Source organism: Manis pentadactyla, chromosome 3, assembly GCF_030020395.1.
Source record: "Manis pentadactyla isolate mManPen7 chromosome 3, mManPen7.hap1, whole genome shotgun sequence".
NCBI lineage: Eukaryota > Metazoa > Chordata > Mammalia > Pholidota > Manidae > Manis > Manis pentadactyla.
In genome coordinates this window covers 210,022,485-210,435,768 of record NC_080021.1, presented here as the reverse complement: position 1 = coordinate 210,435,768, position 413,284 = coordinate 210,022,485, and the positions used below count along the sequence as shown (strand labels likewise).

Below are 413,284 nucleotides of genomic sequence, written 5' to 3'. Positions count from 1 at the left end.
ATGTATATATATTTTTACAGAGAATTAAAACAATGCAGAAGTATTTAAGGTTGTTCATCCCCACACCCAGTTCCATTCTCTAGGCATAACAATAGTAATTGGTGTTTAATCCTTTCTGATCGCTTTCTATGTAGAATCCAAGTATTACATACACATTATAGATACATAATTTTCTGCAACTTTCTTTTTTCTTTGGACGTGCATTGTAGGAAATGAAAAACCTTTAACAGTAGCTGCCCTGGTAGGTGGAATTAGGAGTAGAGGAAATGGAGTCGGAGGCAGGAAGGGAAATTTTCAAGAGGCTTGAAATTTTTCGTTTCTTTACTTTTGACCCATTTGCATGTTTTTGGGAGGAGTGTTTGGAGTTAAAAAACCCAAAAAAGATATCAGGATAAAAGATACCACTGAATGCTTAATGCTGTGCAGTCCTTCTATTTAAAAAAATTTAAAAATTTTACTGTCAGGCACCGTAATGAGTCCTTGAGATATATTGTCTCACTGAATCCTTAAAACAACCCTATGAAGTATGCATATTATATAGTCTCACTTGACAGATGAGTAAACTAAGACCTGGAGAGACTGATTTTCTAAGGTCACACAGTGAGTGTGCACTGAACTCAGACCTTGACATTGCAGCCTTGCATCTTTCCCAGCTGATTCATGTTCTTCCTGCAAAGCCCAGCTTTAAAGATCTCATCTCATTTGCTTATGCAGTCCTCCCTAACCTGCTCAGGTAGAGAGATGGCCCTGTCCTCAAGGTAGTTCAGTCTAGGGAGGTGACAAATAGCTAAACTATTACAATCTAGTGCCATAAGAACATATGGTTTAATGGGCTATGTGCAAAGGTGAGGGAATTTAGACAATGTGTCTGAGGCAGCCAAGGAATTCCAGAGAGAATATGTTCGAAGCTGACTGATAAGCACACCAAGTAGCTTTTCCAAGAGGATAAAGAAAGGTGTGGGTGGTTGGAGGTGGGGAGAAGGTGTAGAAGAGGATTTGAGGCCTAGCATCTGGTTCAGGAGGCTCAGAAGAAACACAGTCTGGCAACTAATGTTCTGAAATTCAGTGTGCCTGGGTCAGCTTGGCCTGAGGAGGGGAAGAGCAGGTACCTTGAAACTTAAGGCCAGAGAACCAGAGCTTTTTTTTAAGTTGAGTCAGAATGTTTACACTTTATCCTATGAATGAAGCAAATAGAGCTGTTAAAATATTTGAGCCTGGCACGTTAGAAAGATGGGAGGGGGCATTTGTGGGAGATTCGTCCTAGACTCCCAGCTCTCCAAGCGCTGGCACTGGGTGGTCAGGCCATTTCCGCCTGGGCGGGAATTCCTTTAGGACAAGGACCTTGTCTCATTCACCTGTGCATTCTAACGTCCAGCACAGCACCTGGCATGCAGCAGGTACACTCAGTAGAGGTCAAACTTGCTGGCAGATTGCTGGGTACCAAGAAGGTGTCAGCTAGTGACTGTAAAATAAAAAGCAGACCTTCATTTCTTCCCCAGCCCTGGCCAGGTAGGTGTTCAGCCAAAGTCTTACCTAACTCTAAGGAAGTCAGAGAGGTCCATTACAGGTGGGAGGAGAGGTGGTTGCGGACTGAACTGCAATTTCTGTTTAGTGCCTGCTAAGTGCGAGAAGAATTCACACCTATTGTCTTTTTCCATCTCTCCAACAGCTCCTAAATCGGAATTATTGTCCCAGTTTTTCTGGCCAGGAAACTGAGGTTCCGAGTGGTTTTCTGTAATTTGGTCAAGGTCACACAGCTGGTAAGTGTTGGAGGGGCGGAGGCTGGGATCGATCTTTTAACAAGTCAAAGACCACTGGCATCCCTCTCCTCCACCTAAGGAAGTCGTTGAGCGCCTATTCCGCTTGCGTAGCGGCTGGGGCTGGGAGGCACCCGTCACTGAGGCGCGGGCCTGGGGAGACTGGCCTGCTGCGGTGGCCCGAGCCGCTCCCAGAATCGGAAGTTACGAAGTTTCCGTGCATTTCGCTCGCCTCCCTGCGCCGCTCGTAGTCCGTGCTCCACAGCAGTTACGCCGCTAGCGCAGCGGGGCTAAGGTGCTACTGCGGGCGGAAGCCTGGCCCTGGGAGAAGAGCGGAGACGCAGTTTACGTAAGCGTCCGCTCACAGGTGCATGCGGCCGCCACCTCCGTGTGCTCCCTGCGCGCTCCCAGGTGCGCAGTTGGCGCAGGCGGTGGCGCGGCGCGGCGCGGCGGCGGCGGGCGCTGGCTGGCGCTCTCAGGTACGGCAGAGTGCGCGTGGAGGGGGCGCGCGGCGAGTGAGGGGGCGGGCTTTCCGTTCCCCAGCAGCCGCGGGGCCCGCCCCCCGTCCCGGCCAATGGGTGCGCTCGGCAGCGTCACGTGCTCGCCGCCGCCGCCGCCGAAGCGGAGACGGGAGCCGCGAGCGCCACCAGGGCAGCAACCGCCGCAGCCGCCGCCACTGGGCTTAGGCGCCGGAGACGCGGGCGGACGAGGTGGCGGCGGCGGCGGAGTTGGAGCAAGGACCGGGCGCGGGCAGAGCGCGGCGGCGCGGGTAGGCTGCGGCGACGGGGCAGGCGCCTGCGCGGCGGGCCGTCCCGGGCGGGCGGCGGTTGAGGCGGCGGTTGAGGCGACTGGCGGAGCCGGCCGGGCCCCGCATTGTTTGTTGTGCGTCCTTAGCAGCGGCGGCGGCCGCGGCCCGGGCGGAAAGCAGGGAGCAATCACGGCTTCTGGGGTTCCGGCATTGTGGCTGCCGCTGCCGCGCGGTGTCCCGGCCGCTCTGAGCAAGGGCAGCGGCCGCCTTCCTCGCCTTTGGGGGGACGGGGTCCCGGCCCGAGCGAGGGGAGGGCGAGAGCATTGTGGGGGCACCCAGCGTCGGGGGGTCAGGGTAGGATGGAGGGCTCCGGGCTCTGGGCAGGTGTTGGAGGACACTGGGGGCAGGGGCCGGGGAGGGGAAGGTTTCGGGGGGCATGTGGAGGATGTGGGCAGATTTGGGGGAGAATGAAGGGCAGAGGGATCCGGCCCACTGGAGAGTGAGGGCCTTCCGGCAGGTGTGGAGGCCCAAGAGGGTCAGGGCGAGTGGCAGAGGGATGGAGGACATTCAGGCAGGTGGAGGGACAGCTTGGGGGCTGGGGGTGGCTCTGGAGGGTGTGCGGGAGGCCTTGGAGAGGGTCGGGGCGAGTGATGGGAGTGGAGGGAGAAGATGAAGGACTCGAGGGAGGAATGGAAGCGGCGGACGTCCCGGTCGGGGCTGCGCGTGAGGGGCAGGGATGGGTGCCGACAGGAGGGAGGCCACCGACCCACATGTGAGGAGGAACGTGGAGGAAGGTGTCTGGGTGTGAGGAAATGTGACGGGGTGAGCATGCAAAGGGAGACAGAGGGAGAGTGTCAGGGGCTGTCTCGAATGATGGTGAGGGAAATGGAGGGTGTTCTGGCACGAGGTGTGTGTGAGGGGAGGCCCGGAGGCTTCAGGGGACCTGTGAGGGACGGGAAGACTGGCCAGGAGGTGTGTAGGGGAGGCGGGAGGGTGTCAAGGCTGGACAGGCAGGTCACTGGAGGGAGGACCTGTGAGAAGAGGATCTGGGAGGGGAGCAGCAGCTACCTCTGTGGTGGGGGCACTCAGGGGAGATGCGTATGGGGTGAAGGGGAAGGTGATTGCAACAGGGCCCAAGTTGGAGGAGTTGGCGGCAGAAGTGGGGGCAGTAGAGTAGGGTGCTGGGATGGAGAGGAAATGTCTGGGCACTGAGGTGTGCAGGGCATTTAGAAGGTAGGAGAAGTGAGTGAAATGAAGAGTGTTCTTTTCAGAAGTATGGATGAAGGTAGGGGAGTAGCAAGAGAGGGATATTTAGGTGGGGAGGGGGAGGGGGACGTTGGAGGGGACAGGTAGAGTGGAGTATGTGCGAGGTGTAGCGCCAAAGGTTTACCGGGTGAGGGAAATTTTGGAGTTGCAGGTGAGGTGAGGGGACAGATGGAAGGAAATGTTTCTGGGGCAGGAAATGTGAAGGGAAGTCGGGGAGAAGGAAGGGTGGTGGGGTGGTGGGTGTGTGAAGGGAAGTTGGTGGGAGGACAGTAGGGGATAGGTTGGAAGGGAAGGTATACAGTTCTGGAGTACTGTATGTGGAAGGAGGGAAGCGTGGGTTTGGAGCGCTAGATTTTGGTAGAAGGGGAGAGGTAGGGAATTGAAGGAAGGAAAGGAGGAAAATGGTATTTTTGGATAGAGGATGTAGAGTACCTATCAAGGAGTAAGGGAAGGACAAGAGAGGGATGTGTGGGCATGTCTGACAACATAGTTGTGTATTTGATTGGGGTGGTGGGGGGAGTAGGGTGTTCAGGTTTAGGGTGGGAAATAACTGTTAGGTTGGAGAGTGTTAGGAAAACAGGTTGCTTAAAACAGTATGGAAGGAGCAGGGTGCTGAAGTATGGGAAGAGAGATTGGAAAACTGAGTCTTGAGAGAATAAAGGGACCAAATTTTTTAGGTCACTGCAAGTATAAAAAAGAGCAGGGTGCAAAAACTGGAAAAAGGAAAAATGAAGGGAGGAGGGGTTAAATTCCAGACTGAGAGGAACTGGAGAGTGTGGGGGTATGTGTGTATATCCTGGAACGATGTTAATGGAAAATGGAGAACATTAAACTATGTACTATTATCTGAAAGTTCAAGCATCTAGAATCAGAGAAATCATGAATTACAGAACCCAGTGAATGGGGAAGGGATAGGGGACAGATGAGTACACACTTCCAAGTTTAGAGGAGGTGTGTGGTGGTGTATCGTCCTAGTACATTACCCTGATGAGTGGGCAAGGTAGAAGATACATACGCGGGATCATGAGGAGTGCACTGAGAGTGAATAAAAGTACTGCAGCAGGTGCAGGGCAGATGTCTTAGTGAAGATAATGCAGGAGAGCAGGGCCCTGTGTCAGTAGCGTTTGAGGGCTGTGTATCAGGAAGGGATACCTTGGTGCAGTGTGTCAGATACCCTGGTGCTTTCTGGGTAATGGGACAGTTTCAGGCATTGAGTGATGTAATATCTTAGTGCTATGCTATATAGAGTCAGATGAGGTATTGTACTTACAGCTCCTAAAAGTGGCAGGAATAGAGCTCTGCGACTCTACTTCTCTTTCAAGGTGCAAAAACCTGAGTTATTGGCTTTTCTTCCCTAATAGTTTAAGTAAAATTAAGTTGGAGCCTTTTCGATTTTCTGGTATTTTGATTTGAGTTGGGGAGTGTAGTGTTAGCTTTATTGAGGAAAGATTTCTGGGGCTGTGTGGACATACTGCCATCAGCTTGCCAAACACATAGGAAATAACCTTTAAGGGTTTGAGCACAGACATTTCAGCGAAGTCTCTTTTAGTGTTCTGTGGCTTGTGTTAGATTCTTTGGGATTTTGAAGGATTAAGGAAACTGCTTTGAGACTGCCTTAGTAAGAAGGGTTTTCCAGAACCTTGGAAAATGATTTCTCTTTTGACAGTTGAAAATTCAGTCTTGTCAGGTTTTGCAGAAAAATAAATTATTTCAACATGTTGAAGAAATAACTTGAGTTACCGTTTTTGGGCTTCATGTAGTGCATAACGTGGTATGTAGTACGATTCCAAGTAAAAGATCTGCTTTGGTACCTTGGGAGGCTTTCTGGGTTGATTACTTCTCTTCTTTTGTCAATTTCGGAAGTATCTTAATGCAGCCATTGTAAGTTCAAATAATAGGTTAGAGTGGAAGTGGGAATCCTACCTAAACATACTGAGGGCTGAGCAGAACACATTTTAAGTAATCTGAATCTGTAAATATAAATATTTAAAGAATAACCTGGAAGCTAATGATTTTTAAAATCCAGATTTGAAGTATGTCATGAAGGCAGCAAAATAATGCTCTGAAAGCATTGCTGTAAGATTTTATTTTTGGAGGGAAAGGTTTTTAAAGTGTAATATGCCTTTGATTGAAACTTTTAGCAATATATTTTGAAATTTGATATATGTACAGAAGGAGCATATAATTATAAGAGGCATGCATGTCTGACTCCTCTGGCTCCCTGGCAGAGAATTTGAGCAGAAGGATATAAGATGAATAGAGTGACCTTTGAAAATTCTCTCCAATATGGCTATTGTTTCCTCCTTGTATTTTTTAAGTTCATTGTGTTAGTTCATTTTATTGATTTGGGGCAAGCAGTACTTCCTTCCTTAGAATACTCAACTCTGGCATAGCGTTCTGATTATATGTATTGTTCCATAAAACTCTATAGTTTGGGATAATTTGTAGGCACTTTAAAATATTGTCCTAAGTTTATGAACCAAGGAAAGCAGGTTATTTAGACTTTGTAGGCTAAATAATTGGGTCTGGTTTTGTTTTCACGGTGACTTGCTGGACAAGATATTTAATCCCTTTGTGCTTATTTTTCCTCCAGAAACCTGACTCTTCATCAACCTCCCATGAGAAATGAGATGGTTTATATAAAACAAGTTTAAGTCTTTCAGGAAGATTAGAACTATGTAAATTACAGGGAATAGATACTATTTTTTAATTCCTTTTTTCCTTTAAGCTAGTCAAATAATATTTAGTACTTTAGAACTTGGCATTATGTGGGTTAATTTGTAGTGAGAAATATGGATAGAGATGAAACTTCTGTGAATATCAGAGATAACTTTAAATTGAAGTTAGTTCATTCTTTGCTCTACTGTGGGCTTATCTTTCCTGGCTTATTTCTGCAGCTGAGTGTTTGTGCTGATTTGAATTCTTGAGTCTGAGCAGAAGCTTGTGACAGACATTCTGAGTTCTAGCTGTAGCCCAAGATTGTTTCTAAGCATGAATTTCCAGAGACAGAATATGTCTCTCACTCAGTGAATTCAATTATTAAATCAGGAATAATAAATATAATACATTTTTCCTATGTGTTTTGCAGAAAGGTGATTAATTCTAAATGACTTGAACAGAAAAAATAGAGATATGCCTTCTTCTAGTGGCATTAAACCTCCTTTTTCAGATTCATTGAATAATTTTTCCTTTTTTAAGTTTTAGTTATCAGATTACCCATCCATTTGACATTCCCAAGCCCATTGACAGGTTATGCTCTTTTTGAGGGGGAATGGTTTTTAAGTGCTTTGTTTGGTTTATTAGTTGTAAAAAACCTCCAGATGGCAGTCATGATTGACATTGCAAAAATGTAAATAGTAAGTTGCTGTATTAGACATTAATTGCTTTGAACGTGGTAATACCCAGGTCTGATAGTAGTCTTTCTGTGCTAACTGATCTCCTCTTAATAGTTTACCCTTACATAACATTCTTGGATACCATTACCTAACTTACTGCCCTTCGGTTTTGTTTTGCATAGATCCTTTTACTGGAAAATTAGTTGTTTTAAAAAAATTTGTTCATCTGTAGAAAAACTTCTTAGAGATAATTATGAGAGGCTTCATAATCCAGTCTAATTTTAGAAAATTGTTTATTGAGAAATGTAAGTTAAATTTATATGTCAGTTAAAACCGACAGAAATAAAGTAATGAGGCCAGATTAATCATGATACGGATATTTAAATGGTCAGAGACCGAAAGATCTGTAGATCTTTAACTTTTAGGTCTTGCATTGAATATCGAGGAGACCAAATGACCTGACTGGTCACTTTAATGCCTAATTTGGGTTATTTCTTGTCCTAACGGTCCTCATTCTTGTGAAGTATGCATCATTCTTGAGAAGTATGGTGTCTGTCTCTCAGAAAATATTCCTCATATGTGTGTTGCTGAACGAATGAAGCAGTCCTAAATTTTAGTTATTTGATAATTCAGATGTTCTTAACTTGACAAAGCTAGCACTGTGTAGAACATCTGCATTTTGTAGTTAACTTTAACACAGTATAAAAGGGTACAATTGATTATATCAATAATAAAATCACAGCCTTGCATTGGGTGACTTCATGGTTCATTTCCATTTGAAAAGTGAGAATTCTGCAGCAGGTTGTGTAATAAATTCATAGGCATTTCTGGGTCATGGGTAAGATGTAGTTCCTTACTTCACCTGCAGAATTTCCTCCTCTTTGCAGTTTTCCAGGTGCCAGGGCTTTTTATAATACCCTGTTGGGCAAATCAGCATTTTGTTTATGAATTGAGTTTAACCATATTAATACTATTGACATAGAGCAAATAGTAATTGTCTAAGAGACTCCTATCTATATTTTATTTTATTTTATTTTATTTTATTACTATGCTTACATGTTTTGCCATTTTAATTCTGCAGACATGCACTGACTTTAGGCTTGACAGGTGTGTTTTGTGTCAGACCTAAGATTTCTTTGGGCTCGGTAGTAAGTGAAGAATAGATCCTTCCCTCGATAGATTGTCCCTTAATATGGCAATGGAGTCTATAACTTTGTTTACCTATATTCAGTCAGCCTAACTGAAAATCAGTACATTTTAAGACAGCTAGGTAGTGACCTGATAAAGAAGTGGCTTACTTAAAAAAATTAAGGTGGAGGCAGTTCATTCTTTCTATGTTTATAATACCATGTAAATTTGAAACCCCTCAAACATTGCATCTAATCATAGACTTTTGTACAGCTTAGGCAACCTACATTTTACGCTAATAAAGTATAGAGTTCTGGGTAGCTCTTAGTAACTGTGCACAACTCAGTTTTTGCTAATAAAGTAGTGAATGAGAGGGGAAAAGTGTTGTATTTTTAATAATGTAGGTTAGTAGCTGGAGAGGATAAACATCTGGAGCCCTTGGTATGCATATTATCAATTTTTTAAGTAAGGTGTAAATAAGCTTATAATAATATCAAGGTTAGTGTGGAAGAACACGCGTAAGCGATTAGGCTTGTAAAAGGTGGTATCTTAAAAATAAGTAGTAACTGTGATGTTTTCTGATATACAAGCTTTGTGGTAAATGTGGAATTATACAAAGTTGGCTTTTGAAATTGGTCAGTATAATTGTTAAGTAGTGTCCCTTATTTCTAGAGCTCAGAGTTCACATACCTGGACTTTTGTTCCTATGATAGCTGTGTAGTATAGGTGAACAGCAGAGTATTATATTTGGAGAAATGAAGGCACAAAGACTTTACTCTAGAGCAGAGAGAGGCTTTCAGAACACCTTTTCAGAAGTTGTATATCAAATTGCTGTTAGTCCCTGAATTTGGCAAAGAGATTGATGGCTGGGTGAATTTGAAACTTACCTCTTTTAGTCAAGCCCTTAAGTGCAAGTCTTTTCAAGGACTGCCTGGAATAATGCTTGTCCTTCTGAGGAAACCCAGTGCTACGATTATGCAATAGCAGTGAATCTGGGAAAAAGGGTGGACTTAGCAACTTAAGTGGACTCTCCTTATGGGTTTGCCCAGAGATGACCCTGTGTGTAACCTTGATTGCTGTTGTATTGAGTAGATGAAGAATGTTTTTGACGCTGGAAGACTTGGCTTGGAGATCTGATCCTTGTATTTACTAGTTGTGGATCTCTGTCTTCATGTATAATATTGGAATAAAACCCCTAATTTACAGAATTATAATGAGGATTCTTAAAGAAGATAAGAAAATTTTAAACTGGAGAACATAAGTGTTTTTTTTAAGGGAGGACTGAGCAGAATGAGAAAAATCTGACTCAGGGGGACTTGGATTTTTATTTTTCATTATGGCATTTTCAAATTTACATAAACGAGAACAGCCCAGTGAACTTCCACATACCCATCAACTAGCTTCAACAGTTACCAGCATTTTGCTGCTCTTATTTCATCTGTCCCTCCCTCCAATCGCTTTTTGTTGTTGTCTTTGCTGGAGTATTTACAGCAGATCTTAAACATCATGTATTTTCATTCATAAATCTTCAGTATCTATTTCTAATAGATAAGAGCCTTAAAAAAATCCCACAAAACTATTTTAACTCCCTAAATTAACAGTAATTCCTTATCTAATATTCTGAAGGAGGTGGATTTGAAACAGCTCTAGCACTCACCAGCTTTGTGAGTTAATCAAATTGCTAGCTCTCTCTGAGCTTCTGGTTCCTTATCTGTAATGTAAAGATAATACGTCATGAAGTTATTTTGAGCTTAAAAGAAACAACTATAAAACGCCTAACATGAAGTTTCTCAGTTGAATGACCCAGCCTCTCCTCTGAGTCTCGAATGGCATGTGAATTAGAATTATGCCCCTCCCCCCCACCATCAACTACCCCAAATGCCTTAGTATCACAAAGAGTAATAGTGCTCTGCAATTACTGTGCATTAACCTACTGAAGTTTTTCTTCATTGGGATATTTGAGTCTTTCAGTGAAAGTCTATGCTGTTATTTCATCCATTTTTTTTTTAAACAACTCTTTCTTGACCACACTATTCTAGCTACAGTCCAGTTTCTCAATTTTTTTGATAAAGTTTCTACTTCAGTTCTTTTGTTCTTTCCTGAACTTACTCTAATGAGACTTTCAACCCCATCACTCTATTGTCAAAACCACCACATTTAATTCTTTGATCTGGTAGCAGCTTTTGGTGCAGCAGATGCTTCCTTTCTTGAAATACTTTTCACTATGGTTTCTAGGACACCACACTTCTCTGGGTTTCCTCCTACCTCCTTGGCTTCTCAGTCTCCTTTCTTGGTTCTTCCTCATTACTCCTACCTTTTGCTACTGGACTGCTCCATGGGATCTCTGTTCTTATTTCTCCTTCCCTTGGTGATCTCAGCCAGTCTCCTGGGTTTACATACTATGTATGTATTGATGACTCCCCAGTTTTTATCTCTGAAACTTTAGGCTTGCAAATCCCTCTGCATAGTTTGATACCTTCACTTAAATATTTTATCAGCATCCCAAACTGAACTTGTCCCAAACAACTCCTGATCTTTACCCTGCCCTCCCTTCCCTCTGCCCCTCTTGTAGTCTTCCTTCCCCATTTTAGTAAATAGCAACTTCTCCATTTTTCCTTGTTCAGGCCAAAACTTGGAGTCATCCTTGACTCCCTTTCTCTCTCACCCACCACATCTGACCCACTTTCCATCACCTCTGCTGATTTAAGTCTATATCAATTCTTTTGAATTATTGCTGTAGCCCTTCTTTGCTCTTGCCTCCTTAACAGTCTGTTTTCAGTAAAGCAGGAATGATCCTTTTAAACAGGAAAGTTACTACTTTTGGTAATGTCTGTCTCCTGGTGAGAACCCTCCAGTGACTGCCCATCTTGCTCAGAGTAAAAGACCAAGTCCTGTAACACTGTGTGTGATAGAGTCCTTTCTCTTTCTTCTCTGCCCTCGTCTCCTCTTACTTTTCTTTTTGCCTACTCTATTCTGGCAACAGTGGCCATCTTGCTGTTTCTTTAGAAATGCCAGGCATATTCTTGTCTGAGGTCCTTTGCATTTGCTGTTCGCCCTGCTGCTTTTCAGATATATGCTTGGCTACATCTTTTTCAGGTCTTTGCGCATACCTTTTTCCTGTGAGACCTTCCTTACCGTGAATGGCAGCTTAGCTAAAATGACAGCTCCTCTGTCTGGTCCTCCCTAGCCTCCCTTCCCTTACCCGTTAAACCATGTAACTTATATTTTAATTATTTTGTTGCCTTTTTCTCTTCACTAGAGTATAAGCTACATGCAGGAAAAGATTAATGTTAGTTTTATTTTATATTCTGTAGCTTCTTAGCACCTAGAACAGTGCCTGGCCCTAAGTAGGCACTTGAATATTTTTTGAATGAATTAGTCTTATTAGTTGTGGTGTGTTAGTTGGTGAAGAATGCCATAGTTGTAATGTTTTAGTTGGAATTTTGGTTTTCCTGTGGAATACTATGTACCTTGAAGTCTTTCTCTGATGTATTTCTGTTTTTCTTCTCATGAATGTCCTTTTTAATAGGTTTTATTAATTTATTCACCATAATTTGAAGTCCTTTTTATGCACTCCGCACATTGCAGTGGGGGATGCAAAGATAAACTATACACAGATCCTGACCTTTAAGAGCTAAAAGTCCGTTAGGGGAGGTAATAGTATGGTAACATATATTTTTTGAAAAGGTAAGTACTTAAAGAGATAAAATGTTCCAGGAATTCAGAAGAGTAAGAAATTATTTCTAGCTAAGGGAAATAAGGGAGAGATTTAAGAAAGGATGTGGTATGTGATATCTGTGCTGAGCCACATAAAACAAGATTAGATTAGGAGAAAATGGGAAAGAGAATTCCATATGGAGGGAATTGCAGTAACAAAATAACAATGCTCAAGATTTCTTTTTTATTTTTATTTTATTTTTATTTTATTTATTTATTTATTTTTTAACAATGCTCAAGATTTCTATGGGAAGGGACATAGCTGGGAGCATAGTTATGAACACGTGGTTCACTTATCTAAAGATAAGGGAATATGAAATGAATTGGCGGAGTGCAAGTTTGGAAAGGAATGTTGGAGCCAATTGATAGAAGGCCTTGAAGGTAAGAATGAGGAATTGAAACTTTATTTTGTCAACAGTGAAGCTTCAGTAAAAGGTTTTTGAGTAATACTAGGGTTTAAATTAGGACTATCTTTATAAATTTGGCAACTTTATGTGAAAAGAGTCTGAAATGCGTACACTGATTAAGATGCTGTTTGAGGAAAAAAGTGGCAAAGGTAGTGGAAATGGATATAGAGAGGATGCCTTGGAACTGGTATAATTTGATAACTGGATATGAGGGCTGAGCAGTAAGTCTACAAGTTTCAAGCCTAGTTGATTGTGTAGGCTGGGGTGCCCTGAAGAGAAGTTAGGAACCCAGATAAGTGGGATCAGGAGGGGCAAGTTTAGTTTTGGTATTCAGTTTGCAAGTCTGGTGGTGACATCCAGGTGATGATTTTCTGATAAAAAAGAAAATTGAATCGTTTTAGAAAGGAAGTGTATCTGTGGCTTTATGCCTTCATTTTGATAAAACTAACTTCCAGAAAGAGAACTGTGACTAATTACTGCATCCATTACTGCAGTGTGAATCTAGATAATTATTTAGAAAACTTCTGATAAGGCATCCAGATGGTTTCTTTGGATTTTTAAGAGGCTCTACCTGTTAACTAAGTTTGTTAGACAAATCGCTCTGTGTTGTAAAGCACATGTATTCTCAGTAGTTTGATACAATGTAAATGTTATCCTTTGAACTTTCTTTTACTGCTGCTTCATTGGCCATGGATATCAAAGCGTTTCTGTCTTAATCCTTTGAAAACAACATAGAGGGTTCCCAGTTAGTCACCTTGATCACTCTGTTGAGATCACTTTGAGGTAAGTTTTCTGTGATCATGCAATACCTCTCTTTTTTTCCCTTAGGATTTAGAGGCACATTGGAGGAAGACAAGGCTTCTATCCTAATTAATGGTAGTTGAAGTGTTAGTTTCCAAAACATTTCTTTAACAACCTACACTTAACAAAATACCAGAAGATATCAGAGGATGTAGCTTCTCTTCCAGGCAAACTTAAGAATTGAATAAGGTTCTTTTAGATGTATATCTTTTTCAGAACCTTGTAGCAGGAGTTTTTAAACCAAAGTTATTTATAGGAAAAAAGAATTTTTTGCAAAGTAATGTTGATTCATGTATATAATTTTTTTGGTCTCATTAATATACACTTACATGAGCAACATTGTGGTTATTTACTAGATTCCCCTCATTATCAAGTCCCCACTGCATACCCCATTATAGTCACTGTTCATCAGCGTAGTAAGATGCTATAGAGTCACTACTTGTCTTTTCTGTGCTATACTGCCTTCCCCATGCCCCCCCTACACCCGCTACATTATGTGTACTAATCGTAGTCCCCTTTTTCGCCTTATCCCTCCCTTCCCACCCACCCATCCCAGTCTCTTTCCCTTTGGTAACTGTTAGTCCATTCTTGGGTTCTGTGAGTCTTCTGGTGTTTTGCTCCTTCAGTTTTTCCTTTGTTCTTATACTCCACAGATGAGTGAAATCATTTGATGCTTGTCTTTCTCTGCCTGGCTTATTTCACTGAGCATAAAGCCTCTAGCTCCTTCCATGTTGTTGCAAATGGTAGAATTTGTTTTCTTCTTATGGCTGAATAATACTTCATTGTGCATGTGCACCTCATCTTCTTTTCCATTCATCTATTGATGGACACTTAGGTTGCTTCCATTTCTTGGCTATTGTAAATAGTGCTGCGATAAACATAGGGGTGCACCTGTCTTTTTCAAACTGGGCTTCTGCATTCTTAGGGTAAATTCCTAGAAGTGGAATTCCTGGGTCAAATGGTATTTCTATTTTTAGTTTTTTGAGGAACCTCCATACTGCTTTCCACAATGGTTGAACTAATTTAATTTACATTCCCACCAGCAGTGTAGGAGGGTTCCCCTTTCTCCACATCCTCGTCTACATTTGTTGTTGTTTTTCTTTTGGATGTTGGCCATCCTAACTGGTGTAAGGTGATATCTCATTGTGGTTTTAATTTGCATTTCTCTGATGATTAGCAATGTGAAGCATCTTTTCATGTGCCTGTTGGCCATCTGTCTTTGGAGAAGTGTCTGTTCAGATTCTCTATTCACTTTTTAACTGGATTATTTGCTTTTTGTTTGTTGAGGTGTGTGAGCTCTTTATATATTTTGGATGTCAACCCTTTATCGGATATGTCATTTATGAATATATTCTCCCATACTGTAGGATGCCTTTTTGTTCTACTGATGGTGTCCTTTTCTGTGCAAAAGCTTTTCAGCTTGATGTAGTCCCACTTGTTCATTTTTGCTTTTGTTTCCCTTGTCCATGGAGATACGTACATGAAGAAGTTGCTCATGTTTATGTCCAAGAGATTGTTTGCATGAAATATCTTTTTCCATCCCTTCACTTTTAGTTTGTGTATGTCTTTGGGTTTAAGGTGAGTCTCTTGTAAGTAGCATATAGATGGGTCTTGCTTTTCTATCCATTCTATTACTCTGTCCTTTTGATTGGTGCCTTCAGTCCATTTACATTTAGGGTGACTATCGATAGATATGTACTTATTGCCATTGCAGGCTTTGGATTTGTGGTTACCAGAGTTCAAGGGTAGCTTCTTTACTATCTAACTGTCTAACTTTAACTCACTTATTACACTATTATAAACACAGTCTGATCATTCTTTATTTTTCTCCCTTCTTATTCTTCCTCCTCCACTCTTTATATGTTAGGTGTTTTATTCTGTATTCTTGTGTTTCCCTTGACTGCTTTTGTGGATAGCTGATTTTATTTTTTGCCTTTAGTTAGTATTTGGTTGGTCTGCTTTCTTTGCTGTGATTTTATTTTCTCTGGTGACATCTATTTAGCCTTAGGGGTACTTCCATCTAGAGCAGTCCCTTTAAAATACCCTGTAGAGGTGGTTTGTGGGAAGTAAATTCCCTCAGCTTTTGCTTATCTGGAGACTGCTTAATCTCTCCTTGAAATTTAAATGATAATCTTGCTGGATACAGTATTCTTGGTTCAAGACCCTTCTGTTTCATTGCATTAAAAATATCATGGTATTCTCTTCTGGCCTGTAAGGTTTCTGTTGAGAAGTCTGATGATAGCCTGATGGGTTTTCCTTTGTAGGTGATCTTTTTTCTCTTTCTGGCTGCTTTTAATACCCTGTCCTTGTCTTTGATCTTTGCCATTTTAATTATTATATATCTTGGGTCCCTTGTGTTGGGAGATCTGTGGGCTTCCATGGTCTGAGAGTCTATTTCCTTCCCCAGCTTGGGGAAGTTTTCAGCAATTATTTCTTCAAAGACACTTTCTATCCTTTTTTCTCTCTCTTCTTCTTCTGGTATTCCTATAATGCGAATATTATTCCATTTGGATTGGTCACACAGTTCTCTTTAATATTCTTTCATTCCTAGAGATCCTTTAATCTCTCTCTGCCTCAGCTTCTCTGTATTCCTGTTCTCCCATTTCTATTCCATTACAGTCTCTTGCATCTCATCCAGTTTACTCAAAGAAGACCTTTTATTGCTTGTTTCATTTCTGTTATCTCCCTCCAGACTTCATCCCTTAGCTCTTGCATATTTCTCTGCAACTTCATCAGCATGGTTATGACTTTCATTTTAAATCTTTTTCAGGAAGATTGGTTATATCTGTCTCACCAGGCCCTCTCTCTGGCGTTTGAGTGATTTTGGACCAGACCAGGTTCTTCTGCCTTTTCATGTTGATAGAAGTGATAGCCGGTGAGTGGCGTGTGTGTCAGCTGAGAGAACAAAGTCCCTTCCTGCTTGCTAGTTGCCTTCCCCGTCTCTGCTGCCTGTGCCGGTTAACTGCACACAGGGAGCAGCCTCTGGGTTAATCCCCTGAGCTGCCGTGGGCAGGGCGGCCCTCAGGCACTGGCAGGGGTTGCAGATGAGCAGCCTGTGTTCTTCTGCGAGAACAATGCCCCTTTTTGCCTTCCGGACTTTGCGCTGTCTTCCTCTGCCTGTGCCGGGCAGCTGTATGCAGGGGGCAGCCTCTGGGTCTAGCCCGGTTAGCTGCACTCTGGGAGAAGACTCTGTGTGGTTGCTGTGGGCGGGGCTGCTCCCCAGCTGTTCTGCAGCAATGGCGGGTCAGCCAGTTTGCAGTGCCGGCGGTAGGTAATGAACGGCAGGCTGCTTATCACCGTGAGGGGCTTCGGAGCTGTTTTGCCACCCAGGGGGTTAGGGCGCCTGAAGTTCCTTAAAATTCCCAGCCTGCTGGGCTGACTGTGCCAGGACGATTTTGTCCACCTGTTAAGCCCTTGTCCCTTTAAGACTTTTAAAGTGCCTGCTTTTCTTTGTCCAGGGGAGCCGACTGTGGGGACCTGTTCTCAGTCTCAGTCTCGGGTTTTACTTTTCCATTTCTCTGATATCCAGTACACCATGCAATGTGTGTCTGTGCCACTGGTGCAGATTACTAGGGCTGGTTATTTAGCAGTTCTGTGCTTCCACTCCCTCCCCACTCTGATTCTTTTCCTCCCGCCAGTGAGCTGGGTTTGGGGGAGTGCTCGGGTCCCGCTGGGTCACAGCTTTGTATCTTACCCTTTTCGTGAGGTGCTGAGTTCTCGCAGATGTAGATGTAGCCTGTCTGTTGTACTGTATCTTCTGGTCTCTCTTTTAGGAATAGTTGTATTTGTTGTATTTTCAGAATATATATATGGTTTTGGGAGGAGATTTCTGCCGCCCTACTCACGCCGCCATCTTGAGAAATCTCTGATATTTTAATTTTTATACTTAATGCATTTTAAAATAGTTCAAAAAAAAGATGTCATTGAATTTATTACTTAAAACCTTGTAGTTTACCACTTGTTTTGGAATGGCAACCTTGAACTTATTACCACATTAGTATCTCTGAATTAAGTATTTTCCTTTGTGCTTAGATCGTAATGTCAGTGATTATGCTTTTGGCACTGTCATTATAGGGTCTGTGGGTTTCCCAGTAAATAAGAGTCAATAGGACCCAGTTCACCTGAGATGAGAACATTTTCCTGTTTAGTAGGATAACTTATGTTTTTCAGCCAACTAGAGGTTTTTAGTTTGTCAAATTTAGCATGTATTGTAATCAAAATTTTATCTAGGCAATTTTCTTTTATATAATTGGTTTGCCCAAGAATGTGAAGTATAACATTTTCATCTTGTGAGAGCCCTGTGAGATTCTTTTAGCCCTGCTTTGTACTTTAATAGATGTAGAACTCAAGATATATCCAGAGTGGTTAAGGGACTGGTCTACAGTCACACACCTAATTTGTGGTGGAGTTGGGCTGGAGGTGGATTTCTTGACTTGCAGGCTTGGGCTTCTTCCACCATGTCAGGCTTCTGCTTTAGAAATGTGGACCATAAAACCTCAAATCATCTTACTTTAACTGGTCACATTGCTGGCATCTAATGATGTTCAGTAGGAACAATTAGAGTAGTTTTTCTCCATTCCCTCTGAAATTTAATTTTTTAGATTAATCAATTTAAACTGAAAAATTCAGTGACATTTTGTACATTTATAATGTTGAACAGGCACCAACTCTCCCTAGTTCTAACACATTCCCCTCACTCCAAAGTAAAACCCCTGACTCATTAGGCAGTTAAAAACTTTTAAGCAATTTAAATACAAATCTTTAAACAATTAAAATAATCTTTTACTTTGACAAGATTGACAATAGCAGTTCGTATTAGAGGTCACCTCTAGAGCTTTTCCACCCATCTCTGATTTGCCAGTGAGAAATAAAGAATCTTTTTAATGTTATTTAGTAGTGGATGTATTGCACTTAAAAGCAATGACAACATTAAGAAGTGTAGGCAAATAATGATTAACAGTAGTGATCACAGACGTGCCTTATGCATATTATCTCTAATCTTCACACTAGTCTTTCAGAATGGTGATTGTATTTCAGATAAGAAAACTAAGCCTTGTTCAGTAAGTCCAAAATCACTTAACTAGTAAGTTGTGGACCTGGTATTTTAATTCTTATGTATTTGGTTCCAAAAGTTGGATGTTCTCATCACTGAATTTGGCAGTAGACAAGCAAAAAGCCACAAGTGGAAGGGATCATCTTAACGGGGACAGGATGGTGTAAAAGAGAAGGGGAGTTGAGTTTGCTGATCCTGGTATTATCTGCAGTAGTAGCCAGTTTCTTCTGACCAGTTGTGATCCATATCTGTAGGGGAAAAGCAAAATAGGAAATAAGCTTTGAAACTCTTTAGTGGGCATTATTATAAACAGAGAAATTGAAGTGCAACTTCTGATATTTGTTCTTAGAAATTCTTTTTTTCTTGCCATTTTTTAGTGAATCATTATTTGATTCAATTTTAACATCATAAATTGATTTGCTTGGGTAGCTAATGATTAGCCTTAACAGTATTAGAACTTGATTGATTTCCCATTTTAAGATATTTTTAAAAAGTGGTGGTCCACTTCCAATGAAAAATAACTCAGATGTGTATGTTGAAGGATTTTGTAATTACACTGTTGCCCCTGCTTAAAACAAAATTCATTTTTGCTTTTTTAAAGTTTAAAAGAACTTTAATAGGCCAATTTTCAGTCATTCCTCTGAAAGTGCCTAGTAAGTCATCTTGTAAACCTTGTCAGTTTTCTTCTGTGTTTTGAATTACGTGACTTCTTCTGAGTAGTAGGTTCCTGGAGTAATTTGGTTAAATATGCTGGGTTTTGGGTAAAAAGGATGTTATCATGTAAAAGATAGCTTCTTGGGTACTTTGGACAAAAGAGATTTTTTTTTCAAGTTATGTGAGCAGAGCAAAAATATAAGCTATAGAAACAGTAGCCATCTCAAATGTCCTGAGTGTAAGTGTATTGATAGTTATCCAAAGAAGTATAGATTTTTGACAGTAACCTTGTGGCTCTAAATAATAGGTGTTTCCATAAATGGATTTTAAGCTTTTAAAAACTTTTATTTAGAAAAATTTTAAATGCCCTTGTAACTTGGCTCAAATATTACGTGTTATTTTTCTGCTTTACCTTAGGGATGAGGTTTCATTCTCTGCAACCAGCAAAAATATTTCATAAAGAGTACAGGCTTTGAGAATTGGTCAGATTTGCTTTCAGATTCTTTCTTTGCCAGTTACTAGCTCTAAGACCTTAAAATGAAAATACCTCACAACTCTGCACACTAGGGTGATGTCTCTAAAGGACTCAGCACAATGTTTGGCACATACTGAATTGTGTTCAAATTGTAGCCGTTGTAGGAAGGTGTCTAAATTTTGGTAGCTTAGACAAATACCAATGTAACACAAATGCAGGAAAACCTGGTCTTGAATACGTTTCTTGGATTTTTTGTTTTTATTTGTGTTGAAGTGCCATGTGTCAGTTTTCAGTATTTCTTGCAGCTTTCTCTCCTTTTCTCAGAAATGCTTGGCAAATATCTTCATTGATTATTGTATAATTTACCTCAAAGAATAGATGGTGTTTCCTGTACAAACTAATGATGAGGCATTTGCTCCTCATAGCAACCTCTCAGTTAGGTGTTCCTGTTTTGCATCCCAACAGGTTCTTAGCATCTTCAGAGATGTCTGTTGGCTGAATGCCGAAGTTTATGTCAGAAGGAAGCTCTGGTTGTCTGGAATGAAACAAGTACACAATGCCTGCTTAGTGTTTACAGTATATTTTATGATGATTGTTAATATTACAGCATGAAAAGCTATATCCTAATCTATTAATTTTACTCATTACTTCCTCATTATTTGTATCGCTTTTCTTGTTCTGTTCAGAAAAGTATACATAAGACCTTTTACTCTCAAACTAGAGTTGAAGTTGTGGTGAATCATAATCTAAGAATATTAGTGCTGGAGGGGATTTCAGAGATCAGCTAGACTAACCCTCTTGTAGATGAGAAAATGCTGAGAGAAGTTATGACTTGCTTAAGGACACCGAGTAAGCAATGAGTCTGATTTCCATTCTAGTGTTATGAGGGTAACTGTTAGGCAATCTAGTGTTACAAGAGTAACTGGTAGAATTGGAGGAGCATTGGACTTTGGTGTCACACAGTTCTGATTCCATCACTTACTTGTGTCTGACCTTTGACAGGTACATCTGAACCTCTTTCCTGCTTTGTTACACTTTGTTTGCAGAGTTGTGAGGATTCTAAGATAATGTAAGTGCAGAGCAGTGTTTGGCATTATGTTATGGCCACAATGAGTGCTGTCTGTTATGTTGTAGTGTTTTCCTTGATTACTTAAAACAGGTCATATGGCTAAGTGATTGTTCTTTATGAAATGGGAATCATTGAGAATGGTTGATGTTTCTGCAAAATCTTTTCACTGAAAATCTAAGTAGTTGTTCATTATAGGAGGACTGCTTACTGCAAAATGAATAAGTTTTTTGCTTACTGCAAAAAATGTTTGTCAAGAGTATACAGACTACTGCTCCAGGTTGTGCAGTGTTGAATGGTTCGTTCCTTTCTGGGAAATTTCTGCATCTTCCAAGTGAAATAGACCTACTATGTGGAAACACCAAAATCAATCTACATTTAGTTAGGTCAGCAGTTTTCAAACTTAAACTCCTTTACACTCTTAAAAGTTAATGAGGATCACAAAGATCTCTTGTTTATGTCTCTTGATATTTATATTAGTATAAGTTACATCTGGTAACATTTTTACATACTAATTTATTAAAAAAACATGTTAACAGTTTAGGTACATCTATATGTATAAATATTTTAAGATTTTTAGGTTTTAAAATTTTTGTTTCAAATTACAAAAGTAATACATGCAAATTAAAATGTAGAATAAAAGTAAAAAATGAAATTATTTAATTCCTGTTATAAACACACTCCAACCCCTAAGGTCAAGAATTTAGCATGTATTCTTCCAGAATTATTGCTATGCAATTATAAATATTCTCTCTTGTATTACAAATGTTGTTTGGTGACTTTTTAAAAAAATCAAAATTGTATATATTTAAGGTGCATGTGTTTTGATATACATATACATAGTTAAGTGATCACTACAGTCAAGTTAATAATCAACATACTCATCTTTCATATTGTTACCTTTTTTTTGTGGTGTGAGCTCCTGAAATCTACTCTTAGCAACTGTCCAGTATCCAATACAGTATTAATAACTGTTAACTATAGTCATCATACTTTATATTAGATCTCTAGACTACATACTTAAAAACTCTGTACCTTTGACCAACATTTGCTCATTTCCCCTACTTCCCAAAATGATATATTTTTAATGAAAAATAACTGTTTTCCAAAACAAAAAATTTAGTGCAAAGAGTGGAATTGCTTTACATTTTTGCAAATCTCATTAATGTCCAGCCTAACTGAAGGCAGCTGGGTTACAATAGCTTCTTCTGCAATTGGTCTGCTGTGGTATGTTGTTCTGGTTTAAGTGTATAAAGAAGAATATTTGGCTTCACACAGATTTGAAGTTGGAAAAGCTGGAGAGTATTTTAATAGCTCTTTCAGATAATTGTGGATATTCTTTTTTGTATACGGTACCAAAACTTGACAAATGGAATCTGAAACCAAATCAGTGAATTTTTCATATTGTTATATTAAAATTCATTGGTCTGTTGCATTTTGAATGGATCTTTTATCTGTACATGATTTTACAGTAAAATTGCATTGGTCGTTTGGAAGGTGTTGGTTCACTGAATTATGTTGAGCTAGCTTCCAAGTGTGACATACTTCATTATATAGTATCTCCATATATTATGTAGGATCTGGAAAACTCCACACTTGTGAGAGAATGAGAGTTAAATGTACACATAATGCTTTAGTACTACTTTGAAAATACTTTTGGCTTTGTAGACCCTTGAAAGGCTCTTGAAGACTTCAGGAGTCCCTGAGTGGAGTTACACAAATTGGTAAACTAAAGGTAGTGACCAGGTATGCAGACTAGACTGCAGCTTTAATAAGATAAGTAGGAAATTGTACTGGAATGGATTGCTGTACAAGCTTTTGTCTTAGAAACCATCTTATTTGAAATAGAAAGTGGCCTAACTTTGAAAAGGAGTGAATTGGTTATTGAATATTTGAGTGTGTTTTATAGACAAGACATTGTATTAAGGTACTACTAAAGATCCATTATGAAAAAAAAGATCCCTTTTCTCCAGTTTATAGTCTGGCTGGAGAGGTAAGACATACAATTTTTGGAAAGATAACTAAGGCAGTAGTCTTTGTAACAAGTGTTGTAGTGGTGGGTAGAATAAATTTAAAATCCCAACACCTGGGAGAGAGGAGGGTGTTGGCTTTAATGGGGAAAAGTGCAGTGCTGTTCACATAGTCATTACAAGAGTTAAGCTAGACCAGAGTATTCATCTAGAATAATTAAGCTAGGCTTAATTAAAAAAATTTGGCACCAGAAAGCACTCATATGGCAGCTGCTGTTATAGCTTTTTCAACTCCATTATCTCTCATGTATCAGTTACATAAGATATCCAAAGTCTCCGTATTTTGAGTGTTTTGACTTGTCCACTTGTTGAATGTAGTCATTCACCTATTCTGGTATCTGTTTATGGAATGCTTATTACCATTTTCCAGCAGCTTGCTAAGCACTCTGTGCATTGCCTCTTTAGTTCTTACTGCAGTTTCACTATGTGGTGAGTGGTGCTGTTTCTATTTTATAAATGAGAAAAGTGAAGCTTGAAATGGTTAGTTGCTCAGGTACTTCCTAAGGAGCTGAATAGCTTGAACCCTTGTGTTTCTAGAGTGTGTTCTTTTACCTTTCCATTTGGGCAGCAAGTTAAAGGAAATGTTTTTGGATTATAGTGGGCATTTTGCTATTTTTCAAAGGACAGCTTTTTTTGGTGAGCAGTAGTTGGCTGGTAGTTATTCTCTCCTTTTAAATGTATTGATTGGTATTTGGATTCCAAAGCTTTTATTATTATTATGGCATTTAACTACTTAATTTCTTTGTGAAATTATAGTAAAATAGTAATGAATTAAAATTTCCCCATCTCATTTTCCAAGGTGTCATTTTACTATATTGGTGATGAATGGTTTGTAGGCTTTATGGCTTGTTTTAGGCCAAGAATTGACTTACTTTTAGTGTTTAATACATTACTCTTTGATTGAATAATAGAGTCACTTTGAAAAGAGTATTGTGGCTTAAAAACTTATTTGAGGAAAAATTCATGTGTACTGGCAGTCAGCCAATATTTTATAAGCTACAATTTTCTTTTGAATAGCTGGTGGTTTGTAGCTCCATAATTTGTGGTTCTTCTGAACTTGTAAAAAGATTACACATATTTAAAAATGACCTTATCACGGGGAGATTAAAGATGGCAGCGTGAGAGGTGAGACAGAGAACTACTCCCCAAACCACATATAATACAAAAATATAGTTAATACAACTACTCCTAAAAAAGCAACAGGAAAGAAGGCTTTGCCAGACTTCATACACCTGGAGAACAGAGCAGACCTCACAAAAAAGGGTAATGTACCAAGGCCTTGATCAGGTGGGACCCAAGCCCTTCCCCCACCTCAGCGCATCAGCTGGAGGAAGAGAAACAGAGCAGGGAGCGGGTGGAAGCCTAGGACTGCTGAATACCCAGCCCTGGAGATCTTTGGGAGCACAAACCTGCATTGCATGGTGCTCTGGAGATTACAGGGGTTGGAAAGCTAAGACAAGTAGAATACTTGGAGAGACTGAGATTCCAGTGGTTTGTGGAGGACAGGGATCCTCATTTGGCTGCTCTGGGACAAAGGAAAGGCGGGTGGTCTGAGAGACTTCCTAGCAGCGAGAGGGTTGCTGAAGGGGCAGAGATTGCATGGAGCTTGTTGCTCAGGAGCAGGGATAGGTGGACAAGGTTGTCTGGGCTGCTCTGCCCAGAAGGTTGGGAACTTTCAGCTGCTCTATCCCTCTCACTGGCTACTCAGCTCCGAGGTATCCCACTGTGATACGCAGCCTGCTGCGCTGTCCTCCCGGCCTGCTGGCACCACTAGCAAACCAGCAGTCCCTGCCCTGGTATCAGGCAAGCCGGAGGGAGGCCCCGCCTAAGGCAGCTACAAACAAAGAGCAAAGGGGCTTACACCTGTGTGGTGGAGACAGGCGCTGCAGTCGAGAAGCAGGAAACAACTCATTCCTACCCCAAGACACCAGTGCTGCTGTCCTGAAATCTCTGACATCACTGCAGGGGCTGAGCAGCTCCAGAGACTAGAGCTTCTGGGCACTAGAGAGTGCCACATACAAATAGGAAACATCAAAAGAACCTGGTTCAATCCAAAATCTCACGAACACCAGAAAAATGCCCAAGTGAAACAGAACTCACCAATCTTTCTGAAAGAGAGTTCAAAATAAAAATCATAAACATGCTCATGGAGGTACAGAAAAATATTCAAGAACTCAGGGATGAATTTAGGATGGAGATTCAATCATTAAGAAATTCCACATCTGAATGGGAACATACAATGGATTTAAAAGCAGATTAGATATAATAGAAGAAACAGTAAATGGAATAGAAATTAGTGAAGAGAAATACAAGAAACTGAGACACAAAGAGGAAATAGGATCTCTAGGAATGAAAGAATATTGACAGAACTGTGTGACCAATCCAAATGGAACAATATTCGCATTATAGGAGTACCAGAAGAAGAAGAAGAGAGAAAAAGGGATAGAAAGTGTCTTTGAGGAGGTAATCGCTGAAAACTTCCCCAGTCTGGGGAAGGAGATAGTCTCTCAGGCCATGGAGGTGCACAGATCTCCCAACACAAGGGACCCAATGAGGACAACACCAAGATATAATAATTAAAATGGCAAAGATCAAGGATAAGGACAGTCTTCTAAAAGCAGCTAGAGAGAGAAACAAGATCACATACAAAGGAAAACCCATCAGGCTATCATCAGACTTCTCAACAGAAACCTTACAGGCCAGAAGGGAGTGGCATGATATATTCAATGAAACAGAAGGGCTTTGAACCAAGAATACTCTACCCAGCAAGATTATCATTTAAATTTGAAGGAGGGATTAAACAATTTTCAGATAAGCAAAAGCTGAGATAATTTACCTCCCACAGAACACCTTAACAGTGTATTTTGGAGGGACTATTATAGATGGAAAGGTTCCTAAGGCTAAACAGCTGTCACCAGGGGAAATAAAACCACAGTAAAGAAAGTGGAACAATTAATTACTAAGCAGATGCAAAATCAAATCAACTATCCCCAAAGTCAATTAAGGGATAGATAAAGAGTACAGAATATGATACCTAATATATGAAGAATGGAGAAGGAAGAAAAAGGAGGAAAAAAAAAGAACCTTTAGGTTGTGTTTGTAATAGCATACTGAGTGAGTTAAATTAGACTGTTAGATAGTAAGGGAATTACGTTTGAACCTTTGGTAAACAGGAATCTAAAGCCTACAGTGGCAATAAGTACATACCTATCAATAATCACCCTAAATGTAAATGGTCTGAATGCACCAATCAAAAGACACACAGTCACTGAATGGATAAAAAAACAAGACCCCTCTATATGCTGCCTACAAGAGACTCACTTCAAACCCAAAGATGTGCACAGAGTGAAAGTAAAGGGATGGAAAAAGATATTACAAGCAACTAATAGGGAGAAAAAGCAGGAGTTGCAGTACTTGTATCAGACAAAATAGACTTCAAAACAAAGAAAATAACAAGAGACAAAGAAGGACATTACATAATGATAAAGGGGTCAGTCCAACAAAAGGATATAACTATTATAAATATCTATGCACCCAACACAGGATCACCTACATATGTGAAACAAATACTAACAATTAAAGGGGGAAATAGAATGCAACACATTTATTTTAGGAGACTTCAGCATACTACTCACTCTAAAGGACAGATCAACCAGACAGAAAGTAAGTAAGGACACAGAGGCACAGAGCAACACACTAGAACAGATGGACCTAACAGACATCTACAGAACTCTATGCTCAAAAGCAACAGGATACACATTCTTCTCAAGTGCACATGGAACATTTTCCAGAATAGACCACATACTAGGCCACAAAAAGAGATTCAGTAAATTAAAAAAGATTGAAATTGTACCAACCAGCTTCTCAGACCACATAGATATGAAACTAGAAATAAATTATATGAAGAAAACATAAAAGCCCACAAAGATAAGGCGGCTTAATAATGTGCTCCTAAATAATCAATGGATCAGTGACCAAATAAAAACAGAGCAAGCAATATGTGGAGACAAATGACAACAATAGTTCAACACCGCAAAATCTGTGGGATGCATCAAAAGCCATGCTAAGATGGAAGTATGTTGCAATATAGGCCTACTTCAGGAAAGAACAACAATCCCATATGAACAGTCTAAACTCACAATTAACAAAACTAATAAAGAACAAATGAGGCCCAAAGTAAGTAGGAGGGACATAATAATGATCAAAGCAGAAAGAAATAAAATCGAGAAGAATAAAACAATAGAAAGAATCAATGAAAGGAGGAACTGGTTCTTCGAGAAAATAAACAAAATAGATAAACCCCTAGCCAGACTTATCAAGAAAAAAGAGTCTACACATGTAAACAGAATAAAAAATGAGAAAGGAAAAATCACAATGGACACCACAGAAATACAAAGAATTATGAGAGAACACTATGAAAAATTATATAACAAATTGGATAACCTAGAAGAAATGGACAACTTTCTAGAAAAATAAAACCTTCCAAGGCTGACCCAGGAAGAAACAGAAAATCTGAAGAGACCAATTACCAGCAACGAAACTGAAATGGTAATCAAAAACTACCTAAAAACAAAACCCTGGACCAGATAGTTTCACTGCTGAATTTTATCAAACATTTAGTGAAGACCTAATACCCATTCTCCTTAAAGTTTTCCAAAAAGTAGAAGAGGAGGGAATATTCTCAAACTCATTCTACGAAGCCAGTATCACTCTAATACCAGACAAAGACACAACAAAAAAAGAAAATTGCATACCAATATCCCTTATGAACATAGATGTAAAAATACTCACAAAATATTAGCAAACAGAATTCAAAAATACATCAAAAAGATCATCCCATCATGATCAACTAGGATTTATTCCAGGGATGCAAGGATGGTACAATATTTGAAAATCCATCAACATCGTCCACCACATCAACAAATGGACAAAAATCGCACGATCATCTCAATAGATGCTGCGCATTTGACAAAATTCAACATCCATTCATGATTAAAACTCTCAACAAAATGGGTATAGAGGGCAAGAACCTCAACATAATAAAGGCCTTATATGACAAACCCACAGCCAACATCATACTTAACAGCAAGAAGCTGAAAGGTTTTCCTTTAAGATCTGGAACAAGACAAGAATGCCTACTCTCCCCACTTTTATTCAGCATAGTTCTGGAGGTCTTCACCATGGCGATCAGACAAAACAAAGAAATAAAAGGCATCCAGATTGGTAATGAAGAAGTTAAACTCCCTGTTTGCAGACGACATGATATTATACATAAAAAACCCTAAAGAGAATCCACTCCAAAACTACTGGATCTAATATCTGTATTCAGCAGAGTTGCAGGATACAAAATTAATACACAAATCTGTTGCATTCCTATATTCTAACGATGAACTAGCAGAAGGAGAAATCAGGAAAACAATTCCATTCACAATTACATCTAAAAGAATAAAATACCTAGGAATAAACCTAACCAAGGAAGTGAGAGACCTGTACTCTGAAAACTACAAGATACTCAAGAGAGAAATTAAAGAAGATACCAATAAATAGAAACACATCCTGTGCTCATGGATAGGAAGAATTATTATTGTCAAAATGACCATCCTGCCTAAAGGAATCTACAGATTCAATGTAATCCCTATCAAAATACCAACAGCATTGTTCAATAAACTAGAAAAAATAGTTCTAAAATTCATATGGAACCACAAAAGACCCCGAATAACCAAAGCAATCCTGAGGAGGGAAGAATAAAGTGGGAGGGGATTATGCTCCACAACTTCAAGCTCTACTACAAAACCATGGTAATCAAGGCATTTTGGTACTGGCACAAGAACACCCATAGACCAGTGGAACAGACTAGAGAGCCCAGATATAAACCCAAGTATATATGGTCAATTAATGTATAGTAAAGGAGCCATGGGTATACAGTGGGGAAATTACAGCCTCTTCAATAGCTGGTGTTGGCAAAACTAGACAGCCACATGTAAGAGAATGAACCTGGATTATTGCCATACACAGAAGTAAACTCAAAATGGATCAAAGACCTGAATGTAAGTCATAAAACCATAAAACACTTAGAAGATAACATAGGCAAATATCTCTTGAATGTAAACATGAGCAAATTTTTCCTGAATGCATCTCCTCAGGCAAGGGAAACAAAATTAAAGCTGAACAGATGGGTCTACATCAAGCTAAAATGCTTCTGTTCAGCATAGCATACCATTAGCAGAACAAAAAGGCATCCTACAGTGTGGCAGAATATATTTGTAAACGATATATCTGACAAGGGGTTAACATTCCAAAATGTATAAAGAACTCAAGCCTCGACATCCAAAAATCAAATAACCCTATTAAAAAATGGGCGGAGGATCTGAACAGACACTTCTCCAAAGAGGAAATTCAGATGGCCAACAGGCACATGAAAAGATGCTCCATATCTCTAATTGTCAGGGAAATGCAAATTAAAACCGCAATGAGATATCACCTCACACCAGTTAGGATGGCCAACATCGAAAAGACTGGGAACAACAAATGCTGGTGAGGATGCAGAGAAAGGGGAACCCTCCTACATGGCTTGTGGTAATGTAATTAGTTCAACCATTGTGGAAAGCAATATGATGGTTCCTCAAGAAACTAAAAATAGAAATACCATTTGACTTGGAATTCCACTCCTAGGAATTTACGTTAAGAATGCAGGAGCCCCGTTTCAAAAAGAAATATTCACCCCTATGTTCATGGCAGCACTATTTACAATAGCCAATATATGGAAACAACCTAAGTGTCCATCATTAGATAAATGGATAAAGAAGATGTGATACATATACCCAATGGAATACTATTCAGCCATAAGAAAGAAACAAGTCCTACCATTTGCAGTAACACGGATGGAGCTTGAGGGTATTATGCTCAGTGAAATAAGTCAGGCAGAGAAAGACAAATACCAAATGGTTTCCCTCATTTGTGGAGTATAACAACAAAGCAAAACTGAAGGAACAAAATAGCAGACTCCAAGAAGGGACTAGTGGTTACCAAAGGCAAGGGTTGGGAAGGGTGGGTGGGGAATGAGGGAGAAGGGAAGGGGATTGTTAGGTGTTATGATTGGTGCACATGGTGTGTGTGGGGTCACGGGGAAGACATAACTCAGAGAAGACAAATAGAGACTTGTGGCATCTTACTACACTGATGGATAGTGACTGCAGTGGGTATGGGGGGGACTTGATAATAAGGGTGAATGTAATAACTGCATTGTTTTTCTTGTGAAACCTTCAAGAGTGTATATCAATGATAACAATATATAAAAAGATCTCATCACTTTAATGTTTTAAGCAACATACAGCTGTCGAATTCTGTTATGTTACAGTGTTGTTGTTTTTTTTTTTTTACTTAATTTTCTTGGGCTGAGAATCTTTTTTAAATTAATAATTCATATAGTGTAATCATACCCTTCCCCCCAGAAAAAAAAAACCCTAAATCTAAAACCAAAAACTACTCAAAACCAAAAACTACTCTGGTATTGTAACAAGTACATTTAATGGCAAAGAAAATGTGAAGCTCTCCGTATTCCGTATTAGTCTGCCACATCTTTGCAGTTTCCATGCTATTCCTTTCCTTAGCATTGCGGCCGGGATATGTTGAATTATGCCATATGTGGGTTTGGTTAGAGTATGTATGTTCTGTGTCCATATGACACTGCGTTTTCAGTCAGTTTCTCTGATGCTTGCCACTGCTGCTGCTTCACATGCAGGTGGAAGAGAGCTCTTCATTTCAAATGCTTCATGTTCTGTACCTTGTTGTCATGGTTTGTGTATAGGTAGGTAAATTTGTGTAAGTCATGATATTATTTTAAATTCTTCCCTTTAATTTTAGGTTAAATCCTAAATGGAAATATTTTAGAAGCCAGATTAATAATTCCATTTTTTTACGTACAGAAGTTTCACAGATAAAAATAAACCTAGTATTCAACATCTGACTCAAACTCAATTGCCAAGTAGGGATATTATTTAAGAATATACCATAATGGGTATGGGGAGGGGACTCCATAAGGGTGAATGTAGTAACCACATTGTTTTTCTTGTGAAACCTTCATAAGAGTGTATATCAATGATACCTTAATAAAAAAAAATACCGTAATGAACTTATCTTTCTTAGGCTAATTCTTTGAGTCTTTTGTTTCTGCAAGGTGGGTGAGATTTGTGTTAAAGTTTCCATTTATCAGTGGAAAGATTTTTGTAGCTAAGATTTTAACAAATTGTTAATGGCCAGATCCTTAATACAAATTAATAATTATATTGGCATGCTAATAAGGATACTCTTAACTTTGGAGGATACTGATTCTCAGTCTTGATTGCACTTTAGAATTACTTAAGAGCTTAAAAAAATAACAAGTACCTGTGTTGTACCTTGACAAATTCTTGCTGAGTTGGTCTAGTATGCTGCCTAAACATCAGGAGTTTTAGGGGTTATTCGTATATGCATCTGAGGCTGAGACCCACTGCTCTGGGAGATTTCTCAGTCCACTCAAGGGGAAATATTTGATTTTGGAGAACATATTTTTACCTGTGGAGCTTAGAAAACTTACTTTGAGATAATTGTGGGGTCACTTGGTATTATAAAAAATAACATTCAATAATATGTTATTCATCTGTATAATTTTGTAACATAATAATATGTAAAATTCATCTGTATAATTTTGTCATTTCAAGAATTATATAAGTGGAATCGTACAGTAAGTAAACTTTTAGGATTGGCCTTTTTCACTTAGCATAATTCTGTTGAGATCTAGCCCCAAGTTGTTGCACATATCAATAGTTTGCTCCTTTTTATACCTGAGTAGTATTCAATAGTGAGTAGATATGTCACAGTTTAATCATCACCTATTGAGGGACAGTTGGATTGTTTCCAGTTTTTGGCTACTACCAGTAAAGCTGATGTGAACATTGATTTTTTGACCAGGCTTTTGTGTGGTTATAAATTTTCATTTCTCTGGGATTAATGCCTAAGAGTGCAATTGCCAGGTTATATGGTAAGTGCATTTTTAGTTTTGTAAGACACTATCATACTTTTTCAAAGAAGCTGTTGCTTTTTACTTTCCCAACAGCAATGTATAAATGTTTCGATTTCTCTACTTCTTCACCAGCATTTGATGTTATCACTGTTTTTTTTATTATTCATTTTATTATCATTAATCTACAATTACATAAAGAACATTATGGTTACTAGACTCCCCCCTTCACCAAGTCCCCCCCGACAAATCCCATTATAGTCACTGTCCGTCAGCGTAGTAAGATGCTGTAGAATCACTACTTGTCTTCTCTGTGTTGCACATTCCTCCCTACGCCCACCCACATTATACATGTTAATTGTAAGGCCCCCTTTCTTTTTCCCTGCCCTTATCCCTCCCTTCCCACCCCTCCTGCCCAGTCCCTTTCCCTTTTGTAACCGTTAGTCCTTTCTTGGGTTTTGTGATTCTGCTGCTGTTTTATTCCTTCAGTTTTTCTTTGTTCTTATACTCCACATATGAGTGAAATCATTTGGAACTTGTCTTTCTCCTCCTGGCTTATTTCACTGAGCCTAATACCCTCTAGCTCCATCCATTTTGTTGCAAATGGTAGGATTTGTTTTCTTCTAATGGCTGAGTAGTATTCCATTGTGTATACATACCACATCTTCTTTATTCATCTATTGATGGACACTTAGGTTGATTCCATTTCTTGGCTATTGTAAATAATGCAGCGATAAACATAGGGGTGCATCTGTCTTTTTCAAACTGGGTTGCTGCATTCTTAGGGTAAATTCCTAGAAGTGGAATTCCTGGGTCAAATGGTATTTCTATTTTGAGCTTTTTGAGGAACCTCCATACTGCTTTCCACAATGGTTGAACTAATTTGCATTCCCACCAGCAGTGTAGGGGGTTTCCCCTTTCTCCACAACCTCGCCAACATTTGTTGTTGTTTGTCTTTTGGATGGTGGCAATCCTTACTGGTGTGAGGTGATATCTCATTGTGGTTTTAATTTGCATTTCTCTGATGACAAGCGATGTGGAGCATCTTTTCATGTATCTATGGGCCATCTGAATTTCTTCTTTGGAGAACTGTCTGTTCAGCTCCTCTGCCCATTTTTTAATTGGATTATTTGCTTTTTGTTTGTTGTGGTGTGTGAGTTCTTTATATATTTTGGATGTCAACCCTTTATCGGATCTGTCATTTATGAATATTTTCTACCATACTGTAGGATACCTTTTTGTTTTATTGATGGTGTCCTTTGCTGTACAGAAGCTTTTCAGCTTGATATAGTCCCACTTGTTCATTTTTGCTTTTGTTTCCCTTGCCTGGGAAGATATATTCATGAAAAAGTCGCTCATGTTTATGTCCAAGCGATTTTTGCCTATGTTTTTTTCTAAGAGTTTTATGGTTTCATGACTTACATTCAGGTCTTTGATCCATTTCAAATTTACTTTTGTATATGGGGTTAGACAGTGATCCAGTTTCATTCTCTTACATGTAGCTGTCCAGTTTTGCCAGCACCATCTGTTGAAGAGACTGTCATTTCCCCATTGTATGTCCATGGCTCCTTTATCATATATTAATTGACCATATATGTTTAGGTTAATATCTGGGGTCTCTATTCTGTTCCACTGGTCTGTGGCTCTGTTCTTGTGCCAGTACCAAACTGTCTTGATTACTGTGGCTTTGTAGTAGAGCTTGAAGTTGGGGAGCGAGATACCCCCCACTTTATTCTTCCTTCTCAGGATTGCTTTGGCTATTTGGGGTCTTTGGTGTTTCCATATGAATTTTTGAACTATTTGTTCCAGTTCATTGAAGAATGCTGTTGGTAATTTGATAGGGATTGCATCAAATCTGTATATTGCTTTGGGCAGGTTGGCCATTTTGACTATATTAATTCTTCCTAGCCAAGAGCATGGGATGAGTTTCCATTTGTTAGTGACCTCTTTAATTTCTCTTAAGAGTGTCTTGTAGTTTTCAGGGTATAGGTCTTTCACTTCCTTGGTAAGGTTTATTCCTAAGTATTTTATTCTTTTTGATGCAATTGTGAATGGAATTGTTTTCCTGATTTCCTATTAGTTTGTTGTTAGTGTATAGGAAAGCCACAGATTTCTGTGTGTTAATTTTGTATCCTGCAACTTTGCTGTATTCCAGTATCAGTTTTAGTAGTTTTGGAGTGGAGTCTTTAGTGTTTTTTATGTACAGTATCATGTCATCTGCAAATAGTGACAGTTTAACTGCTTCTTTACCAATCTGGATTCCTTGTATTTCTTTGTTTTGTCTGATTGCCGTGGCTAGGACCTCCAGTACTATGTTAAATAACAGTGGAGAGAGTGGGCATCCCTGTCTAGTTCCCGATCTCAGAGGAAAAGCTTTCAGCTTTTCACTGTTCAGTATGATGTTGGCTGTGAGTTTATCATATATGGCCTTTATTATGTTGAGGTACTTGCCCTCTATACCCATTTTGTTGAGAGTTTTTATCATGAATGGATGTTGAATTTTGTTGAATGCTTTTTCAGCATCTATGGAGATGATCATTTGGTTTCTGTCCTTCTTTTTGTTGATGGATTTTCGGATGTTGTACCATCCTTGCAACCCTGGGTGAATCCCACTTCGTCATGGTGTATGATCCTTTTGATGTATTTTTGAATTCGGTTTGCTAATATTTTGTTGAGTATTTTTGCATCTACGTTCATCAGGGATATTGGTCTGTAGTTTTCTTTTTTGGTGGGGTCTTTGCCTGGTTTTGGTATTAGGGTGATGTTGGCTTCATAGAATGAGTTTGGGTGTATTCCCTCCTCTTCTATTTTTGGAAAACTTTAAGGGGAATGGGTGTTATGTCTTCTCTGTATGTCTGATAAAATTCCGAGGTAAATCCATCTGGCCCTGGCGTTTTGTTCTTGGATAGTGTTTTGATTACCGCTTCAATTTCTTTGCAGGTAACTGGTTTGTTTAGATTTTGTGTTTCTTCCTTGGTCAGTCTTGGAAGGTTGTATTTTTCTAGGAAGTTGTCCATTTCTTCTAGGTTTTCCAGCTTGTTAGCATATAGGTTTTCATAGTAGTCTCTAATAATTTTTTGTATTTCTTTTGGGTCCGTCGTGATTTTACCTTTCTCATTTCTGATTCTGTTGATGTGTGTTGATTCTCTTTTTCTCTTAATAAGTCTGGCTAGAGGCTTATCTATTTTGTTTATTTTCTCAAAGAACCAGCTCTTGGTTTCATTGATTTTTTTCTATTGTTTTATTCTTCTCAATTTTATTTATTTCTTCTCTGATCTTTATTATGTCCCTCCTTCTACTGAATTTAGGCCTCATTTGTTCTTCTTTTTCCAATTTTGATAATTGTGATGTTAGACTATTCATTTGGGATTGTTCTCCCTTCTTTAAATATGCCTGGATATCTATATACTTTCCTCTTAAGACTGCTTTCGCTACGTCCCACTTGGGGCTTTGTGTTGTTGTTGTCATTTATTTCCATATATTGCTGGATCTCCATTTTAATTTGGTCGTTGATCCATTGACTACTTAGGAGCGTGTTATTAAGCCTCCATGTGTTTGTGAGCCTTTTTGCTTTCTTTGTACAATTTATTTCTAGTTTTATACCTTTGTGGTCTGAAAAGTTGGCTGGTAGAATTTCAATCTTTTTGAATTTACTGAAGCTCTTTTTGTGGCCTAGTATGTGGTCCATTCTGGAGAATGTTCCATGTGCACTTGAGAAGAATGTGTATCCTGATGCTTTTGGCTGTAGAGTTCTATAGATGTCTATTAGGTCCATCTGTTCTAATGTGTTGTTCAGTGCCTCTGTGTCCTTACTTATTTTCTGTCTGGTGGATCTGTCCGTTGGAGTGAATGGTGTGCTGAAGTCTCCTAAACTGAATGCATTGCATTCTATTTCCTCCTTTAGTTCTATCAGTATTTGTTTCACATATGCTGGTGCTCCTGTGTTGGGTGCATATATATTTATAATGGTTATATCCTCTTGTTGGACTGAGCCCTTTATCATTATGTAGTGTCCTTCTTTATCTCTTGTTACTTTCTTTGTTTTGAAGTCTATTTTTTCTGATACTAGTACTGCAACACCTGCTTTTTTCTTCCTATTTTTTGCATGAAATATCTTTTTCCATCCCTCGACTTTTAATCTGTGCATGTGTTTGGGTTTGAGGTGAGTCTCTTGTAAGCAGCATATAGATGGGTCTTGTTTTTTTATCCATTCAGTGACTGTGTGTCTTTTGATTGGTGCATTCAGATTGATAGGTATGTACTTATTGCCATTGTAGGCTTTAGATTCGTGGTTACCAAAGGTTCCAGGTTACTTTCCTTACTATCTAAGACTCTAACTTAACTCACTTAGTATGCTGTTACAAACACAATCTAAAGGTTCTTATCTATTTCTCCTCCTTTTTCTTCCTCCTTCATCCTTTATATATTAGGTATTGAATTCTGTACTTTCTGTCTATCCCTTGATTGACTTTGGGGATAGTTAATTTAATTTTGCATTTGCTTTGTAATTAGCTGTTCTACTTTCTTTACTGTGGTTTTATTTCCTCTGGTGACAGCTATTCAACCTTAGGAACTCTTCCATCTATAGCAGTCCCTCCAAAATACTCTGTAGAGATGGTTTGTGGGAGGTAAATTCTCTCAGCTTTTGCTTATCTGGAAATCGTTTAATCTGTCCTTCAAATTTAAATGATAATCTTGCCGGATAAGGTAATCTTGGTTCCAGGCCCTTCTGCTTCATGGCATTAAGTACATCATGCCACTCCCTTCTGACCTGTGAAGTTTCTGCTGAGAATTCTGATGTTAGCCTGATGGGCTTTCCTTTGTATGTGATCTTATTTCTGCCTCTGGCTGCTTTTAACAGTCTGTCCTTATCCTTGATCTTTCCCATTTTATTTACTATGTGTCTTGGTGTTATCTTCCTTGGGTCCCTTGTGTTGGGAGGTCTGTGGATCTCCATGGCCTGAGTGACTATCTCCTTCCCCAGATTGGGGAAGTTTTCAGCAACTACCTCCTCAAAGACACTTTCTATCCCTTTCTCTCTCTCTTCTTCTTCTGGTATCCCTATAATGTGAATATTGTTGCGCTTGGATTGGTCACACAGTTCTCTCAATATTCTTTCATTTTTAGAGATCCTTTTTTCTCTCTGTGCCTCAGCTTTTTTGTATTCCTCTTCTCTAATTTCTATTTCATTTATTGTCTCCTCCACCATATCCAACCTGCTCTTAATACCCTCCATCGTGCTCTTCAATGATTGGATCTCTGACCTGAATTCATTCCTGCGTTCTTGGTTGTCTTTCCGTACCTCCATTAGAATGTTCATGATTTTTATTTTGAACTCCCTTTCAGGAAGAGTCAGAGGTCCATATCATTAAAATCTTTCTCGGGAGTTGTATTAATAATTTTACTCTGGACAAGGTTCCTTTGGCGTTTCATGTTTGTATATGGTGCCCTCTAGTACCCAGAAGCTCTATTCTGGAGCTGCTCAGCCCCTGAAGCAATGTCGGGGGTCGCAGGGGAGTGGTACTGGTGCCTGTGGGGAGGAAAGAGCTGTTCCCCGCCTCTTGGCTGCTGTGCCTGTCTCCACTGCCTGAGCCAGTGGGCCGGTCACACAGGTGTAAGTTTTTGTCCCAGAGCAGCCGGATATGGATCCCTGCTTTCCATAAGCGGCCGGAATCCCAGTCTCCCCAGGAACTCTGTATTAACTTTCCAACCCGGTATTCATGCAAGTCTCATGAAAGCACTATGAAATGTAGGTTTGTGCTCCCAGAGCAAATCTCCGGAGCTAGGTATTCAGCAGTCCCACGCCTTCCACTCCCTCCCTGCTCCGTTTCTCTTCCTCCCACTGGTGAGCTGGGGTGGGGGAAGGGCTGGGGTCCCACGGAGCCACAGCTCTGGTACATTACCCCATTTGGTGAGGTCTGCTCTTTTCTCCAGGTGTGTGCAGTCTGACGCGTCCTCTTTCCTGTTGCTCTCTCAGGATTAGTTGCACCAACTATATTTTCTAATTGTATTCAGTTTTAGGAGGAAGCCTCTGTCTCTCGTCTCATGCCGCCATCTTTCATCACTGTTGTTTTTTAAAGAAAAATTAATAGATTTTGTTATTTAGAGGAGGTTCAGGTTTATGGAAAACTGAACAGATAGTGTTCCCATATATACCACCCTCCTTCACTAGTTTCACCTTTTAAAGTCTTGTGTTAGTATAGTAAATTTTTTAAAATTGATGGACCAATGCTGATTTATTGATATGATTATGTTGATATGCTTAGTGTTAACTAAAGCCCATAGTTTACATTAGGGTTCACTCTTCGTGTTGTATATTCTGTGAATTTTGACAGATGCCTATGTGTCCACCATTAAGGTACCATATGGAATAGTTTCACTGCCCTAAAACATCTGTGTTACATTTATTCATCCTTACCCCACCCACAACCCCTGGGTAATTACTGATCTTTTTCCGGTCTCTATACAGTTTTGCCTTTTCCAGAATGTCATGCAAGTGGAATCTTATGTAATCGTCTTAGGTTGGCTTCTTTCATTTAGCAATATGCATTTAATGTTCTTCCATGTCTTTTAGTGGTTTGATAGCTCATTTTTTAAATTGCTGGATAATATTTCTCTGTATGGATGTATCAGTTTGCTTATTTATTCACCTATTGAAGTACATCTTGCTTCCAGTTTTTGGAAATTATGAATAAAACTGCTGTGAACATTTATGTGCAGGTTTTGTATGGACATAAGTTTTCAGTTCATTTGGGTAAATACCTTAGGAATGTGATTCCTGGATTGTATTCTAAGACGTTACTTAGTTTTGTAAGAAACTGCCAAATTTTCCAGAGCAGGTGTACTATTTTACATTCCTACCAGCAAGGAATTATTTTTATTTTAGCCAGTCAGATCAATGTGTAGTGATATCTCATTGTGGCTTTATGGTTAATGATATTGAACATCTTTTTGTGTGCTTATTTGCCATCTGTATGTCCTTTTCAGTGAAATGTTTGTTCATGTCTTCTCCCTTTTTTTCCTAATTGAACCGCTTGTTTTTTGTTTGTTTGTTTTTACTGTTTTGAGAGTTTTTCATATATTCTAGACAGAAGTCTTATTGGGTTTCTGGTTTGCAGATATTTTCTCTCAGTGTTTAGCCTATCTTTTAATTTTAAATGGGTCTTTCATAGAACAAAAAACGCTTTTAAATTTTGATGAGGTCCAGTTTATCACATTTCCTTTTATGGATCTTGCTTTTCATGTCAAGTCTAAGGACTCGACCTAGCTTTGTGTCCTGAAGATTTTCTCCTGTGGTTTTTCCCTAATAGTTCTTATAACTCTACTTTTGTGATCCATTTTGAATTATTATTATTTTTTGTATAAGATGTGAGGTTTAGCTCAAAGTTCTTTCTTTTCTTTTTTTATTTGGGTCTGTGGATGTCCTGTTCCTCTAGCATCATTTGTTGAAAAAAGGCTACCCTTCCTCCACTGAACTGCTTGCACCTATGTAAAAACTCAATTGGGCATGTTTATGTGGATCTACTTCTGCATTCTCTATTCTGTTCCATTGATCTGTGTCTGTCTTTTGCCAGTACTGCACAGTCTTGATTGCTGTAGCTGTGTAATAACTCTTGAAATTGAGTGGAGTGATTACTCCCCTTCAATTCTTTTTCAAAAATTTTTAGCATTTTAAATTAATTTTTTAGCAGTATATAAATTTCAGAATAAATTTGTGTCTTAAAAAAAACCTTGATAGGAATTTCATAAAATCTGAGATCAATTTGGGGAGAATTGACAGCTTTACTGTGATGCATCTTTGCCATTGGATTTTAAGAGATGGGAATGAGAGAGAAGTTCTGTAGAGAAAGTACTCAAATTACTTAAATTGGACAGAGATATTTGTTTATAACTAGTAAAATGTTAACTTTTTAATCCCTTTTCCCACACAGTTTCTGGTGCTAAAAACACACTATTAATCGAGTAGAAGAAATGGAAGCAATTGCTCATTTATTCCTAAATATATTCACTCAACATCCTTATGAGTATCTGTTGTGGGCCAGGCACTGTTCTAGGCACTGGAATACAGTGGTAAATGAAAGGCAGGGTACTTTCATTGGCCTTCTGTTCCTGTGAGGAAATGATAAACAAATAGTCAAGAAATATGTCAGTTAAGTACAATGCAGACAATTAAACTAAGTTGATACTAAAATAGGAGAGTGATGGGGTGGCTTTTTGTTTGGATCAGGGAAGGCCTCTGAAAGGATCTCATTTATGTTTTGTTCTGAATATTAAGAGTCAACTTTAGGGAGAAAACTATTCTATTTGTGCAGGACAGATAGAGCAGTGCAGGGATACAATTGGTATGTGGAAGGAAGCAAAAAAGGGTGGGGAGGGAAGAAGGGGTTCAGATAGATATAGAGAAGTAGGTATAGATGAGTTTGGTGAGGCAGGGGCCAAATTAGCTGGGGTTTTGTAAGCTGGTTTTTATTCTGAGGATGATGAAAAGCCACTGGAAGAGTTTGGATAGGGGAATGAAAAGGTTTGATGTTTAAATAATGACTCAGTTATTGTATGGAAAAAGGGTTGTGTGTAGGGATCAGAATAAAAGTGGGAAGGTGAATTAGGAGGCTATTTCAGTTCAGATGAAAGATGATGCTAGGAAAGGATTCAGTATATTTTGCAGTTGATAGGGTATGTTGACAGTCTGTATGGCAGGGCTGAATTTTTTCCTTTCAATGAGATGGTTAAAACTTGGGAGAAGAGTAGGTTTTGAGGGAAAAAAATCAGTTTTGTCTTGATCGCTGTTTTCAGTAATGTCAGTCTGCAATGGGTAGACAGTCTAGATTCCAGCTGGAGGCCAGGACTTTAGGTGTAGTATGGTGATCTGTGTGTACATAGACATTACTAAGAGTCATAAAATGTGATAAAAGAAAAGAGGGCCTAGGACAGAGCCTTGGAATTCTGGGACATAAGGTCTGAAAGAGGTGGAGGTAGGGCTTGTAAATACTGAGAAGGTTTAGCCACTGGTGCCTGGCTCTTCTTAGTTTGGCCCCCTTGAATTCATAGACTTGATAACATCAGAGAAGATGCAGTATCCCTAGATTTTGGTGTGGTGGGCAGACAATACTTGAAATTTTTATATGTAACAATGTAACGGTTTCATTAAGAAAGCACACACACACACACAGCAGGTGAGTACTCTGGGTCTAGCTTAGTGCTAAAATTGGGGGAGACAACAGAAGTGTAAAATAATAGACCTTGCTTTCATTGAACTTTTATTAAAAGAGAACTTTAAAAAACTGTAAAGAAGTAAAAAAAAAAAATGTGTCGACTATGGTATTTGGGGAGGATTTCTTGGAAGGGTTGCAGGTTGAAAACTGAGGAGGACCTAAGTAGGCAGAGAAGAGCAAATGCAGGTAATAATATAACAAGGTATGGTGGACAGAAAATTGGATTTTCACTAAGAGAACCTGGTTTGAATGTGGGCCCTGTCACTTAACAGCTTTGTGACCTTGGTTGAGTCGCTTTGAGCCTGTATCCCCCTGGGAGCAAAAACCTGCTTGCCTCATAGAGCTGCTGTGAAGATGAAGATGGTATGAATTGCTTCAACTGTAATGGTAATATACTAGTTCTCATGGTGGAGGCCGGTTCAAATATAATCATTTTATTAACATGCTTCCTAAGTTAACATGTTTCATTTTGTACTTTGTATTTATCAAATATTGTAAATTTCTATTACAATTATTTACTAGCTCACTGTGAGGCATTCACTAAACCTTCGATGGTAATCATTATTACTACTCTATTCTGGCTCTAAGAATAGCATAGCAAAAGGGGATGACAGTCTCTGCCCTTCCCTGAGTTTTGCTCTCCTCTCTGTGGTGTTGTACCCATAGGAATGCAAGGCATTCAGTGCCCAGATACCTACATTTGCGGTATGGGTACAAATAAAAAGGTCAGGATAGGTGTCTTCATTGGGCATCATTGTGGCAATGAGACTAAATGTGGCCCAGGAGAAAAAGGTAAGATGTGGATAGGCAGGGAAGACAGCCTAGGCATTCCATACTAAGAGGGCTTTTGTTTTGTTTTATGTATTTTATTTTATGTATTGCTTAATTTTAGGGGTAGCAAAGCATAACTGTTACTGCCTCTTCTGAGGCAATAATTACTAATATTTAAAGATTCTCATTCTCAACTTCTGTAATGTTATAATTGAATGTACCTTTCCCCCTGTACAATTTATTGACTTGTGCCTACTGTCCAGATGGCATTGTATTGTAGTTTATTTTTGGAGTGTCTTTTTAAAAATGTGGAATTACTTTTATGATATACGTAGGTTTAATGTCTTTTACAGGTTTTTACTTTTATGTGTATAAATAACAAAGCTCTTCCTATTTTATGCTGTAAGATTCACTGTTAGACAGGCAGGGTAAATTTCTGAAATTTGCTTGGGTAGTCTCTTTTCACACTTTTATATTTGGGTCTCAACTATTTATAAATTCCTGTGCCTATGTGGGATGGTAGGATGACTCTTTGTTTTGGAAAACAGTGCCATCAGAGTCCCTGTACAGCCTGTGCTGAAATTGAGTTGTTTTAGTACAATGCCCTGTTCTCTCTTGGTTACTGTAATGATTTGTAAATAGCCAGATCCTAGGTCATGCTTCCTTTGCGCAGCTGTCTTTCTACTTGCTGGAAGTTATTAGATGCCCTTAACTTGCCTTTAAGGGAGTCTAGGTTTAATTGCATATTTACTAGAATACTTTGCACCACTAGCTAGGTAAAGCGAATCTTTGATAGCATTCCACTAGCCTTCCTTATTATAAGATACATGATCAGCTCAGTGAAATTGTGCAGTATTAAGATGAATTTTATAATTTTAGTAATAAAAACTAACATTTACTGAGTGTTCTTGTGCCATATATTCTGCTAAGCAGCTTTAAAGCATGGAATTTTTTCATTTCAACATCACAGAAACTCAATGAGGTGAGTATTGCCTTTTATTCTCACTTTGTATTCAAGACAGAAAGGTTTATTTCCTATTCCAAAGTTACACACTTAGGAAGTGATTGGAGCAGGGATATAAACAAACCTAGACAGTCTGATTTCATGGTCTGTTCTCTTTTCCACTATGCTTTACAGTCTTTTCAGATAATGTCTTTTTGGGAAATTGTCACATCTGGCATTTTTTTTTTTTTACCTTTTATGTGTTACTTTGTATGAGGACATTAGAAGCTAAGTTGCCATTATGGATTTTATTGCTGTACCTATCACCTTTGTGTTAGGGGCTAACCCTAGCTGCTCATTAGAACCCTAAAATACATTGACTAAAATCCAAAATAAAGTGCACAGTAGTTCAGAGCAGGTGTCTACATCAGCCTGTGGCTCTCCTTTATATAAGCATTTAGGGCACCTTAGGCATTGTGGCTTATGGGGATTTTACCATCTTCAGTGCATGGCTTCCAAGGTTCTTGTTCAAAGTGTAGCACAAGAGATTTTCTCATAAGCAAGTGAAGTGAAAGTTGCAAATATAATTCTGCTGGTTTCTGTTGCTGAGGGCTTAGTTTCATTGTGTTATCTAGCTGCAGAAGAATTGGGAAATGTAATGTCTTTTCTCTTTGCTGACACTAGGAGGTAAGGTGTTCTATAATATTTTGAGTATTTCATCATTGTTGAAATGTTCCTAGGAGTCCATTTTCAGCTACAGAATGTAAGGGTGGGGAGCCTCATCCTATCAATAGCTCTCTTTTGAAGAAATAGAAGGTGGGTTTTGGTGGACAGTTAGCAGTCTCGTCACAGTTGTAATGCTGTAGATTTCAGTAGGAGTGCTAGAACAGACCAGTGCTACATTTACAAAGTCTGATTGCACACATTCAACTCTTGATTCTTGTAACAGTCCTGTGAGGTAAGTAGATAAAAGCAAGTAGTGGTATTCCCATTGTAAACAAAAGAACAGAGACTTGAGTGATTCAACATCGAAGGGAACCAGCTAGGAAGTTGCAGAACTGGGACTTAAGTTTAGATCTCATGGCTTCAAAGTCAGTGCAGTGTGTAGAACAGTTTTTTGGGTGCAGAAAATTCTATCCAGCAGTTTTTATCCTTGTTTTTTATGTCATCACTATCACTACTTTTATATATTTCCTTAACAGTGTGTTCAGTACATTACTGATGCCCAATATACTGACAAATTACTGGCATCGTTTGATATTATTTTGAAGATTCAGAAAGTACTTTAAGAACTTGCATTGCTTCATAGTCATCATTACATTCATAAATGACATCCTATATTAGATATGCCATTTAATGGAATACTAGGCAACAAAAGATTTTATTCTCCTTGGAAGTCGCATTGTATAGTCTCATTTCTGGTAGATAAAATGATGTGTAATTGAGCAAAGGAAATAAAAAAATTGGAGCAGTTTTCTCTTAGTAAGTAAAATGTGTTTCTTATGAAATGCAGTGCTTAATTATCTATGTAGTTTCATTGATAATTTTGCTGTACTTACTCTGTGGCAAAAACTGTCTTAGTACATGCTATTCCAGAAACAGGGAATCTTTTCTGTTTTATAGCAGCTGGAGGAGTCCTTCCTTTCTCCTTGCTAACACTAGGAGGTGGTAAGGTGCTGTGCTTTAGTATTTTGAGTATTTTTATCAAAGCTGAAAGTCTTGGAGAAGTGCTTCATCAGAGAAAGAGTTTGGTAATCTGATTTATGGATTGGAAACTGTGGACTGTGGCAGAATGTTAAGTATTAGTACAGATGGATTATTAATTAATACAGGTGGAGACTACTTACACATTCCATTTTAATATAACAAGGACAGCAAACTCATTCTGTTGACTTATTTTTGATTATTTTGGAACCCTATTTTGTTGAGCACTATTCCTAGATTATTTCAGAAGAGGTAACTTTTGTACAGCTGAATTTTCATAGATAGAAACAGCATAATTTAAAGTTCTTTTCTATATAGCAAACTACCCTGTCGACATTCCTTACAGCTTTAGTTTTGCCATGAAAGGGACAAAGTTCAGAGGAAGAAATACTATCTGTTTTTTTCTGGTTGGTGACTTAGAGCTTTCTGGGATAATTGTATTTTGCTGGAGTTGTGTCTTAAGTGCTGTACTCTTTTCTTAGATTTTTAGTTGTCTGACAAGATATCAAGAGAAATGTATTGGTTGCATCATGAATTTTCTGAAGCCTAATTGAGGTCTTTATACAACACAGATTACCATTCTTTGAATGCTTTTGGAAGCATAAATAGTTACCCAGATCTATAATCCGTTATTTCAGTACATACACTCTGAATTTTAAAAAATAGGCTAAAAATAGACTGTATTTTTAAAAGAGGTTTATCCTCCAACTTCTGTAGTTTTGAACTACTCACTTTTTGGAAAAGGGCATGTAAAATTTTGGCCTCCAACCACAGACAAGGAACACAGGCAAGTGTTCTAAGATTCTGTCAGTGCCTCTTTACTTGCCTAAAACTATGAGACTTTGAGGCCATTTTGATGAAGTTCAGTTACAGTGATTTGTAAGGTATGCTGTTTGAATCCTGGTCATAATGTATGATTCTTGTATTCGCTTGTGTTTGTAACTTGAATGTCTAGTACGAAACAAATTAAAGCAGTTGGACAAATAAAAAAGATTTAGCTGAGATGAGGCACTTTAGGTGATATTACTCTTACCAAAAAAAAAAGAAAAGAAAATTAAGAAAAGGTCTAGGATTACAAAGGAGGATAGAAATAGCCCTGGACTATTCCAGTCAGTCATGAGTCCAGGGTTTGAGTCTGAGCTTGCTAAAAAGTTAATTTGGTGACCATGGGCAAGATACTTCACCCCTTTGGATCTTAGTTTTCTCTTAGAAATAAGGGTCTTGTATGAGTCTTTTGACCAGTTTTAACGGTCTGTTGTTCTCTAGTTCTTGTCTCTGATTTCTCCCTATTCTCCTAGTGAGTGTTTTTGTCTTGTCAAGAGAAAGTTAACAGTAGAAAGCTGCTAGCTCTTTTTCTTTTCTTCCAATGAATGGTCTTGATAATAGAAAACATGATTTGAATTATCCTATCTAACTTAATGTGTTTTCTGAAACTACTTTTAAAGGAGGCATGAAATTGAAAGTATTTAGTTTTACATTTTATTTGTGCTTCACTGCTGTCACTATAAAACAAGCATGTTTTGAAAACTATAAAACAAGCACTTTGAAAGACAGAAAAAAACACTTTGAAAACCTAATCAATGAAAGAAAATCACCTAGGTACCTGTTGTGCCTATTGAAGTCCTTTGAATTTCCGTTTTAAGGTAGAAGGCAATAAAATCAGTTAATGTTTGTGAATGGACCTTTTCCATATAAATCAATATAAATGCATTGCTGTGACATTTTTCTCTAAGCATTTCATTAATAAAAAAGTTCCAACATGCAAAAAGTTGAAAGAGTTGTACAGTGACTACCTATATAATCTACAGTTAGTTCAAGTTCAACAGTTAACATTTTATTTGCTTTATTAAATATCCATCTATATCGACCCATCTTATTTTTGGTGTACTTCAGAATAAGTTGCAGACATCTATGTAGTTTACCCTTAAACACTTGGACATGCATGTAGAGTTCAGTACTTGCTTATTCTTTTTTAAGATAAATTTTCATATGTAAAAATGCACAACTCTTCAGTATGCCACTGATGGCAGTCATTGAGCACCTGACATTTTTCAGGGTCTGTGCTAGCTGGCAGATAGAGGGGTGAAGATGACACAGCCTCTGCCTTCATGGTGCTAGTAGGATAAATAGGAGAGAGATGTGTAAGAAGTAAATTCAGTATTGTACTTGGACATTTTGTTGCAAATAATGGAAACCAGCAGTATCTGAAGATAGAGGTCTTGCTTTCAGAACTTAGGGCAGGAATTCAGGCGGGCTTTAGGAAGGACTGGAAGGCCCACAGGACTGTCTCCTCTGTTTAATTCTACCCATCTGTTTTTTCTTTTCTCTTTAAAGCTCTGCTTCCTTCTCTTTGTAATACATATGGTAGAATATGGCTGCCCTCCCCACACTCAGCCTTTTTTTTTTTTTAAACAGTTCTTAGCCACACAGAGACTCCAATTTTTTTTTTGTGATATTTATTTATTTGTCTGTCTACCTATCTATCTATCCATCTATTTATTATCTATTTATCTATTTATTTTGTTAAGATATCATTTATATACAATCTTATGAAGGTTTCACGTGAGCAATATTGTGGTTACAACATTCACCCATATTATCAAGTCCCCCCGCTCCAACTCCGTTGCAGTCACTGTCCATCAGTGTAGTAATATGCTATAGAATCACTATTTGACAGAGACACCAATTTTTATTTCAATTTGAATTCTAAATTTCTGGGAAATAGAATCTGATTGGCATAACCCTGGTTCAGTATGCTTGAGGGCAGGGTTTTGAAGTACATACCTCCTTTTGGAAGCCTGCTTTTGTGGATGGAGCCAAGTAGAGAGGATAGAAGAGACAGTTCCCAGGGCAAGTATGGGACTATATTGTACGTGAGGCTGACACTGAAAAATGTTTCTAACTATAAGTGTGATTAAATAATTCTATAGACAAGAGCAGAGTACAGAAATAGCATAGAGAGGGAATGAATCACTATTTAGGGATGGAGTGGAGGTCAGGGGCAGCTTTCTGGAGAAATTGGCTGAGTTAGTTTTTGAAAGATAAATTCAGTATGGCAGAGTGAAGGAAGGATAGGCCAACGGAAGAGCAGCAGTGGGAAGATAAGAAATGGCATAGCGTATTTAGGTAAATGTAAGCACATTAATACATTTGGAGGAAAATTTTGTAAGTGGAGCAGGTTTTTTAGAGGCGCGCGCGCGCGCGAGACAGAGAGACAGACAGACAGAGTGCTATAGAGAGAGATCTAGAGAGAGAGAGATGGATATCAGGGCCAGTTCATAGAGAACCTTATCTTGCTGAGATATGGGAAGCCAGAAAGAGTAGGTGACAAGCAGATTTGTTTCCTGAAGAGATCATTTCATTGGATGAACTAGAGGCAAGTTCATCCTCTTGAGAGTCTAAACTAAGAAAATGGAAGTGAAAAGAAAGGGAAATATGTAGGCAGAAAAATCTTCAGTACTTGGGATTTATTTGGATGTAGGGGAAGGTGAAATCTTAAGATGATGCCCCCTGATCTTTTGACCGGAGTGACTGGATGCATTGGGATACCAGCCAAGATAAGAAATACAAGATACTGAGGTGCTGTTAGTGGTATAAAATCTTGATCTGGCTGATAATTGCAAGGACATTTTTTAGGACTCTTAAATTGTGCTTATAGGTTTATGCATTTTCCTGTATGTAAATTATATTTCACAATCTAAAATGTTAAAGAACAAAAAGAAATACAGGAAAAAATACATTTGGGGAAAAAATGCTGACTTTAGGATCAGACATTTACATTTGGGGTGTCCATGCAACCCTCCAGATGGAGATGTATAGAAGGCAGTTGGATATGAAGTCTGAAGTACAGAAGAGAAGTATGGGCCACTGACACAGATGAAAGGGTTAGATTAGGTCTAATTCTCAAATCTGGCTGTATATTAGGATCTTTTGGGTAGTTTAAAAAAGTACTGACAACCTAGATCCCACCCCAGACCAATTAAATCGGTCTCTGGGGGTGTGAGGGTACAACGTCTAGCTTGTGCTTCTTATTTTAAGTCAGACATGAGAACCACAGGGTTACAGGAAGATCACTTATTTCCTACATTCTGTGACTGAGAGGTGGAATTGTGGAAAGAGAATTTTGTAATTGCTTTAGAACTCAGTATAGGTTTATCATTTTTTTTTGCACAGCATTCTTATGCCTTGTGTTTCCCCCCATTAATACCTGAATTTTAAAAAGTATGCTTTTTGTTAAAAATAATTATGCATATATTCTTGAAGAAAAATATGTGAAGATACAAGCTGTTTTAGTTAAAGCAGTTATAAATCACAGGCTTTCCTTTGATGAAATGGCTGTATCTTCCCTTCCCTAATTTCAATGACTTTGTATATATATTTCAATGACAAAGTATATAGTCTTTGCAGCCAAACACAGAAAATTGTCTCATCAGCTGCAGTGTCTCTGAATAATAAATATGAAGGACAGTGACTGGTAAATAAATTCTGTGTGTGATGTGGTCTGAGAGCTGGACATCTGTAAAAGGTACTGCATGGCTTTGTAATTCAGGGCCCTGAATATGTCAATAAGTATTTATTAGCACCTGGGATATGCCCAGGAGTATATTAGGAAATTAATGTAAATTACTAAATGAATAAATAGATAAAAATATATGGGACTTGGCACTAGACCTGGCAATGTTTGAGTTGGGGAAGGCATATAAATGAGTCGAATCTAAAATTATTTGGTAATTATAAGAATCCATTTGCTATTCTGAAACTGGAATGATTTCTTGGGCTTGAGCATTGAGGGGTGACTTATATACAAATGATTCTTCTAACATACTGGTCTCTAGTTACTTGAACTCTCCCCCTCTAGTGGTGTTGTTTTCCATGGACCTCCAACAGATCCATCGATTCTACCACTTTTTCATTGTCTTTTATCTTCATGATGTTCTTACCCCTTCGTTGCCCAGTTTAAATTCCAGTCAGTCACTACAAATTCCACCACATATACCCTCAAATCCCATGCTCTTTTTACATTATTGTACTTAACTTGGCAAAACTTATCATGCTGATTCAGTCTAACTCTCCTCCTTTGTATCTGTACCCATGCATCTGAACAGAGCTGGAAAACGTGTCTGAGTACACACATACACACACACTCCCACTCCCTTACACCCATGCTGACTGATCATATTTTTAAATTCATGACCTTGAAGCTTAAGTGGGTTCTTCATGCTGCCAAGCAATTACACATACCTAGCCCATTCATGCCTGTCATTCTCCTAGACAGCTCTTTTGCACATCCCCTTTCCCTTTGAACCCTTAAACCTTCTCTCCCATTCAATTGATGGCTCTGCTTCCTACTTCACTAAGAAAACAGAAATATTCTGTACCTATGCATTCAACCCTCACTCCTGTTAATCATAAATGAACTATTTGTGTAGCTATCAGAGACAGTTCCTTCACTGTGTACTAGATACTATCCCCTCAGCTATTCTAGGATATTGCTCCAAGAATCCCCCCACCTATAACTTTCCTTTATCACTATTTTGTTTTCTTTTGGATCATTAATCAGCATATAAACATATTATTTTTTCCCACTTTAAAAATACTTTGTCTTGACCTCACTTTCACTGCCAGATACTGTCCCATTTATTTGCCCTCTTTCGTAGCAAAACTTCTGAAAAGAATTGTTCAACTGTTTCTAATTTGTTTCCTCCCATTCTCTCTCTTCTGATGTCTTTTTATTGAGATATAATTCACATACCATAAAATTCAGCATTTTGAATGTACAGTTCAGTGGCTTTTAGTATGTTGACAAAGTTGTGCACTGTTGCTGCTAATTCTAGAACATTTTCATCACACCATGAGAAACCCCATTCCCCTTAGAGTTACTTACTGTTCTGTCCCCCAGTCCTTGGCAGCTGCTAATTTACTTTCTGTCTGTATGGATCTGCCTTTTCTGGACATTTCATATAAATGGAGTCATACAGTATGTGACCTTTTGTGTCTGTCTTTTACTTAGCATAATGTTTTCAAGGTCCATAAGTATTGTAACATGTATCAGTACTTTATTCCTTCTTATAGCTAAATAGTATTCCATAGTATTCCATTGTATGGATGTATTGTATTTCCTTTATCCATCAATTGATGGATATTTGGGTTTCAACTTTTTGGCTGCTATGAACATTTGTATCCAGGGTTTTGTGTGATATATGTTTTCAGTTCTCTTGGGTGTATACCTAGGGATAGTATTGCTGGGTCATATAGTAACCTTACGTTTAACATTTTGAGGAACTCTCAAACTGTTTTCCAAAAGACTGTATTTTACATTCCCACCAGCAATGTATGAGGGTTTCAGTTTTTCCATCTTGTTCTCTCCTAAGCCAGCTTAAGCAGACTTTTATTCCTACTTCTCAACTGAAACTGCCCTTGACTGCATTTTACATTCCCACCAGCAATGTATGAGGGTTTCAGTTTTTCCATCTTGTTCTCTCTTAAGCCAATTTAATCAGACTTTTATTCCTACTTTTCAACTGAAACTACCCTTGACAAAGACATCAGTAACATCAAGGTACCTAAATCAAAGTTAATTCTCAGTTCTCATTGTGTTTAACCTATAAACATTGGTTGACACAATTGATTATGCATTCTTCGTACATTTTTTTCACTTTTGGCTTCCAAGACATCATACATTCTTGCCCCACCCCCTCAATTTTATTGGTCAATCCTTTTCAGTTTACTTGCTGTTTCTTCCTTTCTCCATGTTTTTTAAAATTGGAGTTCCCGTTGGGGATCTTAGTTATACTTACACATTTTTTAATACTACCTGTATACTGGGTCCCAAGTTGATATCTCTAGCTGAGATCTCTTTTTTTGTACTTCAAAGCCATTTATCCAGCTGCCTACTCAACATCCTCACCAGGGTGTCTGATAGATATCTTAAATGGAACATGTCTAAAAGCAACCCCCATTTCCTGTCTTCATAATGTGCTTCATCCATAGGTCTCCCCATTTCTGATAATGAAAATTCCACGCTCCAGTTGTTAAGGTCAAAAACCTTGCCGCTATCCTTCACTCCTCCTTTCTCACATCCCACATCCAATCTTTTAGGAAGTCCTGTCGGCTCTCCCTTCGCAGTCTACACAGAGTCCCAACACTTCTCACCACCTCCACTGTTGCCATCATCATTTTTTTTTTAATTGAAGTATCATTGATGTACAATCTTATATTGATTTCAAATGTACAACACAGTGGTTCAACAGTCACCCATATTGTTAAACCCTCATCCCCTCTAGTGCAGTTACTATCTATAAATGTAGAAAGATGTTACAGAATAACTGACTATATTCTCCATGCTGTACTACTGTTCCGGTGACCACCTTACACTGTGATTGTGAATTATTATGCCCCTTTATCCCCCTCACCCTCTCCTCCCACCCACCCCTTAGTAACCACTAGTCACTTCTCAGTATCTAGGAGTCTGCTGCTGTTTTGTTCATTTTGCTTTGTTTTTATATTCCACAAATAAGTGAAATCTTATGATAATTGTTTTTCTCTGTCTGGCTTATTTCACTGAGCAGAATACTCTAGATCCATCCATGTTGCAAATGGCAGGATTTCTTTTCTTTTTATGGCTGAATATATCCCACTGTCTATATATTATACCACGTCTTCTTTATCTATTCATCTATTTATTGATGGATACTTTGGTTGTTTCCATATCTTGGCTATTGTAAATGTGGCAGTAAACATAGGAGTGCATGTATCTTTTTTGATCAGGGATTTTGTTTTCTTCAGGTAAATTCCTACGACTGGAATTACTGGGTCAAATGGTATTTCTACTTTTAGTTTTTTTCGAGGAACCTCCGTACTGCTTTCCACATCGCTTGCACTAATTTACATTCCCACTAATAGTGTAGGATGGTTCCCATTTTCTGCATCCTCGCCAACATTTGTTATTTCTTGTCTTTTGGATAGTGGCCATCCTAACTGGTGTGAGGTTATATCTCATTGTGGTTTTGATTTGCATTTTTTCATGTGCCTGTTGGCCATCTGAATTTCTTCTTTGGAGAAGTGTCTGTTCAGATCTTCTGCCCATTTTTCAGTAGGGTTATTTGTTTTTTGGGTGTTGAGGTATATTAGTTCTTTATATATTTTGGATGTTAACCCCTTATCAGATGAGTCTCTTACCAATATATTTTCCCATACTGTGGGGTGCCTTTTTGTTCTACTGATGGTATCCTTTGCTGTAGAGAAGTTATTTAGTTTGCTGTAGTCCCACTTGTTCATTTTTTATTTTGTTTCCTTTGCCTGAGGAGATGTGTCCAGAAAAAAATAGCTAATACTAATGTGCAAGAGATTTTTGTCTATGTTTTCTAGGAGTTTCAATGGTTTCATGACTTACATTCAAGTGTTTGATCCATTTTGAGTTTTCTTTTGTGTATGGAGTTATGCAGTAATCCAGTTTCATTCTCTTGCATGTAGCTGTCCAGGTTTCCCAGCACCAGTTGTTGAAGAGGCTGTCTTTTCCTCATTGTATATTCATAGCTCCTTTATTGTATATTAATTGACCATATATATATGGGTTTATATCTGGGTTTTCTATTCTGTTCCGTTGATCTAGATCTGTTCTTGTGCCAGTACCAAACTGTTTCGATTACTGTAGCTTTATAGTAGAGCTTGAAGTCAGGGAGCTTAATCTCCCAACCATCTTCTTGATCTGACCATCCATCGTCTCACATAGATCTCTGTAGAAAATTCCTCATCAGATCCCCTGCTCTGTGTTACTTTACTGCCAACAAGTCTAGCTCAGCTCAATAGCCCAAATAATCCTTTATGAATGTCAGGTCATATTCATTTTCTGCCCAAATGCTGTATTGATGCCTTACTTCACTCAGTGGTAGCCAAACAACACCCTATGTCATCTGTCTTATTACTTCTCTGACTTCACCTACTATTATTCTCCCTGGTTCACTCCATTTTCCCCCTTGCTGTTTTCCAAATAGGTAAGGCATGCTTCAGACTAAGGGCCTTTGCATTTGCTGTTCTTCACCTCTTTCAAATTTGCTCAAACCTTAAACTTACTCTAATTTTTAATTCTGCAACTTGTTCTTCCCATCTCTGGGTTTCTCTTACTCTGCTTCTTTTAAATTTTTGCACAGTACTTGACTTTGAAATTGATTGACTGCATTCTTATTATGTTTATGATATTCCATACTCCCTCCCAACCCTCTGCTAGGCTGAAGCTCCATGAGGGCAGAGATTTTTGTTTTGTTCACTGATGTGTCTTTAAGTGTTCAGAACAGTGGAACACACATCCTAGCCATTCAAGAAATACTTATGGAATTAGTAAATAAATGGATGGCTACATAGGGGAGGCAGGGTCTGAGAGTCAGGCTTTGAAAAATTTTGATAAGCAAATATTGTGATATCAAAAGTTTTGTGGAGAAAACAGCTTGGAATCTATTTTCGCTCCCATTCCCCTCTTTGTGCCTGTAGCAAAACCTTCTTACTCTTCAAGGCATGGGTATTTGATTTCGGACCTGAGTTTGAATCTGCTGCTTACTATATATGATCTTGAGCAAGATTTATGCCACTCTTGAGTCTTTTTTAAAAAAGTCATTTTCACTGAGGTATATTTTACATATAGTAAAACTCACCTTTTTTTGGGTATACAATTCTATGAATTTTGATAGACTTTCTGATTATGTAACCACTGTGTAACCACAGTGTTATAGTACAATTGGGTTTTTCATTCACCAGCTGATATATTTTTGGGTTCCTAGTTTTGAACATTTTCATGTATCACATGTATATTAAAATATTTTTTTAGGGGTAGACATATGTTTTCATTTTTCATGGGTATATCCCAGGAGTGGGATTGCTGGGCTGTATGGTAAGTAGATTTATTTTACAAAAAATTGTCAAACTGGCCAGGCAGAGAAAGACAAGTACCAAATGATTTCACTCATATGTGGAGTATAAGAACAAAGGAAAACTGAAGGAACAAAACAGCAGCAGAATCACAGAACCCAAGAATGGACTAACAGTTACCAAACGGAAAGGGACTGGGGAGGATGGGTGGGAAGGGAGGGATAAGGTGGGGAAAAAGAAAGAGGGCATTAACATTAGCATGTATAGTGCGTGGGGGGCATGGGGAGGGCTGTGCAACACAGAGAAGACAAGTAGTGATTTTACAGCATCTTACTACGCAGATGGACAGTGACTGTGAAGGGGTTTGTCGGGGGGACTTGGTGAAGAGGGGGGCCTAGTAAACAATGTTCTTCATGTAATTGTAGATTAATGATACCAAAATAAAATAAAAAATAAAAAATAAAAAATAAAGAAAAGCAAAAAAAATTTGTCAAACTGGTTTTCAAGGTGGTGGGTCTTTTTTTCACTTTTATTAAATCAGCTATTAGGACTCTTTGTTGCAAACATCAGAAATTGACTCTGACAAGGGAACTTATGAACAGGATATTGTTATGGCAAAAATATAGGCATAGAAATTAGATCAGTGGTTGCCAGGTGGGAGGTGAAAAGAGGGGACTGACAACAAAAGGACCCAAGATAATTGTTACTGCAGTGATGGAAATATTTTTTATCTTGATTATGATGGTGGTTACATGATCAAAAAGTCTATCAAAATTCATAGAATTGTACACCCAAAAAAGGTTATGAATAGGATATGGCTCTTGGAGGGCTGGAGAGGCAGGCTCAGAAGTTCTGTATCCAGGAACATTATCTTAGGCACAGACACTAGATTTTGAACTGCCAACACTATCAGGTATGCTAGACACCGTACATACAACTATTGTCCCTAGGAACAAATGAATGAAGCTGCCTGTGCTTTTAGCACTTGCCAGAATGTATTCTCTGAGACCCAGCTTCCTTGAGTCATTACTTTGAATTGTCTTCTAGAGACCTAGCATCCTTGAGTCATTACTTTGAATTGTCTTCTGGAGGTGGGCTCTGCCTCATAAGATGGGAGTCCCCAAATATAGGAAAGGGTTTCTGATGGCGCTGCTAAAAGAAATGATACATGTGTACCACAAATATCTACCTCCAGAGGTGGTCGTGATTAGATAAAGTAATTTCCACATGGTGCCTGGAACTTACTAGGGTTCTGGAAGTTAGTAGGATATAAATGCCAGTTCACTTCCTTGTCTACTTTTTTCTCTTCTGGCTTTGTAATTTTTCTGTTGATGTATCGTAAAACAGTGCATAGATCTTAATTACATACAGCTTAATGAATTTTCATGAAGTGAATATATTTTTAACCAGTACCTAAAAGAAGTAAAGCATTACTAGCACTCCAGAAACCTCCCATTACCCCTCTTCTAGAAACTACTCACTTCTGCCTCACCACATAACCACTATACTGACTTTGACTAGTTTTGCCTGTTTTCAAACTTTATATATTCAGAATTGTGCACTATGTTGTTTGTATGATTTCCTTCCACATTTGTGAGCTTCATGTTCTTATATTTGGCAGGAGTTGATTTCACATTGTTCTATTGTTTGATTATAACATTATCCGTTCTGTGGATGGACATATGGGTTATTTCCAGTTTTTGAATAATGCAAGTTAGGTGTTGCTATAAACATTCTTGCATATATCTTTTAGTTTACCTATTTACACATTACTGTAGGTAAGTAACATGGAGCGGAATTACTCATTTACTTTCAAAGTTGTATAGTTTTTTTGAATTCTTTTGGTGGTGTTCATAGAAAATTCAGTCATCTCTTGTTATTGATACCATTACCCCTTATCCTGACAATGTATGAATCTTAGTCATGGATTCCATTACATTCAGCTTTAGCAGAGAATGCCAAAAGTTTTCTAAAGTAGTTTTTCACCCTTTATACTCCTATCAACATACATGTGAGTTCTGGTTGGTTACATGTTTATGACGTCTTTGTCCTTTCAGTAGGACTTTGTATCCAGAATAATACTTGTTTAATTCTACATAAGCAGTTGGATGTAGCTCTCTATCGTATTATTAACTCTTTGATATAAGATTCTATGTTTTATCTCTATCCTCTCAGTATTAAATGCAGAATATATATATATATAGTAAATGTATATATATTTAGAATATATACCCTCTCAGTCTTAAATGCAGAATAAATATATATATAGTAAAAAAAAACAGCATATATATATAGTAAATGCTCAGTGAAAGTTGCATCAAAAAAGTGAATAAAGAATCTGTAGGACAGATTAATCTTGGTATTTTTTTGGGAGAGAGAAGTTGATGATCTGACTGTAATTAGAAGTGAATGATGTATTGGAAACAGTGGTGATAGGGTTGAATTAAGGCAGATGGAATATGATTGAATTCTGGAGGTAATAGCCCTTTTCAGTTCCTGAATTGGGAGAGAGTTAATGAAAGCTATTTTGTTCTTGAGTGAAGAATTGTATTTTTGTTTAAAGGTATGCCCATCTCTTAGGAAATGGTTACAAAAAAAATTGGGCCCGTGATTGGACACATACGACAAGTCATGGGTTGGTGTTTATTTGGTCAGCTTCATCTCTTATTTGTCCATAAATGAAGCTCACATCTATCTCTGTAAAGATTAGAATTAATGTGAAAATGTGAATAGTTTTTTTTCTTATTCTCTGCATATTTTATTCTGTAGTAATCCAAGACTCAGAACTTAAAAATGTGTGTTGTGGAGTGTAATTTTTGAAATAGAGGAAATTCAGCTTCTGCCGGTATAAATCCATGTGGAATTTTGACTGACTATTGTAGTATTTCCAGAGTGGCTTGCCTGCCTCCTCTTCTGCTTTGTTGTTCTACTCTAGCACCTTTGTTCTGTTTGTGTCAGAAGTAAAAAAAAATCTTAACATTTATAAAGTGGCATGAAGCTTCTTGCCTCTAAAGGCTTATGAGAGAGAGAGGGAGGGAGAAAGACAGAACTCAGCTCTTCTTTGCAGAAGATTGCCAGGAAATAAATGTAAAAGTGTTGATATAATTAGAAAACCACCTTTTTGCACACCCCAATCTAATAATTTAGTTCAGGCAAGGATCATTAGTCAATGCAAAAAACTGTTAAGTTGTTGGGAAGAAAGATATTTTCTCAGTCTTAAAGTATTACATCACAGATTACATACTACTAACAAAAGGGAAAAAAGTTTTTGCAATATGGAGATCTGGCATTTACCACCTTAATCAAGTGATTAGATTTAGAATTGCTGAGCTGACATCAGGTGCTCCCTGACTTGATGCAGTGAGAACTATGTAACATCACCTCTGGTTGTATTATTGGTAGAAATGAGGAAATAATAAGAGAGATAGTAATGTGGGATATTCCATTTGTTAATTGGCCTGGACTCCTAAAAAAGATACTGATGTGAAAAACAAAAACAAAGGTAAGGAGATTGAGGTGTTTTTTTTATAAACCAGTTTCCCCCATCCTCATTTACTTTCAAAGTTGTATAGTTTCTTTGAATTCTTTTGGTGGTGTTCTTAGAAAATTCAGTCATCTCTTGTTATTGATACCATTACCCCTTATCCTGACAATGTATGACTCTTAGGGCACTTTAACTTCCTTTACCCTCATCTGAATTTATATGTTATTATAGTTGTGTGCTTTAGTCTATATATTTAAACCACACAAGTTAATAGTGTTTGTTTTTTCTTAAATAACATTTTAACTGTTAATGTTCATTTCGATTTACCCTTGTATTTACCACTTTCTTTGCTCTTTTCCTGTCTGGACTCTGATATTTTATCTATGGTAATTTTCTTTCTACTTGAATGGAATTTCCTTTAGTGCAGGTCTGATGGTGGCAAACTCTTTCAGCTTTTGTTTTTCTAAAAGTGCCTGTATTTGCATTCATTCTTGAAAGATATATTCCCTGGGTATATAATTCTGTATTGGAAGTTATTTTCTTTAAGCACATTGAAGATTTCATTCCTCCATTTTCTGACTTCCATTTTAAATACTGAGAGCAGTCACTGTCTCTTCTTTGAAGGTAATCTATCTTTTTTCTCTTATTTAAATTTTATAACAACCCTGTGAAATGTAGTTTTTATTTCTGTTTATACAGATGAGAATAGAAACTCAGGACAACTTGCCAATGTTACACAGCCAGCAAAAGGTAGATTAAAATCTAGGTCTGTCAGACATCAGAGCTTATACTTTCCCCACTTTGTCACACTGCCTCTTACTGAATAAAAGTACATTTTCATCTAGTCAGCAGTATTTATTGAACAGCTTCTGTTTTATGTATAATGCTGTGCTGTGGATTGAGGTAGAAACAGATTTTGAGACAGAATTCTGACCTTCAATTTATAGTTTGGAGAAAAGCATGTCAAAAACATTGAAGTTGCAGTATGAGATGGTATATGACTAATAAATAGCTAAAATGAAGATAGCCTGCAGGAATTACTGAGTTTATGTAAAAGGAATTTTATAGTTGGCTGGAAGTGTCCTTTTAAGCAGGTGGAACTTTGAACTCTAGCTGAATTTGTTGAGGGTGGGGATTGTAGAGGCTCTTTTAGGTGGAGTAAATCACACAGAAAAACACACGTAGGGCTGAATGATGGATTTAGGAGAGGGCAACAAGGTTGATTTGGTTCTAGCTGAAGTTTATAAATGTTGGAGATAAGGATTATATGTGAGGTGGTGCCTCATTATGGAGAACTGTTACTTAATATTCTCTGTAGGAGTCCCTGAAGAGTTGTTTGGGCTGAGGTGATACAATGGAGTGGAAAATATTACTAGATGGTAAGTGCTTGACTTGACTCTGTATGCCAACTTAAATTTCAATTATGGTCCAGTCACTTCCTTACTTACACTGTTCTCTTTTCAAAGCTGCAGTTTCCTTATTTGTGAGATTGAAATGAATAGTACTTGCCTCAGAGTTGTGAGGACTAAATAAATTAATATATGCAATATACTTAGAACAGTGTCTGGAGTGTAGTAAACACAATTTAAGTATTAAGCATAATTTTTTTATTGTTGTCACTAAATGAGATGTATTTACTAACCATGGTTAATAACAATTCTAGTTACTAGACACAATAGTGTGTGTTTAGGATACATGTTATTAACCAGATTACATTTTCTTATCTATTGTATCTCATTTAGGGAATGTGAAACCTTTAAAGTTGTATTAATGTATATAGACCAGCCATGTAATTCACTTAGGTCATTTCCTCATTGCATTGTTTTTGTGATTACATATTATATGTCATTCTTAAGCCATTCCTCTAGTTAATTCATTTTTACCAATAAAAATGATAGTGAAGAAAACATTCTCTGTTAAGAATTTGTAGTCAGAAGAGATGGAAGGAGGTGGTGGTAGTTAAATATGTGATGAAAGCTGTATAAAAGGAAGTTGTAAAGATGCCCTAAGAAAAAGGTAGGAATTATGCTGGTTGTTGAATTTAGAAACATTAATTCTGGGCTCTGTTTAATTTGGTCTCTTCAGGAAATTCTGTGCAATCTGAGGATGCTGCCCAAGCTTTGGCCATAGGTATAAAGAATAAAAAACTACCTTCTCTGTTAAAATTTTATTCCAGGCAAAATTGTATAAAGCCATTGAAGTATCAGGACTGACAGACTAGATATGCATTTAAGTGGGGGTTCATTAATATTTTAAGAAGTTGAAAAGTAGCATGTGTCAGAGAAGTAGTGTGGATTTGTAATGTTAAAATGCCAGTGTCTTCAAAATATTGTTGTAAAGGAGAATGGGAAATAATTTAAGAATGGACACCACTGATTTATTTATTTTAAGGTTAGAATATTCTAGTTCAGCATTAAATCACCTGACTTTATTAACAGTAACCTAACATATAGCTAATTGTATTTTTTTTTTAAGTTCATGTCTTTTATTAATCCATGTACAATTATTTGTCTTCAGGTTTGTTGAAGCAATAGGTCAGACATCATTTGCCACAATAACGTCTGTCAAAGTGGCTGGCCGTAAAAACTCTTGCACCACATTCATCTGAAGGGCACTCTTGGCGAAGGTGACTGATTATGCCATTCTCATTCACTCTATAGAGTATTTCAGAACAGCCAGCTTCACTTTCTTTCTCCTGTGCTTGTTCTTCTTGGGAGTGGTGTAAGACTTCTTTCTTTTCTTAGAACTACCACAAAGTCTGAATATAAGATGAAAAGCAGACTCCTTTTGAATGTTGTAGTCAGACAAAGTATGTCCATCTTCCAGCTAATTGCCAGCAAAGATCAGTCAGTCTTCACTGTTTAGGAGGAATTCCTTCCTTATCCTGAATCTTGGTTTTTACATTTCTGTTGTGTCCAAGGGTTCAACCTCGAGAGTGATGGTCTTCCCGGTAAGGGTTTTCATGAAAATCTGCATCTTGGTGGCAGTTCCACTGCAGATGGCAGATCAGAAAGGGCCAATTATAATATTTAGTGGGGTTTAGGTTTACCTGGTGACTTTATTAACAGTCATGTAGATGTGCATTGATTGGAATGATTTCACTGGAGAAATTGACTTTTACTGCGCATGGTGTAAGCCTAGAGGAACTAAACACATTGTTCTGTTTCTTAGATTATATTACAGATATTCTGTGGTCTAATTACTAATGATTTGAACCTTTTTGTTTTAATTGGCAACTTAAAAAAAAAAATTCCTGTAAGTACTGTTATATTTTTCCTATTTTCCCTATTCTTTGTGTTATTTATAAATTGACAAGGGAGTAACTTGCGGATATGGCCTGCTATCCTTGCAGTAAGAGACTTTTTTTTCTCTCTGTCTTTCTGGTCTGCTTTCTAACCTGTAACCACTCTGTTAACAGATGTTGAATTTACTCCTGTACTCAATCATTTTGAAAAACTTCTGAAAAAGGCCAACTTCTAACAGTGACTTAAATTTTGTTATGATAGCATCATTTAAGATTGTATAACTCTTACTTATTTTGAAAATTTTGAGCCTTGAAGCTCCTATTATCTTTTGGGTTTGTATCTATGTATAATGCTGAAAGGAAAGTCTAAGCTTACATTTTAAGTCATTGGATGATTGTATCTTCCTTACCCCTTAGGTCAATTTTTAATTGATTGGCAATACCTTCTGAAACAAATACGGCAAGTATCTTTTACTTGAGGGCACTTTAATCCAGGGATCCACAGGTTTGGGTACTTAACAGATTTAGCTTCAAATTGTGGATTTCGCCTTGTGGTGCCTTTGGGCAAGTTACTTAAATTAACCATCTGAGTCTCAGTTCCTCAACCTTAAAATGGAGACTGATCATATGCTATTTTGTGTGTGTGTGTTTGTGTGTATATGTATATATATGGCAGATGTAAATTTTAAATTAGAAGATTAGTGTCAAGTGTCTTGCACACTCCGTGGAATGGGAGGGAGGAGATAGGACAAAGGCTTGACTGCCAAGCTGATCCTTTTACAAGATCAGTCATGTAATTACATATGACATGACAGCAGTGTTTGCTGTTTATATGAGCAGCTCCCTTAAATGAATTATCTGGGAATAAAACATCTTCAGAATGAATCGTGGTCAGTATCTCATTTGAAGCACACCATTATGAGCTTGAGTTTGCTTCTCAGCAGCCAAAGAAAACATGGTAGCTGTGGCCATAGCACCTACTTGCATGGAGTCTGGTAAAGGAACAGCCTTGTGGGAAGGCAGATTGTTTAGTCTGGCTGTGCTGCAGCTGTGGGGAATGATGAGGAGCTACTTCGATGTTCCACCAGGAGTGCTAAGACAGAGTCATAATTGGGTCATCTGTCATTTATTCATTTGTTTATTCATTTGACAAATATTTGAGAGCTTACTATCCAGCCACTATGATGTATACTAGGAACAGCAGGAAACAAAACACAGTATCTGCCTTCAAGGAACATGTAGTTACAGAACTGGTAAATGGTGAAACATAAGGCAAAGCTAGCACAGTGGGAGCATCTGGGAGGGCTAATTAATTTAGTCCAAGCTGGGCAAAGGGTGGAGAAAGAGTAGAGGTAGAGGTAGAGGTAGAGGTCAAGATCAGCGAAGTCTTTCTCGGTGAGGTGCTGTCTAAGCCGAGTGCATAGTGTCAGTAGAGAAGGTTAAGAAGTCAAGGATGATATTTTGTAAAATATCATTTCTAAGAGTTCAGGGTCTTATTTCTGAGAATAGTTTACTGAGGAAGCATGCTTGAGTCTAATTTCCAACAGGAAAGTGGGAAGTCAGATCTCAGAAATCCTTTGTTTTTCTCATGGTTATTGGGGATTGGTAGTAAGTTCTTTGTGCTCTGGAAAGACAGGAGTCCAGAATCTCACTTGGAAGATGAGTACCTTCTCTTTCATGGAGTTTTAGAACATTACCAACAATGCATTTACTGAGTTTTTACAATTTTGTTACAATAAATATTTGTTGACTGAATGGCAACTAGGATTGGCATGGTTCTGGTTCCTATTCTACCTCCAGGCTTGAGAATGAAGATCTGAGAGGCTAAATGATTGGGTGAGCTATGTAGATAATACCATAAACACTGGGCTTTGGAATCAGACAGCTGACTTACTAACATAGGTTTTAAATGTAAATAAACATGAATTCATATCTTGGCTCTGTCACTCACCCTTTGGGCTTGGGCAAATAACTTAATGTCTCTGTTAAGCACTTTAAAGACACTCTTGTTTAGTTCCAAAACAAGTCTTGTTGAACTAGATGGTTCCTTAGGGTTGAGGAACTCAAGACTCAGATAAGTTACATGCTTGCTCTTTTGAACATACATGTGTGTGTATATTGTGTGTGTATAAGTCAAGATTCATAATAATAATAGATTTTCATGTTTATTTATTCATAATTGTATAAATAGGTAGGGAGAGCTGTCACCAGAGAGGAAATGAAATGGTGCTTTGAAAGGAGAATTCGTTTTACACTTGAGGTGAAGGAAGTCTTCCTGATAAGGTAGCATTTGAGATAGGTGGGCTTTTTTGGCAGATGCTTTATAGCAGAGTGAGTCTCGAAAAGCTTCAACTCTGTAGCCAGGTGGTCGGGTTCGAATCCTGACTTTGCTGCTGACTAGCTGTTTGGTCTTAAGATAAGTAACTGCACTCCTCTAGACCGTATTTCTGCTGGAAAATTGATATAATCGTATCTCATCTCCCACAGATGGTTTTTGAGGATTAAATGAAGTAATGCATTTAAAATGCTTAGCCAAGTGTTTGGCATACAGTAAGCACTTGCTGTATTGCTGTGGCATCATTATTACTGATGGAAGAAGTCAGTCTATTCTGTTCTCTCTCAATCTATCAAGTTTTGATAAATGAACCTAATGGTTGTATTTTTCCATTTATGAATCACAGCTTTAATAATTGAGATTTAGTCAGGATTCTTCTTGAATAATTCCTTGCAGACTCAAAAAAACAACCAGTCACAAGCTTATGGTATTATACTGCTGTCCCTTGAGTTCAGGACTCCCTGTCATTGGTTAGGTTGGAAGGGTAATGATCTCCTCTGCTTGTATAACCCTGTACTTTTCCAAATACTTCCACAACCATTAGTCAGTTGACCTTCACAGCAGCCTTGTGAAGTGCATAGGGCAGGAGGTTATTATTTTTCAGGAAGCAGAATCCACAAGGCCAGGGGAAGGACCTTAATAGCTCTTAGTGGACATCCCAACATTATACCCCTGATCTCCTAGCTTATATTCTATATTTTCTTTAGTTTTATGTGAACAGAAGTCCATCGGGAGACCTCAGGTTACATTTAATCTCTGCAATTTACTAGTTGTTTAATCTTGTAGGAGTTACTTAATTTTTGAGTCTGTTTTTCTGTCAGATGATGAGACTTTGAACCACACAGGATTGTCTGTGATGCTAAATTTACTTTGTGTAAAGCTTTATAAGAATAGCTTTGGGTAATGTTGTAGGAGAATGTGTATTAAGATGCAAGTTTATTCACTAATTAGTATCTTATCTCCCTAGTGAGTTTATTCACTAATTGGTATCTCATCTCCCTAGTGATAATGAGATATCTTATTAGATATTCCTATTTCTGTGTTGCCTTTAATGTTCTTATCCTGCTTATTTGAGGGTCATATCCTTGACAGTGATGTGAGGCTCTGTCTTGGGAAAACCAGGAGATCTGAAAGTGTCTGACAGGTGAATAATAGCTCTTCACAAAATGACAATCATTTTTCAACACAGTGTGTTGCTTGGTCCTTCCCTTTTTTCTTTCTCTTTTTTTTTTTTGGGGTGGGGGTTGGGGGTGGTGCTTAGTATTACTGGCTGGTTGGACAATTTAAAGTTTTCTAGCTAATAAATATATCATTTTAGAAGTTTGAAGTTTTTCCTTACTGGGAATTAAGATGGGAGATCCTTTTTACATATGCAGATCATACTTCATGAGGGTTTATCAGTTATCTTTTATATTAAAGTATCATTGACATACACTCTTATGAAGGTTTTACATGAAAAGCATTGTAGTTACTACATTCACCCATATTATCAAGTCCCCCCTACATCCCATTGCAGTCACTGTCCCTCAGCATAGTAAGATGCCACAGTCACTACTTATCTTCTTTGTGCTGCACTTTCTTCCCCATGACCACCCAATACCATGTGTGCCAATCATAATGCTCCTTCTCCCTCCCTCTCCCACACCCTCCCCCACTTCCCCACCATCCCCCACTCCCCCACCTCTCCCCTTTGATAACTACTAGTCCCTTCTTGGAGTCTGTGAGTCTGCTGCTGTTTCATTCCTTCAGTTTTGTTTCATTGTTATACTCCACAAATGAGGGAAATCATTTGGTACTTGTCTTTCTCTGCCTGGCTTATGTCACTGAGCATAATACCCTTAAGCTCAATCCATGTTGTTACAAATGGTAGAATATGTTTTCTTCTTATGGTGAATAATATTCCACTGTGTATGTGTGCCATATCTTCTTTATCCATTCATCTAATGATGGACACTTAGACTGCTTCCATATCTTGGCTATTGTGAGTAGTGTGATAAACATGGGGGGGCATATATCTTTTTGAATCAGGGATCTTGTTTTCTTTGGGTAAATTCCTAGGAGTGGAATTACTGGGTTGAATACTATTTTTATTTTTTTGTTATCATTAATATACAATTACATGAGGAACATTGTGGTTACTATATTACCCCCATTGTCAAGTCCCCACCACATATTCCATTACAGTCACTGTCCATCAGGGTAGTAAGATTCTATAGAGTCACTACTTGTCTTCTCTGTGCTATACTGCCTTCCCTGTGCCTCCCTCCTATATGATGTGTGCTAATCTTAATGCCCCTTTTCCCCCTTATCCTTCTCTTCCCACCCATCCCTTTGGTAACTGTTAGTTCATTCTTGGGTTCTGTGAGTCTGCTGCTGTTTGGTTCCTTCAGTTTTGTCTTTGTTCTTATACTCCACAGGTGAGTGAAATCATTTGGTACTTGTCTTCCTCTGCCTGGCTTATTTTACTGAGCATAATACCCTCTAGCTCCATCCATGTCGTTGCAAATGGTAGGATTTGGCTGAATAATATTCCATTGTGTATATGTACCACATCTTCTTTATCCATTCATCTACTGATGGACACGTAGGTTGCTTCCATTTCTTGGCTTTTGTAAATAGTGCTGCGATAAACATAGGGGTGAATATGTCTTTTTGAAACTGGGCTCCTACCTTCTTAGGGTAAATTCCTAGGAGTGGAATTCCTGGGTCAAATGGTATTTCTATTTTTAGTTTCTTGAGGAACCGCCATACTGCTTTCCACAATTGTTGAACTAATTTGCATTCCCACCAGCAGTGTAGGAGGGTTACCCTTTCTCTGCATCCTTGGCAGCATTTGTTGTTCCCAGTCTTTTTGATGTTGGCCATCCTAACTGGTGTAAGGTGATACCTCATTGTGGTTTATTTTGCATTTCCCTGATAATTAGCAATGTGGAGCATCTTTTCATGTGCCTGTTGGCGATCTGAATTTCTTCTTTGGAGAAGTGTCTGTTTATATCCTCCACCCATTTTTCAATTGGGTTATTTGCTTTTTGGGTGTTGAGGCATGTGAGTTCTTTATACATTTTGGATGTTAACCCCTTGTCAGATATGTCATTTACAAATATATTCTCCCATACTGTAGGATGCCTCTTTGTTCTGCTGATGGTGTTCTTTGCTGTAGAGAAGGTTTTTAGTTTGATGTAGTCCAATTTGTTCATTTTTTCTTCTGTTTCCGTTGTCCAAGGAGATGTGTTCAGGAAAAAGTTGCTCATGTTTATATTCAAGAGATTTTTGCCTATGTTATCTTCTAAGAGTTTTATGGTTTCATGACTTATATTTTGTGACTTACAGGTCTTTGATCCATTTTGATTTTACTTTTGTGTATGGAGTCAGACAATAATCCAGTTTTATTCTCTTACATGTAGCTGTCCAGTTTTGCCAACACCAGCTGTTGAAGAGGCTGTCATTTCCCCATTGTATGTCCATGGCTCTTTTATTGTATATTAATTGATCATATATGCTTGGGTTTATATCTGGGCTCTCTATTTTGTTCTGTTGCTCTTAGTTTGTTCTTGTGCCAGTATCAAATTGTCTTAATTACTGTGGCTTTGTAGTAGAGCTTGAAGTTAGGGAGTGTAATCCCCCCAGCTTTGGCTATTTGGGGTCTTTTTATTGTTCCATATATGAATTTTAGAACTATTTGTTGTAGTTGGTTGAAGAATGCCATTGATATTTCCATAGGGATTACGTTGAATCTGTAAAGTGCTTAGGCAGGATGGCCATTTTGATAATACTAATCCTTCCTATCCATGAGCATGTGATAGATTTCCATTTATTGGTATCTTCTTTAATTTCTCTCTTGAGTGTCTTGTAGTTTTCAGGGCATAGGTCTTTCACCTCCTTGGTTAGGTTTATTCCTAGGTATTTTATTCTTTTTGATGAAATTGTGAATGGAATTGGGTTCCTGATTTCTCTTTCTGCTAGTTCATCATTAGTATATAGGAATGCAGCAGATTTCTGTGTATTAATTTTGTATCCTGCAACTTTGCTGAATTCAGATATTAGATCTAGTAGTTTTGGAGTGGATTCTGAGGGTTTTTTATGTACAATATCATGTCATCTCCAAACAGTGACAGTTTGACTGCTTCCTTACCAGTCTGGATGCCTTTTATTTCTTTGTGTTGTCTGATTGTGGTGGTTAGGACCTCCAGTACCTTGTTGAATAAAAGCAGGGAGAGTGGGCATCCTTGTCTTGTTCAAGATCTTAAAGGAAAAGCTTTCAGCTTTCCACTGTTGAGTATAATGTTGGCTGTGGGTTTGTCATATATGGCCTTTATTATGTTGAGGTACTTGCCCTTGATACCCATATAGTTGAGTTTTTATCATGAATGGACGTTGAATTTTGTGAAATGCGTTTCAGCATCTATTGAGATGATCGTGTGATTTTTGTCCTTCTGTTTGTTGATGTGTATGATGTTGATGGATTTTCAATAATAGTATCATCCTTTCATCCCTGGAATAAATCCCACTTGGTCATGATGTATGATCTTTTTGATGTTTTTTTGAGTTCAGTTTGCTAATATTTTTTTGAGAATTTTTGTATCTATGTTCGTCAGGCGTATTGGTCTGTAATTTTCTTTTTTTCTGGTGTCTTTGCCTGTTTTTGGTATGAGAGTGATGCTGGCCTCATGAAATGAGTTTGTAAATATTCCCTTCTCTTCTATGCTTATGAAAACTTTAAGGAGGATGGGTATTAGGTCTTCAGTGAGTGTTTGATAAAATTCAGTGGTGTAGCCATCTGGTTCAGGAGTTTTGTTCTTAGGTAGTTTTTTGATTAGCAATTCAATTTTGTTCCTGGTAATTGATCTGTTCAGATTTTCTGTTTCATCCTGGGCCTTGAAATGTTATGTTTTTCTAGAAAGTTGTCCATTTGTTTTAGGTTATCCAGTTTGTTAGCATATAATTTTTCATAATATACTGTAATAATTCTTTGTATTTCTTTGGTATCTGTAGTGGTTTTTCCTTTTTCGTTTCTGATTCTGTTTGTGTATGTAGACTCTATTTCTCGGTAAGTCTGACGAGGGTTTTATCTGTTTTGTTAATTTTCTCAAAGAACCAGCTCCTGCTTTCATTGATTCTTTCTGTTGTTTTATTCTTGATTTTATTTATTTCTGCCTTGATCTTTATTATGTCCCTCCTACTGACTTTGGGCCTCATTTGTTCTTCTTTTTCTAGTTTCATTAGTTGTGTGTTTAGACTGTTCCTATGGGATTGTTCTTCTTTCCTGAGGTAAGCCTGTATTGCAATATACTTCCCTCTTAGCACAGCCTTTGCTGTGTCTCACAGATTCTGTGGTGTTGAGTTATTATCATTTGTCTCCATATATTGCTTGATCTCTGTTTTTATTTGGTCATTGATCCATTGGTTATTTAGGAGCATGTTATTAAGCCTTCATATGTTTGTGGGCTTTTTCATTTTCTTTGCATAATTTATTTCTAGTTTCATACCTTTGTGGTCTGAGAAGCTTGTTGGTACAATTTCAATCCTCCTGAATTTACTGAGGCTCTTTTTATGGCCTAATATATGATCTATTCTTGAAAATCTTCATGTGCACTTGAGAAGAATGTGTATCCTGCTGCTGCTTTTGGGTGGAGTGCTCTGTAGATGTCTGTTAGGTCCATCTGTTCTAAGTGTTTGTTCAGTGCCTCTGTGTCCTTACTTATTTTCTGTCTGGTGGATCTGTCCGTTGGAGTGAGTGGTGTGTTGAAGTCTCCTAAAATGAATGCATTGCATTCTATTTCTTCTTTTAATTCTGTTATTATTTGTTTCACGTATGTAGGTGCTCCTAGATTGAGTGCATAGATATTTACAATGGTTATTCCTCTTGTTGGACTGAGCCCTTTAACATTATGTAATGTCCTTCTTTGTCTCTAGTGACTTTCTTAGTTTAAAAGTCTATTTTGTCTGATACAAATACTGCACCTCCTGCTTTTTTCTCCCTGTAAGTTGCATGAAATATCTTTTTCCATCGTTTCACTTTTAGTCTGTGTATGTCTTTGGGTTTGAGGTGAGTCTCTTGTAGGCAGCGTATAGGCAGGTTTTGTTTTGTTATCCATTCAGTAACACTATGTCTTTTGATTGGTGTACTCAGTCCATTTACATTTAGGTGATTATCGACAGGTATGTACTTATTGCCATTGCATGCTTTGGATTCCTGGTTACCAAAGGTTAAAGGGTACTTTCCTACTATGTAACAGTCTAGTTTAACTCACTTGGTATGCTATTACAAACACAATCTAAAGGTTCTTTTTTTTTTCTTCCTCCATTCTTTATATATCAGGTATCATATTCTGTACTCTTTGTCTAATTCTTGACTGACTTTTGGGTAGTTGATTTAATATTGCATTTTCTTAGTAATTAATTGTTGTACTTCCTTTACTGTGGTTTTATTTTCTCTGGTGACATCTATTTAGCCTTAGGAACACGTCCATCTATACAGTCCCTGCAAAGTAAACTGTAGAGATGGTTTGTAGGAGGTAAATTCTCTCAGCTTTGCTTATCTGGAAATTGTTTAACCCCTCCTTCAAAGTTAAATCATGTTCTTGTCGGGTAGGATATTTTTGGTTCGACGCCCTTCTGTTTCATCGCATTAAATATATCATGCCACTCCCTTCTGGCTTGTAAGGTTTTTGTTGAAAAGTCTGTTGGTAGCCTGATGGGTTTTTCTTTGTTTGTTATCTTTTTCCTCTCTCTGGCTGCTTTTAGGTGTCTGTTCTTATCCTTGATCTTTGCCATTTTAATTATTATGTCTTGGTGTTATCTTCCCTGGGTCCCTTGTGTTGGGAGATCTCTTCACCTTCATGGCCTGAGAGACTGTCTCCTTCCCCAGAGTGGGGAAGTTTTCAGCAATTACCTCCTCAAAGACACTTTCTATCCCTTTTTCTCTCTCTTCTTCTCCTTGTACTCCTATAATGTGAATATTGTTCCATTTGGATTGGTCACACAGTTCTCTTAATATTCTTTCATTCGTAGAGATCCTTTTTTCTCTCTTTGCCTTGGCTTTGTATTCCTGTTCTCTAATTTCTGTTTCATTTACCGTCTTCTCTACTTCATCTAATCTGCTTTTAAATCCTTCCGTTGTATGTTTCATTTCAGATACTGTATTTTTTAAGTTTCTCTTTCTTGAATTTCTCCCTGAGGTCTTGAATATTTTTCTGTAGCTCTGTTAGCATGTTTATGATTTTTATTTTGAAATCTTTTCAGGAAGATTGGTGAGTTCAGTTTTACTTGGCCCTGTTCCTGGTGCTTGTGGGATTTTGGTTTGCACCAATTTCTTTTGGCATTTTGTATTTATAATAATAACTTGGTGTAGGCGGCATCTTCTAGTGCTCAGAATCTCTACTCTCTGGAGCTGCTCTGCCCCTGAAGCGGTGGTGGGGTTCATAGGGGAGCAGCATTGGAGCCTGCTGGGAGGAAAGAGCTCTTTCCTGCTTACTGGTGTAGTGCTTGCCTCCACTGCCAGGGCCAATGGGCTGAGCACATAGGCAGAAGCCTCTATAGTACGCCCTTGTGGCTGCCATAGGTGGGGCCACACTCTGGGTGGCTTGGCACAATGGTGGGCATAGGACATTTGCAAGCTGGTGTGGGCCAGGAGGAAGGAGCAGCAGGCTGCATATCACGGTGGGAGCCTTCAAGCTGCATTGCCAGCCAGGGGGGATGGAGTGCCTCAAGCTCCTGAACGTTCTCAACCAGCTGGGCTCAGTGCGCCAGGACAATTTTCTCCACTTGTTCTTTCTCCTGAGCAGCAAGCTTTGTGCAATCCTTGCCCCTTTAGCAGCTCTTTCATTGTTGGCAAGTCTCTCAGGGTGCCTGCTTTTCCTATTTCCCAGAACGGCTGGGTACCTGTTCTCCACAAGTGGCTGGAATCACAGTCTCCAAGTATTTTGCCTGTCTTAGCTTTCCAACCCCACTAATCTCCAGAGCACCATGTAATGTAGGTTTGTGCTCCCAGAGCAGATCTTCAGGGCTGGGTGTTCAGCAGTCCTAGGCCTCCACCCCTTTCCCAGTCTGTTTCTCTTCCTCCCAATGGTGAGCTGGGCTGGGGGAATGGTTTGGGTCCCGCTGGATCTTGGCTTTGCTACTTTACCCTTTCTGTGAGGTGTGCTGTTTTTCTGCACATGTAGGCAGTTTGCCACAGTCTTTTTTATTGTTGTTCTTTCAGAATTAGTTGTATTTGCTATATTTTTGTATTATATGTGGTTTTGAGAGGAGGTTTCTGTCTCACCTCTCATGCCAGCATATTTAAGCCAATCTCTGCTTATCAGTTATTTGGTACTCTTTTCCTCAGTAACCTCTGTCAGAGGTGAACATACAGTTCACAAAAAGCCATTTTAATTGGAAATTACAAAATGAAGACATTGCGTAGAAGAAATTGTTTTTATAGTCTTATATTTTTCTGAAAGTGTTGAATATATATACATATGCATTTATTAACTGGTTGAGTTGTGAAATTATGAAAACCTTAATTTAAAGTTTTCTAATAACAAAATCTGCATTAAGGAAATATTTTTGTATTTAATTGTTCTTTTTCTGAACAGAAGGTTCAGAAAAAATACTGAGGTCATTTATGAGTAAGGCGAGTGTTTTTGAGTTGGCATCTGTATTTTAAGTGTTAGGTAAGAAACATTTTGTAAAAAGGATTATTTTATATGAATCACGCAAATTTTTGTTCCTTTTTCAGTATGTAGCAAGTTAATACTGGTAAATAATAAGAGTATTTATTAAATTGCAGTTTCATGAGTCCTGTTGTATTGAATGTGCCATGCGTCAAATTATAATTATATGACTTAAATTCAAACATAGGAACAGATAATTTAGGATAGATACTACATCAGCAATTCTTATTTTTTAAGTTTTCCACATTAGGAAAATCATGTAACAGCTGTTTCCAGGTGAGTAGATTTGACTTAAGTAAAACAATTATACTCCAATTGGGAAGACCAAACTCCATTTAGTAAAATATTTAACATAGGCTAAGAAGCTTTTTTAAATATCAGATATAATGTGCATAGAGTTGGATAATTTATTAGACATAATCCATTTTTATGCATACTCTCATTGGCCCCTGTATAGCCTGTTTTACTTTTATTTTAAAAACTTGAAAAAGCTGCTGTGAACCTGCACCAGAACAAAAAGTGCGTCCTTAATATAACATACATCTGACTTTCTAAATTCCCATAGCCCGTCCCCTGGCCTTCCCTCTATAGAGTTCACAGCCCGAATTCTGTGTTCATCATTTCCTTGCTTTCTTTTTTGTGTATAGCTTTATCACATATTTATAGATTCTTATAAAGTTTGTCTTTATATTTCATTTTTAATTCTATATGTAATTATTTAGGACTTAGTATTGTTACTTAATGTATTGCTTATATTTATCCATATTATTGTATATCACTGGAGAACCTTCATTTTGCTGAACAGTAGTCCATTACATTCATGTATCATAGTTTATTCATTCATTCTCCTATGAATGGGTGTTCTCCAGGATTTTGCTACTGTGAACAGTTTTGCTATGAACATTCTAATACATGTCTCCTATACACGTGTATTTCTCTTTGTGTATCTCTAGGAGTAAAATCCCTTGGTAATATTGTGGAATTATTCAGTTTGTGAAAATTATGCCAAACATTTTTTTCCCACCATCAGTTTATAAAAGACTATGGATCCATATTCTTTCCAACATTTGGTATTGTCAGACTTTTAAGTTTTTGCAACTTGAACAGGCGTAAAATGGTATTGCATTTTTATTGGTCTTTTGTTTTTCCCTGTGAAATGCTTGTTCATGATTTTTTTTTCTCCTCCTGGGTTGTTGGTATGTTTCTTTTGGATTTTAAATAATCTTTTTGTATACTGATACTTTCTTTGGATATACGTATTCTAACAATCTTTTCAGTTTGCAACTTGTCTTTTCAGTTTTTTAGGGTGTTTTTGAAGACCAAAAATCTCTAATTTTAATATACTCAAATTATCTTATTTTATTGTCAGCACTTTTTATGTCTTTAAATAATTGTTTGCCTTTCTTTTTCTCACTTTATATGCCTCCATCTGTTAACGTTACAGCTGACATTTATTAAAAGGCCTGAGTGCAGTGGTAGAACAAAAGGGAAGGAAGAAGATAAGTTTAACAAATGAAAACAGAATGGGAAGTATTTCAGAAGAAATGAATGTATAACTACTCATTGCTCATCCCTAGCCCCGAGTAGAAAATAAGGCCTTGATTAAAATCTGGATGCTCATTTGTGTTTTAAACTCAGGTACCTAAGTAGGGATCACTGTTCTGTTAGCATGATTATTCCCTAAACTCTCATCAGTTTCTTGAATGATTTACCCTTTCTTTGGAGTCATCTTACTATGTCAGATTTTTAATATAATGACTGTTAGTGAGAAAATGTTTATGACCTTTGTGATCCATTTAGATAAACATTAAATTATATAAATTTTATATTCATGTATGTGAATATATATTTACTATATAATTTATATTAGAAATTCTGTTCTTGGACTTTAGTTGGGACAACGTTTAACCTAGAGAAATTTGTATTAATGCATTTTGTAACGAAGCATCTTCAAAAATTATCTTTCTATACCCTGATTTAAAATTTCAAAAGAGTACTTCACTTAAATACTATTCTGCTATTTATTCAGATTATCAACAGCACTTGTGTGGCAGAGACCCAAATCTCCTGTCATTTCTATTTAAACACTGTTCTCTAGTGAATTTGAATTCTGAAGTCCCCTTCCCTCCAGAGTGCGTGCATGTGTGCATGCATGCACACCCACCCACACACACCCCTGCTCTTTCACAGCCATCCTTTCACATGCCGTGTCTGCTGTTGGGAAGGTATACACGGAGAATTTTTGTACTTTATTAATAAGCGTATGGTTGTTGGCATTACAAAAATGAACTGTGTTTGTGAAGTGCTTTAATCCATTGCTCTCACATGCATCTTCTCAGCTTTAATCCTTACCTAGAATTTGTGTGATTGGCAGGGTTGATTGTAGGCCTACTTCAGCCTGTGATAATAATGAGGCTTGAAGACATGAAGTCAGCACTTTCCTGGTACATTAAGATGCTTAGTATTTGTTGGATAGATAGATGAATGAATGAACGAATGGCTAATTTTCCTCACCCTAATGTCCTTAGGATCACACCATTGCTTGAGATGTAGCTATGTCCCAGCAGAGGTCTGGATATCTAGTAGAAACTAGAATGTTTATTGACTATGACTTTTTGCTTCTGGCTTTTGTGGAGTAACTGGTTCTGGACTAGCCTTCTTGCCATAAAAAACCATGAAACTGCTCAAAATATATGAGGCAACTCTTCCAGGCTTTGAGCAACAGATCTGTTATCTTGCAATTCATGGACTGAGCCCCATAATTACCCTTGCTTTCTGCCTAAGAACAGTATCTTCAGCAGAGCACGGTGGCCTAACTGCTGAGCACAGAATTTGGGACAGCTGAAATGGCTGACATTTTCAGAGTAGGATTGTAGAGAAGAGGAAGCTGAATCATAGGGGTTCCCAAATGTTTGTATGTGCATCCCTTGAGAATTCTTGGCAAAAGGTTGGGCTGTCTATTAGGGAGAAAGACTGGAAGGTTTAGCAGAGTGCACCCCAGGATTGGGATTGGACCAGAGATACTGGGGGTTATACTGTTGGGACTATTGGAGCTCTGGGTCAGGCAGAATTGAGAGACCTGATCAACACCTAGATGTGAAACACTAGAAAGATTGCAAGCAGGGATTGGCAGACTTTGTCAGGAAAGTTTTATTTAAGTCCATCTGTACCCATTCATTTACCTAGTCTGGCTGCATTCACCCTACAATAGCAAAATTTAGCAGTTGCCATGGGGACTGTAGGGCTTGTAAGCCTACTCTATTTACTGTTTGGCCCTTTAAGAAAAAGTTTTCTGACTTCTGTTGTAGAGTGAAGGATAATCTAGACCTTTCCATAACAAAGCCTATAATCAAATCCTGACAAAATCTACAGGGGAGACAGAAATTGGAGGTTGTGTTCTGCCAGGTCAGAGAGACATGGGAAACGCTGGGCTTTCTTTAGATGTGCCCTAACAATAGTATTACTTGACTTATTTAAAATTTAAAATTAGAATTTTTCTGAGCAGTGTGACCTCCTCTAGTGCTTTAGGATAACTTTCATAACAGTGACAGTAATTTTAGCCTATATGCTCTAATATTTTGAAAGTCTTTGGGGTAATTTTATGTAGGACTATGTCTCATTCCACTCAGAAGACTTTCTGTGATGGAGGAGCTTTCTTGTATTTTCCACCCAATATTAATATTTAGTATGAACTGAAAAATTTGCTCATCTCCACAGGCTAAGACTAGAGCCAAAATATTTTCCTGCTTAAAAAACCAAGACTCCTTTTTTTCTGAATATTTTACACACATGGAAATAATTTTTAAAACATTTGAAATTATAAGTTGTTTTACGCATGTAGCTAAAATATAATAACTGTGTATTCACCATGCAGAACATTTTCACATGCTAACCTCTAGCCAAATTTGCTTCAGATTATTTTCTTAAGAAACAGTAGCCCTTGATAAGAATTCCCTGGAAGGATTAAAGATGGCGGTGTGAGAGGTGAGACAGAGACCTCCTCCTAAAACCACATATAATATGAAAATATAATTAATACAACTAATCCTGAAAAAGCAACAGAAAAGAAGGCTGTGCCAGACTGCATATACCTGGAGGAAAGAACAGACCTCACGGAACAGAATAACATACCAAAGCTGTGATGCGGTGGGACCCAAGCCTTTCCCCCACCAGCTTACCGGCAGGAGGAAGAGAAACAGAGCAGGGAGGGAGTGGAGGCCTGGAACTGCTGAGCACCTAGTCCTGGAGATCTACTCTGGGAGCACAAACCTACATTGGATGGTGCTCTGGAGATTAGGGGGGTTGGAAAGCTTAGACAGGTGGAATACCTGGAGAGACTGAGATTCCAGCTACTTGTGGAAAACAGGGATCCATATCCAGCTGATCTGGCCAGGCTGTCTGAGAGACTTACTAAAAGTGAGAGGGTTGCTAAAGGGGCAAGGATTGCACAGAGCTTATTGCTCAGGAGACAGGACAGATTTTAAAAAATTGTCTGCGTGCACTCTGCCCAGCAGGTTGGGAACTTTCACGATCATCAGGCGCTCCATCCCCCTGGCTACCTATGCAGCTCCAAGGCCCCCCATCATGATATGCAGCCTGCTGCACCTTCCTCCCAACCACCCTGTACCTGGCTCGCAAACCCGCAAACCCTGCCCCTGGCGTCAGACCAGCCAGAGGGAGGCTCCTACAGCACCTACAAACATTAAGCATAGAGGCTTACACCTGTGTGTTCGGCCCACTGGTTCTGGCAGTGAAGACAGGCATAGCAGCCACAAAGCAGGAAACAGCTCCTTCCTCTCCCCAGGCACCATCACCACTCCCTTGTGACCTGTGACATCACTCCAGGGACTGAGCAGCTCCAGAGAGTAGAGCTTCTGGGCACTAGAAGGCACCACATACAAATATGAAAGATCAAAGGAACCTGGTTCAAACCAAAATCATTACAAATATCAGAAAAAGAGTCAAATGAAACATCTCTTCAATCTTTCTGAAAGAGATTTCAAAATAAAAATCATAAACATGTTTCTGGAGGTATAGAAAAATATTCAAGACCTCAGGGAGGAATTTAGGACTGAGATCCAGTCATTGAGGAACACAGTGGAGAGTGTTAAAAGCAGATTAGATAAGGTGGAGGAGATGATAAATCAAATGGAAAGTAGAGAAGATGAATACAAAGAAGCTGAGGCACAGAGAGAAAAAAGGAATGAAAGAATACTGAGAGAACTGTGTGACCAATCCAAACAGAACAATATTCATATTATAGGGGTACCAGAAGAAGAAGAAGAGAGAAAAAGGGATAGAAAGTATCTTTGAGGAGATAATTGCTGAAAACTTTCCCAGTCTGGGGAAGGAGATAGTCTCTCAGGTCATGGAGGTGCGCAGATCTTCCAACACAAGGGACCCAAGGAAGACAACACCAAGACATATAATAATTAAAATGGCAAAGATCAAGGATAAGAACAGACTATTAAAAGCAGCCACAGAGAGAAAAAAGATCACATACAAAGGAAAACTCATCAGGCTATCATCAGACTTCTCAGCAGAAACCTTACAGGCCAGAAAGAAAAGGCATGATGTATTTAATGCAATGATGCAGAAGGGCCTTGAACCAAGAATACTCTTATCTGGCAAGATTATCATTTAAATTTGAAGGAGGGATTAAACAGTTTTCAGATAAGCAAAAGTTGAGAGAATTTACCTCCCACAAACCATCTCTACAGTGTATTTTGGAGGGACTGCTATAGATGGAAGTGTTCCTAAGGTTAAATAGCTGTCACCAGAGGTAATAAAAAGGGATAGGAAAAGAGTACAGAATATGATACCTAATACATAAAGAATGGAGGAGGAAGAAAAGGAATGTGAAAAAAAAGAACCTTTAGATTGAGTTTGTAATAGCATACTTAGTGAGTTAAGTTAGACTTTTAGATAATAAGGAAATTACCCTTGAAGCTTTGGCAACCATGAATCTAAAGCCTGCAGTGGCAATAAGTGCATACCTATCGATAACACCCCAAATGTAAATGGTCTGAATGCACCAATCAAAAGACACACAGTCACTGAATGGATTAAAAAAACAAGACCCAACTATATGCTGCCTATAAGAGACACACTTCAAACCCAAAGATATACACAGACTAAAAGTGAAACAATGGAAAAAGATATTTCATGCAACTTATAGGGAGAAAAAACCAGGTGTTGCAGTACTTATATCAGACAAAATAGACTTTAAAGAAAGTCACAAGAGACAAGGACATTACATAATGATAAAGGGGTCAATCCAACAAGAGGATATAACCTTTATATATATCTATTCACCCAACACAGGAGCACCTACATGTGTGAAACAAATAAAAACAGAATTAAAAGAGGAAATAGAATGCAATGCATTCATTTTAGGAGACTTCAACACACCACTCACTCCAAAGGAGAGATCAACCAAACAGAAAATAAGTAAGGAGAAAGAGGCATTGAACAACACATTAGAACAGATGGAGCTAACAGACGTCTTCAGAACTCTCCACCCAAATGCAGCAGGACACATTCTTCTCAAATGCACATGGAACATTTTCAAGAATAGATCATATACTAGGCCACAAAAAGAGCCTCAGTAAATTTTTAAAGAAAGATTGAAATTGTACTAACCAGTTTCTCAGACCACAAAGGTACGAAACTAGAAATAAATTACGCAAAAAAAAGAAAAAGCCCACAAACACATGGAGGCTTCACAGCATGCTCCAAAATAACCAATGGATCAATGACCAAATAAAAACAGAGATCAAGCAATATATGGAGACAAATGACAACAGTAATTCAACACTGCAAAATCTGTGAGATGCAGTAAAGGCCGTGCTAAAAGGGAAGTATATTGCAATATAGGCCTACCTCAGGAAAGAAGAACAATCACATATGAACAGTCTAAACTCACAATTAACAAAACTAGAAAAAGAAGAACAAATGAGGCCCAAAGTCAGTAGGAGAGACATAATAAAGATTAGAGCAGAAATAAAATCGAGAAGAATAAAACAATAGAAAGAATCAATGAAAGCAGGAGCTGGTTCTTCAAGAAACTAAGCAAAATATATAAACCCCTAGCCAGACTTATCAAGAAAAAAAGTCTACACACATAAACAGAATAAAAAATGAGACAGGAAAAATCACTATGGACACCACAGAACTACAAAGAATTATTAGGGAATACTATGAAAAATTATATGCTAACAAACTGGATAACCTACAAGAAAAGGACAACTTTCTAAAAAAATACAACCTTCCAAGGCTGACCCAGAAAAAAACAAAATCTGAAGAGACCAACTACCAGCAACGAAATTGAATTAGTAATGAAAAAACTACCTAAGAAAAAATCCCTGGACCAGATGTGTTCACCGCTGAATTTTATCAAACATTTAGTTAAGACCTAATACCCATCCTCCTTGAAGTTTTCCAAAAGTAGAAGAGGAGGCAATACTACCAAACTCATTCCATGAGGACAGCATCACCCTAATACCAAAACCAGGCAAAGACCCCACAAAAAAAAGAAAGTTACAGACCATTATGCCTGATGTACATAGATACAAACATACTCAACAAAATATTAGCAAACCGAATTCAAAAATACAGCAAAAATATCCATCATGATCAAGTAGGATTCATTCTAGGGATGCAAGGATGGTACAATATTGGAAAATCCATCAGCATCATGTACCACATCAACTAAAAGAAGGACAAGAACCACATGATCATCTCCATAGATGCTGAGAAAGCATTTTAAAAATTCAACATCCACTCATGATAAAAACTCAAAATGGATAAAGAGGGCAAGTACCTCAACATAATAAAGGCCATATGTGATAAACCCACAGCCAACATCATACTAAACAGTGAGAAGCTGAAAGTTTTTCCTTTAAGATCTGGAACAAGACAAGGATGCCCACTCTCCCCACTTAGTTCTGGAGGTCCTAGCCATGGCAATCAGACAACACAAAGAAATAAAAGGTATCCAGATTGGCAATGAAGAAGTTAAAGTCCCTGTTTGCAGATGACATGATATTGTACATAAAAAACCCTAAAGAATCCACTCCAAAACTACTATGTAATATCTGAATTCAGCAGAGTTGCAGGATACTAAATTAATGCACAGAAATCTGTTGCATTCCTATACACTAACAATGAACTAGCAGAAGGAGAAATCAGGAAAACAACTCCATTCACAATTGCATCTAAAAGAGTAAAATATCTAGGAATAAATCTAACCAAGGAACTGAAAGACATATACTCTGAAAACTACAAGACACTCATGAGAGAAATTAAAGAAGATAGCAATAAATGGAAACACGTCCTGTGCTCATGGATAGGAAGAATTAATATTGTCAAAGTGGCCATCCTGCCTAAAGCAATCTACAGATTCAGTGCATTCTGTATCAAAATACCAACAGCATTCTTCAACGAACTAGAGAAAATAGTTCTAAAAATGGAGAACATATGGAGTCACAACACACACTGAATAGCCAAAGCATCCTGAGAAGGAAGAATAAAGCTGGGGGCATTACGCTTCCTGACTTCAAGCTCTACTACAAAGCCACAGTAATCAAGACAATTTGGTACTGGCACAAGAACAGACCCATTGACCAATGGAACAGACTAGAGAGCCCAGATAACCCAAATATATATGGTCAATTAATATATAATAAAGGAGCCATGGACATACAATGGGGAAATGACAACCTCTTCAACAACTGGTACTGGCAAAACTGAATAGTTACATGCAAGACAATGAAACTGGATTATTGTCTATCCCCATACACAAAAGTAAACTCAAAATGGATCAAAGACCTGAATTGTAAGTTATGAAAACATAAAACTCTTAGAAGACAAATTGGCAAAAATCTCCTGAATTTAAACACTAGGACTTTTTTCTGAACTCATCTCCTTGAGCAAGGGAAACAAAAGAAAAAATGAACAAATTGGACTACATCAAGCTACAAGGCTTCTGTACCGCAAAGGACACCATCAACAGAACAAAAAGGCATCCTACAGTAAGGAATATTAAGAGAACTTATATTAATGAAACCATATTAAGAGAACTGTGCGACCAATCCAGAAGGAACAATATCCGAATTATAGGGGTACCAGAAGAAGAAGAAGAGAGAAAAAGGGATAGAAACTGTCTCTGAAGAAATAATTGCTGAAAACTTCCCCAAACTGGGGGAGGAAATAATCGATCAGACCATGGAAGTACACAGAACTCCCAACAGAAGGGACCCAAGGAGGACAACACCAAGAAACATAATAATTAAAATGGCAAAGATCAAGGACAAGGACAGAGTATTAAAGGCAGCCAGAGAGAGAAAAAAGGTCACCTACAAAGGAAAACCCATCAGGCTATCATCAGACTTCTCAACAGAAACCTTACAGGCCAGAAGAGAATGGCATGATATATTTAATGCAATGAAACAGAAGGGACTTGAACCAAGGATACTGTATCCAGCATGATTATCATTTAAATATGAAGGAGGGATTAAACAATTCCCAGAGAAGTAAAAGTTGAGGGAATTTGCCTCCCACAAACCACCTCTACAGGGTATCTTAGAGGGACTGCTCTAGATGGGAGCACTCCTAAAAAGAGTACAGAACAAAACACCGAACATACGAAGAATAGAGGAGGAGGAATAAGAAGGGAGAGAAATAATCATCAGACTGTGTTTATAATAGCTCAGTAAGCGAGTTAAGTTAGAAAGTAAGGTAGTAAAGAAGCTAACTTTGAACCTTTGGTAACCACGAATCTAAAACCTGCAATGGCAGTAAGTACATATCTTTCAGTAGTCACCCTAAATGTAAATGGACTGAATGCACCAATCAGAAGACACATGGATAAAAAAAGCAAGATCCATCTATATGCTGCTTACAAGAAACTCACTTCAAACCCAAAGACATGCACAGACTAAAAGTCAAGGGATGGAAAAAATATTTCATGCAAACCACAGGGAGAAGAAAGCAGGTGTTGCAGTACTAGTATCAGACAAAATAGACTTCAAAACAAAGAAAGTAACAAGAGATAAAGAAGGACATATGATAATGGGATAAATGATATCCCATAATGATAAAGGGATCAGTACAACAAGAGGATATAACCATTATAAATATATATGCACCCAACAGAGGAGCACCAGCATATGTGAAACAAATACTAACAGAACTAAAGGAGGAAATAGAATGCAATGCATTCATTTTAGGAGACTTCAACACACCACTCACCCCAAAGGATAGATCCACCAGAGAGAAAATAAGTAAGGAAACGGAGGCACTGAACAACACACTAGAACAGATGGACCTAACAGATATCTATAGAATTCTACATCCAAAAGCAACAGGATACACATTCTTCTCAAGTGCACATGGAACATTCTCCAGAATAGACCACATACTAGGCCACAAAAGGAGCCTCAGTAAATTCCAAAAGATTGAAATTCTACCAGCCAACTTTTCAGACCACAAAGGTATAGAACTAGAAATAAATTGTACAAAGAAAACAAAAAGGCTCACAAACACATGAAGGCTTAACAACATGCTCCTAAATAATCAATGGATCAATGAACAAATTAAAATAGACATTAAGCAATATATGGAAACAAATGACAACAACAACACAAAGCCCCAACTTGTGTGGGACGCAGCGAAAGCAGTCTTAAGAGGAAAGTATATAGCAATCCAGGCATACTTAAAGAAGGAAGAACAATCCCAAATGAATAGTCTAACATCACAATTATCAAAACTGGAAAAAGATGAACAAATGAGGCCTAAAGTCAGCAGGAGGGACATAATAAAGATAAGAGAAGAAATAAACAAAATTGAAAAGAATAAAACAACAGAAAAAAAATCAATGAAACCAAGAGCTGGTTCTTTGAGAAAATAAACAAAATCGATAAGCCTCTAGCCAAACTTATTAAGAGAAAAAGAGAATCAACACACATCAACAGAATCATAAACGAGAATGGAAAAATCACAACAGACTCCACAGAAATACAAAGAATTATTAAAAACTACTATGAAAACCTATATGCTAACACGCTGGAAAACCTGGAAGAAATGGACAACTTCCTAGAAAAATACAACCTTCCAAGACTGACTAAGGAAGAAAAACAAAAGTTAGACAAACCAATTACTAGCAAAGAAATTGAAGTGGTAATCAAAAAACTACCCAAGAACAAAACCCCCGGGCCAGACGAATTTACCTTGGAATTTTATCAGACATACAGAGAAGACATAATACCCATTCTCCTTAAAGTTTTCCAAAAAATAGAAGAGGAGGGAATACTCCCAAACTCATTTTATGAAGCCAACATCACCCTAATACCAAAACCAGGCAAAGACCCCACCAAAAAAGAAAACTACAGACCAATATCCCTGATGAACGTAGATGCAAAAATACTCAATAAAATATTAGCACACCGAATTCAAAAATACATCAAAAGGATCATACACCACGACCAAGTTGGATTCATCCCAGGGATGCAAGAATGGTACAACATGTGAAAATCCATCTGCATGATCCACCACATAAACAAAAAGGACAAGAATCACATGATCATCTCCATAGATGCTGAAAAAGCATTTGACAAAATTCAACATCTGTTCATGATAAAAACTCAGCAAAATGGGTATAGAGGGCAAGTACCTCAACATAATAAAGGCCGTATATGATAAACCCACAGCTAACATCATACCGAACAGCGAGAAGCTGAAAGCTTTTCCTCTGAGATTGGGCACAAGATGGGGATGTGCACTTTCCCCACTGTTATTTAACATAGTACTGGAGGTCCTAGCCACAGCAATTAGACAAAACAAAGAAATACAAGGAATCCAGATTGGTAAAGAAGAAGTTAAATTGTCACTATTTGCAGATGACATGATATTGTACATATAAAACCCTACAGACTCCACTCAAAAACTACTAGAACTGATATCGGAATACAGCAAAGTTGCAGGATGCAAAATTAACACACAGAAATCTATGGCTTTCCTATACACTAACAATGAACTAGCAGAAGGAGAAATCAGGAAAACAATTCCATTCACAATTGCATCAAAAAGAATAAAATACCTAGGAATAAACCTAACCAAAGAAGTGAAAGACCTATACCCTGAAAACTATAAGACATTCTTAAGAGAAATTAAAGAGGACAGTAACAAATGGAAACTCATCTCACGCTCTTGGCTGGGAAGAATTAATATAGTCAAAATGGCCATCCTGCCCAAAGCAATATACAGATTTGATGCAATCCCTATCCAATGACCAACAACATTCTTCAATGAACTGGAACAAATAGTTCAAAAATTCATATGGAAACACCAAAGACCCCGAATAGCCAAAGCAATCCTAAGAAGGAAGAATAAAGTGGGGGGGATCTCATCCTCCAACTTCAAGCTCTACTACAAAGCCATAGTAATCAAGACAATTTGGTACTGGCACAAGAACAGAGCCACAGACCAGTGGAACAGATTAGAGACTCCAGACATTAACCCATACATATATATGGTCAATTAATATACGATAAAGGAGCCATGGACATACAATGGGAAAATGACAGTTTCTTCAACAAATGGTGCTGGCAAAACTGGACAGCTACATGTAAGAGAATGAAACTGGATCACTGTCTAACCCCTTACACAAAAGTAAATTCAAAATGGATCAAAGACCTGAATTAAGTCATGAAACCATAGAACTCTTAGAGAAAAACATAGGCAGAAATCTCTTGGACATAAACATTAGCAACTTCTTTATGAACATATCTCCCTGGGCAAGGAAAACAAAAGCAAAAATGAAGAAGTGGGTCTATAGCAAGCTGAAAAGCTTCTGTACAGCAAAGGACACCATCAATAGAACAAAAAGGTACCCTACAGTATGGGAGAATATATTCGTAATTGACAGATCTGATAAAGGCTTGACATCTAAAATATATAAAGAGCTCACACACCTCAAGAAACAAAAAGCAAATAATCCAATTAAAAAATGGGCAGAGCTACTGAACAGACAGTTCTCCTAAGAAGAAATTCAGATGGCCAACAGACACATGAAAAGATGCTCCACATCGCTTGTCATCAGAGAAATGCAAATTAAAACCACAATGAGAAATCACCTCACACCAGTAAGGATGGCTACCATCCAAAAAACAAACAACAACAAATGTTGGCGAGGTTGTGGAGAAAGGGGAACCCTCCTACACTGCTGGTGGGAATGTAAATTAATTCAACCATTGTGGAAAGCCGTATGGAGGTTCCTCAAAATGCTCAAAATAGACTTACCATTTGACCCAGGAATTCCACTTCTAGGAATTTACCCTAAGAATGCAGCACTCCAGTTTGAAAAAGACAGATGCACTCCCATGTTTATCGCAGCACTATTTACAATAGCCAAGAAATGGAAGCAACCAAAGTGTCCATCATTAGATAAATGGAATAAGAAGATGTGGTACATATACACAATGGAATATTACTCAGCCATAAGAAGAAAACAAATCCTTCCATTTGCAACAGCATGGATGGAGCTAGAGGGTATTATGCTCAGTGAAATAAGCCAAGCAGAGAAAGACAAATACCAAATGATTTCACTCATATGTGGAGTATAAGAACAAAGGAAAAACTGAAGGAACAAAACAGCAGCAGACTCACAGAACCCAAGAATGGACTAACATTTACCAAAGGGAAAGAGACTGGGGAGAATGGGAGGGTAGGGAGGGAGAAGGGTGGGGAAGAAGAAAGGGGATGTTATGATTAGAATGTATAATGTGGGGGTTGGGGGAAAGGGGAGGGCTGTGCAACATAGAGAAGACAAGTAGTGAGTCTACAACATTTTACTATGCTGATCAACAGTGACTGTTATGGGGTTTGTGGGGGGGACTTGGGGTAGGGGAGAGTGTAGTAAACATAATGTTCTTCATGTATTTGTAGATTAATGGTAACAAAATAAAAAAAAATCTTATGGAAATATTGAAACATGTACAGGTACAGAGAACTCCTGTTGAACCATAGAGAACCCTCTATCATCAATTTTTAATAAATATTAACATATGGCCATACTATTTCATTCTCCCTCTTCCCCCTAACTAGATTACTTTAAAGAAAATCCCAGATTTTTGTATGCTGTCATCTGTAAATACTTTAGTATGTACTTCTAAAATTATGGTCTTCTAAAAGATGTGAATACCTCCTCAAAAGAAAGTTACACGATACCATTACAACCATCCAGCAATTGTTTCCTAATGTCTTTATATTAAACAGTGTTCAAATTTCCTCAGTTATCTGGTTTTTAGTTTTATCTATAACATTCAAAGTATGATTACATGGTAAAACATACTTTTTATTGTTTATTTATTTTTATTAAAGTGTCATTAATATACAATCTTATGTTGGTTTCAAATATACAAGACTGGTTCAACATTTTCACATATTATCAAGTCCTAACCCCCTCCAGTGTTGTCACTGTCCATCAGCATAGTAAGATGTTATAGAATCATTAACTGTAGTCTCCATGCTCTACTACCATCTCCATGACCAACCTATATTGTTATTGTGAATGATTGTGCCCCTTAATCCCTTTCTCTCTCCTCAGCCACCCTCTCCAACCCCTCCCCTTTTGGTAACCACTAGTCCCTTCTTTGGAGACTGTGAGTCTGCTGCTGTTTTGTTCCTTCAACTTTGCTTTGTTTTTATACTCCACAAATGAGTGAAGTCACTTGGTACTTGTCTTTCGCCACCTGGCTTCTTTCCCTGAGCATAATACTCTCTAGATCTATCCATGTTGTTGCAAATGGCAGGATTTCTTTTCTTTTTATGGCTGAATAATATTCTGCTGTGTATATATACCACATCTTCTTTATCCCTTCATCTATTGATAGACATTTAGGTCGCTTCCATATCTTGGCTATTACAAATAGTGCAGCAGTAAACAAAGGGGTGCATATGTCTTTTTGAATCAGGGATCTTGTTTCTTCTGGTAAATTCCTAGGAGTGAAATTATGGGTCAAATGGTATTTCTATTTTAAGTCTTTTGAGGAACCTCTTTATTGCTTTCTGCAATGGCTGCCCCAACTTACATTCCCACTAACAGTGTAGGAGAGTTCCCATTTCTCTGCATTCTTGCCAGCATTTGTTACTTCTTGTTTTTTTGATGTTGGCCATCCTAACTGGTGTGAGGTGATATCTTATTGTGGTTTTGATTTGCATTTCCCTGATGTTTAGTGATGTGCAGCATCTTTTCATGTGTCTGTTGGCCATCTTTATTTCTTCTTTGGAAAAGTGTCTGGTCAGGTTCTCTGCCCATTTTTAAATCAGATTATTTGTTTTTTGGGTGTTGAGGTGTATTAGTTCTTTGTATATTTTGGATGTTAACCCCTTAGCAGATGAGTCATTTATGAATATATTCTCCCATACTGTGGTGTGCCTTTTTGTTCTGCTGATGGTGTCCTTTGCTGTAGAGAAGCTTTTTAGTTTGATTTAGTCCCACTTGTTTGTTTTTTATTTTGTTTTTTGCCCGAGGAGATGTGTCCGGGGAAAGGTTGCTCATACTTACATTCAAGAGATTTTTGCCTATGTTTTCTTAACAGAGTTTTATGGTTTCATGACTTACATTCAGGTTGTTGATCCACTTAAAGTTTACTTTTGTGAATGGAGTTAAGGCAGTAATCCCGTTTCATATTCTTACATGTGGTTGTCCAGTTTTCCTAGCACCAGTTGTTGAATAGGCTGTCTTTTCCTCATTATGTATTCATGGCTCCTTTATTGTATATTGATTGACCATATACATGGGTTTATATTTGGGCCATCTGTTCTGTTCCATTGATCTATGGGTCTGTTCTTGTGCCAGAACTAAATTGTTTTGATTACCAAAAAGTATACTTTTAAAGAATAAATTCAATCTGTTTCATATAAAATGTACTTGTAATTTTCTGGTTCATCATAGAATCATGTTTAAACAGATAGTACCTGAAATAACCGAGATGTAGTCTAATCTTTTTATTTTATAAATGAAGAAATTGAGTCTCAAAGATACTGTGAGAGACTTGTTTCGAATTGGCCAGTTTTCTAGTAGCAGAGCTAGAAACAGAAGGCAAATCTTCAGACTCCTACACTAATTACATTGTATTACCTAGTCATATTTTTCATTAGTCTGTTACTAACCTCTGCTTTCTAAATCTACCTTTTATTTTTTTTCCCTTGGCTTTTCATAAATATCAGAGTAGTTACTGTCTGTACAGTAAAGCACTGAATCTTGTGATTTACATCAGGGTATATTTTAAAGGAATTTTGAAAGGGTTGAATTATAATATCAACACTTGTGCTGAAGATATTGAGCTATTCTGAAAAGCTACTTGTCTTTTCTTACCTAGATACCCAGTTTCCAACTTTGACAGGATGCCAGAAAGGGAATGAGTGTTGGCAAGAGCCTGGATATCAAATTATTATATTGAGGGATCTAATATATTAATTTTTAGCATTGTTGTATATGAAAACTTTTCTTTATTAATGTAGTATTTGGTGAATTTATGCAGTTTTTGCAGTCAAAACATTTTTTTTTTTTTGCCAAGGTGTAAACAAAGTAACTGATTTGTTTTAAAATTGGTGATTTTTAACATTTACTCCTTATTTGTAACTAGATTGTATGTTCTGAAGGTCGTTTTGCAAACCTTACTAATTAAGAGAAATAATGGTTTCCATTCTGTGTCTGAGTAAGGTTCTTTGCCTTGCTCTGTTATGTATAGCATGGCCACAAAAAGTCTTTTGAGAACCAAAGACAGTATTTGAAGTTTGATCACCATGCTGTTAGTGTATTCTTGTGTTAAGTTCTGCAGTGGGTGCAGGACAGGGAATACTCCAGTGCTTAACTGTTTCTTGGCACATCATTACCCATTTTTTTCCTTTTGATCAGAATTGGCATAAGATCTGTTTATTTTAAAAGTGGTCTGATGACTTCTATCATACCCTTTTAGTGTGAAGAAAATAAATAGCTGCTGATGCATGTACAGTTCAGGTACTACTTCATGTTTGATCATAATTTAAGGGACTAGATCTCAAGTTGAGCTTTTAAAGATCACTGTGTAAAATTAAATATACCCCTGTTCTTTGATTTGCTCATGGACACAGTGATGGAAGAGATGCTAGAGACTTGAACCCAGTTCTAGGGATAGTCTGCTGGTGTGTGATCATAGAAAAATCATTTAATATCTTTATATATTTCTACTTTACATTAAATGATTATAAAAGAAATTTATTCCATTCTATTTTTCACTACTTTTCAGGGCTGTTGTGAGCATTGAATGTGGTGCTGTATGAGAAAATGTGTTGAGAAATTCATTTGAAGTTCTCCTTTGTGCCAGGCTTCATTCTAGGTGTACAAAACAGAGTGAGCAAAATAAAGATATCATATGACAATGGTAAATCCTATGGAGAGAAATACAACATGGTCAGAGATGTGCTGGGGTAGGTTTTACCACTGTATATAGGGTGATCAGATTTGGGCTCATGATAATGACATTTGAGCAGATGCCTGAAAAAATAAAAATAAGAGAAATAGTATATGGCTATCTGGGGTAAACTATTAAGTGTAAAGGCTCCAAAGGGGTGAGGGGAAATGCATGTATTATTTGAGATCAGAAGGGTTACCAGTGAGGATGGAACGCAGTGAGTGAGGAGGGGAGCAGAGTGTTGGGGGATAAGGTCAAGAAGTTAAAGGGAATCAGATTATTGGAGAGTTATAGCCCATTATGAAGTATTTATTCAGAGCCCAGAAGACATTGGAAGATTTTGAGTAACTTAAATTTGGAACACTCTGGATACTATTTATTGCTGAGTATAAACTGGTGGGGATGCAAGAGAATAAGGTAACGATGATTGATTTGGTGATGGATTAGATGATTTGGTGATGGATTAGATGTGGGGTGAGTGAGAGAAAGAGAGGTGTCAAGGATGACTCAAGTTTTTGGTGTGAGCTATTGGAGAAATGGAGGGGTTATCTTTGCTTAGAGAGGGAAGACTGGGAGGAGCAATGTTTGCTTTTGGGTATTTTTTGGAGGGGCAGGGCCTGGAGTTGGTTTGGGAGTATTAAGTTTACCATGTTAATTGGACATCCAGATGGGTATTTTTGATTAGCATTTGAATGTAAGTCTGAAACTCAGGGCTGTATAAATTTGGGAATTCTCAGTGTATAGATGGCATTTAAAACCCCAAGCCTGGATGAGATTGCCAAGCGAGTGTGTGTAAAATAGTGAAGAGATTAAGTGTGAAGGCTGAGTCCTGAGGCACTGAGGCATTTACAGGTTGTGGAGAGAAGAAAGAAAGCAGACAGTAATTTCTGAAGTAGGGTAACTAAGTGGTGTACTGGATGGAAGCCAAGGGAAGTAAAATGTTTCAAGTAGGGAGGAATCAACTGTGTCACCTGTTGCTGAGAGGTTGATTAAGATGAGGACTGAGAATTGTTCACAGCATTAAACACCATTGAAGTCCTAAGGGACTTTGATAAGAGCTGTTCAACTGAGCATTTGGGTGAGAGGCTGATTGGGGTGAATTTAAAGAGAGAATGGGAGGGGAGGAGAGAGAAACCAAAAGTGTAAACTCAAAGAATAATGCCCTTAAAGGGTCAGAGAAAGGGCTGGGGAGGCAACAGGTTAAGGAAAGTTATGCAGGAGAGAGGAGAGGGTGATTACTGGAGTGAGACCCTTGAGTGGGCAAAAGGGGATGGGATCTAGTAGGGTTTGAGTTGAAAGATTTCCATTAGATAGGAGTAGGGACAATTCATTCATGATGAAAGGAAGGAAGAAAGAATATATGCGAAAAGATGCAGCAAGGCTGATATTTTGTGTGAGATAGAAAGCAAGCTGACCAGTCGAATGTGCAGATAGGGGAAGGAAGTATAAATGAAGATATGAGAAGATGTGAAATAATCATTAGGAAAGTGGGAAATAAACTAAAAATGTGTTGCAGTTTCTTCCTACCTGCTTACAGTCTACCAAATAGAATATACCTTTTCTTTTCAATCACATTGATATAGTAGGGAAAAGGTATTGGGCTGTCATTTAAATTCTGGACCAGGTCTTGTCTCTGATGAGTTGTATGGAGAGGTAGGTGGAGATGTAAGTTCCTTTTACAGTACCATGGAATATGATTCTGAGATATGCTGCTTTTTTCATTATTTATTGCAGTATGCTCTAATATCCTGAAGTTCCCAGAGCTTCTTGATGTATGTGTAGTGTGGTTACTCTGTTAAATGACTGAAGACTGCTGTACTTTTATATTGGTGATCTGTAATTTCTCTGTGTAAGATAAATTCTAGCCGAAATAAGCAGACGAAGAGAGGTAACAAAGGGCCAGGTAGTTTATTTGAACACCCCAGGTGAGGTTCCCTAGTCTACGGAAATGGAGGCTGGGGAAGTCACTCCCAGCAGGGCAGGCAGCAAGTTTTTAAAGAAGGTTGGAGGAGGGAGAAGGTAGGGGGAGGGAGAGCTTAGATTTACAGCTGCAGGAGGATTGGCTAGCCTAAGGCACATTTTTCAGGTTGGGAGGGGGCAGCAGCTGGGGACTTCGGCATGTCATCAGTGTCTGATGTGCCCAGTGCCTTCAACCTTACACTCTGCTGCATCAGCTTTTTTTTTTTTTTTTTTTTTTTTTTTTTTTTTTTTTTTAGATAATTATTTTTTATTGAAGGGTAGTTGACACACAGTATTACATTACATTAGTTTCAGGTGTACAACACAGTGATTCAACATTTATATACATGATAATTCTAAGTACCAGCTATCACCATACCAAGTTGTTACAATATTTTGACTATATTCCTTATGCTATACATTACATCCCGGTTGCTTATTTATTTTACAATTGGAAGTGTGTACTTTTTCTTGGTTGTTGTTGTTAGGGCATCTCTCATATTTATTGATCAAATGGTTGTTAACAACAATAAAATTCTGTATAGGGGAGTCAATGCTCAATGCACAATCATTAATCCACCCCAAGCCTAATTTTCGTCAGTCTCCAATCTTCTGAAGCATAACGAACAAGTTCTTACATGGAGAACAAATTCTTACATAGTGAATAAGTTACATGGTGAACAGTACAAGGGCAGTCATCACAGAAACTTTTGGTTTTGCTCATGCATTATGAACTATAAACAGTCAGTTCAAATATGAATACACATTTGATTTTTATACTTGATTTATATGTGGATACCACATTTCTCTCTTTATTATTTTTAATAAGATGCTGAAGTGGTAGGTAGATACAACATAAAGGTAGAAAACATAGTTTAGTGTTGTAAGAGAGCAAATGTAGATGATCAGGTGTGTGCCTGTAGACTATGTGTTAATCCAAGCTAGACAAGGGCAATAAAACATCCACATATGCAGAAGATTTCTCTCAGAACAGGGGGGGTGAGGTTCTAAGCCTCACCTCTGTTGATCCCCAATTTCTCACCTGATGACCCCCCTGCGACTGTGCCTGTCTTAGGTTGTTCCTCCCTTGAGGAATCTTACCCGTCTCTGGCTAACCAGTCATCTTCCGGGGCCATACAGGGAAATGTTAAGTTGGTAAGTGAGAGAGAAGCCTTATTGTTTGAAATGGTTAGCTTTTTATTTCTTTGCATATTTATGCCCTGTGGCTTCTATGCCCAGCATTTGTCTTGAGGTATCTTTACCACTTGGAGGAGTTATGATACTCGGTAAATTTGATATGAGGCACGAATTCTATTTAAGAATTCGTTGTAATTAGGAAGGAAGAAGAAAAGCTATAGAAGTAGCAGGCGGGAGAAAACATGGGAAGATTGATTATTTCTTTGACATATCTTCTTGTAGAGTAACTTCAGCATGTATAGATTTTAAGCTACTACTTAAATTGCGCACACACATTAACATAATAGGAGTATAGTTACATAACCAAAGCATACCTGTAATTACCAGCCATCTCCAGTGAAACCAAGAAAACCAGTTAGGCACCCTAGGCATTTGTGAAAACTTATCAATGATATGATGGTTATTATCTAACTGAATTTGAATAGTTTGAGAAAAATCAGACAAATTAAAACAACCCATTCCTGGGCACTGTTCACATCCCATATGTTCTTTTAACAGTAAATAGTCTGTAGTTGTAAGATTTTGGAGCGCTACAATTTGCACTTCTCCTAATTCTTGGTTGAGTTCCAACAGTATAGATCCAGTCAAATTTGTTGTTTTACTGTATGCACAGGCCAGCTTAGATATCTCCTTCATTCCCATGGCAAGTCCAGGAGCTGGTGGGATGAGTGCATCTACAGCTGTAGCAGTGCGTGGATCTTTGTTGGGGTTTTTTGATGATCATCTTCTGGTATGAGTCTTCCCGAGAGTGCTGATGTTGGAAGTTCTCTTTCATATTGTTTCTTAGTTCATTTTCGGGGTAGCCAAATTAGGCTTTGATCCTCTGTATAAACACAAACAGACCCTTTGCCTACACTTTTATATGTCCTTTATATCATTGTGTAGAACTCATTAGAGGTCACCACATAGGAACTGCATTTTTTTTTTTTAATCATTAATCTACACTTACATGACGAATACTTTGTTTACTAGGCTCTCCCCTATACCAGGTCCCCCCTATATACTCCTTTACAGTCACTGTCCATCAGCGTAGCAACCTGTTGTAGAATCACTACTTGTCTTCTCTGTGTTGTACAGCCCTCCCCTTTCTCCCACCCCGCTATGGATGCTAATCTTAATACCCCCCTACTTCTCCCCCCCTTATCCCTCCCTACCCACCCATCCTCCCCAGTCCCTTTCCCTTTGGTACCTGTTAGTCCATTCTTGAGTTCTGTGATTCTGCTGCTGTTTTGTTCCTTCAGTTTTTCCTTTGTTCTTATACTCCACAGATGAGTGAAATCATTTGGTATTTCTCTTTCTCTGCTTGGCTTGTTTCACTGAGCAAAATACCCTCCAGCTCCATCCATGTTGCTGCAAATGGTTGGATTTGCCCTTTTCTTATGGCTGAGTAGTATTCCATTGTGTATATGTACCACATCTTCTTTATCCATTCATCTATCGATGGACATTTAGGTTGCTTCCAATTCTTGGCTATTGTAAATAGTGCTGCGATAAACATAGGGGTGCACTGATCTTTCTCATACTTGATTGCTGCATTCTTAGGGTAAATTCCTAGGAGTGCAATTCCTGGGTCAAATGGTAAGTCTGTTTTGAGCATTTTGATGTACCTCCATACTGCTTTCCACAATGGTTGAACAAGTTTACATTCCCACCAGCAGTGTAGGAGGGTTCCCCTTTCTCCACAGCCTCGCCAACATTTGTTGTTGTTTGTCTTTTGGATGGCAGCCATCCTTACTGGTGTGAGGTGATACCTCATTGTAGTTTTAATTTGCATTTCTCTGATAATTAGCGATGTGGAGCATCTTTTCATGTGTCTGTTGGCCATCTGTATTTCTTTTTTGGAGAACCGTCTGTTCAGTTCCTTTGCCCATTTTTTAATTGGGTTATTTGTTTTTTGTTTGTTGAGGCGTGTGAGCTCTTTATATATTCTGGACGTCAAGCCTTTATCGGATGTGTCATTTTCAAAGATATTCTCCCATACTGTAGGGTTTCTTTTTGTTCTATTGATGGTGTCTTTTGCTGTACAGAAGCTTTTCAGCTTAATATAGTCCCACTTGTTCATTTTTGCTGTTGTTTTCCTTGCCCGGGGAGATATGTTCAAGAAGAGGTCACTCATGTTTATGTCTAAGAGGTTTGTGCCTATGTTTTCTTCCAAGAGTTTAATGGTTTCATGACTTACATTCAGGTCTTTGATCCATTTTGAGTTTACTTTTGTATATGGGGTTAGACGATGGTCCAGTTTCATTCTCCTACATGTAGCTGTCCAGTTTTGCCAGCACCATCTGTTGAAGAGACTGTCATTTCGCCATTGTATGTCCATGGCTCCTTTATCAAATATTAATTGACCATATATGTCTGAGTTAATGTCTGGATTCTCTAGTCTGTTCCATTGGTCTGTGGCTCTGTTCTTGTGCCAGTACCAAATTGTCTTGATTACTATGGCTTTATAATAGAGCTTGAAGTTGGGGAGTGAGATCCCCCCTACTTTATTCTTCTTTCTCAGGATTGCTTTGGCTATTCGGGTTCTTTGGTGGTTCCATATGAATTTTTGAATTATTTGATCCAGTTCATTGAAGAATGTTGCTGGTAGTTTCATAGGGATTGCATCAAATCTGTATATTGCTTTGGGCAGGATGGCCATTTTGACGATATTAATTCTTCCTAGCCATGAGCATGGGATGTGTTTCCATCTGTTAGTGTCCCCTTTAATTTCTTTTAAGAGTGACTTGTAGTTTTCAGAATATAAGTCTTTCACTTCTTTGGTTAGGTTTATTCCTAGGTATTTTATTTTTTTTGATGCAATTGTGAATGGAGTTGTTTTCCTGATTTCTCTTTCTGTTGGTTCATTGTTGGTATATAGGAAAGCCACAGATTTCTGTGTGTTGATTTTGTATCCTGCAACTTTGCTGTATTCCGTTATCAGTTCTAGTAGTTCTGGGGTGGAGTCTTTAGGGTTTTTTATGTACAGTATCATGTCATTTGCAAATAGTGACAGTTTGACTTCTTCTTTGCCAATCTGGATTCCTTGTATTTTTTTGTTTTGTCTGATTGCCGTGGCTAGGACCTCTAGTACAATGTTAAATAACAGTGGGGAGAGTGGGCATCCCTGTCTAGTTCCCGATCTCAGCGGAAATGCTTTCAGCTTCTCGCTATTCAATATGTTGGCTGTGGGTTTTTCATAGATGGCCTTTATTATGTTGAGTTACTTGCCCTCTATTCCCATTTTGCTGAGAGTTTTTATCATGAATGGATGTTGAACTTTGTCAAATGCTTTTTCAGCATCTATGGAGATGATCATGTGGTTTTTGTCTTTCTTTTTGTTGATGTGGTGGATGATATTGATGGACTTTCGAATGTTGTGCCATCCTTGCATCCCTGGGATGAATCCCACTTGGTCATGGTGTACGATGGTTTTGATGTATTTTTGAATTCGGTTTGCTAAAATTTTGTTGAGTATTTTTGCGTCTACGTTCATCAGGGATATTGGTCTGTAGTTTTCTTTTTTGGTGGTGTCTTTGCCTGGTTTTGGTATTAGGGTGATGTTAGCTTCATAGAATGAGTTTGGGAGTATCCCCTCCTCTTCTATTTCTTGGAAAACTTTAAGGAGAATGGGTATTATGTCTTCCCTGTATGTCTGATAAAATTCCGAGGTAAATCCATCTGGCCCGGGGGTTTTGTTCTTTGGTAGTTTTTTGATTACCGCTTCAATTTCGTTGCTGGCAATTGGTCTGTTTAGATTTTCTGTTTCTTTTTGGGTCAGTCTTGGAAGGTTGTATTTTTCTAGGAAGTTGTCCATTTCTCCTAGGTTTCCCAGCTTGTTAGCATATAGGTTTTCATAGTAGTCTCTAATAATTCTTTGTATTTCTGCGGGATCTGTTGTGATTTTTCCTTTCTCATTTCTGATACTTTTGATTTGTGTTGACTCTCTTTTCCTCTTAATAAGTCTGGCTAGAGGCTTATCTATTTTGTTTATTTTCTCGAAGAACCAGCTCTTGGTTTCATTGATTTTTGCTATTGTTTTATTCTTCTCAATTTTATTTATTTCTTCTCTGATCTTTATTATGTCCCTCCTTCTGCTGACCTTAGGCCTCATTTGTTCTTCTTTTTCCAATTTTGATAGTTGTGACATTAGACCGTTCATTTGGGATTGCTCTTCCTTTTTAAAATATGCTTGGAGTGCTATATACTTTCCTCTTAAGACTGCTTTTGCTGCGTCCCACAGAAGTTGGGTCTTAGTGTTGTTGTTGTCATTTGTTTCCATATATTGCTGGATCTCCATTTTGATTTGGTCATTGATCCATTGATTATTTAGGAGCGTGTTGTTTAGCCTCCATGTGTTTGTGAGCCTTTTTGCTTTCTTTGAACAGTTTATTTCTAGTTTAATGCCTTTGTGGTCTGAAAAGTTGGTTGGTAGGATTTCAATCTTTTGGAATTTACTGAGGCTCTTTTTGTGTCCTAGTATGTGGTCTATTCTGGAGAATGTTCCATGTGCACTTGAGAAGAACGTGTATCCTGTTGCTTTTGGATGTAGAGTTCTGTAGATGTCTATTAGGTCCATCTGTTCTAGTGTGTTGTTCAGTGCCTCTGTGTCCTTACTTATTTTCTGTCTGTTGGATCTGTCCTTTGGAGTGAGTGGTGTGTTGAAGTCTCCTAGAATGAATGCATTGCATTCTATTTCCTCCTTTAGTTCTGTTAATATTTGTTTCAGGTATGTTGGTGCTCCTGTATTGGGTGCATATATATTTATAATGGTTATATCCTCTTGATGGACTGAGCCCTTTATCATTATGTAATGTCCTTCTTTGTCTTTTGTTACTTTCTTTATTTTGAAGTCTGTTTTGTCTGATACCAGAATTGCAACACCTGCTTTCTTCTCTCTGTTGTTTGCTTGAAATATCTTTTTCCATCCCTTGACTTTAAGTCTGTGCGCGTCTTTGGGTTTGAGGTGAGTCTCTTGTAAGCAGCATATGGATGGATCTTGCTTTTTTATCCATTCTATTACTCTGTGTCTTTTGATTGGTGCATTCAGTCCATTTACATTTAGGGTGATTATTGAAAGGTATGAATTTATTGCCATTGCAGGCTTTAAGTTTGTGGTTACCAAAGGTTTGGGGTTAGCTTCTTTACTGTCTTACTGTCTAACTTAACTCGCTTGTTGAGCTATTATAAACACAATCTGATGATTCTTTATTTCTCTCCCTTCTTATTCCTCCTCCTCCCTTCTTCATATGTTGGGTGTTTTGTTGTGTGCTCTTTTTAGGAGTGCTCCCATCTAGAGCAGTCCCTGTAGGATGCCCTGTAGAGGTGGTTTGTGGGAGGCAAATTCCCTCAACTTTTGCTTGTCTGGGAATTGTTTAATCCCTCCTTCATATTTAAATGATATTCGTGCTGGATACAGTAGTCTTGGTTCGAGGCCCTTCTGTTTCATTGCATTAAGTATATCATGCCATTCTCTTCTGGCCTGTAGGGTTTCTGTTGAGAAGTCTGATGATAGCCTGATGGGTTTTCCTTTGTAGGTAACCTTTTTTTTCTCTCTGGCTGCTTGTAATACTTTGTCCTTGTCTTTGATCTTTGCCATTTTAATTATTATGTGTCTTGGTGTTGCCCTCCTTGGATCCCTTGTCATGGGAGTTCTGTGTACCTCTGTGGTCTGAGAGGCCATTTCTTCCCCTAGTTTGGGGAAATTTTCAGCAATTATTTCTTCAAAGACATTTTCTATCCCCTTTTCTCTCTCTACTTCTTCTGGAATGCCTATGATTCTTATATTATTTCTTTTATATTGATCACTCAGCTCTCTTAAAATTCTTTCATTCCTGGAGATCCTTTTATCTCTCTCTGCATCAGCTTCTCTGCGTTCCTGTTCTCTGTTTTCTAGTCCATTAATGGTCTCTTGCATCTCGTCCATTCTGTTTTGAAGTCCTTCCAGAGCTTGTTTTATTTCTGAATTCTCCTTCCTTAGTTCTTGCATATTTCTCTGCAAGTCCATCAGCATGGTTATGACTTTTGTTTTGAATTCTTTTTCAGGAAGACTGGCTAAATGTATCTCCCCAGATTCCTTCTCAGGGGAAGATGTAGCAGATGCCGAAGCTGTCTGGGTTAGTCTTGTCTGGATCATATTTTTTTGCCTTTTCATGTTGACAGGTGCTATTGACTGTCAGCTGGGAGGGCCAAAATTTTCACTTACTACTGGCCTTTCTTTACTGGGGCAACTGCGACCCCTAGTGGCTTGTGTTGGGTAATTGCGTGTAGACTGGGTCTTTGTGTCTTGCCTGGCCGGGAGGGAGAAATTTCCCTTTCTGTGGGCGGAATTTGTCTCAGGCTGCTTCTCTGCTTTCGCAGCGCCCGGTGGGGTGATGGATGGGGGGGCTGCTTGACTGTGTGCCTCCGTGAGGGGTCTCAGAGCTGTTGCCCAGGGGGTTAGTGCACCCGGTTTTCCCTGTAATTTCCAGCTGCTGTACTGTGACCTGGGTTGTTTCCGTCAAGCTGTTAAGTCCCTGTCCCTTTAAGACTTTCAAAAAGCCCCCGCTTTTCTTTGTCACAGGGGCATCAGCTTCAGCACCCGCTCAGAGGTCTTACTCCCTGTTCTCCCAGTATCCAGGGCCCCCTGGGCATATACTGTGTCTGCGCTCTGGCCCGGATGGCTGGTTCTGGGTGTTCGGCAGTCCTGGGCTCCGTCTCCCTCCCGCTCTGCCTATTGTTCTCCCGCCGGGAGCTGGGGGGAGGGGTGCTCGGGTCCCGCGGGGCCGGGGCTTGTATCTTACCCCTTTCACCAGTCGCTGGGTTCTCGCTGGTGTAGCTGCAGTCTGGCCACTGTCCTGCGTCTTCTGGTCTCTCTTTTAGGGCTAGTTGTGTTTGTTGTATTTTCAAAAGTATATATGTTTTTGGGAGGAGATTCCCACTGTCCTACTCACGCCGCCATGTTGGCTCCGCCCCCCGCATCAGCTTTTTCTAAGCATTCTTCCCATGTTTTTGCTTTCAGTCTACTTTCTTAATATGTTGATTTATTAGCTTTACCTTTTTACAAAGTGAAGTTGTAGACTTTGCTTTTAGTTCTCAACTGAACATACAGCAATCTTTTTTGGCTTCTGGATTCACAACTAAGTACTCGATGCTTGAATCCCCTAGAATGGAGTACGGTTGGAATTGGGAAATACCAAAAAATGGTATAGTACGATCTTTATACAGAGGGTGTAATTTTAGTCATGAGAGGGTCTTTGAGATGTTTTACCATGGGGTCATGTTCTAGTTTCTTAATCTTTGTTGTATAAAAGGGCTCTATGAAGTGCAGTATATGTATGTTCCCTCTCTACCTTAATGTGACATGTGTAATAAAGTTAAGTTCCATTTATTGGTTCAGTTACATAATACTTTTTTTTTTTTTAATCAAGCTTCAGTAGCTTATTTCTGGTAGATTTTTGTAAACCAGAGTCAGAGAAGTTGGTTACAGGATATGAAGAATTTTGCATGTAGGTCACAGCTGAGTATCATTTGACTATAACCATGGCTCTGCTTTTTCATTTGCAGTATTGGGGAGAGTTAAATGTCACACCTGTAACTTTTCTGGTCCCCCAAAATTCAAAAAGGACATTTTTCTTTAAGAAAACCACTGATAGTATTAGGAAATTTAATTATAGACAAAAATATAAGGTGGTTCCCTTATTTAAAAGAAATTTAAAGGAAAGATATTGTGAGATGAAGGGGAAGTTGTTTCTTTGTTATAGTCTTTGTGTAAATTACTCCAGTTGTTAAAGCATGTGTTCTATTTTGATGGTCACTCTCTTGTTTTGTTTTGTTTTGTTTTTCCATGTCTGGGCTTATATAAGGATTTCAGCAATGCTTAGAAGAATTTACTTTTAGCTACCTGGGATAAAATCTTATAAAGGTAGAACAAAGAGGTGATTGAGTGGTGATTAAGCTTCTGGGCAGAAATATACCATGAGAGTCATCAATGGGTAATGAATTTAGGATCTGGTGAATATTTAGGAGTCTAGCAAAATAGCTCATATAGGTTGAGGGGGGAGTAGAGTCTCTTAGGAGTTAGGGGAACAGAACCAAAAAAACATTCTGAATTTTAGGCCTAAAAAATGACCAAAGGAATATTGTGTCAACATGTACTGTCAGTCTGATGGCAATATCAAGTGGAAAAACCTTATGGTTATAAGCAATGGTAGTATATTTTTGGGTGTCTTAACCTACTTTTAGGGTAGGTGTAATGCCAATTTCTAGCTGAAAAATCTTGTGGTTAATTGCAACATTTTTGCCACCAATAGTTGGTAATTACTTTTTCAGGTGGTGCTTCTTTACTGAATCTATGTCTGTTAATGTATTTATCTCATTGAGTGCAAGTCAGCTAGCTGCCACATTGTGGCTACTAAGAGGATTGCTTTTCTGACCATGTCACTTGGGCCTTGGGCCCAGGCCTTCAAATGATGTGTTAGCTTTTTGTTTGAAATGAGGTGCTTTTCCTCTATAAAGATTGCTTCTTTTTAGTCAGTAACATGTTTATGGGCTCCACACTCAGATATGAAACTGAAATTGTGGCTAAGCAGTTTTGAAAAGTTTTTGTTTTTCTCTTGCAGGTGTATTCCAGAGAACAAGTCTTCAAACATCTTTACCATATTGACTTTGAGCTGTCAGGGGACTCAGGCTTATGAGGAAGTACTGTCACACAAAACAGTGTCTAGTGAAGACGACAAGAAAGAGGGGAAAGGATCGGAAAAAGAAGCTAAAACACTATAGAAAACCATGGTAGGTTATCATTTATGTTTAGTTACAAAAATTCCCATAGTTTAAAATTGGAAATGTTAACAGTGAGAGGAAGTGAAAAAGAAAACAATGGTGTTAATTTTTGGCTCTAGTACATCAGATAAAGATGGCATTCTATTCTACTATTTCAGCAAAGCAAATGAGTTCAGATTTATTATGAGCCCTTTAAACCACAAGATGGAGCCCCATGAGCCTGCAGGCCATAAATTATTAAATACAAAGGAGAGAATGCTTCTAAAAAATATTTTCTAATAAAATTGGCATTAGCAAAGTGATAAAAAGATAGCTAAGGTGACCTTGAACTTGAAATTATATTTTTTCCCATGAAAATTGAAAATACTGAACCAATCCTTTAATTAGAGATATGAATGGTATAGTAGTTTATAAAATGTATGTGTATTTCACTCAAAAAGTCATTTTTCCCACATGGTTTTGAAATAATAGGGCCAAGTGTTGAGAGTAATCGGGACACTGAACTGAATGTCAAGGAAACCTTGCTTTTTGTGGAATGTTCATACTTAAATTTGAAGTGTTAGATGAGGTCATAATCTTTAGTGCCTAGTTTAATTGGTAAAATGTGCTGAGTTTTTTTTCCCCAAAGCTGAGTGCTTTGGTTCTGGAGGATGTGTGAATTTTTTCCCTAAGTATAAGAGAGAAGAGCCTTAAAAAAGTGTTATCAGTGGGAGAAAAAGCACAAAAATATTAATCATCAGTATGTTTGAAATATGTTTAGCAAGCCTGATAGATTTAAGCATTATTTTTAAAAATTGGTTCTAGGGGTTATAACTCAATTGACTTGCTCTTTAGAGAAGCAATTCAAATAATTCTGGATTGTGGGGGAAAAATGTTAACTTAGAATTTTCTTTGTCATTTAGTTTTATGGTGAGATATGAAAAATGACAGTGACTTGTGTTTTTTCCCATATGAATTGTCTCTTCAGCTCATTTATCTATTAGAGTCTTGATAGTCTTACAACTTAAAGAAATATCTTCTATATATTATTTGTTATAGTTGATGAAAATTCATTTTCTAGTTTATTCATTTTAAATTTAGCTTAGCTTTTCTGGTGCAGAAATTTTTTTGTTTTTATATAATTTAATTGACAGGTGTTTTCCATTTCTCCTATTGTTGTGCTTCTTAGATCCCAGAATGAGAACTTTATGTATATTCCCATTTAATTTTTTAATTCTTAAAATTCACTTGGAGCTTATTTGGGTAAATGAGATTGTTCTCCAAAAAATGCTACAGTAAACATAGGGGTGCATTTATCTTTGAATTAGTGATTTTGTGTTCTTTAGGTAAACTCCCAGAAGTAGAATTACTGTGTCATGTGGTAGTTCTACTTTTAATTTTTTGAGGAACTTCTATACTCTTTTCCATAATGGCTGCATCAGTTTACATTCCCACCAACAATTTACTAAGGTTCCTTTTCTCTGCATCCTCTCCAACACTTGTTATTTCTTGTCTTTTGGATACTGGTCATTCTGACTGGTGTGAGGTGTTATCATACAGTGTGGTTTTGATTTGCATTTTCCTAATGATGAGTGATGTTGATCATCTTTTCATGTGTCTATTGGCCATCTAAATGTATGTCTTTGGAAAAGTCTGTTCAGGTCCTCTGCCTGTTTTTTTTAATTGGATTATTTGGTGTTGAATGATTTCTTTATTTTGATTTCTTTCTCTATTTTGGTTATTAATCCCTCATCAGATATATCATTGCAAATACACTCCATTCTGTAGGCTGTCTTTGTTTTGTTGATGGTTTCCTTTGCTGTGCAGAAGCTTTTTAGTTTGATGTAGTCTTGCTTGTTTATTTTGATTTTGTTTCTCTTTCTAGAGGAGACATAACCAGAAATTATTATCAATGCTGATATTCAAGGGCTTCTGCCTATGTTTTCTTTTAGGAGTTTTATGTTTCAGGGCTTATATTTAGGTCTTTAATCCATTTTGATTTTATTTTTGTGTATAGTATAAATAGTGTTCCAGTTTCATTCTTTTGCATGTAGCTATCCAGTTTTCCCAACATTTACTGAAGAGACCTTTTCCCTATTGTGTATTCTTGCCTCCTTTGTCATATATTAATTGACCATATTATGTGTGGGTTTATTTCTGGATTCTCAGTTCTGTTCCATTGTTCTATGTGTCTGTTTTTGTACCAGTGTCATTCTGTTTTGATCACTATAGCTTTGTAGTATAGCTTAGTATCAGGAAGCATGATAGGACCCCAACTTTGTTCTTCTTTCCCAAGATTGCTTTGGCTCTTTGGGTTCTTTTATGGTTCCATAAAAATTTTAGGATTATTTGTCATTAGTATTTTGAAAGGATTGCATTGAATCTGTAGAGTGCTTTGGGTAGTATGGCCATTTTAACAATATTAGTTCTTCCTATCCATGAACATGGGCTATCTTTCCATTTATTTGTCGTCTTCAGTTTCTTCATCAATGTCACAGTTTTCAGTGCTAATTCTTAGATGTTTTATCCTTTTTGATGCAGTTGTAAATGGGATTATTTTCTTGATTTTCTGCTAGTTCATTATATAGAATTGCAACATTTTTCTGTATATTGATTTTTTATCCTCCAACTTTACTGAATTCATTTATTCTAATGGTTTTTTGGTAATGTCTCTAGAGTCTTCTATATATATAGTATCATCTCATCTGTAGATAGTGGCAGTTTTACTTCTTTCTTACCAGTTTGGATGCCTTTTGTTTCTGTTTCTTGTCTTATTGTTGTGGCTAGAATATCTGGCCATGTTGTATAAAAGTGGTGAGAGTGGGCATGCTTGCCTTGTTCCTGATCTTAGAGGGAAAGTTTTCAGCTTTTCACCATTGAGTATGATGTTAGCTGCGGGTTTATCATATATGGCCTTTATTATGTAGAGTCATGTTCCCTCTCTACCCACTTTGTTGAGAGTTTTTATCATGAATAGATGTTGAATTTTGTCAAATGCTTTTTCACATCTATTGAGATGATCATACAGTTTTAATCCTTACTTTTGTTAATGTGTTGTATCACATTGATTGATTTGTGGATATTGAACCATCCTTGCATCCAGAATAAATCTCACTTGGTTGCTTTGAATGACTCTTTTAATGTATTTTTAAATTTGGTTTGTTAATAATCTGTTGAGAGTTTTTGCATCTGTGTTCTTCAGGGAGATAGTGCTCTGTAATTTTCTTTCTTTGGAGTGTCTTCGTCTATTTTGGTATCATGGTGATGGTGACCTTGTAGAATGAATTTGGAAGCTCTTCTTCCAATTAATATTTGGAACAGCTTGAGAAGGATGAATCTTAACTCTTCTTTAAATATTTGGTAGAATTTGCCTGTGAAGCCATTTAAGTGATTGATTTACTACGTTTACTATTTATTTTCTTTACCAGTGAAAATTTTCCCCTTCATAATTTTCTTGCCTCTAGTTACGGCTTTTCCTTTTCTCCTTAAAGATGCCTCTTTAACATTTCTTGTAGGGCCAATTGAGTAGTGGTGAACTCCTTTAACTATGTTTATCCAGGAAACTCTTTATCTTTCCTTTAATGCTCAATGATAACTTTTTTTGGGTATTGGTTGTAGGTTTTTTTCCCCCTGAGCACTGCTAATATAATATACCATTTCCTTCTGGCCTGTAAAGTTACTGCTGAAAAATCAGCTGATAGCTTTATGGGGTTTCCCTTGTATGTGACTCATTGCTTTTCTCTTGGTGCATTTAAGATTCTCTCTTTATCTTTAATCTTTGAAATTTTTATTATTATGTGTCTTGGTGTGGACCTCCTCAGGGTCATCTTGTTTGGGTTTTTATTCTTTTTTTCTTTCTGCTACTCAGCTTGAGTGCTTTTCATTACTCTGTCTTCTAGGTAGCTGGTCTGTTCTTCTTCAATCTCTAATCTGCTGTTGATTCCCTGTGGTGTATTTTTCATTTCATTTATTGTATTTTTTTAACTCTGGGTTTTTTTTTTTTCTTCTGTTTCTTTTTTTTAAATTAAGGTATCATTGATGTACAATCTTATGAAGGTTTCACATGAGCAATGCTGTGATTACAACATTGTGATTGCAATATTATCAAGTCCCCTCCCACACCCCATTGCAGTCACTGTCCCTCAGCATAGTAAGATGCTATAGAGTCACTTCTTGTTTTCTCTGTGCTATACAGCCTTCCCCATGACACCCCTGCATTTTGTGTGCTAATGATAATGCCCCTTAATCCCCTTCTCCCTCCCTCCTCACCCACCTTTCCCAATCTCTTCCTTTTGGTAACTGTTAGTTCCTTCTTGGAGTCTGTGAGTCTGCTGCTGTTTTGTTCCTTCAGTTTTGCTTTGTTCTTATACTCTACAAATGAGTGAAGTCACTTGGTACTTGTCTTTCACCACCTGACTTATTTCACTGAGCATAATACCCTCTAGCTCCATCCATGTTGTTGCAAATGGTAGGATTTGTTTTCTTCTTATGGCTGAATAATATTCCATTGTGTATATGTACCACATCTTCTTTATCCATTCATCTACTGATGGACACTTAATTTGCTTCTATATCTTGGCTATTGTAAGTAGTGATGGATAAGTATTGAGGTGCATGTATATTTTTGAATCAGGGATCTTGTTTTCTTTGGGTAAATTCCTAGGAGTGGAATTCCTGGGTCAAATGGTATTTCTATTTTTAGCTTTTTGAGGAATCTCCATACTACTTTCCACAATGGCTGAACTAATTTATGTTCCCACCAACAGTGTAGGACAGTTCCCCTTTCGTCTCATCCTAGCCAGCATTTATTGTTTCTTGTCTTTTGGATAGTGGCCATCCTAACTGGTGTGAGGTGATATCTCATTGTGGTTTTAATTTGCATTTCCCTGATGATTAGTGATGTGGAGCATCTTTTCATGTGCCTGTTGGCCATCTGAATTTCTTCTTTGGAAAAAGTGTCTGTTCAGATCATCCACCCATTTTTAAATTGGGTTATTTGTTTTTTGGGTGTTGAAGCATGTGAGCTCTTTATATATTTTGGGTGTTAACCCCTAATGAGATTAAGTCATTTATGAATTATATTCTCCCATACTGTGGGGTGCCTTTTTGTTCTGCTGATGATGTCCTTTGCTGCACAGAAGCTTTTTAATTTTATGTAGTCCCTTTCATTCATTCATTTTTGCTTTGTTTCCCTTGCCCAAGGAGATGTGTTCAGGAAAAAGTTGCTTATTTATATTCAAGAGTTGGGAAAAAGTTGCTTATTTATATTCAAGAGAAGTCTAAATTGATTCTTAAATATTGATAACCAAACAAAAACAAAAGAGTCAAGACTGATAAAACTGCAAAGATTTTATCTTGCAGTAAAGACTTTAAAACGACATATTTATTATCTACTAGCACATAACTTCATGAAAGTGAAGACACTGTAACCCCCTTTAAATGGAATACATTTGGCTTTATGGAAACTTACCAAGTTATCCTTGTTCATTTTACAAGTGTCTTCATGGTGTTTGTAAATTTGGAAACAGTCAAAGGTTTTTGGATGTGTGTCTTATGAGTGTGAAGGATCTACTTTATTAAATTTTCATGAAATTCATCCTATTTCTAGACTCTAATCTGCTGCACTTATTTCTGGGCCAGCATGTCATTTTAATTACTGCTGTTCCAGTTTCTGATATTTTGTTTTAGCATAATGGTACCACCCATCAATCTTTGTAGTATATTTCTTGATGGTCTCATTGACCCTCCCGCCCCCGAAATAAGCTTTAAATTTATTTTTGTTGAGTATTAAGTAAATCTATCCTGATGGGTTTTTTTTTTTTCCCACGCAAGAGATTTTATTATCTGAAAGAGAAAATGGCTGCCCCCAGAGAGAGGGAGCAACAGCTCATGGGTGAGGAAGCGTGTTTCTAAGGAGTAGGGGATGGGTGTGTTCTGCATTAGTGATTGGATCTTAAGGGGTGGGCGACCATCTGGTTGATGGTGATTGGCTTTTAAGGGGTGGGGGTCTTAGTGTGCCAGAATTTGCCTTCATTCCCATCTTTTTCTTTTCTTAATTGGGTCTCTGGGGAACTGGGCGTAGAATCTCATTCTCTAGCTACTTCCTGCTGGAAGGGGGCATAGATTCTGGGGTTAGCCAGGCCACTGATGTAGAGTTGGGGAAGGGTGGGCATCCTGAGATGATTTGTGATGTCATCTAGCTGGCTTCCTTATTCTTTGTGAGAAGGCCTTGATAGCCCTCAGAATGACTCAGGAGACAAGGGCCCATGCAAGAGATTTTATTATCTGAAAGAGAAAATGGCTGCTCCAAGAAAGAGGGAGCAGCCTCCTGATGGGGTTTTGATTAAGGCTATAACACACGTTTATAAATTACTTTGGGAAGCTGATTCTTTTGTAGCATGTATTTTCCTGATTCTGGTGTTTGGAGTGTCTCCTATTTATTAATTTATTTAAAAAATTAAAGCTTGCACCAAAGATTTGAATTCCAAGTGATAAGCAGTATTTTAATGGGATTCATAGTTTTTCTGTAGTGTTCACACATAACTTTGTATTTTGTATTATTACTGCATTATGAAATCTCAGTTTTTCAAGGTGCAAAAGTTTCTAGCAATTTGAAAAGGAGTGATTGGGTATTACAAGTCAGTGTCATGCATTTCTAAATACCCTCTTGAAGCTAGGAAGTATATGTTTCCCTTTAAAAATGCAGAGTTTAAGGGTGCAGTGGAAAAATCCTTATGTAACTTTTGACACCCCAAAAACATAACTACTGAAAGCCTACTGCTGACTGCAAGGAAGCCTTATTGATAACATAAATAGTTGATTAACACATATTTTGTATGATATATGTATTATGTACTATATTCTTACAATAAAGTAAGCTAGAGAAAAGAAAATGTTTTTCAAATAATCTCAAATTTCCAAAATAATTTCCAGTATATTTACTGAAAAAAATCTGCATGTTAGTGGACCCGCACAGCATGTCCAAACCCTCGTTGTTCAAGGGTCAACTGTATCAGTTTCTTGGAGATGTTCTGTGATAAAGATAACCTTCTTTGAAGTGTAATTCAAAACATAGGTTCAGCTGAAAGGTAGCATATACATAATACTGAGTGTGACCTGGGTGAATCTTACCAAAATACGACTGAAAGCTCTCCAATTTTCTATTGTGGAGTTCAGTAGAATGGGGTTTTACTTCTCATTCCTGAGGCAGTTTTTTATTGCCTCAACTTACTGTTTCACAGGTGTTTGACAATTATGCTATGATTTGACTTAAATATATTTGTAGGCCATTCTTTTCAGGCAATATTTCTTTCACTTAAGTTGTTTTTCTTTCTCCTTCCGACAGAGATCTATTAGATCTTTTGCCAATGATGATCGCCATGTTATGGTGAAACATTCAACAATCTATCCATCTCCGGAGGAACTCGAAGCTGTTCAGAATATGGTGTCTACTGTTGAATGTGCTCTTAAACATGTCTCGGATTGGCTGGATGAAACAAATAAAGGCACAAAAACAGATGGCGAGACAGAAGTGAAGAAGGACGAGACTGTAGACAATTATTCCAAGTAAGTGTGGCCTGATGTTTGTAATGCCATACTGTAGTGCCCAGAAAAGCCCAGGGCCCTGTCCTCCTGGGTTACCTTTGGCATTGGTGTTCTTTGGGTTTTCTCATTTATATGACTGTAAACAAGGAAGTAAATGTTGGTGGAATTTTTGTGAGTTAACTTTGAAAGTAAAACAGGGAAAGAATGATGGTTAGACCAGAGAAAAAAAGGATGCACCTTTTCAGGATGTCTTTTGAGAGTGCACCAAGTCCTTTAATATGTTCTCTTTTGGAGGCTATGATATGTCATCTTTATCGTGTGTTGGTTTGGCCCCCTAAATTCAGAAATAGTGTTTTTGGTTTCTGGGGGAATCATAAAATGTTATTTTTGTCAGGTATTTTAAAATCCTGGTGTAGAAGAAAGAGTGCAGGAAAATGTATTCTGAAGGTATTTTTGACTGTATCTACCTTGTTGGTTCCTAGGATCCAGCACACCGTTTTCTTTATGCTCATTGGATATTTATGGAATGAATGAGGCCTGATGGGAGCCAGACCTTCAGCAATTACAATAGAATATTCTCAGTGCTATAAGAATAGTAAGGGATTAGTGAGATGAAGCTGAATGATAACTGGAGTCAGATCATGAAACTTTTTATGCCATGCTAAACTTAGAGTTACTGTTTTGAGCAATGTCACTATGACAGGAATAAGGGTATGATTTACTTCGAAAGTTGTAGCTCATTTGACTGTACTGTATTAGTAGGATTAAAAGCATTACTTTGACTATAGCTTGTAAATTAAAGGTAAGTGTTTATAGTATTACAGTTTTCAATTCTCAATCAGTGTGATAAGTTGAAAAAGAATAGTGGGAAACTATTGATAAATTGATTTTCTTCAGTGAAAGATAGAGTAATCTTTTCATCTTCAGTTGAAAGATAGTAAGTTACCAGTTTTTAGCTCAAGAACATTATTCCTTAACTTTAGTAACTTTATGTGTATATATACATTGTGTCTAGTCATAGTCTTACTGGCTTTATAGTTCTTGGCAGTAACTTTGTTGCATGTAATGACTTTAAAAAAGATAACTGCCAGATTTTGGGGTTCATGGTAATTAGTAATATCCAATAATCCAGCTATCTGTATGCTCAGTCCCTGTGCAAGTTAAATAGTCATGCATTCCAGATATTTAAATTACACTTTGGACCGTGTTATGCCCTTTAAAACTTTTTTTTGTGTTAAAATATATATAACAAAATTTGTCATTTTTAAGTGGAGATTCATTTTCAGTGAAGTTCAGGCCTTTTTAGTATATCTTCTGTTGTTTGTTCACAAAGCTAGGCAGACTTTTGGGAAAGTGTTCCAGTAGGCTTTTGCTTAACCAGATCAAGTCACTGTGTTTTAAACATTTTTAAAAGATAATGTGCCCTGCACTTCTGTTTGAAATTTTAAATATAGCTCTATGTATGGATACTCTTGAGTGTCTCTGTAAAATCTTTCCAGTTGTGAAACAACCCAGGTTGAGCATTTGTCTATGATTCTTCCCATGTGGTGGAACTCCAAGAGTGCAGAATGATTGTGTCCTTATTTTTGTATAAAACAGAGATAGGGACATCTAAAAACAGAGCTGTGTTCTGGTAATAAGAAATTTATTGTGCGCCTGATGTATGCTAAGTACTAGGGAGGGCACAAGGGTGGGTGAGGGCCAGCTCCTATTTATTAAGCACCTTCTTTTGCTGGGCACCATTAGGTAGCTTTTGTGCACTCTTATTTTACCTTTTTACAGACTGACTCAAATTCAAATTGTACAAGGTCCCACTATTTGTATTATTGGGAATATTTGAACTCTGTTCTTAATTTTAAGTAATTCTCTATATTTGGGTTGCTTCCTTTACAATACCTCCTATACTCAAATTCAGGACTGAGTTAGGACTTCATTTCTCTACTCAGTTATGCTTGTTGTCTTCTACATGATAAAACCAAGATGTCATAATTATGATATAGAATTTAATAAGAGAGCTAGTAGTGGCTACTTAATAGCTGCCATTTATTGAGTGCCAGTAACTGTACCAGATTGTTTTTCATAGAAACCTACTAGTCTCTATTATTATTATCCCCATATATACCACCCCTATTTTACCTGTGGAATTTCCATTGCTTCAAATTTGCTTGTGAAAATAGAATCATGAATAAACTTTAACTTGTTTAAGGTCACTGAATGTGTGTGTGTGGTGGAGCCAAGATTCATATTTAAGTCTGTCAGACTCCAGGTCCAGTTTTCTTAGCATCTTTTCTTGAGTTTCTCATGACTAAAATGTGAAAAGTAAAGAGCAGGGAGAGATTGCTGGTTCTAGGGATTAGAAAAAAACTTTATGAAGAAGGTAGCATTTGCAGAAGGTGGGTAGGGTTTTGGCAGGCACTGAAAGTGGGAGACAATTTCAGCAAAGGTCTAGATGTGAGAAAGCATAGGGACTGTTTGAGGAATAATAGCTATTGTTTATTGAGCTATTACTATATGTCAGGCTCTGGGCTAAGCTCATTACTTATATTAAATTAATTATATTCTCAGTACTACTGTGAGAAAGGTGTTATTCCTGTTTTGTTTTTTTCTCAAATGAGAAAATAGGCTCAGAGGCGTCAAGTACTTTGCAGTTTGTCCAATGTCACACAGTAATTAGCGGAGGCAGGGTTCGAACCAGGAAGTCATGCTGCCTCCTAAGTTGCCTCTCAGTATGCTGAGTGTCTTAAGTGTTCAGTGGGCTGCCAGGAAAAATAACAGGTGGAATGCCATCCATGTGGTGCTTCTGGTTATTCTGGTTGCAGTATGCTTTATATGGCCTATTGCAGATGGAAGAGCTTGTCAGTAAGGACAGCAAAGAGGAGGTTAGTAAGGTAGTCTAGGCAAGAGGCATTAAGTGCCTAAAAAGAAACTAGTTGGAAGGCAATGGCTTGAGAGTAATTATGGAAGGAGAATATATATAAACTATTACTGGATTTGGGAGAATGAGAAGAGGAGAGGACAGGGATACAGAAGAAGAAAGAATCAAAGATGACTGACTCTATTATTACTATCAAATAATTCCTTACACTTGGTTACTGTGAGAAACACTCACTGGTCCAAATTCAATAAGTGGACACGGAGACAAAGAGAACAGCGGAGCGAGGCTTTAATGACAGTCTTGCAAGATCGGGTGTCTGGTGGGCAGGCACACCTGCAGAGTTTGGCGCCAATAATTTATCTCCTAGTATGCAAGTCCCTCCCCTGGTTCCTCATTGGCTGAGTACTACAGGGTTCACATTCTTTCCTGGACATTGCCTAAGCCAGTTATATCTTTCCTTTACTTTTGTCTTAATTTTATTGGTAGGTTTAAAAAACTCAAACAGGTATCGCCAGGCCCTTATCAATTCCCCCACCCCCACTCTCAGCCTGAGCAGCTTCCACTACGTGGCCCTTTGTTAATACCTTACTGTTAAAATGTTTAAACATCCTAGTGGGAATAAATCACATTTAGGTTTTATACTCTTTCCTCACAGTTACCTACTTTAAAACACTTTCTTTCTGTACTTGTTCCATCCTTAACGTTTTTCATTGATTTAATGTTTATTAAGCTCTAAGGTGTGCCAGGCACTGAACCAGTGGCTGGATTATTTATAACTTCCTGTCCTGTTTTCACTGGTACAGTTTGTTTTTCTCCTTTCTCTAGTTCATTCTCCACTCCGCTGACTTCTGCCTAGCTCTGTTGATTCTTTGCCTACAGTTAGAATGACCTTTTTTCTGTCTAACCTAGTCAAGACTATGCTGAAGTCAGAATTTCACATTGCCTTGCTTGACTTCTCTAGTTTTGACCTTCCCTCTTCTGAACTTGGGAAGCAACCATAATAACTGAGTGTTGTGGTCAAATCAGCTTGGCTTTGAATGGAGGCTTTGCCATTTTTGCTGTCTCTGTGAACTTGAAAAATTAATTAGCTTTTCTGAGATTCACATTCCTTGTGATTCAAATGCAGGCTTGTTGTGATGTTTAAATGAGAATTTGTGTCATGAGAGTTTGTTCTAAGATGTTATTTTCCTTTCCCCTTTTAAGCAGGTTACTGCTTTTTGCTTAACTGTATTGTAAGTCTGAGGAGCAGGAGAGATTGGATCTCCTTTAGTATGTTTTCCATACTCAAATGTTTGTTTGCTTGTTGAATGACTGCTAAGCTTAGTTGCATTTTCACTTGTGGTTAAGAGAAATGAATAAGTAAGAAACTTAATATTAAAATCAAGGATAGATGTTAACATTACACTTATGCACCATTCATGACTTGATGTTCTTTGAATGTTTGTTCTTTTAGCTACTACTGGATTTGGAATGCATATACTAGCAGAGTATCTTTTGTCTGTTCATTCTTTCCTCAACTCTTTGCTTTTATCACATTATTTTGCTTTTTCCCATACACTTTTGTGGGTTCCTAAAATGGTATGCCCTGAAGGATGATAAGGCTCCCCTAGCTGATAGCCATTTTGCAGTGGTGGATATGGAGCACACAGGTACCACCAGGAGTAGAGTTCAAGTCTGTTAGATTTCCACCCTCATGCTCTTTCAGAGACTAACATGTTGTTCATGTTTCTCACAAGTTCTTTAATTACTAATAGAAAGATAATAGGAAGAAGTTTAAAAATTTTTTAAAGATGTTTAAGGCGATATAGTATTTTTGGGTTTTCTTAAGAAAATAGATATAAAAAAGAATTAAGAGATCTATAGCCTGAAATATATGCTCTCTCTCTATTGATTCTTTAGGGAAGATAGATACTTATGAGCCTAAAATCTGAGACTTAATTTTGTGGAATTTTGAATATCTGGATATATATATACTTCCTTTATGAGTTCATATGGATATCCTGGAAGAAAAGTGTGCTAATTAAGTTATGGTTTGGGAAGTAGGTTATAAAAGTAATCATTCAAACTTTTATTTTTAGGGATCAAGGTGGTCGGACATTGTGTGGTGTAATGAGGATTGGCCTAGTTGCAAAAGGCTTGCTGATTAAAGATGATATGGACTTGGAGCTGGTTTTAATGTGCAAAGACAAACCCACGGAGACTCTGTTAAATACAGTCAAAGATAATCTTCCTGTTCAGATTCAGGTGAGTACTGTTTAATTGCACCTCTAGGAGAATTTGTAAAAAGGTGAAAATAGGTAGCGACCCTGATGAATTCATTAACAAGAAATTGGTAATGAATATAGTAAAGGGTAGGTAAAGACAAAAGTAACACTGTTCCTCTGGGTCAGTGACTCATCCATCCCATTTAAAGCAAACTTCTGGTGATTACTAAGTACTCAGGAGGTATCCACCAAATTAAGATGGGTCTATTAAGGTACAGTCATAAATTTTTCAGGTAGATCTTGCTGAGAGTCTTCATGTTTTCCAGACTAGGTGTCTCAGCATTATAAAATGCTTGGAAAGGTTGGTAAAACACAGAAAAGAATTAAAAGAGCAAAAAGAGCCTAGGTGACTGGAGACTTGCATAGATGATACCTTGTAAAATTGAAGAGTCTGTTAATTTAACAGTTGCCTGTTCATTCTGTTAATAGAAAGTCACTGTTAATTCCTTGTTTCCAAACTTTTTTCACATTGGGATACATTTAGAAAATTCTCATGTTGGCATGCTTCCTGGAGGATCCTGCTGAAGGCTGAAGGCTGAAGGCTTCTCAGGGCTGAAGGCTGCCAGTTGGTCTGGAGCCTTGATCACCTTGGGACATGCTCTTCCAGACTCCTCCAAGAGCCATTTGCATCCCTGACTGGGAAGCTGTGATCATATTTCAGTTTTGGATGTGTTATCTGTGGTATAATTTAGATTATAGATTTTTGATAATTTCATATCAGTTTGTCCTTATATCCACGTTAAATAAATAGGTATCAGCCCAAGATCCAGACTTTAAGTTGTTGAATGCTCTCTTTTCTTTTGTTGATTTTTTTAAATCTGTATTTCTTCTTAAAAGGCTCTTTTTCCCCAAGTAGTATGAATTCTGAATTGGTTTTTATTAAGTTTTGCTACTGGACCATTTTCTTTCATATTCACCAATTGCTCTTCAAAACCATCTTCCTGATTTTTTTACCTGCCATTCTTGGCACTCAAATTTGTGTTACTTGTTGACACAGTTCCTTATATTAATTTTTGGAGTGCTACTTTATTTACTTATCATTCTGCTGTAGATAGTAAGATACGGTTTTCTGAGTGACCTAACAAACATTTGACTTTACTATTTTCAATTCTGATGAAGAAATGTTTCTGGTCTTTCATATTCATAGGGTTAAATTTTTATTTCTTTGGAAAAATTACTTTAAATCCTTTTGTGATCATTTAGGGAGGGAGAAGTGGTAGGCAACATGGAGTACAGTAAAGTTTAAGAAATGGAGAGCTCAGTAACGGGGGTTTATGGTTAACTATTAGAATATTAATAAAATTCCTCTTGTTTCTGTTTTTGTATTTTAAAATTTAATCTGTATTTCTGCTTCTATTGTAGTGAACATTGATACTCAAGTCTATAATAAAACAATACTTAAAAAGGTTGGACATAAATGATCTTTCAACCATCTCATCTCCTTTCTGTTCACTTTAGTGAGTCCAATTTCTTAAGAGAGTGGTTGTATTCCCTAAGTGTGTCAGGGCTGAAAACCAGTCCTGTAATAAATCAGAGTTCTTATTCTGAAAATCTATCACGTTTCTCCAGTATTGAAGTTGCAGGAAATTTTGCCAAGCTTCAGTATGCAATAATAGAGCTTTCTCTCTGCAGATCACAACTGTGTGAACTATGCATTTTTTTTCTCTCCTTAGTGAGGGTCTTTATTTCTGGGAACCACAGTTTTAAAATGTTCTTGTCAAGTTAACAGGTGTTGAAGGAGGGACCTAGTAGAGTGTGCATGCTGTGTAAATCATTCAGATTTGAAAAGGTTGGGCTAGAGAAGACTAAAAAAGACATAAATATCTTTAGATCTTTGAAAGCCTTCTTGGAAAGATATAAGTAGACTACTCCTGAGACCAATGGTGGACATTATGAGGAACATGTTTCAATAGAATATAGCCAGTAGAGTTATCCAACAGTGAAACCTGCTGCCTTATTTGACTTGTTAGATCCATTACTATAGGTGTTAGGATAAAGGTACCCAAATAAAATGGGGATGTAATTGTGCCCCCTCAGATCAAATTGTACACATATACATACATGTATATGCCCATATACATACATACATACAAGCACACACATGCATTATTTTTTATTCATAATTATTACTAATATTTCAGCAAATAATTTTAAGTGACTTCTACTTTCACTCTGGCCTCACCCTTGTTTTCTTGGTGTTTTTGTGGAAAACCAATCTCTGATATAACATGATATGTCTTATTTTCTTAAGAATTAAAAATCTCTTTCCTTAGCTCTTAACCACAGCAAAACCTTCAGTTATCTAAGGACCTTAATTAATTAAGGTTGTACCATACCTTTTCTCTAAATACTCATTTCTAGGGTGATTTTAGAACTTCCTTAATTTAAGCAAGGGAGGAAAAGAATTGACCTAAGCTAGGAATCACTTATAATTAGGTTAGCTCTAAATCATACCATATATTTATTACTTTAGATATGTCTTCTAGTGATTTGCATGCATAATTGGAAATTTAGTTTGACTCATTCTCTCACGGACATCTTTAATGCTCTTGTAGTGGCATAATGAATATGAGCAGTTTTATGCTTTTTCTCTGTATTCTAGTTCTGGTACTTCCAGTCACTATATCATCTTTCCTTTCCTCAAGATTTCATCTATTAAAACTTAGGATAATGAATTTTCTACTTACTGTCTCTTTTGGAAAGTGTAAGTGTAAAATGCTATTTTTCTGAAAAAAGGCTTTGAGGACTTGTAATACACACTGATGAGCAGAGACTCAGTAATGTTACCATTCAACTATTTATGTCAGGTAATGGTTACTAAATTTCACCACCAAGAAAGGCAGGCCCTGTATAAGTTAATAAACTATATATTGAATGTATAATAATATATTTAAATATAACTTAGTATATGATTCTAATTGGTGATTATTTTATGGAAGGCCCTTATATGTGTGTAATTCTATGTTAAAAGAAGCAATGTACATTTCCCTGTGGGTGGCAGATGGCTTGTCCCATAATGATAGGTCTCATGGAATACTCAGACCTATCCTTAGGAAAGTAAACTGTTTATATTTTTCCCCTGGTGAGTGAGTGTGGGTAGATCCTTTCATTCATTCTGATTTAACTGTCTTTGAAAATCTACATGATCTTGTATTTGTAAGTCCTTAGAAAGTAGGAGTTCCTGTTTAGTCTGTCATCTCAAGAAAGGTGTTGATTTAGAGAGCATTCCCACCAATTTGTTATTATGATTCTGCAATAGTTCTCCATAATAGTTTCAAGAACAATAATTTACTCTTTATCACATAATTATGCTGTTGGTGTCTTTCAAATATTGGAAAGAGTGCTTATAAATTTTGTTTAATGATTGTATGGTTGACACTGTGGTTGCTTTTTGAGGAATGGAAAGAGGATTTGCTGGTAAGTTGGAAGGAAAGAGAGATATTATCTCTAAACTAACAAACTAGCTAAAGACTTTATTCTTTCAGCACAGTAACACTAAGAGTTAATGACGTTTGAAAACTAAGGCAGTATTTTTTTTTTTGAGATTTTAATTAATTGGTGTTTTTGAAATCTTGATGACTTTCAGAAACTCACAGAAGAGAAGTATCAGGTGGAACAATGTGTAGATGAGGCATCTATTATAATTCGAAATACAAAAGAGCCCACGCTCACTTTGAAGGTGATACTTACTTCCCCTGTAATTAGGGACGAATTGGAGAAGAAGGATGGAGGTACACATGTGTATATATATTTTTTACTTGTTTGTTTTGTTTTTTATATAAGATCTCTCTTGAATGTCGACTGTGCTTTATGGGTTTAAGAACTAACTCCATAAAATAAATAATAATCTTCATTTGTTTTATGCCACTCATAGTATTTTAAACAGTTTTATTTCTACATAATCACTATATTTTATAAAAATGTATACAGTTGAAATATAAAATATGTTAATTCAAAAACCTATGCCTTTCGTTGGTCTTAACTCTGGTCTTCATTTTTGTAATATTTTGGTGTTGTGTCCTACCTTGTCTTAGTATTGCATTGTTACTGGTATCAGCTAACCTATTCTTTGTAGTTTGGCTGGCTGTCAGGTCTGATTTTAGGAGAAAATGTTGTCCAGAGCAGTATTGTTTTCAAATTTATTCACTTGCTGTTTGAAATTATTCATTTGTTGCACATTGCTCTTGACTCCTAATAACTATGTAACCTTGTAGAATTTATGCTTTACCTAATTGCCCATGTATAAATATGTTTTACAATGTAAGAGATAAATTGGGAAATGTTTTTTTAAGTACATAATCTTAGTATATTTTTTTCTGGGAAGTTTGATCCTGTTAACATGTGAATATGATATATGTGGGATCATGTTTTAAACTAGCTTTTTTTTATAGTTAAGAATTACTGTGTGGCAATATCATCCTTACAAAAGTAGAGTGAGGAATCTATTCAATTTTGAGAAGTAATGTTAGTGCTGGGCTTCCTTTTCTGATGTTTTTATCCTGTCAAGTTACTGTGTTTCTGTGTCTTGCCATGTGATATTTCTAGAGACTTGAAACTTGCCACATGATACTTCTCCCATGTCAGACCCTTGCCCAACTGGCTTCTCTCTGTCATGACAGTTCAGAGGCAGTGTGGTGTCTGGGCCAATGGGGACTCCCTGTGCTGTTTGTTCATCACTAGATGTTCAGCGAGTCCCATTGCTTAGTCTCCTACCTGAAATACCAGTGCAGTAAGAAATATTGGTCAGTTTCTTATTTCAAGTTGGTGATAAAGGTAGAAAAAAACACGTTTACCAGTGACACCAGAATGTTTTGTAGATATGACTCATAGGATCTCTTAAAGTAAAAGTGATAGACTCCTTTTAAAAAACGTTTTTTGGAGTAACTAAAATCAGTGATCCCATACCCAACAGATACAAACCAGACACATTTATGAGTCATATTTTAAAATTAAAGGTATCCAGTCTATAATTGGGGTTATGGCTGTACTTGTTTTGGGGGGTGCTGTATATAGTATCTCTAACACCTCTGAAGAACCACTCTTAAATGGCTTAATTTCTTTAACAGCTTTACATCTCACCATTAACTGTAGAACTATAAAATGATTTCTGAAGTATCAAGATAATTCTGTTAATTCTGGTAAGCTGTGTTCTACTTGACCCTCTAAAACAAATCCTTTCTAAGTATAGTTATAGTTACAGTTATTATTAAAAATTACTTGAGTATAGAGAGATGAGAAAAAGACTGAAGTTGTCAAAGACTACATTCATTATGTTTGCTTATAGTTGTAGGCATCCTTTACTTCTTTGAAAGTATTAAGAGAACATTACCCTTTTTTCCCCCATGGTTTTACTTTCATTGGATTTTGTCATATTTTTCAGTGATACTCTAAAGCTTAGATTTTTAGTGTATTACACACCTACTAGAAGACTAGTTATTATAGAGTGGAATTTCTAGTAAAGTAGGAGAGTCACAGTCTCTGTTCAAGATTTTGGGTTACCAAGGATCCCAGGGCTTTCCTTATGAGCTGAATCTCAGCTGATACTAGCATTATCGTGTGGGATCAGGTGAGGTGGAGGAGTCAGCTTGGATCTAATGTTTTACCTGTTACTCCTTCTCCTTTTGAATGGCAGCAGAAAGATTGGCTTTGCCGTTGACCTTAACCTCCCAGCGCTGTTGCCTCATTTGTTATCTCCTGTAATTGGCTCCTTTTGTCCAACCTGGCCTTTATCAAAGACAGTTTTTTTATCTTCATTCACCTTCTTGCCTATTTCTGGACAACTCTGAGGATCCAGAATCACAACATTTGAAACCCTGGCTACACAATCATAGGACTTTTTCCACACACTGACAGCTCTTCCTCACTTGATGCAGTTCTTTTCAACTGCATAGGGTGGAAGCATAAGATTATTATTAGAGTTACAGAAATCTTTAAGACTGAGATATATATATATATATCCCTTTTTAAAAGTCTCCACCTATTTTCTTTCTAAAAGTTAAAAAAAAAGGCATGGTAGCTTTTCTTGCAGAGACATTTTCTTATAGGATATCAACTTCTCCCCTCTCCACCAAACAAACAGACTATTCACAATATATATTTACCGCATGTCTTTCTCTTCCCTCTCTTCACTTACCACATATTTGGGTAAAGTCTAAATAAGGGAAGAAACATGGTTGAGAGCAGGGAGAACCAGAGGACTGGGGCAGGTGAGAGCACCACACTTACCTCCTCAGGGTTGTCTCTGCAAAAGTGGATCTAACTATACATTTCAAGTCACTATTTACATTTTCAGTGGCCAGAGTACATAGTGATCATTTTGGCATTGTTTTCTGTTTCACAGGTGAGAGTCCTCTTTTGCTATCAGTCTTTTGTCCATATTCTAACTTTTTACTCAAAGGCCCTGTAGAATAAGTGTTCCCCATTACCGCATGCTTCCCGCCAGAGAAGGTGTAGGGGAAAAAGTACAGGCCTTGGTGCCTGGCAGCCAAGTGTTCACTTCTATCAAGTTCCCATCACTGTGTGACCTTGGACAGGTTTCTTCATTTTAATTATAATACGAGGTTAAATGAGAGAGTTTATGTAATGCGACCTGTACAATACCCAGTACAAAGTAATTGCTCAGTATGTAGTGGCAGTTACTGAGCTTACTACTAAAAAGATTTCTGGTGCAAACTTACCTACTCAAACTGCCTTGAGTGCACAGTGAAAATAATGTGCACATGATAGGTCTGAAGAAGTGAACTGAAACACAGTTAAACTCTTTAAGTATCCAGTGAAGTGTAGTATTAAAATCAGTATACTGTGTCTGCTGCTGTACTAATAATGAGCTGGTTTATTGTATAGCTGATGATTCAGTGACGGAGGTATCTTTTTTCTTACCCTGTCCTTTATCCCTAACACCTGGAATGGTACCTAATACATCATAGGCAGTCCAAAAAAAAAAAAAGTATTAAATGAATTCTCATAGCCAGCATATTGTGCAATTAAACAAGGACTGTCTGGTGTGTGAGAGGTATTAACAATAGGCATCTCAGAATTCAAACAATATGCATTGAAGATTTAGCTCTATTAAGCTATTTTATAACTTACTGTGTTATAACCACTTTCTCACAAATGATTTATTTTAACCCTCACAAACCCTCTGAGGTAGATAATTGCCCTGTTTTATAATTGAGGAGTGTCTTAACATTTTACCCAGCTCCTCTAAGTCCAGTGTGCTGTCCACTCATTGCTGTCTAGGATGAGGGTGGGAGTTCTCTTAGTTGATTTAGTTATTCTGAGTATCACACAGTCTTAGTTCCTTTGGGTGGTTGTGATTTTAAAACAGAAGTATACTTGCTCTGAGGGTGATAAATCAGCTGTTAATTTCATTTATAATGCAATTTGAAACCAGGAGGATAGAGAAACTACAGAGACTCTTGTGGTTTAGGCTGTGACAAACCTCTGTCCTCATTGTTGGGGTAGATTTTCAGAGGTTCACAGAGTTTCCCAAGAGTCCCTTTTGTATTGGTCCCAGTGCAAACTTCTGATGTGTCTTGGCAGAAGTTCACTAGCATGAGTTCTGCTAGGTGGAAGACATTAGATTCTCGCAGTCCAGAGATCACAACTGGGATTATAACGATGCTGCAGGCCTTATTTTCCTGCCTTCCCCAGCTGCTAGACCACTACTCGCCAGTGCAAACCTTTAGCTGTTATTTTTCCAGTGGCTGATTGCCTACTTAGGCATTGAAGAAAAGTCATACTGAGTGACATTTCTATGGTAAATTAGGAGAACAGTGTACTCTCCATTCTACCTTAGTGCTACATTTACCTGTCCACATTATTGTGGCCTGATGTTTTGCATGGACAGTGGCTTGAAGCATAATGTCTGCTGGCTACAAAGCCTCAAGGAATTGAAAGAAGGCAATGCCAGGATATCTTCAGGCTAACCAGAAAATTCTGTCAGCATGAACTCAATACCTGGGTTTCATCCAAATTGTCAAGGAGACCTTCATGACAACCCAGCTCAATCATTTTACCTTTAAAGAGCCCAGGTTCCTGACAAATAACTCCTACTTAGCAGGATCATGTTCTGGCTTTTACCCGTCCCATCTTCAGGCTAGTGTTTTTGTGAATGGGCCGAGTTAGCTTGCATGTTAAGGGATTGAGAGAAACTGACCAACATTTCCTGCAGTATGGGGTGTTTCTGGTCACGGAAATGGAAGTTAGATATAATAGACTTATTACCAGTGTTTCTGTTGTTCAGTGTTTTATGTACCTTCATGCCCTAATGCTCAGTTATTGAGCCATAAATTTTTAAAAGCTGTTTTTCTTTGGTTTTGGCATTTTTGTCACTCTCTAAGCCCATCCCCCATGCTGTTTCTTATCTGTTTGCTGGTCACAGTAGGAAGAAATGAAATGTCTCACAGTTCCATTGTTAATAATTTAAAGATTATAGGATGCCTTTTTTTTAATCAGTAAAGCTTTTCTTTACTACAAAATTGAAACTCCTACATTAAAGTTCATACAGAAATGTTAAGCTTGATGTTCTGCTACGAGAAGTGGTAGTGTTTTTCCAGCAGCAATTCTCTGGTTGCTACGTTAATTAAGTTATTTTCTTAATGAAAATATATAAAACTGTTTTACTAATTATATAAAGGAAATAGGTGAGCAGGGTTTATAAGTAGCACTGCAGTACCATAGGGCTCTATATTGTTTTAAAATAAGAAACTTGGAAGAAGATAAAATGAGATGATTACTACATCTCTGCTGTCTCCCATCTCATGAATATTCAGACGCTTTGGATCTTTTGACTTTTGACCATCAGAGCATGAAAAAAACATGGCCATCCCAATGGTGATATAAAAGGGGATCCAGTGCAAGGCTTCTGTTCACTGCTTGTCCCTTTCATCTCTTTGTTGTAGAATATACTGCCTCCAAATGTTGACTGTCTGTAGCAAGCTGATGTCTCTATTTTTTTTTAAAATAAGAATTTGTGGTTATAATCTGACTTTGGGAATGAAAGAAGTCGTTAAATATTTTTGCCATTGTCCCCCTTTAAAAATCTTTGTGTTGTGATGAGTGTAAAATGTTATTTACAAGCTCTGACCACTGGATGAAAGAAAGTACCAGAAAGTTCAAAAAGAGTTTTGGTTTGCCATGTTGATTCCTATCCAGACTTCCTCCGTCTTACTCCTCTCTTCCTTTGCCCCACTCCATCTTCCTGACACTCCTACTTGGTGAGAGAATTAAGACTTAGTTTGGCTTACTCTTAAATAATGAAATTTTAAAACATAAGTACAGTCTATACCTTTTCTTGGGATTACAGTACTTAGCAGTCAGTCAACCTGTGTCATGTCTAACTAGAGGAGATCATTCATTTACAGTAGTTTGTTTTAGCTGGTATGTGAGCTTTACACAGCAGATGCTTGTATTGCCCCCAGTTATGCATTTTGACTAAACATAAACACATTACAATGAATTGTGTGTTTTGTGTCATAAAAAGACAGAATTAAGTTCAGGACCTAGATCACCTATAAAGTGAATACCTGTGGTGTATTTGTCTATGTTTATAAATAAATCCACATTAATAATTTTTTTGAGGCTTCTCATTTTATGAGTGTAAGGAGCTAATGAAATGAGACCCTGTGTTGTGAATTTGTTGGCAGAAGTCCATGTGAAATGGTGCAGATATCTGCGGTAGAGCTCACCTGGTCAGAAAATAAGTATGTAGTACTTCATACTTTAGTGTTGCAGCCAGTAAAGGGACACCATTTTTTCTCTAATAGATGTATTTTCTATTGGGCATTATGCCTTCAGTTGTAGTTAATGGCAAGCTATCATTTAGAATATGTAGTGGATTTGCCATAAGATAGTCTTGTAATTACTGAGGAAACTAAATAATAACCGTGATCTTGTCTCTTATTTAAAAATGTTTAAATATTGTTAATTGGCCCACACAAACATACTATTGAGTCTGTGACTGTCATGATTTTACTAGGGATAAGTGTTAGTGGACTTTTCTATGTATGAGAGAGTTCTTAAAAGAGATATAGTGGAAAAAAACAAAAAAAGAATTATTCCCCAGGGAACATATGTATGTTGTATGCATTTAAAAATGCACCAAGTCTTCAAAAAGTTTAAAAACCCACTTCCTAGTGGCTTATAGGAAATAAATTTGGCTATCTAAACTTGAATTTGCTATCATGAGATATCTTTTCAAATATGGATATTTGTCATTAATCACATGTTTGAATTCTTAATTTTGTTGCTCTGGGCCATCTAATCCAACTTTAAAATGTTGAGGCAAGTCAAATAGCTGTAATTAGATAACATTCTTTGCTGCCTTTTAAAAAATCATATAAAATTTGAAATGTTTCAAAATATTTCATATTTTTCATTTTAATACTTTTGGTTTAGAAAAGAAATAACAGGAGAATCCAAGGTGACACTTGACAAGTTTTCTTCAGTGGGGTCAAGTTTCTATTAATGGTTGTCTTGTTAGATGAGTTTGTTTAGTTGTCAAAAAATAAAATTGCCATATTCATTGTATTCATAGTATATCTCAAATTGATGACATCAGTTCCTTGAGAACTGATTAGTGAGTAAAATCCCCCCTGTAGAGAAAAGTTGTGATTGCCATTGGTCCCAGATTACTACTTTTACTCCCTGCCAAAGGAAAAAGTGCTATGTACCTATTTTGTGCCCTGTGATGTTATATATTATATACATGCTTAATAAAATCCCAGACTGTATGTAGCTGTGGCCATTGATTTGTTAACTGAGTGAATGCCTTTGTGCTCCTGTTGTACTTGTGCACAGAATGGCTTTGAAGACTGTTTATTTAAGTAATCATAGTACACATAATCTAAGAAGAAAGCAACAAAGCTGAATCATGAAATCTTCTGGGAGTCTTAGTGGTTCACTCAGACGCTGCTTTCTTTTTATTTTTATTGTTTGGTAATTTGACAGGAACTCCTTGGTCAAATTGTCTTTCTTTATCCCATTTTCCCATTAGAAAAGGTTGTGATGAAAGATCCTCCAGACTTACTGGACAGGCAGAAGTGCCTGAATGCCTTGGCGTCTCTCCGACATGCCAAATGGTTTCAGGTTGGCTCTTTGTTATTATATTACTGTTATGGTAGCTTGTGCGGGCTTTATTTGGAATACCTGCCAGTTAGTGTTTTCTCTGTACATAATGTATAAGATGGAGGTGCTCTCTATCCTAGAGGGTTATTGTAGGAGTAAATGAGTTAATTTAGGTGAAATGCTTAGTTATAGCATCTATTATAGTTAACAATGTTTCATTATCATATAACCCTTTTTGGTTTAGCACTCTGAATTTCAAATGAAGATTTATAAATTGCAAACATGGGTGAGAAAAGCTAAAAGTTAAGGTACATAATTGCCCAGAATGAGGTTGCCATGTTTATAAAAGCAGTTTTAATAATATGCTTCCTTTACCTTAAAATCTGCCTTTTCTAAATCACAATTTTACTACTTTTAATAATTTTTTGGTTTGCTTGATGACTGATGAATGACTGGCTAATTAGTATTCATTTTAAAGAACCTATCCATGATCAGTGTGCTTAAAATGAACAATGGATTTCAACAGGGGTATTGGAATAATTTTGTTTATTTTAGGCAAGGGCAAATGGATTAAAATCATGTGTAATTGTCCTCCGCATTCTGCGTGATTTGTGCAACAGAGTCCCCACATGGGCACCATTAAAAGGCTGGGTAAGTACTTATATATGGTTAAAAGCAAATTTTGAAACTGTAGTTAGGAAATCCTGTGGAAATTACATTACTGTAAAGTGGCTATAGTCATAGTTAGCTAAGATGTGTTTTATCTTTCTGTTCAAGAGAAAATAAGAATTTTTATATGAATTCTTTTTAATGCATGTAACCTGTCTCTTCTGCCTCATTATATTTTTACAGAGCCTGAGGTATTTTTTCTGACAAAAAGGTCCCATACCTGTTAGAAGTGAATGCCTTTTTGCACTTCACTATACCAGTGGATGATTACTGTTCACCTACTGCCCATGAAAGCCTCTCTGACTGGCACATTTCTCTTTCAGTGCTACTTCCATTTAAAATAAAAATAATCTGATGTGCCGGTGTAAGACTTCCATACCCTCTTTTTCTTTCTCTGTGTGTAGACATTTAAAAGTAAGTCCATGTTAGTAGTTAAAGTCAGGTAAACAGTATGCTTACCTGATTAAGGACATAGTTTATAGTATATATTGCAAAACTTACTTAATTTGGAAATTACTATGCTTGATCTAATCAAGACCATAGTGAAGAACATTAGAAAAAAGGGTATAAACAGTAATTTAAAATTAATATAGCAATTACAACTTTGATAGAGTATCATATGAGTTTTTAGTTTATTAAATAGGGGGATTTGGTTCTTCATTTTTTCCAGTTATAGTACTTGTGCAGGCTGTCTGAAATGAAATCTTACTCTGGTTCAGGTGCTTCCTAGGTTAAGTGGGAGATAGGTGGGCTGGGTTTGAACATTGATTAGTTATTAGCTACTACTAACTTACATGAAGACTTGTTAAATCTTTGTCAAATCAATTACAAAACCACAGTTCAAGTGATCCTTTCTGGGTAACTTTTTGTAACACAAGTAAAGTTTTTGTAACACAATGTCTTCTGAATATGTTGTTTCAAAAATGATTGGTTTAAAAACCCTGGTTGGGGTAAAAGTTGATACAAGCTGGGAAAAGTTAATTGGGCCTCAATGTTAAGTTGACTTTCACCTTTTTTGGTCTTCATTGTAGATAGAAATGTCAGCTCACGTTTAACTGGAATCCTTTTAACACTTGGTGCATGTACTAATTTGTAATTTAATATCTTCTAGCCACTAGAGCTTATATGTGAAAAGTCTATAGGTACTTGTAATAGACCTTTGGGCGCTGGGGAGGCCTTGAGACGAGTAATGGAGTGTTTGGCATCTGGAATACTACTTCCTGGTAAGGGTTCCAAACTGGAGGAAGAAGAATCAGAAAGGTCTCATTTTAGTTTATTTTTCTAAATATGTGCTAAATTTGTCCTCTGCAAAGGAAAATGATATATAGGAGTTGTTTTGCTTGGAATGTTAGCAACTAGAATATTTTAAGTTGAAAAAGTGCTATAAAACTCTCTCTTTAATAATTGTAATTTATGTTTTATATGTTCTAACATAAAAGCTACTAATACGTTACTGTGTCTGCTATGAATTCGCTTTACCTAGAGCTCTGAATTTGAAAATGCAGATGGTCAGCTAAAATGTATGAAGTTTATTCTGTTTGCAGTCTGGTGTTTAATGTGGAAAAGATAAATTTGGTCTTATGTTACCTATGTGATTCCCTTAATGTTTTGGGATGATTCACCATGCTGTTGCTAAATTCTCAGAGTAGACCCAGTTTTGACTTTAGATATACAAGTGCCTATATACAATGTATAAATTAAGGACATTTAATGCTACATTGAAAATGAGAGTGTGTCCTTTTTATTCCATTTAATCAACAAAACTTTTAACCCAGTTCCTCAGGGTTTTTTTTTCCTCCTTTTCTTTCTGTTCTTTTCTCCCTGTCTCTTTTCTGTGTTAGTTTATTGAATTCTAAACTCAGTTCTTAATGGCACTCATGTTTTTCTTTTGCCTTTGCCAAAGGGGGTCCTGGTCTTCATGATCCTTGTGAGCGAGACCCAACAGATGCTCTGAGCTATATGACCATCCAGCAAAAAGAAGATATTACCCACAGTGCACAGGTAGAAGATGGGGGTATATCACTGTCATCTATTAGAGGGGTATCATAACTTCATTTTCTGAATTGTTTAAACACTTTTTTCTTGCCAGTTGGTAGGGACTTTTGCCATCATGATAGCATTTAATAAATGTATTTTTAGCTACTTGTTCTAAGGGCTTTTATGAATGGTCATTGAACTTTGAACAAATACATCTTTTGTTCTTTAGCATGCGCTCAGACTATCAGCCTTTGGCCAGATTTATAAAGTGCTGGAGATGGACCCCCTTCCATCTAGTAAACCTTTTCAGAAATATTCCTGGTCAGTTACTGATAAAGAAGGTAAGTGTGAATATTTTGTTTTGGGGCTGGTCATGGGCAGTATTGGAGATGTCACAGGATGCACCTCTTGTTAGAGCTGAGGAAACTTAATAATTGTTAATGCAAGTATATACAAGACAGTTTTTTGCTTGTCCTCCTCTCTGTCCCATCAGTAATATCACCTTGCTATCATTTATTCTTAGTGACCAACTCACTTGACTGTGTTGACCAGATTCCATTACTGCACAGATTCTTGCACTTTGAGAAACCCTGGTCTAAGGAGAATAGATAAGCCACAAGCTAGGAGGAGATGATATCACTGTCATTGATCACTTTGATGATTTTTGTCATGCTTGCAAGTGTTACATAATCAAGAAAGAGAAAACCAAAATAATAGAGGAGGAAGAAAGTAAATGGAAAATTCTGGACTGTGTTCAATTTGTACTACTCTGTCTGAACTCAAAAGAATTTCACCAGAAAGAGGCAGGTTTTGGGGTCAGTATGACCTGAGTTCCAGTCATACCTCTACTACTTATTAGTTTTGGCTCTTGAGCAATTAGTTCATCTCTGTGTAGGAATGTTATCCCCACTTGATTGACTATTCTTTGATTAAAATGCTTGACTCAGTGCCTGCAATACAGCCATTTACTCTCCTTGTTATGCCATAAGAAACATTTCCTTTCCTTTTCCTTCGTCTCCTCTTATACTAGAAGGTCGGATGTTTAACACCAGTTATTTTTGTTTACCTAGGACTCAGTGCACATCCCACAATTAATATTATTCTCATAATTTTTATGTCACAAAAATAGTACAATGGCCCAGTCTATTTTAGATTACATAATTCTAATGAGTCTAAAACTTCAGGAAGTCCTCAAAATCAGAACAGTTTCATAATAATACTAGCTTTTTTTTACCTTTCCACTCTTTCATGAATGTACAGTTTTCCATAAGATACATGTGATGTGATGGGATCATTACTCTGACGGCTATTGGAATGTTTTTTTGAATATTCTGTATTAAATTTTTGTTTTAATTTCAAATATGCTAAATATTGATAGATATTACCCATAAAGAAAGCTTTTTGAGTGCTCAATAATTTTTTTAGTCCTGAGACAAAAAAGTTTGAGAATCATTGCCTTACACTGTAAACTCCCCAGGTAAGGAACCCTCCAGATCCTACCCTACAACTGTTAATACCAGTGCTCAGTGAGTACCTATGGAATGAAAGCCATTTTCTTCTAGAGGTTGCTCACACAGTGGTAAAGAATTTTTTAAAGGGATTCACATTGCCATGTGACATGAAGCACTGTTTATGAATGAATGGTCAAATATTTTCAAATATATTTGGAGATTCTTATGATTAGTATGGAAAGTTGTATTCCAGTCATTGAATTCATAGCAACTCTTTGTATTTTTTCTTTCACTACAAGATAGTAAAAATATGTCTTTTTTTGTATGTGCTCTTACATACTTTTGGCTTTGTTGATCATTTTTGGTATATGCTTATATTTGATTTCATTGATTTCTGCTCTTATCCTTCTATTTTTCCTCACTACCTTCTTTGGGCTTAATTTGCTGTTCATTTTTTAACTTTTTGAGATAGATGAATACATGATTGTTTAAAGGCTCTTATTTTACTATGTATACTGTTAAGACTCTGAGTTTTCCTTGAAGCCCAGATTTATGTGCATTATGTTCTTTTGATATAAGTATTTTCATTATCATTTAGTTAAACTGTTTTTTATTTTCCCTTATCTTTTACACATGAACCATTTAGATGTCATTGTGTAATAGCCAGACAGAAGAATATTTTGTAGTGTGATAATCAGATTTCAAAAGCATAAGATTTAACGTGGACTTAAAAAATTTATATGAGTAATAAATACTAAATTATAGAAATTTTGAGAAGACGTAAGTAAATATAAATTGTAATACCAGAGATAACTAACTTTAACATTTCAACATCCATCTTCCTAGGCTTTTTTCTGTTCATGCAGATGCAGATATGAATATATACGTAAATATTTGTATGCATATATATAAATGGGAAAATAAATATTTATATAAAGGGATAATATTAAATTGTTTCATAAAGATTCACTTAGTTACATGACTTAGTTGTTGATTTTTTAGCTTTAGAGGTCTTAAAAGTTTAGGAACTGTTGGTCTATCTATTTATAGCTTAAAATAGACCCAGATTGTTTTCATTCAAACCCTATCAGTTACTAGCTGTATGACCTAGGCAAATCATTTAACCTTGACCCTCCCTCATTCTTCTTCATGTTTTCAACACCCAGCTTCCTGGTATTAAAACTTAACCTTGTAATTCTTGGTGACTTCAATATGCATTCAGATGATTTTTTTCAAAATTCTGACTTCTTAATTCTCTGACTTCCTCTTCTACAAGAGAGTTGAGATTAGAAAGTGTAATTCTTGAAAACGAGTATGGAGAGGTTATAGGTACTGTTACTTTAGATAAGGTATAGGGTGTGTCCACAAAATGGGTAACTGAGGTAAGATAGAAGACGACATCACTGCCACTGATCAGAATGATGTTCTTTGTCATGCTTGGAAGTGTTACATAACCAAGAAAGAGAAAACCAAAATATAGAGGAGGAGGAAAGTAAATGGACAATTCTGCACTATGTTCAATTTGTACTAGTCACTCTGCACTCAGAGTTTCACCAGAAAGATGACAGCCTTTGGGGTCAGTATAATCCGAGTTCCAATTCTGACTGTGGTTAAAATCCAACTCTGTGTCTATACCAAGATTGTTGAACATTGTTGGGAGAAAAATCGCACAGTCATCTTGACTATTTTGCCTTTAAGTCTCGGACATTAACCATAAGTACATGTTTGTGACATCTGGCAATCCTATAATTTCCAGAGTTTTACAGTTTTCCTTGATACCTGTTTCACATCTTCTCTCATACCTCCTCTTCCAACCTTTCACTCTCATCTGATGAGCTTGTTTGCTGAAAGTACTCATGTACTTTGCTTTCCCTGCCTTGACTATGGACAAAACTGTTCAGGCTCTTAAGACCAACCCTTCTACTTGGGGTCACGCCAGTATGATGGGGTCAGTATTATCAGCATTTCAGTTCTTACTCAATTCTAACTGACTGTTCCATCACATCCTCCCTTTCTACTGGATTAGTCTCATCAGCATAAAAATCTGATGTAATATCTCCTGTTTGAAAGACAAAACCAAATTCCCCCTTGATTCTGCAGCTCCCTCCAACAGATGCCCATTTCTCTGCTTCTCTTTATGAGCAGTGCTTTTGGAAAGAGTGGCCTATTCTTTCTTTTTTTCCTCACTTTCTTTTACACTTACTCTAATCAGGCTTTCTTCCTCGCTACTCTACAGAATTCTGTCTTGTGACAGCGTCCATGCCTTTATGTCTAGTGGTTAGTCTTCAGTCCTCATAGCCAACTTGGCAACATTTGAGATAGTCGGGCACTTTTTTTTCGTATTAATTTTATTGTGAGATAGAGCACATACATAGAAAAGTGTAAAAAGTATTTTTAAAGTTCCAAGTACCATTTAAAAAATAATTATTAAAAAATTTAATATAATTACCACCCTGGTTAAGAAATAGAACATTGTCAGCTTCTCAGAAGCCATGTATTTATCTCTCCACATCAACTTCCTGAACCACTATTGAACGACCATTAAACCAATGGTAGCCCATGAACTACCCTTCCAGACTTTTTGATAATCACTTCCTCAGTTTTCTTTGCAGCTTTCCAACCTATATATGCTTTCCTAAGCTAATTTGATATCTAGAACTTTATAGAAAGAGAATTATACTAAGCTTAATCCCTTGTGAGTGACTTCTTTCTGTCCAGCATTGTCTGGGATACATTCATGTTGTCTGTTCATTTTAATAGCTATATAATGTTCATTATGAATGTACTATAACTTATCTGTTCTACTTTTGAAGGACATTGGGGTTCATTTTTTGGTAGTACCCATAATGTTGTTATGAGCATTCTCATACATGTCTCCTGGGTTATATATCCAGGAGTTACTATAGGCTAGTATATAAAATAGTAAATGGCCTGTATACCAGTCTACACTCCCGCCAGTAGTGTGTGAACATTCCTGCTGCCCTGTATTCTCAAGAACATTTGGTATTGTGAGATACTTTTTTCTGACAGAAATGCTACTTTTCATTTGACTTTTAGGTCATTGCTTTCTCCTGGTTCATCTAGCTCCACTGCCTCTCCTCACCATCTTTGGTTGTTTCTGTCTATCTTCCTGGCTTCTGAATATTAGAAGTGTCTCAGGGTGCAGTCTGCAGACTTTTTTCTTTATTCACACCAGCTCTTTAGGAGATCTCATCTAGTGTCTTCCCATGAAATACCTCCTGTTCACTTAAGCTTCTGAAATTTGTATCTTCACTATAGAGTACCAGCCCTTAACTGCAACCCCAGATGTCCAAAGGCCTCCTCAGTGTCTCCATGTGGATATCTAACAGATATCTCAAATTCAAGATGTGTAAAATCCAAATTCCTATCCTTTATCTGTAATCTGATTTTTCCATAGTTATTCCCATCCCAAGGATTGGAAACTTACTCAGGCCAAAAACTTCACCCTTGAATCCTCTCTTTCTTTTACCCATGCCCAAATCATTAGTAGATCCTGTCTGTTTTAACTTTCAAAGTATGTCCAGGATTCAGCTGCTTAAGGTCTTTACTGCCACCATCCTGGCTTATGCCTCCCATCATCTCTCACCTGGGTTGTTGTAATATCTTTCCTGTCCTGTCTTCCCACTTCTGTCTTTGTTCCTATTGTCTTTTCTGAACAAAGCAGCAGTTCTTATCTTAAAATAATTACAGATTCACAGAAAATTGCAAAGGTAGTAGGAGAGGTCCCATGTACCCTTCTCCCAATGGTTATATATTATGTAACTGTAGTACAGTATTAAAACCAGGAGATTGACATTGGTAGAGTGTGTGCTGATATGTTTGTGTAGGTTTGTGTAACCAGCATAACAGTATATAAGGAAGTCTTCCATTACCAGTAAAGTCTCCCTCATGCTGCCCCTTTACAGTCACACCTCTCTCCTCTCAACTGTCTGCAAGCATTGGAAACCACTGGTTTTTCTCCATCTAATTTTTGTCATTTCAAGGATTTTATATAAAATAGAGTTGAACAGTATGTGATCTTTTAAGAATCCAGTACCCGCACCCCTAGCATAATGATGACCTGTGGCCTATCCAAGTTGTTGCGAGCATCAATAGTTTGTTCCCCACCCCACCCCACCCTTTTTTTTTTTACTGTTGAGTAATATTCCATGGCATGGATGAGACAGGTGCACCTGTTGTAGGCATTTTGTTTATTTCCAGTTTTTGGCTATTACAAATAAAGCAGCTGTGAACAATCTTGTGTAGGTTTTTATGTGCAATTCACAAAAACACAGAGTTTTGTTTGTTAGATTTAACAGCAGTTTTCCTTTGCTGTAATGTTTGTCAGGTTTTGTCTCCCAAGGTTATACTTAACTCCTAAAGTGAGTTAGGAAGTGGAAATGTTCCTTCTTTTTCTGTTTGTTTGAAGAGTTTCTGTGAAAATAATGTTATTTTTTCCTTAAATGTTTGGAAGTAAAAATTTATCAGTGAAACCATTTGGGCATGTATTTTTGTGGGAAGGTTTTAAATTATTGCCCTTATTTCCTTAACAGGCAAAGGACTGTCATCATCTTATGAGATGTTGGTAAATTGTTTTTCCAGAATTTGTTCATTTCATCTAAATTTAAAAATAAAGTGGTGTATAAGATCTTCTCTTTTTATTGTTTGCAGTATCTGTAGTGATGTCCTCTTTTATACATTTGTGCCTCTTCTTTTTTTTTTTTTTTGCTGATCATTTCACTAGAGATTTATTAGCTTTATTAGTCTTTTCAAAAAAACTAAGTTTTGGCTTTGTTGATCATTTTTGGTATATGCTTATATTTGATTTCATTGATTTCTGCTCTTATCCTTCCATTTTTCCTCACTATCTTCTTTGGGCTTAATTTGCTGTTCATTTTTTAACTTTTAGAGATAGATGAATACATTATTGTTTAAAGGCTCTTATTTTACTATGTATACTGTTAAGACTCTGAGTTTTCCTTGAAGCCCAGATTTATGTGCATTATGTTCTTTTGTTCTTTTGATATAAGTATTTTCATTATCATTTAGTTAAACTGTTTTTTATTTTCCCTTATCTTTTACACATGAACCATTTAGATGTCATTGTGTAATAGCCAGACAAAAGAGGATTCTCCAGTTATCTCTTCAATTTTGTGTTCTCCCCTATTCTGTGATCTGAGAACATGCTTTGTGTGATTTCCTATCCTCTGATTTCTTGAGACTTATTTTATGGCCTGGCACATGTTCAGTTTTTGTAAATGATTTGTACTCTGAAAGCGTATATATATTCTGCAGTTTGTAGTGAGTCTGCTTTACATCTTAGATCACATTTGTTCATTGGGTTGTTCAAATCTTATTCATCTGTACCATATTTTTTTCTTTACTTGTTCTCTTAATCAGGTATGTCAGTTCCCCTCTATTGTAGATTGTCTGTCTCCCCTTGCAGGTCTGTTAGTTTTTTATTTATATTGTATTTTTTAAAATTTTTATTATTGATTGTTTGATACTACTTGTCATTTATTTGTAATATTATATCTGTGTATACTTCTGGGGTTTTTTAATTTTTAATTTTTTTAATTTTCAAAATTTTGGTATCATTAATCTACAATTACATGAAAGACATTATGTTTACTAGGCTCCCCTCTTCACCAAGTCCCCCCCACATACCCCTTCCTAGTCACTGTCCATCAGTGTAGTAAGATGCTGTAAAATCACTACTTGTCTTCTCCATGCTGCACAGCCCTCCCCCTGCCCCCCCACACTATACATGCTAATAATAGCGCCCCCTTTCTTTTTCCCCCGCCCTTATCCCTCCCCTCCCACCCATCCTCCCCAGTCCCTTTCCCTTTGGTAACTGTTAGTCCGTTCTTGGGTTCTGTGATTCTGCTGCTGTTTTGTTCCTTCAGTTTTCCTTTTTTCTTATACTCCACATATGAGTGAAATCATTTGGTACTTGTCATTCTCCGCCTGGCTTATTTCACTGAGCATAATACCCTCTAGCTCCATCCATGTTGTTGCAAATGGTAGGATCTGTTTTTTTCTTATAGCTGAGTAATATTCCATTGTGTATATGTACCCCATCTTTTTTATCCATTCATCTACTGATGGACACTTAGGTTGCTTCCATATCTTGGCTATTGTAAATAGTGCAGCGATAAACATAGGGGTGCTTCTGTCTTTTTCAAACTGGAGTGCTGCATTCTTAGGGTAAATTCCTAGAAGTGGAATTCCTGGGTCAACTGGTATTTCTACTTTGAGCATTTTGAGGAACCTCCATACTGCTTTCCACAATGGTTAAACTAATTTACACTCCCACTAGCAGTGTAGGAGGGTTCCCCTTTTTCCACAGCCTCGCCAACATTTGTTGTTGTTTGTCTTTTGGATGGTAGCCATTCTTACTGGTGTGAGGTGATATCTCATTGTGGTTTTAATTTGCATTTCTCTGATGACAAGTGATGTGGAGCATCTTTTCATGTGTCTATTGGCCATCTGAATTTCTTCTTTAGAGAACTGTCTATTCAGCTCCTCTGCCCATTTTTTAATTGGATTATTTGCTTTTTGTTTGTTGAGGTGCATGAGCTCTTTATATATTTTGGATGTCAACCCTTTATCAGATCTGTCATTTATGAATATATTCTTCTATACTGTAGGATACCTTTTTGTTCTATTGATGGTGTCCATTGCTGTACAGAAGCTTTTCAGCTTGATATACTCCCACTTGTTCATTTTTGCTTTTGTTTCCCTTGCCCAGGGAGATATGTTCAAGAAGAGGTCACTCATGTTTATGTCTAAGAGATTTTTGCCTATGTTTTCTTCTAAGAGTTTTATGGTTTCATGACTTACGTTCAAGTCTTTGATCCATTTCTAATTTACTTTTGTGTATGGGGTTAGACAGTTTCTTCAACAGATGGTGCTGGCAAAACTGCACAGCTACATGTAAGAGAATGAAACTGGATCACTGTCATTTCCCCATTGTATGTCCATGGCTTCTTTATCGAATATTAGTTGACTATATATGTTTGGGTTAATGTTTGGAGTCTCTATTCTGTTCCATTGGTCTTGATTACTCCCCGTGCCAAATTGTCTTGATTACTGTGGCTTTGTAGTAGAGCTTGAAGTTGGAGAGCGGGATCCCCCCCACTTTATTCTTCCTTCTCAGGATTGCTTTGGCTATTCGGGGTCTTTGGTGTTTCCATATGAATTTTTGAACTATTTCTTCCAGTTCACTGAAGAATGCTGTTGGTAATTTGATAAGGATTGCATCGGATTTGTATATTGTTTTGGGCAGGATGGCCATTTTGACAATATTAATTCTTTCTAGCTAGGAGCATGGGATGAGTTTCCGTTTGTTAGTGACCTCTTTAATTTCTCTTAAGAGTTGTCTTACAGTTTTCAGGGTATAGGTCTTTCACTTCCTTGGTTAGGTTTATTCCTAGGTATTTTATTCTTTTTGATGCTATTGTGAATGGAATTGTTTTCCTGATTTCTCCTTCTGCTAGTTCATTGTTAGTGTATAGGAAAGCCATAGATTTCTGTCTGTTAATTTTGTATCCTGCAACTTTGCTGAATTCTGATATCAGTTCTAGTAGTTTTGCAGTGGAGTCTTTAGGGTTTTTTATGTATAATATCATGTCATCTGCAAATAGTGACAATTTAACTTCTTCTTTACCAATCTGGATTCCTTGTATTTCTTTGTTTTTTCTAATTGCTGTGGCTAGGACCTCCAGTACTAAGTTGAATAACAGTGGGGAGAGTGGGCATCCCTGTCTCATTCCCAATCAAGAGGAAAAGCTTTCAGCTTCCCGCTGTTCAGTATGATGTTGGCTGTGGGTTTATCATATGTGGCCTTTATTTTGTTGAGGTACTTGCCCTCTATACCCATTTTGCTGAGAGTTTTTATCATGAACGGATGTTGAATTTTGTCAAATGCTTTTTCAGCATCTATGGAGATGATCATGTGGTTTCTGTCTTTCATTTTGTTGATGTGGTGGATGATGTTGATGGATTTTTGAATATTGTACCATCCTTGCATCCCTGGGATGAATCCCACTTGGTCATGGTGTATGATCCTTTTGATGTATTTTTGAATTCGGTTTGCTAATATTTTGTTGAGTATTTTTGCATATACGTTCATCAGGGATATTGGTGTGTAGTTTTCTTTTTTGGTGGGGTCTTTGCCTGGTTTTGGTATTAGGGTGATGTTGGCTTCATAGAATGAGTTTGGGAGTATTCCCTCCTTTTCTATTTTTTGGAAAACTTTAAGGAGAATGGGTATTATATCTTCTCTGTATGTCTGATAAAATTCTGAGGTAAATCCATCTGGCTCAGGGGTTTTGTTTTTGGGTAGCTTTTTGATTACTGCTTCAGTTTCATTGCTGGTAATTGGTCTATTTAGATTTTCTGTGTCTTTTTTGGGTCAGTCTTGGAAGGTTGTATTTTTCTAGGAAGTTGTCCATTTCTCCTAGGTTTTCCAGCTTGTTAGCATATAGGTTTTCATAGTAGTCTCTAATAATTCTTTGTATTTCTTTTGGGTCCGTCGTGATTTTTCCTTTCTCGTTTCTGATTCTGTTGATGTGTGTTGATTCTCTTTTTCTCTTAATAAGTCTGGATAGAGGCTTATCTATTTTGCTTATTCTCTTGAAGAACCAGCTCTTGGTTTCATTGATTTTTTTTCTATTGTTTTATTCTTCTCAATTTTGTTTATTTCTTCTCTGATCTTTATTATGTCCCTCCTTCTGCTGACTTTAGGCCTCATTTGTTCTTCTTTTTCCAGTTTCATTAATTGTGATGTTAGACTATTCATTTGGGATTGTTATTCCTTCTTTAAGTATGCCTGGATTGCTATATACTTTCCTCTTAAGACTGCTTTCGCTGCGTCCCACACAAGTTGGGGCTTTGTGTTGTTGTTGTCATTTGTTTCCATATATTCCTTGATCTCTATTTTAATTTGTTCATTGATCCATTATTTAGGAGCATGTTGTTAAGCCTTCATGTGTTTGTGAGCCTTTTTGCTTTCTTTGTACAATTTATTTCTAGTTTTATACCTTTGTGGTCTGAGAAGTTGGTTGGTAGGATTTCAATCTTTTGGAATTTACTGAGGCTCCTTTTGTGGCCTAGTATGTGGTCTATTCTGGAGAATGTTCCATGTGCACTTGAGAAGAATGTGTATCCTGTTGCTTTTGGCTGTAGAGTTCTATAGGTGTCTATTAGGTCCATCTGTTGTAATGTGTTGTTCAGTGCCTCTGTGTCCTTGCTTATTTTCTGTCTGGTGGATCTGTCCTTTGGGGTGAGTGGTGTGTTGAAGTCTCCCAAAATGAATGCATTGCATTCTATTTCTTCCTTTAATTCTGTTAGTATTTGTTTCACATATGTTGGTGCTCTTGTATTGGGTGCATATATATTTATAATGGTTATATCCTCTTGTTGGACTGAGCCCTTTATCATTATGTAATGTCCTTCTTTATCTCTTGTTACTTTCTTTGTTTTGAAATCTATTTTGTCTGTTACTAGTATTGCAACACCTGCTTTTTTCTTGCTGTTGTTTGCATGAAATATCTTTTTCCATCTCTTCACTTTTAATCTGTGCATGTCTTTGGGTTTGAGGTGAGTCTCTTGTAAGCAGCATGTAGATGGGTCTTGCTTTTTTATCCATTCTATTACTCTGTGTCTTTTGATTGGTACATTCAGTCCATTTACATTTAGGGTGATTATTGAAAGATATGTACTTATTGCCATTGCAGGCTTTAAGTTTGTGGTTACCAAAGGTTCAAGGTTAGCTTCTTTACTATCTTACTGTCTAATTTAACTCGCTTGTTGAGCTATTATAAACACGGTCTGATGATTCTTTATTTCTCTCCCTTCTTATTCCTCCTCCTCCATTCTTCATATGTTGGGTGTTTTGTTCTGTGCTCTTTTTAGGAGTGCTCCCATCTAGAGCAGTCCCTCTAAGATTCCCTGTAGAGGTGGTTTGTGGGAGGCAAATTCCCTCAACTTTTGCTTGTCTGGGAATTGTTTAATTCCTCCTTCATATTTAAATGATAATCGTGCTGGATACAGTATTCTTGGTGCAAGGCCTTTCTGTTTCATTGCATTAAATATATCATGCCATTCTCTTCTGGCCTGTAAGGTTTCTGTTGAGTAGTCTGATGATAGCCTGATGGGTTTTCCTTTGTAGGTGACCTTTTTTTTTTCTCTCTGGCTGCCTTTAATACTCTGTCCTTGTCTTTGATCTTTGCCATTTTAATTATTATGTGTCTTGGTGTTGCCCTCCTTGGGTCCCTTGTCATGGGAGTTCTGTGTGTTTCTGTGATCTGAGAGGCCATTTCCTCCCCTAGTTTGGGGAAGTTTTCAGCAATTATTTCTTCAAAGACACTTTCTATCCCTTTTTCTGTCTCTTCTTCTTCTGGTACTCCTATGATGTGAATATTGTTCCTTTTGGATTGGTCACACAGTTCTCTTAATATTCTTTCATTCCTGGAGATCCTTTTATCTCTCTCTGCTTCAGCTTCTATGCATTCCTGTTCTCTGTTTTCGAGTCCATTGATGGTCTCTTGCATCTTGTCCATTCTGCTTTGAGGTCCTTCCAGAGATTGTTTTATTTCTGTATTCTCCCTCCTTAGTTCTTGCATATTTCTCTGTAAGTCCATCAGCATGGTTATGACTTTTGTTTTGAATTGTTTTTCAGGAAGATTGGTTAAATCTACCTCCCCAGATTCCTTCTCAGGAGAGGATATTGAAGGTGTCTGGGTTACCCTGGTCTGGATCAAATTTTTTTGCCTTTTCATGTTGATAGATGCAGTGGTATGCTATTGATTCATCTGTCAGCTGGGAGAGCCAAGACCTTTTCCACTTGCTCCTGGCCTTTCTTTACTGGGACAGTGGCGACCCCTAGCCTCTTGTGTTGGGCAATTGCGCATAGACTGGGTCTGTTTCTTGCCCAGCCGCTATGGAGGAAGCTCCCTTGCTGTGGGCGTGGCCAGCCTCAGGCTGCTGCTCTGCTATGGCAGGACGCAGGAGTGGGAACAGACAGGGGGTGCTGTTTATCGCCGCGAGGGGTCTCAGAGCTGCTGCCCAGGGGGTTAGGGTTCCTGGAGTTCCCCAGGATTCCCAGCTGCTGGGCTAAGTGTCCCAGGATGCTTCCATCCAGCTGTGGGGTCCCTGTCCCTTTAAGACTTTCAAAAAGCACTTGCTTTCTTTGTCCCAGGGGCGCTGACACCAGGGACCCGCTCACGGGTCTTTCTGTCCTGTTTCCCTAGTATCCAGCACCCCATGCCTGGGTGCGGATGGCTAGGGCTGGCTTTTTAGCAGTCCTGGGCTCCCTCTCCCTCCCTGCTCTGACTCCTCTCCTCCCGCCAGGAGCTAGGGTGAGGGGCGCTTGGGTCCCACCAGGCTGGGGCTTGTATCTTACCCCTTTTGCCAGGTGCTGGGTTCTCGCGGGTGTGGATGTGGTCTGGCTTTTGTTCTGTATCTTCTGGTCTCTCTTTTAGGGATAGTTGTATTTGTTGTATTTTCAAAAATATATATGTTTTTGGGAGGAGATTCCCACTGTCCTACTCATGCCACCATCTTGGCTCTGCCCCTCTGTATTTTTTATTTCTAGAATTTTGGCTCTTTCATAATTTCAGATTTTCTGCCAGAAATTCTTGTTGTAATCATTTTAAAAAGTTTGTTTTTGAAAGCTCAGTCACCTGATTTCTTATGGGTCTGTTTCTGTTGTCTATTCTTTCTCTTGATTTTTAATCACAGTATCTTATCTTCTCATGTACCTGGTTATTATGAGTGTTGTGGACTTAAAAATGAAAAAACTGTGGAGAATTTAAAGTTTAGAATGATGGTGTCTTCCTCCAGGAAGGATTTGTATTTGTTTCTAGGAGATGGCTAGTGGAATTGGCAATCCTGGACCATTTTAATATTACCACGAATTAAGATGATTTGAAGCTGGATTTTATTTAGTCCTTTAAGATCTGGACTGTTTTTACTTCATTCTACTTCTAGTGTATGGCATTGCAGAGGCCCAACCCACAGTGTGGGGGATTCACCAGGCCTGTCCTTGGTGGTCCTTGAACTTTAGTTTGACCCCAGAGACCTGTGTGCCTATTAAAAGCACTCTGTTTAGTTCTTGGTGGCTTCTTTGGATGTCCTAGGAGAAATATGGCACCCAGTGCAGGATTTCCTTCATTTCCCAGATACTGACTCAATAGTTATTTATTGTACAGAAACAGGTATTTATTCTACATTTTGTCCAGCTTTTCTAATTGCTATTGTCAAGAAGGCTTTTTCACTTTACTTTATCATACTAGAAGTAGAACTTCGATATTTTGTGTAAGTTCCTCTGGTGAACTTGTGGCAGCTGGAACCACTGCATCTCATCTTCTGCTGCCCTCCTCTTCTTGTTCAGGCCATTCCAGCTACTCAGACCTGTATACTGTTTCTTAGCATATTCCTGCCTTAAGACCTTTGTACTTGCTTTTTTCTATGCATAGGGCTGTTTCTCCAAATAGCTGAATAGCTCACACTCACTTTTTTCAGGTGCTCATCAAAAGGTCACCTTATCTGTGAGACCTTTCTGACCTTTCTGATGAGCACCACATATAAAATAGCAACACTTCCTCCCCCTTAAGACTCTTGGTTTTCTCCACTGTGCTCATGACCATATTACGTATTGTGATTAGTTTCCTCCACCATGTGTTAAGCTCTTTTGTTCTATGTCCAGCACCTAAAATTATCCTGCACTAGAAAATGCTTAATTAATATTTGTTGCTGAATGAATATATGAATGAAATTATATTGAGGATGATGAAAGTACAGGCTTCATAGGATGTTTATGAGGATTAAATAATCCATGAAAGGTATTAGGAACAGTGCCAGGTATATTATAAGCACTCACATACTATTTTAAAAAATTGTTGCCTCTCAAATGATCACTTCTCATTTCTAGATATTGTCGAGGTTGTAAAGAACTTGCTTTTCATAAAGCAAGCCTATTCCCCACCCCACCCCCGTGGATTACTATTATAACTAACCCCATATTTTATAGTGCTTTGCCAGTGGCTGGGATGGTAGAATGAAGCTTAACCCATGAAACTCTGTTCACGTTGGTAGAGGATGGTAATCAAGGAAGAGCTTTTAATGTAATGTAACGAATGGTAGAGGACTGAACAGACGTAGTTCCTTTTTAACTTTTATTTCTTACATACTGCATTCTCAGAGACTGGCACACTCACAGTCTTATGTAATGCGACAATACTAAGCAGATATAAGCAGATACTGCCTTCTGTTGAAGAGAACATCAAGACTGATTGACCTGAGTGGTAAGCATTGACTCAAGCAAATGTTGAAGTCAGTGCATACCCCAAGGGACAATCAATCTTGATGATCAGAGAAATGTAGCTAATCTCATTATTATTATAAAGTTTCACTGGAAGTATCTGGAAGTCTTCTGGCATGAGCCTCTTGAGCATGTTTCCCTTAGGAAAAACCCAAAAACCAACTTTTAACTTGAAGACACAGATTGTTCTTTAAAGTCCTTGGACAGGCTTATGAGCTTTTTTTTCCCTCTGACTGTTGTTAATTTGGACAGCAAAGCTCCTTCCTAATGCCTGACAGCATTATGAATTGGCAGCTTTACTCAAAAAATGGATTATTATCAGTTCAGTTATTGTTTCATACCCATTATGTTGTTTCTAAGTCTTATGTAAGATACTTGTTAAGGTAAAAGACATGGAGAAAATATTTTTTACCTTTATAGAACTGTAACTCTCTATATATGAAATAGGCAGTGAAACAAGATTATATGTGGTACTGTATATTTCTAATACCATAGAAGCTCTTTCAGAAACTTGAGGTGAGAGAAAAGCTAAAGAAAACTTCATGGAGGTGAACCATAAATAAAATCCTGAGTAGGATTTGAATAGGCAGATAGAAGAATATTTTCTGGTGTGACAAATAATCAGATTTCAAAAGCATAAGATTTAACATGGACTTAAAAAAATTTATATGAGTAATAAATGCTAAATTATAGAAATTTTGAGAAGACATAAGTAAATATAAATTGTAATACCAGAGATAACTAACTTTAACATTTCAACATACATCTTCCTAGGCTTTTTTCTGTTCATGCAGATGCAGATATAAATATATACATAAATATTTGTATGCATATATATAAATGGGAAAATAAATATTTATATAAAGGGATAATATTAAATTGTTTCATAAAGATTCACTCAAGAGTTTTTTGCTATTGTAAAATTATTTATATGGTACTTTAATTGGCCTTTGTGATTCCCAAGAGTTTTCCTTCCTGGACATACTGGATTCTTTTGGTAGAGTAAGTAGTATCATTGTTTTGACTGATCACTCATGTCTTATAATTTTTTTAGGTGCTGGGTCTTCAGCTCTGAAGAGGCCATTTGAAGATGGATTAGGGGATGATAAAGATCCCACTAAGAAGATGAAACGAAATTTAAGGAAAAGTGTGTAAAATCTTTATTCTTATAGATGTGAGTTAGAAAGAATTTATGGTCAGACAGGAAAATAAAAATTACAAAGTAGAGAATTTGATTGATTTGGAGTTTTAAGAATAGATCTTAAATGAGAAATTGGTGATTGAATAACTTCTGTTTCCCAGCTTCATTGCTTAAGATATATAACTAAAATTATTATATACATATAGTAATATATATTAATTTTACAATGATGTTAACATAATTTAAGAAGTAATTTTAGAATTATTTAATTATTATTAATTTGTATCTGTGTTTTGAAGTTCTTTCTTTTTTAAAACCTGGTGAATTTATACTGGTCACTAAGAACATGTAAATGCATAGATTAGAGCAAAATTATTTAATTTCTGATTGCATTCCTCTTTCTTTAACAGTTCTGGATAGTAAAGCAATAGACCTTATGAATGCACTAATGAGGCTAAATCAGATCAGGCCTGGGCTTCAGTATAAGCTCTTATCTCAGTCTGGCCCTGTCCATGCCCCAGTCTTCACAATGTCTGTAGATGTGGATGGTACAACATATGAAGCCTCAGGACCATCCAAGAAAACAGCAAAACTTCACGTAGCAGTCAAGGTACAGTATTTATTTCAGAAAGCAGTGCTTTGTTGTTTTATGTTGTAAATAAGGTCCTTATTTTCCTATAGTAAATTAATAGAAATTTTCAAGATTTTAATGACAATAACATACAGACTTTTGCCACCTCTGGATCACAAAATTATTTTTTGGTTGTGAATAATGTGTTGATTATACATTTGGAAAGCACAGAAAAAAGTAAAGAAATAAAAATATGTCACTTGCATATCTCTGAGGTAGATGATTAATATTTATAACATGTTGGTTTATTTACTTCCAATTTTTTTGTTTTTTTTTTTACGTTGAGCTCCCAGTGTATGTATATGCAATTTTATCCTCTGAATTTTTTCACTTAACATGTTATCAGTGTTTTTCCATGTTATTAAAATCATAAATAAATTTTAATGGCTGTATGATTGACATGATATGGATATACTATTTGTTTAAAATTTCCCATTTTTCTATCATCGGATATTTTGGTGTTTGGGGATTTTTTTCTGTCATAAATATATTTAATCATGATCTTTGTGCATATGGTGCCTTTTCTGTATTTTAGAATGTTTCCATAGGGAATAAGGTCCAGGATTGAACCAATCAATTATGCACTTTAGGTTTGTAGAAAATTGCTAAATACTGGAATCTTTTCACGAGTACATCTGATCTCTTGCAGACAAATGCAAAAATGTCAAAGATCATGTTGACTGAAGATCAATTTTTACTTAAGCTCTGTTATGTAACAGTATGATATAAGCTATAATTGGTCTGTTTTCATGATCATTCCATTCTTCAGTATTATTCGTGTAGATGCAAACATTATTCTGGATACTAAGGATACAGCAGTGAACAAAATAGTCCTTGTCTTCCTGGAACTGTATTCTAGTATGGATAGGACAGGGAGACAGATAACAAATGTACAAGTGAATAGATTATATGTCAGGTAGTAGTAATGCAGAAAAATAATAGCTAAGCTGTAAAAACAAAACAGTATTTATTTGTATCTAGTTTAGAAAAGGAGTACCTCAAGTATGATGAAATAGTCTGAGTTTAAAATGAGGCAGTAAAAGCAAAACAAAGAATGAGGGGAAAAGTGAATGCAGGAATAAAGCTACAAACAGTGTAATAATTGAGCAGTAATGTATGCTGGAATGAGTCACAACTTTAGATTGAAGTTTTCTGGCATTTGACACAAAAAGCTTGTGAAATACCAATTCACTAAGACTTAACAGACAGCTAATGATGAGAGTCGGAGTTTTGGTATAAAGCTCAGGTGAGCATTCTCCTTGGTAGGTCTTCACAGAGAGAGATGGCAGTTATATCTCTTACAGGCATCTATGATGCAGTGACACAGTGGGGTGGTTCTTATGATGAACTTTATTTAATATAAACTAGTGACTGCATAGCAAGTTGCAATTCAGTAAAACTTGGGGGAGTTAGTATAGTGGCAAACTGCAATATGACAAGATTTAGATGCTATTTTTTCTCATTATAGCCATTAACATTTTGGTATGTATTTTTCCAAGACTTCTTTTTTTTACCTGTAACTCCAAAATCCAAAAAGCATTGAAAGTGAAAAATATTTCCCCAAGTTTGGTGTAAACTCACTTGATGGGAAAACCTGACCTGAATTAAGTAGGGCTATTTTTAGTCTTTATTATTTTATTTAGTTTGTATGTTCCTTTTCACAAACATGGGTTTGCACCTGAGAACCCATTGGAGATTTGGAAAATACATGGCAAATATATTAGTTTTCCAAACCCTGAAAAATTATGAATTCTCAAAGCAGTCTGGCCCCAAGGATTTCACATAAGGCATGGTGGGACCAACATAATGTGTATACAAAGTATGTACTTAAAATAGGATCATGTTTTTTCTGTGTTCATCTAAAAATATAGTGTGAGCTTTTTCTTTATAATTATCACAAAGATTGCTCTCATTTTTAGTGGTGGCCTAATATTTCATTATTATCAATCTACCATAATATAACTATTCTTTTTAGATTTAGATACTTTGATTGCTTTACATCTTTTTGAATTACTCTGATTATTCCTTAAGGTGTTTTGTAGAGGTGGAATCACGAAGTTAAGGGGAAAGCACATTTGAATGATCCATTAGTTTATTAAATATGTATTGGGATTCCTATTATATTTCAGGTATATATTACCAATTGCCACCTATAAAGGTTATACCACATTTTACAGGTTTTCTTTAAAAGTGAGTTTGAGTGTTTTGTGTCCAACATGTGCTCATGAAAGTGAGTCTCGCTAGATAAAAATCCTTGGATTTCATACTCAGTATCTTGGTGTAGGCGTCTGTACCTATTAAGACAAATCACACTAGAGAATCAAATCAAAACAAAGTAGGAAGAGTTCAGTTCACCCTGAAGTGGTGATTCGTGGCTAACTTTCCCTTTCCTCTTCCAATTCTTCTTCCTCATAGTCCTTCACAGAGGACACCATTGGGGTCATAATCAGCTGTATTCCATGAAAAGAATCTTAGTCATTATGGGGAAAAGATCAGCTAGGAGGCAACAAGGGCTGAAGGCTCTTTGGAGGGGTTCTTGGAGCCATCAAGCCCTCTGCCACACACAAGCTGTAACTGTGTCTTCCGTTTGAGTGGAGAGCCATGGGGTGCAATGTGTTTTCTTTTCACTTTTGGCCCCCGATCTTTGAGGATAACAGTTTTCTTATCCTCAATACCCTTCCAGGAGAAAAAAGGCACAATTACATTGGATTTCCTAGTCACCTTCTTTCCAGGAGTCGTCTTCTGATTTTTCAGCTCAGCCAGACCCTTGAAACTCACTTTTCTTTGATATACTAGTTTTGTGGTCTTAATACTGATTACAGATAAACTATAGTTCTGGAGGTCTGAGAACTCATTACTTTTTTTTTTTTTAACTGTAGCATGTAGTAGTTGATAATCTTAGAATATATGTTCATAGAAAAATTAATTTGAAATTTTTTTTTTAGTTGCACTGTATTACAAGTACACTGTATGCCTTGAGATTGTTCCTAGGTTATATAAAATATTTATAAATGTATTGAAATATGTTGCTACAGTAGCAAGTAAGTAAATGAATCTGGTATGTGAGAAAATGGCAGAGAGAAGTGTTAAATAATTCACATTTGACTATTTTAACTGCACGTGTTAAGTTGGGAAAAGCTGCATGTCTTTAGTTTTTATTGGAATAAACAAATTTATTTGCGACTTTGCTTTTTACTTGCAGCCTTTTTTAGCTAGTGTTAATGTCAGACTGTAACTATTCTTTCAGAGGAGATGTTTCTCAGGGAGAGCAGATGCTGGAGAAGGTGTTTTCTTTGTAAAATATTGATGAGGATATAACCACATAATGTTAGTGTACTAGGGTGTAAAGTGCTACCTGAGTACTCTTAGAACTTAAGATGTTAAAAAAGCGTTCTTGACTTTACTCTTAATGAATACAAAGAATCTATGATTTGAAATGTTTAACAGAATACCAAGTTCTCCATATGAATTGGGTGAATTTCAGTTTCTCTTGGTATGGAGTTCTACTTGGACCCGTTTTTTGTTTAGAGTAATATTACTTTGTATATATTGGCAGAATCCTTTATATAAGATGCTATTGTTTGTAAAGGCTGGGTGGCCTTGCTTCTCATTTGTGTGCTACCATAACAGTTTTTGAAACACCTCTTAGGTAGAGTTGGGATTATAAGGAAATAAGATATTGCTTTTACACACTTCAACTTAAAACATTAGTGAAAAGGTGAAACAAGTACAGTGATCTTACGGAACCTATCTCTGTCTTCTGATATAAACCTTAAAATTAGTATCTGACAATGCAATATTAACATGTTTGAAAGAGACTTTAAGAATGCTGTTAACATACTCTCTTGTAAACCTCAGAAAAGCAGTATAACCAGGAAGGAGGTAGTAAAAGGCAAAGACACACACATGCACACACACACTGATGAGAAATGTCAGGCATTGAGTGGGATTATAAGAAGAATGAATGTTCTTCTTATAGAAGAAGGAGGAAGCTATAAAGGACCCAGGCCTTGAGAGGCAGGGATGGAAATACAAACCTGAAATTGTTCCTGGTTCACTTAGTATAGAGTATAAACCTGGAGACTGAATCTTTCAAGTCTTGATTATGGTTTAAGTTGAAAGCAAAGAGGTCAGTAGTAGAAAGCTTAATAGGTTATTTTATAATTAACAGGCAGATTGGTTCCAAGGTAAAGAAAACTTCTTGATTCCCTTTCTGTGCTCATTTCCGCTAGTGGATTGAATCATAGAATTTACAGGTCAACTAATCAGTTTCCTGTTCTGCAGATTGGAAAACTGAGAACCAGAGGACAAACCGAGGACTAGACCATCAGGGGTTTGCCTTTCTAGTCCTGTGTACTTTTTTCAGTGCGCTTGTTTACTTCTCCCCTCACCCCACTGGTTGAACTGGGCTCTTCTCTTGCCTCCAAGTTAAATGAATGGGGAGTGGCCTCACGTTTGCATTTCTGGCATCCTTTATTTAAACCTTCTTACTCCGAGGATGTTTTTGAAAATGGTTATCTACCTACCTACTAGGAGGTAACCCTTGTTTAACGGAAGATTTGTAGGCTTAGCACCATCTTGCTCTTCCTCAGGGTGTTTTCATGGATTTAAATGTTGTGGATTTAAAACTGTTGTTTTCAATATTTCATCTATCCTCTGTGGTCTCTCATGATTGAATAAAACTGAATCTTAATGTAATTTGTACAGGTATTGCAGGCAATGGGGTACCCCACGGGCTTTGATGCAGATATTGAATGTATGAGTTCTGATGAAAAATCAGATAACGAAGGCAAAAATGAAACAGTGTCTTCAAACTCAAGCAATAATACTGGAAATTCTACAACTGAAACCTCCAGTACCTTAGAGGTATATTTATATACTTTTTTCCTTAGAAAATATAGATTATAAAAAATTTGCTAGGAAAAACATAGTTAAGAAAATCAAAAGCATATACAAACATACTCTAGAGGCTGCCATTATTGAGTATTTTTATGAAGGTGATCATTTTCTTATGAAGTTCTACATCTTTTTCTTTTTTCACTTAACTCTAAAAGTATCTGTAAACGTGACTATACTGCACAACACATGAATGTATCCTAATTTTACTAGCATTTCCCTTTTGCTGGCCATGGAAGTTGCTTCTGTTATTGTACAATTATAATGTATTGAGTATCAACAATAACTGAAGACTGAAAAACTAAAATATCTAGTGGAGGAAATTAAGGATTATTTGAAGTTTGTGTTAAGGTGTTGGAGGGGGTGGTTGGGAAGCAGTGGTTCATTATTGAGTTGGTTCAGCCCTGAGGAAGACATAGCCTGACTTAGCGTGTTCCTCAGACTCTAAGTCCTGGTCTGTGAGCTTATTACCATAATAGAATGGGACAAAAGTCCAAGCACCAAGTACGCACAGCACATTTGGGAGTTCATGGAGCCCTTGATTCTGGGCTCTACATAAGAGAGATCCAAAATCCTTGATTTTGGATTCTATGTAAGGAAAATTGGCTTTAAAATAACAGCAAGGGCTTACACTAAAATTTTTTTTTAATTTGTCATTTGTAAGAATGAGTATCAAGGACTTGGTATAATTTCTTCAGTCCATAAACCCCTTTTATTTCCTACTTATTGCCAGATGCTGCAGAATTGTGTACACAGTTTCAAGGTACTGTCAGGATAGAAAGGCAAAAGACATGTTCATGACTAATTCTAGGTAATGTGTTAAGCACCATGATTGCAAAATGTGTAGTGATGTAAAACCTCAAAGGAGGAAATGATTATGAAACTTAACACACATACAAAATCAAAGGAAGTAAAATGTGAGCTAGGTTTTAGATGATGGGTAGGATTTTGCTCTGTGGGGAAGAGGCAGAAAGAAGGCATCTGGGCCAAAGGAAGAGGTGTAATAGTGACCTGGAGTGAGAGTAGATGTCTGAGAAGTGCTAGATGGGCTGGTATGGGGCTGCTGCTGTGGGCCAAGGCCTGTGAGAGCCATGCCCAAGTCTTCCTGTGATACTGTGGACAGTAGAAGACATGGCACCTCGCTTCTGAGGGGACCAGTCATTCACAGGTGGTAGTCACAGGTGGGCGAGATTTTTGCTGTTAGTGTTACAAAGACAAAGAGAAGAAAGAGCTCATTAATTATGAGGCTCAGCCAGTCAAATTCTAAGGGAATTGGGGAGAGTGCTGCTTGGGCTGCATGGACAGCAGCCCCAGGAGTATGTAGAGGCTTCTGTAGTGAGCTCACCTGGGCTTTGTTTCTCTACGATGTAGTAAGTGGGGAAGGGGAAGAAAGCCCTTCTCTTCACTTAAAATAGTAGTAACTGATGAGAAATGCAAATATTTTTATGTCTTGACTCATTTTTAGAAAAATGATTTCAGATTTGGAAAGCAGCAAGAGATTACCACTGACCTAGTTTCAAAAATTACTCATTACTTTTTAAAGGCGGAGACTAAATTTGCATCGAAATTTAAAATATGTGGATTATAAAAACTCTTTAAGAAGTGATGTTTGTTGCAAAAGACCCAGGGATAGTTATCAACCTTGTCTTTAAAAATTGTTCAATATTTCACTGCTGCATAGCATCAACTACTTAACAAATCAGCATAGAGTACTTTATGAAGAGAATCCTGGTGTCTGTTAGGTCTATGTACATAATAATTGTAACTGCATTACTTTGTTCAGCATTTCTTCAGCAGTTACTGTGGTGGAATTACAGACATGATCTCTAACCTCAAAAAGCGCTCAATCTTTGGGTCTTTCCTTTCTCAAAATTACAGTTGTGGTATTTTGTGGTTTGCTTTATTTTCAGTGCTAGTGTCTCTCTTGATTTGAGCCTTCATACTCTTCCATGAATTACTTCTCTTCCTTACATTTAGTTTTATCCTTCCTCAAGTCAGTTCTGTCTACCACTCCTAGAGTGATTTTTCTATAATAAAAAGCTAATCATGGCTTTCTCCCAGATTAAAGTCTTTAAGTGGCTCCCCATCATCCATGATTAAGTCAAAGCTCATTTGCATGGCATACAAAGTCCTTTATGATTTGACCCCATCAAGGGTTTTCTTTTCAGGTCCTGCCTTCCTTTCCTAGCTCCCTTATACAGCCAAACTGAACTTCTGGCCATTTCCCAAACAAATATTCTTAACTTCTCTTGGGCCTTTGCATCACTGTTTGTTTTGTTCAGAAAGCTCCTTTGTTTTCTCTTTATCACAGTCTGGTACTGACCTTTTAGGGTCAGTTTGCATGTCACTTCCAGGAAAGCTATCCTAATTACCCTAGAAAATGATTCCTTCTGCTGTGTTCCATTTGTACCTCTGTTTTGATAATATACCTTGTTTTACAGTGATTTTACCTGTTCTTCCCACTGACTCTAGCTCCTTGAGGGCAGGGAATGACTGCTTTTATTATTTTAAAATTTCAGAATCCATAGTGTGTAGCATACTAATTTTACTTTAGATGCCCTGAAATCTCTAGAGAAACTGAGAGGTGTTGAGGAACATTCTCTTTCCATCTCCTAAATTGAGTTATTTCTTCCTAACCCTAAAGATTATGAAAAACAGTTGCATGTTCAGATGTCATGTGAACCTCAACTGTTCTGTCCACTTTGTTAGTCATTTATAGTGTTATTCTTAAACCATGGACTCCACAGGTCAGGCCCTAGAGTGCCATTCAATGGCAAGACTATGTTGCTCCAGAATACTGATCTGTTGAGACAGCCCTGCTTCAAAGGCAGACTGGCCAGATGACTGACAGCAGTGTTTACTGCTTGTAGAGTTTCCATACCTTTAAAAATATTTTGTCATTTGTATTTAGAGTTGATCATGCATCCTAGTCCCTAAATGCTTTAAAGTACAGTTTTTGAGCCTCTTTTTCAGTAGAGACATAGTGTAATTTTATTAAAAATAAATTTAATACTCTTAAATCTTACTTGATTGACCCTCCTTTTAGGTAAGAACTCAGGGCCCTATCCTCACAGCAAGTGGCAAAAATCCTGTAATGGAGCTCAATGAAAAAAGAAGAGGTCTTAAGTATGAACTCATCTCGGAGACTGGTGGAAGCCATGACAAGCGCTTTGTAATGGAGGTGTGTACTTAGACACAAGCCAGCCCATTTTTCCCTTCAAAGACGTAGTTTATCCTGAGCTTATATGTAAAAGTTTTAGACTAGGTCAATTCTTGTGGCAGTATTTGACTTTTGGTGTTTTCTGTGTTATGATTCATTTAAATTAAAACTACATGGAGGAATGGCATGGGATAATTGCAGCGTGTTGTTCTTGATTTTAGGTAGAAGTAGATGGACAGAAATTCAGAGGTGCAGGTCCAAATAAAAAAGTGGCAAAGGCAAGTGCAGCGTTAGCTGCCCTGGAGAAGCTGTTTTCTGGACCCAATGCAGCAAATAATAAGAAAAAGAAGATTATTCCTCAGGTATGAGTTAAGTATTAAACCTTTGTAATACCTTTGAAAAAATTACCATTTCTTTCCTATCTTTGTGCCACTTTAGCTTTTTATTTCTTTCTCTTGGATTTGGCGATCTTTTCTTTGGATTAGATCATGAATACTCTAAATGTGATCAGTGGTTCCCTATTTTGTGGTCTTTTTTGGTAAATTATGTATTAAAAAGAGACTATTAGCATTATTTAGTGGTTTTAGGTCACTTGCTGAGAAGGAGTGTTTTGAGCGGTTTGGACTTTAATGAGATGTTATCACTTGTTTAGTTTAGGGACGCTGTCAAGAATCCTTGGGGTTGACTTCCATCAGAGTTTGCAGATGCTCTTCTGTTTCCCCTCTGTTTTGTCCTGTGTTACTCATTTTGGGTTTTTTCTTTGGGGACAGCACAGAACTTGACCCTGTATTGCTTCTATTCATTACTGACATTGGGAGTTGTCAGTGCTGCTGAAGGCCCAGGATTGTGGCAAGATACTCAGAAAAGACAGCATCCTTATTACATGCTTTTAGGCAACAGATTCTTCCATCCATTCATTTATGCATTCAAAAATATTTTCTAGAATATACTATATGAATGATTGTGAGGGAAAAAGAGATACACAAGTGATTGTAAGACATATTCTCTCCCTCATGGAGAGTTCTGGTGTAACAATGTCTGAATATATTGATAGAAACAAATCAATTAAAAATGTTTAGACTAACAGAATGAGGCTTGGATTATTAAAGATTCTGTTACACAGTTTGTTTAGTTTATTTTACATATGCTAAATCCATTATGGAAGGGTAGAAATTATCTCATTTTATAGATGAGGAAATGAGGCCCAAAGAAATTAAGATGCTGCCTGTAGTGATATAACTAATTAACGGTAGACATTTCCTTTAAAACCAGATTTTTCTGCCTCCAAAGACCATGGCATTCTACTATTGAATATTATATCCATTTTAGAAACTTGTTTTGTGTTCATTTAAACTTCTTGTACTTACTATATAATACACTGCTTAAATTCTAGGATTCAAGTATAAACAAGGATAACTAACTTTTACTGAGATGAAATAGAAATAAAATGTTTAAATTGCAGTGGTGCACATGTAGAGAGAGAACAGGTGGGTTTTCTTTTCCCAAAATCTTCTAGAATATGTTCTAAATTAGCAGAAAGATAACTGTTACCTTGTTTATTTTGGTGTGTTTTTCCCGTGGGTTACATCTTGTATTTGGTCAGTTAATTTTAGTGTTTGAAAGGCCTTTGTGCAGATGCTCATTAGGTGGTCTGGTTTGGTTCTGGTAAACGTGAGCTTGACTTGGCGCAGTCATTCTCCTACTGCCAGATTGCTTCCTGACTCCTTTGGACTAAGCTGCATTTAAAAAACAGACGTCTGCATGAACTTTACTCATTTTTAGAAATTTTCCATACTAGAAGTTAGAGATCATGTGTTCAATGTGCCTGACAGCCAAGAAGCAGACTATTTTGGATGTGTGGGTTGGACTTTTTTCAACCAAAAAGGAAAAATGGCAGTTTCCTGTGCTCGGTACATTCGACTTTGAGACTGTCTTCTGCCCAGTCGTGCTAATGGTTAGAGGCCGTCGTGTGAGGAGTGCAAGGGGATGGTTTTCCATGTGAGATAAGTGTGTGTATGCTCAGACAGTTAAAGCTGGCTGAGGGACTAGTGACTTTCTCAGTGAGCTTTGAGGCTCTGCACTGTCTTCCCCTCACTGTAGGTGTAAGTAGGGAATTTTAGTAGTTTCTAGCTTGAATTTTTGTTGCATCTTTATATTAAAAATCAGCATAAAACTTAATTCAAAACTAGATAGCCTTTGATTTTATTAAAACTTCAGTTTAGAGTGGGATGTTTTAGCAGTCCTCTGTACTGTTACTCCTTAACTTATGTCTTCTACTTTTCAGTTTTATATCCATATTCTCAGTTGCTCTTTCTGCTCTGCAGTAAGGAGAACAGAGTGGGTATCATTATCCTCATTTTATAATTAGTGGGGAGACTCCCATAGAGTAATGTGACTTTACCAGTCCCACTGCATATTAGAGCAGGAAGGGACTTTAAAGGGACATTTATTTACTAATTTAGTGATTGATATGTGTACCCCCCACACACACACAGCAGAAGAAACAGGCTCAAAGAAATCACATGACTTTCCTGAGGTCACAGTTACTTAAGAGTAGGAACTGGCATCCATGTTGTTGGACTTCCTGTCTTAAGTCTTTTTCTTTAAATCTCACCTAGTTTCAGAGCTAAATCTAGGTGCTTTGTTGTTGTGGTACTTTGCATCTGAAGATGGAGGATTCAGTGGATTTCAAACCTAAGTATCAAGTGTCTGTAGTTATTTCAGTCAGGCCTAAAATAACTGGATGTAATTTGCTGAAATGTGTGTGTAGAAAATGAACTCTTTCTGGGTAACCCTCAAGTGAAAAGAGAGGAAGTTATTTGTATAATTTTATGTGCTGGCGTATTTTCCAAAACAACTCTGTAAGGTAGGTGTCATTTTCATTTTATAGATGATAATAGAAAGTTCAGGGTCAGAGACCAACTCATTGTCTCATCTACAGGCTCAAGTTTCTCATAGAAGTTGTACATTACAGAGATGATGGGATCACAGTTCTTATTGCTCACAGTCATGAAAATGTGTTATTTTTAATAGGCAAAGGGTGTTGTGAATACAGCTGTGTCTGCAGCAGTCCAAGCTGTTCGGGGCAGAGGAAGAGGAACTCTAACAAGGGGAGCTTTTGTTGGGGCCACAGCTGCTCCTGGCTACATAGCTCCAGGTATAGTACAACCGGTAAGAGGTCTGCCTCCTTGTCTGCACCAACATTTGAAGCACAGCATCTCCTTTATTTTCTAGGTTACAGTCTCTGGAAATATAACAGAGGTATAAGATTGGTGTGCATAGAAACTCGAGAGAGTTGCAGAATGCCATAGATTTTCTTCTGAAATCTGCTGAGTGACTAGAGGCTTCCTGGAGTGAGGTGACAGATGAGGAATATTGCCGTTGGTTGAGGGGACATATTGGCAATGAGGAATCTAAAAGCTATTCCATGGATTGAGGAGTTCAGACATCTGAGCAGGGTGTATCTGGTGGGGACATTGAAGACAGGTTAGATATAATGGGAGAGAAAAACTGCTGGAAACTGGCTACTTAATTAGGGTGAGGCCTGGCATTATCAGCATTTCTTTAACTCAGATGATTTCTTTAATCATCAAAAGCTAAGTAAGTACAGAAAGAGAAAAAAACTTCTTTATTTGGGGCTTACTATAAATGATTATACTTAAGTGTTTTTAATCTTCACAGTTTCTTCAAGTAGAAATTACTCCCATTTTCCAGGTGAGGAGACTAAGGATTAGGGAGATAAGGCAACTAGTTCAGTGTGTGACATCTAGTAAATAGCAGAACGAAGATTTGAATGTAGGTGTCTGCAGTTCCAAAGATTATATTCTTCCCATTTCACCACTGGCTTGAGAAGATGGGAAGGATGCTCTCTGTTTGCATTCTGGTCTAATCCTTATGTCATTTTAGCGGTAGACATACAGCTATCATTAAAATCAAGCTCTCTGCAATATTGAAAGTATGGAACTTTTAACTTGACAAGAAACCACTTACATTTGTTGATCAAGGTGAAATCGTTGTAAGAATTGGGTCTTGTCTTATCATTATTTTTTATGTAACACTCCTAAGAAGTTCACTTAGATTGTGTTGTTGTTTTTTTTTCTAAGAATTAGAATAGGCTGATTGGGAACTTCTGTGGATAATATGGCATTGGAATTATATTTGTAGAAGTTGATCCCATAGGTGCATAGCTCAAAGATGTGTCATATGGAGAGCATACTTGCTTATTCAAATATTGTATGCCTGATTTGGCACACACCAGACATGGATTTGCTCTCGTATAGTTTATGGTCTAACGGTGAGACATACCAATCAATCAGTCAATCACAATTGTAAACTGAGATGATCTCCACAAAGGAGAGGAACATGATGCTATGAGAAACTGTAGCTGAGAAATTTGATCTAGGCTGTGGGATCCCTGAAGGCTTTCCTGAAGAAGTGACATTTGAACTGAACTTTAAAGGATGAGTAGGCATTAACTCAGGAAAGACTGGCTTGGGAGAGTGTTGCACACAGGGAACAGCATGTGCAGAGACCCTCTCATGCTGGTAGTCGGGAATCTGGCTCATTTGAAGAGTTAGAAGGCAGCCACAATGTAGTGTGGAGAGCACTGTGTTTGGGGTTTGAGGTGGGAGTGATTTGAGCTAAAGCTGGAGGCTCAGTTCCAGTCTTGGAGGCCATGGTCTTAGAATTTTGGTCTTAGAATCCTGAGTGCAGTGGGAAGTCATGAGGGTTCTAAAACAGGAGAAAAGTGTCAAGATCAGACATTATTTGTAAAGATCACAATAGGGTGAAGACTAGATTGTAGGGTCAGAAGTAGGTGTGACAAGACAAGTTAGAAGAGACAGTGGAGGTATCTCCAGTACCAGGTGTGGGGAGGACATGGGTGGCAAGAAGCGAACAGATTGAAGGAGTACTTCAGAAGCAGAATTGATGGATTTAATGTGGAGGATGAAAAAGTGAGAGCTTTAGGATAAGTCCCAGGATTTTTAGCTCGAAGAACTGGGTTGGATGATTGTGCTGCTTTAGAAAACAGGGACTCTGAAGGGTGAGCACGCAGGGAGGGAGATGAGGGAGAAAGAGCTCATAGTATGTAAGTTTGATACAGTTTGTGTGTCCAAAATAAAGATTTTTTTCTGTGCGTTTGTTTCTACTGAAACTTAGTATTTTTTGCTTCACTGAATGCGTTATTTAAAGGAAGCAGTTTTTCCTTAAACAATAATAGACAATTTATTGAGATGAACTTTCTTTCCTTTGATCATTTGGAGCTTTATCTGGTTGTGTCTGTGGCTGCTTGGGCTGGGAATGTCTCCTTCCACTGGAGTGGGGAGCAGCCTTCATTGGGTGGCAGCTCTCATGAAAGGGGCCCTTGCGTCTGTTGTTGCCAGGTCCTTTTGCTCTATAGTAGCTTCTCATGTCATTGCATTGACTTCGTGAAAGGCCTGTCCCCTGCAGCTTTTAAAAATAAAGTTATTTTATAACCTAGAGAAGATTCAGTTAGGTCACTTTAGATTATGACCAGGTTACAAGCCATTTGCTGAATGTATTCTGTGCAGCAGCAACTGTAGTATTTTAATTACATTCCCCTGCCAACTCAATTACTGTAGAAGACTAAGGCTCAGAGAGGTTGACTAACAGGCATAATTCAGAGTCACCTAGCTAGTGAAAGGTGAGGTCTGGGCTAGAACCCCAGCGACCTGATTGGTGGCCTGTTCAGCAGTTGTAGTTCATCTCATCTCTGGAAGGAGGTTTGGGGAAACCCTTGAAACTGTAACCTTAGCCAACCAGATACCTTTTCCTGAAATAGATTTCATAGACAACCATCTTAAGCATTGATTTCTCTTTGGGCCTCAGATACTGTTCCTACTGTTTATTTTCACTGCATTGTGTCCTTTTGAAATACTTGATTGAGTGAGCACAAACCACCAAGGCTAAGTTGCACTGCCCCCAGTTTTATATGCCTTAAGACTTAGAGTGAAATTTTTCGTCTCTGAGAAAATGTTTCAGTTATGCCTTGAAAGCAGTTTACTTACTCAGCATACATTTGAGTATTTGTCTCAAATAAGAGATTTGGAACTGGGCGTTCAAAGATGACTGACCTAGCGTCTGCCTCAGGGAGCGCTTGGGGTCAGATGGAGTGCAGCAGACACTTGAGGAGATACCATGCAGTGTGATGTGAGCTATAACACTGGGGGGCAACAGAGTGAACTGCAAGCCTAGGAAACTTCACAGAGGAGGTGATATTTAGTCCTGATCTAAAGGATGAGTTGCAGTTGGTCAGCTAGAGAAGGAGGTAAAAAACAATTCTGAGCAACAGAAATAATTATAGAAAAGGGGATTGTAATATTTAAAAACCTGATTTGTTTTGGGTAAGCAGTGTGAAGGGCCCATGTAGATTTTGTGCTCTTGTTCTAGTTTAGAAACCAAGTTTTCCTAGCAATTTACACAAGTGATTTAGCATTTGGATATTTTAAAAGTTGTTTTACTGAAAGAGTAAAGATGGTAGTATTTGTAAGTCCTACAATACTGTAAAGTAGCTTGTAAAGTTTCCCATTTTACAGATGAGAAAATGGCAATTCAGAAGTTGTGTGGTTAAGAACATCGAAGAAACTAGTGCAAATCTTCTGTGTTTTTGTACTTGTTCTATTGATTAGTGTTTGTCATAGGCATCAGATGCTAATGTCATTTTTGCCAACATTTACTGAGAGACCAACCCTTTTGTTGGCACCAGGAATCCGGATGGACCTTGCCGTCACGCCCACAACCTGATCTATATGCCCTTTTTAGTGGTAGTTGAGGCTTCTGCCTGCTGTGTCACTACTTTCTCAAAAGAGACCTACAATGTTCTGTTTTCCAACTTTGAGAAATTGGTAATTTGAGTGGCTTTAAGTGTTCCCTTTGTTCAACAAATTATGTTTAATGAGTGGTAACTGTGCCAGACATTTTGTTAGGTTGAGGTGGTGCAAAAATGTGTGAGACTTGGTCTCTGCCACCCTAGTGGGGAACACAGATAAGGAGTCGATAATAGTCAATTACAGTGTGGTAAGGGAGTGAGAAAGAGACACTGGATGGCCTGGTAGGTTAGAGCCTTGTAGGCCATGGTAAGAAGCTTCTGCTCTAAGCAGGCATGGAGGGATATGTAGACAAAGGTCATTGGCATAGTTCTCATTCATCCAATATCTGGAAGAACCCTTAGAGCCCGAGGTGCTAGGCATGGTATCTGCGAACTGGGCCAGTGCCGGCTGCTGCTTGTCCTGGACTGATGTGCTCTCTCCTTCTTTGCACTAGGCTATGGAACACCTTACGGTTACAGCACAGCTGCCCCTGCCTATGGTATGTACACTGCCTTACCGATTTCTCCTCTTAGTGACTCTTCCCAGCAATACAGAGCCCAGCTTGTATCTAGGGTTTCCTTATGTGAATGGGAGGATCTCAGACCAGTTCATTCTAGTGACCCCACTTAAATTCCCTTTGAAAAGTAACACAACCTTGTGGTTCTTGGTTTGGTTGGAGTTGCTCTTCCCTCCGCTTTGCCTGATTGAAGGCCTGCTTGTTCTAATTGCCTGTTTCTGACCATACTGAAATTAAATATTTTAAGTGGTTCTTCTTACAGCCAACTTACACTCCATTCAAAGGCTACTGAAGGGCCATTCCCAGTTTCTCGCTTGGCTGTCTGCCAGTTTTATAGCTATATTTCAGTTTCTGGTTTGAAACTGTGTGAACTGTGGGTGATTTGAGGTGGGGATAGGAAATGCTCACTTCAGTTTTGTAGCCATCATCCTTTTCCATAAGTTTTCCTTAGAAGTGGAGTGAACAGGTACTAGAGAGGTGACCGAGGGGTGTCACCAGCAGTGTTACTGAAGTGCTTGTTACAGAAAGTCTATAGTACATGTTAGAAAGCCACAGGAGTGTCTCTTCTCCCTCCGAAAATAAAACATAAAAGCAAATGCAGAAATAAACCTTACTGGCCCTTTGGATAACTTTTGAATGAGGTTTATGTGGCAATGGAGGCAATAGGTTTGGAGTCAGTGATATGCCGTCTTAGACATTTTTCCTCACTCCGGTGCTACACGTGATAGGATTAACCGTATGCAAGATGTCTGTCATTGAGAGAAGAGAGCAAGTGTGTGTGTACACGCATGTGCGAGAGCATGCTGCGTGTGAATGTGCACACTTGAGCATAGGTGTACCAGTGCGACTCCAGGCTGGACATGCATGTGCACAGAAGGACGGACCTTGAAAGTACCATGCCATCATTATGCTTGTTCTCTTCATGCATTAGCTTTTCCATTTTGTTGTGATTATGGGTCCTTAAGGCCCTGCTAAATTTAATCTTCATCTGATTTCATAACTGTAGAAATAAGTAGAGAGTAAACAGTTGACCACTTTCTCCATCAAGATAGATAGTTTATATCCTGGAAGGATGTGGAGAAGCTGCAAGGGTCAAACACTTGGGGTGAGTTTTCTCTGAGGCAGAGTGCAGAGTCTGGGGTTTCATCCAGTGCCTGAAGGTCTCCTTTGGCACACTGAGGTTTGACTGAGGCTTCGCCCTCCTCCCCACAGTCTCAGATGTGAGGTGACTAGGAACTGGGGACTCATTCAAGAATTTGCTTCCACCTGGAAGTTCTTCTCAGTTCAAACTCTCTAGCTCCTTTTGATTTGACCATTTGCTTTTACCATTCAGCCGACTTCCGGATACTCTGACCACCTCATCCTTCAGGTGAATTAGGTCTGGTCAGTTTATCCAAATACATTCTGACACACCAGACTCATTGTGATACGTCCTGTGTGAGCACCAAAGCATCTGCCTCCTAGTGCAGGTTCTTGAGTCTGTGTCTTTCTCATAGACATGAGAAATTTCACGAACAGTTTTGCTAAAGCTTAATTTTTCCTTTTCTAACACTTTGATATCTAAACTACATTCACGTTTTTCCTCAGTCTTTTTTTTTTTCTCTTGTTCCTCCTTGTCCTCTAACACTATACCTTCACCCTGTGGGCCCCGAGCTCTCACTGCAGAAGTGCCATATAACTGACTTCCAAAGCTGGTGAAATTTGATGCCCCCATTTTTCACATAAAAGATTTGGTTTTTAAATGTTACCGTGATGCCAGCCTACTAAAACAATGCTTTATTTTGGCTGTAAGGTAAATATGTCTTTTGGCCTTTGTAAAGCTGTTGCATGTGAGGTGATTTCCTTCTGATCATCTGGTGCTCTTGAATACCTGCTGTTGCTGCTTTGTGATTTCTCCATAGGTTAAATATCAGACTAGAAATAAGAGCAGATTTCAAATCATGCTTGAGTATGCAGAAGTTTGTGAGGCCACAAGAACTCATTAATTACAAAATTAAGAAAGTAATTAATCTTTCCAGATTTGCCATGCCAATATTGGCAATAGCCATTAAGAAGGTAAATGCCTGGTCATGACTCCAGTTGGAGCTGAGGCTGCACAGAAAGCTGTGCTGTGAATCTTGACAACCCCTTTTTCTCCTGAAATATGTAATGCACCAAACTGAGCAACAATATGGATTTCTAGAGTCACTTTAGAATATTAATCAATTGCATTACTTTTGATCTTTAGAATTAATGGCAGCTCACCAAATGAAATTATTTTCTGAATAGCACTCTTTCTATGATGTAGCCATCTTAATTTTGAGTGGAAGATACTAATTATCAAACTATTAAGTGCCATTTCAAAATGGGAGATATGTGAGACATTTGTGAGTCTCTTCCAAAATGGTACATGTTGACTGACTGATCTGGAAAAGGTTAATGATAATTACTGTTTTTTTTTAACCTGAAATTTTTTATTGGATTATCAAACTTATTTGGAGTCCTCTCCGTTTCTTTTCTCTGTAGGTTTACCCAAGAGAATGGTTCTGTTACCCGTTATGAAATTCCCAACATACCCTGTTCCCCACTATTCATTCTTTTAGCAAATGACAGAAGCTAATTCCTATTGAACAACAATACAGTACAATACAGAATGTTAGAGAAAAAGCCTTTTTATTCTGCTTTCTTTGAACACATATTTGATCAAAATTATTTGTAAAGAACATCTTTCCTACTTTTTGATTTTAACAAATGCAAATTTAGTTCTCTAAAACTTGAAAACAAAAAAAGAAACTAGTTCTGTGAAACGGTACCTCATTTCGGAAAATAACTTATACCAGCCCTTCTGTTCTAGGGAAATAAGTCTAGCAGTTAAAGCTTAAGTTTTAAGAGGAGTATCAGATTATGTAAAATTAAATTTGTGAAGGATGTATAGAGTCTCAAACACTGATCACAAATAAACTGCTTTGTTGTAACACAGAGTACTGCCTGGTTCCTGATGCAGCCAATTGATTCTTAGCTGACTGATCCGTATTTGCCCCAGGGCACTTTAATTGGGCTGTAGTTATTTTTTTTTAATACAATAGACTTTTCCTTTAAACTTTAACTTTGTAAATACTGAAGTGTGTAATTAAAGCCAATAAAATATGGGTTTGAATATTGTTTTAGCTTTTTATTTTTTATATGTTTTGGTATCAAATTACAACGAATTGAAAATTAATAATAACTTAGCCCTAGAAACCCACTCATTTGTAAGCAAACTGCTAAAACAAAGCAAAGGCGATTTTTAGTTTGAGCCAGTCCTATTTACTTTGTAAGCTCTTTGTACTCCTGCTGTACAAGGGCATTCCCATGATAAAGGTATATTCTGTTATCTGAGCATTGCTTATTAAAATGATGGCACTACCCAGAGATGGGGAAGGAGGAATGTGATTAGTTTCCGAATTTCCAAGTTTTAAAAACCAATAAATTAATCGGATCAATCATCCTCTCTTGTTCTTGTGGCCTTCTTCACTCTGTAAGATACTGTGTTTATGCCCTGGCTTTTTTCATGCAGACAGAAGATTAGTGATTTTTTTGGGCTTCATTGAAGCGTCTCTTTTCCTCTTCAATTACATCAGAATCTAAAGCAGCAACAGGGTCCCCATAAAAACTTGCTCTTCAATTGTCCCAGTTCTTGTTGAGTGCTGCTGTGAAAAGTGACAGGTTTCAGCCATGGGTCAGCATTTATTTTTAAGTTTTTCTTAAAATTTGTCTGATTAAGCTGGTGACAAATGATCAGTTGGTAACATTGCGCTGTTCTGTAAAGGGTGCAGACTATGCCTTCACCTGCACTCTCACCTTGTTTGGAAAGCCTCTGGTGTTACTGGAAGGTCATGGTTTCATTAAGGTACTCACCCCCATGAAGGCGACTGTGTGGTCCTGTGGATACTTATAAGTTTCTGTGCCTTAAAGTGTCCAATTGTAGTAGGAATTAGCTTTCCTCTTCCCTCTTAAATTATGTTCTTCAGAGCTGAACAGTGCCCATCAGTGAGAATGGGCTTCACAAAATATGGCAAATTTATGTACAGGTTTCTTTGGGGAACTGCTAAATGAGAATGAAAGGGGCAGTTCAAAATAAATGTGTCACTTCTCAGGTTTTATTTATTACCCAATGGCTTATTTGTTACTTCTGCTCCTTGACCTTTTGTCTTTATTAGTGGTGGGTGATACTTTAATAAAACCTCATCACTTGCTAGAAATAGCTGTGAATTTATCATTCTCATCCTGTGCATTAGTGGCTAGACATAAACCAGAGGGCCCATTTCAGCTGGGAGTTTTCATGTCTCATTGATTCATTTTGCTGACCTATGGGTGAAACAGAGCCATCACTGAGAAGAAAAAGCATGGCTGGTAGTGTCCAGTTTTTATTAATTAAATATTTACAATAGTTCTCTCTGTTGGTGGAATACTATTAATTGGCAGCTGCAGCTGTATTGTTATTTGAAATTGATAGTCAAATTTGCATTCCAAGCTGGAATCTCTCTGGAGATTTCTTTAGAAAATTCTTTTAAAATAGCTGACTCAGCTTCATAAGTCAACCTCTCTGTAATGGCGAAAAGGGAGCTGTGCTGTTTTCCAACATGATGGCAGTCATTTCAAATGGTTTCTACCAAGTCCTTTTTTTTTAATTTTGTTGTTTGTTGGAAGTTACTAACCATGTTGTAAACCTGCCCAGTTGCTGCAAACTTTTACATTTCTCTGCTTTACTTAAAATAATTGAGCTGTCAGTCCTTTGTTAGAAGTGGTAACCATGCAAGTTCAACTGTTCAAATTCTGTAATGAATTAAGTGTCCCCCCACACACCTTTTGCCGTTCCCACCCCTCCATTTTGTAATGAAAATTCCACTTACAGCTGAAAGAGCAGAGAAATATAAATGAAGCTCTTGGCTTCACCAAATTCTGTGGAATTAACGTAAAGTTTTGCTTCTCTGCTCTTTTCTCCACTGTAGGTGGTTTTTTCATTGACAGACCCTATTGCCAGCCTCTGAGCGTCGCACCATTTATTATTCACTTGGGCCCTCAAGATTTCTTCTCTGACTTCTAGAACCATCAGGTTGTCTGGCTTGAAATGGCAATATCTATGTCTTAGTCTTAGAGCAATGTGACCCCTTGAGGCTTCCAGCTTTCAGATAGATACACCAGTCTGACACCTTCTTTTGGAAAGCAATGACTGAGCATTTTAAAGAAGAGCAATATTTTATCCAAAGCCAATGTGTCTGTTTTAAAAGTTTTCCTTTGGAAACATAGCAATATCTGTACTTAAGCCCTCTTAGCATAGTTTCTTGTTAGGTAGCAATGTAGAACTTAGAATTAGTGTGGGAGCTGTACATCCTCTGACAGATTTTAAACTTTTAGTGCACAAATTGAATAGTTGCATTTCTGACCACGTAGCGCTGTTACCATTTCTGAGATGGGGGGTTCCTCCTTGAAGCCATATCCTTTGCATGGGGTTGGCACCCAGCCCACAAAGCCGCCTGCAACCTGCGTTTCTTCAGGCTGCAGGAGCACCCCAGCTCTCGTGCAAGGGAATTGGTCCAGTAGACTTCCCCACAGACCTCCTGCTGGCTCCAGGCCCTGCATGGCACGGCGCGGTGAGGGGCTCTGTGGTTGTGTAGTCTCTCTCAAGTTGTTCCCCTGGAGGACAGATCACTGATAGATTTTGCTGGTATAAGCCTTTTCTTCTTTTCTTAAAATTTGGATGAATGTTTGAAAATCTTGAATCAGTCAGTCACCGTTATTAATTGAAGAGTTGGGAATACATGGTTAATGTATTTTTAAAACTGGTGTTGGACCCTCTGTGTATTTCAGGTTAATACTTTTAAGCAGTTTTCAGCACGTTTATCTCACTTTATTCTCGTTCTCTTCGGACCTTCGTAGCCATATCACTTGTATAAAATAGGCTGAGATAATAGTGACTGTAAGCTGTGGTCTCAGTATACAAAGGTAAGCTCTTTTATTTTCTGATTAAAGAGAAAAATAATTAAAAATCGAACACAACATGCATATACGACAATCACATATGATGTATTTGATCTCATAGGTCTTATGTCATCACATCACCTTTAAACTTTTTATGATGTAAATGTAAAATAAGTTATTTTCAGCATTTGTTTCAATACCCTTGTAATTATTTTCTATTTATGAGAAACATTTTACTTTTGCTGAGTTAAGTGTATATGTGTAGGAACTTATATATGTGAATTACACACATGTACCTATTTAAAAATAAAAGAACTCGGTGGTGGGAAGAATTTACCTAAGAAGATTTTAATGTCAGGGCACTTTTTTGGCCACAGTGCTGGAATTGCAGAAGCAGCAAGATTGGTAACAGTGCCGGTAGGACCCATTTCCATGTGGGTGTTCCACAACCCAAGGGTCAAAGTGCCAATTTCTCAAGGAGAGAAACTTCTTTGAGAAATGAAAATCTTTGATCTGTGTTGTATGCTCTAATACAACAGCAGCAAGAAGCCATAAAAAAATAAGCAATAGAAAATGAAAAAAAAACCCAAAATATTAAAGGTAACTATGGAAAAATATTGACTGAGTTAAGCTATTTGCAGAACCAATGTTGGTGAGTCTCAGAATGGTAAATACCCAGTCTGCAGAGACCAAATAGACACAAGGCACTTCATCTCTTTTCCAGGTTAGGTAGGTAGCCGATTTATTTCCCATCTTAACCATTATGAAGCTCATTTTTAAAATGTGAAGATTAGGCCAAATATTTTACTGAGGATTTGCTTCATTTAGTATATCCCATAAGTGCATTTCATGTGTGTTAGATGCTGTGCTAAGGCTGTATTTGATATATATAGATTAAAATGAATTTGTTTTATATTTGTCTCTAAGTAGCAGTTTTCTTTTTATTACTAACTTTGAAGGTTACTGAACAACTTTTTTCCCCATACAGAATCTGTATGTATGTTGAATGTGGCTTTGGCATCGGTAAAAGATTGAGTGAGGTCTAGCTGACTAGTACCAAGTACTTTCCAGTCCTGACCAGATGGCGAGCGCCCATTATGTGCCAGGTCCTTCTCTGGGTACTAACAAACAGGCTCGGCCCAGTGGGGGCGTTTTAAGTCGGAGAGTCCCCTTGGTGGTAGAATTGGGACTACTAAAAATGTCCTAGTCTGGGAGACAAATAATGCATTAGCAGTACTGAAAGGTAATTGACTTAGTTAATAGTTTATTTATAAATTATTTAATAAATGAAATATGGGCATCATCTGGAAATTCACTTGTTTAAATATTTCCTTGGCAGTTTTGAGAACCTGAAACCATCTCTATTCTATGTTCACGGACCTTTATCCAAGTACATGAACTTAATGAAATGGCAACACTCAAGTCCTTTTAAAGCTGTTTTGTATTACAGGAAAGAACAAAGTGGTCAAACACTGACCACATTTTTTTTATGACAAACGAGGGGAATTTTAATCACTCATTAAAACTAATCTGTTTCTTAGATTTCATTAATAATTGCAGTGAAGGCAACTCTTCATTGGTGAGTTAGGGGAATGAACTAAGGAGGTTTTCCCCCCTCCCAAAGCAGTTAAATTTCTGACAGTCTAGGGCTCTTCAGACCAGAGACAGTAAGAGCACTTAAAGCTGCAAACAGCCAGCTCTGTTAATGGTCTTCCTGTAACTCCCATTCAGTGTGTGCTGGTGCCACCTTGGTGGTGGCGGGGCTACAGCTGGGTGTCTCTCTGACATCATCCAGAAGAAATGTTCTGTTGTATTCAGACTTGTACTCTGTGATGATCTGACGCCATGCCACCCAGGGACCATAGATTTCTCAGTGTCACTAGGAGGCCTGGAAGGGAGATGGGTGGTAAAGGAATAACCAGGCAGAGCCAAGAAACTTTTTACCACTGAGGTGAGTTTTAATATTGATGTGTTTGTTTCTAGCAGTTATTTACAAAGCGCAAGCTAATACTTCTTATATGAGTCTTTTCCTTTCTTAAGTGTCTTCCAGAAAGACTACTTTAAGTCAAGAATTCAAGTTGAGTTATTTGTAAGAATAGATATCCTTTCCCACATTATCATTTTAGGTAGGAGCTAACAGCTTCCATTGATGCTGGAAGCAGCAATCTTTGGAGGTTTTTAAAAATAGCACCATAATGCAAATTAGGTTATGTAAGCTTTACAGCACAGCTAGAAATAGAGAGTAGAAATCATGTGGGAATCCAGGCCAAAGTATTTCTCTCCAGCAGATTTCCATGGGGTTTGGGAATTAGGTGAATTAATCTATATAAAGTGCTTTGAATAGCACATAGTGCTTAGTAAATACTCAGTAAATAACTGTTCTCACCATATTGGCTGAGGTGATGCTAATAAGTATGGGAGGGAGGACAGGCTGTGCTGGCAGGTAGCTGAGAAACAAGTGTGTGTTCTGCCCAGGGGGACCTGCGCTGGTTCCTTAGTGCTCACGGGTTTGGGGTGCTCCTGGGCTTTGGGAGAGGACTGTTACCATCTGGGGGTTAGGAAGCACAAAGCCAATGTGGTGAGAAAGCTAGTGTGGGGCAGGCACTGTGGATCCCTGCTGAATGAAACTGCTCACGTTTGTGCTGTGCTAGAGTTAAATCTGTGGCCCATCTGCTGCCAGGGGTTCGTAGATAACTTGCTTTGGGAGGTGAGTGTGCTTAGAACTTCAAAGAGGGCTGAGCTTAGACTATCAACCTGCTGATTCCAAGTTTCCCACCAGTGCAATAGTAAGAGAAAAGAGTGTGCTTGATTACAGCTGGCCCTGGAATCCAACACTCAGAGCTCACCAGTGTTGGCAGGTATAAAGCAAGTTACTATAAACCACAGCAATGCAAGAGGAGATGCGTGCTTAGAAGGCTACTGAATCAGCTGCTTCTCTAACTAGCATTCCTGCAGTTTCTCTCTCCCAGTTAGCTTCAACACTTGGGTTGGGGGTGGGGTGGGGGGTGGAAATCTGCACTTGTCACACCACAAGGCCTTCCTTTTCTGTTAATCTTTGGAAAAAACATGTCCATCCAGCCATCCATCTCTCTGTCCATCCATTTTCTCTATCTAATTAGACACAGTTGGGAAGCTGCTTTCAGCCAAAGGAAAAATGGGTAGACAGTGAAATAGACGCTGTTGGATTGAATAAAGGGCGTACAGCCTGCTGTCCTTCCTGGTCCACGTTGTCTGCATGTACCTCGGGAGCCTCTGAAGAATCGTGGGAGGTGAGCTAAATCAGTGGGAAATACAGACTGTGATTTTTGTGATGCTCTCAGGTTATAAAAACTGGAAAAGGACTGAGTATTATCTTTAAAGGCAAATAAGATAGATTTGTGTTATAGTCAAGAGGCTTTTCTTAAATCCAGGAGGTAAGTCATGTAACATCCTGGCAGAAGTCACCCCATTCCTCAGTTGCGGCTGTTGGGTAGAATCACTGCCTCATTGAGCCAACGTTGAGGGAGGGCCTTTTGTTTCTTTGCTTGCCTTTTGGCTTTGACCAGTCAGATGTTAAAATCTTAATTACTTGTTCCTTATTCTAAGGAGCACCTTGGTCTGTCTGAGCAGAACTTTGCCATTTTTGTACAGTGCTGCCTCTGCTGGTAGGTAGTGTGGAGATGGCCACTATCTGCCTAGGCAGCTTAGTTAAGCAAGTCTGATCAGCATAGCCTAGCTGGAGGGCAGGTCCTAAGTCATCTCTTTTTACCACTGAGGAGCTAACAAGGTCTGCCTGGCTGCTGAGGGGGCGTTTCTCTCAGCACTGCCCAAGCTCCCGGGCTCTCAGCTTTGTTTCCCTTTCTCCTGCCTTGATACTTTTTAATGGTTTGGATGGTCTCTGCATTCAAGTGTCAGCTAAACGTCCCAGGAAAATTAACAGCCTTCCAGTTAGGTCACTTTGGCCTGAGGGCAGACTGAAGAAACAGTAATGGAAGAAAGGAAGGGAAGAATGATGCTCCAGTTGGTATTTTGTCAGTGCCAAGCATGTGGACATTCTTCCTCAGACAACCTTCGTGGAGGTGGTTCCTTTTACAGATGAAAAACAGGCTCAGAGTTAAGGGCTAGAGTCAGTGAAACCAGCTCTGTTCAGTGCTGAATGAAGCCTCTTCCCACTACCCACTGCAGGGAGTGAAGGCGAGCACCTTGTGCAGGCAGGGGGTGCAGCCCGGCCAGAGCCTTAGGGGCCTGCACGCCAGCCAGCGCCCCCTGGATCACAGGATCTGTTGTGCTACAGGCTCAAAAGCCAGCCCTAGATTCCTGTGCTGGAATCCAGGCCCTCTGACCTGAGGTCGTTTTAGAGCAGATATCCTGGCCTGAAATAGGATTGTTTTCTTCAGACCACGTGGAAAAGTTGTTTAATAAACTGCAAAGACAGGCTGGAAAACTGAGGTGTGGCTATATGAACAGAGGAAGCTTTTGTGTTTGAAGCTTGTTTTTTACTATCAGTGAGAAATTATGATTTCATTTAGCTAATGCTATGCGAGTATACCATCTGTCTGGCCTGAGGATGGTGATGGGGGTGTCTCAAAAATGACTTGAAACAGACTGAAGGAAGACTGGGGACACTTTGGATCACTGGGTGAGAGGAAGGAGGGGCACGGAGGGTTTGGGGTCTAAGTGCAGGAGGTGTCCCTGGGCACCGTAGCATCTCTGCTAAACAGCCTGTTCTGACTGCCAGTTTTCCCTGGCTTCAGGGAAGGGGGCCAGCCTGGAGGTGGCAGGCTTCCCTCTAGGTTGGGCCGAGCTTGGTGAGCCCTGAATTGTTGCCTGTGAGCCGCTCAGCTGAGTTTGTCTGAGTGTCCTGCTGCCGCACACAGCTTCAGAGCTCCTTTGGCAACTAACGCCTAACCGCGTCTCCGCTTAGGGGCACGTGGGCGTTCTTCCCTCATTCCAAGGCATCATCATCTTGGCACCTGGTCATTTTTCTTTGCCACCTGCCATAATCCTGGAGGGGGGCAGGAAGAAGGAACCTTCTTTTAAATGCAGGTTGTACGAGTTCTAGAGAGATGACGTGTGTGAGGACGTGTGAGTACCTGGCATCTGCAGAACCTAACACAGCAGAGCTCTTGCCCAGTTACCATTTTATTTCCTGCTCTACCCATAGTTAGGAGAGGGAGCAATGCATGGCTTGTCCCCACTCCCCAGACAAGGATACTGAAGCCCAGAGACTTCTCCAAACCACTCAGTTTGTTTGTGGCAAAACACTGTGGCTCCTAATGAGCAAGTTTTAAACCACACAGCAGAAATAACATTTCTTCTTGTTTTTACCATAACTTTGGGATCTAGAAATTTTCTTTTACAGATGAGGACATGAAGGCTTAGACAAAATGACTTGCCTCAAATGACACAGCTGCTACGCAGCTGAGCCCACCCACCGTGAGCGCTGTGCCCAGCCCTGGTGTTCTCTGCCCCTGGACGGCTGCCTGGGCTAGTTCCCAGACCATCTGGCAGCTGTCTCCTCTCTTCTCTTGTGTTGCATTCTACTTACCTCCCTGTGTGGTTTGCAAGAAAATGAGCAAAAAGCAGCCCACCTCTACCTGGCCTTCCTTTCCCCTGGGGAAAAAAAGGGCTCACTTTCTCTGGTTCTTTCGGAAGAACGGTTTGTGAGATTGCTCCAGGGCAAGGTGACTGGTCAGCCGTAGACCAGGCAGCCTTTCTGTGAGCTGCACGGTTGGTCCCCTTCCGCAGATGGTCCTCTGGTCCTCTGTACTGCAATCGGACCCTACCCTAGTCAAGTATAAACCAGTAATTGCCTTTGGAGGGATCCCTGGGGCTTGGAAAGAGAAGGGATGTGCTGTTGAAGTGTGCCTTTTTGTGTACAGTGTCATCCACGTTTTGGTCATGGGCTGTCATCTCCCTGGCTAGGCCATCCTTACTTGCTCACCACAGGAGTCACTGTCACAGCAACCCATTTTTCAGAGAGCACTGATGCTGAGATCTCACTGTCCCTTCCCGACACATACCTGGTCTCAGAGGCTGCTCAGCTTTCTAATGTCCTTCATGCCCTTGGAGGCTACATTAAGGAAAATGTGGCCATAATCTGAGCGCTGAAAACCCCTGGAAGGTGGCATCTGAGGAAAGCTCAGCTCAGAATGAGATTGGCTGGAGCTTGGGAAGGGGAGACCATGGACCTAATCAGTTATTTAAAGAGTTATGTGTGCTGGTTGCATGTGGCTCCGGAAGGGTAAAGACAGTTACAGGAAGCCAGCTGGGCAGTTTAAGCTGAAGTGTCCTCCCAGGAAGCAGACCGGGTTTCTGTGGGAGATGAGGCATGGTGAGAAGTGGCAGCTGGCCTGGAGCCACAGCGCCCATGAGGGGGTGTGGGGCCTGGGGAAGTTTAAGCAAGAAGCCAGCTGTCCAGTTAGCGCAGAGGAAATTCTTCCATGGGCGGTCAGTTTGGACAGAATGCTGAAGTGAGTTTACTGCCATGACCATTTCTCCCCTCTTGGGCACAGGGATTTATTGAAAAACATTCACGGTCACCTACTACTGTTTACCCTAGGCCGTGGGGGGGGGGGCGGAGCGGGAACAGCTGGAGAAATGCCAAGATTTCAGCTGAGACAACTGAGGAGGTGAAAGCACTGACCCCTGTGGGTTGCACAGGGACAGGGGAAGCTGCTCGGGGGCTCAGACGGAACCAGGGCGTCTTCTATGGCTGGCAGGCTCGCTGGCAGGCCTCCCATTCAGTTCAGGAGACAAACCAGGCAGACTTGCTCTGAGCAGAGTGACATACAGAAGGTTAGAGGGGCTCTGGCACAGCGGCAAAGGCTTCCTGCTGAGACTAGACAGGACACTGGAGGTGGCTTCCCAAGGGTGCTGTGGTGTGCAGAGGAGGCATGACCTCAGGGTGGCAGGCAGGCACTTGTTAACGGGGACTGTATGCTCGAGAGGCTGAGGAGGCAGATGGAATGTACAGTTTGGGGCCACTCGGTGACATGCCCTTCAGTGAGTACCATCTTCCTGGCCAGCTGAATGGGGAAGGGCCGTGGGCAGGTGGTAGAGGTTGCTATGGATGCCCAGATTGGTGATGGAGGCTGAGCGTGACAGCAAAGTGGGGATGGAGAGGCAGGAATGGCGTCTTTTTATAGACCAGGCTCCTCTGGGCTGAGTGGGAAGGTGGGCCTGATGGCAGCTGGCCTGGAGCCACAGCGCCCATGAGGGGACGTGGGGCCTGGGGAAGGAAGATGCTGAGAAGTGGTGGGGAGAGTGGCTGCAGCACAGCAAGGGCCCTCTCCTTTGTGCTTGGAAATGGGAACTTGTTGGCCCAGGTCTCATGGATGTGAGGTTCTGAGCCCCCATCTTGCACCCTCTGGGTTCGCCTCTTTAGGTGATAGGAAGATTTGCAGGCTGCTTACTCAGTACCTTATCCTCTCCCCAAGGTTCTGCTCTGTAGGGCTTGCCAGTCAAAGGAGTGACAGGTACTAGATGCTCATGCAGACGCCTACTGCTTTTTAAAAACAAACGTGTTCATTTCTTTACCTGGGCAAGGGCTGGAGCTCATGGGATACTGCAGAACACGGCCTTGGCCAGAGGGCAGGTGCAGACCTGTTTACAGAGTACTTCGAGGGAAAAATGAGAAATTGTGAGAGATTCCTAAAGGATTTGCTTTGGGCCTCAGTTTTGTGTGTCAGTCCTGCCACCTCTGGTTCATCCTGGACAGGTGGGCAGGGAGGGTTTCTGCACAATTGATCTCATGAATCTTTTGGCTGGTCAGAGCCCTAAGGTCAGGTGCCTCTAAATGGCCTTTTCTGTTTACCCTAGTGGGCCACACAAATGTCACCTCTTGTGTCACAGTGTGCAAATATATGAGAACACTGTCTTAGACCTGGTGTTGGTGAACTTCTGGAAAGGGCCAGGTAGTCAGTTGGCAAGACTCTGGACTCCTTGCTGTGTCAAAGCTCCGCCGCTCCACCACTACAGCACAGCAACAGCCAGAGACGATGCGTGAGCAGACAGGTTTGGTGCAGTCCAACAAACTCTACTCATAACACACAGGAAATGGGGTCATGTTCTGCAAACCCCTGCTTTAGACTATAGAGATTACTCACCACCCTCTGGCTTAATCATGACTGGAAACTTTCATCTGCTGCTCGGACCCGTCTTCCCAAAGGCTTTGTGAGTACTGAGGATGAGGAAGGGGCAGTCCGTGCCCACAGGGACCTGAGGTTTTAGGTGAGAGGTGGACAGTGACAGAACAAAACACACAGCAGGGCTCAGGGAAGTCTAGGGTCATAGGGCCCAGAGGAGAAGAGGACTGGGGGCGTCAGGAGGGCCCCAAGGCAGCAGCTCCAGGGAAGATGCGTGTGAGCTTGTCAGACACTGAGAATGGTGTGAATGTCGGGCTCAGGAGGGAAAGGAACAAGTACATCTTGGAAATGTCACTCTGGATGTAGAAGGGAAAATCAGGTCTGTGGTTACAGATGGGATCTTTCACGTTAGCCTGGACTCTTTAGCTAAGGGTTTGGTTATTGTTGGTACCCGAGTCGGGGGAGAGGCCTAGAGCTGGGTGGTTTTCTGGCCGCTGGCTTCAGTGGGCTGGTGAGCACCACACGTTTTTGACATGATTAAGAGCTTCAGACTTTTTCTGTCTTGTCATCCTAAAGATCACGTAAGACAGCACCACCTGTCTCCAGTTGCTTTTGGCCTTGCACCTGCGGTCAGGCCTGTGTCCAGCACACAGAGCAAATGATAAGACTGTCAAGCCTGCAGACTACTGAGGCGAGATGTGCACGTGTGCCAGGCTGAAGCAGACAGCACTCCAGGCCGGACCTGCCCCGAGGGGCTCAGTGGGGTGGTGAAAAAGAAAAAGTGAGGCAGTTACACTATTCCTGTAAACATAGTGCTCTCTGTGCTCAAAAGCCCGTATTCAGAGGTGGGTGAAGGAAGCTGTTTACTGCACACTCGTGAGGGCCTGACACAGTTACAGCGAATGAAAGCTGGGAGGCGATGTGCACTTCATGCACAGTAACAGGAGGGACTGGAGAAAGACCTGAGGCCAGCGCCTGCACAGATGCCGCTTCACTGAGCTCCCCCAACAGGCCTGTGGGAGCTCAGGGAAGAGGGCGCACATGCCCAAAACTCCACACAGGCTCCTCCAGCAGAGAGCAGCTTCCATTGGGCCTGTGTCACTCCAGTCCTCTGGGGTCCCAGTCAGGAGGCGAGGTGTCTGGTGCTGCCCTGAGTGGTTGGGCAGGGCAGCAGGCCATTGCTGAGAGCCAGGGACTGGTGCCACCTGGGCCAAGGGAAGCTGTTTTGCCAGGTGGGAACCAGTGAAGGTGCTGGGAGGGAGAGTCACTGAGACCTGTGCCTCTGGGGCACGCTGGCGCTGTTGTTGGGCTTGTCTCTTGCTGCCTGGTCGCCTCTCGGGGCTGTGGGAGGGCTCTCAGACACCCATAGGTTTGTGATCTCTATAGGCGTTTCTGGACTCACAGGAGGGGAAAGGACAGAGGCGAGCCTGGCTCGGCCATGAAGCCAGAGGGGCCTTCCACCAGGCAGGCATGGCAGTCACTGCCCTGGCCAGAGGCCCCATGCCCTCTGCCTCATTTTCCTGCCTAGGCAAAGTTCTTTTTTTGACTCCAACCCAAACATTTCTGTTCTAGGAAGCCACGTTCACAGAAACAAAGGAAGGATAGGGACAACAGGGTGAGACTTGTAATTCAGAAAGTTGCCCTCTTGAGTGTCCAGCTCTCCCCCTTTGCGGGGCCAGCCCTGCTCCTCTCCCCGAGAGCACGCCTCTGGCCACAGGGACGCAGAGCGGGGCCTCTGTGACCTCCGGTACCGCATCTCACTGGCTCCCTCAGGCTGCAGCCCACACACGAGGTAGGACTTGGGAGTTTAGCCGGGAAACCCTCACTCCCACAGCCCCTTTTCTCACCTGACACGCCAGAGGTGCTGCTGTTGGACCCTGACCGTGACAGCATCTCCTGCTCCAAGGCCCACTCTGTACTTCACGGCGGGGGACACTGTGTGCTGCTCCTCCCCTCAGTCACTTAGTGTGGCTGGCCAGTGCTGGGCCCTGCCGTGGCCGAGTGGGAGGTGGCTCAGTGACTACTCACTACCACCTTTCCTGGACACAGGAAGGCTTATTTTCAGAAACTAAACAGGGGAGCCAGACTGCAGGCATCCCTAAGGCCCCTGACTAGGGGCCTAACTATGTGTCCCGGGAGTCTAGGGTGGCTTCGGCTGGCTGATGAGCTGTCTCCAACCTCCAGACCGCCTCCCTCCCCAGGGCTTGAGGCAAAGTGAACACTTGGTCAGGTCTTTGGCCCTCATCTTCTAGTGAGTCCTGAGCCATTTTACTTGAGCAAACTTCATATAATTCATCCCTTAGCAGCATTTATCTTGTTTTTCCCTAAGTTATCTTAGAAGTCAGGCCTTTCACCTGGGACCCGTCTGCTGGCCTGTCGATCTCTGTAAGTGCCTCCTTGGGCCCCAGCCACATCTTAGAAAGACAGAGCTCCTGAAGGAGCCCTCACTGGGGTGAGGACACTTCCAGGAACAGAGGCTGATGGGCCTGGTCTCAAGGGTGCTCTTGGCAGGGCAAGCTGGGGAAGGGGCTGACGAGGGGCCGGGTCTGCCTGCCAGGAAGTGTTCCTGCCTGGAGGGGCTTCCCTTGTGAAGGGGTCAGGTGGCTCTTGCTCAGGCCCGGGCCGGGGGAGGGGGGCGCAGGCAGCATGGAGAAGGCTGAGCATAGCCGTGGGTAGAAACCTCTCCCTGTTGCATGGTCGTGCACGTGGCAGTGGACTCCTGGCTGTAGCTTACCCGCACTCTGGTCTGGTGATGGCCAAGGTAGTTTTTAGACATCTACTTAAAATATCTGTATCTACTTACTGTTTTTTTTCCTGAATACACAATTGTAAATAGTATAATTTGCGGTGCAAAGTCCTTGGCAATAACTCTCTGTTGTGTATTATGTTAAACAAAAATATTGGAAAACCACCACCACGGACTTGTCCTCCTTTTCTGGGGCAGTGGTAACATGTAGGACTGTGACAGTTGAACCTTCGGCGTGTTAGAAGCAGCAGCCTGCATATGTGGACTGTCACCAGTGCCTCGCCCAGAGAAGCCTGGCCTTCACCCAAAGGGACTCTCTGCCACCCTGACTCCACAGGCAGCACCCACACTGTGGCTCCTACGCACTGTGTTGGACTCTGCCATAGACTGATCCTCCTGTCCGGCTGCTGCGGCCTGTAATGCCCTGACATGTTGCATTTCCCCCATTTGGATGAATAAAAATAAAAGCTTCCGTCTTAAACAGCAATGGGCTGAGTTACTCTGTGCAGAGCCACTTTCCTGGCCCTCATGACTGACGCTCCTGCTCAGTACACGGGACAGCATCTGCCCTTCATGTGAAGGGATGAATCCTAAACCTCAGAAGGTACCACGTGCTTTCACAGACCTCACTGTCCTCACATCTGTTTGCAAGGAGAGTGGGCATTACCCAGACATTCCAGATCAGGACACGAGGGCTCCAGAGATGATAAAGGGGCCAGGACAGGCTGCAGCCCACCCCAGTGCTGCCCTCCAGCTACGAGGAGCGGTGTGTGGACAAAGGCGCTAGGTGTTTGTTTCACTGGGAACTCAGGGCCCACCTTCTCCCTGCACACTGTCAGTCATTTTGGATTCACCACCACCCTTGTACTGACTGCAAGAGCTGGCCCACTGCTCCCACTGGCCTGCCGGGTTTGCCTGTGACTGGCACAGGGAAGAGCCTGTTCAGCTGAAGCTGGGGTCAGAGGGAGGGAGCACTACTGCTCTTGGATGGGCCCTAGAAGAGGCGGCGGAGGTACCTGCTTGAAATCCCAGGTCTTGGGATCATGGGGCCAAGGCTTTCACCTGTACTTTCCAACCTGGGAAAAATCTGATTCGGGTGTTCTAGTAACTGGAGAGAAACCACCACGAGACGCGTCAAGAGCTTAACAGTAGCTCAGAAGTCTTGAGGGAGGTACTGACCCCACTGCACAGACAAGGAAAACTTGGAAAAGTCAGGTGACTTTCTAGTGAGGTGTGCATCCAAGCTCGTAGCCTGGAACCCAGTGTTCTGGCCCCAAATGCCCAGGTGTGCTCTTTGTAGTGGAGTGCTGAGAGGTGACACCCACCTGCTGCCCACAGGGTCACGGGGCGTCAGATGTGGGGTGATGTCCTCGCCGGGTAGCCTGAGCAGGAACCTCTCTATGGGCCCAATTTCTTCACCTACAAGGTGGGGGAAGAGTAGAGAACTTAGTGCTGGGTCCTCCTGTAGAGAGTGTGGGTGCCTCAGTCATTCTGTATGCCCCTGATCTTTATGCCATCTTCCTTGATCGCTCACTGTCCCCAGATAAATCTTAGGAGATCTGAACCCCAGTGTCAGAATTGGGCAAATCTCTGGGCAAGTACTACAATCCTTTAAACCCCTACCAGTCAGATGACGGTACAGGCTTGCAGAGGCCAAATGACTCCCAGGTCACAGGGGGCCCCTATGTAGACTTAGACTGGTTTTCACAACTGCTGGGTCGGCTTGGAGCTGGGAGTGCTGTTCTGGGCTTATGTTTAGCTCTCGTGGACTTTTCTTTCCTTCTTTCCTGCCACTAGGACTTGAATTCAGAGCAGACACCTTCTGGGAGGTGCCTTCTCCCCCCTGAGAGTTAATAGTGTGCTGGAAATCAGCTCAGGTTCAAAAGGGTGCCACATGGTCCACGCAGCCTGTGTGTATTTTCGACCTTGAGAGCAGCCCCAATTAGGCCATCTCCCGTGGCCATGGTTAGAACCAGGGTCTGCTTTTCCAGCACAAGCCTCAGGCTCTTTGTTCTTCCTACCACAGTTACTTCCTCCACCCACCCACCTTTTTCTCCCACTTCCCTTCACAGCAAGGCTTAAAAATCTTTCTCTGCTTCCTCCCCTCCCAACCTCTCACCCCACTGCAGTCTGGCCTCTCTGCTGCACCTCCCCATCTCCCGGGTCCACCCCAGGCACCAGCAACTTCCCAGAACCAAATCCACTGAGCCTCTTCTGGTCCTGCCCAAGGTGGGGCTTGCTTGTTCTCTGCAGGTTTAGAGCCTCACAACCTGCTCCATGTCCACTCTCTCCCCACTTGAATGGCCTCCCAGCTGGCCCTTCATCTCTGGACAGGCTTAGCCACTCTCCTAGCTTTAGCTTACATGCTGGAGCAGGGGTTCTCCACCAGGTGTGATTTTGCCCTCAGGGAATATTTGGAGACATTTCTGGTTGTGATGAAGGTGGTGGTGGTACCAAGTACGTGGAGACCAGGGATGTGGCTGCATGGCTACAGCGTACAGGACAGTGTCCCAACACAGGACTACCGAGTGTTGGAGCTCAGAAATCCTGTGGTGGAGACTCCCACACAACTGAGTGCCCACACAGCGGACACCTCCCACCGGTACTTCCCCGGCCCGTCTCAGATCCGCACGCTGAAAGCTGAATTCCTCTTCCTGCTGTATCTTTCCCTTGACAAGTTTCACTGACTATACAGGAATTTTCTCAAATCTGGCCCTCCCCATTCTGTCACCCCTCATCACTCTAAATTTCTCTTCCTCCCATCCTTTCTTCTTAAAGGGCAAGACAGGAAACTTCCCAAAGCCTTTTTAATCAAGTTGGCTTAAAACTAAAACTGCCCAGTAGCTCCCCCACCCCTCAAGCTCCTTGGCCTGGATCTGACCATCCAGTGTCACCTCCCATCGCTCGGCCCCATCAGCCTACAGTGCTATCCACCATTTCTTCCATCTGAACGCTGACCTGGCTTCTTAACTAGGAGACCCATCCCCCTAGCTGTCAGTGCAAAAGACTCCATATCCCCTGCAATTCCATATGGACTCCCTGTTCCCCAGGACCCCACATACCTGTTACCACACTTGGCATAGTGTTGCAATTACTATTTTCAATCTGTCTCGAGGGACGAGGGAATCTCCCCAAGGGCGGGACCCCATCTGCGTCACTTTAGGCCCATGTGCCAAGGCTGATAAACGCACTCCTTCTCCTGGGCCAGGGCACAGCTGCAGGGGGGGCAGGATTTCTGTTGAGCCCCTACCCTCCTAAGCACCAGGACCCTCGGGACTGGAAAAGGTTAGAGCAGGCTGACCCTGCTGGAATCTTGTCCTGGTTGCCCAGGAATAAGTGCTCCAGCCTGTGAACAGTAAAGGGATCCCAAGTGTGCCCTGGAGCCCTTGTGCTGGCTTCTGCAGAGCGCCTGCCATGGCGCCGGCCCCTTAGGCACCTGCTCAGCTTCAGTGCAGAGGAGAGAAGACAAGGCAGGGCGACTCACTACCACCTTCCCGGGGAGCCTGCATCCCAGCCCCGCTTCCATTTGAGGGCTGTGTGTGGGGGTGGGGGTCCCAGAGGGCTGGGGAAGCACAGCTCCTCTTCCTGCTGTGGAGAAGGCAGGGTGAGGTGGCGAAGGATGGCGGCTTAGGGGCTGGGAGTTTTCTAAAATATGTGCCTGTCCAGGCCACCACTGTTCTGGGAGTTTTAGCAGAGCATGACTGGACTCCAGGTGCTGTGGCTGCCTTTCTGTTCTTAGCTGTTTCTTCTTCCCATTCACATATTGGGCTTGAAGTTCCCTCTCCCATTTCTGCCTGGGGAGCTGCTTTGTCTGGCACGTTCTCCCTACATCCTGAGCTCCTGCCCTCACCTACACACAGCGCCTCGCAGGCTCTCTCAGCCCTTCTCAGAGGTGCAGTATTCCCGGCGAAGGCCCAGGACCAGCCTCCCGGAGCACAGACCCCGTGCCTCTGACGCCCACGGCCTGGCGCACCCAGGCTGCCCCGACGTGTCTGGATGGAGGGCAAGGTGGCCTATAACACTCAGACGCCTGCTGGATGGCGAGTGCGGTCTTCCCTGACTGCCTGTGGTGGCAGGTCACATAATGATAAAGCCGGTTTTTACAAAGCAGTGCTGTTTGTACCAAAATATTTAATGAATATGCTGTTAAAATAAAACCAACAAAAGAAATAGTAATACAATTTTACTGGTTTATATTTCAGTTCATAAAGTTGACACACTGAAACTACCCTAGCACAAAGTCCACGCACCCAGTTCCTGATGGACTTGAACAAGACAGACACAAAGCAGCAGAGGGAATGGTCTGGGGGCAGCGGGCCGCTGCTTGCCACCACCCTCATCACAGACAACCTCAGCAAGCGTTAGGACAGCTGACAGGAAGAGATACAAAGTCACCCAAGTGTCTTTATATACAAACCAGTGCCTCTTGGAAGAGCTACCCTCACACTGCACGCAAGAGACGGTGGAATCATCTGTGGGACGGCCTGTCTGCCAATCACCGTATCAATTAAAAGTCTTAAGGTTTTATTTAAATTTTTATAAAGGTACTAATACCTCCATTTTGATGTTTTAAGTGGGAACCTGCAGCCCATCTCAACAGCAAGGTCTACAATGCTGCTTTGGGGGACCCAGGCCGGTCGGTGTGTGTGTCCTGCACATACTCCCATTTATGTAAAGAGCCAGCTCAATGTCTTCTCACTTGGATGTCCTATTGTGCGAAAACACTAGGAACCTTGAAGCAAGGGCGCTCTTCACAGCTCTCGTAAGGGCAGGGAGAGCAGAGTCCAACAAACCTTGAGAAATTGTGTCCAAAGAACTACGTAATTAAGTTGTGCAGATCAGCCGTAGTCTGGGATTCAAACACTGTCAACTGGGTGCACTGGGAAAGATATTTTTACACACACACACACACACACACACACACACACACGACACATTGAGCAAAATAAGATTTGTCCACATTAGGATTAATTCAGTCTCATAGTTGGTCAAGTCAGCCAGCCCAGCCCTAAGACGTCATTTTGGCAGCTAATGCTGAAAAACAACAGGAACTATGAGAGTTGCATAGAATTGATCAGGAACATGTAAATAACGCCAAACCCAAAACCCGTGCATCATACAGCTTAACAAAACAAGGTGGCTTCAACTACAACCATGAAACCCTCCTATTTAAAACAAAGTGCTTCTCCATGTCTACCTGGAGGACCCTCTGCTGGCAATGAAGTAGATAAGAATTATTTGAGTTACTGATTCCCACCCTTTCCCCCCCACCCAATATATATAGAATGTATATTAAAAAAAAAAAAGATTAAAGTTTTAGAAAAAAACCAACAGCCTGAAGGATCTCCAAACTCTGACCATGTATCAGCCTTTGGGCTGGGTGACCAGCTGGCCTACCCTGGGAAGAGGCCTGGAAGGTCACACCGACACGGAGGAGTGGTTTTCCAGAATGTGTCCAGAGCATGAGTCGAGCTAGCAGGCCTGTTAGTATCAGTAGTTAGGAGAACCTTACCCCAAAGGCCGCCTGTTCGTGAGCTCTAGTCCAGTAACCTACCAACATGCTTCTATGGATCTGACTTGGGTACGTTCTGGTCCTGGGACATGTCACAGAATCACACATCTGGCCAAAGAAGGCAACAAAAGGTGTCATGTTTTCTGAAGGTGTCTGGAGGCAGGAGCTCCTCTCAGCAAGTCTCTTTCCCTTGAACCCCAGTTGCTGTCTTTATGGAGCTCAGTGTTCGGTTAAACCACGTCTTCTTGGCTGCCTGTACCTCGTTTAGGGCAAGGCCTAAATGGTGCTCCAAGTCCTGTAGGAGGAACAACGTACGTCAGGATGCTGGGCTCGTCACAATGACACTGTCTGCACAGAGCTGAGCCAAGATGAGAATTCAGCCTATTTATTCCGACTGGCCTCTGGAAAATCGTCCAGTCTCAGATGGCACAGAAAGACGTGGAATGCCTAAAGCTCTGGGATCTCTCCAAGTTAAGGCCTCCTCTTTCCTGGCCTAGTCTGCTTATTAAGACAGCCTCGTAACTGAATGTCTCCCTCCCGTCCCCCCACTGCACACCAGGCAGACAGAGCCAAAGCTCTAGCTGCACCATTAATTTCCAGCAAGAACCTTCAAAGCCTAGACACACTAGCAAGGCATCTGAGGTGCTTCACAATCTGGGCCACAGACTCTTCCAGCTCGGTGCCCACCTCCACCCCTCCTTCCTGAAGCTCCTCACTGGGCGGGCCACCTCCCTGCGTGTGGCTGAACATGCTGCTCCCTCCATCAGGATGCTCGCTCTTCTTTCTCTCTAGCTGCAATCCGTGTTCATTTTTTGACCACAGGTGCCATGGTGATGCATTTCCTGACTGTCCTGGATCGTCACACAAGGCCTGTCTTAGCTGTGTTACCTCAACCCTAGAACAGGGCCTGGCAAAGAGTCCAGCGAATGTGTGAGGTGTGGGAGACCAGGGCTAAGTCTTAGTCCTGACCGGGGCTCCTTCCACAAGCAGTGCCGAGCCTCCCTTGCGCTCAGTGCGGGTGCTGGTGGGACTAGCCGTGCAGTATAAAGCTGTCATCACAAGCTCCAGTTTCTTCATCAGGAATGGAGGCTTAGATAAATTAGGTAACATGCCTAATGTCACAAAGCTAGTTAGGTGATGGGAGTTGGGACAAAAAGTGTGAATTTCTGAAGCCCTCAGACACTGTGCTGAGCCCTTTCCATGCATTATCTTGTTTGATCCTTGAAGGGGACCATCAGATAGGGAACCTCATCACCTGTTTGCAGATGAAGAATCTGAAGGGTAAGGGGTTACCGACCACCCCAAGGTCAAAGAGCTGGAGCTGGGGCTGCAGCTGTGATTTCAAAGTGTGTGCTCTCTACTCCACCAAAAGGATTCCAAGCTTGATGGGTAACTGTCAGTGTGGTAAAGTCCAGTCCTTAGGACAAGATGAATACTAATTAAAAATCCTACTGGTAAATAACAAGTAACAGGCTTTTTCCCATGGAGATTATGGCCAAAGTCTATGAGGGGAAAAAAGCCCAAGCCATAAACATCATTTCGGGGGTTTCCAGCCCACACCAGGCAGTCAAGCCTGCACGTGGGTCCGAGTCCCACTGCACCCAGAGCAGAGGTAGCGCGGTGTCCACTGGGGTCGGGCCCAGGACTGGGGGCCCAGGGGCTGTGGCTGTTACCTGTATCTTACACTCAGCTTCCACCAACTGCAACTTGGTCTGTGCCAGTTCTAGTTCCATCTCTCTCAGCTGGTTCTTGAGCGTCTCCTTCTCTTCATCTGTGTCCTCGTCTAAAACCTCCTTAGCTGAGCTGGTGCCCTTCACACGCCCCTCTTTGTTGAACAATTCCCGGCAGCGTTCACAGTCATCCACTTTTTGCTGAAATTGAATGTCAGGTGTGAAGAAGCAAAGAGAAACTGGCCCTTTAGGAAGATGTGAGCATCTCCTTTTTGGGGAGATGAGAGATGGCATCTTGGCTGAGCACTACAGCCTTCTGAGAAACCATGCCCTCTTTGTAAACTCACAGCGAGCCTATTAGAAAAGCCACCTGATAAGCAGTAAAAATATTCTATTGTCTTGATCCAAAAGCCTCACTTCTAGGAATCTTGCCTAAAAAATTGCAGCACCAGCAGTGAATAAAAATTTATACAAGGAGTATTCATTGCAAAATCAGAGACAGAAAAAAGAGGGGGATAAACTATCCAATAACTGGGAGAAATTAAACATACTGTGCTGCACTTACAGAGGGAAGTGTGCAGCCTCTTAGGTGTTTTTGAGGAATTTCTCATAACATTGTACAATGGTTAAATGCTGGGTGAACAAGGACATAATAATGTATTTATAGCATGGGTACAGATACACACTTTATCTCATCAAGATGCCACTGACAGTAAGAGTTATCATTTAATGTTCCTCGAAGAGAAGATTTTGCCAGTTTTAAACAGAAAGCCATCAGTCATAAAACATGTTCCAGTTTCAGAGATGTAAACATGAAAAATATTTGTATCTTAGAATGAATGAAATTTTGTATGTTAAAGTAAACAGAATAAAGACTGAAAGAATATACACCCAAGTGTTAACAATGGTGATACACTGGTACGTAACAAGATGACACGGGTTTTTCTTTCCTTATTCATATTTTGCAAATTTTCTGCAATGAACATTAGGTTTAGAATGGAAAATAAATTATATTAAAACTTTGACACTGCTGGTTAAACTCTTATGATGGAGGCCAGGTGTAATCTTGCTCCAAGTAAAACACTGTTTTGTGCAAACATGAACAGAGGCCTCTCCCACACTGCTGTCCACTGAGTTGTGTTAGTAAAGCAAATTTCAGTAAATTATTCAACTAAGTAAAATTTGTCAAGTACTCTAAATAGGTACAGCTTAAAGAGTTAAAAAAGCTTCCAAATTGGCAATAAAACATTTCAAAATTAAAGTCCTCACTGCATTTGGACCCACTATAGTAGAAGGAACTGATCTAAGGGGCTAGTGTCCCCTTTCTACAGAACATGGGCAGTGACATCACACCATGTGGTCCTGACCTCTGCACCCCGACCTCAAGCAAAATTGATGACTTGCAGGGCTCCTTCATCTCAGTGTGATGCTGAATGACACCAATCAGAAATTTGGGGGCACTTGTATTTTTTTGTTGACCAGTTATCCAGAGGAGGATGCTACACAAATCGAGATGGAAGAGGATCTAACTGCCAGAGCTCCCGTGCGTCTCCTCCGCACTCCCTGCCAGAGCCAACAGCCATAGTATCAGTGGTTGGTTACCGAGCCAGGCCACGACAGGGGCCTGATCAGGGACCTGTCAGCTTCTCTCTTTTGAAATCAAAGTGAACTACCCCCTTGCAAAATCTGTTGTGCTGGGCAGAGCTGTAAAATGAACTATATGGTATAAATCTCTTGGGTGAAGGCAAACTTACCCGAATTTTCTCAATTTCCACTTTATTAGCTGTCTGCTGCTTCTCCAGTCTTTCACTCAACTGAGAACAAATCTAAGGAAATAAACAGATATGACACCTTCTTGTGCAATGTGTCACTTGGCCTTGAGATGAATTCTGTGCGGAAGCTGGACTGTGAGTCAGACAGCACTGAGCAGGCTGCTACCTTGGGGTCGGGGGAAGGCGGAAGGCGACACACAAGCAGAGGTTCCTCTGGCTGTCTCTGCATCTATCAGCCTAGGGTGTGCAGGAACCTGCCAGGGCCACACCCACTGGCCCATGGGTTGCAAACACCTGCCATAGTCTGCATGAGATCCCAGACCAATCAGTTATGTTTTTAAAACTTACCAGCCAGGTCAGAGAACTGGGCCTACACCTTAGGACCATATGTGAACATAAGCCCATAATTCTGAATCTGAGATGCTCTCAAGAACACAGTGTGGTTCTCACTCATTAAGTGCCTATTTATATGCTGGGCATGATCTACAACAAACACCATCTCATGGAATCCTTACAGCAGTTCCACAAGATAGTGGTTATGGCCACTACTTGACAGCTGAGAGTCAGTGGGGTAGTTCGTCCAGTTCAGTAAGGTGACTTGGCAGTGAAAGTGGCAGAGCTGGGAAGCACATGGCGGAGGGGACGCGCTTCACCCAGGCAAGCAGGGCTTCCAGAGCGCATGGCTCAATTCCAGGGTGCCCGGACCCACCTGCTTGTAGTCACCGATGATAGAACTGTTTTTTCTAATCTCAGATTCTGCCTTGTCGAGTTCCCGTCGACACATTTCTTTTAACTGCACATTGAAAAGAGCAAAGTCAACGTTTTAAGGGAAATATAAAGGAAACTCTGGCACCAGCTGCTTAGTGCTGGGCTTTCCAGGAAGTGCTTGACCCAACTCTGGAAGGTCTCTAGTTCACCTCCCTTCTTCCATCACTCTTGGCAGTACTAACCCCGTTCCTGATGCCAGGAGAGGAAGGGACATCAGAACTTCCAGAAAGAGCAAACCCCACCTCAGACTAAGCTTTGGCTCAAGTTCTCCCCTGCCAGTGCAACCCATCCTGTGCACCTGACCTGAGGAGGCTGCACACACCACAGGCCGCAGAGCTAGTCAGAGGCTGCTGCTTCTTCAGTACCTCCCAGGGACAGTGCCCATCACTGTTTGCCTCCGATGTGTCCTGCCTGAGACTAGAGTGTTACCAGATGGAGAGCCATGGGGATGCAGGGGCTGCCCCAAGGAGCACAGCGGCCAAAGCTATCCAGTGGCTGCAGGTCTGTGACCTGGTGACTGTGGAGAGCGGGCTCAGGACAAGCCTTCCAGAGTTTGCACTAGGGGGCAGATGTCAGCGGACAGGTCGGGGAAGGGCCAGACATCACATGATGTCTTCTTCTGCAGAAAGGCTGACCCTCTTGCTGGTCGCACTCAGATTGCTGACACATTCCTCCTGCCCCAAGAAAGGATGGGCTTTACCCCACTGCCGCCTCCTATGCTTTAATTGTTAAGAGCCATTATGCTTAACACAGCTAATAAGAAAGGCCTCTGGAGAGAAGCTGAAGTGAGCTGTCCCTTGTGTCCTCTGGCACCCACGGGAAGCCGCAGCGAAGCTCCCAACTGCCATGCGCGAGACACGGGGGGCGTGCGGGAGGGGAGCGCCCCTCACCTGAGCAGACTCTTCTTCCAGCCGTCTTTTCTCTTCCTCTGCATCAATCAACTTCTGTTTGGTCATAAGCAGCTCCTTATTCAGTGCATCTGCCTTTTCCTCTGCCTATAAAATTTAAGAGATGCTATAACAGAGGAAGAATTGAGAATTGGAAGGGATTTAAATTACCCACCAGAATACCATTTTAAGATGCTACAGAGAGGGAAAAGGGTCCGCCCACAGTCACTGCAAGACTGGACTCCTGCAGAAGCGCCAGGCCCAGCCTCTCCTACAGAGTCAGAGCCCATCACTCCCTAACCCTGTGCCACTTGGACAGGTCGCGGAGAACCTCTCTGAGATTCAGGCTTTTCCTCTGAGGGGTGAGGTCTGGAGAGGACTCAGCACAGTGCCTAAAAGACAGCAACCACTCAAGGAATGGTAGCTATCATTATCATTGAGAGTAATAAAAAACTCTGGTTTTCTTCCTCCAAACTCTCATATGTCCTCTGCTTCACTAACCAGGTTCTACATTTTGCCCTCACCATCTGACAGAGAAGACCACCCCTCTCCAGGCACTCTCTGTTTATTATCCAAAATAGCTATCCTCCAGCCCAGCTTTTTTTAAAGCATGCAAAGCTCAGGTGGTTAAGTGACAATGATACCCCTGTGCCTGATAAAAAGTCCCTGACACTGAACACTCCAAGGGCAGCTGAAGATTTAGTGACTACAGCATGTCAGAAGATGGGCAGAGAAATGGGGTGGAAGCTCTTAGTTACAGAGCACCACACATTAAGGTCTCTGTCCACTCCTTACATAGGGATGGTGGCCTCCCTGCAGTTCAACAGCGTTCCTGATGTCACCTCACTGAAGTGCTTTCTACTGCACCACATTTTCTCTGACGGTCTCTCTCGTGGGAGAAACGGTTCTAGAGGACTGGGGCCTCAACTGGAGACCTAAGAACAGTATGACAAGCAAACTCAGAAGGTTGTTAATTCCTGTGAACTGCACATACAGGCAATCAGATGGGGTGCTAGACTTAAGGCCTGTCCTTTCAGGAGGAGTGGCTTATCTCCTCCTCCTCTAGCTCAGACCCCACAGGCAGAGTTAATGACTCTCAAGGAGAGCAAAGTCCTGTTCAAGGTTTTGTTTTATTTTAGTCAGTTGAAGAACTATTGCTTCTCTCTTCTCTCCCTTGGACTCAGTAAGAACTTCTGAGCAGGACTTTTGTGCTTACAGCACGTACTTATGTTCTCTCAGCTCTGTGTCATACTACGAGGTGATGATCGATACTAGGACTGATTCTAAGATGTACAGGACAGTCAGGCCATGAGCTGAGTCTTCTGTCTCAAGACCCTCTCACTGTGGGAAAAAAACTGAACAGAAAAATGTGAACTACTGTTTTTGGACACTGAAAATAAACAAAGAACCGTGATTCCTGGGAGGAATAAAACAAACAAGGAGAGTCTGCCACCCTAGGTCTCTGCACAGAGGTACACTCTGGACCAAGGAACAGGGTGAAGGGTTCCAAACAAAGCCCACCTCGAAGAGCCAAGGATGCTGAGGTGGCGGGAAGCTGTGGGGGCAGAGCTCAGGAGAGGAGAGTTCCAGAACAGCTATTGAGGCAACAGAGACAAAATGAAATCATGAAAATACCCAATTAAACCAAAGAAGAAAGGAAAGACAGAAAAAACAAATACAACTGATAGAGAACAGACAGCAAGGTGGCAGACTTGAATCCACCATATAAGTAATTACATTAAATGTAACTGGTCTAAACATGCCAATTAAAAGGATATTATCCAACCGAGTGAAAAAAGCAAGACCCAACTATGTACCAGTTACAGAAATCCATTTTAGGTGCAATGACTCAGACACCTTACAAGTAAAAGGATGGAAAGGATATACTCCCAACAGTACCGTGAAAGCTGCAGGGCCAGTATGAATACCAGACAGAGCACATTTCTGAACAACTTAGGATACTTCATAACCTCAATTAAGAATGTGTAATAATCTGAAATGCATGCATAAATTCAAATTACAAGAAGCAAAAAATAACATAACCAAAAGAAAAAACAGATGAAATAAATGATTACAGTCAGAGATGCCCCCACTGCTCCCTCAGTAAATGACAGAACAAGTCGACAGAAAACACCAGAAGTCTAAGTAAGACTTGAACAACAACCAACCTGCCTGAACTGACATTTACAGAACACTCCCACCACAAAAACAGAACACGTACGCTTTTCCAAGTGTGCGGGGGACACCCACCCAAATATACCATATGGTAGGCCCTAAATTAAGCATAAACATGTTTTCGAAAGATTAAAATCAGAAAGGATATGCATTCTGATCACAACTGAATTAAATTAGAAATCAACAATAGAAAAATTACTGGGAAAAATCCCTAACAGCTGAAAATTAAACAAAACACTGCTAATTAATTTACAGGTTAAAGAAGAAATCACAAGAACTGAGTGAAAACAAAACACACCATGTCTAAATGTGTGGAATGAAGCTGAAATAGAGCTTCATAGAGATTTTTAACTTTAAATGTTTATTTTAGAAAAGAAGAAAAGTTTGAAGTCAGTGATCAAGCTTCCCCTTTAAAAAGCTAGCAAAAGAGCAAATTAAACTGAAGGAAAATTAGAAGGAAATAACAAGCAGAAATCAATGAAACAAAACAGAGGGAAAAAAATGAAACCAACAGCTGAGTTTTGAAGAGATCAATACAACTGATGAACTGATTAAGGATGGAAAAGACACAAATGACCCAGAGCAGGAATGAAAAGGACGTCTCAACAGGGCCTATAAACATTGAAAGATTAAGAAAATATCAGTGACTATATATGCCGATACATTAGACAACTGAAGTGAAATGGATAACTTACTTGAAAAACACATATTATATATATATATGGATAATTTTAAAGTCTGAATAGTGCCAAATCTGGAAAGAAATTGAATTCAAAATCAACTGATTTCCTGCTAAGAAAATCCCAGGCCCACGTGGCTTCACTAAGGCATTTAAATAAAAGGTTTAATCAAGGAACAATCCTACACAAATTCCTTAAGAAGGCCCCAACATCAAAACCAAAAACAGTAAACTCCAGAAAAATCTTCCTTATGAACACAAATAAGAATCTTTAATAAAAAATGGAAACCCCATTGTTGGTTTACATTGAAAAATCAGTTCACTTCACCATATAGATATAGCAAATAATCACCTTAACAGATACAAGAAAAGTATCTGACAAAATTCAACACCCCTTCATGACAACAACTCTCAGCAAATGGGAAGAAAGACCTATGAAAGATTCTACAGGTTAACATCTGGAACAGGCAGTGAGGTCCTCTCAGCATTCAACACTGTTCTAAAGGCCCGAGTCCACACAGGAGGGCAAAGGGAAAAAACACACAAGGGCTTGAAAGGGAATAAAACTCTATTTGGAGATAATATGACTGTGTATGTAGAAAATCCTAAAAAATAAGCAAAAAAGCTACTAGAATCCTAAGTGAATTTAGCAAGGTCACAGGATAAAGGGTCACGTAATCAACTGTACTTCCCAGACACTAGCAAAATCTGGAAAAAGCAATTGAGAAAAAAAAACCTTTTATAATAGATTAAAATATGTGGAAATCTTGTTAACTGAAAACTTAAGAACAATGCTGAAACTGAAAGGCCTAAATAAATGAAAATTGTAACATATTCATGGATTAGAATGTTCAATTATTGTTCAGATGTTAATTCTTCCCAAGTTGATTTATAGATTCAATGCAATCCCACTCAAATTCCAGAAGGCCTTTATTTTAGAAGGTGGCAAACCAATTCTAGTACCTACACAGAAATGCAAATGACTTAGAATAGCCCAACTATTTTTTAAAAAGAACAGCAAGGTTAGAGGATGCACATGACCTGGTATTTTAAAACTGTAAAGCTACAGTGATCAAGACAGTGTGGTACTGGCATAAGGACAGACGTATAGATCAGTGGAGCAGAGTTGAGGAGACCCATATACATATATATATAGGGTCAACTGATTTTTGATTAACAAGGCTGAAGTAATTCAGTGGGAACCTGCTCAAGGTCACAGAACTGGTAAGGGAGGGGAGCCCACCTCAAACCCCAGCAGCAGGGCTCCAGATGCTGTGCCTTTTACCCTGCTCCTATCACTCTGTCTCAGTGTAGACAGCAGCCATGCCAGAGGGGACTCATACGGTGCTGTCAGCCCTGTGCCAGGTCCCTTGCACAGGTTCCCTCTCAGCCTTCAGCACTGTATCAGGGCATTTTCTCCCGTTTTGTAAGAGGAGAACGCATGGTTGGGGTCACCAAGGGACTCAGTGGCTGACAGAATTTCTCTACAGCTGCTGTGGAATGAGTAAGAGAAGTAACAGGTGAGGAATGACAGTGATGTAAAATCAATGGAAGGTTCTGGAAATCCTGTTAAGTCACAAACCAGAGCTTTTCTCTGGGGTGCAGAGGGGAAGAGCTGAAAGGAATTAAGTTCTTTCAAAAACCTGTGCCCCTGAAGTAAAGAAGGGTGAGAGGACCTTTAAGCCTTCTTCAGAACCTAGGTGATTTTCAGTGATGAACCAGAAGAAACAGAAGACTAACCGGGAAAGAGACTCTGAGTCTGGCATGGGAAGGGCCATCTTCCGGACATGTAAATGCCCGGGGGACAGGGCCTGCCTGGCTGTGCCTGAGCTCTAAAGGCAGCAGGGACCCTGACCCAAGTCAGCAGAGCGAGCTTGGTGTCAGCCATCTGGGTTTCAATCTGAAGGCTCTGCCACAGACCAACACTGACCCAGGAGACATTTCACTTTCTTGCCTCAATGGGGACCACAGTGGTGCACCTTATACAATATGAGTTGTTTGAGGATGTGATGAGCTACTATACACAGAGCACCTGGGGCAGGGGCCAGAACCAAGCGCTCAAGAAACTTTCACTGTTACACATCAGTCTCACTGGTCCTCCTCAACTCAGGTTTTGATGTAGTTATGACATCAAATCTTGGCTTCTTGTTCCATATTTATTCTGGAGACAACATGGCATTTCCAACATGGTTAGATTTCTGGCTCTGTTTCTTCCTAGGTACCTGAAACCCCCTGAGTCTAAATTTCATGATTGTGAAAACATCCCCATCCATTAAAGGGGCTCATGTTACTATTCTTACAAGGCTGAGATTAGGATAAGAGATATTAGAGCTCAGCAAAGCACTTATCATAGGGCTGGTCACACTGATCACAAGTAAGTGGGAATTCATATTATCTTTTACTGTCTCTCACTTCTGATATCAGGAATAGAACCTAGCTATTTGATCAGGATAAGACAAATTGAAAAAAAGGTTCACACTGTTTGGGGGCAGGCTTCAAGACTATATATAGAAGCCTTCAAGAAGCCTATCATCCACCTTAGCCTACTGTTGAATGACCGATCAAGGTCATTACCAGGCCCATCAGACTGGAGAATGGAACATCTCAAACTAAAAATCCACTGTAATTTCAGCTTAAGTTGCCTCCTAACATAATTTCTTTGTAGAACATCAATAACGTGTCACGACCCATTTTCTTTCCTTTTACTTTTTCAATGCCTTTCTGCAGCACCTACAGCTGCTGTGAGACATTCCCTGTGGCCCTGCTTCCATAGTTCCTGCTAGTGTGCCCCCACTTCCCTACACACACTTGGCAGAAATGCTTCAACAGTGTCAGAACAATTTCCATAAAGGACAACAGAGGTTGTGCGGGGAATCTGGCCCATAGGGAGGAAACCTAAACCTGATGAGCAGGACTGTAGTAAACCAAAAAGCAGTGAGACCTCCAAGTTCCGGTTACTGAGGGCTAATGACCTTGAAACACCCTCCCTGCAAAAACTGAGAAGAGGAGCCTTCCTGGTTACATGTGGCTATTTTTAGCCGACATTGGTACAAGCAGGGAAACTAACACTGCTGATGCTGGATTTCTTCTTTGGTGGTCCTTCCATATACACCACATCATGTAATTCAAATCAGTAATTCTCAACAGCTATTATATTCTACATCCCCATATTTTAATCAAAGGTAGAGTAGCTGGTATAGAATCCAGGTCTGTTCAAAATTTTTTACTCCACTATTCTACTTCTAAAGAGAAGTAGTAAGAACCACTAGATACTGCCATCTCTCTCTCTGACATGTGAACCACTTCAGGAACTGAACAAAAGCACAGATTTTCAAAGAAATACAGTAGTACACAATATTTTCATACACAACTGGTAGATGTCAAGGACCTTGTGAGGGGTTCAATATATCATGTAAGTCCTCTGTAAACTCTGAACAGCCTAGCCTATCTCTAGAACTTCAGGAAACCAATGACCAGAAAAGCAACCATGGGAAGCTGACAGGAACATCTAAGTCAAGTGCTGGCAAACTATAGTCCATGCCCTAATCCAGCCTGCCACCTATTCTTGTGAATAATTTTTATTGGAACACAGCCATACTCATTCCCTTACTTATTGTCTATGGCTACTTCTACACCAATGGTAGAGTTAAATAGTTGCATCAGTGACTATATGGCTCATAAAGCCTGAAATATTTACTATCTATCCCTTTACAAAAAAAAATTTGCCAGCCTCTGACCTAAACCATGAACAACAGACTATACTTCTAAGGGAAGCTTGTAGCACAGAAAATGGACAAACACTCTGCCAGGAAAGCCATCATCTCAAACTTTTTTTAAATTAAAATATCATTGATACACACTCTTACGAAGGTTTCACATGAACAACCTTGTGCTTTCAATATTCACCCACATTATCAAGTCCTCCCCCTGCCCCTCCACTGCCGTCACTGTCTATCAGTGTAGTAAGACATCTCAAGCTTCTTAAGATTTGGAGAAGCAAAGAAAAACAGACCACCTGCCAACAAAAATTACTGCTGAAATCATAAGCTGCTGAGGCCGAGCTTTATTACAACTGGCAATGCTGACTCAACAGGTACATAATGTGGAGAACAACACAATCTCTTGTCTTTGGGGGGAGGTAAGGAAATTATAATGATTAAATGCCTGTACCAATTATGACAGCACAAGATTAGCCAAAAGGTCTCTCAACAAATGTCTGGACAGGAGTTTAAGGTCTGTGTGTTTAATTAGAAAAAAACATGGTAAGGAGGCCTTAATGAGATAGTAAAGCTGAAAGAAGAGGGGAAGTAATCCTGACAAGAGCAAGGTATACTGTAAGAGGGAAACTCTTAAGTAACTAGAATAATGAACACTAAAATTCAAAGACTTCACTGATTAAGGCTGACGTCAAATGTCTCAGTATAACCTATCCCTTCAGACGAGTCTGACTTACATTATCCAGGTCCTTTCGCAGTGCAATCTTGCTGGTCACGAGCTCGTGGGCTAAGTCATCATTTTCCTGTTCCAGCCTCATGTTAGCCTCTTGTAGACGTCTATTCTCCCGCTGAAGGATAGGTAGAGAGAAACCAGTTACAGACACAAAAATCTTATTGAAATGACAATTTCTGAGGGATAACGTCCAATACTAATTTCTGAGTCCTTTGGAAATTATGGGAGACCATTGTCGGTCTTACATACTACCAACCAACAATTCCTTATTTCCTGTCTCCGCAGAGAAATACTAAACTGATTCAAGTGACCTTGTCAAGCAGCTACTTCTTATTAACTGTAACAAAAGGCCACTAAACGGGTGGCAGTGGTCTGATGCAAAACAAATCTTGCTTTCTCATTCATAAACTCACATTAAACTTGAATCTAGAAAGAGTGGAACTGAATTAAAAAGAACTTAATAAAGCTAGCTACAGGCACAATTATATGACACGAAAAGGTGAAAGCTCTTCACATCACCGAGGCCTTATGCAAACGAACCTCAAATCGCTCGATGGGGTCTTCTTGTTGGGCCTGCTGCTCTCTCATGGTGTGATACTCTTTTTCATATTTTTTCAACTTCTTTTGACTAATCTGTAGGATAAACCACAGCACAAATTTAAAAAGTACCAGAAAGTGGTGGGTGCTTCAGGGTCTGCACTGAAAACCGAGACCTCTGCTGACCTGGGCATCCACAGTCACTAAAGAAAGCAGTGTTTCCTATTTTTTTTTGAGGGAAATAATCAGAATGCGGCATAAGTCCTGGACCCAATATTCTTTCTTACTCAATGATTATTACTGCATCTAGGTTTCTACTGGGAATAACTGGCTCCTAGGGTTTTTCCTAACAATGTTAGAATGAAAACCCTACAGAGCGCCCCTCCCACCTGAATTCTGGGTCCTACTGTCCCTAATCATACCATCACTATCACCCACCCTTTCATCTAGCACAAACCAGCACTGCTGCAAGATGCTTTACATCTGTGACCTCACGACACCTCTACAAGGTACAGTACTGTCATCCTCATTCTATTGGCTGGTTAACTGGGGTATAAGGAGGCTATGCAACTTGACCAAGGTCACAGGTCACTAAGTCCAGGCAGCTAGGCTCCATCCAAAGTCTAAGATGTATCCACTTCACTGTCCTACCACCTATCACTTTTCTTTCTACTAGATTTCTGTGTGAGTAGAAGGCACAGTTTTATATAGGCACAACTCTCACTGCCCTTCACAACACAGTTCTGCCGACCACTCCACTAGCTGCTCTTCCACCCCATCAAATTATTGTTCTCTTTCTCTCAAATTTTTTCCCACCAACCACTGTAAACCACAGGTCTGTACCCTTTACTTCCACTGCTTCACAGCCTCTTTAATCTCTAAATCAAGCTTTTGCTCAGACTGCTCTATATAAAGTATCCTTTGAAGGACACTCATGTTTTTTTTTTAATCCATCCAGAGGGTCCTACCTCTCTCCAGCTAGACTTCAAAATTCCTTGACTTCCATGTATGACCAATCCACTCCTCTTCCTTCTAGGGAAATCTCTTCTCCTTTATTCTCTTGGCTCTCCTACCTAACAGGTTTTCCCCGCCTCTTTTCCTGGTAAGCCCCTTCTCTTTCTTTGATCTAAACCATAACCAAGGGTCTCCCTTCAAGATGCACCCCTAGTCTTTTGATTCCTTCCTCTAAGCCCGTTTTCCTTTGGTGTTTTTAAAATTACATTAAAAAAAATTTACGAAATGTAAGAAACAGAAAAGTGATAAAACAAGTATGTGCAACTGAATGAATGATTAACAGGCTAACACTCATATCTTCCCAAAGCCTCAATCATTAGCACTACAGTGCTTAGCCATGAGCCTGACTGTTGCCCCCAATTCCAGGTAACTAGGAATCTCAGTGATGGACTAGTCCAACTTCCTTATTCTACTGATGAAGAGACTGAGACCTAGAAAAAGGATGGGACAGGCCCAAGTTTACAGCATTTTGCTGTTAGTGTCTCCAATTCCCTGTTCCATTATTCTCTTTCCACCTTACTAGAACTGCCTGGTATTCCTCTCCCACTGATTAGGGACACCGGCCCTCACTAGGATGTTTTACAGGTCTGCCTCAGTCAGAGCCTAACCTGAAGTTTGGTTAATAATGTGGAAGGGGAGGCAGCCAGGAACACAGCACTATGCCCTGGCTGCAGTCTATAGGAAGATGCCATTAAACAGTCTGGGTGAATAAGCAGGGAAGTGTCATCTTTAAACCCAGATCTTCCGCGGTTTAAAGCCAATGCCAGGGTAAATGATAATTGTGTAAGTGATTCACAAAGAAAGTACCTAAATAAAACATCTGTGTGATCAGATTTATAAATAATCCTAACAGATCAATAGTAGAGGGAAAGAAAATACACAAGGCTTGAGGACAGCAAACACTTCCTCCCAGTGCTCTTTGCCATCAGTCTGGGTGAATGACATGGGAGGGCAGTGCATGTGGGGCTCTCCCTGCTGCTTTTTAACAAGAACTCATACCAAAGCCTGCAAAACATGCCCACAAATCTTCAGGATTTTTCACCTTCTCATTCTCATGCTGGGGTAAGGAAGAAGAATTCTTCCCCATAAATACACATTTTAAAAGGCTGATTAACTACAAAATGATCACGACATTTCATTATCCCTAATTATAAATGCCTTGTTCTCAGAGCAAAAGGGCTGATTCTCCCTCAGCATTGTAACAGCAGTTACTGTATAATGAGTACCTGATAAATGCTGGACCCTTTACACATGTTATGTCATTTGGTTCTTACACTTTCATGACAGGATATGGGCACCTCTTTATATGTTTCCCATGTTTCCTAAATTTTCTGTATTGTGCATAAATTATTTCTGTAATTGAGTAAAAAAATAAATGCTGTTTAAAAATAATTCTCATAATTACTCCAGGCTTCTCTAAGAGCTGTGCTCACTTCTCTCAATGACAGCCTCTAGTGTGTTCCTGAACGAGTCCTCGGGATCACCCCTCAGGACCAGTAACAGACAAAGCTCTTCCGTCTTTTGCAGAGCTTGCTGGTCCAGAGTTCTGCCTTCTTTACCAGCTCAGGCTTACCTTCCTTTCCTATTTCTCAGCCTCACTTGTTCTCAGTTTCTCTCTCCTTCCTTAAAGGCCTAACCCTCACCCCCACCGTGATCAAAAACACTGCTCACAGTGGGCTGGCACCGATCTGGACTTCCGGAGCATGGGCGGCAGTGCGGCACAGCCACCTCGTTCAGGCTGTCTCTGAGGCATAGCCCTGAGAAAGTCTGTTGCCTGATACTCAACAGGGAGCCAAAAGGCACCAGCAGCAAAGCAGTTCAAGCCTCCTTATGAGGCTGCACCCAGGACAGACCAGCGCGTCTCAGCTTGCCTGCACTGTATCAGTGCCTCTGCCAGTCAGCTGTGTGGCTCACACATCACTGTCCCCTGCCTGTGCACACAGAGAACACCCCAATGCTTGCTAAGGTAATGAGAAAAGACCCCTTCTTCTTTGCACTGATGCCTCTACTGAACAGAAACTGTGACCAAATTGCACATGCACTAAGCCCGGTCCTTCTGCTTGAACAGGGGTGGCCCTGATTCACTCCTGTTCACCTCTCATACCAGAGCTCCAATATCACTCTAGTGAATCTTCCCCAAAATCCTCTTCCCCTTTCCAGGCCAGGCCTTTCATTCTTTATTCTCATGGCACCACGTACATTCCTCCATGGCACCTGCACAAGCTCTCAGTTATTTGTATGCTTACTTGATGGCCTGTCTTCCCACCAGGAAACAGGCCACATTCACTTTGCTTACCACTGTATCTCCAATGCCTAGCTTGATGCTTGGAACATAATCAGGACTCAATTAACAGATGTTGAACAAATCAGGGCCAGCAGCCTTCCTTTTAACCTAATAAGGATGCAGAGGAACATTTATTTATCCGGTGGGGAAGCACTACTATGTACAGTGTTCTTTGCTAAGCATTAGTGATACAAAGATGTATACATATATCACAAGACGCTAACTCCGCACAGACCAGAACTCTAGCTCGCTGTGAGAGCTGTAATGCCTGGCACACAGTAAGCATGAAAATGCCCGAGGAACAGAGACAGTCCTCGCTCTCAAAGTCCAAGGTTCATTTTGTCTCCTATCAATAACATTTTTAATGTAATTCAGGAAGCAGAGGAGCTATGAAATATGCCCCTGAGCTCTGAGTCATATCCACTGCTGGCTGACTCCTATCAGAAGGCTGTAGAAATTGCAGCTTCACATACCAAGTATTTTTGCCCTCAAAGATGATTAAATTTGAAATCTGTTTTAATGTACTATTTTCTGGAAAAAGACTGAGTTTGTAATTTAGCTAAAACTGATTTTATACTCCAGTGCTGTTAGTACAGTAGTTCTTAACACTGTTATAGGGACAGGAACACTTTGAGGGTCTCCTGAAAGCCATGGTTCTCATAAAATTCACTGTGATTTTTCACCTTCAGGATTCTTCACCTTCTCATAAAAAAACACAGATGCCAACTCCACCCTCTTCCCACCCCCAGCAATAAAACATTCTACATACCATTTCAGAGGGCTCATGGGCTCCCTGGGGCCCATCCATAGTCCCAGGTTAAGAAACCTTGAATTAGAGAGAAGGTGGAGACTTGGAACATGCCAGTTTGACATTTTAGTAGAAGTACAAATTTAGTCCAAAACACCTCTCCCATGGTCAGTCACTCATCATCAATCTACCATAGTAAGCAGATAATGCACCCTCTTAAGATATGTGCTACTTGCCCTGGGAAAGCTGGTCCCCGACCTGCCTCTGGAATACAGATGAAGAAAAGAGTAAGAGTGCCTGTAGACGTGGGTGAGGGAGGTGCCACAGTCTGCCCCTAAGATCTTGGGCTCTGTGCATGGACAGATCAAGGCTTGAGCCCAGGCACTGCCTATGACTTATTTTATGACCTACTATATGACCTACTATATGCCTTATCTCAGCCTCAGGTTTCCCATCAGTGAAAATCCCAGCAGTCTTAAAATCACATGACATAAAACATATTATAAAGAGCTCAGAATGCTAGGCATGCAGTGAGATCTTTTAATAAAGGGTAACTATTACTGTTGCTATTACCCATATTCTTGTCCCAAACCAGAACCAGCTATCCTCTAAACATGCACTGCAAACAAGGAGCCATGTAAACAAAGTCCACTCAACACAGAAGATCAGGAAATAGGCTGCTGACAGCAAATAGGAGCTGGTTTCCAAGTTCGTCTTAAGAAACTATTGAAAAGATCAGAATCTCAGCTGGGCTCACAGGGAGTCCAGGAAGGAGCTCTGAATGGCAGGGTGGATGTTGTATGAGACATGGCGTGGGTAGGGGGAGGTCTGGTACATTAAGGAGGTCCTGACCCCAAAATCATCTGATACAAGTCCACCTTCCTTCTTTGGAGGAAGGGCAAGGACTTCACTTTTCAGTTATACATTAAAAGAACCTGAGATTTATGTGGGGCTTTCAAGATCAGAAGATACCTCTATACCCACTATTTACTTAATCCTTAGAACAACTTGCTGACATGGGTATGGTAGGGATTATCACCCTTGTTTTGCTGATGGGGAGCTGAGACCTCAATAGGTAAAGTTACTTGTCCAAAGTCAAGGACCTAGTCTGTTAGGTGGTAACAGCACAAGGCAAACCTGGGGTGAGTCTTGTTTCTTATCCATCTCTGCAGCATGCTTAGTACCAAGCACAATTCTTGGCACATAGGAAAATCTCTAAATGTGTTTTGACTTGAACTGACTTAAGACAAGTAGATGTCTGGGCAGAGGAGGCTCAAACAGCAGCCAAGAGGTCCTCGGTGCTTGAGGGATGACGAAGATCATCATCAGAAGAGCAGCACCTACTCTAAAGGCATCACCTCTCTCTCTCTCTACAACCCTGCTATAGCTAACCTACCTCGGGTCTCGCAGCACATGCAGAGCCAGGACGAGAGCCAAGGGCCATAGCCTCCAATGTTTACACTTGTAACTCCTTGAAACAAATCAACATCTATTTAATTTCTGAGCCTTTTTATGTATCTGTTCAAACAGTTCAGGCTCAAACTCCCTCAAAGATCATGAAATAGAATCAGACATTCTGGTTCTACCACGATCGTATTTTTCTAAAATCTAAGAAGCAAATTAGTAGTAGAGGTCCCAAATACAGATAAGGATCAGAGGAGAACGGTGTATTAAAATAAGAAGGTAGTTAGTTACCGCTGCTACCCTTGAAACTAAGAGCAAAATTTAGGATTCCCTGCAGAGAAAAAGAGCACCCACTAAGAAGTTTCCTCATGAAATCCAGTTCTAAAAGGTAGAAACAGGCCAAAAAAGTAAAACTACAGTCTTATATAGTTATAAGAAAAACTGGATTTAGCTGCAGTGTACAGAGAGGAAGTTTCAAGACTGACAGAGAAACTGAATTACCCATCACTACATGATAAACATCACCAAAAATGGAGCAATACAAGTGGCCCTTGTCCCATTCATTCAACCCCTCATTTACAGTAAAGGGCAGTGACGATAAGCATTGACTTTAGAGTCTGAAATTCCTGGGACTTAATCCCAGCTCCATCACTCACTAACTTCATATCCTGTGGGAGTTTTCTTGAATTCTCTAAGCTTCACTATACATATCTATAAAATGACCTTGTATAGTCAAATCATTGTAAAGATTAATTTGCTGTGTAGACACTGCAAGATTCTGTGAACACATCAAGACAAGACTGATGAAGTCACTGTAATCCTGGAGCTTAAAATCCTAACTCTCACGCCGACTGCACACATGATCTGAGCAGAGAATGAAGTTCAAACTAGTGTGCTTTTAGCTCATGAATAAGAGCATCCCCTGAGGGCAAGTATCCCCAAATGCTGAAGAATTTTCTGTTATTCCAAACAGCAAATGGTTAGGATTACATTTATTTGGAGACTGCTATTTAGTTTTTCTAGAATTTTTTCTTACAGGTAGTTTGAAGACTAGCACATTTGCTTTATGTTTGAAATAACAAATTCCAATGAAGTAATGGTTCTGAAATTCCATTTGCCCTAAGGCAAGATTCTACAGCAAAAGGGTCAAGTTTCTAGGTTTGATCTAATAAACCCACTGAGCACTGCCTTTTTTGCATGGTTCCTGCTTCTTCTAAACTAGCCTCATATATATCTGAGTTGTTCTCAAAACTCTTTATGTAGAGACATAAACAGTTGCTCACATATTTCTTGAATCAAACATTTTAAAGGCCTAAGAATTAATTTTTTTCCATTTCCCCCCTCTCAAGATGATACATGGCACAGTTTTGTGTTAAGAATGAGTTATGGAGTTCCTAGGGCCATTCATGATCACCTGGAAAAAAATCTAAGATGAAATTCTTTTTAGATATTATATAGAAAGTAGAAACAATCTTCTATCTCAGGTCATGACCTATAAATGGGGAGCAATTCAATAGACAGCTAAATGAGTTTTGATATTAAATTTTAGAGTCAAAGGAGATCTGAAACACTTCAAGAAATAAATGCAATATTTCAGTCCCCTAATAAACTAAGAAGAAAGAGAGAAGGGGAGAAGTAAAAGGGCTGAAAAGAGAAAAGAGGCAAATAAGGACAGGCACAGAGGAAGAAAGGAAGACACGTGGCAGAGAGGAATATAGACCTTTTTGAGCAATACACCCATCTTGTGGCCATTTCAGATACTGCCACACCAAATTTAAATTTAATTCCTATTGATTGCACTTTTGCAATGAAAAGAGGCAGTGCAATGGAGTGGAAAGCATTAGGAATGTGAAGTCAAAGTCAAACGTCTGAGTTCCACGAGGGCTCCTGTCACTGCCCAGCTAGTACCTGGTGGGTAAGTCACTTGACTTCTATAAGCCTCAGATTCCACACTGGATCTGCCTTATGTACTTCACAGGGTATGGTCAGGAAGAAATGAGGTGCTTATAAAAAGTAAATAAACACCAGAAATTATGACATCATAGTTGTTGAAACATGGCAACAATAACAGCAGCAGAAGCAGGTGGGGCCCCTGGACCGGCGCACGAGGGAAGTGCTCCCAGCTCCCATCTCAGTCAGGAAGCATGACTGAGAAAACCAAGCCATAATTGAACAAAAAAATTAAAAAATAATGGAATGGGATTTCAATGAGTAATAGAGCCAATGTTTCCTTTCTAAATTCTACCCCAAAAAGTTCAAAAGCCAGTTTCAAAACCATTCCCTTTTCCTTATGTGGTGGGGCCTCCAACCTCCAATTGTCACATATACCCCCTGTGGACCGAGGCTGTCCTAACTCATGCTGCCTACACAATGCAGGGTTCATGCCTGCGCACCAATGACTTATCATTTCTGAGATGGCAAACTGTCATTGTGAGTGAGGTTCTTTGACAATAATCAGCTCAACCATTGACTATATCTCCCTTAGTATTTTTTCTAGGTAAGTATGGCTGCCAGAGTACAACTAACACTACTAACTAAACTGTACACACCATATCCTACCTTTTAGCAGAAAAATCTTATTTGCTCATGTCCTGATGAATCTGTAGGCTTTCCATGTTGTGAGTTGATTTCAAGAAAAATTACTATATTTCTTACCAGAAACTATGTCCAAGTAGGGGGGTCCTCCAAAGTGTACCCCAGCCACACAGAGTTCTCCATGCAGAGTAATTCCAGAAGGAATTACACATCCAAGCACAAATACGTCTGCTGTGTAGTCTTGTCTATCTTAACTCCTGGAAAGCACCGGCCAGGGAAAAAAGACACTAGACACTCCCATATGGAGTATGGAAATAAGGGATCCATGTATTATCAAGGTGTTTCATACTAATTGATAACCCAAAAATTAAAACCTTCAGCTGGAAGCCATTTTTAAGCCTTCCCAAACCATCCTAACTTTTCTTTGTAAAACACCCGGTAGAAACTCAACAGTGGATTCGTTTATTCACTCATTCAACCACTATTTATATGTCAAATCCTGTTGTGCTGGGGACTCAGCACTAAGCCAAAGAAATGAAGTCTCATCTGTCACAGGTTTAATCCCAAAGGGTGGGCGTGGGGGCAGATCATAACCAAAAACATAAAATAATGTTAAGTAGCAGTAAGTGATTTGAGGAAAACAAGTTAGGGTAAGGAGATATAGGTATAAAGTCTTGGGAGGGCTGCTACTTTACACACTGTAATCTGAGAGCCTCTCTGATGGCATGATACTTGAGCCTAAGACTGCATGAGCCAACAGTGAAGCCATCTGGACATTGAGAAGAGCGTTATGGGCAGAGACCAGCCTGAAAAGGCCTGAGGAGAGAACATGCTTGGCGTACTTGAGAACTGCAGGGAGGCCAGCGCATCTGAGATGGAAAGCGTTAAGGGGGAAAAGCAGTAGATGAAATCAGAGAGATGGCCAGAGGTCTGATGGTGCCAAACCTTGTAGGCCAAGGCAAAACCTTTTGAGTTTTCTACCACAATATTCCAGAAGAGAAGTGATGATGGTTATACTCAGGTGTTAGTGATGAAGGGGGTGGGAAGTGATCAGATTCAAGACATACTCTGCTGACAAGGCTTGGATGTGGATCATGGAGATGCAGAGTGAGTGAGAAAGGCGTTGAGGAGGACAGCAAGGTCTTTGCCTGAGCAACCAGGTACCATGATTTTGAGAAGGGACACTGAGAAAGGAGCAAGTTTTGGATGGCAAGAATCATAAGCAAGAAAAGAGGCAGCATCCTCTTGTATGCTGAACCAGGCTGAGGGGCAAAGAGTGACTCAAAGAACCTCAAAGCTCACTGGGTTCTATGCTCTGTGTACATCATCTATGAAAATGTTCCCAAAAGTGATCATTTGGTATCTGCTTGAAAAACGAAACAGGAAATAATCATAGTAGTAGCCACCATTTCTGGAACCCTAACTAATTACACCAGGCACTATGGCAAGCATTGCACATATATTGCAGTTATCCTCAGACACATTACCTGGCAAATGGTAACTATCGTCACACGTTTTCCGCAATACTTTTGTGAACTACTTCAACCTGTGAACATTGCAATTTGAATGAAGACTTAAATGACTGTCTTAATTTCTAAAGTTCTATTTCCTTTTTCTTCAACACTACCCCCCACCCCCTCCACCAATTTTACATTATGATTTCTACTCTTTCCTGGGCCAGCAGGTAGCTCTTGCATTCCCTCTTTCAGAGAGGACAGCCACCCCTAGGTTCTAACTTATGCAGAGATTTCCATTTCAATGACGGTCCGAAATCATGTATGTATTCATGAGCATTAAACTCTAATACCTACCTAGGGTACCATATTCCCCTGGGATGCTGTTTTGTAAGTTCACATACACTAGCTTTCAGTTACTTTGGTTTAGGTACTTGGGCATTTCAAGTTTATCCAGGTATTTAAACATTTCTTCATTTTATTTTTTTAGCATCTCCAAGTGTTTAAACAAGGGTAGCCTGAGTTAGCTCAGTCTGTCATGTAACCAGAACGCAAGTCCAATATTATTTTATAGATAAGGAAACTGCACCTTAGATAAGTGAATTCGCATCTCTGATTCCAACTCCATGCTCTATTTGATAGATAGTGAAATTTCTCCCCTACCACATCTGCCCCGACACACAGATCCCAGTTTTAGCCTCTGGAGTCTTCATTAAGTATAACAGTCTCTTTTATGTACCCTGTAAGAATGTGAATACAGCTACTTATTCTGTCCCCCCATTTGCCTTTATCCCCAAATTCCACCTAACTCCCTCAATTACTACTTCTTTAAAAACAAACCTTTTTTACAACATGAACACAAGGAAATACATTTTTTTTACCTTAAAAAATTGTACAAATCATGAGTGCCATTGAAAGTGATGGAACTCAGTGGGTTTCCTTCATGTATTATTAGTTTCACTTTAAGGAATTTCTGATTACAACCACAGACATTGAAAGTTAAAAGGATGGCAGAGCAGAAATCATGAACCCTGAGTTCTGCCACTAACTAGCTGTGTGGTTCTGGGGGCTACAACCTGTGTGTTTGGGTTTGTCTTCAAAATGGAGACAATAATATCCTTCCTAGAGTTCAAAGGCTGGGGGAGGCAATGAGATTTAATGCATAGGATATAACACATATGAAAATATTTAAGAAAAAATTATACAACGCAAAAGAAACATTATTACTCTTACATAATAAATGTTGATGGTTTCATCAAGAATAACAAAGCATTACCTGAACAAAAGAACCTAAACTACTGCAAAACTTCTTTTACCTTCATGTTGCAAGCTAATTCCATTAGTTTTTTTGCATTTTCTTCTGAGCGGTATCTCTTAGGAAGCTGAACCCTGAAGAACTTCAAGGCACCTTCAAAGTCTGTCAACAGCAAATCATCCTTGGAAGTCTTGAAGAAAACATAACCATGTATCAGAAAAAGTTCTCTGCTATGAAGATGCACAGGAAGGATTTTATAATCCCAGCATCTTTATAATCCCAAGAAACTTCTTAGCCTTAGCCAGAGCCACTTGCACATACCCTCTGTCAGGGGCTCTAGAGCACAGTGGCTACTCAGAATAAAACTTTATACAGAGGTTTGTAAGTGCTGAACAGGGATTGCCAGATAACTCATCTTATGAATAAATGTGTACCTTTAATAATCCAAGGGCGACATTAAAAATAACACTTATTCCCTAAAAGAGAAAACAAAAAAGAACATTTTCAGTGTTTACATTTGGACTATCAAGCTGTTTGTCCTCAGAATACCCCACAATTAGAAAATAGTAAGTAAAGAAATGGAGTATCTTGAAAATACCTTGGAAAATAAAAATTACAGGGCCACCACTAGAAAAGCACTGAAAGTAGACCAAGTCTCCCATTTTTTTGAGGAAAGAGCTTTTGTAGCCCTATTCTCAGATTCAGTGAGATAATGCTTTTGCAATGTATTACATGCCTTTCCAACCCAAAATTTCAGAGTCATAAAATTATGACTTATCAGGCAGTCGCTCCTTGTGGACTTTTCCTTTATTCTGTGCTGCCCACTCCAAGTGCAGCACTCACTCTACTCAGGGGCCCTGTACTTCAGAGTGGAAGCTGCCCAGGGCTCCCTCCGACATGCTCTTGTTCATCTAACCATTCTGGGAGTGGTGGGGGCAAAGGACAGATGAGGTGAACCATGAACAGCTTTTGATCAAATTTAACTATTTAAGTTTTTGGGCCTTAGTTTCCATAACAAGTATTTCTGAGCTAATTAGTTGAAAAGTTTATATAAATTATTGAGCATGCCACCAGTCCTAATAACTTCTTAACAAATGGTTGTATGACACTGAAAAAAAAGACAAGGTATGAGATTAGCAATTGGTTACAAAAATTATGGTATATCCAAAGAATGGGACACCTGGCAGCAATAATAATGGTCTATGTTTTTATTTCTTAGAATGTTTCAAGCTGCATAGAAGATACAAATTCTTCAGTGGGTTTCTTATGTTCTGAGTATGGCATAATTCATAAAAATAAACAAAAGAAAAGGTGGTACAAATGTCTGTGTGTCTACAGATGTTCAAGTATATGAACTGAAAAAAAGAGGTTACCAAATAGCATGATCATACTTTTAGATATATACATATGGAACCATACTGTACATGATATAATATTCCATATGGAAGAAAAATACTCCATAGAGAGGTTATACATGCATATACATAATATATATGTACATATACACATACACACACACACACACACATATATATATATATATGATGAACACAAAAAAAGGATGAAAGAATATACACCAAAATGTTGAAATTGAAATTACCCTCTGATTAATGGGATTAGAAGTATTTTAAAATATTTTGCTTATATTTTCTACAGCTTCTATAATAAATGTATTATTTTTGAAATTAATTTAAAAAAAAAACACATACAACCCCAGACCCAAACCTATGCTGTGGCAAATTCTGTTATTTACTGGGATATCGATCTTGTTTTAGTAATAGATACTCCCTTCCCCCAATTTTTGGCAAATTCCTACCCAAGCTTAAAAAAAAAATCTCCCTTGAAGCTACACGTGGTCATATACTTAAATTCTCACCAGTAAGAGATTACATGGAAATGTGGGCAGAACCTTCAGGAAGTCTTTTCTGAAAGAATGAATGCACCTTCCCCTGTCCCCTAACTCTCTTAGCTTAAATGATGGCTGACATGGTGGCTGGAGCTCTCATCAGCCACAAGGATGAGAGTCGTACTCTAGGGAAGGCAGGTTATTGCCAACCTTCTGGCTTTTTTTTTTTTACATGAGAGAAATAACCCCCTAACTTATGTAGTCATTATTGTTGGTATGGATTTTTTCAATAAATGTAGCCAAGCCTAATACTACTTAATAAAAAAGTCTGATATGTGGCTTTTTTTTTTTTAAGAGACAGCACCTTAACAAAATGTGTTAGTTTCAGCCCAAGGAAGAGTTACTTAAACCTGGATTTTCTAGCACTGAAATTAAATAACTGAGAGGAAAACTCTGTTTTGACAGCACTGACACAGTAAGAACACTGCAAACAAAAACCAAAGTGTGATGGCCCCAGATACATACCTCACATAAAAGCAGGTCGATGATATGGAAGACCATGTAGAGAGGGAATTTTGCAGTGAAAAGTGTAAGAAACCACTGGGAGGCATACATGTGTGCTTCAAGGCTTATATCCAGGAAGTGGTTGTACAGGTCAGGAATGTATTCCTGAAATAAGCAAACGAATTAGTTTTGGGCACATATGCAACTGTTTAACTCTACTCAGGAGGCTCATAAATCTGCCAGGAATAGGCCAAAAAGTCACAAATTTGTATTTTTCTGAAGACCTCCAAAGTACTCAGAAAAACACATCATCTGGTATTCAACTGGCACTCAGCTCTCTTTTCTCTAGTCCACAAACTAGCTCTGAAAGAGGAATCCCCAAAAAGGTGGCTAACATTTGGAAGGACAATTTTTCTTTCCAAGCTTTGAAATATTTGGGAAAGTTTGTTTCAAGTTTGTTATGATACCTAACAAGTCAGCTTTAGAGCCTTGGTGAATTATTACCTGCCTGGGTTTGATATGTTAACCAAGGTCATCTACCTTTTAGGTGTTTTTGAGACTGAAAATCTGGCTCACACCTATCGGATTCACACTGTATTAATCTTGGCCTCACCATCACACAGTGAGAAATGAGAAACATAAAAGCCGTCCTCAACCCTGGGAGGCTAAGGCAATCCCCACGGCTCATGAGCACCATTTCAGCAGTCCTGTTTCTCTCCAGTCCTATGCCCTTACTGGCAAATGCAAGGTGGTTTCTCTTTTTACCTGCATGAGGCGCTCCAACTGGTAAAATTTGCAATGCAAATCTTCAAAGTTTTGCTTGAAAAGTTCCCTGAGACCATAGTCAAACATGATCTTGACCAGAACACTGAATGCCTGTTCTTCAGGCATCTGTAACAGACGGCAGGAGGGGAATCACAAACATCATATACACAAGTTTTCTCAGTATGTTCAACTCATCCTCTAGTTTCTTATCTGAGTACCAGGAAATGTAGTGGTATGCGGTAACGTACATTCATTCACTCAACCAAGAAATATTTAATGATGCCTATTATGTGTCAGACACTGTTCTTGTCCTCCAGGAGCCCCCACATGACCACTATGTAGTAAGTGTAATATGAATTAGGCAGAAAGATCAGTGGGAATACAAGGACAAGAAAGCATGAGTCTGCATGCACTCATGAATAGATGGACTGTCAAGGGGACAGGATTTGAACTAAGTAGGAAGAGGCTGATACACAAGTAGAAGTTCCATCTTTCTCAAATCATTAGACCTTTGTTCAATCATTTTACCTCCTTGGCTGCTATTTCATTCTAGTAAAAATGTTTTTTTTACCCTCACTGTTGTTAAAAGCATGGCTAGTTACAGAAAAACCTTACATATTCTAAGGTTTGCAGGAATGCTTAATGTACTACGTAGCACTTGCAGTAATACTTAAAATGCTCTGAAAACCCTATCTTGTTTTTGTTTACATATGTTACCCATTTAAAATAATACACACACCTTCCACAGCTTTATGGAAAAGTATTTCTCTGAGAAACTGGTAAAACGTCATTTTCAAAATAGAAAATAAGCACTGGAAACGTTATTTAAGGCTTGGTGTGACTGGAGCAAGCCTGTAAATGTCAAGACCACAGGCAGGCTTCTGTGGAGGAAGATGATGGGAGGTGGGCTGTGCACAAAAATCACCAGGAATAAAGAAGAGCTGAAAAGTAAATCAGATTAAGTAATAAGTGAGAAATGCACAGCAAATTATTGTTGGTACAATAAAGGCATCTGGGGCAAAGGAGCAGATCTTTGAAGTCTTTGTAATGGAAGGCAACTTCACTCTTCAACAGGCTGAGGGACCACCTGGTCTGACCCACACTAGCATTTCTGATGTTAGGTAGCATATACCCCCTTATTCTAAAATCAGCATTTATCCTAACACGATGGCAAGCAGCACAAGAGACACTGGATCTCATTAGAAACCCATTTTAATGGGGATGTGATACTTCAGTGGGAATAAACGTCCTTGGACTGAAGCTGGAAACAAAGACAAACCACACAGGCTTGTGAGATTTCAAGATACAAAGTCTGATTAGAACAAACCTGAGATTTTGATGGATGTGTTGTTAATTAGCTTGATTGTGGCAATCATTTCATCATGTATAGATATGTATGTTCACTAACAGATGTACACACACACACACACACACACACACACACACACACACACACAAACACACACTTTTTGTCAGTTATATCTCAAAAAGGCGGGGGGGGGGAAACTTGCCCTCTTTACTTCTGTCATAGGTTTAACTTTTTTTTATACGGCTACCAATACCAACAATCCAGGATCGCAGTAAGAAGGTTCAAAGTGGTTTGTTTTACTTGAATTATAAGCAACACAAAATGTCTTAAAACTCTTCAAAAGCTTTCTCTTGCTCAGAGAAACAAAACCCAGACTCCTTGGCCTGGCCTCCTCAAGCTGGTCCTGGTGGCGTCCAGCCCCCTCGCCTGACCCCAGCACACATGGTACTCTAGCCACACTGCCCTCCTTTTCAGCCCTTTCATCTGCCAGTCTTTCCCCAGGTCAGAACTTCTACATATACTGCACTATTCCTGCTGCTGCGGATGTTCTACTCTCGACTCAAGCTTTTCAAATAGCTTTATTATTTTTCGTAACAATGTTAAAAAAAAAAAAAGTGGAATGACACAGAAAAGTAAAAAGAAAATGTACTTTCCTTTTTCAGGGTTCACCCAGAGAAGCCTATAATCTAAATAAGGTTTTCTGTTATAATCTTGCATCAAATGATTTACTATACCTTCACAGTGCCACTAAAACTTACACTGACCCTTGAACAATGCAGGGGTTGGGGGAACCAAACCCCTGTGCAGTTGAAAATCCATGTGTAAATTCTGACACCCCCAAAACTTAACTACTATAGCCAACTTTACACAAGAAGCCTTATCAATAACATAAATAGTCAATTAACAAATATTGTGTATGTTTTATTATCTGCTGTATTCCTACAATAAAACTAGAGAAAAGAAAATTGTTTTAAATTGTCACAAATCCCCCCAAATTTTCCAATATATTTATTGAAAAAGATCTGCATGTAAGTGGACCCACACAGCTCAAACCCTCGTTGGTGGTCAAGGGTCACCTGCACTTGTGTGACTTTTTGCTTACAGCCTAGGCAGCTTCACTGGCTCTGTATCTATAAGCACTGGGACTGTGTCTACTCACACTCCAGACCTCCGGCACGGCACAGCGTGTAAAAGGAGCTCACTCTTTGCTAACATCACCTGTGTGGTATTTTTGCCAAGCATTTTAGCTTGAATCATGAGGAAATGATCAGACAAATCAAGAATGTGGGACGTTTTACAAGACGATTTGCTTTAATTTTTAAAATCTTTCAATGGCATGAAACATACAATATAGGCAAGGGGGCAGTTTGGATTAAAAGACTAAAGAGAAATGACAACCCAAGGCAATGCCTGAATATTCACATTTTGGTTAAGAAAAGCTATAAAGGACTTCACTGAATAAACAATTAGGGAAAATTGTGGACTGTGTAGGTTATTACTGAATCAGTGTGTAATTTCCTGGATTTGATCATGGTATTATGGTTATGTCCTTAGGAGATACATGCACAAGTATTTAGAAGTAAAGTATCTTGATGTTTGGGATTACTAGTTTTCAAAAATTATTTCAAAAAATTTTTTTCAGTAAAAAATAAAGTGTGTGTGTGTGTGTAAAAAAACAGGAAAAGAGAGATGCAGAGAGAGACGGAGAATGCAGGGTGGAAAAATACTAATTAGGTGAAAGTACATGCATGTCACCTTAGTATTTTTTCAAGTTCACTATGGATTTGAAAGAATGTAAAGTAGAAGGTAATGGTCTTTGCTGAATGAGTGAATGCGTAAAATGGTACTAAAGAAAAGTCAACTTCTCTGCCTCTCTCCCATCCCAATACTTAAATCCTAGAACAAATACTAATGATTGAGGCTACTTTAGAGAAAACAAAATGTCCCCAAGGGTCCAACCAAGACTAAAGTCTATTCAATCACCTTAGTAATAAAAATGAAATGGACTCTAAACGGTAGTTTCGACATGTCATTTATTCTTACCATATTTCTCTTCCATGATGACATTAAATTAAGGAAAAGGTTTCCAGATATAGGAGCTAAAACTCATGCCCTGAAGTCTGACCAAAGCCAATACAAAACCATCTCAAGTCATGAAGAGATCTAATTACTCACATGGAGAAGCAGAACAGCAGCGAGAAATGACTGGCCCTGGCAATAGCCAATCTCTTCATCATACACGGAATAAGCCTGGGAAAAAAACAAAACAAAACACAGGAGGTATAAATAAATTTAATTACATGTGGGCCATAGCTGCCTTATAGGTCCTTGAACACAGGAACCTGGAAAATGCCATCCACACTCCATACAGCATTTTAATGGTCAAGAATTACGTAGACAATTCTCTCCAATCCTAATTTTTTCTTTACAACAAATGAAACTGTCACTACGTCACTTGCTGTGGCCAAGGAGTGGGAAAGGTTAAGCAAAAACCACTTCAACACTAACAGCAGGTTGTTTTATAGGCTTTTCCTTTTTCTGTCTGAAAACTGTATTCGTCCTTCAAGCTCCAAACATATTCCATTCCCCCATGATAGCCTCTCTTCTCTATATTTTTGTGGAACTTGCTACCCATGTATGGTTATTCTAGTAGTCACCACATTGCATTTTAAATATCCATCTTGTCTACTAGACTGTGAGCTTCTTAGAGGCTGGGGTGATGTCCTATTCAACTTAGCCAGCACCTCACACATAGCAGGCACTTACTACACACTGTTAATGTTATTCATTTTTCTTTCTGGGAAAAATATTTTGGCAAAGACACCAAAATACAATCTTTCCACAATGCCAGTAATAACTTTTCTGATAAGAGGGATTACTCTGAAACCATTTGTGGGTTCCTTTGGAATTCTTATTTTGTATTTTTCTTGGCAGCAGATGATTACTACCCATCTCTTCTCAACATTATCTTTAACAGAATATTGACATCTAACATTCCTTGTGGTTTACTCTTTGGTTCTTTGTTTTTCAGAATCTTTTTTTTAATGATCAATGTTTATAGTGCTCATGTAAGCTATGGTGGAAAGGAGAATTCCTAGATTCAAGATGCTATTCCCTGTTTGAAAAATTTATTTCTGATGAAATTCTCTTTATGCTCCACTTTTGTGTGTGTGCCTATGTTCCTCTGCATCCCAAGAAAGCAGTTTAGAATTAATTGGGTATTCTTAGAATTGAGATAATTTAGCAAAATATGATGCCAAAGCTTATTAGATGATGATTAAGTTAATATATCATGGGTTTTATCATTAGCTTTTGGTGAAACTATAGTTTCAAAAACTATATATTTGTATTATAATCATGCTTTAATAAATTTAAGTAGAATTCACGATAATCTCATTATACTCCCTCATTTCATCAAAGTTTATCTGATGAGTGGGCTACAGAATGAGAAACAGACTTTTCTGAAGACAAGATGTACAGAGGGCTTTAGAAATGATCTGTTTCTAGTACAATGAGGCACCACTCTGTACCTATCAAACTAGTAAAAATTAACAAGTGTTAATGCTAATTTAGTTAAGACTGTGTTAAAAAATAGTAGTGATATATGCCAACAGCCCTGTGGAAAGCAGTTTAACAATGTCTGTGAAGGTATCAATCAACAGTTGACTGGTCAAGAAAGAAGAGAGGCTTCAGGGGTAGTAAGAGCTGGGCCAAAATTTCACAACTGCTAACATTTAGGAATGGAGCTTGGGCCTGTTTATGTTCCTTTTGTAAGATGAGAATAATCATAGTTCAGAGTTTTTATATCATAGAGTTGATATATTATTCTCAGACCTCTCATATTAAGTGCTCAGTACACACTGGCTTAATTATATACTACAATGAAAATGAATTTCTATAGTAGAGAATGGAGGAAAGCATATTTTTCAGCCTAGTGGTAAAGCCTGAAGAAATGCATACAGACATGAAAGTATGTGGTATGTTTGGAATATAAAGTTCATGGGGGTTACAATGAAATATGAGGACAAAAGGCATTTCATTAGTTCATCAACATTTAATGAGTACCTACTATATGCCAAGCACTTTGCTAACTGCTACAGATGCTTACATCTGTAAGAAGTGATTCCTGCCCTTGAGAACTCCACAGTATGGGTGGCAAGTCTGAGAAGCAAATCAGTCATATTACAGTGAGAAATTCAATGTGGTTGAAGCATAAAACAGTGAATAAGCTAGGGTGTACTACAAAATGCCTTTAATGCTAAGCTAAGGAATCTAGGGCCAGGAAATGAACTAAGGATTTTTATTTCATTCTGTTGGGCTATGGGGAAGCATGAAAGGTTTTAGTGGAGACCACTGACATGATCCAATTCTAGGATCAACACAGAGAAAACAAAAAATAGACTAGAATCCAAAGGCAGGGAGATGAAGACAAGGCAGCTTTTGTAAAGCACCAGCGAGTATATGGTAGAGGCCTGAACTAGGGTTATGAATAGAGAGGGAAGTCTGGCCAGAAGAGACATCAACCGTATCAAACATTGTGGCCAAGGAAGGAACTGAAAACCAACAGAGAAATGATTTTATTTTCAGCAAGAAAATGAATTGGAGAGAAAAGTAGGACTGTGTAGAATTAAGAAATACAACTAACCATAATATGTAAATATGTATTTTGTTGGATCCTGATTCTAACCAAATGTATACAGACATTTAGGGAAATCTAAGTATGGAATAGCTATTAATGACTGATGCTATAGATGGATAATGATCTTTTTAGAGAATTTAGGAGTATCATGTTAGAGATTTGCTTTAAAGTACTTAAGGAAAAGTTTATTAAGGGTTAGATGAAGCATTTGTGGCAATATGTTGATAAATATTAAATGTGGGTGGGGGATATATACAAATTCATTATGCTATTCAACTTCTATATGTTTGAAATTGTTCATAGTAAAATGTGTTTTTAAATGAACTCTATTTTTTGGCCTGTTTAGTTTGATGCACTTGACAGACTTATACATGAAGACCAAGTGGCAGCTGGAAATTGAGGCCTTAGGCTAAAGGAGATTTGGGGACATCTGTGCAGCGATCACAGATGAAGCTTTGGGGGTAGACAGGGTCACCCAGGGAGACTAAGTAGTGAGCTACAGGAACTAGTGACTGAGCACCTAGGGAAAGGCCTCTGTTTCAGAAGAAGGTAGAGAGAGAGAGAGGGAGAGAAAAAGAGAGAGAGAGAGAGAGAGAGAGAAATTATTGAGGGAGTCAGTGAAGTTGTGCTAAAAGTGAGAGCATAACCCAGAGGATGAGAAATCAAGAGCAGAGGGAGCTGCAAGCAATATCATCATGAGAAAGAAACCAGCGTGCACTGGGATCAGGAGTAAGAGGCAGTGAGCACAGGATTTCTTTCTGGGAAATTCTGCAGTAAGGTGAGGGACAGATGGATTGGCTGTTTACATGGAAAGCACAACTGAGAAGGAGCTAAAAAAAGAATGATCAGGAAAGAGGATTACAAACAGAAATTATAGCTTGGTATGTATGTCCTGTTGAGGAAATTCAAAGTAAATCCAAGAAACATTTCTCTAAATCCTAACTGCCCTTATAGTTTAGAACATCTAGTTTATCACTGGAGAACCTGTCCACTGCTGGCCTGCCCTAAAACTAGTTATTAGTTTTGCCTTCTTAATAATGTATATATGCTAAATAGGTAGATGTTATAGTAATATGTATATGCTCAATATAGTAGATGTTAAATAGGCACTTGATTAGTTTGGGGTGAAAAGACTAAAGACTGGTTCTAAGGGAAGAAGAAAGTTGAAGAACCCTGCTTCCAACTCCTTCCTATGGCTCTCAAGTACCAGTATCTACTACAACATGAATTACTGGAACTGAACAGGCTTTCATTTCCTTTACAGCTTTTAGGTACAGGTGTTTTGACAGACACCAGTATTTCCCACCATTTATTACTCTGTGGTGCTAAAAGTCCTCTTGGATGAGCACCAGTCATTTCCCCTGTTGGATGTGTCCTTGATGGCAAGTTCATCACTTATATTATGAATGCTGAAAGTGAGTTTACAATGTTACAGGACTCAGAGGCTCTTAACATAAAACTTTTGAAAGTCTAAATGTGGAGTTAGGGGATAATTATACAGAAGTCCTGACTGAAATGGTATAAGAAACCCTGCCATTTTATTTCTAATTATTTCCTGTTCATTATGAGTATAAAATCAAAGGTAACAACACAATTTTAGAAAGTCTTCTTTAGAAATGTGCTTTTCTCTTTAGAAGGTCCCTTTCCTTTTTTGCATTCCTGAACATCAAATATAGACTACACTTCAAAGTTATCTTTTGTATAATTTTAAAGAATCAGAATTATCATTCAGAACCTAGTTCTTTTTTTTCTTTTTCTATCATGGAATACCTTGCATATTTTATATAAGGAATCTTGTCCATCTCCTCCTGTGTCCTTAAAATAGTCATGGGCTGGGAATGTCCGGTTAATATCCCGAGTAATAGCACTGTCTTGGGGAGACTCCTGTGGAAACATTAGGAAAGAGGTGTAGTTGTCAATCATGTAACATACTTATTTGGGTTTATACAGTAAGGTCTTCTCATCGACATGAGTTAAAATGCTGCAGGGACATATATACACATACACATGTCCAGTGTTACTGTGTCTTCAGGTACCAACCATTTAAGCAAAAGTAAAATTAAGTATTGAGAAAAAAAATAAATGAAAGAAAAGCAACCTGTTCATTCTACATACCTCATATGTACACCATCCCTACTTCAAGGAATTGCAGCTGGTGACCTTTCTATTTTAAGAGGGAAAATGTGCTACTCAAAATGGATTTACCATAGGAAAATACTCAACCTAATCTCAAAAGGAGATAAAGTGCTCCAGTTAGAAAACTGGGTATAAAAATTGCTGCTCTAACTGATCCTTTGGCATTAAACCCATGTGCCAGGTTCTCAAAAGCAAAAGAAATGTCCCTTAATTGATACTTACCTTAGGGGCAAATGGCATAAAAATATACATAGCAGTCTACTCAATAAGAAACTCGACCACCAAATGCAAAGGGATTCAAAGAGGCTATGGGACAATATCCCTTACTTTTGCTAGTGGAAAACTGTTTCCTCTTCTACAATGAGTTAAGTAAAAGTGAACAGATGTCCGTAATATCAGCAACCCTTCACAAAACAAACCAAGCGTCCAGCTATTTCCAGTATCTTCCTCGTGCTAAATTTCATTTGTTCACACACATGACCCTCTGTTTTAACAGTGCGTGTTCTTCATAGCTAATACACTTGATTCTCCTTGGTCTACATCACATTTAGTATGCCATCCAAGAACCTCATACTTCAGTTTCAAGATGAAAGATCAAATAAATATTTTTCTTCTCTTGTAATTTCTTTAGCCTTCCAGGTAACCATTTTTCCAGGGCCATAAATATTTTATCATTGTGGAATTTGAATTAATTTTACATCTTTTTATTTTGATTTTTTTGTTGAAATTTGACATGTAACATGGAAATTTAAGGTGTACAGTGTGTTGCTTTGACACCTTTATATATTACGATTGCCATTGTGATATTTAGCACATTGCATAATTACAGTACAATATTACTGTCTACATTCTTTAAGCTGTACATTAGATGTCTATGGCTTATTTTACTATTCATTACAAGTTTGTACTCTTAAACACAATCAGTCTTGTTCCACCAACTTCCATCCCTTGGTGAAGTAACTTTAAAGCCTATGCTTCTTTCTTAACCAGTGAACTATTTAAACCTTCAAAGACGGTGCCAAATTGCTTTCCAAAGTTTCACTGGCATATCACTAGTTTTTAACATATTAACAACAGTTGAGGCAGCTCAGAATCATGGTGCTCTCTGACAAAAGGACAACATTCCAACATAAGGCCTAAGACCACGGCAGCTACTGCCTGGTGGCAGCTTCCAGGCTGCAACATATGGAGAGGAACTGATGCAGTTGGGAGTGGCGAGTGTCTCCCTGAGTTGAGAAAAAAGACAACTTGGGCAGGTAAGGAAGCTAGAATTTGTAGATCAGATTACTGGAAAGGAAATCCTGAAGAGAAAGAGAGCTGCAGACTACCTAGAGGGGGGTCCCTGTGAATCCTGAATCATAAAAGAAAAACATGATAAACTGTACTTCATCAAAATTTAAAAATTTTACTTTTCAAAAGCCTCTGTTTAAAAACATGGTAGTATAAGCCTTGACCAGGACAAAATACATACAAAATCTATCTAACAAAAGAGTTGTATCCAGAATACGTAACTCTTAAAACAAACAAGGTGACAAACTGATTTTTAAAAGGGTAAGTGGTAATAAAAGAGCTGAAGAAGATATATAGATGGCAAATAAGTACTTGAAAAAACTTCAACATTATTAGTCATCGAGGAAACATAAATTAAACCCACACTGAGATTCCACTACACCCCCACTAAATTCTAAAATTAAAAAGAGCCAAGATGTGAAGTGTTGGCAAAGGGTGTGAAACGATGAGAACTCAAACTCAAGTTGCTGGTGGGAATGTAAAATGGTACAAATACTCTGGAAACAGTTTGGAAGTTTCTTATAAAGTTAAATATACACTTACCATACAGTTCAGTGATTCTACTCCTAGGTATTTATCAAGAGAAATGAAAATTGAATATATGCAAAGACTTGAACTCAAATGTCCATACCTTTATTTATAATAACCCAAACTAGAAACAATACAAATGTACTCCAATGGGTAAAGAGATAAACTGTGGTACAACCATATAGTGGAATACTATTCAGCAGTATGAAATGAAAAATGACTGATACATGTAACATGGATGGATCTCAGAAGCATATTAAGTGAAAGAAGCCAGACACCAAGGACTACTTCCTATAATTCCCTGTCTATGAAATTCTAGGAAAGAACAAAATAGTAATAGAAAGCAGATCAGTGTTTGGAAGAAGCTGGGGTTAAAAGGAGAAAACTGAGAGAGACCTTCTTGAAGTCTGAATATGGAAATATCCATCACATCCCTGGTGGTAGTTAAAACACACTGAATTGTTCACTTATAATTGGCAAGTTTTATTATATATAAATTATATCTGAATAAAGGTGAGTTTAAAATAAAAAAAAATAGGCAAAAAGAAGATAGTCATACAAATGAAAAAGAGACCCAGGATGATTCAAGCCCTTCAGATTAAGAGTTCCCAGTACTACTTAAGGTATATATGTGCAAACTATGAAAACGATGTAAATCCATTTTCTACCTCAAGGTCTTAAAACTGGGGGCACAGCTTCAGAGTTAGACATATCTGGGTCTGAAAGCTGGTTCCGTCTCTTAAACAAATTTAGTTAAGTTTCTTATCTTCTCTGGCTAATATCACCTACTGTATAATGTTGCAGTGAGCGATAAATTTAGTGTATGTAAATTATAAATATATAAAGAGCTAGCAGTGTTGATATGTATATAATGAAAACACTTAACAAAAGTGGAAGAAAAGTATTTAGCCCTGCTAAGAGCTAGGGCTCTCCTATGAGCACACACACACATTCAGACACATATTACTGGTACCAGCACAAACACACATCTCATATCTAGAATGTACAGTATTTTTAGTTTTGTATATCTTATCTTCCCTATAAAAATATCTTCCCTATATTCACGTAGGGATAGAAACTGCATTTCAGTTTTATAACTTCCACAGAGCCCAGCACAAGGCATGGCACAGTCAGTGTTTGACTAAATACCTAATGAAGTCCAGGGGCCTCTTCAGCACCGAGCAATGGCATTGCTTATGTAGTCAACAGCTCTACTCAAACAAGGATCTTTAATGCTAATGTTTAATTGCTGATCCATATGAATGAGGCACCAAACTAAATCAAGAAAGAACTTTATTAACTGAATAATTTAAAGACTATACCTGAAAAAAACCAAGAAGGCTGTAATGATTAATCAGTAACTTTCAAATTGTGTACAATGCAGAGGCAAGAGAAAATTAACCATAATGAGAAACAGAATACAGTAAAGACTCAGTCTTTTAGCTCAAAATGCAAAATAATCAAGTCATCCTGGAATTAGCAAGAGAAATGACAAGGAAATGTGTCTATCTCAGAAATATATGCTATATTATTGTGGGTTAAGGATTTTTTTCAACCTAAGATATGTAAGTTCTCCAAAACAGTTTTAACACATAGAATGTGAGGCAGCAACACACAGAGAGAACCATAAGTATATAAGGAATTAAGAGTCTTTATCACTAATAAATCTCTATTTCATGAACAGCTCAAACAGCAGTGGACCACAGACCCAGCTTCCATTTGGAAACTGCAGCATGACAAAGACTTATCTCACCCCTAGCACCATTAAGAGAAAAACAATAAACTTGACTTCATTAAAGTATAACTTTTCTGCTTATAAAATATGCCATTAAGAAAAGAAGTAGGCAAGCAGTACATATATGTGGAAAAGAACTGTACCTAGAGTATATAAAGAAATAAAAGTAAAAGATAATTTAATAGAATGGACAAAAATCTGAGCAGACACTTCAAAAAAGAATATATACAAATGGCAAATAAGGAAATGAAAAGGTAGTTTACCAGGGCAATGCCAATTAAAACCACAGTGAAATAGCCAGTCAAACCTCCTGCCAAGGGGAGTGACTTCTTGTGCGATGATAAAGAATACTCTGAAGAGAATGATTCAACCAAATGGGGATTTGAAAAAATCACAATTATTAATGTCGAAGTAGTGAAGGAAGATGACCCAAAACAGGATCAAGCAGTTTCTGAAAGGCTTTGGAACTTGATTTTTAAAAAAGGGGTGGGGGACTGAAATCACTAAAACAATGATAAAGATAAATTTCAGACTGATAAAACTTTTGAGAAATGCTGACCAGACATGTTTATGACCTATATTTGGAGTGCAGCTATAAGAAATTATTCTGAAAACTGCTAATTCTTTCCTTAAATTATATCTCCACTTCCAAAGAGAACTGTTTTTCTTAAATGTCAGATGAATTTAGGAATTCATGAAACAACAATGAAGGTTTTAAAACATACAAAGAATGACAGATTGTGGCTTAAGATAAGCATAAAGGTTAGAAAATTATATTAAGAATTGAGGGGGATATGGAAAGCTTCAAAATATTTTAGCCACTTGTATCATCAGTCTTATCACAGTGATGATGAAGATGACTTGAAAAAAGGATATACAGTTACTAGAGATATATATGATTTGGAAATTCAAATGCACATAGGGTGGAAAAGTAACAAAACATTGAAAATATTTTATTACTGGTCAGTTCTCATCAATGTGCCATCCCTCATCCACTGATCATGGAAGTCATCACAAAATTTAAGGGGTAAATGCCTTTGAGAGAAAGTGAATTTGAAAGTTCACATGCTGAAATTTGAAGCCTTAATGAATAGTAAGTTGAGGAGTCCCATGTGAACTACTTGGTTAAAATACCTGATCTTAGGAAATATGATGAAGAATTTGGGAATAAATTCATTTGACTCGCCAGACGCCAAGCAGTACCAAAATGCTCCAGAATTTGTAACACTGTAACTAAGTTCGTATCAGAATAATGTCATCATTAAATATAAAAAGATTCTTAAAAAAAAATTAGAGTAACACTAAGGATGATGCCTAAGAGAACACAGCAAAAAGCTTTTGCAGAACATCCAAATCCCAAGTGCTTATAAAATTAGGGTTTATATAACAATATGCAGTTATTTCTAGGATATTAAACACAGGTGTAGCTGATATAGGGAACTTGCTGCTGCAATGCATACTAGATAGTACTATTCATGGCCAAACTGATTTAAGTTAGCCAAATAAACCCTCTCAACCAGACTGCAGTTAGTAAAATGGATTAACAAAGAATAAATTATTACAAATTAAGACAACTGTGCATAAATGTAAACCTTTAAAGAACAGGGAGTGACGAAATTAATATCAGCTGATGTCTTGAAATTACAGAAGTTACTGAAGTTATGGCAGAAGTTTTTAACAGGTTTCATTTTGTTTTGAATCAACTGTTTTTATGTTTTGGCTGGTTCACTTATCCTAAGAAAAACAGCTTTAAATCTTCAGAAGAAAACTAAAATGCCATATGATTATGCAGTATTAACATCTTGCGAACTTTTTCTGTACAGGCCAGATAGCAAATGTTTTCGGCTTTGTGGGCCATTCAATGTTGCAATTACTCAACTCTCAATAAAATGAAAGTAGCCATAGACAATATGAAAATAAACAAGCATTTGTGTACTCAAATAAAACTTTATTTACAAAAACAAGAAGCATTCTGGATTTGGCTCCCAGGTCACAGCTTGCTAAGCCCTGTTCTAAATATACAACACAGTAATTTGTCATGGACAACATGACCAGAGAGATTTTTGTAATAATTTAAAATACACTGACATGCTACTGTTGATTAATTTCATATGTTTTACCTGCAAAAATTCTATCACAAGCCTCAGTAACTTGCAATGTATATCCTTTGCATACATTTTTTTCCCACATAACTAAAATGTTGGATGCATTTTGCAAAAATCAATTCCCCCAAAGTCTGTACATTTCTGTATGTGCAATGTAGAAAGAATTTACATGAACCCCCTTAACTGTAGTGATATACTGTCCCTTACATTTCAAGCAGCAAAACAAACAATATGTACAGCTCAGAAATCATAAACATATACAGTGAAACATATCAGACTGGCAAAAATAAAAAGATAATACCTAATGTTGGAAACTGGAACTCTCAAATGTTGCTAACAGAGATATAAAATGATACCACCACTTTGGGGAATTACATGGCAGTTTCTTAGAAAGTTAAATACAGTTGACTGTTGAACAACATGAGTTTTAGCTGCACTGGGTCCACTTATGTGCAGACTTTTTCCAATAAATATATTGGAAAATATTTTGAAGGTCTGGGGCAATTTGAACATTTTCTTTTCTCTAGCTTACTTTATTGTAAGAATACGGTACATAATACATATATCACACATTATATATGTTAATAGATTGTTTATGTTACCGGTAAGGCTTATTATAGTCAACAGCAGGCCATATAAGTTTAAGTAGTTAAGTTTTGGGGGAGTTAAGTTATACAAAGATTTTCAAATGTGTGTGTGTGTGGGAGGGTTAGCACCCAACCCCCATTTTGTTCAAGGGTTAACTATATACATCTCACCAGACCCAGCAATTCCACTCGTAACTATTACACAAGAGAAACAAAAGCACACGTCCAAGAGAATAAGAAACATGTACAATAATGTTCCTAATAACTTGGTTTGTAACAACCCCCAACTAGAAACTCCAGATGGGAAAAAGAGATGAATTATGGTATATTCATATAGTGGAATATATACATACATTGCTGAAAATAATTTCATTCAAAACTGCACTCTAAAATATCAGGACTTTTAAAATTTACTCACTGAATAAATACTAAGAATTAACATCTCACACTAAAATCCAAACCTTTGTTATTTCCCCATCCTATACTTTTGCCCAGTGGGACTATTCACTGTTCCTCAAACAAAACCCAAAATTAACAACATATCTTACCACATTTCAAAAGGGAAATATCTAATGTTTTGTTTTCTTAGTAAAATAAATTTTTTTATTTTAATAATATTTTTTTGCTTTTTTATAATAGTAATAGTAGGGGAGAATAAGAAAAAAGGAAGATAATCTCACAACTCAGAAATAACTATGACTAATGGTGGACATATGCCTTTTTACATAATTACTTTTATGAGTTTACACTGTTTTGAAAATTAATTTTCACTAACTGCAAAAAGTTGTTAGCATCTTTTCATGTTGTTTGACAATTATCCTACCCTGCCATTTGTATCACACAGCAGCCTGTCACATGGCTATGCCATAATTTACAATGCCCAATCTCTCACTTTGGAATATTCAGGCTGTTTTACCTCTTGCTATAAACAAGCCTGTAAAGCAGAGCCATGATTCTTAAGGGAGAGATGGTTTCCAGAGTCACTTCACTCCCCCAAAGATCCAGCATTTTGAACTATACTGCCGATCTGTCCTCCAGAAAAGTCCTAATTCACACACCACACTGGAAGGCACCCTTACAGTAATTACCCTGTTGTTTCAGAATAGTCATTTATGTACTTGTCTTGCCCTCCTAGTCTATTGATAACTGAGAATTTTATTTAAAATTGAAAAGAACTGCACATAAAGTTGATACTATCCTACTGTAACTCCAATGCATTGTTTGCTGAATCTACATGTTGACTAATGAAAAAGGCACTACCTACAGAGGTTCCCTCTATGTCAGCTGAGAGGGCCTAGAACAGTTAACACCCAGCAGCAACGAGCATACTTAGTGCCAGGATCTTGGTTTCTAGCACCATTTACCGGTAAGAGAAACCAGGACTGGGACAGGAATACAGGATGAACCTGGAACACCTGGAAGTGCCAGAGAGCAAGAAGCTGCTCCTCACCCTCCACAGCAAAGAAAGAGCACCTGTAACAATGGGAGTATGTCAAAGGAAAACTGGGAGCCAAGTGAGAGAGCTCCCAACGGCCAAAGCTGGAACAATTTGAACCACAAAATAAATGAAGTACACTGGATTCTAATCTGAAGTATATAGTAAATATCCACAAGTCTATATTTATGTGATTAAGTATAACTTATGAAGGGGGGAAAAAGAATAATTTAACAGTGGAGAAACCTGATAAACAACAGGTGAAATCAACAGTGATACCATGTTGACAGTACTTACCCTTGACGAGGTGATGGGTAACCTCATGAGAGACATTCTTTAAAATATCTGACCAGTATTCATTAAAGCCATCTAAGCCATCAGAAGCAAGGAAAGTCTAAGAAATTGTTATAGTCAAGAGGAGTCTACAGAGACATGAGGACTAAATGTAGTACCTTGGATGGGATCTGGAACAGAAAAGGATACTAAAGCAATCTAAATAAACTATGAACTTCAGTTAATAATAATGTATCAACATTGGTTCATTAACTGTAACAAATGTACCACACTAATGTAAGATGTTAATAGGGGAAACAGTGCAGTGTATACAGGAATGTACTATTTTCACAATACTCCTATAAACCTAAAACTTTAAAAAAAAAATAAAGTTCACTAAGAGAAAAAAAGGCATTATCTCCTTAATATACAATATAGATACTTAGGCTTACGAGGTTAAGCCACCCAAGTTCACATACCAGTAATGATTTGAACTTCTTAGACACTCAATAAAATAACGGGCTGACTTTGTGGAATAAAATTAACGAAATGAACACATGGGTCTAGGTTCAACAGTAATCAAAAGCAGGCTCCGTTCACATGACTGATTTCTAGATGATTTTTTTCTTGGCCCCAGTTCTTATACTCTTTTGGTATATATGATAAAGCAATGGTGAGGTTTTGTTACTTTTTAAAATTTAAACGTTCTTCTAAAGTAATTTGTGCAGAGAAAAACCTAAGGCAATGGTAATATTTGTATTTACTTCTCACCACCTTGGTTTAAAAATCACCCATTACTTTAAGTCACAGTGGTACCATATTCTGTAATTTTTCTGGATGACTATTTTTATACCTAACTGTGAGAATTGGCCCACTGGGTAACTTCTCAGGATTAACAAGGTACTGGGAACTGGCGGAAACCCTTTGAATACACACCCTTTGTAAACTCAAGTTGAAAAACAGAAAGCTAAGAATGGCAGGAAGAAAAAGAAAGTACCCAAACAAAGAAAATGCAGTGGAAGGCTGCCATGAGAAATAACCAGCATAGGGAAGATTATTATTTCTAGAGTAGCTGTTGCCTTAATAAAAAGCTAGACCTTCTTAAGACTAGTCTGGAATGTTATAAATGCTTTGGTAAAAGCCATCATGTAATGCTTAATAGAATAAAACAGAAACACTATCAAAACCCCACTCAAATCCATTACACCATATCCTATATTTCCAATATGTTTCATGGAAATGGAAGGTGTTTTTTTGGTTATATTTTGCTCTTAAAAAGTCAGCTAGAGCATGTCAGAAGTGATTTTAATGACTTGGTTTTCAAAATCCCTTAGGATAAAAACCCAAAAGAAGGAAAATGAAATTGAAGGGATGCTACGTTTAAAAGTGAATGAATGAGGACTGAAAACCTCCCTGAGGTAAAATCATTCCCTCTTAATTACATATAACTTGTTATTTGTAATTTAATTTAATGTTTTGGAAATAGAATCACTTGAGTGAAAAGATAAAAAAAGACTAAGACTTTAAAGTATATGAGAGCAAATGTTCTTGTGTTTAGGCAGAACCCAGATAGTCTTACAAAATCTGCAAAATCTAGAAATTTTACTTCAATTGGACATGTTATATCTAATAACATTTCTAATTTGATAAAGCTAAAACAAGTGGCTAAGAAAAACAGTAACAATTGTTGTGTCTCTTAAAATCAAATACTGTACCCCACCTTAAGGAATGCCTCGCAGGAATTATGACAAAATAAAAAAGAAGATAGGTATGGTATTATTAGAGATTTTTAAGATCTTAGATTTCTGAGATTTAATAGACTTTTGGGTTGCTACAAATACTGACACTGCAAAGTTTTGTATTTTTCTTAGAGTGTTCAGGGATTTTAACAGGTTCACTAGAATGTGAAGCTTCATGACAGCAGAGGATTTGTTTTGTTCACATGCTCTCCAGTACCTAGAAGAGTGCATGACAAATAGTAGGCACTCAGTAAGAACTTACTGAATAATTGAATTCTCAAGGGCATTATGTGACACACATAAGGTTCACAGCCATTTAGTTATTGACAAATTCACTTTTACAGAATTAGGCAACAATAACAAGAGCTAAGACAGATTTGCAGTCATTGTTCTAAGCACCTTTAATACAGACAGATCATATAGATAAATCTTAACAACTCTCTGAGGTGGGTTCTCTTATTTCTCCTATTCGACTAATGAGGTAAGAAGTTAAATCACTTGGCTAGGAAGTGAGGAACTGGGACTGGAACCCAACTGGTTTGGCTTTCTAGCCCATGTTTTTTTTTTAAATTAATTTATAATTAAGGTATCATTGATACACAATCTTATGAAGGCTTCACATGAACAACATTCACCCATCTTATCAAGTTCCCCACCCCCACTCCACTGCAGTCACTGTCTATCAGCACATCAAGATGCTACAGTCATTACTTGTCTTCCCTGTTCTAGTCCATGTTCTTAATGCTAATAAACATACTATAGAAGTGAAGACATTCTCTTATCAGTAGTGAGAGGCATTTATAATTCCTAATATATGAAAAAAATGCTTTTGTCTACTAGACTTACAAGTAAAATTGACATGACAAAAGATTTTGAAAGTGTGTGTCTTGCTTTTCCTTTTTACCACAATAAAGAGCTTCTTTGGATGAAAGCTGTTCAGCACTTACGAAAAAGAAGAACTAATGAAGGCCCCAATAACACGGAGACAGAGATATATACAGTGCTCTTAAACATAACATAAAGTGGAAAAAATCTCAACATGTGGCCCTTCTGTAAGTTACTCAAAGAAAAGGCATTTTCCCTAAATGTTTGTTGGCCTCCAACATGTAACCTAATCCTTTCAGATTGAAAACAACAACAACAAAATCAGTAATATTTCAAATATTCTGGCCTGTATTCTTTGGTTAGGGCTAACCACTAGATAAGAAGTATTTTTAAGACTACAATGTCTTGGTTCTCAGAGAACCACCTTAATGAAATTGTGCTACTGGCATGTTTTAAGACCCAGTTTTATTTTATTTTTTTAACTGCTACAAAAAAATTCGTATTTCATGGTGGTAAGGACACATCCCTACCACATCATTCAGTGTCCCTATCAGAAATTCTACTTCCCCTAAAGAAATATGTTTTTTTTCCCTCCCCCATGACAATGATTAAATGTCCAATTTTGTTTTGGCACCCAAGAAACTCAGAACCAAATTCAGTCCAATTTTAAACAACACAGGATCTCATGGCCTATATCTACTTATTATCTACTTGTTCTACCTCTATTTTCGAAATCTGTTATTTACAATTTCCTGTTTTGTTGAATTATACATTTTCTAATAAGATACCTCAATACCTTAGTAATATGAAGTACAGTGTATTTATATAAAACAAAGACCCTCAAGTCAGTTTCATAGTTCAGTCAACAAGGACTCTAGAAAAAGCCATGTGACTGATGGGCTCACTTGACAGGCAACGCAAAAATATCTGTGTCTTAAATTCAGATTTCAAGAATATAATACGTGTACCCATGCCAGCACTGTGACTTGTCCCTACGTGACTAGCCCCACTGCTCTTAAGCTTCCTTTCAGCCTGCAGTGCTGTTCTTCCATGCCACTGCCGGAGAAGTTTCAGTGCCAAGTGATTTGTGCAGAGATACTACTTTGTCTATATATCCTGGTGATTTGCTCTTGGAGGCAAAAATTGTAATTCCAGTAAAATTATCACTGAATAACACTTACTGAAAGACTTCAAAAGTGGGACCAATGAAAGACAAGAAATTGATCTTTAAAATGTTTAAATGAATGAAGTATTTGTATAGGTATTCATTAATTAATGTTTTTAAATTTCCACTTAAAGCACATCAAACACAGAACAAACTGGAACTAAATTTCCACAAATAAGGAGGTAACTGAGGGCACTTCAGAGTCTGGCCTCCACTATGTGAAGACTGTTGTTGGCATTCTGACAAAAGAATGGAGAAGATGGAATTCAGATGTTCCACCTGGATCACACAATGTAATGACAGAACACTCATGCGTCAGGCAGTTCTATCTCTGAATGCTGCCTTTCCTACTTACTGTGTGAGTTTGGACAAGTTGCTAACTACTCTGAGCCTTAACATCCCTTTCTGTAAAATTTATGCAATGGTGCCTGCCTTGCTGAGTTTATAAGAAGCAAATGAGATACTGCACAGGAAGCAGGTAGCATAAGGCCTTGTACATCACTGGCAGCTCTTTCCCATCAGACTTGAGATTTATGATGCTGGCATATTTCCAACCTTGGGAGAGAGGCCAAGGGACAAAATGTGTATTTGGCAGATTTTTCTATGTTTAGGACTGAGTGCCCTATAGGGGATCTGCAATTTTAGATAGTATGCAGTTTAGAAATCCATTGTATATTGCCAACATCATAATTTATCTTAACCAAATGAAATTGTAAAGATGATAAATCAGGTAGCAAAAAAACTGACAAAATGTAAGTGTTGCAACGAGTGTTTTTTTAATAACCTATGACCCATGCTAACCAGAACACTAGAGTTCAGGTATGAAATATCTTTGTTAATTTTCTTTTCTTAAAAAAATCATTTCTCTCGAGTCCCCTATACAGAATTTTATTGTTGTTAACAACCACCTGATCAATAAATATGAGAGATGCCCTCTCAAAAAAAAAAAAAAATCATTTCTCAGAGACAAAAATCCATTTGGGTTTCTCTTTAAGCACTGTCTCATTAGTAAAAGAGCTCTTACATTTCAAGACAATCATATAACTATGCCAACCCCCAATGCTAGTAACCTTTACTCTTTTTCCTTCCAATAAAGAAGACAACTTACCCCAAACATGCACAACAAAAGATAACTATGCACTATAATCAATGAACTGTCAAAGAATCTTTTTTATCACAGAAAGCAGACTCAGAAAGCAGACTCCAGAAATGTTTGCCAAAGTGCCTCTAGCTTTAATGCATACTTTCGCACTGTATCAGCTTAAGTTTTACCTTATTATGTTGAATCTATAGCATACAATGCAAGAGAAAATTAGGAGACTTTTTTAGAAAAGACAGCTTTTTAATAGTAATGTACTGCTATCACATTGTTTCAATCCAAATATGGCACTATAGTGCCATTCTAAAAATAAACCTAAGTCCCATGTGGTATGTAGCCTTTCTGCTATGTTCATTTCCTTTTAGGGCTCAAATTTCCCACAGGAAAATTATTCAATGTTTGACAGAACTGTTTCAAGTCATGTATAGATAAGGCATAAATGTTAACTGCACTGTCAACATTTTCCTGCTCCGCTATTGTTGATTCTCCTTCACAGTAATCCATCACGGAGAGGCCCAAGAAGCAGGAAATACCCAAGAATTGTTACCTGACAATAGTGAACACAAAAAGTGTCATTTTGAGTAAAAAGATAGTGGTGGTGGTGGGGAGGTAATTATGAGTCAGCTAAATTAGAAGACACAAAATTATTAGATAAAAAGTCATATCCCAAACACACAGTTCTGATAACTGTGATGACTTCCAAATACTTATTTCAATTGTATTACTTATATTACAGGAGCAAAAGTGTGTAGCAAATGCCTTCTTAGTACAACTTAACACAGATTGTACTGCTTGACATATTATTTGTGCAAAGCCTTTATAAGGCATTTTATGCTAAGAATCTTCTCAAAATCACTCATTCATAATACACCACACACACACACACACACACACACACACACACACACACACACACACACACGATCAAGATCCATTCCTCAAGCTGTATTATGTACAAAAGCAAATTATGATTTCTAAGAAAATGTTTATGAATGTTTCATAATGATTAACAAATAAATCATTTTTACTTTAGAAAGGTAATTTCTTCTGAAAATAACAAGTCTTAAGCCAGAGATTTAAGTGTGCCTACTGAGTAGCAAAAATATATAGCAGCTGTAAAATGGTTAGAACTATTAATATGACTTTACAGCTCTATAGAGTCCCTTGTTCTTCTAACAGTTAACAAAATTAAATGAGAATCTGTGTTTGAATATTACTGGTTAGAAATGTTGCCATCAGTGAATTGCTGAACTCTATTTAGGATTCTATAAGAGGTCTATAATCATACATATACATATTCACAGACTATACGAATATGTTCTGGGTTTCATCATTTAATTATGTATTTCATTTCAGGAAATGTTTCTAAGCCCCAATATATAAGAAAAATTATTTTTAACATTTTAATTTCTTTACTAAAAAACTAACTTAGGAAACAATTATTAAGACACAAATATTTAGAAGCTATCTTATTTCATCATTAATGCATAAAGCTGAATTACTTAGATCTTTTTCTATTAACCTGAAGTTAAAATCAGCACATAGTTATACCATCAACCAAAGTCTATTAGTATCTATTAATACCTTACTACAGAGGTAGCAAGAACCCTTGTGGAATTAAATTCTTTCTATGTATTTTTATTTAAAAATCTTAGGAAAGAGCAACTTTAAAAGACATTGGACAAGCAGTGAGCTTCCATTTTAATTAAGCGAAAACTTCGCCCTTCAATTTCACTAGCAGTATAAAGACTATAAATACCAATGAAGACGTTCTAGAACCACCCATTTCACGTATTTTTACTTTTCCTGACAAACAATGCTGAGATGGCTGCCAGTGATCAAATGAACTTTCTAAGATTATTTGAAAGCACCAATGGCAAGATTATTTTTATTTATTTTAGCTAATATACCAACTGAACACTTGTTTTCTTCTCTCCAAACCTGCTGGAAACTTCACTTTCTAAACATTTGACCAATGTTGAACAATACTTTGGATTTATTTTGATGGCATGACTGAGTCTAAGGGAGGTCTAGGACCTGATTCTAGCCCCAGATCTCCAACTAATGAATCTTGTCAACATTCTGGGTCTCCCTTTCCCCATTTGTGAAGGGAGGAGTGAAGACCTTTAAGGGATCTTCTAGCTCTGTCTCTTTAGGATTCTACATTTATGTCCTCCTTAAACCCATCTTTACTTCCTAATTAGAATCAAATTTCTTAGCTATTTATTCCAAATTAGGTAGCCCAAATTTATCTTTCTGATCTTACTCTCCATTATACCTCTGCTTGAAACTTCTGGTTCACCCACGGTGCGCTATTCACAGGAGAGCAGCACCTGCTAACATGTACTGACTCCTTACTGTGTGCCAAGCACTGCTAAGAGCTTCACGTGCATTAGACAATTAGTTCTTACAATACTTGCATAAGGTAGTGCTGTTAAGGCCACAGGGACTAAGCAGGATTATGTATGCCCTAGGTTTCACAGCCAGGAAGTGGAAAAGCGAGGATTCAAACCCAGGTCTGTCTGCTTCTCGGGCACTTTTAGTCACTGGATGTTACATGGTCACTCTATTCCTTAGGCAAACAAATATTCCCGCTTCATTCAGGTCTTTGAGGTTTAAAGCAGACTTTGGCACAACTTTATTATTTTCCCCCAATATAAACTCATTTTTAAAGTTCAATTAATGTCATACTTCTTTATCATTTCAGTCCTAAATTTACTTCCCACCTCTAACCTATCAAAGCACTTACTGTAAGCCCCAATGATTTATTCCTTGATGAAGTACATCTGAATATATCTATCTTAGCATCTAAGAATTGTAGAGAACTAACCCTCCTGTGGAACATATAAAGGCAGGACAAAATAACACAAAATTCAGTATCTTGATGGAGCAAACCATGAGGGGTTTATGATTCCTCAGGGAAGGAAGCTCAGCAAGTTGCTCTACATTCCACCCAGGGCCTTTCCTCTGAGGGTATGTGCCAACTCACAGCAGGCCCTGGTGGTCACTGGGAGATGGCAGCAATTTTTATTGGGCTTTTATGATGCCACTATGTACAATTCTATATACTTAAGATGTGACAGTATCTAATTTTCACAGTAATTTTAAGGGAGTCCATTTTCTAGAGTAGAAAGAAGGGCCAAAGTCCATGCTCTTTCCACTACCTTCCTCTTTATCTCTGGAAAAAAAAAAAAAAGTGATTCAAGAGTACAAAACAATCACAGTAACAGTAACAATGCAAAGAGCTTTATGTTAATGTAACATGCATTGGAACTTGACCAACCTCCTATAATACTGATATTATCTTCACTTAGAGATGAGCAGTATCCTCAAATTCAGACAGATTAAGATTACCTAAAATAAACTGCCAGAACTAGGATCTAAATTTTGTTTTAACTTTATTCCTAGTGCTCTGTAGCCTGCAACATACATCCTCAATACAATGATGTTAATATAACCTAAGTAGGAATGGTTTCAATTCCTACAAATGTCCCGTCATGAAGGATACTTTTAAAAATGGAAAAGCCTTTTGAGTCAGATTCTGCTCTCCAGGGACCAATGAAGGCAGAGACCCACAAATGGCCTTTTACTTTTTTGGGGGTTTAGCTTTAAATAAATTGCTTTGGCAGTGGGGATTTCCCCAGTCTTTCTGGAAGAACTTTCAGAAATAAATCATGCTGTTTAATGCTGTACTTTTGCTTTCTCCCCAACATATTGTCTTATAATTCAATTCAACAAGTATTTGTTGAAAGCTGAAAGACACAGTTTTAATGTTTTATCTTGAGAAGATTTGCTTTTGTATTTTGTTCAAAGTCAGATACAATGTTTTTGTAAAAAGCCATTAAAGCTTTCATTAAGTGACTACAATCATGGTAATTTAATGTAAAGATGTGCTTTGTACTTTACAAAGGGCTTCCTCATATCATACATTGTTTGATTACAGGTCACTTTATTAGATTCGTTTGTCTATTGATCTTTGGGTCCCTTTAATCCAGTCCAGCTGGATACTTTATGCCAATCTCACTCAAGGAGTATGTGAGGGACGGTAAGACTATAGAAATCCTACTCTAACCAGAGCCTAGCCCACCTTATATACTGCCTTCTAAGGAGACTCATCTAACACACATCTCCTTGCCTATCAATACCACACAGGACTCCGTGTTCCTCATGTGATTTTGTAATGCCAGGTCTCATAGTACAGATACTTGTATACCAGTACGCACATACATTAAACACGTTTGTTTTCATGTATTCCTTCCCATGACATCAAAGAAGATGCTTTTCAGTATTTTCTGTCTACTCTTGATAGAACCAAAATTAAAAAATCTAAGAAGATACAGATACCTACAAGGCATAATGATATAGATTAGGAATCAAAAAGGTCTTACAGCTCCCCAAAACTCAGCTTCCACAACTGTAAAAGAGGGATAAAATCAGTTTTGCCTATCTTCCTTGGAGGATGAAATAAGATGATGAATAGGAACCTGCTCAGTATAGGGCCACAGATAATATAGAGCTATTACGCTCTCATTTTCCATATTAGTAACATGTTTTAAACTCATGATTCCTGGTTTTCCTCTACTTCTCCTATAATTTATTTGCCTCTTCCTAAACGTGGTCTGCGCTTTCCATTAAGAATTACACACCTGCATAGTTCTAAAGGTCAAACAGTACAAGGCTTATAAATGATAGCAGCAACCCCACACTCCTCCGGCAACCATTCCCATCTTTTTTAAGCTGTTTGTTTTTTCTTCACATTTCTTAACAAAATGCTTAAATTGCCAATTTTGTAGGTTTTTTCAGGCTTTCTAAGTATGGGGAATGTTATAGCTCCTAGCCCCACCTACCTTCCACACATACTTCCCTTACCCTTATTATGACTCTCAATGTAATTTTGCTACAATTTTTGGTTAAATCAATACTGTTCAAAACTGAATCACAGAGTATATCATGATTAAATTCCCCTTCTTCCTTGTTTTTTCTGGTTACTAATTGCCCAATTTTCCTCCTCAGTATTCCATGTATCTTCAATTCTACAAATCTGACAGAATTGAAAGTTCCTCTTATTTTTTCCTAAAGACATACCTCCCAGTGCCCTCCTTCCTTCTGCTCCACCTTGGACCAGTTGCTCTCTAGGTCTGCAGCACAGCTGACTTCCTAGGGCTTTTCTTGCCCATCACCAAGGGAATTATCTTCACTCTCTTCTGTGTTGGATTCCCTGTTTCCTGGGTTCTGTATCTTCCTCTTTCTTGATTTCATCCCTCATTCTGGGGAAGCATATCCTTCAGTAACTTCCTGAGAAAGTATGTAAGGTAGATAAATGTTCTGAGACCCTGCATATTTCAAAATGGGTTTATTGTACCCCCACACTTGAATAAAATGTTTGGGCATAAAATTCTAGGTAAAAAACACTTCTCAAAATTTTAAGTTTTTCCCATCATCTCTTGCTTCAATGTGGCAGAAAGTCCAATGCTATTCAGATCCCTGTAGTAAGTATGTTTCTACTCTCCCATCTCTACTCTAGACCAAGAAGCTTTTAGGATTTTTCTTTATCCCTAGTGTTCTGAAGTTTTATGATTTGCTGTCATAAAGTCCTTTCATTGCATTAAATTGGTCCTTTTCTTTATGGAAATCACATCCGTCAGTTCTGGAAATTTTTCTTGTGATCTTTGAGAATTTTCTCATTCTTTTTCTCTATTCTGTTTCTGAAAATCATGTTAGTCATATGTTGGGCCTTTATCTTTTTACCTATTTTGTTATCTTTTGTTCCACTGTACGGCCTACTTCAATTTTATATTCCAACTTCTCTAATTTTTAAAAATGCCTGGTTATACTTTAAATCTCAAGAGCTCTTTCTTATTCTTTTCTTTTTTAAAAATAGCATCATATTTTCCTTTAATGGATACAAAATGTTCTGTGAACATACTATGGTTGGGTATTTTTTTTTCTTCTGTGACCTGTTTGTTTCCTCTGATTCTTTTGTTTGGGCTCTGTATATTATATGAGAAGGCTTTCTCAAAAGAACACTGATTTCTGGCTACTGTTCCTATTAAAAGAAGAGTGAAAAATAAAAAACGAACTGAAAACCCAGTATGCATGAGTGGAATTCGTTGACTGGTATTAACTTAGTGACTGAGCAGGAAATGTGACTGGTTGAGAAGCCCTCAAACATCAGTCTCCAGACTGGACCCCTCTTACTTCCTGCTTAGAAGGTTTAAGACTGACTGAAAGCTTTCTGGGAGTCAGGTGACAAGGAGACTGATTATTTAATGAGCAGACTTTCTCTTGACACTTATTTTCAACAAGGTATCTTAGTCCCATCCTCAGCTATTCCTGACATCCAGAATGTCTGTAGTTCAACCTCTCCAAAGAGTAGATGTCCCATCTTCTGCTGGGATGGTGAAAACAAAGTTGCCTGTTTGGGCCAGCTTGAGATGGGTTTCAAGATGGCATGAAGTAGAAGAATTGGGGTGGTTGGGTGATGGTACCTAAATGTTCCTTTTATAAACTTTCTAATAATTCTTCAGTTTTCAGCTTCATTCCACTGTTGGTAGAGGTACCTTGGGAATCTAATTCCCAAGAATTTACCAGGTTCTATGGGCAGATCAGCTTCCTCCTTTTTGCTTTTCCCAAAAACCCTTGATTTCAGGATTCAGCTTGTTGATTCTGTCTAGCCACTGAGTTTCTATATTCCAAAATTTTATTGGCTTCATCTGCCATCATCTCTGCTCCTCTTCTCTTTGTCCACATGTATTATAATACTCTTTGCTATTTTTTTCAGTGGAGTTAACAGAAATAAACTCTTTTTTTATTACATTGCATACTCAATCTGCTATATTTAGTATTAGTATCTTTTTAAATAATTTAATAAATAGCATACTCAATCTGCTTTATTTAGTATTAGTCTGTCATGTTTTTCAGGTCTAGACACTAGTTAATGTATTAATAAAAGTTTCTTATTCCCTCTAAGCCTAAAGTTCCTCATCTAGAAAACAGAATAATAAAAAAACCTACCTGATAGGTTTCAGTAAGATTTAAATGAGGTAAGAATGTAGGCTTTGGAGTCAGAAAGACCTGGGTTTGAATCCTAGATCTTCCACTTATTTAACTGTGTGACTCGGCAACACTAAATCTCGGTTTCCTCATCTATATCATGGAATTAGTAATGGTCACTAGTTCATACAGTAATGGATTAAATAAGACAAAGTTTATAAAATTCTCATGAAACACAGTAAGTCTCAATTAACATTTACATCATTTATGCTTCCAATACCTAAAATTACACATAGAAACATGCCTCCCTCTTCAGTCTGTTTTAACCTTATTCACTCAGGGCTTGGCTGAGTAAAGCCAAATTCCAGCTCCTCTGCAAAAGTTGCACAGTATAACAGGAAAAGGCAATGGATTAGGAAGTAGGAAGTCTGCATATTATCACAAATAGATGTGTGGCCCCTGTACTGGTAAAAGAGAAACTCGGACTAAATAAATGATTTCTAAGGTCTTTTACAGCTCAATTGTCGCTCCCCATCTTCTTTTGTTAGACATGATTTGACATTCTATATTTAATATTTCATTTCTAGTTATCTGATACTGTTAATTTTTATAGGCATTTTCATGTATCTTGCTTTTCCAACTAGACATTATATAGGCACTACATGAAACCCAAGATTTCCCCAAACTAACAAAAAGTAGTAAGGCCATGAATACTGTATCATAGGACAGTATGTTTTATGGCAAAAGATAAGAACAGTGATATAAAACACTTCAAAGAGAAAGAATGAGTAACAGGCTTCTAAGACAAGTAACACTTGCAGAGGATTTTACTAAAAGACAAACAGCAAAAGAAGTTAATTTAAAGAAATAACATGTTAACTAGAAAGTGCACTGGTCAGTATTTGAAGCAGAGATGATTTTAACTTTATTTATAATCACAATGACCAGGTTTTCTGATTATGGAGATGGGACATCAAGTTTATCTGATACCAGTAATGTTTACGTTACAAAACCATACTCTGAGATTCCATCTTCACTAAGCAACATTATGAAAAACTTACCAACAGGAAAAGAATTCCATGAAGCTCTACGAATAGAAAAACACTGCTCCCTATTGCCAGCATCGATTTCTTATTCTAAATTGTAAAGTGACATAATTTTCTATACTGGCATCACGTAAACCAACCCTAAGAAACAGATCCATGATGTGCCAACTGTCTAATTAGCAGGCCTCGGTAATTCCTCCAAATAAGTCACACTGAGGTTTTTTTTTGTAAAGACAGATAGTCACAGTCACAGAATTCTTCCATATGAAACATCTAAAAACGATAAAGTTCCACAAGAAAGAAATCACATGATCCCGGAAGCCAGCTAGCTGTCCTGTCTGGCATATAGCACAGGCTGCTGAGTGCTTCTTAAAATTTCCCTAAAAGCCACTGTTACTGTGTAATACTATTTCGCACACCCTAAAGCAGTATCAGCACTTCCCTCTGAATATATGATCAACAGTGTGTTAAGAAAAGAAAGACAGAGCTAGAAAACTGGTAAGGAATGAATGAGACACAAAGCAAAAGCAGAGTCAACAAAAGTTTCTTTCACCCAGCTGTTCTATTAAGTCTGTCTTTCTTTGTGACTGATTTATAGCCTTCCTGGGAGTAAAATTACCTAGCATACAGAGCATGTGCATTCCCACTCTAGTTTCTTGGTATTAAAAAGAGGTACATTTATTCTGTAAGTCTACAATGGCCTTAACTAAATGGAAGATTGCTTATGGGCTCTGGACTACCTTTTGAACATCACTGCTCTACAATGATTAAAAGTAATAACAGTCACTGTAAGTAATAATCAGAAAGGGTAATTCACTAATTTTGTGAAACTTACTAAAACTTCTGCTCTGAGCTAGGTCCTATTGTCAGGTTTTTGGGAAAAAGACATGAGAGACACTGTCCCTGCCTTTAGAGACTCTGCAAACAAGGAAGTAAATGAAGACAGTTGCATGTTGAATTTGTAGCTACTGTCATTAGAAAGGGGAGGATTTATCACACTTCTCTTCTCAAATTTGGAATTGCTAACTACTATAGAAGAGTCACCTAGCATTGTGCTTCGAAGATCTGAATGCGGGGGAACATGACACTGTCATGTATGACTTCCTCAGATGTAAAACCATGGCTGTACAAATAAACAGTACTCATTTTTCTTTGCAAAGCACTTTATATATTACAAAGTACTTTTATATCCATTATCTAATTGAATCATCAAAGTAACCTTATGAGGGATGAAGAGATTATTTCCTTTTATAAAGAAATTAAGTGCTTTGATAAGTGACCTGCCCTTACAAAACTAGTTTATTAGTAACAAAAACCTTGATTTTTTTTGTGTGTGTGAACTCAGTTATTTTTAGATGAGCACAATTTCATTTCCAAACATGCACTCCTCCCAAAACCTGACCTTCCACCAATGTTTACAGATGGTTTGAATGAATTTAAGGCCTAAGTCTCTACCACTCAAACCCCCAGCTTCTGAGGAATCTGTCTTTAGCACCTCTCTCAATCAGAAAATTAGTGGAGAAATAAACTAGAGCCTTCTGCCCTGGAATGCCAACTCTTGTCTTCAGGAGAAAACATGGAAGTTACGAATAGGCATGCATTTCTTCTACAACCAAAGTCATCCCTGCTAATTGTAGTAATATCCACTGGGCTTTCTGGAGAGTCTTCCCTGCCATGAGTCAAACCCTTGGAAAGGATCTGAAAAGCTGGAGCTGCTGAAGCCCAGGCTGTGGGGCCCGGCTCTATCCCTGGGACTCAAAAACCTTGATTTTTTGATTCTCAGTTCAAAGCTCATTTTAATCATATAATGATGCCCTTGTCACCCAAGCTTTGAAGAAAAGCCAAATGACTTCTTTACAGCCATAGAAATGTCTAAAATATTCCCAGGGTCTTAAAATATAATAATAATATATACAAAATATTTCATTGTCAACCTGAAATAGAAAAATTATGCAAAATTCAACAAAAATGATTTATGAAGACTTAAAAAAAATCTCGTAATACCATGACTCTCCCATCCTTAAACTTTCCCAAAACTGCTATTATATAATATATTCTGGTTTGCCAATAATTTATGTCACAAATATTTTATGATACAAAGCACACAGTCAGTGAAATTAAAACATTCCCTACAAAGCCACTGTGAAGATTTTTCAATCAAATCTGAAAAGCTAAGGAAACTCTCCCAGAAGCCACTCTACTATCTGGGAATCTTTGTAACCCTGTTGTTTCATTTTCAAGTTCAAAGAGGTGGACAATGCATTTATAGTACAAAAATTCAAGTTTTCCCAATCCTTAAAATACTGAGACCATAATTCAAGTAAAAAGGAAAAGCCATTATAAAAGGCTCAAAAAGGAACTTTTACAGCAATAAAGCCTAAAGAAAACCCTTTCCAAAATGGAATGTTGGGTAAGAGTCGACAACAGATCCATGAAAAATTCAAATATCCATTCTGGTGTAAGACAGTTCTTTCATTAAAGTGGAGCATTTGTCCTTTTGTAATTGCTTTTCTTCTCTAAGAGGGGAAAAAACACTTTCACTGCAATCATTGTATGAAAACACATAATTTACAAATATCAATTAGTATAGTCTTACTTTAAAATTTGACTACGAAACAATTTCAACACAATCAACAAAAGCTTATGCTTCCTCTGGCATCAGTCATATGCCATATAAAGTGAATTGTGCTGTCTTACCAAAGCCCTAGGTACTTGAAGTCTAAAAATATACTTTTTTCTTATTCTGAACTAGTCAGATTGGTATTTAAACCAAATATCATCAAATGTTGCACTAAATATGCCAGGATGAAAAGGTTGCTTAAATACAAACTCTCCAAATGTATCACACAGAAACTGCCCCAATCACTGAGGACTGCATGATTGCACCCAGGAGTGTCCCATCTTCCCCAACATGTGTACACTCAAGAAAAGAAAAATTAAAAAGTCTGACAGACAATGAATGTGAGAAAAGATGGGATACCTGGAAGAAACTTTAGAGTTCAAAGAGTCCACTCACTAGAAGATAAGATAAACTGGAAAGACATTTAATACTGAACAAGTATCAGTTAGAGGGAAAAAACTTTGTTTTTCTTTAGAATTACTGTATCTACTTAGTTTCTACTTTAGTTTTAGGCTGACATATTGAAAGAGGTTCTACTGTGAAAAAAAATACCTCTAATATCACCTAAATTTAGTATTAGGACAAAAACATAAAAATCTTTATTAACAAAAGCTCTAATTCAAAGGGTTGTCTTTCCAGTCATTGAAAGATCAGCTTGATTAGCCATTTCTAGAAAATTAATCCAATGGTTGTTCTTTTCTCACAAGACAGAACCCTATTGCAGGAAAACATTAAAAGGGCTCAACCATCCCCCACCACCAAAAGTAAAACCCACTGATTTAACATCAGTTTTCTCTAAAAAAAAATCTTTAAGATTTCTATATAGGCTGAACTGAAAATTCACAAAGCAAACTGTGTAAATTTGAACAAGTTATATTTGCCTACATGGAAAAAAATGAAATTAGACCTGTGCCATGTAAATAAAGGGGAAATGTATACAACTATTTTTCAGAATCCAAACAGAAAAGATTTTCCCACTTCAAATGTCAATTTAAGAAAGCCACTGCTAATGTGACTTGAAATTTCAATACAAGTTCTAAATTTTGAAACAGAATAAAGGTTTCTAATGTTAAATATAAAGAACAAGCAAGTTTTTGGGAAGAACTCAGAATGTGAAGTTGAAATATTTATATAATACTTATTCACTTAAGATAGTTTAAAAGAACACATTTGAGGTTAAAATCAAATTGATATCTAAAAGCCTAAAGTCATAGGAATGTTGTCCATTATTTTAAGAGGGTAGGACGTTTCTAATATCATGATGGAAACCAAAGCATATCTGCCTGTTTTATAAATATCCCTGTCCTTTCTTGGATTCAGAAATCCCCTGTAAACCATTTCCCTTGGGTTTCTTCCATCTTTCATCTCACTGAACACTACTATCGTGTTCCGATTACAACATCTAGCCAAAGGCAGAGATCACGTAAGTCCCCTGAAGACTTCTAAAACATTAAAACCAGTAGAAAAGTAGAGGAAAGACTCTCATGCCTAGAGCTGCTGGGAAATCCTTTTCTCCTTTTAGAAAAATAAACCTCTTGCTCTAAAGAGAATCACTTTTGAGAAAAAACACCACTAGATAATCACTTTTAAGAACAAAATGTCACTACTAGATACAAATACACAGAACTTTCAATTAATAATTCTATAGCATAACAATTGTAAATCCTGTAGATTTTGCTAGTACTTTGGCTTAAAAAAAAAAAAGACGATTCAAGGAAAGAACTGTATACCAAAGGATTTTTCCTCCACAAAGAAATAGGAATAAAAGAGACTGAATCAGAATTTCTCATTCAAATGTAGATTTCTTAATACTAACTAAAAGAATGCTTTTGAAAAGAATTAGTTATTTTATTAGTTGACTATATATAACCACAAAAAGAACATCTCGATTAACCCCGTTCTGTTTTAAAAATGAACTAGTTAAATGTGGAGTATATTTTCTGACTCAATTGCTTAAGATATTTTTCTCACTGATATTGTGATATTTCAAAAGTCTCTGGATAAAAAAGAGAAGACTAAAGATGTATTTTTAGGTGTTTTCACCATCATAAATATGGCAGCCATTAGCCTAACATTTAATTATTTTTCAGCCTATTAAAACACTTTGCTGTAAAAGAGATATCAAGCACAATTCAAATATTCTCAATACACACATACACAAAGGCATGGGCAAAAATACTGCAACACAATCACTTTCTTAGCACACATTTCCTTAGATTTCTGTGAAGAATGGCACAAAAAATAGCACACTTGTACATAAATTCTATGATTTGACTGCATTTTTGCTTCGTGGTTCATCTCAGAATTCTAACATTAATGGCTAAGTGTTCACATTATTCACTCTATTGAGAATTTTCTCAAGAGAATAAGACATAAAACATTTGGCTTTCCAAATAGCAGTGTTGACAACTTGCAGTATAGCTATTATTTGGCATACAGAAATAAAATTTTAAAACCCTGTTAATTCATCACTGTATTTTGTTATCTCCTTTAAAAAAAAATCAATTGTACAAGAAGCCCAAACAGCTGGAAAGAACCCAGAAAAGCGAAAAAAAAATGATGATTTTTGAAAATGCTGTGCTTTTCACACCCAGGTTCAGTCAGGCCAGCTGGAGAGAGGTGTATATGGCTTTATTTATTTTAAATCTTAGAAATGTGGTCATTTCTATGATGTTACAAAAGTTACAACCAAGAGCAATTTATCTTTATTGTCTTGATTCTTCTGATTCAAAAGCACTCTTTAGAAAATGATTTCTGCAAACTTAGAAGGTATTCTGGATGGATCATTTGTTTGCTATCTCACACCCCCCCCCCACCCCCCACCCCCCCCCCACACATCCACACACACCCAGTATCTGACCACTTCAGACATGGCATCCATTAAGGGGACCTTTATTCCTAACTGTGTAAGGGTCCTTAGCTATGGTCTGACTTGCACAAGAAGTACACATGGCCCCTGAGAGGCGCTTTAGTCCCCTTTGGAAGACACTGTTAGAGAGACTATAAATTACACAGTTGCAGAAACTGTTACTAATAGCAAGCCAGGTGGTTAAGAAGGATGCAAAGCGGTTGCTGTGGCCAGTGGAGCTCTCCAATAAGAAGTAGATAATGTATGGCAACCAGAGGATGTAAAATACACTAGTAATTCGGAACAGTACCATAGCATAGCGCTTATCGGGACACGCCTGCACCTCCCCAGTCTCCCCACTCTGGCTGCTGAAGCGGGCTTGCCTTTCGCTGATTTCTTTAGTGTGCTGTTGGCAGATGCGGAAGATGTTGAAATAGGTGAAGCACACAGTGACGGCTGCCGGGGCATATAACATCATCACGATGAACATGGTGAAGTAGGGGTCAGTGTGCCAGGATTCTGCACACCACTGAAACACATCTCCATGATATCCAGGTTTGCCCCAGTGGAAAAAGGAAGGCAGGAAGACCAGGGTGGAGTATAGCCAAATCAGAAAAATACACAGGCGTAGTCTCCAGGGTGTGACCAGGGTATTGTAGGTTAAAGGTTTAGTGATAGCAATGTATCTATCAATGCTGATACAAGCCAGAGAGGCCATGGAGACACTCTTCAGAACTGATACTACAAAGCCAAATACCTGGCAAGACAAGGACTCCTCTACTGGAAGGGGGTAGTGGAGGAGTGATAAAGAAGGGACCAGGCAGCTTACCCCAACCAAGAGGTCAGCATATGCCATAGTCTGGATAAAATAACTTGTATTATGGTGGTTCAACAAAGGTGCACAGTGAAATACAAAAATCACAATGATGTTGCCAGAAATAATCAATACAGTTAGAAAGACAATAATCAATACTTCCAAAAGGCAAAAATCGACAGTTTCTGAATAGCCAAATGCCAAGAGGCAAAAAGGGCGGCTGCTCTGATTACCATCCAAAGTAGAGTTCATCTTGAGCTCAGGAGTAATCTCTCACTTCATGCTGCCGCTTGGCTGCTGCCAACAGTTCAAAAGAGCAGCTGCTGTCATTGCGGTCAGCTCTGTGTGTCTGTAATAATGCCAAAGGAGCCTTAGTCCCCAAGCTCTTGATGCTGTTCTGGTGCATTGCCTGCAGTGCAGTTCCCCTTTAAATCCTTCTTGGAATAGGGAGAACCAGCAGCAGTTGTCTGGCCAGTCCCAGATGCGGCCATAGTACCAGGTTTACCATACACATAGCACCAGGGGAATAAGGCAAACTCTGGATACAATGTCTTCAGGCCAAGGAGGGTAGGGGGCAGGGGCAGAAGAGAAGGGAAGAAGATAAGGAGCTTCAGCAGGAGTTGTAATGAGTCTCCTCTGAACAGCTGATAGAAGAAAAGGAGAGAGCATTTTACATGTTGCATCCAATGCCCTAAACAAAAAACCTGGCTAGTTCAGGCTGGTATCACTCCTCCCACTTCCAATCCCACCCCACCCGGTAAAACTATTCATGGCTATCCTCAGTAGCACCCCACATAACCAGTCCTTACTCTACAGAGGAGGCGCAAGAACAGCGATCTTTCATCAACATAAAACAAAATCAGTCAGAAATCAGATCAATCTAACCCCATTTCCTTTCATTTGAGCCTTTTGGGGGACAAAAGGGAATCGGCTTATAGCATTTCTGAACACGTTTTACTATAATTACCACTAATAAAATTAGCTAAGATAACTTCTTTTCTTCATTGATTCCAATGTAATATTTGTCTCTTTGAAAACATCTCAGCAGAATTTATCTATCTAGCTCAATTTCAGGATATTACCTGTAATCCTGCATGCTGCCGTCCAAACAAAAGCCACAAAACATCCTTAACAGAAAGCCTTGCAAAGCAGGAATGTGCCTCAGCCCGTTTACTGCAGAACTGAGACACAGAGGGAGGGGATAAAGGCGTAGGAGGGGAAGTAGGGAGAAGAGGGGGCTTGGGAAAAGGAAGACGAGGGGGAGGGGAAAGAACACGCCTGTGCAGGCACATACTCAGGCATCTTAGCAGCCCGTTACACTTCATTGTCAGACAAGTGCTCCCCAATTTCCAGACTGCACAGTGGGGGTATAACTTAATGCGCCTGCAGTGCGGTGTTTGAAAGCTGTTTCCTCGTCTGTCTGGAATCCCCCTTTTAGTAGAGGGGCAGAATTTAGTCTGCTAGTAAGGATAAGGAGCCAGGAATCTGATTGAAACACACTGCCAGAGGGGTAATGGTGAGAGGAAATTCCTATTTTTTCTTGTAGCATTTTCCCAAAGAACAAAGAGCAGTGTTAAAGAATGAAAGTCTATTAACAGTGCAAATGAGGAATCATAATTCAGCTGCACAAGAAGTTCTAGCTAGAAAGCTAAATACAGAACATTAATTTTCTCTCATGATTCACTGGATATTGACCAATTTTAAGGAAGATGACCAAAATAACAAGCAAACTTAAAAATCAGTTTCTCAAGAGAAAAAAAAAATCTCACCCATTCTGAATACTACAGAAACAGCACACGTATAGAGTAGGAATTGCACTGTTTCTGTATTCCAGACTATTCCATAGTTTTGGGATATACTGTGTCTTGTTTCTGGTTTGCTGAGAAGTGGTACACAAATACATAAACAGATGGTGGACAAGTATTCATTTCCACCCAGGCTTGAAAATTGCGGGAAGTTTCATGGTACATATTAGCCTTTGTGTGGTAGAATACACAATCTTGTTTGTGCCTACTAAAAGAAATTGATATTATGAAGTTCCACATACTTGGTAGAGCAAAAGAAAAAAAACATGTTGGCATTTATGAGTTCGCAGTCTGCACACCTGGGTAGAGATATGTTATGTGATCCAACTTTCATTTTTAATTTGTTTCATTCACATGGTTTCTTATTGCAGGCAAATTGCTACCCACAATCAGAATTACTTATTTTTTAAGATCTGAAGCACTGTTCTTATTGCATGTAGGCAAGGAATTTAAAGATCTATTGAACATAAGTGTGATAGTTGTATTTGACAGGTCTGACTGGAAAACATGGCAGTGTGGCACAGTACAAAGACCCATGGCAATGAACACCCATCTGGTCCAAATCATTGCTCTAATATTACTTAGCATCTCTTACCCTCGGTTTTATCATCTAATATTGTTCATTTTTCTAATCTATTCATTTCTGCTTGATTAAATATCCAATAGCACATGTACTCCAATGTTCATGAAGAATCAATGGCTCTCCATTGCTTTTTCCAATCTGATCTCACTATTTCACATCTCCCCAAACACCTTGCCCTCCAGTCAAAGCAGGTTGCTCACTATTCTATACATTTGCTATAGATTTTATTTGAACTCCTATTTTTTGAGTGCTTAATAAATACTGAATGACAAAAGGAATGACTTCTCAGAGTTGTATTTCAATAAATGGAAAAAGCATTCACCACAAGTCAGGAGTCCAGGCTTTTCTGACTACGTGTGAATTTGGGCATGTAGCTTATTCTCTCTACATCTCAGGTTTCCATGTATAAAACAGGATGCTTAATGCTGATATAAACAGACATTACATTGGCTGGTAACTTGAAAGAATTAAAATTGTAATAAAAATACAATAAAACTACAAGTTGTTAATTACATTACTACCATTAGTACAATAATAGTTCTTTCAACTTTGTTTTATATTTTAGTAAAACCACTCTTGGAGCTATAATCAGAATAGTCATATAGGAAGCTTAAAAAAAACATTTTCTTCAGAAGAGACAAATTATTAATGATACTGGGGGGGAGTAAACTAAACCTATGTCTTCACAAAAATCTGTACAGTTCTAATCCCACTATCCAATGAAGATAGTGAAGAATGCAGGGGCTAAGTAAAAAACCCACATATAACTTTTTTTTTGTCATCATTAATATATAATTACATGAGCAACATTGCAGTTACTAGATTCTCCCCATTATCAAGTCCCCACCACATACCCCATTACAGTCACTGTCCATCAGCGTAGTAAGATGCGATAGAATCACTACTTGTCTTCTCTGTGCTATACTGCCTTCCCTGTGGCCCCCCACACATATTATGTGTGCTAATCATAATGCCCCTTATTTCCCTTCTCCCTCTCTTCCCACCCATCCTCCCTAGTCCCTTTCCCTTTGGTAACTATTAGTCCATTCTTGGGTTCTGTGATTCTGCTGCTGTTTTGTTCCTTCAGTTTTTTCTTTGTTCTTATACTCCACAGAAGAGTGAAATCATTTGGTACTTGTCTTTCTCTGCCTGGCTTATTTCACTGAGCATTAATACCCTCTAGCTCCATCCATGTTGTTGCAAATGGTGGGATTTGTTTTCTTCTTATGGCTGAGTAGTATTCCATTGTGTATATGTACCACATCTTCTTTATCCATTCATCTACTGATGGACACTTAGGTTGCTTCCATTTCTTGGCTATTGTAAATAGTGCTGCAATAAACATAGGGGTGCATATGTCTTTTTCAAACTGGGCTCTTGCATTCTTAGGGTAAATTTCTAGGAGTGCAATTCCTGGGTCAAATGGTATTTCTAGTTTTAGTTTTTTCAGGAAACTCCATACTGCTTTCCTGTAACTTTTGACTCCCCAAAAACTTAACTACTAATGGTCAACTGCTGACCGATAGCCTTACCAATAACATAAACTGTCAATTAACACTTACTTTGTATATGTATTTTATTGTATTCTTACAAGAAAGTAAGCTAGAGAAAAGAAAATCTCTTTCCAACTGTCACTAATCTCCAAAAATTTTTCCAACATACTTTTCAAAAAAAATATCTGTGTATGTAAGTAGACCTGCATGGTTCAAACCTGTGTTGTTCAAGGGTCAACTGTACATACATTTCCTTTTTAAAATAATGCAGTCTCACCATAAATTTGTTTGTTTTGTAAAAGAATAACTATGTTTGTATATACATGGCTGGAAGGGAACACATTAAAAATCAGCTCTACTTTTCACTGGATAGTGGGATTAGAAATTTTTAGTTTTTTCTTCATGGTTTTCTGTATTTCCTGAATTTCTCCATTTCTATGTACTATATTTATAATCAGGTTAAAAAAAAAAAAAAAGAACCTGGCCACAAGATCCTCCCAGCGCCACATGGTATGGATGATGCCACCTACTTCATGGGGCCCAGTTCTACTTGTTTTTTTTGCCATCAGGACATTCTTTCAGAGAGTCTTTGGTGCTCAATTTAACCAATATGGAACCTCAGAGCCTTGGTTAAAAATTCTTACAGGATAACACTGTATAACTGGATAAACCATAAGAAATTGCCAATATTTAACTATTTCATTTCTGGTTAAATATTTTCTGATCTACAAAAATGGCAACTTCTGCGTGGTTCAACCTAATACTAAAAAATTAGTAATAAAATGACAGAAATAAAGAGAAAGGCAATATGAAAAACAAAAAAGGAAAAAGGCTGTACAAATTATATTTTTTCTTCAAACTATTCAGAAGCTTAACTCTTACAGAGGAGAAAAGATCAACCTCAGGTCCTCAAATTCAGAAGATTCACTTCTGGACATTATCTATCACTTACTATTTGGTAAAAATGAGCTTAAAATATTCACATTTAATTAACATTATTTCAGTGCAACTGATGTGGGTGTATTTAAATAAACATCATTCTGAAACTAATGTGAGGTGCTTTGACTTGGCTTTTATTTCCTCTCTTTCCTTCATCGCCCACATTCATTCAATCACCATGTGCTATGGTTTCTACCTCTGAACTCTCTCTCAAAAAGTATTTCTTTTTCTATCCCTTCTGCCACACCACTACTTCAATCCAAGTCATAATTACCTCTTGTGGATTTACTAATAGCTTACACTGCAATTATTCTTATTCCATTGTAACTCAAGTAAGCAGAATGACTGTTCTAAAACTAATTTAATGACAGTACAAATAATGACTAAGCAGTAATTTATACTTACTTTGGGCTATAAATTATACTAAATGTTTTCACTCATTACCTAAGTTAATTCTAACAACTCTACAAATAAGGTACTATTATTATCCCATTTTACAGATAAAGAACAAACTAATGTCAAATTGACCAATGCAAATAGCTTGAATACAGAACTAGACTTTGAATCAAGACGACCTGTTTTTCGACGGACACTCTAAACCACTTTACATACTCCTTTCTAGGCATGAATATATGATTTGCCTACTTAAAGTGCTTCAGTGACTTTCCAGTGCCTGAAATCTTAAATATGCCTTATTTACGTTTTCTAAGATCTGGCCCCTACATATCTTCTTTGGCCTTATTTCCTTTTACACTATGAAATGGCCAAGTCTTTCTCACCCTTGAGCATGTTTTCCCTCTGACTTTTAACTCCACACATGCCATGCAGCACCCTATTCTACCCCAACAACTCCCTTCCCTGGATAATTCTGAACAAGAGACCTTTTGAACCCTTAGCTAAGAAGTCCTTCTTGTCATTTGCCACAAAGCAATATGTATTTCTCTTAACTCTCATGCAACTTTATTGTAATTGGTTAGTTCATTGTGTACTTCTCTCATTACACCATGGATTAGCCCCAAATCAGGGCGATGGTGTGTTTTATTCATGGACCTATCCATGAGACCTAGCACAGAGCTGGTACACAGTAGGCTTTTAAGATGTTTTTGATTGACTAAGTAACAAATAACTAATAAAACCACAGACAATTCTGCTTTTAGATGGGAAGATCTTTTAAGTAAAAACCTAGTATGACAACTGTTTAATTTACCTGTAACTATTAGGTTGATGCCTATGAAATTGTCTGTTTGTAGAACAAAACCGGTCAAATATCAGCAATTTTAATATGATGAAACCTAGTATGTTTCCAGTCTTATAATTCAGGAAACGTTTACAACTTCATTGACAGATACAACTTACACTCACAATAAGGGACCTGAATAAGAGATGGGATATAGGGACTTAAAATTATTTTCACAAACAATTTAAAGGAAAATGGTTTTGTCTATTTGGGTTGCTATAACAAGAATATCATAAACGGAATGGCTTATAAACAACAGAAATTTATCACAGTTCTGGAGGCTGGGAAGTCTGAGATCAAGATGTTGGCAGACTGGATGTCTGGTCAGTACCCATGGCTATCTCCTGCCATGTTTTCACATGGTTGAAGGGGCAAGGGAGCTCTCGGGGGTCTTTTTTATAAGAATACTAATCCCAGTCATGCGGGCTCTGTCCTCTTGAGCTAATCACCTCCCAAAGGCCTCACCTCCAAATACCATCATGCTGGGGGTTAGGATTTCAACAGATGAATTCTGGGGAGATACAAACATTTAGTCTATATGGGACTATAGCAACTGCTATATGGGTGCAGACAATATGGTTCTTAAAGTCCAGTCACAACAACCTATTTCCTTATAGAATCTGACAGCAAGAGTACTCAGTTATGAAACAGAAGAATCATGGGCTGTTTTGCAGGGCAGGGTTCATACTGTCTATTTTTCCAAAATGTTAAAAGTTTAAAGGAAGATCAACCATTTACTCCAGCAGTTTCATTTCAGAGGAGAGAAAATGAAGGGCCACAGGTGCAGAACCTCATTTGAGTTCATGTAAGTTAGCCGCAGAGCTGACACTAGTAGTCTGGCTTCCATGGCCTGTGCTCTGAAGCTAGTTTTTAACTCCATGGCCAGTGCTTTTTGCTAAATTGGCCCCTTTTTTGTTGGGTTTCCATAGGCAGGTTCATAGGATTAAGTATTACTGAATCTTTGACAATTACCAAATCTACTTTATGGCATGAAACCATATATAAAACACAAACAGAGATTTTTAAATTAAAAAAAAAATCTGTGTAATAATGAAATTATAATTTGATATTTAAGTTGTTTTTCCAGATTGGTAAAATGCAGCTAGGCCTCCAGCCCTTCCCTTGGACAAACAATTAGAAATGTAAATACTGGTTATATGCACTTACTATTAGTTAAGGCTCTGGATAAAAGCTTGAAATTCATGACAAAAGATTCTTACTGCTGATGTTTATTACTAAAACAACTAGAGAAAAACTGCTAGTAGGTTTCTGAAAATACAAGATTGACCAAAAACATCAGAATATGTTGCTATTTCATTATTCTACCATTAAAAGGATCCCTTAGGAAAGCAGTTTTGATTTAAATTTTACTACTAGGCAAAATAAGTGGGACAAAGTCATTGACATAAAAGGTGATAATTGACCAAAAGAAGGAAGGGACAGCAGACAATTCTGAAGTTGGAGCTCAGAAAGTGCTTTCTTTTCCCTCAATTATTAACTCCAACTTATTTGACTCACCAGACCCAGTTAGAGGTCTTAACAACTGGGGTAAGAGAGACCATGGGAGTCCCTGTATATTATTTATTAGGGTTTCTCCATCTGTCTGATAAGTTCTAGGAGGAGACCAGGGTTGATGAGCCCTTGGTCAAAGACTACAAACAGAAAACAAAGAATCTACAGGAGAATTTAGTCTGTAGAAATCTATTTCATGTATGCAAGAGTAGTTCAATATTGAGAAATCTGCCATATATTGACAGATTATGAATTACTCCATTAAGAAATTAAAGAAAATCACATTAAGTGCCAAAAAAGCTCCTGATAAAATTCAGTAGACATTTCTTAAAAAAACAAAAAACAGGATGCTTTCCCAAAGACCGAAAAACTAAAACCATTTTAGTTAAAATCAGGAACTTGATGGAGATGGTAGCTATCACCATCACCATTTAACACTGTCTTAATGCTTCTATCAAATATGAAAACAAACCAAGAAAACTTAGTAGCCCACATAAACAGTGAAAAAAGAAGTGAAACTATTTCTGCTGCTGGTATTATTATATACCTGAAAACCTCACAAGTCGCTAGTAGAAAGTTAGGAGGACATTCAAAATATCAAGAGGAAGATGGATAAAGAATTTTTAGAAAAATCAATGTCTATTCTCTCTACTGTAGCAATTAGCACTTGGAAATGGAAATCAGATGAAAATATTCCATTTGCTATAGCAAAAACAGGTTAAGATAACTCTTAGGAATAAATTAAACAAAAGAGGCCCGATACATATGTGAAGATAACATATGTAATGAAGTTGTTGACAAAAAAATAAGATCTGAACAAATGTAAAGACATGCCATATTCTTAGATGTAAACATATGGTAACAATGTAACTTGTACCCTAAATTAATTATGTAAATTAAGTGCAATTTAAGTTAGATTCCTTATATAACTTCACAGGGTGGTGGCAAAATTGGAGAAAATGATTTTAAGATTTGTATGGAAGATTATATATGCAAGAATAAGTAAGCAAAATATTAAATAGGAAATAGTGAAAAAAGACTTGCTTTACTAGATATCAGAACATAACTCAAAGCCTCTTTAACCAGAACAGTATTGGTATAAAACAGAAAAAATAAACAGCACAATCTAGAACTCAATCTCAATATATAGAAGAATTTAAGATATAACAAAGATGGTGGAGTGGCACAACTGGTTATTCATCTGGGACAAAGTAAAACTGGACTGCTATCATATGCCCATATACAAAAATAAATTTCAGATAGATTAAAAATGTAAAAACATAACTCAATAAAAATCTTTCAAGAAAATCTTGGCAACTACATTTACAAAATCTAGAGGTAGGAGAGACCTTAAATCAAGATACAAATTTCTACATAATGTTTTGTATGGCATGAAACCTTAAAAAATTAAAATTTTAGGAAGATATAATGAAGTTACACAGGATTAATGTATCTAATATTCCGAGTGCTCAGAAACTATCTTAAAAACAAAAAATGTACACAGGATATGAAGAGGTAATTTACAGAAGAGCAAATTACTCAAATTTACTGGCAATTGGGGAACTGCAAACTAAAATTATGCTGGCATCACTTACATCCACTGATAGCAAAAATTAAAAACAGTGATAACTAATTTATCACTAATTTGGGAGATAGGTCAGCAGGAATTTTCCTACACTCCTGGTGAAACCCGAATTTTTAAGACTTTCAGAGAAGTAAATTAGATAAAAGTAGATTGAAAATGAAATTAAGTAACCAGTTTAAAAATAATGTTACCCTTTGGTGTAATAATTGACAGTCATAATATAAGTTGGTCACAGAACAGGTAGTACAGCATGGAGAATATAGTCAATGATTCTGCAACATCTTTCTTTGTTGATGGATAGTAACCACACTAGGGGGAGTGAGGATTTAATAATACGGGTAACTCCTGAACCATTGTGTTCTACATGTGAAACCCGTAAGATTGTATATTAATGATATTTCAATTAAGAAAAATGTTACCCTCTGATCCAGCAATCACACTCCTAAGACACTATTCCGTAAAGAAAAATACTTAGAACATGTGTAAGGATGTTTCATAAAACATTATTTAGAGATTAAAAACTAGTCTCTAAAGACTTAGAAACAAAATAAACACAGCTATCAATGGAAGAATAGTCCAATTAAAGACTACACTTTACAAACAAATACATTAGGTGTTTAATGAATTCTGTATATGTCTTTATTTAGCCTCAAGAACAAATAGGAAGGGTAATGGAACAAATATGGAGTCAATCCTGAATTCAAATCCTAACTCTTATTATTATTTGGTAGCTGAATCACTATAAGGAAATTACTTCACTGAATTTCTATTTCTTCATTTCTAAAGTGGAAATAGTAATTACCACTTCACAAAGCTTATTAAGGATTAATGAGATAATGGATATAAAGTGCTTGGTATGGCATCTGACACACTAGTGTTGAAAGGGCAGCTATTATTATGGTTATATAGTTTTTTCTGTCTCGAGGTGAAAAGTCTAAAAATTTTTCACTTAAAAAAAAACAGGGGGGATTGGATTAGAGATGGCACGTGAGAAGTGAGACAGAGGCCCCCTCTTAAAACCACATATAATATGAAAATATGATTAATACAACTAATCCTGAAAGAGCAACAGGAAAGAAGGCTGCGCCAGACTGCATACACCTAGAGAAAAGAGCAGACCCCATGGAAGAGGGTAACGTACAAATCCATGATTTGGCGGGACCCAAGCCCTTCCCTCACCCCAGCTCACAGGCAGGAGAAACAGAGTGGGGAGGGAGTGGAGGCGTGGGACTGCTGAACACCTACTGAACATCCAGATAACCCTGGATATCTGCTCTGGGAGCATGAACCTACACTACATGGTGCTCTGGTGATTAGTGGGTTTGGAAAGCTAAAAGAGGTGGAATGCCTGGAGAGACTGAGATTCCAGCCTCTTGTGGAAAAGAGGGATCCATATCCGGCTGCTCTGGGACAAAAGAAAGGCAGGCAGTCTGAGAGACTTCCTAACAGCCAGAGGACTGCTACAGGGGCAAGGATCGCACAGAGCTTACTGCTCAGGAAAGGACAGGTAGACAAAATTGTCCAGGTGCACTCTGCCTAGCAGGTTGGGAACTTGCAGGAGTTTCAGGTGCTCCATCCACCTGGCTGGATATGCAGCTCCAAAGCCCCTAACTGTGATACACAGCCTGCTGCACCCTCCTCCAGCCAGCCCACCCGTGGGCTCAAAACCAGCAGCCCCTGCCCTGGAGTCAGGCCAGCCAGAGGGAAGCCCCGCCTACAGCAACTACAATCACAAAACAAAGAGGCTTACACCTGAGTGTTCGGCCCACTGGTTCTGGCAGTGGAGACAGGCATAAAAGCTGGGAAGCAGGAAACAGCTCTTTCCTTCCCCCAGGAAGCAACACCATTCCCCTGCAACCCCCGACAATGCTCCAGGGACTGAGCAGCTCCAGAGAGTACAGCTTCTGGGCACTAGAGGGCGCCACATACAAATATGAAACATGAAAGGAACCCACTTCAAACTAAATCGTACAAACACCAGAAAAAGCAAATGAAACCAATCTGATCAATTTTCCTGAAAGAGATTTCAAAATAAAAATCATAAACATGTTCATGGAGGTATTGAAAAATATTCAAGAACTCAGGAATGAATTCTGGTCAGAGATCCAATCATTAAGGAATACAATTGAGGGTTTTAAAAGCAGATAAGGTGGAGGAGACAATAAATGAAAAAGAAATTAGAAAAGGGGAATAAAAGAAGCTGAGGCACAGAGAGAAAAAGTATCTCTAAGAATGAAAGAATATTGGAAGAACTGTGTGACCAAATGGAACAATATTCGTATTATAGGGGTACCGGAAGAAAAAGAGAGAGAAAAAGGAATAGAAAGTGTGTTTGAGGAGGTTATTGTTGAAAACTTCCCCAATCTGGGCAAGCAGATAAGTCTCTCAGATGATGGAGGTACACAGGTTTCTCAACACAAGGGACCCAAGGAACACAACACCAAGACATATAATAATTAAAATGGCTAGGATCATGGATAAAAATAGACTATTAAAAGCAGGCAGAGAGAGAAAAAAGATCACATACAAAGGAAAACCCATCAGACTATCATCAGACTTCTCAGCAGAAACCTTACAGGCCAGAAGGGAGTGGCATGATATATTTAATGCAAAGATGCAGAAGGGCCTTGAACCAACAATACTCTATCCAGCAAGATTATCATTTAAATTTGAAGGAGGGATTGAACAATTCCCAGATAAGCCAAAGCTCAGAGAATTTACCTCCCACAAACTGTCTCTACAGTGTACTTTGGAGGGACTGCTATAGATGGAAGTGTTCCTAAGGCTACATAGCTGACACCAGAGGTAATAAAACCACAGTAAAGAAAGTAGACCAGTGAATTACTAAGCAAATGCAAAATTAAATCAACAACCCCCAAAGTCAGTCAAAGGATAGATAAAGAGTATAGAATATGATACCTAATATACACAGAATGGAGGAGGAAAAAAAAGGAAGAGGAAAAAAAAAGAGACTGAACCTTTAGATTGTGTTTGTAAATAGCATACTAAGTTAAGTTAGAGTCTTAGATAGTAAGGAAGATACCCTTTAACCTTTGGTAACCACGAATCTAAAACCTGTAATGGCAGTAAGTACATACCTATTGATAACCACTCTAAATGTAAATGGTCTGAATGCACCAATCAAAAGAAAGAGTCACTGGATAAAAAAACAAGACCCATCTATATGCTGCCTACAAGAGACTCACTTCAAACCCAAAGACATACAGTGACTAAAAGTGAAGGGATGGAAAAAGATACTTCATGCAACTAATAGGGAGAAAAAAGCTGGAGCTGCAGTACTTGTATCAGACAAAAGACTTCAAAACAAAGAAAGTCACAAGACACAAAAAGGACATTACGTAATATAAAGGGGTCAGTCCAACAAGAGGACATAATCATTATAAATATCTGTGCATCTAACACAGGAGGCATCTACATATGTGAAACAAATACTAACAGAATTAAAGGGAGAAACAGAATGCAATGCATTCATCTAGGAGACTTCAACACTCCACTCACTAAAAAAGGACAGATCAACCAGACAGAAAATAAGGAGACAGAGGCACTGAACAACACATTAGAACAGATGGAGCTAACAGACATCTACAGAACTCTACACCCAAAAGCAGCAGGATACACATTCTTCTCAAGTGCACATGGAACATTTTCAAGAATAGATCATATACTAGGCCACAAAAAGAGCCTCAATAAATTCAAAATGACTGGAATTGTACCAACCATTTCTCAGACCACAGAAGTATGAAACTAGAAATAAATTATGCAAAAAAAATGAAAAATCCCACAAACACATGGAGGCTTAACAATATGCTCCTAAATAACCAATGGATCAATGGTCAAATAGAAACAGAGATCAAGCAATATATGGAGACAACTGACAACAATAATTCTACACAACAAAATCTGTGGGATGCAGTGAAGGCCATGCTAAGAGGGAAGTACACTGCAATACAGGCCTACCTCAGGAAAGAAGAACAATCCCATATGAACAGTCTAATATCACAATTAATGAAACTAGAAAAAGAAGAACAAATGAGGCCCAAAGTCAGAAGAAGGAGGGACATAATAAAAATTAGAGCATAAATAAATAAAATCGAGAAGAATAAAACAATAGAAAGAATCAATGAAAGCTGGAGCTGGATCTTTGAAAAAATTAAAAAATTAGACAAACCCATAGCCAGACTTACCAAGAAAAAAAGAGTCTACACATAAACAGAATCAGAAATGAGAAAGGAAAAATCACTATGGACACCACAAAAATACAAAGAATTAGTAGAGAACACTATGAAAAGTTATATGCTACAGACTAGATAACCTAGAAGAAATAGACAATTTTCTAGAAAAATACACCTTTCAAGGCTGACCCTGAAAGAAACAGAAAATCTGAACAGACCAATTACCAGCAACGAAATTGAACTGGTAATCAAAAAACTACCTAAGAACAAAACCCCTTCACTGCTGAATTTTATCAAACATTTAGTGAAGACCTAATACCCATCCTCCTTAAAGTTTTCCAAAATGTAGAAGAAGAGGGAATACTTCCAAACTCATTCTATGAAGCCAGCATCACTCTAATACCAAAACGAGGCAAAGACACACACACAAAAAGAAAATTACAGACCAATATCCCTGACGAACATAGATGCAAAAATACTCAACAAAATATTAGCAAACCAAATACAAAAATACATCAAAAAGATCATTCATCATGATCAAGTAAGATTTATCCAGGGATGCAAGGATGGTACAGTATTAGAAAATCCATCAACATCATCCACCACAACAACAAAAAGGACATAAACCACATGATCATCTCCATAGATGCTGAAAAAGCATTTGACAAAATTCAACATCCATTCATGATAAAAATTCTCAACAAAATGGGTACAGAGAGCAAGTACCTCAACATAATAAAGGCCATATATGACAAACCTGCAGCTAACATTATACTTAACAGTGAGAAGCTGAAAGCCTTTCCTTTAAGATTGGGAACAAGACAAGGATGCCCACTCTCTCCACTTTTATTTAACATAGTTCTGGAGGTCCTAGCCATGGCAATCAGACAACACAAAGAAATAAAAGGCATCCAGACTGGTAAAGAAGAAGTTAAACTGTCACTGTTTATAGATGCATGATATTGTACATAAAAAACCCTAAAGAATCCACTCCAAAACTACTAGATCTAATATCTGAATTCAGCAAAGTTGCAGGATACAAAATTAATACACAGAAATCTGTTGCATTCCTATACACGAATGATGAACTAGCAGAAAGAGAAATGAGGAAAACAATTCCATTCACAATTGCATCAAAAAGAACAAAATACCTAGGAATAAACCTAAAAAAGGAAGTGAAAGACTTATACTCTGAAAACTACAAGACACTCATGAGAGAAATTAAAGAAGATACCAATAAATGGAAACACATCCCATGCTCATGGATAAGAAGAATTAATATTGTCAAAATGGCCATCCAGCCTAAGCAATCTACAGATTCAATGCAATCCCTATCAAAATACCAACAGCATTCTTCAACAAACTAGAGAAAATAGTTCTAAAATTCATATGGAACCACAAAAGAAAGACCCTGAATAGCCAAAGCAATCCTGAGAAGGAAGAATAAAGCTGGGGGGATTACACTTCCCAACTTCAAGCTCTACTACAAAAGCCACAGTAATCAAGACAATTTGGTACTGGCACAACAACAGATCAGACCAATGGAACAGACTAGAGAGCCCAGATATAAACCCAACCATATATGGTCAATTAATATGTGATAAAGGAGCCATGGACATATTAATAGGGAAATGACAACCTCTTCAACAACGGGTGTTGGCAAAACTGGACAGCTACATGCAAGAGAATGAAACTGGATTATAGTCTAACCCAATACACAAAAGTAAACTCTAAATGGATCAAAGACCTGAATGTAAGTTATGAAACCATAAAACTCTTAGAAGACAACATAGGCAAAAATCTCCTGAATATAAACATGAGCAACTTTTTCCTGAAGCCATCTCCTCAAGCAAGGGAAACAAAAGTAAAAATGAACACATGGGACTACATCAAACTAAAAAGCTTCTGTACAGCAAAGGACACCATCAACAGAACAAAAAGGCATCCTACAGTACAGGAGAATATATTTGTAAGTGACATATCCAACAAGGGATTAACATCCAAAATACATAAAGAACTCACATGCCTCAACAACCAAAAAGCAAGTAATCTGACAAAAAATGGGCAGAGGATATGAACATACAATTCTCCAAAGAAGAAATTCAGATGGCCAACAGGCACATGAAAAGATGCTCCACATCACTAATCATCAGGGAAATGTAAATAAAAGCCACAATGAGATACCACCTCACACCAGTTAGGATGGCTATTATCAAAAAGACTAAGATGAACAAATGCTGGCGAGGATGCAGAGAAAGGAGAACCACCCAACACTGCTGGAGGGAATGTAAGCTAGTTCAATCATTGTGGAAAGCAGTATGGAGGTTCCTCAAAAAACTAAAAATAGAAATACCATTTGACCTGGGAATTCCACTCTCAGGAATTTACCCAAAAAGTACAAATTCTCAGATTCAAAAAGACATATGCACCCCTATGTTTATCACAGCACTTTTTACAATAGCCAAGATATGGAAGCAACCTAAGTGTCCATCAGTAGATGAATGGATAAAGAAGATGTGGTACATATACACAATGGAATACTATTCAGCCATAAGAAAGAAACAAATCCTACCATTTGCAACAACATGGATGGAGCTGGAAGATATTATGCTCAGTGAAATAAGCCAGGTGGAGAAAGACAAGTACCAAATGATTTCCCTCATTTTTGGAGTATAACAGCGAAGCATAAGTGAAGGACCAAAATAGCATCAGACTCACAGACTCCAAGAAGGGACTTGGAGTTAACAAAGAGGAGGGGCATGGGAGGGCAGGTAGGGAGGGAGGGAGAGGGGGATTGAGGGGTATTATGATTGGCACACATGTTGTGGGGGAGATCATGGGTAAGACAGTGCAGCACAGAGAAGACAAGTAGTGACTCTGTGGTATCTTATTACACTGATGGACAGTGTCTGCAATAGGGTACGGGGGGCGGAATTGATAATATGGGTGAATGTAGTAACCACATTGTTTTTTCATGTGAAACCTTCGTAAGAGTGTATATCAATAATACCTTAGTAAAAAAAAAAAAAAAAAAAACAGGTAGAAGAAAGAATGCCTCCATTACTACATTGCTATAGAAATAAGAAACACCTTAAAGGTAATATACACACACACACACACACACACACACACACATTTATGTATGTATGTATGTATTTTATATTACTGAAAGGTCATTTGTCCCTGGATTACAAGAGCCACATGGAGAAATTCCTTCATATACTGTACACTTAAAAGTTATGTATAGTAGCCTATGTAAATTACAGCTTGCTGTAAATATATACTGAAAAAAATTTCTAAGTACTTTCTCTCCCTCAAAAAAATTCAGAGTAAAGTAAAAACTGTCAATTACCATCCCCATATAACAATAACTATTACTTCCAGGCAGACAGTAAAGCAATACCAACTTTCATTAGATAACACTGTAGTGTAAAACAGAAAATCATTCACAGTATTATAATGGTTAAAGGATTTGTGTTTTCTTATCATCTATCACCAGCAACTTAAACTAATACACATTCACTAGATATCTTTTTAGGTTCTAGCCAACTGCATGACAATGAAAGCTTAATATGAAATGCAAAGCACATGACACCAGCATATATAAAGCATTGATCAAACTATCAGATTTTGTTTAGAGCTGATCTTTTACACATCATATAACTAACCAGCTTCCTTTTTCAGAAACTGATGTCACCATTTTCATAGAACACTTCATTTTCTATGAAAGAATAGAAAACTTCATGTCTTTAAATTATCTGTATAAATAGCTACACCAGAAATATTTAAAAAGTAATTTTAAGCCAAATACTTCAAAGGACTTTAAAAGAACTAGAAAGATACAGTTACAACTGAGAATTACATATCCAAACTATGACTTGCCAGCAAAAGCAAAAAATCACCGAGGCGTATGTACCTTTGCTAGCTATACGTGTTATACACCCTCATTCTTACTGCTAATATAAAGCTCTGTCCATCCTTCCATGCTGGGGAAGCTCTTTTCTGGAACATGTCTCTTAAAAGTTACACTGCTGATAAAGACTCTACTTGTCTCTCAGGGTGCATTAATCAGTCCTTTTGATGATTCCCACTGCTTTTTCAGACTATCATATGACTTATGTCTCATAAGACAGTTAATTGCTTTTTTGTTTGACCTCCCAGCTCCAGCTTTGTGGTTTTAGTAGGTACTCAGTAAATTAAGCAATTATATCAACATAATGGAGGGCATTAGAATAACAATTCTTGAAAGGAAAAAACATCCGTGTTCAAAAAAGATGAGAAAGAACACTAACATTTTGGGCAAATAAAAGTCATTTTCTGGTGAAGAAAGGTCCAATTTCATGTTCAACTGCTGTTCTTTCCCTATATGGTATATTCTTTAAAAGTAATAGTTTTATAGAGGTATTAATCTCTTATAGGTTTTAAATATATTTTTAAAAGAAATTCCACCTTTTGAACATTGAATTATTCTATTATTGAGCGTTCTGTGGAATTCACTCATAACCCACATTTGGGAATTACACACCATTGGAGAAACTGTTTCTCAAAGATAAACACTTCAGGATTTTGAGAGAACAAAAAGAAGAATGAAAAGCAGTAACATGGGCGCAAAGGCACAGAGCATTACCTAACCTTCCAGAAAATCAAATTCTTGTACGCCTGTATAAGTCATAGTTTTTGTTGCTTTGCGTGCAAAACCTTGAAGAATGCATGAACTTGAGGACACTTAAAATAGAAAAGGAAAATTCTTCACTTTAGAGGAATGAGCTAAAAGGAATATGGTTTAAGATAACAGAACCATGTCCTTCCAATTGTAGAAACTAGAACTAGACCTTCCCTACAAAGGGCACATTTCTGTGAAACAAGAGTTTTCACACACTGCATCGTACAACTCACCTGACTAAAAATGTAATTATCATCTATAAGTATTTAGATATAAAAGGAGCAGAAGTCATACTTTCCCTGAGAGAAGTCAACCAAGGAAGATGACCTATATGCCTATGCCTTCTCTTTTGTACCAACACTAGAAACTTTGGCCTAGAAGTATAAAAGTTCTATTCTTATATTAGATACAGGAATTATTAAGAAACTGGAAACCAAATAGCCACAATGATGTTTTCATAACACATTTCTGAAAGGTTTAATGGTCAAGTTGAATTATCATCCCCATACCTTTGTGATGAGAATTCTGTATTTCTCTACCAGGTGGTCATTGTTGTGACAGCCAGCTAGCAGCTGCCAGACTTCTCCTCTGAGTGCTTCAGGAACACCGCTTCTTACCAAGGATGACAACTGCCTTGGTCTCACACTCAAATTGAGATGCCTAAAAACAAAGTCATATTCTGTAAGTGCATAAAAGAGAGAGCCTTGAAAGACTTAATTTTATGAAAACTAAAAGATTTATAAAGATTTAAGAAAGTAACACACACTAAAAAAAAAACAAAAAAAAAACACCCCAGCTGTTGAATTACATGGCGATAACTGTCAAAGGTTGGGTGGAGGAAAGATTTGTGCATACTGTTTTCTAAGTATCTTTAAATAGCTGCTTTACCTTTGTTTTTCTTTAATAAAAATCAAAACTGTGAACCACAGCTTTATGGTTGTAGTTTATGTCAGAAAAACAAAGCATAATTCCCAAACAAAACAAAGACAGCCAAAGATAAGATCTTGTCCCTGCATCAAAACTGACAAGTAAACTGTGTATTCATATGTTCTAAGTTAAAATAAATATTTGTTTTAAGTTGATATAAATATAAAAATCCTTTCAGCAGTAGCTTTTCTGAATGACTGTAGTGGATAAGAAAGTTTCTAGTGTATTATTAAGACATCAAAACAAGTTATTGTAAGTCTTTGATCTTCATTTATCTCATCTATAAAATGGGGAAAATTAAATTCATCTAGAAGTGCTGGTATCAACTTACAAAGTGCTTTTGCACATAATCTTATTTGACCCACACAATGACCATCTGCAGTAGGCAGGAGTATCTCCATTTTTACAGATGGAGAAAGAAGTTCAGGGACTGGGACTGAGTTAGACCTCAAACTCTCAAACCAATGAATGTTCTGTTGATTATGCCACAGCTGCTGTGTGATCTGAAAGCCACTCGTACTGAGTCGTTAAAGGAGGATTGGGACATGGAGAAGCTCTGTGACTATCAGATTTAGGTAGAAGTTACTAATAACAAAATGACCACTATCAAAATATAAAAAGGCCTGAAACTTTTCTTTAAATGTTCCTTGAATTCTAGCAGAATAATGCACAGCAAATTTAAAAATGGGTATTTCTAAGATGCTAGTAGTCAAATGCAAGAGCTATCGACAATTCAATATAGTTTTGTCTTTGCTTAGGGAAAAGTTATGTAAAATTTCAAGAGTTGGGAGCAAAAAAGAACAAAACTAGCTCTTTTAGTTAATTCAAGGACTGGTACAATATGGCCTGTGGGCCAAATCCAGCCCACCATCTGTTTCTGCAAATTAACTTTTACTGAAACCCAGCCATTTTTACTTGTTTACATATTGTCTATGACTACTTTTGCACTACAAACAGCAGAACTGAGTAGTTGCGAAAGAAGACTACTAGGCCACAAAGCCTAAAATACATACATTTAGCCCTTCACAGAAAAAATAAACCTAACCCCAGGTTTATATGCTAATCCTAGCTTAATTTATACTGGTAAAATTATTTCCAGAACAACTGCATGTATTGGTAATATTAACTTTATTCAAGTCAGCATACTATTATATACTAACAGTTCTCTCATGCATAAATAGTCACATATAAATAAACTTGAGAATTAGAGCTCAAAGATACTACTACTACTACCGTCCCTAAAAAGTTGACATAGAGTTAAACCAGCTTTGCGATCAGATATGTTAAAAATTCTGTGTCTGCCATTTACTAACTAGAATTGCTGACAATCTCTGAGCCAGTTTTCTCATCTGTAAGAATGGACAGTAGTTTATAAGGTTGTTATAGTTGAAATAAGAGCGCATACCTTAGCACAGGGTATGGCACATGATAAATTCATTAATTCTTACTATAGTTACTACTATTATAATATTCATCATTTTTTATTCTACAATAATCCTGAACAGTAGCTTTACACTTGTATTTTGTAAATGAAGAAACAGACTCAGAAGAGTTTAGTAATTTGCCCAAGACCATAAAACTTGGAAGTTGGAGAGGTAGGATTTGAAGCCAGGTCTACCAGGCTCTAAAATTCCATGATATTGCAATGCTACCTATCTATATTACACATATAATAATGGTGAAAAAAAATAATGATGAAATGAAGAAGAGAAACTGCATTATTATTTCTGAAGCTATGACTGAAACCAAGAAGAAGTTTTAAATACCGGGAAGACAGTTGAGACAGATGCAAACTCAGTTAATATATTTGAGGGAGTGGGAGAAAGACATAATTAAATGAATAAGCAAAGCTTGGTAACAAGTTTCAAGCAACTGTAGAAAATGTTGTTGAGTTCATCTGAGAAAATATACAGTTTAAATGCTCTATCTAAATGATTTTAACTATACTATTAAATAACCACATCAAGACTCAATTACACTTTTATTTAAGAATAAAAATCTTCTTATACAGATGAAATTCCTGAAACAATAGTCCAAACACTCCAAATTCACTGACCTAAATATATAATTGTGATAAGGGCATCAGCAGGTTTGTCTCCTAATTACTAAAGGAATATCACAAATAAATGAGGAATATTCCCCTAGGGGACTTTTTAGAGTGATTCATTTATTAAAACACATCTGTAAAGACCAAAATGTTTGCATTTTCCTTCTGTACAGTTTGAAATTTCCCAACGCAGAGGGTGTTCTACCAAAAGCATAAAGCATTGTGAGAATGTTAGAAGCAGATGATGTCCATTTAGTTTATCTCTTAACAGCATGAATTTTTTAAATGCTGAGACACAGTTTACCAAGACTAGAGTGGAAGGTTTCAATAGCTAAACTTCTGAGAAAAATCAGACCCCAAAGTAACAGACCCATGGGAATATTACATGATAACCAGAAAAGTCAGAAATAGAGAAATGCTAGAATTACTTTTAAGCTCAGCTTTTGCCAGCATATTCTGGCGTCCTACATAGAGGAAAAATGAAACTACGCAAATGTCTCACCAACCTGGTTTACTAGAGACTCTCTGGTTTCATTCATATCTGAAGGGAGTGTACTCTTCCCAGACAGTCTATAGGATAGTGCGTCTGAACACTGTTGTCAAGCTAACTTGAGTTGATGGAAATTCCTGAATTTTGTAAGTGTTAGTAAGAAAATAATTGGTACAGCAGTTAATGTATCACTCTGCTATCACTTTAGGTACATAAGATAGATAAAGAAAAACCCCATGTGTGCCCTCTTCACCATTGTGTATTATCTTAACCAGTTAGTGGTTCCTAATTGTTTCAATATAAAGGACCTCTTTCCTTATTTATTCTCTCCATGATTTACATGTTTGAATGAATATTTTCTGAATCAAGGAGTATTAGGTTTCTGACACTGTGAAAGTTGACTTCAGATCCTCAGCATTACCCTTAAAAACCTCTAAAAACAGATCCTAGAATGTGAACTTCAAACTTAGGTTTCTGTTATTGGTTTTAAAATTGAGTATGGTAGTCAGGTAACCTATCCTACCCATAAAATGAACACTGTAGTTGAAGAGAACTATTCCATTATAACTTACCATTTTGACAGCAGTTCTCCCCATGTTTCAAGAATTTTTTCTGCACATTCTTTGGATACATCACCAGATCCACTCAAGAGAGGCTCATCATTATCTTTAATAAACACAACACAAAAAAGGATAACAGAGATGGCTATGCTAGCCAGAAGAATGACATGGAAATTAAACAATCAAATTTAAAAGATTTTTACTGGGAGCATAAAGTCACAATTTCTCTCTTTCAGTACATAGATATGAATAAAAAGAAAATAAAAATGGTCCTAGGTGAATGTTGTTATAATCTCTTTAATTCTCTTTTGTTTTCCATATAGGTCCATATTATGTCAACTGCAGAAAAGGCATTTACTTATAAAATGATAGGACCCAAAATATGGTATGCTTTCTCTCCTTTTCCAAGGCAAACAGCCATATGCATGAAAATAAATAGCAGTCTTATTTATAAAATTTAAAAAATTATAAATCACCTGTGTCCAACAATAGAATAGCTGAATAAATTATATGTTCACAATATAATTTCATGTTGACACTTCTTTACATAATAATCTGGCAAAATACCACATAAAATAAAAATATCAAGAGCTAAATCTTCATTATGATCCAATTTATGTTAGAAAATAGGAAACAGTCTGGAATGAACTATGCCAAGACATTATCAATTACTGCCTCTGAGTGATGGAATTATCATTGATTTTTTTTCTCACCCTTCATGTTTTTATGACTTACTGAATTTTCTACAATAGCACACGATTAATTTCAAGCTTAGTTCTAGTAATTAGGAAAAGTAATTCAAATAAGAATTTAAAGACAGTGATAAAAGTGACACTGATAAAGGCATGTGAGAGAAAATGAAAAGTGTAATGCAAGTGGGGAAAAATATGGACTAAGACAACTACTTAATCCTTTTCTGTTGGAGGCTTCGGAAGTTTTCAACTTTTTGCTACAAATAGTATCAGGAGCAACAAATCTCATTGCTTTCATTAGGCTTATGCCCAGAAGTGGACTTCCTGGGCTAAAAAAAATGCATACTTTTAAGGATTTTGAAACTTGCTAACAAACTCCTTCCCAAAGTGGTTTTACCAATTTACATTCCACTAATTGGTTACGATAGTATTTGTTTCCATGTGTCCTCACCAATGCTGCTTCTAGGTTTTTTGGCTTAACCTGCCAGAAACAAAGTTTGGATCTTTGTACCTCTGATGACTACATTATGAATTTGCATTCCTACTAGAGAGAACAATTATCTGAGAGCACTGATTCTAAAAGTTGAGAAATCCATGATACTTTTTAAATTTCTTTACCTTATAATGCCTTGGACATTAGCAGTTCTGAAGGTGACACAGGAAAATGGACTGACTGAATGTAAATGAGACATCTCCCGTAGACTGCTTAGTAAGGAAAAGGCAAACGTTCAAGGGCACTAAGATAAACTTCCCATTCTTGACTACTGCCATAATTGGCCCTACTTTCTAATGCCTCAAATAATTCTCTACTTATTAAAGTATCAGTATAATGCAACTCTTTTTGGAAGGAAGCTATAAAAATACTAAAACTTACAAGAGATGACAATCCCTTCAACAAGATTAACAGACCTATTTTATAAAACTCTCTTTTACTGTTTAAGACGATTTCAACAAATCTGAACAGTAGTAGTTTGAAATCTGTGTTTAAAACTCCATGTATCTAATACAGGTGGGGAGTGAACAGGCAAACTCAGCTGCAGAATGCTGTTTCTAAACACCTCTCATTTATAACTCCTGGCTTCTTGCCCTGTGAGCACAAATGTCCTATGGATATGGAGCCTCTCTAAAAGACTGAAGCCATTTCTTTCCAGGGAGCAAACAGATCACAGCTGGACTGGTTTCCCTAGTTTGTAAAATGGATTAGAGAGAATTAAAAGATGGCATGATCCCAGTTCTCCTGTCATTAGCTTTTCCTATGGAAATGGATTCTGCAGCAGGGTCATGTATCTGCCAATCCTTAATGACCACCTGTTAGAACCAGGAATTGTGTTATATACTAAGGAAACCATGCTGAGCAAAAAAATGACACGTTCTCTTCCCTTGCAGAGCTTGCGCTCTACTGTTTCTATTGTCCCATGGTCTGCCTGTTGCGGTTAGTCCTTCTCTCTCCCTGGTTAAGAACAGTAGAGGTCACCTGAAACTCCTCAATTATACTAAAAAATCTATGCCTATAGATTGGAACTAGATGTCAATCCTGATGTTTTCATTTAGTTGGATCCAAATTTCTTTGTAACCGGTAGGTATTCTTTAAAATTTATATTATGGAGATTTGCGCATTCTCTGGTTTCGTTAACAAATAGAGTGCCATTCTCAGTTTTTGGTGGCTTTGTTTTGATTGCTGAATTTATAGGGAAGAAAGCTCTGTAAACTTCCGCTTGTTCTGCCATCTTAAGCAGTGTTGGCCTAGAGGGAAACTGCAATTCTCAAGTCTACCAGTTAGACAATGAAAACCTCAAACAGTGGGAACAATTTCACCCTTCCCAGTTTTAACATGACTTCAATTGCTTCTGCAGGGAAATTCTAAATTCTATCTCTGAACTGTCCCAAAAACAATACATGTGCTTTCTTTGCACTTCAAAATGCTTTATGTGAACTAAATGCACACAGATGACGACTGAAAAGAGCTTAGACTATTAACTAACAGACCTGGATTAAAATCCTCCCTGCCAATTTCTAGTTGTGACCTTGGGCAAATTCAGTATCTGTGAGTCCATTGCCTATGTGCAATTAAGGATGATAATAAATCCTATTTTTCAGTATTTCTTGAGGATTACATAAAAAAAGTATTATTTTATTTTATAAACAAAGTACTTGCCTACCACATATTAAGCCTTAGTAACTGGTGGACATTAATATCACTAATAAAATATCCTTAGTTGATTAGTCATAGGAAAAGTGGAAGTTACAAGAAAAATGGGAATTTCAAGTCAGAGCTTGCTCTAAACTTGAAAAAAAGTACATATAGTCATGGATACGTATTTCTTTCAACCCAGTCATTCATTCTTGCCACCTCCATGCCTTTAATGCAGTTTCTTAGCCGGCAGTGCCCAAACCAGCCCATCTATCCCTGCTGAATTTTCCTTGCACTCCAGCTCAAACACTGTTCTTCATGTTTTACCACACTGCCTACAATGAAAAGTGGATTCTCCTCTGAATTTTCAGAACACTTCCTGTGAACCTCACTTTAGACACATGCCTCATATGACCCACCATAATCAAATTTTATTCTCTTCAAAATAAAGCCCTGGTATAAAATTATAAACTGAACTTTCACTTTTCCTGTGCTCCTTCACTCAATTTATCACTTCTATATAGTTATCTTTTAAGAGACTGACAGACTGACAGATTAATTCATAGATATAGCCATAAAAAAAGGAGGAAAAAAAAAAAGTACAGGTTGATTCCTATTGTTTATTGGTGTTTATCCTAATGTTTACTGGTATATATACTTTGTGATAGGGTCACGTGTGGAAGCCACATTTTGGCAAGTGAACTTGGCCTTGTAAAATCAATCAGTTGAGAAGGGAACATTTATTTAGGTGGAAGCTATGGGAAATTTACTCTGAAAAAGTGCTAATACACTAAGCCAGCATAGATTGATTCTTTTAAAAAGCACTAATTATAAATCTCATTTTTTCTAGCCTGGTTGCCATTATCTTAAAGAGGGACTTGAATTAAACATTTTCAAATCTCCCACAGTCCTTTGCATATAGTAGACTCTCGTTAAGTATTTACTAGAAGAATTCCAAATGCTATGTCACATTATCAATTCCCTAATAAAATTATGATGGTCTGCATGGTCCTCCATTCCAAAATAGAAATTAAGCTCTCTCTACAATTACCTTCCTCTTCATCATCTTCAGGAGGAGAAGGTATCATTGAACTCTGAGATCCAGACTGTGGCAGGCGAATTGAGGGACTGGCTGTAGTTTTCCTCCTTTCTCTTTCTGATTCACTTTCCAAGCATACAACTTCATATAAAGTGTCAGTATTGTTCTTTCTCTCCTTCTGCTTTATCTTGAAGATGAAAAAAAATCATTTATTAAGTGGTAAAATATTTTTTTAATTGAATATAACTTCTGATTTGATACAGACTAGGGAATACAAAAGGTATGATTTTGATGTAACCTTTTCAAAATAGAAAACTATTATGTTTAGATTTAAAAAGCCTTAAGAAAATAGTGTATATACTGAGCAAGACTCTAGTTCTGTAATATTTTTTCTGTGCTCAGACCTTATCAGCAAATGTTCAACTATCAATATTCCCTACGTATGAACTAAAGAGTTAATAACTCTTCTGTAGCTTCCAAGTTACTTTAAGATATCCTTCAAGGTTTCCTATACAAAACTACACATGAAAAAACAGTCTTAAGATATTCTAAAACAAAGTTTAGGAAAGAAAGTCCTCTTATTTCCATCTTTTCCCCCACTACTTCAGCTTAATTAAAACAATGCAGGGAATTTTTCTTCTGTTGAAAGCTACAACTAGAGGTGGGGGAGAGGTGAGTGGCAGAAGAGATTAACAGAATTCACACGTTTTGATAACTTAAATTGGTATTTTGATTTTTTTTTTTTAGGCAGCCACATAACAGTTTAAATGGACCTAAATTAAACATTAAGATCAGGGAATATAAAACTTTACCAGTACAATATTTAAAATATTAATATTCCATATTACAGCCAGTTTAAGAAGGAAAAAAAGTGAAATACAGAGAAAAGGGCAGAAATGTAGGAAAAAGATATCTAGAAAGGTGGGTACACCAAAGACAAAGGCATACATGCATAAGGTAAAAATATGGAAAAGAGGGGGGATTAAGAGGATCATTAGGTACAGAAATAGCAGGCCGAGTGGATTTTGTAGTCTCATTGTTCATTTGGGTTCTTAAGAAAAATTACCCCAATCCTGGAAGGCCAAGATAGTAGCAACATGTCCTTTCAATACCATCCTAAACTATTACTTAATACAGGAGTCACTAAACTTTTCTGTAAAGGGCCAAACAGAAAATATTTTAGGCTATGTGGCCAGTAGGTTCTGTTACAACTACTCAACCCTGCCATTTATGGTGCAAAAACAGCCACAGACCTAAGTGAGTGAGTGTGGCTGTTCCAAAAACACTATGAAACAAGTGCCAGGCCAGATCTGACCCACAGGCTGTAGTGTGCTAACTTCATCTTAACATGTTTACCCAAGAATCACTTAATTTTCTAGATGAATAAACAATTTTGACTTAGCAACTTACTACTAATTAAGGACTCTGTGAAGTTACATATTAACCTGTAGATCTGTGGCCAAGGAGCTTTGCAAATGATTTTTGTCCAATAGAAAAGATAACCCAAAGGTTACCTATAGGACATTAACCAGTGTTGTTTTTAACCTAGAAATCTTGTTCTAGTAAATTTTTTTTCATTGTTTTTTAAGGAAGGACTACATAAACTCAAGTTCCTCAGAACCAGTTTTACCACCTTCCTGGTTCCCCCATTACTTAATAAACTAAATTAAATCTTTGACACATGTTCACTCTAAATTTATAACTATGGTTCTTAACTTCTGAATATTAATGTTTTGATAGGGAACAGGATTTACTTCTTTTGTCTTGTTATAAATGACTATTTGTAACATTACTTAATTGCTACTAAACAATCCAAAGAATAACAACTCTTTACCTTTAAAAATGTTTTTCAGAGACTATATAAATGTGATAATCTTTGCAGTTCACCCAAATACTCTTCTGTGAGTAACAGTGGCCAGAGCAATACTGCCTTTTTAAATCAGATAAATAGAGTCAAGAAATGGACCCTGGTGGTAAGTTAAGAACTCCAGTTATTGAAAATGATGTTCACTGTTAAAGCTGGGTAATAGTACATGGGGGTTCATTATACCATTCTTTTTGTTTCTGTGTAAGTATTAATATGTATGAATTTTCTATAATAAAAAAGCCTTCCAAAAAGCACTCTTAAAGGACAAAAGTAGACTTGAATAAATGGGAAGATTATCACATGTTCTTGAATAAGATGACTAAACATCACAAAGGTGTCAATTCTCCTCAACAAAAATACCAGTAATTTTTCTCAGAGCTACAAAGCTGAACCTCAAGTTTATATGAAAAATAAGCAAGACTATCCAGGCAAACTCACAAGAATAGTAATATTTAGTGAGAGAAGTTAGCCCTCTCAGATAGTAAAACACATTCTAAAGCCTACCTGATTAAAACTATGACATTGGTGCATGAGTAACATAAAAACCAAAGAGAAGAGGTTCAAATGCACATACAGATTTGGTCCTTAACTTGTTTGTTATGCTTCAGAAGATTGGAGACTGTTGAGAATTAGGCTTGGGGTTGATTAATGATTGTGCATTGAGTTCCCTATACAGAATTTTATTGTGGTTAACAACGATTTGATCAATAAATATGAGAGATGCCCTCTAAAAAAAAAATTTGGTCCTTGGTAAGGGTGGCATCTCAGATCACTGTGGGGAGAGGTTAGAATTCTTAATGAAATGTTGTTGGGACAAGTGGATAGCCATCTGGAAAAAGATTAAATCAACTCCATACTTTATATACAGAATAAAACACTAATGAGTTAAAGCTAAAAGTAGTAAAATGAAACCATGTAAGTCACAAATGAAAGTGTGTAAATTCCTTTATTAGTTGGGAGTGAGGAAAGCATTTCCAATTATGACCCAAACACGGAAGCTTTAAAGGAAAAACTTAATAAATTCAACTACATAAGAAGAAATTATGTGGCAAAGAAACTCAAAAAAGTCATCATGATCTAAGTCAAAAGACAAGTGACACACTAGGAGAAATATTTGTAACATATCTTGAAGGATTAATCTCTCAAATACATGGAGCTTTTAAAAATTAAGAGAAAAATGGTCAAAACCAACAAGCAAACAAATATGAAGACAATTCACAGAAAAGGAAAGGAAATCACCCCAAAACATATGGAAAAAATGCTTGTTTTCATTCACTAGAGGACAAATTAAAACTACCATCATATTGTTAAGTTTGACAACACTACCAACACACCTGTGGAAAAACCATGGTTTTGTACCCTGATAATCTCTATGGTTACAACCTTTTCAGAGGGGAATTTGGGAAATATAACAAAATTTGGCAAAATTACTTCATATGCCAGCAATTCCACTCATAGGAATCTACTCTAAGATGCACTATCATGAAGTCAAAACAACATATGTGCAAGGTTCTTTACTGCAACATTATTTGAAATAGCAAATGATAGGGAAAAAAATCCAAGTATCCATCAGTAGAGGACAAGTCGAACAGACTATGATTTATCCAAGCAACACAATACTATGCAGCCATAAAACAAGAATGAGGATGATCTCTCTGAATGGAATGTGGAATGATCTCAAAGTACAGGACAGCATATTTGATAGGCTGGTTTTTGCTTAAAAGGGAGTTAAAAATATATATGAGTATTTTATTATTTTCACAAAAAAGTAACATTGGAAAGAAAGGTAACCCAGACATCAATAACAATGGTTATCCAGGCGGATGGGGGGAGAAAGATAGCAATGAAAGCAAGACTTCCGAGTATACATATTTACATTATTTTGACTTCTGTACCATGAAAGATTTTTAATATTAAAAAAACAAATTCATCCAAAAAGGAAAAAAGAATTCCAAGTTCCCAAATTGAAAATATGCAAATAACTGTATTTACATGTGATCTGGTATCATAACTACACTGAAAAAAAAATTTCAAATAATTTTTGAACACAGTACTGATTTTACAATCTTATTGGAACTTGTTCAAAGGACAGAAAGAAGTTACATAAAATCTTAAATGTCACTCAGTATTTTTATTATCAGTTGTAATACTGGTATTTTTTAGTGATTATCAATAATTGGAATTTAAAACTACACAGATTCAAATGATTTCAGATAGTATACCTTTGTTTTTCATTTGGACATTTACATTTTTATATACTGATATTAAAGTACAGGTTTTACTTCCAATTCAAAAAAACGTGTACAATGTAAGCTGTACATAAACTACAGCACGGTACTGCATATATTTTAGAAATGGTGCCAATTTATTAACTGATGATTAATTGACCCCATCAGTAATTGTATTAAAATAAAAGCTTGTTCTAAATGGAATTTTAAATAACTGAAATCTGTATTTCATAAACCCATATAACAGTGTCTTTTTCAACATACATTTTACAAGTTTATAGAAGATTTTGCTATAAATTTGCTGGGAGCAATAAATAAAGATCATATATTAAGGATGCTTCCTATAATACTGAACTTTCTGAATTATTTGATTAAGTAGAATAAAGCAAATAAATATATTACAATTATTATAATTAAGATATTCAATATTAAAAAATACATAAATGTCAAAGAAAATCCTATTATGTTGAAATACTATTAAAAATACGTGAATGAGCTCAACTGATTCAGGGAAAAATCATCAATGAATGCTAAAACAATTACAAAACTTATGAGGAATAGGATATCTGGAAGTGCCAAGGAACCACTCCAAAGATTACCTGCTAAATAAAAAGAGAAACTCTATTTTTAAAAAGGGGAAATCCAATGGTCAACACCTTAATCACATGATCACACTTCCCAGGACATAGGGGAATAACCTAATATCATGTGCCTCCTGCCTGAACAGTTTAAGAGCTCTGATACAGAAAGCATTTTCATATTTTTTTATTTTGAGAGGTACAGTGTTTTAGTGCACATATACGCATGTGCTTGTGTGTACATATAAACATACAGAGATAAGAGGCCCCAGGTTTCTAGTATGGGTATACCAATTATTTCTCTATTTCACATTTAACACATAACTTAGTCTTTCAGATATTAGCTTCTTCATTTATAAAGGCCAAGAAGGTGGTTTGAGTAGAGCAGCAGAAATCTCCTCCCAAAACCATATATACTTTTGAAAATACAACAAATACAACTCTTCCTAAAAGAGAGACCAGAAGACAAAGGACAACAGCCAGACCACATCCACACCTGTGAGAACCCAGCGCCTCGCGAAGGGGGTAAGATACAAGCAGTGGCCCGGCAGGACCCGAGCGCCCCTCACCCCAGCTCCCGGCGGGAGGAGAGGACTCAGAGAGGGGAGGGAGAGGGAGCCCAGGACTGCTAAACACCCAGCCCTAGCCATCCGCACTGGAGTGCAAACACACAGTGCATGCACGGGGTGCTGGATACTAGGGAAACAGAACAGTAAGACCTGTGAGCAGGTCCCCACAGCCGGCGCCCCTGGGACAAAGAAAAGCAAGTGCTTTCTGAAAGTCTTAAAGGGACAGGGACTCCAGAGCTGGATGGAAGCGTCCCGGGACATTTAGCCCAACAGCTGGGAACCCTGGGGAATTCCGGGCACTCTAACCCCCTGGGCGGCAGCGCAGCTAGGAGGCTGCTAACGGAGATAAACAGCCTCCCGGCCGTTTCCCCTCCAACATGGCTCCGCCATATCAGAGCAGGAGCCTGACACAGGCCACGCCCATAGTAAACGTGGAGCTTAACTCCATAGCTGCCGGGCAAGAATCAGAAGCCCCGTCTGTGCACAGCTGCCCAGCACAAGTGGCCAGAGGTCGCTGTTCTCCCAGGAGAGGAAGGCCACAAACCAGCAAGAAGGGATGTTCTTCCAGCTGTCAAACACGCCAGTTCCGCAAACTATCTCTATCACCATGAAAAGGCAAAAGAATGTGATACAGACCAAAATCACAGAGTCAACCCGAAAAGGAGATAGACCTAAACAGTCTTCCTGAAAAAGAATTCAAAATAAAGGTCATAACCATGCTGATGGAGCTGCAGATAAATATACAAGAGCTAAGGGATGACGTCCAGAGGGAGATTACAGAAATGAAACAATCTCTGTAAGGATTTATAAGCAGAATGGATAAGATGCAAGAGGCCATTGATGGAATAGAAACCAGAGAAGAGGAATGCATAGAAGCTGATGCAGAGAGAGATAAAAGGATCTCCAGGAATGAAACAATATTAAGAGAACTGTGTGACCAATTGAAAAGGAACAATGTCCACATTATAGGGGTACCAGAAGAAGAAGAGAGAGAAAAAGGGATAGAGAGTGTCTTTGAAGAAATAATTGTTGAAAACTTCCACAAACCGGGGGAGGAAATAATTGATCAGACCATGGAAGTACACAGAACTCCCAACAGAAGGGACACAAGGAGGACAACACCAAGACACATAATAATTAAAATGGCAAAGATCAAGGACAAGGACAGAGTTTTAAAGGCAGCCAGAGAGAGAAAAAAGGTCACCTACAAAGGAAAACCCATCAGGCTATCATCAGACTTCTCAACAGAAACCTTACAGGCCAGAAGAGAATGGCATGATATACTTTATTCAATGAAACAGAAGGGTCTTGAACCAAGAATACTGTATCCAGCACGATTATCATTTAAATATGAAGGAGGGATTAAACAATTCCCAGACAAGCAAAAGTTGAGGGAATTTGCCTCCCACAAACCACCTCTACAGGGTATTTTAGAGGGATTATTCTAGATGGGAGCACTCCTAAGACTAAATAGATGTCACCAGAGAAAACAAAATCACGGCAAAGAAAGCAGACCAACCAAATACTAACTAAAGGCAAAAAAATAAAATCAACTACCCACAAAAGCAGTTAAAGGAAACACAAAAGAGCACAGAATAAAACAACCAACATATAAAGAATGGAGGAGGAGGAATAAGAGGGGAGAGAAATAAAGAATCACCAGACAGTGTTTATAACAGCTCAATAAGTGAGTTAAGTTAGACAGCAAAATACTAAAGAAGCTAACCTTGAACCTTTTGTAACCACGAATCTAAAGCCTGCAATGGCAATAAGCACATATCTTTCAATAGTCACCCTAAATGTAAATGGACTGAATGCACCAATCAAAAGACACAGAGTAACAGAATGGATAAAAAAGCAAGACTCATCTAAATGCTGCTCACAAGAAACTCACCTCAAACCCAAAGACATGCACAGACAAAAAGTCAAGGGATGGAAAAAGATATTTCATGCAAACAACAGGGAGAAGAAAGCAGGTGTTGCAGTACTAGTATCAGACAAAATAGACTTCAAAACAAAAAAAGTAACAAGAGATAAAGAAGGACATTACATAATGATAAAGGGCTCAATCCAATAAGAGGATATAACCATTATAAATATATATGCACCCAACACAGGAGCACCAGCATATGTGAAACAAATACTAACAGAACTAAAGGAGGAAACAGAATGCAATGCATCCATTTGAGGAGACTTCAACATGCCACTCACTCCAAAGGATAGATCCACTGGACAGAAAAAAAGTAAGGACACGGAGGCACTGAACAACACGCTAGAACAGATGGACCTAATAGACATCTATAGAACTCTACATCCAAAAGCAACAGGATACACATTCTTCTCAAGTGCACATGGAACTTTCTCCAGAATAGACCACATACTAGGCCACTAAAAGAGCCTTAGTAAATTCAAAAAGAATGAAATCCTACCAACCAACTTTTTAGACCACAAAGGTATAAAACTAGAAATAAATTGCACAGAGAAAACAAAAAGGCTCACAAACACATGGAGGCTTAACAACATGCTCCTAAATAATCAATGGATCAACGAACAAATTAAAATAGAGATCAAGGAATATATGGAAAAAAACGACAACAACAACACAAAGCCCCAACTTCTGTGGGATGCAGCGAAAGCAGTCTTAAGAGGAAAGTATCTAGCAATCCAGGCATACTTAAAGAAGGAAGAACAATCCCAAATGAATAGTCTAACATCACAATTACTGAAACTGGAAAAAAGAAGAACAAATGAGGCATAAAGTCAGCAGAAGGAGGGACATAATAAAGATCAAAGAAGAAATAAACAAAATTGGGAAGAATAAAACAATAGAAAAAAATCAATGAAACCAAGAGCTGGTTCTTTGAGAAAATAAACAAAATAGATACGCCTCTAGCCAGACTTATTAAGAGAAAAAGAGAATCAACACACATCAACAGAATCAGAAACGAGAATGGAAAAATCACGACAGACTCCACAGAAATACAAAGAATTATTAAAGACTACTATGAAAACCTATATGCTAACAAGCTGGAAAACCTGGAAGAAATGGACAACTTCCTAGAAAAATACAACCTTCCAAGACTGACCAAGGAAGAAACAAAAAATCTAAACAAACCAATTACAAGCAAAGAAATTGAAGCGGTAATCAAAAAACTACCAAAGAACAAAACCCCTGGGCCACATGGATTTACCTTGCAATTTTATCAGACATACAGAGAAGACATAATACCCATTCTCCTTAAAGTTTTCCAAAAAATAGAAGAGGAGGGAATACTCCCAAACTCATTCTATAAAGCCAACATCACCCTAATACCAAAACCAGGCAAAGACCCCACCCAAAAAGAAAATTACACACCAATATCCCTGATGAATGTAGATGCAAAAATACTCAATAAAATATTAGCAAACCAAATTCAAAAATGTATCAAAAGGATCATACACCACGACCAAGTGGGATTCATCCCAGGGATGTAAAGATGGTACAACTTTCGAAAACACATCATCATCCACCACATAAACAAAAAGGACAAAAACCACATGATCATCTCCATAGATGCTGAAAAAGCATTCGACAAAATTCAACATCCATTCATGATAAAAACTCTGAGCAAAATGGGAATAGAGGGCAAGCAAGTACCTCAACATAATAAAGCCCATATATGATAAACCCACAGCCAGCATCATACTGAACAGAGAGAAGCTGAAAGCTTTTCCTCTGAGATTGGGAACAAGACAGAGATGCCCACTCTCCCCACTGTTATTTAACATAGTACTGGAGGTCCTAGCCACGGCAATTAGACAAAACAAAGAAATACAAGGAATCCAGATTGGTAAAGAAGAAGTTAAACTGTCACTATTTGCAGATGACATGATATTGTACATAAAAAACCCTAAAGACTCCACTCAAAACTTCTAGAACTGATATCGGAATACAGCAAAGTTGCAGGATACAAAATTAACACACAGAAATCTGTGGCTTTCCTATACACTAACAATGAACCAATAGAAAGATAAATCAAGAAAACAATTCCATTGACAACTGCATCAAAAAGAATGAAATACCTAGGAATAAACCTAACCAAAGAAGTGAAACACCTATATCCTGAAAATGATAAGACACTCTTAAGAGAAATTAAAGAGGACACTAACAAATGGAAACTCATCCCATGCTCTTGGCTAGGAAGAATTAATATCGTCAAAAGGGCCATCCTGCCCAAAGCAATATACAGATTTGATCCAATCCCTATTTAATTACCAACAACATTCTTCAACAAACTGGAACAAATAGTTCAAAAATTCATGAAACACCAAAGACCCCGAATAGCCAAAGCAATCCTGAGAAATAAGAATAAAGTTGGGGGGGAATCTCACTCCCCAACTTCAAGCTCTACTACAAAACCATAGTAATCAAGACAATTTGGTACTGGCACAAGAACAGAGCCACAGACCAGTGGAACAGATTAGAGACTCCAGACATTATCCCAAACATATATGGTCAATTAATATATGATAAAGGAGCCATGGACATACAATGGGGAAATGACAGTCTCTTCAACAGATGGTGCTGGCAAAACTGGACAGCTACATGTAAGAGAATCAGACTGCATCACTGTCTAACCCCATACACAAAAGTAAATTCAAAATGGATCAAAGACCTGAATGTAAGTCATGAAACCATAAAACTCTTAGAAAAAAAATAGGCAAAAATCTCTTGGACATAAACATTAGTGACTTCTTCACAAACATATCTACCCGGGGAAGGAAAACAAGTGGGACTACATCAAGCTGAAAAGCTTCTGTAGAGCAAAAGACACCATCAACAGAACAAAAAGGTACCCTAAGTATGGGAGAATATATTCATAAATGACAGATCCAATAAAGGGTTGACATCCAAAATATATAAAGAGCTCACGCACCTCAACAAACAAAAAGCAAATAATCCAATTAAAAAATGGGCAGAGGAGCAGAATAGACAGTTCTCTAAAGAAGAAGTTCAGATGGCCAACAGACACATGAAAAGATGCTCCACATCGCTAGTTATCAGAGAAATGCAAATTAAAGCCACAATGAGATATCACCTCACACCGTAAGGATGGCTACCATCCAAAAGACAAACAACAACAAATGTTGGCGAGGTTGTGGAGAAAGGGGAACCCTCCTACGCTGCTGGTGCGAGTGTAAATTAGTTCAACCATTGTGGAAAATAGTATGGAGGTTCCTCAAAAAGCTCAAAATAGACTTACCATTTGACCCAGGAATTCCACTTCTAGGAATTTACCCTAAGAATGCAGAAGCCCAGTTTGAAAAAGACAGGTGCACCCCTATGTTTATCACAGCACTATTTACAATAGCCAAGAAATGGAAGCAACCTAAGTGTCCATCAGTAGAGGAATGGATAAAGAAGATGTGGTACATATACACAATGGAATATTATTCAGCCATAAGAAGAAAACAAATCCTACCATTTGCAACAACATGGATGGAGCTAAAGGGTATTATGCTCAGTGAAATAAGCCAGGCAGAGAAAGACAAGTACCAAATGATTTCACTCATATGTGGAGTATAAGAACAAAGAAAAACTGAAGGAACAAAACAGCAGCAGAATCACAGAACCCAAGAATGGACTAACAGCTACCAAAGGGAAAGGGACTGGGGAGAATGGGAGGGTAGCGAAAGATAAGAGCAGGGAAGAAGAAAGGGAGTATTATGATTAGCATGTATAATGCGGGGGGGGGGGGAGAAAGGGGAGGGCTGTGCAACACAGAGAAGGCAAGTAGTGATTCTACAACATCTATAGCTGATGGACAGTGACTGAAATGGGGTTTGTAGGGGGGACTTGGTGAAGGGAGAGCCTAGGAAACAATGTTCTTCATGTAATTGTAGAGTAATGTTAACAAAATTAAAATAAATAAATAAATGAATGAATGGATGAATGAATAAATAAAATGAGAAACAACAACCACAAAAAAAAATATTTTAAGACCTGTATAAGTCTCTTTGGCAATAAAAATTCTGTAAGTCTATAGTTTTAACAATGCTTAGTTGGTCTTATATTCACTTTATGTTACTGTTGGAAAATCTAATCCTCAGACCATTTTCTTTCTCTTTTAGTAAATGATACCTAAAAATTTAATTTTAAAAGTTTCTTCTCTAATATGATGCCATCTTAATATAACAACCCTCACAGTTGGGAAGGTTTCTAGACTAAAAAGGAGTCTGGAGTCACTGAGTCACCAGATAGTTTTAGAAAAAGGAAAAGAATGAATTCTTAAACATGTGTTTTTCAAAAACATTTCTATAATTGCTTTCTCATCCTGATGGCAATAAACAGAAACAACATATATTTTAAAAATTTGGTATGCAGCACTGTTTCCTTTTCTGTCTAATGAGAACTGTAACGGGGTTAAACTTTTAAATTATGGCTAATTTGATTTAAGTAAATTTTAAAAAGTTTTTTCAGAAAAAAGAAAAAAGGTGCATGTATCTATGGACAGAACTCTGATAGAGAATCTTAGAAGTCTTAGGTATGTATCCTGTTAACACAACATGCCGTAAAATCTACTATTTTATGTCCTTGGATAAAATGGGACTATTGCCCTCAATGGATCACTATGAAAATTCTTAAAGACAGAAAAAGTAGCTAGTACAGTGATGGCCACAACAGGGCCTCAACTAGTAGCAACTATTATTTTTTAATGCCATGAATATTAAAGAGGGAATAAATAAACCTAGTCTACTACATTAAAAGGGATGAGATGAACAGTGCTCTAAATGCGTTAAGACGGTAAAAAGTTGCTCACATTCTTCACATACTCCTTCCTTTCCAACTCCTACCCCTCATACAAGCCTCCCTTCCCCACCAAAATAAGCCTTACCTGAATAAGGAGAAAATGAAAATTATTCTGAGGAATTCCCTGCCCTCCTCCTAGCTTCCACATATAAACTTCTGCTTTTTGCAAAGAAAGTACTGACAATCAGCCTACATTTAGTCTGTAACCTTAACAAACACTCCAGAGTTGTCCCTAAGATTATGTCTCAGTTATATGTATGTTTTTGGCTAGTCTACTCTTCCAAGTAGTTTGCTGGCCTAATTAGGTACATTATTCTAGACCAAACCCCAAAAGTAATATTCCTGTAAACCCATGCAGTCTCTGCAAGGTCACGTAACACAGGACTCAAGGGAAAAGCAATATTGGGGAATCTTATTTGTTTACTAAGATAAAAGAGACAGAACTCTTTTCTTTAATTAAAGAAAAAATTTTTTTACATTCAAATTTGTACTCAAAATATTACACAGTTAATTTATATTTATAATCTGTTTAGAATGTTAAGAAACATTCCCATTCACTCTCTGAACTTTTAAAAACATGCATATAAACTGGCTTTCTTTTTGAGGCATTCTTCCTTTGTGCTAATCAAATCAATATTCAATGCTGTTCTGATTCTATGACAGTGTGTTTTTATTCTTCCTCTCTCCACTGATGTTTCACAGTCCCTCTCAATAACAACAGCTAAAATGTATGGAGAACATGCTATGCCAAGTGTGTTGTAACAACACTATAAAGAAGATTCTATCACTGCCATTTTACAGCTGAGTAACTGAGGCTCAGAAAGTTGAAGGAACTTGTAGTCATACAGCTAGTCAGTGGTAAGAGCCATGTACTCTGATTCCAAAGCCAAATTCTAGATGAAATCCAATGCTAATCCTTTCTCTTGCCACAGTGAAAACTGGGAGAACAGTGCTGGGACCCAGACTTACTTTCTGTCTCTTAAGACAATACCAAAAAGAAATCTTTATTCTTGTTTTGCTTGTTACCTTTTTCTAACTGTAACCAGAAGGGCTAAATTGGATATATGAGAACTAAATAACTTACTGCTACAGGAAAGTATATTCAAATAAAACCACATACAACCTTATAATTTTGTATAATGGAAGATCAAAGTTACATGCAAATAAAAACTATAAATTATTCATTGAGAATTACTATGTTCTAGATGCTTGGGTTAATCAGTGAAAAAGATTAAGAAAATTGCTTTAGTAGAGGTTTCTAATATGGAAAATAGATAATAAAAATAAACATGCTTTGTGATATACTGGAAGGTAACAGCCTTTTTAAAAAATTCAAAATACATGGGGGTGGGGGTGTTTGGTAGTACTAGTGAAAAGAGTGGACAAATTGAAGTGTTAAATGGGGTAGCTGTGAGTTGCTAAGAAGTAAATCTGTGCAAAGACTTGAAGAAGATAAGGAGTTGACTAGCAACAAGTGGGATCCAGGGAAAGAACATTCTAGGCAGGAGGAACTGCTAATAAGCAAAGGCCCTAAGAGCATGGTTAGAGCAGAGGACACAAGCAAGAAGGTAAAATAGTAAGAGAGGAACTAGTATTTGACATTATAATAGGTAGCATATCAGAGAGGGTCTTATAAACCACTATAAGGACTTTGGCTTTCCATGGAGTAAAACAGGGTTAAAAGCTTTTGGTGAGAAAAATGATGCAATCTGACCTTAGGCTCCTATGTGGAGAATACAGCAAAGGGAGGTAAAAATAGAATCAGGGAGATTAATAAAAAGCCTAGTGTAATAACCCAGGGAAAAATGGTGGTTCAGATGGGGTTAACACAATCTAAGTGGTAAGAAGTGTTCAGATTCTAGATGTTTTAAAATAAACAGAATTTTCTAACAGACTGGATATAAGGTACAAGAAGTAAAAGAATAAAATATTTGGTTTAAGCAACTATTAGGAGAAGATGGCCATGAACAGAGATACTGAATAAAGGTAGAACACCTTAGGGATGAGGATGAGATGAGACCTTTCTAGACATGGTAAAGGTGAGATGTCCTGAAAGCAAAGTTAAAAAGGGTTAATTAAGGAGGAAAGAATGATTATGTATGTATCAAATACTGCTGAAAGCTAAAGCAAGATGAAGACTCAGGTTGACCACTGGATTTAGCAATTTGGGTCACTGTGAACTTGATTTTCTTCAAGGAGTTCTGGATAAAAAGGAAAGCAAAAGGGGAGCAGTATGTAGCAGTGCAAACGAAGCCAAGAAAAGCTAAGGAAAGGGAACAGCAATTTCATCTGTTGCCCACAACAGAAAAGATACAAGTATGGAGTTTGATTTTGATTAAATAAGCTGACAGATGAAGAAAAAACAATGATACTCAGAAGACAAAACAGAATCTCTACAATCTATCATTAACAATGTCTAACATATAATCCAAAACTACTAGACAAACAGAAAAATGCAACTCATTAGATATTAAAATTTGCAGTCAAGGATTTTTAAAGTAGCTACATTATAATTATGCTCAAGGTCATAAAAGAAAATCTTAAAGAGGAAATCTCGTAAGAAAACAGAAAGTATAAAAAAAGAACCAACTGGACATTCCAAAAATAAAAAATACAAGATCTGAAATTTAAAAAAGTTTCACTGAATGGGCTTAACAACAGATTGGAGGTGACGAAAGAGTCAAGTGAACGTGAAGGTAAGTTACCAGGAAGTATCCTATCTTAAGAAAAAAAACAAAAAAAGACTTGAAAAAATAAATTTGGCCTCAGAGTCTGTAGGATATCAAAATGTCTAAAAACATGTGTAACTAGAATCCCATAGAGAGAAAGAGATGGAGCAGGAAAGAATGTTGAAATAACAGGACAGATATTCCCCAAATTGGTAAAAGAAAAAAAACAAATTTAAAAGTCAAGAAGCTCAACAAATCCCAAGCAAGAAAAAGGGGGAAAAAAAACAACATGTAGGCATGTCATAGTTAAATGTCTGAAAACCAAAGATAAAAAATAATGTTAAGAACACTCAGATGACAGACATAATGACTCATTACATATAGAGGAACAATGTAAATCATGTTGACTTCTCATCAAAAACAGTGGAAGCCAGAGGACTGTGGGATGACATCTTTAAAGTGCTAAGAGAATAAAACTGTAAGCCAAAATCCTATATTCAGTGAAAATATCCCACTGAAACAAAAGTGGAGTAAAGACATTTTCAGGTAAAGTCTAAGAGTCACGTATTTCCACTAAAGAAATGCTAAAAGTTCTTCAGGTTGAAGGCAAGTGAGACCAAACAGAAACTTGGTTCCTTCAGGGAGAAATGAAGAGTAACAAAATTGATATATAGGTGGGTAAAAATAAAAGACAATTTCTCATCTTAATATACTTAAAATATGTATCTGTTTAAATATCTAATTGACAGCCTAGATTAATGATAAATCAGCCTGAGAAGTGGTTTCTCCTTTCTCATCCCCCACCCCTTCTATATTTATAGGAAAGTATAGTACCTGTTTTAGTTTCAAAAAGAAATTTTCAGTAGTACTACGTTTGCTGAAGGGCCAGAACAATCTTTCATTAGGTGAGCAAACACGGACTTTTGTCTCTATGAGAAATCGTACAGGCTCCTGTACTTCTGTTATTACCAAATCAACAGCTGTGGTCATAAACAGCACTTTATCTACAAAGAGACGGGAGAAGCAAATAAAAGAAGAAATATATTTACTCATGATTAATGAAAAATTAATTATTTTCAAAACTCCAAGATACCATAAAGTAATCCATCAATTAAATTAAAATCTAAAACAATCAGGTAATTCTTTTCTTGAGTAGACTCCTTTAAGTGATAGATATTGCTATCACAGTATACACTTTAAAGCTTAAGAAATGTACTGTCAGATTATTACATAAAAGTTCCATATGGCTTTTACAACACTGGGAATTCTCAGCTTTTAAAATCTTACATGTTCAGGATAGACTAAATGTTACATTTTCAGGATAGACTATTATGCAGCCTTTAAATGACATTAGGAAGAGTATGAAATATCCTGAAAACCACACACCAGTACCCCCCCTGTGGGGTGGGGCTGTGAAGACTGTGGTACTTTTACTTTTCCCTATATATCCTTTGAATTTTTAACAATACATCCATATAGTATCTCTCCACAAAAATAATGAAATTTATAACTCTGTAAATAAATAAGTACATAAATAGAAAAGCAAGGAAGGGAAAACAAGAAAGAAGGGAAGAAAAATTAAATGGGGAAAACAATACTTTGTTTATAGGTCAAGCTGAATAATAAACTCAAAGAACTATTCAAATTCTTTGGTTTCACCATAATCAGGTAAATCTACTGGGTATTTGTCAAATAAGTTTTGTTCATGGTGCCAGCAATCTGCATCACCTTTAGGAGTTTCTTCATTTACAACTTGAAAATGTGGGGATTTGGGATTCCAGCTCCCAGTAATAACATAGGACTTCCCATCTGAACTTTTGCCCATAGATTCCTGAAGAAAAGAGTGGGGAAAAAAACATTGATGCCAAAGTAAGTGAACAATAGCCTGTAACACCCCACTCCATTTTGCTGCTTTTAAAAATTAGGAGTTACAAAAATATAAAACTATATTTTCTAATATTTTTTAAAAAGACAGGAGTGTCTGTGAATAAGAATGATTACAGTTGAAATCAAAGATGTGACAATTATTCATGTAATTGTTCCTGAAGTTACAAAGTAAATGCTTGTAAATCATATTAAATTATACAAACATTAGTTAAATATAACTACCTATTCCTATGTTGATTCTTCTGTCAAGTGAATAATTACACATAAATTTTAGTTTGGAAAATATTTTCACATAATAGCAGTAATACTAAAGCTGCCTGCCCATGACAGTTTGCAAATAACACTCTCACAACTTTTCTCCTTTGATTCTCACATCAACCCTACATGATAAACAAGAATTATGCACTATTATACAGTCAAAAAACCAAGGCTGAAATTAAGTAGGTCTAAGGTTAGACAAGTAAATAGCAGTCAGAAGTAAGGAAATTCCCTTATCTTTGTTTATTGCTTTATAGCTTCACAAGAACACCTTCATAAATGTGCTTTAACATCAGATTGAGTTAAGATAAAGAGAAACAATCTTTGTCAAGGAAAGAGTGTGTAACCTTAGGAAAAAAAGGTAATTCTTACCAAATCTAACAAGTGCATGTCACTATTTCGTACATCTTTTCCTGGGCTAAGGAGAAGACCAAAACACCTGGGGAACAAAAACAATATAAATTGAGAAGAAAGGTAAAACAAAAAAGGTGTTTAAATTAGGCCACTTTAAAATCAAATCTCACTGATAGAAAAAAGGACACATTAAAATTATCAATAAATTATCATTGCCAAAGTAATCCTTACTTCTTTACTTTAGAAAACAAATCTCATGGATAGAAAAAATGACACATTAAAACTATCAAATTAGCATTGTCAAAGTAATCCTTAGTTCCTTTAATTGAGAAATTCTATGTTTGCCTTTTATTATCATAGCTGAAGTCAGCATATGAGCTGAAGATTTATGTGAGATAATTTAAAGTGGAGGAAGTATTCACTTCAATAACCAACAGATTTCCCTAGGGGACAAAATATTTTTTCAAATATACTTTTGAATACAGTATATGACTGTTCCACCAAACTGATAAAAACTAAATTTACATTTAATCTAAATTTACTAAAAATGTTTACCTTTCAATGGCAAGTTCTTTATTAGTTGTTTGTTGCACATAGATGACAATCTTCTTATCAATTCCCTGGCGTAGTTTAAAGCATTGTCTGTCCTTATCTTTAGGAACTGCACTGTAGAACAATGTATTTCATTAATTCTGCAAAGTATTTTCTTGTGATTTATACTAAAACAATTTCTGTTATGATTTGAAAACTGGCACAGAAAAGATTCAAACCTGTGCTTTTCTGTGCCTAGTTTTCCAATTGTAACAGAAATGTGAAAATCATCTCTCTCTTGTGAAAATATTATTACTGTATGTAATCTACTAAACCAACTGTAAAAGCTAGCAAAACATCACTCCTATGCCCCCTAAAATATAGCTTTAGGTTTTTTTTGTTGTTTTGAAAATTAGATATTTGTAGGGCATCTAGCATGGCATCCAGCCCATAGGCACTCAAAAATGTTAGGTTTCTTTCCTACTTAGTCAATGGTTTTTATAAATAATTGTCATCTTGTTTAAATATATAATGGAGAAAAGATAATCACATTTCCTTTGAATTTCAAAACAAGGTACCTGTGAAAACTAAGAGAGAACTATAGCCAACAGTAAGCTATTGCCTAACACTTCCCTAATAGTGATAACCTTATTGCATACCTATGTTAACAACTGTAAAGTGATACCAATGGTACAGTTAAGCATCAGTCTAAGAAAAAGGTTGAATATCTTAAAATGACAGTTAACCAAAATAATCCCATAGTCTCCCCACACTACTTTTTCTAGCTCCTTTGTTCTCAAAAGCAAACATCTGCCTATGGCAATCAGTCAGTATACAGCAAATCTAAACTGTGTCTTATTACTGTACAACTTTAAGATAATGGCGAGAGAACCATTAGAAGAAACTATAAGAGGGCTTGACTACCTAGTCAAACTAAAATGTGGCTCTGAAGGAATAAAATTAGTTTGAAGCCCATCTGTACTTATATAGCAACAATTTAAGAACACTGTATAACACTGAGATGAGACTAGTAATATCTAGCATGTGCAAAGAAACTTTTGTATACCAAACTGTGAAGTATGTGTGCCAGACAGAATTTTCACCCATAGGGATATGGACAGGTCTCAATTTTCGACTGATAAGAGATACACTCGTCTCTATGTTCTATGGATGCCTAAGTATAAGTAAACATAATCTCATCTCTCAGCAGTATTTAAAACAGTTAACAACTGATATGAAGAGGTCAAAGAGCAAGAAAAAGCTACATTAACAAGAAGCAGAGTAAAGAGGGCAAGCAGAGGAAGTTCACTTCACTGATGTCAGGGAATCTAGATTATATTTTTGGTCTTGTGACATATCATTGAATGGATCCAACCAAATAATTTTATACTTAATTCCTGTTGTACAACTTAAGAAATTGAGGTCTAGGGTTAACTTCCCCGGTTTCTTCACCTATAAAGCAAGGACAGTATCAAATACCCAGCCTATCTAATGGGATTATAAAACAAATGATTTCAACAGTATAAATGAAAATGCTCCATCTTCCTAAGAGCTAAATTAAGAGGCAGGTTTCTAATTTTAATAAAGTAAGAAGGAATAAAAAGAGCATTAATTTTTGCTACAGCACTTTGTCTCTATGTTATGGTAAAAACACCATCTTGTGTGATGGTTAACTACATATAAATATATTTCTTGATAGGTAGTAAGTCAGATGAGTATAACATTTCTTGAGGAATAACTGACATACCACATTATATTAGTTTCACGTGTACAACAATGATTTGATGTTTGTATATATCATAAAATGTATATTTTCACCATTCTATTCTGGTTGACAATTTCTTTTGAATTTTGCTATTATATACAGTGTTAAGGAGAACATTCGTTTTGAAGCTTTTTGAGCACCTCAAGGATTATTTCTGTAGATAAATTTCTAGACATGTTATATAATCATTAGATAAAAGGAACTGCATTTGACAAGTTCAAATCTGACAAAGAAAGGCATTCCTCCCAATGATTTCATCACTATACTAGGTTATACAACTTTTCTATGATAAACTACAAATTCAGTAAAACCAACACCAAAAAGAGAACAAACACCTAAAAAATGTGAAAAGTAAACCCGACCATCCAGGGCTTTTCTGTAGAGCATCTTCCAAGTATGAGGGAGAACAGAACAGGGATGTTTGTGATTGTGAACAGAACAGGGATGTTTGTGTCATCCTACCTTGAATACGCTTGATCTCAGAAGGAAGAGAAGTTATCCTACTGCATCTCTTCTGAGATCTTAGAAATTTTTTCTATTCATGATTGGAATTTATAAACAGGATCTACATAAACATCTTCAATAAAGGGAAAAAAATACAGTTTAAAGAAACTTTTGTTTCTTAAAAAGGTAAAAAAATATTACGAAGTTTATAGATTATAATTTCCACTTCCCAGGGCAGGAATGCCTATTTCAGGGAGCAAGCACCACATCACAGTGTTGCTGTGAGAACAGAAATAAAGCTCATGAGAAAGCAAAGAGGACAATGCCTCACACTGCAGCGCACAAATCAAAGTTGAAGCCACATTGTACACTAAATTGGCCACCAGATGGCATGACAATTCCAAAGTCTCTGAAGGGATACCAAGAGTTACCAGTTTTTCAAACAAATGTCAGTCATTGTGCTTTTAATTTAAAAGCAAAACATTAGAAACCATTCATATTTTGATGTGATTTCATTTTACCCATTTTATGAGGCTGTCATGGAGGACAGAGACTTCTTCATGCAACTATGAATTATGATACCAAGATATACCCATTTGGTGATATGGATTACGAGGAAAAGAAAAAAAAAGAAATCATCTTGTGATTGTATTTTAAAGTTAGAAAGGATTTAAGAATCTAGCCACCTCATTTTATAAATAAGGAAACTACTGCCAAGAAATGTAAAGAAACTTGGAAAAGGTCACATTGTTAATAGCAATAATTAAAATAAAACTGTTTATATTTCTATTCCAGAGTTCTTTTCACTACTCATAGAAGTATGATTTTACTTAAAAATCAAAATCAGTTATTTCTGACCTTAGATTCAAGGTTAGACTTCAGACACAGACATCATTTCTCCCCTTCCAAAGTATTCAGATAAACTTTAATGATAAAACTTGACTTCAGTCTTAAAATCTTTAGATTATTAAAACAAATACATCAACCAACCCAAAACAAAACAAAACAAACAAAAAACCCAGGAAAATACATGCAGCTACAAATACAGCTGACCTAGCTTCTGTCACATTCCCTATCATCAGTCAGCCAATCATTTTTGAGGCCAACTAAAAGAACATGGGTAATATATTTTCCCATGTGAAAAAAATTTTATTTAAAAATCCTTCAAATCTTGTCTCTGCATATTTGCCTATTTCTTTTCCCTGATCACTTACATTTAAAAAACTGTTTATAAAAGCACTTATTTTATAGCATGAAAGTTACATAATCTGACCTAGAGTTTCCCTTGAATCTCAGACATACAGTATGTTAATAGAAATGCAAAGAAAATGAATAAAATCAGATGCCCTACCTAAAATACCCTTTACCATCATCTTCTTTTATTTCTAAAGACACTGAAAAGGTAAAGATGTCACTGTCAGGAGTCTGGAGTGCCGCAGTCGCTGAAAGTGGGGTCTGCTTAGCAGAACGACGGAAGGCAGTGGCAAAACTATAAAGTATCCGGCTTACCTACAACCAGAAATGTTAGGAAATGGGCTATTAACACAAGAAATAAAATACTTTTATCAAGGTTGCTCTGTTGAGGAGAGTAGTTCATCTTTCCCCCACTGATTTATTTTGGTAAATTATCTGATTTGTTAGGTCTGTTAAAGCAACACTAAAAATGGTCAGAGGTCTTTTTAAAGAAAAAAAATGGTTTAAACACTAGAAATCAAACTGAAATGATTTCCTAAATTGCTAGAAACTATCTGAATATTAACTTTAATAAAAAAAAACAACTCTCCAAGTTTAGCTCTAAAGATCAGTGTGCAAATGTGCCATTGCTGAAATCAGAATGCCTGTCTGACCCAATCAAGCAAGAATCAGCCAACTGGTCTCCTCTGACACTCTTAGCAACAAGGTTCTGGTTAACCAAACTTGCAGTTTATTTTTATTTCAGCGCATCAAGATGCCATAAATAAAACAATAGCAGAAAATTTCATTTGGCTTATAAACGACTCTAAAGTATTGCAATCATTTCAATATACTAAGGGCACAGGTAAAGTTCATTTGCAGACAGTTTTTTCTCAAGGACTTACAGCTTCTTGTACTTCACACCGGAAGACATGTATTCTGAAGAGTTCTGCATTGTAATGACTTTCAGTGAAAGCAAAACAGTCGCTCTCAGGAGTTCCATCGTGCCCTCTGACGCAGAAGAGGATTTTGTAGATAGGGTAGTTTGCTATCTCAGTATTTGTCTGAGGATCTAAGAGTCTGTTCAGAAAAAAAGATAATAAAGAAATTAGAGGGATTATGGATTATTTCCACTACATCCACATTATGATTCAAGACTCAGCTTTTTACCAGGAAGATCACTTTTGGTATGATAATCATATAAATCTTAAGTTGGGATAAATAAGTTATGTGTGGACTCCAGAAGTTACTGAACACATAATTCATTCCATGGTACTAAAAATGATATAATCCCATGTTTTAGGAAATCAGGAAGGCATTAACAGTATCTCAATGAGTATACATTTCTTATAAATTCTGTAAACGAATAAAGACTAGACCAATGGGTAAATCAGACTACCAAAATAAATCTTAAGCTGTGTTCCTCATTATTTCCTAAAAGAATTACCTAAGCTGCTTTATTATTTAAAACAATAAAAAAACTGATGTGCTTTCTCAGAGTAAAACATGTTTATTTTTCGATTCATGAAAATAAGAGAAGAGAGATTATACCAATGTTAACACCTAATCAAAAAGATCATTAATAAACTCAAAAGGATGCCATTCATTGAAAATCACAGATGTTTCATTCATTCAACAAATATTTATGTTATACCTACAACATTCCATTCTAGGCTCTGTTTTGGGCAGTAAGAATACAACTATGAAAGGACTGAAAAAAAAAAACATGCAATTTCCATGCTGAACGGGCAGGGCCACTGATGGAGAAAGTCCAGGGCACCCTGTGTATAGCAGAATATATTAGGATAAAGTATAAATTGGGAGAATGACTTCAGCTGGGGGAATGACTACTGACTAAGAAGCATATAGAAATGAGTACTAAACAAATTTTATTAAAAGTTTCACATCAGTAAATGCAATTAAAATTAGGATTTGTGAGTCTTAGTGTAATAACAATACTCAAAGGAAGAATTACATAGGGAGATGATTGGAACATTAAATAATTAACTTATTATTACCCACATATAGCGACAACTTTACCACCATGAAAATCCCAAATACTTCTGAGGGTAGAGAACCAGATATTCTCATACACAGATGATTAAAGTATAAACTGGATCAGTATTTCTAGACGGCTATTTGGTAATATATTAAAGCAATAAAAATAGGCAAACCTGTGCCCTAATATGTGTACTTCCAGGAACTTATCCTAAGGAAATTTTTAAAAACACAAAAATTGAGCTAAAAAATAACCTATTTATAAGAGAATTATTGGTAAAACATTTATATGCCCATATAATAAAAGCTTAATATTAGCTATTACTATTATAACCTCTCTCATAAAAAAAAAAACAACTGAAATATCTAACTTAAGAGACTGGTTATTTCTGAATAATCCATCATATGCCATCATAAATTAAAATTTTTAATTGTCTTTATTGATATGGAAAGAGGTTCATGATACAGAACCAGATCAAGCAAGCATATTACAAGATGGTATGCACAATTCCACAGTTCTAAGAGTTGTTTAATGTATATGCATATATATGTAGGTACATAAACATATACACAATCATATACACATACAAACACATAGAACATCTTAATAAACCAAGTTCTCTACTATATTTTATCAATGGGGAGAGAATTATGAGTATTTTCCTGAATTTTTGCTTGTTTGTATTTTCCAATTTTTCTGAGATAAGCATGTATTTTTGGTACTAGGAAAAAAGTTATTTTATTTTAGCTGTGTTTTTCTAGTATTTGGAATTCTATATTTAGCTAGCTAATGTAAACATCTGCTTGGTTATCTTTAAGTGTTACTTTTTCTAGCTAGTATAAAGCATAGCCATTTCTACAGACTTTTCTGGGCCTCAGTTTAATCATCTTAAATATTATGGGATTGCACTGAAATAGTTAATATTAACCAATAGGTTTTTGTAATTTTCAAATTCCGCATGAAACTCAATATTAAATTAATGTGTCAAGCTAGTATTTACACTGGGGGAACATGGAAAATACAAATTAATTTGTCAGGCAGACTGTGAGGTCAACATATTTCAATTGTCCCCAAAACAGTGAAATTTCAAATATGCTACACACACTGGGGTGGAGAAGAGTAAAAAACTGTTCATATGAGTGACTAATTTTCATAAGGGTCATAATCTTTGGAAGATATGTAACACAAGTGCCACATGAACTTAACATTACATGAATAATTATGTATTTTGTTCATCTTTCTAAAACTATTCCTATAGTTTTAGATCAAATGACACAGACATTTCAAAAAGCTGGTCTTACCTCACAGTTCCTTCAGATACATTCGGCACTGAGAGGGTCACATCTAATGAAATCTGACACTGGCTTCTTAGGATGGACATCATCCTTAAGGCTTCCACTTCACTCCTAGGAGCATTTACTGAGGCACAGCCTAAGTAAGTTAGTTTGCTGAAAACAACACTGTCCTCATCAGCCACTGGTGTGAAGGGACTTGACCCTTCAGAATCTGAAAGAAACAACAGATAGTTATTTCATTCTAATATTCTGTTGACATGAATACAAAGTTAACAATCTACAAGTTTCATTAGATTCTAAAATTAAGTGCTAATGAGATAACATGCCAGTACCCCAGAAGAAATGCCCATTAAAGCCAGAAATAATCATACTAGAGCTCTTTCACTAGAAGTTTTAGGTTTTGCTATACTGTTTAAAAGGGGAACTGAGATGACATTTGATTTGCCTTTCTGTCTCTTCTAATTTGTTTTGACTTGTTCTACACTCAGGTCAAAAGATACATGTAGTATCTTACCACTCTGAAAACTTTATCGCTTTCTTCTTTTTGATCTGCACTGTTATAATTATTTATTTAACTCATCTTTATTTTCACATAAAGATTTTTTCAGTTCTCACTTGTGTTTTCTCAACCCCTTTACTTTCCCTTTCCCAATAAACATCTACAGTTTTAACACCCTACTTTACCCCAATGAGCATTTATAATTGCCCTTCTCCTCCTTCTCTTCTATGCCTTTCCATTTCTTTACTTGGCAACTATTCCCACTGCAGTAAGCATCTGTTCAACAAGCATTTTCCTCCACTTCTCCACTTTATACTCAAATTCCTTCTTTCCTGGAAAAGTCTTTAAACAGTCTGAAATAACACTCTTTTAATGTCATTTACCTTTTTTCTTTGGTGTAAAAGCCATACATTTTAAGGGAAAGTAGAATGGTACATGCATTTACTCCTCTCACGTCCCCCTAAATCTAGTATGTGGAGATACTAGAGACTTTAGATAATGGTATTTGTTTGCTCTGAATCAAATCCACTACAGGTGGACCTCAAATATTAAAAACAATAACCTTCAGTTACGCAAACAATGCAGTAATCCTAACCTCCTTGTCCAGGTTTCACTGGCAGGCTCATCTCTGGTTTTTGGAGCCCTACTAATGGCACAGGGTTAATGGTAGATGAAGCTGTAAGTTGATTAGAAAGAAGTCCATCTCCTTCGCCATCCAGTTGTGACCTTTCCACAAGCTCCTTATCCCCTGGCTGGTCGTCCACTGGAGGATCCATCAGCACATCTGCTAGCTCTTTTTGCAGCTGCTGCTCACTTCCATTGCCTATAATCTAAAGGTCACAAATACATGCAATCAGCAAAGCGAGAAAGAGGCCAGTACTGATTAAAGTGGTTCCACAATTCTAGAGAAAACTGTCAGCATTTCTTTAGATACAAAGGTATCTTCTGAATGTTTTCAAAATATAGAATAAATCAAGATCTGCAATAAATAAGAACTGCAGCTGCTCTCTTAAATTCATACAATTTTTTTCTGAAAAAGTACATAGCGAATTTGAGACTAATACACCCAGGAACTCATGTGATAGTCTGTCAATATTACTAAAAGTTTTCTACAGTGTCCTACTATTATAATATTTGTAATTTACTTGTCTGGTGAAAAATAATGCTAGTAGGAGGAAAATCTTTAGCACTTTCTCTTATCTTTAAGAAAAAAGGGAAGATGTATTTGCTTCCAGAAGTTATGAGTAGAAACATACTTGTAAGGTAATAAATTTTCATGTGTATTTTACCACTCCTGCTGTAAAAAGTCTGCTGTATTTTAGAGGGAGACTTTTGATATGAATAGGTTCTTAAAGTTCCTGAGACACTTGAATAAAGCTAGGAAGAATCATGTATAATAAAATGGCCTTGAGGAACAGATGCACTTCACTTCTATAATGTCAAGTATTTTTCTGGAGTCATGATGGTTTCTTATTAGTTGCTCAACAAGGAAGTAAGCAAGTGCAAAATCAGGTAGAGACTGCCCAATGCTACAGAAAACCGTAAGTGACAAAACCCAGTACTGTCACCAAAAGCTTATTCAAGAAATGCCAGAAAAATTAACAAAAGAATTAATTTAGGAAAAGGAAGTCATGACCCAGAAGGCTTCCTGAAGACTAAAACCTGACAAATAGTTAAAATGGGTGGGGCTATAAGACTGTTAAAGAGGATGAGGTCTTACCAGTAAACACCAAAGTCAAGAAGAAAAATTCCAATAACATAGGTACATTTGGACTGTCAATGAACCCAGTTCAAACATATTTTGTGACTCCATAAATTTCATATCCCTCTGGCTATAAGTTATGATTGAGAACCAGTCTTAAGTCCTTTTTGCTGACATTTTCCCAAGGAAATTCTAACATGTCAGCTACTCTTGTCTTGGAAATGGCCAGAGAGGTGTCCAGCCTTTGGTGTCAATGACAATACCTGTTTCTGTGAACTAAATTTTATATGTTGACAGTTACTATTAATGGAATTACAGATGGGTCAAGTAATTTTCAATCTTTGTTATGCCCAATCCTAGAAATCCGCAAGTGCAACCGAATTTCTTTTTTCAGAAATTCTGCTGTCAAAGTTTTTTTTAAAGCACCTAAAAAACAAACTAGAGCTTAGTTCCAATTAACCTCTTATTCTTTCAGAACTGGGGAAGAAATACTCTATCATGTGCAGTAGACAAAATAAGCCTAATTCAACCTAAACTGTTTCCCCAGAAAAGGAGAAATAATGTAAGTAGGACAGTTAGAGCTTCCTGAAAAAAGAGAAAAGATATTAGACTCTTGTTTAAGTAATTAGTAACTATAATTGGGAAGGCTATCATTAAAAGAGCAAGCTAAATTGAAGAGAAGACATTATATTTTACCTGCTCTGAAGTACTGTTCTGTTCTTTGGTATACAGGGTAAGTAAAGTTTTCTGTTGTATAAGCTACCTGCACTTTAATATTTTCATTATTAACAAAAATATACCTAACCCTGAAAGAAAACACGTATATATATATCTTTTGTGTTTATACATATTACCTTGCATTCTCCCCTCATTTATAGTCTATAAATGTAAGAACTGCCTTGTATTTCATTTCCTTAACTCTTCCTTAATGGTTAGGATGTACACACACACACACACAAATGTTGATTTTTAAAAGCTGCTTTAAAAAAGCAATCTAACATATGCTTTGGATAATTAGGTCCAATAGAGTACAATTATGTTAGATTAGTTGTAAACCTTTAATCCAATTTCAAAATTACTATGACATTATAATACACACACACACTTAAATCAACCATTTTTTTTTAAGTCAATTAATCTTCCCTAGGGGAACATTCAGCAATGCCTCTCAAAGTTCTCTAACTTTAGCAAGCATCAGAATCACCTACAGAACTTTTGAACACAAACTGTTCGGCCGTAACCAAACTCTAATTCAGTAAGTCTGGGGTGGGCCTGACAATGTGCATTTTTAAAAAGTTTTATTGGTGATGCTGCCAGTCTGGGGACCACACTCTAATCAACAACCTTAGATGAATGGTTCTTTTTTATTTTTTATTTTTTATTTTGGTATCATTAATCTATAATTACATGAAGGACATTATGTTTACTAGGCTCCCCCCTTCACCAAGTCTCCCCCACTTCTCCGTTCACAGTCACTGTCCATCAAAATAGTAAAATGCTGTAAAATCACTACTTGTCCTCAAGTTCACAGTCACTGTCCTTCAACATAGTAAGATACTATAAAATCACTACCTGTCTTCTCTGTGTTGCACAGCCCTCCCCGTCCCCCCCCAACACTATACATGCTAATCGTAATGCCCCCTTTCTTTTCTTCCCACCCTTAGCCCTCCCTTCCCACCCGTCCTCCCCAGTCCCTTTCCCTTTGGTAACTATAAGTCCATTCTTGGGTTCTGTGCTTCTGCTGCTATCTTGTTCCTTCAGTTTTCTTTTGTTCTTATACTCCACATATGAGTGAAATCATTTGGTACTTGTCTTTCTCTGCCTGGCTTATTTCACTGAGCATAATACCCTCTAGCTCCATCCATGCTGTTGCGAATGGTAGGATTTGTTTTTTTCTTATGGCTGAGTAATATTCCATTGTGTATATGTACCACATCTTCTTTATCCATTCATCTACTGATGGACATTTAGGTTGCTTCCATATCTTGGCTATTGTAAATAGTGCTGCAATAAACATAGGGGTGCATCTGTCTTTTTCAAACTGGAGTGCTGCATTCTTAGGGCAAATTCCTAGAAGTGGAATTCCTGGGTCAAATGGTATTTCTATTTTGAGCTTTTTGAGGAACCTCCATACTGCTTTCCACAATGGTTGAACTAATTTACATTCCCACCAGCAGTGTAGGAAGGTTCCCCTTTCTCCACAACCTCGCCAACATTTGTTAGATGAATGGTTCTTAACCATGACAATACAACGCAACTGCCAATATTATGAGAAAGCATGCTAAAATTTAAATACCTGCTCCTCACTTGTCCCCTCAGCTCCCCAGCTGACAACTGAATTAGTTTCACAGAGAGAGCCTGGACAAATGCAATTTTAAGAACCTGCACAGGTGATGTACAAAATAAGTGGCAGGTGAGATTAAGCCAGCAGGCTTAGTTTGCTGATGATGCCTGGTATAGAAGAACAGCTTAAACAAACCAGCAACTGCTTATTCTAGACTTCCTGTTATAACAGAAAAACCCACTATTAGCTGGGCTTTCTGTTCCTTGCTGCCAACAGCATTCCTAGCAGATATCACAATCATCTCTAAAAAAAAAATGTAGTCACAGGTAAAGCAATTAAGACAAGATGATATTAATTAAAGGGCAGACATACATATCAATGGAACAAAACAAAATCCAGAAATAGATCCACACATATATGGCCAATTGGTTTCAACAAAGTTGGCAATTAACATGACATCCATACATATGCAGAAAAACATCAATCTCAACAAGTATTTCACAGCATATACAAAAACTAATGCACAAGAGATCACAGGTCTAAAAATAAATCCTAAAACTATAAAACTTAAAGAAGAAAACCGACAATCTTTGTGATCCTGGGACACAAAGATTTCTCAGAGTAGGGTAAGTATGCATAAAAGAAAAAACTGATAAAATGCACTTAATCAAAAGACACTGTGTTCAAAAGACACTGCTGAGAATGAAATGACAGGCCAGACTAGGAGAAATTATTTGCAAATCACATATCTTGTGAAATATTTATATTCAGAATATAGAGAACTCTCGTAACTCAATAATAAGAAAACAAGCAACCTAAATTTAAAAAAGCAGGAGTGGACATTTCAACAAAGAAGATATACAGATGGTAAATAAGCATGTGAAAGAAACTCAGTATCATTAGCCACTAGGGAAATTGAAACCACAACAATATGCCTCTATATACATATAAGAATGGCTAAAACTAAAAACAAAAATACAATTCTGATAACACTAAAGGCTGGCAAGGATGTGGAACAACTGAAAAACTCTCATACATTGCTGGTGGGAATGCAAAATGGTACAATTATGAAGCTTTTTTTACATTTTATAAAAAATATACCCTTACCATATGACTGACTCCTTGTTATTTACCCAAGAAAAATAAAAACATGTCTACACAAAGACCTGTTTGGGAATGTTTATAGCAGTATTATTCATTCATAACTGCCAAAAACTGAGTATAAAGTAAATGTTTATCAACTGATGAATGGATTAACAAATTTTCATCTATCTATACAATGTACCACTACCCAGAAATAAAAAGGAATGAATTACTAATACAGCAACATGGATGAATCTCAAAAGCACTATTGTAAAGTCACAGAGAAGCCAGACACAAAGGTTACATAGTGTATGATTCCATTTACATGGCATTCTGGAAAAAGCAAAAGTTTAGGGGCAGAAATCACATCATTGGTTGCTGGAAAGGGGGAAGAGTACTAAAAAGAACAACAAAGGGACCTTTTGGAGTAATGAAAATACTCTGCTGTGGTGGTGGTGATGGTTACATAAAAGTTTACATTTATTAAAGCTCACAGAACTGTACACTTAAAAGGGTTGCATTCTACTGTGTATAAATTTTACTGCAATAAACTTTATTTTAAAAGAAAAAGAATATTGATAGTAGAGGAGAGGCTATGCATATGTGGGGGCAAGTTTATATAATAAATCTCTGTACCTTCCTGTCAATTCTACTGTGATTCTAAACTGCTCTAAAAAAAGTATATTAAAAAAAAAATAGATAAAATAGGATTGTTATTAAAGAAGCAACACAACTATTCCTTTTTGCTATCTGCCCCTCAAAACGTTCATCCAGGATTCTGTTTTGGCAATGGCTCATTTACAGACTCTCTTATAAGTGTCATCTCATCTACAGTCAACAACATACAAACAATTCCCAACACATATCTATAGCCCCTTCCTCAACTGTCTATTGTACAGACATCTTTAACTAAGTATTCCAGACTGTGTCAAAACTTTACTCACTGTCTGATCCTTCCTCTGAATCCTTTTTTTTATATCAATGAATTGCACTACTATTCACCCAGTGTACAAATGAAGGATCACAATCATCCTTTACTTTCACTGCCACACTACTCACAAATCCTACTAATTCTTGCTCAGTTGTGTATTTTTTCCCTTCTTCTCTCTCTCTGCATAGCTAATACCATAGGACAGCCTCTTTCATTTTACGTAAGCCTAGGGGAAAGGTAGTAGTTTCCCTGCCATCTTTCTCTGACCTATCATTCATATGGACATTCAAGTTATAAATACAAATTGTAGTTCTGATCAAGCACTGCTTTATAAACCCTTCTATGTTTCTTCAATGCCCAAAAGATAAAGCCTGAATTCATAACTGTATGAGTTTTCCACAACTCTGCCCAATTTACCTTTCCAACTCTTATCACATCAAACTACTCTACTCAATTTCCCCAGGACATGTCATAAACTTTTAAGTGTCTTGACTTTGTATACACTGTTCCCTTTCCTGAAAAGCCCTTCTCTCCTTCTTTCTACCTTTTAAGAATCAAGCTTAAATTGTGGGAGGGAGACCTAAATAATAAGAGGGAGACCTTAGCCTCACTACAGTTTAATCACTCCCTCTTTAGGGAGTGCTACTATAATATTAGCATACATATTTATTCTAGCATTTCTACTTGATTTAGACTTTTTAGTGGGCCCCTTAAACCAGACTAAGCATTAGATAGCAGAAACTGTTCCTTAAATTATCTTCATATTCCCAAAGCTTTGGGTAGTGATGTAAATCTGCAACACATGTTTACTGAATTGAATTTTATAAATCCAAAGAATAGAAGGCAAATAGTATTATTTTATCCAATTTGGATATTCTACAGATTTTGGTTTAGTTATAGAAAATGAAATCTGAATGATTGATTTCAGCTTTGTTAACTACTTACAACCAAAACCAGAAACAATACCATCATTTCCTATTATTCTGAGAGTGTCATTAAGGTTTAACATTTAGAGTAAGAAATACTAGGTATGACTAAACAGCATGCTGCAAAACCAAATAAACTTTATTTTGAAGTCCAACAAAGATTTATACCTAAATTTAGCACAAATATAAAAATAAAAAAGCAAGCAAGTGTGTATGGATAATACATATTGGGTCACACTTAGATCTATATTGGTCTCCATGTAATTTACATTAAGAAGAGGAAGAGAGATTGCTTTAGGAAACAGTTCTGAATAGAGAGGAAGAAACAGTAAGCATAAAGTAGGCAATTTAGCAGCTATTGTAAACAGATATAAATATCCACAAGGACAGAAACTGCACGGTGAATGGTTTACTCATAATTCTGCTTATAAACTAAGGCAATAGTAAAAAAAAAAATGGGACAATAGCTGGCTTGTAGCACAACTCCAGGGGGCACCTTTCACATCAAAGACAATGTGAATAGCATCCCCCTGGGGTTGTACTAACTGTAGACCATGCAACTGTACTTAGTAGTCCTACTTGGGCTCCACAGTAAGACAGACCCAAGTTTGGGACATGGCTCTGACATTAACTATTGGCTGTGGGCAAATTGACCTCTGGGATCCGCCACTGTCTTGTCTCTAAAATGAAAATATTAATATTTTTCTCACAGGATTGTCATGAATGTTCAATTACACAATAATAATACAATTATTGGCACTTATTTATATTTCAGCCACTGTATCATGTGACTTCTACAAGAATTAGCTCATCTCTCATCCCAGTACCTGCCATTTAGTGAGCATCCAGTAAGCACCCAATCAGTACCTTCGTAACCTGCTTTCAGCTATTTCTAAACTCTGATCCTCCTACTAGAGTTGGGGTTTGAAAAAGCAAATAACTTAAAAAAGAGTATTTCTACTTCCCACAGTCCAGAGAAAACAGAGAACACAGTATTCATATGCAAAAGAAGCATTATTAGAAAGAATAAAATCTGTCCTTTGTAAATACATCAAATAAAGGTCACATAGTTTATATGGTAGAATTGGCTACAAGTATATTTCCTTAAGAACAAAACTACATCTACGGAACCAAAGAACAAAATGTTCCAAAGGCAACATCCAGTCATTTCCTGTTAAGTTTCCAACTTTATAGCCCCCGTTTCTCCTCACTGAAATAATATCAACTAGGCCCCACTTGATATGACAGTAATGCAAAACTGTATTAGGCAGTCTGGGACCCTTTTCCACTAGAGACTGTGTCTTCAAAAAAGCATGCTAGGAAATGAGTGTGTGCTTGAGAAATCCACAGATGATCACAAAATTAAGGACAAACTCCTGATGATATACAGTCCCCATTACTTGTATCATACTGAAATGAAAGTATAAATGAAAATGGTTCAAACTGAGTAATTTTGCTCAGCCTCAGTGTAAAAAGAATAAGAAGCTGACAAATATGTAAGTTTCAGTTTTTATCAGAAAGCAAAGCACAAAAGAATCAGAAGTCCAGTCTGGATACTGAAAAGTATAGTTACTAACCTCAAATCCACTCACATACTTGTTCTGTGACCTTTGACAAATTACTCCATCTCTTTTGCCTCATTATAAACTGCAGTTCATCTGATTATCCATCTCTTTATCTTACTACATGAAGGAAGGACCAGAGAAATAAGCTAAAATTACCATTGAGAATTATTAACAATTTAAAAAGGGAAGGGGAAAGAACAGAACCTTGTGAATTCATCCTAAAAAGTAAACTGAAGATAGCCCCAAAATATTTATGATTGTTTTGCTAAATAATGGGACTATGGCTGGGTTTTACTCACTTTTCTTATTGTTTGCATTTTCCCTATCTAGTACACATTATTTTTATAATTACAGAAAGCAAATACCAAAAAGGCTATTTGCATCTTGGGAGAAACAGAAAAGCAAGAAGCACATTCAATCCTACTATATGCAAGGTCCTTTTAAGACTCTTGGTCTTCTCACATTGTCACAGACTCACTTCTTTGGGAAATTCTTAATCTTTATTTAAGGCTTTGCTGAATTGTTAACTATTCTGCAAAACCTTTCTTTTCTTCTTCAGGCAAACACTTATGTTCTCACATAATTCTGTTCCTATCTACACTCTAGCACATGATGAATTTTATCATGATGACATATTTACTTATGTGTCTACCCCTACCATCATTCAGATCCTGTTAATTAAACTGCATCATATTACAGATGACAAGATCATCTGATTATAAAACAAGCAATATCAGAAACTGAGTCAGAACATTAGTTTCGGCAATACTAAATAAGAAGGAATAACTTCTGTATCTGCTTATTTATTCATTTGTTTGTTTGTTTATTAAGGTATTGCTGATATACAATCTTATATAGGTTTCACATGAGCAACATTGTGGTTACTACATTCACCCATATTATCAAGTCCCCCCCACATTCCCATTGCAGTCACTGTCCATCAACTTAGTAAGATGCTATAGTCATTACTTATCTTCTCTGTGCTATCCTGCCTTCCCCATGTCCGCACTACATTATGTATGCTGATTATAATACCCCTTAATCCCCTTCTGTATCTGCTATTTTAATAAAGCTTGACAACTTTTCCCAACTATAATAAAATCAGGTGGATTTTTCAATAGAACTATGCAGATTAAGAAGCATAAAAATTCTCTAACTGAACTTTCAGCCTAAGAAGTACTAGATGATCAATATATCCCCAACCAACATTATTTATAAAGTATCTTTGGCTTAGAGCTAAAGGTTTAAGATTCCTACACCAGAGGAATGAGGTAGAGAAAACACAACATGTTCTCAGTTTATGGACGTTCTCAGATTTTGATGCAAGTTGTCAAAACAATTCATGAAGGAAAACAAAAGATTTTCTTTATAAGTACATCATCACATAAAGCTTTTCTTTAAAGGGCTTAACTAAAGCATTATCCTCTCCAAGAAGCCTTCCCTGACTGCTCCCCCAAGCTGAGATAGCTTTCATACCTTCTGTTCTATGGCACTCTTTGTTAACCTCCACAATGGTATTTAACTGACAATATTAATGTTGAAAATTAAATATGGCCACAGAATCTCCACAGCTCCTCCACCAAGAGGACAGTCTATTTACCTTAAAAGAGGCCTGACAGCTTCCATGTCTACCTTAACACTACCAGGCTTTGAAGAAGCCTAAGGTGAAAGACCACATAAGAAAGATCCTGACATGCCAGTCTAGTAGCGCTTGAATGAAGTTATGAGCCTAAGCAAGACCAAAAAAACAGCACAGTCAATCCACAAAATCATGAGAAATAATAAATTGTTTTAAGCCACTGAGGTCAGAAGTTTGTTACAAAGCAAAGATTAGTAAAAACAACTGCACCAAGAATTTTAACAACTGTCATCTACTCTAAGCTATAAGCATCTTGAGCACAGGAACCGTGTGTAATTCATCTCTACTCTCATTCAGCCTTTTAAAAAGCTTCTTTTTGGCTGTGATGTTTGGCACTTTCACTGTTACACTGCTTGGGACTCACTCTGTTTTTTAGCTGAGGATTTATAACCTTCATCATTTCTGGAAAATATTCAGCTCAAGTATTTCCTTCTTTCCCATTATATTCTCAAGGAACACTTAGGTATATATTGATTCTTCTCACCTAGTCTCCACATTTCTTAAGTGCTCTTTTCGTAGTTAATCAACTTTCAGTGCTATTTTCTGGGTAATCTCTTCAGATTCATTTTCCAAGTATTTGATTTTCTCTTTAGCATTGTCTAAAGTTGTCTGCTGTTCATCACATCTGCTGCACCTCTTACTTTAGTGGGGTCTAATTTTTACTTGTATAAATTCTAATTTGCTTAGTCTTATAATTTTTTTATAATTTTGTTCTTTTCTAATGTTTCAAATTAAAAAAAATATTTTATCATCTTAATCATATCTATTTTTAGGTTACAGCTAATTATTCAAACACTTGAGTTTTGGTGAGATTTGTCCCTGCTGGGGTTTGCTAAATCTCACTCATGGTGAATTGTCCTTTGTAAATTATGTAGTGCACTATTCTACATCAGGGTTGTCTGTGGGAATACCACATAGCTTGGGTGGCAAGGATGTCTCTTCAAGTAGTTTTGTAATTGATTTTCTCAGGTGCCCTAAGAATACTACCAACCCAGGAACATGCAGGTTGTATAAATTCAAACCCCAAACATATATGAAAGCAAACCTAGGGGTACAAATTCTCAACAAAACCCCCCTCCAAATCAGTGTCCAAGCAAAGATATATAAGCTTCCTTATTTTCTTCCTGTGGCTACAGACACATCTTTTTTTTTTGTTTTCAAGTATATCCTTTCAGTTAGGATGTATCACTCAATTCCAACACACCTCTCTGTAAAACCCTAGGCTTTATCTCTTACCCAATTTAGCTATCAAAACCCAAATGTACTGGTTATAAAGAAGAGCAAAATTCCCCAGTCAGCTCATATGTACAGTTCTGGCTTTTATGCCTCTTGGCTTTGTTTCTTGAACATTTTCTTTACTTTCTTGTGAATACAGGCATTCAATTAAAAGGGTGTTTGTTATATAGCACCCAACTTTCTAAGTTACTGGAGCATTTTTAGGCTTTCTAGGTCATATATATTTCCAAAATGGGAGCTCTCTTTTCTCAGTGCTTAAAACAGCACTTGGTAGATTACCAGCTGTCAACTGAATAATCAACAAAACACTCAATTAGGACTTCCGGGGTGGAGGACTGAGAGACTTTTAAAATATATCTTCTAAATTCAGTGCAATTTTACAATACACTAGAGGTTGAGAAAACAAAGTTTCAAAAAGAAGACTGAGCATCACTGACCAACACATTTGCAGCAATCCTTATATACTTTCCTCATAGGTTAAACAGTAATTTTACTACTTTTTCAATTACCAGTTCTACATAAAATGACCAATATACTATACAGATGTGAGTACATCTGTACATGGAAATAAAGGAAACATTTAAAATTTGGACATCATGTTGCTCAATTTCCTGGTCTACAGAGGTATCTCTTTGGTAAACAAAACAGATGAGAGAGCAAGAAAAAAAGTTCTCTGCAGGAGCCCTTAGGGTCCTTCCCATTTACCATAAATGATTCATCAAATCAGAAACAGGAAGAGTAAGTCAAATGCTACTTTGAAAGTTAACAAGAAAATTTTCAAGTGGAAGAAATCCGAAAGGAGAGAAGGTTGGTCTGTTTGCATCTGCACTCATTTATGCTGTTTTTCTTCCTGCTACAGGAACCATTCCTAGGCTAATCCCTCCACTTATGCACAGGAAACCCTTCTCCCTAATCTAATCAAATACTTTGTCCTCTTCTGTACTATTATCATCCCCCTCTTTAATAAAGAATTCTGATCAGTACATAAATATCATAAAATCCCTCAATGGAATCCATATCACTCTTCAGTTACCGCTCCGTTTTTCTGTTTTGTTTTTTTTTGCAAAAATCCTCAAAACAGTTGTCTATACTTACTGCCACTTCCTCCTCCATCTCCCATTTACTACCCAACCCACACTAATCCTGCTAATGCTTGTATCTCTCTCTCTGAAAACAAAAATAAACAAACATGAAAAAGCATCCTTTTTAAGGATCACCAAGGACACTATTTTTTCATCTTTCTGTCACCATCTAAAGCAAATTCTCAGCAGAATCGAGCATAGCTGGTTACTCCTGCTTTCTAGGAACATTTTCTTCCCTATTCTTCCAAGGTGGATCCCATCTCCTAATTTGCCTTATGTCATTTCTTCTTAGTCTTCTCTGCTGGTTTCTCTTCACCTCAATCTCCTGAAGTACTCCAAGAACCAACTCATCACTCACCTCTTCAGAATCCATACTCACTCTTCTATGGTGAACTCATCCAATCCCATAGCTTTGAATACTGCTATGTACTTTTGATACTAGACTCAACCTCTCCTGAGCATCAAATCTCACACATCCAATTACCTGGCATCTAGAAATAGACATGTAATAGTCATCTCAAATTTAATGTCCTAAACAGGATCTCTGATTCCCCTGCTGCAATCCTGGTCATCCTATCTCCTTCCCATCTCAGTAAGTGGCACTGCCATATACCCAACAGCTCAGACCAAAATCCAGGAATCATAATTTACTTCTCTTTGCCTTAAATACCACATCTAATTTGCTCCCTCTAATACCAATTAACTCTACCCTGAAAATGTATCCTGAATCAGAGCACCTTCACCCTCTACTCCAAGCCAACATTCTCTCTCCCTTTCATGACTAAGATGGCTACATGCTTTTCTTACTACCGATCATGTCCCATTACTGCCAATAACTCCATAAAGCAGACAGATGTAATTCACATACAATTCACCCATTAAAAGTGCACATTCTATTGTTTTGTGTATATTCAGGTATGCACAAACATCACCAAATTTTGTAATTTTTCATCACCTCAAAGAGACACCATTAGGTATTAACTCCCTCTTCCCCCAATACCGCCAGCCCTAAGTGACAACTATCTTCTGCCTCTAAAGATTTAATTATTTCAGATATTTGATATTAATAGTCATATAATTTGTGGCCTTTTATGATTTGTCACTTAACAATGTCTTCAAAATTCATCTTTGTTGTAGCATGTTCAATATTTCATTCCTTTTTTATGACCAACTAACATTCCACCATATATCATATTTTATGTATCCATTTTAGTAGTTGAACAACATTTAGGTTGTTCATCACTTCATACACCCTAGATACATTATGTGGTTTTGTCTTTTCACTTGATAGTAGTATCCTTTGAAACAGGAAAGATTTCAATGTTGGTTCAGTCCAATTTTTTTTTTTCCTTTTTGCTTGTGCTTTTGGTATGATACCTAAGAATCTACTGCCAAATCTGAAGTCATAAAAATGTACCCCTGTGTTTCCTCTCAGTTGTATACTTTTCCCTCTTGAATTAAGGTCCCTGATCCATTCTGAGCTAATTTTTGTATTTGTTGTGAGGTAAAGGTACAATTTAATTCTTTTGAATGTGGCTATCTAATTGTCCCAGCACAATTTGTGGGAAAAAAAATCCACTCCCGATTTAATGGTATTAGTACCATTTTTTAAATTAGCAGACTACAGAAACATGGTTCTATTTCCAACTCTCAAATGTATTCCAGCGATTTATATACCTGTCTTTATGTTAGTACAACACTGTCTTTATTACCATTGCTTTATATTGTTTTGAAATTGGAGACTGTGAGTCCTCCAACTTCACTCTTCATTTCCAAGATTATTTTTGCTCTTCAGAATTGGCATGTTAATGTGTTATCTACAAACATATTCTCTGGGATTCTGATGAGGACTGCACTGAATGTGTAGACCATGTGAGAAGTAATACCATCTTAATGATAAATTTTCTGATGCATGAACACTGGATGAATTTCCACTTACTTAGAATTTCTTTCAACAATGTTCTGCAGACTTCAGAGCGTAAGATTTAAAAACTTAACACTAAATATTTCATTCCTGTGATGCTGATGCTAACATAAACAGAATTTTTATGGTCATTTTAAGATTATCCATAGCAAGCATATAGAAGTAAAACTGATCTTTTTGTATACTGATCTTGCATCCTACAATCTTGCTGAACTTTTATTAACTTTAAATATTTCCTGTGTGTGGATTTCTTAGGGTTTTCCAAAAACAAGATCATAGCAACTGCAAACAGAGATAGTTTTTACTTGCTTCTTTCCAATCTGGGTGACTTTTTTTTGGCATGCCTAACTGATCGGGATTAACCTCAAATGTAATGTTGAACAGAGGTAGTAAGTGCAGACATTCATGTCTTGAGCCTGAACTTAGGGGGAAAGAATCTAGTTTTTCACCAGCAAGAATGATTTTAGCTGTGAGTTTTTCATAGATGCTGTTTATCAGGTTGAGGAAGTTCTACCATTTATTCTGAAATGTTTTTTAATTCCATTGATATGGTATGTTAACATTAACAGATTTTCAAATGTTAAACCACACTTACTTTCCTGATATAAATCCCACTTGGTTATGTTGTGTAATACTTTTTATATGTTGCTGAATTACGTCCACTAGTATTTTGTTGAGTATTTTTGTGTCTGTATTTATAAGAGGTATTTCTGTGTAGTTTTGATGTGCTCTACTTTTGGTATCGGGGTAATACCATCCTCATGGAGACTTTGTGAAGAACAATACTCTTATTTAAGTATCTGGTAGAAGTCAGCAGCTAAGACATCTAGGCCTGGGTTCTCTTTTTTTATTACTAATTCAATCTCTTGTTATTTGTCTATTCACACTATTTATCAGTTTCATTAGTGTTTTCTAGAAACTTACTCATTTCATCTAAGTTCTTTAATTTATTGGCATATTACTGCTTATAATATTCCTTTATAATTATTTTTATTTAGTTACCTTCTATAATAATGCCCCCTCTTTCATTTCAGATTCTAGTAATTTGTGTGTGTCTCTTTTTTTCTTGATCAACCTGGTTTTGTCAATTTTGTTATCTTTTCAAAGAACCAGCTTTGGGTTTTATTAACTTTGTTTTCCTATTTTTTATTTCATCTATTTCCATTCCAATCTTCTCACTACTGGCAAAATTGTTGAGCCACAGCTATGAAGTTGAGAGTGTGGACAACGGCATGCTTCTCTGAGACTGCATCTTCAGAAGCTGCGTACTTCTTGGCTGTGGGAGGAGGTATAGTAGCCTCAGATGTTCTTGGCTTGTCTCTACTCGTGTGGAACCACTAGCTTGTGGGCTCTCTGTATTGTCTTCAGCACTGTGCCCAAAGTAGAGCCTCCACCCTAGGAATAAAGGCTAGGCAAAAAAAGGGAGCCCCTACCACTAAGTCACACATAGTCTGCAAAAGGTTGCCTATAGGCAGGATGACAAACCCTCCAGCGCCTTCCTGGAAGACAGCCCTCCAACTGGGAGCCGGGGAGAGAATGTGTCATTTCTTGACTGCACCGATATGGAGTTGAGTTATAGAAACAGGTTTTGGTTCAATATCAGATTCTCTTAGTAAATTTTCTTGAATAATTGCTCTTCAAATGCTCTATGTCCTTCAGAACATTTCCAGAGACTTTAAATGGTTGTTGTTTTTTTTAAATAAGTTACCAGTTTTGCTTTGGAGTCCACAGAACTCCTCATACTGTCAGGCTTAAAGTCTCTCTTAGCCAGTGAGTTTTTTAAAATATAAATCAAATAATGTCCCCCACTCAAAATTCTCCAAAAGCTCCCTTTACACTTACACAAAGTCCAAATTCCTACTAAGTTTTCGAAAAGTTCTACACGATCTGCCCTTATCCAACATTGGATCTCATTCTTGATGACTTTTTATTTACTTTAATCATTCTGTCCGAATAAGGGTGGTTCTCCTTAGGGTTTATTTTTTTGTTCCCTGTGGAAAGCTCTTTTCCCAGATTAATACATGACATTTTTCCTCACTTCATTTCATTCTGGTCTCTGCTCAAATGTCATTTTAAGACACTCTCTAAAATAGTATCTGCCCTACACTCTGTAGCCATTTATCCTGCTTTGGTTTTCTTCACAGTACCTAAATTTACTTAACCATTTTAACTTTCCTATTTTCTTAGGGTATGTTTCTCCCATTACCATAAAAGCTCTATGAGGGTAGTAGGCTTTGCCTGTCTTATTCACCACTATATCCCCAATATTTAGAACAGTACTTGGCACACAGTTAATACTCAATAAATACTTGTTGAATGAAATGATGTAAACAAGAATCAAATATTTCTAAAAGCTATGTACATTTTAAATAACACTAACAGATAATGTTGTATCTGTTAAATAAACAGACTATTGTAAAGAGAATAACAACAGAGTACAGGAAAATAAGCAACAGTTGTCTGGCTGGCTGAGAAAATATAAACAAACAGAAGTGGCCAAAAGCCAGGTATTTAAAGTTCTATATCAATAATCATAAAACTTAGTTTTATAGATAGTATTGATAACCAGCCACTGCCTTTACACTGCACACACCAGGCAAAAGAAACAATCACTTCTAATTCAATAGTAAAGTGCGAACAATACTAAAATGACAAGTGTTTATATTATGACCACTAGTTTTAACAGGAGTATTAGAAGATTCAGAAGCTAACCAAATGGAAAATCCTTAAATATAAATTTGTTCACTATTACTAATTATAAATAAAACTCTTTAGAATTAAAAAAAGAAAGGATATTATTTCCATGTTCTCATTTTTACTCCATATGCCTTCCTATTGACGAAGTTTTGCAGTGGGCTTAGCCAGGCTAAGCAAAAGAAACTTAGGTTATGGAGCTTTACCTTGAGTCCTGTTTTCTCGTCATCACTTCCATTATTTGTAGATGGTGTCTCATCTCCTTGCCTGGAAACCAAGACAAAATCTTCACTATTAAGAGTAGATACTGAGTCTGAGGAGACACTGATTTTTCCAACAGAAGCCTTGTCATCCATGACTCAAGAATGAAGCTCAACTCATGAATGATTAAATATTTTAAAAATGCCTGAAAAACAAAAACCATAAAGATACTCATATAGAATGTCTGCCAGATATTCAATTATGCTCTAATTCTTACAAAATACAGATGGAAAAACTTAAAAAAAAAAAAACTCCCAAAATATTTTCCAAAGACTTTTAGTGCTTATCATTTAAGCTTATTGTTCCAGATAATGAGGGAATTTGATGCTATTGAGGACCAAGATATTTCAGATTTCAAAAAAACGAAAGAAATCACATTCCCTTGAGAATAACTCTGCCTGCCGACAGTGATTTCTTTGGCACAGGTTGCAACTCTATTCTTGGCCTCTCAAAATCATGAAGTACTACTGTGTTTTATCCTTTAATTTATAAAGATGCACCCATAAACGAAGTTGAAAGCACTTAGGACAATAAGGTTCTCCTAACATTATTTATACTTAAATTAAAAATACTAAAAACTCATATGAAGCAACAAAATTTCACATTAACACTCAAAAGAAATAAATTCAAAGGGGGACAAGCATAAATTCTAAAGTTGGGAAATACCTTACACAGCAAGAAATCAGAAATCCATTAAAAACTTATCATCCTATCCCAAGGTTTCTTAGAACTCAACTCAATATGAACATTACCAATAAAAGAGTTTCATGCCCAAAATTCCCAACAAGCATAGAAATATGTGATTTTATGAAAAGCCATTCATTTATTTATTAACTATTGGAATAAAACTTTAACTCATCTACCATTTAAAAACCTGCATACTTAGTGGCATTTCCCTTTGGTTGCCAAAACTGCAACAGAACAACACAACACAGCATTATATTCAAGAGAGCTTTAACCAAGAAACAAAAGTAGTTTCAGCTCATCTTGTACCTTAAAGAGGTAAATGTTCTGAGGGTTAAACCCCTTCAATTAAGAAGTCCTGATTTATGCTTAGGATTTTTAATTGAACATATATTTATTGAGCATACACCATGTGCCAAGCACTATTTTCTCCTCAAAGGCCCCATCTACCTGACAGCAGTTATTACATAATCCCTAAATACTACAGTTGGAAGAAAATTTAGAAATCATCAATACTATTAAACATAAAGAAATGGCAACCTCAAGGGAAGTTAGGTCATTTAAGAAGGCACAACTAAGGCTCCAAACATGGACTCTTTGCTGCTTTTCATTTTAAACATTCTCTTGATCAAGGCTAACACAGCTCTACAGTTCATAGGACTAAATCTAAATACATAGTGTGACTTTCAAAGATGCTTCAAAATACACTTTGGAAAACATTTTTTTAATGTGGTTTTGCTTCATCCATTCAATAAACAGTTACAGGATACCTAGTGTATTAAGAACAGAATATGGTGAACAAGAGAAACTAGTTCTTGTCCAAAAGGAGTTTATAGTGTAGAGAACAGGCAAACTGAACACATTAAAAGGTACCGATTTAAGGTAGAGAACACTATGGGAACATGTTGGGAAAGGGACTAAGACATGGAGAGTTAAATATATTCACCTGAAACAGGATACTGTATGCCAATTATATTTCAATGAAATAAATTTATTAATTAGAGGATGTAATGTCTTTGCTGAGGATATATATTTTAATACTTCCAGGTATTTGCCCTCTTAGGATAGATAATCTTCCTAAACTGGTTTCCTTGCTTCTGTATTCCAACTCATCATTCATGATCTGATCTTCCTTTGCCGAGTGGCCTGTTCAGTCTCACAGAACCAAATGTACTGCTGCTTTATTTCTGTTCCCACAGCATTTTACACTTTTTATAGTATCTACTGTACTGTATTACAATTTGATGATGAGTGTCTTATAATTTAATCTTCACATATCTATTACACAGATGAGGAAATTAAGGCTTAGAAGATGGTGTAACTTGTTCAGAGTAACAGCTGTAATATAACTGGTTGGAGGCAAAGCGAAAAACTGAACCCAGTTATTTGATTCCAGAGGCTATGCTCTCCCATTAGATTATAATGCCTTTCCAATGCCTTGTCCCAAACATTCTGGCCTTGTCCTAAAACATTCAGTACTGGGTAAAGGAGTCTATCTTTTTTAGAACTTGTATGTTAGGTAAGGTTTTCATGCTTAACAAGTCTTTTCCCCTCTTTTAAAATGTGACTAACATCAGGGTAGCAGTAGGTCTTGGAAAATCCTCTAAAGCTATCATCTCAGAGACACTGACAACTTTCTAAAATACTCTAGACTCAGAAATAACATACTTTCGCATTTACACTATAGAGCTGAGAAGATCTGGCAGGCTCGAAGTTCAATCTATTTTCTTTAAGGTGACAGGAAAATACATTTTTAAAAGATACTTCACTTGAAATTAACTGAATTACTCAGTGGGAATGAGGCTTATCAAAACACTTAGTATAGGACAAGTTATACAGAGAGATCCCCCTTCTTTGGCCTCCATGGCAGAAGTGAAGAGAGAGACCATGAGTTCCAAGGGCTCTAGATAAGACCACCTTCTCCCTGGCCTCTACAATCAGGAGGTGCCCCAGAAGTTGGTGTACCAGCAAAATTCTAGAGTATTCACATCATCTGTCTTGAGACCACAAAGACTAATTTTTTTAATCCTTATTTACATCAGTTACCATAAGAAGCCCCCTAATTCTTCATCCTTCAGATTGTAACTCTAATTCTCATGGACAATACAGTACTAACTTCCTCTCACCAACACCCCGCACTGCCATTCCTCTTCCTACCTTTCTCCATTCCGCCTATCATCATTTGACACATTTTAATCTGCTTTTTAAGTATTTACATTTTAATCATTTAAGTATCATGTAAAGATAGAACCTAGGTTCCAGGAGGGCAGAGATTTTTGTTTCATTAACTGCTATAATCCCAACACCTGGAACAATGTCTGGTACAGAGTAGGCACTCAAATATTTGCTAAAGACATTGGGTAAATGGCAAATAAAGATGGAAAACAGCAAGAGCCACCCAATGAAAAAGTAACAGTAACCATCTTTCACTGACTGACAATAAAAGCAGAAGTCATATCTGTGGTGGTAAAGCACACAATTAAGAATTAGGAAAAACCCAAGTTATAACACTGGTTCTACTACTTAATACTAGTGTGATCTTGGTCACAAAGTCTCAGTTTCCATATGTTTTAACAGTGTACTATCTACTCCAAAGAGCTACTACAAAAATTACTAAGGAATATATAGATAAATGTTCTATATAGGCAAAGTATACATATATATATATATATATCTCATTTAACAACACATACAGAATATTATAAGCAGCCACTAATTATAGCTTTTCAGAAACTAACAATTTTAAAAGAATTAACAATTATCAACTGATTTCAGTAATTCAATGTAGGAAACAGTATTAGGGCAAAAACATACAGCTTTCCTAATTTCACATTCTAATTTGTTTATGTAAATGTCAAGGAATACTTTGAATGAATAACAATGTCCTATCTTTGTATAATACTTTATTCAGATTACTAAAACTTACACATTATCTCATTTTATCATCCTAACAACTCTGTAAGGAAGACAGAATATTAAGATTTTTATCCCATTTTAAATAAGATAATATACGTACAAGCACTCTGGTATTTGGTACCTACTCCGAGTTTCCTTCTTTTATACAACAGATGAGTCTAGACCCTTATAACAGGTCCAGTTACGAACAGGGCCAGGCTGGCAAATTCAAGTTCAGGGATGTTTTCCTTCTCTCTCTTTCTTTTAAGAAGTCACTTAAAATGACAGGTCATTTTGTTTAATAATGCAGCCTGCTGCATCAAACCTAAAGGTTCGATTGTATTTTGTATTTCTTCTATCCTTTCATTACTTTCATCCTTAATGACACATAAAAACATCCTGAGAGATTTTCTCATTGAAAATTAGTCTCATGAGATCAAAACTCCTTATAGGCTTTATGCACAAATTCACTTCTCTGCGCCATGACAATTTTATGTTCAACCATGCACTTCTGCAAAGATCATGGCAAATAATGCATCTCAATCTTGCCAAGTGAAGATTCATTTTCAGTCTCAATTTTCCTCTCATGCACTAAGACCCAGATAATGGAGAGTGAAATGGAAAAGAACTGGCCATGATAAAGGCTCTTTTGACAGTTCTTCAAAAACAGATGGCTCCTGGATAATCAGTATTTACTTTTTAAAAAGCAAACTTTTTTTTGGATGGAGTATTATCAAATAAATCTATGTATTGTTTCCAGTAACTAACACGATTCAGAGCAGTAACATCAACAGTGAACTTGCAGTAATATGGATTTACTAATGTGCAAGTAGTAGAGGTAAAATTACCTCCCAATAAGTGACCGATCCAACTTAATAAAAGAGGTGTGAGTGATACTTATAATTGCACTTGACATGCTTGAGACAAATAAAGCGTGCCAGTTCCCAGGCACTAGTCCAGGGCTCTGGTTCATCTTTATTTTCCTGGTTTTCTTGAAAGTCTTCCTGAAGGAGTAGCATTACTTGCCTTCACCTCTACCACTTCAGTGGGACATGCCACTCAATGAGCAGTCCCTCTCAAAACTCTGGCTCCCCTGCCTCCCACCAACCCTCAATGAACCTTCTCTTCTAAAAACTGAATTCAAATCTCATCTGTGCATCCCTGGGTATTTTGTTTGTGCTTTCTGAGCATCTACTTTGGGAAGGAAGGAATAAATAAGTGAATGAATGAATGAAAACACCAAGTTTCAAAACCCAAGAATTGTTTTCAGTTTTCATCTTACTTCTATCAGCTGACCACATCCTTCTGAAACACTTTTTTTTGGGTTCCATTTTCTATTTCTATCTGTTATCATCTGTCTTTTAGGTTCCTTATGCCCATTTTTTAAATTCCCCTCTGACCCTCTACTTTTTCCACTTTTCCTTGGCTATCTCATTAGCTCCTGTCTTTACAACTTTTTATATGCTGCCAATACTGCTAGCCCTACCTTTTATCCATAACTACGTACAGGTATTTGTTTTCTTTTCTATTTGGTATTGAGTGTCAGGCACTAGGTATACTATTATGGTGAGGAATAATAGGTACCCTTTACTGTTGACAGGTTTACCTTGATGCATAAAATGGACAAGTAAACAAGTAATTACAGTGTAACACAGTGCTTGGTATAACGGAGATATCCAAGAGGTGTTATGAGAATACACAGGAAGGCTCTGCTACATGTGTCCTATGGCCATCTCAAAATCAATTCCACACGCCAAAGTGAACCCTCGTCCATTACACACAACATATTCTTCATATGTTCCCTATCCTTGTTAGCAACTGATTCAAGATAGAAACGTAAAAAAAAAAAAAAATCCATGATTCCTTTTCTCATTCTCCCCTGGAACTGTAATGGATTTTAGTTCCAAAACATACCCCAATCTTTTTCTCCTTCAACATCCTTCACATCAATGACTTGTGAGTACTTTATTCTCTTTCAACTTAGCTGTAACATAAGTCTCCCTAGACTCTCTCTAGTTGATTATTATCAAAGCCCCCCAGTTAAATTTCTAAAATTTAGATCTGATAATATATCCTACCCCTTCTTCAAAACCTTTGATCGCTCCTGACTGAAAACAGTATAAAATCCTTTATCATCAGTCCTTCAAAATCTAAAGACAATAGCATTCTAGTCTTATTTATTTCTATCAAACCATACCAGACAACTCAGCACCAAATATATCATGCAGTTTCATTCTCAAACCTTTGCTCATGCTGTTTGCTAAGCTAGGAATGTGTCTTAATTTCACGAGTTAGTCCTTCTCCCCCACCAGCAATCTTATGATACAGCCTCCCCCTTTCCCTTCTGCAATATTCATTATTTCCCTCTTAAGCCTTTGCCTTTTTGCTTTTTTAACTAGTTATACTTATAGTATTTATCACACAGTAAAATAATGTTATATCTCTTTCTACTCCATTATATTCGTTGATCATTCACTCCAGAAACAATTACTAAGTATATACCACCACGGTAAATGCTGGGACTACACTGGGCACACAGTCTCTCTGAACTACTTATAGTACTCTCTCATCTGTGGTAGGGTCTAAGTAATTTGAGGACGACAAATGACAAATACGCTATATTACATTCATGTGACTGGAAGTGTGGATATGAAAGACTACTGGAACGAACAGACCCAAAGAAGAACTATTCTTGAGTGTGCCTGATTGACTCATCTAGTTATCACCTTTCATGACCAAAACTAGTTAAAACACTGAGCCACAAAACATACCTTGGATTCTCTTTGGACTAAAACACTCTCTTACCATTTTCAATCCCCATCATCTTTGTTGCTCAACCAGTGAGGGAATGAGTACAACTTTAGGAACTCTCAAGGGGGATACTTAAATCATCTTGCTAAATCTAAAAAGTCAATATACTTACTAGTTTCTGAGTGCCAATCATGTGTCCAACATGGTACTAAGAAGCTTTATATGCATTATTACTAATCTTTAATTACACTAACCTTGCCAGATAATATTGGCTTCATATGACAAACTGAAGCTTAGAATGGTTCAATAACTTACTTAGGTTTACAGATAAAACTGTGGAACTTGATGCAAACCCAGGTATCTAGGTGCCTCTGTCCTCTTCTGGAATGCATGCATCTCTCCTCCTTGACATGCCTATTTTTCTCTCTCTCCCCATTCCAATACATTGTCTGTGGTTGCTCCCAGTAGTATCCTTCAAAAACACTGATCCAGTAAGATCACTCTCTGTTCAGAAAAAGGTAAGACAGAATCAAACCTCAAAGATGCTGCAGCAGACCAATTCCTGTGGGTTTGTAGCCCTTTAAAATTAAACAAGCAGAGTACAAAGAAGTTATTTTTAAAAATTGCACTAATCTCAGATTTTTTTTCCTGGCTCTGAAGTTTGTTTCCCTGAATTTGTTTTCAGATGAATTTCTCATAGCCTATCCCTGTGAAGGGTGGGGCAAATCTAACAAAACTCAATGGAAAATCATCTTTTTTATAAAAATAAAGTCCGTTCCACCACTACTAATTGGTTTACAATAGATGTGTCTGTTTTAGTCTGACTCTAAATTTGGGGGCTGTTTCTTTGAATTATTTTAGTGAGCTAAGAGAACCACATTAACTTAAACCTTCTGAATAATTTCAGCTTAGCTTAAAAACCAAAAAATAAAACATAATCATCTTGAGCCTACAGCACTTAAAGAAAAAAAAACAGCTTATCTAAAAGTCACTCTTAGGTAAAGCTTAACCTACAAAGCCTGTGACAATTTCCTTCTTTAAAGTATGAAGTGACCTGTAGTTCAATTCCAGATGAAGTAAAAATATCCTTAATTATACAGACACAGTAATTTGTAATAAAAAGTTTTTTTTTAAGTTTTCCAATTTTTAAAAAGTATTAATCTTTTAAAACTGTGGTTAAATATAACATAAATATTACCATCTGAGCCATTTCTAAATGTACAGTTCTGTGATATTAAGTATATTCACATTGCTGTGCAACCACAACACTTCATCTCTAGAACTTTTCACCTTCCCCAACTGAAACTCTGTACTCATTAAACACTAACTCCCATTTCCCCAGGCAACCGACACCCTACTTTCTGTCTCAAGATTTTGACTATTGTCATGAGTAGTGGAATCATTCAATATTTGTCCTTCTGTGGCTGGCTTATCTCACTCGCATAAGTTCATCTATGTTGTAGCACATGTCAGAATTTCCTTTCTTTTCAAGGCCAAATAACATTCTATGGTATGTACGTACCACATTTTGTTCATCTATTCATTGGTAAGTTTTAAAAGCATGATTGTAACTTTATAGGCTCTTTAGTATAAAATTCACAAAATCCATATAGCAAAGCACCCAAAGAGCCAATGTCTTCAGAGTTATTTCTCACTTTCTCATGGTAATCAATAAGCCTTTATTGTAAGAGTTTCTAAAGTTAGCCTAGTATTACATTAAGAAAAAAGTGACTGGGCATGAACTCCTCAGTCCTTATTTAATTTAGATGATGTTGTAGCTTCAGTTTTCTCATTTGTAAAATGAAGGAACGAACCTTTCCTATTCTTTTGTGAATGAGAGTATCCAGGAACGAGAGGGGGAAATGCCAAGTGCTTTCCAGTCCTCATCCATGATGTAAGCATAATTAATTCCATTTTTACAAATGAAGAAACCAAGTCTCAGAGTAATTAAGTAGCTTACCTTAAGTCATATACTAAGTTCAAGGCATGGGTTATATATGTCTTTCTGATTCTAAACTTCACACTCTCTTCCTTACATCTTGATACCTCTAATTAAAGGTATAGTGAAGTAAGAAGAGGGGATGAAACACACTTAAAGAGTTCATTTAACTCTTTTGATTGAGTGCAGTACTGTTGACACCTGAAAAAATAAACCTTGTTTAAGTGGCTTAAATAGCCCCATGTTCCTGTGGCTATTTCAACAAACAGCACTTTAATTCTTTCCAGAACTCTACGTTATACTGGTTTTACGCCACTTCAACACAGTATCTCTGAAACTAAATATTTAAATTATTGGATGGTATTTCCACAACAGAAACCTACCACTGGGAACACAGAGAAAGTTAGCTTAACGTTAAACGTACTACTTAAAGTTAATATACTAGTTATTCACAAAGTCAGATTATATTTCTGACCCTACTAGCACAGATTTTTAAAAAAAGTTATCCTTGTCTTTACTTCTTCTGAAAGAAATTTCTAAAGCATAATATAATTTACATTAGTATTTTATAAATATAAAGTATATTTTTAAGCAATGCAGGATTGTCCAAAGACATCTCCTCTTAGGAAGTTAAGCAATATAGTTTCTTCTCATCCACAGTGAAGAAAATGAATCTATTCCATTTAGAATATCAACCTGTCTCCACTTAGATGTGAAATGTTTATATTATTCATTTCTCCTTAAAATATGTGAATTTAATGTCAAACAAATAAATCATTTGAAAGATGATCAAAGCCTAAGATAAATGCAGTACTTATGTTGTTCTTTTCTATATGTAGGCAAACCACAAATGTTTGGCAGAAGATACACATTTTCTGCACCTTTTGATTAAGAAGGCACCAGTCCACAGTTACACGAGGATGGTGGAAAAGCAATGAACATTTACTGAGCACCCTTATGCATAGCACTGGAACAAGCACTGTGTAAGATCAAAAAAATTCACAAATAATTAAGTTCCAAAGATTTTAAAAATCTGTCTAAAAAGATATTTTCTCACAACCAAAAGCAAAAAATTAAAAATGGCTTTCTGCTAGGGAACAATTTTTTATGTAAGCATTAGCTTTTGAGGTTAGAAGAAATCAGATTTTTCTTCGGTTCACAGAGAATTCAACAGGTAACTACAATAAGGATATAACCATTTCTCTTTTGCAGATGTATCAGAGGTCTAATCATAGAAAATCGAAAATAGCAAGATATTTGGGAGACATGTTTCTACTTTCACACTGCCACAACCCATTTATCAGCATACTTCAAGGGCGTAAGAGTTTATTACCTCTATGGTAAAAATATTAAAATGATTAACTCACAGCTTTTCCCAGTAGTAGTATACAAATACCCAACACTGAATCCAATTTGCCTTGAATGCTGTCACTTAATACCCTTGATATTTAAAATGTTGCCAAAGATTCTGCATATCAATTATTTTTCCTGATACCAGGGCCATCTTCAGAAAATGAAAACAAAATTAAAACCATAGGTTGTTGGTTATAATTACCAAAATATATAAATGAGGGAAAATGGGTGGGAAAAAGAAATTTAAAAGATAATCAAATTATTGTTAATCTTTAAGAGTAAGTAACATTGTGTTAGTTACCGCAGAAAACTAATTTGCTAATATACCTTTAGTATGAAAAATTTTTACCACAAAGATCAATAGATCCTAAGTAGTGATTTACCACACAAAAGCTGATGTAACCTTAACTGAAGATACCTAACAACAGTGCCTTAACTCTTGAGAGGTGCAAACCTTCGAATTTGGCAGCACAGCCATACAATTAAGAAGATCGACTTCTCATGTTTGAGAGCCAAGGTAATATATGCTATTTAATGTCAAGCATTAATTTAAAAACGAGTTTAGGCCTTTATTTTTACTAATTAATGATCCACAGAAAAAGGGACTTTTGGGAAAAGTTAGGCCTTACACAAACTCCATTATGATAGAACAATCTTCAAAATATTCTTTCTGATGACTACCTCAGAGTTATCTCCTGTAAAGAGGGAACTTCAGGCTAAATTCTACAGCATATTCGTGACTTGCAAACTACCATATTTGGTCAGAGAGTATTTACACATAAAGAGAAATTGGGCTATGAGGATCAACAAGAAATGGTTACAATATAAGTTTAAATGTCCATCCAGTATTGTTTTGGTTTACAAGTTTTCTAAAGAATATCGCATGGTCAACACAAAACAGGGTGGGAGAGAATCAGGTAATCAGTTTATGCAAAAAAAAAAGCTGTTAATCTGGTGTTTGTTCATATATACCTATGGACATTGAGTCCTTAGCTTGGATTTTCTTTCTTTGGGATCTAACTACGGAAAACTAATAAAACAAGGCAGTTATACATGAAGCACCCAAATGTTATACTGTCATGCCAAACCACATTATGCAAGCTGGTTAATTCGCACTTCTTTAATATCTGAGCTTTATCTCCAAGAGCGATTATGAAGTTTATATTCACTTATTCTATATACCTGAGAAGTCAGATGATGCCTGATTACATTGAAAACTACAAAGATAACTTTACTGGTAGCTCATGTCAGAACCTCAGCGTCTATAAAGATTCTCAAAGGTAGCGCTCATTTAAACCATTTTCTGAAGCCTGTGCTCGAAGGTCACTTGTTAAAACAATTACTGTGAAATAATGAGACCTTGAAAGTAGGCTTCACTTTAGCTTGAAAAATGCTCAATAAAAGACAATGACTCCTTTAAAATACTCTGGGCTGTAAAGTTTAGCTGGAAATACAATCAATAAAAGGAAATTACTTCTCTAAAGAACCTGCCCAGGCTGTAAACTTAAGATATAATTGTGGAAAATCATGTCCCTTCATGTAGATAATATGCATAATTCACTTATTCAATATTCAGTAGACCACTTTTACAATTCCACTAAATTACCATTTAATCCAGATTAAGTACCTGTAAACTAGTAGAACACTGTGACCTAAATGCCAAAAAGCAGAGCTGACAGACTAACTACCCAAATATACAACTTAATGCCAATGAATTGACTTAATTAACTGTAAGCTGTTATAAAACTGAAACAGCAAGAAGTGTACCACAACATAGCAATAGTTCAATTTTAATTACAATTTGAGTTAATTTGTATTAAAGCTGCATGTGAAATTTAAATGTAACCAATAAATATGAATCAATCATGGATTCAAATTTTGTTAATGTAAGCTGAGGTCTACAAAGAACGATCTTAAAGAACTTTCTCCCCTATTCATTTTCAGGTTTTATAAACTCTACTTAAAAGCCTTCAATACATATTAAAATAATCCAATACACACTTGAAAGAAGGGCAACAGGTCCTTCGTTTAAAAGAGTTGAATGTGCACTTTCTTGGCACCTAAGCCTTTTTTCTTCAACTACTTTTCAAACATCAGTTTAATGTGACACAATTAAACTCATTTTTTTTCTTCCTAAACAAAGCAGCTGGAAAAACGCCCGCGCACACACACACTCATGACTTAGACTTACTATCCCAGTTACCTGTATGTAAATATAGGTATTTATTTGAATGAAAACATCAAATGAATTGCGACACACCCTATGATAATTTTCTCAACCGTTAAAAATGACAGACGCCAAAAGGTCTCTAATTAAAGTGGGAACATGATTTTCAACTAACGGAACACTAGTAGCATAATCACTTAACAGTCTCCTAGGGTATTTGCTTCCAAGACTGAGGAATCCCCAAGTAACCAAAGCATGGAGATGCCTGTAAAAGCAGGTGCAGATGGTAACAGCCTTAATATTAGAAGAGTAGGGACCAAATTAATACCAAGCAATAGACAGCGAATTCCTGGAAGTCTGGGATTATCCTCTTTGACTCAACACCTAAACCCCAGAAGGTTGCTGAGAATCAAGACATAGCGAAGTACTGGGATCAGATACGTAAAGGAGATGTAGAGAGTGGCATGCAGAGGACTCTTTAATTTCAGGCAAGGAAAATAAGGCAGACCAACACGAGATGACAGGCCGACAACTTCAGTCACGGACACAGGACCAGCAAGCAATGGGAGAAACTGAGGCAGAGGGGGCGGCCAGATTTCCAAATAGGACCTGGCCCAAATCATGAACGCCAAGAGACAAACCAGCTTTGCTGGGGGGCCAGACGGACGGCTGCGAAACTCGGGAGACAGACATCCGCCCAAACAGGGGGAACCGGTTTGGGCAGGGGCTCCGCGAGCGTTCCCGCCTGCGCATGCGCCCTCTCCCTCGGCCACAGCTCCCCCTGCCCCCAATCACGGCTCCCCTCAGAACCCGGCTCGTTGAGGGAGCGGAGGGCAGTCTAGTCCGCCTAGCCCCGCGGGATGAGAACACAGTCTGGCTCCCAGCAGGGGCTGCCGGAGGACCCTTCGCGGGCTTGGCAGATAGAAGAGGATGAGGAGGGTAAACGCGGCCCTACCCGAACCACCGTCTCTGCTCCGCAGCCCGCCGTTCGCTGTCCCCGAGGCTCCACCGCCTGGGCCTCCCCAGCAGCCCTAGCCCCGCTCTCCACCCCCTACTCACGTGAGAGCAGCCCCTTCCGCCCTCCGCCCCGCCTCATAGGCCCGCGGCTGTACCGAGCAGCCCCATTGGTCCAACAACAGGCGGCGAGGGCGTACTTCCTTTCCTCTAAGCCCCACCTGACGTTTAGCCCGCCTCGGGAGTCTGCACCTGCGCGGAGCCTGCACTCGGGGAGCTCGGCGGGCTGCTGTGCTCAGAGTCTGGGCTTCGATTGGCGGTGGCTGGATGACTGCTTCAGGGATTGGAAGCAAGACTGCCGGGAGGGGCAGGCCGTTGCGCCTAAGAGCGGGGATACAACTGCAAAGACTACTGGTGCTAGCAAGGAAAATCACTTGCTCCCTTTTCATGTTCAAGTGCTGTTTCAAAAGTAGCCCTTTATAGTGCGCACAATGTGTCAAGAGATTGTGATAGGTCCTTATATGGGTGGGTATCTCATTTTAGCATTACCACAAACCTGAGAATAGGATTTCCTTTTTCGTTTTATAATGAGTTCTACCTAAGTAACAGAATTCAGTCTAGAAGTCAAAACTTCTGACTACAAAACAGCTACCTTGAGGTATTTGAGACGTAAGACAAAAAAGAACAAGATGGTTTCAGAGTGTTACTCAAAGATGGGGCTGGGATTTTATTTGGAAAACATTCAAAAGTGTATACAGAGCAAGGGCAATATAATGAAGTTTATAGTCTTTTTCCTAAATAAATTTATAAGGTGGACGGTAACAAAAACTGATCAAAGGGCTACTGAAGTCTTGATAATTTAAAAAATATTTCTACAGCCAATTCCTTAACCTTCCCCCTTTCTTTATTCAAATAACATAAGCTCTTTTCCTGGTGAATGAGTCATTCACAATGTTTTCCTGTAGATATTGCATCCATATCAACCAGGTAACGGGCAAAAAACCTGTGCTCTTTTGCAGTCCTGTCTATTACAATAGACTTGGCTTCACTCCCACAGGAAAATAGCTTTGTTCCTTTTCTCCTTATACAGTTACATAATAGTAATACACACCTACACACCCTTTTTGAAGTATTCAAATAATTAAGCATCAGGAAGAAAGTAAAATCCCCTGAGATAACAGATAAAACCACCTTTTTTAATTTTGGTGACATACATTCCTGTATTCCTTGATTCATATACATACCCCAGATATATATGTAAATATTAACATTAATTTAAAAAATAAAACTTTGTAACAGAATCAATACAGTATGCCTTGGAAACAAACAGAAAATAGTGACAAGCAAAAAATAAAAAGGAAAAATGTCACATTTTCATCACAAATGTTAATACTTTAATGCATATTCTTCTGTGTCCATTGTTTTTCAAAAAGAGATCAGTTTAGCAATCTGCTTTATTCAAGTTAACAGTATCTAATAATTTCAGTAAATTTTCCTCAACTTTTAATTCCTAGATCACATTCAAATTTTCTATCAATCTTAAAATACTTTTACATCTGGCTATCACAAATCAGTAATATAATTTCAGTAAATTTCCATCTCTTCTAATACCTAACAATAATCAGATTTTCTGTTATTTGAAATACATTGTTTTATAGCTTGTATTCCCAAATCAATATCCAATCCAGGGCTACACATTGCATCTGGTTGCTGTGTCCCTTAAGTAGTTTTTACTCTAGCACTTAAGAAAAAAAATAAAAGACACTGGCTTATTGAAGAAATCAGGCAACATGAAGTGCAAAATTTCCCACCTTCTGGATCTGAGTGGTTGCTTCGTCAAGCGATCATTGAGTTGTTCCTCTAGACCTTGTATTTCCTGGAAAGGAAGTTGTATCTCAAAGCTCACTGGATTGATGTGGTAAGCTGGAGCCAGAATGCAAAGGTTCCTAAGGACTAAAATAAGGAAAATGAGCTTCAAGCTATAAACACAGGGGTGCCCTTTAAGGTTTTTAAGGACAATGTCAATATCAGATTTGAATGTTTTTAAAAGATCATTCTGGTAGGAATAGAGAAGGCAAAACAGGGAGTAAATGGAACAATTTGGAAGCTTTCTAATAGGCTTGAATTAGGGCAGGACAAAGGAGGGGGTAAAAGAACAGGGTTTGAGAGGTATTTTTAAAAGAAGTATCTTCATGTTTGCTCATTGTTTCTCCTGTCTGCTCAAATTTGATTTTGAAACCCCTCTAGTGAATTTTTCACTTGTTATATTTTTCAACTTCAGAATTTCATTTTGGTTCCTTTTATAATTTCTCACTCTTTAATGATATTCTCATTTTTTCATACATTGTTTTCTTGACTTCATCCCTGTTCTCTTTTAGCTCAGTAAGCAACTTCCAGACAGTTGCTCCAAAGTGTTTGTCTAATATATCAGACATCCAAGCTTTCCCAAGGATGGTTTCTACTGACTTACTTTGTTCCTTTGAATGGGTCATAGTTCCCTGTTTCTTTATATGCCTTTTGGGTTTTGTTGAAAAATGAATGTTTGAATCTTATAATGTGGTAAGTCTGGAAATAGATGCTTCCTCTTCCCCAGGGTTTTTTTTTTTTTTTTTTTATTGTTGAAGGGTGTCTCTGTGCCAGGGATCAGTATCAGCCTGAGGTGAAGGCTTGGGATCTCCTCAGGTGTTTTCTGTACCTGCATCTTTTCCTGGTTATATATAGTGGCTTTCTAATTTTCTCCATAGAAGTGGCTGATTTGGAATGTCCAGTCTTTAAATGTCTGGCTCCCCAATTGGGGTAAAAGGGAAAAAAACAAACAAATAAACAAAACAGGTGCTGTTCCTTTAAACCCCTGGAAGCCAGTTCAGCAAATGAGGGTTGACACAATGGCAGCCAGCTTCTATGCCTGCACCTCAGAACTTTTCCCATCCTAGTTCCAGCAACCACACCAGGAATGTGAACATGGCTGTCTGTGGTAGGAGATAAGGAGGGACTATGACACTAAAGGCTGACATTGACTGAAATTAGCCTCAATTAACAACCAAAGTTTCCCCTGAAAGATGCCAAGTGTTCAAATAAACTTGGAGATATTGTGGGTTCAGTTCCACACCACTGCAATAAAATAAATATCACAACCAAGCAAGTCAAATGAATTTTTTGGCTTCTCAGTGCATATAAAAGTTACATTAACACTGTATCATACTCCATTAAGCATACAATAGCATTATGTTTAAAAAACAATGTACATACCTTAATTTAAAAAATACTTCATTGCCAAAAAATGCTGAGCTTTCAGTGAGTCATAATCACTACGACAGATCACCATAACACAGTAATAACAAAAAAGTTTGAAACATTACAAGAATTACCAAAATGTGACACAGACACACAGAGTGAGAAAATGCTGTAGGAAAAATGGTGCCAACAGACTTGCTCAATGCAAGGTTGCCACAAACCTTCCATTTGTAAAAAATGTAGTATCTGCAAAGCTCAATAAAGTGAAGGGCAATAAAGCCAACCACAGTATAACAAGGTATGGCTATTGATTCCAGAGTTCCAAAATAGTTACTTTAGACAGTTTCTGCCAGTACAGTTGTCTAGAAGACAGACAGATTCCTTGTGCTTCCTACTCCATCTGAGGAACAGAAAAACAAAGAATGAAGAAATGTGAACAGTGAACAGAGCTTAAGGGATCTGTGAGATAGTCAAAAACAACATACCACTGTGGGAGTCCCAGTAGGAGAAGAGAGAAAAAATGGAAGACTAATAATCAAAATGCATAAAGCCAAAGAAAAGAAAGGATCTTGAAAGCAGTAAGAGAGATGTGACCCATTACAAACAAGGAATTCTCAGTAGGATTGTTAGTCACTTTCTCATCCTAAACCTCGGAGGCCAAAAGGCAATGGGTTGATAATATTCAAAATGCTGAAAGGAAAAAACGGTTGACAGAGAATTCTATATATGACAAAACTGTCCTTCAAAAATGAAGGAGAAATTAAGACATTCTTTGATTTTAAAAGTGCGAAGGGAGTTAATTATTACTAAACAGGCCCTTCAAGAAATACTAAAGGGAATTCTTCAGGTTTATATGAAAAGATGCTTAACAGTAATGTGAAGCCATATGAATAATTAAAGCCCTCCAATAAAGACAAATACATGGGCAATTATAAAAGTAAGTATTAACAATTATTAAGTAAGTTATAAACATTAACATACTTAGTAAGAGACTCTCAAAATATACTAAGCAAAAATGACCTGAATTAAAAGGAGGAATCAATAATTCTACAATAGCTGGAAACATCAATACCCCACTTTCAAAAATGAGTAAAAACATCCAAACAGAAGATAAGAAGAAATAGAGGACTTGCACATCACAATAAACCAACTAGATCTAACAGGCAGATATAGAACATTCCATCCAACAAAGGCAGAATACACATTCTTTTCAAGTTCTGGACATTCTCCAGGATGGTCCATATACTAGGGTACAAAACAAGTTTCAACAGATTTTAAAAGATAGACATCAAACAAAATATATTCTCCAACCACATGGGATGAAGTTAGAAATCATTAACAGAAGGAAAACAGGACAATTCACAAATATGTGCAAGTTAAACAACACACTCTTGAACAACAAAAAGAAATTAAAAGGGATAATAGAATATACTTAGAAATGAATGAAAATGATAACATACCAACACACAGGATGCAATGAAAGCAGAGGTGCAGAGGGAAACTTAATAGTTGTAAATGGTAACATTAAAAAAGAAGATCTCAAAATACTACTAACTTTATACCTTATGAAACTAGGAAAAGAAGAGCAAACTAAACCCAAAGCTAGTAGAAGGAAGGAAACAAAACAGATTAGAGTGCAGATAAACAAAGTAGAGAATGGGAAAACAGAAAAAATTTAGAAAAAAAAAATCAATGAAACTGTAAGTTGTTTCTTTGAAAAGATTAACAAAATTAACAATGATAAACCAACAAAGACAAAAGAACATGCAAATAACTAGTCAAAAAGAAAAGTAGGCTATTACTTCAGACATTCCTGAAATAATGAGGATTAGAAAAGAATACTATGAACTGTATTCTAACAGATGAAACAATCTAGAAATAATGGGCAAATTTCTTGAAACACAGAAATTATCTAAACTGATTCAAGCAGAAATAGAAAATCTCAACACAGTAAGAACAAGTAAAGAGATTGAGTGATTATATAAAAAGCCACCCAACAAAGAACAGTTCTGTACCAATGGCTTCACCAGAAAATTGTATGAAGCATTCAATGAAGAATTAACACTAATCCTTCTCAAATTCTTCCAGAAAAAATTGAAGAGGGAATGCTTCCTAATTCATTACATGAGGCTTCCTAATTCAATCCATTCATTACTCTGATACCAAAGCTAGATAAAAACATTACTAGTAAAGAAAATTATAGACCTATATGTCTTGTGAATACAGATTCAAAAATCTTCAAAAACACACAAGGAAATCAAATCCACCAGCATATTAAAAGGATTATTCACCACAACCAGCTGGGATTTATCCCAGGAATGCAAGGGTGGTTCAACATAAAATTAGTCAATGTAATATATCACATGAATAAAACAAAGTGAAAAACACATGATCATTTCAACTGATGCAGAAAACGGTTTTGACAGAATAGAATAGTTTTCATAATAAGACCACTTAGAAAACTAGTTAAAGAGGGAAAATTCCTCAACCCTCAAATAAATAAAGGTATTTGTGAAAAACCCGTTATCTACCATCATACTCAAGAGTTTCGCTACCCCTCAATGATCATGACAAGCCAAGGATGCCTCCTTTTAAGCTGCTATTCAACACCGTACTGGAAATTTCAGGCAGAACTATTAGATGAGAAAAGGAAATAAAAGGTATACAAAATGAAGAATAAGAGGTAAAACTATGTCATTCAAAGATAACATGATCATATAGAGAGAGAATCCCAAAAAATCCACAAGAAAACTTGTAGAGCAAGAAATTCAGCGAAATTACTAGGTACAAAACCAACACACAAAAATCAGTTGTGTTTCTACACATCATCAGTAAACAATAGGAAAAGGAATATAAGAAAGCAATTCCATTTACAATATTATAAAAAAGAAATACCCTGAAAACTAGAAAGCATTACTGAAAGAAATTAATGAAGATCCAAGTACACAGAAAGATATTCCATATTCATAGACAAGAAGGCTTAAAATTAAGTGGCAATACTACCCAAAGTGATTTATAGATTCAAAATACTAAAGGTTTCGATCGGCAAAACTGATGATGTAGTTCACCAACACAAGGACTACAGGGGATAAGAAACAGGTCTTGGATGAACCTGAGGTAATTAAAAGGTACATTAACACTGGGACAAACAATTGGAGATTTCTTCTAGGCAGTTGGCGGTGGAGGTCAAGAGAGCTATCTGGGCTAGCCAGTGATTTGTGAATGGTGAGCACGTTGTATAACGGAAGCTACCGGATTGCAAGAGATCACTGGGACACACCAACATCCAAAAGTGAGGGGAGTAAACCACCTTCTGACTTCAAGGCTCCAACGCCGGGAGTCCACATGCCCAGGCGTGAGGGACCTACCGGGGCTTAAGTGCGTAAACGCACTTCAGGCCCATTCATGCAGCAAATGGTCGAGGCCCAGCTCCAGGGGAACCGAGGCGCACAGGGCCTGGGCCGCACACGTTAAGTGACCGTCGCACCTCTGTGTCGCTGGCGGACACCCCTGAGCAGCAGTACGCAGCACGCTGCACCTTGCCCACAGTGAGGAATGTCCCTTTCCGGGCCCCGTCGCCCTCCAAGCCTTCCGATTGGTGGAGAGGACCATGGGACCTGGAAGTTGTCTTTGTCCGGTGAGGGCTGCCCTTCCGGTTCCGTTGGGTCCCCCTTTGGCTCCGGTTCCCTGCCCCTCCCCCTTCCCGGAGCCCCGAGGGGCCGGAGCTCCTGGCGGTGCCGGATCCTGACGGCGGCCTTCCCCCGGGTCTGTAAGTGCGGAGGCGGCCGAAGCGCCGGGCAGGGGTACGGGGTGTCTCAAGAGGAGCCCCCTTGGGGCCCTGGATTGGCCGGGACCTGTACTGGGATGGGCCGAGGATCTGGCCTAGGCCCGGAGGAACTTAAGGAACCTTTGGCCCATCCCACGCTGTGCCCCGCCCCTTTCCCTTCCCTGCTTCAGAAGTGGGGAGCCTAAGGATGCCCCACGGACCTCCTCCAGGGACCCCAACCGAGGGTCCCAGTTGGCTTGGACGCCCGACTCTGGCATTTCATAGAAAGTGCCAGAGCTGAGGCCCTAGGCCTCAGTGACAGCCCACGAGAATCACTCTTTGCCGGGGTTTCCCAAAAACTGGCTACTGGCCACAGCACCTTTTATATTACTGGCGCTGTGTGAGCACTGGGGATTAGATCCAGTTTTTTCAAGGTTGAGCGTGGGAGCTAGATATAAACAAGTAACTGCTCCTGCTATATATATCAGTCATATATGTGTGAACTCCCCAAGGGGCAATTGCTGGGAAGGCTGAAGAAATAAAGTGATGTCTGAATTATTCTTGGAGAGGGTGAACTGGAGAAGAACTTTTCAGGCAGAAGAAACAGTTGCAAGGCTGTAAACGAATGACTGAGCATGACGTTTGTGAAGAGGTGGAAACTGGGGGGCTTTTTGTGCATAGGATGAGATATGAGACTGGAAAAGCAGAGGTCCAGGTAAAGGTTTAACCTTAGAGGAGATGGGTAGGTTTTAAAGAGTTTTAAGCAAGAAACTGATACGGTCAGATTTGCACTATAGAAAGCCATTTTGATGTGGAGGTTAGCCTATAGGAAAGGAATTTCCATCAACTGATTCTGGACTCTTTTAACTAACATAGGTACTCTTATTAGAGATTCTTCTGAAGGTGTAATGGGGTTGGCCTAGTAAGAGTTAGTAAGTCCTGAAAAGGAGTTATGACTGTTATTACTGGAAAGAAGGCAAGTATACTGGAGTCAGTGGTATCAAGGCTCTATAATAAATTGGATCTTGAGGGTGAAAGAGGTAGCAAACCTGATTCCTAGGTTTTAAGCCTTTGGTATTTGAAGAATTTTATGCGCCATTATCAGTAATAAAACCATAAACTTACTGTAGACTACAAACTTATTTTTTGGACATCTTGAGTTACAGAACTAATAGATGGCCACATGAAACTGTCCAGTATAGAGCTGGAAATGCAGATCTGCAGCTCAGCCTCAATGTTGTGGCTAGAGGTAAAGTTTGAATCACCAGCATAGAGGTGAAAGCAATGAAAATACTTGGCATCAGGAAGGGAGTACTAAGAAAAATGGGAATATTTCGGGGAAAGGCTGCATTTATGAAGCAGGACGAGGAATTATGGTAGTTGCAGAAACAGAGTAGGAGATAAAGTATAAGAGTGCAGGGTTCCAGCAACCAAGAAAACCCAGAAATCAAGAGAAGAGAATTTTGACAGTCTTCTGGAAAAACTCATGCAGGGCATTTGGGGAATGAGGGGAGAAAAAAAGATTGCATTTCTTTAGTAAGAGATTATTAATGACCTTTAGAAGACAATAGAATGATGAGGTAATGATATATGAAATAATAGAGAACTCAACTGGTTTGGTGTTAAATGAGAATGAGAAAAGGCCACATGTGAAGGATTTCAAGGAAAATTGACAGGCTTTGTTAATTTACCTAAAAAATGCTTATAGAGTGTATTCCAGACACTGTTTTAAACTATTTAAAATACTAACTTACTTTTAATTTAATTTAAAAATTAATTTAATTCCCTATAACAATGAAGTAATATTACTATCTGACAGATGGGAAAACTGAAGCACATACATGAGTTAAGTAACTAACTCAGGGTCATACAGCTACTGAGTCAGGGTTTTGATCCTAGGAAATATGTTTCCAGAATTAATGGTGTTACCCATTGCACTAAGCAGTGATGAGAGTCAAAAGAGTGGGAAAATTTTAAGCAAAGATAGGTTCATTGAAAAATAAAATGAAAGGCTTGGAAGGAGATCCAGATGGAGAAGAAGGTAAGTAATGGATTTATGTTTGTGTTAAATATATATTTTTTATTTCTTCTTAGATTCTCTTCCAGTCGGTGCATTTTAGGTCAGTTTCTTTCACAATTAGGTCAATTTGTATCAAGATTCCATCTATCATGTATTATTTATAACTGAGTCTCCTCTTGAGCTTCAGACCCTCTTCCAGCTAGCTAATGGATCCTCCTCTTGGTGTCATGTAGGAGCCTCTTGGCTAAACATTTTTTAAGACCAGACCAATGATCATCCATCCCCTCAGTGTTCCCTCACCTATTGAATGACTCTATGAAAGATGTGCAGTCATTCAAACCAAGTATCGTGGAGTCATCTTGAACTTTCCTCTTTTGTTCCCCACATTGGTCACCTAGTCCAGCAGTTCTTTGAAATATCTCTCAAATCTCTTTTCCTCTATCCGTATTATTGTTGTCAATAATCAGAACCTCATTGTTTCTCTCTTGATCTGTCAGACTAATAGCGTACTAACAGGTTTCCTTGCCTCCATGCCCACTGTTCTCAGAGCCTTTCTCCATTAACTTTTATTTTTGACTTACTGACTTTTAGACAGTGCAAGAGTGTAGGCATCAGGCATTTGAAGTGATAGAATAGTAACCTAGGGCAAGTACTTTTGAGTAGCTTAAATTGAGGTTAAATTTAGTTAAGGCTGGCATGAGGATGGGAATTTAGGAATTTTTAGAGAAGGTAATAAAAATTGAAAAACCAGGTGGGCTCTCTGAGGAAATAAGCCTTGAGAAAACATAGCAAAAAATCAAGGTGTAATCTTTGAAGGATATGCTGACTGTTACACAATTCAGTGAACACTTGAGAAACAAAAGAATGGTGGAACAGAGGCCAGTAGTTAAGTAACATGCCCATTTCTCTACAATAGTTTAACAGAATGAACTAGATCTATATTTATTCAACACATATGGCTCTCAAAAACAGTAAGTGAAAAAAAGTAAGTTACAAAACACAATAGAAACTATTTTATTTTACATTTTCTGTGGCTAGGAATATAAAAGTGTTTTAAAAAGGGTGGGAAGGAAAATCATAAAGGACCAAACTTAAAACAAACTGAGTACTGAGAGGAAAGCGGTTGGGAAAGTGGTTTTGTACCTAAGCTATGATGTTGAAACATTGTACAGGAAGGATATATTTCTTACAATTAAAGGTATATATTACTTACAATTAAAGGTAAACAAAGTCAGAATTTGGAGAAGGTAGTGTCATGAAAATTACCCAAGGCAAGAAAAAGATTGAAGTTTATAGAAAAAAAGTTGTAGTCTAATACACCTCTTTGAAAAATGGAATATGGTGTTAGTAAAAGACAGTTTTTCAAGTAGTTGTGAGTGCTAAGTTGAACAATAAGGGCACTTTCATGAGGTAGATAGAAAAAGACTGACATACAGCTTGGGAGTTTATTGTATGCAATAGAAAATTTTCCTTATTGTATTTGTATGTCATAATCATATTTTGTAGTTATTAGAGTCATTTGAGATAAGAAAATTTGGTATTTTCTCACAGCCCATGGCACAGCAGTGAACATTGTCCAACCTAAAATATTCACTGATCCGTTTTGATTACTCTTGCTTGAACAAAGGGAAATTTTCAAATCAGTTGGCACATTTTTATGGAAATAATTATGAAAGAACTGCATAATAAAGAGAAAGTGAACTTAAGTAAGAATATTCCCATTACATTGATATTTGAGAAATGGGTCATTCAAAACTTGCTAATAAACATTAAACAGTATTCAGATTTAATTGTAGTAATTTAGGCAATAGATGATAAGGACCTGAACTATAGCAATGACAGAATATACAGAGAGAATTTAGAACACATTCTGAGGAAAGAATCAACAATCAAAGAAACAACAATCAAAGATTGTGGTCACTAAGTATTATACCTGATCAGTTCTCTACTTTCATTTACTGGAAGCTCTGCTGTAAGGTAGAATTATGTGAGTGATTTTTATGAAAATTATGAACAATTTCTACTGTACTTAGGAGTTAACTACAGTTGGGGATTTTGAAATATATTCATGATTTCCTTTTATTTGCAAATGACACTAAGTTTCATTCTGTGAAGATAAATACACAAAAGATGGAAAAATAAAGTTTAAATAGGTGTGAAGGGAAGGTAAAATAATAAAGAAATTGAATGTAATCAGGAATATGACTAATAATACATAAGTAGCTTACTATTAAATCCTCTAGACTTGACATAAATTTGGCTTTAAGTTGTACTTTTAAAAAAATGAAACTTTCTCTGATGCACGACTAACTACACAAAAGTATATAAATAGTCAGTGTACAGCTGACTGGGTATGAGGAGGGAAATCTGAAGTCACACAGCTAACGTTATCCATAAGGTAATACTTCAGCTAGCCTAGTTGTTTCATACGTGGATTTTAGCATCATGCATCTTGGGCACAAGTTCCAGCTCTAACACTTAACACTTTCCATCTCTCTTTAAGTTGAACAAGTTCTTTATATTCTCAAAGCTTGCATTTCCTCATACGCAAAGTGGGGATGATAAAACTACCTCACAGGGATTTTTGGGAATTAAGTGGGTCAACTTATGTAAAGCACTTAGCACCAGAGCTAATACCCAGGATTCAGTAAAGAATAGCTGCCACTTCTCTTATTCTTAAATTAGGCCAGTTCATAAGAAACACAATTACTCCTTTTTATTTTGACTTTTTTTGAAAGTCAAGAAAGTTACATTCTTGGTTTATATTGTCAAAACAAACCCTTGAGAGAAATTTTCCCCAGGGCACCCAAAAGAGGATATCATGATAGTGAAGAGCATCTCTACAATAGCTCAATAATAATTTCATAGGGACTTTTAAGAGTTAATTATTCTGCTGGTTTTTGTGGAATGGGTGGTGTAAAAAGTAACAGATGGGCCTTGCCCTCATAGAACTATACAGGCCTTTGAAAAGAGGAGCTAGTGACAGGAATCAATTAAAGGGTAAACTGTGTGGCCTGGAAATAAAAGTATATCAAAGGGAGACAAAAGAGTGGGCTGACACATATTAGAGAAAACAATTAATTAATTAAACAGAATCAGTTTTCCTGACATTCTTGGACTGCAGCAAACAAAAGCAAGCCCTTTCTTGGGATACCTGTTGGGCTGCTCCTGATGGTATGTTTCTTGAGACTGGTAAGAAGTTAAGTGAAACTGTAATCTAGCTTCTCATCTTTGGAGCTTCAAGGAACAATTATCCCTGAGGCTAATTGTTTAAACATTGTAAGTGCTGTCATATTGTAGATGGAAGCAATTAGTGCTCATTTTGGGGTGTGAATATGAAAATACTGACCTGAGGGTAGATTTAGGACAAGCTACACTAAAAAAGAATGCCCCTTTTGTTTGACCAGTTGAAACGACAGTTATTTTTATAATTTCTGGTTATAAATTGGGACATTCACCATTCCAGAATGAATATATTAAGCTATTGGAATCGCTGAAACTGAACAGTGATAATACAGGTTTGTTGCTTTATTGATATATCCCCTATATGTACTAGACATTTGCTGTTCACCATCTTTTCTCTGATGCTACATTTGCTTCTCTACACTCCTCCTCTCACCTTTATTGCAGTTACTCATGATCTGTACATTCAGAATGCCATGCAAGGGAAAAGCTTATAATTTAAGTAGGTACATTTTTGTTAATATACCTATGCCATCCCAGTTCTCTTTACTAAATTTTACCTCTCATTCTATGCTGATTTCATGCAGCTGAACTCCTTAGAACCTTTACCGGTACATTCTTTTTCCTTCTCTGTATCCAGTCAGTTTCCAAGGTCTTTAAAATATCTTTTGTTGTTTTTCCTTGCTCCTTATTCCCACTTTCATTCCTTCTCAGGCTTTCATGGCCTCAGACCTTCTACAGACACTGAGCTGGTTGGCCTCACAGCAGTTCTTCCTTCTTTCCACCATCAAGCAAATCTTACAAGGTTCAACAAATGCCGCCTGAGCACCTGCGTGTGTTTAGTACAATATTAAATGATGGGAATACACACCAGTTTTAACAGAAGAGGGTTTGGCCAGTACTGTGGCTGCAGTGAGTAGAATTTGAAGCAAAAGAAAAAAGTTTTGCCCTAGAAGATGCAGGTTCCCAGCATTAGCCCCATTGCGTAGGATGGAGATGTTTCCCTCAAATGCCATGAAGCTTACAATTTGGCGGGGAAATACAGTATTTAATAAAGTACTTTGACTGTTGTTAAGTACTATTCTCTGGGTTCAGGAGAGAGAACTGCTCTAGTCTAAGGTTAGGGAAGGGCCTCTCAGGAAATAAAGGAGACAGAATTGGCTAGGAGTAATGTTCCAGACTAAAATAACTGTGCTAAGGCTTGGAGTGAACAAAGAGCTATCATGCAGCAGGTATGAGAAGAGCAGTGTAAGAACTAGACTCTGCCATCAGGAGCTGGTATTCTATAAGCCTTTGTAGGTCAGTATTATAGAAGATAAGACTATAAAGATTGAGCTTCAGAGTCAAGATGTTGCCGAGAGCACCCAGTTGTCTCACGATTCTCAACTATGGAGCTAATAAATGCATAAAGTTCAAGGTGAATTTATTGATCCACTGAGATTGTAGAGCTATTTCTCAAGGGTAAACTTCATAACACTACTGATCTCACAGAAGACTGTTATGTAGACAGAGAGTGCCAGTTTATTATTTTTGCAATGACTTACAGACTAGAATTATCATGTGGGCATGGCTAATTCTTTCTTACCTTGGCAAGCCAAGTTACCAGAAAATCATTTGGAGAGTATGGAATTAGAACATGAGGACTTTCTCCAAAGGAATTGCTATGTAAAGGGACAAATATGCAGAGTTTTGACAAAGACACCTTCTTCTGTGGTTGAATGGGTTATGCTAGTGTTTACCTTAGTTATTGTTAGGTTTATTTAATCAGTTTATACTCAAGAGGTTAGTCTATAGCTAGGAGTTAGTGGGAAATCATGGGAGGATTCTAAGCAGGGGTTGGATATAATCACATCTGTGCTTTTGAAAGATGTCTTGCCATGATGTAGAAGTTGGATTAGAGAAGCTGGAAGCCAAAGAACATTTATGGATAAGTACTAGTAATCCAGTTGATGAGTAATGATGGATAAATTGGGATAGAGAACAGAATCTAGTAGGGATTAATTAGATCTACCTTCCTTCTACTTAGATTCTCAAGTGGCTCATCTGGTTTTTCTATATCAAATATTTATTGTCTGTATCAAGAAATGTTTCTTTAGAGTTTAGATTTGTACCCAATGCACAGGATAAAGACCTGTGCCTTTGACACAGTCTGAAATAAACATTGTTCCTTTAGGTCTGTGACTTTCATTTTGTCACAGAAATACTTGTATGAATAAATTCCCATCAGTTTCAAAAGAGGAGGGTTTACTCAGAAATGGGGCAAGCAATTTTGAGGGCAGTACTGTAAAATACAAAGCAAAGGAAAAGAGTTTTGTTTTTGAAGAAGTAAGTTCATAGTATCATGCAGAAGAATATAGTTAGGTTCATTAACACTTGTTGGGATGTTTCACTTTGTTTTTGAAACCTGATAGAATATTCATTTGAGAAGCAAAAACAAAATGCTCTTGAAGTAACTTGACACTGTTCTTGTATTAAGTTGAATGTGAAAAGTCTTGTGAGTCTTGTAAAAAGTTCAATGAATGCCAAACTATTTACACTGATACAAGTACACAATCATTACTGCAATTGATACTTGATGTTGGTGAAGAATAATTTTTAACAGCCTTTGAAAGCTGCTAGCTTCCTCTTTTAAGGAAAATTGCATTCAGATACATACAAAGAGATATGACAACACAAATTTGGTTTTGGAAGGAAAATCCAGGTTTCTTAATTGTTTGAATTTTCTTAAATTCATCCTTTTTACATTTCTGTTCTTTAGGTCTGCCAAAATGTCTGAAAGATCAGATCTCCTTCACTTCAAGTTTGAAAATTATGGAGATTCAATGTTACAAAAAATGAACAAATTAAGAGAAGAGAATAAATTTTGTGATGTTACAGTTCTCATAGATGATATTGAGGTACAGGGGCATAAAATTGTGTTTGCTGCAGGTTCCCCCTTCTTAAGAGACCAGTTTTTACTGAATGATTCCAGAGAGGTGAAAATCTCCATATTACAGAGTTCCGAAGTGGGGAGACAATTGCTCTTATCCTGTTATAGTGGTGTGCTGGAATTCCCTGAGATGGAACTTGTAAATTACTTGACTGCTGCGAGTTTTCTTCAGATGAGCCACATTGTAGAACGGTGCACGCAGGCCTTGTGGAAGTTTATAAAGCCAAAACAACCAATGGATAGTAAAGAGGGATGTGAACCGCAGAGTGCTTCTCCCCAGTCAAAAGAACAACAGGCAGATGCCAGAGGCTCCCCAAAGCAGGACTCACCTTGCATTCATCCATCTGAAGACAGTATGGATATGGAGGACAGTGATATTCAGATTGTTAAGGTAGAATCTATTGGGGATGTGTCAGAGGTTAGAAGTAAAAAAGATCAGAACCAGTTTATTTCTTCTGAACCCACTGCTTTACATTCATCAGAGCCCCAGCACTCCCTGATAAATTCAACTGTGGAAAACAGAGTAAGTGAAATAGAACAGAACCATCTCCACAATTATGCCCTCTCCTACACAGGCAGTGATAATATCATCATGGCCTCAAAAGATGTCTTTGGGCCTAATATTCGAGGTGTAGACAAAGGCCTACAGTGGCATCACCAATGCCCAAAGTGTACCAGGGTGTTTCGTCACCTGGAGAACTACGCCAACCATTTAAAAATGCACAAACTCTTTATGTGTCTACTCTGCGGCAAGACTTTTACTCAGAAAGGCAACCTTCATCGACACATGCGTGTGCATGCCGGCATTAAACCTTTCCAGTGTAAGATCTGTGGGAAAACCTTTTCTCAGAAGTGTTCCTTACAGGATCATCTTAACCTTCACAGTGGAGATAAGCCCCATAAGTGTAACTATTGTGACATGGTTTTTGCACATAAGCCAGTTTTGAGGAAACACCTTAAACAGCTGCATGGCAAAAACAGCTTTGATAATGCCAATGAAAGAAATGTGCAAGACCTCACAGTGGATTTTGATTCTTTTGCATGTACATCAGTCACAGACTCTAAAGGGTGTCAGCCACAGCCTGATGCAACACAGGTCCTGGATGCAGGTAAACTGGCCCAAGCTGTCCTGAACTTAAGGAATGATAGTACATGTGTGAATTGAGTAGGGGCTTTATGCTCACAACTAGAACTGACTGAAAATATGGCAGTAGTCTGTGTGAGTCTTTTCAGGAGTGATTTTTGCTAGTTTGACTTCTCCAAAGCCTTTGTGTAAGTTGTAGGGGTGAGTCAAAGCACTAACAAGCCAGGCAATTTACCACTTGGAGTGGTCTTGCCTGTCTTTTGCCCTCTCCATTTCTGTTCTGAATTATTTATCCTGTGATGTCTGTTTTCCTTTCCCATGGAGATTCCATGTGTCTACCTAATGTTGACTTATGTCTTAGACTGACATTATTGTAGGCTTTTCACTGGCACATTCTGAAGATACCAACAAGATAATAATGTCACCTACACTCCACAAACATGCTTTGCCAAGAGATGTGAATACTTTTTCTTTGGCAGAAAATAGGTTAAGACACAAGGTGATACTGCTATTGGCCTGAATATGTGATGGAACTTCCAGTTGCCTATTGATAATTTATCAATGTCTGATAATTGAATGAGTCTGCTTTCTACCACTTGTACACATCTTGTACCTGGCTATAAAGAAGCATTTTGGGTTGTTCTGTACTCTTTTCAATAGTATTATGGCCCAACTGCATGTCATTGAAATGTTCCCACAGACCAGAGTACAAATCTTTTTCAGCAACATCTGCAGACAGTTGGGAGTCACCATGAGGAGCATAATCAACAAAGGATAGAAGTGCAGTTGTACAATAGTTCTTACCTAGAAGGTTTTTCCTAAAAGAAGCCAAATGCTTATAATTAACGTGTGACTTGCTGATGCTTTTGAAGTCAGGGTTGCTCCAGGCCCACAAAAAGAGCTAAAGTATAATGGTCTCTCTAAAAAGGAACTATTTGTGAGTCAGTCTCTGGACTTTGAAGAGATTAGCCATCACAAAGGTGAGTTTGACCTTCAGAGTTTTGTCCACTGTACTGTAATAATAGTCTCTGAATTTTCATTTCCTTGTGTACCTTAATTTCAAAAATGGATGAAAAAGAGGGTCACAGGAAGAGCAATCAGGTTTTTGCCTTCAGATATTCCTATGAAGGTACCCAGTACCACCTTGCCACATTTGGTAGATTGCTAATACAAAACTGATCTTCCAATGCATAAAGCAAAACTGTTTTTCCTAAAGCACGTTATAGTTCAGAAATAAATTTTGAGTCTTACTAGTTTCTGACCTACGAGTTAGATTTAGGTAATATGAGTGTTAAAGAGTCTTTAGAGAATCTTAAGAGGTAATTTACTCCACCTTTTTTTTTTTTTAAGTCAGGGTAGCCAAAGCCGTAAGAGTTGGCCTGGACAAGGTTGGCCAAAGTAGCTAAGTGACTAAATATGACCTAATGCCTCCTCACTTTTCACGATCTCTTGGCTTTAAAAGATCTAATACATGATCAAGAATACATAAGCAAAAAGCTCCTAGTTTGTGTTTCACCTCTGTGAAACCCAGTAGGCTTTCTGAGACAGCCTGCATTTTGCAAACAAAATATCACAGAAGGATTTGTTTTTGTTAATTATTTTTGGCTAGAATGAGTATTATTACATTCTTCTCAAGCAAGTGACTAATTTTGTAGGTGTTGGTTAGGGAAGGAAGATACAAGTAAGAATAATATAGGAAGGATCCAGATGTGGAATGATTTTGTCTGGAAACAGTGTTCATTTAGTTTCCATCAGGACTTTGTTTTTATTTTTGAACTATGAGAATGCATGTACAACAAACCAAAAATTACATTTAACTTCTGTAGTCAGAATCTTAAAAAGTTGTGATTTGGTGCATTTACATGTGATTCTGACTTGAGGTATAATTTCTAACTTTTGTTAAGATTTAAAATAATAATAAAGTTGAGTGACAAGACCAATAGGTATGTCATACCTAACATCACTCATTGTATGGTCTAATGATGCTGCCTAACACTGATTTTTTTATATGATCCAGCCAAAGAGTACTAATTCTATGCAACGGTGAGACACTAGCATGTTAATGAACGTTTCACTATTTTCTCTGGATATCATTTAATCACAGGGAAATTGCAAATTGGAGTGCTTCCTTGCTTATATTCATGTCTTGTTTATGTTACTGGTTTGAAGACTAAAAGGCATGGGTTCAAAAAAGATCAGTCTCTGGTTGGAGACTATTCCTGGCTTCATTTCAGTCACTCAAGAAACATTTATTAAGCACCTACTGTTGCTAGGCACTATGCTAGATACTAAGGATATGAAGGTAAGATTGCTATGGTCCATGCCCTCACAGAGCTTATAGTATCATGTGGTCTAATGAGATAAAGTATTAATTTGATATCATTCTAATAAAGAAAACTGCCTTGCTTGCTTTGATCAGTTAAAACCAGCATCTTGATGGTTTTGTATCAGTAAAATTTCTCGTTCTCACCTTTTGCAGCTGCAAACCACTGAAGTAATTTACAGTCTCCTCCATTTCTTCTGTTTCTGTGAGATATTTTCTTAATTTTGGTGGGACTTAACTTTTCTCCTTTGTTTATACATGTTTCTTAGCTTGTATCGCAAAGTGGTCAAGTTACTGAAGTCAAATACATTTTATAGGGGAAGATGACTTTCAAAACTAGTCATATTCTTGTAGAGGAGGGAGAGTTTTTAAAACTTTGGTCATTCAGCATTTGTATTTTATGGATCCCCAGGATAACTAAAATGGAAAGAGGACTTTTACTGTAGTTAGGTTTTTAAAAAAATTACTGTCACAGTTATTTATTTATTATTTAATTTTAAAGACAAACTCCAAACTGAAGCGGCTCTGAGGTAAATCAGATGTGGTTTTAATTTGTTTTAGTTTCTTTATTGTAAGATCGGTAAATGGAGGGTGACCAGTGTCACTATTTCTAAAATAATGTCCTAAACAAACAACCCAGAACATTTTATTTCAGCTGGTGAATAGCTGTTCTAAATCTGTTGTATGTTAGACATACTGTGAACTACCTCTTCACTTATTATGGGGAAGTTTCCTTAATAAAAGTGTGACAATTAAAGTTCTGGTGTGAGTGGTTTCTTTTCTCTCTCTCCTCCTTTCCTTTTAGATTGCCTGAGTTTGACTACAGGAATGTAGGAGTTTCACTCCTATTCTTTAAAATAAGTATTAATAAAACACCTTGGCTTGAGAAGCAAATCTGAGTTAACCAGGGATATAGGGTCAGTGACTTAAATGCGACCTTGTTAACTGTGGATGTAGGGCAACAGCTTTCAGAACTGGTTCAGACATTCCTTCATTTGGCAAATGCTTGATGCCTATTAAGTGCTAGACTTCAAGAATGCAAAGGTCGGAAAGTCGTTGTCCCAAATACCACCTCTTAGAGGGGACACATTTCATTACAGGTAGGTAAAGTAAGTGCAGTACTGTTTACTGGGCCCCAACTAGTGCTGAGGCAGTTCAGGATGGTTTCGCGGATTTCTGAAGGGGATTTTGAAAGTTAAAGGGGAGGAGGGACTGGGTCTGGCGGACGAGGAGAGAGGGCCGGCCAACAGTTTAGAGGGCCTGAGTCGGCCTGGGAACTGGGGCGGAGGAGGGAAGTGAGGGGGGAGGCAGAGAGAGTGCCGTGAGACTTTGAGGTCAAGGCCAGATCCTGATGGGGTATTAGCTTAGCAGTCTCGAATACTGATTGCTACGGCGGTCTCTCCTTAACTCCACCACCCCTACAAAGGCAGGGGGCTCACTAAAGAGAGAACCCAGCCCATTATAATCCGTGGGGCCTCCCCGTCGTCTCAGCGCAGCGTTCTCTGATAGACCCCCTGTTTCCCAACCACAGCCTGTTTGCTATTCGGACGTGGGGGAGAACTCACGAAGGGGAACGGCTCGCGTGCCGAAACTGGAAGACGAGAGCTGGGATTTGCCGGAATTCGGTGCCTTTCTGTCACTCCAGGAGCGGGGGGCGTCAGGCCGGGAGAACGTCTCGGGATATCCTTCCGGCTCGCTCAGCCCGCCGCAGCGCGGAGGAAGGCTAGTTGACACCGGATGTGTTTCCTCACAGGCTGAGTCCGCCTTCCGGCCTGGGCCACCGCTGCCGCGGAACCTCGGCTTTAGGTTTCTGAGTCGGTGAGTAGGGGAGTTGGATCCCCGGGCAGGTGGGAAGCCGGCGGAGGAGGAGGAGGACGAGAGCAGCTAGGCGCGGCCCGGGAGTGGCTAGACTGGTGCTGCGACCACCTGGCCGACAGGGCCTTAGACTTGGCCGGCTCGGCTCGGGAAGACCTGTGTGGCGAGCTGGAGGGTCTTCAGGCCACCTGGGATCCGGATTCAGTTCATCAGATGTCCTCAGTTGCTGCTGCTCTGTGCCGCGCGCCCCGTGCCCGCCGAATGAACTAGGTGGACCAGACACCGTTTCGTGATGCTCTGGGAGCAACTGACTCGGGGGTGGGGGTGGGGAGCCAGGAGGAGGAGTCACTGAAGTCTTAATTGATTTGGGGCCCTAAAGGAACCAATTCACTAGCTGGAAAAAGGAACTCGAAATGCGAATATAACACATGCAAAGGTGTATTCGGGTCTTCTTGTCTGGGCAGTGGGGAAAATCTCACTATGGAAGGAGCTTCGATGAAATAGAGGAAAAATAAAATCGTAAAGGTGGTTAGGACCAAATCGTGAAGGATCTTGTATTTGATAAGCTTATGCTGTTGATGGAGAATGTGGAGCAGAAGTGAAACTTTTTTTATAGTTTTGAAAGATGTTGATTCTGATGGCACTCAGGAGGGTAGTTTGGCATACAGGGGAGTGTGATATCAAGGAGAAGTGTTGGAAGACATCGCATGATCCAGGTGAACGGAATGAGGACCTGCGGTAGTGCTGGGGGTCGGAAGTTTGGAGAATACATTAAGGTTTCTAATTTGGGAAACCAAGTTAAATCCACTTGGTAGTGGGCATCAGCAAAGTTCCTGATCGCAAGGTACATAAAATTTAGCAAGGAGAAAAACATAAAAGCTGTTTTAAAAAATATGAAAGTGCTGTAATAAAAAATAGGGAAAATGTGCCACAAGATCATCAAGGAATGCATTTTGATTTTCTGGATTTTGAGATGATGGCATGGGGATTCACTTCCTTACTATCCAGATTAGGATTTGAGCCTCCTTTTACCCAATTCAGGCTGGGATTATTTATGTGTTTGTTTTTTTCTATCACAGTGTAGGAAAGCATTCCCTATCCTAACATCAATGTTTGTGTTTTATTTTGCTTAGATTGTGATCATGGCTGCTGAGTCTGATGTTCTGCACTTCCAGTTTGAACAGCAAGGAGATGTAGTCTTGCAGAAAATGAATCTCTTGAGACAGCAGAATTTATTTTGTGATGTTTCAATTTATATTAATGACACTGAGTTTCAGGGGCACAAGGTGATTTTAGCTGCTTGCTCCACTTTCATGAGAGATCAGTTTTTACTCACGCAGTCAAAACATGTCAGAATCACCATCTTGCAGAGTGCAGAAGTTGGCAGAAAACTGCTGCTCTCTTGCTATACTGGGGCACTTGAAGTTAAGAGAAAAGAGCTTTTGAAATACTTGACTGCTGCTAGTTACCTTCAGATGGTTCACATTGTGGAAAAGTGCACAGAAGCTTTGTCAAAGTACCTGGAAATTGATCTTTCTATGAAAAACAACAATCAACATACTGACCTTTGTCAATCCTCTGATCCAGATGTTAAGAATGAAGAAGAAAATTCAGATAAAGACTGTGAAATAATTGAAATTTCAGAAGATAGTCCTATAAACATAGATTTCCACGTTAAAGAAGAGGAAAGCAATGCTTTACAGTCTACAGTAGAGAGCTTGACATCAGACAGAAAGGAAATGAGGTCACCAGAGCTATCTTCAGTAGATGTAGGTTTTAAAGACAATGAAATTTGTATTCTCCATGTGGAATCTATCAGTACTGCTGGTGTAGAAAACGGGCAATTTTCGCAGCCTTGTACCTCTTCAAAAGCAAGCATGTATTTGTCTGAAACACAGCATTCACTGATTAATTCTACGGTTGAGAGCAGAATGGCAGAAGATCCTGGGAATCAAGGTCAAGGCTTATTTTGTGAGAATACTGAAGGAAGTCATGGCACAGTGAATGAGATTCAGAATCTGGAGGATGCTTACTCACTAAGGCACCAGTGCCCCAGGTGTCCTCGAGGATTTCTTCACGTTGAAAACTACCTGCGCCATCTTAAGATCCATAAACTGTTCTTGTGCTTACAGTGCGGGAAAACATTTACACAGAAGAAAAATCTCAACCGGCACATTCGAGGGCACATGGGCATACGACCCTTTCAGTGTACTGTGTGCTCGAAGACATTTACTGCTAAAAGCACACTTCAGGACCACTTAAACATACACAGTGGGGATCGGCCATACAAATGCCACTGTTGTGACATGGATTTCAAGCACAAATCTGCCCTCAAAAAGCACTTAACCTCTGTCCATGGCAGAAGCAGTGGTGAGAAACTACCTAGGCATGATCTCAAAAGGCAAAATCTACTATGATTAGAATTCCACCTTGCTCTGTAAGCCTTATTTCATTCTGTTAGGCAAGTCTGTCTGTAGAAATGCAGCATTTGTAATGCATTTCTTCCCTATCTTTGGGTCTTATTTTTGGTCGGCCTACACATGTTATTCTTCTTGAACTTCTACTGCCGGTTCCAAAGTGTAGGAGACATGATAAAGCTGGTGAGATGCTATCTCATCTCAGGCATTATATATAAGTCCACACACTATAAAGAAATAATGGTCCTCACTCAAATATTTTGATTCTAGTGACAGAGGATCCAGCAGTATTTCCAGATTCTGATTGTGAGTCTCTGGATAATTGATAAGTGTAAAATCCAACCACAGAGTAACTGTAATGAATTGGAATAGTGGGAAGAGAAAACAAATTTTAAAACACACTATTATCCATTTTTCTTCACTTTAAGAACAGATAGGACTAGTGAAATCTTTTTTTTAACCAACTGCTGTTGGCAGGTACCTGTTTTTATAAACTGTAAAGGAACACAATTCAAATTAACTTAGGAGTAGCAGATTTTTCTTACACATGAGCTAATATTCCTTGAAATAATATTCCCATGAGTTGTGAATATACATATTTTAAAAATAATTGGGCCCAAGTTTCTTTTTTTTCTTTAAATATAGTTGCATTTAATAATTTTGTGGCCAGTAAATTATACCATTGGCATGAAGCTCTGAAAAACTACTTAGAAATCCCAGCTTTACCGAAGTTATTTGTTCTACTGTTCCCTTTTCAAATTTATTTTATTTCTTAGTTAATCTATAGTAAAACTGACCTTTATTTTTGGTGTACAGTTCTATGAGTTTCAACACACACACAGATTTGGGCAACCACCTTTGCGTTCAGGATACAGAATGTCCAAAACCCCCTTATGCAGCCCATTTGTAGTCAACTACTCCTATCTCTAAACCTTGGGAACAGTTCTCCATTGTGATAATTTTACCTTTCTGGAATGTCATAGATGAAATCTTACAGTATGTTCCCCTTTGAGGTGCTTTTTTCACCCAGCATAATAATGCTTTTGAGATTGATCCATGTGTGCATCAATAGTTCATTCCCTTTTTTATTTTGAAATGGCAGTATAAATTTTCTTGCTGTCACTAGATGAACAGTTTAAATATGGGTAGTTATTAGCGTTCTTTTAATGATCACTAACTTCTTTCATTTACATTATCGCAACTTGCATTCACTGCCTGTTGACCTAAAGCCTAACCAGATGTAGAATTTTAGTCTGTTATTTCCAGAAGTGTGCCAAAAGCTAAACCATGGCTGTATGGTTATTTTACTCAAATTATTTCAGATTGTGTTATGAGCCATTGCTCTCTGATATCCCTGTGTACAAGTAACACAAAACTTTGTTGTCATAACAAAGATTAAAATAAATTGCAGGGCAAATCATATTCTCTAAAATACAGGAACTACTTTTAGTAAAGAAGCCTTCCTGGATGCATCTTACTTTTCAAGATGTTCTATTCCTCTTCTACTCACCTCAGCTATATGTAGAATTTCTGATATATTTAGTTTCTGTTGAAGCCCTTCCACATTTTAAAATGTAATATACTTTGTACCATTTAGAAGAATTTTGTGATGAATCACTTATTGTTATAAATATTAGATATCCTTTTTGTGATGCTTTTGTGAGAAGTACACTCTCCATAGAATTTTCACTCTGGGAGAGACTTTAAAGAATCCAGCTCTCATAATAGGTAAAGCCAACTTAATGACTAGTGACATTGGGCAGGTCACCTCTCCTTGTACTTTTCTTAAATTTATATATAAAAAAATAGCTTTGATCTTGATACTTTGTAAGATCATTTCCAGGTCTAAAATTCTATTATTTTATATTTAAAAATTCCTCAGTTCCTAAAAACAGAGAAGAAGGAAAAGCAAGAGAGGAGAGTTTTGTGTCTTTATGAAATATTACTATTTGATTACTTCATCAGAGACAGAATTTTTCTAAAATGAATAGTGTTTTTCTTCCACTGGAGAGCATGATAGTATAACACTTAATTTTCTTTACTGTTTGACCTATGATTGGCCATTTTTAGGTATGGAAATATTTCCCTTTCTGAAATAGTTTGTGATTGCAGGATTTTTCTTACTTTTGCTTCCTAGGATGAAGGTTTGTGGGGGAGGGATGGCCAATGGAAGGGAGGGTAAAAGAAAAAGTGGTTTTTTTAGAAACTGGTATCTGCTATCTTTGATGTTTGAAAAAAACTATGGTTGAACTATGTTTTATGTGTGCCTTGTAAGATTCTTGTGAATTTTTTTGTATGCACTTTGGAATTTTTGCTTGGGGGAAGAGGTGTTTTTGTGAAAGTGATGGTTGTTATTTATTCCAATTTAGTAGCAGAGGAATCTCAAAACATTCCTAAGAGAGTGTCTGTTTGCATGATGTGTATAAGCAATTTCAGGAAAATGCAATTTTTTTAAATGCAGGTATGACAAAGTAAAGTGTTGAATTTACTCATTTCAAACATTCACTTTTAGTTTGTGTTCCTGATAATGTTGGGAAAATGCAATATGTTTGAGTTCAGCCTCTTCATTTATGTATAAAAGATTTTGGAAGTGTAGTTGTTACTTTGGTATAAGAGAAAAATCCTTGCCGTTTTTCCTGAATGGAATTATCCTATATGTTTACATAGGAATAATAAACGAAATGGGAATGGAGAGCTTTGTGTGTTGTCAACATCTGTGAATTTTAAAGAAGCAGAGTATTTCTCTTGGCTGCCCATTTAATCATTCATTCAAATATTTACTGAGTCCTTACAATATATACTTGTACTAGAAATTATATATACAGACAAAAATCCCTACTCGTGAAATTTATATGCTAGTGGAGGAAAACAAACAGTAAATAAGTAAAATTGATGTATGTCTGATTTTGAAAACTGAGTTGGAGAAAAGAAAGTGGGAATAGGGAGCACCAGGGATGGAGAATTGGGATTGTAATTTTAAATGTGGTCAGGCCACTTTTGAAAAATCTTGGATTATGTACCAGTGCCTGGTGAAATGGAAAACATGTATATACACCGTCACTGTCTAGTTGAATGGAAAACAGCGAACCCAATGAACCATTGTTGGGAACCTTTCTCTTGAATTAGCACTTATTTCATAAAGAGAATAAAAAGGATAAAAATGCATGGAAAAAAGCCTTTGGTGTGGCTAATGAGGATTAAAAAAAAAAAAGTTTCCCTATCATCTAGGTAGTAATTACCATATATATGTTTAAGCTTGTTATAGTTAAAAACTACTTTTCCATATGTCTCCTAATTGGTGGTGGGTTTATAGATGCTTTTCTTGGACATCTGGTTTTATATTGGGATGTGCCTTGAGTTTAATTACAATTCATGGCCACCTTCTTCTCTCTCTTTTTTCAGTTTCTTATCAGTAAAAAAGAGTATATAGTATCTGCCTTTTAGGATTATTTTGGTAAGTGAAATATAAAACTAAAAATACTAGATCTGGTACATAGTAGTCCATTAAAGTTAATCCTCTTATGCTTATTCCCAGTCTGTTTTTTCATCTACAAAAATAATTTCTACCTTGCACTTCGCTGTGAGAAATCTCTCAACATTTAATGAGATTAATGCCAGAATTTGTGCTTGAATTTTGATTTTTGAGAAGCTTAGCGTTCTCTTTAATAAAGCAATAAGGTGTTAATGCCTGTCAAACAAATGCTTGCTTTAAGTAGGGAGATTGCTTGGCACCTATGTTGAAGGATTAAGGGTTCAGGTCAGCATTTGATTACGGGAGAGTGAGTATAGTGTAATTCAAATGTGTCAGATTATGCTCAATGGATAAAATGCTTTTCAGGAGGGAAGTCAAACAGGCTCCAGGCGCAGATGAATGTGCAAGGAGTTTCCCATCAACCCCTTCGTTTTGTCTAGGCCGCCTAGTAGAACCTCCCACAGTGCTCCGGTGCTCCCAGTCACGTGATAGGGGTGGTTCGGCTCGACCACAGGCAAGCCGATGCGCAGTCCAGGTGGCGGGGATCACGACGCTTCATTTTCACCTCCCCCCCCCCGCTCCCGGTCTTGCGTGACCTCGCGTGAAGTGGAGAGTATCTTCTCGCGAGAGCTAGTCGAGATCCCTCCAGGTCCGCCTCCGTGGTGAGAAGGAGGAGGAGGAGGAGAAGGAGGTGGAGGGAGGAGGAGGAGGCCCCGTCGCGGCCTCCGCCGCCGCCAACGGGGCTGTCCCTGTAGCTCCCGATGGAGTTTGAGGTCGTGAAACCGCCGCCGAGCTCTGCCCCGGCGAGACGAGGCGCCTCCGTCGCCGAGCCGCGCCGTCGCGGGGCTCCCGGGAGCGGCCCTTAGCGACCCCGCCCGGGCCCCCTCAGGTAGGGCGGGGGCGGGCACGATGCGGCTCGGGCCCCAGCCCCGGGTCCCTGGTCCCCAGCGGCCGGGCGGGAGACCGATTTCGGCCCGGGGCCTGTGCGCTGTCGTCGCCGGTGCTCCGAGGGCTGGGAACCGAGGGCCGCACCTGACACTTGGACCGGGCCAGGCGTCCGGGCCCTTAGGAGGCCCCTCACCCTGGTAGAGCTTTTCAATACTGAGCGCCCGGCGCAAATGGCCACCTCCCTTCGACACCGGCCGAAGGGACGCCTCTGACCCATAAGGAACCCACCCAAGCAAAGGCCAGGTTTCCCTTTTCCTTTTTTACACCAGTTATTTAAGAGGGGATTTGGAGGAGGTCTTCGAAACCAAGTCTTATCCTAGCTTTTGGCTTTCTGCCCTGGGGCTTCCCTAGATTCTAGTTGGTGGAGGCAATCTGAGTTGTAAATAGGGGCCCTGGCCAAACAATGCCCTGGGAGAGCTTAACCTCCTGGGAGGGAGATTGCCGGACCAGAGTAATTGCCCAGTGGATGTGGCGGAGCAATGGCATGAAACACGGCCAGGGAATTCTACTATGGCTTTCTTCTTTCCCTCTTTCATTTTTCCTTCTTGGGGAAGCCTCTTAAGGAGACTCTTCCACCATCTTAGAAGAACGGTAGAAAGCATCTTTGTTTCTTAGAAACAGCTTTACTTTTCTCTATCCTTATCTTTCAGGAAAGGAGAAAGCTATATGATAGCTGTCATTTCCATCCTTCGAATCACGAAAGAGCTTGAGATACGTGCAGAAAGAACCTTGACACCAAAATATTCTCAAGTAATCTCTGACATAAAGTAGATCTAATCTCGTAGTTCCCAACCTGTTTTTTTTTTTTATTACCACCTAGGTTCTTTCTTTTAATTCCCTCTCTCTCCTTACTTAGCCTTTTCTTTTTAATTCCTATATTCCTCCAACCCGCTGTGATTACAATGACTTGTATCCCAAATAAAGTGTTTAAGTTATCGTTTTTCCATTTTTTGTATTAGTCTAACTTTTAAGTTGCAACAGGAACTTTTGATTAACCTGAGAAAGCTAATATTGCTACACTAAATTTTTATGACTTCGTCGGATAACAAAGAAACGCTATTTAGTTAGCCTGTGCAGCCTTTTTATAGTTGATATACAAATTCAGTTAAGGTTTCCTGCAACATTAAGAAGAGTTTATGGATTCTTCCATTATTAACTTCTAGTATCTGTCTGAAAAGCTACATCACCATTGTAATGTAACATCCCTTTCTTACATTGTTTACTTTAATAAACGAGTCAATTACATCCTGTTAAAGACCATTTTTGTTGATTTGGAGATTCATGTTTTCTAGTTTTAAGAGTTTGAAAAATTGCTGGAAGGACAAAATATTAAGCATATTCCAGACATTTAGAAAAAGCAGATGTTGTAATTCAAATTGGCTCCTGTTCTTTGAGGATTTAATTGCAGTCATGTTCATTAGTGGGTCCTTTGAGCTACTCCTGATCTGTTTTTACTGTTGTGTAAACCTGCCATGTAAGAAGATGTATGTCCTTTGTTCATATAGTTTCATTAAGTCACTTTCTGCTTTTGTAATTTGCTGTCTTCAGTTTGAGAATGTTTGAGAAAAATTCTATTTTGGGGAAAGCATTTTTCTTTACACTGAGTTTTATGTTCAAAGATAGAACTTCTGCAGTGTATGCAATATTTCAGAATGCTAAATAAACTTATAAGGTCTTACATAAGCACTTACTGTTTTGGTTGGACTGGGTTGAAGTTTCATTTTCGAGTGATGGAAAAAGGAAGCATGTGGTAAAATAAAGCTCGCTGAAAATTAAAAATAATGTCTTGCACCCAGTCTTATAAATGTTGGTATATCTTTATAGTCCTCAGGTTTTCTAGTTTTATGAAAATCCCCTTAAGTGTAGGTGTGACTTTCCCCTTACAATTTTAATACAAGTTAGTTTTGAGTATTACGTTATAATTTTAAGTACTCTTGAGTTGCCCTGTCCAATTCTAGCCAGTAGACAAGTGTGGCAATTGAGCGGTTGAAATGTAGATAGTGTGAATTGAGATGTGTTCTAAATATAAAATACACACCAGATTTCAAAGATTTAGCCCCAAAAAAGAATTTAAAATAATATCATTTGTATTAATTACATGTTAAAATGATATTTTGGATAGTGCTAAATATGTTACTAATATTAATTTCATCTGTTTTTCCCTTTTTTAATATGACTACAAGAAGATTTTAGATTTCCTGTGGCTTACATTATATTTGTTAGCTCTGTTCTAAAGCATCACTACTCTTGCAAGAAATAGATTATCTGAGTAAAAGTAGATATATGAAAACCAAACATTTACTGACAGTATTCTTTTACAGTCTAAATATTCAGAAGGTTAAGGACTTTCGTAATATGAAATATAAAGATACCTAGTTGCCATTATTTGATAGGCAGACGTGAGTAAGTTATGTCTCAAAGGATTTTTCCAATCTGGTCATTAAAGAAGCTAAATTTTATTGGTTATATTAAAACAAAAAATTTTCCTACTACTGTTCTGTTAGAAGACACTTTTATAAAAGTTAAATCTCATGCTTATTTGAGTTCAGCCCCATAGTGGATTTAAGAAATAAAACTTGAGACATGTACCTTTCCTAACTTATGCTAAAGTCAAATATAATAGTGATCTTTACAGTTGTAATTCAGTTCCTTTTTCCAGTCCTTTTGATAATGTTTGCGTGCTGAGTTGTAGAGCTTACAGATCATTTGCACAGGATTTGTTTGTTTGTTTTATAGGTAAACGTTTAAATTGTACCTATGATGCTTTAAATATAATTTTTGAAGTCCAAAACTAATTATTTTTAAGGTTTCTTAATTGTGAAGTACTTTTATAGTCCCTTTCAGAAAGTAGCTTAAATTCAACACATGGTTGAAAAATGAAAACAAAGAATATTTTAATTAACAGACCTGAGCCCCAATGTTTACATCTTTATAAAGAGAATTGTAAGGTTTTATATAGTTTTTTACTGTATTGTAGCAAAAAGGGTATAAACTTTATTCTGGCATTTTAAAAGCAGGTGTTACAGTTCTGAACTGGCTGCCTAATATCATGGTGGACTAATAGAAAATGAAAGTACTTAGCTTGTGTGGAGTTTGCTCTTAGTAAAGCAGTTTGTAATTTGCATCATATGTACGATGTCTATTACTCTTCTATTTTATGACTTAGTATTCATCCCTAGCAAGGAACTTACAGCCTGAAAACTTGAGTAAGAATCTGTTTAAGGTCCTACCTATAATTTAGCTTTTCTCACTCTTATGCTTTATCTTGTTATCCTTTTTCAGTTTTAGTAACTAGTAATTGAAATTAGTTATTACAAATAATTTAACTAGAAATTTTCTTAAATAGTCCCTTTATATATCTAGAGTTGTAGGTCTTTTAATCCACTTTTCTCAATTTGAGATATTTTGGGAGTATCTTTAGGATGAATACTTAAGTGTTAACCACAAATGTTATTTAACAATTTAGACTTCCAAAGATTAAAGTAAGTTATTGGAATGTATTAATATACATCTAGAATTTTTATGTATCAATATACATTCTTAGCTTGTTGTGGCTCATTTAGATGCTTTTTAAAAATCATAAATGATTCTATAGCATCTTACTATGCTGATGGACATTGACTGTAATGGGGTATGTGGGAGAGGCTTGATAATAGGGGGAGTCTAGTAACCATAATGTTCAAGTAATTGTACATTAATGATATCAAAATAAAAAAAAATAAAAAATAAATCATAAAGACAGTAGACTATCATTTTTGATGATTTTTAAAACTAGGTAAATATTTACAAAGTGCTTTTTTTAAAGGAGTGAAAATCCAATTTTGTCATCACTAATTAAACATTTTAGTGAACTATATAAGGTTCTTGTGTGTTTTAGGTAAAATTTTGTCTTAATTAGGAGTCTAGACTTTATTGATAATGGTACTGAAGAAAAACATTTTAAAATAACCAACTGTTCCTTTATTTCATTGTACAAGGAAAATGTAATTCATAATTTTCCTGTCAGAAAGTTGGAATCTGACACATAGCAGAAGGAAAATTTGGCAGGTACTGCCAAAATTTTTCCTTTTCTTTTAAAGGTATTAATTCAATTTCTGCTAGAAATTAAACTTCTCAGCATTAATTATATTAAAAACATCTGATGTACATAGACCTCGAAACACATATGGTATATTTGTGAAACTATTGAGTATATTGTGGAATCATTTGAAAATCTTCAAAATTATTAGGTGAAAATATGAAAGCATTTTTTATTTTAGTTAAAATTTAAATGGCTTTTTCCCCTAACTAATTATTTTTAATGTAAAGCATTTCAAGGTGATCTTGGAAACCTAAATAAGGAAAGAGTATTTGTACTAGCTTCCTGTTACCCAGTGGCCTGTGATACCCTAACCCATAGAATTAGCATTGTGAAACAGGTGGCCATTATGAAAAATATAGATGCAGTATCTTGTTTTGATAAATATTTTATCGGTTCAAGTTATTAACTAAATTTGGGCTTTCAGTAATAGATTTGAGATAAAATTCATTCTTCCTCAAAGGCCTTTCCCTTGTATAGTTCTGCAGCTTAGAAAACTGAATATAGACAATGGTAGGTTCATGGACCTATGTCCAACTGCTTAGTGCTCATCTCTAAAGTTGGAAGCAAATTAGCTGGCTTTAAGACTGAAAGCATTAAAAGCTGTGGCATTGTAAGGGTGAAAGGTGCAAAATAAATGTAACTTTTAAGATTTAGCTAGTTTAAAAATAAAAATATTAGATACCTTGCATTAGAGCTCTTTGAGGAAATGTTTGAATAGTTCAAATATCTTATTGAATGTTTGAATAAGATATTTCTTAAAATACTAGTTTTTGTTAACATTAAAGCATGATAAAGACAAAGAAATCTTCATTTGGGTGTGGGAATATTGGAGTTATATACCTTTCTGTCCTAAATGTGACTACATTTGAAACATCTGATTTCTGTGGAGCTTTAACATATTGGGGTTGGTAAACATTTTTATGAAATAAAGTATTGGCTGTTTAATTGTCCTAAATACCTAGATTTCTTGTTCACCAGAGAGCCTTTGTTAGACTTATGTAAGTTTTGAATTGGAAAATATGAAAAATGTGTGAAATGTAAGGTGTTTAAGTTAAGTATCTAAAGATTATAAATTTGAAGACAGTATAGTTTTGATACTAAATACTTTATTAAAAATGATGGAACAAACATTTTAATTTTAGGAATAAGGAAACATTCATTATCATGTTTTCCATGTGCCTTTTAAACATATACACATATAAAGATAGAAATTTACATTTTGCCTTTTTCTCTTTAGAATTATTAAAAGAGAATATTGTTTTATTCATCTGTATCTTTCTAATTGGCCCTGACTGTTTTTAGTAATGTATCTATATATCAATCACTAAATGATACTGTTTGTCAAAAGTATTATAGGGAACCACATTCTACATTTGTAAGACAAAATTTCCTTTTTTTTTTAACTTTGGGCACTATATTTTAATGTCTGTGTCATTCTTTCACTTATGGACAAACAGCTCTGTCATCACAATATTCTCTTAAACTTTGATTTTCAGCACCCTAATTAGCCTGGTCAAGCCCTACGAGTGACTCCTTTTTTTGGTGAAGCTGCCGAGTTGAACATACCCTTGACTAACTTGGTCATTCAGGTGGCAAAGCTGTTTATTCACACTTAGCTTATTATGATATTTGGATCAATAGTTTCCAAAGTTCACTAAGTCTTAGGCTGTATCTTAATGTAGATATGGGAGTAGTAGATATTCAAGGGAAACAATTTAAAAAAACAAACCAGCAATCCAAAGTAATTTGTGTTTCAAAACATAAAATGTGTAGAGTTAATCTGCTTATTTGATGTGGTCATTAAAAAAAAATACATGAAAACTTTTATGACTTACATGAGCAACCGATATAAATGTTTAGTTCAAAGGATCGCTGTTAAGATATTGTTTGTGAACAAAATTTCAGAAATTTAGTTTAGCAAATAGATTTAAAGAAAAAGACATCCAAAGCATATGAAATTACTGAAAAGTGTTTAGGTTTTGAGTCTGTGGTGATTGACTTACATAGTTAACTCTGGAAAGGTGAATGATGAATTTGTAGTTAACTCTTACTTTTGTCCATTTCCAGCTTACAAAACACTACCCAGCAAAATAATGATCTGCTAGACTGCTAACCTGAACATCCAGCTTCCACGATGCCTGTGCAGGCAGCTCAGTGGACAGAATTTCTGTCCTGTCCAATCTGCTATAATGAATTTGATGAGAATGTGCACAAACCCATCAGTTTAGGTTGTTCACACACTGTTTGCAAGACCTGCTTGAATAAACTTCACCGAAAAGCTTGTCCTTTTGATCAGACGGCTATCAACACAGACATTGATGTGCTTCCTGTCAACTTTGCACTGCTCCAGTTAGTTGGAGCCCAAGTAAGCTTTGATGATGTTACTAATTTGGAATAAATTATAGGACTTTGTTCGTTAAGATATACAAAGTGTTTAGTGATGCTTGAGACATAAAAAATATTCAGTGTCCCTGATTTACATGACTCTATTCTGCAAAAGGTTTTCTTTAGATAATGTCATAAATCCTTATGCAAAGTCATAAATTCCACTGTAGCGTTCAGTTTACGTGGTCAAAATTTATGTCTGTAAGTTAACTTGGTGGGTAAGAAACATTTTTCATTAGATGGTATAAAGTGTAATCAGAGTTTTGGCCAGAAATAACCAACTAGAACCCTGAAATGGAGGTTTTTTGGTTTTCCTTTTAATTTCACTTGACTTTTAAAATAATAGTATAAATGAGAATATAAAGTGTATTTAGGTATGTATGTATAGAAGACCAATTCCCAGAATGTCAGTAATAAATTCTGGATAATTTATTATGCTCATGTGTTGAAAAATTAGTATTTCTTATTTATAATCATTCTACTGAATCAGAATGAGACCCTAGATTAATAAATTCCATTTAATGAGGGCCTACTTGCTGTTAGATATAATAGTAAGCATTCAACATCTATTATTACTCTTACCATAGCTCTTCAGGTAGTTATTATCCCTGTTTTACATGTGTGGAAGAGGATGAGCTTCTGTATGTCATCCACTATAAAAGTAAGAAAGTAAGGATTTTTCTGATAAATCACTTAGAAAATTCAGTGAAATTAAAATACTCAACTTCTTTAGTGTCTTGATGTTTGAAATTTTCCTTTTGAGCACATTTGTTTTTAATATTCATAATCCAGTTAGACACTCAGAAAATTATAGATGCATTTATAAGAAATAGTGTGTTATTTAATTGGCCACATTTTTTCATAATCGTGCCTTTATAAACAATGGCATCTTAGATCCAAAAAATAATGAAGACTTTTTCTAATAATACTAGCTGTCATTTATCTAGCATCTGCTATAGGTCAGGTATTATGTTTTTCTGTTTCCAAATGTTCTCTCAATTGGTCCATAATAGTCTGTAGGCCTATACAATGTGACTTTTGTTATATTTTCAGCCTCATCCCCTGCTACTGTCTTCCTCCTCCTGCTTAACTCACACTAGCCTCCGAGCAGTTGTCAAATATTATAAATATGTTCCCACCTGAGAGCTTTTGTAGTGATTGCTATCCTTGCATTGAATATTTGTTCCCTCTTCTAGTTCAAATCTTATGATTCCAGGAAGCCTATTCTGACAACCTCATTAAAATTGCCACCCCTCCCCAACTCTCCAATCTCCCTTATCCAGTATAATTTTTACTGATCATCTTTTATCATACTGTATATTTATTTACTTTTTATTATTGGCTGATACCTACCTTCTCCACTAGAATATAATGTCCACAGGGGCAAGAAATTTTGTCTGTTTTTCTCATCGACAGGTGCTAATGCCTAAAACTATGCTTGGCACATGGTAAGCACTCCACAAATATGAATATTTGTTTAATTAAATTGAATTTTCATAATGGCAGTATGAGATAGGGATTTTCTTCTTCATTTTGCAGCTGGGGAAGCTATGACTTAGAGCAGTTAAATGATTTACTAAAGGTGACCTGTGGAAGAGGCAGAGCTGCAGTTCATACCCAGCTTTTGACCTTTCGTTGAGAACACTGTCTTGGGGAGTATATTCTAGCCAGAGGAGGACAGACCCATAAACCATAAATATAATAAGTAAATTACATAGTAAGAAGGTGCTGAGTGCTAAGGGAAAGAAGTCCTTGCCTTTTTTTCCTACTTACTACTTTGAAATACTTGTAGAAAAAGTTGTTAAACAGTATACAAAAGAGCCTGTGTCACTTTCTGTAGCCTCTCCTAGTGTTAATATCCTGGAAAATTATAGCATAGTTAGCAACATACTGTATACAGTACTACTAACTACACTCTTTTTTTCATTCATTAATTCACCCAGCCCCATCTTTTACATATGATATCCTTGATTCTTGGGAAGCCATCTTTAATTTTACTTAAACTGCTTTGGTGTATTTATTGTCTCCATATTTTAATTTTATATTCACCAATTTATTATCAGATATATAAAAAACAGTTGAGTGAGGTGGATGAATGTATTTCTTCAATTTTTCTTTATTTTTAGGTACCAGATCATCAGTCGATAAAATTAAGTAATCTAGGTGAGAACAAACACTATGAAGTTGCAAAGAAATGTGTTGAGAATTTGGCACTCTACTTAAAACCACTAAGTGGAGGTAAAGGTAAGTTCATAAAAAGTGTTTTTACTGGTAAGTAAGACTTGGTAATACATTTACTTTGAAAGGCTTGATATTGATACCCTATAAATAATTCTTTGAGTTTTTAAAAATGAATTTGCTTGGAGAGCTTAGAAAACTTCTTGATTGAAAACATACTATTTTCTGAAAATAACTAATACTGTTATTAATTTAAGAATTTATCAGACACACTGCATATTGAGGTTTAAGCAATATTTGTGTTTGTTGATTAATAGTCTGATAGCAGAATATTAGTTTTAATAAGCCCTACTAAGACAGTTTCATGTATTCACGTATTCTTTCAGGCACTCATTAAATTTTATTGAACACTTACCATCAGTAGGGTACCTGCCTTCATGAAGTCCATAGTCCACTGGGGGAGATAGGTATATAAATACAATAAATCATTTTATGTGCTATGACAGAAATGGAATCCTGTTTAGTTTATCACTATATACCCAGTGATTAGCACGTCGTAGATGTAATAAAAAGTTGTTGAATGAATGAATCAATCAGGTATTTATTTCGTACCTGCTCTGTGCTTTGCACTATTGGATATTTTCGACATGATGATTTCCTTAAGAAACTTACCCTGTCTACCTCATTCATTCATTCATGCATTGAACAGATATCTAAAGAGCATGTACTAAATTGCAGGCACTATTTTGGTGCTTAGGATACATTAATAAAAGTGCCTGTCCTTACAACACTTAAGTTTTAGAAAAGGAAGAAACCATGATAAATAGTAAGTATAATAAAAAAGCAGTTTATATAGTATGTTATATTAATTATATAGTATGACAATTGCTATGGAAAGAAAATAGTACAGGTAGAGGGATCAGAAAGATGGAAAGAGGAATCAGTGGGGAGAAGGATGGGTTTCAATTTTAAATAAGGTGATTAGTGTAGGCCTCATTAAGGAGGTAGCTTTTGAAGTTGAGATGAGAGAGAGCTATGTAAGTTCCTGGACAAAGACTGTTCTAGGAAGAGGGAATACCAAAGTCCGCAAGGCATGCCTCATATCTTCAGAGAACAATAGTAAGAGAGTGTACTTGGAGCACTGAGTGAGAGGGAGAATAGTATGAGATACATGAGAAAAATGGAGAGGCCAAATTATGTATAGAATTATAGGCCATTTTGAAGACTTGAGCTTTTCCTGAGTGAAATTGGGGTCACTCAAGGCTTTTGAGCAGAGGAGGTACAAGATCTGACTAATGTTGAAAAGACTACTCTAGATGCTGTGTTGAGGATTCAGTGTAGAGGGCAAGGGTAGAAGCAGGGTACTGGTTAAGAGGGTGATGGGTCAAGGTTAGTAGCAGTGGAGGTAGTGGAAGCGCATGATCTAAGTATATTTTGAAGGTAGAGTCAAGAGGATTTCTTAAATTATTGGATGGGAGTATGAGAAAATGAGCTGATAAATACAGATAATGAAAATTGACTTTGTCTATTTTATTTGAAAAAATTTTAGTTTCCTTTGTTTCTTTTTTCCTAAAGGTGTAGCTAGTTTGAACCAGAGTGCACTGAGCCGTCCAATGCAAAGGAAACTAGTGACACTTGTAAACTGTCAACTGGTAGAGGAAGAAGGTCGTGTACGAGCCATGCGAGCAGCCCGCTCACTTGGAGAAAGAACTGTAACGGAACTAATATTACAGCACCAGAACCCTCAGCAGTTGTCTGCCAACCTATGGGCTGCTGTCAGGGCTCGAGGATGCCAGTTTCTAGGGCCAGGTAGGATTGATCACTGTCTTGTCTGTTGTACTGGGTGTCAGGATGAGAGGATGCCAATATCTGGAGGTTGGTGAGAAACCCCAGACTCAACCCATTTTTATTTACACATACAAATCTTGACATAATTACAGGTAAGACAGTTTTTGTTGATTGTAATCTATGTGATAGGTGCTACTGTATGTTTTAGAATAAATTTCTCTTTTAATCCTGAACAGTCTTGAAAAGAGGTCATACAGATCCAACTTACGAATTAGGAAACCAAGAGAAAGGCCTAAGATTACATAGGGTGCACATAAAGGAAAAGGAAGGTTTTTTAATGAAACAACAATAACAAAAAACTGATTATTTTAAAATGTAGAAACCAAAATAATTCTTTCATCCTATAATGGCGGGGATACAAAGTGGCACAGATTTTTAAGAGAGGGATTTGGCGATGTCTAGCAGAATCACCTATGCATTTACTCTTTGCGCCAGCAGTCCCATTTCTAGAATCTATTTCCAAAGATAAAGCAGAAAATACAGGATGCATAAAATTATAAAGCACTATTTGTAACAGCAAGTATCGGGAAGCAACCTCAGTGTCAATGACCAGAGGTTGGTATATCCTTCCAGTGGAGTACTGTGCAGCTGTGGAAAGGCAGTTTCCACAGACTATTTGGATACAATGTCCAAAGACTTTATTTGGATACAATGGGGAGAAAATTCAACATGGACTTGGTATTAGATGGTATTAAAGAAAATTACTTTTTTTCGATGTGATAGTGTTAACTTTTTCTTTGACAGTTTTTAAAAATTCATTTTGGTATCATTAACCTAGAATTACATGAAGAACATTATGTTTACTAGACTCCCGCCTTCACAAGTTCCCCCTACAAACCCCATTACAGTCACTGTCTATCAGCGTAGTAAGATGCTGTAAAATCACTACTTGTCTTCTCTGTGTTGCACAGCCCTCCCTATGCCTCCCCCCACATTATCCTTGCTAATCGTAAGGCCCCCTTTCTTTTTCCATGCCCTTATCCCTCCCTTCCCACCCATCCTCCCCAGTCCCTTTCCCTTTGGTAACTGTTAGTCCATTCTTGGGTTCTGTGATTCTGCTGCTGTTTTGTTCCTTCAGTTTTTCTTTGTTCTTATACTCCACATATGAGTGAAATCATTTGGTACTTGTCTTTCTCTGCCTGGCTTATTTCACTGAGCATAATACCCTCTAGCTCCATCCATGTTGTTGCAAATGGTAGGATTTGTTTTTTTCTTATGGCTGAATAATATTCCATTGTGTATCTGTAGCACATCTTCTTTATCCATTCATCTACTGATGGACACTTAGGTTGCTTCCATTTCTTGGCTATTGTAAATAGTGCTGTGATAAACATAGGGGTGCATCTGTCTTTTTCAAACTGGGCTTCTGCATTCTTAGGGTAAATTCCTAAAAGTGGAATTCCTGGGTCAAATGATATTTCTATTTTGAGCTTTTTGAGGAACCTCCATACTGCTTTCCACAATGGTTGAACTAATTTACATTCCCACCAGCAGTGTAGGAGGGTTCCCCTTTATTCTGCACAACCTCGCCAACATTTGTTGTTGTTTGTCTTTTGGATGGTAGCCATTCTTACTGGTGTGAGGTGATATCTCACTGTGGTTTTAATTTGCATTTCTCTGATTACTAGTGATGTGGAGCATCTTTTCATGTGTCTGTTGGCCATCTGAATTTCTTCTTTGGAGAACTGTTCAGCTCCTCTGCCCATTTTTTAATGGGATTATTTGCTTTTTGTTTGTTGAGGTGCGTGAGCTCTTTATATATTTTGGATGTCAAGCCTTTATCGGATCTGTCATTTATGAATATATTCTCCCATACTGTAGGGTACCTTTTTTTACTACTGATGGTGTCCTTTGCTGTACAGAAGCTTTTCAACTTGATATAGTACCACTTGTTCATTTTTACTTTTGTTTCCCTTGCTTGGGGAGATATATTCATGAAGAAATCGCTCATGTTTATGTCCAAGAGATTTTTGCCTATGTTTTTTCCTTAGAGTTTTATGGTTTCATAACTTACATTCAGGTCTTTGATCCATTTTGAATTTACTTTTTTGTTTTTGTTTTTGTTTTTGTTTGAGAGGGCATCTCTCATATTTATTGATCAAATGTTTGTTAACAACAATAAAATTCTGTATAGGGGACTCAATGTACAATCATTAATCAACCCCAAGCCTAGTTCTCAACAGACTCCAAACTTCTGAAGCATAACGAACAAGTTCTTACATGGTGAACAAATTCTTACATAGTGAATAAGTTCTTACATGGTGAACAGTGCAAGGGCAGTCATCACAGAAACTTTCGGTTTTGATCACGCATTATGAACTATAAACAAACATTTAAGTCAAATATGAATATTCGTTTGATTTTTATACTTGATTTATATGTGTATCCCACGTTTCTCCCTTATTATTATTATTATTTTTTTAAATAAAATGCTGAAGTGGTAGGTAGATGCAAGATAAAGGTAGAAAACATAATTTAGTGCTGTAAGAGGGCAAATGTAGATGAGCAGGTCTGTGCCTATAGACTAAGTATTAATCCAAGCTAGACAAGGGCAACAAAACATCCACGGATGCAGAAGATTTCTCTCAAAACGGGGGGTGAGGTTCTAAGCCTCACCTCTGTTGATCCCCAATTTCTCACTGATGGCCCCCCTGCGACTGTGCCTGTCTTAGGTTGTTCCTCCCTAGAGGAATCTTACCCATCTCTGGCTAACCAGTCATCTTCTGGGACCATACAGGGAAATGTAAAGTTGGTAAGTGAGAGAGAAGCAATATTGTTTGAAAAGGTTAGCTTTTTACATCTTTGCAGATTTATGCCCTGTGGCTTTTATGCCCAGCATTTATCTTGAGGTATCTTTACCACTTGGAAGAATTATGATACTCGGTAATTTTGTTATGAGGCACAAATTCTACTTAAGGGTTGTAATTAGGAAGGAAGAAGAAAAGCTATAGAAGTAGCAGACGGAAGAAAACATGGGAAGATTGATTATTTCTTTGACATATCTTGTAGAGTAACATAAGCATGTATAGGTTTTAAACTACTAATTAAATTGTGCACACACATAACATAATAGGAGTACAGCTACATAACCAAAGCAGACCTACAATTACTAGCAATCTCCAGTGAAACCAAGAAAACCAGTTAGGCACCTTAGGCATTTGTGAAAACTTATTAATGATATGATGGATATTGTCTAACTGAATTTGAATAGTTTGAGAAAAATCAGACAAATTAAAACAACACATTCCTGAGAACTGTTCACATCCCATATGTTCTTTTAACAGTAGATAGTCTGTAGTCGCAAGATTTTGGAGTGCTGCAACTTGCACTTCTCCTAATTCTTGGTTGAGTTCCGATAGTATAGATCCAGTCAAATTTGTTGTTTTACTGTATGCACAGGCCAGCTTAGATGTCTCTTTCTTCATTCCAATGGCAAGTCCAGGAACCGGTGGGATGAATGCAGCTACAACTGCAACAGCACAAGGATCTTTGTTGAAGTTTTTTGATGTTCATCTTCTGGAATGACTCTTCCAGAGAATGTTGATGTTAGAAGTTCTTCTTCATATCGTATCTTAATTCGTTTTCTGGGTAGCCAAATTAGGCTTTGATCCTCTGTATAAACATAAACAAACCCTTTGCCCACACTTTGATATGCCCTTTATATCATTGTGAAGAACTTACTGGAGATCACCACACAGGAACTGCTTTTTTTTTTTTTTTTTTTTAAGAGAAAGGAATATTCTCAGAAAAGTGTACTTCCATAGCTGATCATCTGACACCCTTTAAATGATCAAAATTAAGGATATTAAAAGCATGCTTTAATCGTTGATTTACAGTTCGTCTTATCCTATCAGGGAGTAAGCCCCCTTTTCTTTCCTTTTTTTTTTCTTTTTGTTATCAATCTACAATTACATGAAAAATATTGTTTACTAGGCTCTCCCCTATACCAGGTCCCCCCCCACAAACCCCTTTATAGTCACTGTCCATCAGCATAGCAAAATGTTGTAGAATCACTGCTTGTCTTCTCTGTTGTACAGCCCCTTTCTCCAACCGCCCCCATTATGCATGCTAATCATAATACCCCCTTTCTTCTTCCCCCCCCTTATCCCTCCCTACCCACCCATCCTCCCCAGTCCCTTTCCCTTTGGTAGCTGTTAGTCCATTCTTGGGTTCTGTGATTCTGCTGCTGTTTTGTTCCTTCAGTTTTTCTTTGTTCTTATACTCCACATATGAGTGAAATCATTTGGTACTTGTCTTTCTCCGCCTGGCTTATCTCACTGAGCATAATACCCTCTAGCTCCATCCATGTTGTTGCAAATGGTAGGATTTGTTTTCCTCTTATGGCTGAGTAATATTCCATTGTGTATATGTACCACATCTTCTTTGTCCATTCATCTACTGATGGACACTTAGGTTGCTTCCATTTCTTGGCTATTGTAAATAGTGCTGCGATAAACATACGGGTGCATCTGTCTTCAAACCTGAGTGCTGTGTTCTTAGGGTAAATTCCTAGGAGTGGTATTCCTGGGTCAAATGATAAGTCTATTTTGAGCATTTTGAGGAACCTCCATACTGCTTTCCACAATGGTTGAACTAATTTACATTCCCACCAGCAGTGTAGGAGGGTTCCCCTTTATCCACCACCTCACCAACATTTGTTGTTGTTTGTCTTTTGGATGGCAGCCATCCTTACAGGTGTGAGGTGATACCTCATTGTGGTTTTAATTTGCATTTCTCTGATAATTAGTGATGTGGAGCATCTTTTCATGTGTCTGTTGGCCATCTGTATTTCTTTTTTGGAGAACTGTCTGTTCAGTTCCTTTGCCCATTTTTTAATTGGATTATTTGTTTTTTGTTTGTTGAGGTGTGTGAGCTCTTTCTATATTTTGGACATCAAGCCTTTATCGGATCTGTCATTTACAAATATATTCTCCCATACTGTAGGGTACCTTTTTGTTCTGTTGATGGTGTCTTTTGCTCTACAGAAGCTTTTCAGCTTAATATAGTCCCACTTGTTCATTTTTGCTGTTGTTTTCCTTGCCTGGGGAGATATGTTCAAGAAGAGGTCACTCATGTTTATGTCTAAGAGGTTTTTGCCTATGTTTTTTCCTAAGAGTTTTATGGTTTCATGACTTACATTCAGGTCTTTGATCCATTTTGAATTTACTTTAGTGTATGGGGTTAGACAATGGTCCAGTTTCATTCTCCTACATGTAGCTGTCCAGTTTTGCCAGCAACATCTGTTGAAGAGACTGTCATTTCCCCATTATATGTCCATGGCTCCTTTATCATATATTAATTGACCATATATGTTTGGGTTAATGTCTGGAGTCTCTATTCTGTTCCACTGGTCTGTGGCTCTGTTCTTGTGCCAGTATCGAACTGTCTTGATTACTGTGGCTTTGTAGTAGAGCTTGAAGTTCGGGAGCGAGATCCCCTCCACTTTATTCTTCCTTCTCAGGATTGCTTTGGCTATTCGGGGTGTTTGGTGTTTCCATATGAATTTTTGAACTATTTGTTCCACTTCGTTGAAGAATGTTGCTGGTAATTTGATAGGGATTGCATCAAATCTGTATATTGCTTTGGGCAGGATGGCCATTTTGACAATATTAATTCTTCCTAGCCAAGAGCGTGGGATGAGTTTCCATTTGTTAGTGTCCTCTTTAATTTCTCTTAAGAGTGTCTTATAGTTTTCAGGGTATAGGTCTTTCACTTCCTTGGTTAGGTTTATTCCTAAGTATTTTATTCTTTTTGATGCAATTGTGAATGGAATTGTTTTCCTGATTTCTCTTTCTATTATTTCATTGTTAGTGTATAGGAAAGCCACAGATTTCTGTGTGTTAATTTTGTATCCTACAACTTTGCTCTATTCCATTATCAGTTCTAGTAGTTTTGGAGTGGAGTCTTTAGGGTTTTTTTATGTACAATATCATGTCATCTGCAAATAGTGACAGTTTAACTTCTTCTTTACCAATCTGGATTCCTTGTATATTCTTGTTTTGTCTGATTGCTGTGGCTAGGACCTCCAGTACTATGTTAAATAACAGTGGGGAGAGTCGGCATCCCTGTCTTGTTCCCAATCTCAGAGGAAAAGCTTTCAGCTTCTCACTGTTCAGTATGATGTTGGCTGTGGGTTTATCATATGTAGCCTTTATTATCTTCAGGTACTTGCCCTCTTTACCTATTTGTTGAGAGTTTTTGTCATGAATGGATGTTGAATTTTTTCGAATGCTTTTTCAGCATCTATGGAGATGATCATGTGGTTTTTGTCCTTCTTTTTGTTGATGTGGTGGATGATGTTGATGGATTTTCAAATGTTGTACCATCCTTGCATCCTTGGGTGAATCCCACTTGGTCATGGTGTATGATCCTCTTGATGTATTTTTGAATTCGGTTTGCTAATATTTTGTTGAGTATTTTTGCATCTAAGTTCATCAGGGATATTGGTCTGTAGTTTTCTTTTTTGGAGGGGTCTTTGCCTGGTTTTGGTATTAGGGTGATGTTGGCTTCATAGAATGAGTTTGGGAGTATTCCCTCCTCTTCTATTTTTTGGAAAACTTTTAGGGGAATGGGTGTTATGTCTTCTCTGTATGTCTGATAAAATTCTGGGGTAAATCCATCTGGCCCGGGAGTTTTGTTCTTGGGTAGTATTTTCATTACCGTTTCAATTTCTTTGCTGGTAATTGGTTTGTTTAGATTTTTTGTTTCTTCCTTAGTCAGTCTTTGAAGGTTGTATTTTTCTAGGAAGGTGTCCATTCTTCTAGGTTTTCCAGCTTGTTAGCATATAGGTTTTCATAGCTGTCTTTAATAATTCTTTGTATTTCTGTGGGGTCCTTCATGTTTCCTTTCTCGTTTCTGATTCTGTTGATGTGTGTTGATTCCCTTTTTCTCTTAATAAGTCTGACTAGAGGCTTATCTATTTTGTTTATTTTCTCAAAGAACCAACTCTTGGTTTCATTGATTTTTTTCTATTGTTTTATTCTTCTCAATTTTATTTCTTCTCTGATCTTTATTATGTCCCTCCTTCTGCTGACTTTAGGCCTCATTTGTTCTTCTTTTTCCAATTTTGATAATTATGATGTTAGACTATTCATTTGCGATTGTTCTTCCTTCTTTAAATATGCATGGCTTTCTATATACTTTCCCCTTAAGACTGCTTTCGCTGCATCCCACAGAAGTTGGGGCTTTGTGTTGTTGTCATTTGTTTCCATATGTTGCTTGATCTGTATTTTAATTTGGTCGTTGATCCATTGATTATTTAGGAGCATGTTGTTACGCCTCCATGTGTTTGTGGGCCTTTTTGCTTTCTTTGTACAAGTTAGTTCTGGTTTTATACCTTTGTTGCCTGAAAAGTTGGTTGGTAGAATTGCAGTCTTTTGGAATTTACTGAGGCTCTTTTTGTGGCCCATTATGTGGTCTATTCTGGAGAATGTTCCATGTGCATTTGAGAAGAATGTGTATCCTGTTGCTTTTGGATGTAGAGTTCTATAGATGTCTATTAGGTCCATCTGTTCTAGTGTGTTGTTCAGTGCTTCCGTGTCCTTACTTATTTTCTGTCTGGTGGATCTGTCCTTTGGAGTGAATGGTGTGTTGAAGTCTCCTAAAATGAATGCATTATATTCTGTTTCCTCCTTTAGTTCTGTTAGTATTTGTTTCACATATGCTTGTCCTCCTGTGTTGGGTGTATATATATTTATTATGGTTATATCCTCTTGTGGGACTGACCTCTTTACCATTATGTAATGTCCTTGTTTATCTCTTGTTACTTTCTTTGTTTTGAAGTCTATTTTGTCTGATACTAGTACTGAACACCTGCTTTTTTCTCCCTGTTGTTTGCATGAAATATCTTTTTCCTTCCCTTGACTTTTAGTCTGTGCATGTCTTTCAGTTTGAGGTGAGTCTCTTGTAAGCAGCATATAGATGGGTCTTGTTTTTTTATCCATTCACTGACTCTGTGTTTTTGATTGATGCATTAAGTCCATTTACATTTAGGGTGATTATCGATAGGTATGTACTTTTGCCATTTCAGGCTTTAGATTCGTGGTTACCAAAGGTTCAAGGTTAATTTCCTTACTATCTAAGAGTCTAACTTAACTCACTTAGTATGCTGTTACAAACACAATCTAAAGGTTCTTTTCTGTTTCTCCTCCTTTTTCTTCCTCCTCCATTCTTTATATATTAGGTATCATTTTCTGTACTTTTTGTCTATCCCTTGATTGACTTTGGGGATAGTTAATTTAATTTTGCATTTGCTTCGTAATTCGCTGTTCTACTTTCTCTACAGTGGTTTTATTACCTCTGGTGACAGCTGTTCAACCTTAGGAACACTTCCATCTATAGCAGTCCCTCCAAAATAGACTGTAGAGATGGTTTGTGGGAGGTAAATTCTCTCAGCTTTTGCTTATTTGGAAATTGTTTAATCCCTCCTTCAAATTTAAATGATAATCTTGCCGGATAAAGTAATCTTGGTTCCAGGCCCTTCTGCCTTATGGCATTAAATCCATCATGCCACTGCCTTCTGGCCTGCATGGTTTCTCCTGAGAAGTCTGATGTTAGCCTGATGGTCTTTTCTTTGTACATGATCTTATTTCTGTCTCTGGCTGCTTTTAACAGTCTGTCCTTTTCCTTGATCTTTTCCATTTTAATTACTATGTGTTGTGTTCCTTGGGTCCCTTGTGTTGGGACATCTGTGGATCTCCATGGCCTGAGAGACTATCTCCTTCCCAAGATTGGGGAAGTTTTCAGCAACTACCTCCTCAAAGACACTTTCTATCCCTTTCTCTCTCTCTTCTTCTTCTGGTATCCCTATAATGTGAATATTGTTCCGTTTGGGTTGGTCACACAGTTCTCTCAATATTCTTGCATTCTTAGAGATCCTTTTTTCTCTCTGTGCCTCAGCTTCTTTGTATTCCTCTTCTCTAGTTTCTGTTTCATTTATCGTCTCCTCCACCGTATCCAGCCTGCTTTTAATACCCTGCATCGTGCTCTTCAACGATTGGATCTGTGACCTGAATTCATTCCTGAGGTCTTGGATGTCTTTCTGTACCTCCATTAGCATGTTGATAATTTTTATTTTGAACTCCCTTTCAGGAAGAGTCACGAGGTCCATATCATTTAAATCTTTCTCGGGAGTTGTATTAATAATTTTACTCTGGACCAGGTTTATTTGGCATTTCATTTTTGTATATAACGCACTCTAGTGTCCAGAAACTCTCTTCTGGAGCTGCTCAACCCCTGAAGCAATGTCGGGGGTTGCAGGGGAGTGGTACTGGTGCCTGTGGGGAGGAAAGAGCTGTTCCCCGCTTCCCGGCTGCTGTGCCTGTCTCCACTGCCTGAACCAGTGGGCTGGTCACACAGGTATAAGCTTTTGTCCCAGAGCAGCCGGATATGGATCCCTGCTTTCCACAAGCAAAAGGAGTCCCAGTCTTCCCAGGAACTCCACCTGTCCCAGCTTTCCAACCCTGTAATCAGAAGAGTATGATAAAAGCACCAAAAAATGTAGGTTTGTGCTCCCAGCGCACATGTCCGGAGCTAGGTATTCAGCAGTTCCAAGCCTTCCACTCCGTCCCTGCTCCATTTCTCTTCCTCCTGCCGGTGAGCTGGGGTGGGAGAAGGGCTCAGGTCCCCCTGAGCCACAGCTCTGGTACGTTACCCCATTTGTGAGGTCTGCCCTTTTCTTCAGGTGTATGCAGTCTGGCGCCATCCTCTTTCCTGTTGCTCTCTCAGGATTAGTTGCGCCAACTATATTTTCTAATTGTATCCAGTTTTAGGAGGAAACCTCTGTGTTTCCTCTCACACTGCCATTTTTCTTAACTTTTTAAAGAAGTTATTGCATTTTAGAAATACATAATGTATTATTTAAGGGTGCAGTGTTATGTTGTCTGGAGTTTATTTCAAAACACTCAAGTAAGAACAAACTGGAAAATTGAATAAGGAGTAAATGAAACCTGAAATGTTAACTGATTTTCTAACAGCTGTGTTATGGGTGTATGTTGTCTTTACTTTTGTGTGTGTTTGAAGTTTTCCATAATACAAGTTAAATTGAAAAATATTTAAAATCTATTTTTGAATGCTACATTTGAATATTTCTGCATGTTTATTTACTTAAGCACTAGAGTAGATATCAAATATCCTTTGTGCTACAACTCAACAACAAAAAGACCAGCAACACAATTAACATATGGGCCACGGGCTTGAATAGACATGTCTCCAAAGAAGATACACATATGGCCAAAAAATACATGCAAAGATTGCCCAGTGTCATTAGTCATTAAGGAAATGCAAGTCAAAATCATAATGAGATAACCACTAGGTTTGCATTATTTAAAAAATGGAAAACAAAAAGTGATGGTGAGGGTGTGAGGAACTTGGGAATATAAAATGGTTCAGTCTCTGTAGAAAACAATTTTCAGTTCCTCAGAAAGTTAAATATAAATTTACTGTATGATGCAGCTGTTCCACTCCTAGGTATATCCCCAAAAGAATTGAAAATGAATTCAAACTAATACTTGTACACAGACATTTATAGCAACATTATTCACAGTAGTCAAAATATCAAAATAATTCAGGTGCCCATCAAATGATAAAAGAATAAACAAAATGTAGTATTCCATAAATAGACTATTCTTCAACTATAAAAAGGTCTGAAATACTTGCTGATGTGAACTTTAAAAATATGTTAAGTGAAAGAAGCCCGACTACAGGTCGCATATTTCACATACGCTATGACTCCTTTTATATGAAACATCCACAAAGGGAAAATCACAGAGCTACATATCAGGCTGGTAGTTGCCAGAGGCTGGCGGGTGGAGGGGTAGGGACTTAATGCTTAATGGTTCTAGGATTCCTTCGAGATTGATGAAAATATCTTAGAACTAGATAGAGTTGATGGTTGTACAACACTGTGACTTGTATACTTTAAAATGGTTAATTTTATGTTATGTGAATTTTACCTCAATTCAAAAAAAGTCTTTACTTCTAGTTAAAATTTTGCTGCCAATTAATTGTGAACCTTGGCCTAGTTACTTGGCTTCTCTGGGCCTCAAGGCCTTCCTTAGAAAAAGAGGGCTTTGATTTTTAATCTAGTTTCTAGATCTCTCAGCTCTAATATTTCATTGTTTTGAGAATCAGTGTATTTTTAACTTTTAATTTTGAAGTAATTTCAAATTTATCAAAAAGTTGTAAGAATATACCAGAGAATTCCTGTATACTCTTTATTCACATTCATTAGGTTTTAGTATTTTGCTGTTTGTTGTATTGTTCACTCTCTCATTTTTTAACTATTTGAGAGTAGGTTGCATATTTCATGCTCCTTTACCCCTTAATACTTAAATGTGTTTCCTGAAAACAAGGGGACGGTCTTCTGTACCAATGGTACATTCATCAAATTCAGAAAATGTAGCATTGATACTATACTGTAATCTACAGTTCATATTCCATATTGTCATTTGTTCCCAAATGTCTTTTATGGCATTTATTTTCTTCTAGTGTATGATTCAGTCCAAGATTATTATATTTATTTGTCATCCCTAAAAATCAGTCGTCTTTAATCTGGAAACATTCCTCAGCCTTTCTTTCTGTTTGTCTAACAGTATTCTTAAAGAATACAGGCAGTTATTTTATAGAATAAAATGTTTGTCTAATCTTCCTTCATAATTAGATTAAGTTCATACTATATATCCCTGGGCTGAAAAACAACATAAATTAGTATCTTCTTTACATTTTGCATCCAGAGGGTAGTATCATTTTAATATTATAAACAAAATAGTTCTGACAGGGAAACTAGCAGTCTCTTCATTAAAAAAAATTACCATTCATAAGACTACTATGTGTCCTCTACATGTTATTTGATATGTCAGAGTAACTGTGTTTTGTAACTGAGGACGTTTTTTTTACTTTAACATTTTCATTATCTAGTTGATTATTAAATACCTACTGAAGGTATATTTTAAGTTCTGTTGACTTGAACGCCTATTGCTTGTTTGGTAGGAAGTATGTTTTCTTCTGTTTGAGAACTTTTTAAACTATATTTGTATATGTTTGATGTCCTCTTTTTGTGCTAATAAGGATTGGATAATGGACCATCATAAACCAATACCCAAAAATGTATGTGAGAGACATGATCTGCAGGGTTCTTCATTTATCATGAACTCCTCTTCTTACTTACAGCTATGCAAGAAGAAGCCTTGAAGCTGGTGTTGCTGGCACTAGAAGATGGTTCTGCTCTCTCAAGGAAAGTTCTGGTACTTTTTGTTGTGCAAAGATTAGAACCAAGATTTCCTCAGGCATCAAAAACAAGTATTGGTCATGTTGTGCAACTACTGTATCGAGCTTCTTGTTTTAAGGTAAGTAGCAAGCAGATGTCTGGAGCAGCAGCTTCCTAGAATGAGTGTTAGTCTAGTCTAGAGATCCCAGCAATGCAGAAAGTCTATAAAAGTTATAAGGAAACCTTTTCCCTTCTGCATTGCTTGCATCTGTGACAACCTTTTGGTTATAAGAACATATATATGAAGGTGTCAAAACAGAACATAAGGCAATAGTTTAGTAAACTTTGACTCTTGGGATAGTAAAAGGGGATTAAAGAGGCCTAATTCATTTATAATTACCATCCTAGAAGGGAGTCAGGAGCTACACTGAAAACTTCCTAAGAATAGGTTAATGTTTCAGCTTCTTCCCTGTTATTTTTATCTTATTCTCTGAAGTGATTACATTAAAGCTTTTAATCTAAAGATGGCCTATATGTTGTCTTAGGGATAATGAGAGTGAAAAGTTGAGGAGATTGCCTCATTCTACATTTAGGTGGTTTTTTGTTTTTTGGTGGAGAGGGCAAAGCAGAACCCTAAGAAATTCAGAAATGTAGTTTCATTGTTTCATAGTCTTGTGGGTGGTGACAGAGACTGAGAGAAATGGAAAAATAGGCTGAATTCTTGAAGTTTCTGTATTTTACAACCATATAGGCTACTGGCTGGGTCTTAACAAAAGGCCCATTGGTAGTACAGCCTGGAGAATATAGTCAGTGATTCTGTAACATCTTTCTATGTAGATAGATAGTAAGTAACCTTACTAGAGGGGGTGAGGATTTGATAATGTGGGAAACTGTTGAACCACTGGGTTGTACACTTGAAACTTATGTAAGGTTGTATATCAACAGTACTTCAATTTTTTAAAAAAAGGCCCATTGGTTTCTTTGAAAATAAAACATCTAAATTTGATATCAGAGTTTATTATTTTGCCTGTTTTATAGCCAAAGAGTGAAAACAATACAGACAGAAAAAGGGTTTTTTTTGGCAGATGCTTAGTTTGAGATAATAGGTAGTTGATAATGGTAATGTGTTCAAATGAGTTCCCTTATCTCCACTAATGAGGCTTGGATACTGTCTGCCTTATAGTTAACAGTGCTTGGTTTTGTGTCCTTAGGGTAACTGTTGAAATGAATCTCTGGTTCCTCAAACATTGTGTTTTTGGCTAACTAGCAGAATTACAGAGATCATTTGTCATCCTGACATAACTGGCAAGGTTCTCACACTGTGAGTTGGTGACTTAACATTGTGTTTTTTCTGATAGGTATCATACTGATTTGTGGTTTATGATAGTCATAAATCTGTACCTGCTACCAATACCTGACATTTGAAGTATCACTAGTGTAGAAAGTGGTATCAATTTTATGCTCTGATTTCATTGTCACTGCCCTGCAGTTTTAAAATGTTAAGGCAGTATTTAGATGAACAAAATATATCGCTTTGACTTGACTACCAAAAGGCCTTTCTTGAGTGGTATTTACTCTAGTAAACTCACCATTGTCAAAGGTCTTTTCCTTGACCTAATAGGCTTAGAGACCTGAATTTTTTGGGTCTGTACAGTAGTTTTTTCATCAACAACAGAATCATTCTAACCAAGGTCACATACAACAGATTATCAGTTTTATTAATTTGTGGTGAGAAGTGCAACTCTTGGAATGACTTAAATTCTTATGTTGTAGCTACTTTCCTTTGGAAGAGTATCAAACTTTGCTTGCCTAGCGTGGAATCAACAAAGGGGAGTTAATGATTCTAACTTTAATGCAGCGGTTTTCAACTGAATGTATGCATCAGGTTCACCTATGGAGTTTTAAAAAGTACGCATTTCTGGGTTCCATCTAGATATTCTGATTTGGTATCTCTGATATAAGACTTGAGCATTCATATATACTTTTTAACTATGTTGCCTTCAAAGCCAGGGATTCTGATTGCCTGAAATTACAGTTTTTAAAGCTTCATAGGTGATATTGATGCATGTTAATAGAAATCTAATAGGACCAGGTTCTACTGGCCACTTATGTCCGTCTTTACTGAGATGGATAGAGGTTTGTGCTGCCTAAGAGGCACCTTGTCTCCTACATGGTGGTTAGATGAGTGCTACCATCCTCTGTTTCCTTGGGTTTCCTTTTTTCTATTTTTTAGGTTGGCAATTCCTCCTTTTGTTTCCTCAGTGTTTTGGTAGGTTATGGTAGGATATAGATTTTTGCAACTTCTAAGTTATACTCTGTTCTTTCTTAAATTATACCTAAGATAATGTGGATTAGAATTTGGTTGTGCCAGATTTTTCTGTAGTGTATTTCTATATAGGCATACCTTGTTCTGTTGCGCCTTGCAGATACTCTGATTTTTATAAATTGAAGGTTTTGGCAACCCTGTGTTAAGTCTCTCATCACCATTTTTCCAACAGCATTTATTCGCTTCATGTGTTTGTGTCACATTTTGGTAATTCTTACAGTACTTCTAACTTTTTCATTATATTTGTTATGGTGATCTGTGATCAGTGATTATAACTCATTGAACTCTCAGATGCAGATGATGTTTAGCATTTTTTTAACAAGTGCTTTTTAAAATTAAGGTATATATATACATTGTTTCTTTAAACATAATCCTTTTGCACATTTAATAGACTACAGTATAGTGTAAACACAGCTTTTATATGCACTGGGAAACATTTGACTCACTTTATTGTGATACTTGCTTTATTGGGGTGGTCTGGACTGATCCTACAATATCTCTGAGATAATGCTGTGTTCTCAATTGTGAACTAATATGAAGTTAATTCTCAGATGGTAACTTGATTTCCCCATCTTCGTGTTCTTGGAACTATGTTACTGTTGTCTCATATACCAGCAGTAACAATAGAAACAAATGAGGTAGTCAGGATATTTTCATTTTATTGATGAGGAAATTGTTTTGAATAGTTTAAATGATTTATTTATTTTAAGCTTCAGAGCCTTTACCAGTCCTAGGTGTGAATCCTAACCAAGTTTCAGATTTCACTGTAGCCATTAGCAAGTTTTTGTGGTTCAGGAGTGTGTATCATCTATTGTGGATATTAACCATATATGTTTGGATAATTAGACAGTTTCATGTGAAACTTAACTTTTGAATTTATGTTTTTTTATCACTTAAGGCAAGTATAGATTAAAGCTGTGTGTATACCCTAATTACCATTTTTGTGGTGGCAAAAAACTTCTTAGTCATTACATGGTAGTGCTAATATATACCTGCCCATTGGCTGGACTAATCATGTCACTTCTCTGCTTAAAAGTCCCCAGTGGCTTCCCATTCCCTGCAGGGTAATATCCAAAAATCTCTTTATAGTATACAAGGCCCTCTATGAGTCTTCTCTGGTCTACATCTTAACCTTTAATTCTCTGTGCTCTGTTCCTGCATTTTTCTGTTTTACCACTTGATACTAGAATTCCATTCCTCACCACTATTTGCTATGGAGAGCTCTGACTCACCTTCAAGACTCAGTTCACATATCCTTGAGCTGAGGAAAACCTTTTGTGATAGCATTCCCTCCTCCACCAGTCAGATTTAAGTGCCTTTCCTTTCTGTTGTTGTAGAGCCTTATGATAGCACTTTTACCAAAATTTCTGTTTACAAGTCTCTTCCCTCCCAGCTGCTAAGCTCATTGAAAGAAGGCAGACTATATATTGGATTATGTAAGTTCTTCTTCGTTTCAAAAAAAATTACAGTAAGACATTGTCTTCTTTGTGTCAAATCTGATACATAGTAAGTGACCCCTCCTCCAAAAAAGAGAAAAAAGGAATTGATATTGGTCATAGGAGTAGAGCAGACCAATGCTGATCAGTTTTTTTTTCTCCTTTCGGTATTTTAGGTTACCAAAAGGGATGAAGACTCTTCCCTGATGCAGCTAAAGGAGGAATTTCGGAGTTACGAGGCGTTACGCAGAGAACATGATGCCCAAATTGTTCATATTGCTATGGAAGCAGGACTCCGTATTTCACCTGAGCAGTGGTCCTCACTTCTCTATGGTGACTTGGCACATAAATCACACATGCAATCTATCATTGATAAGGTTTGTGAAATTAGAGATGGTGATTTTATATCCCTGCTATTAAATTACATTGAAGAGTGTTGGAATCTTCTGAAGGTACTAAAGAAACAGCCAGTTGGAGATTGCTATGTTTTTAAATTATTTTTAAGTCTTATAAATTATTATTTTTTTCTAACTAAACTAAGGGAGGCAATAAGGAAGCAATTATGGGCTATTAGTATAAATTCTGTCATCTATATTCTGATCCCAGAGAACTAATACAGCTATAAATAAATATTCTAAGTGTCTAATGATGAATTTCATAGGGCAGATTCTGAGGTGAAAATTTACTTCATCGTTGATACTCCTACTGTGGAATCTGAAGACACTTGAAAACCTGTTTAGTATGTTGACTAAGTGCAAATATTTGAATATAGATGTGTCATTAGAATCAGAGTAAAAACCATTGTTTTCTCTTTGTTAGCTGCAGTCTCCAGAATCATTTGCAAAGAGTGTCCAGGAATTGACAATTGTTTTGCAACGAACGGGTGACCCAGCTAACCTGAATAGACTGAGGCCTCATTTAGAGCTTCTTGCAAACATAGACCCTAATCCAGGTATGTGGGAAATACTCAATTGTATTTTTCTCTCTCTCAATACTTTTTTTATCTTTGAGGTAAATAACACGAGAATTACTGCTAACAAATCCCTCCCACCCATCTCCTCTTGATGGCTTATTTTAGATGCTGTTTCACCAACTTGGGAACAGCTCGAAAATGCAATGGTAGCTGTTAAAACAGTGGTTCATGGACTTGTGGACTTCATACAGAATTATAGTAGAAAAGGCCATGAGACACCACAGGTGAGCACATTTATTGCACTTCTGTCTGCTGTTATCCTGGACATCTTAACAGACTCTTTGGTTAAAGGATTCCTTAGGTGATTCTACTCTCAAGTTTTTATCATCTCTGTTCCTTGGCAGAAAGTCAAGTTTTAGTGTACCTGATAATTCATAGCACAGCAACAATTTGGGGAGTATCTTGAATATGATTTCACTGCAGATGTTTTTGACCAAGTATATAGATCATTGATTCCTTTCAAACATTTTGTCTAATTAACTGCAAGATAATTGTTTCATCTTTATTGAAGTCACAAGACTAATAATGATGTATTAAGTTTTGATGCAAATTTTAGCAGTTGTGATGAGGTTCTTAAATTTTGCCTGATTGTATGAACTTTAACAGCACCAAGCCTAAGAAGAGAGTTGTATCCTCAAGTTGACAAATAAACCATACATTGTTGCTTCTTAATTTTTCATTTTTTTTCAGGGGAAGTTGTATTCTGTCTTTACTGGAGAAGTTTAACTGGACAAAGTTTATGACTTTTTAAATGTTGTTTAAAGTTGTTTGATTTTGGTATTACAATTTTAAGACAGCAATGAAATGATGAGAAAATTTTTCTTTGCATGGGGATTGTGTTGCATGACAATAAATAGATAAACATTTGAACCAGTTTCAGAAAATCCTTAGAAGGAATGTGTCAAGTGCCAACTCGGGGTTATAAGGGGTTATAAAAGTAAACAGTGGAATGGTAGTTGTTTCAGCACAAGACTTTTTTTTTTTTCAGAAAACAAGTATCTTTTTTTATTATAGTATTATTAATGTACAGTCACTTGAGCAACATTGTGTTTACTAGATTCCCCCATTATAATGTCCCCAACACATGCCCCATTACAGTCACTGTCCATCAGCATAGTAAGATGCTATAGAGTCACTACTTGTCTTCTCTGTATTACATGTGCTTATCATAATGCGTCTTGATCCCTTATCCCTCCCTTCCCACCCACCCTACCCAGTCCTTTCCCTTTGGTAACTGTTAGTCCATTCTTGGGTTCTGTGAGTCTGCTTCAGCACAAGACTTTTTTATCTAATACAAAAAAGAATTAAAGATGTAATTATAAAATTCCAAAGTCTCAGGACTGAATAACAGCTGGAATCTTCACTTTTCCATACACTGATTTTCTTTTTGTAGCCTCAGCCGAACAGCAAATATAAGACCAGTATGTGCCGAGATCTGCGACAGCAAGGAGGGTGTCCACGAGGAACAAATTGTACTTTTGCCCATTCTCAGGAAGAGCTTGAAAAGTAAGAGAATTCTCTTTTCATATTTTTGGTCATTACAAAAGTGTTATGTATAGTCTTAAAGTTTGTGATGAGTTTCAAAGGTGCAATTAAGATCACACTGTCAAGTTTTTTAGATTGCAGAATAACCTTTTTTTTTAAAGCCATACCTTATTGCTTCTGGGAGCAAGATTAACATCATAAATTATTTAGAACCTTATTCAGGAATCATATTTTAGATCACTGTATGTAGCTGGAATCCATGTTTCCGTTAAGCATCAGTGCAGAGTGAAAATATCCCTGTGTGCAGTCTGCTTTGCTCAGGTTTGGTTGAAGGTAAGAGCAAAGTCCCAGATAAAGCAGATACATTTTCTTTTTAACATTCTTCTGGTCTTCTTAACATTTTTTTTCCCTGTGTCTTCTTTTTTCTTTTCTCTTGTCCTGTGGGTAATCCCTTTTTCTCTGTCCGTTTACCCCAGACGTAAAATAAAATGGATATAAGCTGTATTATGTATTGTCCAGGTTTTTGTTGTTTTGTTTTTTTTAACCAAAATATTTATCATTGAGCTATCACCAAATAATTGATCCCAGCCTTTCTACTGAACAACTGGCCCGTGTATCAACTCTTAATAGTTATCTCCCTTTTCCTGTTAACACTTTAAACTCAGTTTGAGGTAATTTTCTCTTCCCATACATGTTCCTCTTCTATTTTCATTCTGCTCTCTCCAGTGTACCCTATCCAACCAGTAATATATGCCATGTTATAGAAATCATCTTTGTCGGCTTTCTTTCACATGCTTGTCTTAGTCATTTCACCTTCCAGTCAAGTCATTTTGACTTCCCATATATTTCTCAACTCTTCCTTCTTCTTTCTGTCCTTAAAGTCCAAGGTGTCATCCCCTCCACAGTTGCCTTCTAACTAGTCTTAGAGCTATTGTTGCCCACCCCCAATCCTATTACTCAAAACAGGGATAACTTTGCACATAGGCTCATTGCAGATAATGAGAAACTTGGGTAGTTTCTCATTTCCCTGTGGATAAACATATAAAATATAGATTGTGGTCTCTCAGACCCTGTAGCATCTAGTTTGTGCCTTCCTCTCTGATCTCATCTCACACGCTCCCTAATTGTATTCTATATTCAAGCCACACTTTCCCTTTCTCAGTGCCTGGAATACCCCTTGCTCCTTCCCCCTTCTGGCCTTTCACATAATGCTGTTCCTTCTAGCCTTGTCTTTGAAGCTTCTCTGTTGCCTAGCTTATCACTTCACTTTTTCAGGGAGAGCTCCCCAGTATTTTAGTTTTGTACTAAACCAGGTTCCTCTTTGTTATACTTAGCAAAATTTTAATTAACTTATGGTCTATTTTAGGGGTTGACAAACTTTTCTGTAAAGATGCAGATAATAAATATTTCAGCTTGGTGGACTATATAGTGATCTCTGTGTTGTAACCACTTAACTCTGCCATTTTAGAAAAAAAGTCTCCATAGACAGTGCAAAAAATGGGCACAACTGTAAATTTTTATTTACAAAAACAGGCAGCTTTGGCCTATAGACAATAGTTTGCTGACCTCTGATCTATTTATTGAATGTTCGTCTACCTTGCTAAATTGTAAGCTTCTTGGACTGTATCCATCTTGTTTATGTTGTCTCTTCTCCTCAGTGCTGGCACTTGGCCCTGCACATAGTGAGCTCTATAAAGGCAGCAACTGCTAGAAGATATGTGCATATGCACTAAAAACAGAGCAGAAACATACTTCTGTTCTCAGCTTTTTCCCTCCACTGGATTTGCTTAGAGAGGTTGCAGAAGTCTTTAAGAAAAAGAAGATGCTGTTTGCACCCAGTGGGCAGCTCTGATACAGAATTTTACATCAAGATGATTTTTGAGATTCTGGGAGGTGTATTTAGGGGACCTTGCTTGGAAGCACTTAGACTTTTTAAAGGGTCTGAGAAGAAACTGATTTCACTGCTGTTCTACCCACAACTGATGCTCTTGCTGAAAATACATTTTACTTCTTAAGTCTTTAAGTAGGCTTCCTACTTTGCATCTCCAGTACCTACTTCAGAACTTTATTACCTTTTGTCTAAACTTACCTTATTAAGATCCCCTAAAAAGCTCTGTTTTACCTAAAAGATTCTATTTCAGGTGTGGGCAACCTCGATATACCTCCTAGAGTCTCAAAAATCATATTGATGTAAAACTGCATACAGAGCTGCCTAAACTGGGTACAAACAGCATTTAAAAAATAACAATAGCCAAACTAATTGGTCACATTCTGTGCCAGGTACCATTTTTAGTGTTTCACGTGTGTTTTCCCAATTTATCCATTTTAGTGTTATAGTGGCTTTTTACGGGCATCTCCCTATGTCTCAACCTGTTTTTTCCATTGCTGCCAATATTTTCTTTTGCAAATAAGTGTCTAATCACATCCATCTCCCTGCTGTAAATCCTCAGTTGATCACAGTACCTCCAAGGTAACTTCCCAGCCTTACTTTAACTTTTACATCATTCTTTTTTGTTTTCAAGGAGCATTCAGTTAATCGCTGTTCACTATTGTACAAATTCTTGTGTTCTTTTTTCCCTCACACATGTTTTTCACTCTTTATGATGTGCTTTTCTCAGCTGTATTTGGAGAGATCCTTTTCCTGACCATATTCAGGTATCCTCCTTTTGAAGACTTGCCTGACTTCCCAGCAGTGTCAGCTGCCATAGTCCTCTATACTTAGTAACCTTCTAACTACCAGTCCCTGTACTATACTGCAATTATTCATTTCCAGGTGTATATTTCCACTGGACTTCATTTACCCTGTGAGTTATTCATCTTCATATTTTCTGCATCTGTTCAGATATGTAGGCTCAGTGTATTTATGTTGAAAGAGCAAATAACGTACAATTCATATTTCTAACCAGCTTCACACACTGTTGATGTTTAAAAAAAAAGAAAAAACAGAGTTAGTACAGAGGAAGTGGAAGATGTCACTATCCTGTTGGTTGAAAAAAAATGAATGTTGTTGCCCAACTCTGAGCATTTTGAGGGCAGAGTGTTTGTCTTAGTTCACGTAAATAGCACCAGGAGCTCAGCAAATGCTTGTTTGTAAATTAGTTTTACCCCAGTCCTCTTTCTCTGCTTTATATCTTTCTAACCAAACAAATGTAAATGCCCAACAATCTCTTCTAGGAAGAGCTATTTATGTGAATATATTTTAGAATGTAGTGTTTTGGAGACCTGTTCCTAAGAATTGCTATATTCTGGAGAGTGTCAAAAGCCTGGGATCAACCAGCTCAACAAATACTTGTAACAATGGTAGTTAAATGCTATGTACTATTTAAGGTGCTTGTAGTGGGGAAATAGGAACAGTTAACATGTAAACAATTTCAGTTACTGATAAAATGCTTTTGAGGAAGTCTGGAATTGAAACAAGTGTGGCATGTTCAGGAATTAGACAGAAGACCGGTGTGTCTGGAGGATGGAGAAGGAGAAGAATGACAGAAGGTAAGGTTGGGGAGGTAGTCCAGGGCTAGATCACACTGGCTTGGTGGACCTTGGCAAGGGATTTGTATTTTATTCTGGAAGTCACTGTGGGGTTTTATTTAAGTGGAACAGTGAGATTTTAATTTTGTCTTAGGCATGTCACTCTAGTGTCTGCCTGTATGGAGACCAGTTTAAACTGTTGGAGTGGTCCTCCAGGCACAAGATTGGTAGCTTGGTCCTAGGAGTAGAGTAATGGAAACAATGAAGAGTAGTCTGATTTGGGATATATTTTGGAATAAGAGCTGGTAGGTCTGAAGAGTGAATGTGGGGCTTAAAGGAGAAGAATCAAGGATGACTCCAAGGTTTGGGGCCTGCATAACTGAGTAATGTCTGTTACTGAGATGGGAAATGTTGTTGGTAGAAAATCAGTAGTTCTCTTGGCCATATGAAGTTTGAGGCTTACTCCACATTCATGTTATAAGTATTTATAGAACACCTAGAAAGCACCAGGCACTGTTTTATGTGCTAAAGATAGAGCAGTGAATGAGAAAGGCTCTCATGGGGCTTACGTTGTAGTAGAGAAGATTGACATAAAGCAAGTAAATAGAAAACATCATCTGGTACTGATTGGTGCTATAGAAAAAAATCACACAGGTAAGGAGAAAGAGAATGATTGGGAAAAGGGAGATACTTTAGATAAGGTTCCCTGGGAAGGGATCCCCAAAGATATAACATGTAAGCAGACACCCGAATGGTGATGGTACACTAGAGAGAAAAAGATAATTAGAGGAGTGAAGTTTTTGAGAGGGCAAGTAGGCTTGGGACTTGGAGCACAAGTGAAGAGATTGGACTTCTTTGGAACCTAAGTGGAAAGCCTGGCCTGAGTTAGGAGAAGGAACTGTTTATCCCTTATTTTAGGAGTATGTAGTTGCATTTGCAGGAAGGTTAGTGGAATTGGTGGGAAAGATTAAGTAATTCTCTGGTTTCATCAGTTTTCTCCATTAAGAGGGAGACAATATCATCAGCTGTGGAGAGGATGTCAGGATGAAAAAGTGAAATTAGTAGAGAAGTTTATTAATGTATTGGCCATTTTAAATACTTAATCATAATTTTGAAGGGAGTCTAGACAACATGATTGCATACTTCTTCTCCAACATTTGGCTACTTGGGAGTAGGCACAGAATAAGAGAATAAGTGGAGAATGAGATTGAGGTTTTAACCAGGTGAGTTCAACAAGGGAGCCAAGGGAGTTAAAGGTATTTACAAGGAAGAAATGGTAGATAGTGGATTCTAAGGCAGGCAGTGAATACTTGAGGGAACTCATTGGTGATTTTTAAATGAATAGGAAGGAATTGCCATTTTCAAGTGTGAGGTCCAGATTCTAAGTCCAAGTCTAGCTGCTTAGATGCTAGAAGTCAAATATATATATCCCTACTTGTCATTTTCTTTACCTCCCTTGGTTAAGGTTTTACTTCTCATAACTCCTCTCTTTTAAGAGACTCACAATTATATTTTTTTGCCTGCCAGAGCAATCTTAAGGATATCTGAGATTTGTCCTTTGAGGATGGAAAGCAAGGAGCATCTGGGCATTTTGTGCAAGAACCTTTGAGGTGAAGAATGAAGAGCAGGTTTCAGAGAGCATGTTGAGGAAGGCACAGGCCCCTCTGTGCCACCAGATGCCCTTCTGAAACATAGGTCTGCTCATACCCCTCCTTCTTAAAGAAGTAATCCTAGGTTCCCCCAGAGTCTATACGATGACATATGTAAACAGGCTTGTACCATGTTGTTTGTTCTTTTAACTTCATGTTCTATCACTCTACCTTCAGTCTGATCTGGGAACACTTATCTTTTATTGAACTTGGCCAGCCTGTCAGTGTGTATATGTGTGAGAAAGAGAAGAGGACTGAATAAGCCATTTATAGATACTGAAGGATTCAAAGGGAAACTATTGGGAAGACATTGCTTATCACTATGTTTTATTACCATATGCTTGATTATGTATAATATTAATATCAGATTAATTTAGACTTGTAATTATGACTCCAAATGTGTGGCTGTCTTTCTATTCATGTAACAGTTCACTACTTTAAAATATTGGAGGTAACACTGACTTGGACCTCATTGTAATGAGGTTTTTGTTTGACAAGTGGAAACAGATTTTCTTAAATGGAGTCCAGGCCCTAATTGCTTCATGTATTAGAGTGTTATATCTGAGCACCATAAATAAAAACCTCAGTTTAATATCAGAAGTCTTGACTTGAAATGCTTTTTACTTTAGGCATGACTTGATCTGAAAAATATAATACTGAATTGCTGTATTTTAGTGTAATATTTGTCAAAGAATGAGTTTTGGTTTAAAATTTTTTAAATTACATAATGTTTTAATAATTTGGTAGCAACATAGAACTCTTTCAGCTCTTGCATACTGTTTCTCTTCATGCTACATTCCCAACTAAGCTGGGTATGGTTCCTTTCATTTTGTACATAGTGTGCTTTATATTCCAGTTACACCGAATTTTCCAAAGCATCTCTTGCCACTCTCTGAAAAGACTTCTTTAAACACATGCATGTTTTCTTGCTATATTAATTATGTGCATACATATACAAATGTGTGTGTATATATGTGTGTGTAGATATGTGGCATATATATTTTCAAGTGGCATTTATTACAGTAGTTTAATATAGACTGTATTTGATATTTACCTGAAGAAACTTTTTTCAAGCTGTTTACTCCTTTTAAAATCTTTTCCCATTGCCTTTTTTTCCTTCAGGGTAAGATTTAGTGAAATACTCACCAATTTGTTGATTGTTTTTGAAACAGGTATCGATTAAGGAACAAAAAGATTAATGCAACTGTAAGAACGTTTCCTCTTCTAAATAAAGTTGCTGTAAACAACACTGTCACAACCACAGCCGGAAATGTCATTTCTGTCATAGGAAGTACTGAAACCACGGGGAAAATTGTTCCAAGTACAAATGGGATTTCAAATGCAGAAAACAATGTTTCCCAGCTAATCCCACGTAGTACTGACAGTACATTAAGAGCTCTGGAGACTGTGAAGAAAGTGGGGAAGGTTGGCACTAATGGTCAGAATGCTGCTGGGCCTTCTGCAGAGTCCGTAACTGAAAAGTAAGTATTAGGTAAAAAATGGTTAATATGAGTTATTAGCCTTTTTAGAAACATGTAAGTATTTTTATTTATCCTGAGGAAAACAGTTAATCAGAATTTTAACGCAGAATATTCCATGTAGTTTCTACTACTGTTTTAAGTTTCTAGCACTGTTTTAAGAACCAAAACATTTGAGTTCTGGTCCTGGCTCTGCAGTTGATTTTGTTTTCCTTGACTGTAAATTGAAGAGGTTTGACCAGAATTGGTTTTTTTCACAACTTATTTGCTTGAACTTGAGGCTTAAGTCCATAGAGGTGCCAAAAAGGAACTAAAGTAGAAACTTAAGCAAGTGAAGTGCTTGAGCCTGCAGCCTGTATTTAAATCAGGATGTTCCACTTTCTACTCTATAGTGATGTTTAGTAGTTAAGATCTTTGGAGCCAAACTCTGGGTTCAGATTGTGGCTACTATTTCCTTGCTGTTTTTGCTCTTAGGCCAGTTACTTAATCTGTCTCAGTTTACTCATCCATAAAATTAGTGTAATAATAGTAATTACTTCATGTGTGGGTTGTGAGGGTTAAGTGAGTTAATATTATAATGTGCTTGAGTAATGCCTGCTGCAGTCAATAATATCTGTTGTTATTATCACCATTATTGTGTTTGGGTTTCAGCATAAGATTTACTTTTGTTTTACATGCATATTGATTTTACAGATTTGTTGTTGGGTTTCAGCAAAAGGGTTTTGGTGCTTTAAGAAAAAAGTTCTAAAACTTAAGGTGATCTGAAAAGTTACTTCTGCCTCTTTTAATCTCATGCTTTGATATTCTTTTAAAGGCCTTAAAATTCGAGTTAAAACATGTTCAAACTTTGTTGCCCATAAGTAGTCTGTCAATATCTATTGTATGCCTTCTAGGAAAAAAGCATTACATTAGGCACAGAGTAAACTGCTAGTGATTTCATATCATAAATGATGGTTAGGTAAGCATTTCTGTTCTTCTTTTCTGCAGTTAGCACATGCTAGGGAACTTGTTTACTAAAGGATCCATATAGTCTTCCCTGGAGGAGATTTTAGAAGTGATTTATCAAAGAACATTGTCTAGTTAGCGGCTATTTTTTGTGCCTCATTCTGATCTCTGGTTCTAGGTACTTTTGAAAATACATGAGATTAAGATATAGAGATATAAATTACCTTTGCCTTTAAGAAATTTAGGATGATATAGTTGTGGAGGCAGCATTTATATAAATGACGTAATATTAGAATTGGTTTAAAGAACAGGAAGATTTTATATTCCTGGTAAAAATAGGGAGAAGATTTCAGAAAAAAATAGTGTAATGTGGATTCACGTTTCTTGTAATTATATAGAATATTGAGGAGACAGCCTTTTAGGACTGAAAGTTTATGTTAGGGACTGGTTAAAATAAGATTAGATAGGTTGGCATCAGATTATGGAGACCTTCTATTATATGTGTTTAAGAAATCAGCTTTTGAAGGGTTTTGGCAAGGTAATGTTGTAAAACTGTTTTATATCCATATAGTGGAATGTTACTCAGCCATAAAAAACGAGTGAAGTACCTACTACAATATGGAGGAAACTTGAAAACATTATGTTAGGTGAGAGAAAACCATATATTGTAAAATTCCATTTATGTGTATGTCCAGAATAGGCAAGCCCACAGAGTCAGAAAGCAGATTAGTAGATGTGTGGTTGCCAGGGTTGGGGGCTGGGGGAGGAAGGGGATGGGGAGTGAATGCTGATGCATACAGGTTTCTCTCAGGGGTGATGAGAATGTTCCGACTTAGATGGCGGTGATGATTGTACAACCTTGTGAACGTACTGAAACTCACTGAATTGTATACCTTAAGGGAGTATTATATATATCTTAAATTTTTTAAAACGATGGACTAAGAAAAAGACTTTGAAAAATAAGAAATTTATTTATTCATTCAAAAAGTATGGATCTTCTGTGTGCCAAAGGCCAGGCCAATTCGTGTAGCTAATGAAGATGAACTAGATACACTCTCTGCTCCCAGGGGTCCTCCAGTGTAGTTTGGGAACACAGGTAAACAGATAGAATATATTCTGAAAGATTATTACAATGGAGTTGTGTTCTAAGTGTTATTGGAACACATATAAAAAATAAGTAATTCTACAGTGAGTTCTTGGGGAAGGCTTCTTAGAGGTAATATGATGACACCTGAGCTAGTTCCAACAGCATGGATAGTGAGGAGGAAGGGCCTTGTCATTAGAGGAAGCAGCACAGGCAGAAGCATGTAGGTATGAAGGGCTGCCGGAAAGGAGAGCCTAGAATCCTGAAAAACATCTAAGATACTGTTAACAGTAATCTTGCTGTCTGACTAGGAGGTAACTAAAAATTGGTGTTTTCCTTAAGTCTGAATTATGGGGATAGCTTGCATGAATTCATGAGGCTCTGAACCATTCATGGATTTTGATGCCTTTTTCGTTATAGTCTAAGAATTTGCCATTTCAAAGTACTTACCCAGATTTTATGGTATATAACATTTTGATATGGGAGGATCAGATAATGTACGTAGAGCACTTAGCATAGTGCCTGCAGGGTGCTGGACAATTGCTTAATGAGTGTTATTACTGTTACAAAGAAATCAGTCATTTTCCTTGCCGCCTTTATTTAACTTCAAAGAATAAGCACAGCCCTAAAATACTAAGTTCTAAGCTAATACATGTGTACCTATTATTACCCACAGTTTCTTAGTTATTTTCTACATTTTAATACACAATTACACATAGAAATAAACATCTGCTATGCTAACCTGCTGTGCTAGACTTAAAAAAATGCAGCCCATGCTCTTCTTTATACTCTAGTGTTAAAAGGCCTTCTCTGAGTCTAAGAAAAACCCTCTAATCTAATTGGGTTACAAATTGTGTTGAATTCCTGCATCATTAACAAGTTTATTTATTTTATTTTATTTTTTTATAATAATTATTTTTTATTGAAGGGTAGTTGACACACAGTATTACATTACATGAGTTTCAAGTGTACAACACAGTGGTAGAACATTTATATACATAATTCTAGGTTCCAGCTATCACCCTACCAGGCTGTTACAATATCTTGACTATATTCCTTATGCTATACATTACATCCCGGTTACTAATTTATTTTACCATTGGAAGTCTGTCCTTTTTTTTTTTTTTTTTTTTTTTGTGAGGGCATCTCTCATATTTATTGATCAAATGGTTGTTAACGACAATAAAATTCTGTATAGGGGAGTCAATGCTCAATGCACAATCATTATTCCACCCCAAGCCTAATTTTTGTCAGTCTCCAATCTTCTGAGGCATAACAAACAAGTTTTTACATGTAGAACAAATTCTTACATAATGAATAAGTTACATAGTGAACAGTACAAGGGCAGTCATCACAGAAACTTTCGGTTTTGCTCATGCATTATGAACTATAAACAGTCAGTTCAAATATGAATACTCATTTGGTTTTTATACTTGATTTATATGTGGATACCACATTTCTCTCTTTATTATTATTATTTTTAATAAAATGCTGAAGTGGTAGGTAGATACAAGATAAAGGTAGAAAACATAGTTTAGTGTTGTAAGAGAGCACATGTAGATGATCAGGTGTGTGCCTGTAGACTATGTGTTAATCCAAGCTAGACCAGGGCAATAAAACATCCACGTATGCAGAAGATTTCTCTCAGAACGGGGGGGTGAGGTTCTAAGCCTCACCTCTGTTGATCCCCAATTTCTCACCTGATGGCCCCCCTGCGACTGTGCCTGTCTTAGGTTGTTCCTCCCTTGAGGAATCTTACCCGTCTCTGGCTAACCAGTCATCTTCCGGGGCCATACAGGGAAATGTGAAGTTGGTAAGTGAGAGAGAAGCCTTATTGTTTGAAAAGGTTAGCTTTTTACTTCTTTGCATATTTATGCCCTGTGGCTTCTATGCCCAGCATTTGTCTTGAGGTATCTTTACCACTTGGAAGAATTATGATACTCGGTAAATTTGATATGAGGCACGAATTCTATTTAAGGGTTGTAATTAGGAAGGAAGAAGAAAAGCTATAGAAGTAGCAGGCGGAAGAAAACATGGGAAGATTGATTATTTCTTTGATATATCTTCTTGTAGAGTAACTTCAGCATGTATAGGTTTTAAGCTACTACTTAAATTGCACACACACATTAACATAATAGGAGTATAGTTACATAACCAAAGCATATCTGTAATTACCAGCCATCTGCAGTGTAACCAAGAAAACCAGTTAGGCACCTTAGGCATTTGTGAAAACTTATCTATGATATGGTGGATATTGTCCAAATGAACTTGAACAGTCTGAGAGAAATCAGACAAATTAAAACAACCCATTCCTGGGGACTGTTCACATGCCATATGTTCTTTTAACAATAAATAGTTTGTAGTTGTAAGACTTTGGAGCGCTACAATTTGCACTTCTCCAAATTCTTGGTTGAGTTCCAACAGTATAGATCCAGTCCAATTTTGTTGTTTTACTGTATGCACAGGCCAGCTTAGATATCTCCTTCCTCATTCCCATGGCAGGTCCAGGAACTGGTGGGATGAGTGCATCTACAGCTGTAGCAGTGCGTGGATCTTTGTTGGGGTTTTTTGATGATCATCTTCTGGCATGAGTCTTCCAGAGGGTGCAGATGTTGGAAGTTCTTTTTCATATCGTATCTTAGTTCATTTTCGGGGTAGCCCAATTAGGCTTTGATCCTCTGTATAGACACAAACAGACCCTTTGCCTACACTTTTATATGCCCTTTGTACCCTTGTGTAGAACTCGTTGGAGGTTACCACACAGGAACTGCCCTTTTTTTTTTTTTTTTTGCTATCACTAATCTACACTTACATGACGAATATTATGTTTACTAGGCTCTCCCCTATACCAGGTCTCCCCTATAAACCCCTTTACAGTCACTGTCCATCAGCATAGCAAAATGTTGTAGAATCACTACTTGCCTTCTCTGTGTTGTACAGCCCTCCCTTTTCTCCTACCCCCCCATGCATGTTAATCTTAATACCCCCCTACTTCTCCCCCCCTTATCCCTCCCTACCCACCCATCCTCCCCAGTCCCTTTCCCTTTGGTACCTGTTAGTCCATTCTTGAGTTCTGTGATTCTGCTGCTGTTTTGTTCCTTCAGTTTTTCCTTTGTTCTTATATTCCACAGATAAGTGAAATCATTTGGTATTTCTCTTTCTCCGCTTGGCTTGTTTCACTGAGCATAATACCCTCCAGCTCCATCCATGTTGCTGCAAATGATTGGATTTGCCCTTTTCTTATAGCTGAGTAGTATTCCATTGTGTATATGTACCACATCTTCTTTATCCATTCATCTATTGATGGACATTTAGGTTGCTTCCAATTCTTGGCTATTGTAAATAGTGCTGCAATAAACATAGGGGTGCATCTGTCTTTCTCAAACTTGATTGCTGCGTTCTTAGGGTAAATTCCTAGGAGTGGAATTCCTGGGTCAAATGGTAAGTCTGTTTTGAGCATTTTGATGTACCTCCATACTGCTTTCCACAATGGTTGAACTAAATTACATTCCCACCAGCAGTGTAGGAGGGTTCCCCTTTCTCCACAGCCTCGCCAACATTTGTTGTTGTTTGTCTTTTGGATGGCAGCCATCCTTACTGGTGTGAGGTGATACCTCATTGTAGTTTTAATTTGCATTTCTCTGATAATTAGCGATGTGGAGCATCTTTTCATGTGTCTGTTGGCCATCTGTATTTCTTTTTTGGAGAACTGTCTGTTCAGTTCCTCTGCCCATTTTTTAATTGGGTTATTTGTTTTTTGTTTGTTGAGGCGTGAGAGCTCCTTATATATTCTGGACGTCAAGCCTTTATCGGATGTGTCATTTTCAAATATATTCTCCCATACTGTAGGGATCCTTCTTGTTCTATTGATGGTGTCTTTTGCTGTACAGAAGCTTTTCAGCTTAATATAGTCCCACTTACTCATTTTTGCTGTTGTTTTCCTTGCCCGGGGAGATATGTTCAAGAAGAGGTCACTCATGTTTATGTCTAAGAGGTTTTCGCCTATGTTTTCTTCCAAGAGTTTAATGGTTTCATGGCTTACATTCAGGTCTTTGATCCATTTTGAGTTTACTTTTGTATATGGGGTTAGACAATGGTCCAGTTTCATTCTCCTACATGTAGCTGTCCAGTTTTGCCAGCACCACCTGTTGAAGAGACTGTCATTTCGCCATTGTATGTCCATGGCTCCTTTATCAAATATTAATTGACCATATATGTCTGGGTTAATGTCTGGATTCTCTAGTCTGTTCCATTGGTCTGTGGCTCTGCTCTTGTGCCAGTACCAAATTGTCTTGATTACTATGGCTTTATAGTAGAGCTTGAAGTTGGGGAGTGAGATCCCCCCTACTTTATTCTTCTTTCTCAGGATTGCTTTGGCTATTCGGGGTCTTTGGTGTTTCCATATGAATTTTTGAATTATTTGTTCCAGTTCATTGAAGAATGTTGCTGGTAGTTTCATAGGGATTGCATCAAATCTGTATATTGCTTTGGGCAGGATGGCCATTTTAACGATATTAATTCTTCCTAGCCACGAGCATGGGATGAGTTTCCATCTGTTAGTGTCCCCTTTAATTTCTCTTAAGAGTGACTTGTAGTTTTCAGAGTATAAGTCTTTCACTTCTTTGGTTAGGTTTATTCCTAGGTATTTTATTTTTTTTGATGCAATTGTGAATGGAGTTGTTTTCCTGATTTCTCTCTCTGTTGGTTCATTGTTAGTATATAGGAAAGCCACAGATTTCTGTGTGTTGATTTTGTATCCTGCAACTTTGCTGTATTCTGATATCAGTTCTAGTAGTTTTGGGGTGGAGTCTTTAGGGTTTTTTATGTACAGTATCATGTCATCTGCAAATAGTGACAGTTTAACTTCTTCTTTACCAATCTGGATTCCTTGTATTTCTTTATTTTGTCTGATTGCCGTGGCTAGGACCTCCAGTACTATGTTAAATAACAGTGGAGAGAGTGGGCATCCCTGTCTAGTTCCCGATCTCAGAGGAAATGCTTTCAGCTTCTCGCTGTTCAATATAATGTTGGCTGTGGGTTTATCATAGATGGCCTTTATTATGTTGAGGTACTTGCCCTCTATTCCCATTTTGCTGAGAGTTTTTAACATGAATGGATGTTGAACTTTGTCAAATGCTTTTTCAGCATCTATGGAGATGATCATGTGGTTTTTGTCTTTCTTTTTGTTGATGTGGTGGATGATGTTGATGGACTTTCGAATGTTGTACCATCCTTGCATCCCTGGAATGAATCCCACTTGGTCATGGTGTATGATCCTTTTGATGTATTTTTGAATTCGGTTTGCTAATATTTTGTTGAGTATTTTTGCATCTACGTTCATCAGGGATATTGGTCTGTAGTTTTCTTTTTTGGTGGGGTCTTTGCCTGGTTTTGGTATTAGGGTGATGTTAGCTTCATAGAATGAGTTTGGGAGTATCCCCTCCTCCTCTATTTTTTGGAAAACTTTAAGGAGAATGGGTATTATGTCTTCCCTGTATGTCTGATAAAATTCCGAGGTAAATCCATCTGGCCCGGGGGTTTTGTTCTTTGGTAGTTTTTTGATTACCTCTTCAATTTCGTTGCTGGTAATTGGTCTGTTTAGATTTTCTGTTTCTTCCTGGGTCAATCTTGGAAAGTTATATTTTTCTAGGAAGTTGTCCATTTCTCCTAGGTTTCCCAGCTTGTTAGCATATAGGTTTTCATAGTATTCTCCAATAATTCTTTGCATTTCCGTGGGGTCCATCGTGATTTTTCCTTTCTCGTTTCTGATACTGTTGATTTGTGTTGACTCTCTTTTCTTCTTAATAAGTCTGGCTAGAGGCTTATCTATTTTGTTTATTTTCTCGAAGAACCAGCTCTTGGTTTCATTGATTTTTGCTATTGTTTTATTCTTCTCAATTTTATTTATTTCTTCTCTGATCTTTATTATGTCCCTCCTTCTGCTGACCTTAGGCCTCATCTGTTCTTCTTTTTCCAATTTCGATAATTGTGACATTAGACCATTCATTTGGGATTGCTCTTCCTTTTTTAAATATGCTTGGATTGCTATATACTTTCCTCTTAAGACTGCTTTTGCTGTGTCCCATAGAAGTTGGGGCTTAGTGTTGTTGTTGTCATTTGTTTCCATATATTGCTGGATCTCCATTTTGATTTGGTCATTGATCCATTGATTATTTAGGAGCGTGTTGTTAAGCCTCCATGTGTTCGTGAGCCTCTTTGCTTTCTTTGTACAGTTTATTTCTAGTTTAATGCCTTTGTGGTCTGAAAAGTTGGTTGGTAGGATTTCAATCTTTTGGAATTTTCTGAGGCTCTTTTTGTGGCCTAGTATGTGGTCTATTCTGGAGAATGTTCCATGTGCACTTGAGAAGAATGTATATCCCGCTGCTTTTGGATGTAGAGTTCTATAGATGTCTATTAGGTCCATCTGCTCTACTGTGTTGTTCAGTGCTTCCGTGTCCTTACTTATTTTCTGCCCAGTGGATCTATCCTTTGGGGTGAGTGGTGTGTTGAAGTCTCCTAGAATGAATGCATTGCAGTCTATATCCCCCTTTAGTTCTGTTAGTATTTGTTTCACATATGCTGGTGCTCCTGTGTTGGGTGCATATATATTTAGAATGGTTATATCCTCTTGTTTGACTGAGCCCTTTATCATTATGTAGTGTCCTTCTTTATCTCTTGTTACTTTCTTTGTTTTGAAGTCTATTTTGTCTGATATTAGTACTGCAACCCCTGCTTTCTTCTCACTGTTGTTTGCTTGAAATATGTTTTTCCATCCCTTGACTTTTAGTCTGTACATGTCTTTGGGTTTGAGGTGAGTTTCTTGTAAGCAGCATATAGATGGGTCTTGCTTTTTTATCCATTCTGTTACTCTGTGTCTTTTGATTGGTGCATTCAACCCGTTAACATTTAGGGTGACTATTGAAAGATATGTACTTATTGCCATTGCAGGCTTTAAATTCGTGGTTACCAAAGGTTCAAGGTTAGCCTCTTTAGTATCTTACTGCCTAACTTAGCTCGCTTATTGAGCTGTTATATACACTGTCTGGAGATTCTTTTCTTCTCTCCCTTCTTGTTCCTCCTCCTCGATTCTTCATATGTTGGGTGTTTTGTGCTGTGCTCTTTCTAGGAGTGCTCCCATCTAGAGCAGTCCCTGTAAGATGTTCTGTAGAGGTGGTTTGTGGAAAGCAAATTCCCTCAGCTTTTGTTTGTCTGGGAATTGTTTAATCCCACCGTCATATTTGAATGATAGTCGTGCTGGATACAGTATCCTTGGTTCAAGGCCCTTCTGTTTCATTGTATTAAATATATCATGCCATTCTCTTCTGGCCTGTAGGGTTTCTGTTGAGAAATCTGACGTTAGCCTGATGGGTTTCCCTTTATAGGTGACCTTTTTCTCTCTAGCTGCCTTTAACACTCTTTCCTTGTCCTTGATCTTTGCCATTTTAATTATTATGTGTCTTGGTGTTGCCCTTCTTGGATCCTTTCTGTTGGGGGTTCTGTGTATTTCCGTGGTCTGTTTGATTACTTCCTCCCCCAGTGTGGGGAAGTTTTCAGCAATTATTTCTTCTAAGATACTTTCCATCTCTTTGCCTCTCTCTTCTTCTTCTGGGACCCCTATAATACGGATATTGCTCCTTTTAGATTGGTCACACAGTTCTCTTAATATTGTTTCATTCCTGGAGATCCTTTTGTCTCTCTCTATGTCAGCTTCTATGCGTTCCTGTTCTCTGATTTCAATTCCATCAATGGCCTCTTGCATTCTATCCATTCTGCTTATAAACCCTTCCAGAGTTTGTTTCATTTCTGCGATCTCCTTTCTGGCATCTGTGATCTCTTTCCGGACTTCATCCCATTTTTCTTGCGTGTTTCTCTGCATCTCTGTCAGCATGTTTATGATTCTTATTTTGAATTCTTTGTCAGGAAGACTGGTTAGGTCTGTCTCCTTCTCTGGTGTTGTCTCTGTGATCTTTGTCTGCCTGTAGCTTTGCCTTTTCATGGTGATAGGAATAGTCTGCAGAACTGGGACGAGTGATGGCTGGAAGGACTTCCTTTCTTGTTGGTTTGTGGCCCTCCTCTCCTGGGAGAACAGCGGCCTCTAGTGGCTTGTGCTGTGCAGCTGCGCGCAGACAGGGTTTCTGCTTCCTGCCCGGCTGCTATGGAGTTAATCTCCGCTGTTGCTGTGGGCGTGGCCTGGCTCGGGCAGCTACTCCAAAATGGTGGAGTCGCGTTGGAGCAGGAGCTGCTGGGAGGCTATTTATCTCTGTAAGGGGCCTCCCTGCTCCCTGCAGCCCAGGGGTTAGGGTGCCCAGAGATCCCGGATTCCCTACCTCTGGATTAAGTGGCCCGCCCTGCCCCTTTAAGACTTCCAAAAAGCACCTGCCAAAACAAAACAACAACCACAAAAAAAAAGAAGAAAAAAAATTTTTTTAATTAAAAAAAAAAAAAATTTTAATTAAAAAAAAAAAGGTGGTCGTTCGTTTTTCTTTATTCTCCGGTGCCAGCCTCAGGCCTCTGCTCACCGGTCTTTCTGCCCTGTTTCCCTAATATTGGGGTCCCTGTCCCTTTAAGACTTCCAAAAAGCGCTCGCCAAAACAAAGCAGCAAAAAAGCAAAAAAAAAAAAAAATGGTCGCGCGCTTTTCTTATGTCCTCTGTCGCCCAGCCTCCAGTGCCTGCTCACTGTTCTTGCTGCCCTGTTTTCCCAGTATCGAGGGCCCTGCACTCTGGCCCGGATGGCTGGGGCTGGGTGTTCGGCAGCCCTGGGCTCCGTCTCCCTCCCGCTCTGCCTGCTCTTCTCCCGCCGGGAGCTGGGGGGAGGGGCGCTCGGCTCCCGCGGGGCCGGGGCTTGTATCTTACCCCCTTCGCGAGGCGCTGGGTTCTCTCAGGTGCGGATGTGGTCTGGATATTGTCCTGTGTCCTCTGGTCTTTCTTCTAGGAAGGGTTGTCTTTGTTATATTTTCATAGATATATGTTGTTTTGGGAGGAGATTTCCGCTGCTCTACTCACGCCGCCATCTTCCGCCCCAGTCCAAGTTTATTTTCTTGAGTCACGACATACCCATTTTCTGCCAAAGTTTGACTTAAAAGGACATAAGAAAGCCATGCTGAGATCCTCCAGAGCTGATTGCTTGGTGACTCAAAAAATAAAATCCTTTGTGTTTTTTAAAAAAAAGATTAAAAATTTGTGTAATGAGTAACCACTTTATTGGCCTATCGTTCAACCAACAGATATTTTTTGAGTATCTATAGTATGACGGGAACTGTTTTGTTTGTCCAACAGATACTTGTTTATTGAGTGCCTCCTATGTGGCAGGAACTCTTCTAGGCCTGGGAATATAGCAGTTAACAAAATGGACAGAATGACCTTTTCTTTGAGGAGTTGACATTTCAGCTAACTCTTAACAGAACAACCCTTTCCTTAACATGTTTGTCCTTTTTGTCCCACAAAATTCTACTGTTAGGTGGTACTGTTTCTGTTGAGAACTTATTGAACAGAATTTTTTAAAAAATTTCCAGTAGGAAAAGTCTCTTTTTAAAGAATGAGTAAAAGGGGCTGATGGGTCACATTAGTTCCTGGGATTTGTTTGCATTTCTTTTTGCCCTCACCAGAATATGAGGTCTGTTACTATGGTCCTGAGAATTAGCAGTGAAAAGTGGCAGTGAAATTAACTGCCTTATTTGTTACTATGGAAATATTTGAAGTGTTCTTTATTAGTGGTTTCACTATACAATTTTATGAAAAATTCACTATATAATTTTATAAAGACTTAACCATAAGAGAGAGTGACTTACCATTTTCTTAAATTTTCTCTCTAGTAAAATTGGTTCTCCACCCAAGACTCCTGTAAGTAATGTAGCGGCTACCTCAGCTGGGCCCTCTAATGTTGGAACAGAGCTGAATTCTGTGCCTCCAAAATCCAGCCCGTTTATAACTAGAGTACCAGTATATCCTCAGCATTCTGAAAACATTCAGTATTTTCAAGATCCAAGGGCTCAGATACCCTTTGAAGTTCCACAGTATCCACAGACAGGTAAGTGATTTTAGACAATTCTAAAAAAAAAAAGAAACTAATATAACATTGGTTGCTCTTAAGTAAGTGAATCATTGTATCTATCTAGAATATCTACATACCAATAATGTTAAGGTTCTGAACCAAATATAGGGTCCATTAATGACCTTCAAGAATTCTGCAGATCCCCTGAAATGATACGCAAAATGTGTGTTTTTTATATATAATTTTGGAAAGACACCACACAACTTGGATTTTGAAAGAGTTCTTTAAATCTCTGCTCCCAAGAAGGTTATGAATTAATAGTGTAACTACTTAATCCAAAACCAGTGGCAGTAGATGCCCTTAGAAGGAAACTTAACAGACATCTGTAAGTAGTTCTGTCATGTGTTTAAGGCACAGTTAAGCAAAGTATTGAATGGGAATGATTTTCATGTAGTGGTTGGTATAGTGAAAATGTGTAGTTTCTTTTTAAAGCAGAGGTAACTAAATTAAGGTTCAAAGTTTATTTTCCCACGTTAAAGACAGCTTTAGACTTAAGCCATTATAAAATGTTGCATTTTACTAAGATTGCATTAAATATTCCTCTTTCCAATTTTCAAGGATACTACCCACCACCTCCAACGGTACCAGCTGGTGTGGCTCCCTGTGTTCCTCGCTTTGTGAGGTCCAATAATGTTCCAGAGTCCTCCCTCCCACCTGCTTCCATGCCATATGCCGATCATTACAGTACATTTTCCCCTCGAGATCGAATGAATTCTTCTCCTTACCAGCCTCCTCCTCCGCAGCCATATGGACCAGTTCCTCCAGTACCTTCTGGAATGTATGCTCCTGTGTATGATAGCAGGCGCATCTGGCGTCCACCTATGTATCAACGAGATGACATTATTAGAAGCAATTCTTTACCTCCAATGGATGTGATGCACTCGTCTGTCTATCAGACATCTCTGCGGGAAAGATATAACTCATTAGATGGGTATTATTCAGTGGCTTGTCAGCCACCAAGTGAGCCAAGGACAACTGTGCCTTTACCAAGGGTAAGTGATGACAGAAATAGGAATGCTACCATTGTGTAGTGGTTAAGAACCTGGTGTGTGGTTTCAGACCACCCGCATACATATCCTGGCTGTTCCACCTACTAAGTGTGTGATTTAACAGAAGTTACTTAAATGCTCTATGTCAGTTTTTTCACGTTTGATAGAAATAACAGTAGTCCCTCCCTCTAAGGCTGTTGTGAGTATTAAATCAGAAAAACAAAGTTAGTAGAACTGGACCTGATACATATTAATGCTCAATAAATGTTATGTTTGGAAGGGAAACTTACAAGATGGTAAAAAATGTTTAAAATTCGAGATCGAGGCCTGTTTTCGGTATTCCCATGTAGATACAAATGACTTTGCTAAACCAGAAGAGTGAGTGCTCAGATTTTACCTCTAACATCACTTGACTAAATACTAAGCCTTTCATTTAAGTGTGTGGAGAAGAGGCTAGGGTGACTTTTCTTATTGTAATTTATTTTTTGTCCCAACAATATAATAAACTGTTTACATTATTTTCATAGAACCTAAGTTTATTTACCACTCCCTAGATGATTGAGATGGTTTCTTTTATCCTCCCTTAGGAACCCTGTGGTCATTTGAAGACCAGTTGCGAGGAGCAGATTAGAAGAAAGCCAGAGCAGTGGGCACAGTACCACACTCAGAAAGCACCTCTTGTCTCTTCAACTCTTCCTGTGGCAACACAGTCGCCGCCGCCACCTTCTCCTCTGTTCAGTGTAGACTTTCGCACTGATGTAAGAAAGGTTTTAATCACTTGATGTTGCAGGGGCAGGTCCAACAACTGACTTCAGAGCGCTCATTCAAACCAGGGTTAGCTATGTGGGATGTTTTGCAGTGGTTTGGTGTGCAGTAGAGTTGAGTTCAGTAGACATGTAAGTACTATGGCTAGGCACTGTGAGACTCTGAAGACCATTAAGTCACAGTCCTTTTTGCACCAACAATTCAGATTCTTCCCAGCAGTGTAGTTCTCATTACTTTTATGGTTTTTATTAATTGTAAGATTTATATCTACCATTTGAGCACTTCCTTGTGGCAGACTGTACACTGACATTTACATAATGTTATTGTATTTAATTCTCATGAAAACCTTAGGAGGCAGGTATTACCCATATTTTGTAGGTTAGGAATCCTACCCAGAGAAATTACGTGATTTGCTCAAGTAGTAAATTGACTGTGTAAGTAGCTGGGATTTGAATTCTGGTCTATTTCAAACATCATCTTCTCTACTTAAGAGGTGTAGAAATGCCCACTGTATTGTTGTTGGTGTTTTACATCACTGTTAATTATTGTCTTATAGCAAAACAAGTTGTCATTACCAGAATAATTTCAGTGTATCCTGTTGTTTTTAGTACTATTATGTTTAGAGCAAGCCATTAATATTTTGTAGTTTCTCTTGTTTATTCCTGATCCATTGAGGTTTTAATATAAAAATCTTTTAAAAATCTTTCCATTATGAAAAACTTCAAATATGCACAAAAGCAGAGAGAACAATATGATAAAAACCTCATGTACCAATCACCCACGGTTTCCACTCAACCACTCTTGGTGCATTTCTACCCCCTTTTTCTCTTGGGTCATTTTGAAGTAATCTTAGACATTACATTTTTTCATTCATAAATATTTCAGTAAACCATTGAATTTTTAAACTAGATCCAAGTTTGTCCCATCAAACTTAAATTTCTTCAGAGCAGCTAAACGTCTTGACAACAGAGTGATAAGTTGCTGTAAATTTATGTTTTCTTATACTGTACTTTAGAAAATAAGTATTTCCCTGAGAGTCAGATCTGCTTGTAGCTAGTAAAATGACTTCATATAACTAACTTAACCTTTTTGGCCTTTATTTAATTCTTACCACTTTAGTATTCTGGCCCTATAGTAATCCTTACTTATAGTCCCTTGAAAATAGATCCACTTCCCCTTCTAGTTCAGAACCTTCTTTGAATTCTTGTTCTTTATTTAATACTACATGGTTTATCAATTATGTTCCTTAATTTATGCATGTTGTTCTTTTCTCAAAATTATAAACTACTTTGAGATGGGGGCTGTGATATTTGTATGTGTGTGTATGTGTTTTCTTTTGCTGCTTTTCGTTTTTTGGAGCACTTTGTACCGTGTTAAAGCCATGCTGTATTTATTGATTAGTCTTGATAGTGTCAGTCAGGGGTTCCTTATGATACTTAAAGCACAAAATAAAAAGAGAATGCATTCTGTTTTCTATTAAAAATACAAATAGTATAAGTACTATTTATTATGACAGTTTTGTGTATTAGTTATCGAAGGTTAACTTATTCACTCTGGAGTCCTGTGTATTCTATAAAAGTTTGTTAGTTACAAGTTTGTAAATTTATGTTTTTTACTAATTGCCTATGCCTTTTTTTTTTCTTAATCAGTTCTCTGAGAGTATGAGTGGTACAAAATTTGAAGAAGATCATCTTTCCCATTATTCTCCCTGGTCTTGTGGTACCATAGGCTCCTGTATAAATGCCATCGATTCAGAGCCCAGAGATGTAATTGCTAATTCAAATGCTGTGTTAATGGTATGATTTGGGAGGCGGGGGGTATCATGCATGTTGACTCAAGTTTTAGAATGATTGAATGCTTTCATCTTCATATTGTTGCCATATAACTCATCTGTAAGTAACAAGGTTGTATTTAGGTAAGTCTAAAATAAATTACAGTTAATGTTTGAATTATTAGAGTGTAGTTTAAAATAGATGTTGGATTATCATTGAAGTCTACAGCTAGTGTTAACTTTGCCAGAAAACGTCATTACATGTCTTTTGAAAGCATGCACTTATATTATAGCTGAAATAATTGCCAGTGGTTATTGATTTTCTTTGGTTTATGCAGGACTTGGACAGTGGAGATCTTAAGAGAAGAGTGCATTTATTTGAAACTCAGAGAAGGACAAAAGAAGAAGACCCAATAATTCCTTTTAGTGATGGACCTATCATCTCAAAATGGGGTGCAATTTCCAGATCTTCCCGTACAGGTTACCATACTACGGATCCTGTCCAGGCCACTGCTTCCCAAGGAAGTGCGACTAAGCCCATCAGTGTATCAGGTAATCCATTTAATGAATTACCTCTCCTGATAGGTTCTAGAACTGTACTTTGAATCCTCACTTTGTGAGACACAGAACATTTCCCTCTATTTAACAACCACAGTAAACTCAGAACTAAAGGGTTTAGCCAGCAGAACATGGCTAGTTGAATAAGATAGTGTTGTTTTTTGAAAAGTATACATTTATATCTATATACTGAGTTTGCAGTTTTCTGATCATTGTTCTTTCTACATTTCTATAGATTATGTCCCTTATGTCAATGCTGTTGATTCAAGGTGGAGTTCATATGGCAACGAGGCCACTTCGTCAGCACACTATATTGAACGGTAATGTTACTCTTAATTCTTGAGGATTCTCTATTCTCAGATTTGTATGTATCTTCAGAGTACAGATTCTGCCGCCAATTATTCATGAAATGTGCTTTGCGGTATATACAGTTGTAGTTGTATAACAAATTTCCGAAAAAAATTTTACATTTGCAGTGATGACAGACTTTCAGGGTTGATTTTTTACATAAAATATATATAGTATGTAGTGATTACAGCTTTAGTTGCTTCATTTATTTCATTTGTACAACAGTAAACATTTCTCTTTAAAGGGACAGATTCATTGTTACTGATTTATCCGGTCATAGAAAGCATTCCAGTACTGGAGACCTTTTGAGCATCGAACTCCAGCAGGTAGTCTCAGTGTCACTCAGCTTTGAATTTTTAAAAAATAGAATGGCAGTTGAAAGCTCTGGTAGGAAACTGACTTATTTTTCCTATAGGCCAAGAGTAACTCACTGCTGCTTCAGAGGGAGGCCAATGCTCTGGCCATGCAACAGAAGTGGAATTCCCTGGATGAAGGCCGTCACCTTACTTTAAATCTTCTGAGCAAGGAAATTGAACTAAGAAATGGAGAGGTAAGGAAACTGATCCTCTCAGCTGGCTGCTCAGTGTGTGTGTTTGCTGCTGCTCCATGCTTTGTACTGTTACTGAGTGCGTTTGGTGGGCCTCCACCTCATGGATGATTGCTTTAAAAATTTACAGCAGAAGATAAAATTACAGTCCCAGATTTCTTATTCTTCAGGTGAATCACTGGGATTCTCATTTTAATTCAGAAGGGAAGCCCCGGTATCCACAGATATAAAATCAGTCTTTTTCCTAATACAGAATGATTATGCAGAGGATGCAACGGATACTAAGCCTGATAGGGATATTGAGCTAGAGCTTTCGGCACTTGATACTGATGAACCTGATGGACATGGTGAACAAATTGAAGTAAGTACCACGAATAGATGTTTAGAAGGCTTTATTCCATTGGAAATTAAATTATAAAATACCTTCATACTGAAGGATTATCGTTTTGTTTTCTTAGGAGATCCTGGACATACAGCTTGGTATCAGTTCTCAAAATGACCAGTTGCTGAATGGAGCAACAGTGGAAAATGGGCATCCTGTCCAACAGCACCAAAAGGAGCCACTGGAGCAGAAGAGACAGAGTTTAGGTGAAGACCATGTGATTCTGTGAGTGTTAGAAAATTCATAACCAGTGGGAATAGGGCATGAATATTTAAAGAGCAATAGATGCAGTGTTAAATTCACTTTGGCTTTATCCTATGAGGGAAGACCTATATCATAGGGCAATCATTCAGTCAGTTTGGATTTTTAGAAGAGAATAGGTAAATGTGAACTAACAAAGTGGTCCATATTAGTAGCCTGAAACTTGCTTTTTGTTGGGATAAAAATTTATCTTTGTGCTCTGGCATTAGGTTATACTTCCTCCATCTGGTGGCCAAACATGTAGACTGTAAAATGAAGAATCAAAACCTAGAAGAAGTATTTCCCTTTTTAAAAATCATGTTAAATTTTTCTTGGCTTTTTCTTGCCATTTTGTATAATTACTGCCAAAAATATAGACTAATCTTAAACTTAATAGTTTCTTGGCCTTAAATTAACCAGTATTTAAATTTTTTATTATAATTTTTGGAAAATAGGGCTTTTTATTGACCTCTGATATTTTTAAAGACATGCCTTTGTTTAGGGAACTCTTAAAGGTTGTTACAGCTTTTATTAAACATATGTGATTACTTTTAAAAGTTTTTAAAGCTGATTTGTTTTCAATGTCATTTGTTTTCTCCCAGGGAGGAGCAAAAAACAGTTCTGCCGGTAACTTCTTGCTTTAGCCAGCCACTCCCAGTGTCCATTAGCAATGCAAGTTGCCTCCCCGTCACCACATCTGTCAGTGTCGGCAACCTCATTCTGAAAACTCATGTCATGTCTGAAGATAAAAACGACTTTTTAAAACCTGTTGCAAATGGGAAGATGGTTAACAGCTGAAAGGAGATTCATCTTTCAAATTTGTGACAATACCATGGAAGCATTTACACTAGCTTTTTATATATATAATATATATTATATAATGTATATTTTTTTTAAAAAAAAGATATTACTGGGGGCATCCATTTCCTGTGGACTCTTTGATACTTCAAGCCCTCTTGCATTAGCATTATGAAAAAAAAAAAAGAAAATTTACTAGGGTAACACGTTCACTTTCCAGAAGTGATTGGAATTTGGACATTTAACTTAAGCTTCAAGCAGCTTTTTATGAGTTTGTAGCAATCTGGTGCAGTAACTGAGCCATTTCCTATTTTAAATGGCTTCTATAGAAAATTAACAACTCAGTTATTAAACTAGCAGGATCCTACAATGATACATCTAGTGAAAGTAGACTTAATTAACTTATTTATTTCTATTTTATGTTTCGCTGAGAGAAATTTCCATCTCATTCCAGCAGCTTTATTTATCTTTTTCATGGGACTTTGCATGAATTTTTTTTCTTTCTCTCTTTTTTTACTTTGAAGAGTGGAGTTAGATGTTCTTACCATAGATTTTACAGGGTTATATAGTAGCTTTCTTTACTGCATTATCTGTAGGAGTGTGGTGCAGTGCTTTTATCTGTAGCATTTAAAATTTTTTTAATTTTCCATTTTTCAAGAATAGTTTCTGCTTTATTAATATTTATACACAGGCTACTTGTTGAAGTAAGTAATTAAATATATAACCAAGTGCCTAAGTCTTTCAGCTGATGTACTAGATATTAAATTCTCCTAAGTTATGCAGAATCGTTTTTACAATTTTGATAAATTATGCACTAATGTAATGGCAGTTTTTTAAAATGCAGATTTAAGCCTGTACATTATTGAATCTGATGACTTGGCTAAAGAATCAGGTGCTTTTAGCTTTCCTGAGAAAACCCTGTATGTAGTGTTTGCACTGACTAACAAGATGGTATTGCTGGGTTTTTAATTTAAACTAATTAATTTAGATGTTCATTACAATATCTTGGTTAAATATCGTTTATTGTTACTTCATGTTGGGGTTTAATTTTCCTTGTTTTCTGACTGTTAGGTTAAGACTTGAACCATGTAATAATAGAACATTGGCTAACCTTTATTCCTACTTAAAAACGAATAATTTTTGCCCTGCTAAAAAATGTGACTGAAAAGTGTTTTGACTTTGAAAGTATGCAGTATGTTCAACCAGCCATGCCTCAAGATTTGTGGGAGGTGTTTTACTGAAACCTAAATTTCAGTCAACATTTGAAAGCAAAAGTTGGGCTTTCTTTCCTGGTGATCTTACCTATAGTTATCTCTTTGTTTTTCCCCCATTTCTTTAAGATTAGTTTGACTTTTATTATCATTTTTTTTTAAATTAACTTCTGTGAAGTTGTTTACTCTGAAAATTGTACTGGAATATTTTAAGCCAAGCTGATCTTTCACCAGGTGTACTGTATGTAAGGGCTTTTCCTGCTAGCAAGATGCTTAAACAGGATCATGTTATTGGTCGTCTGAGCTATTTAGTTGTTTTACAAAATCACAGCATTGTATCAGATAAGATTTTGATAAAAAGTTTTGTGCACATTTCCAGGGGTGGGAGGGTTGACATTTCCCTGAAATTTCTTGATCAGAGTGAGTAAATACTGGTATTTGATACCTGTCTTAATGAACATGCTCATAAGGTGACTGATAAGTTGTAAATATACCTGAGAAACAAAGGGGTAGTTTTGATATTCTGGTGTCAGTATGGAAGATCTTACACATTTATTTAATACTCAAATGTATGAAGATGTTTGTAGCATAACAGCACAGTAGCCTTGACTTCTTTTCCTTTGGTTAGTACTGTACCTTTTTGCCATGGCCAGTGCTCCCTCTCCCTACAGAGACATTTTATTTATTTTACTCTGTAACCTGAAATGAATAGGAACAAGAGTTTTAAACCATGTTACATTAACTTATTCTGACATTATAAATTAGCAGAGGATATTACAGGAACATGATCGTTATATAATTTATATCAGAACCTTTTATAAATATGCGCTTACTACATTTGAAATGCTTCCAGTGTACTTTATTTGCTGTTTGTATTTCCAAAAAGGATATGCAAACCAGCATGTCTATTTCATGGATATTTAGATAGTGAGATCTTCCATGTTGAAGGTAATGTATTTTTTTTTCAGATTTTAAAATTGCTATTTTGTTAAAAAATAGAGACCTATTAACAGTTTGAGAGCTCCTTATGTGCCCTCAGGGAAAGAACCCTCTGTGCAACAGAACTACGCAAAACATCTTCAGCACGTTCTGGGGGTGAATATATACTACATAAATTGATCTTGTGTATTTAACCTTATCTTTTTAATTTTAAAATTGAAATTTTCAAGCTTGGTTGTGCTCTGCTGGAAGGGGTTGGGATAAACTGCTTAGGTGTTTGCCTACTTGTCCAGTGAAATTACTTTTGCATCAGTGTAAGTATATATCTGTCAACCTTATTAGTATGTCTCAGAACATTTGTATTAAAATCATGCTTATCTTGCAGCAGGTGATCCCATAAAAAAATAACTCCCTGTTCTTAAAAACATACTCTTTCTCACTAGCAACATAGGAATTGTTTTCTGTGTTGGGATTATTCTGTATTGCTTCCTCTGTCTAAGTAGTGGCCATCCTGTTTCTCATGATAGGTCTAATGTGAAGTAAACACTTTGGTTCTCTGCCACTTTAGAAGAAAGAGCAGTCTAGCTGATCCTTCTTCAAATGCCTACTGATGTTGTAGGGGGAAAAATACGAATCAGACCTAAGATGTGACTTTTAAAATTGGGGGCATTTCCTGTCATTTAACCCTTTTACCAACATGTTGTGATGTATGTACATATGTTTGAAATCAAAGTATATAAAGTAGTAGGGGAGAAAGTTTCCAATGTTGTTAACTAAACTGCATATGTTGCTTATGGTCTAATTAGGAAAAAGTAGCCTGAGATCAGGGAAGTGAGAAAATGGTGGGGTTTTTTGTTTGTTTTCTCGCATTTTGTGTTTTTGTTTTATAATTTCTAAGTCCCCTTTTGAACTCCAGGTGACTCATTCAGATACTGTGAATGAGGCATCAGTAGTTCTCTTTTGTGGTGTCATTTCATTTTATAAATTCTGACAAAGTTACATCTTTATTTTGTCTAGTTGGTACCTGAACAAAGCAGATTCTCTTGCCTCTCCTGCCATGACTTACTTTCAGTACCACCTGGCAACCCAGTGTCATGCATGAAGGTTGTGCACTGTAGTTTTCAAGAGCGGGTACTTTATAGTCAGTGGCACTGATTTTCTTCCTAGTTCTTTACTCTCACAAGAGAATAATAAAACTTCTGTATTAGAATTGAAACGTTCTATTTATATGGATCTGGTCACTTTCACTCAAATTCAAGTTAATTCTAAGTGTATAAAGCACTTCCCAATGTTATATGTTGCCTTGAGAAAATTATAGGATGCACAGCTATTTGTAGGAATTTAAAATGGATAATTTAAACGTTTGAGAACATTGCTTTAAAAACCACCTAGCTTGCTTGCATTTTAGATGTTAAAGCCCATGTTTTGTTAACAGTGATGGAATTTGTAATGATCAGATTCAGCATGTGATTTCAACTTTGAATCTGAATATTTCTTCCGTAGCTGTTTGAGTCATTTTCTGAGCAGACTGTCACCAGTATTGGTAACTAATCATAAAGGAATAAGTTGCATTGCAACTATGTATTATGTTTCCTGGAAGAACTTTTCTTGTGTTTTAGTGAATGAAGAGTGTTGATGGGATCACTTACTGTAACTCCTACGTAAGAACCTCTTCTGCAAGCAGAACACAAATGAACATGCTCAAGGAGCATCCCATTTTCTGAATAAATTGAATAAATTTGCTAGTTAACTCCTTTATACTAGCGGTGTCTTTGTATCCCTTTGCTGGCAAGGGAATACAGGGAGTCAAGGCCACTGATCAGAAAACCCCACATTTGAGTGGAGTCTTATTTTTACTCAAAGAGCAGTTATTCCAAGTCCAAAATTGGCGGGGTTTTTTCTTTTTTTTAATAAAATTTTTAAAATATCTTCAAACCAGTGGGACACAGACACTGGCTGCACTTAGTACTGCCAGAAGCCAAGGTCATTTGCTTATATTCCATCATCCTGTCAAGAATTAGGCCTCACTTTATAACCCAAGGCATGGAAGTGCATGCATTCTCTTAGCTGGGCAAACAATTATACTGTAGTTGTGATACAACACATGTGGCTTTTATTCGTACTGCACATATCCACTGTACAGCCACTTGGGAGTATCGTGGTTAGCCTGCAGCAACTGCTGTCTGCATTTATACTGTTTATTGCATATTCTTTTCCCTGGAAGTGAAAGAGAAATGTTTTTCTTGTTGCATTGATTACATTTTATAAATTTGCTTAGCTGGAAAGTTTGGGAAAAGAGGCCTGTGTGTCAATTGTACAACCGATTGTGAAGCTCTAGTGTGAATATTTTTACGTCTGTATTAGACATTTTCTTTGCAAATCTATTGTTCGATTGAAATGTAAATGAAATTAAAGATGGTGTACACCCATCATGTAAAAAGCAGGTGCCATCTCTAAGATGGATTTAATGCTCATTTTTAAGGCATATACTCAGCTTCTATTTAAAACTATAATTTAAAATAATTCTGTACAATGAAATGGGGAATATATATGGGAATAAATTCTATTCCATTTATTTCAATTTGAATTTCCAAATTGTAATGTTTCCCTTTGTGCTATAGGAATAGGATTAAATGGGGGAAGGCTAGGATTTATAAGGCCTGTATATGGGGGGAGGGCAGAGATGGAACAATGAGGGTTGTGATGATAGTGAATAGCAAAGAGTGAATTCTGTGTGTTTTTGCTGTAGCACTGAAGTGAAGAGATATTAGCTTTGGCTGTTCACAGAATAGAGCATCATGATTTTCAGTGTTTGAGAGAAAATTGTTGGAAAAAGTTTGCAGTACTTGACATGTATTTGCATGCACAAAATAAAATTATTTGTCCACCTTAAAAGTTGTTTGTTTAGTGTTAATATTAAGTTCTACAATGCATTTTACTTATCTTGATTTCCTTGGTATATTTTTTGGCTTAGCTAAGTTGAGATTTAAATAATTACCTGTCCCATGTGTACATCATTGGGAAGGATCTGAAAGAAATGAATAGACCAGGGAGGTTGAAATTTTTCTGTATTCGATCAGTCACTTCAATCATTCAATATAGAGTATTTTCTATATAGGAGATGATGACATAGGTACATACTAGCAATTCACAGGCTAGTGGAAAAATAGGACAAATACATAAATAATGAATATAAAACAATGTGTTATGGATGTATGAAGATAGTTCAGAATATGAACAGAGAATGGTCTGAGTGGATCTAAACACCATTTTCCACTGGCCCTTCAGTAGTTATACTCATTCTCTCATCTGATATATTTTTAAGTCCCCTCCCTGTGCATCTTCAAGGTTAAAGGTCAGTGAAATAAGCCCCATCCCTAGAAACTCAGTGTGGAAAAATGGGAAAGATAAATCTGAATAACCAGCTCAGTGAGCTATATCCTAATGTAGGGTGTGTGGAAACTCCAAAAGGGAAATTCTGGTGCCAGTGGTAGTAGTTGTGAACCAGAGGTGGCGCTTTGAGAAAAGACCTGGGCTAGACTTTGTAGGCTGAGTAATATTTCACTGAATAGAGGTAAGGGGAGAAAACCCCCTGAGCACCTGCTGTGCCTTCACAACAACCCACCCTGTGTATCAACAGCCCTTCAACTGTAGACATATCCCACTTGTATATTTGAGATGTTAAGTAATTTGCCCAAGACCTCTTAACTAGAAAGTAGTGGAGTCAGAATTACGATTCTACCTCCCAAACGTGGCGGTGGCTAAACCTACCTTAGTTGTAAGTGTACAGTAGAGGGAGTGTTTAACAAACAGCTAAACTATTAGAGTACTTACTATGTTCCAGACACAGTGCTAAGTGCAACAGGTGTATTATAATCTAATTAGCATATTTTTTGTTTTATAAAAAAACCAAGGCAGACACCTTAGAGGGTGTGCTCAAGGTCACACAGCAAGATGAGGTAGGTAGGGACCTCTGTGAAGGATACTGAATACCATACTAAAGAGATTATTTTTAAAGTTAAGTGATCTGAACAATTAGGGTTTTTAGAAAGATCACTCTGGACAGCAGTGTGAGGTGAATGAAGCTGGACAGTGCCCCAGCAGGCAGGCTAGGTCAGCGTCCAGGCAAGGAATGTTCAGAGCACAGACAAGGGGACAGGAATGGATTTGAAAAGTAGGAGAGAACAGTTGTAGAGGGAGTATACTAGACATCTACACATTAAAGTAGGTTAAATTTGGCTTAGAATCTCAGACCTTACTGCTGAGAACAGACTGGTATTTGTGAGGCATGTGTCATTGTATAAGACCTGGAGGGACAACTGAGATCGGGAAGAAGAGGAAGAATTACAGACTGCTGATCCAAGCAAAGGACGGGAGACTTAATGAAGGAAATAAAATTTCAGGAAGATTTAATTTTTCTAGTTAATACCCATGGAAGTAATTATCATGCACTTTAACAAAGACTAAGATTTTTTAATAATTGAAAACTCCATACTGCAGTGGTTCAAAACTTACCTTCACAATGCAATCAACTAGGGATCTTTTAAAAAGCCCAGATCACACCCCAGACCAATTAAATCACAGATCTCTGAGGATGGAACCCAAGGCGTCAGTACTTTTAAGTTCCCCAGGTGCTTCTAATGTGCAGAAAAGTTGGGAACCACGGCCATAATGATTGAAAATGGGTTTCGGGGCATGTCTTAACCCAGGCACATTATGTAACGCCTGTTGTCAAATGCTCAGGCCTGTATGGTTTTCAGAGGCTCATTGAACAATTATTTTTTAAGAACCTGCTATGTAGCAGGCATTAGGGACACAGGAGTGAACTAGTCCCTAACTTCATGAAATTACTGTAAATTTAAAAATTACAGTAAATGAAGTATTTGTAAGTATTTATGTAAAGTAAATAAAAGCTGAATTTAAATAATGAGTAATAGAACCAGTTGGTATTTTACAGGTAGGAATGGTAATTCTCAACACTGGATAGTTTTAGATAGGGAAGTCTGTCAAACATCTTCACTGGGGTCTCTGATAAACATCTCATACTTAACATGTCCAACCAAATTTGAGTTTCCAGTATTACCCCACTGCCTAAACTACACCTCCAGGCTTCCCCATTTCTATTACTACCCCCTTGACTACTATCACTCATCAGCAGATCCTATTAGCTTTACCTTCAGAATATATTCAGAATTTGACCACTTCTCACCAGCTCGGTCTAGGCCACAATTTTCTCTCATCTCAACTGTGATACTGTAATGGTCTACCTGCTTCTGCCCATGCAGTGATCCCCTTAAAATGTGGAATCTGATCATTTCACACCTGTGCTCAGACTCTCCAACTGCTTCTCATCCCTCAGAATGAAAGACAACACCTGCTCACAAAGCCAAACTTTACTCACAGTGCTCCAGCCGCACTGGCCACTTTGGTGGTCTTCACCATGCCAGCCATACTTCAATCACAGGGCCTTGTTGCTGCTCTCCAAGGTAGAAGGTTTCCCCCACCCCCATTGGATATCTTCATGACAAGATCTCACACTTTCTCAAGGTCTACTTAAAACT

General features: G+C 37.8%; 6 protein-coding genes, 1 non-coding gene and 1 pseudogene across 36 annotated transcripts; 5 read left to right on the top strand and 3 right to left on the bottom strand.

The window, feature by feature from the left end:
* The first annotated feature begins 2,360 nt into the window (after positions 1 to 2,360).
* STRBP (spermatid perinuclear RNA binding protein) lies at positions 2,361 to 180,324 on the top strand. Of its 16 annotated transcripts, none has more exons than XR_008996630.1 (18): positions 2,361 to 2,526; positions 108,319 to 108,539; positions 113,472 to 113,637; positions 117,244 to 117,388; positions 124,654 to 124,745; positions 125,280 to 125,375; positions 126,505 to 126,616; positions 127,297 to 127,394; positions 127,600 to 127,711; positions 143,203 to 143,295; positions 143,700 to 143,899; positions 148,628 to 148,786; positions 151,863 to 151,997; positions 152,198 to 152,338; positions 155,010 to 155,147; positions 159,261 to 159,305; positions 165,153 to 167,214; positions 173,064 to 176,562. XR_008996630.1 is itself a non-coding variant. In XM_036914007.2 (18 exons), exons 2-18 carry the CDS (start codon positions 101,001 to 101,003, stop codon positions 164,386 to 164,388), a joined length of 2,037 nt encoding a protein of 678 aa, XP_036769902.1. In that variant the 5' UTR covers positions 2,388 to 2,526; positions 100,835 to 101,000; the 3' UTR covers positions 164,389 to 165,135. The 16 variants fall into 16 exon arrangements, 13 of the variants coding, with proteins under 13 accessions (XP_057354997.1, XP_057354995.1, XP_057354998.1 ...); XR_008996632.1 differs by lacking the exon at positions 173,064 to 176,562 and having other exon boundaries at positions 165,153 to 165,287; positions 165,641 to 166,176; XR_008996631.1 differs by lacking the exon at positions 173,064 to 176,562 and having other exon boundaries at positions 165,153 to 165,287; positions 165,385 to 166,176.
* Positions 59,059 to 63,953, bottom strand: LOC130683040 (ubiquitin-40S ribosomal protein S27a-like; annotated as a pseudogene).
* On the bottom strand, positions 167,198 to 331,162 carry RABGAP1 (RAB GTPase activating protein 1). 12 transcript variants are annotated; one of them, XR_008996629.1, is made up of 33 exons: positions 330,936 to 331,130; positions 326,203 to 326,344; positions 318,294 to 318,482; positions 311,594 to 311,793; positions 294,917 to 295,151; positions 293,829 to 294,033; positions 291,434 to 291,608; positions 290,707 to 290,864; positions 287,171 to 287,281; positions 286,634 to 286,700; positions 285,845 to 285,947; positions 284,951 to 285,120; positions 269,428 to 269,602; positions 265,566 to 265,659; positions 262,039 to 262,189; positions 216,052 to 216,165; positions 211,818 to 211,892; positions 208,334 to 208,459; positions 207,590 to 207,733; positions 205,653 to 205,694; positions 205,280 to 205,408; positions 194,528 to 194,620; positions 193,992 to 194,102; positions 186,688 to 186,792; positions 185,739 to 185,822; positions 185,012 to 185,083; positions 183,261 to 183,458; positions 181,630 to 181,882; positions 177,401 to 177,494; positions 173,351 to 173,462; positions 172,782 to 172,861; positions 169,423 to 170,247; positions 167,198 to 169,384 (listed from the first exon to the last, which is right to left on the bottom strand). XR_008996629.1 is itself a non-coding variant. In XM_057499007.1 (28 exons), exons 4-28 carry the CDS (start codon positions 311,741 to 311,743, stop codon positions 181,760 to 181,762), a joined length of 3,210 nt encoding a protein of 1,069 aa, XP_057354990.1. In that variant the 5' UTR covers positions 311,744 to 311,793; positions 318,294 to 318,482; positions 326,203 to 326,344; positions 330,994 to 331,162; the 3' UTR covers positions 180,246 to 181,759. The 12 variants fall into 12 exon arrangements, 9 of the variants coding, with proteins under 9 accessions (XP_057354990.1, XP_057354987.1, XP_036769894.1 ...); XR_008996627.1 differs by having other exon boundaries at positions 172,782 to 173,462; XR_008996628.1 differs by lacking the exon at positions 173,351 to 173,462.
* Positions 242,703 to 243,908, bottom strand: GPR21 (G protein-coupled receptor 21). The gene has a single exon (XM_057499019.1). The coding sequence runs from the start codon at positions 243,769 to 243,771 to the stop codon at positions 242,722 to 242,724; it is 1,050 nt and encodes a 349-aa protein (XP_057355002.1). The 5' UTR covers positions 243,772 to 243,908; the 3' UTR covers positions 242,703 to 242,721.
* Positions 331,163 to 331,296: 134 nt separating the features above from the next.
* On the top strand, positions 331,297 to 343,628 carry ZBTB26 (zinc finger and BTB domain containing 26). 2 transcript variants are annotated; one of them, XM_036914019.2, is made up of 2 exons: positions 331,297 to 331,394; positions 339,353 to 343,628. In XM_036914019.2, exon 2 carries the CDS (start codon positions 339,363 to 339,365, stop codon positions 340,686 to 340,688), a length of 1,326 nt encoding a protein of 441 aa, XP_036769914.1. In that variant the 5' UTR covers positions 331,297 to 331,394; positions 339,353 to 339,362; the 3' UTR covers positions 340,689 to 343,628. The 2 variants fall into 2 exon arrangements, with proteins under 2 accessions (XP_036769914.1, XP_036769915.1); XM_036914020.2 differs by having other exon boundaries at positions 331,309 to 331,390.
* A 988-nt stretch (positions 343,629 to 344,616) lies between these two features.
* ZBTB6 (zinc finger and BTB domain containing 6) lies at positions 344,617 to 350,336 on the top strand. Its single transcript, XM_036914021.2, has 2 exons — positions 344,617 to 344,748; positions 345,879 to 350,336. Exon 2 carries the CDS (start codon positions 345,888 to 345,890, stop codon positions 347,160 to 347,162), a length of 1,275 nt encoding a protein of 424 aa, XP_036769916.1. The 5' UTR covers positions 344,617 to 344,748; positions 345,879 to 345,887; the 3' UTR covers positions 347,163 to 350,336.
* Positions 350,337 to 351,251: 915 nt separating this feature from the next.
* Positions 351,252 to 410,618, top strand: RC3H2 (ring finger and CCCH-type domains 2). 3 transcript variants are annotated; one of them, XM_036914026.2, is made up of 21 exons: positions 351,252 to 351,523; positions 357,731 to 358,028; positions 360,175 to 360,292; positions 361,802 to 362,035; positions 374,243 to 374,418; positions 378,218 to 378,418; positions 378,861 to 378,993; positions 379,120 to 379,238; positions 380,408 to 380,520; positions 386,789 to 387,097; positions 398,937 to 399,151; positions 399,734 to 400,167; positions 400,752 to 400,922; positions 402,579 to 402,725; positions 403,039 to 403,252; positions 403,494 to 403,578; positions 403,851 to 403,932; positions 404,022 to 404,156; positions 404,407 to 404,514; positions 404,612 to 404,741; positions 405,378 to 410,618. In XM_036914026.2, exons 2-21 carry the CDS (start codon positions 357,798 to 357,800, stop codon positions 405,404 to 405,406), a joined length of 3,384 nt encoding a protein of 1,127 aa, XP_036769921.2. In that variant the 5' UTR covers positions 351,252 to 351,523; positions 357,731 to 357,797; the 3' UTR covers positions 405,407 to 410,618. The 3 variants fall into 3 exon arrangements, with proteins under 3 accessions (XP_036769921.2, XP_036769920.2, XP_036769918.2); XM_036914025.2 differs by having other exon boundaries at positions 351,253 to 351,523; positions 402,579 to 402,695; positions 404,612 to 404,760; XM_036914023.2 differs by having other exon boundaries at positions 351,255 to 351,523; positions 404,612 to 404,760.
* Positions 378,665 to 378,775, top strand: LOC118926713 (small nucleolar RNA SNORD90). Its single transcript, XR_005030592.1, has one exon. It is a non-coding gene; the product is annotated as a small nucleolar RNA SNORD90 (small nucleolar RNA).
* Positions 410,619 to 413,284: the final 2,666 nt, after the last annotated feature.

Excerpts from the sequence above, each read along its gene's own strand:
- STRBP (XM_036914007.2), top strand. Across the intron at positions 108,540-113,471 it reads ACTGTAGACAATTATTCCAA|GGATCAAGGTGGTCGGACAT; the intron begins GTAAGTGTGGCC and ends TTTTATTTTTAG. Across the intron at positions 159,306-164,293 it reads CACAGCTGCCCCTGCCTATG|GTGGTTTTTTCATTGACAGA; the intron begins GTATGTACACTG and ends TCTCCACTGTAG.
- GPR21 (XM_057499019.1), bottom strand. The coding sequence starts at position 243,771 with ATGAACTCTACTTTGGATGGTAATCAGAGCAGCCGCCCTTTTTGCCTC.
- RABGAP1 (XM_057499007.1), bottom strand. The coding sequence starts at position 311,743 with ATGGATGACAAGGCTTCTGTTGGAAAAATCAGTGTCTCCTCAGACTCA. Across the intron at positions 269,603-284,950 it reads TCTTTTTGAAACTAAAACAG|ATAAAGCAGAAGGAGAGAAA; the intron begins GTACTATACTTT and ends TTCATCTTCAAG. Across the intron at positions 262,190-265,565 it reads GGAGAACTGCTGTCAAAATG|GCATCTCAATTTGAGTGTGA; the intron begins GTAAGTTATAAT and ends CTTTGTTTTTAG.
- ZBTB26 (XM_036914019.2), top strand. The coding sequence starts at position 339,363 with ATGTCTGAAAGATCAGATCTCCTTCACTTCAAGTTTGAAAATTATGGA.
- ZBTB6 (XM_036914021.2), top strand. The coding sequence starts at position 345,888 with ATGGCTGCTGAGTCTGATGTTCTGCACTTCCAGTTTGAACAGCAAGGA.
- RC3H2 (XM_036914023.2), top strand. The coding sequence starts at position 357,798 with ATGCCTGTGCAGGCAGCTCAGTGGACAGAATTTCTGTCCTGTCCAATC. Across the intron at positions 403,933-404,021 it reads TGAGCATCGAACTCCAGCAG|GCCAAGAGTAACTCACTGCT; the intron begins GTAGTCTCAGTG and ends TTTTTCCTATAG. Across the intron at positions 404,157-404,406 it reads TTGAACTAAGAAATGGAGAG|AATGATTATGCAGAGGATGC; the intron begins GTAAGGAAACTG and ends TTCCTAATACAG.